Below are 561219 nucleotides of genomic sequence, written 5' to 3' on the forward strand. Positions count from 1 at the left end.
TCTAACAGACTGAAACAGCAGCTAATGCTAGCATCACCATTTAAAAAGACAATTCCAAGTCAGAAGATTTTTAGTTCTCTATTCCCCATACTTTGAGTCAAAATATGGAACTCTCTACCTATTCCCATCAGAACGAAGACAGCTACCTCAGCTTCAGGAATAGGCTAAGGATCTTTCTCTTCCCCAAGACAGCTTCATAATAATTCTACTTCCTAGTATTATCCATTCCTTTAATGTTTTTAGTCTCATGCATTACACCAATGGTCTCTAATGTTTCTCATGCATCACACTAACACTATCTGCTTTTGTCTCACCTCACATGTAAACCACACTGAACCCTTAGCGGTATACAAGAAGTGAATGGAGCTCACTGTAGAAACCAAGCTACAGATCCCCACAAATAAACATCATCCACATAGCCAGCTTCAACCACCCATAGGCAAGTGTGTGGCAGTTAAAATTTAATTCCACTAACCTGGGAAGTATAAAACTCTCCACGTAACTGGGCTCCTCTACAATAATTAATTACTGCTGTCCAGCGGTGGGAGTTATTCATGACATCATAGAACTTGAAACATCATGGGGGAAAGTGGAATCAGCTATACTAATAGGGTGATTATGGTTTGAAAAGAGCAAAGAATGCTGAGTTACCCTATTTAGGAAACAGAGCACATATATCTTGGCCGGTGTAATCAGAAGCAGTTCTATGGGGGGATGGTTGAATATTGTACATAATGTTAGACTCTCTTCTCTCTTCAAGACTCTCCCTCCAGGAGATTCTCTCTTCAGCACCAATCCCAGATGCCTTGCTCCTGATCTGCAGTCCACCTGCCTCATGGCTCTTCAATGGACCACAAAATGCTTTGCAACAGACTGCTTTGCATTGGTCACATTCAAGGATGTTGCTGCTTATTTCTTGGAAGTGGACTGGGACATTCTGGTTGATTGGCAGAAGGAGCTTTACAAGAAGATCGTCAAGAAGATTCATGACATCATGTCACGAGGATGACCGTAGCAAGACCAACACTTGGTCATTACTGGGGGTGGGTGGCAGTTCGTTATGTAAAAAATGTACACTTGTTCTTAATTTATTCTGTTAGGAGATGCTGTCGGTTATTTTGTTTGACGTTAATGACCCATCTCCTGTGACCAAGACCGAGCTTATTGCCTTCCCACCCAAACCCACTTCTCCTCTCCCTTCACTCTCTATCTCAGTTGATAGCACCCTCATCATCCCCATCTCATCTGCCCGCAATCTTGGAGTCATCTTCGACTCCTCCCTCTCTTTCTCTGCGCATATCCAGCAGATAGCCAAGACCTGTCCCTTCTTCCTCTACAACATTAGCAAAATTTGCCCTTTCCTCTCTGAGCACACCACCCGAACTCTCATCCACTCTCTCATTACCTCTTGCCTTGACTACTGCAACCTGCTCCTCACTGGCCTCCCACTTTGCCATCTATCCCCCCTTCAGTCTGTCCAGAATTCTGCTGCACGTCTTATCTTCTGACTGGACCGATATACTCACATCACCCCTCTCCTCAAGTCACTTCACTGGCTTCCGATCAAGTACCGCATACAGTTCAAGCTTCTCCTACTAACCTACAAATGCACTCAATCTGCAGCCCCTCCCTACCCTCATCTCCCCTTACGTTCCTACCCGTAACCTCCGCTCTCAAGACAAATCCCTCCTTTCAGTACCCTTCACCTCCACCGCCAACTCCAGGCTCCGCCCTTTGTGCCTCGCCTCACCCCATGCTTGGAATAAACTCCCTGAGCCCATACGCCAGGCCCCCTCCCTGCCCATCTTCAAATCCTTGCTTAAAGCCCACCTCTTCAATATCACCTTTGGCACCTAACCACTATACCTCTAACTCATGAAATCTAGACTGCCCCAACTTGACATTTCATCCTTTAGATTGTAAGCTCCTTTGAGCAGGGACTGTCCTTTTTTTCTGTTGTTAAACTGTACAGCGCTGCGTAACCCTAGTAGCGCTCTAGAAATGTTAAGTAGTAGTAGATATTATTTTTCTACTTATATATACATATACACAATTTTATTAATAGAACATAGTCAGATTCGGTGATTAGTCATGGTGTAATGTGAAGTAAACTTTATGTGCCATGCTCAGTGACCCATAGTAAGATTTATATAAATAACTATATGTATATAAGTGGATTAGAGTGTTTGATATGCAGGTTCATTTGGTATACCAAGATTAGGGAGTGTATGTGAAAATATAAGGCTTCAGTTAATTGTCTCCTATTATTCGATTTACAAGTAGGAGGGTAAATAATAGGTATCATAACCCCTTTGTCTTAACTGAGTTGCAGGAAACAAAAAGTGTACATGGTTTGATTTATTGGAATGCCTTGATGTGCAATGACAGTGCCTCTGATTCTACCAACTATTCCCTTGGGGATGTAATGGTGAGAATTTGTTAGAACAGAGCACATTTTATTTCACGTAATTTAATTTAATATGAGTAAGAATTAGGAACAACACCGAGCTGCAGTAATTAATTAAAATTTAATGCCAAGAAGTGCAGAGTGACACACTTGGGATTTCTTCCAAACACCCTTAAAGGATGGATAATTTAATTTCAAACAGCATTCCATTCTACCTGAGGAAAAAGATGATGGGAAATTTAAATAATCAGGCTACCAGATCCATCGCCATACAACATTTTGTACATCAAGGTGACAAGGCAGTGGCTGTGGCCAGAAGGATGCTAGGCTGCATAGAGAGAGGTATAACCAGCAGAAAAAAAGGTGTTGATGCCTCTCTATAAGTTGTTAATGAGGCCCCACTTGGAGTATTGTGTTCAGTTCTGGAGGCAGTATCTTGCTAAAGATGTAAAAAGACTTGAAGCGGTGCAAAGAAAAGTTGCAAAAATGGTATGGGATTTGCATTACAAGATGTACAAAGAGAGACTTGCTGACCTGAACATGTATACTCTGGAGGAAAGGAGAAACAAGGCGATATGATACAGATGTTCAAATATTTGAAAGATATTAATCCACAAACAAACCTTTTCCAGAGCTGGGAAGGGGGTAGAACTAGAGGACATGAAGTGAGGTTGAAGGGGGCAGATTCAGGAATAATGTCAGGAAGTATTTTTTTCACAGAGAGGGTGGTAGATATTTGGAATGCCCTCCTGTGGGAGGTAGTGGAGATGAAAACTGTAATGTGTTTATCTTGTTGGGCAGACTGGATGGACCGTACAGGTCGTTATCTGCACACATCTACTATATTACTATATATAAGTTATTTCACACCTGTTACTGTCACACAAGGACTACTGCAATCTTTATTTTGTTTTCCAGTTCAAATATTTTATTGATTTTAATAAAATTAACATTTTGTGTATACCAAAGAGAGAGAATAAAAAAAAAAATACAGAGTAGGAATGAAACGTATTCCAAATTATGGTAACAATGAAGTAGATACAGAAGGGCATTTCCAATATGTCTAAATCTGATTTAAAATCAAGTGGCGAACATGGACATTTTCAAACCTGAAGAACATCTATCTTTTTGTTTTGAAAATGGCCATTTCCTATACATTTTTAGATGTCTTGTGCTCAGTGCATTTTTCTTTTGTGACCATTTTCAGAAAGAAATTCCAAGGGAAAAATGCAAAAAAAAAAAAAAAAAGCCATTGTGACACATGAGGGGCCAGCAGTCTGGCCACACAGACATCCTAGCAGAGCATGGGGGGAGCTGCAGTGGACTTCACATAAAAGGTCTCAGGTACACATCTCACCGTTACCCCTTATATTGTATGGCGAGCCTACCAAAAACCTACTGTACCCAACTATACACCACTACAATAACCCTTATGTTTACAGGTGTTACCTATATGTGGGTACAGTAGGTTTTTGGTGGGCTCACTATATAAGAGTGGCATATGTGTCTGGGTCCCCTTATGTACAGTGCACTGCACTGACCTATAGGCTACTCCAGGGATCTGCTTGTTGCTTTAATAGGACCAGGGGTGGACTGTCAGTGATCTGGGCCCCAAGGATCATGGGACCCTAACCACCTATCAAAAGTAATTAAAATAAATGGAGGCTAGGGGAGAATGGTCCCCCTACTGCTTTGGTCTCTCGGGCACTGCCCTGTTGTCCCAATGGTCAGTCTGCCCCTGAATAGGACTGGCCATAAAATCTCATAGAGGCTGGTATGGTACTACTTCTTTCACATCTCTGGGCGGTGATGTGAAACCAAGACGCATCCCACAACCAGGAGTGCAGTCCATCAACTAATACTTTAGCAGATTATTTTTCAGATAGGATTAGGAAAAACCAGATCCCTGATTTTAATAATGCGCATGCAGTGGTTGATATATTTTTATTAAACATTAGGGGCCCTGTTTACCAAGGTGCGCTAAAATTTAGCACACGCTAACCATGTAGACACCCATAAGAATATTATGGGCATCTACACAGTTAGCGCATGCTAAAAATGCTACGTGACTCTAGTGCGGCTTAGTAAACAGGGCCCTAGGTGATTTATCTTCCCCTGCCGACAGGATATGGAATTCTTTTTCTTAGGTAGGTGCCAATAAAATCAAATCCTTATTAGCCAGGTTTTCTTCATCTAGTCTTCTTGATGGATTCCAGAATATCTCATGAAAGAGCCTTCTCTTCAGGTGTTAGATTGGACTACAAAATTTTTTCAATAGTCTCTTGGAATTGGATCAACATCCAGCAACTATGGGAGGGATAATTCTGACTCTTATTTTTAAAAAATTATACTTTGGACCCTGTGCAGCATTCCACTATTATCTAAGATAGCAGAAGCCACAGCTGCAGCATAGCTTTCTCAGTTTTCGGAACTCCGTCTATGTTTAAGCCCTGACCAATTTGGTTTTAGGTCCTTCCATAGTACAGAGACAGTTTTATTAGCATTGGGTTCTGGTGCTAGATTATTTCTGGCAAAGGGCAATTATTTCTAGTTTGTTGCAGCTTGATCTCACAACCACATTTGATACAGTAGACCACATAATTCTTCTTTTTAAAATAAGTTTAATGGATATTACAGATGTTTTATCTTGGTTTTCAGAATGTTTATTTAATAGGCATTATAGAGTGAAGATGAATGAAGCCTTCTCAGAGAGCTGGACTCCACCCTGTGGAGTTCGACAGGGCTCACCACTATCACCCACCTTGTTTAAAATCTAGATGGCTTGTTTTGACTTAGGTTTGTCATCTCTGACACTCAGGCCTAGGTGCATCAACCATACGTAAAAAAAATCTAAAACGTAAAAGTGCTTACCGAATGAAAAAACGAAGAATGCACCAAAAAAAACAAGTCGCACATGTTCGGTGCAGTATTGTAAAGTACAATGCATTACAGATTTGTTAAACTGTTGTAATCCCCGTCGGTAATCGGCCCCTAAAGCATGCGCAGAGCAGCCAAGCGTTATGCTGGCTGCTCTGCGCATGCCACAAATGTCAAAACAACCATCACCAAAAAACAAACAAACACGTGGCTCCCCACTTCCCCCTGCTTAAAATATAAAATCAAACCAAAAATTAAAAAAGGATCGGGAGGGGGCAAAGGCACTCGTCAGAAGCGTCCTGTATGGACGGCCTTGCCCCCCCCCCCCCCGATGTCGCCACTGCTCCCCGCTTCCCCCTGTATTAAATAAAAAATCAAAACAAAAATCAAAAGTTTAGCAGCCCCGGCCCCCCCTCCCTTCCTGTCTCTCTCTTTCTCCGTCTCTTACGTCAGAAGGGGGCAGGCCCAGGTCAGGAAAGGAGAGATGTCCTGAAGACTTGCAGCGATCAGATTATCTTCTTGCCCGTGCAGCGCCTTCACACAGAGGTGAGAGGCGCTGCACGGGCCCAGTAAGGCAGGGGGGGGGGGGTCTGTTGGAGGGAGGGGGAGTGGCGGCGACTACCTCAGGGGGGCGGGGCTGTGGGAGGAGAAAGACAGGAAGGGAGGGGGGCTGGGGCTGCTAAACTTTTGATTTTTGTTTTGATTTTTTATTTAATACAGGGGGAAGCGGGGAGCAGCGGCCACCTCGGGGGGGGGGGGGGGGGGCGGGCAAGGCCATCCATACAGGATGCTCCTGATGAGCACCTTTGCCCCCTCCCAATCCTTTTTTTATTTTTGGTTTGATTTTATATTTTAAGCAGGGGGAAGCGGGGAGCCACGTGTTTGTGTGGGTTATTTATATTTTCAAACATGCCAGCTTGGAATTTTATGCTGCAGGGAGAAGCGGGGAGCAGTGTCTGTATGACAGCTCAGGCCTTAACGACAGGTCTGACTTCACATTAAATATATCGTGGTAACTGATTCGGTGCAATCGTCGGTATGGTTAGTGCATTCCGAATTGTCCACATTACAATTGGAAGTGACTCGTTTGCATTCCGTTTTTGTTAGCTGCTAGCGTCGTCGGAAAATGGCTAATGCATGCTACAGTTGAAAATTTCTTCGTTAAAGGGTCGTTAACGTTTAGTCCATCTGGGCCTCAGTAAAGTTTTTTTTTTCATATGCAAATAACATGTTAGTGTTTGTTCCTATGGTTATCGCTACAGTATCCAATATTGTTTCATATTTAAATACATGAAAACACTTCCTTTTCTTTCACTCTTGAAAATGATTGGAGTGGATGTTAGAAATTCAGTAAGTTGTTAATAAAGCACACGATAATCTAATGTATTATTTAAACCTGTTGGCTCAAGGGTTTTCATCTTAAAAATCCATCTTACTGCATGCTGCTATAACTTCAATGGATTTTAAAGATGAAAACCCTTGAGCCAAACAGGTTTAAATAACACATTATTTAAATACAAAGAGATCAGCTGGTGACGCACAAGCACCATTTTTGAATAGCAAACTTTGCAGCTTTAAGTATGTGAACTGAGGAGCAGATTTAAAACTTTTGCAAGATGTTTCCAAAGTTAATGAAAATTTTTTTTTTTTTTACAGAAAACTGATTTGTAGACATAACCACAGCACGAGTTCCTGATGAAGCCGTAATGGGTGAAACAGAGGCCCCGTTGAACATAAGCTAAGAGCTGTTTTTTAGGCATTTTTCAGGTGCTTTATCACCATAAGATCAATATAAGATTAAATGAAAAAATTGATGTACATTTAGATATTGCATATGTTTAATAAAAGGGAGTTTTTTTGAGACCAATGAAAGAAATTGAACACTAGCAGGAAATCCAGCTGGCTGGTATTTTCAAAATTATCGGAAAATGTTAAAGAGCTCATCATGTGGACCCAACAATCTTGAAACTAGAAATTAAGAAACCTTAATCTTAATATCCAAAGAAGTTCTCTCCTATTGATCCAACCTGGAAGACTGCTGTTGAACTATTGTCTCAAGGGCTTGCAGCTTAGTTGTTGAATTTAAAGAAAGTCACAAAAATTTGCACATACCGAGTAAAGATTCTCCATAGCAGACTCAAAGTACATCTATAGTAACTGTCGTCATTTTTTCCAGCAGCTTGGGTGTGGGGGGGGAGTCCTACAGCCTGATTTCCAGAGGCTATACAACCAGAATCTCCATGGCTCTCCTGTCGCTCCACTCCCTCACCACAGCAGGCTACTGACTCCAGCTCACACCCTTGGGCTTGCTGCGTATCTCCCAACACCCGGCATCACTAATACTTCCAGGTCTAGTTGCGGGGCTGAGTACGACTCACTGGAAACACTTCTATCTCGCTCAACTCCCACTTAACAATGGTTAAAAGTGGTTTACAACAAGTTGAAAATAAGAGATACAAATTACGCAATGTGAAATATAAAGAACAGATTAAGTATAAAACACAGATTTAAGATTTAAAAAAATGCTTAAATAAGTTAAGAATTTTGCGAAATTGAAGAGATCCAGAGGAATTTTGAAGGACCATAGGTAAAAAGAGCCAAAATTGAGGGACACAGAAACAGAACAATGTTTCCAGTATTTTCTTATATTTAATGCCACCAAAAGGGGAGAAAATCCACTGCTTATTTCTAGAACAAGCAGCATAAAATGTATTGTACTGTTTTGGGATCTTACCAGGTACTTGTGACCTGGATTGGCTACTGTTAGAAACGGGATGCTGGGCTTGATGGACCTTCGGTCTGTCCCAGTATGGCAATACTTATGGAAAGAATTCACAACTTGATATCAATATATTTGGTGAAACATGATGTGCACTGAGCATAAGAATGAAAACAGTTAATGGCGTGCTATGCTTTTATAAAATTTGGAAGGCTCTGGATGACTTTGAAAAGCTCTGCTTGGTGGATTGCATAATTTTTTTTTTATAACTTCTCTTCAAGAAAGCCTACCCTAATGACCCAACTTAACTAAAGCCCACCCACACGATTCCTGTCCTACGATTGTTAAACCTTAGACCATGTCTCCAATCTCCTTATGCTCATCCCCTATCTTTCCTCTTCATCCTTCTACGCCTTACCTTCACTAAATTCTTCTCCTGTTACACATCCTATCCTTGTTTACCTCCCCATGTCCAACTTACATATCCTTTTACCCCTCTATTACTATGTTGACCACAATTTGTAATATCTCTTTCAAGACTTTGTAATTCTATTCACTTTTTACTATGTAAGCTGCATTGAGCCTGCTATGTGTGGGAAAGCGCAGGGTACAAATGTAATAATAATAATAATGCATCAAAGAAAGGGAATGCAAATGGGCTGCTCGTTGCAGCTCACTTGCATTTGCTAACCCTCATAAAACGGTTGGAGAATCGGCCGGTAGAGCATGCGCAGAGCAGCCAAGTGTTATGCTGGCTGCTCTGCGCATGCTAAGGACGTCAAAAAATAAAACAAACAAAAAAATGACGTGCCTATGGATGTCCTTTATAGACGGCCTTCGCCCCCCCCCGCCCGAGGTCACCGCCGCCGCTCCCCCCTGCATTGAAAGAGCTTTCTGCAGCCCCAGCCCCCCCCCCCGAGGCCGCCGCTCCCCCTCTCTTGAAATGACAGCTTCCCCGCCATCCTCTGCACCCCATGGCCCCGCCCCCGCCGCCCCCCCTGAGGTCGTCGCCACTCCCCCTCCACCTGCCCCCCTCTGTCTGCCACCGGGCCCTCACAGCGCCTCTCACCCCCGTGTGAAGGTGCTGCACCGGCTGCAGCAGGCAACAGCTGATCGCTTGGCTTCGGGACTTCTCTTCTTTCCTCCTTGGCCCGCCCTTGTCTGATGTAAGTTACCTACGTAAGTTACTTACGTCAGACGAGAGCGGGCCAAGGAGGAAAGAAGGGTAGTCCCGAAGCCAAGTGATCAGCTGTTGCTGCTGCGGCCGGTGCAGCGCCTTCACACGGGGGTGAGAGGCGCTGTGAGGGCCCAGTGGCAGATGGAGGGGAGCGGCGGGGGCGGGGCCATGGGGGTGCAAAGGATGGTGGGGAAGCTGTCATTTCAAGAGAGGGGGGAGCGGCAGCGGCCTCGGGGGGTGGCGGGGCTGCAGAAAGTTCTTTCAATGCCGGGAGGAGGGGGAGCAGCGGCAGTGACCTTGGGGGGAGGGGGGCGTCAGAAGGGAAAAAAGAAAGCAATGCTCGTCAGGGACGTCCTTGAAGGACGTCAATGTTAGGCACAGATGCGCAGCTTTTTTTTTTTTCCCCCCTTTCCCACAGCAGCCCCTGCCTAACGAGAGGTGCAGACCTCACGTTAGGGTTTCCACCGTAAGGGGAATCAGTAAACGTTAGTGCATATCATTATAATAGCCTTGCAATGGTACTGCAGCTCATTATAATGATTTGCATTCCGTTTTCATTAGCTGCTACCGTGATCAGGAAATGGCGTTTGGTGCATGCTAGGGTTTACTACTTGCTTGTTAATGGCTCGTTAAGTTTAGTGCATCTGGGCCTCTGTCTCCCTATCCAACCTGTCCAGCATCTCCCCAATGTGTCCCTCTCTCTTTCCATGTCCCTGTACACACTCTATGCCTAACATCTCTTCTGTGTCCCTATCCCTTCCCATGTCCAACTTTCCCCCTTTTTCCTACTTCCTGCTGCATTCCCCAACCCCAAAAGCCAACATCTCTCCCCTCCCCCCTGGGCTGGCATCTACCCTCTCACACTGACTGTCCCTCCCACTACAGCCTGGCAGCTAACTCTTCCTCCCTCCTTTGGTCTATCATCTCTCCCTTCTCATCCAGTTTCTCTCTCTAATCTTTGCTTCTCCTCCCTCTGGGTCCACCATCTCTCCCCCTTTTTGGTTCGGGTCTCACTCCCTCCTCCACTTTTCCCCCAGGTCCAGTCTGCTCTCCACTTCTCTTCCCTCCCTCCCAGTCCAGTCTCTCTTCCCCCTGCAAGTCCAGCATCTATCTTTAGCCATACCCCCATAGTCCTCAAAAGTCACTGTAGGTCAGCAGCAGCAATAAAAACAGGCTACCTCCACCAGGGTCTTTCCTCTGCTGTGTTCCACCCACAGAAGTTGCACTAGAGAAGGCGTGACAAGAGGAAAGGGCGTGGCTTGAAGCAGTCTAATTTCATTGCTGCTGCTGGTGGCAACCTACTGAGTTTGAAGGAACCTAGTTGAAGGGAAGGGCTAGAAAGAGATGCTTGTCTTGGGGTGGGGGTGGGAAGAGATGCTAGAATTGTGAGTTGGAGGAAGGATGGAGGGAAGAGATGCCAGACCATGAGGACAGAGTGCTTGAAGCCAATGCATTAGATAGCACTTTGGTTCAACCACAAGCAGTCCCTACCACTGGGTGGACTTGGGCTTTTTGCCAGACTTGCTCAATGATAGGCCATTAGGAAGTACCATCCATAACTACCTTTATTTTAAGTTCAATGACAATCCAGGTTTGAATTATGAACAATTCTAAACTACATTAAATTAAACCATAACTGGAATTTATTGGTGGATTAAGATGCATCACGTCCTAAATAAGGACACAGATAGCATTTCTGTTCCAAATGTTACTAAGGTGGTAAAATTTAATTCTGGACAAACTGTAGCATAAATATAAAACAGATTGTGATTAACAAATAATCTTTTATTCTCCATACTGTTACTTAAAAATGTTATATTGAAAATAAACATATCCCAAGAACACGTCCAATGCATGTGCACCAATATCTCAAATATAATGGTAATTGTACCAACCATATTTGAAGTCTTTGGTATGTACAATAAGAGATTAAAATGTGTTTTCTTTACATACATACATACAGTTTTAAAGAATGCAAACTGCTTGATGGTACAGAAAATAATATTGTGGTGTCACCAGCACACAAATAACTACAGATTAAAGGAAGTAACATGAATTATTAAGATACTAAAAGTGACTTTAGAATACTTCATCGGATTATATGTATATCCTTTTAGCAACATTATCCATATTTTCATACTTCTGTAATATACCCTAGATTCCCCTTTAATGGTACTTTTTCAGCAAAAGCTATTACAAAATACTCTGCTCATAAAACTGCATTTATACAGAACAATGGAACAGAGTGAAAGGAAGCACTATATCTAAAGAAAGAAACAGAATCCCGTCCTCCTCTATACACGTTAAGCTGCTCTGCAACCTGTTCTCTCAAAAGTTAAGGTACAATATCCCACTAGCAGCAGATTAATAAATAAAGATTAAATATTCTATTTTACAGATTATAACCTGGCAGGCTCAAAAATTAAAAGCTTCTATGGATATCAAACTCCTAAACAATTCATTTTTATTCCGTGAGCTAAGACTCCATATAAAATTGGAAAGTGCCAACACCATTGTTTGTTCATACACCAAAGAAATTATATTTAAAATATTATGGCACCTTTTTTTTCTCTTTAAAAGGCTGTGATTTCCTCTAATTGTAGCTTTTATTAAGCAAACTTGATAAAACTAACCACACAGTGGCAAGAAATAGAACAGCTGTATACAGCTTAAACCAAAAAGGAATCCTATGTAATACATACAACAAAATGAAAAAGCAAGCCATAATCCACTGTGCATAGAATTTCCTTGAAAGGGACCTTTTATGTTGGAAGTAGTATGTTCCTATGTCATTTGCAAAAAAAAAAAAAAATCACATTATAGTACTGTTTAATAACTGTTTTCGTGGCCAGCCAAGATGTAAAGATTGCTGTGCGCTGTTGGGTACTCTGTTGGTCTACTCTCTAATACGACGACTCTGTAACAAAAGACAACATTTTTATAGAGCAAAATACTGAATACCATTTCTGAATGAGATCCTGGTTAAGAAGTTACCATAAATTGATTGCACTAGAAACATTAATATGCCGAGTTTACATTATACAAGCATTTATAACAAAATGTCAGCGTCCAATATATTTTTTAAAAATGGTGAATGTGTCCCAAATCAAGAATTTAATCCATTAAATATTAAACTCTAAAGCAACAGAAGTTTACAATAACCAGAATTTAGTGCCTTATACCGAATTACTAAGTATAAACAGGATCATCCTATCTTAAAGGCCTTAGGGGACCTTTTACGAAGCAGCAGTAAGCCCACCGCGGGCTTACCATGCATCCAGAACTACAGCCAGGCTACCGCAGGAGCCTAGTGGTAGTTCTCACTCCTCAAAAATATGCGCTGACGCTAGCACAGGCCCCCTTTTACTGCAGCTCAGTAAAAGAACCCCTTAGAGAACCTTGCTAAACTTTGGGCTTTGAAGTCCTGACTCCAGCACTTCCTCCTCTATCCTAAATGAAAATGTTAATACCAAAGAGCTTGCTCAAAAAAGTAGCCCAATTACTGAACTGTTCTAGAAGACAGCACAACCAGTGGGCACCACTACGGGCTTGGTCAGCAAATTAACTTCAGAGTTATATCTTCCTCAAAAGCTTACTGATTTAAGTACTGAAGGCAGGGGGTTTGCAGCCTTGCAACAATCCCTACAATTTGAGCAAACATCATTAAGGATTTATATATTTCTAGACACACAGATATACACACAAACACACACACGTATGTGTGTATGTATGTATGTATATATATATATATATATATATATACACATACACACACACACACACACACACATACACTAATTAAGGTAAAAAAAACTTTGATCTTTGTTGTTATGAGACACTGCAAGATTTGGTTCAATTCAATAATTCTAGGGCTGTACGTTTAACGCGTTAAATGTTTAACCCGCGTTAACATTTTTAACGCCATCATTGTCTCTCCCCCACCAGCTAGCACCTCTTCTTACCTTCTTATCACCCAGCTGAAATGTCTTTCTAACACGAAGTTCTGCCTCAGAACTTCCTGTTACAGAGAAATGCTTTGGACTGGGAGAGAAGCAGCACTGTTTTCACTGCAGCGATGAGGAGCAGGGAGAAGGAGCTGCAGAGGAGAGGGGGACCACTGGAATGCAGTGCCGGGAGAGATAAGAGGAGATGCCAGCTGGAAGGTGCTCGCAGAAAAAAAGGAAGACGGAGAGAAAGATGTAGACCATAGCGCCGGGGGGAGGGGGGGTGCATGGGAGAAAAAAGAAGCAGACAAGAGAAAGATATGGACCACGGGGAAGGGGGGCACATGGGAGAAAAAGGAAACAGAGATGAGGGGGGTGTTAGTTGGACAGATGTTAGAAATAGGGGATGGAAGGATCAAAGAAGGGAGATGAGTGACGAGGAAAGAGAAGGGAAACAATGGTGATCATGGATGGAGGGAAGGAAGGGAGGAGATGATGTTCATGGATGGAGGGCAGGGAGGAGATGGTGCACATGAATGGGAGGGGGAAAGGATGAGATGGTGTCCATGGAGGGAAAGGGAGGGGAGGAGAAGGAGATGGTGCCCATGGAGGGGAGAGGAGGAAAGGGAGATGGTGCCCATGGAGGGGAGGGGAGGAAAGGGAGATGGTGCCCATAGAGGGGAGGGGAGGGGAAGAAAGGGAGATGGTGCCCATGGAGGGAAGGGAGATGGGAGGAGACGGTGCCCATTTGGAACATGTGACCAATTGTGTGATTAAAAATTTTAATCGCTATACAGCCCTACTTCTATGCCATAATTCAGCTCTTTGTAAGAGACCTATGCTGTATTAAATGTGGATATTACAGGGAAAATTTAAAAAATATTTAATATTTTGATTTTATACCTGTCAGATCCCAACAAGCGGAAAACCCTGGTTTCATCAGAAATCTCCTGGGTAACCTGCAGAAACAGTAATAGTGAAATTAGATTTCAATTAATAAACTGCACACTCTAGTTCAGACTTGGGTTCGGCAAGAGGCTATAAACTCTCCTAAATAGGCCTTCTAGCTATGCTGTCCAGTTCAAGATGGAATAAAAAGTTTCAGTACTTCAATACCCAGAGGGAAAAGCTAAGTAGCTGTTCTTCAAATGCAGCCATCTCTCTACTCTTTGTCTGCCCACTTCTACAATTTGTGCTTTCTTTCTAACACCTCCAAGTGTGTGTATGCATGCGTGTTTGAATTAGGAGAGAGCAAAGGGCGAGATCAGTGGTGGGGGTAGTTGGGGATGTTAGTTTTGGGAGGTGAGGTCAGTTTGAAAGAAGCAATTCTGTAACTGCTGTTTTTCACTGTACCTTGTTTCTAAGCTACAGAAGCTCAAAATGCTTCTCCCATAAATATGCATTGGGCTATTTTTTTACGGGGTGGAGGAAGCTTTTTTTTTTTTTTTGCTGGATTCCTCAGTCCGATTTGGCCCATTTTTGGTCAGTGTATTTAATATTCTACTGTTTTTTTCCACATGCCAGATCTGATCCCATTACATTAAATGTTCAGTGAATTATTTTGCCCCCCTCCCCCCCCAAAGCATTCTCAGCCCTGTATGTATAATTCTGTCCAACTTCTGTTGAAATGGAATGAAAAAAAAAAAAAAAAAAAGGATATTATGGGGACAGATATTGTAACAAATTGTCCTGGTAACTTCAGGAGTTACTCACACAAATCTTTCAATTTGAAATTTCCACCCTCCACCCATGTTAAGTGCTGTCATGTTGGTGTCATCTCATGGCAATCCTGTGGATAGTTGCCCTGAACTGTGTTCATTCTTCAGTCAGATGGCTAATTTTTGATCAAGTGGCACCCATGGCTGTTATTGTATCAATCCAGCACACTGTTGGTCTTCTCTTTTGTACCGACATTCAACCATGCCTACATGCCTAGCATGTTATCTCTCTCTAAAGATCTCTTTTTGCATGGTGTCCGAAGTATGAAAGTTGAAATCTTGTCATTTGAGCTTCCACGGAAAGCTTAGGTTTGATCTCTTTTGATAGCAATTGATTTGGTCTTCAGGCAGTCCACAACATACATAGTATTCTTCTCCAGCACCATAATTTGAAGACATCGATTTTCATCCTTACTTCTTCACTGTCCAATTTTTGTATCCAGATGACATTATTGAACATACCATAGCTTAGAAAAATCGAACCTCTGCACATAAAAATCTTGTCTAGTTCCTTCAATGGCATTCTGCCAAGAGTGATCCACTGTCAGGTTTCTTAATTGCTTGTTGTTTCATTACTGATTATTTGATCCCAGCAAGTTGAAGTTGCTCCTCCATTTTGCCTGGCTAAATTTATTCAGAAAAATCTGGGTAGTTTTAGAAGTATGGCAGGGCCACAATTAGACTAACTAGATTATCTTTAATTGGATAGTGCTGATATTAATTGGTGTAGCCTGAATGAACTTTAGGCGAGAATATTCAACAACCGAACTCCACCAGATGGTCAGAGAATAATCTGGTTATCCTAGATAGCTTATTAACTAAACAGTCACTGAATACTGAACCACCGAAACCCAGAATTTCCAGATTTAAGTTATTATACAATATCCTAACTCTCAAATCAGTAATGGAGCGCCCTTCACTTTCTCTCGCATATAAAACCAATATAAATGTTTATTAAAAACAAAATATGTACCATCATTTTTGAATGCAGTCCTACACTCCAGTTCTACTAAACCGAGACAAAAGTATCTAGTCAACTAGAGGTACAACAAAATTGCCATTACACAGCATATTGAAGCTCAATATAAAAGAAACCACGTAGCTTTCATAACATAGTAACAGATGGCTGATAAAGACTAGCAAGTCCATCTAGTCTGCCCAGCACGGTGGCTAGAGTTGTAACTGCTGTTCTGTACAGAACTTACAGGTTATCTCCTCTATATATATTGGTTTAGGATTGTAACTGCCACTCCATGCAGGTTAAATCTTGTCATCTTCCTTGGTCCTATCCTCTTGCTAGATAGGGATTCTCTCTGTTTATCCCATGCCTTTTTGAATTCTGTCCTTTTTTTCCCCTACCACTTCCACCAGAAGGACATTCCAAGAATTGTGTTGCCTAGATTGTGTGAGCATTTGTGCTCATAGCCTTCCAGCACTTTTTAGCTGGCTAACTTGGATTTGGTATAGCTTTTTTACCGTCTCCTCTTCCCCCTTTTTTGGTTGATATGTGAGCTACTATTGTAATGCTTTTGTGGGAGGTAAAATCCTGTACTTTTCATTCATCTACCATCTCTGCTTCCTCTAGTTTAAATGCTTGTCTACATATTACTTGAATTTTTCAGAGTCTTGATCTGTGGTGTTCTGTCTCTCCTCCATTAAGGTTCCTTTGACTATTTTGGCTATTATGTCTGTTGGAAGTCTTTTCTAGGTACCCACAACTGACAGGTGGAAAGAACAGGGAATTTAGAAATGAAAATTCTTAGTAAGGAAAAAAAAAAAAAGGAAGTATTAAAAGCATATTATTTGGATGATGCAGGCTAAGAAATATGGCTTTTAAGTTCGATTGTGTTAAGCATGTAGACTTATTCTACAGCACGAATCTTTGGTATTGCACAAATATATTATATTTCTCTGTTACTACTTCACTAACATCTAGTCTACAAGCATATGATACCTAGCTGATAACTTGGGCAAGTATAAAGTCATAAGTACATAAGTAAGGCCACACTGGGACAGACAAAAGGTCCATCAAGCCCAGCGTTTCCAACAGAGGTCAATCCAGGTCACAAACACCTGGTAAGATCTCGAAAAAGTTCAATACATTTTATGCTGCTTATCCCAGAAATAAGCAGTGGATTTTCTCCAAGTCAATTTAATAATGGTCTATTGACTTTTCCTTTAGGAAGCCGCTCAGACCTTTTTAAAACCCTGCTAAACTAACTGCCTTTACCACATTCTCTGGCAACAAATTCCAGAGTTTAATAACACATCAAGTGAAGAAATATTTTCTCTGATTCGTATTAAAATTACTACTTTGTAGCTTCATCGAATGCCCCCTAGTCCTACTATTTTTTGAAAGAGTAAATGAGTCACATCTACCCGTTCCACTCCACTCATTATTTTATAGACCTCAATCATATCTCCCCTCAGCCGTCTTTTCTCCAAGCAGAAGAGCCCTAGCTGCTTCAGTCTTTCCTCATAGGGAAGTCGTCCCATTCCCTTTTTCATTTTGTCACCCTTCTCTGTACCTTTTCTAATTCCACTATATCTTTTTTGAGATGCGGTGACCAGAATTCAACACAATATTTGAGGTGCGGTCGCACCATGGACCAATACAAAGGCATTATAACATCCTCACTTTTGTTTTCCATTCCTTTCCTAAGAATACCTAACATTCTAATTGCTTTCTTAGCTGCTGCTGCACACTGAGCAGAGAGTTTCAACGTATCATCAACGCCGCCGCCGAGATGTCTTTCTTGGTCGCTGACGCCTAACATGGAACCTTGCATTACATAGCTATAGTTCGGGTTCCTCTTTCCCACATGCATCACTTTGCACTTGCTCACATTAAACGTCATCTGCCATTTAGACGCCCAGTCTCCTGAGGTCCTCTTGTAATTTTTCACAATCCTCTCGTGATTTAACAACTTTGAATAACTTTGTGTCGTTAGCAAAATGTAATTACCTTACTCCCATCTCTAGATCATTAATATTATAAAAAGCAGTGGTCCTAGCACAGACCCCTGGGGAACCCCACTATCTACCCTTCTCCATTGAGAATACTGACCATTTAACCCTACTCTCTGTTTTCTATCCTTTAACCAGTTCTTAATCCACTACCTCCTATCCCATGACTCTCCAATTTATTTCTGGAGTCTTTTCAAAAGTCTTTTGAAAATCCAGATACACAATATCGACCAGCTCGCCTTTATCCACATGTTTGTTCACCCCTTCAAAGAAATGTAATAGACTGGTGAGGCTAGATTTCCCTTCACTAAATCCGTGTTGGCTTTGTCTCATTAATCCATGCTTTTGAACATGCTCTGTAATTTTGTTCTTTATAATAGTCTCTACCATTTTGCCCGGCACCGATGTCAGGCTCACTGGTCTATAATTTCCCGGATCCCCTCTGGAACCTTTTTAAAATATTGGCGTTACATGGGCTACCCTCCAATCTTCTGGTACCACACTCAATTTTAAAGATAAATTACATATTACTAACAATAGTTCCGCCAGTTCATTTTTCAATTCTGTCAGTACTCTGGGATGAATACCATCCGGTCCAGGAGATTTGCTACTCTTCAATTTGTCAAATTGCCCCATTACATTCTCTAGGTTTATAGAGATTTCATTAAGTTTCTTTGACTCATCAGCATTGAATACCATTTCTGGCACCGGTATCGCTCCCAAATCTTCCATGGTGAAGACCGATGCAAAGAATTCATTTAATCTCTCCACTATGGCTTTGTCTTCCCTGATTGCCCCTTTTACCCCTCGGTTATCTAGGGGTCCAACTGATTCTTTTGCTGGCTTCTTGCTTTTAATATACCTAAAACATTTTTTTACTGTGTGTTTTTGCCTCCAACGCAATCTTTTTTTCAAAGTCCCTCTTTGCCTTCCTTATCAGCGTCATGCATTTGACTTGACATTCCTTATGCTGTTTCTTATTATTTTTAGTTGGTTCCTTCTTCCATTTTCTGAAGGATTTGCTTTTAGCTCTAATAGCTTCCTTCACCTCACTTTTTAACCATACCGGCTGTCGTTTGGTCTTCCTCCCTCCTTTTTTAATACATGGAATATATTTGGCCTTCTTTATGATGCTGGAGGGAAGTTCAAAAGGAATATAAAACACAATTCATCCCTGAGAGGGTTGTAGGTATCTGAAGCAGACTTCCAGCAGAAATGACAGAAGCCAAAACAGTCAAACATGCATGGAAGAGACACAAAGAGGCATATTTTCAAAGCACTTAGCCTTCCAAAATTCCATAGGTTTCTATGGAACTTTGGAAGGCTAAGTGCTTTGAAAATACGCCTCAAAGGGACCTTAATGGGGAGGGACAGAGAACACCACAGATCAAGACAGACTTATAGCACCATATACAAGTACACATATGCAGACCAGATGCTGACATAGAGGCATATTTTCAAAGCACTTAGCCTTCCAAAGTTCCATAGAAACCTATGGAATTTTGGAAGGCTAAGTACTTTGAAAATATGGCCTATAGTAACATAGTAGATGACGGCAGAAAAAGACCTGCACAGTCCATCCAGTCTGCCCAACAAGATAAACTCATATGTATGTTTCTAACAATGACAGACATGACTGTGTATTGTGTAATATTCCAGAAGCACACATAGATTATTTGCATGTTTTGATTTCTTTTATTTTGCAAACAATTTAAAAAATATTGAACACTATCCCGGGATTCTATATATTGCGTCTTAATTTCCATGCGGAAATTGAAGCATGTTCTATAACAATGCACATAATTTAACTGGTTAACTAGCTAATCAATGCTGTTAATTGGATGTTAACAAGCAATCATTAATTAGGATTTACGCGCAGAACATCGCTAAGTGTATTCTGTAACGTGGTGCATGTAAATTCCAAGTCGCACAGTAGAAAAGGGGGCATGGTTATGGGCATAGAATGGACGGGTCATGGGCGTTTCTAAAATCTATGTGCATTATTATAGAATACACCCGCTCTGCGCCTAATTTAGTCATCGGGATTTAATATGGCCTAAATGGATGTGACTAGATTTGGTCACATGGAGAGGTGCTAGGCATTATTCAATATACCACGTGGAAATTTAAGCCTATTCTATAAAATTTAGGTGTACTTTCGAGAATATGCCTAGGCATATATTTTTTTACCATGCGAATATTTCAGGCACCATATATAGAATCTAGCCCTTAGTGCCTTCTTCAGAACATATAGATTATCACAGCTCATATACACAGTGGTGTTTGACACTCGGGGCCGGTCATTGTTTAACACCCCCCTCCAAAATCCAGTACTAGGCATACTGAGAATACAAAACACTCAGGACCCATACAGCAATTCTACCATTCCATAAGCAGTAATTTCTACAAATCACAAAAGGGTGTACCTAGGAAAAGGAAGAATCTTAAACACCGCAGTGAGCAGTAGAACATCAATTCACGTTTTGTTAAACTAAAGTAGCCAGAATAGTACAGATCGTCGATCCTGACAGTCAAAGCTAACAGAAAGCCATGTCTTTTTCAGACAAAGATACACCCTAATTCACTATAGAATAAGTAACCACAAACATTCTATTTAGACAAAAATTAAACTGAATCCCCAGGAAGCCCAGGAACCACAGAAACAGAAAATGTCCCCTAGTACTATACAAAATATAAAGATAGATGTAAATTTGAAAAAAAAAACCAAACCTAACAAATACCAATCACCACTTCACAAATTAACAAATAGAAATATAGAAAATAACATAATACCATTTTATTGGACTAATACATTTAGCTTTCAACAGCCAAAACCCCCTTCCCTCAGGTCAATATAGCATACTGCTGTTACAGTATCCTATCCTGACCTGAGGAAGGGGGTTTTGTTCTCCGAAAGTTAGTCAAAATGTGTTAAAATTAGTCCAATAAAAAGATTACCTTTATTTCCATTTTCTATTTATAATATACATTTATTAACACAGCTACAATACTACTTTATCCTAAAGCAGAAAAAGAAAATAATATTTTATTTACAGTTTGTTGTCTATAGTTTCTGCTTTCCTCATCTTCTCTTCACTCTCTCCGTTCCATCCAACATCTGCCTTCTCTCTCCCTGCCCCTGCCATCCAGTGTCTGCCCTCTCTCCCTGCCCCTTCCATCCACCGTCTGCCTTCTCGCTCCCTTCCATCCATCTGCCCTCTCTCTCTTTCTGCCCCTTCCAACCACTATCTGCTCTCTCTCTCCCTTCCATCTAGCACCCGCCCTCTATCTCTGCCCCTTCCATCCACTATCTGCCCGTCTGCTCTCTCTCTCTCCCCCTTCCAACCACTGTCTGCCCCTTCCATCCACCACTTGTCCTCCCTATCCCAACCATCCAGGGTCTGCCCTCCTTCTCTCTCCCTTCCATCCAAGATCTGTGCTCTCTCTCCCCCTGCCCCCTATTTTCAGCCCCCAGTTTCAGCTCCAGCCCCATTATCGCACCTGCCTCTAGTTCTAGCCCCAGTCCACTTCTCCCACCTGCCCCCCTTTTCAGCCTCATTATTCCACCAGTCCCCCGTTTCAGCTCCTAGTTTCAACCTTCAGCCCTTTTCTCCAACCAGCTTCAATCCCATTCTCCCTGTCCTCTTTTCAGTCCCCCTAATTCCAGCCCCAGTTCCATAACTAGCCCCCTTAGCCCACCTACCCTCCTTTTCAGCCCCCAGTTCCAGTCTCCTTCATCCACCGGCCTTGCATTACAGCCCCAGCCCCATTCTCCCATCTGCCCCCCCCCCCTTTTCAGCCCCAGCTGCATTCTCCCACCTGCCCCTGTCCCAGGCATGGCCCCATTCTCCCTCCTGCCCCCTTCTCAGACCCCAGTTCCAGCCCCCTTCTCTCATCTGAACCCCCTAAATTCCAGCCCTAGCCCCTATTTAGCTGTTTGATTCCCAGCTCCCAGTCCCCACTTGCCTACCATTATAGCTCCTTTGACAGCCCCCTTCTAGTTTCTGCCACCCAGCCCCCTGCATTTTTAAAATCTTTGAATTGGCAGTGCAGCACCAGCGTGCAGCATCTCGTATCTGTGAAAGAAGATCACCTCACGCCTTCCCTCACTGTGCCCTGCCCTCCTCTGATGTAACTTATTTCCGCGAGGGCAGGACACAGTGAGGGAAAGCCTGAGGTGACCTGCTTCTTTCACAGACGTCCTGCCGATTCAAAGATTAGATTTTAAAAATGCAGGGTGCCAGGGCAGCAGAAACAAGAAGGGGGCTGGCGATGGGCAGGTGGAGACTGGGGACTGGGGAGGAGAGGCAACAGCGGCACCAGCAGCCTGAGTAGAAGGACGAGTCGGAAGCAGTGGGAGAGGAGCACCCCCCTATTTATTTACACCTGGGGCGGACTGCCCCCACCGCCCTTGGTACGCCACTGGTACTGTATCTCCTCTATCTCTCTTTTCCCCTAGTGTACACATATTCAGGTCTTCCAGTCTCTTCTCATATCATCTTTTGGCACAAACTCTTTACCATTTTTGTCACCCTCTATTGGACCATCTCAAGTCTTATGTCTTTGGAGAGATATAGCTTCCAAAACTGGAGACAATACTCCAAGTGGGGACTGACATTAGCTGCCCATTGTTTAGCAGAGAACCAGAAGTGCAGAACTCATGCAGGGGTGGCAACATACATCTGAAACTGCTGAGACTTGAACAGAAACTTATCTATGAGATAAATATGACGACACCCCATAGACTTAATTGGGAATTAGATTTCACTATCTTTTTATAAAGATTTAATGAACATAGAATTGTGCCCCTCTCCCTTTTTTTCTCTGGTTCCCCTCTTGGCAGCTACATGTACATAAGTAATGCCATACTGGGAAAAGACCAAGGGTCTATTGAGCCCAGCATCCTGTCCAATCGAGGCCAAGGGCACCTGGCAAGCTTCCCAAACGTACAAACATTCTATACATGTTATTCCTGGAACTGTGGATTTTTCCCAAGTCCATTTAGTAGTGGTTTATGGACTTGTCCTTTAGGAAACCGTCTAACCCCTTTTTAAACTCTGCCAAGCTAACCGCCTTCACCATGTTCTCTGGCAACGAATTCCAGAGTTTAATTATGCGTTGGGTGAAGAAAAATTTTCTCCGATTTGTTTTAAAAGTTACTACACTGTAGTTTCATCACATGCCCCCTAGTCCTAGTATTTTTGGAAAGCGTGAACAGACGCTTCACATCCACCTGTTCCACTCCACTCATTATTTTATATACCTCTATCATGTCTCCCCTCAGCCGTCTCTTCTCCAAGCTGAAAAGCCCTAGTTCTTTGAAAAAGTGTAGCATGTAATACATAATTTCCCAGATACATATAACAAATGAGAACACTTAGGGCCTTGTTTACTAAGGTGTACCAGTGTTTTTAGCGCATGCTAAACGTTAGAGTCGCCCATATGTTCCTATGGGCAACTTTAGCGTTTAGCGCTCGCTAATCATTAAATGAACAGAAAATTGTTTTACTGCCATTTTTATTTATGTATATTTTATATTCTCATTCATTTATTATTTAATGCATTTGTTCAGTTTTATTATTTAATGCATTTGTTCAGTTTTATGAAGGTATTCATTGTTCTGCATTGCATGCTTATGTGTATCCACATCACTAGGACACATTAAAAATGGCCACTGAAATGCACAGGGGCTCATTTTCAAAGCATTTAGACTTACAAAGTTCCATAGGTTACAATGGAACTTTGTAAGTCTAAGTGCTTTGAAAATACGCCTCATAGTGTTTCAAGTCTATTTAGTTATTTTTTAGCAGCGTTTAAAAAACATAATTAGCGATTTTAAGTGGGCACAGTATGTAGAATTCATATCTACATTTATCTCTTGTTTTGGAGTGCTGCTGAAAACGTGTTTTTAAAATGATTCTTTAGTCTCTTTTGATCAGTTTCATAAACTTTCATTTTTGTTTTAATACGTGACTTTTGAGCTTTTTAAGATGTCTCATTATTCTCCTTTTAGTAAATTTTTAGAATTCTGTAGTAACCTCTGACACCTTAGTATGTATTGTAAGTAGTTTGAAATTGAGCACGGCTGATTCCATTGTGGGAGACAGAGGAAAAGCTGTTGCCCTGCCTTTAACTGTTCTTGTGTCTTTCAAGAGCTGCACCTGATTAAATGAAAAAAAAATGAAAAGAAAATTGTAATGAAAAAGTAATGACCTCCCTTTTTTGAAGTTTTTGATTTTAATTTTCAATCCATGCTTTATACTGATTTCCGGCAGTCTTGGGTACACATTCAACAGCTGGGTGAAGCACAGTTCTTAACCAGGTTAGGTATGTGGCCTTTTAGATTGGTTTAAAAATTTTGGGTCTGTGTATTTAGAAACTGTTTGGCAAAATGTGGCCACGTTGGGTCTTTTTTAATAAAGAATTTCCAGGATTCCTGGTCTGCTTTGTTTCTTGCTGCAAACTAGTAAAGCCTCCTTCTTGGTACTGTGCTCTTATTATTTGAGGCTTATGAGCTTGATTAGAAGAAAATAATGTTTGAAGTTCAGTTTTAAGTTAATTCAGTTTTGTCTCTGGCTTTTACTATTTCTTTGTTTGACAGATACAGATATATTTATATTTATTTATTTAACACTATAAGCTGCCATGAGGGGGTGTCCTCCCACACTAGCAACTTAAAACAATGTGTAAAAACACATACATAAGTCAAACATTTCTGCTTTGTGGTGTGAAGGGGGGAAATCAGCATTTGGAATAACTTACCTCATTTGACTTGAAGTTTTTACCTTGCATTCCATGCTTCCAAAAAGCTAACACACTATCTTGAAGGCACACTACAAGAATAAAATAAAGTTTAAATAGTATTTACAACATATTCTACACTTGTTTTGATTTCTCAAGATAAAATTTACAATTGTGTAAAAGGGATTTTAAGATATTATTTCTAAATTAGATTGGCACACAGTTTATGCTTAAAGTGAAACAAAAATGTGCTTCACTCTACACGAAGAGATAAAATTGTATAACTTTCTATGATACATGGCTTCTGTGTCAATACATAACATAGGCTGCTTAGCAGAGCTGTGAAGTTGGTATGCCAAACCTTCAACTCCAACTCCTCTAATTTTCTACTGTCCAACTGACTCCATGCTTCCTCTGCTTTTAATTCTGGTGTGCTCCACCGGAAGTGAAATCAGAACGAGGTCATTGGAAGGAGCATCTCCCACCATTGACCCTGGAAGAGCTGCCGATGCTCCCTCAGTCACTAATGTTGCTGGCCCCCTTCAGAGCTGCTGAACCACCCCCCTCTACCTCAGAGCTTCTGATGCTGCTGCGTGCAAATCTCTCATGAATATTCATTGTGGATCTCATGAAATCCTGACTGGCTGGGGTACCTCCAGGACAGGTTTGGGAACCACTGCCTTATATGGTACTAAGGCCCCACACCCAGTACATCCCATGATGCACCATACAGGAACAGGCACAGCAGGCACAGAGGCAGGAGGGAGTAGACAATTCTCATGTCTCCTACCACGAGGTATGTGGAGAGGTCTGGGGGGGTGAGATTCTACTAGACCATCAGGGACAGTGGTGACTAGGGGACTGGACTTGGCTCATATTGGCTTGGCATGGCACAGCCTGGTTGGGGGTCCGCCGGGTCACTGGGTCTGCTGGACCACCATGCTATTCTTTTGTGAGAGGAGGCTGGGAGGTATCCACTGGACCATCAGGGAACTTTTTTAGGTTGGGGGAGGAGGCGGCTTAGGCGTGCGTATTTGGGGAGTCTGTCCGGGGCAGGGTGGTTGAGTTGGTAGGAGAGAAGGGGTGCCGTTAGACACTTCTTTTCTCAACCAGCCCTCAATGCTGTCCTGGACCAGGCATTAGGTTTCTACAGCTAAACCCTGATTCAGCAGTTCTTTTTATTGTTCAACTTCTATTCAAATTGTCACACAATATAGCATAATACATATTAGTTCTAAATACATATCATGCTTAAATTTTCTGCAGAAACCATTTATCTTAAATCTTAAATTCACTAGCTTGTTATACCTCTTCTCCTTTATTTCTGTCTTCTATCATGCATCTGAATGATAAACATGAGCAGTGTGTTAAGAAAACTAGAGTGAGAAAGAAATGTTTTCCCATACCTACGGATTCAATGCGGAAATCAAAGCTTAGTTCGGATGCAAGCTTCCTATTTGACTTCAGTTTCCCTTGGAGATTCACAATTTTCACAAATTCTAAAAAAAAAAAAAAAAAGCAGAGGATCAGATAATTAATTAGCTTATATACATTCAATTACGTGATTTAACACTACTACAAAATGCTAACCATAGTGCTAACTCATAGCATTTACTCTTTGTAACTAGGTTTTATAACTTATCTAGTCAGTCTTTCTTCTAATAACCTATCTTCATTTATTAATAGCTCACCACCAAACTCTTGTAAGACCATATTTTCTATCCCACAATTTCCATTTAAAAAGAACCTATGCAGGAAATAAAGAGAATCCTGAGTAATGGAGGGAAACCTTTTATGCAGCTTAGACCTATTGGACAAGATGCTAAATCAGTTGGCCCTGATTAAAAATCACCCATCTGAGAAGTATGATTATCCAGAAGGAAAAAAATGGCTATCATTAGGTTTTTCTTGAAAAACAGGCATAGCGAAGTTTCAATCTTTGCTAATTACTCTCTCTCAAATCTTAAACCAGTAGCCAACACTATAGAATTGTTTAGACTGGTATAGTCATTCTTGGAAAATTACTATTTCCATCAATACAGTTTTCTTTCTGGAAATAGTACAGAAACAGTTCGTTATCTTACTGGATGATCTACTTATGACGGATATCTATATAAATAAAATCCCCCCTCAGACGTTTTGAAGCTCACTCCATCTGTCCTGAACTCCTGTCCTCCTGGTAGGCTAGGCTATTCGGACTACTCACCCTCAGTCTCAGCCACGCCCATCTGGGCCGTAGGCCATGCCCCATCTGCACATAAAAAGCACCCTCAACATTTTAAAGCACACTCTGAGGCTTCAACAGTTCGTATGTTCGAAGCTCTGTAACCATTTTTAAGCACACTAGATCTCTGCCCCGCCCTGACCTATCAGAGAAGGGAGGAGTGTCACAGCTGCACCGCTCTGACCTATCAAAGGGAACTGAAACAGGAAAAGGGAGGAGCGTCACACCGAATGACGGACCTATCAGAGGGAAGTCAAATAGAAGAAGGGAGGAGTGTCAGAGGCCAAGGGGACGGCTGTATCTACGTCTCATAGGTTTCCTTGCCTTCTTTTCAGTGTATTGCAGCTGCAGCCACTTAGGTAAGTCTAGCAAGCCTGTCAGCTACTGAATACAGAAAGCAAAAGATAGCATGTGGGAACTTGCTCCATTTTGTTCTCTGGAATGCAGTGATTATTATACAAATGGTCTTGCTTTCATTATTTTGGTAGGGGCTGCCTTCATGACTGTCCACAGTCCCCCCAGTCCTGACACCTGACGGGGGACAGGGAAGGACACTTACTGTCTCACATAAGCACTCGCACACACTCATTCTCACATACACACAAGCTCTCTCACAGACACACTCACACCCACTCTCTGTCACACACACACACTTGCACAGTCTCACTCTCACACAGTCACTCTCACACTCTCTCAAACATACACACTCCGCGCAAAACCTTGCTAGCGCCCGTTTCATTTCAGCCAGAAACGGGCCTTTTTTACTAGTATCACATAAAACAGCCCAGATTCTGTACTAACATCAGCATTTGACAGGGGCACTCTGCTGAAACGAAGACTAAAAATCTGTGTTGAAGAGCAGATTAGGAGTAGATATCCTCTTTTTTTCCTTAAGTTATAAAGCCTATTACTCTTTTTTTCCTTAAGTTATAAAGCCTATTACTTCTATCACTTCTAAAGTGCTACTAGATGCACACAATGCTGTACACTAAAACCATGTAACAGAGCTTACAGAGAGGACAAATAAAGGATTAGGGAATTACTTATTGTGGGAATGATTAAAACAAAACAAGTGGAATCGCACAATAAGGTTACAAAGAACATGTCGAGTTTAGCTAACCATCAAATTATCCCAACTGACTCTGTACCACGCATTTTGTTCCCATCATATATCTGCTCTTGGTCCCTCAGCTATACGGTAAGCTGTATTGCAGAAACTATTTAGCATCATATCTATGTTAGTTGAATGTTCTAATGCATGTTCATTAGGTGTATAATTAGTATTATGCTAACATTGTATTATATCTCTGGTATTTGAATTCCAGTGCTGTTAAATGTGTATACTTTTTTACACAGTTTCACGGTAGTTCTATTATTAGATTTCAATTTACTGTTTTCAAGTTTACCTCATTCATTGTATTTATGTTTATTCTTAGTTATTTTACTATTATTATGCTGTTAACCAAATTGTAAGTTTTATGTTAAAATGTCCCTGATGAACATTACCTTGGGTGAATCTCTTCCTAAAGGAAGTTAATAAATCCCAAGAAATAAATGAATAAATTTTCTTGTGGGGTTCCACTTTGGTCTCCCCAGTTGCCCATTCTCAATGTCCACATATCAGCTCTGGGTGCTGTGGTTAGAAAGTTGGGCTGAAACTTTGAGCCCCTTTTCAGATAGGGTTTAGAGATCAGAAGTAATATATCCAGGTCAGGACCTGCACAATTCTTGTGGTAGTTTACAAAAGGCTCTACCAAACACAAGCATCTTCCACACGAAGTCCTTGTAGAAAGCCCTGGCCCAAAGAAGTACTTATTAAAAAACAAAATCTGTGCATCCCTGTAAGCTGGTGCAAACGCACAGAAGGAAAGTTTCTTGAATAGTTTTTGGCTTGCTCAATTCACCCCCCCCCCCCACCAACTTGAAATCTCTGCATGCTTGATCTCCATGTTAGCAACTTTCTGAAACTACATTTACATCACTATGCCAATCTACATGTGTAAATGCTTTTTATACAGATGCTTTTAAAAGTCTTCCTATATATACTTAGATGATACTCAGATGATACCCAGATTCTGAATCCCAGTTCCAATAACTGAACACAATAAACAAATAATACAAAACTTTGGTCACTATTCAGAAGTGGACTCAATCAGGGTCTTCAGCTGAATATACAGAAGACGATTGTTTGTGCTCTCGGTGAATGAAAGAAAAGCCTGGGAAAATGACTGGCTGTCTTTGAGGCTGAGAAAGTCCAGCCCAAACCAGTTTCAGGGCTAAGGATGCTGGGTATCATTTTGGACTCCACTATATCACTGGAAGTGCAAGCTCATATAGTGCTATATTTAAAAACCCTATTCTTAAAACAAAGTGGTAAGATCTCTTCATTCAGTTTTCAGCTGGGTGACTTTTTAAAAACATTCTCACAATGGGTTAGTGACTTGTATTTGGACAATTTGGTGTTGCCCAGGCTTTCTCCCCAGCAGTTGAGCTTTTTGAATAAGCCATTTACGGAAGGAGACCTTATGTTAGCTCTGCAGCAGAGCGCTTCTCATAAAATGCCAGGTCCAGACGGATATCGCATAAAATTTTATAAACAGTTTTCTGAACGAGTTAAAGCGCCGTTATCGGCTTTGTTCAATTCGATGGTGACAGGTCAGACTATTCCAGAGACCTTCAAGTTAGCCCAGATAGTTGCGATATCTAAAGAGGGGAAGAATTTAGAGGACCCGGGATCCTATAGGCCTATATCTCTCTTTAATGTTGATGTCAAATTATATGTAAAGATTTTAGCAAATAGGCTGGCTATGGTACTTCCTGATCAGGTTGATGTGGCCCAGGTGGGGTTTGTGAAAGGATGGACAGCAGTTAAAAATGTTCGTTCTATTTTGACTCTCCCTATGCCCCCTCTTGGGTACTCCATTCTGTGGATAAATCTCTTTTGTCTGTCCCCTTCTCCTCTACTGCTAATTTCAGACTTTGTTCCTTTTATCTCGCTGCACCTCATGCCTGGAATAGACTTCCCGAGCCTGTACGTCTAGCCCTGTCTTTGGCCATTTTCAAATCCACGCTAAAAGCCCACCTCTTTAACACTGCTTTTGACTCCTAACCACTACTCACTTGCCCTGTACCCTTTTATCCCCACCTCTCTTTAATTCCCTTACCTCTTAGTTGTTCTATCTGTGTGTTTGTCCTATTTAGATTGTGAGCTCTTTGAGCAGGGACTGTCTTTTTGTGTATGATGTACAGCGCTGCGTATGCCTTGTAGCGCTATAGAAGAGATAAGTAGTAGTAGTATTTTGGCATCTTTGGAAGTGGTGGCTCACAATCGTTTGTCTTCCCTTTTAGTTAGTTTTGACACAGAAAAAGCGTTTGATCGGGTGAGATGGCCATATCTATTTGCTGCTTTGCGGCATTATGGTTTTGAGGGATTTCTTTTTGGATGCAGTTTGCGTTCTGTATTTAGAACCCCAGGCATGTGTTTGGGTGAATGGGGTATGTTCGCACCGGTTTTGGATTTTTAGAGGTAAGAGGCAGGGGTGCCCATTGTCTCCTCTTTTGTTCGTGTTATCGTTGGATCCCCTGGTTAGAGAGAGAGCTCCTCATCCACACATTATGGGAGTACCGGTAGGCTCTTCGAGGTTTCTTCTGTCGGCTTTTGCGGATGACTTGCTGGTGCAATCTTACAGACCCCTTTAGATCATTGCCCGCATTGTTGGAGCTCTTCTAAGAGTTTGGGGACTTTGCTGGCTTTAAGCTTAATTATGCTAAATCCCTGGCGTTGGCCTCTATGGATGCCATACGACAGAAGTGGGGGTCGAGTTTTCCTCTTCGATGGGCAAAGGGTTCTTTTCTTTATTTGGGCCTTTGTTTGTCCATGAAATTGCTGGACTTGTATCATCTAACATGTTACACGATTACTACGGGCCATGGAGAAGCGACTGCAAGGATGGGTGTCCTTGCCTCTTACGCTATATGGGTGAATTCAGTTGTTTCATATGGTGGAGTTCCCTAGATGGCTATACCTGCTACAGCTACTGGCTTTTTATATTCGTCAGCGAGATCTTAAATGACTTCATAGTCTGCTTAGGCGTTATTGTTGGGGAGGGAAGAAGGCTAAGCTCCCATTGTCTTTGCTAATGGGTTCTTGGGGTGAGGGGGGGTTGGGTCTGCCGGATCTAAGGCGGTATAATCGGGCATGTCTTTTATGTCATCTAGGTGACTGGTTTTTTGACAAGGAAGATCATACGCCTTGGCAGCTGGAGCATCAATACTTTGCCCCTTGTCATTTTTATTTTTTGCTGCAAGTGCCAGGTCCTGTTGCTTTTGACTCGTAACCACTTGTAACCATTCGCCTCCACCTACCCTCCCTCCTTCCTGTACACATTAATTGATTAGATTTGCTTACTTTATTTTTGTCTATTAGATTGTAAGCTCTTTGAGCAGGGACTGTCTTTCTTCTATGTTTGTGCAGCGCTGCGTATGCCTTGTAGCGCTATAAAAATGCTAAATAGTAGTAGTAGACATGGTGAGGTCTTGGGGATTGGACTTATGTACGTCTGATTTGTTGCCAATTTGTGGAAATGTGCTGTTCAAACCTGAGATTGATAATATTACATTCCGACGTTGGGCACAGATGGGCATAACTCGGTTGGAGAATGTTTTGAAATTGCAGGGTTCATTGTTGAACCTGGGAGCCTTGGGCATTGGGTATGAAATCAATAACATCTTCGCTTATAATCAACTAGCACATTATGTCAATTCTTTGGGTGCTACCGCCTTATGTTCTCGACAGTCATCAAGTGAGACAGTTTTTTTCAATTGGTGCAGGGGGATCGACTCTCGGTCTCGGGTCTCTATAAGGCCCTAGGAACGTTGCCACTTTGTAAGGACTGGGAGTTGATTAGGCAGCACTGGGCCCGGGATTTGTCAAGACCCAACCTCTCCTTAGATCTTAATGTCTTGACTTCTAGGATTCCTTGGTTGACTGGCAATGCTGGTTTGCGGGAATGTCAATACCGTATTCTTCATAGAGCTCAGATTTTCAAGATGGGGGGTGGGTGGGTGGGCACTCCTTTGTGTGGAAAGTGTGAGAGGGCGCCGGGTTTCTTTTTCCACTGTTTATGGGATTCTTTTAGGGTACAGCAGTTTTGGGCCGCCATTTTTCGCTACCTGATGTTTCTACTAGGTTCCAGAGTTTTGAGCTCTCCTGTTGGAGTTCTATTAGACAAATATGAGATTTTTGCATTGCAGAGCGGGCCGGCTAAGCAACTGATTTGTAAGGCTTGCTTGATTGGCAAGAGACTCATTTTGAGTCAATGGGTTAGCGACTCTTCCCCGGACTTCTGGCATTGGAGGAATAAATTACGAGTTCATGCTTTTTGAGCGTCGGGGGGGGGGGGGGGGGGGGGGGTACGGGGATCTCCTAAGCGACGGAAGCAATTTCTTGACATTTGGGGGCATATATACAATCTTTGTACACTTGGGACAGAAGTCTGATGGTTCTCTATGATCCCTGGGATTGGAGCTTGTTTGTTTTCTAGGTATGGGAATGATACAGAAGGTACCTTTATATAGGATTTGTAGGGTTAGGTAGAGGGGGGGGGAAGGGATTTATTGAGGAGTTTAGTTCCAGTTATAGTAGGTGCTTACTTACTACTTGCAATGGGGTGTGCGTCCTTTAAAAAAAAAAAATCCTTTAGTTGGTGTGTAAGGGACACTTATATTAGCTGCCAGTGAGACGCACCGTAGTTTCGTCTTGGAATTAGGGATGGGGAGAGAGAGGGAGTTGATAATAGCTTCCTGGGAATTGGATGTTTTTATGTTGGGTGTGTTTCTCGGGGCTTGATCTTGAACGTGTTTCTGATTGAGGATTGTGTGTAGATGAGTAACACTATTTTCTCTTCCGGGAACTGGTATATGTTAAACAGTAAGGGGTAGGGGGTTAAAATAGTTAAAATTTGATGACATGTTATTCTTGCATGGTCTTTATCTTTGTGCAAATGTTTATTTTGACTTGTCATCAATAAAAAAGTGTTGAAACTAAAAAATCCTCGCACAGGACACATTCATGCCATACTTCAATGCTACTGGTCAATATTGAGCTGGTGTGATCAATAAATTAAGAGAAGTGCTGGCCCAGGGCTGAACTTAATAGTATATTCAGCGTCATCTGTACAGATAGCAGTATAGAATATACATATTCAGCCATGACCATGCCAACACTTTAGTTTAGGCCAGCTGTTCAGCTAAATAGTGCTGCCTCCACCTAGAGACCAACTGAATTTTGGTTTTGGTGCTGAAACAGGCCCAAAATCCTTTCAGCCTAGTTTTGTATTGTGATTGCAATCGCAGTTATGATCTTGAACAGTAGTTTAGCAGGTTTAATTCTGTAAATTTGGGATAAGCTCCTTAGGAATTAGGTTCTCTGTGGAGTTATGATATCAGCCGTCATTCCCACTGCGGTGCAAAGTCAGCGACTGTAAAAGCACCATGGCTTTTCATTTAAGCTTTCATTAGCTGCAGTCCATGTGTGTGGAGGCTATTTTGCTTGGAGGTGAAATAGTGTCTCATTATCTGAATATTTCAGCTCGGACACTGTGGGATTAGCAGAGGGGTGCAGACTGCAAGCTCTGACAATCCCCAGCAGCCCTCACTGGTTCACATTCACACAACCAAACAATAAGCTCCTTAGGATTTAGGCACTTTGTGGAGTTATATCAGCTGTCATTCCAACTGCAGCGCAAAGTCAGCGACTGTAAAAGAACCATGGCTTTTCATTTAAGTTTTCATTAGCTGCAGTCCATGTGTGTGGAGGCTATTTGCTTGGAGGTGAAATAGTGTCTTATTATTTAAATTATATTTTAGTTTGGATACTGTGGGTTTAGCAGAGGGATGCAGACTGCAAGCTCTGACAATCCCCAGCTGCCCTCACTGGTTCACATGCACACAACCAAACTTGAGTTTTCAGTTTCGGCAGCAGTTTTGGTTTTGCCCGAAACTGGGAAAAAGCAGTTTTGGTCAGCCTTTAATTCTACTCCTTTTTTAACCAAGCCATTATACATATTAAATAGCCATTTAGCAATTTCAATGGCTGATAATTGCTTTTTGAAAAGTGGAAGTGATGTCTTGACATTTTGTGATGACAACAAAGAGTAAGATTTTTGCGAGTTGATTACCTGTTTGGGTTGTGTTGCAACAGTTCCAGATCATTATTTTGGTATCTTTATATTTACAGCCATGATATGCTTGACAGAATCAAGTCAGCCCTGAAGCAGCCAAGTGAGGCAAAACAGTGGCCATTGTCGGCATCAGCTTCTGGCACCTAGAATCATTGTCTTTTTGATGAACAATGTATTGGTGAATTAACTTCTGGAACTGCAAATTCATAAACTAAGTAGTTAAAGTCTTTTTGTGTTTAAAATATTATGGATTTGAAGAAGCATTCTGAAGTGAGCCAGTTGTTTGAGGAAAAAACTATAGTGGTTGCCAACTCATTATGACTTCAGTTTAAAGATGCTAATTTTGGCTTTCAAAGTCCTTCATGAAGTAGAGCCACATAATTTGACAGAGGATTTGGAACCATAAAATACAGATACTGTATTAAATTTACAGTTATAAGCTCACTATAAACCTAATCCTCCTCCATGCCATATTAATCTCTTTCAGAGAGTGGCTTCATGTCACACAGTATGCAAATAAAGCACTGCATTTTGTGTAAGCCTTTTCTCAGTTGCAGATTAGCAAGCTTAGAGATGTAATAGAGCAACAGGACCTGAAAAGAGAATGGAGCAGAATAGGAGTGTGGTGGGTGCATGCGGAGACTGTCTGTGGACACATCTGCAGGAGAAAACAGTAGTGGGAAGAAACTGGTTGAGGGTAGGGAGGGGCAGTATGATGGCAATAGGCTGATGGGAGAGAATTGGGAACAAGGTTAATAGGGACAGTGGGAAAGCTGTAGTAATTAGTTTACTGCATTTTGATTTATAGTTTTTGAGTTGATGATTTTATTACTTTTACTTGATGCGTTATTGATATTTATTCTTTTTATAATTGATTGTGATGTATTTGCTTTGATACTTCTCCTTGCCCTGAATGGAAAAGTGAGCTAAATCAAAAATCAAACATATTTGGTGGAGTAAGCACAGCTAAAGAGAAAAGCTTAACAACAACAACAACAAAAAAGCCTAAATTCAAATTTTGGAATTGTCAACGGTATCTTGGCTCTTGAAAGTTTGGGAATTCAAACCAGATTTCTTTATTACGTGAGCTTTTACCATCTTTGGTTACTTCACAGAATAGAGATGGGCAATGAATCTGTTACTTTAAACACTGCTAAAACTGAAGTGCTTTTATTTAATCTGAATTGTGCTCTGCAGCTGCAGGCCAAAGTATGATACTGTGTTGCAATAAAATACAGTAACAAATATCAGTTAATTAGTACTTACTATCTAAGCAGACCAGAACTGTATCTCTTTCAAGCTGTGTCACGTGAATGGCATCTAACTGGTGACCACCTTGGTTAAAGAAAGTGGAAAAGTACATTTGGAGAAAATGAGTGTGTTTATTAAAGTTCCATAACATTACAAGAAAGCAGAGTCAGCTAACGTTAACATATTGATACAGCTTCAAAAGAGTTGTGCCATCTTGGAGGCACAATATGGATACCAAAAGGATACACAAACATTTCTAGAGAAAAGCACTCTTTGTACAATTCAAAATTTCAAGAAACTGGCAACCTAAATGAGAGCATTTTCCATCTCACAGATAGGCTGCAGAGAATACCTTCTCCTGCTTTAGACTTAGCCTGGCCTCAGAATGACATCCTATAGTATATCTCCTATCAAACTGAGCTCTCTTTTCATCAAGCACTGCCATTTCCTCCCCTCACCCTCCCCACTGACAGTTTGAACTTCGTGGGTGTGGCTTGGATCTCTTTCAGGGAGAGAAAACTAACAACTTATAGCAGCAGCTTCAGAGAGCATTTTCCATCTCACAGATAGGCTGCAGAGAATACCTTCTCCTGCTTTAGACTTAGCCTGGCCTCAGAATGACATCCTATAGTATATCTCCTATCAAACTGAGCTCTCTTTTCATCAAGCACTGCCATTTCCTCCCCTCACCCTCCCCACTGACAGTTTGAACTTCGTGGGTGTGGCTTGGATCTCTTTCAGGGAGAGAAAACTAACAACTTATAGCAGCAGCTTCAGAGAGCATTTTCCATCTCACAGATAGGCTGCAGAGAATACCTTCTCCTGCTTTAGACTTAATCCCGCCCACCCTACCCCTCTACCCACCCACCCCTAGAGTGACATGTCTTATATAACCTCCCTATCAACCCACTCATTACTTTACCTCACCCATTTCTATTCTTCTATCACCTTCTCCCACTACTCCAACCAGAGTTACACCTAATCACACTGACCACCCTTCAACATCTTCAGTCCTTCTGTGACTGTTCTCTTGTGCTTGACTGCTTAAATATTTTAAATTTAAATGCTTTACTTTTTGTCTGTTAGATTGTAAGCTCTTTGAGCAGGGACTGTCTTTCTTCTGTGTTTGTACAGCGCTGCGTACACTTTGTAGCGCTCTAGAAATGTTAAATAGTAGTAGATATATTACCCTAGTGTGTGGTCAAGCTTTACAATTGCACATAAATTGTATACATTTACAACGTAAGAAAGTTACGCACCTATAGCAGGTGTTCTCCAAGGACAGCAGAACAATGGGTGATGTCATCCAATGGAGCCTTGGCAGGGACGCTGCCCAGTGTGCAAGGAAAAATCTTAAAGCTTTTGGTGACGCCGTACTGTGTATGCTCAGGTGCCTTACCACCCAGTGTAAGAATGAAGGACTAGCAGTATAGTAATAATACAGATAGAATGCAACCTCTAGGGGAGTAGGGAAAGAATGTGAGACACATATGTCCTGCTGTCCTCAAGGAACACCCACTAGAAGTGAGTAACTTTGCTTTTTCCAAGGACTAATTGGGTGTTAAAGGTTTCCAGTTCTGCCTGGACTGTTTTAGTGATCTCCACTTGAGCTTGCTTATTATCCTTTAAGGAATGCAGTTCTCGCATAAGTGGGTCAGCCATCGGGTTTGCACCTTTCTGTGCTAGTTCCTCTGTCGTCAGAGGGTCTGCCTTGTGCACTTAAGTCCCGAGCAAACAACAACTACCACTAACATTATTTTCTTTGCTGCTAGTCATCATGGCGGTAATGAGGATAATAAAGATCAACAAGTCAGTCACTACTGGAAGTAATAATTATCTATCATAGGCTTTAGTCCATGCGCTCACTCAGGTCCACCATCCAAGCTCCACTCCCTCTTTCTCCAAGGACAAGCAGGGCATTGTATCTCACATACCCCTAGCTACCAGGCTCACTGAAAACAACCAAGGGACAATAGGGATATGCAACGTAAAGACCAATCAAAAACCAATCAACCTAAACTTATATACAGACTTGTTGAGACAGTGCAGCCTGGAGCAGAAGAAAAATGGACCTACGGCAGTGGAGTTGGATTCTAGACCCCAAACAAACTCTGCAGAACTGTCTGACCAAACTGACTGTCGAATCAGGAATCTTGCTCTAGTCAGTAGTGGGATGTGATGTGAATGTGTGGACTGAAGACCACGCTGCAGCTCTGCAAATCTCCTCAATGGAGGCTGAACTCAAGTTGACTACCAACGCAGCCATGGCTCTAACACTGCGAGTGTGACATGACCCTCTAGGTCAGCCCACCTAGGCATAAGCAAAGGAGATGAAATCTGCTAGCCAATTAGACAAAGTGTGTTTACCAATGGCTGCCCCCCATCCTGTTTGGTCAAAAGAAACAAAAAAGCGGGATGGGACTGTCTATGGGCTTTCATCTACTCCAGCTAGAAGGCTAAGGCTAAGGCTTGCTTGCAGTCCAAGGTATGCAGTGCACTTTCACCGGGATGGGCAGGAGGGCTTTGGGGAAAAATGTTGGTAAAACAATTGACTGGTTAAGTTGGAAATATAACACCACATTTGGAAGGAATTGGTTCTTCGCACACATCCTATTATGATGGAACTTCTTGTAAGGTGGATCAGCCAAGGCACATAACACCACAAAAAGAAATGTTACCCTATGTATGAAGTCCAAACAGGAAAATACAGAGGCGCACGAAAAGTCTTCAAATCCAATTAAGAGTCATAATGAAATGTTGAAAGGCTCTCTATTGGATTGGAAGGCTTTTCATGCACCCCTATTTTTTCCTGTTTGGTGGGTCAGCTACTAGGGTCTGAAGCTCGCTGACTGTGAACTGAAGTGTCTGCCACAAGAAATAAAACCTTCCGGGTCAAAAACTTAGGTGGCAAGCGTCAAGCGGCTCAAAAGGAGCTTTCATTAGCTGAGTGAGGATGACATTGAAGCAGGGGCGTAGCCAGACACCTGATTTTGGGTGGGCCTGGACCCAAGATGGGTGGGCAGAAGAACTCTGCCTTGTCCCACAAGTGATTTGGTCTCTCCTTTTCTTGCTTGCATACCATATGGTCTCTCAAACATCCCCCCTCCCCAGCATACCTTTTAAATAGCAGATTTTCACCAGCAGCAAGCAGCAACTAATACACACTGCTCATGTTGGCCCCACAGCCTTCCCTCTTATGCAACTTCCTACTTCCGTATAGGCGGGAATACATCAAAGGGAAGGCTGTGGAGCCGGTGTGAGAAGTACGTATCAGGTGCTGTTCGCTGCAGGTGAAGATCTGCTATTTAAAAGGTATATAGGAGGGACAGTTGATGGTAATTTTTGGCTGGTGGGGCTTGGGGATCCCTGCCAGCCACATCATAGGTGTGCTGCTTCCGGGTGGGCCTGAGCACAAAGTGGATGGGCCTGAGCCCACCCGGGCCTACCCTTAGCTACGCCACTATAAACAAACCTCTCATGAATCAAACAACTAGAGGCTGTACGGAGCTGGGCTTACCTTCCACAACTGCACTGAGGTGAACCCTTATACAGTTGTTTTTTAGACCAGACTCAAAGAAGTGTATTCAAGCAGTTTTTGTGTAAGGCAGGAAAAAGGATCTAGGATCCTGCTCTCATACCAGATGGCAAACCTCTTCCATTTAAAGTTATATGACCTATGTGGAATCCTTTCTGGAAACAAGCAAGACTCTAATGACTCCCTCATGCAGCTGAAAAGATGTCAACTCTACACTCTTGGCATCCAATCCGTGAGGGCCAGGGATTGGAGGATGGGATGCATGAGAGATCCCTCATTCTAAGGAATGAGGGTTGGAAAGCAGTCCAGCCTCCAAACAGGGGCGGACTCACCATTCGGGCAACCGGGCAGTGCCCGAGGCTCTGCCTGGATGCCCGCTGCTCTTCCTACTTCCACCCAATACCCTCCTGCTGCGGCCATCACTGCTAGTGCTACTGTTACAGCAGTGGCAGCAAAAACAGAAAAAATGTTTGTGACGCAGAGCCGCACTGTTCCTGCTCACGGCTGTCGGTCCCGCCGTCCTCTGACAGAATTTCCTGTTCCGGGGCAGAGCCAGTCAGCTGCGACCAGGAATAGTGCGGCCCTACGTCCCGTGATCTTCTTTTTCCCGTTTTTGTCGCCTCTGCTGAAACAGCAGCAGCAGCAGTGGTGGCCGCGGAATGGGAATATTGGGTGGGAGTGGGGAGAGCCTTGTGTGCCAGTGGCAGTGGGGGTGTCTGGTGGGGGGAGGGGTTGAGGCTGAAAAAAAAGATTGAGACACTGGATGGAGGGGGGAAGGGGACAGACGCTGGATGGAGAGGAATGGGGAGGGAGAATGGATGCTGGATGGAAGGAAGGAAGGAAGGAAGGAAGGAAGGAGAGAGGGGGCAGATGTCAGATGGAAAGAGAGGGCAGATGCTGGATGAGGAGAGGGGGCAGATGTCAGATGGAAAGAGGGAGTGGAGGGACAGACACTGGATGAGGGGGAGAGAAGGAATATATGCCAGATGGAAATGGGGAGAGGAGGGACAGACACCGGATGAGAGGGATAGAGGAGATAGACACCGGATGGAAGGAGGAGAGAGGATGGAGATGTTGGATGGAACTGGGCCTGAGTGGATGGAAGTGAGGGGAGAGAGAAGGGTCAGATGCTGGATGGAATGGTAGAGAAAGGGCAGCGGCCGGGCAGGGGGCCCAGACCACTCTCAGTCTGCCCCTGTCTCCACAGATCTTCAGAGGTTAACTCCAGAAGTAGAGGAAACCAGATCTGCCTCGGCAAATAGGGTGCAACGAGGATCATGGTTCCCCGGTCCTGCTTGAGATTCAGCAAGTCTTACCCACAAGAGGTATTGGAGGATACGCATATAGAAGACCCTTCTCTCCAGTGGAGGAAGGCATCTAATGCTAGTCTGTCATGCGACCTGAGCCTGGACCAAAATTGAGGGACTTTGTTGTTGAGGTGAGTAACAAAAAGATCCACAGAGGGAGTGCCCCATGTTCAGAGACCATGCATGAAGCTGCACAACCCTGCTTGATCTGTCTGCCAGTCTTTTCCTGCCAGGTACCATGCCCCGAGAAATGGCTCATTGCCAGTGTTGTGCAGTATCACATTTCAAGTAATATGTTACAGTAGTTAATTTTTCCTGGTAATTAAATAAGTGATTAACTAGTTATTAACTATAGTAACAGAATTACTATAAGTTAATTATTTTCTGCATTGGTAAAGATAATGGCATAAGGATAATTTGCGTTATACACTCCCATTCAGCAGTCTTCCTCTCTCTCGCTTCTCTTCTCTCACAATCTGGCATCCCTCATCCTCTCCATTTTCCTGAATCCGGCATCGATTCCTCCTCTCTGTCCCCCCTCCCCTGAAGCAGCTCTGCTTCTGTTGTCAAAAGCTACTGGTAAAGTTGCTGGAATCCTATATAGCAGAATTATCATCAGGTTTTCTGATTAACTTTGATTGCTTACATTTGTTACATAGTAACATAGTAGATGACAGCAGAAAAAAAGACCTGAATGGTCCATCCAGTCTGCCCAACAAGATAAACTCATATGTGGTACTTTTTGTGTATACCTTACCTTGATTTGTATCTGCCATTTTCAGGGCACTGACCGTAGAAGTCTGCCCAGCACTAGCCCCGCCTCCCAACCATCAGCCCCGCCTCCCCCCACCAGCTCTGCCACCCAATCTTGGCTAAGCTTCTGAGGATCCATCCATCAGTGTAAAATTAAGATCTTAAGTTGAACATCTGTGTCAATCTCCATTCCTCAAACTGGCACAGTATCTGGGACCATGTCCAAAATTAGTGGGAAAGAATCCAACATGGCCACCGCATCCATTCATGCTCAACTAAATGAATGCTCTGACATGAGACCATCCCACAACTCAACTTGTAGCTTAAAAATGCTCTAGCTTGCTGTGGGAAAGCCCAACAAGGGGGAAGAAGCTCACACAAATAGTACACTGCTTGTGTTTGGCTTTCATTCTTTTCACTCAATTGTTTGCTCAAGGTAAGAGTGCAATGTTATTACAGTTTGACCTTACTGCGGCCTTTGACATGGTAGATCATGACACTCTATTATATAAATTAAGTCTTTTAGACCTTACAAATAATGTTCTAACTTGGATAAAGGAGTTTTTGACTCACAGGCGTTATCAAGTTAAAATGATTCTTCTCACTGGAAGTCACCTTGTGGAGTTCCCCCGGATCTCCACTTTCCCCGACATTATTTAAATGTCTATATGACTTCATTTTGTCACAGCTATCTTACATTTGGTGCAAAGTTTTCTTTCTCATGCTGATGATATGTTTCTGTTATTGCATCATGTATTGAGAGAATTGAGAAATTACATCATGTATTGAGAGAATTGAGAAATTAAGTACTGCTCATGGCTTTAAACAAAGATAAAACTAAATTATTATGGCTAAATTGGGTGGATACACTTCCTATTTCTAAAATAGTACTAGATAATGGATTGTCCTTTGATATTTTATTTATTTAGGATTTATTTACAGCTTTTTTGAAGGAATTCACTCAAGGCGGTGTACAATAAGAATAGATCAAACATGAACAATAGGCAATTACAGCAGTAAAAATATTCAAACAACAATATAAAGTATGGCATGGTATACTACTTACAATGTCAACACATTACATAATAGAACATTTTAATTGATAGTGAGGGTTCTAAAAAGTACATGCTTGAAAACGTTTCTAAGGTACTGGGAGTCTATTTGGATACTACCTTACCTCTAGTTCCACAAATTAATTCAGTAGCATAATCATTTTGTTTTTTCAAACTTCATTTATTGAGATCCATCCGGTCTACATTTTTGGTAAATCATTTTGCAGTGTTGGTTCTATTGTTAATTCTGTCTCACTTAACTGTCACAATTTATATTGTTTTACTTTATCTTCTTTATGTGCTCAGTTACAAATATTACAAAAAACAGCAGCCAAATTGATTTTTAGTAAGAAGAGATAAGATCATGCAACTCCATGTCTTGCCCAATTAAACTGGCTCCCAGTGAAGGCCAGAATATTTTTCAAGCTGGCTTGTCTAGTCTATAAGATGCTTCATGGTTGTAGCCCTATTTAGTGAGATTGTTTGTTTTTCCATCTTCTTAGAGCAGGAAATCTCACGAATTTTTACTATCCATCATTAGTTGATGAAAGATTATAAGTTACCATTTCAATTGTCTTTTCCTTACCAGGTAGCTAAGTCCTGGTATTCTTAGCCCGTCCCACTCAGAACTTTACCAACATATTTAAGTTTTTGTAAAAATTTGAAGACTTACTTATTTCAGAAATTTTACGGTTAACATTATCCCTCTTTTCTATTCTTCATATTTTAATTTTGTAAACCGCTTTGAACCACTAGCTGGGAGTTGGTGGGCTATAAGAACCATGTCACATCATATCACATCCTCCCAGAGAGCCACCGCCCTCCAAACCCGCCTCAGATCGCCAGCAGTGGCAATGCTCTATTCAGGCCGTCTCCGGCCGACCCATGTCACAGGGCCTTTCCTCTGCTAGATCCCGCCCGCTGAAAACAGGAAGTCACATCAGAAGGGTGGGATCTGACAGAGTAAAGGCCGTGTGGCAGGGGTTGGCCAGTGCCAGCTGCTGGTTTTCTAAGGCAGGTTTGGAGGGTGGGGGCTCACAAGGAGTGAGAGTTAACTGGACTGGGAGGGGCTTTGTATGTTATTTTCCAAATAGTGTAAAACCCCCCCCACAAAACTGATGAATCAAACACTTTCAAAAGAGCACCAGCTTTAAGATAATGGTCATCTTTGTATGTGTGCAATTGAATTATTTGCTTCTCTACCCCAAAAATGCCATATAGGCTGATAAAAGACAGACATTTTTATTTCTGGCTGTAAGTATTTATCAGTCTTCAATAGGAGAACACTCCCAAATTTACAGACCTCCACAAATCCAACAATGCCCATAAAAACACAGAAAATATCATCAGAAAAGAACCATTTTGGCCCACATAGTCTGTCCATTTGTAACTGCCTGCTGTTTACTCACAAGTCTTACTAATTTCCTTATCCCCCTTACTCTACTACTAATTTCCTTGTGTGTCTGTCCCATCTACACTAGAATCCTGACAATTTTTGGATTTTATAACCTTTAAAAGTTATGTTCCAGGTATCCACCATCCATCCTCTCAGTGAATAAGTATTTTCTCACTTTGGTTTTACATATCCTATATAATAAAACTCACCCTCAACGTTCTGAGGACACTGACGTCACTGTCAGTTCCTCCGGGCACTTCCTTCCGGTTCGAAGGGTTCGTGGTGGTGAAGCCACTGAAATCACTGTGTTGGGGCCCCGCCCTCGCGTCAAACGTGATGACGTCGAGGGCGCAGCAATGGCGTCAGTGGCTTCACAACCAACGACTCAGCACATTGAAGGTGGCGTCGGCGTGTGTTGACGAGGTCCGCAACAATGGCGGTCAGTGCCTTCACAACGCCAAGGGGTGAGCAGGGAGGGGGGGGGGGGGTTCAGGAGGAAAACCTTGCTAGCGCCCGTTTCATTTGCGCCTGAAACGGGCATGTTTTACTAGTTTCAGCATAAACAATGTTTATTGTTTACATATTATTTATATGAATTTGTTGCATTCATATGTTCAAAAGTAACAGAAAAGTAATTACTCCAAATTGGTAACTGTAATCAGTAGTTTCCTAGATGGGTAATTAAATTAGCATACCTAATTGCTTTAAGCAGAGAAGTAAAAGTAGCTTTGATTCATTACTTTGGATGAGTAAATCAGCACAATACTGCCCATCGCCATAACCTGATTGCTTCCCAATATGTTGCGACTACAGCAAGACACTTGGTGAATACTCGGGGAGCAGATGCGAGGCCAAAAGGCAGGATGTGATATTGGTAATGGTGTTTCCCTACTCAAAATTGGAGGTATTTCCTGTGACTGGGATCTATCTGGATGTGGGTATAAGCATAGCCCAGTGTTTCCCCAAGTTGGTTCGATTCTGGAGTACCCCCTTACCAGTCAGGTTTTCAGAATATCCACAATGAATATACATGAAATAGATTTAAATACAATGGAGGCAGTCTACGTATATGCCTGAATCATGGGAAGTAGGGTGCCTAGGAAAACCATCTTGAATTTCTCTGACCAGATATTTGTTCAGGGTCTTTAGGTCTAGGATGGGATGAAATCTCATCTTCTTGGGCACCAGAAGTACATTAATAGAATTCCCTCCCTTCTTTCCCTGGTGGTATGGGATCAACCGCATTGGCCTGTAGAAGGGAAGATGGCTGATGGAGTGGCCTAGTGGTTAGAGCACCTGTCTTGCAATCCAGAGGTGACCAGTTCAAATCCCACTGCTGCTCCTTGTGATCTTGGGCAAGTCACTTAACCCTCCATTGCCTCAGGTACAAACTTAGATTGTGAGCCCTCCTGGGACAGAGAAATATCCAGAGTACCTGAATGTAACTCACCTTGAGCTACTACTGAAAAAGGTGTGCGCAAAATCTAAATAAATAATAAAATAATAATAAAAAGAGATTTCCTGTGCATTCACAGCCCAGTGGTGCGAGTTGAAATTTGACACCAGTTTAGGGTCTAATACCCCCTCCCCCCAGAAAACTTATAGAACCCACCAGTTGGAGGTTACAAGGGGCCATCTTGCATGGAAATTTTTTTTTAGCCCCCACCTCCCCCTTACAGGAAGGTAGTCTAGGGCAGTTATTTAATCACAGCTATGATCTCCTGGAGCCACTCAAAATCTTGTCCCTTGCTTTGACTGGGGAACTGGTTGGGCCTTCTTGGGACTCTGCACCCTAGGCCTGGAGCGGGGCCTCCTGGGATTGCTGGGAAGAGTGAGTCGTAGGAGCATATCTACACCTTTGAGAGTAGTAGGATCTCTTTTGTTCCCTACCTGGAAACCTCCGGGAAGTGAAAGTGCAGAAGGAGTAGGCCGAGATAAGAACTGATACCATGAAGTCCCTTTCTTGATGAGGTCTGTGACCTCTTCCACTTTGTCCCCAAAAAGATTGTCATCTTGGCAAGGGATGTCTGCCAGTTTTTCCTGAACCCTTGGCTCTAGGTCTGAGAAATGCAGCCAGGTGAGTCTGCGCATGACAACACCTAATGTAGAAATCCTGGATGCCACATCAAGTGTCATAGGTTGTCTGGGCTCAGTGCTTTCGACACTCCTACTTGGCTACTAACACATGGAATTCTGCATCTGTGGGTAAAGAGTCTGTAAACCCTGCTACACTGCTCACCAAGTTCCGCAAGTAAATGCTCATGTAGAGCTGGAAGGACTGTATATGGGAGCCAAGCTCAGAGGCTTGATAAACCTTTCTCCCAAAAACAGATGTGTAGGTCCTAGATCTCTTAGCCCTTTTGATAGTGGATTTGACTACCACGGAATGGTGTGGAAGCTATTGCTTCTCAAATCCGGGAACCTTCTGGATTCAATATTTAAGAGTCTGCTTTCCGAGGAACTAACTGCACAGAGAGAGGGGTCTCCCAATTCTTCAACTGTACCTGCCTCCGTGTTCCAAGCACAGGCACTGCCACAGCCTCCTTAGGGGGATCCTCATAATCAAGGATGCTCAAAATCTCAGCACTGGGCTTGTCCTTGACTTCCAAATCAAATGGCATGGCCTTGGCCATATCCCACAAAAAAAAAAAAAAAAACAGATGTAGAGTTCCTCTGGTGGGAACTTTCTCCTTTCTTGAGGTAGAGATGAGTCTGATAGAAGACCAAGAGATCCCTTCTCTGGTTCTACATCAGACATCCAGGAACAGTCTGAATCACACTCAGCAAGTACTCCTCTTGAGCAGGCTGAGTCAGTGTCTGCCTCAGACAACTAGACTGACATCTAGACTCTGGGCCAGAGTGCTGAGGAACAGGATCCATCCTGGACACCAAGGGAGCTTCCTCCTCCTGATGGGACTGTTGAACAGCTGACAAGTCCACGTTGACGTACTGGTGTCAATGCACAGCCAATAGACAAAGCATGGACCTTGAAGTTTGGATGGGGTGGACCTCAATGACGCCCTCGAGGTCTTAGCATCGTACTGAGCCAAGATCTGCTTTAACTCCTCCTGCAGCATGGCCCAGAGCCATTCTTTGGGAGCAGGCATCTGCAAAGGTGGGGCCAGTGTAGGCAACTCCACAGGGGGGCAATCCTCTCAGTGCCAATGCTTCTCAGGTACCAATGGTGCTGATAATCCAGAGTTCCTGGCACCATGCTTCAAGGGGGAATTGATGTTGGCACTTTTTTGCCTTCACTCAGTGCATGACATAGGGATCCCTCAGTGCTGACGAGGTCAATGTCAAATCCAGACAAGTCCTTGGGTGTTGGGTCAGATGCAGGTCGGTCCAATGAGGTCTTACCAGCACCCAATGTCAAGGTAGAGGGAGACCTCCTTGATCCCGGTGCACCCCTAGTGTTAGATGCAGCTCTGCCAGCCACAGGGATCAATGCCTCTGATGCTGAAGTCGATGAACTAGACTTAGAAGTACCAAAAAGTTTCTTGTGCTGAGCCTCTCTACTTTTGTGCGTCTTCTTGGGCTGGGCCCCTCTACTTTTGTGTCCTCTTCTGCATTTTAGAACAGAGATAATACAAACCCACATTTCTAAATGGATGATTGATCATAAACTTAAGCTTAATACAGATAAAACCTATTATGGGTTGGAGGGAAAATTTCCTTTACCAAATTCCAATTTGGATGAAAAAGCATTTTATTACAAACTGCTGTACGCAGTCTAGGAGTTTGGTTAGATTCTGTTTTAGACGGTCAGTCACAGGTGAAACACAATGTCCCCGTATTTGCTCAATTACATTTTCTACGCCAGATCCGCCCATTTCTTTTCATGAACAATTTGCAAAAGCTAATACTAGCCTTTATCCATTCTAGGAGCGACTATTATAATTTTTTTCTTTTTAGGTATATCACAGTTGCTATCATCTCGTCCACATCTACTACAGAATTCAACTAGTAAGAATTTTTGGTAAAACTAAATATGACAGGGTTTCTCCTTTGCTGTGAGAACTTCATTAGCTACCAGTTTTGATTTTAAGGTTTTATGTTTGGCTTTTAGAAATTTATATGTAGAATCTCCTTTTTATCTGTCAAAATTATTGATAGCCCATCCTTGTTCAATTTCTACTCAACAGATTAATATGAATAAGCTTGAATTGTCTTTACCTTCCTCTGTTAGAATGTTTTCCTTAAAAAAAAAAAAAAAACATTTTAGTTATGCTATTCTATCAATGTGGAATTCATTACTGTTATCTATTTGGTGTGAAACTGATCATTTAAAAAAATACAAATAAAAACGAAGGCCTGGCTGTTTGATAAATATTTAAATAATTGATCATGCTTTATATTCTTCTTTTCTACTTCTGAATTGCATGAGATCATTACTTTATGTCACTCGGACTCTTATTGTAAACCTATCTTGAGTTCCAGGTATAAGTAATTCGTTGTTGTTGATGGTCAGGTCCTAGACACAGCAAATTCCAATTGTGTCAGTCACAGAAAAGGTTTTGCTGCACCTAGTACACTTCTTAAAACCCCTGGGAGTTTTAAGGGACATTGGTGGGAAAAACAGGCTGAGAATAAGAAATAAAGAAGTAAAATAATGAAGGGAAAAAGTCCCGCATATCACTGGGAAGGCACCACGATGGTTATACTGCTACATTTTATAAAAGGTTTAGTGGGGAAGTGGGAAAATTGCTGTTGAGGGTAGGGTTCCTAGGGGGTGAAGGCACCAAGAAGGTAGAAAAAAAAAAAGCAGTGCCAAGGACAGCCAAGATGACTGCTCTGCTTCATGGACAAAACAAGACTGCTGGTCCTGTGTGCTAATGCTTGGGTAGGAAGGCACCCATGCATACTTGCTATAGTGTTGCCAAAGGCTTTGAGATTTTTTCTTGAATATTGGGCAGCGTCCGTGCCGGGGCTTCATCGGATGACGTCACCCATGTGTGATACACAATGTCCTGCTTAACCTTGGAGAAAGCATTTTACAACTTTATTCCCCAATATAGCATATAAAGCTTATAATATGTTTGTTATACTCTTATTTTTCATGTATGAATTTAGACAATTCATGAACATTTCCTTAATAAAACAGAGGTCTTTATAAGGTGACTTTCACAATAAAAAAACCCCAACAATTTATGAATTTCCTATCAGGAATTACAAGTCCCTCGTTCAACCTATGGCTTATAAACAAGATACACAATGACCTTATATCAGCTCTCAGATGGGACTCACAGAGGAGTGGATTTCAGATGGCAGTACCTGTTCTCAAAATGGTCTCAAAGTTACTTAAGTGAACTAAAAACTTATGCTCCACAACCTAATACTGTAACATCAAAGCATTTCAAGTGCTACTCATCAAACTGGCTATGTCTGAAGTACTGCTTTGGTGAAATACTGCATAGGACTTTGATAGAAGCAATGCTACCAGCAGCATTTTACAAGGACAGGCCTGGGAAAGTTACCAGGCACTATTCTCTCTTACCCTAGCTGAGATAATATTTAACCCTCTCTCTGACCTCATGTGCAACTTTCTTTAGTCGCCTTACTTTCTAACTCTTCTTACTCTATTACCTATCTATATATTCCATCTTTGCTTTACCCTTCACTATCAATTAAAATGTTCTATTACATATTGTGTTGACATTGTAAGTAGTATACTATGCCATACTTCGTATTGTTATTTGAATATTTTTACTGCTGTAATTGACTATTGCTTATGTTTGATCTATTCTTACTGTACACCGCCTTGAGTGAACTCCTTCAAAAAGGCGGCAAATAAATCCAAATAAATAATACACAGCAACAACCTACATAATAAGTGGGACATCATATCCGTAGAGTAGTATGATCAGCATTTTTAAGATAACCAAACCCATACTCATTAGGCACATTTTACATAAGACTTATCACCTACTTAAAAAGACTGCAAGATCAATGTCCAAGCAAAGTATCTGTCATGTAGCCAAAAGTTTACTTTAATAGAAGCATCTTTCACATGTTTTTCGCTGGTCAAAGCTTTGGGTTAGTCTAGCTAGGTCCTGGACTGGATTTGTGTTTTACATTTATTACTTGCCTTTTCTAAAGATGAGCTCAAGGCAAGTTAAATTCAAGTACATAAGTTATTTCCCTGCCCAAATGTGCCCACAATCTAAGTTGTACCCGAGATCTTGCCTTTCTATATGAGGTATGTTACTGCCATCTGTGACACTAGAACATGCAGCCTTATTAAAAAGCAAATAGACAAAATAAGGAAATGATAGTAAAGACAATGAATTACCTGAACCTATTTCTGTAAACCATGAAGAAGCAGAACTTAAGTTGATGGTCTCAAACTGTACAACCTGATTTGATTCCAAACCTCTGCTAACTGCTACACAGACCATTGGATATTCCTGCTCAGGTATCACAAGCATTTCAAACACTTTCAAAGGATTTGGCAAAGGAAAATCAAAGTGCTGAAACAAAAATAAAAAGTTCAGTTAGTTTTAATCAAGCAAGTTGCTATCTATAACAGATGCTCTCCCAACAGGATAACAGTCCACATACAAGGGTGATGTCATTGACAGGGGCACAAAACTGAGCACTCTTTCAAAGCTTCTTTAATGCTCAAACTAAATACGTGCAGGATTCCCCTTGTCATCACATGGGTTCCCTATGTCTTATATAGTAGTTCTTGGTAGGAAACCATCTCTTAGGGGAGGAAGACAAGAATGCATGGACTACTATCCTAGTTTGAAGCAGACAATTTTCTCGACCATATGACCTCCTGAAAACCTTTAGCATGTTCGGTACTACCCAATGCACTAGAAAATTTATAAGGTAAAAACCTTTTCTTACGCTGACCAGAGGATTCCAAGTGTAAAGTCTCTCTCATTATATTACATCTGAACTTAAATCCCGTTACCACCTTTCAATTCTAAGCGGGTTACAGACAAAAAAAAAAGAGAGACCAGAACAGAACTCTGGCAATTACATAAACCACTTAAAAATTAACAAAGCCAGCTTATAATACATATTTCTTAAATAAGAAAGTTTTGATCTTCTTTTTAAACAGAAGACATGACTGTGAAAAGAAAAACATTCCACCAATATCCTTCCACAATCTTGCGCTTGAACAGCCAAAGATTTTACCCTTAGCAGAAGGAAAAGTGAAAAAATTAGCGCCATCACATCTCCTAGTTCTAAAAGGAGCTGCAAAGCAAACGTGGATGAACAAATAGCTAGAAACTGAGCCTTGTAATGTTTTAAAAAGAAGCTAATTTAAAAAGCACTCTAGCTTCAACTGGTAACCAGTGAAGTTTAATGTAAAATGGGGAAACACTCTCAAATTTAGATAGCCCAAAGATTAGTCGAATTGCCATATTTTGCACGGTTTGAAGCCTCTTCAGTAGACTCTTCCTGCAACCCAGATAAACTGAGTTGCAAAAATCCCGGGATGACAGTAATAACGCATGCACTAAGTGCTCATATTGGTTGATTTAAAATTTTTTTTGAATAAAGTGCAGTTTTCTCATTAAGAAGGAACATATTTTAAATGATGTATTGACTTGTGCTTTCAAGGAGATGGAACTGTCTACTTGAATTCCCAAGATCCTAACAAAAAAAACAAAAAAAAACTTGTATTCAACTTGATTAATAGCCTTAGGAATTTGCTCTGGGTTAGTACTGAAACATATAAATTTCATTTTTTCTGTATTAAGCTATGGGCATGCATCCATTTTTCTAACAAGTTAATACAATGTTGAACCTTGGGAAAATCAATGTTAAAGACAGATGGAATTTGGATCAGCAAAGAAATGTCATCAGCATAAAATAAAACCATTTCTGTCTAACAATGAGCCCAAAGGGGAGAAAGGGGAGAGCCTTGTGGCACACCACACGGATTTATTCCAATTAAAAGATAAATCTGCAAACAATTTAACCCTATACGATCTACCAACTCAAAACATCCCCCATAAATCCTCAAGATTTCATAAAAGGAGAGTATGGTTCACTAAATCAAAGGCTGAAGATAAGTCAAATTGGAGTAACAATGCACTTTTCCCTTTGCTCAACAGTGTTTGAACATGATCTAAAAAACAGCACAACTGTCAATCAAGGTCATTGTTGCTGACGTCTGTGCATTGCTCGTCAGTGCCCTGTTCCTCCTTCTAAACCTACTAAAATTACCTGCAGTTCTAGTCAGTGACCTGTGGGGTCACTATAGAGTGGTGGAGGCCAAGCTGGTGATGTCATCAGAGCTGAGCACTTCTTAAATTGGCTTCTGAGTGTGCTCAGTGTTCTGGCAATTTATCCTTGATTAAGCCCAGGTCTGCTAGTTCCAACTACTGTTTCTTTGCGAGGCTGTGGCCTGAAGCTTTGCCCACAGCTTTCTCCATATGCTGTGTTCCAGTGGAAGTCTGCTTCCAAGCCTGGTAGTCCTGAGGTGTAAAAGCTATGCCTACAGCTTTCACCTTTTGCTCTGTTCCTGTAAAGCCTGCTTTCAAGCCTGGATGTCCTGAGGAGTAAAGCCTTGCTCACAGCTTTCACCTTATGCTGCGTTCCAGTGGAAGTCTGCTTCCAAGTCTCGTTGTCCTGAGGAGTAAAGTTTTGCCTTCAGCTTTTACTTTGCCTGCCCTGGGAGCGCCGGCACGGGTTTTGCTATTTCACTTCACCAGCCCTGGGAGAGTCAGCTCAGGGCCTTGATACTTTATGGTACACTTTGCTGCATCCAGTGTTGAGAGAGGTAACTAGGCTGCTTATGTTTGAATTCCCTACACAGCTAGGCTGTTCTATTTACCTTATTTTATGTTCATATTTGCCTTGCTCCAGCTAGGTTAGACTGTGTAGTTAGGCTGCTTGTTTTCTTTCTGTGCCGTTTGGCTACCCTGTTAGTCTTATGTTTTGCTACTATTAAAATTGCCTCAGTTCATCTCCACTTGTGGTCTAGTCTGATTCTTTGGAGTACTCTTAGTTCTGAGGGGACTCGGTCTACCCAGAGGTGGTTGGGTGAGTCTCATGCAGCCACCTCTGGGCCAAGAGCTCACAAACATCACAGGAGGCGCAGATAAAGAAGGCCAAGAGGGATTATGGAAAAAAGATAGCAGTAGTGGCAAAAAACATAGTAAAAAATTTTTCGGTATATTAAAAGCAGGAAGCCGGCAAAAGAATCGGTTGGGCCGCTGGATGACCGAGGGGTAAAAGGGGCGATCAAGGAAGACAATGACATAGCGGAGAGATTGAATGAATTCTTTGCTTCGGTCTTCATGGAGGAAGATTTGGGTGGGATACCGGTGTCGGAAATGGTATTTCAAGCGGACAAGTTGGAGAAACTTACTGACTTCACGGTAAACCTGGAGGACGTAATGGGGCAGTTCAGCAAACTGAAGAGTAGCAAATCTCCTGGACCGGATGGTATTCATCCTAGAGTACTGATAGAACTGAAAAATGAGTTTGCGGAGCTACTGCTAGTGATATGCAATTTATCCTTAAAATCGAGCGTGGTACCGGAAGATTGGAGGGTGGCCAAGGTAACGCCGATTTTTAAAAAAAAGTTCCAGGGGAGATCCGGGAAATTATAAACCGGTGAGTCTGACGTCGGTGCCGGGGAAAATGGTAGAGGCTATTATTAAAAACAAAATTACAGAGCACATCCAAGGACATGGATTACCGAGACCAAGTCAGCACGGCTTTTGTGTGGGGAAATCTTGCCTGACCAATTTTCTTCCATTCTTTGAAGGAGTAAACAAACGTGGACAAAGGGGAGCCGGTTGACATTGTGTATCTGGATTTTCAAAAGGCGTTTGACAAGGTAACTCATGAAAGGCTACAGAGGAAATTGGAGGGTCATGGGATAGGAGGAAAAGTCCTATTGTGGATTAAAAACTGGTTGAAGGATAGGAAACAGAGAGTGGGGTTAAATGGGCAGTATTCACAATGGAGAAGGGTAGTTAGTGGGGTTCCTCAGGGGTCTGTGCTAGGACCGCTGCTTTTTAATATATTTATAAATGATTTAGAGATGGGAGTAACTAGCGAGGTAATTCAATTTGCTGATGACACAAAGTTATTCAAAGTCGTTAACTCACGACAGGATTGTGAAAAATTACAGAAGGACCTTACGAGACTGGGAGACTGGGCGGTTAAATGGCACATGACGTTTAATGTGAGCAAGTGCAAGGTGATGCATGTGGGAAAAAAGAACCTGAATTATAGCTACGTCATGCAAGGTTCCACATTAGGAGTTATGGACCAAGAAAGGGATCTGGGTGTCGTCGTCGATAATACACTGAAACCTTCTGCTCAGTGTGCTGCTGCGGCTAGGAAAGCGAATAGAATGTTGGGTAATATTAGGAAAGGTATGGAAAACAGGTGTGAGGATGTTACAATGCCGTCGTATCGCTCCATGGTGCGACCGCACCTTGAGTATTGTGTTTAATTCTGGTCACCGCATCTCAAGAAAGATATAGCAGAATTGGAAAAGGTGCAGCGAAGGGCGACTAAAATGATAGCGGGGATAGGACGACTTCCCTATGAAGAAAGTCTAAGGACGCTAGGGCTTTTCAGCTTGGAGAAGAGATGGCTGAGGGGAGACCTGATAGAGGTATATAAAATGAGTGGAGTGGAACAGGTGGATGTGAAGCGTCTGTTCACGTTTTCCAAAAATACTAGAACTAGGGGGCATGCGATGAAACTACAGTGTAGTAAATTTAAAACAAATCGGAGAAACTTTTTCTTCACCCAACGCATAATTAAACTCTGGAATTCGTTGCCAGAGAACGTGGTGAAGGCGGTTAGCTTGACAGAGTTTAAAAAGGGGTTAGACGGTTTCCTAAAGGAGAAGTCCATAAACCGCTACTAAATGGACTTGGGAAAAATCCACAATTCCAGGAATAACATGTATAGAATGTTTGCATGTTTGGGAAGCTTGCCAGGTGCCCTTGGCCTGGATTGGCCGCTGTTGTGGACAGGATGCTGGGCTCGATGGACCCTTGGTCTTTTCCCAGTGTGGCATTACTTATGTACTAATGAGGTTACTAGAACCATGAGCTCGATGGAGTCCCCTGCTGCCGTCTCGCTCCTCGAGGAGGTAGCGGGAAGAGTACTCTAATTATCTGAGGCTGTGGTCACCCTTGCCCATCGGCTGGATTCACAACAGGAGGCGGCAGCTAGGTCTAGGGCCTCTCCATCCAGTATGGGCAGTGGTAGCCATATTAAGGTACCAACCCCACCTCGTTTTTCTGGGGATCCTACTGAATGCAGAGGCTTCTTTAACCATTGTCTAATTGTTTTCTCTCTGCAGCAGAGAGATTTTCCTGATGATAGGACTAAGATAACTTACATTCTGTTACTACTCTCTGGAACTGCGTTGGCTTGGGTGCCCCTGTTGTGGGAATGCTGGGAACCCATTTTGAACAACTTGTCTGAATTTTTTGCTGTGTTCAAACGGATTTTTGGAGAACCTGGAAGAAATGCTGTAGCAGCATCTGAGGTACTCAGGATACAACAGGATGAACGCAACCTGAACACTTATGCCGTTCAGTTTTGCTATTTGGTGACTGAATTACAATGGGAGAATCGTATCCTGTCAGCCATCTTTTGGTGGGGACTTGCCTCACGCATTAAGGATGAGTTGGCTGGCAGGGATCTTCTGGAGGAGTTGGATGCTTTAATTGATGTATGTGCTAAAGTGGACTATAGGTTTAGGGAGTGAGCTCATGAGAGTCCGTCTCTTCAGGCCTTTGGTCGCAAGAGTCCCGTCCCCAAACCTCCTACAAGTCCCTCACCCAACAAGAAAATAGAAGAATCTATGCAAGTAGACTGGACAGTTGTATCCCCTCAGAAAAGGAAACACCGGTGTCAAAAGAATCTAAACCTGCAGTGCAGGGGCGCTAGCCATTTTGAGAAAGAACGCCCGAGGAGGCTGGGGGAAAAGACCCAATCTAGCCCACACCGGGGAAGCGGGGTTAAGCATAGGAAGCCTAGCTCCCCAGACTCAAGTATCTGTTCCAGTAAGCTTCCAGACTCCATCCGGTTTGGTCTCCATCACTGCTTTAGTTAACTCTGGGTCAGCAGGGAATTTTAATGATGCCCAATTTGTTGCTGCCCATAAAATCCCCACTAGAGTCCTTGACCAGCCCATACCCATTACCTCCACCTATAGTATGGTCCAAGTAACGGTTAGAAAAGTGATGGAAGGGTTGTTAATGGTTCAGGGGCTTTACACCTAGAGAGCATCTCCCTACACATTTTATCCAAAGCCACCCATCCTGTAGTCCTAGGATTGCCCTGGATTAGCATCCATAATCCTCAGTTCCACTGGGAATCCGGTCAACTTGTATCCTGGGGGGGCAGAGTGTAGAAACAGATGTCTGGAACCGGTGCAGCCTCGACCACCACCACCACCACCCAAGCTAGAGGTAGCTCAAGTGGCCTTGCCTTCAGGGTTGCCTGAGGAGTATGCATCTTTCATGGACATCTTCTCCAAGAAAAAAAGCGGAACTACTACCGCCACATAGACCTTAGGATTGCCCTATTGAACTGGAACCCAGCATGACGCCCCCTTGAGGTGTAGTATACCCTCTTTCCAGGACCGAAACTAAGGCTATGAGTGAGTACATCCAAGAGAACATGGTTAACGGCTTCATCCACCCGTCCACATCCCCAGCAGGAGCCGGATTCTTTTTTGTAGAGAAAAAGGACGGGAGCCTTCGCCCATGCATTGACTACTGGGGACTTAATGCCATCACGATGAAGAACCGCTATCCACTTCCACTCATCAAGAAACTGTTTGATTGCCTCCAGGGGGCCCGGATATTCTCCAAGTTGGACCTCTGGGGGGTGTATAATCTTATCAGGATTGTGAAGGGGACGAGTGGAAGATGGCGTTCAACACGCGTGATGGTCATTAAACGTAACTGGGCTGTTTGGGCTCACTAATGCCCCTGCAGTGTTCCAAGCATTCGTGAATGAAGTCTTTCGGGACCTGCTTCAAAGGTGTGTCCTCGTCTACTTGGATGACATCTTAATCTTCTCCAAGTCTCTCGAAGAGCATTTGTCCCAAGTGAAAATGGTACTACGAAGGCTGCGGGAGAACCAGTTATATGCGAAACTGGAAAAATGCATCTTTGAGGTGAAGGAATTGCCATTCCTGGGGTATATCATCTCTGATGTTGGTCTTCAAATGGACCTGAGTAAAGTAAAGACGGTAGTGAATTGGCCTCCCCCTACTTCATGGAAGGCGCTGCAACTCTTTCTTGGGTTTGCCAATTACTATCGCCAGTTCATACCCCACTATTTGACATTGGTCAGCCCGCTGACCGCCCTAACCCAGAAAGGGGCTGATCCTCAGCATTGAGAGGAAGAGGCCGTTAGGGCTTTTGACCGGCTCAAGCAAGCATTTACCAAAGCTCCATTGCTGCAACACCCCAACCCTACCTGGCCATTTTTGGCGGAAGCGGATGCCTCTTTGGTTGGGATAGGAGCCATCTTGTCACAGTGTACCCCTGGAGGAAAATGGTGATCCTGTGGCTATTACGTTCGCAAGTTCTCTCCAGCGGAGCGCAACTACACCATAGGTGACCAAGAACTGCTTGCCATCAAACTAGTGCTCCAGCATTGGGGTTATCTTCTGGAAGATTCTGATAACCCCTTCACAGTCCTCCTGGACCCCCAAAATTTGGCCTATCTGAAAGAGGCCAAACAACTCAACACGAGACAGGCCCAGTGGGCCCTATTTTTTGCACAATTTCGTTTTATTTTGAAGTTTCGCCCAGCTCAGCAAAATGGTCGGGCAGACGCCCTGTCCAGATTGTGGGAAGGCGAAGAATGTGAAGAAGGACCACAAATCATTATTGATCCGATCAGGATTGAAGTGGCAGCTCTTCAGGCGGGAACACTCCTGTGGTACCCAAAAAACTACAAAGAAAAATATTAATGTGGGGCCACAATTCTCGCTTTGCAGGTCATCCTGGAGTTAAAGGAATTTGGCAAATCATTGCACGGAACTACTGGTGGCCATATTTGAAGACTGATATCTGTGAATATGTAACGTCTTGTTCAGTATGCGCCCAATGCAAGAGTGAGCATAGCCGACCATGGGGGCTTTTACAGCCATTGGCCATTCCTGATCAACCATGCATGCATACAGCAATGGACTTTGTGACCGATCTACCTGTGTCCGATGGTCACACTGCGGTTTGGGTGGTCGTTGATCGCTTTAGTAAGATGGGACATTTCATAGCTTTACCAAAATTACCCACAGACGCCGAATTAGCTAAACTCTATCTACGAGAGGTGATCCGGCTCCATGGGTCCCTGAATCCATTGTCTCAGATAGAAGACCTCAATTCGTGTCCAGGTTTTGGAGGGGTCTGAATCGAATACTACAAACTAAGTGCTATCTCATTTCAGGATACCACCCACAAGCAAATGGGCAAACTGAACATAGCAACCAGTGCCTAAAAGCATATCTCCACATGTATATCTCTTCAGCCCACGACAACTGGTCTGAGTTACTACCATGGGCCGAGTTTTTCTACAATAACCACACCAGCGACTCCATGGGTAGCACCCCCTTCTTGTTTATGGTCAACATCCTAGGATTCCTAACCCAGTGCCCATATCTTCCGATTTACCAGCATTAAAGAAACTGCAGCAGCACCTTCTGAAACTATGGAAATCCGCAAAGGAATCTCTACTTAAAGCTTCTAAGCAGTTCAAAGCCCAGGTGGACAAGAAGAGACACCCAGAACCAGACCTGAAAGCAGGAGATTTGGTGTGGCTCTCTACACAGAATCTGAGGCTCCGCACTCTGTCCTCCCAGTTTGTTCCTAAGTTTATTGGCCTTACCCTGACGGGTTAACTCTGTTACCTATCAACTAAAACTTCCCTGCTCTCTGCGGGTATATAACACCTTCCATATTTCCCTGCTCAAACCTATAGTATTAAGGGCCGGTCAGAAAAGTCTCCTAGACCCAAATACTGTTCAGGTGAATCCCGACGACGAATTTGAGGTTTCAGCTATATTGGATTCCTGAGTCAGCAGGGGGGCCCTGCAATTTCTAGTAGCATAGAAGGGCTGTGGACCAGAGGAAAATTCTTGGGAGCCTGCGAGCAACGTACGTATGTGCTCCGGTACTGGTACAAAAATTCTTTATTAAGTTTCCCTGTAAGCAAGGAGCCCGCGGGGGGGGGGGGGGGGGGGGGGGGGGGAGGAGAAGTACTGTCACGGTCATTTGCAGCTGACAGATGAAACAGTTGAGGTTACACCAATTTCATGAGGAATTTGGAAAGGAACATCCTTAACCATATCTGAATGAACCACATTGAGTAGCCTAATACTGTTGGGTGACATGAATAAATTGTGTAGCATGTAGCAACTGGGATCTTCAAGGTCTACTGGACCTGAATCACATAGACATGCTATAGGAAGGACATGAGCTGTCTTGATTCATCCTTATTCTTCATACATCAAGGCCAAGGTCCTTCCTGTGAAGAGAAAAGCTTTTATCCATGTCGTAGCCAGCAAAGTTCTGATAACTTCGGATGGGATTTATGGCAATTCAAAAAGAAACCCTATCAATATCAGGATTCAGACAGTTTTGCACATGGATTCATCTTCCCCTTTCAAGATGCCTTTTCTACAAGATAGCTAGGGACACTCAAGCCTCTCCCCGGAAGTCTATAAAGATAAAATCCTGTAGTACTGATGCAAGACCAAATGGCAATATCTGGCACTAAAGATGGTGCACTCTTCTTACAGTGACTGGAATGTATCTCTATGAGGGTATACGCATCCTAGAATATATCCTGGAATTTCAGGGATTATGGCTGGTACCATTGCGAAAGGAACACAATGGCCAGAAAATTCACTAAGCTTATTAGATATTTTTTCATGGTTCTTGGGGCTAGAATGGAGCCAAGTCATCGTGACGTTCTGGGAATGAGGAAGTATTTGGAGTAAAATACCTTCCTTTTCTCCTACTGTGGAGGTGCAGATTCCATTACTCTGGTATTCAAAAGGTAGAAAAATGGTAGATAATATATATCCTGATAAGAAGAAAGATACCAGCAACAACTCAGCAGGTAATATGATGGGGTTCTTAATATGCATAATTTTTAATCTCTGTATAACTGTACAGACTGTCTGAAGCCAATGATTTGTGAAAAAACTCACTGTGCCTGTGACAGGGATATTCTTCAAAATATAAAATGTAAATGGTAAAGTGTCATAGTTTTGATATATCGCCTTTCCGTGGTACAACCAAAGTAGTTTGCATATATTATATATAGGTACTTTCTGTCACTAGTGGACTCACAATCTAAGTTTTGTACCTAGGGCCCAGGAGGGTTAAGTTACTTGCCCAGAGCCACAAGGAGCAGGATACTGGAAATGTAATTGATCCAGGGTTACTGTTAGGCATGTTTGGGCCCAGGGCAGAAATTTTAGAGGTCCCCCAAAGAAAATGCAAAAGCATGCAAATATTAATATTTCTAAACGTATACTCAGCTCCAAGCTTCAGAGTAATATAGTTGTCTATTCTGTAGGCACATAACATGCTCAACTCAGCTCAAAGATTCAAACTAAAGTGCTTAGATTAAATACGGTCGTCTAGCCTGCAGTCACATATCTCGCTCTAGGCAATCCCCCAGACTTATACATACTTTTCTTCATTCATAAAAAGGTTGGCCACCGAGGGAGCCATCATTGCTCCCTTGGCTATACCAGTCAGCATCCAGCCAGTGTCTTGGACCTCTCTCCCATGAATGCCTTTCCAATGTATCAGCGGAGGCTGGCAAAAGCATCCTGTAAGCCTGTGAATGCAGTAGTCTTGGAAACTCCTCCTTGAGCCCTAGATTTTCTCCTGTAGAATAGGCATTGGTACTGGCTGAGAAAGCGGTGTGGACGCAGCCCAAGTTATAGCCTGTGTAGGAGTAGGAAACCTTGAAGGCTCTCAATGAGAAATAAGTTGGAGAGAAGGTGAGCAGTCAGTGCGGCATGGACGCTTTCCGTGCATCGATGTCGGATGTAGGGGAGGTGTGGACAGAATGCCTGGAGGGAGAACGATAGCGATGCTTGTTAGGCTTTTTAAGCTGCAGGTCTCTCGATGAATGCAGCATGGATGACAAGGATAGAGTCCTTACATGTTGTGGTACCAAGCCCGATGTCAGACCATCTCAGTGTTGTGTTAGTGCACCAATGTTGATGTTGCCAAGTGCTGAATCCCCTACCATGCTTGATGTGGATGCTGATGTCAATGCAGAACCAAAAAGTTTTTCACGTTGGACTCTGCAGGCTTTAAGAGTCCTTTCTTGCATGCACAGGCAGAAGCCACACCGTATGTTACGGTGCTCCTGACCCAAGCACTGAACACACCAGTTATGGAGGTCTGTGGCTGAAATAGTCCTATTGCATCGAGCACACTTCTTAAAGCCACTCAGTACCCTCTTTGACATGGAGGGGAAAAAATGACTGATACAAGGTCGAAAGGCTCAATAGCCCGGGGGAGCTCAGGCAGTCGCGTACCAAAATTTGGTCAATGCTTCCCATGCAAAAGAAAAGCTCAGAAGCCCCAAAGGCTGAAAATTGAAGAATAATATTAAAAAGGAATAAACTGAACAAATTAACACAGACAAAAAGAATATGAAGGAAAAATATCTCGAAAAAGGGAAGGCACCATAAAGGCAAGAGTTTGACACACTGAGGAGACATTAAAAAAAAAAAAACAACCAAACAAAAAAACCCACATCTCTGCTTCACGGAAAACAAGACTGCTGGTCCTGTACTTGTGTGTCGGGTGGGAAGGCACCCCACATGCACGGAGGAGGCACTGCCTCAAAGATTTAAAGTGACAGTGCATCTGGAATTGTCTTCATTGGGCTCCATGGATAACGTCATGCACATGTGAGAATATTATGCTTGCTTATCCTTGGAGAACCTTTATTTAAAAGCTTCCCAATCAACTCAATTTTTAATATACAGTAAAAGGCTAGAAATCCGTGAATCTGGAACCCTACAAATTGCGATATTCGGACTGCCCAAGAATCTGGACTATACATTCTCCCTCCCTCCGTTCTCAGTCCTATCCGCGGCTTTGTCTCACTTCCCCGGTGTACAATACCTTTTCAGAAGTCGTCTGTGCTGCAGCACAAGCAGCCGCCTTACTCACAGGCGGCCACTGGCCTGCACCAGGCCCAGGCCTTTCCCTCTGACCCATCCCGCTCCTCTGAAAACAGGAAGTTGCATCAGAAGGAGTGGGAGGGGTCAGAGTGAAAGGCCCAGTACAGGCCGGAACAGCCTGTGAGTTAGGCTGCCATTGGTGCTGCAGCACAGAAAACTTCTGAAAAGGTACTGTACACTGGGGGAGCGAGAAAAAGATGTGGGAAGGGCCAAGGAAAAAAGAGGAGGCATAGCTACGGGGGTCTTGGGGGCCTGCACCTAGATTTGAATTTTAAAACTATTGCCCGAGAATCCAGAAAATCCGGACTGACCCAATCCCCAAGCAGTCCAGATTTTTGGGCTTGTACTGAACTCCTCCTCCCCCCCCCAACCAATACTGCTATACAACATAAGAGCAAATGAAAAATACAATTTCTAAAATGTCAAGAACACTAACTAGGGCACTAAAAAAATTCATGTTAAACTGAAGTGACACATTATGGAAAGTAGGTGAAAAACAGCCAGAAAAGAAACAGTTTATGCTCAACTAACAAAACTACATCCTTTGGGAAATGCTGAGAAAAACTGAGGGACCTTGACAGATAACATACTGTTTATGCTCAGTTTTTAGCATTAAAAAAAAAGTTTTGAGAAAGTGATCTAAGGCTGCCTTTGAAATCATCCATATGTTACATGACATTGATTCTTATATTTTGCAATTACAATGAAGAACAGGCATACCCTGCGAGCAAACAATGCAAAATCAAATAGAACATGTACAATTATTAGGCTAAAAATTTCCTAAAAAGAAATGTTTTTAAAAATTTCCAAAAATAAAAGTTTTTTAAAAACTTTCTAAAACAGCATAACTAGTAATTCTAATATTTGAAGGAATACCAGATAGCTGTTGCCTGATATAAAAGACTGACCAAAAAACTTCTCAGACTTAATGCTACTGGGAGTAGAATAGTGAAGTTGGAGATAATCTCAGAGGTCTTTCGTTTTAGTGGCAATTTGGACCCAATGTGACAAGTAGACTGAAGTTAACCCATGGAAAATCTTCACAACCATTGTGTACACCTTAAACTGAACATGTGTCTCCACTGTCAACCAGTGAAGATCCAATAGCAGAGGTGTAATTTTATCACTTTTATGAGATGTGGAGGACCTTTTATCTTGCTTACCCTTGGAGAATACTTAGCATAAACAGCTGCAGGTTAGATAAACACAATTTTAAAGAAGGGTTATTTTCTTGAATTATGATAAAATCTATTAAAAATGATAGCCTGTAATACTGAATAATTTGACATTTTTGTAGCTCCATAGCTCTTAGGCCTATCAGTGCACTTTGTGCAAGTGCCTTGGGATCAAGCCATAAATCCAGGAACATTTTGACCTCAGCAGAGAATATTTTGGCTACGCATGTGAATCTTTATGACTGCTTATGTAAGATTTAGTTTCACTACCACCCTTTATAACCCAGCAAACACTGACTGGATGTTTATTCACCATATTAGCACTAGTGACATACGCATCCAGTACAGTTTAACTGATTAAAGCCCCTTCTAATTCAGCATCTACAAAGCGATAACATAGGTTGTAGAACAGAGCCACTGAGAGACTGGGCCGCCCCTAGGGCCCCGCCACCGCTCCCCCCCCCACCCCCGAGGTCGCCGCTGCTTCCCCCTCCACCCCTCCGTCCACCACCGGGCCAGGCCCCCTGCATTGAAATCAGGAGGGAAGGAGGGCCGAAGGGAGGCGATATGCTGCCCTGCTGCCTGCAGCGCTTTCACACGGAGGTGAGAGGCGCTGTGATTTCAATGCAGGGGGCCTGGCCCGGTGGCAGACTGTCAACGATGGAGGGCGGGTGGGACTGCGGTGCTGGCCCCCCCTTGGATACCCGGGGAATTTTGTCCCCCCCCCTCTCAGTGACTATGCTGTAGAATTCCTTTCCAACAGATTTGTACTTCACAATCTACAGTAAATTTATCTGACACACGATCACTGACACACAATCACTGAAGACATACCTCTGCACTTTATTGTTCAGCATGACAGCCATTTAACACCAACCAAAGGCTTTCTACATTTGATAACCACCACTAAATAAACAGGTAAAAAAATACCAGAAGAAAACCTACCTTTATTAACATGAATTTCTGCATTGGCTCATACCACTGAAGTAAAACAATCCCAGACTGTAATGCTCCACAGAGGTATTTGTGTCCTGTATATGGGTTTCGCACTGCAATGACAATTGTATTGTTTTGATCATTAATTTTGTGTTAAACTACTTGCACTCTGCCTAGAACTATGGATAGAGAGGAATATAAATATTTTTAAATAAATAAAAAGTAATGGCTATTTAAAATCTGGCTTGCAACAAAACATGACTATAATTTAATAACAGGGTGTGAAGAAATAGTGTTTTAAGCCTGTACGGATATTCTCCTGCATTAATTATATCTTAACTTATATTTCTACAAAAAAAAAAGTTCTCTCTTTAGTTTAACACAAACAGGAAGCAAGAAGCAGTATACTTTTGAACTTGCTGTCTAATTGGCCCAGGAGCTCATTTCCTTTAGAGTATACTGGTTTTGCCTCCAGTCTTAGCAAGGGAGAAAAGAGAGACAGATCTCTTTGCTGAAGCTCGGTGAATTATATGTCCTGATCTTTCCAGGTCTTTTTAGAAAGTAAACAAATGTTTAGTTAGTGTTATAATTGATTCATTTTTCAGTTACTTGTTACTGTTTGCCGATTGCACTCTCTATCCACTGTTCAATATTTTTATGAGAATAAACATAATCCCTCTGCAGCGTGCAGCTCTATCTGATGCAACTTCCTGTTGCGAGCAGGACACAGCAGAGGGAAGTCCCTGCAATGCCTGTGTGAATCGCAGATGGCCCAAAAATGTAAGCTGCAAGCATTGCAGCTGAAGCGGGGGAAGGAGGAAGTGGCAGATTCCGGACCTGAAGAAGGGGAAAGTAGGGACCAATGCTGGATTATGGATAGCTGGGGGCTGTCATCTCGGTTCGGGTGGTGGCAGGAGGGAGGTCAGGAGTTTCCACAGCACCCCTGAGAGTTCGCTGTGGTGCACCAGGGTGCTGCAGCTTACAGTTTGAGAACCGCAGGTTTAAGCCTTTTGGAAAGGTAGTCTGCAGTATACTTTCAAAGATTGTTGTTCTGGGCTCCGATTGGCCCAGGAGCTCATTTTCAATTGGATTTTACTGGCTTTCCCCCCAGTCTTAGCCCGGGAGAAGAGAGACACAGATCTCTTTGCTGAGGCCCTTTGATCAGTTATATTTGATAATCTGTGAGCAGCATATCTCCCCAGTACTTTTTAGAAAGTAAACAAATGTTTAGTTTTATAATTGATCTATATTTCAGTTACCTGTTATTGTTTTCTGATTGCACTTTTTCTGTTTCACTTTTAATTTTTAAGATAATAAACAATTTTCAGTTAGTTGACTCAGCCTGTCTGGACTGATAAAGAATCCTGGTGGCTTGTGTGTTGGGTCTGTAAGTGCTTTCTGAGAACTGTGGGACCACTGGGATTGTGGTCTCCAGTAACCTAGAAATCACTGGGGATAATTTGAGAGTGGGAGACTTGCCCAGAGGCGGTTGTGACCCAGTCTGTGGGTGGAGGTTGCTAGTGTAGAGCACAAGCAGCAGGTGCAGGTGGACCTGAGCTGTGCTGGGGATAGACCCTCTAAGTGGCTGCGGGGTAACCCCAGGCGGGTGGCTAGGCATTTCATGACACCACCTAAATTGAAAAGAAGTTGTCTAGTGAAATCTATACGTATGGTATGGAGAGAATTGGCTAAACTATGGAAAGGTGATACTGGGGTTACAAAAAAACAATTGCCCTTACAGGGTAATCCCACTTTCCCCCCAGGAATGGATAATGTGACTTTTGCTCATTAGGAGCGGGCTGGCTTTACTTTAGTGGAACACGTCCTTCAGTGGACGGGTGAATTAAGGTAAGTAAGGGCTGAGATGGAAGACTGTGGGAAGAGGGATGGAAGATATTGTTCAAGGGAAGAACGGCTAGAGGAGACAGGCTGTTTTCCTGTTATTTGGTTGGTACAGTTCCTTTATGATAAAAATGTAAAATGTTATTTGGATATTGGACTTACAGTAATACAGCAACTTTTTTTTTACTGCCTTTGAAATGTTTGTGTTGCTGTTTTGTGACAATAAAAAAAAAAGAATTTTCATATAAATATGTTGAGGAGCAGTAATCCCAGCATAGATTCCTAAGGAACCACACTATTTACCCTTCTCCATGATCATTTAACCCTATCTTTTAATTCTTAATAGGACACTGCCTCCTACCCTATTACTTCTTAATTTCCTCAGGAGTCATTCATGAGGTATTTTGCCAAATGCTTTTTGAAAATCCAGATACACAATCTGCTAAACTTCAAAGCAATTTAGGCAGGTTTGATTTATTAGACCCTAAGAAATCTGGGTTTAGAAAGAACACTATAGCACAGAAACCAGTTTTACTCTTATATCCAAACCAGACTGCTAAGCAGATAGGGGAGTACCAAATTTCCTGATGCAGTTAGACTTACTATCAGCTTTTGACTGAGTGGACCATAACCTGTCACTATTTAAACTGGATGAAACTGGAATAATTGGTCTGGCCTTTTCATGGTTTTCTGACTTCTTAAAGAATCATAGCTACTTAGCAAAGAAGCAAAGCAGAATTTCTAAATCATGGTCTTTGGAATGTAGGGTCCCACAGGGCTCTCCACGTTTCCCTGAATCTCTAGGTACAGTTCTTCAAGCTATAGGAGTCTATTACATCTAATAATTTGATTATGATCAGATTTTGTTCCCTGTATCTTCCTCAGTTTTTGAAACTGTAGACTTCATGAACATTTGCTTTAAACAAATAGGGGGCAGGACGTCTTACAACCTACTTTTCATAATAGACTGCATTTTGATCCCTCTTCAATCTAAAGTGTGAAATTTGGGTATTTGGACCAAATCTACTTTGGAAAGTGAATGTTAGACTTGTTGTGTGGTTTCTTCTGTATTTGGTAAATTATGCTTTCTGCGGCATGTAAGGGAATACTACTCTGAGATCTAAAAAAAATTCACACATGCGTTTGCTGTATCAAGTTTGGAGTACTGTAATTCCCTTTATTTGGGTAATTCCAAAACTCTTATAGCCAGACTATGTCTTCAAAATACAATGGCAAAGATAAAATTTTAAGGAAATATAGATCTGATAGTGCAACACTGCTTTTGAAGATTCTGCACTAGTTGCCCATAGAAGTGTAAGTGGAATTTAAGATTGCGTTTTGTTTTTAAATTACTGTATGGTCAGTGTCTACCCTATTTGATACTTTTGAGAAAGGTCAGATTTGGTTTGTTAGGTTTGTTATCAAGAACTATCCATAGAAACAAATTTGAACTTTCTTTTGACAAGAAAAGCTTTTTAGCTCTGCATTTCCTGCTATATCAAATTCCTTACCTATAGAGTTGAGATGTGAAAGAAATTTGACAGGTACTAAAGACTTGGCTGTCTAAAAGTTAAAAAAAATTGTTTTTTTGATTGTCTATAATGCCACCTGATTAGGTGAACTTTTTACTGAGGTTTTTTTTTTTTATTTTTTTTTTTTGAAGTATTTTTATAGAAATGTTTCAGTCTTACAACTTTCTTACAGAGGAAAACAGAAAAACAAATGAGTAGAACATTTTGTTACATATTGTTATTACTGTTTGTTACAATATAATACCTGTATAATACCCATTTAGGTCAGTCTAGCTGTTGGTTCAGCCATTGGGTCATGTTAATATTACGAAGCCATACTGTATATGTAAAACTTTTACATAACCCTTCAATATATTATCTCCCACCTTAACTGGATTTTAAAAGAAGAAATCAATGTTACTGAACTCGTGGCTGTGATGGCCTATAATATCATGTTCACTTTTACCTTTACTGGAAAGCTATTTCCTTGCCCTCTTCATTGCTCACTTGATTACAATTAGAGAATGGACTTTATTGAAACCAGGTGCTGGTTGAAATTTGTGCTTAAATTCCATCTTGTTTGGTACAGGCTGAATGGTTAATGGGAACTGAGGCATATGGAGCTGTTCTTGGTTTATTTTAAACATTCTATACCACCCAATCTGAAGATCAGGTCTGGGTGGTGTACAAGTCAAACAAATTAAATATTCAGAAAAGAATGTCATATTTAACTGGAAAGACAACTGCACAAGAATAATCATTTCATAGAATATCAGTAAAATGTATATATACAACCAAGGGTTGTTGGTCGACCACAGGAAAGAAACCCCAGGTTATGACCTCAAGATGATCCTTCGAATACCATATTATTATAAGAACGTTCAGAATAGAGGCGCAATGGAATCATAGGCGTAGACTGGGGGGGGCGAGGGGGGGCAATGCCCCCCCAAACGACGACGAGGCGCCGCCGTGCCATTAGTTAAAAAAAAAACAAAAAAACACATGCAGGCACGCGCTCCTCTCCATCCGCTTGGCTTCCCTGCCCTCTCTGTCTGCGTCCCGCCTTCCTCTGACGTCAGAGGAAGGCGGGACGCAGACAGAGAGGGCAGGGAAGCCAAGCGGACGGAGAGGAGCGTGTCTGTCTACCCCTCTCTCTTCCTCCCTCCCTCCGGCACAGGCAGCAGTCTTTTTCAGCATTCCTGGCAGCAGTAGCGATGTACACGCTGCCTTCGGCTCTGCCCCAAAGCCTTTTCTTCAAGTTCCTGTTCCCGCATAGGTGGGAACAGGAACTTGAAGAGAAGGCTTCCGTGGCAGACCGAAGGCAGCGTGTACATCGCTACCGCTGCCAGGAACGCTGAAAAAGCTGAAGACTGTTGCCTGCGCCGGAGGGAGGGAGGAAGAGAGGGGGTAAACGGAGTCACCATCTTGGACCTCGCGGGGGGGGGGGGGCAGTAGAAGGAAGATGGATGGAACTGGGAGGGGTGGGGAGCAGAGGCAAGATGGATGGTACTGGGAGGGGTGGGGAGCAGAGGGAAGGAGCAAGAGATGGATGGGACTGCGAGGGGGGGGGAGCAGAGGGATGGACCAGGAGATGGATGGGATTGGGAGAGGTCAGGCACAGCAGAGGGAAGGAGCAGAAGATGGATGGGACGGAGGGATGGTGAGCAGAGGGAAGGAACAGAAGATGGATGGGACTGGGAGGGGTGGGGAGCAGAGGGAAGGAGCAAGAGATGGATGGGACTGGGAGGGGTGGGGAGCAGAGGGAAGGAGCAAGAGATGGATGGGACTGGGAGGGTGGGGAGCAGAGGGAAGCCTACTGGAAAGAAGACACTGCATAAAACAGAAGACACTGGGACCAAAGCGAATAGAAAAACTAAATGATCAGACAACAAAGGTAGATAAAAGTATTTTATTCATAATTTATTAATTGAAATGTGTCAGCTTTTTGAAATGTGCATCTGTGATATTTTGCCTGTAAATTTCAATTCCTTCCTCCATATTAGCATATTCATTTGCATATGTATATATGCAAATGATATGCTAATATGCTCCGCCCATTCTTTGCCCCCCCAAATGAAACAAACTACGCCTATGAATGGAAGGTAATTCCAGAAAGAGGAGCCAACAAAGAAAAAAGTACATTGACGGGTAGTTTCATAGTGTGCATTCCTTGGGCTTGGTATCAAACGGTGGTCATTTAGTGATCGAAGCATACGAGAAGATGATTAGGTTTGATAGATAATGGAGTCCCATCATGTAATGCTCTGAATATAAGGACTAAGACTTTGAAGCTAATGTAGTATTCTACAGATAACCAATGGAGTTGACGGATCACAATATGTGATCGTGTTTTTTGGTAAGACACAGTAGATGAACAGGAAAACACTTTAATGATACCTTGGGAAGTCTGGAATAAATGCCTTTACAGTAATCTATAAGTGAAATAAGGAATTCATGTACAAAAGTGTGCAGAGCAGCTGAATCAAAGTATTACTTACTTGATTTTAGTTTAGGAAGCACAGCAAAACCTTGCTTGATAACATTAGAAGTCTGTAAAGAAAATGAAAGTTGGGAATCCAGGATGGCACCCAGATATCTGAATGAACTAGTATAACTGGTTTCCCAAGTCTATATATCTATATAGACTTTTATGGTATATGGAAGGAGAAAGAAGGTCCAGCACTGAACATAGGTTGAATAGCCCCTTTTCCTGAGGAGTCTCCATATTTTGCTTGGGTCTAGTGTTCCTGTAGAATTTATAAGAGGGGGAGGTACTGTTTTTTCTCTGTTTGCGTTCTGGTATTACTGTGAGTCACGGTACACATTATGTATGTATGCTGTAACCTTTGATATTGTTATGTTATTAAATAAATAAAAAATAATTGTCAGCAAAAAGAAGAATCAAGAAAATTACACTGAATGCATACCTATACAACATTTGTGGCAGCCTTTTGTGTCGGGAATTTTTGTTGTTAATGCAAACTTTCTGAAAAGAGAAAACAAATCATTACTTTTCAAAGAAATTTTTGAAATACTTCATTTTAAAAATGCATATACTATGCACAGCAATCAAAACAAAACAAAAATTACAAAATATAATGGAACCCTGTTATCCCAAGGCCAAATTGTAATAACCATATTGTTCAGGAGATATTTGAACTCTCTGGATATTATTGGACCAAGAGAAGAATAATCTAAAGATGAAGCTGTGCACAAGTTTTTAAGCTCACAGAGGTTGCTTTAATAGACCAAGACACCTCCAAAAGAGACATATGTCATCTTGATAGCTTAGGTATAGCCATCTCTGGAAAATTCTTAGGTTGGACCAATATAAGGCACCATAACTGAAATAAAAATCTTTAGGTCAAAGGACATTTCTATCCTTTCAATGCATTTTAGTGCAAAGCTTGTCAATAGCTTCTTAATAGCTGCTGTGGTGGCACAGATCATCATGAAAACCCTCTTTATACTCAACTAAAGCTGACAACTTATACAGTTGTATATATTCTCAATTTAGAAGATACTCTCCACTGAAAGAATGATGGAAGCTTAATGAAATTGACATTTTAACATCTTCTGTAACAAATAACACATCTTTGCAAAAGATGTGCTCAGTGTTAAGGAGTGCTCTGAGACAAGAGACTGATCTCAGCTATCAAGATCACTCATACAAGTACACCTCAGCCCTTTCTGACGTATATGACCGTGGGCTATGCCCCAAGCCACCTGATATCACCAATGAGAGACAGCAAGTTACTTTAAAAACACATTCACAAGTGGAACACCATTGAAGGTGTGTTGTTGGGAGTATGAAAAAGGAGCAAGTTCCTCTGTAGGAGTGGGCTGATGCAATTTGTTTTATTCCTATGGTTCTACAGAATGCTCATTTAACTACTTTTCACCTATTACACAATCTTTTGTCAGTGGCATCCCAATAATTTAGTACTGGTGTCTCCTACATTATCTGAGGTTGGTAGTACAGCTGCTTTGCAAATTAATGTAAAACCTTTGTGTGCAAAAATTGATATAGTTTATGATTTGTTAGTTGACTTGCAACCTTGTGTGTTATGAGCGATAGAGACCTGGTTGGATGTGTGTGATTCTGTATGCTTGAATCAACTAGCTTCTGTTGGGTTTGCTTGCAAACACTGTCCTCGCAATAGGAGGAGTGATGGAGTTCTGTTGATTAATAAGTATTTGTGGTAGTCTCATTTTTAACATTTTCTCAACATTTTAATGCAGGAGGATGAGAGGCCATTTGTATATCTGTTCAACAATGGAGGACTTGTTTGGTATATCACCTCCTTGTTTGAATGGTATTGATCCCTTGGCACTGGCTGAGTGGTTTGCCAGCTGGCAAATGGATTTTTTGCATTTTATTATTCTTGGTGATTTCAATATTCCAATAGGATCGGAGTCTTCGGCGTCTATTTTATTTTCTTTTAACATCTTTCGGAGTTCTTTGGATTGTGTCAACTTGCTTTTAGCCTCACTCATGATTGGGAGAATATGTTAGGTTTGATATTCTATAATCAATCATTACTGGGGCCTAGGGTCTCTAAGGTGTAGTCAGTCCTTATAGTCTAACTGCTGTTTAACAACTTTTGAGTAGTTTCTCCCCTTAGTATATATGTTTCAAGGATGGGGTGGGGAAGAACTTATCACCATGGAGAATTCAACTGGAATAAGTCTCTGAATTAGTTGAAGTAGGACTGGGAGGCTCAAGCTTGCTTGGAGGAGGTTGCTCTTCTGAAAGCTTGGCTAGTAGGGAGACATTATATTGCTCCCTGGTTTTCAGGAGAAGGAAAGCTAAACAAGATCTATGAAGAGTTCCAGAGATGCTGGTAAAATACAAGCCTACAGAGAACAAAGCCAACTGCAGTGAAGCTACAGCTGCTTATTCCAGTATTTTGGGTCAGGCAAAAATACAATTTTATGCAAATAAGTTTAAGAGATCATTTGCATGCCTCTAGAATTCTTCAGTACCATGCATTCTTATTCAGCTTAGTTGTACTTACACATGGGAAGTGAGCTGTGGTGTTTTGGCTGAACATTTTAAGAAGAAAATCCTATTCTTGGGTTGTCCTCTTGAGAGTTTAACTGATGCTGTTAAGTACCACTCACATGGTAGTGAATTGTGCTGACTTTGCCTTGATGTTGCCCATACCGATTGAACCTTTGAATTGTTTTTCTAATTCCTGCTGTGTGTTGGACCCCAGTCCAACAAGGTTGGTAAAGTTATGTAAATTGTCTATGGTTGAGATTCTTACTAAAATAATTAAGATTTCCCTCTGTGGGAGTAGTTTACCAACTTCATTGAAAAAGGCCATAATGAGGCCAATTATAAAGCAGGATTCTTTGGGTCCCTCAAATTTGAACAATTACTCTCTTATCTCCATATTTTCTATTTTGGATAAGTTGATATAGTAAATTGTTTTTAAGCAACTGTTACAATTTGTGAATACTAATAGGTTGTTGGACTCTTCAGTCTTGCTTTCACATTAGGTACAGAATAGAAATGTTGTTAGAATCTACTGCAAAATGTTGACTATGTGAATTTCTTACCCATCTATATGTTACAACTTTGCTCTACCCTTCACTATCAATTATAATGTTTTACTACGTATTGTGTTGACATTGCAAATAATATACCATGCCATACTTTGTATTGTTGGTTGAATATTTTTACTGCTGTAACTGCCTATTGCACATGTTTGATCTATTCTTACTGTACACCGCCTTGAGTGAATTCCTTCAAAAAGGCAGTAAATAAATCCTAATAATAATTAAATTGGAAGTATCAAAAGCCACTATAGTGGCATTTTTAGATATTACTGCTACTTTTTTTATTTTGTTGTTGTTACATTTGTACCCCGCGCTTTCCCACTCATGGCAGGCTCAATGCAGCTTACATGGGGCGATGGAGGGTTAAGTGACTTGCCCAGAATCACAAGGAGCTGCCTGTGCCTGAAGTGGGAATCAAACTCAGTTCCTCAGTTCCCCAGGACCAAAGTCCACCACCCTAACCACTAGGCCACTCCTCCACTACTTTCTATTCTACAGTGCTTTGGATTTTATTATTGAGGCTTCAGGGGCATGAATTGGTAGTAAGGTTGTAGTTTGGATTTAATTGTACTTGACAGGCAATTACAACAGGTTCAGATGGATATTCTCAGTGGAATGTTATATCAAGAGGGGTGCTGCAGAGTTCCACCTTGTCAGCAGTTCCATTTAATCTCTATCTTTATCCATCCTGTGATATTTACCACGAGTTGGGGATTTTCATCCATATTTATGCAGATAGGTTGTGTTTGCCTGCAGATAGGAATATTAACCAGGTGACTAGCTTAGCGGGGTTTAAAAAAAGGTTTGGATAGCTTCCTAAAAGAAAAGTCCATAAACCCAGTGGCGTAGGAAGGGGGGGGGGGGGGGGCGGTCCGCCCCGGGTGCACACCACTGGGGGGGTATCGGCTCCGTTGGTTCCTTGCTCCCTCTGCTCTGGAACAGGTTACTTCCTGTTCTGGGGGAGAGAGAGCAAGGAACCAACGGAGCCGACGCAGCTCCCAGCGACGTGGACTCGGGGGCGGATCGGCCCTCCCGCCCGCTTCTTCATTTCTTTGTCAATTAAGAATGCGCTCCGGAGGGGGGGGCACCGACGACCCGCCCCGGGTGTCAGCTGCCCTCGTTACGGCTCTGCATAAACCATTATTAAAATGACGGGGAAAATCCACTGCTTGTTTCTAGGATAAGCATCATAAATTGTACTGTTTTGGGATCTTGCCAGGTACTTGTGACCTGGATTGGTCACTGATGGAAACAGGATTCTGGGCTTGATGGACCTTCAGTCTGTCCCAGTATGGCAATACTTATGTACTTATATACTTATGACTGATTATATCAGGGGTTCCCAAACTATGGGCACACAGACCAATTTTCTCCACCCCCTTGGTAATCTTCAGGCTGAACTGCTTCTGGCAATGATCAACAAATGCTATCTCCCATTTTCCTCTGTCACATCTTGCCCCTACCAGAAAAAGGAAACTGAGTCAGAAGGGGCAGAACTCAGCAGAGGAAAGGCTCAGGGATCAACAGGAGATAATGTTTGTTAATCACTGCTGCTGAACATAAAGGCAAATTTGAAGTGCCACGGGGTAGAGAAAGATGCTGGAAACATATAGGGAGGGGTGGGCCATGAAGTCAGGGAGAGATGCCAGGCCACCGGCGATGTTGGTAAGGAAGAGAGATACTGGAATTGTGGAATGCAAGACTATTGCACCCTATGCCAGTGGTCCACAAAGGGTATGATACATACCTGTAGCAGTTGTTCTCCGAGGACAGCAGGCTGATTGTTCTCACGACTGGGTGACATCCGCGACAGCCCCCACCAACCGGAAAGAAGCTTCGCGGGACGGTCGGCACGCAGGGCACGCCCACCGCGCATGCACGGCCGTCTTCCCGCCCGTGCGCGACCGCTCCCGCCAGTTGAATGACTAGCAAAAAGATGAAACACACAACTCCAAAGGGGAGGAGGGAGGGTAGGTGAGAACAATCAGCCTGCTGTCCTCGGAGAACAACTGCTACAGGTATGTATCATACCCTTTCTCCGAGGACAAGCAGGCTGCTTGTTCTCACGACTGGGGTATCCCTAGCTCTCAGGCTCACTCAAAACAATAACCCAGGTCAATTGAACCTCGCAACGGCGAGGGTACAACAGAAATTGACCTACGAAGAACAACTAACTGAGAGTGCAGCCTGACCAGAATAAATTCGGGTCCTGGAGGGTGGAGTTGGATTTACACCCCAAACAGATTCTGCAGCACCGACTGCCCGAACCGACTGTCACGTCGGGTATCCTGCTGGAGGCAGTAATGAGATGTGAATGTGTGGACAGATGACCACGTCGCAGCCTTGCAGATCTCTTCAATAGTGGCTGACTTCAAGTGGGCCACCGACGCTGCCATGGCTCTGACACTATGAGCCGTGACATGACCCTCAAGAGTCAGCCCAGCCTGGGCGTAAGTGAAGGAAATGCAATCTGCTAGCCAATTGGAGATGGTGCGTTTCCCGACAGCGACCCCTAGCCTGTTAGGGTCGAAAGAAATAAACAATTGGGCGGACTGTCTGTTGGGCTGTGTCCGCTCCAAGTAGAAGGCCAATGCTCTCTTGCAGTCCAATGTGTGCAACTGACGTTCAGCAGGGCGGGTATGCGGCCTGGGGAAGAATGTTGGCAAGACAATTGACTGGTTAAGATGGAACTCCGACACCACCTTCGGCAGGAACTTTGGGTGGGTGCGGAGCACTACTCTGTTGTGATGAAATTTGGTATATGGAGCATGAGCTACTAGGGCTTGAAGCTCACTGACCCTACGAGCTGAAGTAACTGCCACCAAGAAAATGACCTTCCAGGTCAAGTACTTCAGATGGCAGGTATTCAGTGGCTCAAAAGGAGGTTTCATCAGCTGGGTGAGGACGACGTTGAGATCCCATGACACAGTAGGAGGCTTGATAGGGGGCTTTGACAAAAGCAAGCCTCTCATGAATCGAACGACTAAAGGCTCTCCAGAGATGGCTTTACCCTCCACACGATAATGGTAAGCACTAATCGCACTAAGGTGATTCCTTACTGAGTTGGTCTTGAGGCCAGACTCTGATAAGTGCAGAAGGTATTCAAGCAGGTTCTGTGCAGGGCAAGAGCGAGGTTCTAGGGCCTTGCTCTCACACCAAACGACAAACCTCCTCCACTTGAAAAAGTAACTCTTTTTAGTGGAATCCTTCCTAGAGGCAAGCAAGACCCGGGAGACACCCTCAGACAGACCCAACGCAGCGAAGTCTACGCCCTCAACATCCAGGCCGTGAGAGCCAGGGATTGAAGGTTGGGGTGCAGCAACGCTCCGTCGTTCTGCGAAATGAGAGTCGGAAAACACTCCAATCTCCACGGTTCTTCTGAGGACAACTCCAGAAGAAGAGGGAACCAGATCTGACGGGGCCAAAAGGGCGCTATCAGGATCATGGTGCCGCGGTCTTGCTTGAGCTTCAGTAAGGTCTTCCCCACCAAAGGTATGGGAGGATAAGCATACATGAGGCCGGTCCCCCAATGAAGGAGAAAGGCATCTGACGCTAGCCTGCCGTGTGTCTGAAGTCTGGAACAGAACAGAGGCAGCTTGTGGTTGGTCTGAGAGGCGAAAAGATCCACCGAGGGGGTGCCCCACTCCCGGAAGATCTTGCGTACCACTCTGGAATGGAGCGACCACTCGTGCGGTTGCATGACTCTGCTCAGTCTGTCGGCCAGACTGTTGTTTACGCCTGCCAGGTATGTGGCTTGGAGGAGCATGCCGAACCGGCACGCCCAACGCCACATCCCGACGGCTTCCTGACACAGGGGGCGAGATCCGGTGCCCCCCTGCTTGTTGACGTAATACATTGCAACCTGATTGTCTGTCCGAATTTGGATAATTTGGTAGGACAGCCGATCTCTGAAAGCCTTCAGTGCGTTCCAGATCGCTCGGAGCTCCAGGAGGTTGATCTGTAGATCCTTTTCCTGGAGGGACCACAGACCCTGGGTGTGAAGCCCATCGACGTGAGCTCCCCACCCCAGGCGAGATGCATCCGTCGTCAGCACTTTCGAAGGCTGCGGAATTTGGAATGGACGTCCCAGGGTCAAATTGGTCCGGATGGTCCACCAGAGCAGTGAAGTGCGGCAACTGGTGGAGAGGCGGATGACATCTTCTAGATTCCCGGTGGCTTGGAACCACTGGGAAGCTAGGGTCCATTGAGCAGATCTCATGTGAAGACGAGCCATGGGAGTCACATGAACTGTGGAGGCCATATGACCCACAAGTCTCAACATCTGCCGAGCTGTGACCTGCTGAGATGCTCTGGTCTGCGAAGCCAGGGCCAGGAGATTGGTGGCCCGCGCTTCGGGAAGGTAGGCCTGAGCCGTCTGGGTATTCAGCAGCGCTCCTATGAATTCCAGAGACTGGGATGGCTGGAGATGGGACTTTGGGTAATTTATCACAAACCCCAGCAGCTCCAGAAGTTGAATAGTGCACTGCATGGACCGGAGGGCTCCCGCCTCCGAGGTGTTCTTGACCAGCCAATCGTCGAGATATGGGAACACGTGCACTCCCAGCCTGCGTAGGTACGCCGCCACCACCACGAGGCACTTCGTAAACACTCGTGGGGCGGAGGCGAGCCCAAAGGGCAGCACACAATACTGAAAGTGCCGTGCGCCCAGGCGGAATCTGAGATACTGTCTGTGAGCTGGCAGTATCGGGATGTGAGTATATGCATCCTTTAAATCCAGGGAACATAGCCAATCGTTTTTCTGAATCATTGGCAGAAGGGTGCCCAAGGAAAGCATCCTGAACTTTTCTTTGACCAGGAATTTGTTCAGGCCTCTCAGGTCTAGGATGGGACGCATCCCCCCTGTTTTCTTTTCCACAAGGAAGTACCTGGAATAGAATCCCTGCCCTTCCTGCCCGGGTGGTACGGGCTCGACCGCATTGGCGCTGAGAAGGGCGGAGAGTTCCTCTGCAAGTACCTGCTTGTGATGGGAGCTGAAGGATTGAGCTCCCGGAGGACAATTTGGAGGCAGGGAGGCCAAATTCAGGGCGTATCCGCACCGCACTATTTGGAGAACCCACTGGTCGGAGGTTATGAGAGGCCACCTTTGGTGAAAAAATTTTAACCTCCCCCCGACCGGCAGAACGTCCGGTACGGACACTTTGAGGGCGGCTATGTTCCCGTGGATCCAGTCAAAAGCCCGTCCCTGGCTTTTGCTGTGGAGGCGCAGGGGGCTGCTTAGGCGCACGCTGTTGACGGGAACGAGCGCGCTGGGGCTGTCCCTGTGCCTGACGAGGCCTTCGGGCCGGCTGGTTGTACCTACGCTTTGCAAAAGAATAGGGTGCAGCCTGCCGGGCCCGGGAAAAACGTCCACCTGCTGAGGTGGATGCTGAAGGCGCCCGGTGGGAGAGCTTGTCGAGAGCGGTTTCCCGCTGATGCAGTTGGTCCACCATCTGCTCGACCTTCTCACCAAAAATGTTATCCCCCCGGCAAGGGACGTCAGCCAGTCTCTGCTGGGTGCGGTTGTCCAGGTCAGAGGCACGCAGCCATGAGAGCCTGCGCATCACTATACCTTGGGCCGCAGCACGAGATGCCACGTCACAGGTGTCAAAAATACCCCTGGACAGGAACTTTCTGCACGCCTTCAGCTGCCTGACCACCTCCTGATAAGGCCTGGACTGCTCCGGCGGGAGCTTCTCGACCAGGTCCGCCAGTTGTTGCACATAGGTCCGCATGTGAATGCTCATATAGAGCAGGTATGACTGGATGCGGGTCACGAGCATGGAGGATTGGTAGGCCTTCCTCCCAAATGAGTCCAGAGTGCGAGACTCCCGCCCCGGGGGCGCCGAGGCGGTATCCCTCGAACTCCGTGCCCTCTTGAGAGCAGAATCCACGACCGCCGAGTCATGGGGCAATTGGGGCCGCATGAGCTCTGGGTCAGAGTGGATCCTGTACTGGGACTCTGCTTTCTTGTGAATGGTGGGGTTAGTTAATGGTCGCACCCAGTTCCGGAGCAGCGTCTCCTTCAGGACATTGTGCAGCGGCACCGTGGAGGACTCTCTAGGTGGTGATGGATAGTCGAGGACCTCGAACATCTCGGCCCTCGGCTCTTCCACAGAGACCACGGGGAAGGGAATGCTGATAGACATATCCCGCACAAAGGAGGCAAAGGAGAGACTCTCAGGAGGTGAGAGCTTCCTCTCCGGTGAAGGCGTGGGGTCCGAGGGAAGGCCCGTAGACTCCTCTGAGGAGAAATATCTAGGGTCCTCCTCTTCCCCCCACGAGTCCTCATCCTCGGTATCGGACATTAGCTCATGTAGCTGAGTCCTGTACCGGGCCCGGCTCGACGTCGAGGCACCGAGGTCTCGGTGTCGTCGAGCGGTGGACTCCCGCGCCGGCGGGGACGGAGCTCCCTCCATCGACGGGGACTCCACCTGCGTAGCAGTCGAGACCGGCACCGCAAGCGGCGGCGGTGTCGACAGCTCCGGCGCCACAGTCATCGGCGCCGAGGGCGCAAGCACCCCCGGCGCCGGCACAGCCTGGCGCATCAGCCCTTCCAGGATCCCCGGAAGGATGGCTCTGAGGCACTCGTCCAGGCCCGCTGCCGGGAAAGGCGGTGGGGCCGGTAAGGGTGTCGGTGCCGGAAGCTGCTGGGAGCCAGGAGACGGCACCGAGGTGCCGGAACCCCGACGTGTCGGTACCTCCACAACCGACGGGGACCTCTCCTCTCGACGATGACGCTTCGGCGTCGACTCCTCTTCAGGATGCACCGAGGGCGTCCGGTGACGACGCTTTTTGTCCTTCTTTCGATGCACGTCACCGGCGCCGGAGGGCATGGAGGAGGAGGAGGTCGATCCCCCTCGGTCTCGAGGCACCGGGTCAGACAGGGTTCGGTCCCGTGGCTCACGAGCTGAGGGAGTGACCGGGGCCGACTGCCCACGCGGCCTCTCAACCCCACTCTCACCGGCGGACCGGCGGGCCGACGGGACCTGTTCTCCTGGGGTCGCTGCCATCGGTGCCGATGTCTCGGGCATCGGTACCGAAGAACCGGCCTTCGATACCGATGCCGTCGAGGTCGACGTCGAGGGGCCGGCGCAAGTTCCAAAAAGACGGTCCCGCAGAACTTGCCTCGCAACCTGAGTCCGTTTCCGGAGACCGAGACACAAAGCACACGACTTGAAATTGTGCTCCAGCCCGAGGCACTGGAGGCACCAAGCGTGGGTGTCGGTCTGCGAGATCGGCCGGCCGCAGCGACCACACTTTTTAAAACCACTCGGGACCTTCGAGGACATCGACGGAAAAATCGCGTCGGCGAAGTCAAAGTCGTCAATGGTGGCTAAAATCACACCACGAAAAAACAAACGACCGAGCGACCACTAGGCCGCAATGTAGCGTCCCCGCTGGAAGCGAGGGAAAAGGGGAGCGCGTGCTCCACACGCGCAGTCTTTTTTTTTTTTTTTTGTAAAAAGAAAAGGAAGCGCGACCCGCGTATACGCGATCGCAAGAATCCGGCGGCTGAAGTAGAGAGAGCGGCAAAGCACGACTCTCTCCAGGCGCGGAAAAAAAGGAACTGGCGGGAGCGGTCGCGCACGGGCGGGAAGACGGCCGCGCATGCGCGGTGGGCGTGCCCTGCGTGCCGACCGTCCCGCGAAGCTTCTTTCCGGTTGGTGGGGGCTGCCGCGGACGTCACCCAGTCGTGAGAACAAGCAGCCTGCTTGTCCTCGGAGAAACTATTACACATGGGCTGTGGGACAAGAGGCAGGTGGTGCATGTAGACTAAAGAAGGGCTTGGTATGTTTTAGAAGAATGCTAAAGACTTGGAACTACAAGAGATGGGCAGGTTACAAATGCTTTAAAATAAGTAAATAAACTTATTTCCGGAAACAGTTGCAAAAAAGCTATCCAGAAAGGAGCAGGGACACTATTTCTATAATTATTGTTCAATAACAGTTATGCTGAAAGTGGATAAAAAAGTGATTTGGTCAACTCATACAAAGAATCACGGATAGAGAGCATTTTCCATTCCCAGATCTCTCACACTTACAGAACAGCGCCTGAACCACAAAATTACACTTCATCCTATTCTTATTCTCTATAGCACATAGCTGGTATAGTTTATCATATTTCATCAAAACAGGACAACACTACAAAAGTTATTTCTACTGAACAGAAAGAGCACTGTCATCATAAACACAATCGATGCAAATATAACTATATTTAAAGAGGCACCCCTTTGCAGGAACAAATAGAACAGAAAATATGTATACAGCATGTTAAGTAAGTTTGCTCATCTAATTTATTAAGGGGGTCTTTTACAAAGGTGCGCTAAATGCTACAGATGCCCATAGGAATATATAGGTGTGTCTAACATTTAGCACACGCTTATTTTTAGCATGTGCTAAAAACCCTAGCGTGCCTTTGTAAAAGGGGTCCTAAATGCTGTAACTTTTTTCACTTTACAAACATATGTGCATTTTCACATCTGACTAAGAGAGAGAGGGTTTTTTTTTTTTTTACCTTGGTAGTATTCTGTCTGGGAACCTGTGAGTCTGAATATGGACCGCTAATCCTGGCTTTTTAGCTTGTTCAAATAAACCTATTAGATTGTGTGAATAGAGCTGAAATGATTTCCCTGTTAGCAGAAAGAAAAAAAAATAATGCTTTACTACTATATGCATTTCCAAACACAACATGTAATGTTCCAGTCATAAAGCAAAATTATTACCTTCTACAGATGACCATATGTGTTTGAAATGGAAGCCAAGCCAGAATGGAAAGAGAAAAAAAAATCAATTACAAAAATATACAAGCCTCTGACCTGCAAAATTTAGGTAGTATGAAAACCATGCACAGGAATCAATCTATGCATAACAGAGTAAAGATCTTTGTAACATGAATGAAATATATGGCAGATACAGTATCTTCAACTTTTATCCATTCACATAAACTTTTCAGAACTGAGGCCAACATGCACAAAGCAAGATTATTGACTGTGAAAGGTTAAATTAGAGAAGACTTTTTGCTTTGGTATTTGTAATCGTCTTGGGATAGGAGAGGATCTAAGAAACACTACTGTCCATATTTGGTTCAATAAGATCCAAAGGGCTTATCCCATAGCACACACTCTCATTAATGAGACTGGAATTTGTTGACACCGCCATTCAACATTATTAGCTAACACTGAATTTGCCAATATTTAATAACAGTAGAAAAGAAAAACAGTGGTGTAGCAATGCATTATTTTAATGAAATATATGAACATGGTAGTAAGTTGTTTACCTGTAACAGATGTCCTACGTAAACAGCAGGATTAACCAGGCATACAGGTTGGTGACATCTTTTGACAGCACCAAGAAAGAACAGCTCTCCTGAGCTCACTGCTGGACAGTTACAAGCACATGCACCCTTTGCTGCACACAGAGGCCTCATCAGTCTCACACTCAAAATCAACTCTTAGGGAGCAGGGAGGTATTGTGCCTGATTAATCCTGCCGACTATGGAAAACACATGTTACAAGTAAGCAACTTTGCTTTCTTCAGCAAAAAGCCAGCACTCAAATGTGTGACTCCCAAGCTTAATATTACCCCAGGTTCCTAGCAAGGCCATAGTCATGAATGGGCATGGGACCATCAACGTTTGCCTAAGGCATACCATTGGTGTGTTTAGCAGGGGATCCCCAGCCCCTGCCAGTTGAGGACATTAACAGCCAACTGAAGATGAGAACCATGGCAATCAGCATGCCAAGTCACTGATGCCAGCATGCTCAGTTTACGTGTGAGAACTGAATATGTGCTGGCATTAGTGTTGGTGACTGCCCCAGTTTTCAATGGGGATTCCCAACTTAAGCAGGCTGCTGATGTTTTCAGTTGGCAGATCCCTGTCAGCTAAGGTATTTAATTTTAAACATTTGGTGGGAGAGCAGCAGCGGGTGGGTGGGGATAGGAAATATGTTACTACCCAACCTACCTGTTGGCCTACGCCACTGGTTCCTAGATAAAACTACAGGCTGGTAAGCATAATGTCGGTAGTAGGAAAAATAATACAGTCACTGCTAACGGAAAAGATAACTTTCTTGAATCCAACGGGTTGCAGGATCCGAGGCAACATGGCTTTACCAAAGGAAAATCCAGCCAAACAAATCTGACTGATTTCTTTGACTGGGTGACCAAAGAACTGGATAAAGGTCATGCGCTAGATGCAATCTACTTGGATTTTGGCAAAGCCTTTGATACGGTTCCGCACAGAAGGCTCATGAATAAGCTGAAAGGGCTGTACTTAGGGATCCAGAGTGGTGAACTGGACTGACCAACAGGCGACAGAGGGTGGTGGTAAATGGAATCCGCTCGGAGGGAAGGAATGTGAGTAGTGGAGTGCTTCAAGGGTTCGTACTGGGGCAGATTAGGTTTAATATATTTGAGAGACATTGCTGAAGGGTTAGAAAGAAAAGTTTGCCTTTTTGCGGATGACACGAAGATAGTCAATCGAGTGGATATCCCGGAGGGAGTAGAAACCATGGGAAGAGATTTCCAAAAATTAGAAGAATAGTCAAAGGTCTTGGAGTTAAAATTTAATCAATTATATTAGAGAAATCAATGTTAAATGTGTGCTTATCAAATGATACTACTGTGGATTTTGCGGGAGATGCCACATACCACATATTTTATGATTGATAAAATCTGGTTATGGAAATATCAGATATTTTGTTGGAGGGGTATGGACTCACCGACTACTGCTTGTTAAGATATATTTCATGATTAGTATCTTGATGTATTAGTTACAACATTTATAATAATTGAATGTTTCAACAGTTTAAGTATGCTTTTAGAAAGAGTCTGTTTTGTGAAATAAATGGTTAGATGTTTCAGTTGAACAATGTAATTGCTGTAAAGTGTGCTAATTTTAGTAATTAAAATTTAATGCCAAGAAGTGCAGAGTGATGCACTTGGGGTGCAGAAATCCAAGGGAGATGTACCAGATAGGAGAGAGATTGATAAGCACAGCTCAGGAGAAGGACCTTGGGGTGATGGTGTCTGAGGAGCTCCAGGTGACAAAACAGTGCGACAAGGCAGTGGCCAAATCCATAAGGATGCTAGGCTGCAAAGAGAAGGATATACCAGCAGAAGAATGGTGGCGTTGATGCCCCTGTTCAAGTCATTGGTGAGGCCCCACTTGGAGTAGTGTGTTCAGTTTTGCAGGCTGTATCCGGCTAAGGACATAGAAAGACTTGAAAAGATTCCGAGAAAAGCAATGAAAATGATATAGGGGTTTTGTCACAAGACGTATGAGGACAGACTGAGGACCTGAACATGTATACCCTGGAGGAAAGGAGAGATGGGTGATATGACAGATGTTCAAATATTTGAAAGGTATTAATTTACAAACAAACTTTTTCCAGAGACAGGAAGGTGGCAGAAATAGAGGACATGAATTGGGATTGCAGGGGGGGGGGGGGGGGGGGGGCTGACTCAGGAATAAATTTCAGGAAGTACTTTTTCAAAGACAGGGTGGTAGATACCTGGAATGCTTTGCCGCGGGAGGTGGTGAATATAGTACAAATGTGTGGGATAAATGCAAAGGAATCCTGTTTAGAAGGCATGGAACCAAACAAGCTTAGCAGTGATTAGATGGCAACACCAGTAACTGGAAAGCAAAGCCAGTGCTGGGAAGACTCTATGGTCTGTGCCCTGATGGCTGGACAGATTCAGCTTCAGTAGCTGGAGAACAACGCCAATGCTGGGCAGAACAAATGGCAAGAACAATCAAGATAGTTTATTCATGCTTTCTATACCACTTTGACTGACAATGCAGGACTAAGAAGTGTACATACTACAAAATACAAATAAAGGAAAGGAAGAACATTTTCTGATAGGAAAGTGAAAGCATTCATACAGAGGTAAGGCATAAACAGTAGGTGGGGAAAGATAGCATGTTGAGGAAGGGCAAACACCATATAAATACAATAGAGACACCCCTTAGGCAACTGGTTCTCTGAAAGTCTGTAAAAATAACCAAGCCTTTAGTTCAACTTTGAACTGCTTGAAGGAGGTGGTACTACGAAGGGTCAGTGGGAGACTGTTCCAGATGTGGGACGAGAGAAAAAAAGAAAGACACAGTGTCTAGCAGATTCTGGGTAGGCGAATTTCAGATTTGGGTGAATCAAACGATGATCACTGATCAAATGGAGGACTCTAGCTGGAGAATACGGGATAGTAAGGGAAGAAAGATAGGTGAGCATACATGAAAAGCTTTGAACGTTAAGAGTGGTGACCTTATAGATAATACGTTGGTGAACCAGCAATCAATAATACTGTTTTAATAAGTATGATCGTAGTGGTGTACACAGCAATGTAAATGAATTTCTGTACTTTGAAGGGTTTGTAATTTCTTTAGGGATGACTGCGGTACACCTGCATAAATAATGTTGCAGTACTCCAAACGGGATGTGAAGGACAATATGAGTGCATGTAGCTGGTAAGTTGCAAAGAAATGACGGATGGCCAGTAGTTTCCGGAAATTTAGAAAACTAACCTTAGACAGATAAGAAATTTATGGTAAGTCACACAGGGACGAGTCAAGAATGACACCTAAGTAATGAAGGCTGGGTACAGGGGTGACAGGATGGGTGTAGATGGTGGTGTTAATGCAAGCAACCATTTTATCAGTATTAAGCACTAAATTATGTTCTTTTAATAATAAGGAAACTGAATCCAGACAAGTTTGAAAATGTGTGAGAGAAGAGGTTAGAGGGGACGTAAGAAAAATCAGAAGAAGGTCGTCCACATAAAAATGGACTGAAATGCCAAAAGACAATCAAAGCAACTAATGGGCTGAGGAAAAGATTGAAAAGAAGAGGTGAGAAAATGGATCCTTGGGGGACACCACAATGCAATTCCTGTTGGAATTTAAGATGTTTACCTGAAAAGGCCAGCGAGACAAAAATGAAGTGAACTGTGATAGGACTGTGCCTGATAGACCAAGAGCTGCAAAGATTGACATAAAGCAAAGATTTGACACAGGATGGTAATAAATACAGTTTGAGGGGCCCAATGTAGGTTTCTTTAATATGTGATGGACTGTTGCAAGTTTCCAAATTTCTGGAAACTCCCCAGAGGATAGACTCACATTAATAAGAGTTCCAAAACTTGAGATCTTTAACTAGGAGGAGGGGATAGAATCACAAAAACTTTGAGTAGGCCTCATTGCTGACACAGTTTCTGTAGTGACAATAGGGACTGAGTTTGAAAGGTGGTACAGGTAGAGGAGCCAAAAGAGGTTGGGCATGGCAAGAAAGATGAAGAGTAGGGCAGGATATTTGTGGAAGCTGAAATAAAGATGGGCACCATTTGAAAGTGCTTCAACACAGTATTTATTTCATCAGTAAAGAAAGCGGCAAGTGCATCCGCTGAAGGGAGAGAACCAGGAGCCTGCATTATCTTAGGACCATTTAGTTGCCTGTAAATTGAATGAAGTGCCTTTGTAATGAAAGCTTCCCCCCCCCCCCCTTCTTTAGGAGGTGATTATTATCATGATGAAGTTGACAGCAGGTCTGTAGATCAACTAAGGAACCTGACTTTTTCCAGAGTTGCTCAGCCCTACAATATTGTTGTTTCAGTAGACAAAAACCAGGGGTGAACCAGGCACAGCGGCTGGAAGAGGGATAAGAGTGAAATGTCTTCGGGGGAACTGTGTCAAGCTATATGATATAGTGTTGTACTCATAAGTAAAGATGTTTGTGCCAGTTCTGCACTGAAGTATCTGCAGAAAACTGGTGGAACCACTTGTGACTCCATAAGTCAAGAATGGTCTGCATTAGAATTGTGATGTATTATCTTATATGCACCTAATGGTGCAGCAGTAGTTTCTAAGTTCTTGGGGGTCCTCTGTGCTAAGATGACGGTGCTTTGTAACCACTTTTGAAACATGTTGTTTACCAAGTTCCTCTTGCTTATAATCTATGCAACTACACTGAAACATAAGTGCTTTGCATCAAGAATTCTTAGCCAAGACTGGCAATTCCTCTCATGGTGCTGCCCTTTCCACAAATGAAGCCATTGCACAAGGAAACTGATGCATTACTGATAGAGAATCTGCTGGATCACACAGTCAATCAATCTTTGTGCAGTTTTTTTTCTCTCTTTTTAAGAACTTCTTTTCTGCCTTATAATAGTCATTGAACTGACTGAGGCAGTTGTCCCAAGCTCTCCTGATGATTTGAACCTAGACAAGAGACACATCTGTCTTTGTCAATTTGCTATCTTTTTCCAGTAGACTGGGCAGGGCTGAAAGCCTGGCTTTCCCCTGCACCATGGTTCCATGGCAATTGAAATAAGAGAAAGGGAAAATATCAGAATACAACGAAAAGTTTGGATAGGTTTGTTTCACGTCTGTTTGACAGAGAGGAAAAACTGAAGAAACTGAGGAGACTGCTACACTCAAAAACGGCTATGCATGCTCAGAACTTCATAGAAGCTCTGTTCTGTTTTGGTGCTGGACAATAAACCCAATTCAATCCTGCTTGCCAACAGAGAACAATTACTGGAATTGCATGTGGATAAACAAAGAGGGAATAAAGCAGATAAATTCCTAGGATCTCGACTCAGCTCAATGCCCTGAGCCAGAGGTAGGCCACAGTGGTCTTCAAGTATCACAAACCAATCAGGTTTTCAGGATATCCACAATGAATATGCATGAAAAACCCTGTAAATATCCTGAAAATCTGAACTTATTGACCAGAGTTGCCTGTCCCTGCTCTAAGCACTATGAACCCAATGTTCACTGTGTCAGGAACTTATCTGGTTAGTCAGCAGGTCTTAACTGTGTAGGTTTGCTGCTGAATATTGTCACATAACGCCTGAGCACTACTTTTAGCATCCACCTGGGGTTAACCCTGTAGCCACCTGGAGGGTCCTGCCCAGGCCCACCTGCACTGGCATACCATTCACCCACCACTGGGTTCTGCTTGCCTCTGGGCGAGTCTCCCACCAGCAAGTTATTTCCCCAGTGGTTTCTAGGGACACTGGGAGCCACAATCCTCTAGGGCCCCACAGCTCCAATAAAACACTCACAGACCGAGAACACAAACTGACAGTATTCTTAGTCAGTCCAGGACAACACAGCTAACTAATAGATTATATATATTAAAAAAATAGTAAAACAGTGAATGGTAAAAGTTTCAAAACAGTAAACAGGAACAGGTAAAATAACAAGGATTTAATGTTACTCTAACTGAACACTTTTTGCTCATAAATAAAAAAAATAAATAAAAAAGGTATCATCTTATTTTCTTTTCCATGTTTTATTGTGTTTGATTTCTATTGATAACCTTTAAGAGTGGACTAACACGGCTACCTTCTATGTTTGTGCAGCGCTGCGTACGTCTTGTAGCGCTATAGAAATGCTAAATAGTAGTAGTAGTACCACACCTCTCTGCTCAGGAAAAGAAACTGCTCACAGGAATTGAACAGGGTTCATTTTCATTAGCACTGAGGGTGTTTGGCCAATGCCACTGCAGGTTACTTTTTTCATCAGGGGGTTTCCTCTTTTCTTTGGGGAAGGTAACCTACAAAGAAAACATACAGTACCTCTGCTACAGCTATAATGCAGAGGTCAGACACCACCTGCTGGTCAATTATGGGAAATACACAGAAGGGAAGAAGTATGTCATAGGGCTGCAATACAAATCACAAAGCATGAAAGTTCCCAGTTTCGCCAAAAATATATTTAAGAGTTATTCATATAAAACGTTCAGAAAGCCTTTTGGCCTGACTAGACCAATTATCAGGATTGTGCAGCCAAAGTTTTAACCCACCTTAGGGATGAATCCAGTATATTTTTGTTCAGTGGGTAAACTTTGCCCAGAGAAACTTTTGCTGGACAACAATGAGGTGGCATTTCTAACCTTGAGCTTTGTCCAGCTTACTCCAAAAATTAGCTAGAAAAACTCTTTAAATATGAAAAAATGATGTTATACATGATCATTTTCTTTTCTTTAGTCCTACCAGAGCAGTCGAGAAAAAAAAAGGGTTATGTCCATCAACCAGCAGGAGTAAAGAAAAAAATAGTTCCAAGGGTATCATGCTGCACAAAATGTTCAGTCTTTCGAATAGCCAAACAGTGGCGATCAAGACTCCTATTTCAGTCAATATAGATGGTCAAAATGTAAGGTGCTGATTGGGCCTTACCCTGAAGTAGTGAGGCACAGATACCACTGACTTACACATATTCCCCTTGTGACAGAATTAATTCAAATTCCAACAAGGACATCTAGGTTACAGTCCACTTTAACATTGTTCTCTTCTTTTAAGGGAATAAAATACAAAGAATTACTATAAAGCAGTAGCTGCGTGGAATGGTCTTCCTTTTTCAGACCACAATCATTCTATGAGAAGTTTCATAAGACTCTTAAGGCAGAATTTATTTCAGAGATTTTTTAAAATTGAATTTTAATGGCTGGTAATTTTAGATTGTTATTTGAAGGTGTAATTGTTGTATTGTATTGAATTACTTTTCTCTTTTTTTGTTAACCATGTTGGACTCTGTATTTTGCGAATACAAGACAATACCATATGGGTGCGGAGAAGGAAGCGTGGCCAACAGAGACCATAAAATTTCAACATCCAATTAAGAGGAAAGAAAAAAAAAAAAAAAAAAAGAGCACAAGACCCTGAAACTTTCTATATAAATCTAAGACAAACGTCTGATAACCAGGGATGAGAGCTCACTAGCCTCAGAATAAAATGGTGAGACTTAATGGCTAATCCATTGAACTGAAAAAGAAGCTGTGTAAGGCAGCTAATCATAGAAACTCAGAACAGGAGGTCTCAGCAAGAGAGTCTACATAGTAGACCTGTGAAGTTGCTAAACAAGTAACCAGAGAGGCAAGACACCTAGGCAGTCTGTGATAATAAGCTAAACAGATTGCTGGATCTAGCATTTGCCTTCAGATAATGGAAGAGCCGAGATGTAAAGTGAGAGACCACTGGAGACATAAAAGGCGGGAGCTGTAACTGGAGAGAAACAGGCCATCACTGAAAGAGGTAACAAAGAGTATGAAGCTGGAAGTATACCAGCAGCTGCCATTGCTGGAGGCATTTGTGTAGTTGCTGTAGATCCATGTGGGAGGCTACTACAGCTAGTGCTATAAAGATGGATGTGGTATCACAGTAATGGCTAGCACCAATAAAGGTTTTCATCTGCTAAAGGGAAAGGGGATATATCGCCTTTCTGTAGTTACAATCAAAGCAGTTTATATATTATATACAAGTACTTATTTTGTAGTCCAAAAGGTGAGAGTGGCACAATACTCTTAAAAGGCGAACCACTTGGATCTACTTTTTTCTCTGTCTCCTTCCACTGGTTGATGGTTATAACCCATTTGTTCTGGACCCAGTTTCAGATCTTATGGCAGCTCCTAGTGGCCTTAGGCAAGATGCTGGGCAGGTTCTAGTCCAGGCCATGCCCCCTTACGTTGGGCAGCAGTGACATAAATTATGCTTTATATTATGCAGAAGGCAATGGCAAACCACTCCTGTATCGTGCCAAGAAACCCACGAGGAGAAAGGGCATTATTATGTGGTCACCAAAACTTGGTTTGACTTAAGGGAAGATCTGAATCGATCCATATAAAAATACTGATGTGAACTATAAAATTCTGAATAGAAAATGTTATATTCTACAAAATTAATAAAATTGTATTTTTTCCTAAATAATATTTTTCAGAGAATTCCTTTCCTGAAGAGGAACAACATTAAAGAAAAAATATTGCAACAAACAAGTTTAGCAGAAAATCAAACACCTATGTGTGAGGGCTAAAAACTGCCATTAACACATTTAAGACAAGTGAATAGACTGATCATACATGACAAATTTAAAACACTGAATTAAAATCTACATTTATACCCTGCTTTTCCTCATACCTTTGGCTAAGGGTAGACCAAGGTAAAATTATGTATCATACCTGATAATTTTCTTTCCATTAATCATAGCTGATCAATCCATAGACTGGTGGGTTGTGTCCATCTACCAGCAGGTGGAGATAGAGAGCAATCCTTCTGCCTCCCTATATGTGGTCATGTGCAGCCGGAAACTCCTCAGTATGTCGATATCCAAGCTCCATCCGCAGGACTCAGCACTTAGAGAATTACACCCACAAAGGAACACTCTGCCCAGCTCACCACCGCCGAAACGGGGGAGGGGAATTAACCCAGCTCATCCCCACACAAGTGGGGGAGGGGAATCCGTCCAGCTCATCCCCGCGGAGCGGGGGAGGGACACCACCCCGCCGATGCGGGGGGGGATCTGGCTTATCCTGGAACCGCGGGAGGAGCTGACTGACCCTAACACCGCCGAAGCGGGAGGGGTACAAAGCTGCCCTACAGCCGCACGAAGCGGGAGGGAGCACCGGCAGAATTTATGTCTCAATCCAGCCCCGTAAAACGGAGGGGAGAGGAATGCAGCAGCTCACTGTAACACAAACTCGTCTCAACTCTTGAAGAATCCAATTGAAAAAACTTGAACACGAAGTCCTCCTGAACAGGAACTGAAGACTAAACTTGAACCTGAAATGCAACTAGAATATAAACAGTACAGATATCTGGGAGGGGCTATGGATTGATCAGCTATGATTAATGGAAAGAAAATTATCAGGTATGATACATAATTTTACCTTCCATATCATCATGCTGATCAATCCATAGACTGGTGGGATGTACCGAAGCAGTACTCACCCAGGGCGGGACATAGAAATCCCTGACCGCAACACTGAAGCTCCAAACCGGGCCTCCGCCCGAGCAGCCACAGACAAGCGGTAATGCCTGGAGAAGGTATGGGCCGATGCCCAAGTTGCCGCCTTGCAAATCTCTTCCAAGGAAACGGACCCGGCCTCTGCCATCGAGGCCGCCTGAGCTCTAGTGGAGTGAGCCTTCAGCTGGATAGGCGGCACCTTCCCCGCGGCCACATAAGCCGCTGCAATGGCTTCCTTGACCCATCTTGCCACTGTAGGCTTAGCAGCCTGCAGACCCTTAAGAGGACCTGCAAACAGGACAAACAGATGATCCGATTTCCGGAAATCATTGGTCACTTCCAAGTATCTGATGATGACTCGTCTCACATCCAGATATTTGAGAGCAGAGTATTCCTCTGGGTAGTCCTCCCTACGAAAGGAAGGGAGACAGAGCTGCTGATTCACATGGAAGCGAGAAACAATCTTGGGCAGGAAGGAAGGCACTGTGCGAATAGTCACTCCTTCCTCAGTGAACTGCAGAAAAGGCTCTCGACATGAGAGCGCCTGGAGCTCGGAAACTCTTCTGGCTGAAGTGATAGCCACCAAAAAGACTGCTTTCAACGTCAGGTCTTTCAGAGATGCCCTCGACAAGGGTTCAAAAGGCGGCTTCTGCAAGGCTCTTAGCACCAGGTTGAGATTCCACGCAGGCACCACTGAGTGCAGAGGAGGGCGCAGGTGATTGAGAAAACGTACCACATCTGGCTGCGAAGCCAGGGAAGCACCCTTCAGGCGGCCCCTGAAGCAAGCAAGAGCCGCTACCTGGACTTTAAGGTAACTGAGCGACAGGCCTTTCTCCAGACCTTCTTGCAGGAACGCCAGCACTGAAGAAATTGAAGCAGTGAAGGGAGAAAGTAAGCCTGCTTCACACCACACTGCAAAGGTACGCCAAACCCTGGCGTAAGCAGTAGAAGTAGAGTGCTTCCTCGCTCTCAGCATAGTGGCGATGACCTTGTCTGAGAAGCCCTTCTTCCTCAGACGCTGCCGCTCAATAGCCAGGCCGTAAGACCAAAGGGGGAGGGATCCTCCATCACCACGGGACCCTGATGCAACAGGCCCTGCTCCACTGGCAGCCGCAGAGGGTCGTCCACTGAGAGCCTGATCAAATCCGCATACCAGGGACGTCTGGGCCAGTCCGGACCCACCAGGATTATCCGGCCCGGATGCTTTGCCACCCGGTCTAGTACCCTGCCCAACATGGGCCAGGGCGGGAACACATAGAGAAGCTCTTGTGTCGGCCACTGTTGGAGAAGAGCATCTACTCCCAGAGATCGAGGGTCCCGTCCTCTGCTGAAAAAGCGCGGCACTTGGCAATTGGCCGATGACGCCATCAGATCTAGGCTCGGCTGGCCCCAGAGCTTCGTGATGTCCAAGAACGCCTGAGCCGATAACTGCCACTCTCCGGGATCCAAGGTATGGCGACTGAGAAAGTCCGCCTTGACATTCATGACTCCGGCAATGTGGGCAGCTGACAGCTGTTCCAGATTCGCTTCCGCCCACTGGCATAGATTCATGGCTTCCTTGGCTAGAGGGGCGCTCTTGGTACCTCCCTGGCGGTTGACATAGGCCACAGCCGTGGCATTGTCCGACAGGACCCGTACTGGCTTCAACGCCAGTACCGGGAGGAACTCCAAAAGCACCAACCGAATGGCTCTGAGTTCCAGGAGGTTGATAGACCACTTTGCCTCTGCAGGAGACCAGAGCCCCTGCGCTGTCCTTCCCAAGCAGTGGGCTCCCCAGCCCGTCAAAGAGGCGTCCGTCGTGACGACAATCCACTCCGGGGTCACAAGAGGCATCCCTGCAGACAACTTGTCTGTCTTCAGCCACCAGCTCAGTGTCTTGCGCACTGCTGGGTCCAAGGGAAGGCGCACAGCATAATCCTCCGACACCGGAGTCCAGCGCTGCAGCAGAGAGTGTTGGAGTGGTCTCATATGAGCCCTGGCCCAGGGCACTACTTCCATCGTGGCCGTCATAGAGCCCAGCAGCTGCACATAGTCCCAAGCCCGAAGCGGAGAGGCTACTAGGAACTGGTCCACCTGAGCCTGAAGTTTGACAATCCGATTGTCCGGCAGGAACACTCTGCCCACTTGGGTGTCGAATCGAACTCCCAGATACTCCAGGGACTGAGTCAGGCGCAGCTGGCTTTTCTCCCAGTTGATGATCCATCCCAGGGAGCTCAAAAGAGCAATCACCCGGTCCACAGCTTTGCCGCACTCTGCATAAGAGGGGGCTCGGATCAACCAGTCGTCCAGATAAGGATGGACTTGTACTCCTTCCTTTTGCAGGAAGGCCGCGATGACCACCATTACTTTGGAGAAGGTCCGCGGAGCAGTAGCCAACCCGAACGGGAGGGCTCTGAACTGGAAGTGTCAGCCCAGGACTGCAAAACGCAGAAAGCGTTGATGAGGAGGCCAGATGGGAATATGCAAGTACGCTTCCTTGATGTCCAAGGATGCCAGGAACTCCCCTGCCTTCACTGCCGCTATAACAGAGCGGAGAGCCTCCATGCGAAAGTGCCGAACTTTCAAGGCCCGATTGACCCCTTTGAGGTCGAGGATAGGCCGTACAGAACCTCCTTTCTTTGGTACCACAAAGTAAATGGAGTAACGTCCCTTGCCAAGCTGATTTTCTGGCACCGGAATGACCGCACCCAGGCGGATCAGATTGTCCAAGGTCTGCTGCACTGCCACAGCTTTGACCGGAGACTTGCAGGGAGAGAGTACAAACCCGTCTCTTAAGGGTCGGCAGAACTCTAGCTTGTAGCCGTCTCTGATGACTTCCAGCACCCAAGCGTCTGAAGTTACTCTGGTCCACTCGCCCAGAAACGAGGACAGGCGTCCTCCAATCTGCACTGGGCCATGGACCAGGACCCCATCATTGGGTACGAGACCCTGGGGGAGGACCGGAGGGCGCACCTCCGGGACGGCGGTCTCTGCGAAAGGAATGCTGCTTGCGGGAGAAGTTCCTCTTGAAGGAAGAGGGGGCAGAGGAGCCCGACTTGCCCGGGCGGTACCGACGGGCTTCCTGAAACCGTCCTCTGGAGATACTGGGGCGAGCACCGGCCCGAGCCCTGACCTCTGGTAACCTCTTGCCCTTAGACGTGCCGAGATCGGTCACGATTTTGTCCAGCTCGACCCCAAAGAGCAGCTTGCCTTTAAAAGGCAACTTAGCTAGGCGGGACTTAGAGGCGTGGTCAGCAGACCAATGTTTCAGCCAAAGCCACCGCCGCGCAGAGACTGTCTGAGCCATACCTTTAGCCGAGGCTCTCAAGACATCATACAGTAAGTCTGCCAAATAAGCCAAGCCCGATTCCAGGGCCGGCCAATCAGCCCTCAAGGAAGGATCCGAGGGGGAAGCCCGCTGCACAATCGTCAGGCACGCCCTGGCCACATAGGAGCCGCAAACTGAGGCCTGCAAACTTAAGGCAGCCGCCTCGAAGGACGACCTTAAGGCCGCCTCCAATCTTCTGTCTTGGGCGTCCTTTAGGGCCGTGCCACCTTCCACTGGCAACGCCGTTTTCTTAGTCACCGCAGTGATTAAAGAATCCACGGTAGGCCAAAGAAAGGCCTCACGTTCACTTTCAGGCAAAGGATAGAGGCGGGACATAGCCCTAGCCACTTTGAGGCTCGCTTCCGGGACATCCCATTGAGCCGAAATTAAGGTGTGCATGGCATCATGCACGTGGAAGGTTCTAGGCGGGCGCTTCGTCCCCAGCATAATGGCGGAGCCAACAGGGGCTGAGGGAGAGACGTCCTCTGGAGAGGAAATCTTCAAAATGCTCATGGCCTGCACTAACAGCGCTGCAGAGGGGTCATCCGCTCCATCCGAGCGGGAATCCGTCTCCTCCAAGGAATCCCCAAAGGACCGTTGGGAGAACTCAGATACGCTGCCCTCATCTACATCAGAGGAAACAGCGTCCTCTAAGGCCTGGGAATCCACCCGAGGGCGTTTACTTCCGGGGGCCTCAACCTCTTTATCGGACAAGGGAGAAGGGGCAGCGTTTTGCATAAGGAAGACCTGATGCAGCAGCAAAATAAACTCGGGGGAGAAACCCCCCAGACTGTGCAATTCAGCAGCCTGGGCCACAGCCCTAGACGCACCCTCAACCGGCGCTCGCAAGAGCGGGGGAGAACCATGCTGCGCATCCAAGATGGCGTCCGGCGCGACACTCCGCGAAGGAGCCGCGCGGGAAAAACGGCGCTTAACTTTAGCCGCTTTTTTGCCGTCGCCCAAATCAAGGGCGGCCATGGCATTAACGTCTCCCAGCTCAAGGGCGGCCCAAGAAGAAGCCGTCCGAGCAGAGTGGCCGGCCAAAATGGCGGAGGCGAGTAGCGGGGGATGGGCGTTTATGGCGGGGAAAACCGCCGCACCGGAGGAAGACCTGGGACACTGACCGGCCTCCGAACTGACACCCAAAAAGGGCGAATCAGACTTTAAGACCCCCGCATCCCTGCTAGAAGTGCACACACGGTCCGGGGAGCGATTCTTCGCGCCCTCGCCCTCCGACGCCATAGGCCACGTGGAGATCGATCGGGGAACCCCCTGCCCGCTATAAAAAGGTAAAAATTACCTGCTTCTCGCTCCGAGCTGTAACGACCTGGTGTCCCAGTGAGTAGCTGCAATAAACGTTTAAATAAACGTCGAAATAAACGCCTTTAAGGACGTCCAAATTTTTTTTTTTTTTTTAACGGAGCCAGCGGGAGGGGGGAGAAAAGGAGGGACCTGGCGCCACCAGGTTTGCATTTGCTCAAGAAGAGCCCTCAACCCCAGGTACTCAACAAAACCTAAAAATTAGGCTTGGAGACCTAGCCAGAGCTGCTGCTGTGTGTGACCACCACCTGCTGAGATAGAGAACATACTGAGGAGTTTCCGGCAGCACATGACCACATATAGGGAGGCAAAAGGATTGCTCTCTATCTCCACCTGCTGGTAGATGGACACAACCCACCAGTCTATGGATTGATCAGCATGATGATATGGAAACATTTATTGTGAGCAGCAAGCTCAGCTTTACTGAAGGAAGTCTCTGGAACTAAGACACTCTGGATATCTGGGAACTCAAAGCTGCTTTAGGTTACATTTCTTTCTGATCTATATGTCTAGGGCTTCCAAATTGGAAAAACCCAAACCATTTACTGATATGGTTGTCCCTTTTTTTTTTTTATATAGTATTCCCGTAGCTAGGCAGTACAGTGAAAAGGGGCAGGTACCCTTTAGGTTTCTTTCTCTGGGCAGAGCTGCTTCTCTTCTACCTCGCTCTCGAACACCAAATGACATGGGTTTATCTTATTAGCTTTTCTTTGGCTAGCTGGCCTGCTTGGAAATACTTTTGTGGGAAGCAATATATAAAATATTAAATGGAGATGGAATTTATTCTCTCCCCACCCCCCTCCCCGGTCACCAGGAAGTATTGTCTGTAGTGGATAATCAGCTACTCTCAGGCACTGCAATGCCTTTATAAAAAAAAAAAAAATTTTTTTAAAAGCAGCAAGGACCATGGCTTGACCATATGGCACATCTGACTCCCACCAGTGATGACAGAGCACCAAAAGATGCATGCTCAAGCTATGGTCCAACACTTTTCAACTGTAAAAGGGAATATGTTGCAAGAAATGAAAAGAAGTGTCAGTCCACAGAATTAAGACAGGTAAAAAATAAAATTAGACTTTTGAAGGAGATCCAGTTCTAACTTTTTATTTTTAACAGAATTTTGGTATCCCTGTCTCTTTTGTTTATTGGCTAGTATTCTCTGCTGCTGCAAAGAGAAATTCACTAGCTCTCTGGCAGATTCTTTGAGAATATGGTTACTATTATTCAGTGCAAAAAAACCCACAAAGAGTGGAAAGAACACAAAGGTTCCAAGAAGTAGACAATGTCAAACAACAAGGAGTAGAAACTGAATCAGGCTCTTTGAAATCAGACTCAGGACTCCAAAGTGAAATTGTAAGTGTTTATTTAAACTGACTCGACATGGCACCATGTTTCGGCACAAATATGCCTGCCTCAGGATGTGTATACTTGACAGTCACATAAATATTTGGTGAATGTGTCTGGTAAAACAAACATGAACATAAAAAGACAGTTGGTTAAGGAAAAAGTTCAATAGCTTGCGAAATGCCGCTGCCCGACAAATCCCTTATTTCATCATTGGCTTTGAATTGTTCTCGCATCATTATAACATGACGTGTTGGTGCAGGTCCTAGTCTATTGATGACACTGCTTGTTTATTGAAGGTCCCAGTCTATTGATGACATTGCTTGTTTATTGTAGCTTTTAAGATAGGTAACAAAAATGGTTTTCTAAGAGACAAAGTGTTTTTAGTTATAATGATGTGAGAACAATTCAAAGCCAACGATGAGATAATGAAGTCATTGAGCAGTGGTTCAGTTGTAACATGAGTCACTGACGAGGCTTTTCTCACGCTTATTTATTTCATGTACCATTATTTAAAATCTTTTTGTGCTGGGTTGAATATATGCATACAGTTGGAGGTTTGACAGGGGACGTTGTTAGTAACAAACCTCTCATGAAATGAAAAACTAGAGCCTGTACAGAAATTGGCTTACCTCCTACATGGTGATCACTAATTGCACTTAGATGAATCCTTACAGAGTTGTTTTTTAAACCAGACTCAAAGGTGCAGGAGGTCTTCAAGCAGTTTTTGTGTAGGACATCTGAGGGGATCTAAGGCCTTGCCCTCACACCAAACCTCCTCCACTTAAATGAGTAACACCTCTTAGTGGAGTCTTTTCCGGAAACCAGCAAGATGCAGGAGAAAGCCCTCCGGCAAACCTAAGGATTCAAATTCTATGCTCTCAACATCCAAGCTGTGGGGGCCATGGATTGGAGGTTGAGATGTAGAAATCCCTCATTCTGTGTGATGAGGGTTGGAAACTATTCCAATCTTCACGGATCTTAGGAGGACGCTAGGAGAGGAGGAAACCAGATCTGCTTTGGCCAGTAAGGTGCGACTGAAGAACACATAAAAAATATTTACTTAAGTGAAAGTGAAAAAAAACTTATTGTCTAACATACTTTTTGAGTAAAAAGTGAAAGTACCGCAACTAGAAAGAGCCAGGGGAGATGTTACATGGATGAGACCCAAGCTGGAGAGCAGTTAATTCAGTTTTATAAAATCCTATATGAATGGAGACCCCACAATGAGGCAGCTTGAGATCAGTTTTTTCACAATCTTACTTTGTTGAGACTTTCTCCAGATCAACTGCATGCACTAAACCTACTGCTTAAGGAGGGGAGAGATTAGTAAGCTCGACTCAGGAGAGAGACCTTGGGGTGTTGGTGTCGGAGGATCTGAAGTTGAAGACGCAATGCGACAAGGCAAAGGCCGTGGCCAGAAGGATGCTAGACTGCGTAACCAGCAGAAGAAAGGAGGTGTTGATGCCCCTCTACAAGTCGTTGGTGAGGCCCCACTTGGAGTATTGTGTTCAGTTTTGGAGGCCGTATCTTGCTAAAGATGTAAAAAGACTGGAAGCGGTGCAAAGAAAAGCTACGAAAATGGTATGGGATTTGCGTTGCAAACCGTACGAGAGACTTGCTGACCTGAACATGTATACCTTGGAGGAAAGGAGAAACAGGGGTGATATGATACAGATGTTCAAATATTTGAAAGGTATTAATCCGCAAACTAACCTTTTCTGGAGACGGGAAGGCGGTAGAACCAGAGGACATGAATTGAGGTTGAAGGGGGCGCAGACTCAGGACTAATGTCGGGAAGTATTTTTTCACAGCGAGGGTGGTGGATATGTGGAATGCCCTCCCCCGGGAGGTGGTGGAGATGAAAACGACAATGGAATTCAAACATGCGTGGGATAAACACAAAGGAATCCTGTTTAGAAGGAATGGTTCCGTGGAATCTTAGCGGAGATTGGGTGGCAACGCCGATAATTGAAAACAAAACAGGAGCTGGGCACACTTCTACGGTCTATGCCCTGATCGTGACTGGATAGGGATGGGCTGGAGTGTAAATTTTAAGGGGCTTCGATGTTAGCTTCAGAACTTAGTACAAGAACAGTACTGGGCAGACTTCTTCGGTCTGTGCAAGGACAAATCAAACTCGGGTATACATATAAAGTATCATATACCATGTAAAATGAGTTTATCTTGTTGGGCAGACTGGATGGACCGTACAGGTCTTTATCTGCCATCATTTACTATGTTACTATGATTATGATCATAGTTCCCTGATCCTGTTTGAGTTTCAGTAAAGTCTTCTCTGTGAGAGGTAGGATCCTGTACCCCTGCACCCCACCCCGCTTGTTTACATAAAACATTGCAACCTGGTTGTCTGTTTAAATGAAAATGATTTGATTCTGTAGCCAATCTCTGAAAGCCTATGAGTGTTCCAAATGGCCCTTTGCTTGAGGAGATTGATATGGAGATCTGTTTCCTGAGCACCCCAAGTTCCCTGGGTATGAAACCCATCCACATGAGCTCCCCGTCCCAGGTCAGATGCATTTGTTGTTAGCACCTTCTGAGGAGATAGAACTTGGAATGGTAGTCCCACTGTCAAATTCGTCCAAATTGTACACCAGAGAAGGGCATGAGTCAACTCTGGAGGAACCTGGATGACATCTGCTAGATTCCCAGCTACCTGTGACCACTGGGAAGCTAGGGATCACTGTGCTTCTCCCAAGTGGAGACATGCCATGGTAGTGACATGCACTGATGAGGTCATGTGGCCCATCAATCTGAACATTTGCCAAGCTGTGACCTGCTTGCTGCTTCGGACTAGCTCCAGCACCCAAACAGTTAGGCGCATTGATTATGATGCCCCTTCTGCAATGTGCTGTTGACCAGCCAATTGTTCAGATAAGGAAACACATACTCCCAGCCTGCACAAATACGCCACAACTACCACTAGGCACTTGGTGAATAAGTTGGGAGCCGACACGAGGCCAAATGGCAGAATGCGATATTGGTAGTGGTGTTTCCCTATGCAGAATCCAAGATACTTCTTGTGACTGCGAAGTATCGAAATGTGGGTATAGGCATCTCTAAGTCCAGAGAGAATAGCCAATCGTTTTCCTGAATCACGGGGAAATGGGTGCCCAGGGAAATCATCCTGAACTTTTTTGACCAGAAATTTGCTCAGGGTCCTTATGTCTAGAATGGGACAAAATTCCCCTATCTTTTTGGGCACAAGGAAGTACCTGGAACAGAACCCCTTCCCTTCTTCCTCTGGTGGCATGGGTTTGACCACAATGGCCTGAAGAAGGGCAGAGATTTCCTCTACAAGTACCTGCTTGTGCCGAGAGCTGATGAACGATACTCTCAGTGGGCAAACTGGTGATCTTTGACGCCAATGCAGGGTGGCGTAACTGAGAAAGACTATTTGAAGAACTTACCAGTTGAAAGTTACAAGGGGCCACCTGTAATAGTAAAAATTCAGCAAAGTCAACATTTTCCCCAGTCTCAGTGAGAGACTTGTGTAGCTGTTTTAAAGTAATTTTAGTCATATAGGGCTAGATTCTTTATATAGTGCCTCAAAGTCTGCGCAGAAAAAAAATATGCCTAGGCGTATTCTGTAAAGTAAGCCTAAATTTTATAGAATAGGCTAAATTTCCATGTGGTATATAGAATAAGGCTGAGCACCTCCCCATGTGATCAAATATAATCACGGCCATTTACGCCATACTTGGCATAAATCCCAATGCCTAAATTAGGCACAGAGCAGGTATATTCTATAACGCAGATAGATTTTAGAAACGCCCATGCCCCGCCCCCTTTTCAACTATACAACTTAGAATTTAGGCGCATCACATTACAGAATACGCTTATCCAGTTGTGTGTGTAAATCTTAATGGCAATTAGTGCTGATAATTGCTTAACATCCAATTAACAGTGCTGATTAGCTAGTTACCCAATTAAGTACGTGCATTGTTACAGAACACACTTTGTTTTACGCGCAAAAATTAGGGAGCCATATACAGAATCCCGGGAATAGTGTTCTAGTTGGAGGGTTGGGATCTTTAAGGAGACGAGGCTATAAGAACCAAGGTCTTTCCTCTTTGCTTTGGAAAAACAGTTAAGGATTTGTAAGATTTATAGGTGGTATATGTGTCCCTCCTGGTGTCTTGGGTTGGGGGGGGGGAATAATTTTGGGCCTTCAGTAATGTTCAGATTTCCTGTGTTATGTATCCTTTGTTAGGGCTTTTACACTTCTTTGCTATATTCTGGTGAGCCCATGATTTTGTTTCTGTAAAATGTTACTGTAGTGTTTAAAAACTGAATAAAAAAAAACCATTTCAACTTTAAAGTAATTTTAGTCTTCACAGTGACCTTCCTTTGTTTCCTTAGGACAGCCTAATTGAAGAAGTATCTTGGTGGTGTCAAACTGCTTCTACTTTACAATGTATTGAATATTCCTTAGTGTTGGATCTAACACATTTAAATTTTCTAATAACCATCCCATAGGGATGTACATTCACTTGTATTAATCTACGAATTAAAGAGCAGGAAACTTCCGCACATTGCATCTAATGCAGATTAAAAAATTGTTACTAGAATATGTGAACCACCAAAACCCCGAAACAAATCTAAAGAAAATGGTGAAGGAGGTGGGAAGCCCAAAATGAAAAACATTTTTGCCATGCACATTCCTATCTTTGTGTAATCTGTACTTTTGAAAATCATCCTGGAGTTCTTTTAGCAGCTTTGTTTTAAGCAACTTTAGAACTTTGCCTCAAATTCACTTCATACAACAGCCAGCTTGATTCATAATCCAGGATTACTCAAAACCAGCTCAACTACTCTGACTGGGCTCTATTTAATTACTGTGAGCCTTAAAGCAAATTTTGAAGACAGCTAATTTGGGTTTGCTATGACAAAGAGTATGAAGACTTATACAAACAAGATTTCTTGGTTTGCTATTCCTACCTACTTTTTGAATATTTCTATGTATGTATTACCTTTTTCAAATCCAAGAATAAGGTAAACTACGTATTCAGGTACATGAGTTAATTCCCTGCCTAAACTGGATTACAAGTTGTTGGACCCAAGGCAATGGAAGGTAAAGTGACCACTCAAGTTCACAAGGGATTGCCAATAGGAGAAGTGGGATTAGAACCCTGGATTCCCTTGCTCAAAACCTGCTTCGCTAACCAGTGGTGTGCTGGTAATTTTTTAACAGGCTCTCTCCCCAGTTCACCTCAGCGCCCCCCCCCTGTCCACCTCTGCACCCCCCTAAATTGCAGAGCTGGCTATAGCCGGTGGGTGGGGTGGGGGGGGGGGGGGCAATGCATTAATTACTCTCTCCAGGAAAAAAAAATTAAATGATCCCAGGTTCCAATCTAATTCATGTTTAATGTGGGATAAAATGCCATAAATAAGTAAATAAATATAAACTTTTAATGTTGAGCACCTGATTCTCAAAGGGAACATATTCCAAACACTGTAATGAAAATAAAATGATTTTTTCTACCTTTGTTGTCTGGTGACTGTTTTCTGATCATGCTGGCCCAGTATCCGATTCTGCTGCTATCTGTCCTCTTAACTCCGTTTCCAGGGCTTCCTTTCCATTTATTTCTTTCCTTTCCTCCTTTCTTCTTCATTTCTGGTCCTCAGCTTCTGCCTATTTTCTTCATCCATGTGCAGTTTTTCTCCTCTCTTCCTTTTCCCCTTATCTCATCTCCTTCCTCACTCTTCCCTCCCCTCCATCCATGTCCAGCATTTATTCTCTCTCCCCTCCTCTCCCCCTGCCCTCCCATGTCCAACGACCTTTCTCTCCCCCTGCCCTGCATGCACCCATACCCAGTGACCCTCCTTTCCCCTGCCCAGCATGCACCCATGCCCAGCGACCCTTCTCTCCCCTGCCCTCTATCCACCCATTTCCAGCAGTGAACCTCCTCTCCCCTGCCCTGCATGCACCCATGGCCAGCGACCCTTCTCTCCCCTGCCCTCCATCCACCCATGGCCAGCGACCCTTCTCTCCCCTGCCCTCCATCCACCCATGGCCAGCGACCCTTCTCTTCCCTGCCCTCCCATCCACCTATGGCCAGCGACCCTTCTCTCCCCTGCCCTCCATCCACCCATGGCCAGCGACTTCTCTCCCCTGCCCTCCATCCACCCATGGCCAGCAGTGACCCTCCTCTCCCCTGCCCTGTATGCACCAGCAGCTCCCTTCTCTCCCCTGTCACCCCCTCCCGACTTGTTCCGCAAATTCTCCTGCTTCCTCCCTCCCTCCCGATTCGGTCCCTCACCGACCCTACCTTGGCCATCAAATTCTTCGGGGCAGGCAGTGTTGCCTGCCCACTGCCATCGCTGACTTTCCTCTGCCGCCCGATCGCGCTTTCAAAATGGCCGCCGAGACTTACAGAAGTCTCGCAAGGCCGCCTCTGGAAGTCTCGGCAGCCATTTTTAAAGCGCAAACAGGCAGCGGGGGAGAGTCAGCGATAGCAGCAGGCAGCTAACACTGCCTGCCCCGAAGAATTCGATGGTCAAGGTAGGATCAGTGAGGGACCGGATCCGGAGGGCGGGAGAGCCAGCTCGCCCTTTCCAACAACCGGCTCGCAAGTCCGGGCAAAATTTAACAACCGGATCTAGCGAGCCGGAGCGAGCCGGTTCCAGCACACCACTGTCGCTAACCATTAAACTCTTCTTCCACTCCATGCATGCTAGCCATTAGTTAAATGATCCCCTTAGGGAGGAAAGACAGAATCAAAGTCTGACTCTGGCTCTTTTTCAACAAAAAGTACATTACCATAGTTGGTATATTTAGAAATACTGAATTACATATTTCACCAGCTAACTTAAAACGTAATTAATACATCCAGTGTTTCAATGAAGTGGCTTTGTGAAAACCTTATTGTAATACATCTCACTGACCTCAAAAATTTACAAGAAGTCCTATTGTGAGCAAACAGCTAAAACTTTAAATTACTATTTCAGACCTAGATGTGAAGATCAAACTTTCCCTTTTTGGTTTCTGCACAGAAATACCAATATTAGGATATTCAGTACAGTGTGCAGGCCCGCTGCGGAACTCAGATCGACTGGGGAAGTTTAGTGTGCATAAGACTACTGTTGTCTCTAATCGTAATTGAAGGGTTAAAAAAATTACATTGTCAACAGCACTTCCCTTTTTCTTTTTTAAACCTTGTGCAAAGGTACATACCTGACAAAGACATTAGTGTGTTATTGATAACGTACAGCCATGTACACTTTCGGGGAAACAACTATAAATAAGAAGAGAACGGAAAATAAGAGGTAAGTTAATAAACCATGTCTGACTGGTACTGTTATCACTTAAGAATAATACAAAAATTGCTAAAGAAAGCACTGAATTACCATGTTACGTTATTGTTCTATCCCTATAAGTAGAAATCAAAAACTTAAATTATAACTCAAAATTTAAATATACAAGCAGTGAAAAAAAATATAAAAACATTTTTTATGATATGTGCTCAGTTTTAGGTGTATACACTTAAACTCAGGAACTGAGATGTTATAGCACGTTTCCATACATCATAGCACACCCTGCCTCCTCCTGATAAATTATGGCTCAATCAAATCTTCAAAGTAAACCAAAACAATTGCTAATGCAAATGGCGCTAATATTTAGCGCTGTTACTTAGCTTCATCAGTGGGTTTGATGCAGTCAGTGGTGTGTTTCTAAGTCGTTTCATGCAGATTCCTGGTTAGTGTATAACTTTTTTTATATAGTGCAAAACGTCTTCATTCAAAACATCCAATAAAGACAACACAACTTCCCAAGTTCCCTACACGGGCCATGTTTCGCCAATCAAACGGCGTCTTCAGGGGAACTCAACTGTGAAAAACACAAAGATGTTTCAAAATTCTAAAAGCTGCAACATAATCCTTTGTACAAACTTATTCAATCCCCGCAGAATTTCAATCTTATCTCAAAAACTCTTTACTCACGATTCAGCAACTTCAGAAAGAAACCTTCTCCAAAATTGGTCTTAGCCTGTGAAAAAACACCTTACTCACATACAGGCTAAGACCAATTTGGAGAAGGTTTCCTTCTGAAGTTGCTGAATCGTGAGTAAAGAGTTTTTGAGATAAGATTGAAATTCTGCGGGGATTGAATAAGTTTGTACAAAGGATTATGTTGCAGCTTTTAGAATTTTGAAACATCTTTGTTTTTTTCACAGTTGAGTTCCCCTGAAGACGCCGTTTGATTGGCGAAACATGGCCCATGTAGGGAACTTGGGAAGTTGTGTTGTCTTTATTGGATGTTTTGAATGAAGAAGTTTTGCACTATATAAAAAAAGTTACACACTAACCAGGAATCTGCATGAAACGACTTAAACACACCACTGACTGCATCAAACCCACTGATTAAGCTAAGTAACAGCGCTAAATATTAGCGCCATTTGCATTAGCAATTTGTTTGGTTTACTTTGAAGATTTGATTGAGCCATAACTTATCAGGAGGAGGCAGGGTGTGCTATGATGTATGGAAAGGTGCTATAACATCTCAGTTCCTGAGTTTAAGTGTACACACCTAAAACTGAGCACATATCATAAAAAATGTTTTTATATATTTTTTCACTGCTTGTATATTTAAATTTTGAGTTAAAATTTAAGTTTCTGATTTCTATTTACATTCATATATAAGAAACTGACTTTAAGAATACCCAGTGTATATACTCATATTGTTCTATCCCTACCATAGTGCTAATCCCTATACATCCTATGACAATTATACAAATTCCTGACTCCATCTCACCTTTGGCTCAACTCTGCCTTATTTGCAGAACTGTCAATTATGAAGTGTACTAAGTATTTTTGCTTCATGTTATCAAGAAAAAGGAATTCTATCTTTACCACTAGCCAAATTACACCGCCAGCATAAAAGGAGGGACAGCAGCATATTTTTGCTTCATGTTATCAAGAAAAAGGAATTCTATCTTTACCACTAGCCAAATTACACAGCCGGCATAAAAGGAGGGACAGCAGCATAAGAGAAGAGACTCTGGTGGCAGTGAACTGAGTGAGAAGAAAGGATGGAGAAATTAGATCTTGCCTGCTAATTTTCTTTCCTTTAGTCACACCACAAGAGTCCTTGACTTGTGGGTTTGCGTTCATCTACCAGAAGGTGGAGAGCGGGTACAGAACTATGCTGTGCCTTAATAGAATCCTGTGCAGCTCAGACAATTCAGTTTTGGATAACAAAGCAATGGAAAAACAGTTGCTGGACTAATGTGAAAGCATTTGCTGAATGTAATACTAATGTGATGCGAAAACATTAGCTCAACAAGAGAAACAGGAAGTTAGCAAAAATAAACACCCTGCTTTAATGATATGAAGAAACAAAGATAGGTAGCAGGACTTGTCTGGTGCGACTAAAAGAAAGAATATTAGCAGGTAAGATCTAATTTCTCCTTCATTGTCATATGCACTAGATGACTCTAGGACTTGTGAGATGTTTAAAAAAAAAGGCAGTCTTCAAGATGGGAGGGGATCAGTCACCCCTGTTCTGAGAAATGAAGCTCTAAAAGGCAGCTTCTTCCCTGGATGCCAGATCCAAGCAATGTGGCTGTTTTACAGACACCAGAAGGAGATACTGCATTATATTCTGCCCAAGAAGCAACTAAGCCTTTAATGGACTGCGCTCTCATTCTCATGGTTGTAGGCCATTGTCTACCCACCAAAATATATGCTGAAGAAATATCTTTAACCAATGAGCAATGGTAGCTTTACCTGGTGCCTTGCTTTCCTAGTCTTACTAAACAATCTACATAAGTACATAAGTATTGCCATACTGGGACAGGCCGAAGGTCCATCAAGCCCAGCATCCTGTTTCCAACAGTGGCCGATCTAGGTCACAAGCACCCGGGAAGATCCCTTCAATAGAACAATATATTTTATGCTGCTTATTCTAAAACTAAGAAATGGATTTTCCCCAAGTCAATTTTAATAATGGTCTATGGACTTTTCCTTTAGGAAGCCATCCAAACCTTTTTAAAACCCTGCTAAGCTAACTGCTTTTACTACATTCTCTGGCAACGAATTCCAGAGTTTAATTACATGTTGAGTGAAGAAATATTTTCTCAGATTCGTTTTAAATGTACTAATTTGTAACTTTATTGCGTGCCTAATCCTAGTATTTTTGGAAAGAGTGAACAAGCGATTCACGTCTACCCGTTACACTCCACTCATTATTTTATAGACCTCTATCATATCTCCCCTCAGCTGAATTTTTTCCAAGCTGAAGAGCCCTAGCTGCATCTTTCCTCATAGAGAAGTCGTCCCATCCCCTTTATCATTTTTGACGCTCTTCTCTGCACCTTTTCTAATTCCACTACATATTTTTTTGAGATGCAGTGACCAGAATTGAACATAATATTCGAGGTGCAGTCGCACCATGGACCGATAGAAAGGCATTATAACATCCTCATTTTTGTTTTCCATTCCTTTCCTAGTAATACCTAACATTCTATATGCTTTCTTATTAATCAAATTACACTGGCTTCACATCAAAGTGAGAATCACCTTCAAATTATGAACCTTTATCTTTCAAATCCTAAATGGCACAGCTCCAGACTATATGGTACCATTAATAAACTTATCTAAAAAAAAACACTAAATATGAGGCAAGAAACTCTCTCGGACACCACCACCCAAATTGCAAAAAGGTGATCTACAAAACTGTCCACTCTGCAGACTTCACTTACCTAGTAACCAAATGGTGGAACTCCTTACCACCCAAAATAAGAAATATACAGGAAAATACTAGATTCTGCAAAATCCTCAAATTGTTCCTATTCAAACAAACCCTCACAAAGAACAACCATATCTCAAACAACTAATATTACCTGAATTGGTTATTACTCTATTTACCATTAACTTTCTCTTTGTTTCATATACAATTTCTCATGCATAATAGATTTTCTAAATGTTAAACTTCCATAGTTTTATCCCAGTATGTTTATAATACTGTATTGTAAAACTGGATTCTTACAACAAATTACCTTCTTATGCATTATTCTTTGTTTATTGTAAGACACACTGAACTCAAACTTGTTTGGGATAATGTGGGATATAAATGTCACAAATAAATAAAGTAAATACAATGACCATCTACCATCTGCTAGAGAGAGTACAGAACTGTGCTGTGCCTTAATAGAACCTTGTGCAGCTCAGACAATTACGTATTCTTCTATCTCCAACTGCTGGCAGATGGATGAGAACCCACAAGTCCTGAACTCTTCTGGTGTGCTTGACAAGAGTATGTTGGTGTACAGAGGGGTTGAGAAGAAGGGAGAGAGAATTCAAAAAGCTATTTAAGATGATAGAAATATGGAGCAACATCTAAACAATGTGAGGGGTTATATGTTGGGAGATCATTTCATTTTATTATATTTATATATCATTTTTCTAATGGCAAAGGGTTATATAGGTTACCTGTTACCCATAAGGCTTTGCTGTAAGAGGTAAAGGAATTTCTTTCCCTTTTGCCACAAAAGAAAGCATGCTTTTATGAAACATGCAATGGCACCACAGAATTTTGAAATATTCAAAATACCTGCTGCCTGTGTTAGGAGAGGGTGGAAGGGGATAATAGCTCCTGAGACAGTAGCCTGAGAGGCAAATACCAGCCAATCTGTTACAGGAATCCCACTTTTACCAAATTGTCTTCACTATGGCCACCTTCCCCACAGGATGGGGAGCTCATCTACTTCATTTACATATAAGAAGCCCAACGCTGATACTTCTCGCACTGCTAGAGAGGTAATGAGGCCACTAAATGAGCCAAACTTCAGTGGTGACTTGTTTCACACGAACACCACTGGCTCGTGATACACCTGGATGTTTTGGCAAACATTAGTGTCCATATTTTTTATTACTCAGAATAGTTGTTTATCTGATTTTTTTTGGTCATTTATAAACTTTTTTCCCAATTTTTTCTCTTGTTGTAAGTATTAAGTGTAATTGACAGTCTTATAACTTTAAAACTAGTGTAAATGCATTTATCTTGATTCACTAGTTGATGAATATGAGCCAGTGGTGTTCGTGTGAAAGAAGTCACCACTGAGATCTGGATCACTTAGAGGCATATTTTCAAAGCACTTAGCCTCCCAAAGTTCCATAGAAACCTATGGAACTTAGCCTCCCAAAGTGCTTTGAAAATATGCCTCTTAGTGGTGTTAATACTGCTCTTGCAGTGTGAGAAGTATCAGCACTGGGCTTTCTATGTGAGATTGTATATTTAGCTCCAGCTATTATATATACTTTTGACCATTTAAGTGTCATGTACTTCATTTATGTACTCAGGATGCAAAGAAATGGAGTATAAACTATACATAAATTCTTTTCAACTGAGAGCCACCACCTACTGTATGTAATTCAGACATAAGCAAATCTACAAGGTCAGCCTAATGCCTTTGCAGAGCTCAGTCCCTGTCATCATATGCAGAACTCTTACTTGCATAGCAAAATGCTTCCATTTGGATCATCTCCTCCATTCTTCTGACAAGAGTTGGCATTCAGGGCTCCTGCTCCTAGTGCCTTCCCATTGGCTGACAGCTATCCTGAGCTAGCTAAGTTCTTACTAAAATATTCCTGTCCCAAAATTCTTTTATTTCATGAAAATTACACATTACCCATATTAGAAGATTAAGTCATTCATTTATCCATAGAACAGGTTATATAGCATAGGTAGCCGCAACACAAGCTTCTTACTAGTATGCTGCTGTCTTTTTCTGTAGAATAATTTACAATGGTGATCAGAAAGTAAGGACCTGGTTTGGAGAAACCAGGCTGGGTAACAGCTATGTTGCTGGAATTTAGTGCTGTGGGCACCTGTGCCCACTGATTATCAGCTGGAATCCACAATTTGCTTCACAAAAATCACCAAGTGCCTTTCACATTGCCTACTACTGGTCATGTAGAATGAACAAACTAGAGGGAACCAGAAATACAAACCAAACAGCAGCAGAGACACAATTTGTTGCATATATAGCATTTTACTCTGGATGTTCTTCTGATTTGAGTTGCTCAAGGAAGCCCATACAATATGACCACCAGAACAGGCATTTAGCTGAAACTTGGTTTGTGTCAGGTCCAATAATAAAATTTGTTTCCTCTGATCCAAGGTTCCGCTTTTTGTTTCTGGGCCCACTACTGTATTTCTGTTACTATTGAGCTTGTTCCAAGGAAGTGGCCTCACAGGGAGAGGGTTTGTACTCCCTGAATTACACATATTATTCAATTCAAGGAAACAGTTCCATAAAAGATACGGCCAAATCAGATTCTTCAAGGTCACATGGATTAAGGTTTCATTGTAACATATGCAAACAATCGTTCTTATTTCAATTATTCATATATAGTAATTTGTTTCATGAATATTCATTGGCATATCATAACAAGCAAACGTTTAGTAGCCCTTCAGAACCCAGTTGAACATTCCTGCCTTGAAGTATAAGACAAGGCTGCTTCTTTCAGCTTAAAAAATATAAATTTTATATTTTGAATTACCTGCTCCATTGTAGCTTCATGTAATTCATTCAGATTTAATGTATAAATACCTTCTTCTGTTCCAAAGATTATGTACTGATCTAAAACATTGAGGAAACTAAAATTAGCATTGGCTTTCAAACATATATTTTAAAATTCCACATTAAAAATCAGGTGGAAAATACCTTTAGTGTCAGGATGTATCCAAGAGGTGGCACAGTTTATTTTCAATGGACAGCCATCAAATACTTTAGAAAAGCATGCTCCCATCTTCATAAAACATAGATTAGAACAAAGATGCTTTAACATAAGCGTATCAGAATTTAAGTTACAATTTATCAACATGCAAGATCTTATGCTAAATGTAATTTTTAGGAGCTCCCAGCATCTTACAGGTCCATGGTACCCTGTGGTGTTTCCTCTTCAGAAAATCTACCAGCAGGTCTGTGCCATGGGGAATATTTAACCTGGATCTTTCCTGCTACAAAGTATGCTAAACAAAGCAGTGAAAAACAGGTGCAGGGATCTGATGGTTGAAAACCTCATATTGGCTACTTGGATCAAACTTGGGCCCATCTTTTCCATGCAAAAGGCTTCATGCAGTTTTTAAAGTGGAAGTTTCCATTTGTAAATATTCATCTACCCACAGAAATTCCTTTGACAAGTGGCCCAAAATGAACAGAGTCCAGCACATACATACAGATCTGCCTCTAGCCTGAAAGTTTAAACTGTATCAACAGCAAGTATCTTCAGGCACATCCTCTGTGCCACACTTGTTATACAGAATCTAATTAAAATGGTCTTAATTATGTATAGGTAGAATGTAATGTTAACCACCCTAGCCCCTATTTGGGGATTAATGAACACCAGAATGTTCCTCTTTTACTCAAATGGTTCTGGAGTTCCTACAGCATAATCTGTAGACTATAAAAGCACAGTTCTTACCAGAACTTTTGGTGTTGGTGGTAAACCATTAATTGCCGGCTTCTGTAGAAAAAAAATAAATCTATTGCAATATTTTTCCTTTGAATATCTATTTTTATTCTAGGGTTTACTGTAAGTATCTGACCATCATCAACAAAAAAAGCCCTATTTAGTAGTGTAGTAAGATTTTGAAGATTCTGCATAATGGTTAAAATAATGCATACAATCTGTGAAACTTCTGCATTAACTGTTGTGGGTGTGCCCAGGATTTTGTGATAGTTACCACAGAGACTGCTCCTAACATGGATACAGTTAATGCCACCTACTGAGGTGGCATTAACTGTTCTGCATTACCTAACACATTTTAACTAAGATTTATTCCCCGCCCCCCAGCCCTGTCAAGTTGTTAGTGTGGGCCCAAATTAACAGCATGTAGCTTGACGGGGCACCTTAAATCTTTCCTACATTAACTGCTTAGTGTCCATTGTATTTTGGCATTAATAACTGGTCAAGGATACCACAAATTAGCAAAATTAGGAAAATAAATTCTTACAGGATAGTCTCTCTTTTCCTTTTTGCGTGGTAGCTGTGGCACTTGTCTACTTCCTTCTGCATTTTCACCACTGATCTTCGGTGAACTATCGCCATTCCCTTAAAAAAAAAAAACAACACACAATTATCCCTCATCAATGCTTGCACTTGAAGAGTTTTCTACACAGATTTTTGAATGTATACTATGGAATGTTTAAAAGAAATTCTCAAAAAAAAAAAAAAATTCTATATGCAACCATATAAGTCTGGGACCTTTATATCAGTATAAGGCTTTCCAGGCTGGCTCTAGCTCTTACTTCAAAAGGAAATGTTCTGCAGCGCACCCTGTACCTTGCTCAGTACTGCTGCTGTAATTGATTTGGATTTTAGATTTGATTACTTGCCTTTGCAAATCCAAGGTGCTTTGCATTTATTTATGTTTTGGATTCAGCTCATACCTTTTCAACGGTAGTGCAAGGTGAGTTATGTACAGGTCCTGAAGGTATATCATGGTTAGAGATGACTTACAATTTAAGTTGTGTACTTGAGTAAATGGATGGTTAACTAACTTGCCAAAGGTCACAAAGAATGTCACTGGGAAGATCTGGGACTGGAACCTTGTTTTTCCATTTGCTATTCTAGGCACTAGTGGCTATGGCTCACTAATATCACATCTCCTTATGGCACTGGAATACAGGTTTGAATTCTGGCTGCAGTTATTACTACTACTATTTAGCATTTCTATAGCGCTACAAGGCGTACGCAGCGCTGCACAAACATAGAAGAAAGACAGTCCTTGCTCAAAGAGCTTACAATCTAATAGACAAGAAATAAAGTAAGCAAATCAAATCAATTAATGTGTGCAGGAAGGAGGAGAGGAGGGTAGGTGGAGGCGAGTGGTTACAAGTGGTTACGAGTCAAAAGCTATGTTCAAGAGGTGGGCTTTCAGTCTAGATTTAAAGGTGGCCAAGGATGGGGCAAGACGTAGGGGCTCAGAAAGTTTATTCCAGGCGTAGGGTGCAGCGAGACAGAAGGCGCGAAGTCTAGAGTTGGCAGTAGTGGAGAAGGGAACAGATAAGAAGGATTTATCCATGGAGCGGAGTGCATGGGAAGGGGTGTAGGGAAGGACGAATGTGGAGAGATACTGGGGAGCAGCAGAGTGAGTACAAGCTTGAACAGGATGCGAAAACGGATAGGGAGCCAGTGAAGCGACTTGAGGAGAGGGGTAGTATGAGTAAAGCGACCCTGGCGGAAGACGAGACGGGCAGCAGAGTTTTGAACCGACTGGAGAGGGGAGAGGTGACTAAGTGGGAGGCCAGCAAGAAGCAGATTGCAGTAGTCTAAACGAGAGGAGACAAGGGTGTGGACGAGGGTTTTGGTAGAGTGCTCGGAAAGAAAGGGGCGGATTTTACGGATGTTGTAAAGAAAGAAACGACAGGTCTTGGCGATCTGCTGGATATGAGCAGAGAAGGAGAGAGAAGAGTCAAAGATGACCCCAAGGTTTCGAGCTGAGGAGACAGGGAGAATGAGAGAGCCATCAACAGAAATAGAAAATGGGGGGAGCGGGGAGGTGGGTTATTCTCTTAAAAGGGAGTAAAATGTCAAGTACTGCTGCTTTGTGCAAAGGCAAAAACAACCCACCAAACCCCTAGTTGTTCTCCATCAGTTAAGAAAGCAAGAAAACTGTTAACTGCACTTATCTGTTGTGACTGAACTAAATAATATTATACTGATAAAACACACACTGAAAAGTCCCAGAATGGCAAGTCTTACTGCATGAAAGCACTAAAAGAATGCTAATAAAGTATTCCATTTTTACAGTATGAATGTTACTCGTTGCCATGTGTTTGATAAACAGGGTATTTTAAGCTAACTTCCAGCTTAATTTGTATCAATGTATATTATGGTATTACTTTGCTTTCACACTTCTGAAAAGCATTAGATTTACCCAAATCACAATATCTAGGAGAGAGCAGTCCTGGGCTGCTGATGCTACCAGTCACGGCAGTAAGAGGCGGTTCAGCCTGCTGGCCACATCCTGGAATACTTTGTCTTCTGTGCACTTGCGAATGTCTGCTCTCCAAATCTGGATTGTGTTTAATCGTGTTGGACTTCTCTTCATACGCACTGTTGTCTTCAGGACAACTATTTATTCTCAATGGCTACAGCAAATCATAAAAAAGGAGGTAAGTATAGTTAATATAAATGCTGGCATTTACAGCATTGCATTTATTTAAGTTACACCATTATACAGTATACTTAGGGCTTCTATTTGTATAAGTATATAGCGAATGCTACATACCTGTAGAAGGTATTCTTCGAGGACAGCAGGCTGATTGTTCTCACTGATGGGTGACGTCCACGGCAGCCCCTCCAATCAGAAACTTCACTAGCAAAGCCCTTTGCTAGCTCTCGCGCGCCCATAAACGCACCGCGCATGCGCGGCCGTCTTCCCGCCCGAACCGGCTCGTGTTCGTCAGTCCCGTATGTAGCAAGACAAAGACAAGGGAAGACAACTCCAAAGGGGAGGCGGGCGGGTTTATGAGAACAATCAGCCTGCTGTCCTCGGAGAATACCTTCTACAGGTATGTAGCATTCGCTTTCTCCGAGGACAAGCAGGCTGCTTGTTCTCACTGATGGGGTATCCCTAGCCCCCAGGCTCACTCAAAACAACAAACATGGTCAATTGGGCCTTGCAACGGCGAGGACATAACTGAGATTGACCTAAAAACTTATCCAACTAACAGAGAGTGAAGCCTGGAACAGAATAAAACATGGGCCTAGGGGGGTGGAGTTGGATTCTAAACCCCGAACAGATTCTGAAGCACGACTGCCCGAACCGACTGTCGCGTCGGGTATCCTGCTGCAGGCAGTAATGAGATGTGAATGTGTGGACAGATGACCACGTCGCAGCTTTGCAGATCTCTTCAATAGTGGCTGACTTCAAGTGGGCCACTGACGCTGCCATGGCTCTGACATTGTGAGCCGTGACATGACCCTCAAGAGCCAGCCCAGCCTGGGCGTAAGTGAAGGAAATGCAATCTGCTAGCCAATTGGATATGGTGCGTTTCCCCACAGCCACTCCCCTCCTGTTGGGATCAAAAGAAACAAACAATTGGGCGGACTGTCTGTTGGGCTGTGTCTGCTCCAGATAGAAGGCCAATGCTCTTTTGCAGTCCAATGTGTGCAGCTGACGTTCAGCAGGGCAGAAATGAGGACGGGGAAAAAATGTTGGCAAGACAATTGATTGGTTCAGATGGAACTCCGACAGTACCTTCGGCAAGAACTTAGGGTGATTGCGGAGGACTACTCTGTTATGATGAAATTTGGTGTAAGGGGCCTGGGCTACCAGGGCCTCAAGCTCACTGACTCTATGAGCTGAAGTAACTGCCACCAAGAAAAGGTAAAATTATGTATAATCATACCTGATAATTTTCTTTCCATTAATCATAGCTGATCAATCCATAGACTGGTGGGTTGTGTCCATCTACCAGCAGGTGGAGATAGAGAGCAAACTTTTGCCTCCCTATATGTGGTCATGTGCTGCCGGAAACTCCTCAGTATGTCGATATCAAAGCTCCATCCGCAGGACTCAGCACTTAGAGAATTACACCCACGAAGGGACACTCTGCCCAGCTCACCACCGCCGAAACGGGGGAGGGGAATTAACCCAGCTCATCCCCACACAAGTGGGGGAGGGGAATCCGTCCAGCTCATCCCCGCGGAGCGGGGGAGGGACACCACACCCGCCGATGCGGGGGGATCTGGCTTATCCTGCAACCGCAACCGCGGGAGGAGCTGACTGACCCTAACACCGCCGAAGCGGGAGGGGTACAAAGCTGCCCTACAGCCGCACGAAGCGGGAGGGAGTGCCGGCAGAATTTTAAGTCTCAATCCAGCCCCGTAAAACGGAGGGGAGAGGAATGCAGCAGCTCACTGTAACACAAACTCGTCTTAACTCTTGAAGAATCCAAGTGAAAAAACTTGAACACGAAGTCTTTCTGAAGTAACTGAAGACTAAACTTGAACCTGAAATGCAACCAGAATAAAAACAGTACAGATATCTGGGAGGGGCTATGGATTGATCAGCTATGATTAATGGAAAGAAAATTATCAGGTATGATTATACATAATTTTACCTTCCATATCATCAAGCTGATCAATCCATAGACTGGTGGGATGTACCGAAGCAGTACTCACCCAGGGCGGGACATTGAAATCCCTGACCTCAACACTGAAGCTCCAAACCGGGCCTCCGCCCATGCAGCCACAGTCAAACGGTAATGCTTGGAGAATGTATGAGCCGAAGCCCAAGTTGCCGCCTTGCATATCTCTTCCAAGGAGACGGATCCGGCCTCTGCCATCGAGGCCGCCTGAGCTCTCGTGGAGTGAGCCTTCAGCTGGATAGGCGGCACCTTCCCCGCGGCCACATAAGCCGCTGCAATGGCTTCCTTGACCCATCTTGCCACTGTAGGCTTAGCAGCCTGCAGACCCTTACGAGGACCTGCAAACAGGACAAACAGATGATCCGATTTCCGGAAATCATTGGTCACTTCCAAGTATCTGATGATGACTCGTCTCACATCCAGATATTTAAGAGCAGAGTACTCCTCTGGGTAGTCCTCCCTACGAAAGGAAGGGAGACAGAGCTGCTGATTCACATGGAAGCGAGAAACAATCTTGGGCAGGAAGGAAGGCACTGTGCGACTAGTCACTCCTGCCTCAGTGAACTGCAGAAAAGGCTCTCGACATGAGAGCGCCTGGAGCTCGGAAACTCTTCTGGCTGAAGTGATAGCCACCAAAAAGACTGCTTTCAACATCAGGTCTTTCAGAGATGCCCTCGACAAGGGTTCAAAAGGCGGCTTCTGCAATGCTCTTAGTACCAGGTTGAGATTCCATGAAGGCACCACTGAGTGCAGAGGAGGGCGCAGGTGATTAACTCCCTTGAGAAAGCGCACCACATCTGGCTGCGAAGCCAGGGAAGCACCCTTCAGGCGGCCCCTGAAGCAAGCCAGAGCCGCTACCTGGACTTTAAGGGAACTGAGCGACAGGCCTTTCTCCAGACCTTCTTGCAGGAACGCCAACACTGAAGAAATTGAAGCAGTGAAGGGAGAAAGTGAGCCTGCTTCACACCACGCTGCAAAGATACGCCAAACCCTGGCGTAAGCAGTAGAAGTAGAGCGCTTCCTCGCTCTCAGCATAGTGGCGATGACCTTGTCTGAGAAGCCCTTCTTCCTCAGACGCTGCCGCTCAATAGCCAGGCCGTAAGACCAAAGGGGGAGGGATCCTCCATCACCACGGGACCCTGATGTAACAGGCCCTGCTCCACTGGCAGCCGCAGAGGATCGTCGACTGAGAGCCTGATCAAGTCCGCATACCAGGGACGCCTGGGCCAATCCGGACCCACCAGGATTACCCTGCCGGGATGCTTTGCCACCCGGTCTAGCACCCTGCCCAACATGGGCCAGGGCGGGAACACATAGAGAAGCTCTTGTGTCGGCCACTGTTGGAGAAGAGCATCTACTCCCAGGGATCGAGGGTCCCGTCCTCTGCTGAAAAAGCGCGGCACTTGGCAATTGGCCGATGACGCCATCAGATCTAGGCTCGGCTGGCCCCAGCGCTTCGTGATGTCCAAGAACGCCTGAGCAGATAGCTGCCACTCTCCGGGCTCCAAGGTATGGCGACTGAGAAAGTCCGCCTTGACATTCATGACTCCGGCAATGTGGGCCGCTGAAAGCTGCTCCAGGTTCGCTTCTGCCCACTGGCAAAGATTCATAGCCTCCTTGGCTAGAGGGGCGCTCTTGGTACCTCCCTGGCGGTTGACATAGGCCACAGCCGTGGCATTGTCCGACAGGACCCGTACAGGCTTCAACACCAGTACCGGGATGAACTCCAAAAGCGCCAACCGAATGGCTCTGAGTTCCAGGAGGTTGATAGACCACTTTGCCTCTGCAGGAGACCAGAGCCCCTGCGCTGTCCTTCCCAAGCAGTGGGCTCCCCAGCCCGACAACGAGGCGTCCGTCGTGACGACAATCCACTCTGGGGTCACCAGAGGCATTCCCGCAGACAACTTGTCTGTCTGCATCCACCAGCTCAGCGCCTTGCGCACTGCTGGGTCCAAGGGAAGGCGCACAGCATAATCCTCCGACATCGGAGTCCAGCGCTGCAGCAAAGAGTGTTGAAGTGGTCTCATATGAGCCCTGGCCCAGGGCACAACTTCCATCGTGGCCGTCATAGAGCCCAACAGCTGCACATAGTCCCAAGCCCGAAGGGGAGAGGCTACTAGGAACTGGTCCACCTGAGCCTGAAGTTTGACAATCCGATTGTCTGGCAGGAACACTCTGCCCACTTGGGTGTCGAATCGAACTCCCAGGTACTCCAGGGACTGAGTCGGGCGCAGCTGGCTTTTCTCCCAGTTGATGATCCATCCCAGGGAGCTCAAAAGAGCAACTACCCGGTCCACAGCTTTGCCGCACTCTGCATAAGAGGGGGCTCGGATCAACCAGTCGTCCAGATAAGGATGGACTTGTACCCCTTCCTTTCGTAGGAAGGCCGCGATGACCACCATTACTTTGGAAAAGGTCCGCGGAGCAGTAGCCAACCCGAAAGGGAGGGCTCTGAACTGGAAGTGTCGTCCCAGGACTGCAAAACGCAGAAAGCGTTGATGAGGAGGCCAGATTGGAATATGCAGGTACGCTTCCTTGATGTCCAAGGATGCCAGGAACTCTCCTGCCTTCACTGCCGCTATAACAGAGCGGAGAGTCTCCATGCGAAAGTGCCGCACTTTCAAGGCCCGATTGACCCCTTTGAGATCGAGGATAGGCCGGACAGAACCTCCTTTCTTTGGTACCACAAAGTAAATGGAGTAACGTCCCTTGCCAAGCTGACTTTCTGGCACCGGAACGACCGCGCCCAGGCGGATCAGATTGTCCAAGGTCTGCTGCACTGCCACAGCTTTGACCGGAGACTTGCAGGGAGAGAGTACAAACCCGTCTTTTAAGGGTCGGCAGAACTCTAGTTTGTAGCCGTCTCTGATGACTTCCAGCACCCACGCGTCTGAAGTTATTGTGGTCCACTCGCCCAGAAACGAGGACAGCCGTCCTCCAATCTGCACTGGGGCGTGGACCAAGACCCCGTCATTGGGTACGAGACCCTGGGGGAGGACCGGAGGGAGCACCTCCGGGACGGCGGTCTCTGCGAAAGGAATGCCGCTTGGGGGAGAAATTCCTCTTGAAGGAAGAGGGGGCAGAGGAACCCGACTTGCCCGGGCGGTACCGACGGGCTTCCTGCAACCGTCCTCTGGAGGTACCGGGACGAGTACTAGCCCGAGCCCTGACCTCTGGTAATTTCTTGCCCTTAGACGTGCCGAGATCGGTCACGATTTTGTCCAGCTCGACCCCAAAGAGCAGCTTGCCTTTAAAAGGCAACCTAGCCAGGCGGGATTTAGAGGCGTGGTCAGCAGACCAATGTTTCAGCCAAAGCCACCGCCGCGCAGAGATTGTCTGAGCCATGCCTTTCGCTGAGGCCCTCAAGACATCATACAGCAAGTCTGCCAAATAGGCTAAGCCCGATTCCAGGGCCGGCCAATCAGCCCTCAAGGAATGATCCGAGGGGGAAGCCCGCTGCACCATAGTCAGGCACGCCCTGGCCACATAGGAGCCGCAAACTGAGGCCTGCAAACTTAAAGCAGCCGCCTCAAAGGACGACCTTAAGGCCGCCTCCAATCTTCTGTCTTGGGCGTCCTTTAGGGCCGTGCCACCTTCCACCGGCAACGCCGTTTTCTTAGTCACCGCAGTGATTAAAGAATCCACGGTAGGCCACAGATAGGCCTCACGTTCACTCACAGCCAAAGGATAGAGGCGGGACATAGCCCTAGCCACTTTAAGGCTCGCTTCTGGGACATCCCATTGAGCCGAAATTAAGGTGTGCATGGCATCATGCACGTGGAAGGTTCTAGGCGGGCGCTTCGTCCCCAGCATAATGGCAGAGCCAACAGGGGCTGAGGGAGAGACGTCCTCCGGAGAGGAAATCTTCAAAGTGTCCATGGCCTGTAACAACAGGTTGGGCAAATCCTCTGGGCTAAAAAGCCGCGCTGCAGAGGGGTCATCCGCTCCATCCGAGCGGGGATCCGTCTCCTCCAAGGAATCCGCAAAGGACCGTTGGGAGACCTCAGACACGCTGCCCTCATCTACATCGGAGGAGACAAATTCCTCCAAGGCCTGGGAATCAACCCGAGGACGTTTACCTCTGGGAACCTCAACCTCTTTACCAGACGAGGGAGCAGGGGCAGCGTTGTGCATGAGGAAGGCCTGATGCAGCAGCAAAACAAACTCGGGGGAGAAACCCCCCAGACTGTGCACTTCCGCAGCCTGGGCAACAGCCCTAGACGCACCCTCAACCGGCGCTCGCAATAGCGGGGGAGAGACATGCTGCGCATCCAAAATGGCGTCCGGCGCGAAACTCCGCGAAGGAGCCGCGCGGGAAGAACGGCTCTTAACTTTAGCCGCTTCTGTGCCGTCGCCCAAATTAAGGGCGTTCATGGCATTAATGTCTCCAACCTCAAGGGCGGCCCAAGAAGAAGCCGTCCGAGCCGCGTGGCCGGCCAAGATGGCGGAGGCGAGGAGCGGGGGATGGGCGTTTATGGCGGGAAAAACCGCCACGCTGGAGGAAGGACCGGGACATTCATCGGTCACGAAACTGTCACCCAACAAGGGCGAATCAGGCTTTAAGACCCCCGCATCCCCTCTAGAAGCGCTCAAGCGACCCGGGGAGCGACCCTTTGCGCCCTCGCCCTCCGACGCCATATGCCACGAGGAGAAGAATCGGGGAACCCCCTGCCCGCTATAAAAAGGTAAAAATTACCTGCTGTCCGCTCCGAGTTGTAACGACCTGGTGTCCCAGTGAGTAGCTGCAATAGACGCTTAAATAAACGTTGAAATAAATGCCTTTAAGGACGTTCAAAAATTTTTTTTTTTTTTTTTTTTTTTAACGGAGCCAGCGGGAGGGGGGAGAAAAGGAGGGACCTGGCACCACCAGGTTTGCACTTGCTCAAAAGAGCCCTCAACCCCAGGCACTCAACAAAACCTAAGAATTAGGCTTGGAGGCCTAGCCAGAGCTGCTGCTGTGTGTGACCACCACTTGCTGAGATAGAGAACATACTGGGGAGTTTCCGGCAGCACATGACCACATATAGGGAGGCAAAAGTTTGCTCTCTATCTCCACCTGCTGGTAGATGGACACAACCCACCAGTCTATGGATTGATCAGCTTGATGATATGGAATGACCTTCCAGGTCAAGTACTTCAGATGGCAGGAGTTCAGTGGCTCAAAAGGAGGTTTCATCAGCTGGGTGAGAATGACATTGAGATCCCATGACACTGTAGGAGGTTTGACGGGGGGTTTTGACAAAAGCAAACCTCTCATGAAGCGAACAACTAAAGGCTGTCCTGAGATCGGCTTACCTTCCACACGGTAATGGTATGCACTGATTGCGCTAAGGTGAACCCTTACAGAGTTGGTCTTGAGACCAGACTCAGACAAGTGCAGAAGGTAGTCAAGCAGGGTCTGTGTAGGACAACAGCGAGGATCTAAGGCCTTGCTGTCACACCAGACGGCAAACCTCCTCCATAAAAAGAAGTAACTCCTCTTAGTGGAATCTTTTCTGGAAGCAAGACACGGGAGACACCCTCTGACAGACCCAAAGAGGCAAAGTCTACGCTCTCAACATCCAGGCCGTGAGAGCCAGAGACTGGAGGTTTGGATGCAGAAGCACCCCTTCGTCCTGTGTGATGAGGGTCGGAAAACACTCCAATCTCCACGGTTCTTCGGAGGGAACCAGATCTGACGCGGCCAAAAGGGAGCAATCAGAATCATGGTGCCCCGGTCTTGTTTGAGTTTCAACAAAGTCTTCCCCACCAGAGGTATGGGAGGATAAGCATACAGCAGGCCTTCCCCCCAGTCCAGGAGGAAGGCATCCGATGCCAGTCGACCGTGGGCCTGAAGTCTGGAACAGAACTGAGGGACCTTGTGGTTGGCTCGAGATGCGAAGAGATCTACCAAGGGGGTGCCCCACACTTGGAAGATCTGGCGCACTACTCTGGAGTTGAGCAACCACTCGTGAGGTTGCATAATCCTGCTCAACCTGTCGGCCAGACTGTTGTTTACGCCTGCCAGATATGTGGCTTGGAGCCACATGCCGTAACAGCGAGCCCACAGCCACATGCTGATGGCTTCCTGACACAAGGGGCGAGATCCGGTGCCCCCCTGCTTGTTGATGTAATACATGGCAACCTGGTTGTCTGTCTGAATTTGGATAATTTGATGGGACAGCCGATCTCTGAAAGCCTTCAGAGCGTTCCAGACCACTCGTAACTCCAGGAGATTGATCTGCAGATCGCGTTCCTGGAGGGACCAGCTTCCCTGGGTGTGAAGCCCATCGACATGAGCTCCCCACCACAAGAGAGACGCATCCGTAGTCAGCACCTTTTGTGGCTGAGGAATTTGGAAGGGGCGTCTCAGAGTCAAATTGGCCCAAATCGTCCACCAGTACAGGGATTTGAGAAAACTCGTGGACAGGTGGATCACGTCGTCTAGATCCCCAGCAGCCTGAAACAACTGGGAAGCTAGGGTCCATTGAGCAGATCGCATGTGAAGACGAGCCATGGGAGTCACATGGACTGTGGAGGCCATGTGGCCAAGCAATCTCAACATCTGCCGAGCTGTGATCTGCTGGGACAGCAGATTGTTGGCCCTCGTCTCCGGGAGATAGGCCCGAGCCGTCCGAGAATCCAGCAGAGCTCCTAGGAATTCGAGTTTCTGTACTGGGAGACTGTGGGACTTTGGATAATTTATCACAAACCCTAGTAGCTCCAGGAGTCGAATAGTCATCTGGATAGACTGTAGAGCTCCTGCCTCGGAAGTGTTCTTCACCAGCCAATCGTCGAGATAAGGGAACTCGTGCACTCTGAGCCTGCGAAGCGCTGCTGCTACCACAGCTAGGCACTTCATGAACACTCTGGGCGCAGAGGCGAGCCCAAAGGGTAGCACACAGTACTGGAAGTGACATGATCCCAGACGAAATCGAAGATACTGTCTGTGAGCTGGCAGTATCAGGATCTGTGTATAAGCATCCTTTAAGTCCAGAGAGCATAGCCAATCGTTTTGCTGAATCATGGGAAGAAGGGTGCCCAGGGAAAGCATCGTGAACTTTTCCTTGACCAGATATTTGTTCAGGGCCCTTAGGTCTAGGATGGGACGCATCCCCCATTTTCTTTTCCACAAGGAAGTACCTGGAATAGAATCCCAGCCCTTCTTGCCCGGATGGCACGGGCTCGACCGCATTGGAGCTGAGAAAGGCGGAGAGAGTTCCTCTGCAAGTACCTGCTTGTGCTGGAAGCTGAAGGACTGAGCTCCCAGTGGGCAATTTGGAGGCTTCGAGGCCAAATTGAGGGTGTATCCTTGTCGGACTATTTGGAGAACCCACTGGTCTGAGGTTATGAGAGGCCACCTTTGGTGAAAAACTTTCAACCTCCCCCCGACCGGCAGATCGCCCGGCACTGACACCTTGACATCGGCTATGCTCTTCTTGAGCCAGTCAAAAGCTCGCCCCCTGCTTTTGCTAGGGAGCTGTGGGGCCTTGCTGAGGCGCACGTTGCTGACGAGAGCGAGCGCGCTGGGGCCTAGCCTGGGCCGCAGGCTGTCGAGAGGGAGGATTGTACCTACGCTTACCAGAAGAGTAGGGAACAGTCCTCCTTCCCCCATAAAAACGTCTACCTGAAGAGGTAGATGCTGAAGTCTGCCGGCGGGAGAATTTGTCGAAAGCGTTATCCCGCTGGTGGAGCTGCTCTACCACCTGTTCGACTTTTTCTCCAAAAACGTTGTCCGCTCGGCAAGGGGAGTCCGCAATCCGCTGCTGGATTCTATTCTCCAGGTCGGAGGCACGCAGCCATGAGAGTCTGCGCATCACCACACCTTGAGCAGCGGTCCTGCACGCAACATCAAAGGTATCATATATCCCTCTGGCCAGGAATTTTCTGCACGCCTTCAGCTCCCTGACCACCTCCTGAAAAGGCTTGGCTTGCTCAGAAGGGAGCTTGTCCACGAAGCCCGCCAACTGCCGCACATTGTTCCGCATGTGGATGCTCGTGTAGAGCTGGTAGGACGAATCTTGGCCACGAGCATAGAAGAATGGTAGGCCTTCCTCCCAAAGGAGTCTAAGGTTCTAGAGTCCTTGCCCGGGGGTGCCGAAGCATGTTCCCTAGAACTCTTAGCCTTCTTTAGGGCCAGATCCACCACACCAGAGTCGTGAGGCAACTGAGTGCGCATCAGCTCTGGGTCCTCATGGATCCAGTACTGGGATTCGATCTTCTTGGGAATGTGGGGATTAGTTAAAGGCTTGGTCCAGTTCGCCAGCAATGTCTTTTTTAGGGCATTATGCATGGGTACTGTGGACGCTTCCTTAGGTGGAGAAGGATAGTTCAAGAGCTCAAACATTTCAGCCCTGGGCTCATCCTCCACAACCACCGGGAAGGGGATGGCCGTAGACATCTCCCGGACAAAGGCCGCAAAAGACTGACTCTCGGGAGGAGAAAGCTGCCTTTCAGGGGAGGGAGTGGGATCAGAAGGAAGGCCATCAGACTCCTCGTCAGAGAAATATCTGATGTCCTCCTCCTCCTCCCACGAGGCCTCACCATCGGTGTCAGACACAAGTTCATGAACCTGTGTCTGAAGCCGTGCCCGGCTCGACTCCGTGGAAACACGGCCACTGTGAGAGCAACGAGAGGTAGACTCCCTCGCCAGCACCGGCGAAGCTCCCTCCACCGACGTCGTCGGGGAGTCCTCCTGGGAGGCGGCCGCAGCCGGTACCGATGTCGGAGACCTCACCCCGGGCAAAGGGCCAGCCGGCGCCTCGCTCGACGATACCGGTGGCGCAAGCACCCCCGGTACCGGAGGAGAAGGGTGCAACAGCTCTCCCAGAATCTCTGGAAGAACGGCCCGGAGACTCTCGTGCAGAGCGGCTGTGGAGAAAGACTGGGAAGCCGATGCAGGCGTCGAGGTCAGAGTCTGTTCCGGGCGTGGAGGCGGTTCCGGGCTGTCCAAGGTGGAGCGCATCGACACCTCCTGAACAGAGGGTGAGCGGTCCTCCCGGTGCCGATGCCTACTGGGTGCCGACTCCCTCGGCGACCCAGAGCTCTCGGTACCGAGGCGGGAAGGAGACTGGTGTCGATGCTTCTTTGATGTCTTCAAACGAAGCATGTCACCGGAGCTTCCCGGTACCGACAAGGAGGACGTAGAATCCAACCGTCTCTTCCTCGGGGCCGAGGCCGAAGAAGGTCGGTCTCGGGGGGGGCCGTACCGCAGGAGCCCTCAGGGCAGGAGACCCACCCAAAGGCTCACCGCCACCAGCAGGGGAATGGACAGCCCTCACCTGCACTCCAGTCGAAGCACCACCGTCCGACGACATCAGCAACAGCGGAGGTCCCGGTAACAACGACGTTGACGCAGCCTTCCGATGTCTCGGTACCGACGATGCAGAGGGTCGAAGCCTCGATGCTGTCGATGCCGAGGTCGAAGACTTTGATGCTGTCGACGTTGATGCACTCAATATGTCCCGTGCTGTTGTCGACGAAGAGCCCGAGAACAACACGTTCCACTGGGCCAATCTCGCTACCTGAGTCCTCTTTTGTAAAAGAGCACAAAGACTGCAGGCCTGCGGGCGGTGCCCAGCCCCCAGACACTGAAGACACGAAGCGTGCCTATCAGTGAGCGAGATTACCCGGGCGAACTGGGTGCACTTTTTGAAGCCGCTGGGAGACTTCGATGACATGGGCGGAAAAATCACGCCAGCGAAATCAAAATTCGCAATGACAATGAAAGGCACCAAAAATAAGGGAGAGAAAATCCGTACCGAGGCCAAAAAAGGCCAATCCCGAAAGCGAAAGGAAACTTACGCTGGGGGAAAAACTGGACACACGGGAAGGGACAAGACCGAAAGGTCACACTTTTTTTTTTTTTAGCGAAATCACGAAGACGCGCGAGGATCAACTTGAGGGGCACGAAACGGCGGCAAAACACGACCGTCCCAAGCGTGGACAAAAGAAGACTGACGAACACGAGCTGGTTCGGGCGGGAAGACGGGTGCGCATGGGCGCGCGAGAGCTAGCAAAGGCCTTTGCTAGTGAAGTTTCCGATTGGAGGGGCTGCCGTGGACGTCACCCATCAGTGAGAACAAGCAGCCTGCTTGTCCTCGGAGATTGTCAGCTAATTAGGAGTTTTTGATAATACAAAAATATCGGTGTTTATCAATACTTTTGAAGCACATGTGTCATTTCTGGGTACCTTTTCCAGTAAAATTAAATACATAGATCTGTGCAGCTGAGGAGGAACAAAAATAGAAGGGTCAATTTTTAAATGGCATTTTGATGTTCAGCACTGTGCCAATAAACTAAGTGACACCAGAATTTTATACATGAAACTCCAGTAAAAATGAAACTAGGCACAGATTCTAGTGTATATGCAACTTTAAGTGTGAAGAAAATGGGCGTGGAAGGAGTATTCCAGGGCAGAGTCCACTATGCACCTACTCTAGATGCTTAGGCACACAATTGAGTACCTATATGGCCACTGCATATGTTTGGGATGGACACACCAAAACCAGGTAAAACCTAGAATGTATGCCTAGAGTAGATGTACAAGTATATGCATAGATTAAGCACGTATTTTCATCAGCACACACCATACATGACATGCCACTGAAAAACGTGCATAGTCTACATATATACTCTGAGTAAACAGTTAAAATCGCTGGACATTCTGTTCAAAAAATGACCTCAGGATCCAAACAGGCAAGAGGAGGGTGAAAGAGTACTTGGGAAAGTGCAGTTTTTCCCACTGTTTGCCCAACATACACCTATTCTACTTTTTTTTTTTTTTTTGAACTAGGGGCGTTATCAGTATTTACCACTTAAAATCTAAAATAAGACGCTATAAGTATACTACATGTGCACACACACAAAAGAATGCCTCATAGAAACTGACTAACACACAGTTCTGGGGTTGACAGCTCTTTAATTAATTATTTGTAGCATTTGTATCCCACATTTTCCCACTAATTTGCACGCTCAATGTGGCTTACATTTGTCGTAGTGGCGATTGCCATTTCCAGTTAACAGAATTACAAATGGTATTGCATTAAGGTGCGTACAAACATGGTAAAGAAGAATACATTATGGTATTGCATATAAGTTCCTGAGTGATAGAATGGATTGTAACATATGTTAGGTCATCAATTATAGAGAAATCGTTTTCGACATAGGGATTAAAGTGGTATTGCACTAAGGTGCGTACATACATGGTAAAGAATACGTTAGGGTATTACATATAAGTTCCTGAGTAATAGATTGGATTGTAACATATGTTAGGTCATCAATTATAGAGAAACTAGTAACAAAGGCCCGTTTCTGGTTCTAATGAAATGGGCGTTAGCAAGGTTTTCCACCAAGTGTGTATGTTTGAGAGAGTGTCTGTGAGAGAGAGAGAGAGAGAGAGAGAGAGAGAGAGAATGTGCAAGTGTGTGTGTGTGACAGAGTGAGGGTAGTTGCGACTGTGTCTGAGTGGGTGTATGTGAGAGTGAGTGTCCTCCCCTCTCTCATGTCTCAGGACCCCCCTCCCCTTTGGTTTGAGGATTCCCTCCCCCCCCCTCTGTGTTCTTGGGGACCCCCGTTCCTCCCTCTCTGGTCTTAGGGAACCCCCTTTCCCCCTCTCTGGTCTTAGGGACCCTCCTTCCTCCCTCTCTGGTCTTAGGGACCCCCCTTCCTCCCTCTCTGGTCTTAGGGAACCCCCTTTCCCCCTCTCTGGTCTTAGGGACCCCCCTCTCTGTTATTTGGGACCCCCCTCCCCTCTCCATAGTTTACCTTTCAAGTAGTAAGGTGCCCCCTTTCCTTCCTTTCTCCCAGTTTCAGGGTTTGTCTGATTCCCCTTTCTTTTGTAGCAGCAGCAGCTCCTATGTTTGTTTTTGTGTTGAGTGTACTGGAATGACGGTTGCGTATTGGAGTGGAAACTGAGATTAACCAAAGGGCTTCCTTGCTTATTTTGGTGCTGCGTGGCTCTCTTCCACTCTTGTGGGTTATACTCGTGAGGCATGTCATAGGTTTGTTTGCTGGTAGCGCTGGAGTCTAACCCAGTGCTCTTTCCCTCCCCCCTGTTGCGAGGCACCAGTGGACCCTGTCCGTGACCCCCCGCCTGAGCCCTCATCTGCCGGCGCCCTCCCTCTTTTTCCTGTCCATGAGTCGTTCTGTTTTTGCGGATGGGGGGGGGGGGGGGGGGGCGGGGTTTTGTCTCTGAGGGGTCTCCTTGTGGAGGTCCGTTTCTGTTGTTCCACCCTGGATTCGTTTAGGCATTGCTGCACCCTCAACGTCATCACGTTTGACGTGTGGGCGGGGCAGGCATTCATGTTGAAAATAAAACGCACCCTCGTTCAGATGCCCTATTGTTGTCGCTGTGCGTCGGGGGGGGGGGGGGGGTGGAGGCCCTGCGTAGGTCGCTGTTTCTCGCTGTGTGTCGGGGTGGGGGGGAGCGTCGGAGGGCGGTGGAACTGGCGATTGGCTGTGTCACAGCCCCGCCCTCCACGTCATCACGTTGTGACACGAGAGCAGGGCAGACACTCATGAGATCTTGCAACTACAAATTTACATTTAGAATGTTGGGGTTGTGAATTATGTGTGGATGGGGCGTGGCTGAGGGTGGGTCTATGAGTGAGAGTGAGAGTGAGTGGTGCCGACAGCCTAGAAGACTACAGGGCTTCAGTGTTTCCCTGCCACACAGTGAGGTTCAGAATGTTGGAGGTGAGATTTATATAGATAATTTTCAACATAAGGATTAAAGTGTTATTGCTTGTTTATTAATAGCAATGAGGTCAGTCTAGTGATAAGAGTTCAGTTCTGTCTAGTTCATGATCAATCTTATTATTTAGTAGTTAGGATGGTTGTTTATGGTATGCCTTCTTGAACAGGTGAGTTTTCAGTAGCCTTTGGAAGATAATAAAGTCATGCGTTGTTTTTATGGCCTTCGGTAGTGCGATCCATAGTTGCGTGCAAATGTAGGAGAAACTGGTTGCGTATGTGGATTTGTATTTTAAACCTTTACAGTTGGGGTAGTGGAGACTGAGGAATGTGCATGCTGATCTTTTTGCGTTCCTAGTAGGTAGGTCTATAAGGTCTGACATATAGGCCGGGGCTTCCCCATGTATAATTTTGTGGACCATGGTGCAGACTTTGAACGCAATTTGTTCTTTTAATGGGAGCCAATGTAGTTTTTCTCTTAGGGGTTTGGAACTTTCGTATTTCGCTTTCCCAAATATGAGTCTGGCTGCTGTGTTTTGAGTGGTTTGAAGCTTCTTAATGATTTGTTCTTTGCATCCGGCATAAATGGCATTAGTCTAGGTGGCTTAGCATCATTGATTGTATCAGGTTGTGGAATAATTCCCTTGGGAAGAAAGGTTTGATCCTTTTAAGTTTCCACATTGAGTGGAACGTTTTCTTTGCTGTATTTTTCACATGGTCTTAGAGTGTGAGATTTCGGCCAATTGTGACTCCCAGAATTTTCAGACTATCAGAGACCGGTAGGGTGTAATCTGGGGTGTTTATGGTATTGTTTGTTTGTGTTATATTATGAGGATAGGATGAGACATTGTGTCTTTTCTGCGTTTAGCTTTAATTGGAATGCGTCCGCCCACGAGTTCATTATTTGGAGGCTGTGTTTGATTTCATTCATGATTTTGGTTAGATCGTGTTTGAATGGGATGTATATCGTGACATCGTCCGCACAGATGTACGGGTTGAGTCCTTGGTTGGATAACGATTTGGCTAGAGGTGTCATCATTTAGTTAAAAAGGGTTGGTGAGAGCGGTGATCCTTGTGGTACTCCACATTCGGGTTTCCATGGTGTTGACGTTTTTGATTTTGAAATCACTTGATAAGTTCTCGCCGTCAAGAAGCCTTTAAACCATCTCCTAAGTAGTCTAGAATGTTCGAGAGTATTTGGAGGCTGACTCCAGTAGGGTGTATTAAGGGTAGCATTTTTCAACATTCAGTTACATACAGTATGCTGACTATGGCTCATAGAATTCTTTCCAACCCTTATTCATGCATGCATGTCTCTCTGACCTGGACACGATAGTGGAGGGATCATTTGAATGAAAAGAGTTCCCAAATATTCCACTGGTTTGGAAAGAACAAAAAGAAATAAAATGTAGTATGTTCTTTCTGAGAACTCTCACTCATGGGTGATGTTGGGGTATTATTTTCCATGCCAGGCCTATGTGAGAAATTTTTCTAGAAGCATTTGGGGTCATTTCACCGTGCATGTGTGCCCTATCCTGCCTGCTACTGTTGCAGGGGACCTCCTCAAATCTTATTTTCCCTATAAATCTAAGCCCTGTCGTGTGGTCTTTTATGTCTACCCAATAGCTCCTTAGTCAGGTTTGTTGAATATTGCGATTTCTTTTTCTGGGTCAGCTCAGTGTAGGCCATATTTTTTTAGTCTTCAGCTTCTGGCCAGGGTATTTTTTTTATCACTATCAAGTTTATTTCATGGTAGATATTTTTCCTGAAATGTTCCAAAAAAGGAGACCTAGAAGCTTCAAGAGGTGCTCCCTGTGCAATTGGACCACATCCATTATGGTGCCTGCAATCCCTGGGACCCAAACTTGATCCATCTTCACTGTATTCTCTGCTCACAGATGATACAGAGTCATGGCAGAAAGCAGAGAAAAGATTTCAGTGATAACACCAGTCAATTGATAATCAGCATCAGAAATGGTTTTCATGGATCCAGAAGTAGCATCGGACGCTGGGGATGCATTGACGGAGTATCTCAGTCATCCCTGACATCGAGCACTGGTAGAGCCAAATGAGAGTAGTCATCATTTGATTCATACCTAAAAAGAAAAAGATGATAAATTTGACTTCATCTTCACTGGTGCCAAGTGAGCATGATGCAGGACATTGGGCAGAGGCTGAGATGTCTTGATATTGTTCACCATTGAAATGTGGCACTGAGAGCACAGAGGTAATCAGTGTCCTTAAAGTGCCCTTGGTGTGAGGACTGCTTATCCTCCATGCTGTCAGAGGGTGCATCAGCCTCCATGGACCTGAGATCCTGGTTTCAATACTCAGGAGGAAATGGCCACTACTACTGTAATGTCCATACTTTTATCGACGGCAGCCTTTGAGGAATAGCTTATGGAGAAGTTCAAGAAATGGAAGGAGCACTTCTTCACTCGATGCAATGCTGCAGCTTCAACAGTGTCGCTATCAAGAGCAAAGGCGATGCAGCTGATACTCAAGACCCATCCCTGCCTGAAGGAAATACAGCTGATACTCAAGACCCATCCCTGCCTGAAGGAAATAACACCAAGGTCTTGGTGAGGGGGGGGGGGGGGGGGGAGTTTGAGATTAGAAGCTGCTGTTGTGTCCATTTTCAGTGCAATATGCTGCAAAAAGTTGTGATCCAATAAAACTAAAATGGAACCTTTTGCCCTGAATCAAGAGTAGTATTTGCTTAATAAACATGATTCAGGCCAAAACATTCTATTTTAGTTTTGTGGACCACAACATTTTACTGCATGGGAATTGGGGGGGGGGGGGGGAGAAAGACTATAAACTAATCCCCCACCAAACTTGTGTTACAAATTTTATGTATCTACATGAAAAACAACAAAGTGCTTGGTATAATTGGGGGGGAGGGGGGGGGGGGGTGAATATTCTACTGTTAACCAGAAATTTGTCCTGTTACTCCAAAAGAACATAGCCTCAGTTCTCATATCTATTCTGGACAGACTACCTGTAGGAGGGAGGCTAAATCATTTGTAGGCAGATGGCCCCTTATAACTTCACACAGGTGGGTTCTCAAAATAGTGTGGATGTGTTAATGCAAGCGAATCAAGATGGCAGACAGATCAGTCGCTCTGGTGGGAGCTCTGTACCTTTCTCCTTAGTTGTGCTGCTACAATGCTCAGGCCCAGGCATGGGGAAAAGGAAAGAAAGAACTTGGCAAGTGCCCTCGATGCTGCGGATGACACCAACTCTGCGGCAGTCAACCTTTGAGAGGCTTCAAGTTTCTTCCAAGTCGTACTAAAACTGCCTCTTCAGCCCTCCTGGAGGATTTGACCTCCGGTGGCAGTGTGAGCAGGGTCTCATCAAGCCCAAGTAGTAAGGTTGGAACTGCCTCAGCCCAGAAATACTAGTCTTGCTGGGGTGCATAGGGGTCCATCTTATTTTGGAGGGGGGGGGGGGGGTGTCACTTTAGTATGTAGGCTTAGTGAGCACCAAATCCTAATAACTAATCTAAGTATATATTTTTTTAATGGAATGATTTTTGCACTTATCCAAAATCCCTTCCTAAATTTGTGTATGAGTTTCACCATAACCAGTCAATAGTCCTTCCAACCACTTTTTCTAAATTGCAGGTCCATAAAGGTGAAAGTGCACTTCACCTTGGCTATTTGGGGCAGACTAAGGCCTGTAGAAGTCCAACCAGCTTTTTGCTTCATTTTATCCAAATAGGATGGGGACTGCCATCGGCAAACTCACACTTTCCAACTGGCTAGCAGGATGCATTTTCATTCACTTATGTCCAAGGTTGGGCTGACTCTAGAGCAGTGGTTCTCAACCAGTGTGTCGAGACCCACTGGTGTGACCCAAAAAATCTGGAGTAGACAACAAGCCTGTGTTTCCTTTACAACCATCAGTGCCTGCAAGCTGGGAAGACCGGCACTCTTAGAACATAAGAGTAGTCTTACTGGGTCAGACCAATGGTCCATCTAGCCCAGTATCTTGTTTTCTGAACAGTGGGCGAAGCCAGGTCACAAGTACCTGGCAGAAACCCAAATTGTGGCAACACTCCATACTACAAATCCCAAGGCAAGCAGTTGCTTCCCATGTCTGTCTCAATAGCAGACTATGGACTTTTCCTCCAGGAGTTTGTCCAAACCTTTTTTAAACCCAGATACACTAACCGCTGTTACCACGTCCTCCAGCAAAGAGTTCCTGAGCTTAACTATTTGTTGAGTAAAAAAAATATTTCCTCCTATGTTTTAAAAGTATTTCCATGTAACTTCCTCGAGTGTCTCCTAGTCTTTGTACTTTTGGAACAAGTAAAAAATTTATTTACTTCTACTCATTCTACACCACTCAGGATTTTGTAGACCTCAATCATATCTCCCCTCATTCGTCTCTTTTCCAAGCTGAAGAACCCTAACCTCTTTAGCCTTTCCTCATACGAGAGGAGTTCCATCCTCTTTAACATTTTGGTTGCTCTTCTTTGAACCTTTTCTAATTCTGCTATATCATTTTTGGAGATACGGCGACCAGAACTGAACGCAATACTCAAGGTGTGGACGCACCATGGAGTGATACAAAGGCATTATAGTATTTTCAGTCTTATTCACCATCCCTTTCCTAATAATGCCTAGCATCCTGTTTGCATTTTTGGCTGCTGCCACACACTGAGCAGAAGATTTCAGCGTATTCTCTACAATGACACCCAGATCTTTTTCTTGGCTGCTGACTCCCAAGGTGGACCCTAGCATCAGGTAACTATGATTCGGATTATTCTTTCCAATGTGTATCACCTTGCATTTGTCCACATTAAATTTCATCTGCCATTTTGATGCCCAGTCTTCCCATTTCCTAAAGTCTTCCTGCAACATTTCACAGTCTGTACATGTTTTAAAAACCTTGAATAGTTTTCTATCATCTGAAAATCTGATCACCTCACTCGTCATTCCGATTTCCATATCATTTATAAATATGTTAAACAGCACCGGTCCCAGTACAGATCCCTGTGGCACTCCACTGTTCACCCTTCTCCATTGACGGAAATGACCATTTAACCCTACCCTTTGTTTTCTGTCCAATAACTAACTCCTAATCCACACCAGAACCTTGCCTCCTATCCCATGACTCAGGAGTCTCTCATGAGGAACTTTTATCAAAAGCTTTCTGAAAATCTAGACACACTACATCAACCGGCTCACCTTTATCCACATGTTTATTCTTGCTTTCAAAGAAATGAAGCAAATTGGTGATGAAAGACTTCCTTCGGCTGAACCCATGCTTACTCTGTCCCATTAAATCATGTTTGTCTATGTATTCTGTAATTTTATTCTTTATAATAGTTTCCACTATTTTACCCGGCACCGATGACAGGCTTACCGGTCTATAATTTCCAGGATCACCCCTAGAATCCTTTTTAAAAAATCGGCATCACATTGGCCACCCTCCAATCTTCAGGTATTATGGACGATTTTAACTACAGGTTACAGATTACTAACAGTAGATCAGCAATTTCATGCTTCAGTTCTTTGAGTACCCTTGAATGTATGCCATCTGGTCCAGGTGATTTACTACTCTTTAATTTGCCAATTTGGCTCAGTACATCTTCCAGGTTCACAGAGATTTCTTTCAGTTCCTCCACATCACCCTTGAAAACTATTTCCGGTACAGCCAGATCTCTTACATCTTCTTCCATAAAGACAGAAGCAAAGAATTCATTCAGTTTCTCCGCTATGCCTTGTTCTCCCTGAGCGCTCCTTTTGCTCCTTCGTGATCTAAAGGTCCCACAGCTTCCCTCACAAGCTTTCTGTTTCTGATGTGCCTGAAAAAAGTTATTACTGCGAGCTTTAACCTCTGTGGCAAGTTTCTCTTCAAATTCTCTTTTAGCCTTCTTTATTAATGCTTTGCATCTGACTTGCCAGTGCTTATTTTGCTTCTTATTTTCTTAATTTTGGTCCTTTTTCCATTCTTTCAAGGACAATCTTTGGCTGTAATGGCCTCTTTTACTTCACCTTTTAACCATGCAAGCTGACGTTTTCTCTTCTTTCCACCTTTGCAAATACGTGGAATGCATCTGGACTGGTCTTCCAAGATGGTATTTTTTAATAACGTCCACACCTGATTTAGCATCCTAACCTTTGCAGCCAATCTTTTTAGTTTCTTTTTAACCATTTTCTTCATTTTATTTTAGACACATTTTTGAAAATTAAACGCTACAGTAGATTTCCTTTGCAGGTTCATCCCAGATAGTAGCTCAAACTTTTTCATGTTATGATCACTGTTTCCCAAGGGACCCAACACCGCCACCTCTTGCACTATGCCCTGCACACCACCAAGGATCAGATCCAAAATGGCTCCCCCTCTTGTCAGTTCTCTGGACTCCTACAGTGTGGGAGCTGTACTCCTCTGCCATCCAGCTCTGTAAGGGCTTGCAGCACCAAGGAGGGGTTAACAAGGCCTTGTTTGTAACAAGGGAGAATGTGGAATGGAAGGGTAGAATATTGATTAGAAAAGTGGGCTATGGAACCAGAGAAGGCAGTTCAAATCTTCTATCACCAACACTCCTTCCATTGCCTGTAGTACAAAAAACTCAAGATTAATTCTTCATGGACAGGAAAATACCTACCATACTTGTATGTAACACCTTTAGTTTGGATTTAGAAAGTTGAATAAACAAATCTAAACTCCAAATCCAACTTTAAATATTGACATTTTCTCCTTCTGAGTTTACATAGTGTCAACCATTACTATTATGAATGCTTCAGTAGCATTTCATCTTACTGGCTTTTCAAAGCAGCATGGCTTCAAATGCTCCTCTGCAATAAGCACAGGCACAAAAAGAACTTTCAGATACTTTAAAGGCCACATTCGAACAATGAGGTGACATACATCATATATTCAGGGGCTTACGCACTAGAAAAGATTGCATCCACCAATCCTCTCCTCTTTTCTGATGCATAAATCCAGAAACTGGGTTTGAATCAGTTGGTATATGAATACTATTGTTTAAAATGATCATCGGTAGTATCAGACTAGCATTTTTTTGTTTTTTTGCAATCTTGCTTACCTTAGGTGGTAGTGGAGGTGGGACAACTCGCTTTAAAGTTGATCTAAAATTAAAATAAACCAAGAGATTTCAGATATTAGAACAGCTGCATACACATCCTGGTAGCATGGATGGCAGAAAAAATTATAGGCTGGTAAAACTAGGAGATACATAATTACAAATGCTTTATTTACGTTTTATTTTGATTAAGCTATGCACTCAAAAGCTATTATAAATGCTGGTCAGATTTGTTTACAATTTAAAGCAGTAGTACCCCTCTATCAAGAGTTAAAATGGCCAATGGAGCTGTTTTATTTTTCTATTCATGTATGTTTTAGGTTGCAAGGTTAATGTTTGAAAAAAATCTGTTAAGAAGTAACACTGGACTTTTTCTCAGTATCTGTATTTCCTGATACTCCTGTTAAGCAATGTAATTGGGTCTCCTGAACATCTGGCTTACCACAGTATACAAATATATTAAAGGAAAGAAGAAATCAGGGAGGTATTGACTGCTGTAGAAAACAGATCAGGAGAGTAGCTATACTATTGGGGTGGAGAAGGGTTATGAAAGTAGGATGTGCATTTTAGAATAAAACTTAAAGAACCCTACCATGACCAAGGAGATTTCCTACGTGTATCACAGAAAGCTATTTTGCTTTATAAAAGACACTGTAAAAAAATGTATGAAATTAGCAGCACAGTTTCCAGCTACCCATGGTTCATTTAAAGGCAGTTATCATGGAGGTAGTCATTTCCCAAAACCTCTATTCCTAACTTTTCTCACAACTATCGCAGTGAGCTCTTTCAACATCACTCACTTCTGAATTGGTAAATAAAAACACAATAACTGTATTCAAACTAGCCAGAACTAAAAAGCTAAATGCAAGTTTTATTGTTAGTGATATTAGTAACTATAAGTTAATGATTTTTCTAAGTAATATATAAACTGCTTTGGCTCACCTGAAGACTATGGTATGTAAATATTTAAAAAAAAACTAAAAACTTACTCTTCAGCATCTTCAAAACTATCGCCAAATTTTAGGTGTCCCCTAAGGAGAATGTTGAGATGAATAATAAACATTCCATGCTGTACAAATATGCATGCATTATGCTTTACTTCATTACAGTAGAAGCTGCAACTTTCGCAGAGTATTTAGTAAGCACTTTTGTAATGCATTATGCAGTTACAGTTCAGTTAAGCTTGCTTTATGGTACCCACACCAGAAAATTCGAAGGGTTTACACAGTACACTTGAGAATCTGCACTCTAGAGCACTTTTCCACTTTTTAACTATAATTCTTAATAAGCCTAGGCTCCCACTGAGGGATGGTCAGTTGCCTTTAACTTTGCAGTGCTTCTTAGCAGGACTTCAAGTTTAGACCTCCAAGAAGCTGCATGAAGGTTCTGAGTTCAGTTTTCCATTCTTACTTACTCAACAGTGACAATGCCAAAAGAGAGGACTAATAAAAAATACTTTCATAAAAGTGAAAAGCTAAGTCACCTGTAGCAGGTACTCTCCAAGGACAGCAGGCATATATTCTCAAATGTAGGTGATGTCATCCACAGAGCCCGGAGCGGACACCACCAAGTTGACTGTCACTTTAAATCTTTGAGGCAGTGCCCCTACCATGCATAAGCAGATGACTTCACGCCCAACACTCCAGCATGGGACCAGCAGTACAATTCCAAAACTAAAAAGACAACTCCAAGGGGAGGCAGGAGAGATGTGAAAAAATATGCCTATTGTCACTGGAGAACACCTGCTACAGGTAAGTAACTTTAGCCTTCTCTGAGGACAAGCAGGTATAATATTCTCACATGTGGGAGTCACTAGCTACGAGGCTCACAATATAAATCCAGTTTCTGCAATTAGAGAGACAGTGAGCCTGGTGAAAAAAAGGAGTTTGCTTTTAAGCAGTGCTTTTTTTGTGCTGGTACGCGCCGGTACGGTGTACCGGCACCTTTTTTGTGAGATCCGGCTCACCTGCCCACTCCCTTCCGTTCGTGAACCCGTAAAATCTTTTGTTCACCCAAAGTCACGGCGAACCAGCAGTGAAAGCAGCAGGCAGGTAGGTTCGCCTCCTTGTTGCTTCCCTTCCCTCTCAGCGTCCCGCCTTCCTCTGATGTAATTTCCTTTCCCCAAGGGCGGGACATGCTGACAGGGAAGGGATGCGACGAGGAGGTGAGCCTGCCTGCTGCTTTCACTACCGGTTTGCCGCGACTTTGGGTAAACAGAAGATTTCAATGCAGGGAGCACGGGTGAACGAATGGAAAGTCGGGGAGCTGAGGGGAGGGCAGGGGAGAGAGGAGAATCGCTGGACACGGATGGGGAGGGCAGGGGAGAGAGGAGAATCGCTGGACACGGATGGGAGGGGAAGGCAGGGAAGAGAGGAGAATCGCTGGACATGGAGGGGAAGGCAGGGAAGAGAAAACCACTGGACACGGATGGGAGGGGAAGGCAGGGAAGAGAGAATCGTTGGACACGGATGGGAGGGGAGGGCAGAGGAGAGAAGAGCCATGCTGGACCCGGATGGGAGGGGAGGGCAGGGGAGAGAAGAGACATGCTGGACCCGGATGGGAGGGGAAGGCAGGGAAGAGAGAATCGTTGGACACGGATGGGAGGGGAGGGCAGAGGAGAGAAGAGCCATGCTGGACCCGGATGGGAGAGGAGGGCAGGGGAGAGAAGAGACATGCTGGACCCGGATGGGAGGGCAGGGGAGAGAAGAGACATGCTGGACCCGGATGGGAGGGGAGGGCAGAGGAGAGAAGAGACATGCTGGACACGGATGGGAGGGGAGGGCAGAGGAGAGAAAAGACATGCTGGACACAGATGGGAGGGGAGAGGAGACATGCTAGACACGGATGGGATGGCAGGGAAGAGAGACATGCTGGACACGGATGGGCCGGCAGGGAAGAGAGAATCGCTGGACACGGATGGGAGGGGAGGGCAGGGAAGAAAGTATCGCTGGACACGGATGGGAGGGGAGGGCAGGGGAGAGAGGAGAATCGCTGGACACGGATGGGAGGGAAGGGTAGGGGAGAGAGGAGAATCGCTGGACGGATGGCAGGGCAGGGGGCAGAGGAGAATCGCTGGACATGGATGGCAGGGGAGGACAGGGGGCAGAAGAGAATCGCTGGACATGGATTTTATTTATTTATTGCATTTGTATCCCACATTTTCCCACCTTTATGCAGGCTAAATAGTAGTAGTAGTAGCTCAATGTGGCTTACATATTACCGTTAACGTCGTTAGCTGATTCCGGTCTGAACAAATACATGGTTTGGATTAATTCAAAGCAATATTGCTGTAGAATGAGGTACATATATGGTAGGTACAGTTGGGGGGAACTTAGATATGGAGAGGATGAGAGGGGAGGGCAGGGGAGAGAGAGAGACATACTGGACGTGGATGAGAGGGGAGGGCAGGGGAGAGAGGAGAATCGTTGGACATGGGTGAGAGGGGAGGGAAGGGGAGAAAAGAGAATCACTGGACTTGGATGGCAGGGGAGGACAGGGGATAGAGGAGAATTGCTGGACATGGGAGGGGAGGGCAGGGGAGAGAGATGCTGGACATGGATGGAGGGGAGGGAAGACAGGAAGGAGATGCACATGGATGGGAGGGGAGGGAAGGAGAGAGGAGAAATGATGGAAAGGAGAGCTGCAGATAGAGGAGAATTGCTGGACCTGGATGCATGTAGGGGTTGGTGGTCAGAGGGGAGAGAGGAGAAATGCTGAACTTGGATGGAGGAGAAGGGAGAGAGAAGTATTGCTTTATATGGATACAGGGGAGGGAAGAGAGAGGAGAAATGCTGGTCATGGATGGAGGGAAGGAGAGAGGAGAAGTGCTGGACATGGATGGAGGGAAGGAAAGAAAAAAGAAGAAGATGCACATGGAGGGAGATGAAGGAACAGGAAGAGAGGAGAAAAACTGCACATGGATGGAGAAAACAGGCAAAAGCTGGATCCATGTTATACCTCCTCCAGTGAATTCCACGGAGGAGGACCCAGCTTTTACTTATGATGTAGGACAAGAAATGAAGAAGAAAGGAGGAAAGTAAAGAAATGAAGAAGAAAAGAGGAAAGTAAAGAAATAAATGGAAAGGAAGCCCTGGAAACGGAGTTAAGAGAACAGATAGAGAGCAGCAGAATCAGAGACTGGGACCAATATGGATAGAAAAACAAAGTCACCAGACAACAAAGTTAGAAAAAATCATTTTATTTTTATTTTAGTGTTTGGAATATGTTCAATTTGAGAATTTACATCTGCTGTCTTATTTTGCGCTGGGTATACTGGAGCTGTAACAGCTTACAGAAATTATTTATAATGAAAAAAAATCACATTATTTTTTTTCTCCTATACTAGTATATTTTCAATGATGTCTGTTTATATGCGCCATGGCTGGTATAAGGGGTGTGGCTATTATAGGGGTGGGGCCATATGTGGTGACCCATCCCATAATGAGTACTGGCACCTTTTTTTTCTACAAAAAAAAGCACTGTTTAGACTGTACACGTTTGGAGATGGCTATCCCTAATCTGTTAGAGTTGAAGGACACAAAAAGCTGGGAGGATCTCCGATGAGGTTCTAGATAGTATGCTAGAGAACACTTACAGTCCAAGGTATGCAGTGCTGCTTCTCCATGATTATAGTGTGGCTTAGGAAGAAGACAGGTAAGTATGATAGATTGATTGAAATGGAACTCCGATACCATTTTAGGAAGGAATTGGGGTGGGTTCGAAGTACAACCTTGTCATGGTAGAACCTAATATAAGGAGGATCTGCCACAAGGGCTTGAAGCTTGCTGACTTTTGGCAGGAGTTATTAAGAACACTATCTTATCCGTGAGGAATTTGAGAAAAGAATGAAGGTTCATGAGAGCTGTTAGGATGACATTCAGATCCCACACCACTGGAGGCTGTTTGGTAGAAGGTTTGGTATGAAGCAAACCTTTTATGAAGAGATGAACTGTAACTGGTTTATTACCAACTTTAATACTTAAATGTACTCTCAATGAGTTAGTTTTGAGGACAGAATCCAAGAGGTGGAGGAGGTAACTCCATAAGGTTATACAGAGAGCTTGTAGAAGGCTCGAAAGCTCTGGCTGCACACCAGAGAGAAAATATTTTCCACTTTAAGCAGTAACATGTGCATGTAGAAGGTTTAAGGAACATAAATCTATGTCATCACGAACCAAGCCATTAGGGCTAGAGAGAGCAAGGGTCTAGATGAAGGAGGTACCCTTTGTTCTGTGTTATTGGGGATGGAAAAGGATTCAACCTCAATGGTACCTTGGATGATAACTCTAGAAGAGGAAACAAGATCTGACGTGTCAAGTAGGGACCTAATAAAAGGTCCCTTGGTCCCGATGCACTTTGAGAAAAGTTTTCTCTATGAGAGGTCGCGGGGGAAAAAATACATAGAAAGTCTGTTCCCCAGTGATTTAAGAAGGTATCTGGGAATTTAAGGTTGGGAGAAAAGCGGGAAAGCTTGCTGTTCTGAGAAGTGAACAGGTCTACCGCTGGGGACCACCACTACTGGAATAATCAACCAAATACAGATATGCAGATGGACCATTCATGAGATTGAAGGACCCTGCACAAATATAACAGTGCTAGGATGTCCTTTTAACCAGCTCCTCCAAATGACATACTGATTGCAATTTATAAACAAATTACTGCTCTACCTATGAAAAGTTATTCCGTTATTACACTTCCTCTGTGTACATCTGTATGCTGCACAAATCGGTATGTTTGAAATTATAAGTGAGATTAAATAAAAATGCCACAAAGAACACATGGATGCAGCAGCTCATAGGCTTGTTTGCTTTGTTTTGAGTGTCCGATGATGATGGCTGCGCGAGGAAGGGGAAAGACTACCCTAACTGGCTTCAACTCCCTCCCTCCCACACTAACACCCATCCATCCACCTCTCCTCCAGCCCTGCACATACCTCAGATTACCATGGTGGTCTAGTGGCTTGCTTCGATGCAGGAAAGGTTCCTATGCTTTCCTGCCCACTGCCGCTGATCCTTTCACCGCTGACGCTTGTTTAAAATGTCCGCCTAGGTAATCTGAGATATGTGTGGGGAGGGAAAGCAAAGCTCCATTAGAGTTTTACGGTTCCATGGGAACCCCGCAGGACCCCCGTGGATCTCATGCCATCCGCACAGTATCCCTACTATCATTCCCGTGCAGCTCTCTAGTCAAGAGCATCCAAATAAGACTGAATCAAGGAGTCTCTCATAAACAATTCTACCAAGAACTCCCGAAAACAGTCCCAAATCTGAACAGACTTGTACACAAGATGACCAGTATGATCATTAATATTCTCCGCGGGCCTTATGAAGCTTTAAGCTAATAAGGAGCTAGCTTTTCCTGTATATCTGTAGTGCCTCTGACATAGCCTGTCAAGCGTAAACTGCAAATCCTCTTGATTCAAGCTCTCCAAAATCAAGCGGGACTATCGCAAAGGGCTCAAGCTTGCTTACTCTCTGTCTGCTTATGCAATGCCTCAAAGTGTCCAATCTGGGTCAGATACCGTTCCCTAAGAGCCTCCCTCTGTCTCTTTTTCCTAGTAGCATGTTGCAAAAAGAATCCCTGAGTAACTGCCTTCAATACATCCCAAATAATATGAAATGGGGGACCAGAATTAATGCTATGCTCCAAATACTCATAAGAGTCTTCCTATACTCCCGCACTATAGTCTCATCCTTAATCAAACTAGTTAACTGTCCAGAATCTCTCTGGCGGTTCGTCACAAATAGTACCCAGATGCACCCAGCAGGCAACATGGTCTGAAAGGGCACTGTTCCCAATGGTAGCCCTAACCACAGACTCTTTAAGGAGACTCCCGAAAAGATATAATCAATATGAGAGTAGAGGTCATGTAGATAAGAATAAAAAATGTAATCCCTATGATGTCCATTGACCTCCCTCCAAACATCTACAAGGCCCATGTCCTACAAAAAAGAGCCATGCTAGCTTTAGGAGGGGAAGGGAGGTGGAGGAATCCAACACAGGATTTAAACAAGTGTCGCAATTCCCTCCCACCACCAGCAGCCCACAAAGAAAACTTTCCAAGGAGGTCTTAACCTGAAGAAAAAAGTCAGACTGATTAGTATTTGGAGCATACAACTAGCCATTGTCAATTCAGTTTGATCAAGAAGAATTTGTGCAAAAATATATCACCCCTCAGGATTACACTTCACTTTCAAAATCTGCACCTGTAAATCGTTAGGAAACAGGCGAGTCACTCCCTGCTTTTTAGTACTCTGGTGGTCAGGAGCAAAAGAATATGGGGCTACACTCTATGGTGGGGCATGTATTCATTTTTTTTTTTTTTTTAACCAAAGATGAGTCTCCAGTAGACAAGTAATTTGCACCTTTTGACGAATCAGCTCCCTAAACAAGAAGTGTCTTTTACCTGGCGAGTTTAAGCCATTAACATTCAAGGTGAAAACCCGAATATCAGATATCATGTAACCAGTATAAGTGGGCTATCTACAGAAAGGGCAACCCTAGTCAGAGATTTGTAACAGAGCAAAACTGACATACCAAACACAGAGGAATAAAGAACACAATGAAAACCCATTTACTCTTCTCCACGGGCAGGGATAGAAAATACATAGGAAGGAATAAACCAGAATCCACCTATACCTCCCCCCCCCCCCCACCCCGACCACCCCCCTTCACCCAGAAACTCAACACCCTCCACAAACTCAATCCCAATAAAAGGCGGACCAAAGGGTCCACAAAGGGAGATAAAGTAGGAGTAAGGAGACTCATCACCAGTCAGCCCAAGCTCACCTCGCATGCTCAGATAGAACACTAAAGCTCCACACCACAAAAAACCAAACCAGTCACAGCCAAACACACAAGAACACAAGCACTCAAGCCACAGCATCCTCACCAACAGCAAATCCTGCCGAAAAACAAAACTGAGGATACTACATCCGCACATAAAAGTGGAAGAAGAAAAGGAGGCACCGTCAGCTAGAGAAGCACTGTCTGTTAGTGTCCCTGTGGGAAGGCCACAACAGGCCCTAAAAGAGTAGAAAGTACAAATGAGATAAGTCCACCAGTGAAGCAGGATGGTCCTGGTTACATCGGGTTAACCTCTTTCCTTTAGTTGTAGGGTGGGACCAGCGTTTAGACTTCACAGAAGTTTGACTTACAAAACGGCACCTCACCCATCAAACCCGTGTCCCACAAAAGTTTCCAAGCTTGATCCAGTGTCCGCACCCTATGTAGAGTGCCATTCAAGGAAAAACTCAAGTTGTTTCAGAACCCCCAGTTCTCAAGATCGTCCATCTTGTATTGTAAGTCCTCGTACTGAGTAGTCAGCGAAGAATATTTCATTTGCAAGTCCAGTACAGCTTCCCCCTGGTCCTCCACCTGTGCTTCCACATCATCTAGGCGGGACCAGGTCACCTACATTCCTATGCAGTATATCTACATGAGAGGCCAGTTCATTCCGCATCTCCCTCAGTTCAGAGCAAATATCAGCAAAACGCTTACAGAATTCCTTACTTAGCCCAGCCAAAGTAGTCGGGTTAGTATCGTCTTCATCCGACAAGGCTTCTGGTGAAGTCGGCCCTCGATCTCAATGGCAGCGTGGTAGTCCGAAATGTCTCCTCACTTCCCGTCCGCCGAAACTGTCGCAAAGATTCTTTAATACCTCCCTGTTTCAGTCTGAGACACCTCGAAAGGCTGCCACTCTGTAAACTAGCCTTCAGAAGCCAAAAGATGACACTGATGGAGTGAGATAAAGTCACATACAATTAGTTAAGCCAGAGCTCACTTTTTAGGCTGCCATCTCAGCAGCTGTCACTTCCTCCCCGGAATGAAAAATTTTAACTTTTAGAGAAATAGTCATAAATTTTTAACTTTTAGAAAAATAGTCAGCAAATCCAAAAGCTGAAAGAGAAGAGGGGGAAAGAGCAGCGAGGGGCTAGTGAAGGTAGTCGGCCAATATGATAAAGCTTTTCCTGGCTGTCTGAGGAATAAGACTTCTGTAGGTCGTTGAGACGTGAACGATAAGAACACAGAAGTGAACAATAGTGGAACAAAGCAGTAGGGTGGCAGTTGTGGTGCCACAGACATTCTGCTCTATACAGAGAACATTTGAGATGGTGGAGGTCCCTGTGAACAAAGTGATCAACAGGGATGGGAGGATTGTAAGGTAACCTTTGAGGCAACTTCAGTCCAAAGGACAGAGTCCCAAAGGAAGGACTGCTGTTCCAAGGGTAGTGAGGTAAAATCATGGGGAAAAAGAAGATGGAATGGAATGAGATCTACAGAACTGAAGTTGGGACATGGAGCAGAGAGGCAGAGAAAACGCGTTTCAGGAGTTTGGATGACAAACATCAGGAAATGGTCAGACGTGAGAGAACCAGATCCAAAATATTGCCAACAGCATGGATAAAGAAAGATATTGAAACAGATCGAGATCAGAAAGCAATGAAGTACACTGCCTATCTAAAGAAGCAGGGGTACAATAGTGGTGTGCCTAGGATGAGAACAATCTGAAAATGGTCACAGCATCAAAGAGGCATTGAAATAGTTGATCCATGAAAGCAATATTCAGTGATGGGGGGGGGGGGGGATGTAAAGTTAAAGAAAGTGGAGGGAAGGAGGAGTCAAATGGAGCCTGAGAAGGAGGGGAGTCAGGAAATGGGAGCAAAGTGTTAGAGAGAGCAGAAATAGGAAGGGACAAGTAAAGCAATGCCTCCTCCCCGCTTATTTATGGAGTGGGGAGAAGAAAATGCAGAGTAGTTGGAAAGAAGACACTGGGACAGAATAGGGTCTTTACCTTGGTGTAGCCAGGTTTCAGTAAGAGAGAGATAAGTGTTGGGGCAGGTGAGGACCAGAACATGGACTAGAGCAGTTTTAGACTGAAGCAATCTACAATTCAGAAGCAGGATAGAAAGGGAAAGGAGGGAAATTGATGTCCAAGTGAGACAAGGGATGGGAGATAAGGAGAGCGAGGAGAGGCACTGAAGGAGGAACCGTGGTCGAGGGACAAGAGGAAGACAAACTGGGCACTGTCCCTAGAAAGCATGGAAGAGAGACATGATAACTAGCAGAAACAAGGAGAAGATATACCTGCGTGGGGAATAAAGTGAACAAAATGTCAGGAGGGAGATGTCAGTAGGACACAAAGAATGAGGGGAAGGTGGTTGCATGAGTTGTCACACAAGGAGCACACCCTGCTCCCTATGTTGCTGCCACCAGGAAGAGCTTTAATGGCACCTACAATGTCACTTTGGGCGCAATGGGGAGACAAATCTGGTGAAACAGCACAGCTTTGGTGCTGCAAGCAGGCATGGCTTCAGGTACAAAAGGAGACCAATCGGGTGAAACAGCACAGCTTTTATGAAAGAAGGCACAGATTTGTTACAGCAAGTTCAAAGTTAGCATAAAGCAAAATTAGGATAGAAACCAGTGTGAGAACTATAGCTAGTATAATACCTGAGTAGCAGAAGCTTGCCATGAAATAATAGTGCAGATTTCTTATTTTTCCATTAGTTTACCCTGTTGAATCACTGATGTACCATATTCCACTAAACTATATGATCGTTTACTTAACAATGGAAAATGTTCACTTACTCCATGCTGGACTGGTGAATGTGAGCTTTTACAGCACATTAAACCCTATCTGTGGGGGTACATGCTTAGATAGTCTAAATTAAGGAACTGACTGCTGCTTTTATTTTTTCAAGCACAGTGAAATACTGATATTTTACAGCTTTGAAACAAGAACTTACTTGTTGCTACTGCTCCCATCAACAAAAGGATTCCACTGTGAAAGGAAGTTATCGTCTCTATTCAGAAGCTGATGAGATACAAAAAAACGTGCTTAATAACTGAAGAAATAGAACCAGCAAACAAACTCTAGATTACAGATTTTAACCGGGTTTTAAGTTAGTTATTTTCGTTAACAGCTCTAAAAGCTGGACAGGGTCCAGGACAATTAAGATTTTCACCAGCAGTTTTGATAGCTACAACTGAAAAACAGTTCATAAATTATTTCTTCTTTTTAAGGCTTTAGTAGGTCTATTCTACGATTGTATTAATATACAGTAAAATCCATCAGTCAGATCATCCAGTCAAAAGTTAGAAGCCAACAACAACCATAGGAGAAACTGCAATGAATTACAATTTCCTTCTGTGGTTGTGTACTCTCTCCACAGCCAGATCCAACTACATCCACATAGGTGTGATTCACTGACTAGTAATTTATTTTGGCTTAAAACAGTCTTTGAAATTTCCCATTTTTATTTTGAGATTATAGATAAAAAGGTATTACAGGAAACCAAGAAAGGGAAAATTACAGGGAACAGAAGAGCCGCATGACAACCCAGAACTACCGCTGGCCATACGGTCATTGTCAATAGTTACGCCTGGAGCGCGCACCATTTCTGGCGCTATGGAAAATAATTCGGTCATTTCCATTGTGGTGCTAACTCGGTGGTAATCGGGCAGCACCACAAGCTGCACGGTTACTGTGGGAGCCCTTGGTGGCGGTAAGTGCTACCCCCCCCCCCCCAATGCTACATGGTAAGAATCTTACCGCATGCCCATGTCTTTTTTAGGAGCTTTTTACCCACTGCAGTAAAATGGGCCCTATCGCTACCAAAGGCCATTTTTACTACAGCTTAGTAAAAGGATCCCTTGATTTGTAAAGAAATTTCCAGGTCGATTTTCTAAACTGAAGGTTTAATATAGGAAAACTCAATTTTGCATAGGGGTCCAAGTATTAATTGAGACAGGAAAAACATTAGAGCAGCTTTACCATTTCATCCCGAGCTTCTGTTTCCTTATGCAAAGGTGGTTCAAATTGTAGTTTATCAACTGTAAAAGTTAAGAAAAATGTCATGAGATGCAAACATTGAAACAGAATATACATAAAGAATCTGAATGTCAGGTGTGGAAAATGTTATAGTTAACTTAGATGCCAGCCAAAATTCTCAGGAGCTGGGGGAAATTCTTTGCAACTTCCTTTTTTTTGGCATTCCTTTTTCCCATCCAGCTTTTCTCTACCTTCACGTTTTGTTGCTAAACCTGTCCCATTTTCTGGTAACAAACAGGTGCTGAATTTTAGGCAGCAGGGGTCACCTGGCAACCAAATTTTCCCAACCTTGTTGAACACTTTTTCAAATGTTTAACAAGTGAAGCTGACTGCCAGCTTTCAACAGATGACAGTTCACAAGTCAAGCGAGTCAAGACCATGGAGAGGCGAAAGCCCTTTTCTGCTTATGTGCAGTAGTTCTGTTCTGCTCAATTCTAATTAAGCTCTGACTAGGAGAAGGAGAGAGAGCAAGCGTGTAATTATGTGTGACTAGTGAACCGATATTTAAAAAAAAAAAAAAAAAAAAAAGCACAGTTGCTTACCAGCATCAAAAGTTTTCAGTAGTGAGAAGGATAAATCAGACACACAAGAGGGTTATGTCATCTGACAGCAATGAGACAGACTAGCTCTCTCAGATTTCTATTCCTGGGGGAATTCTGTGCTACTGTGCAGTGAAGAATTTGCGCAGAATTCCCCATCTCCGTGAACTGCGCAGAATTCTGTAAAGCCTGCTACTGCAGTACAAAACAGCTCCGTTTCTGGCTGCTTGCCTGCCTCCCTCCATCTCTGCACATATTATTTTGAGAGGAGATTCTGTCCATCTAAGCTAAGCACTGACACAACTCACTTATGTGACTAGTGAACTGCTGTTTTCAGAATTAAAAAAAACACCAACCCACAGTATTCCAAAATACTTTTCCCCAACATGAAACTCACTATTCCCACACTTCAGACCTACATGAAACTCACTATTCCCACACTTCAGACCTTCAAAACTATCAAGCGTTTGATAAGATAGGAAACATCTATAGTGTTTAAAGTTAACTACTTATCACAGAAAGTAATTTGAGGTCAAATCAGGATTACTAAAGGAACTCCTGTGTTAACTGGCCAGCACCACTTTTACCCATTCTGAGGCTCCCTTGCGGCAGAACATTAACAGGCTTATTTTCGAAAGAGAAGGACGCTCATCTTTTGACACAAATCGGAAGATGGGCATCCTTCTCACAGGGTTGCCCAAATCGGTATAAATCGAAGGAAAAATTATGTTCTTACCTGATAATTTTCTTTCCTTTAATCATACCAGACCAGTCCAGATGCCCTCCCTGGCTAAAGTCTGTCAGAGTGTTGTTTCCTTTAGGTATCCCTGGCTGTTCCACGACACTTCAATATGCTGGGATATCCTACAGTACTGTCTACTTCATCTCTATTCAATCTCCTGCCACTTGTTGTGCCAGCTCCATATGACTCCTGTTACTTGGCATCATGGAGTTCTTTCCCCGGATTCAGCCTCAAATGTCATACCCAGCTCCACTGCAGCAATATGCAGGTCCATGGAGCAGTTTTAGTGAGTATTGCAGTGCACTTCAGGCAGGCGGACCCAGACCCATCCCCCTCCTATCTGTTACGCTTGGGGTGGTAAATGTGAGCCCTCCAAAACCTACCAGAAACCCACTGTACCCACATCTAGGTGCCCCCCTTCATCCCTTAGGGCTATGGTAGTGGTGTACAGTTGGGAGTAGTGGGTTTGGGGGGGGGGGGTTGGGGGGCTCCGCACACAAGGTAAGGGAGCTATGTACCTGGGAGCTTTTTATGAAGTCCACTGCAGTGTCCCCTAGGGTGCTCGGTTGGTGTCCTGGCATGTCAGGGGGACCAGTGCACTACGAATGTTGGCGCCTCCCACGACCAAAGGGCTTGCATTTGGTCGTTTCTGAGATGGGCGTCCTTAGTTTCCATTATCGCCGAAAATCAGAAACGACCAAGTCTAAGGATGACCATCTCTAGGGACGACCTAAATGTCAAGATTGGTATGTCCCCGACCATATTATCGAAACGAAAGATGGACGCCCATTTTGTTTCATTAATACGGGTTTCCCCGCCCCTTCGCTGGGATATCCTGCGAGGACGTCCTCAGGAAAACTTGGGCGTCCCTTTCGATTATGTCCCTCTAAGTGTGCAGAAATAGTTTGTGAACTCTCTGGGATGGTCTGTTTTAATACAGTTTACATGCAACACTGTTAAATTCAACATGATTTCACTCAACACATAGTTAAGTTCTGGAACTCATTACCAGAGGATGTGATGAAAGCAGTTAGTATAGCTGGGTTTAAGAAAAAGATTTGGAGAAGTTCTATACTGTTTAATGCCTGAAAAAAAGCCACTACTTATCCCTAACGTTAAGAAGCATGGATTCTTGCTACTTTTGGGGACACTGTCAGGTGACTGTGATTTGGATTAGCCACTGTTGGAAACAGGATGCTGGACTAGATGGTCCTTTGATCTGCCCCAGTATGACAATTTTTATGTTATATTGCTAATCTAAACCCTGATTAGAAAAAATGAAAAAACCCACTGAACAGAGAAAAAGGATATTTTGATTATTTATCTAATGTGACTAATTTTGTTTCTTATTAGGGTTTTGATAAAGATCTAACCATATTTTCCTGAGCCATTAAATTTTATGCCACTGGGATGCTTGTGTCTCATAAGTGCTTTCATGTGTATTAGAAGATGATCTTTCAATACAACGGCGCTCTAAGCACACACAGGATGAATTTTACTACCAGATCTGATGCCTTTTTATTAAACATATATTTTAAAATCTCTGCCCACTGAACAGAAAAATTTCCATTCACCATGTACACTACAATATCACAGGATATTAGCGGTATCCAAGAGACTGATATATATTTTCTTTCAAGATACTTATGTATCAACTTCTGCAAAGAGTAGAAAAAACATTATATACTCTTTTGTAAAATCATTTCTCCTGATACTTTTTTTTTCTTTAAATGAAACTGGTAATTACAGAATAATTCTACATACAAAAAAACTGCCAAAGATAGCAGACAAGGCTAGTCTTAGGCAGAGACAACGGGCAGCTACACAGGGCCTCACGTTCCCAGGGGCCCCGCAGTGGCTTTGGCATCTCCCTCCTGCTCCTAGCACTGGCAATCTAACAGCTTTGCCTCTCCTCCCGTGAGAAGCAGGATGCCCTCCCAGCACATACCTGAAGCCACCATGGCAGGATTCTTCGGGGCAGAAAGATCCCCAGTCTTTCCTGCCTGCTGTCTGATCCTCTTCCTGATGCATCGCCTTTTAAAAATGGCTGCTGAGACTTCCAGTGGCAGCCTCGCAAAACTTCCGCTGAAGTCTTGCGAGGTTGCCGTTGGAAGTCTCGGCAGCTATTTTAAAGAAGATGCGGCAGCAAGAGGGTCAGAGACAATGGGCAGGAAAGACTGGGGATCTTTCCTGCCCCAAAGAATCCACTAGACCACCAGGGTGGCTTCAGGTATGTGTCGGGAGGAGGGCACCCTGCGGCTCGGGGGATCAGCGGAGCAGCAAGGAGGTGTGGAGGATACTGTTTAAAAAAAAAAAAACACACAAAAAAAAATACGTAGCCGAATCCCTGTGAACTCAAAAACAAGCAAACAAACCTATGAACTGCTGCATCCAGGTTATCTTTATTGTAGGTGGAATTTTTATTTAATCTCACTTAGATTTTCAAACATGCTGGCTTGTGCATACAGACTGTACACAAAGGAATATAACAGAATAACTTTTTATAGGTTGAGTAGTAATTTGTTATAAATCATAATCAGTCTGTCATTTGTGGGGGGGGGGGGGGGGGGGGGCTGGTTATAGATGTTATATTCGTACAGGGATTTTTTTTTCTCCTGATAAAGGGCCACTAAACAGACATCATGTTAGGAGCTCAACATTCAGAGTTTCTATCTATTTATTTACTTATTTATGGCATTTTATCCCACATTTACGTTGAAATCTGGGAGAATTTAAAATCTTTTTTTCCCTGTGACTACATAAAAAAAAAAGATGGCATGTGGGAACGTGCTCCTTTTGCTTTGTAGAATGCAGTGGTATGTTATAAAAATGCACTTGCCTTTTTTTTTAATTACTACTATTTCACAGAGAAGGTATTGATTAATGAGGGAAGGGTTTCCTTTGTGCAGAACTGTGTCAACATTGTCCAGTTCAGCACACTATTAGCAGCCAAGTTCATACAAAGATAGCAGAGCAATTATTAGAATTCACCCAGTATAGTGAAGCCCTTTTTACCCCTCTTTTTTGAAGCTTGCCTCTTGCTTTCCAACCCATGCTTCCCTTGGAGCATTTTACTGGAGGAATATTTGGGGGAGGGGGGGGGGGGGGGACAAGAATTACATGACTATTCTAGAGGGTTGACTGCTCCCGTCTGTCTCCTGCAAGCAGTCCACTCAAAAATATACTGAAAATGATTTGGCCCTAGCAAGACATTCATGAGTCACTACTTATATTACTTTCAGTGGTAAAGGTAGCCCACTTCCTGATAAGACTGAAATGTTTTAAAGCAGAGATGGGTTCTTCTAGGTAGTGTTATGTTGGACAGAACAAAGCAAATCAAATTTTGCATGAGAATGTCTGCTCCACAACCCATACATGCTATAACACTTATTGACAGTAAGTCTACAAGCAGTTTTTAATGAAACTAGTAACAAAAAAAGTGATAATTTCATTTCCTGTATGCTGGCTGCCAATGAGCTACTCAAAATAAGCATTCACTTGTATGTTACTTGGGCAAACAAGTGGAAACATACGAAAAGGATCAATGGAACTCACAATTGATTTCTGATGCTGTCCTTTCTGCTCTGGAGCTCTTGTTTGTAGAGCGGATAGTATGTCGAACAGCTAACACAGGCTACAAAAGAAAGTATGACATGTTTCATAATTTAAGAATAGCCAAGAATGAAAATCAGTGAATGAATGAAAATCAAAAACAACGTAAAATATCACCACATTGTTTCTATAAATGGCTCTTTTTTTTGGAGGGGGGGGGGGGGAGGGCAGGATTAAAAAGTATGTTTTCAAACCAGACAGAAAAAAAAAAAAAGACGGAATTAGACAACAGCTGGTTCTCTTTACAGGGGATAGCCATCTTAGTCTACTGTAATAAAATTGAGAGAGATAAATGGTATCTTACAGGCTAACTAATTTGAGGTATGGCTCTTAGGGGTCCTTTTACCAAGCCGTGCTAAAGTGGCCAGCGCTGGTGTCAGCATGTAGTTTTTATGCACCCTGAGGCAGTAAAAGGGCTGCCTTGTCATATTTGTTTGTAATGACCCTGTGCGTGGCCATTACTGTGGGAGTCCTTACCATCAACTATTTAGAAGGCAGTATTTTATTTATTTATATTTATTTGTTGCATTTGTATCCCACATTTTCCCACCTTTTTGCAGGCTCAATGTGGCTTACATATTACCGTTAAAGGCGTTAGCTGATTCCGGTCTGAACAAATACATGGTTTGGATTAATTCAAAGCAATATTGTTGTAGAATGAGGTACATATATGGTAGGTACAGTTGGGGGGAACTTAGATATGGAGAGGGGAGGAAGAGTCAGGTAATGTCCATTACGGTCTTTGGTTACATTGTGTTGCAGGTGTCCAGGTATTTTATGTTGGGTCGGTGGGGTATGCTCTTTTGAACAGTTCTGTCTTTAGTGCTTTCCAGAAATTTAGGTGGTCGAGCGTAGTTTTTACTGCGTTCCATAGTTGTGCGCTTAAGTATGAAAAACTGGATGCATAGGTGGATTTGTATTTCAGTCCTTTGTTGCTTGGGTAGTGGAGATTTAGGTATGATCGTGCAGATTTTGTGGTATTTCTGGTTGGCAAGTCTATGAGGTCTGTCATGTATCCCAGTGCCTCGCCGAAAATAATTTTGTGAACAGTCATGCAGATATTGAAAGTGATACGTTCTTTGATTGCTAGCCAATGCAGTTTTTCTCGGAGTGGTTTGGCGAGGTCAAAATGCGTTTTTTCCAAATATAAGCCTGGCTGCTGTGTTTTGGGCGGTCTGAAGTTTCTTTATGATTTGATCTTTGCATCCCGCATAGATTCCATTACAGTAGTCTGCATGGCTTAGTACCATTGACTGTATCAGGTTACAATATAGTGCTGTATACAATATACTGCTGAGCAGACTTATACGGTCTGTGCCAGAGCCGGTGGTGGGAGGAGGGGCTGATGGTTGGGAGGCGGGGATAGTGCTGGGCAGACTTGTACAGTCTGTTCCCTGAAAATGACAATTACAAATCAAGGTAAGATATACACAAAAAGTAGAACATACGAGTTTGTTTTGTTGGGCAGACTGGATGGACCGTGCAGGTCTTTTTCTGCCGTCATCTACTATATGTATGTTACAAAATATTTCCCTTGGGAAGAATGGTTTCACACGTTTGAGTTTCCACATTGAGAAAAGCATTTTCTTTATGGTGAATTTCACTTGGGTCTCCAGTGAGAGGTTACGGTCGATTGTTACTCCGAGAATTTTCAGGCTGTCAGATTGGGAGGGTGCATCCTGGGGTGTTGATGTTTGTGGGTTTGTATGTATTGTATTACAATGAGATGATGAGACAGTGTGTTTTATCTGTATTGAGTTTTAGTTGGAATGCATTTGCCCATGAGATCATGATATTTGTTACTCCGAGAATTTTCAGGCTGTCTGAGATTGGGAGGGTGCATCCTGGGGTGTTGATGTTTGTGGGTTTGTATGCATTGTATTGCAATGAGATGATGAGACAGTGTGTTTTTTTCTGTATTGAGTTTTAGTTGGAATGCATTTGCCCATGAGATCATGTTATTTAAGCTGAGCTTGATTTCATTGGTAATTTCTGCCAGGTCATGTTTGTAGGGGATGTATAATGTTACGCTGTCAGCGTAGATAAATGGGTTAAGGCCTTGGGTGGATAAGGTCTTGGCTAGTGGAGTCATCATGAGATTGAAAAGGATCAGTGATAGTGGTGATCCTTGCGGTACTCCACAGCCTGGTTTCCACGTGATGATATGTTTGTGCTTGATTTCACTTGATATGTTCTTGTGGTTAGAAAACACTTGATCCAACTGAGAGTGCCACCATTGATTCTGAAATAGTCTAAGAGGCATATTTTCAAAGCACTTAGCCTTCCAAAGTTCCATAGGTTTCTATGGAACTTTGCAAGGCTAAGTGCTTTGAAAATATGCCTCTAAGAGTCTTAGCAGTATGTTATGGTTAACCATGTCGAACGCACTTGACATGTCAAATTGGAGGAGGAGAATGCTCTTGCCTAGTGCTATTCCCTGTTTGAATTTGGTTAGGAGAGTGAGTAGTACTGTTTCCGTGCTGTGTAGGGGTCGAAATCCTGACTGTGACTCATGTAATATAGTAAATTTGTTTATGTAGTCGTTGAGTTGTTTGGTCACCAGTCCTTCCATTAGTTTGACTACTAATGGGATAGATGCTACTGGGCGGTAGTTGGTGATGTCGTTTGTTTTTTTTCCTTGGTGTCTTTTGGTATTGGGGTGAGCAGGATGTTGCCTTTTTCTTTAGGGTAGATACCCTGCTGAAGCATGAAGTTTAAGTGTGATGTGAGATCTGTTATGAAGCGGTAGGGGGCAGATTGTATTAGGTAGCTAGGGCAAGTGTCCAGTTGACAGTGGCTGTTGGAGTATTTTTTTATCGCCTGAGTAACTATGTCGGTGCTGAGGAGATTGAAATTTGACCATATTCGGTCAGCAGGGTGTTCACCAGGGGTTGGGTCTAGACCATTAATGATGTTTTCTATGTCCATGTTATTCTGAGGTAGAGTTTTGCGTAGGTTTACAATTTTTTCATTGAACTATTTAGCGAGGTTGTCTGCAGATGGGATGTCAGTGTTGGTTGTGATGATCGGTGTTGTGTCTAAAAGTTTGTTCACAAGGTTGTGTAGTTTCTTCGTGTTTTTGTAGTCTGGCCCAATTTTAGTTTTGTAGTACGACCTTTTGGTCTGTCTTATTGCATATTTGTATTTCCTTTGTAGTTGTTTCCATGCGTTCGTGTGATCGTTTTTTTTTTTTTTTCCATGCGCGTTCCAGTTTCCTAGATTGTGTTTTTAGTTTTTTCAGTTCTTCATTGAACCACGGTATTGAGTTGTGTCTACGTGAAGTTCTTGTTTGTAAGGGTGCTATTTCATCTAGTACGTGTCTGCATCTTTTGTCCCATTCTCAGAGGTAATATATGGATTCCGTGTGTGCTGACCAATTGTTGTTGTATATCTGTTGCCAGAAAATTTCCGGGTCTATTTGGCCTCTCGTGGTGTGAGTCGTGTGTTCTCTTGTATGGGGAGAACCCCTTTTTCGCCATTTTAGGGATAGGTTTAGTTTGTAATGGTCAGCCCATGGAGTTTCTGTCCATCTAGTTTGTGCTATGGTTAGGTTCTGATCAGCGGACATTTTGTATGAGATGAGGTCAAGTTTATGACCCTTTGTGTGGGTTGTTTGCATATGTGGCAATGTAAGATCACATAGATGAAGGAAGTCCTTGCATTCTCGTGCATTGGTAGAGTCAAGGTGAAGGTTGATGTCTCCTAATACTAGTGTACTGGAGTTGGATACACATATATTTGAAACAAAGTCCATAAAGTCCGCTTGGCTATAGTTCCAATTACATGGTGGTCTGTAGAATAGGACACAATTTAGGTGGTCGAGCAGGGTACTGTGTTGAATTCTAATTGAGGCTATTTTGAGGTGGGTTGTTATAGATTCCGCGGTGGTTTCAATCTTGAGATGAAATCGATATATAAGTGCTATGCCCCCTCCCTCTTTTTTCTTTTCTGGTCCAGTGGGTGATTTTGAGGCATATTTTCAAAGCACTTAGCCTTCCAAAGTTCCATAGAAACCTATGGAACTTTGGAAGGCTAAGTGCTTTGAAAACATGCCTCTTTATATCCTGGAGGACATAGGTTTAAGATGATATGGTCCTTCTGATCAAGGATTCAGGTTTCGGTGATGAAGAGTAGATCAAGTTTCTCTGACATGATCCAGTCTATTATTATTGTTGTTTTGTTTACTACGGATCTGGAGTTGACGTAACCTATTTGAATTTTTTGGTATGGGTCTTTTGCATTCGGTGTTATGTGGACTTTTGTTAGTTGTCATTTTTTGGTTTGTGTGGATTTTTTATGACTTTTCTTTTCACTTTGTTGATATTGTACGCTTGTTGGTTCTTTTACTTTGTTTTGGTTAATGTCGGTTTGGTATGATGTGGTGTGTCTGGTCACTATTCAGTTATTGAATAGTATGGGTATGTTGTTGATTTCTGCGAGTGGGGTTGTCATTGTTAGGTGGATCAGGGATAAGGAGTAGATAGCTAGGATCAGTTTGGCGGTGTTCATTATGCTATCAATTCAATAGTTTTTAAAAGAGGCTATTGTATTCAGCATTGAAGATTATTCTTCGTACCCTCATATTTGCGTAACAGTCTTGTCCTCCTTAAAGTTGCGAGTTTCTTGTCATAGCTTTATGTCATGGAGCGTGATTTAGCAGGATGTGGCGTTCTCGGGATAATAAAAGTTTAGTGATAGAACGTGTGTTTCTTTGTTTTGGCGGCCGGCGCTACTTACAATGTGCCGCGATCAATAGTCATAACCCAGTGCTGCGTCTCTCTATTCTTTTCCCTCCTGGTGAATTTTGAAGGAGATTTAATAGACTGTAGTGGAAGTGAAACTTTCTAGTCCATTGTGAACAAGGAAACCATTTGGTTAATCTCTGTTTCCATACCCCATGCAGTCGTCACTGGTGTTCACTCGAAACACAACAAGTAAACCTATGAGCTAACGATTCTTGAGGATAATAGATTGGAGTTGTGGTGTGCCTATCTAGACCACTGTGAGCAAGGAAGCCGTTTGATTGGTCTCTATTTCCACTGCCCCGCGTAGCTGACATTGGCGTTCACTCAGAGCACAAGTGAACCTGTGATCTGCTGCATTCACGTTGTTGTTTTTTATTGTTTGTCCATCTGTAGCAAGTCTAGCACTGTTTGTGTTGGATAGGCAGTGCCTGGTATATCATATGCGCTTGGTGTCTCTTCACGCTTGCTGTCTGGCTGATCGGCACTCCCAGATGTGAGGTCCAAGGCAGCGGGCACTGGCCGGACACGTCCCACACATCGCTCCGATGACCATCCCCCGCTCGGGCACCCTGGCATGTACCTCGCGCTCAGTGCCTCTTCTCTCCTTCAGTCTGCCGCTCAGCGCTCCAGTTGAGCAGATGGGCTCCAGGATGAGGCGCACAATGTCGCGTTCCCAAGTCGGAGGAGCCGCAGTCACCTCCCAGAGGTGCTCGGCGGCCCGTCTGTCGAAAAGGTCAGCGGGCCGTCTCAGCTGATCTCCAGCACTCTAGCACAGTAAGCTCGTGCTCCCTCGGGAAGTTCCCAGAGGCAGCTAGGTGCTCGGCGGGGAACTTCGACCGACCTCCGTCACGGCTTGTGTAGCTCTTGGGCACTGGGTCAAGTGATCTGCCCTAGGCCTCCGAGAAGTCCGAGACCCTGGCTGTGATTCGGCCTGCAACCTGACCTGCGACCCCGGCCACGAGATCACACGATCTGCCCGGTGAAGCCGTCGATCATCGACCTGGTTTGGTTCCAGACGCTCGTGGGTCTATTGGTCTATTTGGGGGTTGCACAGTCCGTTTTCAACTGGTTCTCAGCTGATATTTTCAGTTGGGGTCCCCGGAGCTTGTTGCTCCGTGACCTTCAGGTAGTTCCTGCGCTACTCGGGTAGCATGCAGTAATGTGCCTGCAGTAATGCACTAACAGATTAGCACAGCCATGCCTACTCTCTGCCCATGGCACTCCTCCCATACTGGAAAATAAAAAATATTTTCCAGTGTGAAATTAGCGCACGCTGAGCGGGGAAACTACCACGGGATGCCTCAGAATGTCCTATGCTAGTGTCCTTTTAGTACATGGTAGGCCTGCGTTAGGCCTATTGCGCCTTTGTCTTTGACACTTGTGTGAATTTGATATATCTTACACTAAACACTAAGTATTTTTTCAAAAAATGAATGACCCCCTATGGAATCATAATAGCTGCAAAGTCCACGAGTATTACCACCATCCTCATCCTTGACAGGTAGGAATTCTTTACAACTTATCCACATGTCTATATGTGAGTTTGTATATATCTGTGACTGGGAGAGAAGAGAAGAGTAGACAAGCAGTTTGACAGGATCAATTCCTTAATTGTTATGTTTCAGTATGTCAAGGTTTCTATGCAGTAGAAGCTGGGACTACTTTTTACACAAAGGCACTGGGCCATGTTTTGGGAGTCTATTTCTCTGGACCCTCATCTAATCTGGGTCCAGTTTCAACCTCAACATGCCTTTTCACTGGTCCCCCCCATCCCCCACCAAATTTGGTTCAGTTCTGTTAAATTTACAGTTATTTTGTCCCCAACCAGACGTTCTTGATCCCTTATGTACAATTTCTTTCCAACATCCAATGGCGTGAAAGGAATAAAAAAAGCAATCAATTTAAAGGTAAACAGACACACTTCCTTTCTCATCTTTTGAGATCCTTTAACGTTTTCATATAGAATTTATAGAGTCTGATTCTTACCTAGAAATAGAAAAAGCCTCAGAAAAATGCTATAGACCACTGCTGAACTTTCAGCTTACTTAAGATGAATGCAGAAGGTATCTTGTTCCAATGTTTTCTTGATTTCTGACACTTTTTCTAGCCTCTACCACTTCCCCAGGAAGTCTGTTTATACAATCTACCATCTTTTCAGTGAAGCAATATGTATTAACTGATAAAAAATGCCGATATCACTTTTGGTAAAAGTTTAGTATGAATATGGGCTATCCTATTGTGGAAGAACTGCAGATATTGGAAATGTGACAAAAAAGTAACTTACTTTTTGAGCTGAAATTACTGCCACTAAGAAAAAAACTTTCATATCAGGATTTTTAACCATGGTGTCAACACCAAGATTGTGTTGGATTAGAACCACACTGGGATACCAGAGAACTAACCCTTTCTTTATCAGGGGTTTAATATTTAGTTGAACTTCTAATCTTCTATATCACCATGTGCACTCTCAACAGAGAGCAAATATTAGAAGCCACATATGCCATATCATCTTACAATGAAAAAAACACGGTCTATATCATAAAGAGTCGCTTAAGCTTAAGGATATACTCCTCAAGGAACTGAAAATATAAACATAAGAAGAAAAAAGAAGCTCAAATGTAAAAGCTATATTGCTCCAGAATGACAATAGGCGTGCTGGCTTTCAAATCATCCTCGTTATCCTTAGCCTCTCAAAAAAAAAAAAAAAAACTTCATAATTTTTTTCAATGCCAATACATATCAAACAATCACTTTTCCAAATAAAATTTTGCCATAATCACTTTTTCCCAATACTTAGCTTTAATATATCCAATGGAGGCCTTCATTTTGCAGATCATGCTACGACAGGTGCGGTCTCCAGAACGGTACACAGTATTCCATTATCACCAGAGATTTATAAAAGTGCACCTCTTTTTTTCAGCTGACCATTACTCTCCCTTGTACACTTGAGTACCCTACTGATTTGTGCCCGGGGGCTGCATGGTTGTAGAAGAGCAGAATACCAGCTGCCTCTGCCTTTTACCTTAGCACAGTTAGAACAGAAATCTTTACTAAATTTTCTATCTTTTGTGTCTACAGTTTGATTTCGATACTCTTTCTCTGCTTGTTTGTGCTGTTCTCTTAAGTTTCCTCTTTGCTTTCACATTCCTTCTTTGAAGAATTCTTTTCCTATCTTCCTCTTATTTCTTTAGGATTTCTCTTCTCTCTGTATCTCTCTCCACTGCCTGTCTCACCACAGTTCATCTACTCTCACTTCCTGCTACTTTCTTCCCTCTCTTGCCACCTCTTCCTCTCCCTTTTATGTCATCTCCATCACAGCCCACCTTACCTTTCACAACCTCTTAGCTTCCTCCTTTCCCAAGCCCACAGAGCTACTCTCCATTTATAAGTGCCTCTGCAGCTTTTATCTCCTTCCCCAGTCCCTCTCTCCCAGTTCTGTTTCTCCTATCGCTGTCCATATTCCTTCTCTCAGCTTCACTCCGTCAAGTCCCCCATAAGGCAAGCTTCTCTTCAACTCTTCACAGCAGATGTCTGTCTCCCAGGCAGGAACCCCTTCCTATTCCTCCCCCAGCAATTCTCTGCCCCTTTTCTATTTCTCATTCTTTATCTGCTACTCTTCCTCTTTGTACTGACAGCTGCTTCCTCTTCCTACAGCTCACTAGTAATATACAATCAACCAATAAGCTGCAAGTTTCCTCCTCTCCCTGCAGCTCATTAGTTAGACACAACCAGTCAAACTGCAGCAGCCACCTCCTTCCCCTGCAGATAGCAAGCAGACAGAACAGCTTCTTGCTTGCCCTCCCCATAGAGTTCTCAGCTCTCATCTGAGAGAATATTAGGGATGTTCAAGTACCCATGTTTATGCTTACAAATATAATCATGTCACTCCCTTGTGAATAAAACTTCACTGACTGTCAGTTTCTTAAAGGTTGCAATTCAAAATCTTGCTGTTAGTTCTCCACACTGAGATTCCTTCATACCTAGCATGGCTAATCACTCTCTATAATTCCTTGTAAACATTAAGGTCATCCCAAGGTGTGCTTTCAACTTTGCATGTCTCTATTATCCAGTGAAATAGACAGACCTCAAAGGAGGGGGGGGGGGGGGGGGGCCAGAGCCCAAAGTGTGTGTGTGTGGTGGGGGGGGGGGGGGGTACATTTTGCCACCCCACTGCATCATACCTTGGCTGGCAGAGGTCCCCAAGCCCCGCCAGCTGAAGCGTTTGTCCCACGCTGGTCTTGCCACATTGCCTTGCACATTTTCATTAAAACGAGCGCGAATGGTGTGACTGATAAGAGCAGGGACAAATGCTTCAGCTGGTGGGGGTTGGGGATCCCTGTCAGCCAAACCAAGGGCCCCAGAGCCAATTTGGGGGAACCCAGGCCCCTGTAGCTACGCCACTGCTACTGTCTTGTGATTAGAGATTACTCACTAGACATCCTTTTCATGCTTGGTTCCTTTTCTCTAGGAGGGACTGTATGATGATTATCTCAGTTCAGACCAGTTAAGGTTTATCTGAAGACCTAATTCTCCTCTCAAACCTTCTGCAGCTAGTAGCCTTGTCCTGGGCCTACACTCTTGTGGATCTTCCTTGTGACTGAGTCTTCCTGCCCCATGATGAAATCTGTCTGGTGGCTGTCATCCACTTTTTTTTTTTTTGGGGGGGGGGGGGGGGGGGGCTGGCAATTTTTAGTTCTACTGTGGGCGTCTTAATGCTTCTCACTTTAAGTCATCTACTTATTGTATTCTGTAATCAGTGTTATTCTGTTCAAATGTCACTGTGTCTTATGTTTTAGTTTGTTACCCACTGCTGTTGCAAACGTTTACGAAAATTGATTAAACATTTTGTCCTTGTTGACAAAGAGCTATCATGTACTGTTGTGGTGTAGTAGCAATATTTAGGACAAAAAAAAGAAAAAAGTGCTTCCTTCCTTACCTCAATATCATCATCATCAGCCTCACAATAATGTTGATGGTGATCTGGATTATTGACTTTGTCCAGTAGTTCAATTGCTAGGACTCTTGAAAGGCTAGGATGTACCACAAAGCTATGCTGAAACAGAAGAGTGGCAAGAACATGTTTCAAAGGTGGGGAAAAAAAATCAAATCACAAACCAACCCATATTACCAAAAAACTTCTACTTGGAAAAGTCAACCAAATGTATTTTTCAAAAGGACAAAACGGGTAATTTAAATAAATTATTTGCTTCATTGCTTGGATTCATCTTACACATGCACTACGAGTGGTTGTTTGGTAATCCAGGCATCTCAACAACCCTAGCACAATGGGTCACAGCCAAGTCCTTGAGACTCACCCAGTGAGTCTGGTTTTCAGAATGTACACAATGAAATCTGCATGAGATAAACAGTATATATTGGAGACCTATTACATGCAGATCTGTCTCATTCATTTTCCTGCAATCAAATATTTATTAATGTTAGGGAGGTACAAGAATAAATCAAAACTTCTAATACTTTTTATAGAGTGTTAAACTATTTCCAATGAATAAGTTTCATCACCAGAGAACATGGCACTTGAGTTATTATTAGGCTGATTTTACATTATATTTAATCTTTGCTTCTTGAAAACTCTTGAAATTAACTATCAGTAATGTCATTTAACTCTCATATATATATTCATATTTAAGAGAGGTCCTCCTCTTGTGTAAAGTCAGCACAAGAGACATTTAAATGTGTCTTTTTGGGGATCCAAAATATATATATTTCATGACCTCTCTCAAGCTTCACAGAAAAGACACCAGGACTTTCTGGCTTTTAAGCCTAGGTTATTGGCTCTCAAAACTAGCTTTGTACTGAGATTTTGTTGTATTTGTTCTATTTTATTGGAGGGTAGTTCATACTTGTTTATTGACCCTAAACAGCTTCATGTTTTTCTATCTGTTAAGGAAGTTTAACAGATAGAAAACTGCTAAACCTCAGGGTTTAGCAACTCAGAATTAGGTTACGCTGTCAAACACTGTGATTTAGTTTATTTCCTATTACATTTCAATCTGGCCCCCTAAAATTGTGGGTCTTATTTCTCAAATTTTCTTTTAAGCATATTTTGATATTTCTTGGAAAAAAAGGAAGTCATTTACCATAGTTCAGTAGATCCCATCAGAAATTACCTGCTGTAGAACTTTAATGCAGATTGGGAAATACATCCCTAAGCACACAATGGGGAAACCCAAAATCCTGTTTGAAATGTACAGTAAGTAATTACTAGGAGGTGCAAAAAGCCACAACAAATAGTTACATTGATCCTGCAAGTATCCTCCTATAATAACCTACAAAAAAAAAAAATCAGATGATCTAGCAGTACACAGGAAGTTACATATGTTCACAGAAAGCTCTGGAGGTACTCTTCCACCTAATAATTCACGTAGACCACCAGTATTCAAATTAATGAACTTTGTAATAAATCTTTTTCATGGCTGGCTTCATGGCTCAGTGACAATGCTGTGTACTGCCCTGCCATATTGTGCCAATGCTGGGAGGGGATGATGCAGAGGTTGAATGTGTATAGCATTGAGGGCTTTTTACAAAGCTATGCTAGCAATTCCCATGTGGCAAATGAGAGGAAGCCCATAGGAACTGAATGGGCTTCCTCTCATTTCACACACCGAGAATTGGTAGTGCAGCTTTGTAAAAGACCCCCTGAATGCATTATACAACTGCAGAGGCATTTTTGATTTCGGTGACTTGAGATGGACAAAAAATACCTATCTTCAGAACATGTACTGAGGAAAATCCTACCTAATTACAATTCTTCAGTTTTTGTTTACTTTTCCATCATTTTTCACATAAGGAACAAGTTATTTTCATAAAGATATTTCAGAATTTCTCAGCACCCACGTATAAAGTCTATTTCCCCTGCATTTCTCAACAGATTTTTTGACCCCAAAACCCCATCAAAATAGTTTCATTTTTTTTTTTGGGGGGGGGGGGGGGGGGTGGTAAACATCTTGTATTGTTTTGCAAGATTGTAATTCCTTACCTTGATAGACATCAGATGAACGTTATAACCAACTTCATAAGGATTTTATATGCTTTCATAAGCTGTGGTATATTTAAGACCAATTACTATTTTGGTATATTTTCTGTTTAAACACTTACAGTTAGAAGTCTTTCTGCTGTTGGTCTCTTCTTTGGATTTTTTGTTAGTGTGATTTTCACAAAATTATGAAATGTTGGTGTCCTTTTAAAACAAGATCAAAAAGAAACACCACCTGAATTTTCTGGCCCTGCTAATTTCTGTAACAATCTTCTTACCAGTCAGATAAAGTACTATAGCATGTTTTATATATCACAAAGTTGCTTATCTATAACAGTAGTTCGAGGACAGCAGAATATCATTCTTAGAACATGGGTGACATGTGTTGGAGCCTGGGCTATACAAAACATAAATAAAGCTCTCCAAGCTCCAAGAACTTTCCAGAGCTTTGTGCTTCATGTGTGTGTCATTACATGGAGCTACCCCAGTTGCATACAAAACTACTAGAAGAATCCAACTCCAAGGGGAAGTGAGAGAGCTTTGTGAGAACAGTCATCCTGCTGTCTTCAGCATATATGCCAATTTCAAGCAACTAGCTTTGCTTTCTTTAAAGACAAGCAGGATATTCAGTCCTCACATATGTTGCCTTCAACAAGAAAAAGTCCCAACAAGCCTCTATTTATTTATTTTAAATAAAGCAACCTATAAAAAAAATGGGATCAGGTTGCCGGGGGGTTGGGGGGGGGGGGGGGGAGAGAGAGAAGGAATCACGAGTGTTGAATTCAAAACCTTAATATTTTCCAAGACAGACTGACCAAATCTAGTGTTGTGCCAGGAATCCCTCACCAAATAATAACGGGGTGAATGTGTGGATAGGAATTCCTAAATCACAGCCTTGCAAATCTTATGGATACTGGCCTCAACTGACCCACCAACTCTGCCATGGCTTTTATATTATGAGCTCTGACAGGTCAACCCTGTCTGGACTGTTGAACAAAAGTATGAAAGATTTGTTGAATAAAAGTATGAAAAATGCGGAGTGGAAGGCTCCATGATTACAACAAGCTGTTTTAACATTAACCCTCCTGAGGCATGAAAAGAATGTGGCAACACATTAGCCAAAGGCAGGCTCCAGAAAGTCTGTGGGCTAAAAGGTAGGGGGGTAATAGAAAGCAGATGTTCTGCACATGATTAACAGTTTGTGGTATTCAGAGACTTGCACAGGAATGTTGTATGAGAGAATTGGTCAGATGCCAAAGAAGAATGATATAAAATCAGATTGGAACAAAGAGGTAGCAAGCATTTTGAATTTTTCTTTGTCTGTGTATAGCATTTTGATTTGCCTTAAGCTTGCTGTAAATTGCTTGTGTGTGTAGATATGCTTTGAGTATAGAAATGCTTCCTGACTACCCCTATTGATGGTAATCAGCTTGTACACTAAACAAATGAGTAAACTGTTTATATTAAATATGAAATTCGTCTGGCCTTCTCTACAAAAGTGGCGGCATCCTTTTATACAAAAGTGGCGAGCCAGCCAGGAGTAGGCCGCATACGGAAAAGAGAAGGCGAGACGAAGGACAAATTAAGTTGTTGTTAATGAAGTTTTTTACAGGATTGAAAGTAAAGCAAGCGTTGTTTAAACCTGATGATTTCTGTGCTCCACTGATGTGGGATTGATCAAACTACTGACGTGGACATACAGGTGATAACTCCTGGGCTTGCTAAAAAGAGAAATAAGAAGACGCGTGAGTAAGCTTACACTGTGGCCTTATTACCGATATATTTGTTTAGCTTTGTAGTTTTCTTTTTTGTATATTTTCTTTGTTTAAGTGCATTAGTATATTTTTGTAGATTGTGGCTTTATAGGAGAAATTGTAATAGTCAGAATACAATGAAAGGGAAAGGGGCAGATAAGAAAGAAAAGCCTCCTGTGTATGCTATGTATTTAGATTTAGATAGTTCAAAAAAATGCTCCCCTTTGCAGCATGTCATAGCATTATTCCCATTAGAAAAAAAACAGATTGAAAAGATACATGAGAAATGGATCAAATATGATGCAAAAGATTCTGTTTTGAGCTGGTCTCAGGATGGATCGTCCAAAATTATTATCTCTCCTGACATATATACAAGAAAATAAGAAAAAGAAGAACAGCTTAGAAAAGCATCTTACAATTTGGAATTTATTTTCTTTAGCAGCAGATCTGTTTCATGCTGATGTAGATAGGATACAAAAAGAGGCAGAAAGAAATAATCCCCCGTCATATGAATCTAGCAGGGACACGTTGTGCCCCCTAAGGGCGACTGATAAAATGAAGGAATCCAAGGCAAAGCACCCTGTGCCATGCGCTGGGTATTCGGCTCTTGATGACCCCCCCAGTGAGTCAGAAAGTGAAAAGGGAGGGGATAATGAGGACAGTGATGTGGGGACTAGGGAACAGAAAAAGGAGAAAAAACGGGTGAGACAGAAAGAAAAAGGAAAATCTAGTGCAGAATCAGGCACTTACCCTGATTTGAAAACCCTAATTACATCAGAACAATATGACCTGGCAACTCAATTTGAAATTGAGGGACGACTGCGGATGTACTCCGAGCCTCCCATGACCATGTCAACCCCAACTCATAAGCGAACAAAAACTATGCCAACATCTTTAACCCCAGGGCCCCCCAGGCCAATTTTTCGAGGCACGCATGTGGCTGCAGAGCTTATGAGACTGAATAATACTAGATATGGTGAGGAATGGTGGGGGGCTACTAGACACTTGTTAGATGTAAAACGGCTCCCCTTGCCGTGCGATGAAAATGGTCCTAGTACACATGAGGACATTCAGGAATTATTAAAGGCTGTCCACAAAAATTGCCCGGGTATAGGGACTGGAACATTTGTAAAAGAGGGATTGGAATTCTGGGATAATTGGTTCCACAAAATAAAACGTGATTTGGAAGAAGAGGTGGAAGAGGAAGGTAAACAGGAGATTTGCAGCGCTTTAGATAGTAGTGCTTTACACATGCCAGTTATGACGCGCTTAGACGCAGCTGGCAATCGAATACGTCATTACAAACCATACACCCCCGTAGATGTTACAACTTTAGTTGCAAAAATTCCCAGTATAGGGAAAGGAGCTCGTATGTGGTTAGATGGGATAGAACAGGCAACTGCAGGGACTCAATTGACTATTGGAGATTTTAAAGCCCTGTGTGCAGCGTCAGGTATTAGTATTTCTCAACTGGCAGTGCAGTGTGGATATCAGCGCCTGCCATCACATACTGTGGATGGGGATGTATACGCAGGGAATAGTAAGGCTGCTCTTTCTGCAGCTCTGCATGTGATGTATCCAACACCGATTGATTTTTCAGCCATAACAGCAAATAAATGGGACCCTAAAACTGATTTTTCGGCACATTTGACAAAATGTATAAATTTGTATAAGGCTCAAACAGGGCAAGATGCAGATGTGGATCATAATGTAGCAGTATTTTTACACCTATTTATGTCCACACTGCCTGATAATATGCGTAAAAATTTAGACGCTGTCATTGCCCTGTCCTCAAAGCCATGGCCAGAAATAAGAGAGACATTGATGCATTTTAGTAATGTGCATCGTAAACTGATAGAGACCCCACAGAAAGAACAGGCTAAATTAACTTCTAAGTTAATGACTATGCAGTTAAAGGATTTGGAAAGCAAGGAACAGGATAGAAACAAAAAACAGGAAACAATGGTGATGCCCTCTGCCTCACCTCCACAGGTCATTTACTATGTACAACCGGGATATAGCCGGCCGTACCAACCAAGGGGACGAGGCATGGTTAGAGGCAGGGGTAGGGGTCGAGGGATGCAAGGATCAGGACTATCACCTAATAGAAGGGCACATGTACAATGTTGGGGATGTCAGCAATTTGGTCACTATGCTTCAGAATGTTATCAGAATGCAGGAATGCCCCAAGTACAAATGCAGACGCAGCAAGGATTAATGCCACAAGTAGTAGGGATGCCTGTGAGTGCCCCGCAGACTGCAATACAGCAGCCGGCGATGCAATCACAGGGACCAGGGGCTGCAGTACAGAGACAAGGTACTGTAAATGCTTTTCCAACTTGGCAGAATATTCCAGACCAATGCTATTGACTGGAAGCAGACCCGTGTCAGGAAGAGGGAATGATTTTCAGGTTAGACACAAGGGAACCCTTTATTACATTGACAATTGGCAAATATGGAACTCCTGTGAGATTTTTGATAGATACAGGGGCGAGTACCTCTGTGTTGTGTGCAAAACCACAGGGAGTTAAACTTTCAAATCAGTATAGAACAACAGTGGGATTTACGGGGATAGAACAAAGAAAAAGGCTAACGGAACCGACTCTGGTGCGCTTGGAATGCCAACCGCACGGTTCAAGGGAGGCTGTGGTACCCTTCTTAGTGGCACCTGATTGCCCAGTAAATTTGTGTGGTAGAGACTTATTGTCTCAATTAGGATTGTGTTTAGATTTTGGAAATAAAGAACTACCAAGTTTGCTCACCATGGTTCAACAGTTGAATAATGAAAATAAATTAAGGGTTATGGAAGAATTACCGCAACATATTTGGAGTACAAGTGAGTCACCATATGGACTAGCCGTAAATGCAAAACCCCATAAGATAGAATTAATAGAAGGGGCAAAGGGGCCGAAGCAAGACCCTTACCCCATACGACCTAAATTAGTATCCAAAACCTTGGAACACATTGATAAATTATTGAAATGTGGTATTATTGAACCTTCAGTATCCCCGTACAATACCCCATTGTTTCCTGTCCCGAAAGGGGAAAACAATGTAAGGATAGTACATGATTTAAGAGAGCTAAATGAGGTTACAAAAAATCAATTTCCGATTTGTGCAAATCCTGCTGTATTGGAAGAACAGGATAAGATGGTATTGGCTAAGATTGTGAGGGATTTGTTATCTCCAGGACCTTTAGCAGTAATAGATATCCAATCACCTGTGCATTTGTGGGTAAAAGACATGGGAAATAGTTGGGCAGCTATGATTAATCAAAATAATGAAGTAAATGCACCAGTAGCTTTTTTGTCAGGCTCTTTTAATCATGTGGAAAAAGGAATGAAAGAAATACCAAAGTTACTGACAGCTATAGTGGCTGCAGTAGGTAAATGGAGAGCACAAATGCCTTTTGTTCCTATTGTAATACATACCAACCACACGATTAAAACGCTGTTGAGCCCTAGCCAAACAGCATTGACAGCCACTAGATTTGGAAAATATCAAGCAGTACTTTTAGGACAAGATATAAGAATAATACCATTAACTAAAGAACAGAGAAATAAGATAGATCTGCTTTTTCCTGTCGATCAAGAGGGTGAGATTGATACTATAGAAATCCCTACATTTCATTGTCTTACTTTTGAACCCTTATCTGATGGGTTAATATGGTTTACAGATGGAGCTTGTGAAAGGACTGTTGCAGGCTTTGCCTGCGTGCAGGTAGATGAGAATCTAAGAAAGATAATGCAAGTACAATATAAAACCCCTCCTGATCATACTGCACAGCATGCTGAACTTTTAGCCGTTATTACGGCCTTACAACACACTGATATGACTCAAAATGTCACTATATATACTGATAGTGGTTACGTTGCAAGTTCACTACAGTATCATATATTAAAATGGCAGCGTAGGGGGATGATAACCAGTGCAGGTAAAAATTTACAACATTACACATATTGGAAATTGCTGTTTGAAATTTTGGCAAAAAGGGAACGTGAAGGTAGAAAAACTGCAGTTGTGTGGACCCCGGCCCACACTGAAAAGCCAACCTTTGAAGCACTAGGTAATGCAATGGCTGATTTTGTATAATACTAGACAGACACAGGAAGGGCCACTTACGAATGTAGATAAGATTGAAATGTGGCAGCCAGAGGGACAGGAAAGTGAAAAATGGTTGAAGAGAGGATGTATGAAATTGGGAAGTGAATGGTTTAATGCAGAAGAAGGATTACCTTGTATGCCAATGAGCCAGGCGATTAAGGTATTGGCTGAGTGGCATGCAACCATGCATTGGAATAAGGAAACAATGAGGCAACAATTTGAGCAAAGATTTTGGACTTTAAAAATTGATAACCTGATTCAACAGGTTGTGCGTCTTATTAAAATCTCTCAATAAAGAAATGGTGGGAAAATTATATACATGGCTTGATGTATTGCCATTAGCATTAATGACAATAAGGGCCCAACCTAATGGGCGTACTAAATTGACCCCATTCCAAATTCAGACAGGACGTCATTTCTTCCCGATGCAGACAGCAAGTACTGATAGCACAGCTCAGTACTGGCAAAAGCTACAACCTATGTTGAACCTGACAAGTGATATGATCCGAACAAATGTAGCATCACAGGCAGGGACTACTAATGATGTTTGTGCTTTTAAAGTAGGTGATTTAGTACTGCGAAAGAACTTTACACATAAAACATGGAAGGATCCTGTGTATGTAGGACCTTTTGCTATCACGGCCCTTACTCAGACCGCTGCCCGTCTGGAAGGTCATACTTCTTGGATACATTTAGCAGATATTCGACGAATTAATAACATTGAAATGGACAAAGAATAAACAAACATCATGTCCCTAAACATGATGGTATTGGACTGTTGTTGTTTGTTAATGGACAATGAACACATATGAGAATAGACTTGTTACAGTGGCCAAAATGTTGAATTTGACTGATTGTATCATATGTGCCCACTGATTGACATCATCCTTGTCCTTGCCAGCTATGATGAATGGGACTACAATGATAAAATTGAGTTGGCACCATGACTGTGATCCCAATAATACCTGTGTAAGAGATGATGAAAACCTTCATTGGACAAATGAGACTATTTATAAGCAAGCCTTGCTTATGGACAAGTACCCACAGACATCATGTTGGTGTCTGATTAATAGTATGACAACTGAACACATTCCCCCGATAAAGTGCACTTACACGCAGAATGTTGTAACAACTGATTCAATGAATGTTATGCTTTTAATTTGTGTAATTTTTAATGCCACATTAACTAATGCAATTGGGCATTATCCTTATAATTGTTCTTATATGAAACATAAGAATGACAGTGTACTTCCCTTTGATGAAACTCACTGTCTGTATTCAAAAGAAATATAAATTTTGTACCCTAGTACAATTGAATCTGTTTAATGCAACATGTATTAGCATGTTTGCAAAGATGTGCCAGGATGTTTTTAAAATGATAATGATAACTGAAATCAGGAATGAATAGAACTTTAATATGTCAGCCAAAAATATTGAAAAAGCGTGCAGAAACTGAATGCCACAAACAAAGGGGGGAGGAAATTTAGAAGGGAGGTAAGGAAACAGACTGGAGCTAAAACAGATGTTTGAGTCCTGGAATACCAGGCCTCAAAAGGGAGGATTTGTTGAACAAAAGTATGAAAGATTTGTTGAATAAAGTATGAAAAATGCGGAGTGGAAGGCTCCATGATTACAACAAGCTGTTTTAACATTAACCCTCCTGAGGCATGAAAAGAATGTGGCAACACATTAGCCAAAGGCAGGCTCCAGAAAGTCTGTGGGCTAAAAGGTAGGGGGGTAATAGAAAGCAGATGTTCTGCACATGATTAACAGTTTGTGGTATTCAGAGACTTGCACAGGAATGTTGTATGAGAGAATTGGTCAGATGCCAAAGAAGAACGATATAAAATCAGATTGGAACAAAGAGGTAGCAAGCATTTTGAATTTTTCTTTGTCTGTGTATAGCATTTTGATTTGCCTTAAGCTTGCTGTAAATTGCTTGTGTGTGTAGATATGCTTTGAGTATAGAAATGCTTCCTGACTACCCCTATTGATGGTAATCAGCTTGTACACTAAACAAATGAGTAAACTGTTTATATTAAATATGAAATTCGTCTGGCCTTCTCTACAAAAGTGGCGGCATCCTTTTATACAGGACATAAACAAAATAGTTGCAATCTGTTATCCAATTAGACAGTATGTGCTTGTTATGGCAGTCCCAGGTATATTTGGGATAAAAAGAAACAGTTGGGTAAACTTTCCAAGGGCTTTAGACTACTCTCCCAAGTAGTTTGCTATGGCTCTCACAATCCAAACTGTGCATGCAGCCTGGGGAAAAGCGTTGAAGGGCAACTGACTCTAAGAAGTAATTAGACACCACCTTAGGCAGGAAATTAGGATGCAATTATAGACCAACCCTATTGAAAAATTTCTATGGCATGGATCAGTCACTAAGATCTGGGGCTTACAGACTGCAAGCCACAGACCACCACCAAAAATAAGATCTTCCAGGTCAGCTACTTCTGCTCACATGAATTTGAGGGAGGGGGTGGAGTTATCCATGTGAGAATCATCATCTCTCACAGCAAGAGGCTCAATAGGAGGCTTTCACAGAAACAAGCTTCGCAAACTAACTTTACTTGAAACTGCTGGAGAGATTTAAGAGTGTCAAAAGGATCATAGGCAGAATGAATAAACTGTGCATCATGTGTGTCAAACTCAGAGAGAATAAAGTTTAACTCAGGGCAAGATGCACTAAAGACTCGTTAAAGCCCTTTCCTTACCGATTCCCTTAGCGAATTGGTAAGGAACAGGCATGCATCAAGGAATAGGAATGCAAATGAGCTGCTCATTGTAGCTCACTTGCATTCTCTATTCCCTCGTTAAACAGTCGGCCAGTCGAGCATGTGCAGAGCAGCCAAGCGTTATGCTGGCTGCTCTGCGCATGCCAAATACGCCTCCCTGTGCCGCCCGAAGCTGCGCTGCTCACCCCCCCCCCCTCCGATGCGGCTTGACAGAGGACAGTGCAGTTGAGGACGCCCATCCAAAAAAAAAAAAAAACGTCCATTTTGGCCGTCATTCCCCCCTGCAATAATAAAAACGTCTTTTTTGGCACTGCTTCACTCAGCTGAGAGACCTGGAAGTCTCTGAGCCAATCGCAGCGCGTTTAGCTCAGCCCTCCCCCTCAATGTGCCGCGATTCTCTCTTCCTTTGTACCTCATCGTTTTCTGGCTGGCCAGGCTGGCTTCCCTTCCGTTGGTAACATCACTATGTCAGTTGCCTCCAGCGTTCCCTTCTCTCCCACTGTTCCGCCCTCTGAAGTCATTACGTTTTGACGCGAGTGCAGGGCAATGAGGGGGAATGGAACGCTGGAGGCTGGCTGACGTCATAAGATGTTACGAACCCAGGCAGCCAGACAGCGATGGAACGTTGGAGGAGCAAATTATTATATAGGATTAGTGTATGCATACTGCTACTGCTGGAAAGTGCTACTCCCACAAATATTGAGGCATTTTATTTTGGAAGGTGATCATTTTTCTTCCACTGCCCACACAAGTAGAAGGTACTTGTACAGAACAGAAAATTCCTATAGAGTATTTTCTCCCGTCGTCCTCCACCCATATCCTACCTACTCTCTGCTGCTAGTTAAAGGGGAATCAGGTGAGGGTATTGGGGGGGGGGGGGGGGTAGGATACAGAATTTAAACTCGGTTGGAGAGGGTAATTTTGGGGGTTGGGCTGTTTGTGAGATGTTGTGTCAGTTGTGGGAAGACCAGTATTTGGGAGTAGGGTGGTTGGCAGGATGATAAGACAGTTGCAGGGGTTAGATTTTGGGGATGGGGCAGTTTTCTGTGTGGTGTATCAGCTGTTGGGAGGTGCTGGTAGTTTTTCGGGTGGTTGGACAGTTGGGGGTTTGGAAGAGTACAGAACTCTACCTTGTAAAACTGTCTTGTCCTGTTCTCTAACTGCTACATTTCATTCAAAGTTTCTATGCTACAGAAGCTGGGAACTCCTCCTATCACAGGAATGCATTGGGCCTTTGAGGGGGGGAGCATTTCTCTGGAACTCCATTCCATTTTGGCCCATTTTTAAACTCTCTCTCTTTACTGGGTTCTCCCTCATGCCAAGGTTCCTACCATTTCATTAAATTTTCAAAGTTACTTTGCCCCCAGAGAGACAGATATTCTTGACCCCTTTTCTGTAATTCCTTCCAACTTCTGTTAGGTTGAAAGAATAAAAAAGGGAAATCACTGAAATTAAGAAGACCATGCTCCTTTTTGCCCAAATCTTAGGGGACTGAGAAGGCTGTGGTGCAGTTTTACAAAGATGCTCATATGAAACTGCTCTTACTTGCAATACATTTTTACAAAAATCATTGAACATTTTGAGAGAGAGAGAGAGAGAGAAAGTATGCTGCTGTTCTGTAAATGACAAACTCTGGAGAGAGTTACATACTGGAGACAAAGTCATCAGCTGTTTAGTAGAAAAATATACTTGTGGATTCTACTGCACAGGAACCCTGCACCAATGAGAAGCTGGCAGGGACACTGAAGGCAATGGAGATGAAGAGGATGTCTGGCACTTGACCTATGCCTCACAACTGCCTGCAGTATGGTATTTAGGGTGCAGACTCAAGATCTGTGCCAATTCATGGATTTCAGTGCCAAAGGTAGTAAAGAATTTTGGTCTGTGCTAGAAAGCTTCCAATGAACCATTGCTAACACCGAGCAGCAGTAATCTCCTTGTGTTTTGGCACTGCACCATGCTTTTAATCCTCCATGCTTAAGTGGCACTTAGAGGTTTCTTTGCAAATGTGTGCTTTTACATGCTGTTCCCTGCTTAGAAACCCTGCACTGAAGGTCAAGACATCTAAGCTGAGACTTGTATAAGCTCCAAAGTGGTAAGGCATGCTTCCCATTTCCCAAGTAGAACTCTTCAGACTATTGTGTGAAGGAATGGAGGCAACATATAGTAAAAGCAACTCCCAGGACTGCTAAACCTTGCAGTTAGCTCATCTCTGCACTAAGAATGATGTATTCATTTGCAAAAGTCATTCTTCTGCATCAAAGCCAAAAGGGGTGCTCTTGGGACTATCCATCCACAATGATAGTATTCCTGATAGTGAATAAGCCCAAGGCAAATGACATCTCTTGTATCTTATGCAGCCATTTTTGTGTCTGAAGCTGGGCATGGCATGTGCCACAGTTTTGACCTGGCAAAGACGAAACAATCACTGGTAAAACAATTTTTTTTACTAAGGAATTAATAAAAAAACAAGGAGGAAGGAAACACACAGCATTACTTGAGCATGAAGAAAAACCTTCAATAAAATTTCTGGGACAGCTTAATTTTTAAGTTAATTCAGCAGAGTAGAAAAAAACAAAACTGAGGAAATGGAGGAGTCTGCTGAGCACAGTAATGGCCAAAGCATACTCAGAATTTTGACATAGTTCTGAGCTCTGAAAGAGCTGTTCCATCCGGCATGTTGGATGACATTCAATCTCGCTTATTGGCAGAGGAAGAGATTAAAGTGTTCAGGGATATATCTTGAAATTTAATTTGAACCAAAACTCGTTTTTGGATAATTGTGGGATACGAGCTTGAATAAATAATAAATTTACAAGAAATTTATTAAAGGCCTTTTATGTCTAGGATGGAACAGTGTCCTCCAGTTTTCTCTGGGAACAAGAAATACTTGGGATCAAATTTCTGTCCTCTTCCCACTAGAGAAATGGGTTCAACTGTATTGGTCTCTAACGAGACATATTCCTTTAAAGTGTAGTATCAAGGCAGCCTTCTCGTTATCGGTTGTACAAAGAAGGGAAATCTACTGCATTCTCATTTTGTGCCTCCTTAAGGATGCCTTCAATAGGCACTGTCACAGTATCATTGTTGAAGGAAAGTGTTGAGCAACTGGATGTCCAAGGCTGGGCTCTACTACCTCCTCCAACTTAAATGGAATGATCTCAGCCATTTTCCTGACAAAAACTGGTGAGGGAGAGTCTTTTGGAGGAGACTCAGATCGACTCAACTTAACTTTGCTCCTGTGACTATTTGAAGTTATCATATACTTAATCAAATACTTAATTTTCCCTCATTTAAGGGTGTCTGATATAAGTTTTAGCATCATCTTTTTTCCTTTCAGGCTGTGCAACTTTGGAAAATCTACCTATTTCTTTGAAACACAATTTGTCTTATATATCCTTTCAAAAATACGTTTGTGCTAATAATTGTTAGTAATGGTATTGCAATATGTCATCTTGAGAGCAACTGATTTTTTTTTTTTTTTTACATTATTTTAAATGTCAGTCACTTTGTAGGGAATAAGCGGTTGATAGATACTGAGATTAGATTAGACTTTCTCCTTTCTTGTGAAGAGGGGTCTAAAGGGAGACTAGTCCATTGAACATTATTAATTTTTTTTTTTTTTGGGGGGGGGGGGGGGGTTGCCAGGTTCTTGAAGCCTGGATTGGCCGCTGTCAGAGACAGGATGCTGGGCTTGATGGACTCTTGGTCTTTTCCCAGTATGGCGGTGCTTATGTGCTTAGTGTAGCCTTTAGACTTGTAAGCAAGTCCCAGGACTACTCAAACTGTATCAGTTAGTCGACAAGATCTCTGCGAGGGTTCCTCTTGTCTGTTGGCAATCTAGGCTTTGGTGTAGACTGGTGCTTTGGTGAAGCTTTCTCCCCCAGTGCATCGAAGATGGGCATAGTTGCAGTCAGTACTGATATTTGTGTTTTTTTAAAGCACCAGAGTCCAGGATTGGCTGAACTTCTCTAGCACTGGTTTCAGTATAGTCTGTGCAGATGCATAGATTTTTGCTAGATTGTCACTCAGCATCTCTTGGATCTTCAACTCCTGCTTAAAGACTGCTGGTATCAATGCCATTTGGGGCACAGATCAGCTAAAGTATACTGGTGGCTGGTTCTATGATCCTTGGAGATCTATCCTCCTTCAGATTTTCTTGAGGATGCTTTGAAAGTGAGATGGTGATGCCCCTTCAATCTATGCTCTACATCTGGATCTCTTGAAGCCTTTTGCATACATACAAGACTAACAATTGTCTGTCCTGATCAGTACTTGACTTCCATGTGGATTGAGGTTTCCCCAATCTACATGCATTTCCAGGTCCCATGAGAATCAGTGCAACCGATGCAGTTGGATCAAATTTAGAACTTCTCCTTTTGCTACTGACAGCCACAAAGAATCCTAAGCATCATCATCTGACAAGTGGCACAGAATGTTATATTTAGGCTCAAAGCACCACCTGCACTTCTTGACACGACTGGAGTGATTCTGTTTTTGGAATACTGAGAGAATAACCACAGTAGCTAGAACTGTTCAATGGTAAAATCTGACAAACTGTTGTTCAATCCATCTGTGCCACTATAGGTCCTAGTCAAGCCAAAATTAAAGAAACTTCAAAAATGACTGGAAAACCTAAGCATTTCTAAGAGAAGATGTGAAAACCAAAGTAACCCAATGCAAACCTCATCCCAGTTTTCTTTGTGGAATCTAATCTCTCTCACATCTATTAGATTCCACAAAGAAAACTGGGATGAGGTAGCCCTCAGGTAATAAGCTTTGCACATGATCAATGTGCCCCTCTAAAAAGTTCTGGAGGAGCAATTTTTCAAATGGGTTAGTTCTGTGCATACCATGACAGGAATGAATCTCACTCCTAAGACAGGGCATGTGGAGTATGATCTTAGTCTCTCAAATTTACTGCTAACACTTGCCATAGTACTTGCATTGTGCCAAAGACAGCTTCTTTCTGGTGTTCATAAGATGTAACATGCATAGGCAACTTATTCAAGTGAGCTTGTAAGTTCTTTTTGATCAAGCTGGTGTCAACCAAAACTATGGGAAATATTCTGCATCTTACTGCCACATCATCTTGGTCTTGGACTGCATCTCTTGGTACCTGAGGATCTTCTCTCTTTCTATACAATTTACCAAGTATCACTTGACACACCCTGTATCCAGCTTGTCATCAGCTGAGATGGGGATATCCTAGGTGATCATAACGTTATTTTCCCACAGTTCTCAGAGTCATGATCCCAATGCTTTTCTGGTACACTGATGCTGTAATGCTCAGAGTTTCCAATGAATAAGACACACCACCTTATTGTGCCTTTCTGTATAAGATTTTCTGCCATCAGCACTTCGTAGCTAGCCATGAAATAAGTAACTGTTTCTAGATCTCTTACAGAATCTAAAGATGTCTGTTGCACTAGCTTTATCAATGCTTGTTGTAAACCATCTCATTCCTAATCTGCTGTCCTGGGTTGCAACTATCAATTGTTCATTCTTGGGCTTCAATTCACTTCTCCATAACCATTCGTGCCCCCAATTTTGATGCATGAATAGTTCCTGGAGTAACACTTTGTATTTCCTGTTATACTTATATATTTGTTACTTGTTGGTTCTTCCTCTTCTTTTACAAATTGTTGCTTCCTTCCCTTTTGGTACCGATAGATTTTCACCTATTCCTTCTACTCGTCGGAATGCTTGCCCAAGTTTAATAATGGAACTAGATTCTGGAAGTTTTCTTTTATATTTCAACACTTTTTGTGCATTCTGAGTTTTGAGAGTTTTGTACTTTTTTTTTTTTTTCCTGGGGCAATGGAAGGTTAAGTGACTTGCCCAAACTCACAAGGAGCTGCAGTGGGAATCAAATCTAGTTCCCCTGGTTCTCAGGCCACTGCACTAACCACTAGGCTACTTCTCAGAGACCACGGGAAGTATACACAGAAAACATGATTAACCAGAGTTTTGGCAATTTTAAATACTGCATTTCACAAATTTTGGAACAGACACCCTAGCAGTTTGCTTCCATCATTCTTACTTATCGATGGTCTATGGTGCTCTGTGCATTTCCGATTCCAACATTATGTAATGCTGCGGCCAACAAGGGGTAGAAATGACATTCATGTGGTCCTGTGTATAAAAGGTTGCCCTCCCCTGGGTTAGAGGGATACCAGTCTGCTAATTAACAGAGCTGAATACATGATCCTAGCCAACTTCCTAGCATGTGTTTTGCAACTGGAATGACAAGCTCAGTGATGTGAACAGATTAACCTCTTTGGTATTCTGTTCTTAGCAGGTAAACACCATTTGCAAGCCAGAGTGTGAAGAGACATTAAGGGGGATGTTCATGCAATTTAAGATAAAATATAAGCAGCACTATTTCTTCATTCAGATGAACAGGTGCAACTTACTTTGGTAAAAATGTAAAATTTGAAGTTTGCAGTACTACTTTATTATGATGAAAGTGAGTGTAAGGTTCATAACATAACTAAGGCTTAAGTTCACCAATTATTCTTACTGAAACTGTACCTTCTAGGTGAGGTTCTTGACAGATGATGAATCTATGGGCTCAAATCTCAGCATGTTAAAAGATGGTTTCATCTTAGGAGCCAAAAGGAAGATATTCAGGTCTCATGGGACAGGTGGCTTACTAATACATAGTTTGACATTTATTTTTTTTTAATTTTTGTTACATTTGTACCCCGCGCTTTCCCACTCATGGCAGGCTCAATGCGGCTTACATGGGGCAATGGAGGGTTAAGTGACTTGCCCAGAGTCACAAGGTGGCACAGAAGACTAGATTAGTAGTTAGATCAGGAGACTGAGAACTAGGGAAGCCAGGGTTCAAATTCTGCTTGGGTAAGTCACTTAACCCTTCATCAACCCAGGAAAAACTAAGATTGCGAGACAGAGAAATAACTATACTACTTGACAAACTTGACTTGCACTTCCAATGAACAGGAAAGCACAAAATCCTAATAAATGCAAAACTCAAAACAGCACAGCATTGGTGCTCTGTTTATGAGGACATGATATAAGAGGATGTTGGCATACCCCTAACATAGCTGTTTTAAGTATTGCAGTATGGTGTTAGGGATGTCTTCTCCATTAGTGAACACCAGACTGACAGCCTTTTTCATTTAAAGGCATATGATTATTTTAGGAAAAGCTTTCTGGCTACCAACAAGGTTATATTGAATCGGAGGTGGTAGTTTAAAAATTAAATGGCATGGAAAATTCTTAAAAAATTATTGTGTTGCTCTCTCTCTCTTTTTATAGATAAGATATACCGTACTTTTCGGACTATAAGACACACTTTTTCCCCCCAAATTTGGGAGGAAAATGGGGGGGGGGTGCGTCTTATAGTCCGAAGGTAAAGAAATTCGAGTTTCTGGATCCCCTGCCCACCCTCCCTCTCTTCGAGTTCCAAGATCCCCCTCCCTCCCTTCTTCTGAGTTCTAAAAGTAATTTTACCTAGTCGGGGCAGCAGCAGAAGCAAAAACCATGCAGACTCGGCATGTCACTCTTTCCTTCTGTCTCTCTCAGCTCTGGTCCCGCCCTCATTTCCTGTTTGAGGGCGGGACCAGAGCTGAGAGAGACAGAAGGGAAGAGTGACGTACCCACTCTGCATGGTTTTCGCTTCTGCTGCTGCCCCAACTAGGTAAAATTACTTTTAGAACTCAGAAGAAGGAAGGGAGGGGGATCTCGGAACTCGACGGGAGGGTGGGAGGGAGATGGGCGGACCCTGGAAACGGGAGAGATTCGGACAAGACGCACTGGAGCACCTAGGTTTTAGAGGAGGAAAAAGGTGCGTCATAGTCTGAATTTTTTTTTTCCTATTTCCCTCCTCTAAAACCTAGGTGCGTCTTATGGTCCGGTGCGTCTTATAGTCCGAAAAATACGGTAGATAGATATATAGACAGAGAGCTATATAGAATTTGTGATTGCAAAGAATACTATATTTAAAAGTGAGTCCTCTAATATGATTACATGTTAAAGTTAAATTTAAGCAGCATAGAACAAAAACTATTTTTTAAAATTATATCTTATTAAAATCACAACATAAAAACATAAGAGTAGTCATACTGGGTCCATCTAGCCCAGTATCCTATTTTCCAAACAGTGGCGACGCCAGGTCACAAGCACCTGGGCAGAAACCCAAATTGTGGCAACACTCCATACTACAAATCCCAGGGCAAGCAGTTGCTTCCCATGTCTGTCTCAATAGGAGACTATGAACGTTTCCTCCAGGAATTTGTCCAAACCTTTTTTTAAACCCAGATACACTAACCGCTGTTACCACATCCTCCAGCAAAGAGTTCCAAAGCTTAACTATTCATTGAGTGAAAAAATATTTCCTCCTGTTTGTTTTAAAAGTATTTCCATGTAACTTTGAGTGTCATACATAGTAACAGTAAATGACGGCAGATAAATACCTGTACGGTCCATTCAGTCTGCCCAACAAGATAAACTCATTTTACATGATATGTGATACTTTATATGTATACCCGAGTTTGATTTTTTTTCCTTGCCTTTCTCAGGGCACAGACCGTAGAGGTCTGCCCAGTACTGTTCTTGTACTAAGTTCTGAAGCTAACATCGAAGCCCCTTAAATTTACATTCCAGCCCATCCCTTATCTATTAAGTCATGATCAGGGCATAGACCGTAGAAGTCTGCCCAGCTCCCATTTTGTTTCCAATTACCGGTGTCAGGACCCAATCTCCGCTAAGATTCCACGGAACCATTCCTTCTAAACAGGATTCCTTTGTGTTTATCCCACGTATGTTTGAATTCCATTACCGTTTTCATCTCCACCACCTCCCGCGGGAGGGCATTCCACATATCCACCACTGTCTCCGTGAAAAAAACACTTCCTGACATTAGTCCTGAGTCTGCCCCCCTTCAACGTCCTCCAGTTCTACCACCTTCCTGTCCCCATGTCTTTGTACTTTTGGAACTAATAAAAAAATCGATTTACTTCTATTCGTTCTACATCACTCAGGATTTTGTAGACCTGATTCATATCTCCCCTCATTCATCTCTTTTCCAAGCTGAAAAGCCCTAATCTCTTTAGCCTTTCCTCATATGAGAGGAGTTCCATCCCCTTTATCATTTTGGTCACTCTTCTTTGAACCTTTTCTAAATCCGCTATATCTTTTTTGAGATACAGTGAGCAGAACTGAACTCAAAGTGCAGACGCACCATGGAGCGATACAGAGGCATTTATAGTATTTTCGGTCTTATTCACCATCCTTTTCCTAATAATTCCTAGCATCCTGTTTGCTTTTTTGGCTGCAGCCACACACTGAGCAAGATTTCAGCGTATTATCTACACCACCACCTAGATCTTTTTCTTGTGTGCTGACCCCTAAAGTGGACCCTAGCATCAGGTAACTATGATTCAGATTATTCTTTCCAATGTGCATCACCTTGCATTTGTCCACATTAAATTTCATCTGCCATTTTGATGCCCAGTCTTCCTGCAATATTTCACAGTTCGCATGTGTTTTAACAACCTTAAATAGTTTTCTATCACCTGCAAATTTAATCACCTCACTCATTGTTACGATTTCCATATCATTTATAAATATGTTAAATAGCACTGGATCCAGTACAGATCCCTGTGGCACTCCACTGTTCACCCTCTTCCACTGAAAGAAATGACCATTTAACCCTACCCTCTGTTTTCTGTCCAATAACCAATTCCTAATCCACACCAGAACCTTGCCTCCTATCCCATGACTTTAATTTTCTCAGGAGTCTCTCATGAGGAACTTTTACCAAAAGATTTCTGAAAATCTAGATACACTACATCAACCGGCTCACCTTTATCCACATGTTTATTCACGCCTTCAAATAAATGAAGCAAACTGGTGAGGCAAGACTTCCCTCAGCTGAACTCATGCTGACTATCCCATTAAACCATGTTTGTCTACGTGTTCTGTAATTTTATTCTTTATAATAGTTTCCATTATTTTGTCCGGCACTGACGTCAGGCTTACTAGTCTATAATTTTCCGGATCACCCCTAGAACCCTTTTTAAAAATCAGCTTCACATTGGCCACCCTCCAATCTTCAGGTACTATGGACGATTTTAACGACAGGTTACACATTACTAACAGCAGATCAGCAATTTCATGCTTGAACTCTTTGAGTACCCTTGGATGTATGCCATCCGGTCCAGGTTATTTACTACTTTTTAACTTGTTAATTTGGCTCAGTACATCTTCCAGGTTCTCCGAGATTTATTTCAGTTTTTCTGCATCATCACTCTTGAAAACCATGTCCAGTACAGGCAGATCTCTTACATCTTCTTCCGTAAAGACAGAAGCAAATAATTCATTCAGTTTCTCCATTATGGCCTTGTCCTCGCTGAGCGCCCCTTTTGCTCCTTCATGATCTAACGGATTCTCTTGCAGGCTTTCTGCTTCTGATGTACCTGAAAAAGCTGTTACTGTGAGTTTTAGCCTCTGCGGCAAGTTTTTCTTCATACTCTCTTTTAGAAAACAAAGGAATATGCACAGCTTACAATACCGTAAAAGTGACCAACTTTTTTGATGAAAACCCATTCCTCCCAACCCTGCACCCACCCAAACTGAAAGATACCACCATATCTGCACAAGAACAAACCCAACCCAACCTGAGTCAACTGTGTCATTCCTTCACGATGACCCAGAGGACTAAACAACTGGTGCACATATAACAAGTCCCTCCCACACCCACCCCCTCAGAAAATATGCTCCAATTCACAGATTCAATTAAGAACTCAGGGCTCAATATGGTAAGGAGTCCCAAAACAAAGACCATGTTTGTTGAAATTGGTACCAGGCCCTAGGAGAGCCAAACTTGACATCCATCCTTTCCAGTTTCAACAGATAAGGACAGTTCATTCTGCCAGAAAGTCATTGAAGACGGGTCCTGTTGTCCCAATGAAATAAAAGATATCTCCAGGCCACAAAAAATGCCTTATGTAACAATAGATTGTATTTCTGGGATTGTGCAAGGGACCCAAAGTTAGAATATGATAATATATCTGCTCACAGTGGGACGTGCTTTTAAATAATTTATTTATTTGTTACATTTGTATCCCACATTTTCCCACCTATTTGTAGGCTCAATGTGGCTTACATAGTACCGGAGAGGCGTTTGCAAACTCCGGTGAGAATAAATGCAAAGTGATGTTGTGGTAAGATGAAGTTCATGTGGCATAGCCACATTAGGGAAACGTACATCGGAACAGTTGCGTTTTGTCCATTACGTACTTTAGTTTTGTTGTGTTGCAGGGATCAGGCAAGTAAGTTGGATCGGTGGGGTATGCCTTTTTGAACAGGTTAGTTTTTAGTGATTTCCGGAAGTTTAGGTGGTCGTACGTCGATTTCAAGGCTTTTGGCAATGCATTCCATAGTTGTGTGCTTATGTAGGAGAAGCTGGATGTGTAAGTTGATTTATATTTAAGTCCTTTGCAGCTTGGGTAGTGCAGATTTAGATATGATCGTGTTGATTCTGATGTGTTTCTAGTTGGTAAGTTGATCAAGTCTGTCATGTATCCCGGGGCTTCACTGTAGATAACCTTGGGGACCAAGGTACAGATTTTGAAGGCAATGCGTTCTTTGATTGGGAGCCAGTGCAAAATGCTCCTCCAAAAGGAACGAACCTGCTCACAAATCCAGAACATAAGCACCAAAGTTGCTGGAATATCCCCACATTTAGGGCCAGCAGCCGAATCAGCTATTTTAGTCAAATAAGCACAATGTGGAGAAAAGTAGAATCTCAAAAGAAACTTGTACTGCTGTTTTTATTTTTTTATTTTGCTCACACCTTTTCAGTAGTAGCTCAAGATGAGTTACATTCAAGTACACTGGATATTTCTCTGTCCCAGGAGGGCTCACAATCTAAGTTTGTACCTGAGGCAATAGAGGGTTAGGTGACTTGCCCAAGATCACAAGGAGCAGCAGTGAGATTTGAACTGGCCATCTCTGGATTGCAAGATCGGTGCTCTAACCACTAGGCCACTCCACTCAATGTACAGACTGGGCAAGTTGTTTAAGGTGTTTCATTAAAAACCGTATGCTCCTCTGGTTGCAGTTCCGCATTCCACAACAAAGCTAACTGTTCATAATCCCACTTAGGGGCAAGGATCCTCAAACTGATTTCAAAGAAAGACAGTTTTTTTCTTTGTAAGTGTAAGCATTAAAGTTCCCACTAACAAGTCCACTGCATATTCCCCCAAGGTGAACGCATCCAGTGTTGATGCATAATGCTGAACTTCAGTATATTGAAACAAGTCTGTGGACTGCAGATAGCTCCCTTGTTGGAGGTCTGTAAAAGATTTTAGTGTCCCTTTCTCAGTCACCACGTCAAGGACATAAATCAAGCCCCTTGCATTTCACTGTTTCAGATACAACTTGGAGATCCATGTCCAAATCCATATTCCCCCACAAAGGGAGTAGCATGGTAGACGAAGGAGAAAGCTGCAATTGATACACATCCATCTCCAACCTTGTCCATGGATCACAATAAAGGATGAGATTTTGTGACCACAATCCATGCAACTGCACTCGTATGAAGAAAATAGAGTAAATGAGTGGGATCCACCGGCTGTTGCTCCAATGCCAGTGGGGTAAACAAAAGTAGTCCCATTAATCCAATCCACTAGATGATGCATAATACATGTCACATTATATCTCCACAGATCAGGTAGGGCTAGACCCCCGTGACCTAAAGACAGAGACAATTGCTGCAGTGAAATTCTAGGGGATTTTTGATTATTTCATGGAGAACAAAAACTATTTTTTTAATGTAACACCAGTGATGTTACTGCAGTAGGTCCAGACAGATCTGTTCTTGAAGTAAAGCATTACAAAAAGCTTGCAGAGTTAGAATTTGTGCCAGCAAAGGGTGAGAAAAAAGCCACTGCTGAAGAAAAGCGGTATGATGTGCTATAGTGTTTACACAGAAATGCTGCACAATCTTGGAAGACAATATTTAAGTCTGATGAGACCAACATGAAAGGAACTTTCTGACCTCAGTGCTACGTGTGGCATAAAACCCTACTGACACCATCCCTACGAGGAAAGTATGATGGTGGCAACATTACATTAATGGGGACGCTCTGCAGCAGCAGAGACAGAAAGGCTTGTGAAGATCAAGGAAAATGGATGGTACAATGTACAAGCAGATCCCAGAGAAAAGCTTATCCTCATCTGTCATAGACCTAGAACTGAGAAGAAGATTCACCTCTGAGCAGGACAATGATCCTAAGCACAAAGCAAAAGCAAGAAGTGAATGCTCCGTTAGGCCCAGTCAAAGCCCAGAACTAAAACCAACAGAAAATATATAGCAAAATTGAAGATTACAGTTTAGGCAGCTTGAAAGAGTTTGAGCTATTCTGCCAGGAAAAATGGATAGAAAAATGTACCACTGTTGGTAGATAACACATCTTAAATAACTCATGGCTGTTACTGCTGCAAAAGGGGCTGTGAAGACTTATATAATTTCTTATTCTGAATTACTTTCTGAATATTTCTATAATTGTTTTTCAAAATTGAAAGCGCAGAGTATGCTGTGTATTTCAATGAAAAACATCTATTTTAATGCATTTTGAACTGTATTTTTTAGACATCAAAATGCAAAAAATGTACAAGGGTGTGACAAGGCATTTAACTGTCAAATCTACATGTTCTTTTCCATTGAAAATTTCATTCACACAAAAAGCAGATGTAAGTATGTTCATAAATGTAATATACCAAAAAATGGCTTCAACTGAAGTGTATGCTGGATTTGTACAAAATTAATTCACTTCAGATATCCAATCTCCTTACAAATATCTTTCAAAATCCAGCCAAAGAATCAAAATAATGTGTTGGAAAATGAACGTTGGCAGTAACGCACTGCAACCACAGATTAATGCGTAGAGACTTACAAAATCAAATCGTCAGGAGCATTTTTATTATGCAGTTCTTTGAGTCTCGTCCCTCTGATTCTAAATAGTCTGCAAAGAATCAGAGGGAGGGGTACTCAAAGAGTTGCATAATAAAAACGCTCCTGACGAAGCCGGGGTGAAACAGCCGGTGCTGTACAGCATAGCAGCATCCTTTCAGATAAGTATCTAGGAGAACTTGAATATTAATGGACTTTGAGAAAAAAGAAAAAAATCATTTTTTTTTAAAGTACAAAAAAGGAGTTAATTAAATATTGGAGTTTTTTTTAAAAACTAATGAAGAAGTAGGCAGGTCATTAGTCCAAGTTATAATATAGACGTGACCCGAGCCACTGAAGTTCTTTTTCCTCCTTGTATTTTTCACAGCAAATTAATGGTTACTTGTTAAGTTTCATATAGTGATATTTTCAAAGGAACAAGTAAAGCCAGTGAATATAGTTGTGTACCACTACAGTTGCCTAAAGTCTTTAACAAAACAGGCTAACTATCCAGATAACCGTAGATAAGAGAACAAATCTACTACCTTATCTTCTAGGAAACCCTGATTACAGATGATAAACCTTTGTTGAAAGGGTAATTCCAACCTCACTTTTTTGTCAGTGCATTCAATTATTCTACTCCTTGTTAATGTTTCCTGATTTATAGTGATATCCTCTTTTTCCATCATGAAATATAGACTGACTTACCATTTTGTCTTTTCCTTTAACTTTGGAGGTTGAAAATTACTTTTTGACATTAAGAACAAGGCCCTGAAAAATAAGACATCTGTAAATACCCTTCTTTTTAACAAATAAGTGTTATAATTACACTGCAGACTCCACATAATGCTGATGGTGGGGACCAAAATATTTGACCACATTATAAGTGAATCCGCATTATATGGGGACCAAAGAATAACAAGCAATAGCAAACAAAACCCTTGACCGCAATGTAAGTGATCCCACGTTATATAAATTCTTCAGTGTATCTTAAAATTTTTGCAATTAAAAATATTGAAATGTGAAATATTATATAGCACCTCCCAACACTATCAAGTTAAAACACTACCGAGATGCTCAAGAAACCATCAGGGTCATATACCTGCAAAAAGAAAAAACAACCCAGGATCCAAAGTGCATATGACACTCAAATACACAAGAGCTAAATATCATCAGGTAGCAGATAAAGCCAAGTTTCTTACCTGTAGCAAGTGTTCTCTGAGGATAGTAGGTATATATTCTCACATATGGGCTCCGTGGATGACCACATATGAAAATATTATGCCTGCTTGTCCTTGGAGAAATATTTTACCGCAGATTTCTCAAGTAGGGACAGAAAAATAAGATGGGATCCAAATAATCTGCAACATTACTCTAGGGCCAACACCTTTTGTATCATCTACTAATAAAATCCTCTCCACATCCTAATCTTGACACTCCACCGCTCATTCATGCCAGATGATACGGCCTTCAAATGTGGTCCATCTTCCAACACTATGAAGAACAAAATGTGGGCAACCAACCTACCTCATAGGATGAAGATCAAACATAGGCGGCTGAAGTTCTGCAAGTTCAATTGCTGTAATACCTACTGCCCAGATATCACAAAGCTGGTTGTAGCCCCCATTCTTTTCTACTGCTGCCACTTCTGGGGCCATCCTTAAAATTAGAGAGAAATTTTATACATATACCAAACATGGAGGCAAAGTTGTACCTTTTTGAGGTTAACTTTTATGCTTAATTTAATTTGTGAATTGAATCAAATCCCACTGAACAATGCAATATACTATCACATTCCAAAACAGGCAACAAATCTGAATCCATATATCACACACACAAACCTAAAACATGGTGCAATCATTAAAAGGGAGACACCCAATAATACTTGTCTATTACTCTAGGACCCACACCCACTCTCTCAAACCCCTACCACCATTATTCTACAAATGAACCCCACTTAGCATGTAATCTTTCAGAATTCAAAAAAACATGCAATGCACTGCACAATAGCAACATATTGCCAACAACATTACTATCAGGTTACTTTCAACAAACATCTTATTAAAAGATTAATTTGCCATTTTATCACATCAGACAAATCTGCTTAATTCTGAAACAGAACCGTTATCACATGAGTTCAATTTACATATTAAGGAACAGTAAAGTAAAGTTTCAAGCTACACAGAGACCAACATTACTATCAACCTTATGGCAGTAATCTAGAAAGGTAGGGAACAGATTTTTTGTATTTTGACTGGCTGAGTCCCAATGCTCTTTCACATTAGAGGCTGCCTCCTTTTCTAGATATTCACTTCGGTAATTTTAAAATCATTTGTTCTGCTTTATGTTTACTGGTAAAATGGAAATCTTACCAATTCATGTCATGAGCATTATGCTACTTGATGTATAGAAAATGATACAAAGAATTGGGGTCACTCACTAACACCTCAAACTTACTCAACAAATGCACCCATATAACATTTCAATCACTGTCAAATATCACATGCATGTGAAATGAAGCAAATTGATGAGGCAAGACTTCCCTTGGCTGAACCCATGCTCTGTCCAATTAAACCATATTTGTCTACGTGTTCTGTAATTTTATTCTTTATAATAGTTTCCACTATTTGCCCGGCACCAACGTCAGGCTTACCGGTCTATAATTTCCCAGATCACCCCTAGAACCATTTTTAAAAATCGGTGTCACATTGGCCACCCTTCAATCTTCATGTACCAAGGGCACCACTTCTGATATAAATTTTTCACTTTTGTAGCTTCTTCTCTAAGTTTTATTTGACCATAATTTTTTTTAATAAAGTTAAATGCTGATGCATTGGATTTCCTGTGTGTACTCTAGTTATTAAATCAAATCTGATCATGTAATCATCATTGTTGTCAAGTGGCCTTAGCACCATTACATGCAGTCCACTGAGGACTAGATCTAGAATTGCAACCCCTCTAGTTTCTGAACCAGCTGCTCCATAAAGCAGTCCTTTATTTCATCTAGAAACTTTACCTCCCTGCTGTTACATTTATCTAATCAATTTTGGGGTAACTGAAACCACCCATTATTATTACTCTTTTCTTTTTTTTTTTTTTTAGCTTCCCTAATTTCTGCTGGGGGCTAGGGATACCCCATCAGTGAGAACAAGCAGCCTGCTTGTCCTCGGAGAAAGCGAATGCTACATACCTGTAGAAGGTATTCTCCGAGGACAGCAGGCTGATTGTTCTCACTGATGGGTTGACGTCCTCGGCAGCCCCCTCCATCGGAAAGTTTACTAGCAAAGGCCTTTGCTAGTCCTCGCGCGCCCATGCGCACCGCGCATGCGCGGCCGTCTTCCCGCCCGAAACCGGCTCGAGCCGGCCAGTCCAGTATGTAGCAAGACAATACACTTCAAGGGAAGACAACTCCAAAGGGGAGGCGGGCGGGTTTGTGAGAACAATCAGCCTGCTGTCCTCGGAGAATACCTTCTACAGGTATGTAGCATTCGCTTTCTCCGAGGACAAGCAGGCTGCTTGTTCTCACTGATGGGGTATCCCTAGCCCCCAGGCTCACTCAAAACAACAACCATGGTCAATTGGGCCTCGCAACGGCGAGGACATAACTGAAATTGACCTAAAAAATTTACCAACTAACTGAGAGTGCAGCCTGGAACAGAACAAACAGGGCCCTCGGGGGGTGGAGTTGGATCCTAAAGCCCAAACAGGTTCTGAAGAACTGACTGCCCGAACCGACTGTCGCGTCGGGTATCCTGCTGCAGGCAGTAATGAGATGTGAATGTGTGGACAGATGACCACGTCGCAGCTTTGCAAATTTCTTCAATGGAGGCTGACTTCAAGTGGGCTACCGACGCAGCCATGGCTCTAACATTATGAGCCGTGACATGACCCTCAAGAGCCAGCCCCGCCTGGGCGTAAGTGAAGGAAATGCAATCTGCTAGCCAATTGGATATGGTGCGTTTCCCTACAGCCACTCCCCTCCTATTGGGATCAAAAGAAACAAACATTTGGGCGGACTGTCTGTGGGGCTGTGTCCGCTCCAGGTAGAAGGCCAATGCTCTCTTGCAGTCCAATGTGTGCAGCTGACGTTCAGCAGGGCAGGAATGAGGACGGGGAAAGAATGTTGGCAAGAATTGACTGGTTCAGATGGAACTCCGACACGACCTTTGGCAAGAACTTAGGGTGAGTGCGGAGGACTACTCTGTTATAATGAAATTTGGTGTAAGGGGCCTGGGCTACCAGGGCCTGAAGCTCACTGACTCTACGAGCTGAAGTAACTGCCACCAAGAAAATGACCTTCCAAGTCAAGTACTTCAGATGGCAGGAATTCAGTGGCTCGAAAGGAGGTTTCATCAGCTGGGTGAGAACGACATTGAGATCCCATGACACTGTAGGAGGCTTGACAGGGGGCTTTGACAACAGCAAGCCTCTCATGAAGCGAACAACTAAAGGCTGTCCTGAGATCGGCTTACCTTCCACATGGTAATGGTAAGCACTGATTGCACTAAGGTGAACCCTTACAGAGTTGGTCTTGAGACCAGACTCGGACAAGTGCAGAAGGTATTCAAGCAGGGTCTGTGTAGGACAAGAGCGAGGATCTAGGGCCTTGCTGTCACACCAGACGGCAAACCTCCTCCAATGGAAGAAGTAACTTCTCTTAGTGGAATCTTTCCTGGAAGCAAGCAAGATGCGGGAGACACCCTCTGACAGACCCAAAGAGGCAAAGTCTACGCCCTCAACATCCAGGCCGTAAGAGCCAGCGACTGGAGGCTGGGATGCAGAAGTGCCCCTTCGTCCTGTGTGATGAGGGTCGGAAAACACTCCAATCTCCACGGTTCTTCGGAGGACAACTCCAGAAGAAGAGGGAACCAGATCTGACGCGGCCAAAAAGGAGCAATCAGAATCATGGTGCCTCGGTCTTGCTTGAGTTTCAACAAAGTCTTCCCCACCATACAGCAGACCCTCCCCCCAGTCCAGGAGGAAGGCATCCGATGCCAGTCTGCCGTGGGCCTGAAGCCTGGAACAGAACTGAGGGACTTTGTGGTTCACTCGAGATGCGAAGAGATCTACCAAGGGGGTGCCCCACACCTGGAAGATCTGTCGTACCACACGGGAATTGAGCGACCACTCGTGAGGTTGCATAATCCTGCTCAACCTGTCGGCCAGACTGTTGTTTACGCCTGCCAGATATGTGGCTTGGAGCCCCATGCCGTGACGGCGAGCCCAGAGCCACATGCTGACGGCTTCCTGACACAGGGGGCGAGATCCGGTGCCCCCCTGCTTGTTGACATAGTACATGGCAACCTGGTTGTCTGTCTGAATTTGGATAATTTGGTGGGACAGCCGATCTCTGAAAGCCTTCAGAGCGTTCCAGATCGCTCGTAACTCCAGAAGATTGATCTGCAGATCGCGTTCCTGGAGGGACCAGCTTCCTTGGGTGTGAAGCCCATCGACATGAGCTCCCCATCCCAGGAGGGACGCATCCGTGGTCAGCACCTTTTGTGGCTGAGGAATTTGGAAGGGACGTCCCAGAGTCAAATTGGAGCAAATCGTCCACCAATATAGGGATTTGAGAAAACTCGTGGACAGGTGGATCACGTCCTCTAGACCCCCGGCGGCCTGGTACCACTGGGAGGCTAGGGTCCATTGAGCAGATCTCATGTGAAGGCGGGCCATGGGAGTCACAAGAACTGTGGGGGCCATGTGGCCCAGCAATCTCAACATCTGCCGAGCTGTGATCTGCTGGGACGCTCGCACCCGCGAGACGAGGGACAACAAGTTGTTGGCTCTCATCTCTGGGAGATAGGCGGGAGCCGTCCGAGAATCCAGCAGAGCTCCTATGAATTCGAGTTTCTGCACTGGGAGAAGATGGGACTTTGGATAATTTATCACAAACCCCAGTAGCTCCAGGAGGCGAATAGTCATCTGCATGGACTGCAGGGCTCCTGCCTCGGATGTGTTCTTCACCAGCCAATCGTCGAGATATGAGAACACGTGCACCCCCAGCCTGCGAAGTGCCGCTGCTACTACAGCCAAGCACTTTGTGAACACCCTGGGCGCAGAGGCGAGCCCAAAGGGTAGCACACAGTACTGGAAGTGGCGTGTGCCCAGCTGAAATCGCAGATACTGTCTGTGAGCTGGCAGTATCGGGATGTGAGTGTAGGCAACCTTCAAGTCCAGAGAGCATAGCCAATCGTTTTGCTGAATCATGGGGAGGAGGGTGCCCAGGGAAAGCATCCTGAACTTTTCTTTTACGAGATATTTGTTCAGGGCCCTTAGGTCTAGGATGGGACGCATCCCCCCTGTCTTCTTTTCCACAAGGAAGTACCTGGAATAGAATCCCAGCCCTTCCTGCCCGGATGGCACGGGCTCGACCGCATTGGCGCTGAGAAGGGCGGAGAGTTCCTCTGCAAGTACCTGCTTGTGCTGGAAGCTGTAAGACTGAGCTCCCGGTGGACAATTTGGAGGTTTTGAGGCCAAATTGAGGGTGTATCCTTGCCGGACTATTTGCAGAACCCACTGATCGGAGGTTATGAGAGGCCACCTTTGGTGAAAAGCTTTCAACCTCCCTCCGACTGGCAGGTCGCCCGACACTGACACTTGGATGTCGGCTATGCTCTGCTGGAGCCAGTCAAAAGCTCGCCCCTTGCTTTTGCTGGGGAGCCGCGGGGCCTTGCTGAGGCGCACGCTGCTGACGAGAGCGAGCGCGCTGGGGCTTAGCCTGGGCCGCAGGCTGTCGGGAAGGAGGATTGTACCTACGCTTACCTGAAGCATAGGGACCAGTCTTCCTTCCCCCGAAAAATCTTCTACCTGTAGAGGTAGATGCTGAAGGCTGCCGGCGGGAGAACTTGTCGAATGCGGTGTCCCGCTGGTGGAGAGACTCTACCACCTGCTCGACTTTTTCCCCCAAAATGTTGTCCGCACGGCAAGGCGAGTCCGCAATCCGCTGCTGGATTCTATTCTCCAGGTCGGCGGCACGCAGCCATGAGAGCCTGCGCATCACCACACCTTGAGCAGCGGCCCTGGACGCAACATCAAAAGTGTCATAAACTCCTCTGGCCAGGAATTTTCTGCACGCCTTCAGCTGCCTGACCACCTCCTGAAAAGGCTTGGCTTGCTCAGGGGGAAGAGCATCAACCAAGCCCGCCAACTGCCGCACATTGTTCCGCATGTGTATGCTCGTGTAGAGCTGGTAAGACTGGATCTTGGCCACGAGCATAGAAGAATGGTAGGCCTTCCTCCCAAAGGAGTCTAAGGTTCTAGGGTCTTTGCCCGGGGGCGCCGAAGCATGCTCCCTAGAACTCTTAGCCTTCTTTAGGGCCAAATCCACAACTCCAGAGTCGTGAGGCAACTGAGTGCGCATCAGCTCTGGGTCCCCATGGATCCGGTACTGGGACTCGATCTTCTTGGGAATGTGGGGATTACTTAATGGCTTGGTCCAGTTCGCAAGCAATGTCTTTTTCAGGACATGATGCAAGGGAACAGTGGACGCTTCCTTAGGTGGAGAAGGATAGTCCAGGAGCTCAAACATTTCAGCCCTGGGCTCGTCCTCCACAACCACCGGGAAGGGGATGGCTGTAGACATCTCCTGGACAAAGGAAGCGAAAGACAGACTCTCAGGAGGAGAAAGCTGCCTTTCAGGAGAGGGAGTGGGATCAGAAGGAAGACCCTCAGACTCCTCGTCAGAGAAATATCTGGGGTCTTCTTCGTCCTCCCACGAGGCCTCACCCTCGGTGTCAGACACAAGTTCACGGACCTGTGTCTGCAACCTCGCCCGGCTCGACTCCGTGGAGCCACGTCCACGATGGGGGCGTCGAGAGGTAGACTCCCTCGCCCGCATCGGCGAAGCTCCCTCCGCCGACGTAGTCGGGGAGCCTTCCTGGGAGGTGGCCGCGGTCGGCACCGCACGCGGTACCGACGTCGGGGACCTCAACCTGGGCGATGGACCAGCCGGCGCCACGCTCGACGGTACCGGAGGCGCAAGCACCGCCGGTACCGGAGGGGTAGGGCGCAACAGCTCTCCCAGAATCTCTGGGAGAACGGCCCGGAGGCTCTCGTTCAGAGTGGCTGCAGAAAAAGGCTGAGAGGTCGATGCAGGCGTCGACGTCAGAACCTGTTCCGGGCGAGGAGGCTGTTCCGGGCTGTCCAGAGTGGAGCGCATCGACACCTCCTGAACAGAGGGTGAGCGGTCCTCTCGGTGCCGATGCCTGCTGGGTGCCGAATCCCTCGGCGACCCAGAGCTCTCGGTGCCGACACGGGGAGGAGACCGGTGTCGATGCTTCTTCGACTTCTTCCGAAGCATGTCACCGGAGCTCCCCGGCACCGACGAGGAGGACGTAGAATCCATCCGTCGCTTCCTCGGGGCCGAGACCGAAGAGGGTCGATCCCGGGGGGGCTGTACCGCAGGAGCCCTCAGGGTAGGAGGAGACCCACCCGAAGGCTCACCGCCACCAGCAGGGGAATGGACAGCCCTCACCTGCACTCCTGACGATGCACCTCCGTCCGACGACATCAGCAGACGAAGTCTCGGTACCACCGACGTCGATGCAGTCGCCCGATGCCTCGGCGCCGATGCAGAGGTCCGATGCCTCGATGCAGTCGATGGAGCGGCAGCCAAGGAAGATGGTCCGGACGCTGACGACGTCGATGCACTCGATGCCTCCGGTGCCGATGTCGACGAAGAGCCCGAGAACAAAACGTTCCACTGGGCTAATCTCGCTACCTGAGTCCGCCTTTGTAACAGGGAACACAGACTGCAGTTCTGAGGGCGGTGCTGGGCCCCTAGACACTGAAGACACGCAGAGTGCCTATCAGTGAGCGAGATTACCCGGGCGCACTGGGTGCACTTCTTGAAGCCGCTGGAAGGCTTCGATGTCATGGGCGGAAAAATCACGCCGGCGAAATCAAAGGCCGAAATGGCGAAAATTGAAGCACCAAAATTTAAAGGGAGAAAAATCTCGACCGAGGCCAAACTAGGCCTACCCCGACGACGAAAGAAAACTTACGGGGCAAAAGTCTGTGAAAATTTACGGGAAGGGCAGAAAACCCGAAAGGGTCTTCCGGAACACTTCCGGAGCGCTTCCCGAACTTTTTTAAAGAAAAACAAGGAAAAAACACGTCGAAAAGGACGCGCGAGGTCGACTCTCTGGGGCACGAACGGCGTAACACGACCGTACCGAGCGCGGACGAAAGAAGACTGGCCGGCTCGAGCCGGTTTCGGGCGGGAAGACGGCCGCGCATGCGCGGTGCGCATGGGCGCGCGAGGACTAGCAAAGGCCTTTGCTAGTAAACTTTCCGATGGAGGGGCTGCCGAGGACGTCAACCCATCAGTGAGAACAAGCAGCCTGCTTGTCCTCGGAGAAACTAAGATAGACAGGAAGGAATTTGGAGTTTGCAGTTTCTGTATGCTATATCTTTGATTCCTGGCAACTGTGCTTACACCAAACTTGCATGCAGAGATACATCGATCTCCAGTAGGCAAATCAAAGCTAAGTGGTTCTATTTACCTTTGCTGAATGTCGTCCGTCCATATCTTTGGGAAACAAAGAATTATAAAAGCATTGGCTAGCAGTATAAACTGCAGGCTAGCCCACAGTACAGACTGCCTAGTGACCTGGTAGGGCAGGTAGTATAGGCTGTGAACCAGTAAAGAGTCTGCAGGAATAGGCTGTCTAGTGACCTGGCAGGCCTTAGAGACTGTAGGTTAGTTGTGCACAGAACTCACAGTATAGGCAGATGTCTAGCAGTTCTTATCATAGTAACATAGTAGATGACGACAGAGAAAGACCTGCATGGTCCATCCAGTCTGCCCAACAAGATAAACTCATATGTGCTACCTTTTGTGTATACCTGACCTTGATTAGTATCTGCCATCCTCACGGCACAGACCTTAGAAGTCTGACCAGAACTAGCCCCGCCTCCCAACCACCAGCCCCGCCCTTCATCACCGGCTCTGCCACCCAATCTCCGCTAAACTTCTGAGGATACCTTCCTTCTGAATAGGATTCCTTTATGTTTATCCCACGCATTTTTGAATTCCGTTACCGTTTTCATCTCCACCACTTCCCACGGGAGGGCATTCCAAGCATCCACCACTCTCTCCGTGAAAAAGTACTTCCTGACATTTTTCTTGAGTCTGCCCCCCTTCAATCTCATTTCATGTCCTCTAGTTCTACCGCCTTCCCATCTACGGAAAAGGTTTGTTTGCGGATTAATACCTTTCAAATATCTGAACGTCTATATCATATCACCCCTATTTCTCCTTTCCTTCAGGGTATACATGTTCAGGTCAGTAAGTCTCTCCTCATACGTCTTGTAATGCAAATCCCATACCATTCTCATAGCTTTTCTTTGCACTGCTTCAATTCTTTTTACATCCTTAGCAAGATACGGCCTCCAAAACTGAACACAATACTCCAAGTGGGCCCTCATCAGCGACTTATACAGGGGCATCAACACTTCCTTTCTTCTGCTGGTCACACCTCTCTCTATACAGCCTAGCAACCTTCTAGCTACGGCCACCGCCTTGTCGCACTGTTTCATCACCTTCAGATCCTATCACCCCAAGATCCCTCTCCCCGTCCGTACATATCAGACTCTCACCGCCTAACACGTACGTTTCCCATGGATTTCTATTCCCTAAGTGCATCACTTTGCATTTCTTCGCATTGAATTTTAATTGCCAAAGCTTAGACCGTTCTTCTAGCTTCCGCAGATCCTTTTTCATGTCCTTTTTCATGTCCACTCTGCTACAAATCTTAGTATCGTCCGCAAAAAGGCAAACTTTACCTTCTAACCCTTTGGCAATGTCACTCACAAATATATTGAACAGAATTGGCCCCAGCACTGATCCCTGAGGCACTCCACTACACACCTTTCCCTCATCCGAGCAAATTCCAATAACCACCACCCTCTGGCGTCTGTCCGTCAACCAGTTCCTAATCCAGTTCACCACGTCAGGTCCTATCTTCAGCCTGTCCAGTTTATTTAAGAGCCTCCTGTGGGGAACCGTGTCAAAAAGCTTTGCTGAAATCTAGGTAGATTATGTCTATATCACGTTTTTCTAGAAATTTTATTAAATCAAATTTGGAATCATTACCAAGCAAATTCATTACTCCTCCTTCAGAAAACAGAGTTCAACAGTTTCCATTCTCGTCACTAATTTCCAGATGTCAGCCACTGCAATATCAGACGGAATTTGCTCTACAGGCCCAAAATCCAAATCAGTGTGTAGCATGGGAGATGGTATTTTACACCCGGAAATGGGGATTTGAGGAGCCTCATTTGATTCAACCCCAGAACCAACAACTCCAAACAAGTAATCATTCACAGAAGACTCTCCCTTGGACTTATTTAAAGAAGTCATGGGCAAAGGTGAGAGTAAAGGGGGCCCTCTAGGCTAAGAGAAGCACCTGAATTGGAATTAGGAATTGAAGATGTTACTACAGGGCCTTCTGGGGCTGCTCTTACTTGTATATGCCTATCCATCGGGCCAGCAGATTCGTAAAGGGTGCAAAGCCATCCTTGTTCTTTCTCAAAACTAGACAAGAAAATTGAAAAACTACTCACAAAGTCCTGTGTTGAAAAAAGAGGTATGATAATATCTGGGCACAGTAACCGGCCTCCTACAGGCTCCAAAGGAACAGGCCTCTTTGGTCACACCCCTGCAGCCACACACTGCTGTGTTGAAAAGTTCTTCGGGCAAGGATCTCCTGTCCCAGGTTGTCCCAGCAGTTGCCCCATCTTCAAGGAACTCCTTCACAAGTGTCACGCAGACAAACACAACAAACTCCAACTATCACAGATTCCTTTGAGGGGAGGGTTGTCGAGAATTGGACGATGTCCAATATTTCTGCCCTGGACTCCTCCCCCATCTCTTACTTAAATGGAACAACCTCATTTTCAGCACAAGACTGATGAATGACCTCCTCAGGAGAGCCTTTTCTTCTCATGCCGAGCAGATGGATATGATGGTAAGTCAGCTGAACCTTCTACAGAGAATACATTTGGCTCATAATCAGATACCCAGAAACGCTCACTCAAAACCAGAAAAATACTTCAAAGAGATGTCTGAGTCTCTGTTCGTTTCAGCTGACATCAGCATGTGGCTTTGGCGGTAGGCACCAACACTGAGGATCTCCAATGACACTGAAGCTTCCTCCCCCAATATGACAGCAGATATTGGCCCTGATGCCCTTGGAGGTTGTGTCAATGCCTCCCCAGAAGGCAGAGTGTGAATCTATAGGACCAGTTGGATCTCTGCATCAATGCTTATGATGTTCAGGCCAGAACATCATGCTTTATCAAAGAAGTGTTCCATCCACTCACCAAATCTCAAGAGTGGCTCCTCAAAGACTGCCATTAATAAATGATGCGAGGAATGCAGGCGTGATCATGCTCTTCTGAGTCACTTCAGTATTGGATGCTAGGTCTTGGGTCCCTGGAGGCTGTTGTGCCCCCTCTCATACATGAGCAACCCTCACATTAGGGGCACTTTGAGGACACTGGTGACCTTGATGCTCTTGGCATCATGCTCTGATGAATGAAGTTGATACATTTCAGCCTCCACCTGATGTTCAGCATCACAAGTCCTTGGCACTGATGTTGAGGACAAATCTTTTTTCCACTTCAGGAAAGATCTGGATGATGACCAATCTTGATGGCTAGACTACCAGAAATTTTGGGGGGACCAGGGAATTTGTGCATGGCAGAGAGGGTCGCAGTCCACTGACCATCAGGGATTATTATTATTATTTTTTTTAATATAAAGGGAAGGGAGATGTCAGTCATGTGGGGGTGGGGCGAGTGCCACTAGACTTCAAGGATATGTTTGAGAAAGAGGGGCAGGAAGAGGTATCAAGTTGGGATGTTTGTCATGGCACACGTTAAGGGGCATGTTGCCAGTGCATAATTTTTTATTTATTTAATTATATTTTTTTAAATATAAGTACATAAGTAATGCCACACTGGGAAAAGACCAAGGGTCCACTGAGCCCAGCATCCTGTCCAAGACAGCAGCCAATCCAGGCCAAGGGCACCTGGCAAGCTTCCCAAACATACAAACATTCTATACATGTTATTCCTGGAATTGTGGACCTTTCCTGTCAAGTGTTTGAGCCAAATCACTGCTTGGGCTTTGACATGAAAGCTGATATTTTACACTGAGCCACAGATTACTGCCATGATAATGTAGCAGTAACTTGATGCTCATTAGTTTGAGCATACTGCAGCAATTTTTTAGTGATAATTTTGAAGTAGTGAAGACTATCACGAACCTTTGAGCATCAGCACCTCAGCAAGTCATGAGTAGATTGGGACCTAACAGCTTTTAGCGAGTAGTGTGTAACATGGGACTTAAAACAGTTTGCAGTTTTAATACTTTCGCTCTCTGTTGTTCAACTTTGTAAAGAGCACCATAATTTTACCTTTTTTTGTTTTTTTCCTTGTATGTTTTTTTCAGTTTGCAGTTTTAATACTTTCTCTCTCGGTTGTTCAACTTTGTAAAGAGCACCATAATTTTACCTTTTTTTGTTTTATTCCTTGTATGTTTTTTTCCCCTTTTATCATAGTATTAACTGCTTTGATACTTTTATTTGAAATGAATGGCTGCAAATCAAGTGTATGAAACTAAACAAGGACAGGTTTATAGCAGTTGGGGGGTGTATGGTGAGGAAGGTAAAATTATGTATAATCATACCTGATAATTTTCTTTCCATTAATCATAGCTGATCAATCCATAGACTGGTGGGTTGTGTCCATCTACCAGCAGGTGGAGATAGAGAGCAAACTTTTGCCTCCCTATATGTGGTCATGTGCTGCCGGAAACTCCTCAGTATGTCGATATCAAAGCTCCATCCGCAGGACTCAGCACTTAGAGAATTACACCCACGAAGGGACACTCTGCCCAGCTCACCACCGCCGAAACGGGGGAGGGGAAATAACCCAGCTCATCCCCACACAAGTGGGGGAGGGGAATCCGTCCAGCTCATCCCCGCGGAGCGGGGGAGGGACACCACACCCGCCGATGCGGGGGGATCTGGCTTATCCTGCAACCGCAACCGCGGGAGGAGCTGACTGACCCTAACACCGCCGAAGCGGGAGGGGTACAAAGCTGCCCTACAGCCGCACGAAGCGGGAGGGAGTGCCGGCAGAATTTTAAGTCTCAATCCAGCCCCGTAAAACGGAGGGGAGAGGAATGCAGCAGCTCACTGTAACACAAACTCGTCTTAACTCTTGAAGAATCCAAGTGAAAAAAAAAAAACTTGAACACGAAGTCTTTCTGAAGTAACTGAAGACTAAACTTGAACCTGAAATGCAACCAGAATAAAAACAGTACAGATATCTGGGAGGGGCTATGGATTGATCAGCTATGATTAATGGAAAGAAAATTATCAGGTATGATTATACATAATTTTACCTTCCATATCATCAAGCTGATCAATCCATAGACTGGTGGGATGTACCGAAGCAGTACTCACCCAGGGCGGGACATTGAAATCCCTGACCTCAACACTGAAGCTCCAAACCGGGCCTCCGCCCGTGCAGCCACAGTCAAACGGTAATGCTTGGAGAATGTATGAGCCGAAGCCCAAGTTGCCGCCTTGCATATCTCTTCCAAGGAGACGGATCCGGCCTCTGCCATCGAGGCCGCCTGAGCTCTCGTGGAGTGAGCCTTCAGCTGGATAGGCAGCACCTTCCCCGCGGCCACATAAGCCGCTGCAATGGCTTCCTTGACCCATCTTGCCACTGTAGGCTTAGCAGCCTGCAGACCCTTACGAGGACCTGCAAACAGGACAAACAGATGATCCGATTTCCGGAAATCATTGGTCACTTCCAAGTATCTGATGATGACTCGTCTCACATCCAGATATTTAAGAGCAGAGTACTCCTCTGGGTAGTCCTCCCTACGAAAGGAAGGGAGACAGAGCTGCTGATTCACATGGAAGCGAGAAACAATCTTGGGCAGGAAGGAAGGCACTGTGCGAATAGTCACTCCTGCCTCAGTGAACTGCAGAAAAGGCTCTCGACATGAGAGCGCCTGGAGCTCGGAAACTCTTCTGGCTGAAGTGATAGCCACCAAAAAGACTGCTTTCAACGTCAGGTCTTTCAGAGATGCCCTCGACAAGGGTTCAAAAGGCGGCTTCTGCAATGCTCTTAGTACCAGGTTGAGATTCCACGCAGGCACCACTGAGTGCAGAGGAGGGCGCAGGTGATTAACTCCCTTGAGAAAGCGCACCACATCTGGCTGCGAAGCCAGGGAAGCACCCTTCAGGCGGCCCCTGAAGCAAGCCAGAGCCGCTACCTGGACTTTAAGGGAACTGAGCGACAGGCCTTTCTCCAGACCTTCTTGCAGGAACGCCAACACTGAAGAAATTGGAGCAGTGAAGGGAGAAAGTGAGCCTGCTTCACACCACGCTGCAAAGATACGCCAAACCCTGGCGTAAGCAGTAGAAGTAGAGCGCTTCCTCGCTCTCAGCATAGTGGCGATGACCTTGTCTGAGAAGCCCTTCTTCCTCAGACGCTGCCGCTCAATAGCCAGGCCGTAAGACCAAAGGGGGAGGGATCCTCCATCACCACGGGACCCTGATGTAACAGGCCCTGCTCCACTGGCAGCCGCAGAGGATCGTCGACTGAGAGCCTGATCAAGTCCGCATACCAGGGACGCCTGGGCCAATCCGGACCCACCAGGATTACCCTGCCGGGATGCTTTGCCACCCGGTCTAGCACCCTGCCCAACATGGGCCAGGGCGGGAACACATAGAGAAGCTCTTGTGTCGGCCACTGTTGGAGAAGAGCATCTACTCCCAGGGATCGAGGGTCCCGTCCTCTGCTGAAAAAGCGCGGCACTTGGCAATTGGCCGATGACGCCATCAGATCTAGGCTCGGCTGGCCCCAGCGCTTCGTGATGTCCAAGAACGCCTGAGCAGATAGCTGCCACTCTCCGGGCTCCAAGGTATGGCGACTGAGAAAGTCCGCCTTGACATTCATGACTCCGGCAATGTGGGCCGCTGAAAGCTGCTCCAGGTTCGCTTCCGCCCACTGGCAAAGATTCATAGCCTCCTTGGCTAGAGGGGCGCTCTTGGTACCTCCCTGGCGGTTGACATAGGCCACAGCCGTGGCATTGTCCGACAGGACCCGTACAGGCTTCAACACCAGTACCGGGATGAACTCCAAAAGCGCCAACCGAATGGCTCTGAGTTCCAGGAGGTTGATAGACCACTTTGCCTCTGCAGGAGACCAGAGCCCCTGCGCTGTCCTTCCCAAGCAGTGGGCTCCCCAGCCCGACAACGAGGCATCCGTCGTGACGACAATCCACTCTGGGGTCACCAGAGGCATTCCCGCAGACAACTTGTCTGTCTGCATCCACCAGCTCAGCGCCTTGCGCACTGCTGGGTCCAAGGGAAGGCGCACAGCATAATCCTCCGACATCGGAGTCCAGCGCTGCAGCAAAGAGTGTTGAAGTGGTCTCATATGAGCCCTGGCCCAGGGCACAACTTCCATCGTGGCCGTCATAGAGCCCAACAGCTGCACATAGTCCCAAGCCCGAAGGGGAGAGGCTACTAGGAACTGGTCCACCTGAGCCTGAAGTTTGACAATCCGATTGTCTGGCAGGAACACTCTGCCCACTTGGGTGTCGAATCGAACTCCCAGGTACTCCAGGGACTGAGTCGGGCGCAGCTGGCTCTTCTCCCAGTTGATGATCCATCCCAGGGAGCTCAAAAGAGCAACTACCCGGTCCACAGCTTTGCCGCACTCTGCATAAGAGGGGGAGCAGTAGCCAACCCAAAAGGGAGGGCTCTGAACTGGAAGTGTCGTCCCAGGACTGGAAAACGCAGAAAGCGTTGATGAGGAGGCCAGATGGGAATATGCAGGTACGCTTCCTTGATGTCCAAGGATGCCAGGAACTCTCCTGCCTTCACTGCCGCTATAACAGAGCGGAGAGTCTCCATGCGAAAGTGCCGCACTTTCAAGGCCCGATTGACCCCTTTGAGGTCGAGGATAGGCCGGACAGAACCTCCTTTCTTTGGTACCACAAAGTAAATGGAGTAACGTCCCTTGCCAAGCTGACTTTCTGGCACCGGAACGACCGCGCCCAGGCGGATCAGATTGTCCAAAGTCTGCTGCACTGCCACAGCTTTGACCGGAGACTTGCAGGGAGAGAGTACAAACCCGTCTTTTAAGGGTCGGCAGAACTCTAGTTTGTAGCCGTCTCTGATGACTTCCAGCACCCACGCGTCTGAAGTTATTGTGGTCCACTCGCCCAGAAACGAGGACAGCCGTCCTCCAATCTGCACTGGGGCGTGGACCAAGACCCCGTCATTGGGTACGAGACCCTGGGGGAGGACCGGAGGGAGCACCTCCGGGACGGCGGTCTCTGCGAAAGGAATGCTGCTTGGGGGAGAAATTCCTCTTGAAGGAAGAGGGGGCAGAGGAACCCGACTTGCCCGGGCGTTACCAACGGGCTTCCTGCAACCGTCCTCTGGAGGTACCGGGACGAGTACTAGCCCGAGCCCTGACCTCTGGTAATTTCTTGCCCTTAGACGTGCCGAGATCGGTCACGATTTTGTCCAGCTCGACCCCAAAGAGCAGCTTGCCTTTAAAAGGCAACCTAGCCAGGCGGGATTTAGAGGCGTGGTCAGCAGACCAATGTTTCAGCCAAAGCCACCGCCGCGCAGAGATTGTCTGAGCCATGCCTTTCGCTGAGGCCCTCAAGACATCATACCGCAAGTCTGCCAAATAGGCTAAGCCCGATTCCAGGGCCGGCCAATCAGCCCTCAAGGAATGATCCGAGGGGGAAGCCCGCTGCACCATAGTCAGGCACGCCCTGGCCACATAGGAGCCGCAAACTGAGGCCTGCAAACTTAAAGCAGCCGCCTCAAAGGACGACCTTAAGGCCGCCTCCAATCTTCTGTCTTGGGCGTCCTTTAGGGCCGTGCCACCTTCCACCGGCAACGCCGTTTTCTTAGTCACCGCAGTGATTAAAGAATCCACGGTAGGCCACAGATAGGCCTCACGTTCACTCACAGCCAAAGGATAGAGGCGGGACATAGCCCTAGCCACTTTAAGGCTCGCTTCTGGGACATCCCATTGAGCCGAAATTAAGGTGTGCATGGCATCATGCACGTGGAAGGTTCTAGGCGGGCGCTTCGTCCCCAGCATAATGGCAGAGCCAACAGGGGCTGAGGGAGAGATGTCCTCCGGAGAGGAAATCTTCAAAGTGTCCATGGCCTGTAACAACAGGTTGGGCAAATCCTCTGGGCTAAAAAGCCGCGCTGCAGAGGGGTCATCCGCTCCATCCGAGCGGGGATCCGTCTCCTCCAAGGAATCCGCAAAGGACCGTTGGGAGACCTCAGACACGCTGCCCTCATCTACATCGGAGGAGACAAATTCCTCCAAGGCCTGGGAATCAACCCGAGGGCGTTTACCTCTGGGAACCTCAACCTCTTTACCAGACGAGGGAGCAGGGGCAGCGTTGTGCATGAGGAAGGCCTGATGCAGCAGCAAAACAAACTCGGGGGAGAAACCCCCCAGACTGTGCACTTCCGCAGCCTGGGCAACAGCCCTAGACGCACCCTCAACCGGCGCTCGCAATAGCGGGGGAGAGACATGCTGCGCATCCAAAATGGCGTCCGGCGCGAAACTCCGCGAAGGAGCCGTGCGGGAAGAACGGCTCTTAACTTTAGCCGCTTCTGTGCCGTCGCCCAAATTAAGGGCGTTCATGGCATTAATGTCTCCAACCTCAAGGGCGGCCCAAGAAGAAGCCGTCCGAGCCGCGTGGCCGGCCAAGATGGCGGAGGCGAGGAGCGGGGGATGGGCGTTTATGGCGGGAAAAACCGCCACGCCGGAGGAAGGACCGGGACATTCATCGGTCACGAAACTGTCACCCAACAAGGGCGAATCAGGCTTTAAGACCCCCGCATCCCCTCTAGAAGCGCTCAAGCGACCCGGGGAGCGACCCTTTGCGCCCTCGCCCTCCGACGCCATATGCCACGAGGAGAAGAATCGGGGAACCCCCTGCCCGCTATAAAAAGGTAAAAATTACCTGCTGTCCGCTCCGAGTTGTAACGACCTGGTGTCCCAGTGAGTAGCTGCAATAGACGCTTAAATAAACGTCGAAATAAACGCCTTTAAGGACGTTCAAAACTTTTTTTTTTTTTTTTAACGGAGCCAGCGGGAGGGGGGAGAAAAGGAGGGACCTGGCACCACCAGGTTTGCACTTGCTCAAAAGAGCCCTCAACCCCAGGCACTCAACAAAACCTAAAAATTAGGCTTGGAGGCCTAGCCAGAGCTGCTGCTGTGTGTGACCACCACCTGCTGAGATAGAGAACATACAGAGGAGTTTCCGGCAGCACATGACCACATATAGGGAGGCAAAAGTTTGCTCTCTATCTCCACCTGCTGGTAGATGGACACAACCCACCAGTCTATGGATTGATCAGCTTGATGATATGGAAAGCAAGCAGAGCACATCTCATGGAATTATTTCCAAATCCCCCTGTGCATGTGTCTCTATATGTGTGTGTTTTGTTTGAGCATCTGCAGGTATGTGTGTGTTACCTCTGATCAGGAGAACAGCAAACCTGGGAGAGGTAGTTTTGAAAGAAGCAATTCTCTAACTCCTGTACTTCAGTATATCAAATTACCTATGCTGTAGAAACTGGAACTACTTCTCCCATAAAAATGCACTGGCCATGAGGTGGGGGGCACTTTTTTCTCTATAACCCTGGTTTGATCTGGCCCATATTAAAATTCTCCATACGCCAAATTTGGTCCCGTTCTGATAAGTATTTAGAGTTATTTTGCCACTACACATTCTCAACCCCTTATATATAATGTATTTCCAATATTCTGTTATGTTGGAGAGAATAAGATGCTGCATTTATTGTTCAATAAATATTTTAGCAAAACACATATCAAAAACAAAGTCAATTTCTTCATTACCAGTAAGGGGTACCGATGAAAGATTTTCTCTTTGCAATTGTAGCCGTTATTTTCGCTGCTACTCCAAAATCAGCTGAAAGAGATACAATAAGTTGAACAATATAACTGAATTAAACATAACACCAACGTCCAACAGTGAACCTGCTTAAAAGAAAAATATAAATAAGGCAAATGTCAATTAAGCATACAGTCACAGTCCAAATTACAGTCACAGTCTATCAAACACCTACTGAATTTCGTTTTCAGAAAACAAACAGTGCTTCTGTTAGGTCTGACAAAATGAGTAAGGACTGTAGATAGCACAGATGAAAAGAGCATCTATAATGTGCCTGCCACTTTTTATATACCATGCACTAGGACCTGAGGTGTTAACCTACCCTGAAACTGGACAAATAAGAAAAGTAGTAAGAATAGATCACAGGATACAATGTCAGTGTTTAACCTAAGACAAATATGAACACATGTATTTTCTAACTTAATACACACTTCTATAAATTATTTTTATTGTTTTTATTCATTCAGAATTTGGTATACCACTACATCACATACACTTAGAGGTGGTTTACAGCCTTCAATGGGGAATAGAAGCATAGGACGAGAGATCATCTATACTTTTTAATGTGCTAATGGCACGACTGGGTTTAAAGCTCTCCAAAAAGGGAGTTTGAAATTTCACCTATGTTGATATTACCATTTTATTCCTTTTGATGACAATGTACAAGAAATTTATATGGATATGGTGCTAGGTTTAGATCTATTGGAACAATGGGCTAGAGATTTCAGATTAAAATTAACTGGTGGTAAGATGATGTTCTTGATTTTGGGTAGCATGTGTAAGAAAATAACAAAATGTCAGAGCTTGAATATAAAGGGAATGGAATTTACCATTAAATCTAAACTTAAGATTTTGAAAGCAATTCTGGATAGCTATCTCATTTTCGAACCACAGATATCTAAGAAGAATTAGAGTGAATCTAGCTTGGCATTCCTTTAGATTATTAGTACTACATGGTGCTAACCCACCTGGATTACTGTAACTCAGTCTTTATTGGAGTAAATGACAATTTTAAAAAATTTACAGTGTCCGTATGTTTGATTTATAGATCCTCTAAATTTGATGGCCATTGTTCCTGGAACTTCACTGGTTGCCAGTCAGAGCTCGTGTCATTTCTAAAGTTTGCTCATTGGTTCATTTAATAGCTTTAGGTTTACCCGAGGCTATATGTTTCAACTTATTGATTTACCAACTAGAAATTCTAAGGTTTCTGTGAGGTCTTACATAATGTTGCATTATCCTCATCCCAGGAAGGTTAAATATAAAAGATCATTTGCAGCAAGTTTCTGGTATCAAGCAACTTTTTGGTGGAACTCATTATCGATAATCATCAGATCCGGTGCAGGTTAAATAGTGAACTATGCAGCTAATGGACACAATATGGCGATTTGAGTTTGTATTGCATTTGATGTGTTTTGCAATGTTTTTTTTTTATGCATGTTTGATTTGTACATCACTGGATAAGGGTGTTATACAAATGGTATGTTTAACGGTTTTTATTCAGGATCAAGATAACCATATAGCAAACAACTGAACAGCAAGTGTTGGGAGAGTCGTCAAGCTGTTACATGATGAGTAAACAAAAAATAAAACAGTGAGCAGAACACTGTACAATACAAAACTGAAAAACTTGTGATCTCAATTTTATGAAAAACCCACTACTCCCCCAACCCCATAACCCTTTTCTTTGAAACCAAAACTGAGATGGCCCACTGTTTAGTCTTCTGACCCCAGGCCGTCTACGGAAATGAATGTGATCAAAATTTTTCTAATTCCCCCCCCCCCCCCCCAACCCAGGCACAGGACCCCAAAACAGCCTTTTGTGAGACAATAACTAAATTATGATACACTAGAAATTATTCAGTACTGTGCTTCTGGCCTTATGTGATATATATATATATACTTTTTTATGGTTCAACTATTTTATTGACACCTCAATATATGGTACATCACAATAATTTATTACAGAACGCTTAAAATGTACAGAACTTTGACCTCATAACATTGAAGCTGTGTCAAACTTTTATTGTTTATCCCCCCTCCCTTCCCACCCCCGTTGTTCTTCACAGTTGCGGGAGCTTGTTGATTGATTTCAGGATGGGCTGAGACATATGTCCGATCTTCTCGCCATGTATCTGAAAAACCACCCATCTACACGGCATCCAGTCTCTGTTGATATGTGATATATTTTATAAATAACATTTCCAAACAGTGATAAAAGCCTTTTTTTATCTTTGGGTCGCTCGAGCAGCCCGCATCTCCCATAACATTAGAGCATGTAATTTATTTCTCAAAAATACCAAAAGGAGGGAGGTACATCTTGTGGCAGTATATAAATGGTAATAAATGAAATGAACCATAATCATTTTAGAAAAAATGTTAAAAGACCTATGTATTCAATAAGATTGTGCTGTGAGCACCTGTCATAGACAGGTGTTGTTGCAGGTAGTTTGTGACTGGACAATTAACAGTTTTCTTCTCCTTTGATTACGTATTCTTTCTAGATATGCCTAGAATCAGCCAATCCCAACCCATTGGGATTTCAGGATATCCACAATGAATAATCATGAGTTTTATTTGCATGCAGTTGAGGCGGTGCATAAAAATCTCTCATGCATATTCATTATGGATATCCTGAAAACCTGATGGGACTAGGTGTGCCCAGAGGACTGGGCTGGGAATGGCCAGCCTAATTGTAAACCGCACTGAACCACTTTGAGGCTATTCTATGTATAACATAGCAACAACTCATTAAGTGAAACAAGAGGGGAAGAATTAGCAGCACAACAGCATATGCCTTTTGTGAGACAAATAACAGTGAAACAATAGAAAAGCCTAAGACAGAGGAGGGAGAGACCCTCCAATGTACTGATTAAGCAGACAATTAAAAACATCTGGCAGAACAACCATGTCTTCTGCTTGGAAGGTTCAGTACAAAAAACCTTTGGGAGTTTAAGTTATCAAAAAGATGACTTCATACTGTCTGTACCCATTTTTCAAGGTACACAAGGAAATAATTTTACTTCTTCACCTACAGGTGGTGTCTCTTCTGTGCAAAAAAAATGATAAAATACCTGTGAATTTTTTTTTTTTAAATGTGCACCTTCCAAGAAGGGAATTCTGACTGTACAAGTGCTCAAAGGCCTTCCAAACCCAGAAATAAGCAAGGGAAGTGAAAGACTTGTGGGCCTTCAGTAAGGTGGAAATCACTGTGAGCAAAAAACTCTTCCTTACTAATCACCGCCTCTCAAGGGCCAAACCGTAAGCCAGAAGGCATCTGTCCATATGTACTGCATTCTGCTTGAGCAAGCTGTGATCTCTTGGAAAGGAAAGTGGATTGTCCACCAACAGACAAACCAGATCTGCATATCATGGTCTCCATGGCCACCAGAAGGATCAGAAAGGGATGCAGCTCTATTCTGCACATTACCCAGCCTATTCACAAGATCGAGGACAAGATGAGCTAATAGACCATTGGTCCCAACTTTCACTTCCCAAGATCTAGCAGATATCGACTGAGTTGTTCATCTGGATGCGTGGATCACTAACAAAGCCAGCAGATTCACTTCTGTCTAGTGACAACAGGCTATGGCTTCTAGGATCACCAGCTGACTCTTGAAGTCTCTTTTTTTTTGTTGATTATAGGCCATCGCCATCGTACTGTCTGCCATCATGGGACTGCTCTTCCTCTTATCAGCGAAAGGAACTCTACCAGTGCCAATGGGGTCTCCAGTTGAAGGATCAAAAGACCCCCAAAAGGTGGACAAACACCCCATGCCACCCTACCCAACCAGTGAGCTCCCCAACTGAAGAGATTTGCATCAGTGGTCACAACCACTCAGTCGGGCAGATCCAGTGGAACTTCCTGCAGGAGATGTCTGGGACTAACCCACAAGTCCAGACCATGGCACTCTTTCAGAGGGAGCAGTAAAAGGCAGTCAAAATCCTGGCAGGCCCGAGCCCATCAAGTTAAGAGGGCCACCTAAAAGGGGTGCATATGAGCTCAAGCCCAGGGCACCACTTCCAAGGGGGCTGTCATGAAATCCAAAACCTGGAGACTGTGCAGCTTCGAGGGCCCCTGGGCCTAGAACTGCTACTGGGCCTGAAGTTTGTATGCGTTCCTTTGTAAGACAGACTGCTCTCAGTTCAAACTGAACTACAACAGCTGTCCTAACCCTTCCCTCCTGGGAAGAAGCCCCTGGAGTGACATTCTTGGTGCCAGAGGATATTGCATCCCCTGGTGAGTAGGTCCTGACTACAGGATTACTTCCTACTTCATCAAGGTGATGCTTTCCTTTTAGGAGACCTCCCTCCTCCAAGGCAGCATAGGGGCTGCAGACTGGAGGTGGGACTTCTCTACAATGTCCTTGTAGGTATACTCTATGTACCTCTGTGTCTCCCTCAGCTCCTCCAAGTCTGCTACTCTAGCCTCAAGAGAATGGACTCTTTGCATCGAGCACACACATATAACTTCTTGCCAACTGGGAGATAATCATACATATGGCATTCAATGAAAAAGACTGGATAGCACCCCTCTGATGGTGGGATTGCTGTCCGCATCTTAGTATCATTGAGTTTAATTAATTAAAACTTGTTGAGATACTAGAGATACCAGACAAATAAAACAGCCCTAAGCTTATATGGTATATTGTGTGATTTATTTAATGTTTGCTTCTCAGCAAGTATTTTAAAACTCTAATGTAAACTCACCTCTTGTTATCCTAATTAGAATAACTGACTATAAATTAAGACTATAAATGAGATGTGCTAGGGATGGGTGGGAGTTGGGGGTGTCATCGAAACTCTGCAGCTTCTTTTTATTTCCTTAGTTTATGTTTTCCTCCTTGGTTCCCAAATATGGTGGGTGAAAGTTTATTAATATTTCTTTGTATATACTGGTTTCCTATAAGCTGTGTCTTATTTCTCTTTCATTCAAAGTTGTTTCTTTGGATGTTCATTTAAAATTGTTATAAATAAAAAACAAAAAAAAACAGAGGTTGCATTCATTTAAATTAGTTGAGCCAAAGAAATCTTGATATTATCAAATGTTAAAATTATATGGTTCTATTAGTTGGCTGTCCTGCACCTTTTTAGAGTGGCACTTCACAGATTCTTATTAAGAGAGCCCTGCAGAGCCAAGTAGTCCTGGCTGTTTGGACAAGATGTTCTTAGAGATGCCTTGCTCTCAAACACTAATAACGTACAAATTCTAACATGATACTGCAGACCTTGTCTGTTCTGGTAAGAAAGTACCTCTTCCACAAAATAAAGTGTCTAAGCTGCAGGCCTACATATATCTCATCAAGCTGCTGGCTGCAAACTTAAAGGATAAATTTACTGGCATGCATTGTTAACACGATTAAGCAGAGTTATTTAAAAGCAAGACTCATTATTATTGATGATGCTACTTAATAATAATTCATCTCCATCACATTAACTCATGTTAGTAAATCTAGCCCTTAATTTATCGTTTCAAATAGCAAATTTCAGCAACTTACCTAACTTTACATCTCCATTGTCCTTCAGAAGAATATTTGCACCCTGAAATAAGTTTTAAAAATATTTAATGCCCATTGTTTACAATATTTTCACATTTAACAGAACATACCAAGTAGCTGTATATAATGTGTACAGCGCTGCGTATTTGTCTAGTAGCGCTATAGAAATGACTAGTAGTAGTAGCTTGTTTTTAGCTTATTTTAATATAATCACAGTGATTTAATTATTTGTTCTACTGCATGAAGGTCTGGTGGTCTGGTTGATAGTTCCTTTCCTATCATATTTTGTAGTTCCTTTTCTATTTGTTTTTAGCCTATAAACCACCTTGACCTATGATCAGATAAGGCAAACAATGAACAAACAAACATTAGGATTCACAGTAAAAAGGTCAAAAAGTCATTTCTATGAAAACAATCACTGGTTACCAGTCTATTTAGCTATATGTATTACTAAACAGCAGGATGCACATAAGAATGCCGAGGGCTGGGTATATGTGGGGGAGGGGGATTATTAAAACAAAGAAAAAACATTTTCCTCCCCTTTCCTCACCCTATCCCCTTCCATCATGTGCTTCCTCTTTAGTTGTTAACCTATTGGTACAGAAGCAAACAAAGGTGATTAGTAGTACTAGAAAGTCACATTAAACCAGTAGCCACCTGAGCTTGGGCTGTTAAGTGGTTAAATGCAGCTTTATATTTCTATCATATTTTAGAAATGTTTTCCTCCATTCAGTTCTGCAGCTACTCCCATTTATAAAGATGTACTTTAACCACAAATGAGTAACAAAGCAGGAAATGTCAAGCTATTTGCCTAGCACCAACCAAAAAAATCAAAACTCATGTATGTTTGAGCAACAAATTCCACACAAGAATTGACATGATCCTTAAAAATTCAAATAAGGTGTATAGAGTCGTATTACATATCATTTTGAAGAAAATCCTACCATGTTTTCAGAAACGAGCAGAAAAATTAAGATTTCTCAAGTATAAATGAGTTATTACATGACAAAGCTGCCCGTCTTTCACATGAAACGGAATGGCTTACCTTGCTGCCAGGGAAGTAAGGGAAGGAATGGGAGGGTGGGACTAGACAAAGAGGGAAGAAGTAACAAAAAACCCTGTTAAGTGTGTTATTTCCGTTACCACTTATTGTATGTGTTCTTGTTGGATTCAAATGGCACGGTTGAAATTGCTTTATATACCATGTCTATTAATGCACTTTATGAAAATGATTTAAAATAAGTGAAACCTCAAATCTCTTGATATGAACAGGACACCTTGAACGACAGAGGGTTGAAAAATTTGATGTGGTCCCCTATCATTGGTTTCTAGAAAAGTGGGGGGGGGGGGGGGGGGGGGGGGGGGGGAATCAGTGCAAAAAAAACTCCCTACTATAGAGAAAAACTGATTCCAAAAAATCCCCCAAGGTCAAACAGAAATCCAAAAATGAATGTGCCTTATAATATGAAATGGTTCAAGCCTGTTCCACAATCCTGTTTCAGCCAAGCCAAGCCCGTTCCAGAATCCTATTTCAGCCAAGCCAAGCTCGTTCCAGAATCCTGTTTCAGCTAAACCAAGCTCGTTCCAGAATCCTGTTTCAGCCAAGCCAAGCCCGTTCCAGAATCCTGTTTCAGCCAAGCCTGTTCCAGAATCCTGTTTCAGCCAAGCCAAGCCTGTTCCAGTATCCTGTTCCAGCCAAGCCCGTTCCAGAATCCGGTTCCAGCCAAGCCGAGCCCCGTTCCAGAATCCTGTCCAGCCAAGCTTGAGAATCCTGAATCCTGTTCCAGCCAAGCCTGTTTGAGAATCCTGAATCCTGTTCCAGCCCAGCCTGTTCGAGAATCACTGTCCCTGCCTTTTTTATTGTCTTGCTTCTGTTATTCTTGTTGCCTAGCTCCTACCCTGTCTTGCCTGTCTAGTTGTGCTTTGTCTTGTTTCTTTCAGTCTAGTCCAGTCCGGATCCAGTTCTTGCCTTGTCCTTATCTTGCCCTTTTCTGGACCCAGTTTTAATCTACTTCCGTGTTTTGCCTTGTCTTGCATTTCTGGGTCCCAGTCCCAGTTTTAATCCAGTTCCGAGTCTTGCCTTGTCCTGTCTGGGTTCCAGTTCTGGCCCTTTGCCTTCTTTTCCTTGCCTCGTCTGGATCCGGTTCTTGTGTTTTCCATTGTGTTTAGTTACCGCTGTCCTGCCTTGTTGAGTGTGCTAGTTTATCCTAGTCCAGCCTGTTCTGATTCCTGCCTGTGCCAGCCCAGGTGATTTGTCAGCCAAAGCTCCGGCTTTGGTCCAAGGGCTCACCATTCCTGACAGTTGACACACCTCCCCCACCAATTCCTGCTCCAAATCCACCAGATCAGTGGCCCAGTCCACCCTGGTATCTTTGGTCTGCTCTGGAGCAACCCCCTCTCTGAGTGTATCCAGCCACGGATCCCTTGACTGCCATGCCCTGTATAGAGTCCAGACAAACTCCAGGGGAAACCCCACTCCCCCCAAGCTCCTGTCACTGGCCCCAGGACATGGGAAAGAGCACTGAGGCGCCAACTGGCAAGGATAAATCAAGAACAGGTGTACATACCATGTGTAATGAGTGTATCTTCTTGGGCAAACTGGACGGACCATAGAAGGTCTTTATCTGCCGACATCTACTATGTTACTATATGTAATCAAATTCATCTATGTTGGTGTGAAAAATAGTTTCAAAAAAGTTATCAGTTTCACTGCAGCATGTTTCTCCCCCTCTGCGTTCCCACCATGAGTCCAATAGCTTTCTCTCATCCTCCCTCCCAACGTCTGTCAAACTTGAGTTATTTGTCAGCAGCGGCGTCGGCAGCGATAACAGTCTGCTGTGCTGACATGGAGTCTTTCCTCTGCTGCGTCCCACCCATGTGTAAACAGGAAGCTGCAGCAGATGAAAGGCTCTGGGTCAGCCCAGTAGACTTACTGCTGACGCTGCTGCAGAAGGTCAAACACACCCAGGGCAGGGGAGGGCTGAGGGAGCTGAGAGATAATGAGGAAGAGGTGCTGCACCCATGCAGGGGGGGGGGGGATTAGGATGAGGTGCTGCACCCTTGTGGGGGGGATGAGGAAAAGGTGCTGCACCCATGCGGAGGGGGGGAGATGAGGAAGTGGTGCTGCACCCGTGCAGAGGGGGAGGGAGGATGAGGAAGAGGTGCTGCACCCATGCGGAGGGGGAGGGATGGGGGAGGGATGAGGAAGAGGTGCTGCACCTGTGCAGGGGGGGGGGAGGGAATGAGGAACAGGTGCTGCACCTGTGCAGGGGGGGGGGGAGGGAATGAGGAAGAGGTGCTGCACCCATGCGGGGGAGGGGGAAGGGAGACAGGAGCGATGCCAGATTATAGGCGAGGGAACCAGGGAGAGAAAGGGGGAAGGTGGCACACTATGGGGTGGGGCAAGGTTGCTAGGAAGAGGGGGAGGTTCATGTTCAAGGTTAGTTTATTTGATATACACAAATTGTTATTTTTAAAAAACCCAAGTCTAATGAAATGTTAAAATGTAATGGGGGAGGGAGGGTTAAAAGAAACAACAACAAAAAAACATTGTTTAAAGCAAAAAAACACGCACAAAAAGAAGTGGGAAGTGGACCAATGACTTCAGGACGTCGAGACTATGATGGTGTATAAAAGGGTATACTTTATTGTAGACTCGACACAGTACTGTGTTTCAGCCACAGGCCTGCCTCAGGAGTCTAAAAAATATTTAAAACATAACCATAAATATAAACAGACATAAAATATAATTTGAATTTTCAAATACAAGTATCTTAGGAGATGTCTACGGTTATAAAAAACATAAAACGATAGAATATGTATGTGCACACATATAAAATGAAACATTACATCAATGATTCCTAAAATATAAACATAGAAAAAGGGTATAATTTGAGTTGTCAGATACAAATTCCTAAAAAGATGTCTGCAAATTATCAAACGGATAAAGCAATAGAATATAGATATACACATATATAAATCAATACAATGTTTATGATAAAATTTTTCTGAAAATATTTTTTGGACCACCATTTAAACTGTAAACAATGCATAATAAATAATATATGGATAACATATATAAAAGATTAATTGGATCATAATGTATAAAGGATGTATATTATTAAAATTTTAATATGTTTATAAATATGTTGAAAACTGAGGACAAAAATTATTTATCAAATAAATTCTTATACATCTGGATTCATGTTTAATTATACAATTATGGTTGCATAAAATATGGTTAAGGGGAAAATCATGACGAATCTTATATAGAGATATAACAAAATCATATAAGCAATATGATAAAACTACTTATCTTACCCAATAGAATTTTTAAAATCTCATTAAAAATTTTAAATCTCACTAAAAAAAATTAATCTTATTAAAAAATTATTAAACACAATGGAATATATTGTGAACGGACAAAATTATGTATTAAAAATTTGTTAAAATCCCATTGGAACATAATTATGAAATTGAAAATGTTTAAAAGTATTTCACGTAATGCATTTAGAATATTTTTTCAAAAAATCTTTTTTAAAAAATCTTTTCCGAATTGTTAACATATACGACTTAAGAAGTTCCGTTCATATTGTATTGCTGAGATCCTGTTGCCACTGGTGTTCCAATTTCACGTAATCCGGCTCAGATATTGTGTCTCTAATATGTCTATGGTAAAAAGTCAGAGGGACTTTGCCCTGAGCTTCTAAAGAAAATGCCGAGGAAATTTCCTCTTGCACGTCCTCTGTTAGAGTCTCCCAGGGTAGAGAAGCCATATAATGTTTTAGCTGTGCATAATGAAACACCTCTGTTTCTAACAGGGCAAATTTTTCTTTCAAGTCCGTAAAGCTTCTTATCCGCCCTTCCAATCCCTTTTCTTTCCATTTATGAAATATTGGATATAAATTACCTGGTGCAAAAGTTACATTGCCACATATCGAGAGAAATGGCGTAGTTCTTGATGAAAACTTGTGTAAACAACATATCCACCTCCATGCTGCCCTAGCTGATTGCATTATACATTTCAAATCCTAAGGTATACGGGCTCCTGTTACATGTAAGTAATTACTGAAATGCACCCCTGGGGATAATTGCAATTCTAATTCTGTGTTTGAATATTCTTGCATTAGACGAAACCAATCATTAATGTGCCGCATACCGCTGGCCACATTCAAAAATCTTATGCTAAGGAGCCCCAACCCCCCATGTTCAACAGGTATCTGTAATACTTCTATAGACAACCTGGCCTTCTTACCCCCCCATAAATAACGTTGGATCATTGCATTCAAACGCCTTTCATCTACCCGTTTAAGATATATTGGTATGGTTTGAAAAACATATAGCCATTTGGGGACCAGCATCATATTGTATAAAGCTATTCGGCCCCACAATGACAGCGGCAGTAAGGCCCAGGCTTTTAATCTCATTTCAGTCTCTTGAAGCAGTCTCCGAATATTTTGTTCATATAATTTCGCACGGTTTGATGTGATGTATATCCCCAAATACTTAATTTTCCCCTTTGCTCTCTATATAGGTATTACCCTTGACTGCCCAAGCTGTCCTTTTGGGTCTATATCTAATACATATGACTTTGCCAAGTTTAATTTAAACCCAGAGTAAGAGCCAAACTGCGTAATCTCTGCCAAGAGTGTGAAAAAAATCTTAATATGTAAGTTAATAAAAAAACCTTTTAACAAAAAATCGAAAATGATATTGTATACTAATTTTATATAAAAGTGTGTGTTTCTCACCCTGTTAAAAGTTGATAAAATCATTTGACGATATTGATAGGATGATGAATAAATAAAACTTAAAAATAAACAATAATCATGAGATAAAAAAAATATATAAATATGGAAAAGTAAAAGTTAAAATTAGAATAAGGATACTAAACGGGTGTACTAAATATATTCTGCGTCAATCCCTATATATTATTCAATTCAAATGAAGGTGGTTCATAAATATGTATCTGTTATTTAAAAATGCTAATTATTTAAATAAGCCAGATTGAATATGATGAAAAAAGTTTATGAAAAAAATTAAAATGAAAATATATAAACGGATATTGCAAAAATGAAATCAAAGATAAAATAAACGAATTAAGGAAAAATATCTACTATAATAAAACTCACCCTCAACATTCTGAAGACAACGTTCTGAAGGGTTCATGGATTCATGGTGGTGAAGCCAGAACACTGACCATGTCTCTCTGCCCCGCCCTCGCATGACGGACCAATCAGAAAAAACACCCTCAACATTGTGACACACAAAGGACCATCACAACACCGTTCCCAGGCAACACTAGGCAACGTAAGATGGACCAATCAGAGGAAACTACGTGACAATAAGGGAGGAGCATTCCCCAGCAGAATGGCTCATTATCTGTGCAGCACGGAGAGCACAGAACCACCGCTGGAACGAGAGAGGAATATTCCTGCTGTGGGTATTTGCAAAAATAGACAGGGGGAGAGGGGGGGGGGAAATTTTTAAATGCCTAATGCCAGTACTGAAGAGTGCCAGAGGGCCTATAGCACAGACTATATTTGGGATCGCTTGATATGGAGTCAGAGGAGCCGGAAAACAACGTGCCCGTCACCATCTGGGACGTGAGCGAACAGGACAAGCTGCGGCCCAGCTGGAAGGATTACCCGCGACCCAGAGAGCAGCAAACAGCGACCAAGGAAGGGGGAGGAGTAGGGAAACACGCGGAGCTTGTTTCCCTACTCCTTCCCTGCCCAGGAATCGCTGGAGACTGGCTGCCAAACTAACGAAACCGCACACCGACGCACCACCTCCATCATTCGAAAGGCATCCACTCTTTCTTCAACAGAAATGCAAACTAATAATACAAAACAAACAAAGAATACATGGTTTCTCAGGCGGCTGCAGGTAACTCCCCACCCCCTTCCTCTTTTGCCGAAGCGGCCAAGGACGTGCCCAACCATCCCCAGCCTCAGGCAAGCTGTCTCCCACCTCGGGAATTCCCTGAGCACCCGGAAAAAGACGGCGCTGATTCCTGCAGCGCATAAATGTTCCAGCATTCCCCTGCAGCTGGCCTGAAATGGACCAAACATACCGGATCACCCCCCGACGGCCCAAGACCGTGCTCTTCTCCCTTCCGCCAACTTAAAACAACCATCCCCGTCCTCAGGCAAGCCGTCACCCACCTCCAGGATGCCCAGAACCCCAGCCCAATGGAAAAAGATGGCGCTGCTTCCAACAGCACATTTCTCTTCCAGCATTCCCCTACAGCAGCCCTGAAACAGCCAAAAAATACCGACAGACAAAGAACGTGCTCCTCAACCTTCCGCCCATCTAAAACAACACTGCTGCCTCAGCACAACACACAAAAAAAAACATGGAAAAAAAAAACAACACTCAACAAAGGCTGACCCCCCCCCTACAACCACATTTACATTTCACCAACAGAAAGACCCCCCTCCACAAACCTCCTTGACAGACAAAACCACACACACACAATACAACAGAAACACACCCTCAAAGCCACACACCAATCCAACCCACTTTGCCAGCACAGCACAGTACAGCACATCCCCCAACCCCCAAGCAAAAAACAAAACAAAAAAAAGACACACATCAACAACCTGCACACACACCGCACCCTCACACACACACAAAATAACTCTGTGACACATACACACACATACACAAAAAAACCACATGCTAGCGCCAGTTTCATTGGTTTCGGAAACGGGCCTTTTTTACTAGTTATTGATAAAATGAACAAATTGAGGAAAAAAATGTATATTTAACAAATATTTTAAAAAGCACATAGGAAATATAACCACTGCAAATGTGTTTTAGAAATAACGTATTTCTGAAGAAAACGGAGTCAAAAGTATAAACGACTAACCTTGACAAAAAAATATAAAGACAGAATAATACTCAAGCAGGTACAAAAAATAATGCGGTTTTCAGCAATGTAAAAATGATGCAACACTCATAACTAGATAGAAATAGACTTACCTTAATATCTCTATGCATTTTACCCTTGCTGTGCAAATAAGCAAGCCCCTAAGATTTAAAAAAAAAAAAAAGCTCATAACTTTACGTGATATGAACACTGCATTTAAAAATACAGTAGTTGACAACACCAGTTTAAGTTCGCCATTTGTTCACAATACAGGTAAAACACACAAAAAATGAAACCTTTATTATCCAGACTGACAGGCAGATGCACTAAGATCCTAGGAAGAGCCCTTCCCTTACTGATTCCATAGCATAGGGAACGGCCATGCATCAAGAAAAGGGAATGCAAATGAGCTGCTTGTTGTAGCTTACTTGCATTCTCTATTCCCTCGGAAGCCAGTTGGCCAGTCGGCCGGTCGAGCATGCGCAGAGCAGCCAAGCGTAATGCTGGCTGCTCTGCGCGTGCCAAGGACGACCTTTAAGGACGTCCTTGACTCAAAAAAACAAAAACAAAAAAAAAGGACATCCCTAGCAGGAAACTTGTCAGCAGCCTGAACCTTAGAAGAGAAACATTGCTGAAAAGAGCCCCAGTTAGTTTAAGTGCTCCTGCTCTTGGTTGTGTAACATTTCCATTGTTTACTGCTTTGCATGTTAAAGGCAGGCTTACATCAGGCAATTAGGAAGGACTTCTCTGAAGAAAAAAAAAATTCAAGTGCTCCTCACGGATGTCTAACAAGAGCTGGACGTCTTCCTGCAGCTTTTGTGATGGGCGTCCTTCTTGGACGTGTTTTTCTTACCTGCAATTAGGAAGGACTTCTCTGAAAAAAAACAAAACAAAAGGACGGCCCTGTTTTTCTTACCTCCCTAAACTGACCACAACCACAGTTCTCTCAACAGTCCCCTCCAAGGTTGTTTTCATTTTGCACCCCCCCCCCCCAGGATCGACGTGTGAGGATGTCCAAATCAAAAGTTTTTGGACGTCCCTCCCCTCCAGGTCTCTCAGCCAATCCCAGGGTGTTTAGCTGATACTGGTAACAGCTAAACGCGCTGGGACTGGCTAAGCGAGATCTGGAGGGAGGGACATCCAAAAAGTTTTGATTTGGATGTCCTCGCATGTCCCGATCTTGTGGGGGGGGGGGGGGGGGGGGCACAAGCTGAAAACAACCTTGGACAGGCCTGTTGAGAGAACTGTGGTTGTGGTCAGTTTAGGCAGGTAAGGGAATCGGAAAGGGCTTTAACGAGTCTTTAGTGCATCTTGGCCCTAGACAGCACACATTGGTATCAAAGACAAATACCTGTAAAGTTTCTCTGCAGACATATGCTATCTGTGGCTCCGTCAAGGGTCCTGTCACTAAAGAAAAACAAAACAGAACCAAGTCAAAGTAAGACAAGACTGTGCTGCCTGAAACTAATGCATACATAGTGTAGATCACCAACTCGAAATCCCTCAAGATTTAGAGCAGCAAAACTAGGCCTCTCTCAATGATCTTTTTAAATCCACATTTTGAAGTGATTTGTCAAAACAACTCAGCAACTTTGCATTTTAACCACACTAAACCCACTGCGATCCAGAGAAGTATATTTTTTCACTATTAAGGTTTTCTGGATCCTATCAAGCTTGCAGGCACCTTATCAGACTCTTGCAGGTTAGGATGCAAAAGAGAAAGATTTATTTTTTACATTTATACGAGGGTTAAACCAAAGCAAGTTACAATCAGACATACAAAAGTATACATTCAAAAATATAAAAACCACAACAATCATTGTCTGATACTTCATATTTGAATAAAATCACAGAGAATATCACCCCTCCAGAAAGGCCTTCACAAAACAATGAGCTTTTAATATTTATGCAAACAAGTAAAGAAAGCATAGCTCATGGAATTCTTTCCAAACCCTCTATATGTATGAACCTATGTTGCCTTCTTGTTGGAGAAGAAGTTTCAAAAGAGTGACTCTCTCAAACATTCTATTATTTTGGAAAGAATAATAAAATGAAATCAAGTATAAGACAAGACATTTTAACTATTAGTTGCCACAATAAGATTTCAAAGGAAGCAAAGTTGCTTACCTGTAGCATGTGTTCTCCATAATCAGCAGGACTGAATCAGGCACATGAGTGGCTAACATAGCATGGCACTGGGATGAAACAGCTTTCCCAGAACTCGGAACTATTGTAAGGTTCTGAACACTCACGGCACATCCTGCATACAGAGGTCTCCTTAGTGCTTCCACTTAGTTTCGCAGCTCTCAAAGAGATAGTAGAAATTGTGTGTCTTACATGATTTTGTCGTCTATGGAAAACACCTATAACAAGTAAGCAACTTTCCTTTGAAGGTAGCTCAACAAACACTTCTATTGTTTAAAAGCAGGCCAGATGATGAAGTGAGTTGCATAGACATTACATTCAGTGACATTAAAGGTATAAAAATGACAGCCAAGCAGCTGCTTTGTATATGCTATCCAGCAAAACAGTTTTCAAAAACTATGGTAGTCCCAGTGGCTCTGATTTGATAAGGTTTGACTACTGGTTAGAGAGATATCAGCCTGCTCATTACAGAATTAAATATAGGAAGACAGTCAAGTAACTAGGGCCCACTTTGCCACTGGAATACCAAATCTGTTGGAGCCGAATGAGATGAACAGCTGCACAGACAGATTTTGTTCTAAAACAAGCAAGAGTCCATTTGTAGTCCAGTGTGTAGAGAGACTTTTTACATTCACATGGATATTTGTGTGACTTAAAACAAAATGTGGGTATCACTATTTGTTCATTTATATAAAAGGACATGACCACCTTTGGAAGGGATTTAGGAATTTAGGAAGAGTAGAGGAGTGGCCTAATGGTTACAGCACCAGTCCTGAAATCCAAAGATGGCCAGTTCAAATCCCACTGCTGCTCCTTGTGATCTTGGGCAAATCATTAACCCTCCATTGCCTCAGGTACAAACTTGTGTGCCCACCTGGGACAGAGAAATATCCACTGTACCTTAATGCAACTCACTTTCAGCTACTACTGAAAAAGATGTGAGCAAACTCCAAAATAATAAATAAATAATGTATTAGGACTTTTCAATTTGTAACTCAATATACAAAATAACATTGTTTTCAAAATTCTGGTGTCACATCTGTAACAATACAAACTTTGCTGCCAGACCTTTTATGAAGTAATCCAAAACCCTGCAAATATAAGCTTGGCATACCACAGCATCATCAGTCCTAAGAGCTCAAATTGCACAAATCCTACCTATGAAATGCCAGCACTGCAAATATTCTGGATCAGGACACCTCCAGTTGGAAAGAGAGAACATGTGGGACTTGTGGCCAAAAGCATGAGTCAAACTGCAGAAGGAAAAATGGAAGACCCAAATATGCAAGAAAATAAAAGCAAAAAAGACAAAAGGAAACAGAAAAACACAGAAAATGACAGCACATAAAGACTATATGGCCTTTCCAGGCTGCCCATCTATACCAACTACTAAGCTATACAACCCTTTGGAGATCCTCTGTGCTTGTCTCATACTGGCAGCTCCATGCATCTACAACTCTTTCCACACATAAATATTTCTTTAGACCACTCCTGAGTCTATCCTCTTTCATCTTCATCATATGCCCCTTTGTTCCTGAATTTCCTTTTAATTGAAAGCTCATTTCCTGTGTATTAATGCCACAGATGTAATCAATGTCTATATTATATCTCCCCCCTCCCGTCTTTCTTCCATAGTATATATAATATTTAAAGTCTGCCTCCAAATGCTTTAACATGAAGACCACTGACCATTTTAGCTGCCCTCTGGACCAACTTAATCTTATTTATCTCTTTTTGAAGGTATGGTCTCTGGAACTGTACACAGTATCCAAATGAGGTCTCAAAAGATATTTACACAGAGGCACTCTCACCTCCTTTTTCCTGCTGGCCATGGCCATTCCTCTCCTTAGGCACACAAAAATCCTTCTAGCTTTTGCTGTTACTTTTTCTACCTGTTTGGCCACCTCCAGGGTCCTGCTCTTTCATGCTATTTCACTCCTATACTTAATGGTTCCTTGAATTTTTGCAGCCTGAATGTATGGCTCTGTTTGTTTTTTTTAAACAATGGAGTAGAGGAGTAGCTTGATGGTTAGTGCAGTAGGCTGAGAACTGGGTTTGACGCCCACTGTGGCTCCTTTCGACCCTGGGTGAGTCATTTAACCTTTCATTACCCCAGGTACAAAACTGACTATGAGACCACAAGGGACAGAGAAAGTACCTGTATGTAATATGTAAACTGCTTTGGCTGTACCACAACAAAATAGTACATCAAGAATCTAAAACAAAATCCAATCCAATAAATAACTAATTTTAGCTGCCAAATTCTAAAAATTCTTCAAGTTTTTCTAAATCTCTCTTCATGTTATCTACACCTTCATGGGTGTTTACCCTAATGCAGAGTTTGGTATCTGTAAAGAGGCAAACCTTACCTGACAACCCTTCCACAACACAGTTCACAACAATGTTAAAAAGACCTGGAACGGAGAAAATGAAGTCTCTCACCTGAGGTCGGACCCAAGACAAAAACAATTAAATAGCTCTGACAAATTTATTTAGTGTACCACAGTGGGGTGAACTGTGCTTACTTGGTGAGTTCAAGTGGATGGCAGCCACCCAACAGTGGACAGCGATCTCTGGAATTTCAGTTTTGGTGGTGGATAGCATAGTGAAAAAGAAGGTGCTAAGATGATGGATGAACAGCAGAGTGGAGCCTGTGGAAAAGAGGCAACTATACATGGGTCGCTGTACTTGACAAGATTTTCAAAAGTGGTTTAGAGTTTTGAATGGTGAAATTACAGCTATGAAAGCTGATACTGAAGCACTGGGTGGCTCATCTTAAGGAGGAATTTGGAAACTTAAGTATGTGACTCAAGGAGGCTGAACAAAAGGTGGCACAACAGGAGAGGAGCTAAGATTAGTATACTGATCTGAAAAGCCAAAACAGAGTAACTCAAATTTTTTAATTACCATATGTCCTATAGTTACTGTGTATTTCTTAAAATGGAAGCCATTGAGCATTTGGATGCATTTTCAAGCCTGTAGCAAAAGTCCAAAATCTAGTATTCTCTTGACAAATGGGAGATATGTTAAGACAGAACATAGTACTGTACTAGTTTTGGTCAAGAATTGCATCATAGAGATTTATTCAAAGAAATCAGTTTATTTGAACTTCTCATTTATATTCTCTTTTTTAATTTATTTATTAATAATTTTAACTTTTACATCAAATCCAACAATTTGAAAACAAATGGAATTGCCAGGAAACTTCACAGCAAATATAAAAATTAGGTATTCCTTCAGGAACTCAAAAAAGAGGAAGGAGATATAAGAAAGGAGATTAGGAGTATAATACCGAAGAAAAATATCAGACAAATTTAAACAGGAAAAAGCCTGGCTTCCCCACAAACTAAATGAGCACACTAAAAACCTTACTATATGAAGCAAACCCCTGTAGTATTTGGGAGGAGAACAGTCCACTCCACGCTGAATTATTTATTGCCACTCTGGTCTGCTGCCTGCCTGCCTGTTGGATCTTTGGACTCCTGCCCCTGACGTCATTGAGTGGAGGGGTTAAGCTTCAGAGCAGCCCAACGGCGGCTCGCTTAAGGCTCAAGCCAAAGGCAAGTGCTTCTTAGCGAGCCCCTTGGAGAGTCCTGGACAGACGTTGGAACTGTGGTCACTGTTTCAAGAAGAGAGGTTGGTTGGGGAAATATGTTTTGCACCTATTTCGGTTGTTGTGAGGCAGGTGCGATATGGAGATCTGGGTGGAGTTTGGAAAAGTGGGGCCAGGAAAGGGTGTTGGTACCAGTACAGATTGAGAAGGCATTAGTATGTGGAAGGGATGGGGTGAGTGAGAGTCAGCTAAAGGTAGCCTTGATTAATACACGATCTGTGCGTAATAAAGTGTAGACTATATATAATTTGTTCGTTGATTCCGGTATTGATGTATTACGTATTACAGAAAGTTGATTGTATGTATGCTGTTTTTTGTTGCCCCCAAGGGAAAGGTGTGGGGGGGTGGGGGAGGAGTTGATTATTAAGGCATGGTTGAAGTTGAAAGTTGTGCAACGTTTTTTAAATCATCCTGTGGAATCCCTATTACTGAAGTCTTCTGTGATTAATATTGTGATAATTTACAGTCCTCCAGGGGTTATGCGTCAGAACTTGGTCTCTTTTATTGAGATGTTGAGTACTGTTGGGTTGCCAGTAGAGAATGCAATAATTTTAGGTGATTTTAATGTGCAGGTAGATAATTTGGGTTTTGATAATTTTTTATCTTTCATGACATATTTAGAGTGGGGGCAGGTAGTAACAGAGTCAACTCGTGTGAGAGGGCATATATTGGATTTGGTGTTCTTGCATGAAGGGAATCAACTTAAACTACTTACAGATATTTCGGATTCCGCTGTGCCTCAAGGGAGCTCAGTTTATAAGTTGCCTATACAGGAAGCTAGAAATTATTAGGAAAAGGATGGTCAAAAGATTTGCTAAAATTTAAGTACTCCACCTCGATCTAACTCTGGTCACCCAAAGAAATTAATCTTCTGACAAGACCTACCACTAATAAAACCATGCTGCCTGAAATCCCACAATCCATGGGATTCCAGAAACTCCATCATCTTCTGTTTTAACAGTATATACACTGATTTATTTACCACAAAAGCCTACAGTTCCCAACCTTTCTTACTTCTGCTTTTGTGGAGAGGGGCCATATCCTGCTCTTCTCCAGTATGACTTCTATTCTAAAGAGATGTTGGAAAGATAAGATCAGGCAGCAGAGCTGTCAGAACCTCCTTAAGTTCCTTCATTGCTGGCTTACCGGAGTTCGTGAGAGACTGTGAACTTTGCAGTTCAAAGAGAAATCACTGCCAGATGCTCTGGGCCTAGACCTGGCAGAAAGATCCTTGAAAGTGAAGTGAGTGTACCACAGTAGCATCAGAAAAGACAACAAACCGACCAAGGCACACACCCAGCAACAATCTTGAATTATACTTGAAACATCTAACTCTTTACAAAGAAGTGCACTTTGGCATGTAAAGGTGTGAAACTTTTACTTTTCCAGGATTATTCAGTATGTGTTATAGAGCAAAGACACACAACAGCACCTTTATTGAATGAGGTTGCACAATAGAGGTATCCATCTCACGCTGCAATATTCTGCCTATAAGGCTTACAAATGAAAACTGTACTTTTGACTTGCTGGATTCAGAGGCTCTGAAGAAATTTTTGGCATGCTTAGAAGGCCCATTAAGGGGCAGAACTGAGGAGATTGGAAAAGTTGGACACGCTGTACTTGTGTTTGGCTACAGCTGGCAATGTAGGGTCCACAGATGGGGAGCCATCATAGCCAGGTGATATCAGGTGCAAATTGAACTATAAATTTATGAATGGCTGTTGATGCCTAATGATTAGATCACAGATTCACTGGATGATTCTGATAGAAGACTGTGATGCTGCAAAACTTCCTATGTATTTTTTTTTATTAACAAAGTTGAAGTCAAGAAAACAATTATGGAATAATTAAGCAACAACAGACAGCTTCTAAGGAGGAACATTAGCCAAGTTAGTGTCATCAAGCATGGATTTTCTTTTCTCTTTCTTGTCTGAAAATGTTGATGCAACTGCAGGGGCTGAAGCATCAGACTGTATAAGATACGATGTTATGATAAAGTTTAAAGGTGATTTTTTTTCCTGCTGTTTTCAAGTTTGTGTCTCAGTAATTTGGGGGGTAGGTTGGAAGTTTTGGCTATGGTACCGAGTGGTGGAATGAGGGGATAGTAGTTTTTGGCTCTGGCAAATGGAGTATATGCGAATGGAATAGGGGAATGGATGGTGTTGGGTTGAACTGGAGAGGGAGAACGTAAGAGAAGAAGACAATAGGTTGACAGCAACTGGAGGCAAAGATAGAGAGAACATGGATATTTTTGGATGTGAGCTGATAGGAGATGTTCTGGGACACAGTAGATCTTAAAGGGTTTGGCTGAGAGATACCAAAAGATCATTCCAATATATAAATCCACTGACCAGTTTAAACTCCAAAATGCGGAACTCACTAACTTAAAGGCAGTAACCTTAAACGTAGCAGGATTACATTCTCCAGCAAAAAGAGCTTGAATTTTGCAGGCCCTTAAGCAAAAACAAGCTGATAGATGGTTTATGGAATACATCTAAGTCAGAAACTGAGGACAGAATGGATGAGGAAGTTTTTTTTATCCAGCATCAGTTAGTGAGTGATGGCAATTTTACTGCACAAAGACTAGCTTTGTCCCTCATAATACATACCAAAACACTGATGGCAATTATATAATCGCTTCTGTGGAACTGCAAGGGAAGAGACAGACTCTGTGTAGCCTTTATGCACCTAATCTTTAAAGTCACAAAATCTTCTCCCAAATGGTGGCTAAATTATCAGATGCTGATTAATATGAACTTACAGCATGCAGCATACCCTTTTTCTTTCTCTTACCCCACCACCTCCAATCACTCCAGATGTCCAGAGTCTCTCCTTCCTTTCTCAACCCTCTGCCCCTACCATATCCAGAACCCCCCATCTCCCTTCTTTTTGTGGGCCAGCTTCCCCTTGCTGTCACTACATCACCTCTGCTGAGCTGTTCTGCAATATGTGCTGAAAATTATCAATGCAAAAAAGAAATTTAACGGGAGAGACAATATCAAAATCTACTATAAAGAATCAATCCCACAATGACCTCAACAGGTTTGTAAGGGAATACACCAAAACGTTACTTAAAAACTTTTAATTAGTGATTGATACTTAGTGAAGGGGTACACAGAGAGTTCAGTATGGGCTGTTCCCACAGCCAAGCTGATCTTAGTGAGTCTGGCCGCAAAGTGGCTCACTAACGCTTACACACTCCATACATCATTTTTTACTCTCTTTACGTGTCTCCCCGTTTTTTGTGAAAATACAATTTTAATCAAAATACTAACGTTAGTGTATGTCCAAACAAAAATCAATAAAACCTGTTGGTGAAACCATATAAACTAAGTAACTGAAGTCACTAAAACCACACATTTACTACAAAATATGCACTGGAAAAAAGGCAAAAGGAAACAAGCTTATCTGAATCTTGATCAATTATTCTCCATGATTTCTAAAGAAGTTTCCTGGAAGCTTTTCATATATGTGCAACATGGGACCTTTGAGCAAATGCAATGTGCTTAAAGGCCTGCTGCGCCCTGTCCCCTCTGACAAAAACATCTTCTCAGAGCACTCAACCCATAGTCTCCAAACTATAACCATGGTTAACTACATGGACCTCCTTGGCACCAAAGAACCAAAAGGCACTCTATGAAAACTGAGCCTCTCAATGACTAAGATCATAAGACAGAATGGAAAGAGGCCTAAGAAAGAGGTGTCTGAGCAAGTATTATTATTTATTTATTTATTTGGAATTTGCTCACACTTTTTCATTAGTAGCTCAAGGTGAGTTACATTCAGGTACACTGGATATTTCTCTGTCCCAGGAGGGCTCACAATCTAAGTTTGTACCTGAGGCAATGGTGGGTTAAGTGACTTGCCCAAGATCACAAGGAGTAGCAGTGGGATTTCAACTGGCCACCTCTGGATTTCAAGACCTGTGCTCTAACCACTAGGCCACTCCTCCACTCCAATAGATGAAAATACCTAATTGCATTCTTTCCTTTTATTGACAAAACATGCTCCTGTTGTATTTCACCACCTTGATTTGAGGAGCAGTCCTATCTGACACCTAGTAAGACAAAGTTCTCTTCTGCCAGCAGATATATTCCAGGTTATCAAGAATGTATCTTCAAACAAAAATCTGTTGCACCCTAATAACACCAGCTGTATGAGCTAAACTAGTTTCTACAGGGACAAAACTACACCCTGGCCAAACATTGTTTTACTTCCCCCTTAAGAGCCAGAAAGGCTTACTAGTATGTTCCCATCAGCTAACAGTGTTGCACAAACCAATGCCTCCCAGACTAACTTTCACTAGACTATCATCCAGGGCTGCCGGGGTATAGACAGCTGAACCCATCCCTGGCCTAGCTAAGGTTAGGTCGATTTACCCCCCCCCCCCCCCAAACTAGGGCCACTGCTATCTCATCAGCTGTCCCAAGGATGCCACTTTAACATACTAGGTTCACTGCTTAGGAGAGAATTAACTAGAGAATCCCCTGCCCAATTACCCTCTGGAGAATTCTGTGGAGGCATTTGCCTAGAGGGAAGAAAGCTTTGTGAATGTGCACATGTAAAAATCATACAAAAGGACAACAAAATGTGTGAGATGCAAGTGCACACATTTCTAAAGTACTACCATTCATAGTAGCCATCCTGGAGCCTAGAGTGTATCAGAACTATGCTTGGAATGGACATGGAAAACAGAGATCTGGAAGCCTAGGGTTGAAGCCTTGAACCTTTTCCTCCAAAGGCACAGAAATTCTCTCTTTTGGAGTCACAGTGACTCCTGTACACTACACAGACTAGGAAGTAGTAAAAAAATGTAATTTATAATTTAATTTGTACATTGCCTCGCTTAAGCAACCTGTGGCAATTTACAGTCAGAACCAACCCCTTTCCCCCCACCCCCTGCTATCCTACTATATAAATGAAGAGTGACCGACGTGCTGTTCTGCGCATGCACTTCACGTCACAGATCACTCCTGACATGGTTAGAGGCAGGACGGACCAGCGCCACTACACAAATCCAGAATGGCCGGGCAGCGTCCGTGCGCATGCGCGGCACGTCAAGATCACTCCCGACGTGGTTAGAGGCAGGTCGTAACAGCACCACTACAGAAATCCAGAACGCACGGGCAGCGTTCGCGCAGAACAGTGCAGCATGTTAAGATCACTCCCAATGTGGTTAGAGGCAGGTCGTAACAGCGCCACTACAGAAATCCAGAACGCCCAGGCAGCAGAGAGAACGCGAGCGAGCACGAGAGCCTTCAAAGGGATGCAGTTGCAAAGGAATGTAACAGAACATCGTTAGGAGGGGGTTCTTTGAATCTGGTTCCTTGGCAAGGAAAGCTGGTGATGTGATTGGGGGGGAATCAACGGGTCTGGACCGCAGCTGCAGGGAAAGGAATCCGGACGGCTCTGGCCACAGGCGCTGGGTCTAGCTGGCTAGGGTTGGAGGGGGTGGGGAGAAGGAGGTGATAGAGGGGGGATACAGGATTCATATGCTTCTCTCTCCGCCCCCAAGCAGGCTGAGCTCCAGGAGTCAAACTCACCTACTGCGGTCACAGGGACATAGAGGCAGGGGGAGCCTATAAAAAGCCCAAGAAGGAACCCGAGGCCTGAGAGAGACAGCGAGACAGGGCCACAAGTTCAACGGGACAGAGGCAGGCTGAGCTCCAGGAGCCAAACCCACCTGCTGCGATCAGAGGGAGATAGAGGCAGGGGGAGGCCATAAAAAGCCCCAAAAGGAACCAGAGGACTGAGATAGACAGCGAGCCGGGGCCACAAGTTTACCGGGACAGAGGCAGACAGAAGATGTCACACCTGTGGGGCTATGACAGTCACAACGGTGAGTGATTAGCAGGGGAGTTGTGGCTTAGCTCCTGGGGCCAGGGACCCGGGACTCCTTAGAGTAAGTGCAATACTGGGCTCCCTCTCCACACTCACAGAGAAACTGGCAACAAGACCCATTAATTACAGTACTAATATCACAACACTTTATCTTATTCCATCCATCTCTCTCTCTCTCACACACACACTCTCTGTGTGTGTCTTTCTCTCTCACACACACTCTCTTTCACACACACTCTCTCTCTTTCACACAGACACGCACACACACACACACACTTTCTCTGTCTCTCACACACACTCTCACACACACATAAACACACTATCACTCTCTTTACATTTCAGAAATAAAAAATCTTGCCCATTTTAATCAGACACACACACGGGACACGGAGGGGAGGAAAGAATCCTGCGCACGCACGCACTCTTAACAACTGGCTGTAAGGAGTGACTGACCATCCATTGTCACAGGGACTCCTAGCACCTCTCTCACTCTCACACACACACGGGACACGGAGGGGATGGGAGGGGAGGAAAGAATTGCTGGACATGGAGGGCAGGGCAGAGAGGAAAACTCGCTTACACGAGAGCCTTCCTAGGGCCCGTTTCAAACGGGCTTGGCTCCACTAGTCTAAAGATATAGCAATAAAACCCATACACATATACAAGTTCCAATACTTTCCCAACATAGAAAAAAAAAAAAGCTAGAAACATGTCCCTCTTCCTACATACCCACCCCTCCTAAGAACCTCTCCTGCAAATTCCACAGCATACAAGTTCTTCTGCTTATCCAAACACTTGCCCAAAAAGCCAAGCCATAACTAATTTCCTAAAGTAGAAATCAGTACTTATATCATCCGGTAAAAGATTCCATATAACAGGGGTAACCACAGAAAATGTATTTCCCTCTAGTTTGCTCCAACTTTGCCTCAATTATCCTCAGAATTACCAACAAACCTTTTTTTTTTTTTTTGTCAAATGCAGTGTACAGGTAGGTTGGTACACTTTTATATCGCCTAGTGCTTCTTCCAAAACCTGTCAGTCATCTAGCGATTCCAGTACCTGAAAAAATCCTGAATGCAGTCAAACAACTTTCCTCTTCTGACTTGCCCTGCATAGCCTGACGAGAAAGGGAGGATCCAAAATGCCTCATACCATAGGGAGACTGCTGCTGCCATCCTATTATATGAAAAAAAGATTCTGCAGCTGTCAAGATATCCAGGAAAGCACATCTGAGAACTGTTTGGTGGTAATTTCTGAAGGGGGCATATGTAATATCCCCAGCTGTCATAAGAAATAGCCTCTTATCTCACCATCCTGATGAACCGCCAGTGCAACTTCTATCCTGAGTCCCTTGATCACAAGCATCTGAAACCTTTCTGATAAACTGCAAACCTGCAGATAAACTGAGCCACTGAGAACAAAATTAGACCAGGTTGACTTTCTCACAATGGGAGATATTGTGACATTTAGTCATATCTGTTAATTTCCTCTTTTAGTTGGGCTGTACCATCCTGAACAAGCAGGTGTTATCCCCTCCTACCAGCAAAAGGAGGTAAAAAAAACTGATTTTTTTTCCAGTGACAAGGTGGTGCTCCTTGGAAAACTTCAGTGTGCCTTTGCCAATGCAGTGGAAGATCCCAGACATACCCATGCCCCTTCAACCATTGCAGCTATAACTAACATCAATTTCCTTATTCCCTCCCCACCTCACCAAGCATCAATGGAAAGAAAGAATGATCCCTGATCCCCAACAGACCCCATAACTGCAGTTTTCCAAGGCAGGGTGTCAGGATGGTACAGCTCAACAGGTACGACTAAATTTCACCTTCATTAGCGTCTGGGCTGTATCACCCTAACAAGTGGGAGGTGCCCAAGCAGAACTCATTGGACAGGAGACAACAAAGCCCCTGAATGACAGCTCTGCCTAACACATCTGCGGAATCAGAAAGAAGTAGAGAGATTGTGGATGCTTTCCAAAGTGCTCTGCTCAGACAAATGGTGACGTAACCCATGAGGCAGGGAGCAACGCTGGATTTGGTGCTCACAAATGGGGATAGTGTGTCAAATGTCCGAGTGGGTGCCCACCTGGGCAGCAGTGACCATCAAACAGTTTTGGTTTGATATGACAGCTGAAGTGGAGGGTGGCCACTCAAAACTCAGTCCTGGATTTCAAGCATGCTGACTTTAGTAAAACGGGGGAATACCTAAGGAAGGAGCTGATGGGCTGGGGAGGATGAATGAGAAGTGGAAGGACAGTGGTCCAGGCTGAAAGAAGCTATAAATATGGCCACAAACCTTTATGTAAGGAGAGTAAATAAAAGCAAGAGAAAAAGGAAACTGATACGGTTCTCCAAGCAAGTGGCTGAGAAAATAAAGGCTAAAGAGTTGGTGTTCCTGAAATACAGAAAAACTCAAGAAGAGGAACACCGGATGAAACTGAAAGAAGCCAAGAGAGATACGTCTGGCAAAAGCGCAAGCGGAAGAACAAATGGCTAGAAAGGTAAGGAGGGATGACAAAAATTTCTTCAGGTATATTAGTGAAAGGAAAAATTACTAAAAAGGGAATTGTTAGACTGAAAAATGCTGTGAACCACTATGTAGATAATAATGAAGAAAAAGCAAATTTGCTAAATAGATATTTTCTTCTGTTTTCACAAAAGAAAATCCTAGAGAAGGACCGCGATTGACTGGCAAAAGTACATATGAGAATGGAGTGGATATAGCACCGTTCACGGAAGAGAGTGTGTATGAACAACTTGAAAATCTAAAGGTGGACAAAGCCGTGGGACCAGACGGGATCCACCCCAGGATATTGAGGGAGCTCAGAGAGGTTCTGGCAGGTCCCCTTAAAGATTTGTTTAATAAATCCTTGGAGACGGGAGCGGTTCCGTGGGATTGGAGAACAGCGGATGTGGTCCCTCTTCACAAAAGTGGTGATAGGGAAGAAGCTGGAAACTACAGGCCGGTAAGCCTCACTTCGGTTATTGGAAAAGTAATGGAAGCGATGCTGAAGGAAAGGATAGTGAATTGGCCCAATAAGTTGCAAGGTCCGAGACAACATGGTTTTACCAAAGGTAAATCGTGCCAAACGAATCTCATTGAATTCTTCGACTGGGTGACAGGAGAATTGAATCAGGGGCGTGCTATAGACGTAATCTACTTAGATTTCAGCAAAGCTTTTGACACGGATCCCCACAGGAGGCTCTTGAATAAACTTGAGAGGCTGAAGATAGGACCCGACGTGCGCTCGGATGAGGGAAAGGTGAGTAGTGGAGTGCCTCAGGGATCGGTGCTGGGGCCGATTCTGTTCAATATATTTGTGAGTGACATTGCCAAAGGGTTAGAAGGTAAAGTTTGCCTTTTTATGGATGATACTAAGATTTGTAACAGAGTGGACACCCGGGAGGGAGTGGAAAACATGAAAAAGGATCTGCGGAAACTAGAAGAATGGTCTAAGATTTGGCAATTAAAATTAGATGCGAAGAAATGCAAAATGATGCACTTAGGGAGTAGAAATCCACGGGAGACGTATGTGTTAGGTGGTGAGAGTCTGATATGTACAGACGAGGAGAGGGATCTTGGGATGATAGTATCTGAGGATCTGAAGGTGGCGAAACAGTGTGACAAGGCAGTGGCTGTAGCTAGAAGGTTGCTAGGCTGTAGAGAGAGAGGTGTGACCAGCAGAAGAAAAGAGGTTTTAATGCCCCTGTATAAGTCATTGGTGAGGCCCCACCTGGAGTATTGTGTTCAGTTTTGGAGGCCGTATCTTGCTAAGGATGTAAACAGAATTGAAGCTACAAGAATGGTATGGGATTTGCGTTACAAGACGTACGAGGAGAGACTTACTGACCTGAACATGTATACCCTGGAAGAAAGGAGAAACAGGGGTGATAGGATACAAACGTTTAAATATTTCAAAAGTATTAATCCGCAAACGAACCTTTTCCGTAGATGGGAAGGCGGTAGAACTAGAGGACATGAAATGAGATTGAAGGGGGGCAGACTCAAGAAAAATGTCAGGAAGTATTTTTTCACAGAGAGTGGTGGATACTTGGAATGCCCTCCCGCGGAAGGTGCTGGAGATGAAAACGGTAACGGAATTAAAAAATGTGTGGGACAAACAAAGGAATCCTGTTCAGAAGGAATGGATCCTCAGAAGCTTAGCGGAGATTGGGTGGCAGAGCCAGTGGTGGGAGGCGGGGCTAGTGCTGGGCAGACTTCTACAGTCTGTGCCCTGAAAATGGCAGATACAAATCAAGGTCAGGTATACACATAAAGTAGCACATATGAGTTTATCTTGTTGGGCAGACTGGATGGACCGTGGTCTTTCTCTGCCGTCATCTACTACGTTATGTTACTATGTTACATCCAATCTGGAATGCTTCAGAAAGAAATGGAGCAACAACCATGTCACTACTCTACAAATGTCCTCTGGAGAGATCAGCTGGGCTTCTGCCCAGGAAGTCGTCTGCGCTGGGAGTCAAGTGAGCCCTCAACCTAGGAGACACAAAATTGATTGTACAACTGTAGGCGGCCTCAGTGGCTATCGTGATCCAACACGTAATGAAGGTCTTGCACGCCACCTGATCCTTACTAGACCCATGGAACAGAACAAAAAGATGACCTGAGATACGAAACACGTTCGTCTCATGCAAGTCCTGAGCAGAACGGCGCACACCAGGCTTGTGAAGACTTCTAATAGCAGAGACCAATCCCCCATCCACAAAGAAGAGCAAACGTACCTCCTAGTTCACATGGAAGGGACAGATCACCTTGGGAAGAAAGGCAGGAATGGTGCATAAGGACACCGAATCCTCTGAGGAGAGATATGTTCCTGACAAAGTGCCACCAGGAAATCTGTCTTCAGGTTAAGATCTTTAATCAATGCTGACAGGAGCTCAAGGGGGCTAAATTCAAATGCCAAGAGGATGCAAATTGCCTAATAACCAATCTGCTTAATTTCTATGAAGGTGAGAATAAACAGGTAGATAAAGGTGAACAGGTTGATGTAGTGTATCTAGATTTTCAGAAAACTTTGGACAAGTGGTCCTCATGAGAGACTCTAAAGCTGCTGCTGCTGTACCGTAGTCACTACGCGGCTGTCAGCAGAGTTCCTGCTGCACACCTGCTGGGCTCAGTCCGTTCCAATCTCACTTTGCAACCTCCTGATGAGCCCAGGCTCGGTTTAGCAGGGAGAAGCTGGGTCGTGATCCAGGCAGAGGTTCTGATTTGGGGTATCACGAGCAACACCTGAGCCCTGTGCCGGAGCCCCGCTGTACTCCCTCTTTCCTATTGTTCTGGTCCCTTGGCTCCCGCTGCGGCTGTCAGCCAGTGCGCTCCGGCCCCGAGACACGGAGGGGAAGAAGGGCAGCTGTTCCCTGGGCTTCAGCTGGTCCCAGCGCCCTGCTGCAGGGTCGCTGTTGCGTCGGCAACCACATTTCCCAGTCTACATAAGTACACAAGCACTGCCACGCTGGGAAAAGACCAAAGGTCCATCAAGCCCAGCACTCTGTCTCCGACAGCGGCCAATCCAGGCCCCAAGAACCTGGCAAAAACCCAAAATTTAATAACGATCAATGGACTTTTCCTTCAGGAATCTGTCCAGACTCCCTTTAAACTCAGCAAGCCAGCTGCCGTCACTACCTTCTCTGGCAATGAGTTCCAGAGTCTAACCACGCGCTGAGTAAAGAAAAACTTTTTCCGATTTCTTTTAAACCTAAACCTACCACATTCTAATTTCATCTTATGTCCCCTGGTTCTATTATTGTTAGAAAGCATAAACAAATGCTTCACATCTGTCCGCTCTACCCCACTCATTATTTTGTAGACCTCTAACATATCACCCCTCAGCCGCCTTTTCTCCAGGCTAAAGAGTCCTAGCCTTCTTAACCTCTCCTCATAAGGTAGTCGTCCCATCCCTTTTATCATTTTCGTCGCCCTTCTCTGCACCTTTATATCTTTTTTGAGATGAGGCGACCAGAACTGAATACAATACTCCAGGTGCGGTCGTACCATCGAGCGATATAATGGCATTATAACATCCTCATGCTTGTTTTCCATCCCTTTTCTAATACTCAACATTCTGTTCACCTTCTTAGCCGCCACAGCACATTGAGCTGATGATTTCAACGTCCTATCCACGATGACTCTCAGATCCCTTTCTCGGTCCGTAACTCCTGAAGCGGAACCTTGCATGACATAGCTGTAAATTCGGATTTCTCCTTCCCACATGCATCACTTTGCACTTGTCAATGTTGAACTTCATCTGCCATTTGGACGCCCAATCCCCCAGTCTCACAAGGTCCTCTTGTAATCTTTCACACTCCTCCCGTGATGAGACGACTCTGGATAACTTTGAGGCATATTATCAAAGCACTTAGCCTTCCAAAGTTCCATAGAAACCTATGGAACTTTGGAAGGCTAAGTGCTTTGAAAATATGCCTCTGTGTCATCTGTGAATTTAATTACCTCACTAGTTACTCCCATCTCAAGGTCATTTATAAATATGTTAAAAAGCAGCGGTCCTAGCACAGACCCCTGAGGGACCCCACTAACTACCCTTCTCCATCAAGAATAATGACCATTCAACCCTACTCTCTGCTTCCTATCTTTTAACCAGCTCTTAATCCATAATAATACACTGCCTCCGATCCCATGACTCTCCAGTTTCCTTTGTAGTCTTTCATGAGGCACTTTGCAGCGCTGGCCAGCCAGTGTGACCAGCATGATCAGAGCTCCTGGTCTGGGGCTCCAGCAATTCTGCCATGCCCCTCCCCCCCCCAACTTGCTCCTCGGGGTGTGCTCCCCCCTACCCCCCCCCCCCCCCCCCCCAGTGCTGCAAAGGCAGCTTTATTTTCTTCCCAATTAGCTTTATTCCTCAAGCAAAAGAATAAAGCTAAACTAGGCAAAGTTTTTTTTTTAATGTTTGCCTGGAGCTGCAGTAGAAGTACCCAGAAAGATGCAAGGATAGCAGATTGGGGCAGGGTGGAATGGGAGACCTGCAACCTCTGCGGCAAGGCCGAACCATACACCTCATCAAGCGATCGCCCATTGACAACTACTTGGGGCAGTGGAGCCGAGCTCTGTATTCACCCAGATCTGCTCTGTGGGATCTGGGAACCTAGGAATGGCCTTAGGCTCGTCCAAGCTGTGTGACATCGGCTGACACTACTGGGAATTAGATCAGGGACCACGAGCACAAACCTGAACAACCTACCATCTGCTGGAGGTAAAGTAATACTGGAGTTTTCCAATGAGCATTAGCATCCTTATACTGGTGATCAGTTTCTCTACTTCCATCTGCTGATTGAAGGGGATAAACACTCGCTTGGCTCAGGACGGTATAACCAAGAAGCTAATGAATGGCTGTGTGAAACATACATTTCAGTAAAAAGAAAAGGAAATGTCTGAATCAGCTTTAATATGTATGTATACATAGATAATATGGACCTGGCCTGATTTTTTCTTCTAAGTCTTTAGGCCGCAGAGAGTATGAATCAGCGCATAGCTGAAATAGTGCAAAAAGTGAACATGTCTCACTTTTGCTCTGAAGGTCTCAATTAAGCAGCCAAATGCTTTTGTTTCTGCAGCTAACTTTATGAGTGACAGAGAAACACACATATGCAAATTCATACAACCTAACAAAAGCTCCTGCTGTTATTAAAATGCCCAGAATTCAGCCGTTCACAAGGAAGGAGCTAGCCCATATGAATTTTCTCAGGAATCATCTTCCTCAGAAAAAGGTCAGAAAAGCTCATAGCCCACTAGAATGTCCACTTTCCAGAAGGCAATTACCCTTACACTGTGAAGAAACTGCACGACAAGGCCAAATGTGTAGCATCTGCCACTCAGACACAGCTCACAAGAACTTTAAATTCTTGCAGTTCTACCTGAACTAGAACCAGCCAGGGTACCAAGGTATCTGATGAAAGCAGCACCACAGCATCACTTACCTCCAGCATATAAGACTGGGTCCACCTAGCGTAATTTACCTAAACAAGGTTAAGCTATCCGGTCTCTACATATTGTTAACTGAAAGGAGGACCATGTGGTATCATCCAGGAGTTGACACCACCAAAGTCTTGAGTCATGCAACCACTACTAGAGAGAGGGACTGGAGAAACCAAAAACAGGATTAAAGAAGGGCCTCAGTCCTGTTATCAGAGGACCCCAGGTACCATACTTACCAGCAACAGGGTTGTAGACATACAATACAAAAGTTTAACCTCTTCTTTCTGGGAAAGAGGATATAGCTTCTTTTCCCTCTCGACCTCTTAATGTAAGGTTAGAAACTGGCATTTTCTATTCCTAGGAAAATGTATCTTATAGCCTAAAGCAGCAAGATGCAGGGAGACCATCTGACTAACAAGAGGAGCAAGTTCATCTAAACAAAAAGCCTAAAAACAAAATGAGACATCGTGTTCAGAGGATGTCAGCTATCTAGCACCTAACTCGCTAAGGGGCTTAACAGATTATGATTCCTTATCCTCATTTTTTTATATGCTTGTCAGTTGATTGCTTTGTTGGTTTTTGTGATTTTATAATTATGTATGTTTTCTTTGTACTCCACCTTGGACAAAAGGCAGAATATAAATAATAAAAATACTAAACTCCTTTGTCCCTAAAGATTCTTTGGGGGAACCTAGAAGGAAACCCCTTTCAACCAGAGAAATCTTGCCCTGGTCTGGCCAAGACTGCTTGAAGGAGACAGCAAACACACCATAGATACCAAAGAAAACTCCAGACCAAGAAGCAATTATCTTTTCCTCCCCACATCTGCACCTCATAGGAGGCTTGGTGTATTCATTCTGCTATTTTGTTTTGTTTTTCTTTTCCTATCAACAAGAATGACTTTCCAGTGAAAGGGTTCTCTTGCACAGACGAGGACCAGGAGCAATGGACAAAGCGTAGAAGGGAGCAGGTGGAAGAAGCAAATCTGCTCTCTGCCCCTGTTCAAACAGGGGCAGAGAATACTTACCTGTAGATGCTTTACCAGAGGCACCAAAAAGCAGAACACTGTGAGCCTGCCTAACTGTAGGCCAGAGCCCTGGGAGCACTCTTCTCTGCATCTGCTCTAACAAAAGCTAAACCCTGGAAGCACATTTATGGGCCCCTGACTCTATCAGCAGCAGTCAAACCTGAACTTAGGAACTTTCTCAACTAGAAGCTGAAGACCTGGGAGCATATTTACCAGCATTTGCTCTACCCCAACATAAAAAAAAGCCTGAAAACTGCTGCTCTGGGAGTCTGCTCAATGAAGAAAAATCAGCCTGCAGACTGTTGCCTCAGGAGACAGGAATCCTGCTCAACTAGGGGTGAACGGTCTGGAAACAACTGTCTTGGTGCCTAGTTATACAGCTGCACCATCTGATGAAGACAGAGAAATACAGAATAGCAGACAACAGCACCAGCAGTGTGTAAAGGAAAGTCAGCTTTCGGCTTTTTTTTTTAACTGTCTTCAGCTGCTGGCAGGAGAACCTGGCCTACTTGTCTGAACTAGTATTGCATGGACGATAAATGTATAAATAGAAGTTTGACTGTGAAAACTACTGGAAAAAATTAAACATGAACACACTACTCTATAACTAGGCATATACTCTTCTTGAACAATGCAAACTCAGGCCCATGCCTAAGAGAGCGAGTATCAGGAGTTATTTCATAGCAACATTTGTTGGCAATCCGAAGAATGCCTCAAAAAAAATTTTTTTCCAAAAGGCACCACAGCACACAGAGACTAAGGCAATGAAAAGGAGCAGGACACCAGGATCACTTATGGTGAAATTTAGACATACCTGTTAATTTCCTTTACTTTAGTCCTGATGGACTGCTAAATGACTGAGGGGTAAATGAGGCACTCAGGGAAGACAAATCCACAGCGGAGAGATTAAATAAATTCCTTGCTTTGATCTTCACCGAGGAAGATTTGGGAGAGATACCGGTGCCAGAAATGGTATTCAAAGCTGACGAGTCAGAGAAACTGAATGAAATCTCTGTAAACCTGGAAGATGTAATGGGGCAATTTGACAAATTGAAGAGTAACAAATCGCCTGGACCAGATGGTATTTACCCCAGAGAACCGATAGAATTGAAAAATGAACTTGCAAACTATTGCTAGTAATATGTAATTTATCTTTAAAATCAAGTATGATTGGAGGGTGGCCAATGTAACACCAATTTTTTAAAAAAGGTTCCAGAGGTGATCCAGGAAATAATAGATCAGTGAGACTGACGTTGGTGCCGGGCAAAATGGTAGACTATTATAAAGAACAATTACAGAGCATATTCAAAAGCATGGATTAATGAGACAAAGCCAACATGAATTTAGTGAAGGGAAATCTTGCTTCGCCAATCTATTACATTTCTTTGAAGGGGTGAACAAACATGTGGATAAAGGTGAGCCGGATGACATTGTGTATCTGGATTTTCAAAAGGCATTTGATAAAGTACCACATGAAAGACTCCAGAAAGAAATTGGAGAGTCATGGGATAGGAGGTAGTGTTCTACTGTGGATTAAAAACTGGTTAAAAGATAGAAAACAGAGAGTAGGATTAAATAGTCAGTATTCATAATACAGAAAGGTAAATAGTAGGGTCCGTGCTGGGACCGCTGCTTTTTAACATATTTATAAATGACCTAGAGATGGGAGTAACTAGTGAGGTAATTAAATTTGCTGACGACACAAATTTATTCAAAGTTGTTAAATCGCAAGAGGATTGTGAAAAATTACAAGAGGACCTTACGAGACTGGGAGACTAGGAATCCAAATGGCAGATGACTTTTAATGTGAGCAAGTGCAAAGTGATGCATGTGGGAAAGAGGAACCCGAACTATAGTTACGTGATGAAAGGCTCCACATTAGGAGTCACCAACCAGGAAAGGGATATAGGTGTCATCGTTAATGATACATTGAAACCCTCTGCTCAGTGTGTGGTGGCGGCTAAGAAAGCAATCAGAATGTTAGGTATTATTAGGAAATGAATACAAAACAAAAATTAGGACATTATAATGCCTTGTATCAATCCATGGTGCAACTGCACCTTGTGGTCACCACATCTGAAAAAAGATAGTGGAATTTGAAAAGGTACAGAGAGGGCCATGAAAATGATAAATGGATGGGACAACTTCTTTATGAGGAAAGGCTAAAGCGGCTAGGGCTCTTCAGCTTGGAGAAAAGATGGCTGAGGGGAGAGATGATAGAGGTCTATAAAATAATTAGCACAGTGAAACGAGTAGACGTGAATCGCTTGATTACTCCTTCCAAAAATACTAGGACTAGGGGGCAAGCAATGAAGCTACAAAGTAGTAAATTTAAAACAAATCAGAGAAAATATTTCTTCGCTCAACGTGTAATTAAACTCTGGAATTCGTTGCCACAGAATGTAGTAAAACCAGTTAGCTTAGCGGGGTTTAAAAAAAGCTTTGGATAAATTCCATAAGCCATTAAAGTTGTACTTGAGGAAAATCCACTTCTTATTTCTGGGATAAGCAGCATAAAATGTATTATACCATTTTGGGATCTTGCCAAGGTACTTTTCACCTGGATTAGCCACTGTTGGAAACAGGAAGCTACTACTACTACTTAGCACTTCTATAGCGCTACAAGGCATACGCAGCGCTGTACACCATACATGAAAAGACAGTCCCTGCTCAAAGAGCTCACAATCTAAATAGGACAGACAAACAGACAGAACAACTAAGAGGTAAGGGAGTTAAAGAGGAGGGGATAAAAGGGTACAGGGTAAGTGAGTAGTGATTAGGAGTCAAAAGCAGCATTAAAGAGGTGGGCTTTTAGCCTGGATTTGAAAATGGCCAAAGACGGGGCTAGATGTACAAGCTCGGGAAGTCTATTCCAGGTGTGGGCTTGATAAACTTTCGGTCTGTCCCAGTATGGCACCAGTCTGAACAACCTATCCTCTGTTAAGAGGTAGAGAAATAATAGAACTTTCCTATGAGAATCAGCAGGTTATACTGGTGATGTTAGTTTTTAACACCTGTCAGTCAGGATGATGGAGCCAGGACGATAAAGCAGCTCTCATTTCAGACTTCCCCTGTCATCACATGGACACTTGAGCCTCAAAAACATGCTATAAACAAGCAAATAACTGGTAGCAGAGATTCATATCGGTACATTATGTAGGCAAGGCTGAATGATAAGTTGCATAGCCATGTTTTGTTTGAAATCTATTTGCCTGTAACTGGTAAAATTATTCAATTTAATGTTAATGAATCAGAGGTCTGAACAAATACAGCAGGTCTGTTAGCACTGATTTCCTTTTCTTTTCCCCAAGTCATGGCAAGTTACTAGCACTAACCAACTATAAAAAAAAATCACTTATTAATGATACAAACTGCATATAAGGATAAGTTGTATAGTACCATGATAAATGTCCTGAAGCGATCCACCTCCACAATACTCCATACAAATCCATAGTTTTTCACGGCTGGTAAAACATGAAATTTAAGAGGGGAGGGGAAGAAAAATTCCTTTGTTAAAGCATTCATAGAGAAGTGCAGTACAGAAGTTACAAGTAGACTTAACCTTATCTGTATATACCTAATTTTTAGCATTCTTGATATGCAAAACTGAGTACATATAAAATAAATAGTGCAGAGGTACACTGAGCCCAGATATCAAAGACTGATAAGCAAGGTTATAGAAAATATTAAGCAGATCAATTGGAGATTCAAACCAAAACACTCATGCTTTATACAGCTAAGAAATCCAAAATCTATTTGTTAGAATGGTCAATAATGGATTTCTGTACATGAATATGGTCAAATATTTTATTATAATGTCAGGTTCACAGAATGCAAATGGTACGTAAAAGCATTTTTTTTTAACTGTATGTTTCAAACTCATTTTAATTCAACCCTTTCCAACTGTTACCATGTATCCAATGTGTGTGTGTACACACCTTCCTGGGTAGCTACAGAAAGTCAATTTCCCAGTGTTGCAAAGTGCCTGCTTTGTTGCAAAGATGACATTCTTTATACTATCAGCAAAACCAATATACTAGGCACAAATTGCAGAAGTGTCGCACCAAATTAAAGGGATTAACTATAACCAAAATAAGTCAGTAAAGTGAAGTTACTCACCTGTAGCAGATGTTTTCCCAAGAACAGCAGAACATATTCTGGACAGAGGCCAGGGCAGAGCAACTTTCTGGAAGGCATTGGGAGACCACGCCACTACTGTAGGTGCAACTTCCCACTAGAGAGCTGCACGGCTTCCGTCCCCGCGGGAATCCCGCGGAACCCGCAGGATTCCCGCGGGGACGGAGGCAGTTCCTGTGGGGTTCCCGCGGGGATGGAACCAGTTCTGCGGGGTTCCCGCGGGGACGGAGGCAGTTCCTGCGGGGTTCCCGCGGGGATGGAACCAGTTCTGTGGGCTTCCCGTGGAAGTGTAAGCTGCACCTGCACCAGCCTCTCATCTACCAAATACCAATTTATTTGAGTGCTGTCTCCTCCTCCTCCTCCTCCTCTTCTTCCTTGCTTTAACAGCATAAATGTGGAAAGTCTTCCATTAAGGAGGTGGTAGAGTCACAAATGATGACGGAATTCAAAAAGGCGTGGGATGAACACAGAGGATCTCTAATTAGAAAATGGAAGTTATATAAAAGCTAACCTTAAATGGCTGCATGTGTGTGGCTATGTCAAGTGACACTTAGATGGCAATTCTGGCTGTGATGAACTAGAGCTGATACCTGGCAGACTTGTATGGTCTGTGTCTCATACATGGCAATCTGGTGTAGGATGGGCTGGAAAGGGCTTAGACAGCAACTTCAGTGGCTGGAACATGAGGACAGTGCTGGACAGACTTTTACGGTCTGTGTCCCACAAATGAGAACATGAATAGGCTGGAGTGGGCTTCGATGGCAACTCCAGCAGTTGGAACATAAGGATGGGGCCAGATAGACTTCTGTGGTCTTTGTTCCAGAAACACGAAAGAAAGACCATAATCAAGTATATAATATCACACTCGTTGATTTAATGATGAATTGATCATGAGTGTGACTATTGGGCAGAGTGGATGGACCGTTCAGGTCTATTTGCTGTCACTTACTATGTTACTATTAATCCTCTTTGCTCCCAGGCTGGTGCACAGACTTCAGCTCTGACACAGGCACGAGAATCAGATGTCACCTGACCTACTGGCGCGTGCATGTGGCAGCCTCTCAGCACTCACTGCCAGTGAATCAGAGACAAATCTTACATGTGCGCACCAGAGTTCCAAGTTCAAACTTCCGTTCCTTCCTTGCCTACAGTGCTGTGGCTCAAATCCAGAAAGAGACTGAGGGAGCTGACTGGAACTTTCTTTTATGTACTATTAAATTCTTACCGGGATGGGTGGGGATGGGTTAAATTCTTACGGGGATGGGTGGGGATGGGTTAAATTCTTGCGGGGACGGGTGGGGACGGGTTGGGATGATTTACATTTTTGCGGGGATGGGTGGGGATGGGTAAGATTCCAGTGGGGATGGGTGGGGACGGGTAAGATTCCAGCAGGGACGGGCGGGGATGGGTAAGATTTTTGTCCCCGTGCAACTCTCTACTTCCCACCCACAGTGCAGGACCTACTGGAACACAACTCCAACGGGACGTGGACAGATATATGTGGGAATGTGTGTCCTGCTCTCGTTGGAGGCCACTTATTACAGGTTAGTAAGGACAAGCAGGACACTATATTGCCAAATATGTGAATCCCTGCTGCCAGGCTGTGCAAAACTAGAGAGAACAAAAGGCCTTAAACAGGCAAGGTCTAGGACTTAGTCTGCTCCAGATATAAAGCCAAGGCTCTTATAGTATAAAGTGTACTTTCACTAGGATGGGCATGGGGTTTGGGGGAAATGCTGGCAGAACAATTGACTGCTTAAGGTGAAACTCCGGCACTAACTTAAAAAGGAACTTAGGTTGCATGTGAAGAACTACTCTATTATGATGAAATCTTGTATAAGGTGGATCAGCTACTAAGGTCTGGAGCTCACTGACCCCATGCAGGCTGAAGTGACCGCCACCAAGAATAAGACTTTCCAGATCAAAAACATTAGGTGGCAAGAATCAAGTGGTGCAAACGGAGCTTTCATCAGCTGACTGACAATGACACAGATCCCGTGACACCATGACTAGGGGCTTGAGTAATAACATGCCTCTAATGAAGCAGACAACTATTTATTTATTTTATTTTTTTATTTGTTGCATTTGTATCCCACATTTTCCCACCTCTTTGCAGGCTCAATGTGGCTTACAATACATCATGAATAGTGAAAATACATGAGAAAGTATAAATTTAGTTTGTGGCCTTAAATTGGAAACAAACAAAGGGCCCTACGGGAAAGGATTGGGTGGAGAGGCTTAGGATAATAGTGGCTATGGAAAAGATGACGGACAGACGTAGAGGGAGATATTGTCACACTGCAGAAGAATGGATGCATTTGGAGACACTTTTTACTGGAAACATAGTGAACAGGGCTGGTTAAGTTACAGCGTTGAAGGGTGGGAAGGGTAGGGGGAGGGTAAGAGGGGGGGGGAGGGGGAGGGGTGGGAGGGGGGGGGAAAGAAAAAAGCTTTGTGGAAATGGTTTGACTTTTGACTTGTTGGAAAGTTGTGGGAGTCCTGGGCTCCAGATTATTGTTATATTGCTTGATGTTCAATAAAAATTTATAAATCAAAAAAAAAGAGAAAGTATAAATTTAGTATAACTATAGGCTGTACAGAGATGGGCTTGCCTTCTACACGTTAATGGTAAGTGCCAACTGCACTGAGATGAACCCTAACAGATTTTGTTTTGAGAGCAGGCTGATAAGTGTTGAAGGTACTCAAGCAGTTTTTTGTACAAGACAGGAAAAGGGATCTACGGACCTGCCCTCATATCAAGAGGTCAAACCTCCTCCACTTGAAATCATACCACCTTAGTGGAATCCTTTCTGGAAGGACAACATGGGAAACACCCTCATAGTTAGGGCCCAATGATCAAAACTCCAGTGCCGCACAGAACAGCGCTGGAGTTTACAGCCAGAGCAGCATCCTGACCTAACTTCCTCATGATCAAAGCTAACAGTATGCAAATGATATGTCCACTATTAGCTGCCATCATGAGGGAGCAAAGCAGATAGTTGGTGGCTGCTGCATGCTTTCAAACGTTGTGCATTAAGCACAACGTTTGAATGCATGCCCAGGATGCGTGTTGTCACTACAGCCCTGGGGGTCCAGTGAACCTCAGACCTTCCCAACCCCCCACCCCCCCCCATCAGTAAGGCCCTGCACACAAATAAAAACAACCACTCTGATGGTCCAATGGGACTCCTGTCCTCACTCCCCGGCCGCTGCCGTAGGTCCAGCGTGAACCGCAACAGAAGACCCAACCTGACCCCCCTCTCCCCCGAAAGCTTTCCCTAGTGGGCTAGAAGTGGAGGGGTCCCCCTCCCCAGTACCTTGAAAGTTGGAGGAGGAACTAGCACTCCCTCCTCCTCAGCGGGTACCACCTCAAAATGGCAGCACCCTGCCCTGTGCATGCTAGAACGCACAAGACGGGGCTTAACTTTCATATAAGGGAAGCCCTGGGAAGCCCGGGCTGCCTTGCCAGAGCAGGGGGAGGCTCTCCTCTTAAACCTAACACCAGCGCAAGCTATTGTAGGATTAAGGCAGTAGGAGCACGGGAGGATCAGAATGCAGTTCTCTGAGCATGAGGGGGATATAGCAATGAACGCACGTAAATGTAATTTAAATGAGCTCTATGGTATTCCCTGGTGTGCTCATGGTTTGCCGAGCTAGAGCCCTGTCATCATTCTGCACAGGTAAATACGGGCACTAGTGTGGCGCTAGTGGCTTCCACCACTTGCATTTACCTTTGATCATCTAGGCCTTAAAGAGAATTGACCTCTAGCCTTCGTGTCATAGCTGACACGAAAGAACCAGGGGTCAGTTTTCACTACACGTCAGCAAGAGGAGGGAGATTGATAAGAACTGCACCTATTGTGCCCATTGAGGATTCTCTTGACTGCATATACGCTAAGTGCCTTTTGAATTTTTGATTTTTTGAATTGTTCATAAAATGAATAGCATTCAATTAACGATATAATACAATTACACTGTGACATAGTAAGTTTTGTGCACATCGGAAATATTTAGGTGTGCAGGAGGTATTTTATAGGAGTGAGTGTGATGTGTGACTTACTTGGTTCTGTGATTTGTGAATATTATTTATGGAAGTACAGAAGCACACAAGGGTGTTTGGCATAAAAAATTGGACAGAAAAATATTTTAGAGAAGCCCCATGATTGAGAAACTTGTCCACCCCTAGAGGGCTTCCTATTTGGAGGCACCTCATTTGGGTGAGTTTAAAAATCTCTGAGGACATCTCTATTATCAAAAAAATCATATATTATTAACGAGAACACCCAGAACCGTATTAGGTCAATCCTCTCACTATTTGAACTTCTAGAGTATGCTTAGGTATATGTTTAGTAGATTTTGCATACTTATAAGTTGGGAAGGTTTTTTATAGTTGGTTTACCACAAGTAATATGTACCCTGTCATTAAAATTGTCCGTAGTACCTGAAGATTGGAGGGTGGCCAATGTGATGCTGATTTTTAAAAAGGGTTCTAGGGGTGATTCAGGAAATTATAGACTGGTAAGCCTGAAGTGCTGGGCAAAATAGTGGCAACTATTATAAAGAATACAATTACGGAACATGTAGACAAGTATGGTTTAATGGGTCAGAGTAAGAATGGAGTGGAGGAGTGGTCTAGTGGTTAGGGTGGTGGACTTTGGTCCTGGGGAACTGAGGAACTGAGTTCGATTCCCGGCACAGGCAGCTCCTTGTGACTCTGGGCAAGTCACTTAACCCTCCATTGCCTGCCGCATTGAGCCTGCCATGAGTGGGAAAGCACGGGGTACAAATGTAACAAAAATAAATAAAAAATAATGGGTTCAGCCAAGTGAAGTCTTGCCTCACCAATTTGCTTCATTTCTTTGAAAGCGTAAATAAACATATGGATAAAGGTGAGCCGATTGATGTAGTGTATCTAGATTTTCAGAAAGCTTTTGATAAAGTTCCTCAGAAACTCCTGAGAAAATTAGAGTGTCATGGGAGAGGAGGCAAGATTCTGGTGTGGATTAAGAATTGGTTATTGAACAGAAAACAGAGGGTAGGGTTAAATGGTCATTTCCCTCAATGGAGGAGGGAGGAGTGCCATAGGGATCTGTACTGGGACAGGTACTATTTAACACATTTATAAATGATATGGAAATCGGAACGACAAGCGAGGTGATCAAATTTGTAGATGATACAAAACTATTCAAGGTTGTTAAAACATGTGTGGACTGTGAAATATTGCAGGAAGACCTTAGGAAACTGGAAGACTGGGCATCCAAATGGCAGTTGAAATTTAATGTGGAAAAATTAAAGGTGATGCACATTGGAAAGAATAATCCAAATCATAGTTACCTGATACTAGGGTTCACCTTGGGTGTCAGCAACCAAGAAAAAGATCTAGGTGTCGTTGTACATAATACACTGAAATCTTCTGCTCAATGTGCAGCAGCGGCCAAAAAAAGCAACAGGATGCTAGGAATTATTAAGAAAGGAATGGTAAGTAAGACAGAAAATACTATAATGCCTCTGTATCGATCCATGGTGCGTCCGCACCTTGAGTACTGCATTCAGTTCTGGTCGCCGTGCCTCCAAAAAGATAAAACGGAATTAGAAAAGGTTCAAAGAAGAGCAACCAAAATGATACGGGGGATGGAACTCCTCTCGTATGAGGAAAGGCTAAAGAGCTTCAGTTTGAAAAAGAGACGGATGAGGGGCGATATGATTGAGGTCTGCAAAATCCTGAGTGGTGTAGAACGAATAATTGATTTTTTTATGCGTTCTAAAAGTACAAAGACTAGGGGACACTCGAGGAAGTTATATGGAAATACTTTTAAAACAAATAGGAGGAAATATTTTTTCACTCAACGAATAGTTAAGCTCAGGAACTCTTTGCCGGAGGATGTGGTAACAGCGGTTAGCGTATCTGGGTTTAAAAAAACGTTTAGACAAATTCCTGAAGGAAAAGTCCATAGTCTGCTATTGAGACAGACACGGGAAGAAACTGATTGCCTTGGGATTTGTAATATGGAGTGTTGCCACGATTTGGGTTTCTGCCAGGTACTTGTGACCTGGCTTCGTCACTGTTCAGAAAACAAGATATTAGGCTAGATGGACCATTGGTCTGACCCAGTATGGCTACTCTTATGTTCTTATGTAAATTCTCCAAGTTTATTAGGCATAATTTAACCAATATTACCAATACTTTTTGCAGCCTCCTCCCAACCACAGAATTTTTTTTTTTATGGCACCCACAGCATCCCCCCCCTTTTTTTTTTTACAGCCCCTCCCTCCCCTACACATAGCATTCCTCTTTTTTGCAGTCCCCTCCCTCCTACCTCACGGCATCCCACCTTTTTTTGCAGCCTCCTCCCTCCCATCGCATCCTTTTTTTTTTCTTTTTTTTTTTGATCCACAGCATCCCCCCCTTTTTTTCAGTCCCTCACTCCCCCCACACATAACATTCCCATTTTTTGCAGCCCCCTTCCTCTCTGCTTTATTTTTTTAGCATCACAGCCCCTCCTCCAGCCACCCCCTTACTCATCCATGATGGAGGAGGAGTCACACTGGGAGAACCTCCTCAGGGCAGAAAAGAACCCCACTCTTTCCTGCCCCACTGCTCTCTTGCTAGTCCTATCACTGTGCTTTTTCCAAATGGCCACCGAGATTTCAAGCAGTAGTACTGCTTGACGTCTCGGTGACCATTTTAAAAAAGGACGGCAGCGAGACTAAGAGCAGCGGCAGCAGGGCAGGAAAGACTGGGGTACTTTTCTGCCCCCGAAGAGGCCACTTAGACCACCAGCACGTGCTGTGGTCAGATAGGCGGGCAGGGGTGTCATTGACAGGTGGCAGCAGATTCGGGGGGGGGGGGGGGAGTCGAGTGAGCGGGAGACAGTGCAGAAAGCAGGCAGCAGCAGGTGTGGGGATCAAGCAGCAGTGTTGGGCATGAGAGCACAGATTCTGCACAGAAATATTGAAGGGGAATTCAGAATAAATTCTGCACTCCGCAGTCGCACAGAATTCTGGCAGGAGTAAGTACATTGCAACCTAGATGTCTGTTTGGATGAGAATAATTTAGTTTGTGAGCTAATCTCTGTCAATGAATAGCCAACAGACAGCGCAAGGGCCTCCAAAATAGGCTGCACTGGCATTGAGCCTAACATGGATGCCCTCAATGCCTCAACATCACGTCAGTCAAGAAGACAGCCCAGCTCTGCTCCTTGAGGGCAGGCATCAATACAGAAAGGGCCTCAGTCAATGTGGTCAGATCCATAGAAGGCATCAGGGATGTATCGGAAGGTTGGTCCTGGCCCAATGAAGGCTAGCACTGAATTCTTGGGAGAGTGAGCAACCCTCAGGAATTGAGTGCTTCTTGGATACTGGTCGTCCCGGTGCCATGGTTCAAAAGGGACCAATGCCAATGCTTCTTGGCCTCCACCCAACGTTGAGGTCCCTTGGCGCCAACAGAAATGCTGTTGAACCCTTGTGTCCTTGAGGCTGGGTCAGAGGATGCTTGGTCCCGATGGATACTATTGATGCTTGGTGTCAAAACACGGGGGGACCTCCTCGATTCTGATACATCCCAGCATCCGAGAACATTAGGATCAATGCCTCTGATGCCGCTTCTGATGCCGAAGACGACAGAATGAACTTCTCTGCACCAAAAATATTTTTGCACTGCTCCTTATTTATTTATTTTCTGCATTTATATCCCACATTTTCCCACCTCTTTGCAGGCTCAATGTGGCTTACAAATACTGTAGTGGCAATCGCCATTTCCGGAATAAGAAATACAGAAGAATGTTCTAATCAGAGTATATAGAGTACACAGTAAATTAGAATAAAATCGGTAATCAATACATTTCAGGTGCTGAAATCAAGGGTAGTGAAAAGCGTTCAATAATGACAATGTGATAAAGTAACCAAAATAAGAATAATTCAATGTTAACTAATTATGGTACAGTTCTGATGTCCTGTTATGACTCCTAATGGTTCTTTTAGACATCTGCCAACAGAGTTCACCAAGGGAAACATTATTGTTGGGCCCCAAAAATGACAGGCACCAACTGTGTGTGTCAGTAAGTGACATGATACTGGCACAACAGAAGTACTTTTTAAAACCACTGGGACATGTCAGGGAAAATAGCCAAAGTGAAATCAAACAGCTCAACTGTGAAAAATAAGGCAAAAAAAATACCCTAGCTCAGGCTTAAGAGGGCTGACAAGCTGCGGAAAAATAAAGAAAATGTATAAGTGCTGAAAAGGACTAGAAACTATAAGGGAAGGGTGAACTAAAAGAATACTGGACCCACACAGCATGTACACAAAAATAAAGAAAACAAGGCAGTGATCCAAATCAAAGACGTGAGCTGTGGAGAGAACTGGGAGTGCATCCTCACTGCTCCATGGAAAGAAAGAGACTCACTTGTCCCATGTGGTGGCAGTGGGTGAGAAGACATGTACACATGCACAGCCCGGTCTTCCAAAGGCTTTCAGAAAGTTATTGGTAAATGCTCAGTGCCAGACTCCGTCAGATGACATCACCAAGATGTAAAGTCTACTGTGACCTCCAACCACCATTTTCCTAATTGAGCCAGCAAACAGTTCAAGTAGGTAACTTGGTCAAACAATATGACACAGCCTTTTGCTAAGAGTAAAATGTGTGCGGACAATTTTCAGAAGCGCACTATTTAATTAAAATTAAACATTCAGATACATAGTTAAGTTCGTGTCACTGAAAATTGCAAATTAAAGTTAACCAGATCTGCTATTCATAGGGGTCAAATTAACCCATTAAAGTTAAGGGAATAGCACTGAATATTAGTACTCCTACTTCCAAGGCTTCCTTCTGAACTAGTTAAATCTTGGCTGCAAACTTAGCTGCCAGCAAAAATTTAGCAGGTCAGGAGGCCCCAAAATTTGAAGTGAAAACTTAAGTCCTGAAGTTAGCCGGATAAATGGCTTTGATATTGTGCATGTGTTCTCATTCCCAAATGTAACTACTGGCCACCCTCAATGGACCCATCCCTCCCCCAGTTATCTGATCTCGTACACAGGACTGGCGCCAGGAAGCACTAGACTGTTGGCTGGTTACTACAAGTGATGTCTAGTACCTATTATGAGAAGATATGAACTGGAAGATATGACTGGAAGTGCTTTTCAAGTGACCAAAGGAGTTCCCAAAATTGCCTCAAGGGCCCCTCCAATCAGTTAGGTTTTCAGAATATCCACCATGAATAAAGTATGAAATACATCTGTATACAATGAAGTCAGTGCATGCTAATACAAGTCAGACATATTCATTGTGCATACCCTGAAAACCCAACCAGCTAGGGGTAATTTAAGGACATGTTTGGGAAGCAATGGTCTAGGTCAGTACTTCTCAACCCCCTCTTGGAGGCACAGTCAGGTTTTCAGGATCACCACAATATAGATGCATGATAAATGTTTGCATAGAACAGGTGTCTGGAACATGAAAATCTACCTCATACGTATTCATTGGAGTCATCCTGAAAAACTGTCTGTCCAGGTGAACCTCCAGAAGAAGGTTGAGAAGCAGTGATCTAAGTAATACACCAGACTTCTAATACCCCTTTTTGGTGACAGGTGCTGACAGCCTGAGAAAAATACTTATCAGGGCCTTCTACCGAGCTATAAATGCATTGCAAGAAGTGGACCTCCTGGTTTTCCTATGCTGTCTCCTTGTGAGAGCCCCTTTCTTGTACTGTTTTGGGCATGCAAGCTGTAAAAGAACGAGCACCAGGCACCAGGTCTGTGCCACCCACAGCAAGCCAGGTAATACAGACATTAGGCCAAGGTGGGCATGTACTCAATAAACTTGTTTTCAATATTGGATGTCCTCGGTCTGTTCTTTGAAGAGCATGATTCAGTTTCCATTCTTCTCCTGCTCACTTCAGAACCCAACACGGATTAATTCTAAACCCGGGCAGTAACTGATGGGTGATGGCAAAGATTCACTGACTCAGCAGATGCTGTGAACACTGCCGCTGCAGCATATCCAAGGAAGCCCACAAACAGAATCCAGTTCTACACAGCAGTACCACTGAGCTACTAGGTCAGAATTAACTCTTATGTTATGAAAGGTTTGGTGGTATGTTTTGTTTTGTTTTTAAGTTACAATTTGATATAATGGTATATTTTTTCACTTACTGGTCTGACAACTAGAAAATTGATGAAAAACCTCACGTTTAAAGGCCTTTGAGGAAGACAACAGCAGCAATTATTGCCTCTTTGCAACTTTGGTTTTATAGTTACCACAAGACTGTTGATATATTCATCAGATATTTAACATTCCACAAATGTATATGTTGCTATGGTTTATGATCTCTTGGCATAAAGCTTGTATGAATCTGCTCTAGATTTAAACAAGACACTAGACAACTTGGTATGCACTGCAGCATTTCTCTAGTACAGGGGGGGTCTTCAAATCCAGTCCTAGAGCTCCACAATCCAGCCTGGCTTTCAGGATTTCCACAATAAATATATATGTATTCTATTTGCATTAACTGCTTCCTTACTGATGTCATACATATTCATTATTGAAATCCTGAAAACCAGGCTGGGTTGTGGACTGGATTTGAGGTCCCCCTGCTCTAGTAGCTCCCATTCTTTTACAGAAACTCTTCATAATGTAAATATTTTCCATCACACCAAATCTTGACTTGGCTGTATTTGGTGATTAGGGACGGGTGAAACTTGCATCCAGGTAATGGTCCCTCTGAATAAAAGACAAAGAGGTAGAAAAAAACAGCAGAGAAAGCAGCATTCAAATGAAGATCTGGTAATATTTCACATACAGAGCATTATCTGATAAAAGTCACTGAAATCAGTTAATACCTTACCAAAGATAGCTCCCAAAGTAGGCCACAATGTTGGTGTGCTTACATTCTTTAACCATAAATATTTCTTGTTCTATCAATGAAAAATCATCTCCTGAAAAAAAAAAAATGCAGAGACAAAGATTAGGGTCTATTAAAAAAAAAAGCCATGAATATGAGTGGTGAGAAAAGATATGATGAAAAGAAAGATAGTTTTACACCAGCAGTTAAAGACAAACCACTATCTGGAGATTTAATAAAAAATCTTTTGCTTGTGGTGAATATACTTCTGGTGAAAAAATTATTATTATTGTCATTATTATTATTATTATTTATTGCATTTGTACCCCACATTATCCCACCTTTTTGCAGGCTCAATGTGGCTTACAGAGTGTTGTTATGATGCAGTCTTTACATTATCTTAAATACATTCAATAATCGGTTGAAGGTACCGTATTTTTCGGACTATAAGACGCACCGGACCATAAGACGCACCTAGGTTTTAGAGGAGGGAAATAGGAAAAAAAAAATTTTCCTTTTTCCCTCCTCTAAAACCTAGGTGCTCCGGTGCGTCTTGTCCGAGTTTTGGACCGCCGTCCCATACTTACACGATTCCATGTTCCCTGGTGGTCTAGTGACGTCGGGGCAGGAAAGAGCCCCCTCTTTCCTGCCCATCGCGCTGCTCTCCGTGCTCCTCACTGCTTTCTGACGGTCTCGGCGAGATTCAAAATGGCCGCCGAGAATCTCGGCGGCCATTTTGAATATCGCCGAGACCGTCAGAAAGCAGTGAGGAGCACGGAGAGCAGCGCGATGGGCAGGAAAGAGGGGGCTCTTTCCTGCCCCGACGTCACTAGACCACCAGGGAACAAGGAATCGTGTAAGTACGGGACGGCGGTCCAAAAACGCTACCTTCGGACTATAAGACGCACCCCCCATTTTCCTCCCAAATTTTTGGGGAAAAAAGTGCGTCTTATAGTCCGAAAAATACGGTATATGGTTTAGATGTAAGGTGCTAGGTGAGGTATTGTGAAAGGTGTTTTGATGCACCTGAGTAGTTTAAGGAATGGTTTATTAGGATGTATTTAGTAGGCTTTGTTGAAGAGATGTGTCTTCAAAGATTTGCGAAAGCTGGTTAGATTGTCTATAGTTTTCAGGGCCATGGGTAGTGCGTTCCAGATCTGTGTGCTTTTATACGCAAAAGTAGTAGTGTATGGCTGTTTGTATTTAATTCCTTTGCAGCTGAGGAAGTTCAGATTGAGGAATTTGCGGGCCGATTTTTTGGCGTTTCTAGGCGGTAGGTCTACTAGGTTTAACATATAGAGTGGGGCATCTGCGTGGATGATTTTGTGGACGGTTGTGCAGATCTTGAACTCAATTCGTTCCTTGAGTGGTAGCCAATGTAGTTTCTCTCTTAGAGGTTTCGCCCTTTCGTATTTAGTTTTTCCAAAGATGAGTCTGGCTGCGGTGTTCTGGGCTGTTTGGAGTTTTTTAATGGTCTGTTCTTTACAGCCTGCATATAAAGTGTTACAGTAGTCCAGGTGACTTATCACTAATGACTGTACTAGGGTGCGGAAGATGTTTCTTGGGAAAAAAGGTTTTATTCTCTTAAGTTTCCACATTGGCTTTAACTGATATTCTGTACTTATTTAATTCCTGATAGTCTGAATTGCTGCTTTCTGTACACATAATGGAACCTGACCTTTTTCTCACACAATCCATCCATGGAATGCAGGTTCCTGCGGAGATATCTATTTTCTTGTAAAATTAAAATGGTCTCTTTCTATTAAAAGATGAGTGTTTTATGTGGAACATCTGCATAGCCCATTCTGAATTCCGTTCTTCTATGTGTTGTCTTAGGGCAGTGATTCCCAACCCTGTCCTGGGCGAACCCCAGTCAGTCAGATTTTCAAGATATTCACAATAAATATGCATGAAAGATTTGCATACCAAGGATGCTGTGCATGCAAATTGATCTCATGAATATTCATTGTGGACATCCTGAAAACCTGACTGGCTGGGTTTCCCCAGGACAAGTTTAGGGATCACTGCCAATGGGAGAGGGGTTGCTAATAACAGTTTTACATTTCTTACAGTCATATACCTATAAGATGTAAACAAAGCTTCAGGATAATACAAGTGGTTGAATCATCATAAGTTAACAAGGTGTGAATATAGTCATTCTGAAGCCTTCATCTATTGTACAACTGCCTGGGGAGTTAGTTAGCTGTGCTGAAATATTTAGTCATGGTTAGAAAAAATATTTCTTTTGCACTTAACATTCATACTGCTTTGAAAATCCTTCTTACTCCCTTGCTCTCATCAAAAGAGAGCACCGATACTCTAGGAGCTTGGCAGCTAACTGTGGACAGAGAAATGAAAACAAAACCAAAAGCTTCTTGATATAGCAATTTTTCATTTAAGGTTTATTTTTTCACTGAATGCTGCTTTATAAGTGGAAAAACATTATGGTGGTTTTAATTATGACAACAGCCTTACAAGCTGATAACATAACTGGAAAGCACTCCTTTCTGACAGATTGGATAGTCAGAGAGGATAGTTTTTGAAGTAATTTCCACAAATGTAACAGAAAAGACAAGCCTGAAAGCTTGTCACGATGGGCACCGATTAACCGAGGGGCTGGGCCTGTTGATCAGGCTAGTGCAGAGGCTAATGGCTGGGGGGAGGGGGGCTGGTACAGTGGGTCCAGCGGGGTTTTGGGTGACTGCTATTGGGCATATTTAAAGGAAAACAGCTTGCCTGCGAACACGTCTACTTGGAGATTGGCTGGGAGAGTGGGAAGAGGCCGGCTATGGATGTCCCTTAAATGCTTGCCCCTTCCGAGGGCCAGTTCTTGCTTCTCGGAGGTGGCTTTCCCACTCTCCCACCCAGATCTGGATTGCATGGGTGGGTGTGACTATCTGTGGCGTAGTCTTGTCTTTTCAGGTGGCGAGTGTTGGGTTGTCGCAGCGTCGAAAAACCTGAGCGACAGAAGCAATAGTTCATGGGGTATGAACCAGGTAGATCTGGATTGCATGGGTGGGTGTGACTATCTGTGGTGTAGTCTTGTCTTTTCAGGTGGCGTTGGGTTGTCGCAGCATCGAAAAGCCTGAGCTACAGAAGCAATAGTTCATGGGGTATGAGCCAGGTCATTGAAAAGCGGGTCAGGTGACCCGGATTAAAGGTGTGAAGCTCCTACCAGCTGGGGCTCTTGCTGCCATGGCAAAGCCAAAAGAGGAAGACTGGCGGCAACAACAGGAAGAAGATTTGCTGCCTTGCTGACACGGCGAGCAGCGGCTTGGGGGGGGGGGGGGGATTGTATGGGCCCAGGTGGTCCCAGATCCAAGAGTTAATGGCCATTTAAGCTCAAGATCAAAAGATTTACTAAAATGTTTCTTTTAACAATATAAAAGCTACATTTACAAAGAGCAACACTGATATGAAGGACATTGAGAATCCCTTGCAAACTCCCTCCCCCCCCCCCCCCCCCCCCCCACAATCAATAGAATGAAATGCGAGGTACTAGAACAAACAGTACATATGGCAATCAGAACAATGCAAGTAGCAAGAAATAACCTTTTTAAAAAATTGCTTGCCCAAAATGAGAGTGAAAATATGCACAAAGGAAGTAATTCTACAATCTCGTGCCTATATATGGTGTCTAGAGAGTGCTTGATTGATGCATACTCCATAATGGAAATCCTTTATAGAACACTAGCAAAATTGCACATATGTTTATATGTACTTAGGCACGTGCACTTATGTCAGCCATAGAGTTGATGTAAATGCTCGCACCTAGTTTTGGTAGATTTGTGCTTAATTGTGGACCTCCTCCACCTATGCTCCATCCAGATGTCACCCATGTGTACGCCGCACTCCCGCAAATTATATGCTACTGAAGATATGAACATAGTTACAGAATAGCACACATACACATTATTCCTGCTGGAATTCTGCATGACTGTGGAGCGTAAAATTTGCACAGAACTCTGCAGCCGTCCAGAATTCTGCATATCTGTGAAGAATTCTGCGCTCCAAGGATGGATAGCTGGCCTCACCACTGCCCTCCCCCCCCCCCCCTCAGAGCCTTGGAGGGTCCTCCCCAGCCTGCAGCAAAGGCAGGCAGGCTGGTGACTCCCCCGCCACCCTTCCAGGCCTACCTAGTGGTCTAGTGGCCTCTTTGGGGGCAAGAAAGAGCCCCACTCTCTGGCTCATGCTGCCACTTTTTCAAAATGGCCACAAAGTCTTCAAGCAGGCCGGGCAGGAAAGAGTGGGGTTCTTTCCTACCCCAAAGAAGTACTCCCATGCAGTCCCTATCTCGTGGGTGAGTGCAGGGGCAGGCTGAAAAAATATATATTGATGGCCTACGGGTAAAGGAAGGAAGGGAGCTGTAAAAAAAAAAAAAAAAAGTGGATGCCGTGGGTATGTGAAGGGGGCTGTAAAGCGAATGCTACATACCTGTAGAAGGTATTCTCAGAGGACAGCAGGCTGATTGTTCTCACTGATGGGTGACGTCCACGGCAGCCCCTCCAATCGGAAACTTCAATAGCAAAGTCCTTTGCTAGTCCTTGCGCGCCCCGCGCATGCGCGGCCGTCTTCCCGCCCAAAACCGGCTCGAGCCGGCCAGTCCAGTATGTAGCAAGACAATACACTTCAAGGGAAGACACAACTCCAACGGGGAGGCGGGCGGGTTTGTGAGAACAATCAGCCTGCTGTCCTCGGAGAATACCTTCTACAGGTATGTAGCATTCGCTTTCTCCGAGGACAAGCAGGCTGCTTGTTCTCACTGATGGGGTATCCCTAGCCCCCAGGCTCACTCAAAACAATAACCATGGTCAATTGGGCCTCACAACGGCGAGGACATAACTGAAATTGACCTAAAAAATTTACCAACTAACTGAGAGTGCAGCCTGGAACAGAACAAACAGGGCCCTCGGGGGGTGGAGTTGGATCCTAAAGCCCAAACAGGTTCTGAAGAACCGACTGCCCGAACCGACTGTCGCGTCGGGTATCCTGCTGCAGGCAGTAATGAGATGTGAATGTGTGGACGGATGACCACGTCGCAGCTTTGCAAATTTCTTCAATAGAGGCTGACTTCAAGTGGGCTACCGACGCAGCCATGGCTCTAACATTATGAGCCGTGACATGACCCTCAAGAGGCAGCCCCGCCTGGGCGTAAGTGAAGGAAATGCAATCTGCTAGCCAATTGGATAAGGTGCGTTTCCCTACAGCCACTCCCCTCCTATTGGGATCAAAAGAAACAAACAATTGGGCGGACTGTCTGTGGGGCTGTGTCCGCTCCAGGTAGAAGGCCAATGCTCTCTTGCAGTCCAATGTGTGCAGCTGACGTTCAGCAGGGCAGGAATGAGGACGGGGAAAGAATGTTGGCAAGACAATTGACTGGTTCAGATGGAACTCCGACACAACCTTTGGCAAGAACTTAGGGTGAGTGCGGAGGACTACTCTGTTATGATGAAATTTGGTGTAAGGGGCCTGGGCTACCAGGGCCTGAAGCTCACTGACTCTACGAGCTGAAGTAACTGCCACCAAGAAAATGACCTTCCAGGTCAAGTACTTCAGATGGCAGGAATTCAGTGGCTCAAAAGGAGGTTTCATCAGCTGGGTGAGAACGACATTGAGATCCCATGACACTGTAGGAGGCTTGACAGGGGGCTTTGACAAAAGCAAACCTCTCATGAAGCGAACAACTAAAGGCTGTCCTGAGATCGGCTTACCTTCCACATGGTAATGGTATGCACTGATTGCGCTAAGGTGAACTCTTACAGAGTTGGTCTTGAGACCAGACTCAGACAAGTGCAGAAGGTATTCAAGCAGGGTCTGTGTAGGACAAGAGCGAGGAGCTAGGGCCTTGCTGTCACACCAGACGGCAAACCTCCTCCACAGAAAGAAGTAACTCCTCTTAGTGGAATCTTTCCTGGAAGCAAGCAAGACGCGGGAGACACCCTCTGACAGACCCAAAGAGGCAAAGTCTACGCTCTCAACATCCAGGCCGTGAGAGCCAGGGACCGGAGGCTGGGATGCAGAAGAGCCCCTTCGTCCTGCGTGATGAGGGTCGGAAAACACTCCAATCTCCACGGTTCTTCGGAGGATAACTCCAGAAGAAGAGGGAACCAGATCTGACGCGGCCAAAAAGGAGCAATCAGAATCATGGTGCCTCGGTCTTGCTTGAGTTTCAACAAAGTCTTCCCCACCAGAGGAATGGGAGGATAAGCATACAGCAGGCCCTCCCCCCAATCCAGGAGGAAGGCATCCGATGCCAGTCTGCCGGGGGCCTGAAGCCTGGAACAGAACTGAGGGACTTTGTGGTTCACTCGAGATGCGAAGAGATCCACCAAGGGGGTGCCCCACGCTTGGAAGATCTGGCGCACCACTCTGGAGTTGAGCGACCACTCGTGAGGTTGCATAATCCGGCTCAGTCTGTCGGCCAGACTGTTGTTTACGCCTGCCAGATATGTGGCTTGGAGCACCATGCCGAGACGGCGAGCCCAGAGCCACATGCTGACGGCTTCCTGACACAGGGGGCGAGATCCGGTGCCCCCCTGCTTGTTGACATAGTACATGGCAACCTGGTTGTCTGTCTGAATTTGGATAATTTGATGGGACAGCCGATCTCTGAAAGCCTTCAGAGCGTTCCAGATCGCTCGCAACTCCAGGAGATTGATCTGTAGACCGCGTTCCTGGAGGGACCAGCTTCCTTGGGTGTGAAGCCCATCGACATGAGCTCCCCATCCCAGGAGAGACGCATCCGTTGTCAGCACTTTTTGTGGCTGAGGAATTTGGAAAGGACGTCCCAGAGTCAAATTGGACCAAATCGTCCACCAATACAGGGATTCGAGAAAACTCGTGGACAGGTGGATCACGTCTTCTAGACCCCCAGCAGCCTGATACCACTGGGAGGCTAGGGTCCATTGAGCAGATCTCATGTGAAGACGGGCCATGGGAGTCACATGAACTGTGGAGGCCATGTGGCCCAGCAATCTCAACATCTGCCGAGCTGTGATCTGCTGGGACGCTCGCACCCGCGAGACGAGGGACAATAAGTTGTTGGCCCTCGTCTCTGGGAGATAGGCGCGAGCCGTCCAAGAGTCCAGCAGAGCTCCTATGAATTCGAGTTTCTGCACTGGGAGAAGATGGGACTTTGGATAATTTATCACAAACCCCAGTAGCTCCAGGAGGCGAATAGTCATCTGCATGGACTGTAGGGCTCCTGCCTCGGATGTGTTCTTCACCAGCCAATCGTCGAGATATGGGAACACGTGCACCCCCAGCCTGCGAAGTGCCGCTGCTACCACAGCTAGGCACTTTGTGAACACCCTGGGCGCAGAGGCGAGCCCAAAGGGTAGCACACAGTACTGGAAGTGGCGTGTGCCCAACTGAAATCGCAGATACTGTCTGTGAGCTGGCAGTATCGGGATGTGTGTGTAGGCATCCTTCAAGTCCAGAGAGCATAGCCAATCGTTTTGCTGAATCATGGGGAGAAGGGTGCCCAGGGAAAGCATCCTGAACTTTTCTTTTACGAGATATTTGTTCAGGGCCCTTAGGTCTAGGATGGGACGCATCCCCCCTGTTTTCTTTTCCACAAGGAAGTACCTGGAATAGAATCCCAGCCCTTCTTGCCCGGATGGCACAGGCTCGACCGCATTGGCGCTGAGAAGGGCGGAGAGTTCCTCTGCAAGTACCTGCTTGTGCTGGAAGCTGTAAGACTGAGCTCCCGGTGGACAATTTGGAGGTTTTGAGGCCAAATTGAGGGTGTATCCTTGCCGGACTATTTGGAGAACCCACTGGTCGGAGGTTATTAGAGGCCACCTTTGGTGAAAAGCTTTCAACCTCCCCCCGACTGGTAGGTCGCCCGGCACTGACACTTGGATGTCGGCTATGCTCTGCTGGAGCCAGTCAAAAGCTCGCCCCTTGCTTTTGCTGGGGAGCCGAGGGGCCTGGCTGAGGCGCACGCTGCTGACGAGAGCGAGCGCGCTGGGGCTTAGCCTGGGCCGCAGGCTGTCGAGAAGGAGGATTGTACCTACGCTTACCAGAAGAGTAGGGAACAGTCTTCCTTCCCCCGAAAAATCTTCTACCTGTAGAGGTAGATGCTGAAGGCTGCCGGCGGGAGAACTTGTCGAATGCGGTGTCCCGCTGGTGGAGAGACTCTACCACCTGTTCGACTTTCTCTCCAAAAATGTTGTCCGCACGGCAAGGCGAGTCCGCAATCCGCTGCTGGAGTCTATTCTCCAGGTCGGCGGCACGCAGCCATGAGAGCCTGCGCATCACCACACCTTGAGCAGCGGCCCTGGACGCAACATCAAAGGTGTCATACACCCCTCTGGCCAGGAATTTTCTGCACGCCTTCAGCTGCCTGACCACCTCCTGAAAAGGCTTGGCTTGCTCAGGGGGAAGAGCATCAACCAAGCCCGCCAACTGCCGCACATTGTTCCGCATGTGTATGCTCGTGTAGAGCTGGTAAGACTGGATTTTGGCCACGAGCATAGAGGAATGGTAGGCCTTCCTCCCAAAGGAGTCTAAGGTTCTAGAGTCCTTGCCCGGGGGCGCCGAAGCATGCTCCCTAGAACTCTTAGCCTTCTTTAGGGCCAGATCCACAACTCCAGAATCATGAGGCAACTGGGTGCGCATCAGATCTGGGTCCCCATGGATCCGGTACTGGGACTCGATCTTCTTGGGGATGTGGGGATTAGTTAGAGGTTTTGTCCAGTTCGCAAGCAATGTCTTTTTTAGGACATGGTGCAAGGGAACAGTGGACGCTTCCTTAGGTGGAGAAGGATAGTCCAGGAGCTCAAACATTTCAGCCCTGGGCTCGTCCTCCACAACCACCGGGAAGGGGATGGCCGTAGACATCTCCCGGACAAAGGAAGCGAAAGACAGACTCTCAGGAGGAGAAAGCTGTCTTTCAGGAGAGGGAGTGGGATCAGAAGGAAGACCCTCAGACTCCTCGTCAGAGAAATATCTGGGGTCTTCTTCTTCCTCCCACGAGGCCTCACCCTCGGTGTCAGACACAAGTTCACGAACCTGTGTCTGCAACCTCGCCCGGCTCGACTCAGTGGAGCCACGTCCACGATGGGGGCGTCGAGAGGTAGACTCCCTGGCCCGCATCGGCGAAGCTCCCTCCGCCGACGTAGTCGGTGAGCCCTCCTGGGAGGTGGCCGCAGTCGGTACCGCACGCGGTACCGACGTCGGGGACCTCACCCCGGGCGATGGGCCAGCCGGCGCCACGCTCGACGGTACCGGAGGCGCAAGCACCGCCGGTACCGGAGGGGTAGGGCGCAACAGCTCTCCCAGAATCTCTGGGAGAACGGCCCGGAGGCTCTCGTTCAGAGCGGCTGCAGAGAAAGGCAAAGAGGTCGATGCAGGCGTCGACGTCAGAACCTGTTCCGGGCGAGGAGGCTGTTCCGGGCTGTCCAGAGTGGAGCGCATCGACACCTCTTGAACAGAGGGTGAGCGGTCCTCTCGGTGCCGATGCCTGCTGGGTGCCGACTCCCTCGGCGACCCAGAGCTCTCGGTGCCGACGCGGGGAGGCGACCAGTGTCGATGCTTCTTCGATTTCTTCCGAAGCATGTCACCGGAGCTCCCCGGCACCGACGAGGAGGACGTAGAATCCAGCCGTCGCTTCCTCGGGGCCGAGGCCGAAGGAGGTCGGTCTCGGGGGGGCTGTACCGCAGGAGCCCTCAGGGTAGGAGGAGACCCACCCGAAGGCTCTCCGCCACCAGCAGGGGAATGGACAGCCCTCACCTGCACTCCTGACGATGCACCACCGTCCGACGACATCAGCAGACGAGGTCCCGGTACCACCGACGTCGATGCAGCTATCGGATGTCTCGGCGCCGATGCAGAGGCCCGATGCCTCGATGCACTCGATGCACTCGATGCAGGGGCGGCCGAGGAAGATGGTCTGGACGCTGACGACGTCGATGCACTCGAAGATCCTGGTGCCGATGCCGACGAAGAGCCCGAGAACAACACGTTCCACTGGGCTAGTCTCGCTACCTGAGTCCGCCTTTGAAGCAGGGAACACAGACTGCAGTTCTGAGGGCGGTGCTCGGCCCCCAGACACTGAAGACACGACGAGTGTCGATCAGTGAGCGAGATAACCCGGGCGCACTGGGTGCACTTCTTGAAGCCGCTGGAAGGCTTCGATGTCATGGGCGGAAAAATCGCGCCGGCGAAATCAAAGTCCGAAATGACGGAAAAAGAGCACCAAAAAATTTGTAAGGGAGACAATCTCGACCGAGGCCGAAAAGAGGCCTACCCCGACGACGAAAGAAAACTTATCGGGGCAAAAGCTGGAAGTACGGGGAGGATTAACACGAAACCCGTTGGGGGGGTTTCCGGAGCACTTCCCGACACTTGAAAGACTTTTCAGAAGAAAAAACACGTCAAAATAAATTTGGACGCGCGAGGTCGACTTTCCGGGGCTCGACACGGCGAAAACACGACCGTACCGAGTGCGGACAAAAGAAGACTGGCCGGCTCGAGCCGGTTTCGGGCGGGAAGACGGCTGCGCGGGCGCGCGAGGACTAGCAAAGGACTTTGCTAGTGAAGTTTCCGATTGGAGGGGCTGCCGTGGACGTCACCCATCAGTGAGAACAAGCAGCCTGCTTGTCCTCGGAGAATAATAAAATAAGGTGGATGATGTGGGTGGAGGGAGGGGGCTAAAAAAAAAAGTTGGATGTTCTATGTGTGGGTGGGAGGCAGGGCTATACAAAAAAAAAAGTGGATGCTACGTGTTGGGGGGGAGGGAGGAACGGGGCTGCAATGGTGGATGCCATGTGTGGGTGCAAGGAGGTGGCTGGAAAACTATGGATGCTATGGGTACTTGGAGGGGGCTGGGAAAAATATAGATGGTATCTGTGTACGGGGGGGGGGGGTGGCTGTAATATTGGTTTAAATTATGACAAGCTTACAGAATTTACAAATTTTATGCACAGAAATTTGAAATTTTTTGCACAGAATTTTTCAAAACGTTACATTTATATTTTCTAGATAAAACTGCATAAAATTAGCACTTTTAATTGTATAGTTTTGGTGGGAAAATTCTTTTTTTTTTTTAATAAATTTTTATTGAAATAGATAATACATAATCTTAGGTATCAGACATCATCTTTACCTAACCCCCACAATCCCAGCCTACCCCCTCAGATCCCTCAAATGGTGTTCTCCCCCTGCCAATCCCAGTCCATAGTGTAAGGAGTAAGTATCAATCTACAGCCAGCAGTTCTTCATAAACCTGCAGAAGATAAGGTAGATCTCCAGGTTCAATATTTGTCCCATATGTTTTAAAGTGCAGCAGCTGACCAGTCCTGGTTGCTGTCAATTCTGTAATGAGATAAAGATAGTCCAATTTTCTAAGATAGGTGGATTTAGATGGAATCAATGCACTCTTCCATGCTGCAGCCAGTGTCAAACGTGCTGCTGTAAACAATTGGATTGCCCAACTATGATGCTCCTTCTTTATGCCAAAGGGCCTGTAATGTAGTCAGCAATGTTCAGTTTTCAGGGGCATACCAGGTTTGAAGTGGCCCTTCCATCCCCCAAGGCACCTGCCCCATGCAGCCCAGCAGCTCTGTTTTAGGCAACCATGGGACAAGCTCACAATGGGACAGAGTTCAGCCAACTTTGCTCCATCTGCACCCACACATTCGGTGAACCAACCATTAACTCACCCAGGATATGAAGTCTGGCACCGCCATGCCTCCCAGCTTTCTAGGATGACACATAGCTCTAGCCTGCACCCATGGGGAACATTTATTCCAAATATAATGGAAAACGCTTCTGTGTAACCGTTTGAAAAAAAATTCTGTGGTATCTGAAGGGGCAAGGCCATAAAATGATACAGCAATATGGGAAATATCATTTTGACAGCATTTATTTGCCCTAACCAAGAAATATTAACACCTTCCCACCTGTCCAGATCTCAAAATAGCTCCTCCAATTTCCCTGGGAGATTAGCATTATATAGATCCTGGACCCTGGGGTCAGATCTACACCCAAATACCTAATATGGTGAGGAGCTCATCTATAAGGATATTACCTCTTCAACAAAGATACTAGAGCTCCTAGAAAGTTAACATTCAAAATGTCAGATTTCATCATATTTATCTTAAACCCTGAGATAGTACCATAGTGCTGCAACTCCCTCTCAAGATGGAAGAGAGATTACTCTGGGGTCATCAAGGTTAAGAAGGTATCATCAGGAAAACGTTGTACCTTATATTCATCTATTCCCCATTGGAGGCCCTTTAAATTAGGATTTGTCTTAAGAGCTCTAATGGTTCAATCACTAAGGCAAAGAGTAGTGGAGACAAGGCACAGCCCCGATGGGTCTCCCTCTTCATCTGAAAGGGAGCAGTGTATGTGCTGTTTAATGCAAACTTCTGGGCAAGTATGTATCTGGGTAAGCCAATTCATAAGGCTCCCCGAAAAACCCATCTGATATAACAAAAAGGGCCAATGCACCCTGTCAAATGCCTTTTTAGCATCTAGAGACAGTAGTAACACTGGAGTTTTAGTTAGGTGTGCTTGTTGAATGAGGTGGACTGCCCTGCGGACATCATCATATGTCTGTCTTCCAGCCACAAACCCAGATTGGTCCACATATCAAAAAAGGTAATACCTCCTGGACCCTTCTTGCCAGTATCGTGGTGAAAAGTTTATAATCTGTATTCAATAGGGAGATAGGTCTATAAGAAGCACACAATAATGGGTCCTTACCCGGCTTGGTGACAACTGTAATTGTTGCAAACCTCCATGAATCTGGCATTCCCCCCCTTGGCCTCCAAGAAATTAATATCCTTATGTAACAATGGGGCTAAATATTTCCCTAGGCATTTATAATACTTGCTGGTAAACTCATCTGGTCTTAAGTTTCTAATCGCTCATTTCACTTCCTCCAGTTCAATGGGACATGACACGGCCTCACTCTCTGGCACTGAAAGCTTAGGGATATCCTGAGAAAGCAGATACAAGTACATCTCCTCAGCTGTAGGTGCAACATCAGGTGTATAAAGTTGCTCATAATATTGAGCGAAAACCTTCCTGATGTCTGCCGTGGAGGTATATATAGTCTTGTTTTCTGCTCGGATGGAGCTTATCTGTGCCTGTGCCACTTTCTTGTAATTTATGGGCCAAAAGGCAGCTTTGCTTCATTAGTGACTTCATAGTGCGTCTGTTGAACTTCCTGCAAATGAGTGGCCACCTCTGTCATCTGTAATTTACAAACCATAGAGAATGTAGCTCCTCTCCCACTGATGAGGAATCACCTAAACGTTTTGCCTCTAACCATAACTCAGCCATCCAGGTTTGAATAGCTTGCTCTGAGCTTTTGTGCCTTCAAGTGAGCCTGCAAAGCTATTATTTTTCCTCTCATAACCACTTTCTGCCTCTCCCACAGGGTCAGTGGGTCCACTTCCCCATTATCATTATGATGTATATATTCTAGAAGTTCCTTCTCCAGTTGAGTCATATTAATGGAATCTTGTAAAATTTCATCACTCAAATGTCAGTATCTAATACCACCAGACACGATCTCTAAAGCACGATCCATCTGCAGGGAGGAGCGAACAGACCATGTCCTTGGCCAAATCTGGATCGCCATCACTCTCTTCTGAAGAAATAAATCCCCAAACCAAAAGTCAATATGTGAGCTGGATTTGTAAACTGGAGAATAGCAGATATATTCCCTCTCCTGTGAGGAAAACACCCTCCATATATCCACCAACCCCCATGAACCCCCGTCTCAGCCTTATTATTGGGAATATCCCCGGAAGAATTGTCTAAGACCAGATCCAGGATAAGACTGAAGTCCCCCCCCCCCCCCATTACTAAAGTTCCTTGTATGTGCTGTAAGAGCATCTGACTCAGCACACGTAAAAAAGATCCTTGTTTTGTGTTCAGTGAATAAGTACTGCATAAATTACAGACCACAGATCCCAAAGTTGCCACTAGGATTAAATATTGCCCCTCTTTATCTCATATTACTTTTTGAATTATCCACTGCTGCCTTCTACAAAAAGCTATCAAGACCCCCTTCACCTTCCTTTGAACTGTATATAAGGGAAAGTATATAAGGGGATATTTTTTACGTTGATGTAACCTTTCATGGCCACTCAACAAGTGTCTCTCTTGAATAAAAGCCACATCAACCCCAGAAATCCCCCACCGTTTCCCTTTATCCCATCACTTGCATCGCTACATAACACCTCACTGAAGAACCCCAGTCCCCCTCCCCCCACAAACCATCTCCTGTTATCTCTATACTCCCCCACCCCCCACTAAGCATATTTGGGATCATTCCAGGCTTTTCATAACAAAAGAAACCCAATGATCCTTCAAAAGGAAGTGTGTACCCAAATCCCCCCCCCCCCCACCCACCCCATCACTAATACCAATGTCATCTACCTGGCTACCAATAAACTACCTATTAACAGTTGCAATATTCAAACAGTCTATACAGTTCCAAACACTGTACTAATAATATCCTGCACATTCTGATCTGCACCAACTCATTTTATTTTATACAGCAGTCCAGCATGGCCAATGCAGCTATCAAGTCGCATCTAAGGAAGACATATCTTTTGCTGAGGTTTGCTGTTTCAGATGACCACTTCCCTTTGTGATTCATTGCCATTTCGAGCATGAAGCCAGTTCGTACCTTGCGAAGGATGTAAAAAGAATTGAAGAGCAAAGAAAAGCTACAAGAATGGTAAGGGATTTGCGTTACAAGACGTATGAGGAGAGACTTGATGACCTGAACATGTATACTCTGGAAGAAAGAAGAAACAGGGGTGATACAGACCTTCAAATATTTGAAAAGTATTAATCCGCAAACAAACCTTTTCCAGAGATGCGAAGGAGGTAGAACGAGAGGACATGAAATGAGATTGAAGGGGGGAGACTCAAGAAAAAATGTCAGGAAGTATTTTTTCACAGTGAGAGTAGTGGATGCTTGGAATGCCCTCCCGCGGGAGGTGGTGGAAATGAAAACGGTAACGGAATTCAAACACGTGTGGGACAAACATAAAGGAATCCTGTTCAGAAGGAATGGATCCTAAGGAGCTTAGCCGAGATTGGGTGGCAGAGCCGGTGGCGGGAGGCGGGGATAGTGCTGGGCAGACTTACACGGTCTGTGCCCTGAAAAGAACAGGTACAAATCAAGGTAAGGTATACACAAAAAGTAGCACATATGAGTTTATCTTGTTGGGCAGACCGGATGGACCATGCAGGTCTTTTTCTGCCGTCATCTACTATGTTACTATGTTACTGAAGATTTATGCATATCTGAAGGTTATATCCAAATCTTATCTGCACCTCTTCGATTGTTCAGACCTGGTGCTACTTGCCATTTTTATAGAATTGTAGAGCAAATGGATAGAGCCATTTATACGGAATACCCAGTTCTCACATCCATTGAGTGACCAGCCACAGTTCCATCTGACGCTTAAGGGTCACTCAAGCCAGGTCTTGGTAGACCTCCACTGGGTAAGAATCCCCTCCACTGGGTAAGAATCCCACCAGAAGTTCACAGCCTTCCTCGTGGCTTGCAAAATTTGCTCCTTAACTTTATATTGCGTAAACAAGCCACTATATCTTTAGGTTTGTTGTTGTGGGGTGCACCCAGTGCCCTGGGTGCTCTATCCAATTGTATGGGGGCTCGTCAGATCCAAGAAGTGCCTTTGCAATGGATTTTACTACACTCTCACAGTCCAGGTAAGCTAGGGTGTCCAGTACTCCAAGGAATAGGAAATTATAGCATCTACTTCTATTTTTGATGTCTTCTAATTTGTCCATCAGGGAGAGATTGGTGGTTTGAAGGTCCCGGAGCTAAGAATCCACTGTTATAAGCACCTCCATGTGCTCGTTTACTCTCTGCTCCGTTTCCTCCACCCTGTGCCCCAATTTTGTTATTTCACAACACAAATCCACTCTGTGTCCTTATTTCTTCCTGGACTGCCTTCAAGTCTGTTTTAATTTCTTTGAGCCAGTCACAGATCTCTTTCAAGGGTTCCCCTGAGGTATCTGCCAATTCCTCACCTGCTGCAAATAGGTCCGGAGACTGAACATTCTGGGTTGAAAGTATGCCCAGTGTCATCACCTGTGATTGCAACTCTGGCCTTGTAGTTCAAGGCCCCACTGCTCCTTGATATGCAAAACTAGACAAATCAACTGCACCACTCGATCCGCGCATTCCTGTATATAAGCTCGATAGCAATAGGAGTATAGCGAGTCCCAGTACCGAAATTTTTGTGTCACTAGTAACCATTATGCTATTATATGGGGGTATCGCCTGGAGCAAATATCTTAGGCTGCCATTCTGTGCAGTGATGTCACTTCCTCTGGTGGGAAAATTTTCAAAGGCTAACTACAAACATGCTTTTCTTTTGAAAATTGTTGTAAAGTACACAATAATGGTCCTTAAGTCTGAGCAAGCTAGTATAGGGTTATCCCTCGATAGAATAACAATTGAGTGATCAAAAATGCAGTGTTAACTTCATTCTCGAATACCTTTTAAAAGTCTTATTTTGTTTTGCAATATATCTGTTAAATCAAAGTAGATGAATAAATAGATATGATCAAAGTAGCTTATTTATGTAAACCGACATGTTCTTATTTTTTTTTTATACGATCCAATTTATAACATCTAGTTTTGTCTTCACATATTTATAGAAACCAGTGTAACTACCAATTTTGACCTAATAAAGATATAGGTTATGCTATTTGCTCTGCATGTCACCTAAAGATCAAATGCATTAAAGGATGTTTCAACACTAAGCCATGATGAATCATGCTATACTGCCTGTACACTGCCCTGAAAATTCCCAGAACCAGCTTCCTGGACAGTCTACAACCTGTAATTGCAAACATGTGACAAGGCTGTAGTACATTCTTCTAGCCACTCATAGCTGTAAACATTTTGGTTTTGAGCTTTGGAGGGATTCAAACATATGAATGCACAAAATAAAGGTACATGAGTGAGGAAGAGAGAAATCTATATCACTGCATAGTCAATATAAAAACAGGTGATCTATATTTGTCATTTGCTTAGATTTGACTTATCTAAATCATACAGCACATATGTAAGCGCTGTAAAATTTCTAAATCTTCAGCCCAGAGAATATCAAGATTTCTTTTCAAAGTTAGTTATCTTTTGAAATGGGGAACATAATAAGGCTTGCCCAGTGGGTCATTAACAGTGCTGTACACTGTATTGAGGGAAAAACTGATTCCTGACTCAGGTCTTTTACTTTTCAAGTCAAACAGAGCAGTGGATGCTGGGGAATAAGCAATCACAATCCTAGAGGGAAGTCAGTTATCAAGAAATGGTGGCCAAATTTAGGGCTCATGATTTTGGTGTTCTAAAAGGAGACATGTGGCAAAGCCTCTGGCAGAGGACTGTCGCTGCAATGACCAACTCAAGTTGGTTTGAAGGGAATATAGAATAGTCAGGCAGTTACAAATGAAAGCTCAAGGTGCTAGATCCAGACCTGTTTCCAGCTGAGTTTAAAGTACAAAGGATTATGTGGAAGCTGCCAGAATTCAAATTCAACCAATGTACTGACCGTTTCTTTTTTTGCTTCAGTAGTCTCTCCTTCCTCCTTTGGACTTCCAGTTCAGTCAAAAGCAAACTTGATCCAACACTATAAAGCTTTATTTGTACCTACCCACTGGCCAAAGACCATGTGCAAGGTCTCTTGCAAACAGGGCCCCTAAACCCAACCACTACATATTGCTGTTGAACGATTATTTGTAAAACTTATATACTGCTTAAAAAACTGAACTGTTTACAAAAATACATTCATAAAATCAAATAACATACAACAAACATAAAACAAAACATATCAAATACAGCAGTGGTTTTGGGTTGCCCTTCACTTAAATTTATTTCAAATATTTAAAGCCTGAAAGAACAGGTATGTTTGTAAAGCCTTCTTAAAATCCTTCAAGGAAGAAGTAACTCATAAGATGCCTGGGAGATTATTCCACAAATGTGGACCTGTAGCTGAAAATGCACATTTAGATGTTTTGGCATAATGTATCCGTGCCTGATCTGGAAGTACAGCTTTACTTTCACTATACCAGATCAAAACCACCTTTCTGCTTTATAACGCTGTGCCACATTGGATAAATACAAAAATGCTGGACAAAATAATCCTTGAAAAATCAAAACCAAAATTTTATATTGAATGCGATACCTAATAGGAAGCTAATGCAGTTTTTTTTATAAACACAGGAGATGTGTGCTCAATTGTACCCACACTACTAATCATTCAGGCTGCTGCATTCTGAATAACCTATAAAGAATTAATTTTGCTCTACGTAATCCTTAATAAAAACAAGTCTGAATGATTTAGTTACTTGCTACTGAAAGGTTAAATGACAATCACTACCCCCAAATTCCTCACAGATGATTTAACTGGAACCAGATTATCCTTCAACCACAAGGTCAGATTAGGAAGAACAGTCATCTTATTACTAATCATTAATTATCTGTCTTCATTAAGTTTAACAGCAACTTACTAACTTTCTCCATACAATCTTGACTTTTTACAACAGAATTATCATCATGAGGTAATACTGAGAAGACCTGAACATCAGCAGCATACATTCTATGGAGAGTATTTTGACTAGGAAAGAACAGTTTTGGATTTTTGAACACGATTGCCCCGAATGCGCTCAATGACTTAATTGAATGGAACACCATCATTTGATTGACTGTTTATTAGACAATTTTTACAATCTTTACTGTTATGTTAGTGTGAAATTTTGCCACTATTTCCAAAATGTTTTAAATTATTTCATTATTATGGGTGGGCTGGTGGGTTCATTCTGATACGCTTTATATGCTGAGTATACTTTTGCTTCTAGCTACTTCATTTAAATGTTTCGGGGTTTCCTTAGATTTCCCATTACCTCGATGTTATTACAACATCGGTTACATCATTTCCTGCCATGGGAGCGTTTAAGTAGTTGCTTTTAGGCACAATCTGTTACGGTATTGGCGCACTTACTGTCATTTGCAGATTATGGCAGCATGAATCCAGGTCCCCGACGCACTTTCGACTACGATGTCGGACATTAGGAGGGATCCTGCCAGTGAGAATCTCCGGCAGATTGAGGAACCAGGGGGAGAATCGTTATATTACAATGGCTGCCGGGTGTAGCGAGTTCACCCAACAGCTTTGAGATAAGTGCAATTTAAGTTACTATTTTGTGCTTTCCATAGATATGGGGGACATATGATGGCTTTGTGAAAATTGTGATAACTGATAGATATTTTCATTGTTTAATCTTTCATTGCTTTTTATTGTTTAAACTGTTTGTTATATGTGTGAGCATAAGTATAAAACTCAAAATATTGGGACACAAAGGGTGATTACAATAATTAAAAAAAAAAAAAAGTTAAAAAGGAGAATTTCCATGATTGAGAAACTTATCCACCCTCTAAGAGTAGCCTTTGGCTCGCTGCTTGGGTGAGTTACAACTCTGAGAATTTCGCCTGATGACTTTGATGTAGCTTTTTCTTCTTCACACACATACACTTGTTTACAATTGATGTGGTTTGTGACATTTTCCCCACATGTCCTTCACTGTATGTTAAGTACCCTGCTTTTTTTGTGGTTAGTAGGCTGCATAGAGAGGCATATCCAGAAGAAGAAAAGTGGTGTTAATACCTCTGTACCCATTGACAAGGCCCCATTTGGAGTATTGCGTTCTATTTTAGAGGCCATATCTAACTAAGGACATCAAAAGACTTGAGATGGTTCAGAAGAAAAAGACAAAAATGATATGGGTGGGGGGGACATATGCCATAAGATGTATAAGAAGAGACTTACACTAAAGCAGTGGTTCTCAACCAATGTCGGGACATACCAGTGTGCTCCCAAGAGGTGGGAGATGTGCAACAAAACAATTTGGTGTAGACAGCAAGCCTGCATTTCCTTTACAACCATCAGTGCCTGCAAGCTGGGACGAACAGCAATCTAAATAGTTAAGTTTCTGAAGTCCCTGTAACTGGTCCCTATTTCTGCTTCCCCACTCCCCCCAATAACAACTGCTGCCTCCAGCCCCAACTGAAAATGTTGCAGATCTGCTGTCCATAGATTTTTGTGTTGCTTCACTGTATCAGACGATGAAGGGATTTTCTGTTGCAGTTATTGAGGTGACACTAATTTGAACATATATTTGTTTTGTTGTATGACAAGTGAAAAATCTGTGACTGATATGCTGTGTACAGCTTTTTGATATAGAATATGCAAATTCATACCAAACTTACATAACAAAAAAATATTTAGTAATGCTTTGTTCACTTTATTTTGCTGCTTCATTGCGCCTTTCTGTTCAAATGCTCCACTCCTGAGTCCACAGTGCTACGGGTTTTTACAGCTTTCTTGGTGTCCCTTCCTGTGGTGCAGGCAGCTCTGGGTTCCAGAAGGAGAAATTAGGTCCTACCTGCTAATTTACTTTCCTTTAGTCCTTCAGGACAGCACAGCTGAACTGATGGGTTGTGCACGCCTTCCAGCAGGTGGAGACTGAGAACAATGATTCTTGAGAGAGCCAATAAGAACCCAGCACAGCCCCCTCAAGTTTCAGTACATCCGTAACAAACCCAAGAAAGAGAGAAATATCCTCTATGCCCCGCAGGTCAGTACAGCCACTAGTACACAATGAGAAAATAGAACTGTGGCAAGTGACCAACACAAATTCTTGGCATTATTTTTTTTTCTTTTTAACTGTTCAACAAGGCAGCACAACGGTCCCCTAAGGAACTAGACCCGCTAACCGTTAATTACCAAACCAATGAGGGTGGGTGTTGGACCAGTCTGGAAGGAATACAGGAAAGCAAATTAGCAGGTAAGACCTAATTTCCCCTTCCTTAGTGTCCCTCTGGACCAGCCCAGCTGAACTGAAGCAAAGCAGTCCATTATGAAAGGGACCTAACGGCCCCACCGTCAACGCTCGCTGACCAAAAATTGTGTCCTGACATGTCTCAAAGAGGACAATGTAGCCGCTTTGCAACTATCCACCGGAGCTACTAAGGAACACTCCACCCAAGATGACGCTTGACCTCTAGTAGAATGAGCTTTAATACCCATCCAGGATAGGTCTACTCTTCAAAATATATGCCAAAAAAAAATTGCTTCTTTAAGCCACCTGGCCAAGGTCACCTTAGATACCAGCAAACCTATACGACCACCACCAAGTAGAATGAACAGTAAGTCTGACTGACGAAAATCCTCCGTGCGCCGTAGATATTCTTTCAACACCCTGCGGATATCTAGCTTACATAACAATCGTTGCTCTTCAGACCCCTTCAAATCCCCCAGAGTCAGCAGAACTAAAAATTAAGATGAAAAAGTGTTAAAAGCTTTGGTAGAAAAGAGGGAACCATCCTCAAAACTACCTTATCCACCAAAAACTCTAAAAAAGGTGCTCTACAGGACAATACCTGCAATTCTGACAGTCTCCTAGCCAACGAGATCGCCACAAGAAACACCACTTTCAAGGTGAGATCTTTGATGGAAATAGAGGCCAATGGTTCAAAAGGCAAACAAACGAGGGCCGAGAGAAATAAATTGAGGTCCCAAGATGGGAAGGACAGGCGCAGAGGACGACGCAAAATACATACACTTCTAAGAAATCAAAGGATATCTGGATGAGCACTTAAGGACTTGATCAACACATCCCCGAAAAGAGGCTAGAGCCGCTAGCTGAACTTTAATAGAAGACAAGGCCAATCCCTTATCCAGCCTGTCTTGTAAAAAAATCCAGAACCTGAGATACCGAATCTCTCATGGGAAGAATCCCCTAATCCTCACACCAATCCTCAAAAATCCTCCAGACTCTGACATAAGCCAAAAAAGTAGACTGCCAGCCAATCCGGGGCTACAAGGATCACCAGACCTGAATGTCCCTCTATCTGTTGTATATGACCTAAGAACGGCCAGAGAGGAAACACATACAGAAATTCCTGTGGCCACTGACACCCCTTGCCTGTTGATATACACTACTGCTGTCGCATTGGATTGCTCTCCATATGATCCTGAAAAGGAAGCAACACCAGGAGAATCACTCTGGTTTCCAATAGATTGATCGAACAAGAGGCCTCCTCCAAGGACCACACTACCTGTGCTGGGTGTCCCAAGAACAGAGCTCCTCAGCCTTTCAGGCTGGTATCCGTGGTTAACTCCATCCACTGAGGAGCATCCAGCAACCACCCTGTCAACAAATTGCTGGACAGCAACCACCATCAAAGATCTTGATGCACCTGCCACAGTAAAGGTAACCTGTCCTCCAAGAAGTCCATCTGAGGAGACCACCTGGAAAGCAGCATTTGGAGACTTCTCATGTGTGCTCAGGCCCACTGTACTGTATCACTGACCCCAGAACCTGCAGATATAGTTGAGCATGGGGGGGGGGGGGGGGCTGCAAAGATCCCTGATCTGCTGCTGGAGCTTGAGAATGCACTGCTCCAGCATAAACACTTCCCTTGAAGAGTGTTGAAAGTGACTCCCAGATAGTCTAAGACTTGCAATGGCACCAAACGACTCTTGAGCAGATTGATCACCCAACTGCGAGACTCCAAAAAGTGAACTACCCGAGGCATATCCTGACAACTTCCCTGAAATGATTTTGCTCAGATCAACAAATCATCCAGATACGGGTGTACCAAGATTCCTTGCTTGAGAAGAGCCATCGCTACCACCACTATGGTAAAGGTCTGAGGAGCTGTTGCGGGTCCAAATGGCACTGCACAAAATTGAAAATGCCAGCCCAACACTGCAAAACAAAGAAAGCAATGATGCGCTTGCCGAATCGGAATGCGAAGATAAGCTTATGAGAGATCGAGTGCTGTAATAAATTCTCCCATATGCACGGTCACAATAACTGACTTTAGAGTTTCCATTCTGAACGGCGCCACGGGTAAGGCGCAATTTACCCTTTTTAGGTCTAGAATGGAACAGAAGGAACCCTCTTTCTTCAGTACCAGAAAGTAGATGGAATATCTTCCCTGGCCCTGTTCTTGAAGTGGAACCAGATAAACTGCTCTTAATGCAACTAATCTTGCTACCATGTCCCGCACACCCTGAACCTTTACCTGAGACTGACAGAGATTGTAGAAAACACACCTGGTAGAGCGCGAGCAAACTAATGCATAGCCATCTCAAATAATTTCGAGAACTCATTGATCTGAAGTAATTTGGGCCCACCTCCAGTAAAACTCTGTGAAAGTGACCTCTGACCGTAACTGGAGAATGGGCCTGCAAAGCTTCACTGTACTGTACAACCTGAGGTCTGAGAGGAGAAAGAACTCTCTCTGCCACCTGCTTAGACTTGGATGCCGCATCTGTAGACCACCCTTGTAGCCAAAGAGTTCTACAAGCAGAGACACTAAGCGCCATAGACTTTGCGGACACTCAAAGCAAATCATAAAGAGCATCAGATTTTAAAAAAAGCAGAAAACATCTCAATTTTCGCTACCTCTTGATCAATAAGAACTATATTATCCTCTTCTCTATCCAACACGCGCTCTGACCAACAGAAACATGCTCAACTGACACGCGCTCCTGAAACTGCAGCCTGTACAGCTAAGGCCGAAACATCAAAAGCCTGCTTGAGAAACGCCTCCAGATGATCCTGGGATCCTTCAGGGCAATACCACCATCCACTGGAACCGTATTCTTTTTGGTTACTGCTGACACCACTGCATCTACCACTCAGGCTTAAGCCAGTTCCTGTCCTTTTCAGGTACAGGATACAAACTATAGAATGGGCCAGTCTAAAGGGCGCGTCCAGCACATACTACTGAGCCTGAACGATCTCTCGAATGTCCTGATGCATTGGAAAGATCTACCCACTTTACGGACCATTTTAACCAAAAGATCCACCTTACAGGGAAGCACAGGTTCCTGTTCCTCTTCAAAATTTAAGGTAGTGGTCACCAAGGCAATCAACTCTTGTAAATCTTCCTTATGAAAAACTCAATCCACAGAAGGAGCTTCCCCAGGAGGTAAGACATCTTAAGAGGAAGGAGTCTTTGTCTACATCAAAATTCTCTCCATCAGTCATGAAAACTTACCCCTCACCCTCAGAGTCAACAGAAGGCACTACTGCCTAATTTTCTCATGAGACCCTAGGTCTCTTAGCACTAGCCATCTGTCCCTGGACCTGCTCAGCCTGCACTGGAGGGAGAGAAGGAAAACGTAACATACAGGCCTTATACATTGCCATAACAAAGTCAGGAGGAAATCCCTTGTCCAGGGAACCTCCCTGATGTTTTCACAACTCAGCCATCGGCTGATTCTGAAGTGCTCCGCATGCCTCAGGGTGCTTCAATGCAGCTGGGAACTGGCGGACGTTCCCACTGAAATTGGCAAACCTGCACTACTTGGGCCCGCCACAGGAGAAACTGCCACCCCCGCCAGAATGTCTGAACTGCTCACACCCGCCAACACCCCCACCGAAAAATCCTCCACATCGGTGCACACTTTCCACACGCTGTTTGAAGCAACCCTGCAACACTGACAAACCGTGCATCTTTTTAATTTTTGGGACATGACGGAGGCAGATGGTACACCCGAATAACAAGCTCACTCATGGAAACAGACTCACACTTCAAATTTAGAGCAGGGAGAGAAGAAAACAAGCGGCGCGTTGGCCAACTGCCTTCAATTAGTAAAGGACTTTTTTTTAAAAGCTGCTGCAGTGCTCTGCCAGAAAAATACTCTCCTTGGGGTTTTTTTTAAACATCTCTAAAGGCAAAGTGGCTGCGCCTCATGTTATTACAACACCCTTCCTTCAAAGGAATGTTAAACCAGCCTTGAAATTACCAAATTCTCTCATTGTACCTTAGAGAAGGCTCGGGGTATCAGAGAGGCCGAGGGACCCAAGTACACGAGTTTGCATTCCAGAGGCCCTTGAACACCCCCCCCCCCCCCCCCCGGGGGTCGCCTGCTAACACTCCCAGTGATAGAGAAAGAAAGAGAAAATTAAACAAAGTTTAAAAAAGCATATCAAAGAATAGAAACAAGACTGAAGGGCTCACCACATATCATTCACCTGCTGGAGACTGAGAATACTGTACTGGGTTCTTATTGGCTCTCTCAAGAATCACTATTCTCAGTCTCCACCTGCTAGAAGGCTTTCACAATCCATCAGTACAGCTAGGCCAGTCCAGAGGGACGCTAAGGAAGGCAGCGTTTTGGTTCTAGTTCTGATGAGGAATCTGGGGCCCCTGCTTCTCCTGCCGTCTTTGAGGGTGCCATTGCAGCGGGCTCCAGGTCAGTACACAGTTTGGAGAGTTTGAAAAAAGGGGAACTCTTGATAGATGAGGCAGATGACCACACTGCTGTGAGGGTCTTTCATAAAGAGTTGTCATCTAACTTTATCACCAAAACCTCACAGGCTTTGAATATTACTTCTCCAGAGACCCAGTCCGTGGCATTGGCGAACCCTAAGATGGCGAGCACCTTAAGATAACTAGCACCAAGAAGTCTCCGCCCAATAGGTTACATGGGTGGTGAAATCAAGTGACTCAATTCTGTAAATAAGTATCCTGACAGGGATTCAAATTCCTCAACAGGGAATACACACACAAAAAAATGTTTTTTTTAAGTGGCCAAAAAAAACTTTAAAACATTAATGGGGAAAAATGCACCCCACAACAGAGAGGACAGAAGGAAAAAAAAAACCTCTCAAACTGCAATTTTAAAATAAAACCATCAACTTAAGGTAAGCTCTGGTGATGTGCATCCAACGTGCTCTGTGGAAAGAAAAAGACCGAGGTGGCTCCATGCAAAAGCGGCAGGCAGAAGTGGCACAAATGCTCAGTAGAGTGGCTCAAAAGTTTTGTGTATTCTAGGCTAGAGAAGCTCCTGGTGCAGTTTCTGTCAGTGATGTCACCCACAATGTAAGGACTTGCTATCCTGCTCATCATCAGAGAAATATATTACAAATATAATCTAACTCTGCTAAACCCATAAAGGAATAAAACCATGGTATTTCTGCTGGTGAAGAAATGCTGTTGAATATGGTAACATAGTAAATGTCAGCAGATAAAGAGACCTGCATGATCTATCTAGTCTGCCCAACAAGAGTTAAGATTAGTTTAGAAATAGTACTCTGACATCTCTGAAGTAAAGTCAAATTGCACTGAATGCTGGGAAATTTCATTTGTGTATTGTAATTATTTGGCTAAGTTTTCTTTTAGATTATTGCCAGAGAAAAGTGATAAACATAGTCTATTCTAAGATTTATGAGTATCTTTTGGTAACAGCAGTAGCAGAAGCTGGAAATATTTCTCCATGTTAAAGGACAGTGCTATGGCTTCATTTTTCATCTGAGCACCCTGGAGAGGAACACTGAAAAAAATTATTTATGATGCATCTTATTTCTTTAATCGAGAGGTTTCTTGATGACTGGTACTTCAGTTTACAATATTCCATCTGCTAACTCACACTTGAAAGAATAACCTATAGCCTAACCCCATGAATACAGAACCAAAATCATCTCAACATGGGGGGGGGGGGGGGGGGGACCACACACAAATTTCACTGCCAGCAAATTTCAAAGAACAGATTTTTCAGTTGAAACCATAGGGTGCCATAGTGCCAAGGTAACAAATACTGCCATGCCTCACCACTGCCAGGTGGTAATACACATAGCAACTAGTAGCAAACTACAAGGTTCAGCCTGAAATTTCACAGCAGAATTTACAAAAATGAAATTAAATACACAACTGATTCACTAATAGCCAGCCAAGCAATGATACGGGTGTGAGTGATGGGAGGAGAGTTCCTAGAAAAGATAGTTACAGAGAAAAATGTAGGCCGATAAAGACCATATGACCTACCCTCTCTGCCCATCCATGCCATAACTCTTCCTATCATTCCCTTAGAGATCCCATGTACTTGTCCCAAGCTCTCTTAAATTCAGATACTGTTTTCTTCTCCACTATTTCCACCATGAGGCCGTTCTGAGTCTACTACTACTACTACTTATCACTTCTATAGCGCTACAAGGCATACACAGCGCTGTACACCATACATGAAAAGACAGTCCCTGATCAAAGAGCTGGTAGGGAAAGCATGCAGAGCATGTATCAGAGAATAACTTAAGAGCACATTTCTAAAACTCACTCAGTCCATCAGCAGCAGTTTTGAGAAAAATAGGTAGCGGCTTTTGGACCAAGTGAGTTTTGCATAGCGTATTCAAAACAAAGTCATTAAAATATCACAGACTGTGAGTTTTGGCACAGGAATAAGCTACAGTAAATGAATCTCGCTTTCATGAATGAAATTAAATCGCATATCTCAAAAGTAACAAAAAATGGACTGAGTTTTAGAAAAGTGTGCTTCAATTTCCAAGCTCTATTTTTCTTCCCACACCATATTTTGGATATTTCATTAAAAGTTTTGAAGAGTTATTTTAACCCAATCACTTCTGATTTACATATAACTTCTACCACCACTAGGGGTCAGGCATCACCATTTTGAATGACAGCGGCACGAGTGGGCATTGCTCCTACCTTTCAACTTTTTGAGGTGGGTGGGGAGGGAAAGATACAATACATTAACGAGAATTTTTTTTTCCTTATGTTAGGGGAAGGGAGAATGCAGCATCTCCTCAACGCAGGCCCTGGAAGAGCACGAAATGTCTATCCATTAAGTAAAAGGGATTGGTGACCTTCAAATACCAAAGCAACACACTATGGATATTAAGTTTATGGAACTTCTGTGAGGCTTCCAACTGATTTTGCTCTGAAAAGGCTGCAAGAACCACCATCTGATTAACATGGAATGGAAACACCACCTTCAGAAGGAAGAGAGGAACTGTCCTTAAGAGAGACTATCTTGTCAATGGAGGACAAGTAGAGATCCCTACAAGGCGAAGCCTATAACTCAGAGCAAATGGCCACCAAAAAAAAAAAAATGCCTTCAGGGTGAGATCCTTCACCAAGGTACTATTTTTAAAGGCTCAAACAGTAGTCCCAACAGGGCACTGAGGACCAAGTTAAGTACATATATAAGTATTGCCACACTGGGACAGACCAAAGTTCCATCAAGCCCAGCATCCTGTTTCCAACAGTGGCCAATCTAGGTCACAAATAACTGGAAAGATCCCGAAAAAGTTCAATATATTTTGTGCTGCTTATCCCAGAAATAAGCAGTGGATTTTCCCCAAGTCAATTTAACAATGGTCAATGGACTTTTCCTTTAGGAAGTCGCCCAGACCTTTTTTTTAAATCCCGCTAAGCTAACCGCCTTTACCATACTCTGACAACGAATTCCAGAGTTTAATTACACGATGAGCGAAGAAAGATTTTCTCCGCGATTCGTATTAAATTTACTACTTTGTAGCTTCATCGCATGCCCCCTAGTCCTAGTATTTTTGGAAAGAGTAAACAAATGATTCATATCTACCAGTTCCACTCCACTCATTTATAGACCTCTATCATAGCTCCCCCTCAGCCGTCTTTTCACCAAGCCTTTCCTCATAGGGAAGTCGTCCCATCCCCTTTATCATTTTTGTCGCCCTTCTCTGTACCTTTTCTAATTCCACTACCTTTTTTAAGATGCTGTGACCAGAATTGAACACAATATTCGAAGTGCAGTCGCACCATGGACCGATACAAAGGCATTATAATGTCCTCACTTTTGTTTTCCATTCCTTTCCTAATAATACCTAACATTGTATTTGCTAGCTTATCCAACGCAGCACACTGAGCAGAGGGTTTCAACTTATCACCAACAATGACGCCGAGATCCCTTTCTTGGTCGGTGACTCCTAACGTGGAACCTGCTTTGCGAAATTTGGTTAATGAAGCTCTGAAGGTCCCTCCAATCAGTCACCACTACCTTCAGAGAAATGGTGTTATAGGGGCCCCATCTTAATTTTTCTGCCTAGGGGCCATTCAATCCTAGCTATGCAACTGCTTGAATCTTGTAATTATTCTGAGAGCTACTCTTTGCTGGCAAACAAACTTCGTCTAGTATTTACTATCCTCTCAGTAAAGATGTACCTAAATGGCACCCTTGTTCACAAGCAAAAGATGAATATTTGGGTAGAAACAATAAATGTAGTCAGAAGGGTGTTAATGCTAATCTCAACTTTGTTAAAGGTTTCAGACATATCCATCTACTTGCTTCCATGATATAACTTAACTCTATTGTTCTGTCTCACTGCATTTTCAAATGTAAGCCACACTGAAACAGAATTTGCTTGGGATAATGTGGGATACGTCAAAAAAATAAAAATCCTTTATCCTCCACCTTTTAAGACACTGCTTATCAAGCCGGATGGTGATGGCACAAGGAAAGCAAGTTTGGTCCAGTGAAGATTAGCTCAAAATAACCTGTTCCTTAGCTAGGCTCCAGTATTACCAATTTCTCATGTACAGCCACAAAACCTTTTAGGATGGATAGTGTTCACAATGAGCTTGTTTAATATTGACTAGAGATAAGAGTTTTCAGTTTTGGCATAGTATAAGTCATCACAAGAACAAAATGTAAGAAAGCCAATGGACTGCATTAGGGGCTTATAGCCTCTCTCTCTATATAAAAGACAACTCCAGCATTCTAACTGAAGCCTCACTTACCCAACGTTCTAAAAGTGAGGCGGCACAGATCGATTTTCCTACACGAGTGTCAGCCCCGCCCACGCGTCAAACGTGATGACATCGAGGGCGGAGCAATGACACTCACCAAACGTATCCAGCACGGATGCACCACACAAAAACGCGACCCAGGCAGGGGGAGGAGTAGGGAAACAAGCGGAGCGTGTTTCCCTACTCCTCCCCCTGTCACCCTCCCAGGAGCTCAGGCGGAACTGCAAATTAAAAGGATTCCCTGTGGTAGCCGAACACTTTTACCACGCATCCGAAAATTGGTGAGCTGGGGAGGGGGGATCACGAGATCTGCTTCACGCACATATGGGCCAAAGAATAATTTACAGCGCTGGTGCGGAGCGGCTGCAGCCTCCATTGCGCCCCTTCGCTCTACAGTGCAACCACCGCTGATAGGGAGATACTGGGGCTCTACAACCCGTACACACTCGGCGGACAATTGGCGACACAATCCGCAGACCACACTCGGTACAACAGGGACAAGCGCCCAACTACACATCCCCAGGAAGACGTCACCGACCTCCCTCCAACGCACACAACCAGAGGGCACCATCGCTACAAACAATAATCCCTGTCTTCAAGTAGCAACGCAGAGGCAGGGAGGGGGCAGGGCCTGCAATACACACATAAGGAGAGCACTCTCTCACATCACAGACGCCATAACATACAAACAAACAATCTCTATCACACACACAGTCTCTATCACACACACACACTCTTTCAATCCCTCTGTCTCTTTCTCACACACACTCACTCTCGAACTCAGTCTGTCCCTCTGTCTAACACACACTCACACACACACAAACACTATCTCTATGACCGCCCCTGTAGTCCAGCACACACACACTCTCACAACAGACGGAATTACAGCAAGAGAAGGAGGGGGTCATGCAAATCAGTTCCACACACACACACAGTCACACACAGACACACTATTCTCTGTAACTCTCTGTCACACAAACACACACTCTTTCAATCCCTCTGTCTCACTCTCACACACACTCACTCTGCGACTCACACATTTTGTCTCTCTGTCTTACACACACACAAACACTGTCTCTATGACCGCCCCTGTGCTCCGGCACACACATTCTCTCACCACAGACGGAATTACAGCAAGGGGAGGAGGGGGACATGGAAATCGGTACAACACACAATCTCTATCACACACACACACACACTCTTTCACTCCCTCTGGATCACTCTCTCTCACACACACACACTCACTTTCAAACTCACACAGTCTGTCTTCTCTGTCTTACACACACACTCTGTCTCAATCACCGCCCCTGTGGTCCTACATAGGGCCTCCTCCTTCCTCATTATACACCCTTCACTATTACTCCATCTCATTACAATACTTTAATATTAACTATTTGGTTAACCAAAAACAACTAATCAATATAACCTTGCTAGCGCCCGTTTCATTACTAACAGAAACGGGCCTTTTTTACTAGTTTAGCTATGTTTAAACAAAAGAGATCTGCATGAAACAAAATATTTATTTTTATTTTGACTTATAAAACCACTTGATCCTGAAACATGCTCAAAACAGAATAATTCATCTGTGTATCTAAACTGCAAACTACAAAACGGATTAGGTGAAGTTATGATACCATGTGCCCCAATGACAGGAGAATTTAATATTACTTCCATTTAATTTCAATTTATTCCATCTTTATAACACCAGGCTTCCCAAGGCAGAATATATCATCAATTAAGATGAACCCATCAGGAAACAGGCTATCCTCATTGAAATTTAGCCATCTGTATGGTATAGAACAGTGTAGAAAAATGAGCACAAAATACAGAGTGTTTTATAAGTGCTGTTTCTACCAGGTACAATAATTTTTAAGCAGTTTTAGTGATATTCAATTTGTATTTCATGACATTTATATCTACATATGGGAAGCTTTCAAATAAATTAAAAAGCTGTCAAATAAGTACAAAAATAAAAAAATATATTTTGTCCTCTACCTTTTAAGGAACTGCCTATCCAACTGGAACAGCTTTTGACTTTTTACACATGGACCACGCATACATAGTCCCTCATTTCTAATAAATTTTTGCTATTGTTTTCAATAGCATTTACTATTGTTTTGAGTAAGTGAAAATGGTGGCAAGCTCCACCTACCAGCTTCAGCCCATATAATGGGCTGGATAGGCTCAACCCATCTCCTGTTCTCAATCTAACCTTCTTGACCCTAATCTATCAGACATAGCTGCCAGCAAAGGTGTGCCTTTCTTTTTCTCCATTTAGTCAAAGAACACAAGTAAATTTGTTAAAGAGGATATCAAAAGTCTCAAAACTGCAACCAAAATGATAAACTAGTGATATGTCATTTACATTAGTCTAATGTATGAAACAGTTAACTCCACATGTTTTCATAATTTTTCCCCACACCCAGAATGTGTGGCTTCCCTTGGACTTCTGTGAAACCAAAAACTCAAATACTGAATATGCTCATGAAATATTTTTTTCTTTATTAAACACCCCCATAATTCAGCACAACATCAAGGTACACAGCAATAAAAGATTAAACTTTCTGCTATTATTAAAGAATCTTACATAGTTCTATTATTTGTTAATGTTCTTTGGAATATCTATACTCCGTTGAAGTGTTATGAATATATTAAAAAAAATAAAATAAAAATAAGCAATTTTATTAAAGAGGAAGTTTAAATTCTGAACCATTTCCAATCAATATCAAAAGTCTCAAAACTGCAACCAAAATGATAGTGAAATTCAAAATCACCAAATGCTAAAAAAAAAAAAAAAAAAATGTCCTCAACAAACCCTAATTTTCAATTTTAAAACATTATGTCAAAAGTGGGCGAGAGGCTCAGACATCATTCATCTTTACTGAAATATTACCATGCTGACAATTTACTGTTCCTGCAATCTGAATTGGCTGATAACAGAAGATCTTGACGCAGATATTTCAAAACTTCAGTTCAGACCACCTGGAATGAGCTCAGATTCAGATGTATCATATGAACTCTTGAAATTAAGCGACTTCTGATAATTTGGATATTTTGCACTGCTGCATTCTGTTATTATATAAATACATATTGTACCCTCACATAGCTTCAAAAACTATTTTTGAACCATATTTTTGAACAGAGAGAACACTGGACACAAAGTACATAATAAGAATCAATGACTGAGAAGAAGCATCAGTGTTGTCGGAGACTTCAGAAGCATCCAGGGTCTGGGGGAGGGGAGGGAGGGTTTTGAAGAATTGGTGAGGGACAGGCTGAGGGGGTGCATATGTGGGGAAGAGTATTCAGTGTGACAGACCTAAGCACCATTTATTGAGATGGCACTAAATGTATCCCAGTGTCATGCGGTAAGTGTCTGAACTGTGCAGTAAATGAATGGCAAATGAAGGATACGCCCCTTGTACTTCCCTGCACAGGTTTTGCACTTACCATATATTAATTCTAAAAGTGTGGCAGTAAGTGCAAAAACTACCACACTTTAGTAAAAGTGTCCTACGTTTGGCCAAATTTATTCCATTATTCATTTTTTTAAGCACTTGACAGCCAAACCTTGACACTAAGTATTACAAAAGAGGAAACTGGATGCACAGGTTAGTCAAAATAAAACTGCTTTGTCACCTTTCTACTCAACAGTTCCATTTTCCTAAGGCATACAATAAAAACCTAAGCACTATTTTTTCTCATCTGGATTTAAACAAACATTCTAATTACATTAACATATGTTTACAGAAACCTTTCTGAAACTGATGGTGAAGTAGATTGGATTCACTTTTCACATTTTATCTTTAATATATGCAAACCAAGGAAACATCTTGGCAATTTACATAAAAGCAAATAATTAAAATAAATGTTGGAGAGAAAAACCACAATAGTCATAGTAACACGGTATAGTGAAGATACTTACCCGTAGCAGGTATTCTCCAAGGACAGCAGGCCTTATATTCTCACAAGTGGCTAATGCGGTACCACTGTGCCCAGCCCGGAGCTTATAACAAGCATTACAGAGCTTTGTGGAGTGCAAGACATGCTCCGCCGCACATGCAGGAGTACTTTCCCGCCAACCTCAAAGGCGCAGTTAAATACTACAGCATTAAAAAATAAATAAATTACAAGTCAACTCCTAGGGGAGGTGGAAGGATTTGTGAGAATATAAGGCCTGCTGTCCTTAGAGTATACCTGCTACAGGTAAGTATCTTCACCTTCTCCCAGGACAAGCAGGCTTATTTATTCTCACAAGTGGGGTATCCCTAGCATCCAGGCTCACCGAAAACAACAAACGATGGTCAACTGGGCCTTGCAACGGCGAGGACATAAATCAGATCAACCTGAAACTATATACAAACTCAGTGAGTGCAGCCTGGAACAGAATAAAACAGGTCTAGGGGGGTGGACTTTAATTCTAGGCCCCAAACAAATTCTGCAACAATGTCTTCCTAAATAGACTATCGCATCTGGAATGCTGCTAAAGGCAGTAATAAGATATGATGTGTGTGGACTGAAGACCACGTCACAGCCTTGCAAATTTCTTCAATGGAGGTTGACCGCAAGTGGGCTGCAGATGTAGCCATGGCTCTGACACTGCTAACCCTAACATGACCCTCTAGGGTCAGCACAGCCTGGGCATTAAGTGAAAGAAATGCAATCTGCCAGCCAATTAGAGATTGTTATTTCCCCAGAGACACCCATCCTGTTGGGATCAAAAGAAACAAAATGTTGGGTGGTCTGTGACGACTGTTATTTCCCCGGAGACATCCATCCTGTTGGGATAAAAAGAAAATGTTGGGTGGTCTGCGACGCCTTATCTGCTCCACATAATAGACCAATGCTCGCTTGCAGTTTAAGGTGTGTAAGCTGCTCTCACCAGATGGGCATGAGGTCGGGGAAAGAATGTTGGTAAGACAATTGACTGGTTCAGATGGAACTCCAACACAACCTCTGGTAGGAACTTTTAGGGTGTGTGCGGAGGACTACTCTGTTGTGATGAAACTTAGTATAAGGTGCATCCACTACTACAGCCTGAAGCTCACTATCCCTATGAGCCGAAGTAACAGACACCAAGAAAATGACCTTCCAGGTCAAGTACTTCAGATGGCAGGAATTCAGTGGCTCAAAAGGAGCTTTCAACGGCTGAGTGACACCAATATTGAGGTCCCATGACACAGGAGGTGGTTTGACAGGGGGCATTGACAAAAGCAAACCTCTCATGAAGTGAACAACTAGAGGCTGTCCAGAGATGGGCTTACCCTCTACATGGCGATAAGCATTAATTGCCCCAAGATGAACCCTTACAGAGTTGATCTTGAGACCAGACTCGGAGATATGTAGAAGGTATTCAAGAAGGGTCTGTGTAGGACAGGAAATAAGCTCTAGGGCCTTGCCCTCACACCAGATGGCAAACCTCCTCCATTTTAAAGAATTATACCTCTTAGTGGAATCTTTCCTGGAAGCCAGCAAGACCCAGAAGACACCCTCTGACAGATCCAAAGGAAATATTCTAGGCTCTCAACATCCAGGCTGTGAGGAACAGAGACTGAAGGTTGGGATGCAAAAGAGATCCCCCGTTCTGCAAGATGAGGGTCGGAAAACACTCCAATCTCCACGGTTCTTCAGAGGATAACTCCAGAAGAAAAGGGAACCAGATCCATCATGGCCAGTAAGATGCGATCAAGATCATGGTCTTGCTTGAGTTTTAGCAAAGTCTTCTCCACGAGAGGTATGGGAGGATACACATACAGAAGACCTGTCCCTCAATGCAGGAGGAAGGCATCTGACACTAGTCTGTTGTGAGCTTGCAGTCTAGAACAGAACTGAGGGACTTTGTGATTCAATTGAGTGGCAAAGACATCCACTGAGGGGTGCCCCACATTTGGAAGATCTTGCAGACAACGCCCATGTTGAGAGACAACTCATGTGGTTGCATAACTGTGCTCATTTTGTCAGCCAGACTATTGTGTTTTCCCGCCAAATAAGTGGCCCACAGGAACATGCTGTGTTAGCGAGCCCAGTGCCACATCCGGACAGCCTCCTGACACAGAGGGCGTGATCCGGTGCTCCCTTGCTTGTTGGTGTAATACATTGCAACCTGGTTGCCTGTTTGAATGAGCACAATTTGGTTGGACAGTCGATCTCTGAAAGCCTTTAGAGCATTCCAAATTGCCTGGAGCTCCAGACGATTGATCTGAAGACCTGTTTCCTGGAGGGACCAGGCTCCTTTTAATGTGAAGCCCATCTATATGAGCTCCCCAACCTAGGAGAGATGCATCAGTCGTCATAACTTTTTGAGGCTGGGGAATTTGGAATGGTAGTCCCAGTCAAACTGGATCGAATGGTCCACCAGAGGAGAGAGTGAACAAGCTCTGGAGATACTTGGATGACATCTGCTAGATCTCAGACATCGAGAAGCTAGGGTCCACTGAGCAGATCTAATGTGAAGGCGTGCTATGGGTGTCACAAACTGTGGAAGCCATGTGGTCCAGCAACCTCAACATCTACCAAGCTGTGACCTGTTGCAAGGCTTGAACCTGAGAAACCGGAGTGACAAAAGTGTCCACTCTCAGTCTTGTGAGGAAGGTGCAAACCTGCTGTGATTCAAACTGGGCTCTAATGAATTCCAATTGTTGAGCAGGGCGAAGATGGGACTTGGTGTAGTTTATAACGAAACCTAGTAGGCAATACATGGTACTGGTAGTAATGCATTCCCAGTCGAAATTGGAGATACTTCCGGTGGGCTGGAAGTATCGGGATATGAGTATAAGCATCCTTGAAATCCGAAGTATTGGAGTATCAGTATATGCATCTTTCAAATCCAGAGAGCATAGCCAATCGTTTTTCTGAATCATTGGTAGAAGGGTGCCCCGGGAAACCATCCTGAGCTTTTCTTTGACCATTAATTTGTTGAAGGCCCTTAGGTCTAGGATGGGATGCATCCCACCCTGTCTTCTTCTGAATGTGCAAGTAACTGGAATAGAATCCCAGCCATCCTTCCCCTGGTGGAACGGGCTCGACTGCATCGGCATTTAGAAGTGTGGAGAGTTCCTCTGCAAGTACCTGCTCATGCTGAGAGCTTAAGTAGTAAGCTCTCAGTGGGCAATTTGTTGGTTTTTGAAGCCAATTGAGGGCGTAACCGAGGTGAATAATTTGAAGAACTCACCGGTCAGAGGTTAGAAGTGGACACCATTTGCAGAAAAACTTCAACTTCCCACGACCGGCAAGTTGTCCGGGACGAGCACTTTTACAGCGGCTATGCTCAGCTGGAGCCAGTCAAAATCTTGTCCCTTGCTTTGACTGGGGAGCAAGCAAAGGCCTTAGTCACATGCTGGGGTCGAGCCTGAACAGGCTGGCGAGAAGTGGTGGTTTATGTACATCTCTGCAAATAGTAGGCACCCCTCCTCGATTTGCCAGAAGACCTCCTAGATGAGGAGGCTGGTGCAGAAGGTGCCTGGTGAGAAACAGAAGAGATGGCCTCCTCAACCTTCTCTCCAAAAAGGTATCCCCCGGCATGAGGCATCCACCAACCTCTGCTGAACCGATTGTTCGAAGTCAGAAACACGAAGGGGGGGGGGGGGGGGGGGGTGCTGGGACTGCCAGATGTGAAACAAATATAATCAATCGTGCACATTATCCTCCAGATTCTATATATGGCACCCAAATTTGGGTGCCTATATTTGGGTGAGATGCTGAGCTGTGCATGCAACTTAATTAGATAAGCCATTAACAAGCAATAACAGGACACTAACCACCAACTGATGTTAACTGGCACCAATTAGGATTTGCGCACATATCTGGCTGCATGCTATTCTTTAACACGTGGCACACAAATCCCATCATGTGCAGCTCAAAAAGAGGTGTGAGCATGGGGGGCATGGGTGTGTCAGGGGCACTCCAAAAAGTTGCATGAGTTATTGACAAAATACTGGGTTTCAGAAGACTTAAGTCTGGCATCCAAAGTAAAACACAGGAATCGGTTCTAAATGCAATCCTATAACGGGCGTGCCCCCTTTATAGAACTCTGCTTAGCGCTGGTCTTTTCTATCACCCATTTTTGAGTGCCATTTATAGAATCCAGCCCTATGTCATTTAGAAGATTGAAAAGCACCCCAAAGCATCTTAATTACTTACTACTTGCTCAGAGAACGGCCATACCCTCAAGCTTTAAAGTAATGTCCTACTGAAGCTTCTGGGAAAGGATTTATAGCCAAAACCTCCACAGTACTAATCAGTTACTGTTATGACTCTGTTAGAATTCTGCTAGTCAGGCAGGGGAATGCTTGGAACCGCTCCTGATTGGCTGCCAGGGGCTGAGCTGATGTCAGCCTGATCTACTGTCAGTCTGATCTACTTAAGCTTACCTTTCCCTACAACCCCTGCTTTGGCGTTACTCCAATTCTTCTGAAGCCTTACCTTTGCTCTGTCTGAGCTATCAGCTCTGTGCTTGCGTGGAGTTTGTCTACTCCTTTCCTTGCTTGCAGTTTCTGTTGCTCTGTCTGTCTGTCTCTGTCTGCCGGCTGCTGCCTGCGTGTGTCTAATTGCCTCTCTACACTACACCTGGGATTCTCTCTCTGTTTGGTTGTGATGCTGTGTGGTGAGTTCCTTCCTCATCCTGTTCCAGTTTGTTTGTTATGCTTCCCCTTCCTTCGAAGTTCCCTTTGTGCTGTGTTTGTTTTCTGCTTTGCAGGTCCTGCTCTTTTAGCAGACTCGGGACCCTTTGTTTCTCTCCGTGGGGGTTGTTTGTTTGCTCTTTCATTGTTCTCCCGATTAACCCGTTGTCTGCAGTGTTCCCTGCCTCTAGTTGCTGTGGGTGTGTTGAGCTTGGTTAACCCTTTGCCTGCAGAGTTTCTCTGCTTCTGGCAGTTGTCTGTCTACTGCAGTCTTCCCTTTGGACTGTTTCAGTCCTTTCTTTGCTGTAACTACCTCTTGTATTACAGAGCACTGTCCCTTTCTGTGCTGGGTGTGTGTTAGGCTCCGCACTCCATTTTGCAGACTTTTCCCTTCCCTGTCTGCTGAGGGTCTCTGCCTACAGTAACTTTATTATGCAGCCCCTCACTTTCTTTGTGTGTGTTGGGGTACTGCTTGATGTGTTTCTGTGTATGCTTTCCTTTCTCCTTGATTGCCAGCACCGAGGATGTTGCTGATGCTCCGGACCCCGTGGGGAACCCCTCATTTAGTCTCTTTCTCCCCTCCCTACGTATGTCGGTTCCGGTTCGGCCGTGAAGCCCGCATGCTTGAATTCTGAGTAAACGGGTTCCCGATAGGGCAATCAGGCCTATCTTCCCTTTTTCTGGAGGTGCAAGTTGGTTGCTGCGTGTGTGTATAGGGCTTGGTAGCTGGGGTAGTGTGTAGTACCTGCTCGGCCCACCCTCAGCCTAACACCTATACTAGGCCTCGGCCTGGGCTCAAGGGCTCACAACCAAACTAACAGTTACCTACAGTATCAAGCATATTTTATGCTGCAAATAGAGAATGAGACATTTATATGATGGGTACGAGGGTCACATTTTTAGTGGAGGACTTACTTAGGGAACATAGAAAGCTTATTAAATTCTCAGAATTACAGCAACAGGCCCCTGTGAGACTGGGAAACCAGTATGCATATCAGCAGTTATTGCACTACATTAATTTAATAGAAAAGGGTTGTTAATTCCAAGTACGGGAGTAAATTGTGAGGTGTTTTTTTTTTTTTTTGCTTTCTTTTAGAAACATATTCCCTAAGAGGTATGTCAATCTCCAGGTTCCACAATCTCTGCAAGTAGTTAGCCCAAACAGAGATTACAGCAAGCTAGTGAAGCACTGGAGGAAAGACTGTGGTCATCTGCTAGGCAAAATCAATGTTAAGAAATTGGTTGCACACATACCAACAGTGGTACACAGCATAAAACTGCAGGAATGTCAATTTAGGATCCAATGGACTATGCCCTACTATTGGTATTGGTGGAAAAAGTTTTATGCTCTACTAGTGATGGAATGGCAGAGAACAAGATGCACCCCTAAACATAAGAAAAGATTTTTAATGAAATGGGAACCTTATCTACAAAATGCTCTCCTCAAGGGCAAGAGGTTTAATATTAATAGCCTGGGAGAGAACAAGAAAGTGAAGAGATCCCCAGTTCCACTGGGGAATACCTAGGAGGATTAGAGTGAGCAGGTAGGAAAAGGAGCTAAAGGGTGAGAGGGTGAGAATGAAAGACATATGAGTAGAAGTGAACTCAAGTGTGCAGAGCTACAAGAATCAACATTCTCCATGCGCCAAATCCTGATATAGCTCAAGGAAGTGGAGCAGCGACGCGAGCAGAGCATGGTGGAAATAACCCAAGAAGAGTAACCCTTCTTCAACAAGCGTGCCCGTTCAAGAGCCATGCTATAAGACAAAATCAAACCGGGTCCGGATGAAGGATTGGCCCCTGGACCAGAAGACCGACTTGGTCGGGAAACCGGAGCAGGGGAGCCGCCTGAAGACGTCACAGATCCGGGTACCTCAGTCTGCGAGGCCAGTCTGGAGCCACCAAAATCACCGGACCCCCATGTGCTTCAATCCTTTGAATGAGTCGCCCTAGAAGAGGCCACGGAGGGAATGCGTAAAGAAGACCCTGAGGCCATAGCTGGAGAAGCACATCTATGCCCTCTGCCTTGACATCCTTTCTGCGACTGAAGAAGCGGGGTACCTTTGCATTGAGACCTGTGGTGAACAGGGCAATGAGTGGAACACCCCCATCGATCTGTTATCAACCGAAACGCCTGTTGGCTGAGAGACCACTCCCCCGGATAGAGTGTGCAGACTGAGAAAGTCCGCCTGGACATTCTCCACCCCTGCTACATGAGAGGCTGAGCCACCAAGTAACCCTCAGCACAGGTCATCAGCTTCGCCGCCTCTTGCTGCAAGAGGCAACTTTTCATCCCTCCCTGACGACTGACATGAGCCACGGCCATTGCGTTGTCTGACAGAAGCCGAACAGCAGCTCCTCTGAGAACTACCACAAATGCCTCCAGAGCCAGCCGAATCACCCTTGTTTCCAACAAGTTGATCGACAGGGAGGTCTCTGGGGTGGACCACAGACCCTGAGCAACCTGACCCATGCAGTGGGCTCCCCAGCCCCGAAGGCTGGCATCTCTTGTCACTACTATCCACTGGGGGGCCTCCAGCGGCATTCCCTTGGTCAAGTTACTCAGTCGGAGCCACCAGCGAAGACTTCCACATTCCTCGGTTCACTGAGGCAGCCTCTTCCATAGAGAATCCAACTGTGGAGACCACCTGGACAAAAGGGAGGCTTAAAGAGTTCTCATGTGCGCACGGGCCCAAGGGACCACTTCTATGGATGCCGACATGGATCCCAGCACAGGGAGCCGTCTGACGAATGAAGCTCTGGATCTGGGCATGCAACTTGAAAAGCCTGTTTGGTGACAGGAATATCTGACCTTGAGCTGTATCAAACAACACCCCCAAATACTCCAGGGACTGAGAGGGAGACAAACGACTCTTGGCGAAGTTGATAACCCAGCCCAGGGACTGGAGGAACTGAACTACCCGAGCTGTGACTTCTACACTCTCTTAATATGATTTCGCCCGAATAAGCCAGTCATCCAGGTAAGGATGAACCAAAATGCCCTCTTTCTGAGAGCAGCGACCACTACTACCATCACCTTGGTGAAAGTGTGAGAAGCTGTAGCCAGGTCAAAGAGGAGTGCTTGAAACTGAAAATGATGACCCAGCACTGCAAACCGAAGAAACTGCTGGCGATGGGGCCTGATAGGAATGTGGAGATACGCTTCCATGAGATCTAACGCCGTCAGAAACGCCCCTGTCCTGATGGCGACTATAACTGACCGAAGGGTTTCCATCCTGAAGCTGGACACCTTGAGGGAACAATTGACCGCCTTGAGATCCAATATGGGCCGAAAGGAACCTTCTTTCTTCGGAACCACAAACCAAATTGAGTAACGGCCCTGCCTGATTTCTGAGGATGGAACGGGACAAATAGCCTGAAGGTCTAACAGCCTGAGAAGGGTATCTCGTACCATGCTTATCTCACGGCTAGATCGACAGGGGGATTCTACAAAGGCGTCTGCTAGGAGCTGAGCAAATTCCAAGGCATTTCCGTCTCGAAGAACCCACCCAGGGCGAAAACGCTGAAAATCACACCCCCTGCCCCTAAAGCCAGATGTGCCCTGGCCAACCACTCTAGGCCTATCCTCAGGAAGACGAGGCACTTTAGTACCCTTAGGCTACAGACTAACTTATCCAACTCGTCCCCGAACAGAAAAGAACCCTGAAAGGGAAACTTACTTAACTTTGACTTGGAGGCAGCGTCTGCCGACCAACCTCTCAACCAAAGAGTTTGATGAGCCGCAACTCCTAAGGCCATGGATTTGGAGGAGGCTCTCAACAAATCGTACAAAGAATCAGCTAAAAAAGCCGAGCCCATCTCAATCTTGGTTACCTCCGTATCTATTGGAGACAAGTCGTCCGAATCCCTGTCTAAGACTCGCTCAGCCCAGCGGAAACAGGCTCTAGCTACTAAGGAACTGCAAATAGCCGCTTGAACCGCTAAGGAAGAAACATCAAAGCTACTCTTCAAAAAAGCCTCCACCCAACAATCCTGTACATCCCTAAGCGCTGTACCTCCATCAACAGGAACTGTGTTACATTTAGTGACCGCTGAGACCACCGCATCTACTACTGGAACCTTAAGCAGGAATTTGTCCTCCTCTGGGATAGGAAAAAGACGCACCATGGACCTGGCTAAACGAAAAGGAGAATCTGGGGCATCCCACTTCGCCTGGATGATGTCCCTGATATCCTTGTGCATAGGGAACGTCTTCCCTGAGAGCTTAATGCTCTTGACTAAGATCCACCATATGCACCTCAGTAACTGCAGACTGCTGATCCTAAAAATGCAGGGTAGAAGATACTAAGGATATTAACTCTTGAAGATCTTCTTTGTGAAATATCCGCACCACCGAGGGATCCTCACACACGGGTATGGAATACCTGGATTAGAAGAGAGCTGATCCTCTAACTGCTGAGGTTCTAAACCTTCCCCCCCTCCTCCAAGGAAGCCATATCCAAATCTGACTCAGAAAGGAGCTCCTCTGGGCAATTCCAAGACCCCCAGGCTCTCTTAGGAGGAAGAAAAGGACCAGGCAGGCCACCCCTAGCAGGGATAGGAGAAGAAGCCTCAGCACCAGATTTTTTCAACAAAAACGCTTGGTACATTTGCAATACAAATTCGGGAGGGAAACCCTCCTGCTGCATCAACAGAATCTGAGTCCCTGCACCAGCAGAGCTCTCCTGTTGCCCAGAACGAACCAGGCTATCCTTGTCTGCAAGAGCAGAACCACCCGACAAAATGGCAGCTTTACCCGCCGAAGAATCAGTGCTGACAGACTCTGACACAGGGACCAACAGGGCTGAGGGAGCCGCGCTTGACTGCACCGGAGGGGAAGGAACCACCAACTTTAAAGCTGTGCAGTAATTACAAGCGCCGGAGGAGCCTACCCCCCAACGCTGACAAACTAAACACCTACGGAGCTTCTCCGCAATCGCGGTCAGCTGTAGCGTCTTTTATTTATTTTTTTAACAATGCGCCTTACACACCAAACAAAGCCAGAAATTCTAGGCTGCCCTGAGAAGCAACGAAGCTGCTCTGCTCGTTCGCGCTGTAGGGCTAAAGGCTGCTATTTTTTTTTTTTTTAACTCACACGGTGGCTGCCTCTCCCTAAGCTGAAGCACCCTTCCTCCGAAGGGGTAAAGCTCTACCCTGCTGAAAGAAGCAGCCAAAGTCAGCGGGAGCACAGGAGGGAGGGAAGGGACCCGGTACCCCCGAGTTTACACCCCAGAGTGCAAGAGATGCGGTGCCCAGAAGAAAATCCTTTTTTTTTTTTTTTTTTTTTTTTTTACAGCAAAAAGAGGACACCTAAAGGCTCACCTCCTTCCACCTGCTGGAGACTGAGATTAATGAAGCTAGGGTCATGTGGCCAGGGCTCCTATTGGCTCCTAGAGTCAGAACTTCTCAGTCTCCAATCCTGGACTGGTCTGGAGGGACGCTAAGGAATGGTGGTCTACAGTATTGAAGACTTTGGGATATATGTCAAAACTATCACCCTCTTAATGATTTGCTAGCCCAGAGGCTGGTGACAGCAGATAAAGACCTACACTGGATGTCTTGATGGTCAGGTGATAGCTACAGCTCCAATTACCTAGATGTGTCAATATTAGGAACTTTCCTATCCTGAGTATCCTTCCATTTCCCACAGGCTTCCCAGGTTTTTAGAAACATCATCAATCTGGCTCTGCGCATAACTGTAAGTTTAGACATTAAGTCTACCTGATGATCTGTTTAAGCTATTGAGATACCATTACTGTGAATACCAGCAAACAACACAACTGTACAGCGTTTTGCATTTTAAATTAATTAAAAAAAAAAATCAAGCAATCTAAGAACAGACCACCTTCTCTTCTAGTAATCTACAAAAGAGGTTATCCAATCACAAGAGGTTTAAGTTTATTAAAATGTGATAAACTGCTAAATACAAATAGATCAAAGCAGCTTACAAAACAATAAATCATATAGAAAAGAACTCCATTCATTAGATAAGAAAGACCTAATCATACACACACAATACCTTCCCAATCTCCCCCCCCCCCCTAAAAACAATCACAAACTCCATATCTCAACCCAGGAACGCACTACCAAAAGCCGTTAAAAAACATATGACCACCTAAACTTCAGGAAATCACTAAAAACTAACCTATTCAAAAGGCACACCCTAATGACCCAACTTAAATGCTTGAACTCTGCTACACAAGGAAACTAAAGCTAGTAATGGACATAATGCAACTCTTCCTCTCTATGATTCCCAAATGTGTCTAACACATGAACCTTATTCTAACATAACACCACTTTGTATTTGTTCTTTACCAGCTGGTGAACACCTTACGGTACTATATGTAAGCCACCTTGAGCCTGCAAATAGGTGGGAAAATGTGGGATACAAATGTAACAAATACATAAATAAATTAAGCAATATCATACAAGACAAATCTGTGGCACCTAATCATTACGCAGTTAACCCAAAAGTTTGCACAAAGTGGAATGTTTTCAAAGCAACTTTAAACCATTGCAATGAAGCCTCTTTCCTAATATAAGAAGAAAGGTGGTTCCACAGATACGGGCCCAACCAAAAAAAAAAAGACACTTTCCCTAGTAATAGCCCTACGGCCACAACCACAGTCACAATTTGTATACAATTTTCATCCACCAATGGGACATTTGCCCATCACTCTTTTAAAAGAAATGATGGGCAAAGGTCTAAGGAACAATGTGTCAAGGAGAGTCTTGATAACACTGAGGAAACTGTGGATGCTGAAACACACGAAAAGAATTCCAGTCTGTCTAATGGATATTCGGGGACTGAATCTTCTAAAGATAACGCCATCGAATAAAGGAAGTCTGAATTGTCTTAACTTTGTTAGTAAAATATAAAGATCCAGATCAGCAGATGGCAAAGTGGGTAACACTGGTAGAAGTAACAGCTGAGGAAGAAGAGATTTCTTGCTAACTTTAAAAACAACAACAACAACAACAACACATATACACACACACACACAACTCTTTGGTCCAGCTTATCAGAACCTATTAAGACTAGAAAGGTTAAGGGGTTTTTTTGTTTGTTTTTTATTTACCTCCAATTTATATAGCTGATGTGAGTTTTTCCAAGCAAACTTGATCTGACAATCCCCTGATTTCATTCAGACACGTAGTAATTTACGATAGGCTCTTTTTAGTTCTTATAATCATTTCAAAAACCAAGGAAAAGAGTCAAATCGAGACTGTTTCCTAACAGACAACAGCACTAGATTATCCAAAGTAATTGATATTAGATGGTTCCAATTTTATAACATTATCCCTTTTTGTGTACTGTGCTTTTGCAAGGGAACTAGCCTTTATTTTGTTCAATTATCACCTTGTCACAGTCATACTATCTAAGCCTAACGTTTAGGGCCATTAACATGAACAGCACCTCTTGTTTGAGGGCTAGGCAGTCCTGTTTATCCAGCTGCAATAGGCCCCCCCTTGATTACAAAAAAAGGAGTATGCCTCAGGGCAACAAACGAGGATCTTGCATGACGATTAGTTGTCAACCTATCTTGTACCCAGGGCCACTTAGTGCACAGTTAGGAGAAATTACTAGAGGACACCTAGCTTACAGCTGAAGTAGCAGAAAGAAGACGACCTAGATAATTGTGTAGCAGGCTTGGTGGTATACATGGCAGTTAGATAGCAGCAAGGCCTGGGTCTGGGTTAGGATTATATTTGGTTAACAAACATAGCTTATTTCAATGCTTGCCTACTTTTTGGTTTTAAAGGGGATTAAGAGGTCAAAAGCTATGTTAGCATCAACAGGTTCTCAGAGTTCCTTGCTGTTCGTTAGGTGCCCAATATATGCCTATTCTGTTAAGTAATACACCTTAAGTATAATAAAAGGAAACCAAAGTACAGAATATTTTTAAAATTGCAAAAAACATCAAACTCAGAAAATAAATAGCAATACATTTTAAAATCCAACTACAGATGGGGGAGTTACATTTGTTAAACGGTTGAAGACTATAGCTATCATCCTTTCCATGTGGCAACTGTATGGCTGAACAAGTTGATGTAGAGAGCATTGTAGGATGTGTTTCTTTTGCATTTATGTTCATCAATATGTTGGAAAGCAGTTGCTCCTGGGGGGCTATCAGAGTACAAGACCCTGGGAGCCAATGAGTTATGGTCATTGAGATATTAATGGGGGACAGGCATACATAAATAAAAATGTTGATGATAGATCTCTACAGAGATGTATGTGCTTGACGGAAATAGATGCGATTGTAACTGAAGCATAATATTATGTCTGTTATATTGGATTGTCATCAATAAAAATTGTTGAAACATAAAATCCAACTACAGGTTCATTTGTGAATTATTCCATAATATTCTCTGCTAGAAACCACCAATACTTTGTTTCTCAAGCTTTTAAGAAGTAAACTCCTGTTTTATCAAAATGAATCTACAAAAAAAAGGAAGAAAAAGTTTTACTACATATAATAGCCAACAAAACCAGCAAAAAGTCATTTTTAGAAATATAAGACTTACCTGGCTCTAACTTGATAATTTTTACTGCAGCCAGCTCTCCCGAGTGTAGGTTTCTGGCCTAAAATAAAACAAATTATTTATTACACAAAATACAAAAATTTAAAATTGTTCCCTAAGCACATTAGTAGAAAATCTATGTTCTATTGCTAGTAACGTATAACCTATTAAACCAAATGTTGTGAATAAAGGAAAATAGCTCAGGTTTCAATGTATAGCACCCTAAATCCAGTTAAGGGTTTTAAATTAGGAGAAATTAAGTAAGATAGTAGAATTTCAGCTATGTATGTGTAAAATGAGCCATCATAAAGCGCGACTGATTTTTTTTTCTCTTAGTATTTAGTTTAAGTGCACTCACAGAACATACAGCATCTCACATCTTGAGTACTGACTCAGACCCAAGTTAGATTAGCAGTGTTAACAAGGTGACTCTATGAACTATATAATAGCAATTGTGTTTATTTTATCTTGATATAATGGGCTAAGCCCACGTCACAGTGGACAGCTGTGTATATCACTAAATTGAAAATCAGAAGTGACAAATGGATCAAAGAAAATAAGCTGAGAGTCAAGCAGTCTGATACATGCCATCAGCTGTTTTTCCTTTTTCAGAACTAAATATTCTCTTATGACCTGTTCTCAAGAAGTACTCAAACACGATCAAGGGACATATCATGAAGTAAGATGAGAAGTCAAACTGGGTCAAATATTTTTCCCTTTCAGATGATATATTTCATTAATACATTTGAAGGGATCAGAGTAACTTCTAAAAGTACTTCAAGTAGGCAGACTTGCATCACCATTTGCTTCTATGATATTAATTTCACAAAATGCTCACTGTTCTTTCTAATTCTAGTACGCGTATAGCATCCACTAGAGGCGCAACATTTATTTTGGCAGGCTCCAGTTTTGTGAAATAGCTTGCCTACTGAGTTACGTATGGAGGTTTCTCAGAAACAATTTAAGGGGAGGTTGAAAGCTTTTCTTTTTCAGAAAGCTTTTGGGAACACTTAAGGGATTGCTAAGAGTATGAAAGGTTGATTTTCTATTTTTGTGGTGTATGTGCTTTTCTATCCTTTTATTTGCGTTCCTTTTCTGTCTTATTTTCTTTGTATTTTTTATTGTAAAACCACCTTGATTTTTAGAAGGTGGTATATTTAATTTTTATAAACTATTATACTATTGGAAAATAAAGTACTTTTAAGTAATACAACCTATATTCTTCATAATATCAGACTATTCCATAGCTCTATAATTTGCCCTTTTAGGCATATTTTACCACAGCAATAATGTCCATTGAGGAGACTGCTCCATCTGTCTTGTACATTCCCCCAACCCCCCTCCCATATATAGTCCCTGTCACCCTAACAAGACACATTTTACCATGCATTTTCATAGCCAGTCCCCAAACAGATATGCATACGCTTGCAAATGGAGTGTGCACTTTTGACTTGTTTTGAATTCATTTCTTAGTCAGGCTAATAGTACAAAGTTAGGGTTCAATCTCAGAGATCTCAACGAGATACAAAAACAGTAAAAACATAAGCACAGTATTACATTACAATACCCCCCCCCCCCCCCGAGCAAAATCTGCAAGCACATTTTATGCCACCTGTCCCACATAATTCCAATATTTACTTAAATCTTTTTATATTGTATGATCATTCTTACCAAGTACTGTCAGGGGCACACTGAAGTATCTTATAACCACAACAAAAGATGGCATGGCTACGATCTATAAAGGCACAATTCCAGGGTTAGGTGCACAGTCCCTACCATTTTGGTAATCTACCACTAGTATTAGATTTGTTTCTGTAGTTGTAAAACACAAAAGTTTCCATATTAAAAAAAGAAGTCTGCATGAGGTGTGGAAAGTATTAGCAAAGACGTTGGGGGGGGGGGGGGGGGGGGGGCTGCCCTTTTGTCTCTGATCAGATAGATATCTCTTAGAGGGAATGTCGATTTTGAGCCAGGGTTGGCAAATCCTGTCTATTACTTGGGAGAAAAAAGGATTTACGCTTTTAGCACACTTGTTGGGTGGAAAGGGTCAGTTAATCTCATTTGAAGAATTAAAAGCTAAAGTGGGGGGCCACATGGGGGAATAGATTTGCATATGCACAAATTAAGCATTATGTAATCTCTCTAGATAGTACACGATTGGGATGTAAGCTTGTCACACAGATAAGACCGTTTTTTGAGGAGACCTTAGGGATCTCTCTGTCTCAGGGCTTCATAAATCTTTGGAGAAGAGAGAACCCCCTAAAGATTACACAGATTTGAAGTTACATTGGGAAGAAAGCACAGGGGCTCACTTGGCAGATTGGGATGTAGAGGCCACTCTGTGGGGTTTTTTGGCCTTAACGCTAAATGAAAAACAGAGAATGTGGCTAGTGATACGCTGGGCATACATGACAAAGGCACAGCTGGCGCACATGGGGAGTTCAGGTGAGAAGGATTGTATTAAATGTGGACAAGCCCCTCACACATTTAATCTTGCTTTTTGGCTGTGTTCAAATATCTGTGATTTTTGGTTACAAGTTAAGCGATTCTTGATTCAGTTGTTAGAGGTGAATATTCAAAGAACATTGGAACAATTTGTTCTAGATAAACCCAAAGCTAGATAAACCCAAAGCTTTTCTAATCTGTCTAAATTTGGTAGTTTAATGTGTCGAAAAAGTGTCTGGTAGCAAGAAAATGTATAATACAGTGTTGGACCTCACAGGAGGCGTCATCGTTCTGGTAATGGAGGAATCAGGTCCATTTGATGGTGACTTGGTAAGCAAGAGGTGTGAGGGGCTCCCCTAAATGTAAACAATGTTTTATACAAACTTGGAATCCCTATCTACAAAATCTGGTTTAGTTGATCCTTCACTCGACTGTTGAAGATATTGGAAGTTAATTATAAAGGAGAGGAGGAATGGGGGTGGGGAGGGGGGATTTCTGGGGGTGCAGGGGAGGAAGGAGTGGAGGAGTGGCCTAGTGGTTAGGTGGTGGCCTTTGGTCCTGGGGAACTGAGGAACTGAGTTTGACTCCCACTTCAATCACAGGCAGCTCCTTGTGACTCTGGGCAAGTCACTTAACCCTCCATTGCCCCATGTAAGCTGCATTGAGCCTGCCATGAGTGGGAAAGCACGGGGGTACAAATGTAACAAAAAAACAAAAAAATGCTCAGGTTGCAGTCTAGTACTCAATTTAGCTTCAGGCATCTGGGATGATATACCTAGTATACCTTAATTTAACTCTCTGTGTGTGTGTGTGGGGGGGGGGGGGGGCAGGGTCTATCAGAGTACAAGCATCTGGGTTACTATGGGTTGGTATGAATGAGGGATGGAGTGAGAGAGGTCAGTTGGGGGAGGAAGGGGGGTAAGGGTTGAGGGTTTAGGACTGCTCATATTGGAGTTAAGCAACTAATTGGGTCTGGGAGAAGGAGGTTATTTGTTGGTTTAGTTGATCCTTCACTTGACTGTTGAAGATATTGGAAGTTAATTATAAAGGAGAGGAGGAATGGGGGTGGGGAGGAAATATTACAGGCTGAGGGTGGTTATATCTTGTTATTGATATTTTGAATGCTTTGCTGCTTTGCTAATGATATGTCTTTGTTTCTGTATATAAATTTGTTGGTCATCAATAGAAATTTTTGAACCATAAAAAAGGGGGGGGGGGGAATGGTTAAAAACAACAGGCTGATGACGGTTATGCCATGTTATTGCTACTTTGTATGCTTTGCTGATGACATTCTTTTATTTTTGTATATGAATCCGGTCGTCATCAATAAAAATTGTTGAAACATAAAAAAAGAAGAAATTTTAGGTGGATGAGGGGAAGGTGTCCATAACCATTATGACCCTATACAGAGCAGTAATATACTTTCTATTACTATGTCCAAGAAACAGTATAGGAAAATTCTTGGAAGAACGAATCCAAAGCATGCAGCCTATCAACCCTTTCTAGAATCTTGCCATGCACTTGCATGGAGGCATCCCCAATCCCAAACTCTCTCATAACTCCTCAAAAGATTTTGAAAACTTACCACATCCCACAACTGCCCAAATCTCAAATCTTCTACCCAGCAAATCACCCACAGAAGAACTGAAAGTATAGATTACACCTAAAAGGTGACAGCATGCCAAATCTTTTTACATAGTGTCCACAAGACCTTCACGGGAAAAGCAAAGCTACTTACCCACAGCAGGTATTCTCTGACGACAGCAGGCCATATATTGTCACATGTGAGTAACGTGGTCCGCACTGCCCAGTCCAGAGCTTGAAAAAAAGCTTTAGAGAGCTTTAAAAGCGTGCACCATGCTCCTACTGCACACACGCGAGTGCCTTCCTGTCCGCCATAAGTGTGGGGCATCCGCAGTAGCATATTAAAGCATGCTACAAAAAGAAGACATCTCCAAGGGGAGGAGGGAGAGTATGTGAGTATATCTGCTTAAGATAAGTATCTTCATTTTCTCAGAGGACAAGCAGGCCAATAATTCTCACATGTGGGAAACCCTAGCTACCAGGCTCACCGAAAAACCACCACCATTGGTCAAAGGAACCTCAAAACAGTGAGGACAAAACACAGATTAACCTGAAACTATATACTGTGTGACAGTGCAGCCTGGAACAGAATAAAATGGGCCTAGGGGGTGGGGTGGAGTTGGATTCTACACCCCAAAACAAATTCTGCAGTACTGTCTTCCAAACTGACTGTCGCATCGGGTATCCTGCTTAAGACAGTAGTGAGATGTGTATGTGTGAACGGAAGACCACATGGCAGCCTTGTAAATTTCTTCAATGAAGGCTGACCTCAAGTGGACTACTGACACAGCCATAGCTCTGACATTATAAGCCTTGACATGACCCTCCAGGTTCAGCCCAGCTTGGGCATGACAAGGAAATACAATGTCAGCCAACTGGAAATGATGTGTTTCCCAATGGCAACTCCCATCCTGTTTGAGTCAAAAGAAGCAAAAAGCTGGATGGACTGTCTGTGGGGCCTAGTCCACTACAAGTGAAAGGCCAATGCTCGCTTGCAGTCCAAAGTGAGCAGTGAAATCTTGCAAGGATGGGCATAAGGTCTTGAAAAGAAAGTTGGCAAGACACAACTGGTTCAGATGGAACTCCGACACAACCTTTGGCAGGAACTTAGGGTACGTGCAGAGAACTACTCTGTTATGATGAAACTTCGTATAAAAGGTGTATTTACCCCTAAGGCCTGAAGCTGAAGTAACAGCCACCAAAAATATGACTTTCCAGCGGCTCAAAAGGAGCTTTCATCAGATGGATAAAAACAACATTCAGGTCCCATGACAAAGGTGGAGGTTTGACAGGGAGCTTTATCAAAAGCAAACCTCTCATGAAGCGAACTAGAGGCTGTCCAGAGATGGGCTTACTCTCTACACATTGATAATAAGCACTAACTGCACTGAGGTGAACCCTTACTGAGCTGGTCGAGACCAGACTCGGAAAAGTGTAGCAGGTATTCAAGCAGGGTCTGTGAAGAGCAGAAAATGGGATCTAGGGCCTTACCCTCACAGCAGATGGCAAACCTCCTCCATTTGAAAGAGTAACATCTCTTACTGGGATCTTTCCTGGAAGCCAACAAGAAACTGGAAAACACCCTCTGGAAGAAGCAAGGAAGCAAATTCTAAGTTCTCAACATCCAGGCTTTGAGGGCCAGAGATTGGAGGCTGGGATGTAGAGAAGATCCCTTGTTCTGGGAGGGTCAGAAATACTCCAATCTTCATGGTACTTTGGAGGATAATTCCTGGAGAGGGAACCAGATCTGCCGGGGCCAGTAGGGAGTGATCAGAATCAAGGTTCCATGGTCTTGCTTGAGTTTCAGTAAAGTCTTCTTCCATACTTCCCATGGGAGATACGCATACAGAAGACCTGTTGCCCAATGAAGGAGGAAGGCATCAGATGCTAATCTGTCTTGGGCTTGAAGCCTGGAACAGAACTGAGGAACATTGAGATTGAACTGAGTGGCAAAGAGATCCACTGAGGTGGGTGCCCCTCATACTCAGATCTCACAGGCAACGCCCAAGTTGAGTGAACACTTGTGCAGTTGCATGACCCTGGTCCGTCTGTCAGCCAGGCTGTTGGATTTGTCCACCAGGTTAAGTGGCCTTGAGAAGCATTCCATGCCAGATTGCTCAATGCCACATCCGGATAGCCTCCTGACACAGAGGGCGTGATCCAGTGCCCCCGTTTGTTGGCGTAGTACATCACAAACAGATTGTCCGTTTGAATGAGTACAATTTGGTTGATCAGCCAAACTTTAAAAGCCTTTAGAGCATTCCAAATTGTACAGAGCTCCAGAAAGTTGAGGTGAAGATCTGTTTCCTTGGCTGACCATGCACCTTGAGTGTGAAGCCCATCTAAGTGAGCTCCCCACTCCAGATGGGATGCATCTGTCGTCAGCACTTTTCTGTGCTGAGGAATTTGGAATGGGAGTCTGAGTCAAACTGAATCGAATTATGCAAAACAGATATTGAACCAACTCTGGAGACACTCAGATGAAACTCACTAGGTTCCCTGTGGCCTGACACCACTGGGAAGCTAGAGACCACTGGGCTGTTCTCATGTGAAGACATGCCATGGGTGTCGCATGGACGGTGGAGGCCATGTGGCCCAAGAACCACAACATCTGCCAAGTCATGACCTGCTGACTGGCTCAAACTTGAGTGCCGAGGGCAACTAGAGTTTCCACCCTCAGCACAGGGAGAAAAGCGCCCGCCCGCTGTGTATCTAGCAGGGCTCCACTGAACTCCAATTGCTGGACCAGGAGCAGGTGGGACTTGAGGGTAGTTTAAAACAAACCCTAGTAGCTCCAGCACCCAAATAGTCCTACGCATAGACTCCTGAGTATGACATGCTCTTCATCAACCAATCATCCAGATAGGGGAACACATGGAATCCCAAGCTGTGTAGCGATGCTGCGACTGTTGCAAGTCTCTCGATGAAAACCCTGGGAGCAGATGCAAGGGAAAAAGGCAATACGTGGTACTGGAAGTTCTGCATCTTCAGCCGATATCGGAGGTGTTCAAGAGCAATAGTTATTCTCTGTAGACAACATGAACAATCAAGTACACGCAAGCAAGTTGCACCATTGAATGGATAGCTATCTCAGAGCTAGTTCAAAGTTCTGAGCATGCACAGCCCTTTTCAGGCTCAATAAATTTTGGTTAGTTCATGGCTCAGGAAGCTGTTCCATTTTCAGTGAAGTGGAAGGGACTCCAAAGCTCAGGGCTGTTCCAGTTTCTAGATGAACTTTTCAGCATTGAGGAGCAAATTGCACCATGTCTGACTAAATATCGGTTCAAGCAGTAGTGTAAAATGAATGTATGAAGAGAAGACTTTCCATCAAAGTAGACTGCTTTAATGTAAAACTTTCCTATACTGCCTCTTGCGATCAAGCATATTGAGGCGGTGTACAATTTAAACAAAAGAAAGAAAGGCCAGTAACAAGACAGAATGGCACAGCAAAAAGAACACAAGATTCCATGAAGGGAGGGGTTGGAGAGAGGAAGTATGGGGGAGGGGAAAGGCACAGGCAACCAATCCCAGATAAGGAGGCTATTGCAAAGCTCAAGGAGGTTTAATAGACAGGAGACCAAGTGACATCAAAACAGTGAAACCCATTAGGTCAGTCTCAGAGTCCCCTTCTCCGTGCAGCCGTCATCGCCATACTCGCAAAACAAACCAAGCAAATCCACGAGCTGCTGCATCCACTTTGTCGCTCTTTATTGTTGGTAGCATTTGTATTTAACCTCACTTATATTTTCAAACATACCAACTTGTGCAGCATACAAATGTACACAGAGGAAGTAATGGAATAACTTTTCATAGGTAGAGTAGTAATTCGTTATAAATCGTAATCAGTATGTCATTTGGAGGGGCTAGTTATAGGGACACCCTAGCACGTTATATTCGTGCAGAGATTTTTTCCTGGTAAAAGGCCACTAAAACAGACATGTTATGAGAATCAGGTGCTCAACATTCAGAGTTTCTATCAATGACAGTTATACCCCACATTAAACATGAATCAGGTTGAAACCTGGGCACATTTTAAATCTTTTTTTTTTTCGTGCCTAGATCAAAAGAAAAAGATGGCATGTGGGAACTTGCTCCTTTTGTTTTGTGGATTGCAGAGGTATATTATAAAAATGCACTTGATATTTTTATAACTATTATTTAAAAGGCTGATATTGAATAATGAGAGCAGAGCAACCTTCATGCAGTCCAGTCAGTCTAAATGTGCCGACATTGTCCAGTTCAGCATTCCACCATTGTTTCATTACTGCTACCACGTATTACATATGGGCATTTGATTTAAACTTTGTTTTGTTTATCCAGACCATGGTTTGCTTTTTAAAACCACAGGTAAACCCTAAGGGAGGTTGAACAATTAGGTACAAACTGTGTTGTTTCTGGCTTTACTTGTTTTGGAATGCTTTGGGTCCTGCTAATCTGAACATCTGCTGTCTGGAATTTTGGAAGATAGAAATAAGGAAATAAAAATTAAATTTTGGATGTACTCTGTAGAAGAAGTTGTTTACTTTTGCAATATTATGGATGCCTATTCTAGTGTGTGCATGTGATAATCTTTGAATAACTGCCTATTACTTATGGCTATGATTTCTGAATATGTGGTATCATTAAAGGGCAAATTTTTAAATGCCCAGTTGGGTATATACGCTAATCTCAACTTTGTTAAATATTTCAGACATATCCATCTATTTGTTCCCATGATATAACTGAATTCTATTATTCTGTCTCACTGTATTTTCAAATATAAGCCAAACTGAACCAGACTGCTTGAGATAGTGTGTATTATAAGTGTTTAAAAAAAAAAAAAAAAAAAAAGTTTATCCTCCACATTTTAAGACACTGCCTACCTGCTGGATAGTGATGGCACAAGGAAAGCAAGTTTGGTCCAGTGAAGATTAACTCAAAATAATCTGTTCCTTAGCTGGGCCCTAGTATTACCATTTTGAAAATGGGACCATACTGTGCCTCTGTGGTAGGGCTGCACATTTAATGCATTAATAACATGGTTAACGTGCTAAATGCTTAACTAGCATTAAAATTTTTAAGCAGTTAACACATTCTTTGCCTCCCCATCCCCCAAATCCAGCTTTGCCCCAGCCTCTCCCCCTCCCACTGGCTTACTCATTTTAGATGGACTGGAGCTCGTGCGCCAATCTCACGCCTCTCTCTTCACCGTGGCTGTAGTGGAAGCAAGTGAAAGACAGGCACAGGGACGTTCCCCTCTGCATGCTGTCGCTGGCTCTGACAGACCCAGAAACAGTAAGAGTCAAACCCTCTGCAAGTGAGAAGACACGTCTTTTTTTCACTTTTTTTTTTTAATAGGATAGAATAGAAGAAGGTAAAGTCAACAATTTATCAGGTAGATATTAAGAGCACGACACAGATAACATCAGTTTACAATCAAACCAAGTCTGAAAATGCCCAGCTTAGCTCAAACAGCTCTCAAGGTAAGCCAACTGTACACAACTGCCCCTCCTCCAGAGGCACACAGATGCTATGTAACCAAATTGATTGGACTGTCACTGGTACAGAAGGTTCAAAAGACAATTCTAATAAAAGAACCTTAATACACCAGATTCACCAGAGTCACCAGATTCTATGTAACCAAATTGATTAGATTACGTCACTGGCACAGAAGGTTCAAAACAAAATTCTAATAAAAGCACCTTTAAGACAATTCCAGCATAAAAATATGAAATCAAAATGCAAGAGCAATTTTAAGTTATAGGCAATTTGTAAGGATGAAGACAGATATAGTAACTTTTTAGAGGTCAGACCCTCTGCAAGTGGAAAGACAGGTCTATTTTTTTTTTAATAGGATAGACTAGAAGGAGGTAATTCTGGCACAATGCTCAAAAAACAGGGTCAGCCGACCCCCTACTTGTCGCATAGAATAGGAAGCCAGCGCCCCATCACTAGGCAGCTCTCACAAGGGACAAAGGAAGGGACACTGGGCCCAAGCCTCACTTGACCCCTTGAAAGGAAGGCCACTGCTGGAAAGAGGACCTCTGAAAACCCAAAGCAGCCCAGCCACTGCTGAACACCACCCCGGCCTCTTTTAAATGGGGACATGCCCCGCTCGCACTGAGCACCAGCTTCAGCCAACCCTTAGGCAAATTCTGCCTCTTGAAATCCCCCAAATCCTTGACAAGCTTCTCTAGGTCCTCCCCAAACAGCAGCCAACTCCGGAAGGGGAGTTTGGTAAGCCGCCCAATGGCAAAGCCACAAGAGCAGCTGAGCTATCACGGCCAATGCCATCTGCACTGGAGATCCTAGAGTCCACCAAGTAAGCCAAGCCAGATTCCAAGGAGGGAAAAATCTGTCACCGGCTGATCATCCCCCAACATCGAGGCAGTCGCCTATTGGGCCCAGGTGAGATGAGCTATCGCTGCATAGGAGCTACAGATGGAGGCCTAGAGTGAGAGGGCTGAGACCTCTTCCAGCTTCCTGTCCTGCACATCCTTTAACACTATACTCTCCCCTCTACCAGCAGGTAGTCTTCTTAGTGACCACCACAAAGCATCCATCTTAGAGAGCTTTAACTTATCCAAGTAATCCTGAGGCACAGGGTACAGGCAAGACATAGCCTTTACCACCCCCAGAACAGCATCTGGAGTGGACCACTTAACCAAGATGAGCTCCTTTATGGCCTCGTGCACAGGAAAAGACAGAGCCGGTCTGCTGGTACTAGCCATTTTGGGTTAGCCAAGTGCTTGGAGGGTACGAATAATCACGGAGGACAATTCTGCCTTACAAAAAGTCTGGACCGCCATAGGGTAATCCGGCTCCAAAGCCAGGAGTTTCCCCTACTCCAGGTCCCCCACTAGGGGAGAATGCCCTAATCTGCCGGTCAGGGGTGGCTCAGAGAAAAAGGATGAAGGGGAGCCATGGAAAAAGGGGTTACCAACGACCTCCCCTCAGAAGTCGTGTCCACACGCCTTCTCTTTTCAGGGGCCACTAAGGGCAGGGGTTGAGAGGGGATCCCAAGGATGTCCTGCAGCAAAGTCCCAGATTGCTGCTGAGCGCGCTTCACCAGATAAGCCTGATGGTGCAGTAAGACAAAAATCAGGTGAAAAAGGTACCTCCGAGGGTCCTCACACCCTTGTCTCTGCCACAGTCAACTGCGAGGGACCAGGATCGCTTGGGTCAGGCACCTCCCTCTGGAGGCTTGCCGCAAAGGAGAGAATAGCTAATCCAGTGGCAAGATGACTGCTGGGGATGTCGTGTCAGGCACAGAAGAGGGAGAGCATGTGCAGGAATTTCCTGTGCAGAAAGGCACCATGTTTTCTGTCACCACCGCAAAGTCTCCCGCAGCTGAATCAGCGCAACCCCTGAAACAGAGAACGGACACCGCCCGCTGCTTCTTGCAGCAGGTGTAGCGTTTCACGGTCTCAGCAGCCAACTCCCCCAAGCCACAACGGTTGGAACTCTGAAAGGAAGGAAAAAGAATCATTCACTGCCACCAGTCATGCCAATTACTGTGGTCTCCATAGAAACCCTGCTGCAAAAGAAGCATGTGGTTAGCATACCTGGGTTTAAAAAGGTCTGGACAAGTTCCTGGAGGAAACATCCATAGTCTGTTATTGAGATGGACATGAAGGAAACCACTGCTTGCCCCAGGATTGGTAGCATGAAATATTGCTACTAATTGGGTTTCTGGAAAAGGCAAAAGGAGTAGCAAAACTGAACAAGAGTGGTGAGAAACCAAGGCTATGTGAACAAAAAAAGCCCAACAAAACTTAATAAGGAAGCCTTGCCTTATCCTCAGAGCTATGCCATTGTAGTTTCTGTTAAGTACTGGGGTTGCTGTTTTTTTGATTTTACTGAAATTTATATAAAAGTAATTAAAAATTAAATAAAAATAGGAATTAAAAGGTTTAATCCAGCATAGGAGGCAAGTCATTAACATGTATGAAGTGCTGCAGACCTGGAATAGCTTTGCGCTATATGAGATCACATAGCCAACTTGATTTGTTCTAGGATGCCTCCTATCTAGTTTTTCCTTATTAAGCTTTGTTGGGCTTTTTTTTTTTTTGTTCACATAGCCTTATGTTTCTCACTACTCTTGTTCAGTTTTGCTACTCATTTTGCTATTGCCAATTTCTTATTGAGGAGTTACAGTTTTTCCCTTTATTTTTGTGACTAATTGGGTTTCTGCCAGGTACTTAGAAACTGGAGTGGTCCCGGTGGACTGGAGAAGGGCGGATGTGGTTCCTTTGCACAAGAGTGGAAGGAAAAGGTTGGGAATTATAGACCTGTCAGTCTGAGCTCGGTGGTGAGTAAGCTAATGGAAACGCTTCTAAAAAGGAAGATTGTGACATTTCTTGACTACATGGCATGCGAGACCCGAGGCAGCATGGCTTCACTAGTGGCAGGTCGTGTCAGACGAATCTGTCTTCTTCAACTAGGTGACCACACAGTTGGATGTGTTAGGGGCGCTTGATGTGGTATACTTGGATTTCAGCAAAGCCTTTGACACGGTTCCGCACAGGCGACTGATAAATAAATTGAGTGCCCTCGGTGCGGGACCTAGAGTAACTGATCGGGTAAAAAATTGGTTGAATGGTAGGAGACAGAGGGTGGTGGTAAATGGAGCTTGCTCCGCGGAAAAAGAGGTAGTCAGTGGAGTACCGCAGGGACCGGTCCTAGGGTCGGCTCTTAACGTCTTTGTGAGCGATACTGCGGAAGGGCTGTATGGTAAGGTTTGTCTCTTTGCGGATGATACTAAACTCTGCAACAGGGTGGACACCCTGGAGGGTGTGAACAACATGAGGAAGGTCCTAGCAAAGCTAGAGGAATGGACCGATATTTGGCAACTAAGGTTTAATCCCCAAAAATGCAGGGTCATGCACTTGGGTCGCAAAAATCTGAGGGACCGGTACAGTATAGGGGGTTTAGTGCTTCAGTGTGTGAAGGAAGAGCGGGACTTGGGGGTGACTGTGTGACAACCTTAAAGCTTTCAAACAGGTAGAAAAAGCGACAGCCAAAGTCAGGAGGATGCTTGGGTGTACAAAGAGAGGCATGACCAGAAGGAAAAAGGAGGTGATAGTACTGTTGTATAAGTCTCTGGTGAGGCCTCATTTGGAGTACTGCTTACAGTTCTGGAGACCGCACCTACAGAAGCATATAAACAGGATGGAGTCGGTCCAGAGGGCGGCTACGAAATTAGTAAGCGGTCTTGAATGCAAAAATGATCAGGACAGGCTTATGAACCACCAGCTGGAGTGGCCTAGTGGTTAGGGGGGTGGACTTTGGTCCTGGGGAACTGAGTTCAATTCCCACTTCAGGCACAGGCAGCTCCTTGTGATGCTGGGCAAGTCACTTAACCCTCCATTGCCTCATGTAAGCTGCATTGAGCCTGCCATGAGTGGGAAAGCGTGGGGTACAAATGTAACAAAAACAAAACCTCAACATGTATACGTTGGAAGAGAGGAGGGAGAGAGGAGACATGATAGAGACGTTTAAATATCTCAAGGGCATTTATGTACAGGAAGAGAGCCTTTTTCAAATGAAGGAGAGCTCTGGAATGAGGGGGCATATGACAAAGTTAAGAGGGAATAGGCTTAGGAGTAACCTAAGGAAGTATTTCACAGAAAGAGTGAGGCGTGGAATAGCCTCCCGGTGGAGGTGGTGGAGTCGAGGACTGTTCCAGAATTTAAAAAGGCATGGGATAAGCATGTGTGATCGCTTAGGAACAGGAAGAATCAGGGGTTACAGAGGATGGGCAGAATGGATGGGTCATGTGGCCTTTATCTGCCGTCATGTTTCTATGTTTCTACTGGTTTTGGCCACTGTTGGAAGCAGTATACTGGGCTAGATGGATCACTGGTCTGACCCAGAATGGCTATTCTTATGTTTTTCAGCCCCCACTCCATCTAGAACAGCTGCTGCCAAAGAAATCAAACTAAGTGGGGGGGAGGGGTTCTAAATAAACAGTATTCTTGTTCCACAAGCGCAGCAAAAGACTCGGAAACGGGGACCAAGTGCCTAGGTTCAAAACCACCCAAATACTGAGTCCCCTTTTCTTTTTTCATTTACAATAAAGCCAAAGCAGTGGAACTGAGCAGAGGGAGAGGAAGCCCACAGAAACAGTAGCAGGGGGCCACCCGGTATGGGGGAGGGACTTGAGGTGACCAGGTATTCCCTCCCTAAAGCCAGCATCGAATAGTCGGGACACGCCCACCCTCAACTGCCCAGGAGCACCCCTAACAGAGGAATCCAGGAGAACCATCCGTCCGCCTGCTGAAGATAGAGATATACTGGCTTTGGGAGGAGCTATCCATCCTATATCACTGGGTTTAAAGTCAGTGATCTCTATCTCCACCTTCTGATAGAAGGTCACAACCCACTAGTTGCTGGATTCGTTTGCTGCTGATGCTAAAAGAAATTATGCACTATTTGTTTTTTATTTTCCAATATTTAAGTGGCTTAGACTGTTCTGTGATTGCAAATGAGAAAGTCTCAAACTCATGATGCTTCTCAGCACTGAGGACCCCTGCACCCCACTGCCTGTTAATATTTATTTATTATTACATTTATATCCCACATATTCCCACTGATTTTAGGCTCAAAGTGGCTTACAATAAATCTGTAATAAGGCTACAGTACAAGAGGTACAATTATACAATTGAGAAGTATGAATAGAATAACAATTAAACAGCAATAGGTAAATAGTGTCCTTGAATCATATTAATGGTAAGAGTTAGTTCGGATTATGTTGAACCTGGGGAATAAGCCTTCTTAAACAGTACTGATTTCAATAATTTTCTAAAGTTTAGGTAGATCTGGTAGATTTTACTTGTTTGGGCACAGCATTCCACAGTTGAGTGCCTATCAGGCATATTTTCAAAGCACTTAGCCTTCCAAAGTTCCATAGAAACCTATGGAACTTTGGAAGGCTAAGTGCTTTGAAAATATGCCTCTATGTATGTAAAGTTGAAGGCGTAAACTGATTTGTATTTAAGGCCATTACAGTCTGGGTAGTGTAAGTTCAGTTATGATCGTGAGGTGCTGGATCTATTTCTGAGTGGTAAGTCAATTAACTTAAGCATATATTCTGGGACTTCACCGAAGATTATCCTGTGAATTAATGTACATATTTTAAAGGCTATTCTTTCTTTAATGGGGAGCCAGTGCAAGATCTCTCAAAGTGGTTTTGCAGATTCAAATTTGGGTTTTCCAAAGATCAGTCTTGCTGCAGTATTTTGAGCTGTCCGCCCTATATGAATGTTTATAAGGATGAGATGGCATGATAAATATGAAAGTTAATAAAGTGGAGTTTTTTTTTAAAGGTGTGTCCTTTACAAAGAGGTGTATCCGGTTTTCACTGAGGTCTTTTTTTTCTCCACCTTTTTTCAATTGATTTCCATCTACCCTTGAACACTCATAATTAATTGTAGAATTGTTTTTGGACTATTGTGGATAATTTTTCCCAATCACATTGCATTTGTCCACATTAATTTTCATCTGCTATTTGGATGCCCAGTCTTCCAGTTTCTTAAGATCCTCCTGCAATGTCTTATAGTCTGCATGTAAATTAACAACTTTTTTTTTAACCATTTATTTTATTATTTTCATGTACAAACATGGCAGCAAGGAAAACATTTCTAATACAACCAAATCGCTAACCAAAAATTTTTTTTTCCATAACTGTTTCCCCCTCACCATGTCCGAACGTGTTCTTTTAATCTCACCCTCTCCCTGTCCCTCCCTCCCTACTTCAGTGTCTCATAATTCTATCTCAGCATTGTATTTTCTCCGCTAGTGTCCAGAGATGCGTTGTGAGGATTGCCATTGTTCATAAGATTTCCAGATTTTTTGGTGCTGCATCAATCTACCTGTCCGCAGCGCAGTGAGTTTAGCCATCAGGCCAATGTAGTCCAGTTTCTGCAGGACTCTCGAAAGACCCGGTAGCATGGGCTGTTTCCAAGCTGCTGCCAGGACCAGCTTGCTGGCTACAAACACCTGGCCGGCAAATTGATGTATTGAATTTCGAACTCCTTTAGGTTTGAAATGCAGCAAGCAGTGGTCCATTTTCATTGGGTAGCTCACCCCAGTGACCTCATGTAGGAATTTCAGTATCTCTCCCCAGTAGGCCTGGGCATGTCTACAGGTCCACCAGATGTGAGTCATATCACCTGTAGCTTCGCACTGTCGCCAGCATTTAGCTGAGCCATGCGAAACATTTTTACAATGCGATGTGGAGTGTAATACCAACTATATAATAATTTATGGCCATTTTCGACCATAGCGCTAGACACTGAAACCCTGAGCAGAGATCTAATTGCTAATTTCCATTGGGGAAACATATATGTTACTCCCATGGCATCACCCCATTTATTTAGATAGTGTTCTATTGGGTTGGTGTACAGAAGTAACGCTGCATAAAGTCGTGATATGCTACCCCTGCCTCCCCCCTTCATTAATCCATTTTCTACCTTTGTTTCTGCTAGGCTAAGTTCTCCTTTTGCCCGCCGGGTTAGAAAGTCTCGTACTTGGTAGTACTGGAAAGCCTGCAGGGGGGATAGCCCATGCTCTCTACAAAGCACTTCAAAAGATAGCGTCCCACCTTCCTCCCACATTTGGCCTAGTGTACGTAATCCCATGTTCTCCCAACTGCAATAGGTTGTGTCCTCCCTGCCTGGCCCAAAATGAGGAGCAAATCTAAGATACATGTGGCGGAAGTATCTGCGCCCAGAAAAAAAGCGCTCTCGGACCTTACTCCAGGTGAGCAAGGGCCATTGTATCAATGGTGGGCACCGTTTTATTAATTCCTCTAACTCCTGTTTAGCCAGCCAGGGAATGGCCCTAAGCGGAAAGGGTCCCATCCAGCCTTGTTCTATCTGCGTCCCAATATTCCCTACATCCATGAACCATGTGGTTATGGTCCTCAGATGTGCTGCCTGGAAATATAGGGCAAAAGACGGGACCCCCATCCCCCCTCTCTCTTTAGATTGGTACATAACTTCCCTTAGAACACGCGGGGATCTTTTTTTCCAGATGAAGGAGAATACCTTTCGCTGGAGGTTTCGTAGGAAACTATCAGGGATTGCAATTGGTAATGCCATAAAAAGATAGAGTACCCTAGGGAGTATCACCATTTTTACTGCACTGATTCTCCCAACCCAGGACAGTTGCAGGCCATCCCACCTTTGTAGGTCTTGGAAGAGTTTTTGTAGCGTCTCAGGGAAGTTAACTTGAAAAAGCTCATCAATGTTTCTCGGCATATTTACCCCGAGATATCTGATATAGCGCAAGGCCCATCGAAATGGGGCAACTTGTTGCAGTCAGGTTTTTTGCTCAGCGGAAATATTTATATCTAATGCCTCAGATTTGTCTAGATTAATTTTGAAACCCGAGACTCTCCCATAAGCATATAGTATTTCTAGCACTCTTGGGAAGGAGGTCTCAGGATCTCTCAGCGTTAACAGAATGTCGTCAGCAAAGAGGAGTGTCCGTGTCTCTAGGCCTCCCAACCGTGGGCCTCTAATATCAGGATGTGCTCGAAGTCGTATCGCAAGTGGCTCCATTACGATGGCAAAGAGCAAGGGGGACAATGCACACCCTTGTCTTGTCTTGTCCCCCTATGAAGGAGGAAGGGTTCTGTAAGCCTACCATTTAATCGTATTGAAGCTGTGGGAATCTTATAGATTAGGTGGAGCCAGTTGATGAATCGCCCCGAAAATCCCATTTTAACTAACACTCCGAATAGAAAGGCCCAACTCACTCTGTCAAACGCCTTTTCAGCATCAAGTGACAGGATGCATAGAGGGGACCGTGTGTCCTGTGCGTGGTAAATCATGTGTAGGGCTCGTCGAATGTTATCAAACGTCTGTCTCCCATGCACAAATCCCGCCTGGTCTTCGTGAATAAGAGAAGGTAGACATTTCTGTACCTGTGTTGCTAAAATTTTTGTAAAGATTTTATAGTCTACCCCTAAGAGAGAGATGGGCCTGTATGATCCGCAAAGCTGGGGGTCTTTCCTGGGTTTATGAATAACCGTTATGTTGGCCAAATTCCACGTTGGCGGGAGCCCCGAGCTAGTTTCCAGTGAATTAAATACCCTTAACATCAAAGGGGCTAACAGTTTCCCGAATGTCTTGTAGAACTTATTGGTAAATCCGTCAGGGCCTGGTGCTTTTCCTGTAGGTAGCCCTTTTATAGTGCAAGCAATTTCTTCCAACTCAATAGGTTGTGACAACCTCTGAACGTCATTACTTGCCAATTTAGGGAGCTCCTCACCCTCTAGATAAGCCTCCATCTCTATATCAGTTATTTCTTCCCCTCTGGCATACAGTGTGCCATAATAGTCTGTAAATGCCTCTTCTATGTAATCAGGGTCTGTATGGATCTCTCCCCCCCGTCCCTCAAACTCGCGATCGTATTGCGGGTTGCCTGCTGTTTGAGTTTATAGGCTAGCAGGTGGCTAGCCTTATTACCAAATTCATAATGGGACTGCTGGGCTTTCTGTAAATCCTCGGCTAGATCCGCAAGCTCTAGATCGCAAATTTGATTCCGGAGCCGACGGATCTCGTCCATAATTGTCTGCGAGTCACTCAAACTGCCCCGATGAAGTTTGGATTCCTCCTGCTCTAATTGACTCCGGAGTACAGCCTCCTTGGACATTCGCTGCTTTCTAACATGTGCCTTAAGCGCTATTAAGTGGCCTCTCATGGTTGCTTTAAATCCCTCCCAAACTGTAATGGGTGAGACCTCTCCATTATCATTGAACTGGATATATTCAATAATATTTTTTTCTATGCTCGCAACATTAAGCGGATCTTGTAAGAGAGCATCATCTAAGCGCCACTCCTTCCTCCCTCCTCGGGCTTTGGGCAGCATCAATTGCATCAGTACTGGGGAATGGTCTGACCAGGTTCTGGGCAGTATCTGGTGGGTTCCCATCTTTCCTGCTACTGATATTTCCCCTAGCCAAAAATCTATCCGGGAGAACGACTGATGGACTGCAGAGTAGTATGTGTAAGTTCGCTCTTGTGGATATAGCTGGCACCACAAATCTATTAAATGCCAATGGGCAATAAATTCTTGCAGTCGTATTCTCTCTCTATGACCATAATGTGTGTTACCCGAAGAGTTATCGAGGTGAGGCTGTAAGGTAAGGTTGAAATCTCCCCCGACTATTAGAGAGCCCTCTATGTGTTGTTGAATGACCTGATCTAGTTCAGAAAAGAATCCCTCTTGCTGCATATTGGGGCCGTAAACATTCACTATAGTGTAAACCTGTCCCATCAGTGAGAAAATCACTAGGAGGTATCTTCCTCGTTTATCCCTGACCACTTTTGAAATATTCCATGATTTATCTCCCGCGAATGCAATGAGCACTCCCTTACTCTTCGTATTATCCCCATTGGACGCAAAATATATAATTGGAAACTTTTTATGGCGACACAGGTATTCAGATTTGGGCAATAGATGGGTTTCCTGCACTAGGACCACGTCCGCCCGAAGGCGAAGCATTTCTCTAAACAGGAGTTGCCGCTTCCTTGGGATATTCAGCCCTCTCACATTGAGCAGCAATAAATTAAGTTCAGACATATTTCCTCTTAGTATATCTTTCCATAGCATTCTGGAATTTTAGCTGGCTCCTCATTTTCTGCCATCCCTGTTGGGCCTGTCCCCTAATTTCTCTGAAGTAGGCCTTCCCACCCTTCCCCCCTGTCTCCACCCCTCCTCCCCTGATTTTTAAAGCTGCCCCTGTGAACCATCAAGGGCATCTAGGGAAGGAGTGTGAACTAAGTGTACGTCATGTCAAGACCCCGCTAGCACTCATATAATATAAACAATCAAAGCCCCATATTGGTTTTAAGTCACATAACATTCTTATTAAACCGTTTAACTTTGTAACAACCGAACTGGATAAACATAGTGCCAACACTTTGAGGTATCGCTCCTAACCACATCACATAGTCATCCAGAACTGTACCTTTGCCTCTCAGCAGTGCAACAAGCACCTTGATGATCTGTAGCCTGAAATCTCTGTCAGGGCAAATCAGCCTCTCTGAAAGGCGTAAACAGATGGGATATCCTGTCTCCTAATCTGGCTCCCTTCAGGAGACTTTAGTTGCCGACTGCTGGCGCTTCAGACGTTTCTGGCCATTTCCCACTCGTTGCCATTTTGGTGGTATCATCCGCGCTGTGCCTTGCTTCGCTGTTACTCCTAAGTTAGATGCCTCGCCCGTATCTTCTTCTGGCAGAATCTCCTTCGCCTCTGAGAGTGATCTTATTTGGTGCATCTTTCCCTCTTTATAAAATACTAGGGCGAAGGGGTGCCTCCATTTGTATCGGATTCCAAGTTCCTGAAGGCGTCTGGTGACCGGTCTAAGATCTGCTCTGCGTTTTAGAGTAGTGGCCGCAAGATCTTGATATATTTCTACTGCGTATGTGTCCCAGGTAAAGTTTGGAGTCTGCCGTGTCGCTTTTGCCACTTGTTCTTTCAACTTATAGTCTCTAAAGCAGACTATTATGTCCTTTGGGAGATTAGCCCGCGGGGATCCGAGCGCTCGGTGGGCCCGTTCTAGTTGGATTGAAGCTGGGTCCATCACTGTGCCGCCCACTGCCAGGAGCTCACTCACCAATTTTTGGACCGTGGATTCGCAGTCAAGGTAGGCAGGGGATTCCGGTAACCCTCTGAAATGCAAATTACATCTACGGCTCCGATTCTCCAGGTCCTCCAGCTTGTCTAAGACCTGGTGGTGTGCCCATTCAGTTGCAGTGGTTCGTTGATCCAGGGCTTCGATCGTCTCTGACTGGGCATCCAATCTAGTCTCCACTTCCTCTATTCTGGACCCCAGCTCCCGTATTTCGCTTTTTAAATCAGCTCCCATTGTTACCAGATCATTGCGCATTGCTTTTAGATCTGCTCTGATTTCTTGGAGCCATTGCTGCCATTCAGGTCCCATTTCCTCCGCGGGCTTCCCCCAGTCTGTGCTAGCATCTGCTTCCATCAGAGGTGTTGTCTCGCTGGGAGACGCCGGCTGCTCTCGCTCCTGGCGGTTTTGCTGTGTGGCCGCCATTTTGTTTTTTCCCCCTCGCGGCTCCGAGGAGTATGCAAAGCGGGCGAAATCTACCTTCCTCGCCTCTTCCCACATCAAAATCGCCTTCAGCCGCTGTCACTTGGGTCTCCACTCTCCGATGGCGCTTAATACGCTTTACAGAGCGGGCTTTCAATCGTTTAATCGCTACGAGTCATGCTGAGCTCAGCTCTTAAGCGACCATGCCGCTCGATGACGTCACTTCCTCCCTAAATTAACAACTTTAAATAGTTTTGTGCCATCTGCAAATTTAATCACCTCACATGTTCCCATTTCTAGATCATTTATAAATATGTTAAATAGCACTGGTCCCAGTACATATCTTTGGGGCACTCCACTGAGAGAAATAACCATTTAACCCTACTCTCTGTTTTCTATTCCTTAACCAGTTCCTGACCCACAATAGAACATTCCTCCAATCCTATGGCTTTTTAAAATTTCCTCAGGAGTCTCAAGAGGGACTTTCTGAAAATCTAGATACCCTATATCAAGCAGCTCACTTTTAACCACAAGTTTATTCATGCCTTCAAAAAAATGAAGGCAATCAGTGAGGCAAGTCTTCCCTTGGCTGAATCCATGTTGATTCTGTCCCATGTTTTGTCTATATGCTCAGTAATTTTATTCTTTTTAATATTTAATTATTTAATATTTAAATATTTAATATTTAATTCTTTTCCAGTATTTTGTCTGGCACCAACATCAGTAATTTCCCAGATCACCCCAGAAAATCAGTGTTAACACTGGCCACTTTCAAATCTTCAGGTACTATAGACGATTTTAATGACATGTTACAGATCACTAACAGCAGATCAGCAATTTCATGTTTGAGTTTTCAGTATTCTGGGTGTATATCATCTAGTCCAGGTGATTTACTACTCTCTAATTTGTCAATCTGGCTCGGTACAATTTCAGAACAATGATTTGAGCTGTTGTTCAACCAGACTCCTATGCTCCCCTACTGATACTGAAAACATACACATGATGCTCCAGAGGTGCAATGGGGAGACCCTTTGAGTAGATCAGTGGTCCACAACTGTAGCACAATCTGAAAAGAACTGCTGTCATTTAGAAGACAGATGTTGCGTCTCCTTATTCCACTGAATCCAAGGTGCCATTATAGCACCTTTTTTTAGACGAGTAAAAGATTGAACCTTTTCAATGAAGTGCAGTTTTCTGTCTTGTGGAAGAAAAGTGTTTACTTCATCTGTCTTGCAGAGTTCCTATAAAGGAAATCTCTGCAGGCCAAACATGAATTTTGTTGGGGTTTTTTTTTTTTTTAAGAAGTTGATGAGTAAGTTGAACAGTTAAAAGACATCTGGAAGTGGCATCTATATTTGACCACCCAAGAATTCCTTATTTTCTATCATTCCCAAAGAAAGAACAGCTCCTGGCTGGGTAGGGCAAGGTGTGTACTGGAAAAAGGAACTGTGTTCAGACAAGCAACCAAAAGGAAGATGACTGCTTGAGCTGAATAGTGGCAACCTGTCCCAATCACTTTCTCTCTTTGACAAGGCCTGTTAAGATTTCTAGGCAACTGTAACAGACTCAGAAGCAAAGAGTAGAAAGCCTAAAGAAACCTCCTGTACTGTGTTGTGCTCACTCATCTAGAGCACTATAGGGCTACAACAGAGAAATCCTGAAAGGTGATACAGTGGTCACTAATGTAATCTGCAGTCTCTAAACCTTTTGGCAGATGAAACTTGCACTGGAGATGTACTACTTAGCAACTTGGTATGCATGCCTTGAGACCAGATGCTCATAGCCATGCAAGCCAGCTAACAGCAATGGCAGCTGACAACATTTTCTCTGAGGTGTCAAAGATGTCATATGCTGAACAGGTAAGCTAGGTTCCACACATCTGCTTCAGACATAATGGCAGTTTGGTCAGAATGAGCAGGCGGACTAGTTGAAGCCCCTTGTACTTTTTGATGGATGGTATGCATATATTGGCACCATATACAAAACACTTTCTCAAATGGTCTAACAACCTGGGATCTTTTCCATGTGGTGTACTAGAAAAATTTCTGCATTTCTTTGCTTTGTGGGGGTGGGGGGTTAAGAATTGCTGAGTAAGTGGATGGGAGGGTAATGACAAGTGGTGGGAGCCAATCAAATGGATGGGGAGGAAATAATGGTTGGCAGGGTTGTGAAAGTATTGAGGGGGCATATTTCTGAAGTTTTGGGGGCTTTTACGATGTTGAATACAAGTCAAGGGGGTTGCATGAGTGAAGAGGGAGAGCAATGTTGTTATTAGGGAGCAGTAGGTGTTTGGGGAAGATGGGATATTCGGGTAGCAGCGATAGAGAATGACTTTTGGAAGAGTGTGTGGGGTCTGCATGAAAGCAAGGTACCATAGCTAGTGACTGCACAACAGTGTCAATGCTGGGTGTATATACAGCATGTTAAGTGCAGAGGGATGGAAGGGAATTGGGTGATGAGCAGGAAGCGTGAAAATGAAAATCAGTTCTTCCTTTCTACATTTTTGTCCTCTTTGTCCCCTGCCCCCACCCCTTCCCTTTTTCTACAGCTGCAGTGCCTCCTCTTCACTGACAGGACTCACAGACTCCCTCTGGTTCTTTAAAGCGAATGCTACATACCTGTAGAAGGTATTCTCCGAGGACAGCAGGCTGATTGTTCTCACTGATGGGTGACGTCCACGGCAGCCCCTCCAATCGGAATCTTCACTAGCAAAGTCCTTTGCTAGCCCTCGCGCGCCTGTGCGCACCGCGCATGCGCGGCCGTCTTCCTGCCCGAAACCAGCTCGAGCCGGCCAGTCTCATATGTAGCAAAAGAGATACAAGGGAAGACACAACTCCAAAGGGGAGGCGGGCGGGTTTGTGAGAACAATCAGCCTGCTGTCCTCGGAGAATACCTTCTACAGGTATGTAGCATTCGCTTTCTCCGAGGACAAGCAGGCTGCTTGTTCTCACTGATGGGGTATCCCTAGCCCCCAAGCTCACTCAAAACAACAACCATGGTCAATTGGGCCTCGCAACGGCGAGGACATAACTGAGATTGACCTAAAAAAATTTACCAACTAACTAAGAGTGCAGCCTGGAACAGAACAAACAGGGCCCTCGGGGGGTGGAGTTGGATCCTAAAGCCCAAACAGGTTCTGAAGAACTGACTGCCCGAACCGACTGTCGCGTCGGGTATCCTGCTGCAGGCAGTAATGAGATGTGAATGTGTGGACAGATGACCACGTCGCAGCTTTGCAAATTTCTTCAATGGAGGCTGACTTCAAGTGGGCTACCGACGCAGCCATGGCTCTAACATTATGAGCCGTGACATGACCCTCAAGAGCCAGCCCCGCCTGGGCGTAAGTGAAGGAAATGCAATCTGCTAGCCAATTGGATATGGTGCGTTTCCCCACAGCCACTCCCCTCTTATTGGGATCAAAAGAAACAAACAATTGGGCGGACTGTCTGTTGGGCTGTGTCCGCTCCAGATAGAAGGCCAATGCTCTCTTGCAGTCCAATGTGTGCAGCTGACGTTCAGCAGGGCAGGAATGAGGACGGGGAAAGAATGTTGGCAAGACAATTGACTGGTTCAGATGGAACTCCGACACAACCTTTGGCAGGAACTTAGGGTGAGTGCGGAGGACTACTCTATTATGATGAAATTTGGTGTAAGGGGCCTGGGCTACCAGGGCCTGAAGCTCACTGACTCTACGAGCTGAAGTAACTGCCACCAAGAAAATGACCTTCCAGGTCAAGTACTTCAGATGGCAGGAATTCAGTGGCTCAAAAGGAGGTTTCATCAGCTGGGTGAGAACGACATTGAGATCCCATGACACTGTAGGAGGCTTGACAGGGGGCTTTGACAAAAGCAAACCTCTCATGAAGCGAACAACTAAAGGCTGTCCTGAGATCGGCTTACCTTCCACATGGTAATGGTATGCACTGATTGCACTAAGGTGAACTCTTACAGAGTTGGTCTTGAGACCAGACTCAGACAAGTGCAGAAGGTATTCAAGCAGGGTCTGTGTAGGACAAGAGTGAGGATCTAGGGCCTTGCTGTCACACCAGACGGCAAACCTCCTCCATAGAAAGAAGTAACTCCTCTTAGTGGAATCTTTCCTGGAAGCAAGCAAGATGCGGGAGACACCCTCCGACAGACCCAAAGAGGCAAAGTCTACGCTCTCAACATCCAGGCCGTGAGAGCCAGGGACCGGAGGTTGGGATGCAGAAGCGCCCCTTCGTCCTGCGTGATGAGGGTCGGAAAACACTCCAATCTCCAGGGTTCTTCGGAGGATAACTCCAGAAGAAGAGGGAACCAGATCTGACGCGGCCAAAAAGGAGCAATCAGAATCATGGTGCCTCGGTCTTGCTTGAGTTTCAACAAAGTTTTCCCCACCAGAGGAATGGGAGGATAAGCATACAGCAGACCCTCCCCCCAATCCAGGAGGAAGGCATCCGATGCCAGTCTGCCGTGGGCCTGAAGCCTGGAACAGAACTGAGGAACTTTGTGGTTGGCTCGAGATGCGAAAAGATCCACCAAGGGGGTGCCCCACGCTTGGAAGATCTGGCGCACCACTCGGGAGTTGAGCGACCACTCGTGAGGTTGCATAATCCTGCTCAGTCTGTCGGCCAGACTGTTGTTTACGCCTGCCAGATATGTGGCTTGGAGAACCATGCCGTGCCGGCGAGCCCAGAGCCACATGCTGACGGCTTCCTGACACAGGGGGCGAGATCCGGTGCCCCCCTGCTTGTTGACGTAGTACATGGCAACCTGGTTGTCTGTCTGAATTTGGATAATTTGGTGGGACAGCCGATCTCTGAAAGCCTTCAGAGCGTTCCAGATCGCTCGTAACTCCAGAAGATTGATCTGTAGATCGCGTTCCTGGAGGGACCAGCTTCCTTGGGTGTGAAGCCCATCAACATGAGCTCCCCATCCCAGGAGAGACGCATCCGTGGTCAGCACTTTTTGTGGCTGAGGAATTTGGAAAGGACGTCCCAGAGTCAAATTGGACCAAATCGTCCACCAATACAGGGATTCGAGAAAACTCGTGGACAGGTGGATCACGTCTTCTAGATCCCCAGCAGCCTGAAACCACTGGGAAGCTAGGGTCCATTGAGCAGATCTCATGTGAAGGCGGGCCATGGGAGTCACATGCACTGTGGAGGCCATGTGGCCCAGCAATCTCAACATCTGCCGAGCTGTGATCTGCTGGGACGCTCGCACCCGCGAGACGAGGGACAACAAGTTGTTGGCTCTCGCCTCTGGGAGATAGGCGCGAGCCGTCCGAGAATCCAGCAGAGCTCCTATGAATTCGAGTCTCTGCGCCGGGAGAAGATGGGACTTTGGATAATTTATCACAAACCCCAGTAGCTCCAGGAGGCGAATAGTCATCTGCATGGACTGCAGGGCTCCTGCCTCGGACGTGTTCTTCACCAGCCAATCGTCGAGATATGGGAACACGTGCACCCCCAGCCTGCGAAGTGCTGCTGCTACTACAGCCAAGCACTTTGTGAACACCCTGGGCGCAGAGGCGAGCCCAAAGGGTAGCACACAGTACTGGAAGTGACGTGTGCCCAGCTGAAATCGCAGATACGGTCTGTGAGCTGGCAGTATCGGGATGTGTGTGTAGGCATCCTTCAAGTCCAGAGAGCATAGCCAATCGTTTTCCTGAATCATGGGAAGGAGGGTGCCCAGGGAAAGCATCCTGAACTTTTCTTTGACCAGATATTTGTTCAGGGCCCTTAGGTCTAGGATGGGACGCATCCCCCCTGTTTTCTTTTCCACAAGGAAGTACCTGGAATAGAATCCCAGCCCTTCCTGCCCGGATGGCACGGGCTCGACCGCACTGGCGCTGAGAAGGGCGGAGAGTTCCTCTGCAAGTACCTGCTTGTGCTGGAAGCTGTAAGACTGAGCTCCCGGTGGGCAATTTGGAGGTTTTGAGGCCAAATTGAGGGTGTATCCTTGCCGGACTATTTGGAGAACCCACTGATCGGAGGTTATAAGAGGCCAACCTGTTGTGAAAAGCTTTCAACCTCCCTCCGACTGGCAGGTCGCCCGGCACTCACACTTGGATGTCGGCTATGCTCTGCTGGAGCCAGTCAAAAGCTCGCCCCTTGCTTTTGCTGGGGAGCCGAGGGGCCTTGCTGAGTCGCACGCTGCTGACGAGAGCGAGCGCGCTGGGGCTTAGCCTGGGCCGCAGGCTGTCGAGAAGGAGGATTGTACCTACGCTTGCCAGAAGAGTAGGGAACAGTCTTCTTTCCCCCAAAAAATCGTCTACCTGTAGAGGTAGAAGCTGAAGGCTGCCGGCGGGAGAACTTGTCGAATGCGGTGTCCCGCTGGTGGAGCTGCTCTACCACCTGTTCGACTTTCTCTCCAAAAATGTTATCCGCACGGCAAGGCGAGTCCGCAATCCGCTGCTGGATTCTATTCTCCAGGTCGGAGGCACGCAGCCATGAGAGCCTGCGCATCACCACACCTTGAGCAGCGGCCCTGGACGCAACATCAAAGGTGTCATACACCCCTCTGGCCAGGAATTTTCTGCACGCCTTCAGCTGCCTGACCACCTCCTGAAAAGGCTTGGCTTGCTCAGGGGGAAGAGCATCAACCAAGCCCGTCAACTGCCGCACATTGTTCCGCATGTGTATGCTCGTGTAGAGCTGGTAAGACTGAATTTTGGCCACGAGCATAGAAGAATGGTAGGCCTTCCTCCCAAAGGAGTCTAAGGTTCTAGAGTCCTTGCCCGGGGGCGCCGAAGCATGCTCCCTAGAACTCTTAGCCTTCTTTAGGGCCAGATCCACAACTCCAGAATCATGAGGCAACTGAGTGCGCATCAGATCTGGGTCCCCATGGATCCGGTACTGGGACTCGATCTTCTTGGGGATGTGGGGATTAGTTAAAGGCTTGGTCCAGTTCGCCAGCAATGTCTTTTTTAGGACATGGTGCAGGGGAACAGTGGACGCTTCCTTAGGTGGAGAAGGATAGTCCAGGAGCTCAAACATTTCAGCCCTGGGCTCGTCCTCCACAACCACCGGGAAGGGGATGGCCGTAGACATCTCCCGGACAAAGGAAGCGAAAGACAGACTCTCCGGAGGAGAAAGCTGTCTTTCAGGAGAGGGAGTGGGATCGGAAGGAAGACCCTCAGACTCCTCGTCAGAGAAATATCTAGGGTCTTCTTCCTCTTCCCACGAGGCCTCACCCTTGGTGTCAGACACAAGTTCACGGACCTGTGTCTGCAACCGTGCCCGTCTCGACTCCGTGGAGCCACGTCCACGATGGGGGCGTCGAGAGGTAGACTCCCTCGCCCGAATCGGCGAAGCTCCCTCCGCCGACGTAGTCGGGGAGCCTTCCTGGGAGGCGACGGCAGCCGGCACCGCACGCGGTACCGACGCCGGAGACCTCACCTCGGGCGATGGGCCAGCCGGCGCCACGCTCGACGGTACCGGAGGGGTAGGGCGCAACAGCTCTCCCAGAATCTCTGGGAGGACGGCCCGGAGGCTCTCGTTCAGAGCGGCTGCGGAGAAAGGCATGGAAGTCGATGCAGGCGTCGACGTCAGAACCTGTTCCGGGCGTGGAGGCTGTTCCGGGCTGTCCAGAGTGGAGCGCATCGACACCTCCTGAACAGAGGGTGAGCGGTCCTCTCGGTGCCGATGCCTGCTGGGTGCCGACTCCCTCGGCGACCCAGAGCTCTCGGTACCGACACGGGAAGGGGACCGGTGACGATGCTTCTTCGACTTCTTGGAACGAAGCATGTCACCGGAGCTTCCCGGTACCGACGAGGAGGACGTAGAATCCAGCCGTCGCTTCCTCGGGGCCGAGGCCGAAGGAGGTCGGTCTCGGGGGGGCTGTAGCGCAGGAGCCCTCAGGGTAGGGGGAGACCCACCCGAAGGCTCACCGTCACCAGCAGGGGAATGGACAGCCCTCACCTGCACTCCAGACGATGCACCACCGTCCGACGACATCAGCAGACGAGGTCCCGGTACCACCGACGTCGATGCAGCTATCCGATGTCTCGGCGCCGATGCAGAGGGCCGATGCCTCGATGCACTCGATGCACTGGCAGCCGAGGATGAAGCTCTGGACGCTGAAGACGTCGATGCACACGATACCCCCGGTGCCGATGCCGACGAAGAGCCCGAGAACAAAACGTTCCACTGGGCCAATCTCGCTACCTGAGTCCGCCTTTGCAAAAGGGAACACAGACTACAGGCCTGAGGGCGGTGCTCGGCCCCCAGACACTGAAGACACGACGCGTGCCTGTCAGTGCACTTCTTGAAGCCGCTGGAAGGCTTCGATGTCATGGGCGGAAAAATCACGCCGGCGAAATCAAAATCCGAAATGGCGAAAGTGAGCACCAAAAACTTTGAGGGAGAAAATCTCGACCGAGGCCAAAAAGAGGCCTACCCCGACGACGAAAGAAAACTTACCGTGGCAAAGTCTGAAAATACGGGAAGGGGCAAACGAAACCCGAGGGGGCTTCCGGAGCACTTCCCGAACAAATTGTTAAAGATTTTCCGAAGAAAAAACACGTCGAAAGAGAAAAGGACGCGCGAGGTCGACTTTCCGGGGCTCGACACGGCAAAAACACAACCGTACCGAGTGCGGACAAAAGAAGACTGGCCGGCTCGAGCCGGTTTCGGGCGGGAAGACAGCCGCGCATGCGCGGTGCGCACAGGCGCGCGAGGGCTAGCAAAGGACTTTGCTAGTGAAGATTCCGATTGGAGGGGCTGCCGTGGACGTCACCCATCAGTGAGAACAAGCAGCCTGCTTGTCCTCGGAGAATCTCTGTGCCACTGTCTGCCTCCTTTTCACCTGTGGGACCCTACCGGCTTTTTTAAGCATCTGCACCACTCTGTTACCTTTTCGCTAATGGAATCTAGGGACTCCTGCCAACATTTCAAGTCTGCGCTGCTCCTCTGCCTCCTCTGTCAGGCCTTAACTACTACTACTTATCATTTCTATAGCGCTACTAGACGTACACAGCACTGTACACTTGAACATGAAGAGACGGTCCCTGCTCGACAGAGCTTACAATCTAATTAGGACAGACAAACAGGACAAACTAGAGGTAAGGGAATATTAAAGTGAGGATGATAAAATAAGGGTTCTCAACAAGTGAACAAGAGTTAGAAGTTAAAAGCAGCATCAAAAAGGTGAGCTTTTAGCTTAGATCTGAAGATGGCCAGAGATGGAGCTTGACGTACCGGCTCAGGAAGTCTAGTCCAGGCATAAGGTGCAGCAAGATAAAAGGAACGGAGTCTGGAGTTAGCAGTGGAGGAGAAGGGTGCAGATAAGACAGATTTACCCAGTGAACGGAGTTCCCGGGGAGGAACCTAGGGAGAGATGAGAGTGGAGAGGTACTGAGGAGCTGCAGAGTGAATGCACTTATAGGTCAATAAGAGGAGTTTGAACTGTATGCGGAAACGGATAGGAAGCCAGTCAAGTGACTTGAGGAGAGGGCTAATATGAGCATAACGACACTGGCGGAATATTAGTCGTGCAGCAGAATTTTGAACAGATTGAAGAGGAGAGAGATGGCTAAGTGAGAGACCTATGAGAAGCAAGTTGCAGTAGTCTAAGCGAGAGGTGATAAGAGTGTGGATGAGGGTTCTGGTAGTGTGCTCAGAAAGGAAAGGGTGAATTTTGGTGATATTATAGAGAAAGAAACGACAGGTTTTAGCAGTCTGTTGAATATGTGCAGAGAAGGAGAGGGAGGAGTCGAAGATGACCCCAAGGTTACGAGCTGATGAGACAGGAAGGATGAGAGTGTTATCCACAGAAATAGAGAATGGGGGAGGAGGAGAGGTTGGTTTAGGGGGAAAGATAAGAAGCTCAGTCTTGGTCATGTTTAGTTTCAGATGGCGCTGAGACATCCAGGCCGATACTTTGGCCTGGATTTCGGCTGAGATTTCTGGTGTGGAGAGGTAGCTCTGGGAGTCATCAGTGTAAAGATGATACTGAAAACCATGGGATGAGATCAGAGTACCCAGGGAAGAAGTATAGATGGAGAAAAGAAGAGGTCCCAGGACAGATCCCTGAGGTACACCAACTGACAGTGGGATAGAAGTAGAAGAGGATCCACTACAGTATACACTAAAGGTACGCTGGGAGACTTAACTACAATTATACTAAATGCATGCCTATGGACAAATAAATGGTCCCACCTTCTACAATAGGTGGTATTGCCTGATGGTGAAACATGCCCAAAAAATGTTGTAGAATAAAAAAAATAAATCCTATAATAGTACAGGTAACTTCAGAATGAATCTTAGCATAAAATTTTAAAAACCACAACTAAAAGCTCACAATCTGTAAAAGGATTTCTAAACAAATCATATTTCATATATCCTTTCCAAAAACAGATTTTGTTTTGCTCTATTCCATGGTTCACGCTATTTGCCTAAATAAATGTACCACTAGGCAAAAAGAAAAATCCTGCAATTTGTGAAGATAATCACCACACCTGAAAGAGGATCTGGAACTGTTCTTTATGCCAAGCCAAATTTTAAGCACAATTAAATGCACAAAACTAACCTAACCAGAAATAAGATCTCATTTGAACAAATGACATGAGGCTACCTGTTCTTGAATGTGCTCAAGCATGTAATTCAATGCTTAGACTTGAACACACCTAATTAACACAACCTAGGGCACTCTAGTATGAAAAGCCACTCAGTGACCGTGGCACATGAAGAAACATCCAGTTTTAAAAGTTCAAAACCCTACTCCAGGCAGTGGGAGTTAATGTGGCCCAGAAAGGCTCCCATATGGCCTGGAACTGGCATCCCGCCAGTAAGCCCAGAGTCTGTAGATGGTGCCACTCCATAGTAAAAACATGGATCATTCTCTGGCAATAAGTTTCACAGCTTAACTATGCACCAACTGTGCAGAAGTTTCTGGGATTAAGGACAGTTTGGTTCTACATTGTTGTGAATTTTTGGAGAACTATTGGAGAACTATCATAGGGCAAAAAAATGTGCATAATTTTAATCTTCCTGTAATGATACTGATTTCACTGGAGATCGTTTAGAAAATATTTGAAATAAGTTTTGTCACTAATGAATGCTGAACACATTCTGTTTCCTCTTTATTATTTACCTCAAAGGATTCCTTTTACTAAGGCAAGGTAGGCCTGATGCGGGCTTACCACGCAATAACAGGGCACTACCGCAGGATACTGTGAGGCATCCTGCAGTAGTTTCCCACTCAGCAGACGCTAATCCTGAGCTGGAAAATATTTTTTTTTATTTTCCAGTATGAAAGGCAGGCCCATAGGCAGAAAGTAGGCATGCCTGCAGTACTCGGATAGCACAGACATGTTACCGCTCGTTACCCGATTACTGCGGGAGTCCTTTCCACCTCCTAAATAGGTGGCGGTAATGGCCACACTCTAATGAGGAAATCAGCAGCGGAAATTAGTGTGTGGCCATGACAAAAAAATAAAGACATTCTACTGGCGCGCTAAAGATGGCCACAGCGCATGGTAAATCCATGCAAAAAAGTACTGCAGGCCACCTTTTAGCACATCTTAGTAAAAGGTAAAGGTGCTCAGGCTATAAGGAGTGGCGGGATGGGGACCTGCACTACTCCAGCATGGACCTGCAGGGCGAAGCCAAAGTGCCTCACCCAGTGGACACTAAAAAAACGTGACTGGGGAATGCAGCACATGGCTCTGAGCGCAACCAGGTCCAATCTGGAGGATCGGGTAACCTGGGTGCAGCAGTTAGGCTCAACCTCACTGTGTAGCCTTGGACAGCAGAGCGGGGAACTAGACCAGGGTCCTGGAGTATCAGCCTGCACAACCAGCTATTTGCTAGAGGTAGAAAAAAAAAAACTGGGATCTTTCCACTGAGCACCAGCAGGTTATACTGGTGAGGTCACTGTTAAAGACCAGCCTTTTCTCTACCTCCATATGCTGGTAGGAGAGGATAACACCCACTTGTGCAGAATATAGCCAGATGACTAGAAAGTAGTACATTTAAAACATATTTCTTCACGCAACATGTAGCTAAACTCCATTTGTTGCCAGTGTGGTAAAAGCGGTTAGCGTAGCAGGGTTTTAAAAAAAAGTATGGACAAGTTCCTACAAGAAATGTTCATAAACCATTATGAAGGTGAACTTGTGGAAATCCATTGCTTATTCCTGGGATAAGTAAAATGAAATTTATTTTACTATTTTAGCATCCTGCCAAGTACTTGTGACTTGATTAGCCATAGTTGGCAACAAGATACTGGGCTTATTGGGCCTTTGTCCAGTATGGCAATACATATGTATTTCTTTTACATATTACTTGTTTCTGCTTTTTTTCACTTTGGTAACACAGCAGTACATCACTATTCCATTACTAAACTGAGGACCCGATGCACAAAGCTTACTGTGCTTGCAATGTTTGCTTTAGACTGGTTGGAGCTGCTCTAAAGTGAACGTTATTTAGCATTTAATGCACAAAGGGGATCTGTGTGGCTTTAACCGTTTTCTGTAGCTGCTAGCAATAACGCAAATGTATAACAATAAGCTCATTAATATTAAGATGAGCATGCCATGCAATGCACGGGCATTTCAATATGATGCACAGGAAGAAGCGCCTACCTTTAACGTGCAAAATTTCCCGGCAGGTGTAGAGCTGTCATCGTGTGAGGGCGACATATGGGAGGAGCACACTGCTTGCATTATTCAATAGCAAAACTTGTCTGCGAGCAGAGCACAGCTTAGAGGGATGAAGGGGAGGAGGGCTTTCAGCAAGGATGAAGTTTTTTTTAAATAGTAAATCAGTGTGTGCACTTTTAAATAGCAAAACTTGTACGAGAGCAGAGAACAGCTTAGGGGCCAGAAAAAAGCAGACAGCCAATTGGCTGGGGAAAGCTCCTATGATATCAGCTTTGGGGGGGGGGGGGGGGGGGAGGCTTTCATCAAGTAAAATTTCATGTCTTACCTGATAATTTTTTTTTCCTTTAGTCCTGCCAGACCAATCCAGACGAATAGGTAGTTGTGTTCATCCACCAGCAGATGGAGACAAATAGAAAGTAGTCCATATGACTCGCCCTGGATAGGGCCCTGCTCAGCTGTAGACTGCTCAGTATACCGTCTAGCCAAGCCATAGTGCTGAGACATACCTTTGGGCAACAAAAGACAATAGAGCTGAACTCACCCTCAGCCAGAAGATGGAGGCAAAACAGGAGGTCAAGCCCCCACTGGCACACATGACATACAGTGTATCTGGGTTTAAAAAAAGGTTTGGACAAATTCCTGGAGGAAATGTCCATAGTCTGCTATTGAGACAGACATGGAAAGCAACTGATTGCTCTGGGATTTGTAGTATGGAGTGTTGCCACGATTTGGGGTTTCTGCCAGGTACTTGTGACCTGGCTTGGATACTGTTTGGAAAACAGGATACTGGGCTAGATGGACCATTGGTCTGACCCAGTATGGCTACTCTTGCGTTCAGACATGCCTCTATTGACATGGACCAGCATGTCACAGAAGGACGGCATACCCTCTACTGACCGACAGGCAGTTATGTTCCTGAGTCAAGAGGTGCGTACTCAGCCAAACGTGACTGAAGAAAATAGAAAAACCCTCTACTGACAAGCAGATATCACATTGTGTCAGGAGGACACACACCACCATAAGCAACTGACTAAAGCAGGCACAATGTCCATTGACAGCAACTACTGCCCAAAAGCAGGAGGCACTCTGTCCAGCACTCCCTGAAAGGCAAGCACGAGGTTAACACGCTGAACTGAGGTGCTCGTCAAACTAAGTACAAAAACAAAAAGGAAGACCTTCTGGAAGGGAAACATGTCTGCAAAAAGAAACAAATACACACGGAGGGTTCTGGGCTGGTCTGGCAGAACTGAAGAAAAGGAAATTATCAGGTAAGGAATTAATTTTTCCTTCTTTTGCTTCCCTGCCAGACCAGCCCAGACGAACGGGAAGTGATAAAGCAGTTCCCAAATAGGGTGGGACTACCTAATGGACATAAAATCAAATGAACAGTGGAGCCGATGACTGACCTAGAAGAAAACGAAATGAGACAGGCATGCCATAAAGACAGCATACCTTCAGAGTGAAACACTCCATGCCATCCCACCCAGGCCAGCACCTACGGCCCAGGATCAAAACAAATCACAAAGAAGGAAATCCCAGACCTCAAAAAATGCATGCACTGCCAACTCAGAGCTGAGAGGCATACTGGGCCCTAGAAATAAGAAGCGGAAGAACCACCACAAAGGCAGCTAAACCTTGCCGGGAAAGAAGAAACAGTCGGCCCTATATCTCTCCTAGGAAACCCAGAAACCAACAAGCCGGTATCCAGCTGCCATCATAGTGTGAAACGGATACAGTCACACCATCATCTGCTGGGAATCCACAAGACTGAAATACCACCAAAGCAGGACAACCAGAATGGCACTGGATGAAGAACTCCAAGCGAAACAGGCATGAAATAGCCTAACCATAGAACCAGGTTAGCAGATACTCATGTACCTACACACAAGACATGTGCCACATTCCTCTTTGACAGCTACGCACTCCCCCTGTCAACAGCAGAGAATCATTTTACAGCAGAGAATCATTTTACAGACCCTCTCATCTGCCTTACTACCAAGGGGAAGGTGCACTGAGTAAACAGAATGAGCCGCACAACCCCAAAGAACGCCGCCAACTTGACCCGTAGGCTACCTAGTCCACTCCCCAGGGGAGCCCCGAGCCAAACTGCCAGCACAAAAATGAGGGGCCATCGTTTTTGTTTGTTTTTTGGGGCTTCTTTTTTTTTTTTATCAGCAACCAAGTGCAAAGGGAAGAGCTGGAGGACATGCAAGAGAAAGCATACAGCTCCAAACCCAACCCAGTAGTTCTGCACTGCCAGACAGGCAATACCCCTAAAGGAAGGGGTCTTGGGTATAAGAACCTGAGACAGCCAATCTGGAACTATGAAAGAAAGACCACCCTCTTCTGTCGCCAGCAGATAGCTACCCCAGGTGTAACCATAACTACTTACCCTTGGGAAGGAATAACATCCATTACATGAATGCAGCCAAGAACTGGAAGCTGACCCCACAGGACTAGAACTGGAAAGAAAAAAGACCTGCAAATGTGTTTAAGGACCCCCAGAGGTGCCAAACCCATGTGAAGGCCCAAAGATGCAATTTGCAAAGCAGAGGACAGAGCCGGAGGACCCAATCCAAGAAGGGACAGACATATTAAAGCCAGCCCTCCCAGGAATAGAAGGCCTCGTCACATAGGGACCAAGAGAACAAAGCCTCATAGAAATGAAATAGGGCAGCTATGCTGACTTGAAGCCTACCAGCCAGAGGACAAAACAAATGAAAACCGAACAGGCCCTCAAAAACTGGAAGGGGTGTAGTGCCACAGGCCCCAACTGCATACATACAGTACTGGCCCGGGCCAAATCAGCTGCCCATCGAACCAACTCGAGGGAGAAAGTAGGGTAGCTGTAACTCTGAAGCGAGGAAACATGTGACACTGTGAAATACTGGAAACGTCTGCAATTCTGAAGAGAGGAGACAGGCACAGCTGCGCAATCCCAGAGACGTCCACCACTCCCAACCAAAAACACTGTTGCAAAGTGCAAGGCCGGAGATGTCTGCCACTCTGCAAAGGGGAAAGGGAATGAGACTTGATATACTGTCTTTGTGTTTTTTTGCAACTACATTCAAAGCGGTCTACATAGTATATACAGGTACTTATTTGTATCTGGGGCAATGGAGGCTATTATTAAGAATAAAATTGCAGAGCATATACAAAAACATGGACTGATGAGACAAAGTCAGCACGGATTTAGTGAAGGGAAGTCTTGCCTCACCAATCTAATGCATTTTTTTGAGGGGGTAAGCAAACATGTGGACAATGGGGAGCCGGTTGATATTGTATATCTGGATTTTCAGAAGGCGTTTGACAAAGTGCCGCACGAAAGACTCCTGAAGAAATTGCAGAGTCATGGAATCGGAGGTAGGGTATTATTATGGATTAAGAACTGGTTGAAAGATAGGAAGCAGAGAGTAGGATTGCGTGGCCAGTATTCTCAGTGGATGAGGGTAGTTAGTGGGGTCCCGCAGGGGTCTGTGCTGGGTCCGTTGCTTTTTAATGTATTTATAAATGACCTAGAGATGGGAATAACTAGTGAGGTAATTAAATTCGCCGATGACACAAAATTATTCAGGGTCGTCAAGTCGCAGGAGGAATGTGAACGATTACAGGAGGACCTTGCGAGACTGGGAGAATGGGCGTGCAAGTGGCAGATGAAGTTCAATGTTGACAAGTGCAAAGTGATGCATGTGGGTAAGAGGAACCTGAATTATAGCTACGTCTTGCAAGGTTCCGCGTTAGGAGTTACGGATCAAGAAAGGGATCTGGGTGTCGTCGTCGATGATACGCTGAAACCTTCTGCTCAGTGTGCTGCTGCGGCTAGGAAAGCGAATAGAATGTTGGGTGTTATTAGGAAGGGTATGGAGTCCAGGTGTGCGGGTGTTATAATGCCGTTGTATCGCTCCATGGTGCGACCGCACCTGGAGTATTGTGTTCAGTACTGGTCTCCGTATCTCAAAAAAGATATAGTAGAATTGGAAAAGGTACAGCGAAGGGCGACGAAAATGATAGTGGGGATGGGACGACTTCCTATGAAGAGAGGCTGAGAAGGCTAGGGCTTTTCAGCTTGGAGAAGAGACGGCTGAGGGGAGATATGATAGAAGTGTATAAAATAATGAGTGGAATGGATCGGGTGGATGTGAAGCGACTGTTCACGCTATCCAAAATACTAGGACTAGAGGGCATGAGTTGAAGCTACAGTGTGGTAAATTTAAAACGAATCGGAGAAAATTTTTCTTCACCCAACGTGTAATTAGACTCTGGAATTCGTTGCCGGAGAACGTGGTACGGGCGGTTAGCTTGACGGAGTTTAAAAAGGGGTTAGATAGATTCCTAAAGGACAAGTCCATAGACCGCTATTAAATGGACTTGGAAAAATTCCGCATTTTTAGGTATAACTTGTCTGGAATGTTTTTACGTTTGGGGAGCGTGCCAGGTGCCCTTGACCTGGATTGGCCACTGTCGGTGACAGGATGCTGGGCTAGATGGACCTTTGGTCTTTCCCAGTATGGCACTACTTATGTACTTAAGTGACCTGCCCAGTCACAAGGAGCTGCAGTGGGAATTGAAATCAGTTCCCCAGGATCAAAGTCCGCTGCTCTAACCACTAGGCTCCTAGACAGGAGCGGCTGCAACATACCGAAGACGACAGCAACTCGGAAGAAGACCGGCACATCTGAGAAACACCCGAGCCATCTGCAACTCCGAAGAGAGGCGACCATTGCTGCTGCAAAATATCGAAGACCCTTGTAACTCTGAAGAGAAGAGTGGTGCAGCTGCAACATACCGGAGAAGACAGCCCTTCAGCAGAGAGGCATAGGTCTGCGACATAGAATAGAGGCAAAACACCAAAGAAGTTTGCAACTTAGAAGAGAGGAGACTGGCGCCCCAGTGAAATATTGGGAATGACTATGACTCAGAAGAGAGAACATCAGTGCCACTGAAGTACCCAGGAAGCCTGCGACCTCCACAGATAAATCGCAACACAAAAGAAGGGAAGCTGCTGCAGCAGGAGTACAGGCCATGTCTGCAACTCAGAAGAGAGAGGAGACCGCCTAAGCTGTGCCAAAGAGATGTCCATGCCCAGGAGAGAAAAGAGACTGCCAAACTGAGATCTACAGGAAAGACCCACAACTCTCTAGAAGAGTATCTCTGCAGCTGATAAAATACCAACATCTGCAAACCAGAAGACAGGAGACTGCTGAGGCTCAAAAAGACTAGACATGTCTATAACTCGTAAGAGAGAAACTCGCTGCAGCCCAGCAAGATAAGAGATACCTGCAACACAGTAGCACAGCGTCTGCAGGAGCTATGAACAACCAAAGAAAACCAACACTCTTACTAAAAGACTGCTGGCCCTCAGACCAGTGAAACTCAGAAGGGAAAACCCACTGCCACTCCAAAATGCAATAGGCACTACCTCGAGAAGCTCTCAGGAAAGGACAGTTGCAGCTGCAACAACCAACAGGAGAGCCCGTACATTTAAAGACGAGAGACTGCAGAGCTGAGAACCAACCAGAGAAGCTACAACTAGACAGGGAATGAGAAAAACTGCCCAACTGTGGGTGACTGCAGCAGCTCTCCAATTACAGGGAAGATTGGAAAACCCAGAACCAGGTCATCCGCCTGAGAGAGGGAGAGAGAGCTGAACTGGAAAGAAAGCCAACTAAACAGCCGGAGTCCCCCGATGGGCCCGCCCGCTATAGGACCATGATGCAGCAGCCACCTGTGGGCAACTGATAATGTGCAGCCCCACAAAACCCCAGGCAGGAAAGCACCCCAACTAGGGCCGCCTCCAAAAAGGAGAAAACAAAATAGCACTAGGGTCCACCCGTGGACTAGAGCTACATCGAAACCAGGCAGAGCCCGCCGCCCCCAGACACTATGTTTGTGTCCCATGTGGGTTTTTTTTTTTTTTCTTTTACCGAAGGAAACACTCAGCAAGAGGAGACCACTACTTAGAAGATCAAAAGGCAAATCACTAAAGGACCGGACCTGCAAGAGAAGTCCGACAGCAGAACAAGCGAGCAAGTGCAACCATGCACCCAAACAGAACCGCAGGCAGTCAAACGCTGGCCTGCACAGACACCCCATGGCCGCCAAAAAATCGTGAAGGAATAAAAACGAAAGAGCGTAACGCAGAGCAGCCACCAACACTCCCTCCAGCCAGAACAGCCAGAGCACACAGCCGCCAAACCACACAGCCCCAAACTGACCTACTGTTCTATATGTAGGTTTTTTTTTTTTTTTTTTTTTTTTCACTACCAGAAAACTGGGCACAGAGACTCTCCAAATCCTGCAGACTCCAGTACCCTCACAAAATCCACCAGAGGGAAGGAAGGAAATCGGGGCAGGGAACCAGCACCACCAGGTTTCCCCCAGCTTCAAGACCGGATCAAGCCTCGGCACGGAGCCTCTTCCTGTAGCAAAAGATATTGCTCAACTGACACATGGACACCCCCCCCCCCCCCCCAGGCCAGGAGTTGACTGAGAAAGCTTAGATGGGAGATGCGTGAACCATCCACCATCCACTGGAAACAGAATATACTGAGCAGTCTACAAATGAGCAGGGCCCTATCAGGGGCCAGTCACACAGACTACTTTCTATTTCTGTCTCCATCTGCTGGTAGACGAGCACAACTACCCATTCATCTGGACTGATCTGGCCAGGGACGCAAAGGAAGGAGGAGATTCCTAAGTGAAATCTTGAAGGAAGGCAAGTAAGTTGCAGGAGGAAGGTGAAGCCAGAATCAGAGCACTGCAGGGGAAAGAGAAAGGGAGGACAGTGGAGCCAGCAAGTACTGCAGGAGAAAGGAGAGAGTACAGCAGCGGGATACTTGGGCATGCACAGAATGGACACTTACTGAGAGACTGCTCTGCGAACATGCTAGGCGCTTTCCCTACCAAGCTGACTGCTGAATTTACATTTCTCTCATTTGCATGCAATTTTCTTTGAGCATCACTTGCTATTTCAAAATCGATAACTTCTAACGTGGATCTAATGCACACTTTTTTTTTTTTTAATAGGGACTTTTGAGCATCGGCCCCTGCGTGTTCAAACAGTCTACATCATCCTGGTAAGGTGACGGCCCCCTATTCTAACAGGAAACAGGATTCCACCCTATTGGAAAAGTTTTGCTTTTTCACCCATCTTCTAAGAGCTCATTCCAGATTTAGGATGTCATTTCTCAAACTCATTTGGCGAGTCTGGACTTTTGACACTGCTCACTTTACAGTTCATTCATAGGCAGATGATCAAAAGCCCCGTGCTGTTCCAAACAGCGCTCTAAAATAGCGCTGGAACAGCACAGGGCGCTATTAGACCTATGATCAGAGATAATGCATACAAATTTAAGCAGCGCAATTATCTCTGATCATGGGGTAGAAGTGCAGGCGAATTGTGCCGAGCATGCGCTCAGCTCAATCCTCCCGCACTTGTTTGACAGGTCTGGGCTGTCAAAAGCCCAAACCTGTCAAACACAGGGGCTGTAGGTCCATGGGACCACCAGGCCCTGACTACCCCTGCCCTGAGCAACGGGGGGCTGGAGGTCCGGTGGACCTCCAGTCCCCCCGACAATCCCACCCCCACCCCCCAGGTTCAGGGAGGGCTGGAGATCTGGTGGGTCTCCAGCACCCCCCCCCCCAAACCCCCAGAAAATGGTCCCTGGTGGCCGCCAGCCAACCCCCCCCCCCCCCGCGAGCGACAGGAATTGTTCCCTTATATGGTCTGTAACCCCACCCAGCGCATCCCAGGATGCACTGGGCGGAGCTGGGCGCCGCCATTTTGCGGCGGCATCATCCCATGAAAGAGGAGGGAGGCAGGCTATCTCCCTCCTCCAACCAAGGTAGGGGGACCGAGAGGGGGTTCTTTTTTACGCTGGACCACCAGGGATTCTTCAGACGTTGGGGGTGGGAGTTGGAGTGGGGGGGGGGGTTGGCTGGCGGCCACCAGGGACCATTTTCTGGGGGTTTGGGGGGGGCTGGAGACCCACCGAACCTCTAGCCCTCCCTGAACCTGGGGGGGGGGAACGGGGCCTGCCAGCATGCAACTGCCTGCTGGACACAGGGCTCACCATTCCTCCCCAATGATCTGCAAACCCTAACGCCAGCTCAGAGCTGGCGTAGGGTTTTGTCGCAGCCAGCAACCCAAATTTTGGCGCACTGACCGCTGATCATCGGCAATGAATGCGTTAAGCCCTGTTTAGCATGCATTTGCATGCTACTTGCGCAAAGAGCCCTTGAGCGTGTTGTTTCATGTGCTCGGGGCTCTAATCATGGGGCGGTAGCAAACGCCGGCGCTAATATGGCGCTAACAGCCTCTAGCGCCGGCGTTTGCTTTTGATCATCTGCCTGTCAAGATGTAAATAAACTCAGGCAAGAGAAAACACTTAGCTTATTTGTCTAGAAATACTTAGATTAAGAGAATTCCTCTTAAAGGACTGAAAATGATCAAGGAAAATATAGAAAAATGTATTAGAACCGCGAAAGAAAAATTGCATGAGAATATTTTGGTGGGAAAAATAAATATCTAGTTTAATTCAAACCTGAGGTCAAAAGACTACTGTACACTAATTTTCCAGCTGGATTCTTGTGACAGTAAGCACTACCAGGCTCTATTATATTGTTGGGAATACAGGCTTTCAGAGAAGCATTCCTTAGAGATTTCACACATTGGTATTACTAGAAAGCGGTTCTTCAGTAGGTTCATTCTTTTTTTTTTCTCTCTTTGATTTTCAGTGGTGTTCACATCTAAAATCCAAATCCAACTGTGTTAGTTATTTAAAACCTAAGGTTGAGGCAAGTTACATATTCATGCGCATGAATTTGGTTGCACAGAAGTGGGGGAGTAGCATAGTGGTTAGAGAAGCAGCCTGCAAACAGGAAGCCAGACATTTTTTGACCTTCAGCAATCATTTCACTCCCTACTGCCTTGGGTACAACTGGGTTGTAAAACAGTTTGAGCAGGAAAAGTTACAAAGCAAACAATGTTTTTACTATTTTCTGAAAGTAAGAGCCCCTTACAAATATTTCAAAACCAGAATTTAGGTGCATTTATTTGTATTAAAAAAAAAACAGCATATAAATTCTGCTTCACAACTATTTGCCTCAAAAAAGGATCACAAATTTATTTTAATTTATTTATTAGGATTTATTTACCACCTTTTTGAAGGAATTCACTCAAGGCAGTGTACAGTAAAAATAAACCAAACATGAGCAATAGACAATTACAGCAGTAAAAATATTCAAACAACAATACAAACTGTGGCACAGTATACTTCTTACAATGCTAACACAATATGCAATAGAGCACTTTAATTGACAGTGTAGGGTATAAGCAAAGATGGAACACATAGATAGGTAAGAGAGTAAGAGGAGTTAGAAAATATTCCATTCCAGCTGTCTGGAATGGGACAAGGTGGCTCATTTAAAGGGTGACCACCTAGCTCAAGGATTCTGAGAAGACCCAGGAAGATAAACTCTCGGATCTCGTCTAGAGTGAGGTGCACTCTGATGATGTCCTTACGGAGAATGCCGCAAAACTCCAAAACCTAGGAAAAGGTGAATGGAGCCATAGCCATGCCAACAGGCAAAGCCTGGAACTGAACATGAGGGCTCAGAATGGCCAAACAGAGAAACCACAGATGAGGGGGCCAAAGAGGAAAGAAAAGAAACACTTCCTAAGGGAGAAGTGCAGGGAAAATTGAAGTGCAGGCTAAATTGAAGTAGCTCTGAATATAGCTAGCTGTCCAAATAAAGAAGAAGTGCAATAAAAGCCTTAGAGACACTGCAACAAACAGCAACAGCAACAGATACAGTGGAAGCTGGAGCTGGAATGCAATAGTTTGATCCGTGTCAGAGAGCAAATCCGGAAGAGCAGAGCTGCTGTGGAAAACCACCACAGCTAACCTTTGGCACTGTAGCATAGTGCAAACTGTCCCTGCTATGGAAAGAACTGCTTAATCAAGGCAATCAATATGAGAGAGGGAAGAAAAATATGCCCCATAGAAAAGGAGCCGAGGGCCACGATGCACAAACCAGCCTTAAACCTGTGACCTTCAGTCTGAAAGCCAACCATCTTCCAGAAAAATAAAACTATATGCTGAAGCTACTGCACCTGGAGCAAATGTCCCCATGACAGCACTGAGATTCCATGGAGACCAGAGAACTAGCCCCAGAAAATAATATGTAATATTTCCCACAGAAAGGTGGAGCCAAAGGCAATAAAGCCTTGAAACACCCACTTATAAAGGAGCAAAAAGTGCAGAAAAAAAAGAAAACCTACTGCTCCTGGTATTCCCAGGCAGTCTCCCGTTTAAGTAGAAACCAGCCAGGTCAACCCTGCTGAGCTTCCAAGATCAGTGATCAGGAACACTCAGGGTGGTGTGCTCAAAGGCAAAGCCTATACTGCCAATATAAAAAGAGTTTCACAAAGGAAGGAGGGAAACTTCCAAGCTGTTCAAGCAACTGCCCTCAGAGAAAAACTGAGGGGACAGAAAAGTCTGTAAATAAAAATACTAAATAGACCCTTTCAGAGGCCCAACATACAAGGAGCCCTGCTCCGATGCTGCTCACTGTTTCCCACACCAGGAACAGCCTTTAGCCGACGCAGGAACTATAAGAAAATCCTAACTCACCATAGACAGTGAGGCCTACTCAAGCCTGCTGCCATCAATGCACCCACTTAGGCAAACATGGCTTTCCAGCTCAGGTGATTCTTGCTGCCTTTGTACAGAAGGGACTGCCCTGAAAAGACTCCCTCCGAATAGAGGAAGACAGGGGAGAAGGTAAGAACATAACATCAGCACCGCCATACTGGGAAAAGGCCAATGGTCCATCAAGTCCAGCATCCTGTCTCTGACAGTGGCCAATCCAGGCTTCAAGAACCCGGCAACCCCACCACCACCAAAAAAATTTTTAATAATGCTCAATGGACTTTTCCCTCAGGAATCTGTCCAAACCCCCTTTAAACTCCATAAGACCAACTGCTGTCACTACATTTTCCGGCAACGAGTTCCAGAGTCAAACTACACTCTGAGTAAAGAAAAACTTTCTCCTGTTTGTTTTAAATCTACCATATTCTAGCTTCATCTTGTGTTCCCTGGTTCTATTGTTGTTTGAAAGTGTAAACAAACGCTTCACATCTGTCTGCTCTACTCCGCTCATTATCTTGTAGACTTCTATCATATCACCCCTCAGCTGCCTTTTCTCCAAGCTGAAGAGCCCTAACCTTCTCAGCCTTTCCTCATAGAGAATTCATTCCATCCCTTTTATCATTTTCGTCGCCCTTCTCTGCACCTTCTCTAATTCCTTTATATCTTTTTTGAGATGCGGCAACCAGAATGGGACACAATATTCGAAGTGCGGTCGCACCATGGAGTGATACAACGGCATTATAGCATCCTTGTGTTTGTTTTCCATCCCTTTCCTAATAATACCCAATATTCTGTGCTTTTTCTTAGCCGCCGCAGCACACTGAGCAGAAGTTTCAAACGTCTTATCAACGATAACTCCCAGATCCCTTTCTAGGACTGTGACTCCTAACGCGGAACCTTGCATGACATAGCTGTAATTCGGGTTCCTCTTACCCACATGCATCACTTTGCACTTGTCAACACTGAACTTCATCTGCCACTTGGACACCCAATCCCCGTCTTGCGAGGTCCTCCTGTAATCTTTCACACTCCTCCTGCAACTTGACGAATCTGAATAACTTTGTGTCATCTGTGAATTTAATTACCTCACTAGTTACTCCCATCTCTAGGTCATTTATAAATATGTTAAAAAGCAGCGGTCCCAGCACAGACCCCTGCGTGACCCCACTAACTACCCTTCTCCATTATGTTTTACCTGATAATTTTATTTCCTTTAACGCAGCAGATGAATCCAGGAACTAGCGGGTTAAGTCTGCCTACCAGCAGGTGGAGATAGAGAAACACACTAAAGGCAGTGATGCCAGACGGCCAGTTCCTTCCTCAGTTAGTATATCATTCGTAAGCATTTGCCAAGGCCAAAAATATGAAACCAACATCATCTAGAAACCATCCTCACTATGAAAAACAGAGAACCAAAATAAGAACTTCGAAATAACTTGATCCAGAAATCGGAATTCTTTCCGTGTTCCCATATCTGTCTGAACTCTGCAAAAGAGAACCCGGAAGGAAAAAATAGCCACACTGCGCGGAAAATGAAAAACAAACGTCGGCTGAACTAGGGAGGGATCCTGGATTCATCTACTGCGTTAAAGGAAAAAAAATTATCAGGTAAGACAATTTTACCTTCCTTGTCACTTGCAGCAGATGAATCCAGGAACTAGTAGGATGTACCACAGCATTCCTTAAGTAGGGTGGGAAGCCGATGCTCCACGCGCCAACACTCCCGCCCCAAAACTCGCATCCTCCCGAGCAGACACGTCTAGCCTGTAATGCTTCGCAAAAGTATGACGGGACGCCCAAGTAGACGCCCGACAAATCTCTTCCAGAGATAAGGCCACCGCCTCCGCCCAAGAAGCCGCCTGTGCCCGAGTAGAATGCGCTTTCAGGGCCACTGGAGACACCCGCCCTTGTAGCAGATACGCCGCTTCAATAGCTTCCCTAATCCAGCAAGCAATGGAAGCCTTAGAAGCCGCCTCACCTCTTTTCAATCCGAACAAGAGCACAAAGAGATGATCCGAGCATCGAAACTCATTAGAGATCTGCAAGTACCGAAATAAGGCTCTCCGCACGTCCAGGGAACGTAGCGAGGCAAACCGCCCCCCCCCCCCCCGGATAATCCTCTCTTCGAAAAGACGGAAGATAAACCGCCTGATAAGGAAAGCCAAAACCACTTTAGGCAGAAACGACGGCAGCGTCCGGATCGACACCCCTGCTTCAGTAAACTGCAAAAAAGGATCTCTGGAAGACAAAGCCTGAATTTCAGAAATCCTCCTAGCCGAAGCAATGGCCACCAAAAACACTGTCTAAGTATTAGATCCTTCTCAGCAACCTTATTCAACAGTTCAAATGGTGGGGCCTGGAGGGCTCGCAGTACCACATTCAAATGCCACGCGGGCATGGCTGCCACAGAGGAGGCCAAAGCCAAAGAGCCCCGCGTAGGAAACGGACCACATCAGAGTGAGCTGCTAAAGAGGAACCGTCCAGTTTGCCCCTAAAACAAGCTAGCGCGGCCACCTGCACTCGAAGGGAATTAGATGCCAATCCCTTTTGAAGACCATCCTGAAGGAACTCCAGAATAACCGGAATGTCCGCTCGTAAAGGCGATTCAGCACGCAAAGCACACCACGCCGAGAAAGCTTTCCACACTCACACGTACACTGCTGAAGTAGACTGCTTCTGTGCCCCCAAAAGAGTGGCAATGACTGGTCCTGAAAATCCCTTCTTCCTCAGCTGCTGCCTCTCAATAGCCAGGCCGTAAGACCAAAGTGGGAGGGATTTTCCATCTGAACTGGCCCTTGATGCAGTAGACTGGGAGTCACAGGAAGTCGCAATTGAGGCTCTGAGAGTGCTCGACCGAGATCCACATACCACGGCCGTCGGGGCCAGTCTGGGGCCACTAGAACGACTGGCTCACGATGCCACCCTATGCGGCAAAGAACTCTCCCTATCAGAGGCCACGGAGGAAAAACATACAGTAGCTGTTGTTCCGGCCATGGCTGGAGAAGAGCATCCAATCCTGTGGATTCTGGCTGCCGTTTGCGGCTGAAGAACTGGGGAACTTTGGCATTGCAAGCCATGGCCACGAGATCCAATACTGGTCTTCCCCAACGTTGACAGATCAGCCGAAAAGCAGAGTCCGACAGCGTCCATTCCGCTGCGTCCAAAAGAGTCCAGCTGAGAAAATCCGCTTGAACATTGTCTTGACCCGCAATGTGCGCTGCCGACAGACTCTGAACACGCGCTTCCGCACATACTAGAAGACGAGAAGCTTCCACTTCCAAGGGAAGACTGCGAGTGCCCCCCTGCCGATTGATGGAGGCCACCGTCATGGTGTTGTCCAAGAATACACGAACTGCCTACCCCTGCAGAAGGTCCTGAAAACTCCGCAGCACATTCACAACTGCTCACAACTCCAGACAATTTATCAGCCAAGTCGCTTCGAGAGGGGTCCACGATCCCTGGGCTACTCGATGAAGACAATGGGCTCCCCAGCCCGCAAGGCTTGCATCAGTCACGCCTTCCACCCAATTGGGAGACACCAAAGAAACACCCTTCTGCAAACTGGCTGACCGGAGCCACCACGCAAGACTGTCCCTGGCCCGGCTCGACCAAGGAATGTATCGTTGATAATCCAGCGACGTTGGTGACCATCTGCTCAAAAGGAAATTCTGAAGAGGCTGCATGTGAGCCCTTGCCCATGGAATGACCTCCAAGGTCGCCATCATGGAACCGAGGAGCTGAACATAGTCCCACACTTGGGGAGCACGACAACTCAATAAGGTCCGTACCTGAGAAAGCAATTTGATCCTTCGCCCCTCAGGGAGAAACACCTTCCCCCGCTTCGTATCAAATTGCACTCCAAGATACTCCAGACGCTGAGTAGGAACCAGATGACTTATCCATATTGACCACCCAACCTAAGGATTGCAACACCGCAATCACTCAGTCGGTGACCACTCGACTCTCCTCTGCTGTCGTCGCCCAAATCACCCAGTCGTCGAGATATGGATGCACTCGAATCCCCTCCTTCAGCAGGAATGCCGCCACCACCACCATGACCTTGGAAAAAGTGTGTGGGGCAGTGGTCGTTCCGAAAGGAAGAGCCTGAAACTGGAAGTGCTGACCCAGCACCGCAAATCTGAGAAATCTTTGATGGGGCTGCCAAATGGGAATGTGCAGGTAAGCTTCCCTCAAATCGAGAGAAATCAAAAACTCGCCTGGTTGAACAGTAGCAATAACTGCCCTTAATGTTTCCATGCGGAAATGACGAACCCGCAAAATCTGGTTTACTTTTCTGAGATCAAGAATAGGCTGAAAAGCCCCTCCCTTCTTTGGAACCACAAAGAAGATGGAGTACCGACCTGTGCGCCTTTCTAGAGGAGGAACAGGAACGATAGCCCCTATCCTTAGCAGGTCTCGCAAACACTGCAGAACCGCTGTCCTCCTGGCCCGCGATACACAGCGGGACTCCAGAAAAAAGTCTGTGACGGGAGAGAAGAATTCTAGCTTGTAACCTTCTCGCACCACATCGAGGACCCACTGGTCCAAAGTAATTCTGGCCCACTCTGGAAGAAACAGAGAAAGCCGACTACCGATCTGATCTCCTCCCGAGTGGACCTGCGCCCCATTGGGAGGCCCGAGAAGGAGCCCCTGACAAGAGGGGGGTCCAGCTGGACGCTTCTCATTGCAAAAGGAAGAACGCTGCCCAAAACAAAGACGCTGAAAGGCTGCGTTGGACCGCCCTGGGCGATACCACCGCATCTCTCTGAAATGTGACCTTGAGGCTCCCTGCCTGGAAGTAGACTTGGGCCTATCCTCCAGAAGACGCTGAGATTTGGAATCCCCCAAATCTTTAACAATCTTTTCTAGGTCTTCCCCAAAAAGCAATTTCCCTCGGAAAGGCAATTTAATGAGCCGTTACTTAGAGGCCATATCTGCAGCCCAATAACGGAGCCACAGAAGACGCCAAGAGGAAACGGTCAAGGCCATGAGTTTGGCCGAAGCACGGACCAAATCATACAAGGCATCCGCCAAGTACGCCAGCCCAATATCCATCAGCGACATCTGAGGAGTTCCCAGCATAACAGACTCCGAAATCGAATCCATGACAGAATGTAACCAACTGAGACAAGCTCTAGCCGCATAAGAACTACAAACAGAAGCTTGAAGTGTCAAAGCAGCCACCTCAAAGGCACGTTTTAAAGAGGCCTCTAGCCGTCTGTCTTGCATATCCTTAAGTGCCACACCACCTTCCACTGGAAGAGTAATCTTTTTAGTGACCACCGTCACCAGGGCATCCACCCTAGGTAGAGCAAACTGCTCTAAACGGTCCGCTGAAACCGGATACAGCCTGGCCATAGCCCTGGCTACTTTCAGCCCCCCCCATCCGGATCCGCCCACTGGGCCGAAATCAACTCTTCAAAAACTTCATGTAACATAGTAACATAGTAGATGACAGCAGAAAAAGACCTGTAAGGTCCATCCAGTCTGCCCAACAAGACAAACTCATATGTGCTACTTTTTGTGTATATCTTACCTTGATTTGTAACTGTCATTTTCAGGGCACAGACCGTACAAGTCTGCCCAGCACTATCCCCGCCTCCCAACCACCGGCTCTGGCACAGACCGTACCAGAAAAGCCTTAGAAGGTCGTCTGGTACTAGCCATCTTGGGGTTGACCACCTGAGAAGCCGCAAGCTCAGGGTCCTCTATATTCAGGGCTTCCAGCGCCTGAGAGATAAAGGAGGACAACGCCTCCTTATAGAAAATCCTCACGGCGGAAGAGTCCTCCGGTTGGTCAGCGAGGACACCATCCTCCATGTCCTCTACCCTCGTCTGCTCCGAGAGAGCCACCACGGAGGAAGCTGCAGGCGACCGTATGCAGGACCCCTCCTCAGACCCTAAAGAAAGCCTAGGCTTTTTAAGGGAGGAGAAATCCTCTTGGGAAAAAACCAAAATCTCTTGGTTACCCCCAGACCCACTGAGAGGATCAAAGCCCGAAGCTGTCGCAGACACGTGAGGGGGGGGCAAGGCCCTTTTCAACAAAAACGCCTGACGGAGTAGCAAAATAAACTCTGGCGAAAACCCCTCCCCCGCAACGGAGGTCGCAACCATGGCACCTGCACCACCGCCCACAGTGCATGACGCCCCCCCCCCCCGACTCCCCTACCAGCGGAGAAGCTTTGCCCAAAACCGCTACCGGAGCCAGCTCCGCAACCGATCGCAAAATGGCGCTAGAATCGCCAGGCTCCGGGCGGGAAAGCCCGCTCTCGGGGGGGGGAGGGCACCGCTCCCGTTGAGTCCCACAAAATCAGAGTACCCTGCGCTGCAAAGGCCCGCTGCCAAACGCCGTTTCCCGAGGAGGCAGAAAAACAGGGAAGGAAAGGAACAGCAAAAGTCTGTTCAGAGGGAATTTGAGGTGCAGCAGGGACCCAGCAACTACGTATGCTGCCAAAGGGGACACCACCAGTCCGCCAACTCCGGCTCAAACTGGCCACCAGCCCAGGAGCACCCTCAGAGGCCTTGGACCCAGAAACTGGAGAAAGAGCCGTTCACCACCTGCTGAGATAGAGACATACTAACTGAGGAAGGAGCTGGCCATCTGGTATCACTGTCTTTAGTTTGTTTACTTCTATCTCCACCTGCTGGTAGGCGGACTTAACCCACTAGTTCCTGGATTTATCTGCTGCAAGTGGCAAGGAAGCTGAGATCCCACAACGAAACAACAGAAATACGCAAGGAGTGGGAAATAGATCAAGCAACCCAGAAACAAACAAGGAGACTTAAATCACTGGTAGAAAGTTTATTTGTGAAGACTATTTCCCGTTCCTTGTGTATTTCTGGATGTTTTTTTTATTGCATACCTGCAAATCTCCCTCATGCAAATTCATTGTGAATATCCTGAAAACTCAACTGCCTGGATGTGTCAAAACAGGGCTGAGAACTACTGTTCAATGAAATCCAATACTATGCCAGCATTAGACGTATTTTGTCTTGCTCCTCCTGTAGCAGCAGCTTCTTAGTCATTAGGTCAGGGTGCAGACTCTATTTATTTATTTAGATTTTGCTCACACCATTTTCGGTAGTAGCTCAAGGTGAGTTACATTCAGGTACACTGGATATTTCTCTGTCCCAGGAGGGGTCACGATCTAAGTTTGTACCTGAGGCCATGGAGGGTTAAGTGACTCTGCATTGTTAAATTCTTAAGCCCAACATCTGTTATGACACACAAATATCCTTCAGTGAAGATTACTTATTCCTACATACTTCTACAAAGACCACAGAGATGTCAGCTGCATTAAGCTCGTCTCATCTTGAAAAATGCAAAAGGTGTGACAATTAGCACTGAGGCTACATGGCCTAACATCCTCTACATGCTCCATGCTTATGTCTACTGACTCTTTTGGAGTTCTACTACTAAATTGAAAGGCTTGTGCCCGAGTTGTGTCTAGCAGAGCTCCTATGCATTCTAAGTGTTGTGATCGGCTTAGCTGGGACTTGGGGTAATTTATTCAAACCTTATGAACTCCAGCAACCAATATGACAGAAGGTACTGTGCACACAATCAAGATGTGCTCTTTATCAGTCAACCACTCAAATAGAAAAACACATGCCAGACTCCAGGCTTCTTTTCCTACCATTAGCTGAAGCTTTGACAAAGGCTGGGGCTGTTACTTAAGAGGGGTCCCCTTAAGAGGGGATTCCTTTCAGGATCAAAAGCTTGACAGTAGGTGCACTACTGGCTATCTCAAAGTTTAACAAAACTTGCTTGAAAGAGATGACACTGGTAATTTTGCAGTGGAACAGTTGTGTGTTCAATTCTTGCCAAGGGAAATAGTTTTGCAAGCTGTGTAGATTATTTTGATAAGGTTAGAGTTTGCTCTATCAATATGTACATTGAGATATTAGCTGGAAAGTTAAGAGGATCATTTGTTGCTGCAAGATGGGGAAACTAGCTAAACGAAACATAACATTCCACCTCTACATAGAGCTTCAAGTACAACTATGATACTTTCTAGACACCTGCTTAAAGGTAACTTGATTTATGCCACACTGAAAGAATGTGATTTAAGATATATCAGATAATAATTGCTAGATGTTTCACATATTTCTAGAAAAGCATTACTCTGCTCCATGCAGGTTTTTGAAAAAAATATTTTTTTTTTGTTCTTTTAAGAGTGGCAACATGCAATAGCTTCCCTTCCCCATTTCAAGACTGCCACTTGACAAGGGCTATACAGTCCTATGACATGTTCTCTAATTCCCTGCCAAAACTGATGGTTCATGGTGAAAAAGTAGAATCCCCAGACTACTGCTCCACCCAGAACAAATATTAATTTGAATAACTGCACCCCACCAAACAGTCCTACCTAAACCCTTCCAATCCCACCTCTCTGCAAAATATATAGCGAGTCTCCTTTGTCCCTGCAGACTTTCCTTTCAGTTTTCCCCATCAATGGCAGTCTGGAGGAAATAGGCAATTGCCTTGCTGGCACCATCTTTCAAAGTGGTGCTTGCTCCCATTGCCTCCCAAGTATGGGGCAAAGGAGGTCCACAGGTGACCTGGTATCATTTTGAAAGATTGCAATAGTGATATAGGCACAAATGGAGATCCTGGCTCCAGGCTTTTAATGAAAAGACTGCATTCTCATATTTGGCCCTTAGTCAAGAAATTCACTACCCATGGAATTGAGAGGAAGGATGCACTGCCGCTATCTTTCCTTTAGGAAAACTATAAAGGCCAGATATTTGAACAGGCCTGAGTGGGCCATGGCTAAAAATGCACTTTCAGATTATCAGCTTTTAATGCGCCTGGAATATGCTTTGGCTGTCAGGTGCAACAGTGATGTCAGAGGTAGTAAGGTCAGCGAGAGGATAAGAATTCATCTAGCATTTCATTGAGAGTTTGGCAAGAGTTGAGAGAAGGACTGGGGGGTGGGGGAGGGCATTGCTTTCTAATAGCATTGTGTTAATTTGCTTTTATTTGGAGTGGAGTAGCCTAGTGGTTAGAACACCGGTCTTGCAATCCCAAGGTGGCCGGTTCAAATCCCACTGCTGCTCCTTGTGATCTTGGGCAAGTCACTTAACCCTCCATTGCCTCAGGTACAAACTTAGATTGTGAGCCCTCCTGGGACAGAGAAATACCCAGTGTACCTGAATGTAACTCACCTTGAGCTAGTACGGAAGAAAGTGTGAGCAAAATCTACAAAATAAATAAATAGTACTATGCTTAGATCTCATGCTAGCAAGGTCTGTAAATAAATGCATGGAAATAAATCCCTCTTGCCCCACAAAACCTCTACACTCATGGAATAAATTGTGAGGTGTTCCAGAGGGAGGAGGCAGCAAGTGCAAGGGGTTTTTGCCATTTTGCAGAAGTGTGTGGCTTATGAGCCTATAACATACATTTTAGGTGCCAAATGAAGAGTAGAGGCAGCTTAAAGACTCTACCCTTCCTGTATAGACCACCAAGGAAGTTTGACAAGAAAATGTTGGGAGGAGAGAAAGGAACCACATTATAGGTCTTTGTGGTCCCGAAGCATCACTAGACACCTTAGCATGGCATTGCTCGGACGACATGGGGGATGATCACTATGGCTTGCCACAGGAATGTACTGCTTTGCATGCAAGCAGCACATGATAACACATTCTGATGAAAGTCTGTGATAGTAAAAATAAATGAAGATAATTTCTGATAAGAACACTTTTACATACAGTAAACCTGATTTACCAAGAGTAAATACATGATCACAGCTTAATACATTGGTCCCAGAATCAACAGACAGCATATCAGTTAAACATATGCTTGAGCCACCGACTTCAATGCAAACTGTATATGTGGTTAGTCCAGGAAGGAAAAACAGACCACATCTGACTTCAGTGAGTACTAAGTTAGCAAATGCAGAGGCGTTACAACTTAACTTAACTGCCTGTGGAGGCTTCACTGGATAATGCTGAATGCATTTGTGCAAGCTGTGGAAAATCCTCATAGTAATTGGAGGATATGTGAGTTTGTCTGAAGTTTGTATTGTTGTAAGAGTGTACTGGAGACAGTATATGGAAAAGCATCAAGGATATGTTTGACAGAATTGAGAATTGTAGCAAGATTTTGTAAGGAAGCTGGGAGTATACCGATTAAAGCTTTCATACATGAAAGGGAAACTGAACAGTGTTGTAACAGCACTTGGACAACTGAAGTACTGGGCACTTGTTTGTTATCCTGCAGACTCACACTATCAGATGGTTGTACTGGCAGGGGCAGCTACAAACGGGATTTGTCGTCTACATTTACCTGCCAGCGAGTGGTGCATCAGCTCTAGGAACCTACATTATTACGGTTCAAAGCAGGTACACACTGGTAAACAGAAATCCACTGTAGCATAAGTATATACGCCATGGATATCATGCAGAACCACTCATACCGTTATCATCCACAGTGACAACTTAGGAACCTGTTGCCAAACCTCTTGACAATCAGAATACCCTCTATGACAGGGGTGGGCAACATCGGTCCTCAAACCATTCGGGTTTTCAGGATTTCCCAAATGAAAATGCATGAGATCTATTTGCATACAATAGAGGTAGTGCATGCAAATATTTCTCATGCATATTTATTGGGAAAATCCAGAAAACCCGACTGGGTTGTGGCCCTCAAGGACCGAGGTTGCCCACCCCTGCTTGTGCAGCTACAGCAATAAACTACTGCAGTCCCCAGCATAGAAAGACATTTTATATAGGCCTGAGCACATTATATAGACATATTAATTTGGTAAAGGTGGTATGTAGCACCTAGCCAAAATCCTGAGAACTGTTCACCTGAAAATCCTCAGTATTTAACAGAAATCTAGTCTACAAGGAAGACAGGAAGGAAATATTGCAAAGATTTTCTCAGCAAGTCAAAACAAAAGGCAAAGGGTCAGATAGCACTAAATCTAGAAGTCCAGATGTGCTGAAGTTCTCATTTTATAAACTGAACACCACACAGGGCAATTAACCCTATGCCCTGGCATATCAAATGTAAGTGTAACCATAACAACTGGATTCCAAGTCTTAACTCCTAAAATAAGTGGGGCCCAAGAACAATGGTTCACCACCTAGAAAAAAAAAAGCAGCCACCATATGATTGCAAGATACAGAGTGGGGTCATTTGAGGAGGCCCCGTGAAGAATACCAAAAATCAGCTAAACACTCATTTCTGGCTATTTTCTAATCAAAGCAAAACAGAAGCTTTGGTCATGGTACCTAATCAAATTTCTGTATTTTTAAAATAGTCACAGTTTTGGGAGAAAACTGTTAAAACCAGATATGCAGTGAGCTGATGCTGAAATGAGGAAATATATTTTCATACTTCTTTTAGTTCATCTCAAATAGGAAAACAAATGTAAAGTCAGAATATAAACAAATCTGGAAAGACATTTCTTGGTAATAAACAGCTGTCCTCTTTCCTACTAAACACAATTTATACAGCACTAGAGTCATATCACTGAAGTGTCCCTGCTCTGAGCTCATATAGACCAAGTCTCAGCACAGAATATTAAGGGGCCTATGTGCTAAAGATTCTCTCTCAATTTATATGTCCATAGGAAGAGTTTATCACACAGGGCTCGGATAACTCAGGTCACCCAGAAAACAGTGAGTTGGAACACAACTATAGACCTGGAGACTAATTCATAAGTAATCACTCTAAATGCCAGATCACGGCAAATTTTTCTTCTTATAAAGAGAGGAGTGTGGTAGCCGTGTTAGTCCACTCTTAAGGTTATCAATAGAAAACAAACAAAATAAAACATAGAAAAGAAAATAAGATGATACCTTTTTTATTGGACATAACTTAATACATTTCTTGATTAGCTTTCGAAGGTTGCCCTTCTTCGTCAGATCGGAAATAAGCAAATGTGCTAGCTGACAGTGTATATAAGTGAAAACATTCAAGCATTACTATGACAGTCTGACAGGGTGGGAGGATGGGGGTGGGTTGGAGGTATGCATGGGGACATCAAAGCATATCATTGATATTCTAACAGGATGGGTGTGGATAGGTGAGGGGAGGGTGATCAACAGAGAAATACAGCTTTATGGTTTATAATGGGCTAGGAACCCCAGATCCTTGTTAAGTCCTTTCTGTTGGGTGTTAAAATATTCAATCACTAGTAAGAAATGCCCATTTCTGGCAAAAATGAAACGGGCGCTAGCAGGGTAATCCCCCCCCCCCCCCGTCCTCCCTCCCTCCCTCCCTCCCGAGTTGCAGACACCCCCTCCGTGCCTCCTTTCCGAGTTGCACACCTCTCCTCTTCGTCCCTCAGTGACGTGGTTGCGAGGGCCGCCCCGCCCTCAACGTCATCGCGTTTTGACGCGAGGGCCGCCCCGCCCTCAACATCATCGCGTTTTGACACGAGGGCGGAGCTACAGTGACTGGAGCCTGCAGGCCAAACCGGGTATCTCGGGCACCTCAAGTTTCCGGCTTGAGGCTTCAAAGTGCCTTTTATATATATAGATTTTGACTTCAAAGTTCTTACGTTCTTGTATGGTTTTAAAGTTACCTTTCAGGATTCTCACTGTGAAGTCACTGGTACAGTGTCCTGGTCCTGTAAAATGCTGACCAACAGGGGTGGGAGCCCTACTGGCACCAGTATTGTTCATGTGATGTCTATGTAAATTGAATCTTGTCTTAAGCATCTGGTCTGTTTCTCCAATATAGCATCCTGCATTAGAATTTAAGGGGCCCTTTTACTAAGCAGCAGTAGGGCTAACAAGTGGGTAGCATACGCCAAATCGGCTCTACCGCCAGGGTAGCGCAGGTACCCTGCGGGAATTCCAAAGTTGGTGCACACTGTTTCCTGTGGTAGAAAATAATTTTCTATTTTCTAACACCACATTGGTGTGTGCCGCCTGATTTCTGCATGAGTAGTGCATGAGCCCTTACCGCAAGGTCAATGAGTGTCAGTAAGGGTTCAGGGAGTAAATAGCCATGTGCTACTTTTAATTTTACTGCATGGTCATTTACTGCCCCCATTAAAAAAGGCAGTTTTTCTCAGCCGCAGTAAAAAATGGACCAGTGCGTGCCAATCTCACATGTCCACAGGCCACTTTTTTATGGCAGCTTAGTAAAAGGACCCCTAAGTTTTTTTTCTTTTATGTAATGGCTGGTAATGCCTTTTTCCTTTTTTGCCAATTTCTCTATTTCCTTGTAAGCGAATTGTCCTCGGAATAATATTTGAAGTTTTCAATACATATAAAATTTTAGCACATACACACAAAATAAATACAAATATTGGAACCGCAATCCTCTGAACAAAATGCCCTTATGAGACCCTCTAAAGCAGGGTTTCTCAACTCAGTCCTCGAGGAACCCCAAGCCAGTCTGTTTTTCAAGATAACTACAATGAATAAGCATGAAATATATTTGCATACAAAGGAGGCAGTGGATGCAAATATCTCATGTGTAGTCATTGTGGATAACTTGAAAACCAGACTGGTTTGGGGTTCCCTGAGGAGTAGATTAAGAAACCCTGCGCTACAGGTACTCTCCTCTTTCCTGCCAAAGGTTACAGTGCAGCTCATTAACATACACAATCATCTGCTCCAGGGAGTGGAGGCTTTCATTTTACCAGCAAATATAACCTATACATCTGTTGCAGGAATACTAAATTTAAGAACTCAAATTTTCAAACTTAGGAACTCTTGCCACATTTAGACCAAACTGTACTTTAGCAAAGATTCTGTGCAACTGGAAGATGATGAAAGTGACAGCTCTGGCACTGTTCCTAAAGAAATTAAAAACTAAAGCAGGATCAACCTAAATATAAAGTACTAAGCACTTTCATAGGCAAGGTACCTGATCTGATGCTCAGATACCATTGGCTGCATCCTTGGTATGCTGGAAACAGTGTTCTCAGCTCTTCAAATTAAAAGAGGGATAAGCAGCTCATAACTGTCCTAGGAAATGATCCTTTCAAAAAAAAAATTTTTTTTTTTTTTTGGGGGGGGGGGTTATTTTTTCAGGCAATTCAGTGCTTTGGAAGACTAAGATAAAACAGGGTTTGTTTAATTTTCTTAGGAGACATGTAAAGGCAGAGAGTGGGCATTCCTGCACTAGACAGTGCATCTATATTGCCACGACCTAACTGGTTAGTGTATAGATAAAGTAGGAGCCCTTACCGCCTACAAAATAAGTAGCAGCAGTAAGCACTCACACAGTAATTTTTAAAAATGGCTGCATGCTAATGGCAAAATTAGCACATGGGCATTAATTAAATAGAAAACCGGGTTTCTGCAGCCACAGTTAAAGTTACCTTAGTGCTCAGGAATGACCCATGTAAGGGCAACCTAATGCCAATTTATTATTACATGACATTTATATCCCACACATACCTCCAAAGTTCATTTACAATGAAAAGAGCTGGGCAATTCCCAGGAGCATTACAAATAAAAAGTAACAGGCAAAACCTACTGCAGAACCCAGTCATACATTAGTGACCCAAATATTTTCTAAACAGAAAGGTCTTCAATAATTTATGAAATACAGCATAATTACCTTGGGCTCTAATCTCCACAGGCAATGCATTCCAATTACTAGACAATTACTAGCTGCTTGATATGCAAAAATTTGAAAAAAAATCTCTTGTATACCAGCTTCATTGGATTTGGGTAATGGAGAGTTAAGAAGCCCCTGGCCTTTGGGCATGCTTTTCTAAATGATAGATGAATAAGACATGTGTCATGTAGTCTGGAGCAGCACCATGAACAATTAGGAAAACCAATGAGCATAACTTAACAGGCAACAGTGGTGTGGCGCTATCAAACTTTGGTACCTAAAAATAAAACAGGCTGTAGTATTTAATAAAATTTGAAGTTTCTGTAAAACTGTATCTTTACAGCCCATATAAACAATATTACAATAGTTGATATGAGCCAGCACCAGTGTTTGCGCAATCATTCTAAACACCTCAGGCTTAAAGTTGGACCTGATGCAACATAATTTCCATAACACTCTAAAACCTTTGACTGCTAATGCCTGTGTCTACTCTTCAAATGTAAAACATTTATTAAAAATCATCCCCAGTATTTTAAGAGAGGACTCTAAAGGAAAATTAATATCTATACTCAGATTTTTCTCATCAACCATGTTAAATTTACGGCTAAAAATTATAAACCTTTTTCCTTGTCTATTTTCAGCCTAAAATTGGCCACCCACTCTTCCATCACATTTAACCACAATTTTTACAACAGTGTTGTAAAAGGATACCTAAATACCTGAGTGTTGTTTTAGATGGACTCTTAAATGACACAAAGGGGTAGATTCAAGAAAGAGTACCAATAATGAAGTGCAAAAAATATGGGCACTAAACACCAACTCTATAATGGCAACTGCATGTGAAATTGCCATTATAGAATAAAGTGTAAGTCAGCATGCACGTACCTAACTATAGGCACAAGCACTTAGCCATACCAAAAGTTGATGTAAATGGTCATGCCTCAAGTTGGCAATTGCATGCGTAAGTTATAGAATACTATAACTAATGCATGCAACTGTAAGAAATGCCCCAACCCACCCAGGTGCATGCCCCCTTTGTACTTAGGCGCTCTTCTATAAACCTAGGTCCTGATGCACAAAACATACCATGCTAGTAGTAATGTCCAATTTTGACCAGTTCAATCCAATTTAATGTGCATGTTATTTTGCGAGTAATGCAGAAAGGAGTCCTGCTGCTCATGGTACCAGACAAGAATCATATGCAAATGTATTACGACGAGCTGATTAATATTAAAATCGGCATTCCGAGCAATGCACAGAAAGGAGCGTATCCCTTTAATGAGCAAGTTTTTATGGGATGTCAGGAACTGTCATAGCATGATGGTGGCTTCTCAGCGAAGTAGTCTGCTGTTAATAGTATTTGTACGTGTGTGTGTGTCCCACACATAACACTGTGAAGAAGTTATCTTGGAACCAAAAAGCCTGTTGTGGAGGCACCAACAGCACCCAGTTTTGAAAAAAAGCTTCACATGGCTTTCATATATGCACATATATAAACAATAAACCCTTCAGGGTGTGAAAATTGGTGTGGATCCCCACAAAAAGGAACTTTCACACCCCAGGTGGGTTATTGCTTATATGCATGTTATGAAAGCCATGTGTAGCAGTGGAACACTGTTCTGGGCATGTACATAACACCGGCATTTAGAGGGTGACTGTCCTACCCATGCGCTGCTTAGCAGGTGGCTGTTCTATACATGCACTGGCTCTTTCCCTACCAAGTTGCTTGCTTGCTGTAATTACAAGCAGCTCATTTGCATGAGATTTCCTTTGAGCATCGCTCACTATTTCAAATTCATCAACTTTTACCGGGGATCTAAAAGCAAGTCTTTTACGCATCAGCACTCTGGTGCCTAAATGGTATAGCGTGCAAGTTCAGCTATGTGTGTAACTAGAAACTGGTACTGACACTAATTAATGCTATTTAAAATCTATTATTGGTACTTAAGGCCAATTGGTGCCTAATTTAACAAAGTTAGGCATGCAACTGGCACTATTCTATAAACTGTGCACCCAATTTGGGTAACAGTATCTTCCACCTTGTATTATGCTGATTGAAATATGGAGCCATACCTTGGTGAAATATGGAGCCATACCTTGGTGAAATATTTATCTGAGGGTTTCTCTTACTTCACATATTTATAATTGAGTATACATATATATTTATAATAGAGTATATTACTATGCGTACACTTTGTAGCGCTCTAGAAATGTTAAATAGTAGTAGTAGTAGTATACCAGTCCACATCTATCACTTTCCTTATTGCCTAATTGTTAGTGAAATGGCCTGAAAACCAAGGAAACTGGGTTTGATTCCCATTGCAGTTCCTTGTGACTCTGGGCAAATCACCTAACCGCCATTGCCCTAAGTTCAAAATACGTACCTGTATATATAATATATAAACAGCTTTCATTGTAACCACAGAAAGGCATATCCCCTTTCCCTTTATTACACCAACGCTAAGGGTGAGGTTGCTGGTTAGGTTAATACTGCTGGGTTAAACCATTACTTCCCAAAGCAATACTTCGTGGCTTTGCCTTGTATACGTAAACGTTGACACCACCCTTGGGAATCTGGTATTTCAGGTGCTGGGAAGCGAAGGTGTTGTAACCACAGCATTTATAACAGCATCTGAAACGGTGTTTATATCTGAATGATGGCTGATTTAAGAAAAGAGAGTTCTAGGAGTTTTACATTTGCATAAACAGCATTCATTTACACTATGGAAGGTTATGCGTTAAGAATGTTAATTCATCACACCATAATTTATTACTAATAAAACACTATATACCACTTTCACGATAAGCTACGAGACTTGAAAACTCGGCCATCGACATTAGAAGGGTTTACAATGTGTAAGCAAGGCAAAGTGACACCAACTTTCTACTGTTACTTTGATTTTGCTGCTGTGTAATTTCAGCTATTTTTAACTAAAGGAGAAAACCTCAACTCGGCACATTTTCCAGCAAAAACAAAACCGGCCACTGCTCTTAACCAAAGCGGAAAATATTTTTCCCTTACAAGAAGGATAATTAACATACCAGCTCAGGAAGCGCAGTGAGAGAAAGTTGGGAGCTTTCCCTTTTCCTGCGGATATCGTTGACCCGAGGGCCCCCCCGCAAAAGTTTGCCCAGCCGAGCAACAGGCAAGTTGGCTCTTGCGGTGTTTACTCACCTTATACACGTCTCCATAGGTGCCGCTGCCAACCCTCTGGATTAACTCGAAGTCCTGTTGCGGATTCCGTCTCTGGATTTCGGCGCTCGGCCGAGGGTGAGACTCCATGATCGCTCCGGCTGCCAGCGGTGGGGAGGGGGGCTAAAGCTGTGAGCCAGGCCCTTGCTCCATTCCTGATCACGAGGGGGGAGGGGCGAGAAAGCGAGAGCCTTTATTACCACCGCCCGTCGCACCGCTTCTAAGTTCTCACTGGCTCAGAGTCAGGACAGGTGAAACGAAACCCAACCAAAGTGCTTTCTTTCCCTTCTGGCCCCGCTCCCCACAGGGGGGACGTCACTTCCTGCCGCCGACAACAGAGCCCCGGCTCACCCCCCCCTCTCTCGGTTCCCGGCGCCTTTGATTGAGCGGCAGAAACCAGGGGCCCCGCCGGCTCTCCCCCCCGTCACGCACAAACGTACGCCCCGGTTAACCGCACCTTTACCTGGCGCTCGCCCGCACCCCGCCCGTCCTTTTTACTGCCGGTTGAACCGGGACGGCTGGGGGTGTGGAGAGGGATGCCGAGGGCGGGCGCGCGCTTCTAGAACTCTCAGACCGATTCAAAGCAGCAGCAACAACAACGTTCCAAGCGCTCCCCGTCCCGGGAACGTCACCGACTTCATCACTACTCCCCGCACTGCCCCGAGACTGGTCTGACTTGGCACGGAACGCGAGCGCCTCCCTCCGGAAGAAGGACCGCACTGCGCCCGAGGGCCCGGTCGCGGCCTGAGCACGCGCTGGCCCGGCCTCTCTCTTCGCTAGGTCTACATGCCCAGCCAGTTGCTCTCCCTGGCATTGTGTCCTGTGCATTTTTCATTGGTGCCCTGCCTCTTCAATTACTTGTTCCTACGTTGGAATGGAATCATAATTTTTACTCGGATGCTAGGGTTAAGATATTCACGTATGGATCTTTTTTTTTTTTCCTATTTAGGGGTTAGGAAAGGAAACCACATGTTTTCCTAAGCCATTGCACTAGTTATTAGCTCAGTCACTACAGTCAATAGACTATTTCATAATGCATTTTATCATATAGGGTAGCTTTACAATTCATTTGAAGCTTTTGTTGGTGAGGTGTGGACTCATGTTTTCTTAAATAAAATAGAATCTTTCTCCCTAAGGGCGCAGCTATGCTTAATCCCATGACATCTGGTATGAGTGAGGAATGAACCTCACTGGTATACCAGAGGCATGTTGGATTATTAGCTATGATCACACTCTCTTATGTTTACCACCCACTCTTTCTAATACTTGCAGTGTACTTCCGGAATTCATAAGGTGCAATGGGCTAGATTCTATATATGGTGCATGAAAAATCTGCCCGGAAAAAAAAATACGCCTAAATTTTATAGAATAGGCTTAAAGTACCATGTGGTATATAGAATATGCCCATTGGTCTGGGCTGATCTGGTATGATTAAAGGAAAGAAAATTATCAGGTAAGTACATAATTTTTCCATGCAGGTCCTGTAATCACAAACCCCCTGAAGCACTGGTTTGTCCAGACCCCTTCTGAAGCAGACTTAATGTTGGAGGGGAGTAGGACAAAGCAGGCTTCAACTCAGGTGTTTACTTAGAGGGCCCATGCAGCGCTGATGCTTCTTGATCTTTGGGCAGACCTGGGAGGAGGTGGGGGGCAACAGCAGTCTGACAGTAAGAAGGGGGAGATGCTGGACACGGGGTGGGGATACAGAAGGGGAGATGAGAAGTTGGCAAGAGGAGGAGTGGGTAGAAGGGAAGGGGCGTGCTGGCCATTGGTGGGGGGTACAGAGGAGAAAGGAAGATGACCTGGGAGGGAAGGGGCAGCATGGCTGAAGGTTCACCTAAGGTGTCCCATATCCTTAGTTCAGCCCTGGCTATCAATAGGCAGAGTGTCCCATCACTATCTGGATAGTACCAGAGCCATCTGTAAGAATTTTCAGTGGTGCTATCTGCATAATGCAGAAAATTCACAGATAGGGAACTCATTAGTATAGCACCGGCTGCTATACAGACATATTCTTTATTTCCATTTACTATACCACTTTGACTGAGACACCGAACTAAGTGGTTTACAAGCTAAAAACAGAAAAGAATTACAAATTCAAATAAGACATGGGCAAGACAATCAGACATAATACAACCAAAGGTGAAGACACATAAGAGCAGATTGAGAAGCAGGGTAGGTAAGAATCTGCCCCTTATCTTTAACTGTATATCCCACCTTGTATGATCACCCAAAGATAACTGGAGGAATAGCCTAATGATTAAAGATGCAGACTGAAAACTAGTGAAGCCAGGGTTCAAATCCTATTGATGTTAATTGTGACCTTGAACAAGTCACTTCAACCTCTATTACTTAGCCTAGGAATCCTTTTACTAAGGCATGCTAGCATTTTTATCATTCACTAAATGCTAGAGATGCCCATATATTCCTATGTATACAAATTATCCCAAACACTCTTTCCTTTCACAATTTCACAAGTTATTCCTAAAATGAGCTAATTCATAATCAACTACTATCAAACGGGGATCTTCAGAGTTTCAAGTACTTCCACCATCCAGGAACTAAGCCTCAATAGTTTTTTATGGTGTTGCTTGAATCGTCATTGATCAACCCGTGATTTTTTATTTTTCTACAAAAAACGTTCTTATTTATATTTCTTTTCACAATTTCTTTATAACTTCTCATAACTATAGCACCAATATGCTATGGGCATCTCTAGTGTTTAGCACGCACTAAAAACGTTACCGTGCCTTTTTTAAAGACCCCCCCCCCCCCCCTTTAGTGATTAAAGATGCAAACTGAAAACAAGGGAAGCCAGGGTTCAAATACTGATGATGTTACTTGTGACCTTGGACAAGTCACTTCAACCTCTGTTACCTCAGGAACAAACTTTGATTGTGTCTGCATTAACTCCTGTAACTAACAAAAACAAACAAAAATCCAACATAAACAAGTTGAAAAGTGCACACTGCAGCATAACACAATGACACATTTCCCCTTCAGCCATTCACAATCATAGATAGGGGTGACAGGCCATATCACTGAGTAAGGGAAAGTATACAGCATTTATTTAGGGACTGGTAGTGTATGTTGATTTTATATTTCTGTGAGTAGTATGGTATGTAGATGTGCATCTCTGAAGACAGTGTAGGTATATGTCTGTGGGGATGAATGATAGGGTATGACAGATGTTCAGTAGAGTCAGAGGTTGTCTGGGGGATTCTTTGGATGGTGGATAGTTAATTATGGTGTTGTAGGGTGAGACAGCATCCCCTAATTCTGTAATCTTGTGCACACATTTTCCCCCTTTGCACACAAAATTGCACATGTAGGTTATAAAATACTGACATCTATGCACATGAATTAATTGTTAAATTAGGCATTAGAAGGAAATTTACATTTACACAAGTAACTGCACTTAAGTGCTATTCTATAATTCTATTGGGCGTAACTGCGAGAGGGATGTGGACATGGGCGGGGTTAGGGGATGCCAAGCTCTTATGCACTAAGCTTTTAGAATAATATCAGTTATGTGCACAACTGCTGCATTTATGCATGAGCATTGATGCCTGCAATCAGTGGCGCAGCCAAGGGTGGGCCCAGGTCCACCCAGTAGCAGCACACCTATGAAGTGTCTGGCAGGGATCCCCAAGCCCCACCAGCTGAAAATTCCCAACAACTGTCCTTCCTGCATACCAGCCTTCCCTCTAATGTATTCCCGCCTATGCAGAAACAGGAAGTTGCATCAGAGGGAAGGCTGTGGGGCCAACATAAGCAGTGTGTATTAGTTGCTGCCTGCTGCCAGTGAAAATCTGCTATTTAAAAGGTATGGGAGGAGGGGGATGTTTGAGAGACCATATGGCATGCAGGCGAGAGAGGGAGAGACCAAATCACTTGTGGGACAGGGTGGAGTTCTGCCCACCCATCTTGGGCCCAGACCCACCCAAAATTGGGTGTCTGGCTATGCCCCTGCCTGCAATTGAGCTAGGATAAGTTCTCATGCCTAAAGTTAGGGATATATATGTGTGGTCTTAACACATATATTCAATAATGGCAATTACATACCTTCTTGTGGGCCCTTTTACTAAGCATCGCTAAGCCCGGCGGGCTTACCGCTTGCTATTCTGGAACTACCGCACCCACCCCCTGTGCACGCCATTTCCAGTGCTAAAAAAATAGTTTCATTTTTGTAGCGCCAGTTCTTACCCAGTGGCGCTTCCCGATTACTGCCAGATTAGCATGGGAGCCCTTACCGCCACCCATTGAGGTGGCAGTAAGGGCTCCCATGCTAATCTGGCAGTGATCCACCCCAAAATGGCCACACGGCAAGTGGTTCAGTTAACGCATGGCCATTTCTTGTCCTCAGAAAAAGACATCCTTTTACCCACTGCAGTAAAAGGGGGCCTCGGCGCACGTCAAAAACACGCGCTGACACTAGCCAGGCCCCCTTTTCCCACAGCTTAGTAAAAGGATTCCTGTATGCCCTACATTCCCCTCTTTTCTTACACTCCCTCCCTCTGTGCTCCCCTTCAGTGTTGATTGCTTGACCATGACACTGCCTCTCATTCACCTATGGCATTTGGGATCCCTGTGACCTGACTTCCCTAATTCTTTGCACGTAGTTGTGGCACGTTCTCCATTTCAGCTATGATGGGGTTAGGAGTCCCTATCACATAAGTTACCGAATTTCTTCCCATAGCATGGTGCTTGCTACTTCCCCTTCAGCAGCAGCATAATTTCTCCATTCTTCTCTGTGGTGATGGCACTGCCTTCTCTCCTGGTTCTCCTCCTATCTCTCCCACCGCACCTTCAGAGTACACTCTCATGGATCTTCCTCCACCCCCATCCCGCTCTCTGTTGGAGTTCCCCAGGGATCTGTCCTTGGACCCCTTCTTTTTTCATTCTACACCTCTTCCCTGGGCTCACTGATCTCATCTCATGGTTTCCAGTATCATCTTTATGCTGATGACACCCAGCTGTATCTCTCCACACCAGACATCACCGCGGAGACCCAGGCCAAGGTATCGGCCTGCTTATCCGACATTGCTGCATGGATGTCCAACCACCACCTGAAACTGAACATGGCCGAGCTTATCGTCTTTCCACCAAAACCCACTTCTCCTTTTCCTCCGCTCTCGATCTCAGTTGATAACACCCTCATCCTCCCCGTCTCATCTGCCCGCAACCTTGGAGTCATCTTCGACTCCTCCCTCTCCTCTGCGCGTATCCAGCACACAGCCAAGACCTGTCGCTTCTTCCTCTTTAACATCAGCAAAATTCGCCCTATCCTCTCTAAGCACACCACCTGAACTCTCATCCACGCTTTCATTACCTGTCGCCTTGACTACTGCAACCTACTCCTCACTGGCCTCCCACTTAACCATCTATCCCCCCTTCAATCCGTTCAGAACTCTGCTGCACGTCTTATATTCCGCCTGAACCGATATACTCATATCACCCCTCTCCTCAAGTCACTTCACTGGCTTCCGATCAGATACCGCATACAATTCAAGCTTCTCCTTACCTACAAATGCACTCAGTCTGCAGCCCCTCATTACCTCTCTACCCTCATCTCCCCTTACGTCCCCACCCGAAACCTCCGCTCACAGGACAAATCCCTCCTCTTAGTACCCTTCTCCACCACCGCCAACTCCAGGCTCCACCCATTCTGCCTCGCCTCACCCTTTGCTTGGAATAAACTTCCTGAGCCCCCCTACGCCAAGCCCCCTTCCTACCCATCTTCAAATCCTTGCTCAAAGCCCACCTCTTCAATGTTGCCTTCGGCACCTAACCTTTTTACCTTTCAGGAAATCTAGACTGCCCCTACTTGACTGACTGTACATTTGTCCTTTAGATTGTAAGCTCTTTGAGCAGGGACTGTCCTATGTTAAATTGTACAGCGTTGCGTAACCCTAGTAGCGCTCTAGAAATGTTAAATAGTAGTAGTAGTGGTATATTGCCAGTACTTGTGACCTGGATTGACCAATGTTGGAAACAGGATAGTGGGCTTGATGGACCTTTGGTCTGTCTCAGCATTGCAAGGCTTATGTTCTCATGGTGCAGGGTTTGGAATCCCCACAGTGCCAATATTCTGCTGCAACCCTACACTACTTCCTCCCAGCACTTCTTAATGCATAGATTTGTTTACACATGCACAAACAATCGTATGCAGATGAATGAATAAGGCAGGCAGACAGACATACTTTCCCTAATAGGCACTATTACTAGAGCAAGACATGCCTCAAAAGTAATACATCATTACCGAAAATTAAATATAACATTACCCAAATCTAAATACATTTAGGTGGTTAGTTTAGAAAACCAATGGGCTGCATTAGGGGCTTATAGCCCATTTAGGGCCTCTTGTACAAAGCCATGCTACCGATTCTCTCTCGCCCATTCAATTCCTATGGGCTTCCTCTCATTTGCCGCATGGGAATCACTAGCGTGGCTTTGTAAAAGAAGTCCTTAGTTATTTTTAAACAAATGAGAGATCTGCATGAAAAAAATATTTATTTACTTGTCCCTGAAACATGTTCAAAACAGAATAATCCATTTGTGCATCTAAAGTGTAAACTTCTACAAAACAGAGGAGGTGAAGATATGATTCCAAGTTCCCCAATGAAAGGAGAGTTTAATTTTACTTCCATTTAATTACAATATATTCCATCTTCATAACACCAGTTGGGGCTCATTTTCAAAGCACTTAGACTTACAAAGTAAGTCTTTGGGGCTCTTTTGCAAAGGCATGGTAGGCTCTACGCACATGCAGTGCCAAAATGAGGCTACCACCAGGCTAGTGCACCCCCTGGCAGTAATTTCAGGTTTGGCACACACTCATACCACCGAGACAAATTATTTTTTTTTATTTCCTACCATACACAGTATTTTCGGCATTAATCAGCAGTTGGTACATGCTGACCAGTCACCGCATGTGAAGCACGTGAGCCCTTATCGCTAGATCAATGGGTGGCGTTAAGGGCTCAGGCCATAAATAGGCGAGCACCGGTTTCAATTTTACCAGAGGCCTTTTTCCTGGCCCATTGAAAGAAAGCTCATTTTCCCAGACACAGTAAAAACTGGCCAAAAACACACACCCACACTACCATAGGCCACTTTTGTCGAGCTTAGTAAAAGGACCCCTAAGTGCTTTGAAAATATGCCTCCAGGCTTCCCAAGGCAGATTGCAACAACAGCTAAGATGAACCTGTCAGAAAACAGGATATCCTCACTTAAATTTGCTGTATTCTATAGAACAGTGTAGAAAAATAAGCACAAAATACAAAGTTTTATTACTACTGTTTCTACCAGCTACAAATAATTTTTAAGCTGTTTTAGTGACATTCAATTTTATTTAATGATACATATCAGATATGGGAAGCTTTCAAATAAAAAAAGCTGTCAAATTAGTAGAAAAAAACCCCCAAAACTTTTATCCTCCATATTTAAGGCACTGCCTATCCAACTGGAACAGCTTTAGTCTTTCAATAGCATTTGCTATTGTTTTGGGTGAACTACAATGGCAGCAAGCTCTGCCTACTGGCTTCAGCCCACATAATGGGCTAGATAGGCTCATGCCGTCTCCTGTCTCAGTCTAACCTCCTTGGAACCTGCTTGTCCCTAGGGATTGAAAACACAATATTGAAGCATTACCCCCCCCCCCCCCCCCCCCCCCGCAGTAATGCAGTCGAATGACTCCCTCTCAGCTTACAGGCAACAGTGGTGCACATGTATGCACATATCTAGGCATGGCCACATACATCAGCTTTAGGGCTTGTGTAAGTGGTCATGCTTAGATGTATATATGTTCTCTGCCATTTGTGGTAGTATAGTATTCTGTACATAAATGTGGATGCCTTCTTTTCTTTGTACAAAAGGCTTAAGTAGAGGAGTGTGGTAAAACTGAGGAAAATCATAGAGATCTACAACCTATACTCCAGGAGGATGAATTACTGAAAGAGATATTCCCATCCCCACCAGTACTGGCCTTCCGACAGCCACCCAACTTAAAACACAAGCTAATCAGAAGTAAACTTCCATCACAGACTGAAAAGGAACAGAAGGGCACACGTCCCTGTAATTTATCCAGTTGCAAACTATGCCAAAATATTTCACAGGACCCCACAGTTATCCACAAAGGAAAGATATTCAACATAAAGGGATCTTTCACTTGCTCATCTTCCAATGTGGTATATATCATTCAGTGTAAAAAATGTAACGAAGGATGCTATATTGGAGAAACAGGCCAGATGCTTAAGACAAGATTCAATTTACATAGACATCACATGAACAATACAGCCAGTAGGGCCCCCACCCCGGTGGGACAGCACTTCACAGAACCAGGACACTGTACCAGTGATTTCACAGCGAGAATACTGAAAGGTAACTTTAAAACCATACAAGAACATAAGACCTTTGAAGTCAGAATGATTGAATATTTTAACACCCAACAGAAAGGACTTAAGGATCTGGGGTTCCTAGCCCATTATAAACCATAAAGCTGTATGTCTCTGTTGATCACCCCACCCCTCACCTATCCACACCCATCCTGTTAGAATATCAATGATATGCTTTGATGTCCCCATGCATACCTCCTACCCACCCCCATCCTCCCACCCTGTCAGACTGTCATAGTAATGCTTGAATGTTTTCACTTATATACACTGTCAGCTAGCACATTTGCTTATTTCTGATCTGACGAAGAAGGGCAACCTTCGAAAGCTAATCAAGAAATGTATTAAGTTATGTCCAATAAAAAAAGGTATCATCTTATTTTCTTTTCCATGTTTTATTTTGTTTGATTTCTATTGATGCAAAAGGCTTAAAGTAGATGCCAATACCAACACCTATAGTAGGCACCCAATGACTCCAGTGTGCTGTTATTAGATCTCACTGTGGGATTCCTGTGGATGCAAATGCTGTAAAATCTGTCTTTCATAAGTAAACAGTCACTGTTGGGACCCTCCCCCCCCCCAAGCACTATTTCCAGCCTGAGTGAGTTCCTGCGCATTGACTCTTTTGTTTATGTAGCATTTCATGTTGATTTTCATACCATATCCATCTAAATCTGGGGATTCTGAGACAAAATTACACCAAAGCGAGGAATAACTGTCCAGTGAAGTGAAACACCCCAGCCCAGTCAACATTAGAATCTGCTGGACCACACTTAATAAATACTCTAATAACTCAGCAGTGTTGATACAATGAGTTGTAAGGAGAAACTTTCTAGGACTGCTCAGGCACCTATTATTGGAACTTCTGCTGTGGATGCTGAGTGTGTGGTAGAGAACAGAAGGTTCCGAATGTATATAGAGATTTTGTCCCATCCTATAGATTTCACACTTTACAGTACACCTACATAAAATAATTGACTGAAGGATGCTATCAAATAATGATAATAGTAGTTTTACAGACTGGTTGAAACTGATCAAGGTTTTTGTGGGAGTTTTCTAGTAGTGGCATTTATAGTGAGGAGATGCGGATGGGTTTGATGTCTGGAAATGTCACTTTGGCTTGCCATCTCCATACTCACCTTCTCTACCTAGAAATGTAAGTGCATCTTTCCCCCTCTTCTTCCTGTGCTGCCTTGGGGGTGAGGAGGAAGGAGAGAAATTACTGGAAAGAAGAGTTTCTATTATCTGTTCCAGCACCTCATCTCCTGTAATTGCTAGTTGCCCCCAGTTATGTTGCTCTTTTTGGGGGTGGGGGGAGACAGGAGAGAAGAAGGGGCTGGAGCTGACTCTGTGGTGTCCCTTTGCAAATGTCCCACTGTACTACTGCTGTAAAGTTAAGCTCACACCTAAACAAAACTGAGTGCCCCTTTGAATAGCTTTAGACATTCTACTGAAGATTCAATAAAACGAACATAGGCTTAACTTTGTCAGAATAGAGAAAAAACCCATTACCATTTGATGGCCACATAAACTTTGGAAACAGCAGTTCCTTTATCATTGCCTTAATGTTAGTTGTCTTGTTAACAGGCATATATACCCCGTGATTCTATATATCATGCTGAGATTTCTGCGTGGAAGTTGAAGCGTACTCTATAACAATGTGCATAAGCTAATTAGTTAACAAGCTAATCAGCATTGATAATTGGATGTTAACCAATTATCAGCAATAATTGGCAGTAATTAGAATTTACACGCAGAACTGTCTAAGTGTATTCTGTAACATGCGTGTAAATTCTAAGTTGTGTAGTTGAAAAGTGGGTGTGACCATAGGCATGGAATGGGTGGGTTGTGTTTCTAAAATTTATGCGCATTGTCGTAGGATACACCCCGTCCGTACATAATTTAGAGTCGGGATTTACATTGAGTTTTACTTGGCGTAATTGCCCATGACTAAATTTAGTCAGACAGAGCAACGCTCAGCGTATTCTATGTACCATGCAGAAATTTAGGCATATTCTATCAAATATGCCTGAATTAAGGTGTACTTTATAGAATATGCTTAGGCAAATTTCATTTCTATGCCAATTTTTTAGGTGTGATATATAGTATCTAGTCCATAATGATTTCCTTCATCCCAGTCAATATTTCTACAGTATTGAGTTCGGGTGTGTGCTTCTGAATTGTTTGCGTCGGTAGACTAATGCATCACGTGCAGATAAATAACACTATATTTGTACGCCAGTGGAAAAGTGATTTGTAAAAATAATTAAATCATTAAAAGGCGAAGTAGTTGAATGATTTGGAGTGGATTATATATTATGTAAATGAACTGTGCACTGATTTCTGTGGAGCGTTGTGTGTCTGCTGTTAAATCTGCATGATGTGTGAGGCCCGATCGCACTTGAAACGTGTGAAGAGGTATTTTGTGCATGTGTGCCTGTGTGTGACGCTATAGTGCACTCTCACACACACACACACACACACACACACACACACAACTCCAAGTTCTCAGGCTGAACTGCGAGAGGCTCCAGCCTCAGAGCGTCTTCTCGCCGCAGCATCAGCAGAGCCAGCGCCCAGGCCTGACAGCCCCCCCTGCAAGAGACAGACAGCTATGGCCAGGAACCGCAAGGAAAGGAACAGCTGGGGTGCGTACGGTGGTTCCTTAAACCTCTCCCCTCGCTTAGCACTACAGGTGGGCTGCACGTCTCTTCCAGGAGCTGCCCTAAGGACGCTCTGACAGTAGGTGATTGTTGTCAAGGCGGTTGCAGGGGCGGAATCTGCTGACCATAATCCCCGATCTTGACGTGCTGTTGGGGCTGGCGCTGTCAGTTGATACTGTGGTGGGTTTAGGTGCGGGAAAGGGAAGGGAAGGCCAGGCCTCGCAGCATTTGGACAGCGACTGCAGCTTAGGGCTCTGGGGGAGGGGGATCCCGGCTGCCACACTGACTGGCATTGCTGGAAGTCGGGCTGTCTGAGCCCTTGATGCCCTCCTGTCACTGTACCCCCGAGGTTGCATACCTACCTTAAAAAAAAAAAAACCCAACAACAACAACCCTGCAGGGTAGGGAGCACGAAGGGGTTAAAAGGAACCGTGATCTCTATAAAGGAAAATCGGTGCTGAAAAGACAGCAGTAGCGGTAGGGCTGAAATGACGCCAGGCGCACCTCCTAATTTGTGAGACACAAGGAGCAAGTTCCCACGTACCATCTTTTGCTTTTGATGTACGCACAGGCATAAAATATGTTAAATGCTGTTTAAAAACAAAAATTCTGGATTGAGATTGCTGAGCCACTTGGATCGCCGGCTGATGAACTGTTTCAGAATCCAGTCGCGATTCTAGTTGACAAAAAAATGGGAGATGTGTCTGGGCATTGAGTGGGATATGGGTGGAGCATACTGTATATTCTGTATCACATAGGCACGTAGTACATACAGTAAAGCTGGCTGAGCCAGATGAGTCAAATATACAGACTGTGTAAAGGAATCAGCAATTCCTCACCATTACAGATACCATTTGATAGAGCAGAAGATGCGTTTTTGATACCCCCTTTCTCTGGGACTGTGGATCAGCCCTTGCTAGTTTTGTGTTCGCCGCATGAGACGACTCTTTGTATTTAAGAAGTACCAAGCACCAGCTTGGAGGAGCCCAGCAGTAGTTTATAATTACTGGCACACTGCTGTTGAAATATTTCGTGAGAAAGCTAAGGTGTGTTGTTCAGATTTTACATTGGAGGTTTTATGGTCAAATATTATTTGTAGTCACAATGGCTTTATAGGTGCAAGTATTTGAGGGTTTGCAGGATGGGTAAGTGCAATGGGGGAGAATCTACAGAGTGGTGAATGCTTAAGAGGTGTGTGGGTTAGTGCATGGAGAGAAGGGTAAGGGGGGTACATTGCAGACTAAAGGAGGTACAATTTGGGGGGACAATTGTGACTAAAGGAGTTATATTTTTGCGTGATTCAGAGTGCCGTCACTAACTTCCTGGTGGCCACTTTGATCAGCAATGTACCCTTCCCTCCATGCACTCACCCACACACCTCTTATGCATTTACCACTCTGTAGATTCTTCCCCATTGCACTTATTCATCCTGCGAACCTTCTCCCCTCTACTCACTACCCTTCTTGTTCTCCTAACAAACACACACTCTCACCCTGGTCTTCCCCCTTTCCAATTAACTCACCATCACCAGACCTCCCCATGTTATACCCAGCCAACACCTCTATTACCATCCAGTCACCCAACTTGGTGGCTGGCTTATATGTATGGGGGGGGGGGGGAGGAGAACAGATAACAATAGGATGATCATGGGGAGGGAGGGAAGAAGTGGATTGGGTGGCTTTCTTTCCCACCTCTCCTACTGTTCAGGATTCACTGACTACCACTGTCTGCCTCTCCACCCAGTCATGCCAACCTGTGAGTTTGAGCCATGCAGTGCCCATGCTCCCTTGCTCTCCTCTTTCCTGTGAGAAGAGTGTAGGCACCACATGACTCTAACACACTGAGGTCCAGATGCATTAAAGACATTGGTAATTCCCGTTCCCTACCGATTCCATAGCGAATCGGTAGGGAACGGGAATGCATCAACGATAGGGAATGCAAATGAGCTACTCATTGTAGCTCACTTGCATTCTCTAGTCCTTCGATACCTGAGTCGGAGAATCGGGACGTCCCTTTAGATTAGGCTCCTCTTCCTGGTCTCTTCAGCCAATCAAAGCGGGCTTAGCTGGCTGTTGTCAGCGAAACGCGCTCTGATTGGCTGAAGAGACCAGGAAGAGGAGCCTAATCTAAAGGGATGTCCCGATTCTCCGGCAACCAGGAAAATATAAAAATTTCGCTGTGGAGGGGTAAGTGGCGCGGCGAAGACTAAATAGAAGGGGGGAAAAAACACGAGCACCGGCAGAGCAAAAAACTGCGAAAAAAAATACGTCTCTCAGAAGCGCAGGGAGAGTACGTCCTTAAAGGACGCCCCTCACATGCGCTCCCTGCTTTTTTTTTTTCTTTTTTACCTTTTTTGGGGGCCCTTTTCCCTTCCGATTCCCTCACAGGAGCCCTACCAAGAGGTCAGACATCTCGTTAGGGTTCCTACGGTAAGGGAATCGGAAAAACGGTAGTGCATCTCATTATAATGGGCTGCAACGGTAGTGCAGCTCATTATAATAGCTTTTCAATCATTTGCATTCCGTTTTCATTGCCTGCTACCGTGGCAGGGAAAATGCCCTTAGTGCATGCCCGGGGTGAACTACTTGCATTTTAAACTGGCTGGAACCAGTTTAAAACGCAAGTTGTGGGCTTGTTAGGTTTTGTGCATCTGGGCCTGAGCCTTGGAAGTGGTAGATCAGGAACCCTCAAATAAAGAGCAGGTCAACGGCAGTCAGCAAGTCCCCCAACAATGGCAGCTGGTGTGCCCACAAAAAAAAAAAAACTGTTGATGACCACTTCTGAAAAAATGTGGTTTAAAGGAATTCCTTGAGCTGTAACAAACTGTTCTAAATATCATGTATTTTCTGAGCTAGTGCTTCCTAAAACGTCACTGAACTCCAGACAATAACTAAAACAAAACCGCAGACCTCCATTCATTTTCCTGTGCTGTGCTATACAGTTCTTATATTCCACTAGGTTCCATTAAAATTCTAGTCAGTCACGAACAGAAGAAAAACTTCACAGATAGGATGCACCAGCTCCCCCCCCCCCCCCCCAAAAAAAAAAAAAAAAAACAGTAGAGGAACAAAAAAGAAACCTCTCACAGATGGTGTCCAAAAAGCTTTCTTTATTTCAGTAAACTTCAAGAACAATAAAGGAGACCTGACACGACTCGTGTTTCGGCCCTACTGGCCTGCATCAGGGGTCTAGGAATTTGTCATGTCTTATATAGTCCCAGAAAAGTTAATCAAAAAAAAGTCTCCACTTGGTAATCATTGAAAAAACAGAACAGCAATGCACTGGTAAAACGCAGTATACATAAAGTAAAAAAGGGATTGTAAGCAGGTAACAATAGAAAAAGATAAACCTGCATTCCAGAATTACATCAGTAGTCTTTTGATATTCTTTATCCTACCATCAGTTACATCTTATCTGCAAATAAAAGAGTTTTTAAAGGATGCATGTCTGAATTTTCCTGATCCCTCCATCATCCCCTTCTTCTCCTCCCTCTGCCACCCCCCCCCCCCCCCCCCCAGTCACCCAAACTGGAAAAGCAGAGGCGGAACCTGCAGTAGGAATAGAAGCAACACAGAGCATGTGAGTCAGTTTGCATTCACAGGCCCAGGCCCTCTGCACAGGTTTCCAGTCAGAGCCCACACAGGAGAAGGAGACAGGGTCTGCAAGGACTCATGGGCCCCACATCGCATACTACTCTCCACTGCAGGTTAGAGTGGAGGTTCACAAGGAGTGGGATTAGAGATCCATGCAGTAGTGTATCCACTAACTTTAATACTCCAGCTGGAAACAGTTTGGAAACCAAGGATCTAATTCTCAGTAACCATAGCTCAGCCACTTCTAGAGAAGGATAGTTAACTGTTGACTGTAGCTGTAATTGTAATAATTTAAAAATGAGAGCCATAGCAATATAATGCTAGAACACTACTATGTCATTATCGTAGTTTGCCTTTTTAAAGAAAATTTCATGAAAGGTTCAGACTTTGAAATGTAATGTGTTGCTTTCTTAGAGCTTCCTCAACCTGGAGAAACAGCAACAAAATACAGGCAGTGTGATGTGAACACTGGCACCCAGAGTAGAAACTGAAACACATAATGGAGCTTCCAGTAAATGGTACAGCACTGTAACAGGGGAAAAAAAAGAGCTTTTAATTTGCCATTTCAAAAATGTACTTTCTATATCTTTGAGCAGCTTCCAGGCACAAGTCAATCTTTGGAGCACATTTTGCAGTAGGATCCTTAAGGCTATTAAAACACTTGTTCTCTGACAAATATTATTTCAGCATTTATACAGTGCCCTAAATTAGAATTTGTACAAAAAAATTGGATCTGGTGTCATGAGTCATTGCCCTAAATGGCCTATACTCATACTCTAAGGGCTAGGTATATTAAACACTTCTACCATAGACACATCAGACCCCAAGTCGGTGCTTACCAAACTTTTATCCAATTTGATCCAACATGCTGATGAAAACAAGATAGCGGACCTCCACATCTCCCTTGCCCCCCTTACCCATTTCTTCCTCCCTCCACTAATCCAAAGCATGAAGATAAAAGCAGCAGTGATAACAGCAGCAGCAGTCAGCTCAGGGTCCCGTGAGTCAGCGTGCACTCAAGACTCTAACGCTCTGCACGGATTTCTAGTCTTACAGGAAGTCCACAGAAAAGGAGAGGGAACATCTCCACCTTTGTACCTGTGGGGAAATAAGGAGCATTTTATCACAGGGCACCTAGTTAAAAGGGCAGAAAGGTGCCTATTTTATAAAGACACATAGGTGTTCCTGTGTCTTCATTAAAATACTAGCTCAAACCCTGCAGAGAACACACCTACATGGAAGGCACAGACATTATTTTTTAAATAAGATTTATTTTAAAAGTTTATATCCCATATCAACTACAATTCTGAGGACCTTATAACAGCCCATACCCAGTATCATTCACTTGCAAACATTAAGCAAAAACATAAAACACCAGTTTAAAAATATAACCATACCAATAAGAAAATGTAAGCTAAAATAAACAACCTTGTGAAAAATCATGACTCTGCCCATGGTCTGTCCTAATTCTCCCCCGAGTATACATACCTACTGTAAAAGCGTGTGCAGGCTTGCACCATGCGTACTTTTAGGCGTAACCAGATTTTAACAGCTCATTTCATGCCTAAAACAACATTCTAGGTGCAAAAATTATTTGTAAAATTACCCTTTTACAGTACATTGAGCCCTACCTGATTAAGATCGGGGTACTAATGTTTGCAAGGACTTCCAGCAATGTGTAATTGCTAAACATCTAAAACCAGCAGTTGTATGTAAGACTTGTGTCACTCTATGAAGCACAACAGATGTCTTTAGTCTCTAGAACTGGTGGTTCCAGGGCAGTAAGCAGAACTAAACACCAAAGGGGTAGTAATGAGATAGTAGCCATAAGTACATAAGTAATGCCACACTGGGAAAAAAGACCAAGGGTCCATCGAGCCCAGCATCCTGTCCACGACAGCGGCCAATCCAGGCCAAGGGCACCTGGCAAGCTTCCCAAACGTACAAAGGCCATACTTGTTATTCCTGGAATTGTGGATTTTTCCCAAGTCCATTTAGTAGTGGTTTATGGACTTGTTCTTTAGGAAACCGTCTAACCCCTTTTAAACTCTGCTAAGCTAACAGCCTTCACCACGTTATCTGGCAACGAATTCCAGAATTTAATTACATGTTGGATGAAGAAAAATTTTCTCCAATTTGTTTTAAATTTACTACACTGTAGTTTAATCGCATGCCCCCTAGTCCTAGTATTTTTGGAAAGCATGAACAGATGATTCACATCCACCTGTTCCACTCCACTCATTATTTTATATACTTCTATCATGTCTCCCCTCAGCCGTCTCTTCTCCAAGCTGAAAAGCCCTAGCCTCCTTAGTCTTTCTCCATTGATTTTCTCTTTTCCCCCATTTTCTTTCCACTTATTTGTCTGGGTGAGTTATGTTCCCTCACAGAGTGAAAGCTGAAAAGGACACCTCTGAAGAGGCTGAACCCTCCAATGTTATCCTAAAGCCTATATAGAGGGATCTTCCACTTTTTCCCCCTCCCCCCAAACACAAGAATATTACCTTTCTGATGTAACTGAGTCCCACTGACCCCATCAGACATGAGACTGAAAGAAGAGTTTCCTGCATCACCACAGAAATCACTGCCAGTAAGGCACCATGTCAAAGAGCAACTCTGGTTTATTCTCATTGATGAAACCATCTATATAGCACTCGTGACACTTCTTTTGGGTACCCAGTCAAAATAGACCCGACAAAAAAGCTCCATACAAAAAACGTTCCCGATATAATAGCCCCTGACATAACAGCCACTGTCAAAATGGCCTGCCCACAATATAGCACTTGACAAATTAGCCCCCTGACAAAAGGGCCTGATCAGGCTGCCCAGAATATGGCACTGCATTTTTTTCTAGGGGGCTATTTTGTCTAGGGGCTATTTTGTCACGGGTTATTTTGTGGGAGGGGCCATTTTGTCAAGGGCTATTTTGTTACCAGGCTGTTTTGTCGGGGTGCCCTTGTTTTGTTATACTGTGTATGTCATAACTACTTAATACTGAATCAGATGTATTAAATTAATCTGCTCATTTGGGGACCCTTTTACTAAAGGGTTGGAGCACAGCAAGACCACCAATCCAGAACTACCACCAGGCTACCGAAGGAGCCCGGTGGTAGTTCCCACTTCCCAGCGCATGCCATTTCCGGTACTACAAAAATATTTTCTATTTTTGTAGTGCCAGTGATTACCTGGCGGTAATTGGGCAGTGGTTACCGCTGGGTTAGTGCAGGAGCCCTCACCGCCACCTCAATGGATGGCGGTAAGTACTCCCCCCTGGAAATGGCCATGCAGTAAGTGGTTCACTTACCACACAGCCATTTCTTAAAAAAAAAAAGACAGCCTTTTACCCACTGTGGTATAAGGGGGATCGGCGCGCATCAAAAACATGTGCTAACACTAGTGCAGGCCCCTTTTTACCACAGCTTAGTAAATGGACCCCTTGGTGTCTATGCTCAGTAAGTTTAACCTATCACAACTAAGGGTGAGCAATGCAAAACCTTTCCCGATAAACACAGAATGGGAGCATGTTTTAGATCAGGTCAATGCACTTACAAAGTGCTCTCTGATCCAGAAAATGCAAGGCACATACAACGTGAAAGGTTTCCCTTTGTGGGGTGGAGTAAAGCCTATATAATACTTTTCACTGAGATAGATCTTGGATGAAATTATTATTAGATTATTTTTAGCATGGGGTATGCCAGATTATGATATTTTAAACAGTTTCAGTGTTACATTGGATAATTGTTTGCCTCAGGACTTCTGCTTAGTATACTGCACTAATAGGGTAACAGTGCAAATTTGGGAGTAATTTTATAGCAGCTTGCCTGTATGTGAAGTCTAAAAAAGGTGCATATCTACTTTTATAAAGCAGGCTTCAAGAACCAGCACAAGTAGCATGCGAATTGCCAAGCATAAATTTACACTTGCTCTGAAAAAGATATACATGTGTGCCTATACCTGTGTATTTTCTACAATATGCACACACATTCTCCTTGATTCTATAAAGGTTACCAAACACGGTCTAAAATAGGGGGCACAGAAAAGGGAGGGTCATGGTCGTTTCGGGGCAGATCAGGGGCATGATTTTGAGTTACACGCATAATTGTAGAATAACGGTGCTACGCACATAAATTTAGGTGTGGGCATTTGCACCACATTTTTGTTGGTGCAAATGACCAAGATTCAATTTACACACAAACTCTCTTCTTAAGCTTTAATTGTATAAACCAAGATAAATTTTAGGTGTGGCTTATACAATACCAATTTGTTTAGGCACTATATATATGGAGTCTTAGCCCATTGCAAATACATCATATCTGATGACCTTAAGGTAGCCAAAGCGGTAAGAAAGGTGATGGCAAAAGCTAGAAAAGCTTGGGTGCATAGGGAGAGGAATGGCCAGTAGGAAAAAGGAGGTGATGATGCCCCTATATAAGACTCTGGTGAGATCTCATTTAGAATATTGTGTACAATTCTAGAGATCGCACCGTCAAAAAGCTATAAACAGGATGGAATTGGTCCAGAAGGTGGTTACTAAAGTTGTCAATGCCGGTCTTTGTCATAAAACACAAGGGGATAGACTTAAAAATCTCAATATATATATTTTGGAAGAAAGGTGGGAGAGGAGAGATATGATAGAGATGTTTAAATACCTTCGTGGCATAAATGCATAGGAGATGCCGAAATTCCCATTATATTCCTATGGGTGTCTTGGCGTTTACCGTCAGCTGATTTCTACTGCAAGCTAAAAACGCTACCATGGCTTAATAAAAGACCTCCTTAGGGCTAGATTCTACATATGGCACCAAAACAAATCAGCGCTGAAAAAAGCGCTGTTCTATAAGATTTGCTTAAAGGTAGGCACGGTTTATAGAACAGCATTTATGCCTGGGAATCGTACAAACGTTAGGTGCAGCCATTTGCACCAACTGAAACGTGGTGCAAATATACATGCCTACATTAGGCGTGTATTTCCATTATTCCATAACAACATACATTAATCTTAGAAACACCCTTGTTCCACCCATGACCCTCCCATTTCTGCACCCCCTTTTTCAAATCATGTGTAAAATTTAGGCCCAGATTCTGCGCCTAAATTCACACGTGTAAAGTTCAATGAAATCTAATTAGTGCCAATAATTGTTTGTTAAAAAGCCAATTGTTGGCACTAGTTAACTTGCTATTTAATTAAATTACATGCACAATTTGGCCACATGCAAGTTTTGGTGACTTTTACAGATTAATACAAATCTCTTTACAAAAGGCATGAACAAATAGCTTCTTATTATTATCAGAGCAATAGAAAAGTTGCTTCATCTCAGGAATCAATGTCTAATAGAAAACATGAGAGAAAAATCTTATTTCTAATTGAAACAGTAAAGCAGTGAAAAAATAAAACCCAGTTGAGTAAGAAAAATATTTGTTGTTACCGTTTTCCCAGAACTAATAGCTTTCCTGATGCTGAGATAAGAACCTGGTTGTTTAAGCAGGCTTTTGGACTGTGATTGGTGGCGTGATGATGGAGGTCTGGTGCTCTCTTTCCTTTCCCTATTTACCTCTCTTCCTCTTTAGTTTCTAATTAACCTCATGGCTTTTTCCCTTGTCTTTTTTTGTTCTTTCGAATGTTGTCTGATTGTTGCCTACTTCTTCCGTCTTTGCTGTCTTTATTGGAGTTCTTTTCTCATTCTATCATATGTTATATTATTAAATTGTAAACTGCTTAGCTCTGTGCATCAGTTTAGGCAATATATCAAATGCGATAAAGAATAAAAACATCTTTCATGGTTTTATCCTGTTCCTATGGGAAATTGGCCTTATAAGATCATGTTTCATTGGCTTTCCTGCTCCTGCTCCCATAGGGAAACATGTCAGTTCAGCTAGGAGGCAGAAAGTGCATCCCTGCTACCTTTACTAGTGATAGCACATGGTAAGTGACCATGTTCTAACTGCAATATGCAGCTCACATCCATTTCTCACCCCGCAGCAGACAACACAGTTACTATTGGGCTCATTTTCAAAACAGATAAGCGTCTAAAAAGTGGCATAAAGCAACATTTGGACGTTTTTCTCACAAAAACGTCCAAATCAGTATTTTTGAAACCTATTTCAGACATTTTTTAAAAGTCTGTCAGAAGTGCATCCCAAATCTCAAGGGGGTGTATCAGGGGCGTGTTCAGGGCGGGACTTGGGCGTTCCTGAGACTTAGACGTTTTTCAGCCATAATGGAAGAAAACAAAAATGTCCAGGACTAAAACTAAGACGTTTTGAGCTGGACCTATTTTTATAACGAATAAGGCACAAAAAGGTGCCCTAAAAAACCAGATGACCACTGGAGGGAATCAGGGATGACCTCCCCTTATTCCCCCAGTAGTCAATAACCTCCTTCCACCCCCCAAAAATGTGATGAAAAACATTACTTGCCAGCCTCTGTGCCAGCCTCAGATGTTATACTCAGGTCCATTAGAACAGCATGCAGGTCCCTGGAGTAGTCTATTGATGGGTGCAGTGCACTGCAGACAGGTGGACCCAGGCTTCTACCTCCCCCTACCTGTTACAGTTGTGGAGGAAACTGTGAACCCTCCAAAACTCACCAGAAACCCACTGTACCCACATATAGGTGCACCCTTCACCCATAAGGGCTTTGGTAGTGGTGTACAGTTGGGGGTAGTGGGTTTTGGATGGGTTTTGGCAGTGGCGTTCCTAGGGGGGGGCGGGGGGGCGGTCCGCCCTGGGTGCACACCGCTGGGGGGGTGCCACGTGCCTGTCAGCGCCGCTCATTCCGTGCTCCCTCTGCCCCGGAACAGGTTACTTCCTGTTCCGGGGCAGAGGGAGCATGGAATGAGCGAAGCCGACAGGCGCGCGGCACCCCCCCCCCCCAGCAGGTAAAAATGCACCCGGGGGGGAGGTGTCGTTTCGCTGGGGGGGGTGCATCGGCAATCCACCCCGGGTGTCAGCCGCCCTAGGAACGCCACTGGGTTTTGGGGGTCTCAGCAGACAAAGTAAGGGAGCAATGGTGAGATGTGTACCTGGGAGCATTTTATGAAGTCCACTGCAGAGCCCCCTAGGATGCCCTATTGCTTTCCTGGGATGTCAGGGGGACCAGTGTACTAAAAATGCTGGCTTGATTTTGTGCGTTTTGCACTTGGATGCTCTTTTTTCAAAAATGGACCAAAAAATAAAACATCCAAATCACAAAACCTTCTATTTTCGAAAACAAAAGATAGATGTTTTTCTTTTTTGAAAATGACCTTCTTTGCTATTCAGATTTTGGATGTATTTTGCAAAACGTTCAAAGTCGGACTTGGACATCATATCGAAAATGCCCCTCCACGTGAATTAGCCTGCGCTGTCATGTCAGTGTGGAAACTGTTACTGCAGGTCAAGCGCTAACAGTTACTTTGCACTAATTCACATGCTAACTGCTTAGCACATTTTAGGAAAAGGGCCTTAAATGGACAGTGAAGTGACTTGCCAAAGGTGACAGAGAGTGTCCTTGGAGAGAAAGGTTTGAACCCTGGCTTCCCTGGTTCTCAGCCTCCTGCACTAATCATTAGGCTGCTTCTACACTTCTGAGTAGGTTTCAAGTGCTATGTTCCCTTTGTTAGGCTAAAGTAAAATGAGTAAGCCTTGCCAGGGCCAGATTTTTAAAATACACGTCCATAGAAACTTGAAGGGGGTATTGTCTTCCTATATGCTGACCTCCCACTTCATCTTGTAGATCTTCCTAAGGCCTAGACAACAACTTCAAGGAAGCACCATGGGGCCTGTGATCCAGTGTGGACACTCAGATCCTGGTCATCCTTCACCACATATGTTTTCTGTTACTAGATAAACCCAGGCTTCTGTAGGGCCTGTGAGGGTGCACACTGGAAGGCAGGCCTTTGCATGGAGATGATCCTTCAAGACCCTGCAGTTGCTGTTACTATGGTTACCAGGAGGACTGGATAGAGACATAGGCAACTTTGGCACCACAGGCAGCTGTCTATGCTTAAACAGGGAGAAAAATCACATAGAATGTTTGATGGCTAAATGAATAAAACTTTGGGGCCCTTTTACTAAAGTGAAGTTAGGTTTACACAAAACAAGTATCTAAATATTCCTTCTTTCCGCATTATTGGTCATGACACCATTAGGAACAAATTTTTTAGTGTAGTAGCTCCCACCCTTTGGAACTCCTTGCCAATACCTTTGAGACTAGAACATTTCCACCAAAAATTTCAAACAAGGGCTGAAGACTTTCCTATTCCAAGATGCATTTGAGACTTAAATTCTAATCAATATATACAAACTGATATATTTCTCCTTCCTCCAAACTGCCTTGCCTCTCTACCCCTCCCGGCAAGCAAGGCATGATCCAACACTGGAATAATTATTTTTTCCCTTTAATATCTTAATCTTATTCTCTCTCTCTCTTTTTTTTTTAATCCATTTACTTTCAGAATTTCTATTTTTTTTTCTCTATCCTACTATGCTTACATTTTATTAAATTGTAAACTGCTCAGAAAGTTCGCCTATGAATGGTATATCAAGATCTAAATAAGCTTGAAACTTGCAAGAACTAGTGTAAGGCAAGTGCAAAGACTATGCAGTAAATGCAGGGGGCATGACCAGCATCTGCCCTGCATGTACTACTACTACTACTACTACTTGACATTTCTAAAGCGCTACTAGGGTTACGCAGCGCTGTACAATTTAACATAGAAGGACAGTCCCTGCTCAAAGGAGCTTACAATCTAAAGGACAAATGTACAGTCAGTCAAATAGGGGCAGTCTAGGTTTCCTGAAAGGTATAAAGGTTAGGTGCCGAAAGCAACTTTGAAGAGGTGGGCTTTGAGCAAGGATTTGAAGATGGGTAGGGAGGGGGCTTGGCGTAAGGGCTCAGGAAGTTGATTCCAAGCATAGGGTGAGGCGAGGCAGAATGAGCGGAGCCTGGAGTTGGTGGTGGTGGAGAAGGGTACTGAGAGGAGGGATTTGTCCTGTGAGCGGAGGTTACGGGCGTGAACGTAAGGGAAAATGAGGGTAGAGAGGTAATGAGGGGCTGCAGACTGAGTGCATTTGTAGGTAAGAAGGAGAAGCTTGAACTGTATGCGGTATCTGATTGGAAGCCAGTGAAGTGACCTGAGAAGAGGGGTGATATGAGTATATCGGTTCAGGCGGAATATAAGACGTGCAGCAGAGTTCTGAACAGATTGAAGGGGGGATAGATGGCTAAGTGGGAGGCCAGTAAGGAGTAGGTTGCAGTAGTCAAGGCGAGAGGTAATGAGAGCATGGACGAGAGTACGGGTGGTGTGCTCAGAGAGGAAAGGGCGAATTTTGCTGATGTTAAAGAGAAAGAAGCGACAGGTCTTGGCTATCTGCTGGATATGTGCAGAGAAGGAGAGGGAGGAGTCGAAGATGACTCCGAGGTTGCGGGCAGATGAAACGGGGAGGATGAGGGTGCCATCAACTGAGATAGAGAGTGGAGGAAGAGGAGAAGTGGGTTTTGGTGGAAAGACGATAAGCTTGGTCTTGGACATGTTCAGTTTCAGGTGGCGGTTGGACATCCATGCAGCAATGTCGGATAAGCAGGCCGATACCTTGGCCTGGGTCTCTGCGGTGATGTCTGGTGTGGAGAGATATAGCTGGGTGTCATCAGCATAAAGATGATACTGGAAACCATAAGATGAGATCAGTGAGCCCAGGGAAGAGGTGTAGATTGAAAAAAGAAGGGGTCCAAGGACAGATCCCTGGGGAACTCCAACAGAGAGCGGGATGGGGGTGGAGGAAGATCCATGAGAGTGTACTCTGAAGGTGTGGTGGGAGAGATAGGAGGAGAACCAGGAGAGGACAGAACCCTGGAACCCAAATGAGGACAGTGTGGCAAGAAGTAAATCATGATTGACAGTATCAAAAGCAGTGGATAGATCAAGGAGGATGAGGATGGAGTAGTGGCCTCTGGATTTGGCAAGGAACAGGTCATTACAGACTTTAGAGAGTGCCGTTTCTGTCAAGTGTAGAGGGCGAAAACCGGATTGAAGGGGATCGAGGATGGCATGAGAGGAGAGAAAATCAAGGCAGCGGCTGTGAACAGCACGCTCAAGTATTTTGGAGAGGAAGGGTAGGAGGGAGATGGGGCGGTAGTTGGAGGGACTGGTAGGATCAAGTGATGTTTTTTTGAGGAGAGGTGTGACTACGGCGTGCTTGAAGGTGTCAGGGACAGTTGCAGTGGAGAGAGAGAGGTTGAGGATATGACAGATGGAGGTAGTGACAGTATGAGAGATGGTGTTAAGTAAGTTGGTGGGGATGGGATCAGAGGAACAAGTGGTGCATTTCGAGGAGGAAAGAAGGCGGGCGGTTTCCTCCTCGGTGATATCAGGAAAGGAGGAGAAAGAGGCCTGGGTTGGTTGGTTGAGGGAGAGGGTTGAAGGGTGACGAGGAAGAGGTGCCACATAGGGCCTACACTCAATGCATGGGCACCATGTTGCATGCAAAATGGCAGGTAGTGTGGGAGCACCCGACTATCTTCCACTGCATGTAACGTAATGTGGGCCCACTCAAAAATAAATGTAAAAAACAGCACTGCAGCACTAGCTCATCCCTCTCCCACACATCAGTCCCCCAATCTAATCCCCCCTCGCCAGAAACCACAGCACCTGACCCCTCCATCCCCCAATCCGATTGCCCTAGCCCCTCCTTTGATATAAAGCCCCTCCCACAGTTACCCAACTGAACCTTTCCCCCAAACCCCCCTCCCCCCTCCAGACCCTCCAAGAATCCCCAGGACATACCTGGGTCCATCCCTGGTGGGCTAGTGGGACCAGAGGGGAGAGGCCCTCTCCCCTGCTCCTGCCCCATCTGGCTCTGGGTTCCAAAATGTCACCAATGACCCATAGTGGTAGTCTTGTTGTACTACCACTAGGGGTCATGCTTCCATATGATGGCTAACATCTACTGCACAATAAAACCCACATCAGCTGCTTAATACATCTAGGTAAAAGGGTCCCTTATTGATAACTTAATTCAGAGCTGTCAGCAATTTCTTATGTTGAATTAGATTTTGTACTGGGTTTATATTTCAGTTCCTGAAAAGGCAATACAGGAAGCTCAGATAACATATTCATGATTACACACTATTGGACACAGAGCTGCTGCTTGTTTGTAAGTCATAGGTTCTGACCTGGTTTTATAACAAATGTATTTACAGGAAAAATCCCAGAAAACGTAATAGCCCCTGTCCTAGACTGTATTAAAAAATGTGATTATGAGTACATTACGACCAACTCTTGGATTGTGTTATTAACAGGTGGATTTTCAGACAAAAATTATGACTGGAGTTCAGAAGAGGAGGAAGCAGCAGCAGCAGCAGAGAAGAAGGCCGGCCCGGTCCAGGTTCTTGTGGTAAAAGATGACCACTCCTTTGAGCTGGATGAAACTGCTCTGAACCGCATCCTTCTGGCAGAGGCTGTCAGAGACAAAGAGGTGGTTGCTGTATCAGTGGCTGGGGCTTTTAGAAAGGGAAAATCATTCCTGATGGACTTCATGCTGCGATATATGTACAAAATGGTATGTTAGCACGCCTACGGCTGCTCTTTTATTCTGCTGTAGGTATTCTTTGCTTTGGTATTCTTTTTATGAAACGCACCAGGAGCCCTTTCAAATAACATTTTTTTCTCTATTATGTATCTGTGTGGGAGAAAAATATCTTTGGTGAATGAGGCCTGCTATGAGCATATGATATAAAAGAAAATTACCTCCATTGATCACAGCTGTCTAAAATATTGACCCCAGTGCTAACACAGTATTAAGTGCTGTGTAGTGTGAAGGGAAGGAGAAACAAGGAAAGCACACTCCAGCTGGCAAATAAGGCCATTTGAGATTTAAAAAAAAATTAAGCAAATGCCTGCACACCACTTGAATAAATGTAAAATGCAAGATACACAGCCTGTGCATATGTTTTCATCAGGTGCTGCTGTGTAAAAACACCACGCTATTAATGGAAACCCTCTGAGCAGTGACAGGCGCTACCATTAATCAGCAAGGACCAGCCTAGCAATCACATTTTTTTTCTAAAACAAAAGTGGTGGGACAGTATTTCCATCCTCTTCCTAAATCATCCCCCAGCTGTTATTGAAATGAACATGTGGAAGCCACTGCTTGCCCTGGGATTGGTAGCATGGAATGTTTCTACTAATTGGGTTTCTGCCAGGTACTTGTGACCTGGATTGGCCACTGTTGGAAAACAGGATACTGGGCTAGATGGACCATTGGTCTGACCCACTATGGCTATTCTTATGTTCTTATTACAGCTTCATGTCACACACCTTGAAATCGATGCTCACGAGGTCTCCTTGTGATTTAAAACAGATTACAAAGCTGTGGATATACCTCTTGGTTCTTCTCCTGGAGAAGCTGTAGTTCTTTATTGAGTGAGTGAGGAGGGCTGATATAGCCAAAACTTTAGTTTGTACCAAAAATCTAATCTCCTGATAGTTAGTTAATGTCCTCAGTTTTATAACCCCACTCTTTCCCAGTCATGACCTTGCTGATTTCGTTCAGAGTCTCTCGTTTCTTGTGATCAGGGAGTAGCCCACTGGTTAGTGCAGTAGTCTGAGAACCAGCAGAACTGGGTTTGATTCCCACTGCAGCTCCTTGTGACCCTGGGCAGGGCACTTAACCCCACATTGCCCCAGGTACAAAATAAATACCTGTATATAATATGTGAACTGTTTTGATTGTAACCACAGGAAGGCAGCATACTAAGTCCCATTCCCTTTCCCTGTCACTCTTAACTATTGTAAGCTCCGAGGAGTAGGACTGCCTGTTGTGGGGTAATTATAGAAAATGGCCGTTTTTTCAGCCTGGTTGATAAAGGTAACACAGACACCTATATGACTTCATAAAACAGACTTCCAGAGCCATCCCCAACCATGAGGAAATGCTAATGCATAATTATGTATCTGCTCTGAAAAGGAGTATATTTTTATGTATCCCCTAAGCATTTACTCACTTATTTTATTAAATATGCACATATATTGCAACCCTGCCTCTACTCTACCCAAACTCTGTCCCAGGAACACCTACCAGCAGATGCAGAAATGTAGGTACACCCTTTCCATGTGCCTCTTCATTTATGTATATGGCTGCATGATTTTCCAAAGGCCCTTTTCTGCATGTGAAACAGGGTAAACATATTGACAATATTTTATGAAATCACCCCCATGTGTCTTCGTGCAGCCCTACAGTGGTGTTCCTTGGTCAGTTGCAGCTTCGTTCCCCCTCCCACCCCCAGGTGCATCATGACACCCCTGGGTGCAGTGTTGCCCCAACCCCAGGCGCATCACCTCCAAGCCCCCTCAGGTGCATTCTTCTTATCTACTGGGGTGCTGGGAGCAGCCGTGCGGCTGTCGGCTCCGCCAGTTCCCTGCTCCCTCTGCCCTGGAACAGGAAGTAACAGCAGAGGGAGCAGGGAACCAGCAGAGCCAACAGCTGTGCGGCTGCACCCTGCACCCCTTCTGCAGCATGCACCCGAGGTGGACCACTTCACTGAGTCTGAGCTATCTAAGGCCCTCATGATCAAAAGCCCCGTGCTGTTCCAGACAGCGCCCTAAAAATAGCGCCAGGACAGCACAGGGCTTTTCTGTATCGATGATCAAAGATAATGCATGCAAATCTAAGCAGCGCTATTATCTTTGATTATCATGTTTGAGTGCGGAAGAATTGCGCCTCAGCATGCGCTCAGCACAATCCTCCCGCACTTGTTTGACAGGTCTGGGCTGTCAAAAGCCCAAACCTGTCAAACAGCCTGCCGAGGCCCGAACAATGAGGGCTGGAGCTCCGGTGTGTCTCCAGCCCCCCCCCCAAACCCCCAGAAAATGTCGTGGCCAAACCCTCTCCCACCCTCCCACCCAGCGATGGGGGGGGCTGGAGGTCCGGTGGACCTCCGGTCCCCTTGACGATCCCACCCCCTCCATGTTCAGGGAAGGCTGGAGATCCGGTGGGTCTCCAGCCCCCCCAAACCCTCAGAAATCGAGAAGTGGCCGCCTCCGGCCATAGGCTCTCCCACCCTCCCCCCCAGCGACCCGGGGGGGGGGCTGGAGTTCCGGTGGGTCTCCAGCCCCCCAAACCCTCAGAAACCGTTGAGTGGCCGCCTCTGGCCAAAGGTTCTCCCACCCTCCCATCCATCGACTGGGGGTTGGGGGCTGGAGGTCCGGTGGACCTCCAGCCCACCCCAACTCCTCCCCCCCAGCATTCTACTTTGAATACCTGGTGGTGGTGGTCCGTGATGACAACACCCCCTCTTGGCCCCCCTCCAGGCCCCCCTACCTTTCGTTGGAGGAGGGACGCAGCATGCCTGCCTCCCTCCTCTTCCAGTCCACGCCGATGCAAAATGGCACCGCCCAGCACCGCCCATTGCATCCTGGGATGCACTGGGCGGAGCTACATACCATGCAAGGGAATCGCTCCCTTACATGGTATGTAGCCCCGCCCAGTGCATCCCAGGATGCAATGGGCGGTGCTGGGCGGTGCCATTTTGCATCGGCGTGGACTGGAAGAGGAGGGAGGCAGGCATGCTGCGTCCCTCCTCCAACGAAAGGTAGGGGGGCCTGGAGGGGGGCCAAGAGGGGGTGTTGTCAGCACGGACCACCACCACCAGGTATTCGAAGTAGAACGCTGGGGGGGAGGAGTTGGGGTGGGCTGGAGGTCCACCGGACCTCCAGCCCCCAACCCCCCAGTCGATGGATGGGAGGGTGGGAGAACCTTTGGCCAGAGGCGGCCACTCAACAGTTTCTAGGGGTTTGGGGGGCTGGAGACCCACCGGACCTCCAGCCCCCCCCCCCCCCCCATTGCTGGGTGGGAGGGTGGGAGAGCCTTTGGCTGGGGCGCCCACTTCTCGATTTCTGGGGGTTTGGGGGGGGCTTGAGACCCAACGGATCTCCAGCCCTCCCTGAACATGGAGGGGGTGGGATCGTCGGGGGGGGGGCAGGAGGTCCACTGGACCTCCAGCCCCCTGATCGCGTTTGCTTTGGGGGGGAATGGGGGCCTGCCAGCATGCATCTGCATGCTGGACAGGGCTCACCATTCCTCCCCAATGATCCACAAAATCTAACGCCAGCTCGAAGCTGGCGTTGATTTTGCCGTGAGCAGCAACCCAATCTTTGGCGTGCTGGACGCTGATCATTGGGGATGAATGCGTTAAGCGCTGATTAGCATGCATTTGCAAGCTAATTGCTCTAGAAGCCCTGTTTAGCATGCATTTGCATGCTACTTGCGCTAAGAGCCCTCGAGTGCGTTGTTTCAGACGCTCGAGGGCTCTGATTATGGGTCGGCATCAAACTCCGGCGCTAGTATGGCGTTAACAGCCTCTAGCGCCGGAGTTTGCTTTTGATCATGAGGGCCTTACTGTATGTACCAAACATGCAGTAAATACTATACTTATATTGTTTTTTTGTAATCTCTACCTGGTTGTATAAGGGATCACTCCCCACCTCATCTTTCTCTATTATTTTTTTTTTCACCTTGTCTATTTTCTAATGTTGTTGCTTGGTTCTCTTTTGTTCTATGTTATCTTTTCCTTATTTCACCCATCTCTCCCTCATGTCTTCAGATTTCTTTCTTTGATATTTTCTTTCCATTGTTCTTCTTCTATGTCTCTCTCAACCTTCATAGCCAGAATATTCTCTCTCTCTCTCTCTCTTTTCACCCTTCATTTCTCCATGTCCCAGTCATCCATCTTCCCATCTCTTCCCCTCCACCTACCGTTCCTTTATCTTCCTTACACCCCCCCCCCTTATTAGTTTTTTTTAATCTCCCTCTGTTAATCTCCTTCCACTAAAAGGGCTTTCTTTCTATTGCTCTTTCTTGCCACCTCTGAACCCTCTCTTGTCCTCTCTCATGGTAAGTCAAAAGCAGCAGCTGAGCAACTGTTGCAAACACAGAAGCAGAAGGACTCAGGAGATGTAACAGTGAAAGCACTGGGCATCCTGTCCCAGTGACTGCTTTTTTTTTCTCCTTCCCCTTTTCAGACTTCATTTCTAATCAGGAGGATGAGAAGAGAGCTGCTGGGATGGGGAGTGCGGCACTTTCACTAGCTCCACATTCCGTTCAGTGGTATTGACACTGTCCCCCGAATTCTATAAACTTGGGGATCCACTTTTACACTTAGTATGCACAACTGGACTCTCAATTTGTAGAATGTCAGTTGCATGCACAGCTTAGTTCACAGTTCAATTTAGTTGCTATACCGCAGATAGTTAAAAGCATTGAAGCAGTTTACAACCATAAAAATAAAATAAAGAGAAGGTATGGAAACCTATAATACAACTTTTACCTTATAATGGGAAATAATTTAAAATCCAACTAAGATAATAAGAGGGGGGGGGGGGTTATATCTAGAGATAACGAGATATTAGTGACCAGGTCATATCGGGACAACTGCAAGGACAGCTACATGGCAATACTGGTTGCATTTTGATAGGCCAGTTTAAAATAATGGGTCTTAAGCATCACTTTAAAGTTCTTCAATTAATTTTCCTTTCAAAGCTCTAATGGTAGAGAATTCCATAGAGTAAGAGCTGTGACACTGAAGCAAATAGTCCTAGCTCTGTCTGAGTGGATCTGCTTGTGGGAGTTACAAGTAGATGTTGATGTAGAGATTGAAGGGACCTTACTGAGGTATAGGGTATGAGAAAACTGAAAAGAAATGATGGTACCTCGGAATAAAGTTTTTGATGAGCAAGAGCTAGAGTTTTCAACATGATTCAATATGATATAGGGAGCCAATGTTCCTTAATCAGAAGTTCTGATGCGCTATCATGTTTTTTGGCTTCATACTATAGTTGAACTGCTGTATTTTGCACAAGCTGTAGTATTTGTATGTGATAGTGAGGTAATCCTTAGAGTAAGGAATTACAAAAATCCAGTCTAGTCATAATTAGAGTATGCATTAGCAGTCAAATTGATTGAGGGCCTAGAAGAGAACGCACAGTATGAGTTTAACAAAGTACATAAATGAATGTTTGAACTAAAGAAGAAAGATGGCCTGAAAATGTGAGGTGGTTATTTAAAGTAACTCCCAAAATTTTAACAGAATCTCTTAAAGGAACTGAAATATCATGTATAGATGGTAGACAAGGGAGTAGTGGGGGATCACAAAATGGAAAAAAACAGCGGCTGGTGTTTGCAGCATTTAGTTTGAGTCCATTTTCTGATAGCCAGTTTGCAATAACACCCAACTTCTGTGAAATATCAGCAATAATTTGTGGAGATTGAGAATGGAGAGGAAAAGAAGTTGGGTGTCATATGCATATATATTAAATGAAATGCCTAGAGTTTGAATCAACAAGGTAAGCAGAGAAAGAAAAATGTTTAAAAGAATGGGTCCTAATGTGGAAGATTCAGCCCATTCAAACCTGAAATGATCTAGTCTGTAAGTGTGAATGAAGCCACAATAGGACTGACCTTGAGACATCCATGTCTTCCAAATGGCTAAGAAGGATGGAATGTTAGGCAAGGTCGGAGGCCGCACTGATGTCCAGTGACAAAAGCAGGTTTTCATTACCTCTGTCAAAAGTTGTATGGATATAATTTAGCAGTGCTAAAAGAGAGAGTGTTCTGTAGAATAACCATAATTTAATAATTGACTATTAATTGGTACCAGTTGGCAGTTGCATGCTCAACTGACCTTAGTCTTTATTCTAGGAGTTAGTCTTTATTCTAGGAGCTGGGTATTCCTTTTCTGTCATGCACAATGTCTGGGGGATGTGGATGTAGGAGTGGCATGAGTGTGGGGGGGCATGCCTAGGAGTTACACACTCATTCTATAAAATACTACGGGTTATACACCTAATTGCTAAGAGCTAGGTGCAAGCACTTACACCAGCCTTTGACATGGCGTAAGTGCTTATTCTAGTATTAAATTCACGCTCAGCATGCATCACTCTGGCGCCTACATTTTGGCACCATTTATAGAATTTACCCTGTGTGTCTTCATGTCACTTCTTGGCAGGACTGTTGTCAAGAGCGGGTGCCTGTTTTGGGCACCTTGCTGAGGCGACAGTGGAAGTAAGTAGGTGGAGCTGTGTACCACCAACCTCCTTCTTTAGATTTCCCCCTCCCCAGCCAGACATGCATCTAACTGGGCTTGCCAACAGTGGTTCATCCTGACCATTGTGTGGACAGGACTTGTGCAGCCAGCCAAAGGAGGGGGAGTGCTGTGGAAGCACCACAATAACCCTTGCCTGAGGTGATTGCTACTTGGCAATGGTCCTGATGAGAACATTTCCTACTTGAGGCTGCTGCTTTGCGCAATAGAGGGCAGGTAGATGCTTTCCACACTTGAATGTTCCCCTTCCACACAAAGTGGCTGCAGTCTAGGTATGTTTCCCCCTCCTCAACAGGTTTCCTCATACACCCACACTACCGCCATTCCATAGAAAATGCATGTGTTGAGGGTATATAAATCACTTGAGCCATAGATTTGCTTTGGGCACAATCTCAATCAGCACATATAGAATGGAATTCTCTTCAGTGAAATAGGCTTAATAGATGAGGTATTGAAAAGTTGGCATTTTTTATGGAGGTTTTGTTGGAAACGTTTTCCTTAGTTGGCTTTATTTGCTGAGAAAGGCTCAACAGGTCCATCACACAAGCTTGCCATATAAAATCTGGCAAGAAATGATGTGTATACTCAGTGACTGATAAGAAAACTGAGAAGAGAGAAAAAAAAGGAAAAGCTTTCACTGAGAAATTCTGAGAAACTAGGAACTAGAAAAGATCGTCTATATCTGTGGAGAAGAGAGTCATTTTTATGTATTCTGTTTTTCTCTTTCAGGAATCTAGTGATTGGCTTGGAGATTATAATGAACCTCTAACAGGCTTCTCATGGAGAGGAGGATCTGAGCGAGAGACCACCGGCATTCAAATATGGAGTGATGTCTTCTTAGTAGACAAACCTGATGGTAAACAGGTATATGATTTGCCTCTCCTTGCAATAGGGATATGCATTCATTTGAAATGACATTTTCTATGTTATTTCTTATCATTTTATGAATAAAACAATAGGAAACCCCCCAAATTTTACTTTTTCTCATGTCATTAGTACTGCACGATATTGCTCAATAATGCACACTATTTTTCAGTAGACACACTATTACGAAATTTCTGTCTGGATAAGAACATCTGGAAGAAGTTGGAAAGTAGTGGGCAAAACTGAAAGGAGCTAATGTAAGAGCAACAAATCTTTTTGTAAGGAAAGCAAATAAAGCAAGAGTTAAAGGAGGCCACTTTGATTCTCAAAAGTAGTAGCTGAGAAGGTAAGGAAAAAGAGATTAGCTTATATAAACTACAAGCGATCGCAGAAAGAGGAAGACAAGCAACAATATCTGGAAAAGCTAAGAGAAGCTGGTAGAGTAGTCAGGAAAGCAAAGATGCGAATGGAAGAAAAAATAGCCAATACAGTATAATGGGGGGGGGGGGGGGGGGAACAAGACATTTTTTGGATATGTTAATGATAGGAGGAAGTGCAAAAGTGGCATTATGAGACTTAAAGGTGAAGGGAAGAAATGTGTAGAAGATGATAAAGATAAGGCGGAATTGCTTAACAAATATTTCTGTTCTGTGTTCACAGCTGAAGGGCTGAGAGCAGGACCACAGGAGACAACCACAAAATAGGAATGGAGGGGTCGTAGTCCCTGAACAATTTTCAGAGGACTGTGTTCATGAGGAGCTGGCTAAACTAAAGGTGGACAAAGTGATGGGGCTGGATGGCATACATCTAAGGGTACTGAAGGAACTTAGGGAAGTTCTAGCAGCTCCACTGGCTGACCTTTTCAATACTTCTCTAGAGTTGGGAGTGGTCCCAGAGGATTGGAGAAGAGCAGATGTGGTCCCTCTCCACAAAAGAGGAAGTAAAGAAGAGGTTGGGAACTACAGGCCAGTAAGTTTGACTTCTGTGGTAAGTAAATTAATGGAAACCCTTTTAAAACAGTGAACAGCAAAGTTTTTGGAATCCAGTGGATTACAGGACTCGAGGCAACATGGTTTCTCTAGAGGCAGGTCTTGCCAGACAAATCTGATTAATTTCTTTGACTGGGTAACCAGAGAATTGGATAGAGGGAGAGCGCTAAATGTGGTATATTTAGATTTTAGCAAAGCCTTTGACAAAGTTCTTCATAGGGGACTAATAAGTAAACTGAGTGTCCTTGGTATGGCCCTAAAGTGAGTGACTGGATAAGGAACTGGTTGAGTGGAAGGCAACAGAGGGTAGTGGTAAATGGAGATCATTCTGAAGAAAAGGATGTTACCAGTGGTGTGCCGCAAGGTCCGGTTCTTGGGCTGGTTCTTTTAAAAATGTTTGTAAGCTATTGCTGAAGGGCAGTCTGGTAAGGTTTGCTTCCTTGCACATGATACCAAAATCTGCAATAGGGTAGATACCCCTGATGGTGAGGATAACACAAGGAAGCAAAGCTAGAGGAATGGTCTGGAATTTGGCAGCTTAGATTTAATGTTAAAAAGTGCAGTGTCAAGCATTTGGGCTGCAAAAACCAGAGGGAATGGTACAATTTAGGGGGGTGAAGAACGTTTGTGCATGAAAGAGGAGCAGGACTTAGGTGTGATCATATGTGATGATCTTAAGGTAGCCAAACGGAAAAGGTGACAGCGAAAGCTAGAAGAATGCTTGGGTGTGTAGGGAGAGGAATGGCCAGTAGGAAAAAGGAGATGATAATGCCCCTGTATAAGACTCCGGTGAGACCTCATTTAGAATACTGTCTACAATTCTATTTATTTATTTATTGCATTTGTATCCCACATTTTCCCACCTCTTTGCAGGCTCAATGTGGCTTACAATACATGATTAGTGGAAATATGTTAGAAAATCTTGTTCAACATGATAATGATGAAGCATGATAGTAGTGTTACAAGCAGATATAATAAAATAGTACAGGATATATGTGGAGAAGTTGTGTGTGTTCATAGAGACCACACCTTCAAAAAGATATAAATAGGATGGAGTTGGTCCAGAAGGTGGCTACTAAAATTGTCAGTGGTCTTCGTCATAAAGCATATAGGGACAGACTTACAAATCTCAATATATATACTTTGGAAGAAAGGCAGGAGAGGGGAGATATGATAGAGTCATTTAAATACCTATTTGGTATAAATACATAGGAGGCGAGTCTGTTTCAATTGAAAGGAAGCTCTGAAATGAGGGCACATAGGATGAAGATGATAGACTCAGAAGTTACCTGAAGAAATATTTCTTCATGGAAAGGGTGGTGAATTTGTGGAATCCCCCCCCCCCCCCCCCGCTGTAGGAAGTAGCGGAGATGAAAACAGTATCTGAATTCAAGAGAGCTTGTGTCAAGTACATAGGATCTCTAAGGGAGTGATAGGGAAAATAGGTGTCATGGATGCACAGACTGGATAGGCCATATGGTCTTTATCTGCCTACATTTTTCTATGTTTCTATGTTAGTGCACCTACTGATAAATAGTGCAAGCTCTTGCGAAATGGTGCAAGCTACTGAGCAATAGTGTGTGTTATTGCATATTAGTGCATGATGTTAACATAGCACCCTCCAAAATGAACATTTTATAAAGAAACTAGTCAGGAAGGCCCGTTTCTGAGGCCAATGAAACGGGCGCTAGCAAGGCGCTTTCCTTACCATCCCCCTCCCCTTGTTGCTGGACTTACCCTCTGTGTTGATTGTGGCGGATCAGCTGTTCGTACGGCACTCCATGGGGGGTGGGGGTGGAGGACCTGCGTAGGTCGCTGTTTTTCTGTGTGCGTCGGGGGGGGGGGTGGAGCGTCAGAGGGCGGTGGAACTGGGGATTCATTGAGTGTCATAGCCCCGCCCCGAACGTCATCATGTTGAGACACGAGGGCAGGGCAAGCACTCATGGTGGAAAACTGATCTGGACCATGACAACTTAACTTGGAATGCTGGGTAAGTTTGCCTCATAGAACGTTGGCAGTGCATTTTATATAGAGAGATAGTGACCGATAACCCTGCAAACGACATTGGAAACTACACAAAATGAAACTTCTTGTTACCTGCACTCCTCTACCCTGCAGCATCACGAAGCCCAAGGTTCTTCTTTGCATTCAGCCACACTGTCTTCTGGCTTGGCACTCATCTGTTTGCCAACCCACATCTGTAAGTGATTCCTCGAGCTCTGACTAAGTGGTTATGACTAGGAAATTGAAGTTAATGGAACTGAGCATTATTGCAAATTGTTTTTACCCATGCATGAGTCATCAGCTTGATATGTCCAATTTAAAATATTTTCCTCATGAACAATGTACTACAGAAAAATATTTCATAAATGTACATAAGACCTGTTTTATCAATGTTTTTTCCCCCACTGTTTCTTTATGAGAAAAAACATTTAGTAAATCAGGCCATGGTTATTTTGTCCTAAATGTTTTCTTGACTTGAGAATGTTTTTTTCTACTATGACTGGAAAACCTCTTATAATAGTGTGAGTGGGGGAGGTGCTGTGAATAGAGCCTAAATGTAGGCTCCATTTGTACACCTACATTATAGAATACTGTTTATAAATGAATGCGAGTAAATAGACATTTACGCATGTAAATGGCAGCAGTGCTCTCAGCACGATTCTATAATACTAGCATGCAACTTGCTTAGTATATACATGCAGGGAGGGCTGTCACAGGGGAGGAGCATGAGTGGGCTATAGGCATGTCTGCTATGTAGAAAACTTATAAAGTTATGGGTTGTGATGTATAGGATGCCCTCCTGGTCTCCCTGCTATCTTTTATCTATTTATTTATTTTATTTTATTTTGTTACATTTGTATCCCACATTTTCCCACTTGTTTGTAGGCTCAATGTGGCTTACAATGTACTAGAGAGGCCTTTGTAGGCTCCGGTGTGAACAGATACAAGGTGATGTCGTGGTAAGATAAAGTTCATGTGGTACAGCCACATTAGGGAATCATAGAGCAGAAGAGTTGTGTTATGTCAATTACGTGCTTTAATTTGGTCGTGTTGCTGAGGTGAGGCATTTAGGTTGGATCGGTATGGTTTGCCTTCTTAAACAAGTTAGTTTTTAGTGATTTCTGGAAGTTTAGGTGGTCGTACGTCGTTTTCAAGGCTTTAGGTAACGCGTTCCACAGTTGTGTGCTTATGTAGGAAAAACTAGATGCGTAAGTTGATTTGCATTTAAGTCCTTTGCAGCGTGGGTAGTGCAGATTTAGATAGGTTCGCGTAGATTCAGATGTATTTCTAGTTGGTAAGTCGATCAAGTTTGTCATGTAACTCGGGGCTTCTCCGTAGATGATTTTGTGAAGCATGGTGCAGATTTTGAAAGCAATGCGTTCTTTGATTGGGAGCCACTGTAGTTTTTTCAGGCTATCTGAGATAGGAAGGGTGTGATCTGGGGTGTTGATACTTGTGGGGATGTCCGTGCTATGTTGGGATGAGAGGATGAGACAATGTGTTTTTTCTTTATTGAGTTTTAATTTAAATGCATTTGCCCATGAATCCGTGGTATTCAGGCTGAGCTTGATTTCTTTGGTGAATTCTGTCAGTTTGGTTTTGTAAGGAATGTATATTGTGACATCGTCTGCATATATGAAAGGGTTGAGGCCTTGGTTGGATAATGACTTGGCAAGCTGGGTCATCATTAGGTTGAATAGGATCGGTGAGAGCGGTGATCCCTGCGGTACTCCACAGTCTGCTTTCCGTGCTGATATGTTTGAATTTGATTTTACTTGGTATGTTCTTGTGGTTAGGAAGCCCTTGATCCAGTTAAGTATGTTTCCATCAATCCCAAACTTATCTAGTAATCTTATTAATATATTATGGTTTACCATGTTGAATGCACTAGACGTGTCAAATTGGAGGAGAAGGGTGTTTTTGCCTGTTGCTATTTCCTGCTTGAATTTGGCTAGAAGAGAGAGTAATACTGTTTCCATGCTGTGGAGGGGGCAAAAGCCTGACTGTGATTCGTGCAATATGGAAAATTTGTTTATGTAATCTGTGAGTTGTTTGGTTACCATGCTTTCCATCAGTTTGACCTGATTGACCTGATTGTCACTATCAATACTATTTGAGGTGGAAGGAATTTACACCTTGGTAGCTGGTTATGCACTTCTTAAATGGCTGCAGCAGGAGAAGAGGAGATTGTAATTACCAAGAGGGCAGCTCCCCAAAGTTCTAAACCCTTCACAAGAGTGCTTAATTCTATTCTTCCCCAGGACAGGCATATAACCCCTGGAAGGGAGAAAAAGCTAGTAGGTTCTCAGAAGGTGAGGAGGCTTCCCACCTGCAGTGTCTTCCTAGAGGGAAAAGAGACAATCCTTAAGGAGGGGCCGGCGTTTAGATCCAGCCAAGTTCCCATGGCTCACTAAACAGTATAGCTGAGAATCATAGCGAGGCTGAGGAGAGGGAAGAGACTTGCCCATCCACTCAAGGAAGATGCCAATATAGAAAGCCTGTTGAAGCCAGAGGGGGAAGAGAATGGAGCTTCCTCACATAGAACTACTCAATCATAAAGTTAATGCAGAGCCAGGAAGCTGGAGCCGGTTCGCACCGGAGAAAAAGCTGTTGTGAGATAGGGACTGACCTGCCTAAGGGGGGGAGGGGTGTCAGAGGGGCAACAGCCTGAACGAATGGAGTTTGTTCTGGAAGGGGGACCGTTGCCAGTGGAGAAGAATATGGGAATGTCTTCTGAAGAACCCAGAACTTCAGTTCAGCCATGTGGAGTTTGCAGAGACTGTCCCTGTCACTCATAGCCCACAGCTGGGATCAGATTAGCAAGAATACCTGGTCAGTAGGAGGTACACTAAGGATACTGCTCTAGTTTACATCTGGAAACTGTGGTTCAGACCTAAGAGAAGCATATGAACTATCATGGACTCAGACTGAAATTTTGTTGCTGGAAGAAATGTTAAACCCTTCCTGTTTTGCATAAATCATTTTGGTGAAAGCAATAATGAACTTGCTGTTATGAACCTTTTGGGGCTTTTTCCTTTTGAGTCCTGAGCCAACATGTTATAAGGGCTTGTGCTGTGTTTTGAGACTCATGGGTGAGTGCTGATAGACTACACCTGATGCCTGTGGAGACAAGACCCCACAGAGATAGGACTTGATGATTTTTTCCCAAGGACTTCGTACACTTTTTTTTTTTGTGAATGCCAGAGCTGGCGAGTTGAAAATCTCAGACCAGAGGCAGATTCAGATTTGTGGGTTTTTGTCTTTTTTCTTTAATCTGGAGCTTAAGAGCGATTAGACTGGGTGACACAGTCTGCATCATGCCCTGCATGATGCTACAGCATGTAACTGCTGCATTTAGGTGTATTTATACTGACTTAGACTGGTATTCTAAATCAGAATTTTAGCACCAAGATGCTGTTATAGAATTAGCGCTCGTAGGATTTCATCTAGGCACCTAGCTTGTGGCAACCACTTATATAATTGCCAGTGTTTTTTGAAGCATGACCCCTTCCCCCCTCCCCCTCCATCCCAGAAGGATACTTCAAGATCCAGCCAAAATGTATATAGGAAGCAGGATACTGGGCTAGATGGACCATTGGTATGACTCAGTATGGCTATTCTTATGTTCATCCACATGAGAATAGTCCAAGGCCTCTAGGAAATTCTCTGTACTCAGATGTTTCTTGTCTCTGATCTCCTTCCAAAATCTGGAAGGCACTACCCACTTCAGGTGGTCACTTAAAGAATAGTTGAGTAGAAAATGGTCTGTCCATGAAGGTGTTATTTCAATATCACTATCCCGGTGTTCTGGGATGTCAATCACCTTGCAGAACACCAAGTCTAGTATGTGACTCTTTTTGTGGTTTGGAGAATTGATCAACTATGTAAAGCCTAGTGCTGTCAATATATGTAGGAAGGCAGTTGTGGTGGTATCTGGGGTTTCACTATGTAGATTAAAGTCTCCCATGATCACCAACCTAGGGAAACTCAGTCACTTCCGTAATCAGATTGAATTCTTGCACAGATGATGTTCTGTTATGAGATGCTTGATGTACCATGAGCAGCTAGGTTGGCTTCTCTTTTTCTAGCTGGCTTAAAAGGCATTCTGGTTCAGTAAGATAGGGGAGGTGATTCTGTGCAGTTTGAGTTGAGTCAGGACTGCTACCCCTCAACCCTGACTTTATGGTCTTGGTTGATGTTAGAGTTGGGTGTAGTTCAGACAGTGATTTCATCTGACAAAGCTTTGGGTATTTCTAAGATTTTTAGCTGCTGTTCACAGATAACATCATGGATCACTGGGGGATTTCTTAGTGGTTGATCTGATATTTACCAGGCCTATAGTTCCACAGGATGGTCTGGAGTTGCTGAAGATAGTTTGGGTGTAGCAGTGAGGTGATGTGATAATTTGGATACTGTCAGGCAGATGTTTGACCTCTTGCATGCTTGTCTACTCTTTGATTGATGGATATTATAGTTTTCATTTCCACACACCTGAGGTCTCTTGACAAGCCCAGGTATGGTATGACACCTGCCTGTCAGCAGATCAAGCTAATCCTTCAAATTCTCCTATAAGACCATAGTGGCCTGTGAAGGGGTTTATAGAACACTACCCCTTACGCTTAACAAAAGTCCCTCTCTAACTAGCCTGGGCCACCTTAAGAGCATTAATCCCACCTGGGAGTGAGCCAGGAAGGGCGGAGTCAATACCTGGAAACTTAAAAGACAGGGCCAGGCTACGATTAAGAAGACCCAGGGAAGGAGGAACTGAAGCCAAAATCTATGCTGTTACTGAATGCGGTTAGCAGCTGTGAACTGGCTGAGGTAAGCCAACTCTGTTTCTTAAGACTTGCAAGCATTGTTGAGATCTGGATGGGGCCAGACCTGAACTTTCAGAAGACCTGAGAGTTCACAGACTGTATTTGGGGCAGTGCAGCCCCACCAGCCATAGAGTACTTGGCCTGCTAGCCAGAGGCCTGCTCAAGACTATTATTAACCCAGAGAAACTGTTGCATCTGAGATTCCTGGCTTGTGAGGTAACAAGTCCTATGGCTCAAGTGAATAAAAACATTTACTTTCACCTTTATATACCTTGTCTGGCTGAATTATTCCCAGGGCCACCCTAGCAACTTCACCTGGGGTCTCACATGGCCTTTGAGCTTAAGCAGTAGCTGTAGATTGCTTCAACCTTTGAAAGCCATGGGCCTGAAAATCTAGGCATGTAACTGTTTTCAGGCTTTTCTTTGTAGTCTCCTTCTTTCCTCTTTTTTCTTTCCTTGTCCTGTGCCTCTCCTTTTTGTCCATCTCTTCTTTTTGCTTGCTACAATATTTCCTGCTGCAGCAGCTGTAACACTTCCATTTTCTCCTACAAATTGCCCGTGATCAGCAAAGGACATTTATTACATGTGCAGTCAGTGCCTAATGTATGATCCAGAGTGGGTGCTAACATGTCGGCATTATTGGGTGGTTGGTAAAAAGAGTGGGATTCAGTGAATAGGCTGATAATTTTGACGTGCTTATTTTGAATTCATTCACTCCTCATTCTGCTTATTAGCTTGCTCCAAAATATTATGGTTTTACCATCTATTTGTTAAACTATTGGTGGACATCTGATCTCACAGGAGTTGATTTTCAAAAATTGTACCTGACTATGGCAGGCTTCCTTCACTCTGTTTTTTGGCTGGTGTTCTCTAGGGGTCCATATTCAAAAAAACGTTTGAATTGTCTAGAGGCTAATTTTAGCAAGTTGTTGTTGTGCAGAACCTAACCAGCTAGCATCCATCTGAATATTCAGGGAAATCTAGTTGGTCACATTTTGACCAACTAGATTCAGTGTGGTCAAGGTTCTTCTGGTTCAGCTCAGTGCTGAAAATGGTTAAATGCGCTTACCCCCCCCCCCCCCCCCCCCCAAAAAAAAAAAAAAAGAAACAAAGAAGTGATGGGACTGATTTTAAAAATTAGTCTGTGGCCCTCAATCCCTTCTCGCCTTCTCCCCATTGTGAAAATTATAAAAGAAAGGAGGCCCTATAGTACACATCACAATATCCTCTCAGATCTGGTAGATTGTTTGACTCTAAAGTTTTCTACAATTTATCTTCTGCTGAAGAAAAATTCCTTAGACCCAGTAGTACTGGATAATTATCGTTCCATCTCTTCCTTTCCTGTGGTAGCAAAGGTTATTGAGAGGATGGTCCTGATCCAGTTAAATGACTCTGTAGAGAAAGACAACTGTTAGATCCATTTCAATATGGTTTTAAACAATCATATTACTGATAGAGGCAGAGGCAGAGACAGGGTTGTGGCATGACTCACTGTGGTTATCGTCTGCCTGTGCTATTCACCTCTTTTCTTCTTCTATTTACCTTCTGATAATGCCATCAAAGTTAGAGTGAAGATACGTGTTTATCCCTCAAGTAATCTTCCAACTTTTTCTCAGCACAAAATTGATTTCTTTGAAGTACAGCAGACTCCATGTGGTGAAGGTCTAAGTACTCCTGCTTTGGTCTCAGCCAACAGAGGGCTGAGTCTGTTGGAAGTTGAGACTTCTCTCAGCCCCCACCCGCATCTGCCACTGGTAATGAAACCTACAGAATTGACACCTCTCACTCCAGTCAGGATAATGTCACTCAATTGGGGCGAAGGTGGTAGAGTCTTGTGAATCGCATTGGTAGGAGGGGCAGCGAGTGGATATATGGCTTCAACTGAAGTCTATGAGGAGGTCCCAGTGTCAACTGTGTTAGATGATCTTAGAGGCTTGTCTGCCACTCCCTCACAAAAACTGCTAGTAGTGACTTTGGAGTCTCTATGGGCTATCTTGGTAAGACTAGATTCTTTCACTGTATGCTCTACGAAGCTTCAAGTTCTTTCAACTGAGGTTAAGGGCAAGCCACAGAACCTTGAAGTCAATATTCAAGGTCTTACTTTAAAATGGAGTCTTTTAGGGAACTGAATGCTGATATATTTAAGGATAAAATTCAATGTAATAGAATACTGGAATACTTGGAGAATTTTTCTAGGCAGCTGAACCTTCAAATATCAAATTTTCCCAAGGTAAAGGGTCATACACTACTGGACCTATTTAAAAAGTATCTGAGGGAAAATTTGAAAATGCCAACAGAAACATAACCTCCATTGGTAAGGAATATTATCATCCCAAAGGAAGATCTCATGAGAAAACCATTGAGGAAGAGAATTTTGTCACCAAGGGGTGCTATAAATGTTAATTTAATAGCAATGTTAGAATAGATTGTTTTAGTCTCCCATACTAAAGCTATGTTTCTGGTCTGAAAGGCTTTGGAACAAGATACTAATATGGTTATGCATCCTCAGTTCCAGACTTTATGTATAGGACAGAGAATATGGATATATCCAGATGCAGCCAGGACTACACAGAAATGTTGGGAGCCTCTTTTTCCCTCAGATATTCTTGTAAATGAAATATGTGGGTGTGAGTTATATTTTCTTTGTCCCAGAACAATTGCATTTCTTTTTAGATACTAAAGGGGTGCTTTACTAAAGATTAGCTTGAGTTATCTGCAGCAGGGCTCATATAAATAAAATGGGCCCTGCTGCAGTTAACTCGAGCTAATCTTTAGTAAAAGACCCCCTAAGAAACTGACTATTTCCACTCTAACGTCCAAGGACAATGGTTAATTAGCGTGCATAATGAGAGTTAGTCTTCTGTTTCATACCTATTGCCTTTGCTTACAGATAGTTTTTTTTTTTAATGTCCCTATTTTTCTGGTTGCCACCCATCAATGATTGGGGTATAATGTGATCTGTTTCCTTTGTCTTAGAATTAGTTTGCTTTATAAATTTCCTTTGAAGGCCAATGTTACTGTAACATTGATTTATTTTTCAGATTCCATACATAAAAGGTAAAAGAAAAGAGAATCTATCACTGTTCGGTTTTGCTTCTTATCTGACAGGACGGTTCCAACAAGTTTGTTTGGAAGGTTCCTGTTCCATCACTAAGCCACTGAGAGCAGCAGTTGCACAAAGCTCTGCTCTGTTAGCTCTTTAATTTATATCTAGTTCTCCATTTGCTAACAATTCCAAGAACTGAATGTTCACTACGGTTTATGCAGACAACCTTCAGTTCTCTTGTGGTTTTAACATCTCTGTCTCTGGTGCTACTGCTAAAGATCAGAGATGGTTTACAACTGTTGCATCTTGGATGACTGCCACAAGTTTGTTTTGAACATTTGTAAGTCTGAGATTATCATTTTAGCTACTGCTCTTCATCTGATATTCCTGCTTTCCTTGTTTGAAGGATAAACAAATTGCAGTTTCATAACTGGTTTGTAACGTAGGGATCATCCTGGATTCAGCACTTACAATTAACTAATTGCTCATTTTCTATTGCAGGGCCTGAGGGCAAACCAATTCTTTTGCCTCTTGTTTTGTTTTTTTTTCCTCAACTGTGTATTTTCAAGTTAGTATTTTTGTTTTAGTTTCTGTTATCATTTTTCTTTTATTTTATAGCCACTTTTATTTTATTGTGTAAGTTTCATTTGTAATCCACTTAGTGATAAGCAAAATATGATTAAAATACAAGTACATAAGTATTGCCTTACTGGGGCAGACCAAAGGTCCATCAAGCCCAGCATCCTGTTTCCAACAGTGGCCAATCCAGTCACAAATACCTGGCAAGATCCCAAAAAGTACAAAACATTTATGCTGCTTATCCCAGAAATAAGCAGTGGATTTCCCCAAGTCCATTTTCATAATGGTCTATGGACTCTTCCTTTAGGAAGCCATCCAAACTTTTTTAAAACCCCGCTAAGCAAACCGCCTTTACTATATTCTCTGGCAATGAATTCCAGAGTTTAATTATACGTTGAGTGAAGAAAAAGTTTCTCCGATACCATGCTTACTGTTTAGGTTCATGCTATTGTCAACCGCGAGGAAAAACCCATGCCAGCTGCTTAGCACAGCTTAGTAAAAGGGTTCCTATGTTAACAGGACTTCAGTGAACTGAATATGTACATAATGATGTACAGTTAGACTGACAGCCCTTCGTGGGCTTTTATCATAACAAAGTCAGGGTAATTTTGAGAACTATTTTTCTGCAGTTTTTCCATGTGAAAGAGGCATTTGTGTGAGGTAGCTATCACAGACTTTCTTTAATTTACTTAGACATAGGTTGCTTGGGCACATTGGACAGAAAGTGTTCTCCAAGCATGTTTAATCAGCTGAAACAGTTTCCACCTCTTCTCATCTGGCACCGGTACTGAAGAACTCTGAATGTGTTATGTCAGGTCAACCACCGAAATCCACAGTTAATGGAAAGTGAGATCGGAATTCAATTGCCCCATTTAACACTCACGCGTGAAACTCTGTAAATTCTGTTCCTTGACTGTTGCTTTCTCCCCTCAGGTTGCGGTGTTACTGATGGACACTCAGGGAACTTTTGATAGTCAGTCAACACTAAGAGATTCAGCCACTGTGTTTGCGCTCAGTACTATGATCAGCTCAATCCAGGTAAGCATAGCAAAAGAGGGTGGCTTGTCTCTTTTGCTTAGGACACTGAATGCCTCTTCTAGAAATAAATCTAGACAATGTTTGTCCCATAAACCTGCCTAGAATCATCACTGGAGATAATATATATAGTATTTTATTATTATTATTTATTGCATTTGTATCCCACATTTTCCCACCTATTTGCAGGCTCAATGTGGCTTACAAAAACCTGTAATGGCTTAACCATTTCAGGGAACAGAAATACATTTGGTGGTACAGAGATATAATAATAACAAGGCTAGCTGTCGATCTACTCAAGCAGTTATGGAAAGAAAACGATCAAAGTGAGGGAGGGGTGTTGATGAGTTGTAGTTAGTTATGGATTCTCGTGGTAAGCCTTGGTGAATAGATAACTTTTCAATGATTTGCGAAAGTTTGTTATTTCTTTAATTGTTTTCAAGTGGTTTGGAAGAGCGTGCTCTTGTAGGAAAAGCTAGACGCATGTGTTAGTTTGTATTTTAGTCCTTTGCAGCTGGGGAAATGTAGATTAAGGTAAGTACGGGCAGCTCTTTTGGCATTTCTGGGGGAGGTACACGAGGTCAAGCATGTAAGACGGGGCGTCTCCGTGAATGATTTTATGAACAATCATGCGGATTTTGAACGTGATCCGTTCTTTGAGTGGGAGCCAGTGTAATTTCTTTCTTAGGGGTTTTGCACTTTCATATTTTGTCCTTCCAAATATAAGTCTGGCTGTGGTATTTTTGAATAAAAGGGCAAAATAGTTCCTCTTAAGCAGGGCCGCTGAGAGACTGAACTGGGCTCGGGGCAGGGCTGCTGCTGCTCCCCCCAAATTGTCATCCACTGCCACCCCCCTCCGATTGCTGCCACTGCAGCCCCCACGATCTCTGCCGCTGCTCACCCCCAATCACTGCCACTGCTGAAATACCTTGGCTGTCGGGGATCCCAGGCCCCACCAGCAGAAGACATCTTCTTCCTCCAGCGCTGACTGCCTGCCCCTGAGGCTGCTTTTCCTCTGGGGGCATGCTTGGTTTCAAAACCGATCATGCGAGCCTGAGAGGAAAAGCAGCCGCTCAGCAATGGGCAGAAGCAGGGGCATAGCCAGACTTCGGCGGGAGGGGGTCCAGAGCCCAAGGTGAGGGGGCACATTTTAGCCCCCCCCCCCCAGTGCCATCGACCCCCCCCCCGCCGCTGCCACCACCACCACCAACAACAACTTTGCCCCCTCTGCCGATGACCCTCTCGACCCCCCCCCTCCCACCGCCAACCCTCCTCCACCGCCACCGTCGCCTACTTTGCTGGCGGGGGACCCCAACCCCCACCAGCCGAGGTCCTCTTCTTCCGGCGCAAGGCTTCATTCTGTTTCTGTGAGTCAGAAACAGAAACGAAGCCTTGCGTCAGAAGAAGAGGACCTTGGCTGGCGGGGGTTGGGGTCCCTCGCCAGCAAAGGTAGGCGACGGCTGCGGCAGGGGAGGGTTGGCGGCGGGAAGGGGGGTCGAGAGGGTTGTCAGCAGGGGGTCCAGGGCCAAATCTGTGGGGGCCCAGGCCCCTGTGGCCCCACGTAGCTATGCCACTGGACAGAAGAGCAGCATTGGAGGAAGCTCTGGGTCCTCCCCAGCCTCCAAGGGGGGCCCGGTGCCAGAGTTTTCTCTCTCCTCCTGTCGGGACGCGATCACTCAGGTCCCATCAGGAACAGGAGAGAGAGACCCCGGTGCTGGGCCCGGGGAATTTTGCCCCCTTGTCCCCCCCCCCCAGCGGCCCTGCTCTTATGTCTTCTTCTTTGCAGACTCAGGCATTACTAGTCCGATTAAGAAGCTCTTCAGTAGGGATCAGGGTCAGTATCACTGGCAGTATCACTTTCCAAAGGCACATTCAGCATTACTATAGATGTGACTATGTTTTTTTTATGTGCGGGGAATGGTGAGTTCAGCAAATCCTCATTCAAGATCTGATTTGGAATAGCATTTTATAAGGCCTTAACCTTCTGTTAAGCAGAGCAGAGCAGTCAAAATGTGACTGACATAGCTTTATGTTAGGTGAATCTGGGTTTTAGTGCTCAGCCTTCCTTGCTCCTTTCCAGGTTTCATAGTGCAGGAGAGTTTGAAAGCAGATATATTTTGCGACCTTTGACCTATCTTCTTTGGAGAGGGTTGAACACTTTGAAGTGAATAAATGCAGTACCACACCTCTAGTTACTTAGCTTTCGGAGATGTGAATAGGCAAAAAGTCATTAAGGTCCAAGTTGCAGGAGGGTAGTTTTGGGGGTTGGACAGTTTGTGGGGTGGTGTGTGTGTATGAGGGGGTTGGGCTGTAGTGGCAGTTTGCGGGAGGGGCTGGGGCAGTTGTGAGGAGGGTAGTTTTAGAGATATGGAGGGGCATAACTAAACGGGGCGCCCAAGTTTTCCTGAGGACGTCCTCGCAGGACGTCCCGGCGTAGGGGCGGGGAAACCCGTATTATCAAAACAAGATGGACGTCCATCTTTCATTTTGATAATACGGTCGGAGACACCCAAATCTCTACATTTTAGGTCGACCTTAGAGATGGTCATCCCCAGTTTTCGGCGATAATGGAAACCGAGGACGCCCATCTCAGAAACAACCAAATGCAAGCCCTTTGGTTGAGGGAGGAGCCAGCATTTGTAGTGCACTGGTCCCCCTGACATGCCAGGACACCAACCGGGCACCCTAGGGGGCACTGCAGTGGACTTCAGAAATTGCTCCCAGGTGCATAGCTCCCTTACCTTGTGTGCTGAGTCCCCCAAAACCCACAACCCATAACTGTACAACACTACCATAGCCCTAAGGGGTGAAGGGGGGCACCTACATGTGGGTACAGTGGGTTTCTGGTGGGTTTTGAAGGGCTCACATTTGCCACCACAAGTGTAACAGGTGGTGGGGGGATGGGCCTGGGTCCGCCTGCCTGCCTGAAGTGCACTGCACCCACTAAAACTGCTCCAGGGACCTGCTCTCAGAGAGGTGGGTATGACATTTGAGGCTGGCAAAAAATATTTTTTAAGTTTTATTTTTACGGTGGGAGGGAGTTAGTGACCATTGGGGGAGTAAGGGGAGGTCATCCCCAATTCCCTCCGGTGGTCATCTGGTCAGTTTGGGCACCTTTTTGAGGCTTGGTGCCCAGTTCAAACCCCATTGCTGCTCCTTGTGATCTTGGGCAAGTCACTTAACCCTCCATTGCCTCAGGTACAAACTTAGATTGTGAGCCCTCCTGGGACAGAGAAATATCCAGATACCTGAATGTAACTCACCTTGAGCTACTACTGAAAAAGATGTGAGCAAAATCTAAATAATAAATAAATAAGAAAAAATGGACCAAATAAAGTTGGCCAAGTGTTCGTGAGGGACGCCCTTCTTTTTTCCATTATCGGCCAAGGACGCCCATGTGTTAAGCACGCCCCAGTCCCGCCTTCGCTATGCTTCCGACATGGCACCGGGAACTTTGGTCGTCCCCGTGACGGAATGCAGTTTAGGGCACCCAAAATCGGCTTTCGATTATGCCGATTTGGGCAACCCTGAGAGAAGGACGCCCATCTCCCGATTTGTGTCGAAAGATGGGCGCCCTTCTCTTTCGAAAATGAGCCCAATGGGCAGTTTGTGGGATTGGAACAGTAGAGAATTCCATCTTTTCAACTACCTTGCCCTGTTCTCTAATTACTACATTTCATTCTATCTAAATATGTATGCTACAAAAGCTGGAACTTCTTTTCCCATAGAAATGCATTGGGCTGTATTTGGGGGAAGGCTCATTTCTCAGGAAGCCCTGGTCCAATCTGGTCTATTTTCAAACCCAATGTGTCTTTGTACCAGTTTTTCCCCTCATACAAAGTTTCATCCCATTCCATTAAATTATTGGAGATTTATGTTATCCCCAAGACAGACTGATGGACAGACAGATAGATGTACTTAACACCTTTTGCATAATTCTTTCCAACTTATGTTCGGGTAGAAAGAATAAAAAAATGGCAACGGCCTCACTCATCAGTGCCTAGGAAGGCAGAAACTGCATCTTATCTTATTCACTCTGCCTCTGCGGCTTAGTAGAATTCTGCTGCTTCTATTGCTACAATATAATTCTACCTCGATAGTATATCTTTTATAAGAAATTTAGTTAAAATGTTAAGTATTTAATTCAATTTCACTGTCATTTCAAATCAGCTAACAGACTTTATTTTTTTTTTTCTGAAGGTATATAATTTATCACAGAATGTTCAGGAAGATGATCTTCAGCACTTACAGGTAATTCTTCCCTGCTGCTTCCTGGGTGGTCCTCAGCTGTGTGTGTGTAGGTTGTGCATTTGCTTGAAAAATGATGTAGCCATATGTAGCCCTAGGTAGGCATGGCCCACTCAAAATTGCAGCATCCTTGCAATGGCTGGCGGCGATCCTCAAGCCCTGCCAGCTGAAGCGGTCCTTCTCCAGTGGCCAGACACTCAGGAGTCATCGGCACTGGCCATAGGCTGCCACCGTGCTGGCCCCAGCACATGCTCCCAATTGCCACGCGTAGGGGAGCGTTCTGGCCGCTGGAGGAGATCTCTATCAGCTCAGGTAGTTATAATTTGAATTGGGGGTTGCTGGAAGATGGGGGGGGGGGCATGGAGGAAGATGGAAAGGGAGGGTAGGAAAAACCATACCTATAAAAGCATCTTCTTTTAGTCATTCAGTCCCCTTTTGAAAATCTGTTCTTCAAATGCTATTTCATCTAGCAAACACTTTAGCATGCAATATACCCAGAATTAACTTACAAACTTTCTTGTAAACTCTAAAACAACCTGAGAATGAATTTAACCCACAAGATGTCTTCTCTTCCAAAGTATAAAAGTCAAAATTACTCAGCAAAGGAATACCCACTGTACCTGTATGTAATGTGTATGAATCTCATAAACAGCTGAGCAGCTTCTGCCTTTGGTGTATCCTTGGTGAATTAGCGCACAATTGTGTGCCAGTCTTCTGGCTTGGCTGGATCAGTAGCCCAGCAGCCCCCTGCTTCCATTCTGAACCTTAGACTGTCCAAATCTGCATGGAGGAAACACACACACCCCCTAAAAGAAGAGAGCTTTGGTAATCACTTATTAAGAGAGACATAGAAAAATGACAGCAGATAAAGGCCATATGGCCCATCCATATCATTCACTACACTACCTCTTCCTTCCTCTAAGAGATCCTACATGCTCAAAAGACAGCCAACAGTGCATGACTGGAAGACACAATTCTAATGCCAGCCCAGACGAAATAGGGCAACAAGGGGAGGGAGGGAGTTATAATCCTGGCTTTCATATGATGACTACAGAGGTAGGATTCCACTAGGCTAGAGGCATAGAAGTTGAAGGTGGCTAGATAGCTCAAGGAAACTACCGTGTTTGATTTTTAAGCAAAGTGGTGGTGAGGAGACTGAGAAGTTGCCTCTCTGGTGCTTAAACAGAAAGAAACAAAAATCTCATCTGTTGCATGAAGCCTCTTGTAAACAAATTTCATGTAATACTGCATTTGTTTCCTTCATTGTCATTCAGCTTTTCACAGAGTACGGCAGACTGGCCATGGAAGAAACATTCCTGAAACCCTTCCAGGTTGGTAAAGTGAAGTCTATGCCATGATATTTGCTTTTTTAATTACTTAGCTATGAACATGGAAAGAGAGATTCACATGTAGTAGGGTAAAGTGGTGTGCAGTGTGAATAAGAAGGGAAAGCTGAGGCTCAGCTGAGTAGGGATGATACACATTGACACAGCTCTCAACTACTACTGCTTAAGGTTTCTTCAGTCCCAGCTCTCTGGAGGTGACAAGCCAAATAATTTCTACTTACCACATAACTATTATAGTAAAACAAGGCAAAACGTTGAAGGACATCCTTAAAACATGGCTTTTCTGTAAGGTCAGTTCATAATGCTGATCACCAGACTATTCTTTCACTTTTTATCTTTGGGTTTCCACTTTTTGACCCATTTGTTTTATATTATGTGTTGGAAATTTGATGTTGTGCTATACAAACCCCACCTACTATTGGTATAAATTACTATTTTATTGGTTGTACATTTGTTATATGTTGTTTTGTCACTGTTACACCACCATGTTGTTGTACGTGAATGTGAAATTGATCATATACTCTTAAATAAATAAAAATGTATATACATATGTAAGCACGCAAGCAATCTCAGAGAGGAAGCAAGGTTCACCCTCTCAAGAAGGATGTTCCAGGTACTGTACATGGCATTGTGATACAGAAATGGCAGAGTGTAGCATTATACAAAAGACACCCAAAATCTTCACCAAAAATAGAACAAGTATGTATTAACAAACTATTGTACATTCACATGGAGGAAAAAGCCTCAACAAACCTAGACCACTATTAGATTTGATCCGTTATAGGTTTAGTTGCAATCACGGGCATAAAAGACCTTCAGTGAGAACCTCTACTACAATAATTTTTGTAAAAGTACTTAGCGTAAAGAACTGTTCATCTTCGTAGCAGCATTAAACAATCCAGATCCGCCACTGACGATGGCCGGAGTTTTGAGAAACCGTGGCAGGGTTCAGCAGAGTCTTGCTAGCGGAATCTGTTGCTAAGCACCTTCAAAGAAAATATAAAAATTAAAAACATATCTAGAGCACAAACTGACTCTAATATTAATACATACTTTCTTAAATTGCTCAGCTTTACTTTACTGCTGCTTAAAGGGCTAAAATCTCAAAGATGACGTCACCAGATTTAAAAAAAAAACGCCAACTGAGAACCCACCAATCACTTTTAGAGGCGGGGTTACAGCATTGCAAATAGAAAAAAATGGTGCCATTCAATTTTCCCATTCAACCCATTCGAGTCAAGAGTATCCAATTTATAAATCTACCGCTGTTCCCTTTTTAACAGCCACTTATGTCTATCACCGCCATAGCAAAGGTAGAGAATAGCATAGAGAAAAGAATCTTGCCTGATGAGTGGAGATTGCGAGGAAGGGTTCAGGGGAGCTTTGTCAATAGACAAAGTGCCTCAAGATGGCTGCGCTCTGTTAGGACGCTTTGAATCGCACTCCTCCTGAAAATGCCTAAGCGCCGAGGGAAGATAGCGGCCAGAACCTCCCCGCTTACTCCCTCATTACCGGGTCCAATAGACCGATTTGTGCGACCATTGGGGGTTAACCAAAACGGCGGAACGCCTCCGGTAGGGAACGCTGGCAATTGGGAGATATCAGCTTCCTCCGGTCTGGATACCACCTTGAGCCCCACCGCACGCTCTCCACCTCCTCAGCCGATAGGCGCAAGCTCCTTCCTGCTGGAACCGACAGGGTCGCCCCAAGTGGGAATCAAGGACTCAGAAGAACGCCAGTTGGAGAGTTCGTTTACTACAATGGAAGGAACAGAGGGCAGCTTGCCCGAGGAGTCGCCGCGGTCTGAGAGGAGAGGAGCTGAGGAACAGGGTGAGAAGAGTGGACAGTCATCTGCAAGGTACGAGCTTCCTAAAGAGTTGATAGTTAAACCTAAGGAAGTAACGTTGGATGTATTGTGGGACTTAATGTCTACACTGGGACAAATATTTTTCAAACAGAATAATGACATTGCATTGAGAGTAAACTCCTTGGAAGTTGAATTGCAAAAAAGAGAAGAAGAGGATAAGGCTTTGGATGAAAAAATGGATAAAATCGATCAAAGAATTGCGAAATAGAAACTTTACAGCCAATGATGGCAAAGGATTTAACGAATCTAAGACAAAGAATGGAAGTATTTGATAACTATACCAAAAATCATAATCTGAGATTTGTTAATTTCCCTAGAGTTCCTAATGTAGCCCCTCTTGAGATGTTAAAACGTTACCTACATACTGTTTTGAATATACCAGTTCAGAATTTACCACCATTCTCTCAAGTTTATTATATTCCAGGGAAAGACTTGAATCCGCTTGAACAGCCTTTAGAGGTTTCTCTTTTGCTTGAATCCTCTGACTCTGAATTGGCAACAGCCGCCACTCTCGTGGCGACTGTTGCATTATTGCCTGACAAAGATTGGATCTTCCGTCTGTTTTTCCGGAATAAAGAAAAACCTTTTTTAGGTTTTAATATATTGCTTTTTCCTGATGTCTCCAAAGAGACAAGAAGACGGAGGAAACAATTTTTGCTCCTTAGGCCTGAAGTTTTGCACTTGGGGGGTACCTTTTTTTTAAGATACCCCTGCAAGTGCATAATTAGGCTTGAGGGGAAGAAATATGTATTTACAGATCCTGTCCATGTCTCTGCACTTGTAACCTCAGCGAAACAGGAAAAGGGCTAAAGAAGAGATATTAACCCTACTTAACAGAGAATGCTTAATCCTGTATGTTTAATTTTTCCTTTATTTTATTTTATTTTTTTTCTCCTATTTCCGAATTCTTGAATCTCAATTTATGGACTTGAGTGTCATGCTTCTTGATAAATTTTCTTTTATTATTATATGTAATTTCTTATTTACTGGATGCTTTCTAAAACAAGATTGTTTCTTGTATGATATGTTAAATGAATAAATAATTAAAATAAAAAATAAAAAAAATAGACAAAGTGCCAACAAGCAACCACCCCAGCGGGTTGACATAATTTCTAGCAATGACTTATGCATGGCTGTATCATTGCAAGAAGGCCAGCCAGTCGGTGCATTATCAGAGGGAGATGGGGGGGGGGGGGAGTGGAGGGGCAGGGCCAGTACAAGAATATTTGGCACCCTAGGCGAGCCTTCAGCCTTATACCCTTTCAATTAATTTTCAGATCCAAAACTCATCAGCTCCTCCCTCCAAAATTGTGATAATTAAACTCTACACGAAGGATCATCCTACAATCCTACAAAAACTCAGAACTGAACATCATACCTTTCAAAATTAAACTTTGTTTTGCTGATAAAAGTACATACTGATGGTTCTTTCAGTTTGTTTGGCTGTGAGAAGCTATTACTTTGCTTTGACTTCAGCTGCATTTTGTTTATTAATTGGGATTTATTAACCACCGTTATGAAGAGATTCACCTTTGTTGTCCCACTAGATGTTTACCCTAGGTGACTGTCTAGTAGTGCCTAGTGGGTGAGCCAGCTGGGGGGGGGGGAGGGGGGCAGGGGCAGGCAACTGTCCAAATGCCTAAAGGCAATCAGTAGTAAACATTTTATTGGAGGTAAGAGAGAAGAGGCAGTTTGGAGCTACAGAGCGAATGTACACTAAAGTCTCACTTATCTGATCTTCACCTACCTGACATTCTGGATTATCCAGGGCCAGCTCAAGGGACTGTGGTGCCCTGAGCCAACTTTTACATCGGCACTCCTGCCCCCGATTCGGTAGCGGTAGCAGCTTCCCTTCTATTTCGTCCCCTCCCACTCTACTGGTGATAAAGGGCACCAAGATCACAAATCCCAATCTGACATCTCTCCCTCCTCAATTGCAGAGGAGAAGGAAGACAGAAGGAGAGATACCAGACCAGGATTTTGACACCCTTTATCCCTAGCACCTTGGGCCAGTGCCTCACCTGATCCATAGGCTGATCCAGCCCTAGGATTATCCGACATACGTTGGTGATGTCACAGCGTTGTTACTGAGTTGCACACGGGTTTCTCTTTCTTGGCATTACGTTTAGTTATAAGGCAGCTAGGTAAGATTCTTAGGCACATTAAGTTTTAAACTCTTTTTTTTTTTTTTTTACTGCTTTTTGTTTTGAAACATGCGTTCAATATACTGTGGAACTCCATTATAACGCGCCCTGCATTAATGCGAACTTACTTATACTGCAATCATGTTTTGGCTCCTCTGTCGGCAATGTCTAGCTACACCGGGGTGCCCCTCCCGCTGTCCCTGCATGAAAACCATTCCAGCCAATGTTGAGCCACGCTGGGGTGGTCCACCCCCTTCCCTACATGAAAAACACTGTAGCCAATGTCTAGAGTGGGCCTGGGCCTACTCTTGGGTGAGCTGTGTCTACGTGGCTGAAGACCTCAGTCACGCTATCGGAAGACAATGTTGATGATGAGGAAGGTGATGACAATGTTCCTCCTGCTCATCCAGAGTCTATAGAACATGTTGAGGCAAGTTTGAGGTGGCTAGAAACCCAGGATGTGGACAGCATCAAAATTTTACAGCTATAAAACATTCTTGATTTTGCAAGAAGCCAACAGTTTGCATTAAGGAAACAGACCATGCTAGATAACGTTGTACAGAATATATACATAGTTCAGCTATAATGCTGACAGTTGTGTGAATGCTGTCTTGGTTTGTAGCAAATAAATCTTTTCCAGTAGATCAATTTTTGGTTCAATTGTGTTCATCTTCCATTGATTCCGATATAACGCGATCCTGCATTTAATGTGATGATATTTTATGGCTCCCAATCATTGTGTTATAATGAGGTTCCACTGTACCTCTATTTTATCTCTCATCCACTTTTCTGTATTATCCAACATTTTGATTATCCAACAACCTGTCGGTCCCATTTACTTCAGATAATCAAGACTCTACTGTACTTGTAAGTGAGAAGTTTAAACTGAATGCAGAAGCAGATGATACATGACACTACTGCTTTGTCTCTGACATTCTTTCAAGGGCAGAATTTTACAGAGGCAAGACTCCAGCTTTCTCACAAGCACATCCACAGAGTGTGATATCTGCTGGGCTGCAAACCAGGGGATTTCAGAGTCAGAGTAATCTTGGTACTCAGATGAAAGTTAGTGGTGCAGAAAGGAGCAGCTGCTTTCTGTTTCTTCTCTTGAAGGCTGATATACTAAGCTGTGGAATTTGTTTTGTATGAGGGGCTTCACAGAATGAAATACCCAAAAGTTCAAAAATGTTGGCATTTTAGTATATGCATAGGCAGTGGAATGTCCCTACCAACATTTTGTCCCACGCAATTTCAGCACCCATGGAGATGGCGAGGCAGGGACAGAGTTTGGTTTGTTTTGTCCTCCCAAGCAACGAGATGTTCTGTAGTTCCTGAACATGTGAAAATGAAATTCACAAGAAATCGGTACTCTTCTGTTAAACTTTCATGCATCGTGGACTACATGTAAAAGTGTATTTAAGTTTATTATTAATGAGCTGCTGGGATGCAAAATCATGCAAAGCAGCTCATTAACAATGCAAGGTGCTAGGTAGGTGCATTTGTGAGTACACATTTGGTTTGTTTTGATGCCTTAAAATGTTAAGTGCGTGTGCATATACCTAAGAATTAACGTGCAAACAATTGATTTGCACGCATACAATGTGTGCACAAACAACAAATGTATGAAACAAATCAAGAACTGAGTTTGATTCCCACTTCAGGCACAGGCAGCTCCTTGTGACTCTGGGCAAGCCACTTAACCCTCCATTGCCCCCATGTAAGCCGCATTGAGCCTGCCATGAGTGGGAAAGTGCGGGGTACAAATGTAATAAAAAAAAAATATCAGGAAAAATCATTTTAAAACAACACAAGCTTTTCCTTGTAGCCCTGTAATTCTCTTGTTAGGTTTCCCTCTGTGGGGTCTCTTTCTTTCCTTTCTCTGTTCTGGCCTTTATTGTAGTTCCTTTCTGATTTCCTACTTTAGATTGTACACTGCTATAATTCTAGGACTGAAAAGCAGTATAATAAGAACCTTAATAAACATTAAACGTATACCCCCTGTTTACAAAGTTGCCCCAGCGGCTGTTGGGGCGGTAATGCCGCCAAAATCCATTCGCTTTGAATGGGCTGTGTTGGCATTGCTGCACGGCTTTGTAAACAGGGGGGTAAATGAGTCACTCTTTGGCTGTGTAATTCCCTACGACTGCAAAAACAAACACACAAAACCTTTTTTCACAGGCCCATTTTTGCAAACAAAAGAAATCAAACAACCCCCCCCCCCCTATAAATCATAGTGAGGTGTATCCCTAGGGACAAGGGACTGGGATTACACACTATCATTTTATTTTCTGCAGGTCTGCAGGCCCTAGTGTTCCCCTTTGCATGTAGTAGCCATTGTTTAAAGCAGGAGTGTCCAACCTTGGCCCTCGCCAGGTTGGGTTTTCAGGATTTTCCCAATTAATATGGATGAGATCTATTTGCATGCAATGAAGGCAGTGCATGCAAATAGACCTCATGCATATTAATTGGGGAAATCCTGAAAACCTGACTGGATTGCGGCCTTCGAGGACTGAGGTTGGATGACCCTGGTTTAAAGTGACTGCACAGTTTGTGTGACAGCGGCATTAAATCTCTGCTAGGTCAGTACCCCATGAGCCTCCCCAGTCTCACACTGACTCAAATGTTAGAGAGAGTCTCCCTGCTGCCAAATCCCATTCCCTCTGAAGTCTCATCTCCTTGCAAAAAATGCAACCAAAGCCTCCGCTTGGGCTCCCCATCATTCCCTAACCTTTCCAGAGTATTCATTCTCAGATGGAGGAATGATCCTTGTTTGCATTTGCCCCAGTGGTGCCATCTTGGAATGGCTGACCCCTAGCGCTATGTTGGGTCAAAACACTGGAATCAACGTGAAATAAATTGTGGTTCTTTTAAACATGGATTGCCTGGTACTTGGATATTTTCTGGTACCTGGATATATTTTCTGATATACAATAATAGGGAAACCACAAAGCAGACGTGGCCAATCAAACCGGGTCATGAATGGCAGGTGGAATTAAAACTTTATTGAGACAGATTCAGGGGCCCTTTTACTAAGCCGCGTAAGCGTCTAGGTGCACCCAACACGCACACGGCTACCATGTGGCTCTTGCAGTAATTTCATTTTTGGCACATCTGATATCGCACAGTCGAAAAATCATTTTTATTTTCTGCTGCACTTATCAGACATGTGCCAAGTGGCATTTGGTGCACATAGGTTATTACCACCCGGTTACCATGTGAGACTTTACTGCTAGGTCAATGGCTGGCGGTAAGGTCTCAGACCCAAAATGGGTGCACGGCAATTTTGATTTTGCCGCACGTCCATTTTCGGCAAAAATTTTAAAAAAAGGCCTTTTTTACAGGTGCACTAAAAAATGATTCTGCGCTCGCCAAAAACCCGCACTTACACTACCGCACCTTAGTAAAAGGACCCCTGAAAGTTTTAATTGCACCTGCCATTCACTTCTCCAGTTTGTGGTTTCCCTGTTTGTGCTGCAGAGTTCGTCTTCTCCTTTTCCTTCTTTTCCTAAAAAAAAAAAAAAATAGAACCAACCAATTTTCAGTTTTAACATTAGATCATACTTAGATGATTCTTCTATTTTATGGGAAAATATTTAGGGCTGATCTAAGTGTTTCACATTGCCAAAATCCATCTGTACAACAGGTTTCAATTGATGCCTTCATACTTTGGGGATGGGGAGGGAGATATTTCACATTTTATGAGTTCTAAATCTCACCAATGTGTTTTTCAGTCCCTGATATTTCTTGTCCGTGACTGGAGCTTTCCATATGAATTTCCTTATGGAGCTGAAGGTGGAACTAAATTCTTGGAGAAACGTCTTAAGGTTTGTCTGGAGTGGTTGGTAGATTATTATCTAAGGTTATTTACAAATTGCAATTGGTTTTGGAGCCGTTATTCCTTACGGAAACAGCCAGGATATTTCAGTGATTAGTGAAAAAAAACATTCATTGTTTAGTATTGAAATATGATAAAAGCAAACTGAAGGTGTATCAGTTTTGAGGTTCTTACTGGACAGTATATGTAGCATGAAAATGTTTATTTTATTCTTTTACTGTCTTTCCTTATATACAACAAAGCAGTTTGCAAAAGTATTAAAAGCAAAAATTTAGTTTATTGATTTTATATACCATCTAAATTGTGGAGGAGTGGCCTAGTGGTTAGAACACTGGTCTTGCAATCCAGAGGTGGCCAGTTCAAATCCCATTGCTGCTCCTTGTGATCTTGGGCAAGTCACTTAACCCTCCATTGCCTCAGGTACAAACTTAGATTGTGAGCCCTCCTGGGACAGAGAAATATCCAGAGTACCTGAATGTAACTCACCTTGAGCTACTACTGAAAAAGGTGTGAGCAAAATCTAAATAAATAAAATATCAAGGCAGTTTACAATAATTCAAATAAAATATACAACAACCACAAGGAAACAATTGATGGAAGAGACAGAGAGAAGAGAATGGAGAGGAGGAGAAGAGCATTTGAAATGATATAATGGAGGCATGAATGGGAATAATCAGTCAAAGAAATGCGAGAGGGAGGAAGAGCAAGCATCATTAACCATCCAGAATTTGCTGCCTTTCCACCCCACCCCTCCCCCACCCCAGTCCACAAGAATTCTAGGTCTAGCTGTCAAATGCTAATGTAAAGAACCAGGATGCAGGACCTGTCCCAAAGTGTTGGTAATAGGTTCTCCAATCTCAGTGGCCAAGGCATAGCATTTCAAATGGTAAAAGGCCATCTGTGACGAAACAGTGGGTTCCTAAACCTGTGAACTGTATTATTATGATGACATGTATTTCTCCTAATTGGCCAGCAGATGGTGCTTGTTTTATGTTTTAAAGTTATTGTAGAAAAAGACTTTATCTTTTCCAGTTTAAGCTTATGGAAAGGCAATTTGCAGTGCCATTGGCCAGATACTTTCAAAGTTGGTGCTCTGGGCTTTGATTTGCCCTGGAGTTCAAATCTAGTCAGGAGTTACTGGATCTTCCCCAGTCTCAGCTAGGGAGTGGAGAGAGAAATATCTCTTTCCTGAGGCCCTGTGAACAGTTATATTTTATAACCTGTGAGTTAGCTATATTTGCTGAATTCCCCAGCTACTACTCAGGTAGTAAACACATGTTTTGATAGATTTATAATTGATCCATATTCAGTTACTTGTTATTGGTTGCTGATTTCACCTTTTTCTGTTCACTGTTCAAGTTCTGTGATAATAAACCTATAGTTTATTAGCTCTGCTGTCCTGGACTGACTTAAGAACCCAGGTTTGTGTTTTTGGGTCTGTGAGTTCTTTCTGGGAACTGTGGAACTCCTGGGAGTGTGGCCCTAGTGCCTAGAAATCACTGGGGAATAACTTGTGGGTGGAAGATTTACCTAGAGGCAAGTGGAACCTGCATGGGGTAGAGGGTTGGCTAGTATAGAGCAAGTGCCCAGGTGTAGGCAGGCCTAAGCAGTGCTGGGGACAGACCCTTTAGGTGGCTGTGGGGCTAACCCCAGGTGGGTGCTAGGCATTTCATGACAATGTCTGATGAATTAATTCTAAAAGAATAGTATGGGAAAGATAAACAAGACAAACAGAGCTGAAAAATTGGTGGAATAGCCAATAGAGGTAAGCGAAGGTCCTCAGGTTACATCAACGTACATAACACACCAAGAAGCTGAGGAAAAGCAAGATATCAAGCCAGCCTTGAAAATAGAGTGACTGTGCACCGATCTTAGGTAATAAAGAATAAGGTTGTTGAGTTTAGGGGCCAGAGAGCTAAAGAAAAAGAAAAAGGTTGAATTTAAATACTGCTACGAGATTTGATGATCTAAGGTGTCTGGTTGGGGAGTAGAGAGGGAGTTAGTAGACCAGATAAGTGCTTGGGGTAACCAAGATCAAGTGCTTTGAATGCCACAATCAGAATGTAAAATGTAAAATGTTAAATCTATAAACATCAGGAAGCCAACAACGAGAAGCCAACAGAGGGGTAACATGATCAAATTTCCAAGCAAAACATAGAAGTTTGATGGCAGTGTTTTGTACAAGTTGCAACTGTCTTAAAGAAGTGCTGGACGAGTGAAAAGAAGTCATCAGACTGAACTGAGCCTCACACCACTGAAGCAGAATTTCCTCTTCTGTTCTGTAAGATGAGCCACCATCCCATATCCCTTTTCAAAAATGGGGAAAATTAATTCTTAAGCATTTTCCTACTTCAAGATCTATTTGTGCTAATGTTTAATACATTTAATACACCCCTAAGTGGTCATGGAACACATTCCTGCACCTAATGAAACTAAACATGAAATTCAGCCACAACACAGCTGTTAGGAAACAGGTTGTGGTAACGTGAATGAAGGCAGGGCCTGGAGCCAGGATAAATACAGCAGGTTAAGGTGAACAAAATATTTTATTGAAGGTGCCAGGTAGGGATCCTGTTCAACTCACAGATGGGAAAAGAAAAGTGAACACAAAACATGTCCTTCTATACAAGAGGGTCCCTCTGTGGCCTGCTTCTGCAGGGCCACAACATGTAACATATGTGGCTGGGCTGTAGTCTGGCTCCCCAGAGTTACCAGCACAATTGTTAGAAGTTCACTGAAGCTGGCCTGCGACCAGCTAGGTCAAATATATTAAAGTACAGGGTTCCAAGTCAAATTTGGCCTACTTGACTGTAGCGATTGCAGTTCATATATAAGTGGTGCAGGCATATGCAGTAGATGTTGCTGCTTTCCTCTGGGCCTCCTTAACCTAGCTGTGCCCTGAGCTTTTGTACTTCCTAGTTCCTGCTCTCCTAGTTTCACCCCTTTCCTGTCACTTCTCGCTTGGGCAGGTCTATGGATTTTAAGGTGGTTCTGACACTGTGAGGGAGTATCCTTAAGGGGAAGTGGCAGCATCCTATAGACTCCCTCACATAGGTCTTATAGTGTTAAGAAGAACAGTGAAATTTCTTTTAGCTGGCAACCACCATGTGGTGTCTTCCAGGGCTCTTCATTATCACTGGTTTTGTTTAATATTTTTATGACTTTTTTTGTACCATTCAATTAGAAAATAAGCACCTATATTCTTTTGTAGATGACATCTTTATCTTATTTCCAGACCTTCAGGATAGGGACTCAATTAGAAATTGTGTTAATAAAATAAAACTATGGGCCCTGAAAAATATGCTTATTTTGAATTCAAACAAAACTAAGGTGTTGTGGTTTAATAATTCTGACTGTGAGAGTTCTCTTATAATCCCTCTGAATGACGATTATTTTACTGTGGATCGTTCTTCTAAACTACTTGGTGTATTTTTTGGACTTTTCCCTTTTTTTTTTAAAATCCAAGATAATAATTTATTTTAAAGGGCATTTTTTAAGCTTAAACATCTTAAACTTGTTCAGCCCTATTTCTTTGTGGATCATTTTGCTCTTTTAATGCAATATTTAATAATGACACAATTAGATTATTGCAACTCATTATGGGCCTTTTTTACCAAACCGTGCTAGTGATTCCCGCGTGACAATGCTGATGAATTGTCGACATTGCCTCACCGTGAATCGCTAGCATGGTTTAATAAGAGAGGCCCTATATATTCGTATCTTGACCAAATTAATGAGAAAATTCAACTCATGCAAAATACTGCTACTAAACTGATATAGGGCTCTAGGAAATTTGAGAGAGCTACTCCACTACTGATGAAGCTACAGTGGCAGCGAGAGTCATGCTTAAGGTGGCATGCTTTGCATTGCATATAAAAACATTTTTGGTCAGGTACCTTTATGTTTAATAGAGTTAATTATTGTTAATCTGCTCATGAGCCCTTGTGCCAAGGCTAGGAAGGACCTTGGCCAAGACCTAGGGTAGACCAAACAGGCACTAAGCAATACCACGGCCACTAAGCCCCGCACACTCAGGACAATCAACAAGCACCACCAGAAAATGGAGATAGACCACTCAGGCGGGCCGCACGGTCAATCTGGAACCCACTCATACAGAGTCAAGAGTACAGGCCTTACGGCCGAACTGGAACCAAGTCATACACTAGGGAAGGGAAAAGAACAACGAGGGGTCCCCAAAGGGACTAGGGCTCATGCAACGCACACAGCACTAGCTAGGGGCACAAGGGAAGGGTGACAGACAAAAGCTGGCAGATACAGACTACAACCAGAGGGAAAGAATGCAAACAAAGGCTACACAGAAACACAGGTAGCAGAAGGCAAGGCCCACAGGGAAAAAGGGAAAGCTGGGGACAGAATGGGACACAGTAGACACAGACTGTACAAGAGCGAAGCTCCACAGGAATGGCTAAACAGGGAAAAACAGACTGAAGGAAAAGGCTGCTCTCAAATAAAGACAGGAAAGAAGCAGGCACATAAGAGTACTGAAAGGGATAAGGCAGACACCAGAGAAAGGCTGCCTAGCAGAGGCAGGGCTTACAGAAGGCAAATATCAAGCTCTGCACATAAAGGGTTAACACTGAGGAAAGGGAAACGTAAACAAACAGGAATGATTACAATGGACAGAGATGCTGCCTAACAGAGGCAGGATTTACAGAAGGCAAATACTAAGCTCTGCACATAAAGGATTAACACTGAGTAAAGGGAAACTTAAACAAACAAACAGGGACGAGCTTACCACGGACAAAACACCAGAGCCAGGCAGAGGACAGACTCAGGTGCAGTGAAGTGAAGCAATCAAGCACATGCTGGTAACAACCAGCACACACAGAAACCACAAGCAATGAGAAAAGCAAGCAAACTCCAAAGAATACACACTGTGCCACAAGCACAGACTGAGTGAGGGAATCAGGCTCAGCTGACAGGAATCAACGCTAGAGCATAGGCTGTAGGGAGAGGTAAGTTTAAATAGATCTGACTTCTGACGTCTGCTGCTTCAGACGTCAGCTCAGTCCCTCACAGGCCAATCAGAAGTGAGTCCCAATCATTCCCCTGCCTGTCTCAGCAGAATCTTAACAATTATACTGCCAGATCCTAGGAAAAGATCTCAAATGATTGATCGTCATCTATTAGATCCCCCATGCTTCAAAGGTGGATGTTTTAAGAAAGTTTTCAATAGCTCTTTTGTGTATCAGATTGCTTTGATATGGAACAAACTTCCTATATCTGTTAAACAACAACACTCATATTTTTCTTTTTGTAAAAGTTTGAAAACCTATTTATTTCAGAAATGTTATGCTTGTAAGTAGAACTTGTTACAGCTTTTGATTAGTTCTTAGAGAACTATCTAATCTAAATTGACATTTATAATCCACTTACTCCCTATGATGGTCCAAAGTGGCATACAATAAATTATGTGGAGAAAAAAACACAGAAGTGGAGGAATATGAGTCACTAATGTGAGCAAAACAGGAAAAACAAGGACGTAGTGTAACCAACACAAAGGCACAAGGGAGACCGTGATTAAGCCAAATTGAATGGCAAAACGGGTCCCGTTGGCCCAGGGAGAGTCGCTTGAATAGTGATATGTTTTTGACTGAAGATGCTTTAAGGCTCAAAGCCATTAGAAGAGTTGGTTGTGAAATTTCAAACTGTGAATATCTTTGAAGCAAAATGGTCATGGTTGTTTCTTCTCTCTGAAATGCTAGAAGTTTGGCATTTTGTGAAATCACAAGAGAATGGTTCTTTTGGATTGTTTGATTGCATTGAAAGATATTGAATGTTTGTACTTTAATGAATAAATGTGTTAAATTTTTACTCCTTTTTGAGAGAGATCTTTTAGACCAATTAGAGACTGGTCAACATCAAAACAAAACAATCCAAATGGATAAATATACACACATATTGATAAAAACATTCCCCCAAAAAAAACATTTCAATACAGAGTTAAAATCAAAAACCAATAAGTAAATAAATAATTATTATACACATTGAAAAAATCTTTAAAACAATCCATTTAAAATCAAAACAGATGACCAGGAAAGAATTAAAAATAAGATAAAATAAGAATAAAAGTGCCCAGTGCTAGAAATGTTGACCTAAATGCAGTGAAAAGGAGAGCAGTATAAGCACAGTGACTGTTGATGTGATAAGTGAAAATATGGCAAACTATGAAAATGTATCATACAGTCAAAAACAACCACCAGATAGTGATAAAAGATATAGCAATGTGAACATAGTGGCTGTAAACGTGATAAAGTGAGTGAGTGAGTGAAAAAACAGTAGCATTTAGTGCAGAAGCCAAAAAGACAGGGGATTTGAATATACTAGGAATGCAGCGTATATAGCAGGCAGATATCAATCCTTCAGTGGTATAAACAAGGAAAGCACTGTACCTTTAAAAAGACACGGAGCACACTTCGAAAATACGGGTACCGTAAAATTCTGATGTTGCCAAAATAAATGGAGCCACTGTATAGGTATCGGTCTATGTGGTGTCCCAAAATGAAATTATTTTACTGTAACAAGCAACCCATTATAGGGTATTGATACACCAAAGAATTTAATTCACTCTACTACAAATCAAATATTTCTCAAATAAATGAGGGGTCTTTTTTCACTAAGGTGCGCTAACAGATTTAGGACTTTTCTTTTACAAAGCCTCACTAGCGATTCTTGGTGCAGCAAATGAGAGGAAGCCTTTTCAATTCCTATGGGCTTCCTCTCATTTGCCACATGGGAATTTCTAGCACAGCTTTGTAAAAGAAGCCCTTAGCGCGTGCTAAATGATAAGATGCTCATAGGAATATAACGGGCATCTTAATATTTAGTGCACATTTGATTAGCATCGACTAAGGGCCCTATTTACTAAGCCATGCTGTAGATGGGCAAACTTTTTAGCGCATGCTAACGCTAGAGACACCCATAGGACTATAATGGGTGTCTCTATCGTTAGCATGCACTAATCTTTAGCGCATGCTAAAATGTTAGCACGCCTACAGCGTGGCTTAGTAAACAGATCCCTAAATCTGTTAGCACACCTTAGTAAAAAGGACCCCTAAGTTTTTAATCTTTTACGAAATAAAATGTAAGAATGATTCTTTAAGCATGGTGGAAAATTGTTCCAAATCAGAACAGCCTGATGAGAAAAAGAATTCTCCAATAATTGTTATTATGCAGAAATATTTGTATAATTTTCACTTAGGTATGGGCTATGATTGTACAATGCTTTTAACCTATTGGAATTTAGTGGTTTATAAAACCTAGAGGATAGAATAGAATGTTTCCATCAGAGGTAACCCTGGGAGAGGCAATATGACAGCCATGAAAGCAGAGTTTTTCTGGAATTTTCTCTCTTTTCAGAATATTCTGTACTACTGATATCCTTCTTTGTTTCAGCCCCAACAGTCAATGGGTAGTAAACTGACATTTTCCTTTTTTAATAGGTCTCGGAGAATCAGCATGAGGAGCTGCAGAATGTTCGAAAACACATTCATTCCTGTTTCACAAACATCTCCTGTTTCCTGTTACCTCACCCTGGACTAAAAGTGGCTACAAACCCCAATTTTGATGGCAAATTAAAAGGTTGATAGATTTATTATTTTGGCTTTTAGGAGCTTTAGGTCAGGCAGATTCCTCCTGCTCCTTTAGGTTTCCAGTTCCAATGGAACCAGTGGCTCCTGGCATTATAAGGCCTTTATTCACAGTTACTTGAGGATGTCCCCTGCCATCTCCTCCCCCTCCCTAGCTCCCCCACACACATATTTATATTTCCTTTCCCTCTCCCTCTATGACCCGGTTACTAATGTGACAGTCCTGAGTATTGGGTCAGAAGAAGCCATCCTAGTTTGAAAACACAGTGGGAGCTTTGGGGCACTCGAGAAGATACAAGATGTGAGCAGGGAGGCTATAGCTCCCTGCAGAACCGACTGAACATAAACCCTCAATTTATATTTCAATTAACATTTACCCTCCCCCCCTTTTTTTAGGGGAAAAATGTTATCTCGGTTTATATTCGGATGGATTAATATTTGAGTATATATGACACCTGCATATAAAGAACTATAAAACTAACTCCTTGGGTTTTGTTATTGTTGTTTTTTTGTTTTATTTTGCTTTCCTTTTTTGTTTTGCTTTTAGAAATAGATGCGGCATTCATTGAACAACTGAAAATACTGATTCCTTGGCTCCTCAGTCCTGAGAACTTGGATGTTAAAGAAATCAATGGAAATCAGATCACTTGTCGAGGTCTCGTGGAGTACTTTAAGGTAAGGACTATATGCAACTGTCATCACCTTCTGTATTTGAGATGAAAGTGAGAACTGAAGGAATCTGGATGAAAATCTCTTTGTATGTTAGTGAGTTGAGGGGCTTATGGTTGTGAACACTGCTTGCTTTCTCTCAAAGGCAGTTGCTATCCAGTTTGGTCAAGAGAGAACTCTGTAACACAGGCAGCTGTGATCTCCATTGCCACCCACACAGCACCAGGGCCACAAGCCCTCCAGTCATGAGTGAATTAAAAAGGGCCACAGCTTTATATACAGATTGGGAAATATTATGCAGTTGAGTCAAGGTTGTTGGACTACCCACAGTAGGTAAGTCTAGGGAGTCTGAAATTCTTGTGTCTGTCAGCCCATCGTAGCTAAGCCATATGAGCACCCCGTTCACAGCTTGCATCGTCCCCAAGTGCCCCAAGGTTTCGCTATGTTTCTAACCAAGGATGGCCTCTTCAACTTGCCTGCATCCAATTCATGCATCTCAGCTTCTTCAGGCACTCAGGGTGCCATGACATACCACCTGCCTGGTGGATATAATTTCCAGGAACTCTAGTAAATGATGACAAAGTACCCTGAAGTTGATTAGGTAGTTTCAGTGTGCTCTCACTAGGCTTAGCCTCCAAGCAACCCATAGTGGTCTAATTCAGTGCTTCTCAACCCTCTCCTGGAAGCACATCTAGCCAGTTGGGATTTCAGTATTACTATAATGAATATGTATCAGATAGATCTGCATGAATTGGAGACTCATTATATGTAAATGTATCTCATGCATATTCGTTGTGGCAACTGTCTAGGTGTGCCTCCAGGAGAGGGTTGAGAAGCACTGGTTGTAAACCCAGAATCTTGTCTTTATCCTGATTCCTTTCCCTCAGAAAACATGCAAGTAGGTACAGCAACATATCTTGAATTTTGATTCTTTCAAAACTTCTTGTAAGACAGACCACTGATGCTAAAAGCAGTTCCCTCTCCAACTGTCCCTCCTGATCCCTAATCTCACAATTGGACACAAAGGGGTGAGTTCTTTATATGGTGCTGAAAAAAAGTGCTATTCTATAAGCCGCGCTTAAAGTTAGGCAAGGTTTGTAGAATAGCACTTACGCCCAGGACTGGCCATTTGCACCAACTGAAACATGGTGCAAATGTATGCACCTACATTAGGCTCGTATCCCCCCTCATTCTATAACAACACACGTAAATGTTAGGAATGCCCTGTTCTGCCCATAACCCTCCCATTTCCGTGCCTCCTTTTTCAACTCACACGTAGAATTTAGGCGTGGATCCCATGCCTAAATTTACATCTCCATTCAATCTAATTAGTGCCAATTATTGTTAAAAAGCCAATTATCACCACTAATTAGCTTGTTCTTCAGTTAAATTGTGCATGCAATTTGAGCGTGCGCTCAAGTTTGTGTGTGGAACTTTTAACGACTTTTATAGAACGGGAGTAATTCTCTACAGGTCGCCTAAAGTTAGGGGCTGGGATGCTGCATACTAAGTGTGAATTCTATATCAGCAATTATGCATGTCATTGAGCATAAGTCCGTAATTGCACACCTAACTTTGGGGGACTTTTGCAAAGGCACGGTAGGGTTTTTAGTGCGCACTAATGATTAGTATGCGCTAAATGCTAGAGACACTCATAGGAATATATGGGCATCTCTAGCATTTAGCATGTGCTATTTTTAGCATGCACTAAAAATGCTAGCACGCCTTTATAAAAGGCCCACTTTAAGTACGAGCACTAATGCAGCTGAACTGCTGGAGTAAATGCTTGTGCTCAACTGTTGTTAGTGAGATGTGTAACTGATACAATTCTGTAACCCATGGCAATGCCCTTGACCTACTCATGCCTTTCCCAGGTCCACGCCCCCTTGCAGTTGCACACTTTGGATTTTGTGTACACAATTTATAGAATACTGACTAAAAGCAGTTATGTGCATAAATGCAAATTTGTATAATTATTGGCAATTATAGCCTATTACTGGTAGTTAATGCCAATTCGCAACTCATTAATCAATTAAGTTAAAGTGTAACTGACACTGTTCTATAACTTGCGTACACAACTTTGCACCCTAACCTATGAATTCTATAAAAGTCGCTAAAAATTGCATGCTTAAATTTGGGCGTGCGCCCAATTTGCAAGTGCAATTGAATAATGAGCTAATTAGCGCCACTAGTTGGCACTAATTAGATTTAATTAAAATATGCACACGTAAATTTAGGCTGTTTTCCCTCCCACAGGTCTGGGATCATTGCCTGTTCCCCACTTCCCCCCATCACCGCTGTGATTGCAGCTTACATTTCGGCCGTCTGACAGTGATTCACAGAGGCACTTAGGGCCTTCCCTCTGCCAGTCCTCACATAAACAGGAAGTTCCTTCAGAGAGGGCCGGATGTGGCAGAGGGAAGGCCCTGAAGTGTCTGCGTGAATGCTGCTAGCGACGGGCCAAAAATGTAAGCCGCAATCACAGCGGCAGGGGCGAAAGAAGAAGAAAGAGGCAGTGATCTTGGACCTGCAGGAGGGAAGACAGCAAGGGATGCTGGATTCTGGGTGGCTAGAGTGCACCATTTCTGGGTGGGCCTCAGGCAAACGTGGGTGGGCCTGGGCCCACCTGTAGCTATGCCCCTCTGTCTTATACCAAGATCACTATTGTCTCCTCCCAGGCTGCAGAGAATGAAGCCCTCCACTGTCCTTCCTGGAGTAGGGATCCCCTCTCACTCTCACTGATTCTATCTTTCTTTCCCACTAAAACCCATGACGGCCATCCCCAGCTATGTGCCTATTTTATCTCTACTTTCTGGCCTCATGTTGACTTTTTCTTTTGTTTCTTTCCTGGGTCCCACAGGTAGTGATGTTTTGCTGACCGTGTGGCACAGGAACCAGACTACAATGCAAGATGACCATTATACAGCAGCTACTGTAACAGCTGCCAAACAATCTTTTAGCTCTTCAGATCCTAAATAATATGGGGAAATGTTTATCATTAATCCTCCCTGTTTGTTATATAAATCAGCATAAAGGAGAAAAAACTTTTTTTATGTCTTGCTAATTGTGATTAAACAATTAAGTGAAGGTGCTCAAAATCTTAAACCTGATCCAGTCAGAGACAGAAAAAGGAGATCTCAATCATTGCACTGATCCATATAACAATGTTGAACAACTTTTGTAAATACTTATCTGGGGGGGGGCATTTCAATATGATGGCTAAGTTGGACTTTGGACATTTTGTGCTAAACGTCTCAAATCCGAATAGGAAATGTGGCAATTTTCGAAACAGCAAAACATCTATTCTATTTTTTTTATTTTTTTTTTTCAAAAATAGCCACATGCAAGATGTTTTCATGCTCTGTGTGTTTATCTTTTTGGGCCATTTAAAAAAAAAAAAAAAAGTGAATAATGTAGTAAATCAAGCCATTGGGATGTAGGAAGAGCCAGCATTCTTAGGAGACTGGCCACACAGACACCCCAAGAGAGCAATTCGACTCCCTAGAGGGCACTGCAGTGGACTTCATAAAAAAGCTCCCAGGTACACATCTCACCTTTATCCCTTTATACTGTATGCTGAGCCCTCCAAAACCTACCAAAAACCTATTGTACCCAACTATACACCACTACAATAGCCCTTATGAGTGAAGGGATCGACTATATGTGGGTAAAGTAGGTTTTGGGAGAGTGTGGGAGGGCTCACACTTTCCACCACAAGTGTAACAGGTAGACAGGGATATGGGCCTGGGTTCTCCTCTCTAGAGTGCATGCCAATGACCACTATACTACTTCAGCGACCTGCTTGCTGCTCTAATAAATCTGGCTATAACATCTGAAACTGTCATAGAGGCTGGTAATATTTTTAGTCACATCTTTGGGGGTGGGGGGTGAGAAGGGATCAGTGACCACTGGGGGAGTAAGGGGGGGGGTCATCCCTGTTAGGGCACCTTTTTGTGCCTTATTCATTCTATAAACAGGTCTAGACCAAAACGTTGAAATTTCAGCCCTAGACGTTTTTGTTTTGTTCCATTATGGCTGTAAAATGTCTAAGTGTCAGGAACACCCTAAGCCTGACCTAAGCCCATCCCCGAAATGCCCCCAACACGCCTCCTGCAGACAAATTACATAGATAAACATCTTCAAAATAGGCTTCAAAAATACCAATTTGGATGTTTTGAGAAGAAATTCATCCAAATGCTGCTTTATGACAATTTTTTGACATTTTTTCTTTAAAAAATGAGCCCCTAAGTCTTTTAAATATCACTTAGCTTAATCTCTGGATCCAGATGCTTAATCAACAATCTCTAAAAAAAAAAAAGCTCCACATTGAATCAGGTGTAGATATCAAAGTGTCTATGTGATAATATTCTGTGCTCAATAAAAACTCTCATGCAGCCATCCAGTCTGCAATTGTCCCATCTCTTCCGGTCTCATAAACCTGTTTCACATTTAGCATCTTCAGGAGACCAGACTACAAATTGAAAAATACCAGTCACAAAAAAGCATACTGTTTATTCTTGCTTCACCAAAAACATTATTATAACTTTATAAAAATCGACCAATTTCAAATTGATAACTTTTGGCGCTGCCACAAGAGAGGGAGTCTACCGTAACCTCACATCTCCTATACTTGTAAGATGCCAGCGCATGCACTGTTTAAATGTTCAACCTCGTCTTTCTCTTCCTGACATATCACCCTGTTATTTGTTGTGGCTGGATCAGGTTTAAGATTCTGAGCACCTTCACTTATTTATTTAATCACAATTAACAAGACATAAATACATTTTTTCTCCATTATGATGGAACAATCTTTTAGACCATCTGTGACATTATAATGGAAAAATCAGTATTTTCTTTCACAAAGGTATAGCTTTTACTCTTTCAAAAGACACCTTGACTGTTTGTCTATGCCACTGGAAATGCCTAAACCTATCACCCATATAAATATCGTAAGTTCCTTATTTCATATCAACTGTATTATTATAGCAGTTATGAAATAAATGGGGAAAACCAAATAGGTGGAACTTCATGGGGAGTTAAATAACGTTACTTTTAGAAAAGGGGTGAAGATGTATCTTTTTAATATTGGTCAAGTTGGCCTGTGGTTTGTGTTATGTTTTGTGTTGTCAATGTATTTTGAGATTTTGTTCACTGCCTGGATGTTTTCAAATGATGACAACGATTATGATGATTACCATTATTCTGAACCTGTTTTACTTAGAACAAGGTAGGAATTGGAATGCTCAGGTGAAGATGTTCACAGTTCCTCAGGTATTTTACGAAAAGCTCTGCTGAATGTGGAGCCTTTTGTAAAATATATATATAAATCATCAAAAATAGCAAGTTCATTTGATTTTTCTTGTTAGTCATTTAATACTAAATTTTTAAAAAGTCTAATATTTTTGAGGGAGGAAAAGACCTCAGATGCTCGGCTTGTTGCTTCCGTTTTTCCAACAAAAAAACTGTGCAAACATCCTCACAGGTCTGAAAAACCTCCCCTTTTTTAAATTTTTCTCAAAATATTTTACTTTAATTCTTTTACTGATCATATATTGATCATTTGTACTTGTTAATAAGATCAAATCTCCTGTTTCGGATTAAAGTCTTAGGACTTGAAAGGCACTTATTTGTTTCCAAAAGATTCTACTTTTTGCGTCTTCGGTTAGCTCAACAGAGCGCCTCTGTTTCACAATATGCTTCTTCGGAGAGCTAAACCGTCAGCGTCACTTTCTTGAAGTCCTGACAGAGTTCCTGCAAGTCCTCTCCGTAATGTCAACAATGTGTTTCTCCCATTTTGTGTCTGTGGGCCAGTCCCTATGAAGCACAGAAATATTTTCTAGGAAAATAATACTCTACGTCTGAATTGTTCTTATGTCCCAGGCATATATAAAGATTTATCAAGGAGAAGAACTGCCGCACCCCAAATCAATGTTGCAGGTATGTAGATTATTTTTGCATTCACATGGTGAATTTCAAGAGATGTTGAATATTTGTTATGCATGTTATGGGAGCTGCTGAAGTGACCACAGGCCAAAGTATGTCTGAACTGGTAGTGCTCAGGTTTAACATCACCTTCTGGAACAACTCAACATGATCCATCAGGTTAGCATGAGGTTTCTTCCAACTTTCACTAAACCAAAGCAAGAGCACTTAGGGCCCCTTTTACTAAGCCATGTGAGCGTCTACGCACGCTCAACGCGCGCCAAAATGGAGTTACCACCAGACTACCAGGCATTTTCACTCAGGGTAAGCAGGGCAACCACTGGTGTGTTTTTTTATGGGATTATTTGATAAGAGTGCTGAAGCACCTACATATCTTTATAAAACAAGTCCAAAACAGACACTTGATTCACCTCCCAATCCAGGAGACCTGTCGTAAAAGTACTGGGGTAGATATTCAACCAGCAGTGGTGAGTGTTTTAGCCGCTGGTGGCGTTATTTCTGCAGCTATCTCTTAAGCGGTTAAGTGCGATATTTTATGTGGTCCGATTTGGCTGCTTAACTTAGGGGTCCTTTTACTAAGCTGTGGTAAAAGGGGGCCTGCGCTAGTGTCATTACGTGTTTTTGACACGCGCTGAGGCCCCCTTTTACCGTAGTGGGTAAAAAAAAGGCTGTCTTTCTTTTCTAAAAAAAAAATGGCTATGCAATAAGTGAATCACTTGCTGTGCAGCCATTTCAGGGGTTGGGGTGGGGGGGAGCAATTACCACCACCCATTGAGGTGGCAGTCAGGGCTCTCACGCTAACCCAATGGTAACCCTTACTGCTGGATACGCATTGGAGCTATGAAAATAGAAAATATCTTTGTAGCATCAGAATTTTCTTTTACCTAAGTGCGCAAATGTGGAATGCATTACCAAAGAGCATGAAAATAACACATGACCATCAAGACTTCAAGCGAACTGTTTCGCAAGGCCTACCCTATTGATTCTACTTAATTACCTCAACCCTACAATGAATCTATATACACTGCAATGACTATTTTATTTCTAACCTGCTTGTCCTTATTGTATCCATTTACCTCTACCTTACCTGACCCTTTTTATTATTGTACTTGTTTAAAACCTACCGTACTTGGCGTCCCCCATTACGGTATTTTGTAAAGCACATTGAGCCTGCTAATATTTGGGGAAAATGCGGGATACAAATGTTACAAATAAATAAATAAATAGTGTGTGCCAGGGGTTGGAAGTACCGCTGGAATCCTGCGGTGGCCCGGTGGTAGTTCTGGATTGGTGTGTGGGAAGCTTATTGCCAAGTGCCATCCCTTTAGTAAAAGAGCCCTTTAGGCAGTTAAGTGCTGAATATCGACACTTCACTGCATAAATGTAGACGGTGCCCCAGACTGCCCACAAAATAGCTAGCTTTGATTTTAATGGTCTCTGGTGATATTCAGTGGCACTAACAGGTCACGCCAAGCACAAGCGATTTAACCGGTCAGGAGCCCGTTCTGGCTGGTTAAATTGCTTTGAATATTGATCTCAGTCTTTTTACATTCTTCTCCAATTTCTAATGGTTTGGATTTCTATTGCAGTTATGGGCATTTTGAATTTTGTGCTGGACTGTACTCTTTTCAGATGCCTTTTGAACAACACTGCAGAAATATTCATGATTATGGTTCCTGCTCTAGGTCGGTACATAATTGCAGAAGCCTTGAACCCCTGGAAATGTCCAATAAATCCTGCTTCTGTCTGCAGTATGACTCCTTGCTGTCCTAGATCACAAGTCTATAAAATAGGGAAGTCCTACAAAACCATATACTAAGTAGGGTCCCAAGGTGGCAAGGTCTTTCATGGATAATTTTGTATAGAATTTTTTACTCCACTTTTTACTGAACCAAGATGCTATCAGGCACCAGCTCTGAATATCCAGGTGTCAGTATCCTGTGCTGTACCTGGATAGCTAACTGGGCATAGTTAGTACCTCCTAGTGTACCAAGGGTGGGGTACAGGCTGTGTGAAAATGATGAGGCTATTGTGAAGATGAAGCTCCCACCTCAGGATCCCAGGTCCCTCTTTCACTCAGGGTGAGCTGGTTCTCAGTATGCAGATGTTATGCAAATTAGTATCCTACCCCTTTCTACTCGGGGTGACCTGGTTCTCAAAAAGCAACATATAGTCAGGTCTTATCAACAGGAGTTTTCTCATACAAATCTTTATTCCCGCCTCTGGGGCACACTTCTTTTAGCTTTTTAGCTTAAAACACTTTCACCAGCTTAAACAGTTCTTCCAGCTTAACCATTTCTTCCTACTCAGTGCAATCTTCCAGCTTAAACATTTCTTCTTGCACAGTTCAATACCCAACAGATTTCTTCCCCCTGAGCCCTCTCACACCGGCATTTGGGCTCAGTCCTAACTCAGTCCCGGACACACAGTCCCTCCTTGTAGCACACAGCTCTAGACACCCAGTCTTTTCTCAGTATTAACTCAGTCCCGGACACACAGTCCCTCCTTGTAGCACACAGCTCTAGACACCCAGTCTTTTCATCTTGGACACACAGTCCCTCTTCACTGTTCTAGACACACAGTCTTTTCCTCTGGGACACACAGTACCTCTTCACTGTTCTAGACACACAGTCTTTTCATCTGGGACACACAGTACCTCTTTGAACACATAGTTCTTATTCTTGATACTCTAGGGCCTTCTTACCCCAGCCAGCTTCCTTCTTGGGAACACACAGTTCTACCACCAGTCCAAAGGGCACAGCCAGTACTTCTCATGGGGATCCTCCTGCTCACAGCCAATACTTCTCATGGGGATCCTCCTGCTTCAGCTACCAGCCCTCTTCTGCAGCTGCTAGCTCTCCTCTTTTCCCTCACAACTCAGGTGGGGTATTAAGTGGTTAATGGCCAAACAGGACCCAGCCCATAACCTGCTGCACCTGTTTCTATCCCCAGGACTCCCCTCGGTCCTAGCGACCTCCTGCTATACATCCCCTTACTGGCTCCCTTTAGTGACTCACCCAGTCCTTCTCCCTGGACACTTTAGGGGAACAGCGCCCTCTAGGGGCCTAACCAGGGTAGGACAGCCTCTTCCTTCTCACATGCCCCCACCCTTAAGATAATTGCTGCTCAACCTCAGCAACTCTCTAAGCATTCTCCACTGAGGAGCCGCAATTCTACACAGGGGCATACTCTTTTCCAGGCTCATCCCTGTTCTATCCCTGGGCCTCACCAACCCCCCATCTAGGCTCCCCATCCCCCTCTTAGCACATTACATGGCCCGGGCCCTTCCCCTTCACTAGGCCTTGAGGGGCTCTCACTGCAGCGGTTGCTACCTGACCCTCTTCTCCTGCAGTCCCCTCCTACCTCCTGGGCGCCCGGCAATACCATGATCCCTCTGAGATAGTGGTCACCTAGCTCGCCTAGGTCCCTTATCTTTCTCTTAGCACCTCACATGGCTTGGCCCTTCCCCCCGTTCCCGGGGACCTGAGGTGCCTAACCGCAGCAGGTCCTGTCTGACCCTCCAACTGCAGCCACCTCCTACCTCCTGGGGCATCCGACCTCACCACGATCCCTCCGAGAAAGGGATCACCTGACAACTCTTCTCTTAGCACCTCACATGGCCTGGGCCCTTCCCTCTCACTAGGGTGCCCGCCGCTACCATGCTCCCCCAGGCTGGGCCCCTGCAGTAGGTCCCTTTTGACCCTCCCCCTGCAAGTCCCAAAACCTGGTTCTTAATGTCCAGCTTTAATAGATCCTCTCCAGTGGTAATTGACTCCGGTGAGTGCTCTGGCCTTCTCCTCTCCAGCTTGAACTTGTCTCAGGCATCCATCCTTCCTGGCCGTCCGATGCGGTGCAGCCTGCAATCACACAAAACAAGATCCAAGTGTGGCCTGTTTACTCTCCTGGCCCCCTCACTTGTGCTGCACCTCCCTGTGTGTCCGCCCCCCCCCCCCCCGGGAAGGGGTTTGTGGCCTCCTCCATCCCCTACAGCCACTCCCAAGCCTCCAGTTCTCACTTACATATCCACTCTCACCTCCCCCTTAGGTACCCTTTACCTGGGGTAGGTGAGCAAAGTGCTTTTGCTAGTGTTGGCCCCCTTGACGGGCTTCTGGAACCACGGCCTCTGGAACCTCCAAGGGCACCTCCATCTCACGCCAACCCCTCATCTGGTCTGATCTGGAATCCGACTGCTCCCACGTGGATGTTCAGTGCAGATCCCACCACTGCCACCAATTGTGAAAATGACTCATCCCAGCCCTCTTTCACTCAGGGTGAGCTGGTTCTCAGTATGCAGATTTTATGCAAATTATTATCCTACCCCTTTCTACTCGGGGTGACCTGGTTCTCACAAAGCAACATATAGTCAGGTCTTATCAACAGGAGTTTTCTCATACAAATCTTTATTCCCGCCTCTGGGGCACACTTCTTTTAGCTTAAAACACTTTCACCAGCTTAAACAGTTCTTCCAGCTTAACCATTTCTTCCTACTCAGTGCAATCTTCCAGCTTAAACATTTCTTCTTGCACAGTTCAATACCCAACAGATTTCTTCCCCCTGAGCCCTCTCACGCCGGCATTTGGGCTCAGTCCTAACTCAGTCCCGGACACACAGTCCCTCCTTGTAGCACACAGCTCTAGACACCCAGTCTTTTCTCAGTATTAACTCAGTCCCGGACACACAGTCCCTCCTTGTAGCACACAGCTCTAGACACCCAGTCTTTTCATCTTGGACACACAGTCCCTCTTCACTGTTCTAGACACACAGTCTTTTCCTCTGGGACACACAGTACCTCTTCACTGTTCTAGACACACAGTCTTTTCATCTGGGACACACAGTACCTCTTTGAACACATAGTTCTTATTCTTGATACTCTAGGGCCTTCTTACCCCAGCCAGCTTCCTTCTTGGGAACACACAGTTCTACCACCAGTCCAAAGGGCACAGCCAGTACTTTTCATGGGGATCCTCCTGCTCACAGCCGATACTTCTCATGGGGATCCTCCTGCTTCAGCTACCAGCCCTCTTCTGCAGCTGCTAGCTCTCCTCTTTTCCCTCACAACTCAGGTGGGGTATTAAGTGGTTAATGGCCAAACAGGACCCAGCCCATAACCTGTTGCACCTGTTTCTATCCCCAGGACTCCCCTTGGTCCTAGCGACCTCCTGCTATACATCCCCTTACTGGCTCCCTTTAGTGACTCACCCAGTCCTTCTCCCTGGACACTTTAGGGGAACAGCGCCCTCTAGGGGCCTAACCAGGGTAGGACAGCCTCTTCCTTCTCACAGCTGCAAGGGGGGCGCACTGAGCAGTTATGCGGCTGTTGGCTCTGCCGGTTCCCTGCCCCCTCTGACGTCAACTTCCTGTTACAGAGCAGGGGACCGGCAGAGCCGACAGCCGCGTGACTGTTCAGTGCACCCCTTTGATTGGAGGAGGGGTGTGCTCCACCCCAGTTGGCAACTATGGTAGGTATGCCACTGGTTAGGACTCCCTTTTTGTGCAGCCCAGTGTGCCTGGTTAGCTATCCTGGGTTTAAAAAAGGTTTGGATGGCTTCCTAAAAGACAATTATTAAAATGGACTTGGGAAAAATCCACTGCTTATTTCTAGGATAACAATGCTCAATACTAGTAGAGTAATACAGGAGAGACACCTGGGTAGAGATTAAAGGCAAAGTCTCATATTCAGATTGCAGTTAATTCAAATTATTACACTGCTCACATTTTAATCATAGACTTGTGCCTGCCTTCCTACCCTTAATGTCGACTAGCATCACTCTTAATATCTTCACTTTAATTTTATCTTTTTTTTAGTTATTATCTTTCATTTTATCATTCAACCGTGTTGCTAGCTGACGGAAAGCGATTTGCTGGAATTTAAATAACTTATCTGAATGCCTTCAAGACAAGCACACCCCGACAGGAGCCTGTTTCGCCCTCCTGGCTTTTTCAAGGGGAATTCAACGTGTGGTCTCTATAAAAAATGCAAACTTCTACTCCCATATAAAATATATGTCATAGAAATATATCCGGACTCACCAGGCTATCAGGCACTTGTGTATTTCCTATCAATCAATATTCGAATATGGCGGCGGCGTCTTTTTCACTCTTTCAAACCGGAAACAGCTGATATTCCCTCCTGTGTCTCATCAAAAACAGTTCCACTGGATATGCTTATTTAGACCACTTGGTTCTAATGCATTAAGACAATATATAAATTCTAGCAAATCGCTTTCCGTCAGCTAGCAACACGGTTGAATGATAAAATGAAAGATAATAACTAAAAAAAAGATAAAATTAAAGTGAAGATATTAAGAGTGATGCTAGTCGACATTAAGGGTAGGAAGGCAGGCACAAGTCTATGATTAAAATGTGAGCAGTGTAATAATTTGAATTAACTGCAATCTGAATATGAGACTTTGCCTTTAATCTCCACCCAGGTGTCTCTCCTGTATTACTCTACTAGTATTGAGCATTGTTATCAGTGATAAAAAGTAGAGTTAGAGCTGCATTCTTTGACAGTATTTCTGGGATAAGCAGTATAAAATGTTTTGTACTTTTTTGGGATCTTGCCAGGTATTTGTGACCTGGATTGGCCACTGTTGGAAACAGGATGCTGGGCTTGATGGACCTTCGGTCTGTCCCAGTGTGGCAATTTTTATGTACTTATGTAACTTCAAGGTCTGCCCAGACTCTGCCCTGGATCACCCTGGCACTAACCGGATAGTGCTAAGCAGAGCAGACATTCAGGACCACTGTCTGGTTACATGCCCCTGTGGGCATATAACCAGAGAGTGTGATTTAACTAGGCAGGAGCCTCTCCTGCCAGGTAAAATCATTTAAAATATTGGACCCTTAGTGGCCGATTTTCAGACCATGGGAGGTAGCCGGCCAAAATTATTGTAGGTATTGACGTTGTCATATTTGGCAGTGATGTGCTAAAAATCAGTGGATAGCTGGTTATATTGTGTGATATTACTGGCTATCCGCTAGGCGCTAACCACAATATTCAACGGGAGACATCCGGCTATCTCCCGCTGAATAACGCCAGATAGTTGGCTAAGTACCATTTAACCAGCCAGGTGCCATTCCTGGCCGGTTAAATGGTTTTGAATATCAGATGGTTAGTTTTTAATATAGGCCTCTCCGGTACTATGTAAGCCACATTGAGCCTCCAAATAGGTGGGAAAATGTGGGATACAAATGTAATAAATAAATGAATAAATAAATTATTTCATGCTGTGTGTGTGTTTTCTTAAAATGAAACATATAACATAGTTTTAATTTTCTTTATTCTACTCAAAGGCAACAGCTGAAGCCAACAATTTAGCGGCTGTAGCAACTGCCAAGGACTTGTACAATAAGAAAATGGAAGAGGTAAGCTAAAGTGAGAAATTCCCCACAGGTAACTTATTTATTTATTTTTGTTAATATAAATCTCCAAGCAAAGTAAGTTCAGTGTATTAACAGGCATTTCTATAGTTAATGGGCTATGGATGGCTCAGTGGCGTAGCCACAGGTGGGCCTGGGTGGGCCAGGGACCACCCGCTTAGGGCTCAGGCCCACCCAACAGTAGCACACTTTTAGCGGTAGCTGGTGGGGATGCCATGCTCTGCCAACTGAAGACTTCCCACTGATGATAATGAAAATGCTACTGTCCATGATACCGGCGCCTGTGCATGCTCAGTTTTCAAAGCATGCCTGCTGCAGACTGCTAAGGTGGAAAGAAGTGTTTTCCCGCCAGCTGAGATATTTTTTTTGGTGGGGTGGGGTGGGGGGGGGGGGGGGGGGGGGAGAACACTTGGTGCCCACCCACTTCTTGCCTAGACCCACCCAAAATCTGTTGTCTAGCTACACCCCTGGGATGGCTCCATTCCTAAGAAACCGAACTAATATCGGTCTTCATGGTTCAAACATTGTGTAGTGGATTTTCTCCCTCTTCTTCTAATTCCTGAGCCACTCTTACAGAATTTCCCCCTAGCCCCCTCATTCTGTAATCTTGCATGCGCATTCCTGCACTTACCCCCGGATTCTATATAGCGTGCCTAGTGTTCTGCGCCAAAATCCATGTGGATTCCATAACAGTGCGCGTAACTTAATTGGCTTAACAAGCTGATCAACATTGATAACAGCACCTAACAAGCAATAATGAGCACCAATTGGCAAAAATTATAATTTATGCACACAACTCGCTATGTGTATTCTGTAATGCAGTGCACCTAACTTCTAGCGTGAGCAGGCAAAAAGGGGCATGGTTATGGGCAGGGAAATGAGCATTTCATGGGTGTTCCAAAATATAGGTGCGTACTTATAGAATATGACCCAGTGCGCCTAAATCTACGTGCAGGATTTAAGTCATGTTTTCCTTGGCATAAATGAACATGCATAGTTATTGGCGCTGGGATATGAACTAAGCGTATTCTATATACCGTGCCTAAATCTAGGCTCCACTTATAGAAATGTTTTCTGTGCTGATTTTTAGGCGCCATATATAGAATCCCCCCTTAGTGCGCAAACTTTCTCATGCACTTGATAAAATAGTGCCTGTTGCATGACTTAGTTGATAAATTAGGCACCAACTACCAATAATCAACTGTAATTGGAGTTGGTGCTCATCAGAGGCATAGCTATGTGGGGCCACGGGGGCATGGCCCCTGTAGATTTGGCCCTGCCCCTCCCCCCGCCGCAGACCCTCTCGACCCCCCCTCCCGCCGCCAACCTGCCACCGCCGTTGGGTACCTTTGCTGGTGGGGGTCCCCAACCCCCGCCAGCTGAAGTCCTCTTCTCCGGCACGGCTGCGTTGCTGATCTGCAAGCAAGGCTTCTGTTTCTGTGAGTCTGACGTCCTGCACATACAGAAACAGAAGCCTTGCTTGCAGATCAGCAACGTGGCCACGCCGAAGAAGAGGACTTTGGCTGGCAGGGGTTGGGGACCCCCACCAGCAAAGGTACCCGACGGTGATGGCGGGGGAGGGTTGGCGGCTGCGGCGGGAAAGGGGGGTCGAAAGGGTTGACACGGGGGGGTCAAAGGTGGTGGTGGCGGGTGGGGGTAAAAAATGGCAGGGGGGTCGGCGGCCCCTCACCTCGGGCTCTGGACCCCCCTCCTGCTGATCTGGCTATGCCCCTGGTGCTCATTGGCATTAATTTGCATTAATGGACGTAACTTTCCGAAGTCCTAAAGGGAGAATTTCAAAGAAGATGTTTACTTCTCTGTTTTCATATCAACAGCTAGTTTTTGGTCTTCTGTCCTGTATGATTTAAAACGTAGGTCCAGTTTTAATATTTTTTAAAAGGGGTTAAAAACAATGTTATTTCTTAAGCATGTCTTGACCAAGTAATAAGTTGTTACTCATTTTAATTTTGTAATGTTATCTTATATCCTAGATCATTGATCTAGTATCTTGATTATGTAATCTGCTATGAACTGCTTTGCCGGCTTTAGCGGGCTATAAATAAAATAACTGTGACTGCACGTAGTCGTAAAAGCTTAGCATAGAAATCCTTTAGTGTGTAACTGCAAGGGGGTGTGTGGACATGCAAGGGGATGGTTCGGTCAGGGGTGTGCCCAGCATTTACATGCTAAGATTATGGAATACTGACAGTTACACTCACAATCGCAACATTTAGTCATGGACATTTATACCACCTATTTATTCATTCATTCTTATTTCCCACAATTATCCAAAAACAAGTTTCAGTTCAATGTGGCTTACAGTTAACAGTTTGGAAAAAAATTACAATATGCCTATACCCTGGATTCTATCAAGGCCACCCAAATTTGCGCAGGATCTTGAGATGTGTTCTCATATTAATTAGTTAACAAGTCATTAACAATCAGTTATTAATGTTAATTAGTACTAATCATTTCTATAGCGCTACTAGATGTATGCAGCGCAATACACATTATATACAGGTACTTTTCTCTGTCCCTAGGGGGCTCACATTCTAAGATTTTTGTACCTGGGGCAATGGAGGGTTAAGTGACTTGCCCAAGGTCGCAAGGAGCTGTAGTGGGAATTGAACCCAGGTTACCAGGGACAAAGCCCACTGCACTAACCATTAGGCTACTCCTCCACTCATTGGCAGTCATTAGGATTTGCATGTGCATCTGCCAGTCACAATGCTATAATACTAGGCGTCTAAATCCCATAGAGGGTGTAGCCAGGGGAGGGGCATGGGCAGGTTGGGGCATTTTGAAAATTTGGGCACAGTGTTATGGAATACCTCGAATATTGTGTGCAATTCTGGTCACCGCATCTCAAAAAAGATATAGTGGAATTGGAAAAGGTACAGAGATGGGCGACAAAAATGATAAAGGGGATGGGATGACTTCCCTATGAGGAAAGACTAAAGCGGCTAGGGCTCTTCAGCTTGGAGAAAAGATGGCTGAGGGGAGATATGATAGAGGTCTAAAAAATAATGAGTGGAGTGGAACGGGTAGACATAAATCGCTTGTTTACTCTTTCCAAAAATACTAGGACTAGGGGACATGCAATGAAGCTACAAAGTAGTAAATTTGAAAGAAATCAAAGAAAATATTTCTTCGCTCAATGTGTAATTAAACTCTGGAATTCTTTGCCAGATAATGTAGTAAAAGCAGTTAGCATAGCAGGGTTTAAACAAGGTTTGGATAGCTTCCTAAAAAAAAAAAAAGTCCATAAGCCATTATTAAAATGGAGTTGGGAAAATCCACTGCTTATTTCTAGGCTGCTTATCTTCTTATTACATCTGCCTTTTGCTTTTATCTTCCTCATAATAACAGTGACAACTGAATGACCTCTTTACGACAGTTGAGATAAACAATCTACAACATACCATAGATACTCGAATAAAAACCTATCCGAGTATAAACTGAGATAATGGTTTTCCCCCCAAGGGGAAAACTGTTAACTCGAATATAAACTGGAGGGGGGGAGGAGTTATATTCAAGTGTTTCTCTCCTTCTCCACTCTCCTGTGGTGTCTGCATTTCTCCCTTCTCCCCTCCCCTGTGGTGCGTTTTTGCCCTTTTCTTCTACCCTCACTCTCTTTCTTTCCCCCCCCCAGCATTTCTCCCCTCCTCTACACACCCCCTGACTGGAATTTATTTTCCCACATATTCCCCCCCCCCCTCCCCGCAGTGGCTGGAATTTTTCCTCCATCCCATGATGACCGACAGTTCACTAACCTATCCTTCTCTGGTGGATGCTGAGAAACAAAGTTGTGCACTGGGTCTTGTGTTCAAGGCCTGCCAGCTCCTGCTGTCTCTCAGGGAGCCCACAGGGCTTGAGCGTGCACAGATGCTCATGGCCCAGTGCACAACTTTGTTCCTCAGCATCAGCCAGAGAAGGTTAGCGTCTGGCTCCAGAAAAAGGAGGACAGATTGAACCAATCCAGGCTTTACTTCTATTGATGGAAGTAAAATCTGGACTGGTTCAATCTGTCCTCTTTTTTTCTGGAACCATATGGTAACCCTGAGGTTAGGTAAGTGAAATTGATGGACATCCGGGTGGAGGAAGAAATTCGAGTCACCATGGGAGAGGAGGGGGATGTGTGGAAAAAGAAATGCCAGTCACCATGGGATGGAGGAAGAAATTCTGGTCACTTCAGGAGTGGGAGTGGTGGAGGAGAGAAATGCTGCTGCTGCTGGGGTGGGGGGTGGGGGGGGGAGGAGGGAGGAGGGAGGGAGGAAGAGAGAGAGACAAGAATATAAACCGAGACCCCCATTTTAGCCCTCTTTTTGAACCAAGTATATGTGGCAGATTGTGCCTGTTCTTAGTATTAGCTAAGCTGGTTTAATTATATTCTATTCAGAATGAAATGGAGACGTAACATTTAGATGAATTTCACATTTTAAATTGCAGGTTTGTGGGGGTGACAAACCATTTCTTGCGCCAACTGATCTACAGAATAAACACCTGGAAGTGAAGGAAGAAGCAGTTAAGTTGTTCCGTGGGGTTAAGAAGATGGGTGGGGAGGAATTCAGCCGTCGTTACCTACAGCAACTGGAGGCTGAAATAGATGAACTTTACGTACAGTACATTAAGCACAATGACAGCAAGAATATCTTCCATGCTGCACGTACCCCTGCAACACTCTTTGTGGTCATATTCATCACATATGTAATAGCAGGTGTGACCGGATTCATTGGTTTGGACATTATAGCGAGCCTTTGCAACATGGTAATGGGACTAACCCTCATCACACTGTGCACCTGGGCGTACATCAGATACTCGGGGGAGTACAGAGAACTGGGAGCAGTAATTGACCAAGTGGCAGCAGCTTTGTGGGACCAGGTAGGATCATTTCCTTTTTGTTAAAATATATTTTGCTCTTTGTCTTTTTGATTTACTTTTGGCCCAGTATTCAGAGCTCCTAAATTAATGCCCTATTTTCAACCAAACTGATGAGCTTAACTTTTCAGCTGAAAATTCATCTTCATTTAGGAGCTTAAAAAGTTATGCTAATAAATTTAGGCTTGCCATTCGTTTGCCTAGATTTATTGAGTCTAGAACTAAGTTTGCCCCTGTTGCCACCTACTTTTTATGCTGCTAAATTTAAGAGCTGAGTGAAATTTTGAGTAAAACTGTATGCACTCATTCCTAGTAAATTTTCAAAGAGGTCATTTATAAGCATAATAGAGTTAGGAGTATAAATCCTTTGAATATCAGGCCATTTATTTTCAGGTGGACTTTACACCCTTCACAAACCAGAACACATTTGCCTCATGCACTGTGGTATGTTTCTCATTTATAAAAGGAGTAATGTTAACACGCCAGCTGTAGGTGGTGCCTTTCTATTGGATGAGGATAGTTAGTCACAGAAAGTTTGAGTTATTACAATAAAATGTTTTGCCTACAACTTGTTTCTACCCATTCAAGTGGTATAATTACTCTCCTCATGTTTATACACCAGCGCAAATGGAATGATTCAGGTTGAGGCCCATGATTAACTGCCTGCAAAGTCCACTCGGATGATTACAAGGATGTGTAGGCCTGAAAGGAAGAATCCTTCTGCAACTAAAATTTAAAAAAAACAACAAATACGCTGATGTTTGCTTAAATACTGTATTAGATGGAAAAAAATTCAGTTACATGGTAGATTAAGATAGACCTGGAAAAAGCCAATACATATCCCTGGGGGTAAGTAGCATGGACTCTGCAACTTTTTAGAATTTTGTCAGGTACTTGTGTCCTGGATTGCCCACTGTTGGAAAGAGGATACTGGTCTTGATGGACTTTGGTGTGACCCAGTATGGAAATTATTATGAAAGGTCACTTTCTAGCATCCTACACGACTTAACATATATTTACAAATGTATTGTGAACTTTTATGACATTCCTGCTAAGAAGTGTGCTGAAATCTCTGTGTAAAACTTATTCTAGCATTAAACCTTAATGAAACCTAATTAGTTTAGCTCACACTTCTAATTTTTGCAGATCACTTCTCATAGTGTGTACTCCTTGCAGGGCACTGTTTCCTTTAAGCTGTGCAGGAGTCATCCACCTAAAGGCCTACCAGCAGGGGGTGCTGTTTCACTATCATTTTCACTATCACATTTCCAATAGTGAGGGACAGGCAAGCTGTGCCAAACTCCAGGAAACCTGCCTATCTCTAGAGATTGAAAACACAATATTGAAGCACCCCTCCTCCCCTCCAACAGCAATGCAGTTAGAGGACTCACACACAGCTTAGAGGGAACAGTGTAGAGAGTTGCACGGGGACAGAAATCTAACTCGTCCCGGCTAGAATCTAACCTGTCACCGTTGAAATCTTACCCATCTCCACCCATCCTTGCTGGAATCTCACCCATCCCCGCAAGAATTTAACCCGTCCCCACCCATTCCCGCAAGAATTTAATGGTATCTAAAGAAAAACTCTGCTCGGCTCACTGACTCTTTCTAGGTTTGAGCTGCAGCTCTGCAGGCGAGGAAGGAATGGAAATTAGAGCTTGCACACGTAAGACTTGTCTCTGATTAGCTGGCACTGTGTTCGGACAGGTCAGCATATGCACGCGCCAGTAGGTCAGGTGACCTCTGATGCTCATGCCTGTGTCAGAGCTGAAGCCTGTGCATCAGCCTGAGAGCAGAGAGAATTAATGGAAGACTTTCCACATCTGTGCTGTTAAAGTAAGGAGGAGGCAGCACTAAAAGAACTTGGTAATTGGTAGGTGAGAGGCTGGTGCTGGTGCAGGTGCAGCATACATGGAACCCTGCAGGAACTGCTTCTGTCCCCACGGGAACCCCCTTGGAATTGCTTCCGTCTGCATGGGAACCCCACAGCCCCGGAGAGGATTCTCCTGGGATTCCTGCCAACCCTGTTCCCATGCAGGTCTTTAGAACAGTGCTATGGGGTGTCCACTGTCCAAGTAAAAGATTTTTCTAGAAATGCGCGTTTGCAGTTGCAGACATCTTGCATATGTAAATGCAGCGACAAGTGCCACTTAATGTGTGTCAGTGCCCTAAGCACTATTCTAAAAGGGTGCATGTAAGTGGCATAGCCTGCAATTGTAAGAGGGGCATACATGTGGGCAGAGCATGCACATGCCTTCCAATTACATGCATAACTTATGAATACTGTGAGTTGCGTGCGCTGCTTGTCACACTTAGGTGCTCCCATTTAGGCCTGCCCTAGCACTAGTGTAACTGGGTGTACCTGCATTTAGGCATGCTGATGTGGGTTTACGCTAGTATCTTACTGTGAAGGGAACTGTCTAAGCTTAAATCAGCATGTGTTGAGACAGGCTATACAGGAGGAAGAGACAGGTGGCCATGGGAATTCTGTGCGAAGAAAGAAATTGGTTGTAAATCGGGCTCAGTGTCTGGGTGTGGTAAGGCTGCAACCATCTGCTTTCTCTAGGTGTGAGACAGTGGTGTAGCCACAGGGGGGGCCTTGGAGGCCTGGGCACCCCCACTTTGGGCTTGGGCCTCCTCCAGAACTGCAGCACCCCTTTACCTTTGCTGATGGGGATGCCGAAGCCCTGCCAGCCAAATAAATACAGCGCCACTGCTTCACTCCTCCTTGCACTGCTTCTTTAATGCAGAAGTCGGCGGTGCCAAAACTCCTTGCACATGAGCGAGGGCCACAACCCAGCTGGGTTTTCAAGATTTCCAAAATGAATATGCATGAAATTGGATGGCATGTACTGCTTCCACTGTATGCAAATAGATCTCTCTCATTAGCAGTGGCGTTCCTTGGTCAGCTGCTACCCGGGGCAGATCGCCGTTGCGTACCCCCCCTGGGTGCAGTGTTGTCCACCCCCCCCCAGGTGCAGCAGGACACCCCCCCAGCGCAGCGTGTGTCCCGTGGCGCATCACCTCCAAGCTCCCCCCCCCCCCCCCCCGTGCATTCTTCCTACCTGCAGGGAGTAGCCGCATGGCTGTCAGCTCCACTGGTTCCCTGCTCTCTCTGCCCTGGAACAGGAAGTGACAGCAGAGGGAGCAAGGAACCAGCGGAGCTGAGAGCTGCGTGGCTGCTCCTTACACTCCTCCTGCCGCGTGCAGACAGGGTAGACCGCACCCACCGCCCCACCCTTGGTACGCCACTGCTCATTAGTATCTGCTGTATAAACGGTCAGGGACTCTTAAAATGCCTTTTTAATCACCCTTGAGTCACACATGGAGGAGCATTTTCGAAAGGGACGTCCAAGTCGCGATTTGGATGTCCTTGCAAAACGGTGAAATCCAGGGGCGGGGAAACCCGTATTTTCAAAACAAGATGGACGTCCATCTTTTGTTTTGAAAATACCATCAGAGACGTCCAAATCCTTAAATTTGGACATCTCTAGATTTGGTTGTCCCTAGACGTGGACATTTCTGACTTTTGGTGATTTTCGAAACCAAAGGCGTCCATGTCAAAAACGGCCAAATGCAAGCCATTTGATCATGGGAGTAACCAGCGTTTGTAGTGCACTGCTCCCCCTCACATGCCAGGACAGCAACCGGGCACCCTAGGGGGCACTGCAGTGGACTTCATAAATTGCTCCCAGGAACATAGCTCCCTTACCTTGTGTGCTGAGCCCCCCCAAACCCACTGCCCATAACTGTACACCACTACCATAGCCCTTACAGGTGAAGAGGGCACCTATATATGGGTACAGTGGGTTTGTGGTGGGTTTTGGAGCGCTCGCTGTTCCCTCCACAAATGTAAAAGGTAGGGGGGTATGGGCCTGGGCCCGCCTGTGTGAAGTGCATTGCAGTACCCACTAAAACTGCTCCAGGGACCTGCATGCGCTGTCATGGACCTGAGTATAACATCTGAGGCTGGTATAGAGGCTGGCACAACATATTTTGAAAGATGTTTCTTGAGGGTGGGAGGGGGTTAGTGACCACTCGGGGAGTAACGGGAGGTCATCCCTGATTCTCTCCGGTGGTCATCTGGTCATTTCGGGCACCTTTTTATGTCTTAGTCGTAAGAAAAACAGGTCCGGGTGAAAATGTCCAAGTGTTCATCAGGGACGTCCTTGTTTTTTTCGATTATGGGTCAAAGACGTCCAAGTGTTAGGCATGCCCAAGTCCCGCCTTCGCTACCCTCCAACACGCCCCCTTGAACTTTGGCCATCCTTGCGACGGAGTGCATTTGGAGACGTCCTAAATCAGGTTTCGATTATACCGATTTGGACGTCCCTAGGAGAAGGATGTCCATCTTCTGATTTATGTCAAAAGATGGACATCCTTCTCTTTCAAAAATGAGCCCAATAGTGTTTTCATGCCATACCTATCACATGACTTACCTCATTGCCTGATTCCAAAGTTTACTACTACCAGTAGGATTCTTGGCAGGGGACAACTGGAGTAACTGCCCTAGGCTTTGAAAGGATCCCACTCTATTGCAGTAGGGTGTACAGGCACAGGTGCCCACGCCCCCTAAGATCAGCTCTGACTATTACACTTAATACTTCCATTTTTAAACATTCCTGTGTAGAACTACAAGATGTATGCAATGTTAAACAGATACTCAAGAGACAGAGACAGTTCCTTCTCCAAGGAGCTTATAATATAGATATACTTCATTAAAAAAAGGCATGGTAGATAACCACTCTAAGGCATGATAATTACCTAAAAAAAAAAAAAAAAGATACTGGGCCAAGGTCAAAGGGGGCAGGGCATTCCACTTTCCACTCTAGTTGCAATGGAGAAGAAACAAGTTCAGGAAAGGCTCCCAGTCAGTGACAAAACATTCCAGGTTGACAGCTTGGCAGAAAAACCCCTCTGACAGTCAGGCACGTCTGCTATTCCTAAGTTGCTGTCTTTGAAAAATGTAATAGAAACCAGCTGGTCTCTGTCTTTCCACTCACTTTTTTGCAACTGGAGATTCTCTGTGCCTATTCCAGGGTTTCTTGAATTCTATTACTTGTTTTTGTTTCCACCATTTTCCTAGCACGGCCGTTCCATGCCCACATCACCCTTTATATGAACACAGAGATCAAGCCAACTGGCACTGTCCTTTTGCATCCACCTGTGTATTGTAGGATGTTTTCAAGCTGTTCTTCATCATCATTGATAGGGAGCCAGTGTTGTAGCTTTTCCATCTGTTACTTCCTATATTTATTTTAACTGTATTAGCTTTAAATTATTTTTTCCTTTGGGCATGATGTCAGTATAGAAACGCCATGCACGGTATTTAAAGCAGGGCTTCCCAAACCTGTCCTAGGGACTCCACAACTATTCAGGTTTTCAGGATATCTCCATGAATATGTATGAGCTACACAGAATACTCTGCAAACGCAAATTGAACTCATGCATATTCCCTGCAAAAATGGTTGTGGAGGAGAGGCATTCTTAAGCTAAAAATAACTAGATCCTGTAAAATAATGCAGATTAATGTGTTAGCAAGCAGAAACACGGCGGCGTTAGTAATTCTAGCTGTAAGTGCTTGCAGCATTTTGTGGCCATTAGGCACCTACTACAAATCTAGAAGTTAAAGTCAAAGAAAACAAAGGTTCCTAATTGGATCTTTAACTTCTTGTATGACCTAATCACTTATGACAAATTCAACTTACATGTATCCAACACAGTATGATTATACAATCACAATACATTTATTCAACCCTACAAATTGAAACAGATGTATAATCACTGATGAAATAATTTACAAAAATCATCACTAAACTGTGTTCCATTGCAACTACAACCGATACTCAATATAGTTCTTTAAACCTTAATGGGTTATTCTCCAACTTCTTCATCAGTAATCCCGAATCAATTTACATTCATACAAACATCCATAGATCTCAACCCAGGCCGTGTTTCCTTTTTACTTCCTCAGGAGATCCTATATATAAATACATAACATCACTAAACATATTATCAACTTTAAAACACCATGAAAATAGCAACATCTTTAAGCTCTTACCAGCCACATTAGAGTGCTGAGCTCACAATGGGAAATCCCATCAGATAGCGTGATGACATCACGAATAGATTGAATGGTCTAACTTTATGTGAACTACATCTTTTATACTGACATTAATAATGCCCAATCAACCTCCTTATTGAGGCCATACGGTTGCACCGTGCCCCAATTAAAGATGAATTGCTGCTCCCTTCGAATAAGTTCCCGTTCTACATTACCATATCCTCCCTGCATACTATTGATGACAACAAACTGTAAATCATCCACTGAATGATTAAATTGTAGCCAATGACTAACCAATGGGGTGTCTATTTTCTGTAGCCGAATATTACTCAGATGTTGGGCAATATGCATCTTAACTTTTCTTGTAGTTTCACCTATATACCACAGCTGACAAGGACAGCATATGGCATAGACTACATTTTGTGTGTTGTAGTCCGTATAATATCTTAACTCAAAATATCTATTTAGGGACTGCACCCAGATTCGATCTGTGCATAAGGCATGTTTACAATACACACATGCATTACAACAGGTATGCCCAACTATTTCTTGATGACTTCCCCTTTTATTGAATCTTTTCTTCGATAGAATCTCCCCCATATTCCTGTCACCTATTAAGGTTTAAAGAACTATATTGAGTATCGGTTGTAGTTGCAATGGAACACAGTTTAGTGATGATTTTTGTAAATTATTTCATCAGTGATTACATCTGTTTCAATTTGTAGGGTTGAATAAATGTATTGTGATTGTATAATCATACTGTGTTGGATACATGTAAGTTGAATTTGCCATAAGTGATTAGGTCATAAAAGAAGTTGATGGTTAATTAGATTGACCAATAATTAATTAATTAATTTAACCCTTTTATTTGGAATAATATAATTGGATCTTTAGGTAACAAGGCAAGCAGATTTGATGGCTGTTAACTGTTTGAAAGCATTATCCATGTCGCTATTCACACCATTACAAATGAAGTAAATTGGAGGCACTGTTCCATACCCTTTTATACTAAATAGCACCCTGATCCCATTCCATTTGGTGAAGATTTTAGGAGTTATTTTTGTTAGCACTTTATCAACGAACAGACATGTCTCAATTGCAGTGAAAAAAATCCTTCTTTATACTGGCAGATCTGGCCTATTCACCCCCTTGTTAGACCACAAGTCATTGCACCTCCTTCTATATTCACTGGTCCTCTCACATCTCGACTACTGCAATTCACTGTTGAAAGGAACAAACTTTCCCAAATGCAAAATACTGCTGTAAAACTCCTTCAAAGTGTACAAAATGTTTTCTATCACCCCACTTTTACACACTGAACACTGCCTCCCCATTTCCTATGATGTCCCTGGCTACCACCCTGGTCAACTCCCTCCCCTTTCTTTATAGCCATCTTATTCTCTACTTGTCCTCCTTCATGCCTCCACTCAAAATCTACTGGTCAACCTTTGTTTAGGTAGATTTGCTTAGATGATACCAGACATTCCTGTTTTAGTTTCCCTGACCCCTCACTGTAGAATGGCCTCCCTTTAGAGATTCATCTGGAAATGTCATTCTCAAAATTTAAATCTGCCCTAAACCCCCTCCCCCCTTATTTTAAACTAGCAGTCCAGTAGCTATACATAAGGTGATCACAACCTGCCACCATCTGTGGCAAACATGCTACCACCTGATAGATCTTAGATTTAATTTTATAATAGTTCTGACTTAAGACATTTTTAGTTGAACTTTATAACCTAGGCCTTCTCTTGTAGTTGATCTTGTCTTATTTGTCCTCATCTCTGTTGTCTATAGTTTAACCTTGCACTGTACACTGTTTCCATAAAACATTTTTGAATTAGTGGTATATCAAATAAAGATGATACTTGATATTGTATAAAAGCATAGCAGCAAGAAATGCAGAGGAGGTGCATTTTTTTCATCTTTGAGACTTGCAACGGGTACTAAGTACCTGCAGTCATTCACACCCATGTGTTCTCTAGGTACTTTTCTCATGGAAAATAACCTGCAAGCTTAGACAATGCAGTCTAGACACAGTATTCCACTTCCTGTCCAAACCACATTCCCAGGAACACCTCCTCTCAGTGCAGCTGAGAAGTTTGCACATTCCTCCACAACCGATGTTGGGTTAGTTGCACTGAGAAAGGGCAGTTTTCAGATGACTGTTCTATGCGTGTACATTATTATTTACAGATTTTTAAATTTGGCCTCATAAAGTAAGGAATACAACATGAACAACTAGAGGATAGTTTGGGAACAAAGCTTCTTTTTAGACAGTGAGTATGACTAATAAAAATATAAAACTGTAGTAGGACATAAAAAGGGAACACGTTGAATTAAGATCTAATGAACAAGCTAACAAAAAACAAACAAAAAAAACAGACAAGGGTGGCTTGATATTTTGAGGATTTTCCAGGTTTTTCTATTTCAGGGCCAGATGGACTGAAGCATTTTTCCCATTTTGTGCCTATAGGAAGAATGATTAGGGCATCTGGGCCTAACATGTCACAGTGAAATAATAGCTCACATGGATACAGTTTGCAAAGGGTTCTCAGAACATGCCCTGGGTGTTAATTTACTGTGCGGGAGTAGTATGGCAGAAATAAAGCACCATTTGGAGCCTCAGCATGACTCATAGTTTCACAAAACTTGGGATAATCCATGCACAGCAGAGACATTTGTCAGTAAGCAGTGACAAACCTGAGATTAATTCCACTTTAACTCCACGACTGAAAAAAATTCTAAATTCCCTATTCTTGGAAGATTAAAAAGTCAAGTTTAATACTACCGCACCTGTAGAAAGCTCAACTTCTACTGCCGTGCAGGAATGCTTGTTTCTGTTTAAAAGAATACAAGAAAAGTCTGGGAATTAACGTAGCTGTGGTCAGGAAGAAGATCCCCACTGACAGTGTCTGAGGAAAACAACCTGCAATGTTTACAGATCAAAATTAAACCCAATAGCCAAGACTCTGATAGGTCAAACTTTTGAAGCCTATCACACACTAATCTCTGTAGAGCAGGCAATGTGGAGGGTGGAAGTGGAGAGGACTTGAAGGAGAAGATGGGGGTGGGGGTGGGGGGAGAAGGGGTGCTGTGTGAAAGCAGGATTGGGCTATCTGTGTGATACCTGCTGCCTGTTAATACTCTCACTCCAGGGCTCATGTTGTATCTAGGAGGCATATTTGACTGCCCATGATATGCTGACAGAACAGAGATCTTGCTGGTGTAAGATGGTAAGAGCAGATCCCAGCAGCTGCTCAACACCCAAACATCAAGTAGGGTGCCTTTTTTTTTCTGTGGCACACCGCTTTGGAAAGACTGCTAGATGAGGGTAAAGTAAGAGTTTCACCTCATACAGACAGTAAATTTGAGATAACCTTAAAGACTTTGCTCATCAGATGAATGAGCTTGTGAACTGAATAGTCAGTAGCTTCTACTTTAGAAAATATTATTGCTGCAGGTTAATTCCACCATACATTGCATTAATATCTGTTTTATAAAATGGAGCATATATATCAATCCAGCCGACCATGATTCTCACCCTTTATGGCCTGAGCAGCCACATTAGCAAACAAGCAAACCACAAACAGCAAAACTAATGGTTACTTTCTTGTAATATTGTTAGTTATTTTTATGGGGGTCTCTCACTATTCCATTTTGTGAAAATCACATGGAAAATCTATACGCTATGGCTCTTCCAGTTTTGAATCAAATCAAACATGTTCTAGCAGTGTAGGGTCCCTTGCTGACCACTACTCCCCCTACCACTGACCCATCCCCTAGACCTCCTGGTTCCTAAAACACAAGGACATTACTGGACCTAGCAGATGCAGCCTGCTGTGAGCAAGAGGGCTAAGCATGATGAGCCTGGCTTTCATATGGGAGGCGGGGTCCTTGGGCTCACCACAGACCCAGTGGCTTTGCTGTGTTTCAGGACCCATGAAGTGGGTGAGGGGAGCCATGAGCTCCAGAGAAGTGGGTGAAGAGCAGGACACAACAGGGCTGGTGCAAGGGCATTAGGATCCCTAGGTGAACTGCTAGCCTTGGGCACTTCTCAATTATCTTTCAGGTCTCTAATTAAACTCAACATTCCAGATTAACCCATCACCCCTTCCAGAATAATCTGGTAATAATGGACACCATCTTTGTAAATACTGAACGCTGTATGTAATGAGTTAAATTGGCTATTTGAAAACTGCCCACCCTCTGTGCAGGTAATGGTAGCAGATGCTGTTTTGCTTTGACTGCAGCTGTTCTTTGTGCCCTTCAGAAGGTGCTAACCTGGGTGACTGCCTAGTTTGCCTAATGGTTAAGTGGATCTTGGACACAGTAACATCTGGGGAATGAAGCCAGCCCTCTCCTTCAATATACATGTCTTCAAAGGTTCTGGCACCCTTCCTGCAATCAAGCAAGAGTAGAGGCTGACCAAAGGACGAATCCAACACTAGAGATAGTGCTTAAAAGACCCCTTATTTGATGCTTGGAAAAAAAGACCAGACACGGTCCGTGTTTCAACATCACAAAACGCCTGCCTCAGGGGTCATAATAGTATTCGAGAGAAAATACTGGACGAACCAGCGTTCCCCGAATAAGTCTGCTCCTTCAAACAGAGAGTGGACTCCTTCAGGGAATGCTGGTTCATTCAGTATTTTCTCTCAAATGCTATTGTGATCCCTTAGGCTGGCGTTTTGTGATGCCGAAACACGGACTGTGTCAGGTCCTTTTGTCCAAGCAGCAACTAAAGCGTCTTTTAAGCACTATCTCCAGTGTTGGATTCGTCCTTTGGTCAGCCTCTACTCTTGTTTGATTAGATGATTTGATGTAGAGGTTCTTCCTGTTTGCTGTTCCTGACCCTCCCTGCAATGCCTAAGCCTTAGACAGTGTATGCATTCCATCTTATACTTCCTATGGCCAGAAATAGAGCTTGAACAGCTAATTGTCCACAACTTGTACTGAGTTTAGGGGCCCTTTTACTAAGAAGTGCTAAAGAGTGGCCTGTGCAGTCCTGCGTGCTAAGACCACTTTTAGTGCTGACAGAAAATGGCCAATTTTCCTATTTCTAAAATAATGGCCATGTGGTAATTTTCCCACTATCCTGTGCTAATCAGAACATAGGAATACCCACACTGTAACCGATTAACGTAGCCGTGCCCACTGTCTGCCCCTCCAATATGCCCCAGCACTAAAAAATAAAAATTTTTTAATGCAGCGGTAACGTGTGGACATGCAAAAACGACCGTAGGATGCCTGAGGATGACCTGCGATAGTGCATTGTAAGCACTTACTCATTAGAGCTTACTGCAGCTTAGTAAAAGGCCCCATCAGTTTGACATGAAGCAGCCTTTGGAGAATGTAAAGTGTGGGGTAGTAGGTTTACATTTTCTACAAATTATAGACCAAGCAACAGTCTTGGTGTCAGGATTGCGCCCAACCTCTGACCGTCCTGTACTCATGGGTGATAGCATCTGATTCCTGCTGTCTGTTGGACCAGCATGTCACTGGAGAACAGGAATGTATGCAGGCCTGCTAATACAGAGGTCATTTTACTAAGCTGTGGTAAGTACTAACATGTTCCTACCGCAGCTTAAAATGCCTTACCACGGGGCATGCTCAGGTGTCTTGTGGTAATTTTGGCATTGGTGCAAACTTCCCACACTAAAAAACAGATTCTATTTTGCAGCGCCGGGGTAGGTCAGGGGCGGAGAGTAGGTGTGTTGTGTGCTAATGGGTTAGTGGAGCTACACTGCCATGTGCTAACCGATTAGTGCATGAGCCCTTATCGCCGACATAATGGGTGGTGGTAGGGGCTCACATGCTAACGGGAAAATTAGTGCATGGCCAATAATAGAAAGAAAGCTGAAATTTGGTCATTTTACCTATGTGGAAAAAATGGCCTTAGGAATCGGGAATGACCCACATAAGCACACTAAGGTTGCTTTTACTGCAGTTTTGAAAAAAGGACCCATAGTTTTTAGGGCCTCTTTTACTAAACTACACTAGCAATTCCTGTGCAGCAAATGCAACGCAGCCCATTCAAAATGAATGGGCCGTGGCACATTTGCAGTGCCGGGAATCAAAGAAACAAGAGAATAGTGGTGGTTCTCACCCTGCTGTACAAGCTAAACAGAGAGGGTAACCAGCATACATAGAAAGTACACAAAGGAAAAAAGCAACACTGGGCCTTCAAGACTGACCCGACACAGGCCGTGTTTCGGCGTTAAACAACGCCTGCCTCAGGGGTCAAGGTTTGGGTGTAAGTTGTGTGAAGTTTGTATGTCTCAAAAAATGGGGATAGAAAGAACTTCACACGATGTTGTCATATAAGACAGCCGCAATGTAGGAAAACTCTTGTGTAAATGTTATCCTTTGCAAAAGATAACGTTTACACAGGAGTTTTCCTACATCGCGGCTGTCTTATATGACAACATTGTGTGAAGTTCTTTCTATCCCCATTTGTGGAGACATTGGAGACATACAAACTTCACACAACTTACACCCAAACCTTGACCCCTGAGGCAGGCGTTGTTTAATGCCGAAACACGGCCCGTGTCGGGTCATTTACCAATAAATTACTCCTGTTGTCTCAGTCTTGAAGGCCCAGTGTTGCTTTTTTTGTTTGGGTTCTCACCCTGAAAAATATAAACCAGAGCACTCAAACCTATATAAAAAATTTTTGTTCCATTTTCAAATTCTACAAAACTTCAAAATATAACAATTTGGAAAATATATTTTTAAAAAACCCTTAAAAAAGAAAAAAATAATAATTTTTTTAGTACTCTGGGTTGGTTGGTTTGTTTGTTGTTGTTTTCTTGCTGGTTTATAATACATTATTCAATGCAACATGAGAAACTAGGGGCCCCGTTTACTAAGCTGTGCTAAGGGCATGCTAGCGTTTTTAGCGTGCACTAAATATTAGCACGTGCTAAAAGCTAAAGACACCCACATATTCCTATGGGTGTCTCTAGCATTTAGCGCCGCTAAAAACGCTAGCGCGGTCTAGTAAGCAGGGCCCTAAGGATGAAACTCAGGGGTGGTGGAGGATAGAAGGAACGAGTTGATAATTTAAAGAAAAAAAATGAAAGTTTTAACAGGAATTGTTGTTTGTCAGCTTACTATTTCTGACAGTGTTGGTTATTTTCCAATTCATTACCTTCTATTAAAATGTTTATATATCATTTTAAACTGCAACTTTATTTAATAGAAATATTTCAACATAATATAAAATTCATTACCATAAAAGAGGTATTAAAACTAATGCCACTAAAAATTGCTATTGTTGTGAAATAAAACTAACATAAATCAGCAATGCTGCCTATGAAAAGTAATACATACAGATGAAATTTTTTCTTTTATCATTGCGCTTACCATAGGGAAGCACAAATGAGGTAAGTTAGTTTCTGCCTGGCAAGTTAATAGCTACTTAAAAGTGCCCACAACTTTGCACTGTAAACATTTCTAACCAAGATCCAATTATTGTGATAGAAATTTAGAGGGGAAGTTATCAAGGTGAGGTAAAAGTCAGACTTTAACAACGCTTAGGAGTAGGGGTGTAGCTATGTGGGGCCATGGGGGCATGGGCCCCCATAGATTTGGCCCTGACCCCCCCATCACTAACTCCCTCGACCCCCTCTCCCGCCGCCGTCGGGTACCTTTGCTGGCGGGGGCCCCCAACCCCCGCCAGCTGATGCCCTCTTCTCCGGCGTGGCCGCATTGCTGATCTGCAAGGGCAGGCTTCTGTTTCTGTGAGTCTGACGTCCTGCACATACAACGTACAGGACGTCAGACTCACAGAAACAGAAGCCTGCCCTTGTAGATCAGCAGTGCAGCCATGCCGGAGAAGAGGACTTCGGCTGGCGGGGGTTGGGGACCCCCACCAGCAAAGGTACCCGACAGCAGCAGCGGAGGAGGTTGGCAGCGGGGGGGGGGGGGAAGAGGGGGTCGAAAGGGTTGGCGCTGGGGGGGAGGGGGGTCAAAGGTGGTAGTGGGGGCAGGGAGGTCAAAAATGGTGGTGGGGGGGGCAAAAATGTGCTCCCTCACCTCAGGCTCTGGACTCCCCTTCCACCGAAGTCTGGCTACACCCCTGCTTAGGAGTCCTTTTACTAAGCTGTGGTAAAAAGTGGCCTTAGCACACCCTTACATGGGTTTTTTTCCTGCAGGCTAAGGCCATGTTTACCACGGCTGTAAAATGGCTTTTACCTATTTTTTTTTTGTATGAATGGCCTTGCGCCGATGTTGCTAATTAGCATGCAGCCATTTTGTCAAATTACCACATGTGTACTTATTCCACCCGTTTTGTAGGCAGTAAGTGCTCAAGCGCTGTGCACTAACCAGTTAACATGTGGTAATGTAGCTGCACCCTAGTTAGTACAAGAATGCCCACTCTCTGGCCCCTGCCATGCCCCCTCAAAAATATTAATGGCTAGTTAGCTCACTGGGGACTGCTACTGCCCACACTGGTTTCAGTCTCAAAATGGATGCCGCAACCTCCAGTGACAGTTTCACAACTAGGGATCACTCTTGCCTGAGCAAATGTGGCCTGCTTTTGTTCAGGGGGGGTGTGCTCCTCCCCCATTTCAGCAGTTTCAGTCACCCTATACTAGAGAGGTTGGTCAAAAATGATTACCAGTTGCTGCTGCCCTTGCCAGCACCAGGCTCAAAATGGGGCTGGGGACCCTAGCAGTAGTCTCATGGTAATACAGTTACAAGTCACCAGAACCATTTTGATCCCAGCGCCAGTAAGGGCAAGAGTGATGAGATTGCTCCTGCCCAACCCTACTAGACACTGGGATGTTTGAAGGTAGGCCTGTGGGGGGGGGGGGGGGGGGGGGCCCGGAGGGGGGAGTCTGCTGCTTGGGGTTCCTCTAGGTGGGAAGTAATGTCTGGGAGGGGCTGTGACTTTGGACAGCTCCCTTTAAGACATGCTTGGGAGCATCAGGTTGAGGCTTTGTGCAAATAACCCCAGGTTTTTGCTGGTTAAATGTTTCCACCTATAGAGTTCACATAGTAATGAGATGTTTTTCATGTATTTGCATGCTTTGCATCTTCATTGCCATGTGACCTGCGGCAATGTTAACGATCCCGTGTTATAGTAATAGGCTGTAACTTGCATTAATGCCCTTTAATACAAGTTATAGCCTTAACACAACTTGATAACTCCCCCTCTTAGTATTTATAATGTTAAGTTTTAGCCATAGCCAGCATGTTCTAGGTTTCATAGTTGCTTTGCTAAATACTGAAGCGTTTCATTTTGTGATTTGGGTTCTACCCTCTGGTGTGGGGCTGGAGAGGAAAAAGCACCGATGCAGCTAACTCTTCACTGCAGCCACTTTGAGCAAACATTCCTTCAGCACATCACCACAGAGCACAGAAAAACCTGCAGCTGTTTTTACAGAGTGCGCAATAACTTCATATTTTAAGGTGTATTTATACCACAAGTTCAGATGCTCTTGGTTATAGATTATAAGGACCCATTAAATTTGTTGTGACACACCCTTTAAGAGGTGTATTATTATTACTAATCACTAAAAAAAAACCTACAATAATGTAATATTTTTTTTTCATAAGAGAATCATACAATTGCAACTTTCAGTAATAGCCAGCTCCAGACTTTACCCTGTGCTTCCATTTTAAGATTATTAATTAAATCAATTCGCTACCTCTAACGTTCCAATGGTGAAAAGCTCAGTGCATGGACTGTTTTGCTGTCATAGACTTGCCTGAACATGCTTTATCTGTAAATTGTGTGCAACGGCATGACATATGCAAAATTAGCATGCCTTCAACTGTTTCATGTGTGCAAGTCAAGTTGTAAATCCACTACTATCATGATTCCATTGCATTCAATTAGAAAAGAGTTCTAAACACTATTGTAAGGAACTTCCTTGCATGCAGTTTTCTGTTTTACTGACCCTTGACTGTACTTCTGCTCCCAGGCTCTGTACAAACTGTACAGTGCAGCAGCAACCCACAGACACTTGTACCAGCAAGCCTTCGCAGTGCCACAGGCTCATGCCCCTGAAGAACCAGAACGGAAGAAAACCTAAGGCAAAGGATTTGGGGTTTTAGGAAGATGCATGGATGAAGCCAGACTTCTATCAATTATATCAAGTGCACCTCCCTTCCCCCAACCCCTACACCATGCAAAAGCATTGCTGTCATTTCTCAAATGGAACAGCAAGAATGAAAAACAAAGCACTTGTAAAGATGATGTATCTCCCACTTCTTGTTTCGTTTTGGCAGCAAAGTCTCTACTAAGCATGGTTATTCTCCTCTCAGTATCTGAAAGGTTCCAGGATGTTGATGCAATCTATATATGCACCCAGTTACTACTGGGAAATCACAATTCCTTGTTTGGCAAATCTATCTATTTACAAACCAGTACTGTCTTCCACTCTATTATAAAACATTATATGGAGCTGCGGATTACGCCTAAAGTCTTTTAAGCTCAAACTTCTCCAAAACAGCCATGTTACATCATTTACATACATACAGATACATCTATCAAGCCTTACAGATTTGGTGAAACCACATTTGCCAAAACCCAAGGCAACAGCACTTCAACCTAATGCAGTACCTTGCTTTGTCAAAGTTTAAAATATATGCCAATAATGAAATGTTGTGCATTTGATTTATAAATTTCACTATTATTTTCCTCTGACAAGTATTTCACTGTATTGTAAAAATGTACTTGGTACTCAGAACGTGTTCTAAGCTGGTTTAATATTTTTAATGCATTACTATGTTTCACAAAATGTTTTTTTTTTGTTAGTTGGGGAATTCCTACAACAAATGTTTCATTTTTTTTAGAGGGTCCTATGTATCATGAATTTGTGCTGGAAATACACATTTTGACCAAAATTTTCTTCTGTTTCTTTTTTCTTTTCTTCTTGTATAATATGACCTACAAATTAAATAACATCACCATAATACTATTTGTGACAGCTAAAATGTTGTGATATGAAATGCATGCGTCTTAGGATCAATGGAACATGATGCTATGCAAAATATGAAGGGACCTTTTTACTAAGCTGCGGTAAGCACTACCATGTGCTTAAAACCACTACCACAGGGTACACTTAGGCATCCCATGGTAGTTTTGTGATCAGCGCACGCTGGGGGTGGTGAGTAGGCATGCTTGGCGCTAATCAGTTAGGGTCCCTTTTACTAAGCGGCAGTAAGCTTGACAATCCAGAACTACCATCGGTGGTAGTTCCACCTCCAGCTAGCGGCATTTCTGGCGCCAGTGGAAATATTTGAGAAAATGTTCCACAGGGGGTTACCAAGCAGTAATTGGGCAACACTGTGCCCTGCCCTGTTACCACCGGGTTAGTGCGGAAGCCCTTACCGTCACCTCAATGGGTGGCAGTAAGTGCTGCCCCCCCCCCTCCCGCCTGGCCATGGGGTAAGAGCAATCTTACCGCATGGCCATGTTTTCTTTAAGCCTTTTTACCTGCTATGGCAAAAAGGGCTTCAGCATGCAACAAAAATGGCCACCACCACTAGCGCAGGGACCTTGATACTGTAGCTTAGTAAAAGGGTCCCTTAGCGCAGCTACATCACCACACACTAATCGATTAGTGCACAGGAGCCCTTCCCACCTAGAAAATAGGTGGCAGTAAGGGCTCATATGCTAATAGGGAGATTAGCACATGGCCATTAATAGAAAAAAAATGCTGCAATTTTACAGCTCAGAAAGCACAGTGTTAGTGATCACACTGGCCAATTTTAGCACAACTTAGTAAAAGGGCCCTTAAGGCTACTGCCTAAAAGTCGGATGGCTGAGAGCACCACACACCTCAGAATTACAAATCTACTATGTGGAGCAGATATGTGGCCCTGTCTTTTACACTCATTATTACTTAATCCCCTGTAACATGCACTTCATGCAGTACCACAGACTCTACGCTTCCCACAACCTTAAGTTCAACTGGTATTTGAATTCTAACAGGACATTCAAAAACAGAATCACTGCACCAATGGACATACTTATTTACCATGAAAAAAACACTATGCTCTGCCCCATAATATTGTTTGTAATGGGGAGGGAAGGGATTTGATATGCTGCCTTTCTGTGATTACAATCAAAGCAGTTCACATATGATACTTATTTTGTGCCTGGGGCATTGGAGAGTTATGTGACTTGCCCAGAGTCACAAGGAGCTGCAGTGGATATTCAACCCAGTCTCCTTGGTTCTCAGGCCTTTGCATTAACTATTAGGCTACTCCTCCAGAGGTAAGTACATAATTTGCCCTCCTAATGCATATTTGTACTGCCACTTGTCACAAAATACTGCTACAGCACAACCCAGTCCACGGGACTCACAAAGCCAGTCAGGTTTTCAGGATACCCACCATGAATATGCATGATAGTTTTGCAGATAATGGAGGCAGTGCATGCAAATTTATCTCACGCATACTCATTGTGGATATCTTGAAGACCAGATTGGCTTGGTGTGGTCCAAGGACTGGGTTGGAAAGGCCTTGTGCTACAGCCTCAAGTTCATACCGTAATAATTGCTGTGAAAGACACCTCCCATCATACCACCACATCTGGCATAGGTAAAGGTAACAAGGAAAGACAAAGCTTTGCCCTACTTTGCTTACAAAATTCTCTTAGGCAACTAGTAGTTGTTTCTTTAAATATAACCAGATTAGACACCTGATTTTCTTTCAACATAAATCAAAAAATCTCAGTTGAAAGGTATTAAAATAAAACCTTTGCTTGTCATCTTCTTCAGGACCAGAAAGACGTCTTCATGTAACAAATACCAGTCTCAGGAGGGTGGTAGTGCTGTAAAAAAATGCCCGTAGACTCCAAGTTACATGTACTCACTAAAGATGAGAACGTGCAGTATTTCATTTCACCGTAGCACTTCCTAATCAAAGTTCATCACTAGAGAGTAAAGCTGTTTTCAGAATACAGCCCTTTTCCAAACTATATAGTCCCCTGTTCTTGGAAATGGAAAAGAACATGGTGGCAAAACAAAATGAGGCAAACAGGCAGTACAATCAGTACTGCACATGAATTGCCCCTCGCCACCATTTCAGCAAGTAAAAGTTTGTGATAGACTTTTCCAAATAATCAGAGCACTTAAGAATGCAAAACACTAGTGCTTCTGGTGCTCAATGACATTTTTATACATTTATTCAAAGGTTAAGAAGTTTCACTCCAAGACGGCACCCCAGGCAGTCAGATTTTAAGGATACTCACAATGACTCCACTGCATGCAAATCTATCTCTTGAATATTCATTGTGGATATACTAAAAAGCTGACTGGTTGGGGTGCCTCCACGACCAGGATTGGGAACCACTGACAGGGTTTAGACTACAGCCACCTCATGGCACAGCTATTTGACAGAGAGAAGTCATTGATGTTGGGCATGTTTGGTCTATAGACAGACTAAAATGCTTTACTTCTCATTCATCCTTACTCATTCCTGAGCCATCAGCCACAATGTGACAGTTCTTAGTGTCAGTCTGGACAAATTACCCATCATGTTTACACAAAGCTCTCCACTGTTTCCATCATATTTCTGAAAGATGCTATTTCTCTTTCAGCCATAACTTTAGTTATGTTCCTCCCTCTTTTAGAGCCACCAATTCCTGTGGTTGTTACAGGTAAAGACAAGATGATCTTTTAACTAAGAGCTAGAAACCTTGTTCAAGGGTGACTCCTAAATGCCCTATACAATGGGTAGGATTGTAAATACTTAATAAACTTGGAACTCCTTCACATCCCTCTACTATTGGCAGGGATGGACAATTTATCCAAACCACACCAACCTAAAAGGCAGAAAACGTAGGGGCCCTTGCTTATCGCGCGCAATGTGGGACTTTCCTGTGCGCTAAGCCCATTTCTAGTCTATCCATAAAATAGGGTATTTTTTACTTTATTTGCAGGTTGTGCGCTAATGTCAGCATGTGGCAACTGCAAATAACACAGGAGCCCTTTACCACTTCCTATATAGGAGGCGTTTAAGGCTCCTGCATTAACCCTGCATTATTCAGATAGTGCGTGCTAATGTGAGCACGCTATCTGCTTTCACACCCATTCTCCACCTCCGATATGCCCCCTCCAAAAATAAATACTTCATTGCAACACACTTTAACGTGTTTTGCAGTAAGCCCTTTTCCCCTCACTAAGCGTCCATTAGTGCTTAAAGCTGTTCAATAAAAGGGCCCCATAGGATCTATTAGCCTGCATTAGTGAGACAAAGTCCCACAAAACAATACAAAAGCTGTAACAAAATGCACAGATGACAAACTTTATAAAGTCAAGGAATTTATAAGAAAGCTAAGCACTTGTTTTGGTAGCTGTGTTTATTACACATTTATAACCATGATTTATAAATAAGAAACATTGCAATTCCTGCCAAACTAAAGTAAAATAAATGCAAGGATATAGTTGACATCTTTAAAAAAATATATATCAATGAGCAGAAAGAAATACAATTACAAAATTACAAGAACAGTAGAAGAAATGCTATTTTAATAATCAAATCCCTGATTATATCACAAAGATATTACATTTGATCTAAGTTTAGACACTGAGTTTCAAAAGGGTTACAACTGTACCACCACTCATTCTCTCCAACTATAACGTAGCCATAATGGCGGTATACATCGTGGTTTTGGCAGACTGCACTGAAATTAATGTGAATCTAAAATAACACACTCTGTATGGTTTTAAATTCCACATTGCAAACAACAGTATCTACCTTAACCCCTGGATTCTATATGTGGCACTTTCAGTTGCGCACGTAAAGTTGGATGCATGTCCAATTTGCATATGCAACTTATTGAATGAGCCAATCAGCACCAAGAATTGGGCACTAATTGGCAAAAATTAGAATTTACGCACCATTTGTTTAGGAGTATTCTATAAAGAGGTGCGCGTAAATTCTAGTGCGTGGATCAAAAAAAAAAAGGGGCATGGCCATGGGAAGCGCATGGTTAGGTCGGGATGTTCCTAAAATTTATGCATGATGTTATAAAATTAGGGGGATCTGCACCTCATTTAGGCATGAGGATTTTTTCATTAGTACAAATGGTCATACCTAAATGTACTCATGGTTCTCGGTGCAGAGCACTATTCTATAAACCGCACCTAATTGTAAGCGTGGTTTACAGACTAGAACTAAGCGCTATTTGTTTGGTGCCATTTATAGAATGTAGTCCTAAATGTATAAAAATATTCAAGTGTTAAGATAGTCCTTTGCAATTCATTTGAACACCTAGGAATCAGCTGACGGTACAACAATGTTGAAAACATATCACAGAGTATTTGATTGGTTTCCGTAATGGCACTTATGGCATCATATCCACTATGAAGCAATCAGATCCAGCATACATGAACTCATTTGTGACCTTGTTTTGCTCCCAGGTTTTCTAAAATAGTTGGGGAAACTGTTTATATAATTTCAAAAGCAACAGATTAAATGTGTGTGTTTACATATCATTAAAGCTTGAAAAGCCATCACAGTCTTTGACTGGTTGTATCTTCCATGAATTCAAGTCCTACCCAAGGACCTAAGAATTGTAGAGTTTCATCCTAGAATCGATGTAGTTCTGAATAATGTGGAGGGCTTTCCTGTTTAAGCAGTTCTAAGGGCTTTGTAAGAGTCCATGGTATGGCTCCCAAAGCCCCCAATTATTATCGGTTCCACCTCTGATTTATTTTTCCAGATTCTTACAATTTCAATGTGTAAATGCCTGGGTATTTTGTGATCTTGTCTAGTTCTCTTGCCATTCCATTATCACCTGGTATTGACACTTCAACAAACTATATGTTTTTTTGATTCTATCACCATGAAATCTAAAATGCCAAAGTACTTTTGTATTTTCATTTTCTCCGTTACTGTTAATTTCATATTCCTAATAATTTTTAGTCACACAGAATGCAAATTTATTTTATATAAGAGCCAGCAAATTCATCTGGAGACTGTGTTCTGTCATTTACCATATTGTGTTTGAGCAATTTTGCTGCATTTCATTAGCAACTACTTACAATGGGCCAATTCACCTCCTTTTAAAAATCTCCTTTGGGTGAACAGCAGGAGATTTAGGTTTTTCTAAACAGCAATTGTCAAAGGATCAATTCAGAAGGTGTTCAGGGATGATAGAAAAACATATTAAATCACAGCCTGGCCCATAAGGGGTTATTCATCACATTTACTCCTAGCCATGTTGTGCATATAGACAACACCTGTATTCCCCCAAACAGCTTTTGTTGGGCAGCAAACACAAAGCAGACAGTTTGCATGCAGCCTCTGCTTGTCTGCAAAAGACAAATCACAATGGTATCAGATTTGCCACATGAGTGCATGCCAGTTTGCATGGAATCACATCTCACGGCTGATGAAGAAATGTTAGTGCCACAAAAAAGTTGCATCTCCATCTAATTCTTCATTTGAATACGAGTCCTCTAGAAGGCTGTGCAGTTGAAGAACTGGCCTGTGACCACATAAAAAGCATCATCAATGATCAGATGCACAGACTGAGGGACTAGTCCAAAGTTGGGGGTCCCTTTTCGTGTGCACAGTTCATTATGCCCTCGTACTGAAAAATCATGAGAGCAATGTCAGCTTCTGTCCTTTTGTTCTTTCCCATACCATTTACATGGAACATGAAAGTGGCATTTAACACCAGCTTAAAGAGACAGTACCACTTTCTTCACAGTATGCATTACTATGACTACTTATCAGTACAATATTAGCCCAACTCCAGAAAGGGAGAGGAGGTGAGGAATCTAGTGACAGGAGTGCTAAACCCTTCTCCCTATTTGCACTATAACACTTTGTCAGACACCTGATTCCAGTAGCTTTCTAATGTGCTGCATCACAGCAGTACTAAATTAAACAGACCAGGTATGCCTGTTTGACAGAACTGAAATACCTCAAAACTAGTTGCAGCCTTTATAAATAGGGGGAAGACACAGGCTGCGTTGTTTTCACTTGGCCTGGCTCAGGTATATTGGAGCTAACCTGCCTGATACTAAAATGCACTTTGCAAATACTCACATGGATTCTATATATGATGCTTTGAGTTGTGTGCGTAAATATGGGGTGCATATGTAACTTAATTGAATAACGACCAATCAACGCTGACAATTAGACAATATGCAATTATCAGTGCTAATTGGGCAATAATTAGAATTGTGTTAGAGCCAAAGAACACTGGTGCTACAAGAGATATCAGAACAGCATTTAACATTTCATAGTGTCCCACTATTCTCTACATCCCTGTTTCTCAAGTTGTTCCTGGCATACAACTTAGGCAGGCCTTTTCAGGATATCCATAATAAATACACACATATACCTACATGTAATGCAGACAGTACATGCATCTCTCTCTTTCGTCATACTCATTATGGATACCATGAAAAGTGAACTGTCTAGGAGGTACTCCAGGAACTATTTGCAAAACACTGCTCCACATGAATTTGGTTACTGTTAGCAGCTAAGTCAACACTCTTCCCTCCATTCCTTCTATGAAGAACATTACTCCTTTGTCTATTTCCTTAGAAAAGCCTTATTAAGTCCCCATTTGCCCTGCTGCAAAGCCAGTTCCACACTTTGGTCCATATAAAAAATTAGTTTCCCTTAACTACAGTCAACTCCTGCAAGGTCTTTGCTGAGTTGTGCACATTTTTACCATTTTCTTCAGTGGGAGCTATGCAGGCAGAAGGGAGGGATGAATGGAAGGACAGAGAGGATGATTAATAATCTGGATCAGATACAGCATACCAATAGATCACATACAAGTCATCAGGTAGATCAAAGCCTATGAGCTTTCAAAATATAATTGAGGAAGATAGTGAATATGGAGTGTCTTGGATGCAGACAGATGCTGTTCTATTAAAACACATCACATTACAGGGAAGATGGGAGAACAACAAAAGGTATTTTGCCTGGCTTTAGACTTCTCTGATCTATCACAGCATTTCAGCATTGGGAAATGGGAGTATGGCTCCTCTGGAGCAAGAGAAATGCATACTTTGGGATCAGCCTGTCTTAAATATACCTCTGCTTATCCATTAAGAAGGCAGAATGCAGATACAAATGTTTATTTGGTGGGGTTGGATACATGTTGTCACTTTAAGACCACAGTACTTTATAAAATGAAAGAAATGCTATGGCTTAGTAGTGTATTTCAGTGCTGTTTTCCCCCATTATTTCCCATAGAACAGGGTAACAAACGTTCTCTCAAATTCCCATAAGGCAATTGTGAATGAAATATGAGCCATCTATTTTGGCTTCTTGCCCTTAGACCATGCTGGCATCACTCCTTGAGCACAAGCTGTGCAATTATTCTACCCTCTTCTACTAAAGGATAAATAGGAGGGGCCAAATTCTACATGTTCAGAACAGAAATAAACCAGATCCATACTTTAATAATAAGGCATATTATGTTAAATCTCAATACCTCACTACATACATAGGGCTTTTACTCTTAGGTGTGTTTAAAATTGTACATTTTGGTATTTTCAAACTAAGCAGGGGCTCTTGAGGGTACAACCCCCCTCCCCCAAGTGTTTTTGTGGCACACGTGGCATTGCTGGGTACCTTTTCCAAACCAAATTCAGACATTTGTGCAGAGTGAAGGATCCAAGACAGGCAATGAGAAGAGTGTCCAAGGAAATGGAGGTTTTCTGCTATTTATCTATTGAACACCTATATAACTTCTTTGCACCAGGAGTAGTCTATTGGTCTTTAACGGTTAAACCCTAAAATCAGAAGCCTTATGTATGCATAACAGTGATTGAGTTGTTGCTCCAGCCCTGTCTCAGCCACCATTAAAACTCATGATAGCGTATCAAGGATAATCAACCAATCCCCCCCCCCCCCCCCACTTAACACCTAGTTGTCTCGCATTGTTTACTTCTGAAATATTGTTCTGCACATCAAGGACACAGGTTTATACCTTGATTTCACTTTGCTTCCAGAAACTTTGGTTCCGATTTAAAGACAGCTGTAGCGCCAAAGCTTCAAATTACTTCAGTACAAGCACAGCCCCATACAGTATCATGTATTTTACAAAGCACTGACAAGTTCAGTTCCTGTATAAGAATATCTGCATTTGGCACTGTACATAAAGCAAGTGCCAGAGCAACTATTTAGTAACCCACACATTTTCTCTTCTTTGATTGAATTCCAAATAAAGGCAGATAGCAAACTGGTAATAGTAGAAATGAGAGTTATAAAAAGAATGACCAGCATCTGATTCGTAACACTGGCTCTTGTTTTACAAAACACATAAAAATACCTTTTTATTCTATAAAAAAATATGAGATACATATTGGGGGGGGGGGGGGGGGGAGGGAACCCTTTAAAAATGTCTTCAACTAAAAGGGTGCAAAGCAGCTGCCCTTGTAAACCAAAGCACAGGTTCACGGTCTTTGTGTACTTCATGTTCATGATTAACGCAGTATATCATCATCTTCATAAAACTCCATTTTCTCAAACATTAGCTTAGAAATTCTTGCTGTGCTGGGCATACCATTGCTGTCTCTGCTTGCGATTATCCAGCTCTGAGAGAAGGGCTTGTCTGTAAGCTTCATATAGTTTGACAATTCGTTCCAGTTCTTTCATAAAAAGCAATTTTAACATTCCTTGGTATGTGTCCAGGTCAGCTAACTGGAAGAGCTCCCATTTCAGAATATGATCATACCTATTTTAAAATACAGACAGAAATAAGTTATTTATGTATCTCTGCCAAAATACATTATGTATTGAATTAAGCATAACACATTATTTTTTATTTATTGGGGGGGGGGGGGGGAGGGGAAAGCATAGCAGATAACCTTATTAAACAATAAGCTCAAAGTTGTCCAAAAGCCAAAATCTGCACAAACAGGGGTGAGGAATCCAGTGTCAAGAGTGCTAACCCTTCTCCCTATTTGTACTATGACATTTTGTTAGACACCCAATACTAGCAGCTTTCTAATGTGTTACATTACAGCCAGGGCCTGGGCTCCAGATTTTTTATGGAGACCATGTTTATCTATGTAAATGGCTACATCTGTACACAGTTTTAATTTGTTGTTTTTATTTAATTTACTTGTGCGTTTTAAATAATGTATTTAATATTGAAACCCATCTAAGTTTAAACAATGCAAGTTTTTGAATATAAGAAAGAATATGGGGACAGTGGACCAACATAACATAATAAATGACAACAGATAAAGACCTCAACAAGAAAAAAGCCATATTGAGTAAGAAGGGGGAGTAGGGAGTATATCTCAAAGTTGAAGCAAACAAGAAACAACAACAAAAACCAACCCAAAACAAAAAACCCTCCTCACCCTAAAAGGGTACAAATAGTTTTGTGAATGGACTTGAAATACTAAAACATCAACTACAGCTTGTGTATTCATTTATTATTTCTTAGAAAATTATTTAGATAACTTTTAAAACCTCGATATAAATAAAATGTGTGCGCAAGAGCAGCTAAAGGAATCTGATTATGATTCTTTGGCCCAAAGATAAAATGGAGATCTTGGGACAGAGATTAGGGGAGACCAGCTCAAACGATGCTTAATTGGAACTCGTGGTCTGACAGATAACATTCTGTTATGTGAACTTCAATATAAAATGATAATATGCATGTATACTTCTTCAGACTGGGCTTATAAAAATACTCAAACATAATGTGTGAAAAGCAGACAGAATAAGCAGTCACAGTGGAGGAGTGGCCTAGTGGTTAGGGTGGTGGACTTTGATCCTGAGGAACCGAGTTCGATTCCCGGCACGGGCAGCTCCTTGTGACTCTGGGCAAGTCACTTAACCCTCCATTGCCTGCCGCATTGAGCCTGCCATGAGTGGGGAAAAAGTGTGGGGTACAAATGTAACAAAAAAAACTATGATGAATAGCTGTGACTTATCCAGAGCAAACGATCTGATGAATTGCCACAGATAAATGTGACTTCTCAATCATAATTCTGGTACTCCATCATTGGTCATCACCAAAGTGTTCCATCTAACCAAATTAACTCAATGATGTGTTTTAAAAGAGGCTGCAAAACAGTCCTCAAGCTTGTATAGAAACTGTGGCTACAGTCAGAGATAGAACTCTGAGTTTATTTATTTATTTATAGCATTTATATCCCACATTTTCCCACCCATGGGCAAACTCAATGTGGCTTACACCAGTCTGCAAAAACATACATCAATTCAGCAAACAATCAAAGTAATTGAAGTAAAGAGATTAGCGAGTAACAGCAAAGGAGAGGAAAAGGAGAAAGAGTAATAGAGTTCAATATGTCGTTACGACTGCAGCAGTTTAGAAGTTAGAGATGCTAGGCGGGTCTGTTTCAAAGGATCTTCATCAGGGACATCAGGGGCCCATGTCACAATAAATTCTCAACATAGGGGAGCACGGAGGAAGCCTCTTCCCTGACTGAACTGACAAGTGGTGTTTTCTAGTGATTTATTGTTGCACCATGGGTCCCTGAAGAAGATTCTTTGAAACGAGGTACTCAGTTGGACTCAACACACCAAACAGCACAAATACCGTATTTTTCGGACTATAAGACGCACCGGACCACAAGACGCACCTAGGTTTTAGAGGAGGGAAATAGGAAAATTTTTTTTTCCTTTTTCCCTCCTCTAAAACCTAGGTGCTTCGGTGCGTCTTGTTTGAATCCCTCCCTCCGAGTTCGGGATCGCCCTCCCCCCGGCCCTGTCACCACTTCTCCCTACTCACACGATCTTCCCTGGTGGTCTAGTGTCGTCGGGGCAGGAAAGAGCCCCCTCTTTCCTGCCCAGCGCGCTGCTCTCCATCCTCCTGTATGCATTGCTGCCTGACGGTCTCGGTGAGATTCAAAATGGCCGCCGAGAATTGAAGTCTTGGCGGCCATTTTGAATCTCGCCGAGACCGTCAGGCTGCATACAGGAGGATGGAGAGCAGCGCGCTGGGCAGGAAAGAGGGGGCTCTTTCCTGCCCCGACGTCACTAGACCACCAGGGAAGATCACGTGAGTAGGGAGAAGTGGTGACAGGGCCGGGGGGGGAGGTAACCCTGACGGCGATCCGGAACTCGGAGGGCGGGCGGCCTGCCAGCCAGCCAAATCTACCTTCGGACTATAAGACGCACCCCCCATTTTCCTCCCAAATTTGGGGGGAAAAAGTGCGTCTTATAGTCCGAAAAATACGGTAAATGCCAGAATTCATGAACAGATACATTAGTGATACACTTAAAAAGAGTGGATTACACTACAGTTCATATATGGGTTTATGAGCCCTGTCCATCAAGCTCAGCGTTTTCTTTCTGACTGTAGCCAGTCCTGGTCACAAGTACCCGGCAGATGCAAAAATGTAAATTTCTCTTTCATAGTTCATTTCCAGGGATGAGCAATAGCTCTTCAGAGCTGGTATTCTAGTCGTTTAAGACCATATTCTTTGGAAACAGGTTCCACAGCTTTATTAAAAAAATCTACAGTTTGTTTTCAATCTGCAAGTGATTAGTTTTATGGAGTGCCATTTTTTTTTTAATAAATGTTTTATCATATGCCCTCTCAAGAACAAAAACAAAATTAGGCCAATATTTAAATGCCAGTCATGGCATTTAAAATTAATCATGGATATTCAATACCTAGCAAGTGGTGTTGAATATCCACATAGTGCAGTCTGTCCTATCACTAAACAGATATCAGCAATATTCAGTCCATTATTCAGATGAACTTGCTGTTGTGGTCCCACATTATCTGGATAAAGGAAAGGCTACTTAGAAGGATTTTCAGTGGCATTATCCATATAGACCAAGGAAACAAGCAGGCAAACAATCTGCAAGACCCAAGATGATGGAAAGAATACTTCTTAATAATACTACAATACTGAAACATCCACCTAATACAAAATTACAAAATTATAATGGTATATGGGGAAAAGCCTCAAAGAGCTCCCAGATCAAATATCAATCTGTCGGAGCTAAAATAGACCATCCGGTCTTCTCTTCATCATAGGCATATGCCTATGATGAAGAGAAGACCGGATGGTCTATTTTAGCTCCGACAGATTGATATTTGATCTGGGAGCTCTTTGAGGCTTTTCCCCATTTACCATTATAATTTTGTAATTTTGTATTAGGTGGATGTTTCAGTATTGTATTATTCATCTCCACATCACCAATATCTTTATTTAGTTACTTCTTAATAATGCATTATCCATATAGTTCCACAGATAGGTCAGCTAGCTCAAATATCCATGGCTGCTATTACCTGGATTATTGTTTTTGAATATCAAGGCCTTTTGTTTACTACACCTTTCAGAAAAAAAAACTGCATTAAGGTCTGTGTTTACTGTAATTATACTAGTCTAGAAGAGGATGAGCAGTCCTCTGCACAAGGGTGTTTTGATAGAGTGAGGACTGTTGCCAATGTGTTCATATTACCAGGATTATGCTCCGACAAGAACTAATGATGCTTCTTAGACTCTACTCAATGCATTACATCAGAATCTCTTGATACTGGAACGAAAGAGTTGAAATCTTTCAACTTTTTCCAGTAGGACTTCCTCAATAGATGATCCCAATGGCTTCAACTGATGTTTGACTAAGGCTGATCTATGCCTTATTGATGCTGATGCATCCCCTGCATCCAGTACAACTCCTTGGCCCATGTTGATTGATAGCCCTGGTGCCAATCAGCCTGGAACAAATATAATAGAAAGGGTATGATACATACCTGTAGCAGTTGTTCTCCGAGGACAGCAGGCTGATTGTTCTCACGACTGGGTTGACGTCCGCGGCAGCCCCCACCAACCGGAAAAAGCTTCGCGGGACGGTCGGCACGCAGGGCACGCCCACCGCGCATGCGCGGCCGTCTTCCCGCCCGTGCGCGACCGCTCCCGCCAGTTGAATGACAAGCAATAAAGTATAAAACACAACTCCAAAGGGGAGGAGGGAGGGTAGGTGAGAACAATCAGCCTGCTGTCCTCGGAGAACAACTGCTACAGGTATGTATCATACCCTTTCTCCGAGGACAAGCAGGCTGCTTGTTCTCACGACTGGGGTATCCCTAGCTCTCAGGCTCACTCAAAACAAGAACCCAGGTCAATGGAACCTCGCAACGGCGAGGAAACAACAGAAATTGACCTACGAAGAACAACTAACTGAGAGTGCAGCCTGACCAGAATAAATTCGGGTCCTGGAGGGTGGAGTTGGATTACACCCCAAACAGATTCTGCAGCACCGACTGCCCGAACCGACTATCGCGTCGGGTATCCTGCTGGAGGCAGTAATGAGATGTGAATGTGTGGACAGATGACCACGTCGCAGCCTTGCAGATCTCTTCAATAGTGGCTGACTTCAAGTGGGCCACCGACGCTGCCATGGCTCTGACACTATGAGCCGTGACATGACCCTCAAGAGTCAGCCCAGCCTGGGCGTAAGTGAAGGAAATGCAATCTGCTAGCCAATTAGAGATGGTGCGTTTCCCGACAGCGACCCCTAGCCTGTTAGGGTCGAAAGAAATAAACAATTGGGCGGACTGTCTGTTGGGCTGTGTCCGCTCCAAGTAGAAGGCCAATGCTCTCTTGCAGTCCAATGTGTGCAACTGACGTTCAGCAGGGCGGGTATGCGGCCTGGGGAAGAATGTTGGCAAGACAATTGACTGGTTAAGATGGAACTCCGACACCACCTTCGGCAGGAACTTTGGGTGAGTGCGGAGCACTACTCTGTTGTGATGAAATTTAGTATATGGAGCATGAGCTACTAGGGCTTGAAGCTCACTGACCCTACGAGCTGAAGTAACTGCCACCAAGAAAATGACCTTCCAGGTCAAGTACTTCAGATGGCAGGTATTCAGTGGCTCAAAAGGAGGTTTCATCAGCTGGGTGAGGACGACGTTGAGATCCCATGACACAGTAGGAGGCTTGATAGGGGGCTTTGACAAAAGCAAGCCTCTCATGAATCGAACGACTAAAGGCTCTCCAGAGATGGCTTTACCTTCCACACGATAATGGTAAGCACTAATCGCACTAAGGTGATTCCTTACTGAGTTGGTCTTGAGGCCAGACTCTGATAAGTGCAGAAGGTATTCAAGCAGGTTCTGTGCAGGGCAAGAACGAGGTTCTAGGGCCATGCTCTCACACCACACGACAAACCTCCTCCACTTGAAAAAATAACTCTTTTTAGTGGAATCCTTCCTAGAGGCAAGCAAGACCCGGGAGACACCCTCAGACAGACCCAACGCAGTGAAGTCTACGCCCTCAACATCCAGGCCGTGAGAGCCAGAGACTGAAGGTTGGGGTGCAGCAACGCTCCGTCGTTCTGCGAAATGAGAGTCGGAAAACACTCCAATCTCCACGGTTCTTCGGAGGACAACTCCAGAAGAAGAGGGAACCAGATCTGACGGGGCCAAAAGGGCGCTATCAGAATCATGGTGCCGCGGTCTTGCTTGAGCTTCAGTAAGGTCTTCCCCACCAAAGGTATGGGAGGATAAGCATACAGGAGGCCGGTCCCCCAATGAAGGAGAAAGGCATCTGACGCTAGCCTGCCGTGTGCCTGAAGTCTGGAACAGAACAGAGGCAGCTTGTGGTTGGTCTGAGAGGCGAAAAGGTCCACCGAGGGGGTGCCCCACGCTCGGAAGATCTTGCGTACCACTCTGGCATGGAGCGACCACTCGTGCGGTTGCATGACTCTGCTCAGTCTGTCGGCCAGACTGTTGTTTACGCCTGCCAGGTATGTGGCTTGGAGGAGCATGCCGAACCGACACGCCCAACGCCACATCCCGACGGCCTCCTGGCACAGGGGGCGAGATCCGGTGCCCCCCTGCTTGTTGACGTAATACATTGCAACCTGATTGTCTGTCCGAATTTGGATAATTTGACAGGACAGCCGATCTCTGAAAGCCTTCAGTGCGTTCCAGATCGCTCGGAGCTCCAGGAGGTTGATCTGCAGATCCTTTTCCTGGAGGGACCACAGACCCTGAGTGTGGAGCCCATCGACATGGGCTCCCCACCCCAGGCGAGATGCATCCGTCGTCAGCACTTTCGTGGGCTGCGGAATTTGGAATGGACGTCCCAGGGTCAAATTGGTCCGGATGGTCCACCAGAGCAGTGAAGTGCGACAACTGGTGGAGAGGCGGATGACATCTTCTAGATTCCCGGTGGCTTGGAACCACTGGGAAGCTAGGGTCCATTGAGCAGATCTCATGTGAAGACGAGCCATGGGAGTCACATGAACTGTGGAGGCCATATGACCCAGAAGTCTCAACATCTGCCGAGCTGTGATCTGCTGAGACGCTCTGGTCTGCGAAGCCAGGGCCAAGAGATTGGTGGCCCTCGCTTCGGGAAGGTAGGCCTGAGCTGTCTGGGAATTCAGCAGCGCTCCTATGAATTCCAGAGATTGAGCTGGCTGGAGATGGGACTTTGGGTAATTTATCACAAACCCCAGCAGCTCCAGAAGTTGAATAGTGCACTGCATGGACCGGAGGGCTCCTGCCTCCGAGGTGTTCTTGACCAGCCAATCGTCGAGATATGGGAACACGTGCACTCCCAGCTTGCGTAGGTAGGCCGCTACCACCACGAGGCACTTTGTAAACACTCGTGGGGCAGAGGCGAGCCCAAAGGGCAGCACACAATACTGAAAGTGCCGTGCGCCCAGGCGGAATCTGAGATACTGTCTGTGAGCTGGCAGTATCGGGATGTGAGTGTATGCGTCCTTTAAATCCAGGGAACATAGCCAATCGTTTTTCTGAATCATTGGCAGAAGGGTGCCCAAGGAAAGCATCCTGAACTTTTCTTTGACCAGGAATTTGTTCAGGCCTCTCAGGTCTAGGATGGGACGCATCCCCCCTGTTTTCTTTTCCACAAGGAAGTACCTGGAATAGAATCCCTGCCCTTCCTGCCCGGGTGGTACGGGCTCGACCGCATTGGCGCTGAGAAGGGCGGAGAGTTCCTCTGCAAGTACCTGCTTGTGATGGGAGCTGAAAGACTGAGCTCCTGGAGGACAATTTGGAGGCAGGGAGGCCAAATTCAGGGCGTATCCGCACCGCACTATTTGGAGAACCCACTGGTCGGAGGTTATGAGAGGCCACCTTTGGTGAAAAAATTTTAACCTCCCTCCGACCGGCAGATCGTCCGGTACGGACACTTGTAGGGCGGCTATGTTCCCGTGGATCCAGTCAAAAGCCCGTCCCCGGCTTTTGCTGTGGAGGCGCAGGGGGCTGCTTAGGCGCACGCTGTTGACGAGAACGAGCGCGCTGGGGCTGTCCCTGTGCCTGACGAGGCCTTCGGGCCGGCTGGTTGTACCTACGCTTTGCAAAAGAATAGGGTGCAGCCTGCCGTGCCCGGGAAAAAACGCCCACCCGTGGGGGCGGGTGCTGAAGGCGCCCGGTGGGAGAGCTTGTCGAGAGCGGTTTCCCGCTGATGCAGTTGGTCCACCATCTGCTCGACCTTCTCACCGAAAATGTTATCCCCCCGGCAAGGGACGTCAGCCAGTCTCTGCTGGGTGCGGTTGTCCAGGTCAGAGGCACGCAGCCATGAGAGCCTGCGCATCACTATACCTTGGGCCGCAGCACGAGATGCCACGTCACAGGTGTCAAAAATCCCCCTGGACAGGAACTTTCTGCACGCCTTCAGCTGCCTGACCACCTCCTGATAAGGCCTGGACTGCTCCGGCGGGAGCTTATCGACCAGGTCCGCCAGCTGTTGCACATTGGTCCGCATGTGGATGCTCATATAGAGCAGGTAAGATTGGATGCGGGTCACGAGCATGGAGGACTGGTAGGCCTTCCTCCCAAATGAGTCCAGAGTGCGAGACTCCCGCCCCGGGGGCGCCGAGGCGGTATCCCTCGAACTCCGTGCCCTCTTGAGAGCAGAATCCACGACCGCTGAGTCATGGGGCAACTGGGGCCGCATGAGCTCTGGGTCAGAGTGGATCCTGTACTGGGACTCTGCTTTCTTGGGAATGGTGGGATTAGTTAATGGTCGCACCCAGTTCCGGAGCAGCGTCTCCTTCAGGACATTGTGCAGCGGTACCGTGGAGGACTCTCTAGGTGGTGATGGATAGTCGAGGACCTCGAGCATCTCGGCCCTCGGCTCTTCCACAGAGACCACGGGAAAGGGAATGCTTATAGACATATCCCGCACAAAGGAGGCAAAGGAGAGACTCTCAGGAGGTGAGAGCTTCCTCTCCGGTGACGGCGTGGGGTCCGAGGGAAGGCCCGTAGACTCCTCTGAGGAGAAATATCTCGGGTCCTCCTCTTCCCCCCACGAGTCCTCATCCTCGGTATCGGACATTAGCTCATGTAGCTGAGTCCGGTACCGGGCCCGGCTCGACGTCGAGGCACCGAGGCCTCGGTGTCGTCGAGCGGTGGACTCCCGCGCCGGCGGGGACGGAGCTCCCTCCATCGACGTCGACGGGGACTCCACCTGCGTGGCTGTCGAGACCGGCACCGCAAGCGGCGGCGGTGTCGACTGCCCCGGCGCCGGGCTAGAGCTCGCCGGCGCCACAGTCATCGGCGCCGAGGGCGCAAGCACCCCCGGCGCCGGCACAGCCTGGCGCATCAGCCCTTCCAGGAGCCCCGGAAGGATGGCTCTGAGGCACTCGTCCAGGCCCGCTGCCGAGAAAGGCGGTGGGGCCGGTAAGGGTGTCGGTGCCAGAAGCTGCTGGGGGCCAGGAGACGGCACCGAGGTGCCGGAACCCCGACGCGTCGGTACCTCCACCACCGACGGAGATCTCTCCTCTCTGTGATGACGCTTCGGCGTCGACTCCTCGTCAGGCACCGAGGGCTCCCGGTGACGGCGCTTCTTGTCCTTCTTCCGGTGCACGTCACCGGTGCCGGAGGGCATGGAGGAGGAGGAGGTCGATCCCCCTCGGTCTCGAGGTACCGGGTCCGACAGGGTTCGGTCCCGTGGCTCACGAGTTGAGGGAGTGACCGGGGCCGACTGCCCACGCGGTCTCTCTACCCCACTCTCGCCGGCGGACCGGCGGGCCGACGGGACCTGTTCTCCTGGGGTCGCTGCCATCGGTGCCGATGTCTCGGGCATCGATACCGGTACCGAAGAACCGGCCTTCGATACCGATGCCGTCGAGGTCGACGTCGAGGGGCCGGCGCAAGTTCCAAAAAGACGGTCCCGCAGAACTTGCCTCGCAACCTGAGTCCGTTTCCGGAGACCGAGACACAAAGCACACGACTTGAGATTGTGCTCCGGCCCGAGGCACTGGAGGCACCAAGCGTGGGTGTCGGTCTGCGAGATCGGCCGGCCGCAGCGACCACACTTTTTAAATCCACTCGGGACCTTCGAGGACATCGACGGAAAAATCGCGTCGGCGAAGTCAAAGTCGGCAATGGTGGCTAAAATCACACCACGAAAATTGAAACCGACCGAGCGGCCACTAGGCCGCAACGAGGCGTCCCCGCTAGAAAGCGAGGGAAAAGGGAGGAGCGCGTGCTCCACACGCGCAAAATTCAACTGGCGGGAGCGGTCGCGCACGGGCGGGAAGACGGCCGCGCATGCGCGGTGGGCGTGCCCTGCGTGCCGACCGTCCCGCGAAGCTTTTTCCGGTTGGTGGGGGCTGCCGCGGACGTCAACCCAGTCGTGAGAACAAGCAGCCTGCTTGTCCTCGGAGAACTGAGGAGTTCTTTCTTCCATTCTTCACAACCAAAAAGATCTTTAGATGATACAAGCCAATATTTTTGACACTTTGAAGAATCATGATCAGGCCTAAGGCTAGCCAGGCACCAGTTATCTGTATCATTGACTGGTGTGGTCCTGATGCACTGCCCTCACTTCTTGAAGCCAAAAGGGGCTTCTTTTTTTTTTTTTTTTTTGAGATAACGAAGGAACAATGACCAAAATGAAATCAAAAGGCTCATGCAGACTGCAACTGTGTAAAAAAAAAAAGAAGTTATTATATAGATATACATAATATAGATTTCATGAGGCTTCCGGGTAGTTAACCTAAGGATGCTGTGTAAGGGGTCCATAACTTGAAGACCCCATATGAAGTTATCTTTTTTTATTCTGATGTTAACTGATGGGTCTTCCCAGGACCCCACATCTAAAGTGAAAATGAGGTTTGTGAAAGGTGGGGGAAGGGAGAGAACTGGCTGAAGGAAGAGCATAATTGAGACTAAGGGAGACAACTTGTTGTGGGTGAAGGGGTTATTGGGGGGGGGGGGGGGGGCTGCAGGGGTACATAGATTTATACTTGATACACCATTGTCAAAAAGTCTCACTCATCTTTTGCCACTCTAATGAGAGAGATTAATCTCAGTATTTAGGATGGGCCATCTTTGGTGACTATAGTGACTAAACCTTCTTAGTTTACAATATTAGGGGAATCACGAAAAGACCAACCTGTCTCCCTCCTTGAGTGGTTCCCAAGTAATTCTGAGAAGGCTTGGCCATATCCCCGCTTCTGAGGAACTATGGGAAGACCTATCCTAACCTCAAGTAGCAGCTCTATGTTAAGCTGGAGCAGGATGTCTTTTTATATATTGCTCAAAAGGTAAAAGCAAAGCTCAACAAATCCCAGGCACCAGGTTGCCACAACACCTAAAAACTGAACATTGGCAAATAGGATTTCATATTCTTGAACTGATCATCACTGCCACCACTACTAAAGATGCACTTTTGTACCTCTGCACATGTGACTCATTAGATCTATGCCACCTTGTGAGACTAGCACTGAAGCTCCTGTACCACACAACTTAAACCTAATAAGAACACATGTGAAGAGGTGAAACAGTGCTTCTTTCTTTGGCGGCAGTGGTGGCAACAATGGGAAGGGGCGAATAGATTCAGCTTGCTGCCTGGCTGAGGAGTGCCTGAGAGATGGCTAGGTGGTGAGAGACGACTAGCTAGGGGTAAAGGGCAGACAGTTTGTTAGGGGGCAAGGGGTTAGGAATGCCAGAATAAGACTGGGTGAGGACAGGGTGCAGGGGGGAAATCTTAACAGAGACACACACTAGTTGGGACTCAGGCCACAGATGATACCTAAAGCACAAATGTATTGTATCAGGTGTAACTATCAAGGGTCAAGACAGGCTGCTAAAAACTTGCTTATTAAGGGTGGGGGGAGGGGTTGGGGCCAATGTCTTCTGCTGGCACCATGCAATGGCACAATAGATGCTTTATTTATTGCTTTCTTTCCCCTATACACAGAACAGGAAAACCCTTTAGTGTCAATGTTCCCATCAGTCTGTTCCCATATGGCTTATTAAGGAACATTGGACACTAAAGGGTTAAACTGTACCTACTTGTACACTGCCATGGGTGAGTCTCTTCATAAAGGCAGTTAATAATCTCAATAAATAAAATGATAGTACTTTACCCAGTCAATCAGAGTCCAGAGAAACCACCACTAGCTTTTCCAAAGAAAATGCTCCAATCTCTTACAAAAAAAATCTCCTGTTGATTCTGATCCAAATTAGAAGCTGACACATTATCTAGAGAAGCAAACTCCCCCATGGGAGAAAATGCCATACCAATATTCTCCTGCATCGAGAGCTCAGAAACCCCCTGTTGGGCTGAACTCTCTGTCATGCTGCCTCCCCGCTTGGCAAAGGATTCCGCTGGGGGATAGGGCTGCCTTTTCTCCTCCAGGCTCAAAGTTGTTTCTAATGCCATGGAAGACTCCATTCCTACTACTAAAGACATGCTCTCCAGTGGTAGCATCTCCGGAAGAACCATCATGTCCAGGACACGAGTTGCAAATTATCAATCCATCTTGCCAAAGATCATGTAAGACTGTGATGACATATGAGATTGCCCCTTCCTCGCACCCATGGTCTCAAATTCAGTTAAAAAAGAAAGCGCGAAATAAGAGCCACAGCTCAGTAGTTGAGCTTGCCTGCTGTCATCTTGCTCTGCCCTTGGCCAAATTCAAGAGAGCTTGAGATAAGCATATTTGACTTGTGATAAAGTGAAAGGTAAACTAGAGAGCAACTGAGGTCAGCAGTACATCTCAACCCAGTCCTTGGCGCATAACCAGCCAGTCAGGTTTTCAGTATCTCCACAATGAATATAGATTTGCATATAAGGGAAAGGGGATGGGATTTGATATACTGCCTTTCTGTGGTTACAAGCAAAGCAGTTTAAATATTATATATAACTATTTATTTTGTACCTGGGATAATGGAGGGCTAAATGTCTCGCCCAGACTCACAAGGAGGTGCTGTAGGAATCAAACCCCGTTCCCCAGTGCATGCAAATCTCGGGCATAGTCATTGAGTATATCCTGAAAACATGACAGGCTGGGTGGCTCTCAAGGACTGGGTTGAGAAACACCTGCCTATGCTATTGGTTCTCAAACCTGTCCTGAGGAACAAACCAGCCAGTCGGGTTTAGATTTGCATGTGTCACCTCCATTATGTGCAGATTTCTCTCTTGCATACTCAGTAGACATATCCTGAAAACCTGACCCCTGCCCTGCAACTTAAGATTTCAAATTAGGTGTTAATGGCAGCCAACAATTAACTGTGGTCCAGGAGCATTCAGTTTTACAGTTGTCTATAGTTGACTTCCTCCTAATGTGGGCTTAATATATGCTATTGAGGTGACACAGTAAATGATAACAGATAAAGACCCCCAGTCAGCCCAGCAAGGTGAAGCAGCACCTACCACTTTGGAAGTTATACTTATCCATGCGTAAACATCGGTTAGCAACTTGCCATTATGCCAACACATGCAGAGGGGCATTTTCAATAGGTCTAAGTTCAACTCTGCATGTTTTGCTAAAAGCATCCAAAATTCAAGTGGGGAATATAGCCATTTTCAAAATAGAAAAACATCTATTTTTTAATTTGGAAAATGGCTAGTTGTTAGATGTTTTTGTGCTCTATGCGTTTCTTTTTGGTCCATTTACAGAAAAAAAATCCAATTAAAAATGCACAAAACCAAGCCGTTGTGATGTAGGAGCCGCCAGTATTCTTAGTAGACTGACCATACAGACGTCCCAGCAGAGCAAAGGGGGCCCCTAGGGGGCACTGCAGTAGACTGCAAATAAATGATGCCAGTTTCACATCTAACCATTGCTCCTCTGGCTGCTGAGCCCCCCAAAACCCACTACCCTCAACTGTACACCACTACAATAGCCATTATGGGTGAAGGGGGCACCTATATGTGGATACAGTGATTTTCTGGTGAGTTTTGGAGGGCTTACACTTTTCACCACAAGAGTAACAGGTAGGGGGAGGTATGGGCCTGGGTCCACCTGTCTGCAGTGCACTACACTCACCACTAGACTATTCCAGGGACCTGTATGCTGCTCTAATGGACCCAAGTATAACGTTAGAGGCTGGTAGGTAATGTTCTTAATCATATTTTGGGGGTAGGAGGGGGATAGTGACCAGTGGGAAAGTAAGGGAAGGTCATCCCTAATCCCCTTCAGTAGTTATCTGGTCATTTAGGGCACTTTTTTGTGGTTTGTTTGTTAACAGATCTAGACCAAAACATCTAACTTACAGCCCTGGATGTTTTTTTGTTTTGTTCCATTATGGCAGAAAAATGTCCGTGTTAGGAATACCCAGATCCCATTCTTAACATGCCCTGACACACCGCCTTGTGATCTGAATGGACTTCATAGAAAAACAACTAAAACTTGGTTTCAAAAATATCTATTTGGACATTTTTGAGAAAAACATACAATGTCTGATCTTCAAGGCCCTGAAAGGAAATGGCCCTGAGTACCTGAAAAATAGGATGATCCTCCACACACCGCCGAGGATACTAAGGTCCTCCCAAGGACTTTCATTAACCACACCCTCTCCAAAAGACATTACATGATGTGATACCGCAAGTGAGCCTTCTCCGAAGTAGCCCCCACACTCTGGAATGCACTGCCTGAAAGGCTGCGCTTAACACACAACTATCTCTACTTCAGGAAGCAGGTGAAAGTTTGGCTCTTCAGTTAGTCCTTTAATGGCAGTAACTAACTTGTTAGTCTCACTCACACAAGGATTGACTCGGGCTGCACATACTGCAGCAGGACATGTTTATCCACTCCTACCGTAGCTGAGATATTTAACCATTTCTCTGACCTCATGTGCAACTTTCTTTAAATCAATCACCTTACTTTACTACAAACTACTACTACAAATCATTTCTACAGCGCTACCAGTCGTACGCAGCGCTTCACAATTGAACATGAAGAAAAGGCAGTCCCTGCTCAAAAGAGCTTACAATCTAAATCAAGACAGACAGACAGGACAAATAAGGGATAAGGGTAGGACAGACAGATAGGACACATAGGGAAAAGGGGACTATTGAAGAGAGGAAGACAAGATAAAGGTTACGAGCAGGTGACAGGTTAGGAATTAAAAGCAGCATCAAACAGGTAGGCCTTTAGCCCGGATTTGAAGGCGGCCATGGATGGAGCTTGACGTAATGGCTCAGGAAGTCTATTCCAGGCATAAAGTGCGGCGAGATAAAAGGAACGGAGTCTGGAGTTAGCGATGGAGGAGAAGGGTACAATTAGGAGAGATTTGCCTAGTGAACGGAGTTCCTGGGAAGGCGTGTAGGGAGAGATGAGGGTGGAGAGGTAGTGAGGGGCAGCAGAGTGAATGCACTTATAGGTCAATAAGAGGAGCTTGAACTGTATACGGAAACGGATAGGGAGCCAGTGAAGTGACTTCAGAAGAGGGCTGATATGGGCATAGCAACTTTGGTGAAATATTAATCGTGCAGCAGAATTTTAACAGATTGAAGAGGAGAGAGATGGCTGAGTGGAAGACCTAACTCTTCTACTTTCTTACCCTTCTATATGTTACATCTTTGCTTTACCCTTCGCTATCAATTATAATGTTCTATTACGTATTGTGTTGACATTGTAGATAGTATACCATGCCATACTTTGTATTGTTTTTTGAATATTTTTACTGCTGCAATTGTCTATTGCTCATGTTTGATCTATTCTTACTGTTGAGTGAATTCCTTCAAAAAGGCGGTAAATAAAGCCTAATAAATAAAAAGAAATAAAACAGGAAAACAGACTTAGTAATTCAGGCCCTAAAACAGCCATAGTATATTTGGGGGGGGGGGGGGGCATGGGGGTTTAAGGACAAAATTGTAACACATTCGAGTGGCTAGTTCTTTACATTTTTAGGCTGCCTCCTAAACTCTACTAAAATTTGTAGAGGTCTAAGTGAAAATATGCTGTTCATGCATTTTTACATCATGGTGAACTTTGCAAAGAATCTGAATAGTAATAAAAGCTTGAGGAGGAGGATGTGGAGCAAACTGGGTTTTGTTTATATTCAGACTGTCATTCCAAAGCTCACCATGATATAAATGTGCATTGACGGCATAGCATTATACTCCCACCAGCTAGGAACCTGGGCACCCTCAGACTGACTTATAATAAATAACTAAGATGAACATGAGCATAAAAGGAAAACTTAGCAAGGAAGAATAGGTCTCCATGTCTGTTGATCCCAGTATATTTAACCATAATATTAAATGTTGCACATAACTGTCTTATATCTTAGTTCAACTAGGTGGGTTCCATTAAAAACACACATAATATATAAAACACTACACTAATAAATCAAACATATAATGGAATACACCCAACAAAACGTCAAGTCCATATATGATCAAAAAAACACAGACACAGACAGATATGTTTTCAAAAGTACATGAGAAGTCGTATCTTTAGGATCAAGTAAAAACAACTGGAACCCCCAGTTAGCCTCTGTGCTCAGTGATTTAAACACATAAAGGCTTTTACATAATGAAACCATGCATATTAAAGGTTTTAAAATGTTATAGTTTTCCATTAGTACCAGGATTGGGGGAGCATGTATCAGCAAACATTTGGCCCCATCCCTCTAGAACTGTTCATTTAATGATCATCAATATTCAGTTAAGTACCTTGTTTTTTCTAGGGGACCCCAATTTATAAATATTTTGCGACACAAAGCTTAGTTCTAATTCAGTCATTCACACCACATATATTTTACTTGTTTAGACAGAATGAACATGCACACAGAGCAGAACGGATAAAACAATCTAGTTGGATGTATATGGGCATGTGTGGAATTATATACTGAACCTGACAGTAAGGGAAAATGGAGCAAAGGACAGCTACTAGAAATGACTAGGACAATTCCACAGAGGTTCTGGACCAGATCATAAGAACATCCAATAAAATGTAAGAATAATAAATAAATATCACAGGACCATCCATTCCCAGAAACTGCTTGGTGATTTTGGTCACACGCACAATTCAGAGTCTCCTTGTAAAGGAGAGGCCAGTGGCGTACCTAGTGTATTTGACACCCGGGGCCGATCATTTTTTAACACCCCCTTCCTCTATATGAAAATATTATTTTTAGTAATAATCCACAAGACACACAACAAGGGTGTACCTAGGAAAGGCAGCATCTTTAACATTGCAGTGAGCACTAGAACATCAATACACCTGGCAAGATCCCAAAACAGTACATTTGATGCTGCTTATCCTAGAAATAAACAGTGGATTTTCCCTAAGTCCATCTTAATAATGGCTTGTGGACTTTTCTTTTAGGAAGCTATCCAAACCTATTTTAAACCCACTAAGCTAACTGTTTTTACTACATTCTCTGGCAACGAATTCCAGAGTTTAATTACAAGTTGGAGTGGAGGAGTGGCCTAGTGGTTAGGGTGGTGGACTTTGGTCCTGGGGAACTGAGGAACTGAGTTCAATTCCCACTTCAGGCATAGGCAGCTCCTTGTGACTACGGGCAAGTCACTTAACCCTCCATTGCCCCATGTAAGCTGCATTGAGCCTGCCATGAGTGGGAAAGCGCGGGGTACAAATGTAACAAAAAAAAAAAAAAAAGTTGAGTGAAGAAATATTTTCTCCAATTTTTTTTAAAATTTACTACTTAGGAGCTTCATTGCATGCCCGCTAACCCTAGTATTTTTGGAATAAGTAAACATGCAATTCATGTCTACCCGTTCCACTCCACTCATTATTTATAGACTTCTATCATATCTCCCCTCAGCCGTCTTTTCTCCAAGCTAAAGAGCCCTAGTTGCTTTAGCCTTTCCTCATACGGAAGTCGTCCCATCCCCTTTAGCATTTTCATCGCCCTTCTCTGTACCATTTCTAATTCCATTATATCTTTTTTGAGATGCGGTGACCAGAACTGCACACAGTATTCGAGGTGCAGTTGCACCATGGAGCGATACAAAAGCATTATAAAATTTTCAGATTTGTTTTCCATTCCTTTCCTAATAATTCCTAACATTCTGATTGCTTTCTTAGCCGCTGCTGCATGTTGAGCAGAGGGTTTCAATGTATCAACGATGACACCTAGATCCTTTTCCTGGGTGGCGACTCCTAGTGGAACCTTGCCTCTGCTTCATGTAACTATGGTTTTAGTTCTTCTTTCCCACATGCATCACTTTGCACTTGTTCACATTAAAAGTCATCTGCCATAAGGATGCCCAGTCTCATAAGGTCCTCTTACAATTTTTCACAATCCTCTTGTGATTTAACAACTTAATGTCATCAGCAAATTTAATTACCTCACTAGTTATTCCCACCTCTAGATTACTTATAAATATGTTAAAAAGCAGTGGCCCCAGCACAGGCCCCTGGGGAACTCTACCCTTCTCCATTGGGAATGATGGTCTAGAAAATCTGTCTGAGAATAGAGATCCCCAGGTCCGGGTTGAAAATGATTATAAAGAGCTGCCCAGGAATTTAATGTAACAATTAAATGTACCCCGCGCTTTCCCACTCATGGCAGGCTCAATGCGGCTTACATGGGGCAATGGAGGGTTAAGTATTTCTTCACGGAGAGAGTGGTGGATGCTTGGAATGCCCTCCCGCGGGAGGTGGTGGAGAGGAAAACGGTAACTGAATTCAAACATGCGTGGGATAAACATAAAGGAATCCTGTTCAGAAGGAAAGGATCCTCAGGAGCTTAACCGAGATTGGATAGCAGAGCCGGTAGTGGGAGGCGGGGCTGGAGGTTGGGAGGCGGGACTGGAGGTTGGGAGGCAGGGATAGCGCTGGGCAGACTTATACGGTCTGTGCCAGAGCCGGTGGTGGGAGGCGGGGACAGTGCTGGGCAGACTTATACGGTCTGTGCCAGAGCCGGTGGTTGGGAGGCGGGACTGGAGGTTGGGAGGCAGGGATAGCGCTGGGCAGACTTATACGGTCTGTGCCAGAGCCGGTGGTGGGAGGCGGGGATAGTGCTGGCCAGACTTATACGGTCTGTGCCAGAGCTGGTGGTTGGGAGGCGGGACTGGAGGTTGGGAGGCAGGGATAGCGCTGGGCAGACTTATACGGTCTGTGCCAGAGCCGGTGGTGGGAGGCGGGGATAGTGCTGGGCAGACTTATACGGTCTGTGCCAGAGCCAGTGGTGGGAGGCGGGACTGGAGGTTGGGAGGCAGGGATAGCGCTGGGCAGACTTATACGGTCTGTGCCAGAGCCGGTGGTGGGAGGCGGGGATAGTGCTGGGCAGACTTATACGGTCTGTGCCCTGAAGAGCACAGGTACAAATCAAAGTAGGGTATACACATGAGTTGTCTTGTTGGGCAGACTCTGCCGTCATCTACTATGTTATGTTATGTTACTATGACCGTGCAGGTCTTTTTCTGCCGTCATCTACTATGTTACTATGAAACAAAAAGCTTGCAGCTAGATGATTCTGCTTACACCAACTAAAATGATAATAATTTACTGAACATTGAGCTAATGTTGGATAGATGCTAGACATCACACATATTTCTGAGTTTAGCAAAGTGATAAAGAACACGAAACTGTGTCCCTGATCAATAATTACAGCTTGCTTTTGGGAAATCATAGATTTGTCAGCATTAAGTGACTTAAGATCTGTTGCCTGACCAGACACTTGACACTGAATTAGAGATAAAATATAGGTCAGATTGTTACTAATATGCTGGAAGGACAACTGCTGACATATTCTGATATAACAATTTTCCATGATTCCGCTGAACTTTCACGAGAAAGGTAATGATTAATGAGTAATGTCTTCCATGTGATTGGTTCCTGAATCTAATGATGATGTGGCATTGATTGCTTACTAATAAAAAGAAGAAGGCTGAAGTGTATCTCTGAGCCAGCCCTGTAGAATCTCTGCGTTTCAAGAGACTGAGGAGTTCGCTTCGCATTGGCCTTTGCTTTTATTTCATATATATATAATATTTTGTGTATGTGCTTTATTTCCATTTCACTTGACCTCTTCAGGGGAATCTGGTGGGGGAGGGCATATACAGATCAGCCTAACCCTACACACTTTCAGAAATACTATTTAACCCTACTCTTTGTTTTCTATCTTTTAACCAGTTTTTAATCCACAATAGGACATTGCCTCCTATCCCATGACTCTCTAATTTCCTCAGGAGTACTATATGAGGTACTTTTTCAAACGCCTTTTGAAAATCCAGATACACAATACTGACTAGCTTACCTTTATCCACATGCTTATTCATCCCTTCAAAGAAATGTAGTAGATTGGTGAGGCAAGACTTCCTTTGACTAAATCCATATTGGATTTGTCTCATTAATCCATGTTTCATTATATGTTCTGTAATTTTGTTTTTTTTATAGTAGTCTCTACCATTTTGCCTGGCACCGATGTCAGGCTCACCGGTCTATAATTTCCCGGATCACCTCTGGAACCCTTTTTAAAAATCAGAATTACATTGGTCACCCTCTAATCTTCTCGTACCCATGCTTAATTTTAAAGATAAATTACTAACAATAGCTCTGCAAGTTCATTTTTCAATTCTATCAGTACTCTTGGATATATACCATCCGGTCCAGGCGATTTGCTACTCTTCAATTTGTCAAATTGCTCCATTATATCTTCCATGTTTACAGAGATTTATTTCAGTTTTTCTGACTCATCAGCACTGGATACCATTTCTGGCACCAGTATCTCTCCCATATCTTCAGTGAATACCAAGGCAGAGAATTCATTTAATCTCTCTGCTATGCCCTTGTCTTCCCTGAGTGCCCCTTTTATCCCACGGTCATCTAGCAGTCTAACTGATTCTCTTGCCATCTGCTTGCTTCTAATATACCTAAAAAAAGTTATTATTCTATGTTTTTACCTCAAACAAAAACTTCTTTTCAAAGTCTCTCTTTGCCGTCCTTATCAGCACTTTGCATTTGACTTGCCATTCCTTATGCTGTTTCCTATGACTTTGTTGGATCCTTCTTCCATTTTCTGAAGGATTTTCTTTTAACTCTAATAGCTTCTTTCACTTCACTTTTTAACCATGCCAGGTGAAATATGTCTGGTCTGGGTTTCCAGGGTGGTATTTTTCAACAGCATCCATATCTGATGTAAAGTTTTGACCGCTGCAGCTCATCCTCTAAGTTTTTGTTTGACCATTCTTCTCACTTTATCATTCTCCTTTCTGAAAGTTAAATGCTAACATAATAGATTGTACTTACTCCAGAGCTGATCTCAAATCTGATCATATTATGATCATTGTTATCAAGCAGTCCCAGCACCATTACCTTCTGCACCAGATCATGCGCTCCACTAATGACTACATCTATAAATTTTCCCCCTCTTGTTGGTTCCTGAACCAGCTGCTCCATACTCATGGATCTTAGTTCATTAAGTATACTTATTTTCTAGAGTAGGGAAGTGTCTTCACAAATCGCTCTAGTCTTGTACAAGAACATTTTAAAAGCATAAGTTCTTGATCAATCCATTAATCTGAATTTCTACAAACTTTCAATCTATGATTAATGGGGGATAAAGTATCAAGAGTCTTTCTGCATATAGAGTTCCAACATTAAAGGAAATTATCGTCAGTAAAAGAAATAGGAAGAAACTGACAATCAGCTTCTTTCCAAAAGTCAGCTGGAATGACCTTATCCCTACAACAAGAAAGATCCTGAGACACAAATGTAAAAAGTGCTCAACAAAATTTTTTTTTGAATTTGCAAAGATTAGATGCGGACAGCAAGAGTATTGTGGTTTATACGAACATATGAACAGCCATACTGGGTCAGACCAATGGCACATCTAGTCCAGTATCCTGCTTCCAACAGTGGCCAGTTCAGGTCACAAATATCTGACAGAATTCCAAATAGTAGCAAGTTTCATGCTACTGATCCCAGGGACAAGCAGTCTATCTTAAAAGCAAACTATGGACCCTTCATCCAGGAACTTGTCTAAACTTTATCCAGAAACACTAACCACCGATACCATACCCTTTAGCAATGAGTTCCACAGCTTAACTATTCATTGAGTGAAAAAATATTTCTCTTGTTTTAAAAGCAGTACCATGTAACTTCTTCAAGTGTCCCTTCGTCTTTGTACTTTTTGAAAGAGTAAAAAACTGATTTACATTTACCCATTCTACACTACTCTGTATTTTGTGGACCTCTATCATATCCTCCCTCAGCCATCTCTTTTCCAACTTGAAGTGTCATAACCTCTCAAGCCTTTCCTCATACGAGAGGAGTTCCATCCCTTTAATCGTTTTGGTTGCCATTGTTTGAACCTTTTCTAATTCTGCTATATCTTTTTTTTAAGATACAGCAAACAGGACTGCACACAATACTTAAGGTGTGGTCACACCACAGAGCGATACAGAGGCATTACATTATTCTTTGTCTTATTTTCTATCATGGGATTAAAAACTGGTTAAAAGATAGAAAACAGAGTAGGATTAAATGATCAGTATTATCAACGGAGAAGGGTAGATAGTGCGGTTCCACAGGGGTTTGTGTTGGGGCCACTGCTTTTTAACATATTTATAAATGATCTAGATATGGGCATAACTAGCAAGGTAATTAAATTTCCTGACAATACAAAGTTAGTCAAAGTTGTTAAATCACAAGAGGATAGTGAAAAATTGCAAGATGACCTTACAAGACTGAGAATCCAAATGGCAGATGATACTTAATGTGAGCAAGTGCAAAGTGATGCAAGTGGGAAAGAGGAACCTGAACTATAGCTACGTGATGCAAGGATCCGCCTTAGGAGTCACCGACCAGGAAAAGGATCTAGGAATCATCGTTGATGATACTTTGAGACCCTCTGTTCAGTGTGCTGCAGCGGCAAAGAAAGCAAATAGAATGTTAGGTATTATTAGGAAAGGAATGGAAAATAAAACCGAGGAAGTTATAATGCCTTTGTATTGCTCCATGGTGCGACTGCACTTTGAATACTGTGTGCAATTCTGGTCACGGCATCTCAAAAAAGATAATAGTGGAATTAGAAAAGGTACAGAGAAGGACAATGAAAATGATAAGGGGATGGGACGACTTCCCTATTTGGAAAGGACATTTTTATTGGGGGGGGGGGGGGGGGGGGGGGAAGAGGGAGCTTATTTCTATGAAACCCCTACTCCAATCTTGCCCATTTTGGAACTTAATATATTAACAGTTTTTCCCACATGCCAAGTTTCATCCCATTCTCTTAAATTTTTGGACAGTTATTTGTCCCCAGAGAGATGGATAGATGCTCTCAACCCCTTTTGAATAATTCCTTACAACTCCCATTCGGTTGAAAATAATAGAAAGAATAAAAAGCTATCTTAAATTTTCTCACTCAGCTATACCCTATAATTTGTATTTGTACCCATAAACTGTCAAGTTTTCATTTTATTACATTTTCCTAAATGTCTTGTGTCTCCATAGTATTACTTAAACAGAAATATACTTTACTAGGTGATATTTTTAAATATAAAACCTCTTTTAGAAATAGGAAAAAGAAAAAGAACAGAATTGCTCACTTCACTGGAGCTCTAGCATACACCTGTAGCCAGTCAGGGATCTCCGCAGTGTGGTATGGATTTGCAGGGACCAGCAGAGGTTGGCTTCTTTCAATTTGCTGGGGTTGATACGTCACCGGAGGAGGAAGAGGTGGTGGCTGATCATACCTGGGGACACTGTATAAAATGTCATGCTATTAAGACATGGATGAACAAATCCACTTAAAGGGTACAAAAGCTCTCAATTCTAAATGTGAAAGTTGGGTTAAACACACAGTTAAAGAACCTACCATAACTATTTCAAAAATATATACTCTTATTCTGTTTATATATGAAAACTATAGGGGCTCATTTTCAAAAGAGAAAAATGTCCAAAAAATGTAGTAGGAGGACTTTTTTTCCCCAAAAAAACATCAAGTTGCAATGTCTGACATCCCAACTTTGCTCAACAGTTCATACAAATTTCAACAGGGCGTGTTAGGTGGGACATAGTTGGCACCAAAAGACAGATGTTTTTCTGCAATCATGGAACAAAATGAAAACATCTACGGCCAAAATTAAGACTTTTTGGCTAGACCTGTTTCAATCACAGCTAAATGACTAAAAGGTGCCCTAAATGACCAAATCACCAATGGAGGTATAAACCCTTTTACTCCCCCTCCCACCCACCAAAGATGTGAAAGAAACAGTACATACCAACCTCTATGACAGCTTCAGATGTTATGGCCAGGCCTATTACAGTAGCAAGCAGGTCTTTGGAGTAGCCTAGGGGTCAGTGCAGTGGACTCTAGAGAAGGGGACCCAGGCCCATATCCCACTCTAACTGGTACACTTACGGGGGAAAGTGTGAGCCCTCCAAAATACACCAAAAACCTAATGTATTACATAGGGGTGACACCTGCAGGCATAAGGGCTATTGTGCTGGTGTACAGTTGGGTACAGTAGGTTTTTGAGGGTTCACCATACAATATAAGGGGGTAATGGTGAGATATGTACCTGGGACATTTTATGTGAAGTCCCCTAGGGTGCCCCGCTGCTCTGCTGGAATGTCTGTATGGCCAGTCTACTAAGAATGCTGGTCCCCCCAATACATCCCAATGGCTTGTTTTTGCGCGTTTTTCACTTGGACTTTTTTTTCCTCCCAAAAATGGTCCTAAAAGACAGATGCACTGAGCTAGAAAATGGTCATTTTTGAAACAAAAAGTTGGACTTTTTCTGGTTTGAAAATGGCTATGTTCGCTACTGGATTTTTGGACTTTTGTGAAAAACGTTCAAAATCAGATTTAGATGTCATATCAAAAATGCTCCTCTTAAATCTCTTACTCTTAATATTTTACACTTCAAAAAATGTTCTTTATAAAGCAGCATTAAAACAAAACCAAATAACAACTGGGCACTATACATTTCAGGAAAACCGCACAATTTGTTCTCTTCTGAAATCAAAGCACATAAAAATACATTTGCTCCACTCAACTGAAATTCAACATCTCCGGATTGTACCTTGAGTAAGAAGCCTAAGGATTTTCACTATGATTTTTTTAAAGCACCTCTATTACATATACAGTAATTTAAATAAATAAGATCAAAAGGGTTTAACACCACTGAGCGACCCGGAACCTGATATTCAGCGGCACCTAACTGGTTAGTGCTGCTAAATATCGCTGCTAACTGGTCATTTCTTAACCAGTTAGGTTAGGGGGCAGACCAGAGGCAGAGCGCCTACTTAGCCGGTTAGTTGTGATTTTCATTCCGCTAACTGGCTAAGTAACCAGATAAAGTTAGGACAGCAAAAAGGCTGTCTTAACTTTATGTGCTGAAGTTAATTGGGCACTGGTTTGAATATCAGCTGGTGCCCAGTTAACTTCCGAGTGACTGCCAATATCCAGACATTCAATGCTGGGAACCACACATACCCTGGCACTGGATGGATACAGATTCTGCGTAAGAAGTGTGAAGATTATCTGAGGCAGTGCATTTTTTCTAGTGAAAAAGGTGCTGGTACTCAAATGCCAGGCCACACTTCAGGGGTGGGGTGATCACTGAGGGACCCACCCGACAATTGCAAGGCCCCTTGCAACCAGTCACAGAATCTATGAAAGGCAGAATTGGTGTGTAGAGCCTGAGCTCTTTCATTAAAACTTGGGGACCATGGGTCAAATTTAGCAGACAATGGAAAAGGTACTGGAACTCAATACTCCCAAGTACATCCTCAAAAAAAGCCCTGATCTGAGGTGTCCCTTTGAGTCGAGTTCTTATTCTTAAACCCATTTTTGGCAAGACACTGCTTCTGCTGAGAGTAGTTTGAATATCTGCTCTGTTTGCTGATTTCTGTTACATCCCTCACCTTGTGCCAGGCCTGTGTGGCCGATTCGCCGGCGAGTCGTGGCCCGGCGAAGATAGCCGTCCATCTTGGTGTTGGTTAGCTTCAGGAAGGAAGGAGGGTCTGTTTCTGTTTCCTATTTCTGGCAACTGTCATCTGGGTTGGATCAATGGCCGCAGCCATCTTGGCTAGATCAGGTCCTGGGAAGCCGTCTTGGAGTAACAAGGTCAGGAAGGAAGCCCATATTTGAACGTAGGTGCCTCTGCTGATGGGGGCAGCCATCTTGAATCAGCTGCACATGCTTGAGCCTAATTCCTCCACTACTTAAGGCCCTGCCTTCAGTCCTTCGTTGCTTCGGCCTCATTTGTCTCAGAGGTCCACACCGGAGTTCTGTTCACTGGCTTTCCTCAGTTCCTGTATTCCTGTGTACCAGACCTCGGCTTGTTTTCCTGACCTCGATTGTTTGCTGCCTGCCTGGACCTTGGACTGGTTTGACTATTCTTTGCCCTACGGATTACTTGGCTATTGGGCTGTATCTGCTTGCCTGTCAGCCTGGTCAGCGGCTGTGCAACCCTGCCGGTTCCAGAAGTCCTGGTGGCCACCTGCAGCTGGGAGCTCAACTCTTGGTGAACGGTGGTCGCTTCCCAGGTGAAGCTAGGGGTTGTCTGGCTGCCTGACCGAGTGCGGCGTCACTCCATCTCTGCCGTGCTCAGTCGGGGCACAGGGGCTCACTTCTACCGGGTCATAACATTTCTTTATAAACCTGCAAGTTATTGTATCAAGTTGACATCCCTTAGAAGACTCCCAAGGCAGGCCTGATTGACTGAAACATGGCTCGTGTTGAGTCGTGGATGTTAATAAATCTTTAGATCTTTGGAACATTGTCCGACTATCTTTTCAGTCACCTTGCTGTGTCTTTGTGACTGTGAGGTGAGGGCTTCCGTTCTTTTGTCGGCTAGAATTGGAAAATCCATCAATGGATAGTCTCTTATCAGGCTGCGACAGGAGGCTTGCTCTTTAAGGCTAAATTTTGAAACATGTGGAGGGGCATTTTCGAACGGGGCTGGCCATCTCTAAGGGCACCCATCTCCGAGGACGGCGCCCTGAAGGGGCGGGGCCAACCGTATTTTCGAACAAGATGGCTGGCCTCAGTTTTTGCCGATAATGGAAACTGAGGTCAGCCATCTCAAACCCGGCCAAATCCAAGGCATTTGATCGTGGGAGGAGCCAGCATTTGTAGTGCAATGGTCCCCCTGACATGCCAGGACACCAACCGGGCACCCTAGGGGGCACTTCTAAAAATAAAAAAAAACAAAAACATTAAAATAGCTCCCAGGTGCACAGCTCCCTTACCTTGTGTGCTGAGCCCCCCAAATCCCACTCCTCACAACTCTACACCATTACAATAGCCCTTATGGGTGAAGGGGGGCAACTACATGTGGGTTTTTGGGGGGGTTTGGAGGGCTCCCATTTACCACCACAAGTGTAACACGTAGGGGGGGATGGGCCTGGGTCCACCTGCCTGAAGTGCACTGCACCCACTAAAAACTGCTCCAGGGACCTGCATACTGATGTCAGGAAGCTGGGTATGACATTTGAGGCTGGCAAAAAAAGTTTTTAAAGTTATTTTTTAAGAGGGTGGGAGGGGGTTAGTGACCACTGGGGGAGTCAGGGGAGGTCATCCCCGATTCCCTCCGGTGGTCATCTGGTCAGTTCGGGCACTTTTTTGGGACTTGAACCTGAAAATAAGGGACCAAGTAAAGTCGGCCAAATGCTCGTCAGGGCCGGCTTTCTTTTTCCATTATTGGGCGAAGCCGGCCATCTCATACCACGCCCCCGTCCGCTTTCTGTACCTTGCCAACACGCCCCCTTGAAGTTTGGCCGGCTCCGCGACGGACTACAGTTGAGGCCGGCCAAAATTGGCTTTCGATTATGCCGATTTCGCCGGCCTTGGGAGATGGCCGGCCATCTCCCGATTTGTGTCGGAAGATGGCTGGCCTTCTCTTTCGAAAATAAGCTGGTTAGGGTCCTTCTATTTAAGTATGCTAAGCTGTTAACATATGACTTAGGATGTCGTAACTGTTAGTTTCTCGGCTGCGGTAACCATTAGTGCACTGCATGAGAGTGCGTACTAATTCACACATTAACTGCACACCCTTTTATGGGACAGGAAATCAGCACAGACTGCACTGCAGTTAACACACGCTAAACTTATCATGTGCTATCACTGTTTCAGATAGCATGGCTGAACTTACTGCCTCCTAAACATCAAGTGGTAACTATTTTTGCTGTGTGGTAATTGTATGGGAAGATGCTGGGAAATACTCCAACAGTTACCACACAGGCTTGCAAACTTTTACCACACTTTAGTAAAAGGGCCCTTAATCAGGACTTTACTTGCCTAACTGCAGTGTTCTAAACAATTTATATTTTTTAGGATAGCCTTGGAATAGCCTGTATAAATACACAGAGTATTATAATCTAATTTAGATGGCAATAATGCTTGATGGCAAGTCAAAATACTTCCTCTTTTTAATTTTTTTTAAATAGAAGGAAAGACCTTTTAACCAAGGTATTAACTGTGGCATCACCGACAGTTGATTGTCAACATGTATCCACAGAACTGAGCTGGATGGCAGTGTGATTTTCTGCTCGTCCCTTTGATATTATAGCTCTTACAACATAGTGATAACAGAGAATCGATAGAACACTGGGTTTCTATGCTGTGCATGTTTAATTCACATACCCTGGTGGTTTGGGCTGCTTTTGATATATGGGTTTCAAGAGGTATCTGGATACAATATTTTATTACATTTAAGGTGTGCTAGTGCTTGGGGCCAGGAATAATTATTCTAATGAACATGTTTATCCCAAATTCTTTCCACTGGTTTCCAAGATCAGCAGCCACTTAACCAAATGTTATCCAAATCACTCACCCAAAAGTCACATTTCCCTTTCAAGTTTGTAAGTTTTAAAAAAAAGGATGAACAGCACATCACCAAGGAGCAGAACAACTCAACTTTTTACTTCTATTAGATTTCGAACAAAAAGGAAGAGGGATGGTCCCTAAAAAATAAGTTACTCAAACAGGACATTCGGCTTCTTTTTGGCTAAACATATTCTGCTATGCAACAGTTTAACATAAATTAAGAAAACCATGTATTAACATTTTCTTAATAGGAAAAGTTAGAATTGTTTCTGCTTAAAAAGCTTTTACAAATATTCAAAGATCTAGTCAGATGAAAGAAAACAGAAAAAACTCAAAGCACCAATACTGTACCTAGGAGCACAGGGATGCTTGTACTGAGCTCTTTTATTGATGTGATCGACGTAATACACTCCAAATTCAGCAGATTCAACTCTTTCCCAGCCAGGAGGCAGTCCTTCTCGTTCAAGTGGATGGCTCCAGTGAGTTGTATTAGTGTTATGATCTATATAGTATTTCCTTCCTCTAATAGTCCAGTCTACTGACCAGCCATGAGGAAGTGGCAAATCTTCAGCATTATGGTTTGTTAAGTTTCCTAAAGATGTAGCAGCAACCCTCCCAATGCCTGAAAAGATGGGGGAAAAAAAGGCATTGCTCAATAAAGACATGGTCTATGTCAGAAATTAACAGCTTGTAATGACAAATCAGTTGTTTCTTATGGTAAAAGGAATAACATTTCAAGATGCAGCTATTTTTAAAGGTAAAATTATGTATAATCATACCTGATAATTTTCTTTCCATTAATCATAGCTGATCAATCCATAGACTGGTGGGTTGTGTCCATCTACCAGCAGGTGGAGATAGAGAGCAAACTTTTGCCTCCCTATATGTGGTCATGTGCTGCCGGAAACTCCTCAGTATGTCGATATCAAAGCTCCATCCACAGGACTCAGCACTTAGAGAATTACACCCACGAAGGGACACTCTGCCCAGCTCACCACCGCCGAAACGGGGGAGGGGAATTAACCCAGCTCATCCCCACACAAGTGGGGGAGGGGAATCCGTCCAGCTCATCCCCGCGGAGCGGGGGAGGGACACCACACCCGCCGATGCGGGGGGATCTGGCTTATCCTGCAACCGCAACCGCGGGAGGAGCTGACTGACCCTAGCACCGCCGAAGCGGGAGGGGTACAAAGCTGCCCTACAGCCGCACGAAGCGGGAGGGAGTGCCGGCAGAATTTATGTCTCAATCCAGCCCCGTAAAACGGAGGGGAGAGGAATGCAGCAGCTCACTGTAACACAAAGTCGTCTCAACTCTTGAAGAATCCAAGTGAAAGAAGAACTTGAACACGAAGTCCTCCTGAAGTAACTGAAGGCTAAACTTGAACCTAAAATTCAACCAGAATATAAACAGTACAGATATCTGGGAGGGGCTATGGATTGATCAGCTATGATTAATGGAAAGAAAATTATCAGGTATGATTATACATAATTTTACCTTCCATATCATCAAGCTGATCAATCCATAGACTGGTGGGATGTACCGAAGCAGTACTCACCCAGGGCGGGACATAGAAATCCCTGACCTCAACACTGAAGCTCCAAACCGGGCCTCCGCCCGTGCAGCCACAGTCAAACGGTAATGCTTGGAGAATGTATGAGCCGAAGCCCACGTTGCCGCCTTGCATATCTCTTCCAAGGAGACGGATCCGGCCTCTGCCATCGAGGCCGCCTGAGCTCTCGTGGAGTGAGCCTTCAGCTGGATAGGCGGCACCTTCCCCGCGGCCACATAAGCCGCTGCAATGGCTTCCTGGACCCATCTTGCCACTGTAGGCTTAGCAGCCTGCAGACCCTTACGAGGACCTGCAAACAGGACAAACAGATGATCCGATTTCCGGAAATCATTGGTCACTTCCAAGTATCTGATGATGACTCGTCTCACATCCAGATATTCAAGAGCGGAGTACTCCTCTGGGTAGTCCTCCCTACGAAAGGAAGGGAGACAGAGCTGCTGATTCACATGGAAGCGAGAACCAATCTTGGGCAGGAAGGAAGGCACTGTGCGAATAGTCACTCCTGCCTCAGTGAACTGCAGAAAAGGCTCTCGACATGAGAGCGCCTGGAGCTCGGAAACTCTTCTGTCTGAAGTGATAGCCACCAAAAAGACTGCTTTCAACGTCAGGTCTTTCAGAGATGCCCTCGACAAGGGTTCCAAAGGCGGCTTCTGCAATGCTCTTAGCACCAGGTTGAGATTCCACGCAGGCACCACTGAGTGCAGAGGAGGGCGCAGGTGATTAACTCCCTTGAGAAAGCGCACCACATCTGGCTGCGAAGCCAGGGAAGCACCCTTCAGGCGGCCCCTGAAGCAAGCCAGAGCCGCTACCTGGACTTTAAGGGAACTGAGCGACAGGCCTTTCTCCAGACCTTCTTGCAGGAACGCCAACACTGAAGAAATTGGAGCAGTGAAGGGAGAAAGTGAGCCTGCTTCACACCATGCTGCAAAGATACGCCAAACCCTGGCGTAAGCAGTAGAAGTAGAGCGCTTCCTCGCTCTCAGCATAGTGGCGATGACCTTGTCTGAGAAGCCCTTCTTCCTCAGACGCTGCCGCTCAAGAGCCAGGCCGTAAGACCAAAGGGAGAGGGATCCTCCATCACCACGGGACCCTGATGTAACAGGCCCTGCTCCACTGACAGCCGCAGAGGATCGTCGACTGAGAGCCTGAACAAGTCCGCATACCAGGGACGTCTGGGCCAATCCGGACCCACCAGGATTACCCTGCCGGGATGCTTTGCCACCCGGTCTAGCACCCTGCCCAACATGGGCCAGGGCGGGAACACATAGAGGAGCTCTTGTGTCGGCCACTGTTGGAGAAGAGCATCTACTCCCAGGGATCGAGGGTCCCGTCCTCTGCTGAAAAAGCGCGGCACTTGGCCATTGGCCGATGACGCCATCAGATCTAGGCTCGGCTGGCCCCAGCGCTTCGTGATGTCCAAGAACGCCTGAGCAGATAGTTGCCACTCTCCGGGCTCCAAGGTATGGCGACTGAGAAGTCCGCCTTGACATTCATGACTCCGGCAATGTGGGCCGCTGAAAGCTGCTCCAGGTTCGCTTCCGCCCACTGGCAAAGACTCATAGCCTCCTTGGCTAGAGGGGCGCTCTGGTACCTCCCTGGCGGTTGATATAGGCCACAGCCATGGCATTGTCCGACAGGACCCGTACAGGCTTCAACACCAGTACCGGGATGAACTCCAATAACACCAACCGAATGGCTCTGAGTTCCAGGAGGTTGATAGACCACTTGCCTCTGCAGGAGACTAGAGCCCCTGCGCTGTCCTTCCCAAGCAGTGGGCTCCCCAGCCCATCAAAGAGGCGTCTGTCGTGACGACAATCCACTCCGGGGTCACCAGAGGCAATCCTGCAGACAACTTGTCTGTCTGCGTCCACCAGCTCAGCGCCTTGCGCACTGCTGGGTCCACGGGAAGGCGCACAGCATAATCCTCCGACATCGGAGTCCAGCGCAGCAGCAGAGATAGCTGTAGTGGTCTCATATGAGCCCTGGCCCAGGGCACTACTTCCATCGTGGCCGTCATAGAGCCCAACAGCTGCACGTAGTCCCAAGCCCGAATAGGAGAGGCTACTAGGAACTAGTCCACTTGAGCCTGAAGCTTGACAATCCGATTGTCTGGCAGGAACACTCTGCCCACTTGGGTGTCGAATCGAACTCCCAGATACACCAGGGACTGAGTCGGGCGCAGCTGGCTCTTCTTCCAGTTGATGATCCATCCCAGGGAGCTCAAAAGAGCAACTACCCGGTCCATAGCTTTGCCGCACTCTGCATAAGAGGGGGCTCGGATCAACCAGTCGTCCAGATAAGGATGGACTTGTACTCCTTCCTTTAGCAGGAAGGCCGCTATGACCCCCATTACTTTGGAAAAGGTCCGCGGAGCAGTAGCCAACCCGAAAGGGAGGGCTCTGAACTGGAAGTGTCGTCTCAGGACTGTAAAACGCAGAAAGCGTTGGAGAGGAGGCCAGATGGGAATATGCAGGTACGCTTCCTTGATGTCCAAGGAAGCCAAGAACTCTCCTGCCTTCACTGCCGCTATAACAGAGCGGAGAGTCTCCATGCGAAAGTGCCTCACTTTCCAGGCCCGATTGACCCCTTTGAGGTCGAGGATAGGCCGGACAGAACCTCCTTTCTTTGGAACCACAAAGGAAATGGAGTAACGTCCCTTGCCAATCTGATTTTTTGGCACCGGAACGACCGCACCCAGGCGGATCAGGTTGTCCAAGGTCTGCTGCACTACCACAGCTTGACCGGAGACTTGCAGGGAGAGAGTACAAACCCGTCTCTTAAGGGTTGGCAGAACTCTAGCTTGTAGCCGTCTCTGATGACTTCCAGCACCCACGCATCTGAAGTTATAGTGGTCCACTCGCCCAGAAACGAGGACAGCCGTCCTCCAATCTGCACTGGGGCGTGGACCAAGGCCCCGTCATTGGGTACGAGACCCTGGGGGAGGACCGGAGGGAGCACCTCCGGGACGGCGGTCTCTGCGAAAGGAATGCTGCTTGGGGGAGAAATTCCTCTTGAAGGAAGAGGAGGCAGAGGAACCCGACTTGCCCGGGCGGTATGGAGGTATCGGGACGAGTACTAACCCGAGCCCTGACCTCTGGTAATTTCTTGCCCTTAGACGTGCCGAGATCGGTCACGATTTTGTCCAGCTCGACCCCAAAGAGCAGCTTGCCTTTAAAAGGCAATCTAGCCAGGCGGGATTTAGAGGCGTGGTCAGCAGACCAATGTTTCAGCCAAAGCCACCGCCGCGCAGAGACTGTCTGAGCCATGCCTTTAGCTGAGGCTCTCCAGACATCATACAGCAAGTCTGCCAAATAGACTAAGCCCGATTCCAGGGCCGGCCAATCAGCCCTCAAGGAATGATCTGAGGGGGAAGCCCGCTGCACCAAAGTCCGGCACGCCCTGGCCACATAGGAGCCGCAAACTGAGGCCTGCAAACTTAAAGCAGCTGCCTCCAAGGACGACCTTAAGGCCGCCTCCAATCTTCTGTCTTGGGCGTCCTTTAGGGCCGTGCCACCTTCCACCGGCAACGCCGTTTTCTTAGTCACCGCAGTGATTAAAGAATCCACGGTAGGCCACAGATAGGCCTCACGTTCACTCACAGCCAAAGGATAGAGGCGGGACATAGCCCTAGCCACTTTAAGGCTCGTTTCCGGGACATCCCATTGAGCCGCAATTAAGGTGTGCATGGCATCATGCACGTGGAAGGTTCTAGGCGGGCGCTTCGTCCCCAGCATAATGGCAGAGCCAACAGGGGCTGAGGGAGAGACGTCCTCCGGAGAGGAAATCTTCAAAGTGTCCATGGCCTGTAACAACAGGTTGGGCAAATCCTCTGGGCTAAAAAGCCGCGCTGCAGAGGGGTCATCCGCTCCATCCGAGCGGGGATCTATCTCCTCCAAGGAATCCGCAAAGGATCGTTGGGAGACCTCAGACACGCTGCCCTCATCTACATCGGAGGAGACAAAAGTCCTCCAAGGCCTGGAAATCAACCCGAGGGCGTTTACCTCTGGGAACCTCAACCTCTTTATCAGAAGAGGGAGCAGGGGCAGCGTTTTGCATGAGGAAAGCCTGATGCAGCAGCAAAACAAACTCGGGGGAGAAACCCCCCAGACTGTGCACTTCCGCAGCCTGGGCAACAGCCCTAGACGCACTCTCAACCGGCGCTCGCAATAGCGGGGGAGAGACATGCTGCGCATCCAAAATGGCGTCCGGCGCGAAACTCCGTGAAGGAGCCGCGCGGGAAGAACGGCGCTTAACTTTAGCCGCTTTTGTGCCGTCACCCAAATTAAGGGCGTTCATGGCATTAATGTCTCCAACCTCAAGGGCGGCCCCGAAGAAGCCGTCCGAGCCGCGTGGCCGGCCAAGATGGCGGAGGCGAGGAGCGGGGGATGGGCGTTTATGGCGGGAAAAAACCGCCACGCCGGAGGAACGACCGGGACATTCATCGGTCACTAAACTATCACCCATCAAGGGCGAATCCGGTTGTAAAACCCCCGCATCCCCTCTAGAAGCGCTCCAGCGATCCGGGGAGCGACCCTTTGCGCCCTCGCCCTCCGACGCCATTGCCACGAGGAGAAGAATCGGGGAACCCCCTGCCCGCTATAAAAAGGTAAAATTACCTGCTTGCCGCTCCGAGCTGTAACGAACTGGTGTCCCAGTGAGTAGCTGCAATGAACGTTTAAAGAAACGTCGAATTAAACGCCTTTAAAGACGTTTAAAAATTTTTTTTTTTTTTTTTTTAAACGGAGCCAGCGGGAGGGGGGAGAAAAGGAGGGACCTGGCACCACCAGGTTTGCACTTGCTCAAAAGAGCCCTCAACCCCAGGCCTCAACAAAACCTAAGGATTAGGCTTGGAGGCCTAGCCAGAGCTGCTGCTGTGTGTGACCACCACCTGCTGAGATAGAGAACATACTGGGGAGTTTCCGGCAGCACATGACCACATATAGGGAGGCAAAAGTTTGCTTTCTATCTCCACCTGCTGGTAGATGGACACAACCCACCAGTCTATGGATTGATCAGCTTGATGATATGGAATGCCTTATCATTTGAGAAAATTGAGTTTAGATTTGACTGGTTTAATTCATAGCATCTTCAAAAACATCATATGGATATGAATGTTGGCTAGTGAAGTAGCAAGACAGGAAGAGATCTGATGCGTCTGAATTATGGTGCTGCCACAGAAAGTACAGTTACTTACCTGTAACAGAGGTTCTCTGTGGCTAGTAGGATAAATCAGCCACAAAATCCCTCCTACCTCCCCTTACAGCTTAAATAGAACCATTGAATGGAGTAATGGACAGGAGCTATGTGTGGGTGGGAAGAAAACACTGCAGCATGCCCAGAGAGCTTTCTAAGCTGTTGAGGAGTCTGGTAGAGTGGACATCAGGGATGATTACACCCATATGTTGCCAATTATATCCTGCTTATCCAAGTAAAATACCACATATACTATGGACTGCCTAAAAAACAAATCAATTAGTATTGGAGATCATACCTAAGCTTTCCCTGAAGCTCAAGTGACAAAATGATGAGTTATGCTTTGGACATACATATGAAGAGAAAAATTATAAAAGAAAGACATCATGCTTGGCAATCAATAAAAAAAAAAAAAAGACTTGCAATACAATGGATTGATAAAACAACAGTAGCTATGAATGCCATCGATCAATGATTAGCCATTTGACTGAACACAATTCAGGTCAACTACGAGTTATTACAGACCATTTGTTAATTCGTAACTTTTCAAAACTTGGCTGTTTTCAAAACTTTTTGTCTTAGGTTATCCGTTTGGATTTATTGTAATTGTAATTCTTGGATTTATTGTATTCAATCTTTGATATCGCACAGAACTTTAAAAGTTAGCTGTGGGAACAAAAGCAAAGTGTAACATAACATAAGTATCCACAGTCTCGCCATGAATTGACCGACTCAACGGCACTTAACATGTCAAAAATTAACAGCTTCTAAAGAAAAATTAGTTCTGTTTTCTTATGATAAGGCATAACATTTCTAGATGCAGCATTTTAAAATGTCTTACCTTTCAAGAAAGTTTAGCATGCTTAATTTATCCATTACATATATATTTCAAGTTTCTCCATGATTACGTTATTACATATACTACATACTTTTCCATAGACACTAAAGGGGTAATTGTTATAAAGCATTTTCTCATGTGAAGCATGTTTTACATGCAGAAAACGGCTCTTATGCTTATTAAAAAGTGGGCATGCCGAGTGCCTACTGTTACATTAGGTATTCTCGGGGCACAGTTTAGGCACAGTTACAATACACACTGTATTTATTAAGTATGTACATAAATACACAGAGTACACACACACATACAAAAGTGGAGCTTCTTCAAAGAAGGTGTAAATTTGTACACTACTGGGAATAGTTCTAGGTGCCTATTTATAATGCAAGTATCTATGTTGTCTTTACAAAATATAAAGTGCAAAACTTAACCCCTCTAACAAACTCAAAAATATTTATATACTAGTAAAAAAGGCCCGTTTCTTAACGCAATGAAACGGGCACTAGCAATGTAATGAGTTCCTGCCATTAATGTTTCCACGGTTGTATTCATGTGTAAGATTTCTTTATATACAATATTTTTTGTGTAAACTGTGTTACAATGTGGTAAAAGTTTTCCTTGTTCAGGCCCTTCAATCAGTTTAACAGTCACATCAGAAGAGCTCCTTACTCGTGAGAATGCAATATACAGTTGCCCATGTGAGAGACTGAGAGTGACAGTGTGTTTTACAGACAGTGTAAGAGAGAGATACACAGAGTGATTGAGTGTGTGTGTGTGTGTGATGTGTGTGAGTGACAAAGTGATTAAATGTTTGTCTTCCCTTCCGTTCTGTGCACTTGCCTCCGCTGATGTTCGTACCTCCCTGTATATGATTGTTTGTTAGAGATTCAATCCACTCCACTTCCCTCCTCCAAGTTCCGTTCTGTCTGATTGGTTCTTCATTGACAGTAAGAGCCAATGAAACACTGAACTACAGACTTACGAACCCTACACTGCCACAGTGCCACGGAGTCAGCTTCAGAATGTTGGAGGTGCTTTTTATTATATAGGATTATAAGGTGAAAAGGACAATCTTATAAAGATAAGATATAGAGCCCCTTTTACTAAACTAAACTAGCGATTCCTGTGCCATTCCAAACAATGTGCAAAAAACATTTTGTAGCCAAAAGTTTTTACTCAGCTTGATAATAAGCTCACTCCACCAACTTCAGAGATTCAAACTAGTCCACCATGGTTCTTTTAAAATGAACTGCTTCAGGGACCTTGGTACCATGTTCAAACTGCCTTTAAAAAAATAGGCATAAAGTATGAAATGATGTCTGTTTACAATATTTGTTGGTGATAATAAATATAAAAATAGGTATAAAGTAGGTGCCTTTTTGTAATTTTGACATTACTCCCCCACAGTCAGTAAAAACCATTAATATCTGGTCTATGTATCAGCTGAAAATCAGATAAAGCAACAAAATATTGGGTGTGACAGGGGCGGCCCGATCATTAGGCCACCTGAGGCGGGGGCCTCAGGCGGCACTCTTCAGGGAGTGGCATCTCCCCCTTCCTTCCTCCAATCCATTCGTGGCGTTTATCTGTTTCGTCACGTTCCAAACCTGGCAGCGATTTCCATAAGCTGCCCTGCCCCCAGCACCCGCCTCTTCTCTTTACTGTGGCCGCCTCTCTGATTTAACTTCCTGTTTTGACAGAGGCTCAGGCAGTCGCAGTAAAGGGAAGAGCTCAAGGAAAGCGCACGTGGCTCGTATCCAGCAGGCAGAGTATTGCACCAAAAGTTTCGTCAATATAAGTAGGTGGTATACCAAGGTTTGAAGATCTTGACATTCCAGGATTTCTCGCCATGTATATTGGTGCTGCGCAAGCACCTATTACTATATTGCTCGCAGTTGTTTGATAAAGAGATCAAGTTTTTTTCGCAATAACCTGCACATATGCGCATCATGCACAACAGTAAAACAGTGTTCATGGACACACCGGAGGAGTTGAAGGCCGTTTTGGAGTTGGCAGTTTGATATGGGGAAGGGCTGTTTTGCCTACTCAGCTATATCTGGGTCTACCACAGATTTTTTTTTGTTTTTAAACCTGATGGATGTTAAATTTCCTGCCACTGTGATCAGGAAGCTATGCTTCTTTTTCTTTTTGGGATTTGAGCAACTGATTACATCTGTCTGAGTACTGGAGGGACTATGTTCTTGTTTCTTTTGCATCCAGTAGTATCATGTTCAAGATACTCGACTTCGGTTGGATAGCCTGAAAATACTGTGTACCTTTGGGTTTTTCTTATTGCAATATCCCCTTTTTCGCTTGATGATGGGACTCGCTGGTGGCTACTCATGGCCGATAGCCTGGTGCTTACTACCTGTGGATCTTAGATAGTTCTGGGGGATCTTGCTAGTTTTTTGTATTCCTACTTGTATTGGGACTGTATAATTGTGCCTGGATGTTTTACACTGGGTTAATGATTTTTTTTTTTTTTTTTTGGGGGGGGGGGGGGGGGGTGCTTGTAATATGGGAAAGTTGTAGCACTGGGTGTTCTTGGGATGGGATGTGGGGTAATTCAAGGGGTTGCTTTTGGTATGTGTGGGCTTAGAAAGTGGGGGGTGGTTTGCTGGTGTATGGAATGCGTATGTGGCTTGGAATATTTGGATGTATGTTTGGGGTGGGGGGAAGTTGGGGTAGGGGGAGAGGCAGAAGGTTGGGGGATGGGTTAAATGTGTGTCTCCTGGATACCTGGGGTTCCAATTTGTGCTTATTTGGTTGCCTTGTCCTTGCAGGGAGTGGAGAGGAGAGTGGGTGGCGCGGCTGGGACGCTGCCCCCTATGTTCTTTTTTCTGGCTGCTTGGTCTTTATGTTTGACCTGATATATACTGTATGGGTAGCCTGAGATATGCTTCTTTGAATGTGGATGGCATACACTCCCTTGTCAAGCGCACTAAAGTTTTGTCATACTGCTCAAAGATGAAGGTAGATGTTAAGTTCTTCCAAGAGACTCACCTATCAAATGTGGAACATTTAAAACTGTTGCGTAATTGGGTGGATGAGTTAATTTATTCTTCCTTTAATGGAAGACAGAGAGGAGTGGCTATTTTAATGCTGAATTGCATAGGTTGGTACAAGATCCAGATGGCTGTTATGTGTTGTGGGTGGGAGAACTAGCAGTGGTCAGGGTAGCCTTGTGCTCAGTTTATGCCCACGTCTATTCACACTCTTTCTTTTCTCGCTTGCTTGCGCAGCTTGCGTCAATTAGTGGATATCAGCTTATTTGTGGGGGGGGGGGGGAGGCACTTCAACATTACAGTGGATCCCCTAATAGGCTGCCACCTGGCGAAACCACGAGCTTCTGCATGGGAGGATAGGGGTGTATATCTCCTCATGAATGAGTTGGGTCTGCAAGATATCTGGCGTGTCCTCCACCCAGAAAACCATGATTATACTTTTTTTTTCTCATATGCATGGGGTGCATGCGCAACTTGATTATTTGCTCTTTGCCCTTTCCTTCCTTTCTAAGGTGATGGCTGCCAGTCAACATTATGGTGTATGAATCCTATCTTATATCTGGACCCTCAATTTACTGCCTTCTTGCACCAGGCTTGACAATGATTCTGGGTTGGTTGATCCTATCACTTATTTTTTTTGGTTTTTTTTTTTTTGTTACATTTGTACCCTGCGCTTTCCCACTCATGGCAGGCTCAATGCGGCTTATTGGGAGGCGGATAAGGAAGTGGTAAGAAGGAAAATCCTGGCATACATGGCGTGAGGCTGTAGGAAGTGGGAAAGCCATTCGTTGGCACTGAATACTCAGTTACAGAGGGTGCGGGGTGCACATATTCTTACCAGGGATGAGGCAGTGTGGCGGGAATATAATACTATTAGCAAACAAATCAATGACCTTTTGAACACTAGGGCTCCTCAAAATTCAAGTTTTCCCCGATCTCTCTCGAGAGACACAAAGAAAAAGAAAAGACTTTTTATTATTAAAAGCAAGGGTCTTACAATTAGGTGGGACCTTTATACTTAAATTTCCTTGTAAATGTTGTATTTCTTTTGAATCCACTAATTATATTTTCTTTGAACCAGGAAAACTTGCAGAATTTATAGCTGGTAAAGAGTAATGTGCTGTTTGTCTGGATTGTATGCTATATTGTATGCTTGATTTCTTGCCCTTCCTGTTGTAAAAAGTTTTTCTTTTTGAATTCGAGTAGACTGAGGTGGGAAGCCGCCTCAGTTATCTTGTTTTAATTTGAGTTCCTAGTTCTTGGATCACTAATGTGGACATTTTATCTGACTGTTTATTTCAATATTGTATATTTCTTTAAATTCCAATTTATGTATATGACATAAATGAAATGTTAAACTGAATAAATAAATAAATAAATAAATAAATAAATAAATAAAAGATATTCATATGTATAAGTATAATCTCTACCTCTGGGGTAGTAAGGCTGGGAAATTGCTCTCCACACTGGTGAAGCATTGGGGGGGGGGGGGGGGGGGGGGGCAAAGAAGTTATTACTAAGATACGTACACAGTAGTAACTGCTGTGAAGGATGTGCAGGAGGCTTTTGTGAATTTCTACAAAGCTCTTTATGATAAAGGGAGCAGTGATGGGGCCAGAGAGATTCCTTTTTCCAGGACCTTAATTTGTCCCAACAGACACAGGCCCAGAGAGATGCCTTAAATGTTCCTATTACAGCTTTAGAGATCTGTCAACTATTAGGTGCCTTAAATTGGTGAAGGCTCCAGGTCCTGATGGCTTGGGACCAGATTATGCTTCCCTTTCAAGATTTATGCCATTACCTTTGTGCCACTAGAGAAGTGGGGGGCAGATTGGCCTATGCTTATGTTGTGGTGCTCCCTAAGCCGGAAAGGAATGTAGAGCTGCTTAGCTCGTACAGCCCTATCTCACTCCTAAATCAGGATAACATCATGGCACAGAGATTGGGGAAAGTGTTGCCCGAGTTGGTACATGCAGACCAGGCCAGTTTTGTGCTGGGCACATATGCTTCCACAAATATCCTGTGTGCTTTAACAGCTTTGCAAACTTGGGGGGGTGCCAGGAGATGCCATCATAACAAGTTTCGACGTGGAGAAGGCATTTGATAAGATCTTGTGGGACTATTTGTTCTGGGTCCCTCCTTAATTTGGTATTATGGGGGAGTTCTTCAGGTAGTGCGGTCCTTATACATCCACCCAATGGCACAAATTACGATTAATGGTGCTTTAACTTCGGAATTTGTCTTGGAGTGAGGTATACAACAGAGCTGCCCTTTATCTCCTATGTTATTTGTGCTATTGCTGGAACCCCTAGCCATTAAAAGGGGTGAACAAACATGTGGATAAAGGTGAGCTGGTTGATATTGTGTATCTGGATTTTCAGAAGGCGTTTGACAAAGTACCTCATGAAAGACTCCAGAGGAAATTGGAGAGTCATGGGATAGGAGGTAGTGTTCTATTGTGGATTAAAAACTGGTTAAAAGATAGAAAACAGAGAGTAGGGTTAAATGGTCAGTATTCTCAATGGAGAAGGGTAGTTAGTGGGGTTCCCCAGGGGTCTGTGCTCGGACCGCTGCTTTTAAAAATATTTATAAATGACCTAGAGATGGGAGTAACTAGTGAGGTAATTAAATTTGTTGATGACACAAAGTTATTCAAAGTCGTTAAATCGCGGGAGGATTGTGAAAAATTACAAGAGGACCTTACGAGACTGGGAGACTGGGCATCTAAATGGCAGATGACGTTTAATGTGAGCAAGTGCAAAGTGATGCATGTGGGAATGAGGAACCTGAATTATAGCTACGCCATGCAGGGTTCCACGTTAGGAGTCACGGACCAAGAAAGGGATCTAGGTGTCGTCATTGATGATACGTTGAAACCTTCTGCTCAGTGTGCTGCTGCGGCTAAGAAAGCATATAGAATGTTAGGTATTATTAGAAAAGGAATGGAAAACAAAAATGGAGTTTGTTATAATGCCTTTGTATCGCTCCATGGTGCGACCGCACCTCAAATATTGTGTTCAATTCTGGTCGCTGCATCTCAAAAAAGATATAGTGGAATTAGAAAAGGTGCAGAGAAGGGCGACGAAAATGATAAAGGGGATGGGACGACTTCCCTATGAGGAAAGGCTAAAGTGGCTAGGGCTCTTCATCTTGGAGAAAAGGTGGCTGAGGGGAGATATGATAGAGGTCTATAAAATAATGAGTGGAGTTGAACGGGTAGATGTGAAGCGTCTGTTTACGCTTTCCAAAAATACCAGGACTAGGGGGCATGCGATGAAGCTATCATATAGTAAATTTAAAACGAATCGGAGAAAACTTTTCTTCACTCAACGTGTAATTAAACTCTGGAATTAGTTGCCAGAGAATGTGATAAAGGCAGTTAGCTTAGAGTTTAAAAAAGGTTTGGACGGCTTTCTAATTGACCATTATTAAATGGACTTGGGGAAAATCCACTATTTCTGGGATAAGCAGTATAAAATGTTTTGTACTTTTTTGGGATCTTGCCAGGTATTTGTGACCTGGATTGGCCACTGTTGGAAACAGGATGCTGGGCTTGATGGACCTTTGGTCTTTCCCAGTATTACTTATGTACTTATATGTACTTATGTAAAATTAGGCATTCCTCTGAGATCAGGGGCCTTCTGGGTGTGTCTCAAGAATATAAGATCAACTTGTTTGCTCATGATATGCTCATCTACCTAGATCAGGCCACGGATACGGTCCCTAACTGGCGTCTCTTATTTTGCAGTTCGGAGCTTTTTCTGGGCTGAAAATTAACTTTGAAAAATCTGAGGCTTTGCCTGTCTCTTTCCCGTGTGGGTGTCAGCAGCTACCTACCTTGCATGGTCCTTGGGTACACTGAAGTATTTGGGGGTGTATCTTTACAGAGATTTGGCTGTAGTGTACTGCAGAAATATTTGGGATAAATTGGATGCCATTAAGACTCTCTGCCATTGATGGTAAGACTTGCCAATCTCTCTATTGGGCAGAGTGGCACTGGTTAAAATGGTCATGCTCCCTAAAGTACCCTTTGCAGACGTTGCTCCTCTGGATTGCTAGACAGAACAAAGCTTTGAATAAAGGGACTGTGGGATTATTACTCTGGGCTGGATGCAAGGCACGGATTGGCTACACTAAATTGATTCATTCCCGGTCCAGGGTGGGCTTAACCTGCCAGATTTGCATCTTTACAATGCTGTAGCGCTACTCAGGTGGATCCATGAGCTTCATACTGGAGTTTATAAATATCCACCACGTTATGTGTGGGAGGGACTGCTCTCGTCTACTCAGTCTTAACCTCTTACAGTTGCACACGGGGGTGGGGGGCTACATCCTCAATTCCACCCACTCTGTATGGCGTGGATGTGGTGGAGACTCCACCTCAGGGAGGCATCTGGACCCTCCCCTTTTCTGGTGCAGTTGATAAGCCTCGCTTCCCAATGGGGCAGGGTGTGACCCATTTTAGGACCTGGGCAGAGAGGGGCTGTCACTATGTTGGTCATTTTACAAATCCAGAGGGGGCTGTCTTTCCTTCATTTTCGCAAGTGCAGGTGCAATGGAAGCTTTCTTATTCAGATTTCTTGGCTTTCCTTCAACTGTGGCATTACTGTGTGTCCCTTGTTTCTTCTGGTGTCCAAAGACCTTCTTTTACCATGCTGGATAACTTTTCTGTCAGTTGCCTGCACAAACAAACTGGCAGCATGGTACGCCATAGGCAGGGAGCACCACTCCTCTCCTTCCTTTACTCATCTGGCCTTGTAGTGGGCTGGGTAACTGAGAGAGGACTTGTCTGAGGCAGAACTGGCTGCTTGTTTTATGTCAGCTTTCAAGGCCACTCCCAGTGCTAGTCTGCATGAGATGCAATTTAAGCTATTGCACGGACCTTATATCACTAGATCTAGGGGGAAGTGGATGGGTCTTTGGGAGGTTGATATTTGTGCGAGATGCCACTGTGCAGTGGGCACTCTTAGCCATCAATTTCTTGAATGTGTGAGGCTGTGGAACTTTTGGACTGGTGTGCTTGCATCTTTGGAACGAGTGATTAATTTATCCATTGACTGGTCTTACCGAGTGTTACTTTTAGGGGATGAATCTGCTTTAAGTGGACAGGTGGTACCTGATTTTCAGAATCTTTTTTTCTGCGTGGCATTAATGGGTTGCTGAGAGCCCGCCGCCCCTGCAGCACTGGAATGCAAAGGTGCTTCAGATGGCTCACTGGGAACAAGAATGGCTTAAGTCTGCCCATAAGCTGATGTGGCAGGCGTATCGTTCCCTTTGGCAACTTTATGCTGTACTATTTCCGAGACCTGTGGGTGATCCAGGAGCGGGGGAGGGGAATAGGGGAAGTCTGTCTGTTGGGTAATTAAAATTGGGCAGGATGTTCCGATGATACTTAGCTGGGGGTACTATTCTTGTTGTTCCTGTTGTTTATTTGCTGTGAATTGTGGTTTAAGACCATGCCCTTTTATTTTACTGCTTCAATTTGAATTTCCTGTATTTCAGTAAAGATATTCTTAAAAAAAGAAAGAAAGAAAGATAGAGCAGTATATAAACTGTGATATAAATAAATAAATCAACTATTGGGCATGTATTTACAAAGCTGCAATGGATATCAGAATTCCAGCACAACAGAGAGAGTTATTTAAAAGGTTAATTTTAAAAGAGGCTAATATCCAGAATAAGGAATCTCCCAAATTATATATTTCATAAGGCTTTCATTGTAGCTTAGACCCAGAACAAGGTAATTATCAAAGAAGTAGAGGATTCATATTTTAACCCTACACAGAAATATTTCACCTTCATTCCACTTTTCTATTTTATAAGCCCTATATCCCTCACATCCTCTTCTTCATTCCATGTCCTGGGAACTCCAAACACCACCGCCTTGCTAGAACGGGTGGAAGTACATTTCTTCCAATACTCCCTCACCTATAATGCTTCAGCAATCAGGTACAGATTCAGAAGCAGCAGCTGGCTGGCTGTCTTCTTTCCCTTCCTCCCTCCTTCCCACCGACTCCAGATTAAGTATATATAGCCTGAAACAGGAGACTTGGAACAGGGTCTTCCGCACCGTAGCATGGTGTGCTCTGCCCTCAGCCAGAGTAAGATATTTGTAACCTTTTGAAAAACTTTTAACTTCAGTTAACGAGTAGACATGCACCCATGTTAAAATTCTATTACTGTTAATAATTAACAACAGAAATATGCATACAAGCTAGAAACCAGTGAGGCATGAAATGCAAATTTTGATAAAGTTACTAGAAAACCAATACTCTAGTGGCAAGCACATGCTTTGAATGGAATTAGTTTGACATACCACTTGCTTGACTATACTTTTTCAGGAGTAACCTACTATCCCACTTCTCCAGGGTTTTACTCCTTGATATGACAAGAGTTTGTACTATTGCCAGAGAGAGCGTCTAGTCTTCAATGGAGATCACTGGTTACAATACAACTGTGGCAGTGAAATGGGTAGGACTGTCCCATACTGACCATACGGTGGTGGCTGGGGAAGGAACTGTGGTCATTAATACAGGAAATTCTTGGCAAATAGCTCTCAGCCTCAGACCATATGGTCAGACTAGCAACAGTTGGAAGAAGAATCTATTAAAATAAGAGAAAAATTCCTAAATAGTTGTGAACAGCCAGCCATGCATCAATTAGGTCAGCGGGGAGGGAAGAGAGAGGAGAGAACGTAAGAATAGATCCCATCTAGCCCAGTATCCAGTTTTCAACATTGGCCAATCCAGGTCACAAGTACCTAGCAGAAACTCAAATAGTAGCAACATTCCATGCTACCAATCCCACGGCATGAAGGATTCTCCACATATATCTCAATAGCAGACTATGGATTTTTCCTCCAGGAACTTATCCAAACCTTTTTTTTAACCCAAAGGATATGCTAGCCACTTTTACCACATCTCCTGACAATGAGTTCCAGAGCTTAACTATTCATTGAGTGAAAAAATATTTCCTCCTATTTGTTTTAAAAGTATTTCCACGTAACTTCATTGAGTGTGGATTTTGTAGACTTCAATCATATCTCCCTTCAGCTGTCTTTTCCAAGCTAAAGTGCCCTAACTTCTTTAGCCATTCTTCATTTGAGGAGTTCCACCCCCTTTATCATTTTGGTCACTCTTTGAACCTTTTCTAATTCCGCTATATCTTTATTGCGATTTGGAGACCATAACTGAATGCAATACTCAAAGTGACGTTGCACCATGGAGCGATACAGAGGCATCATAGTATTCTTGGTCTTATTTACCACCCCTTAACTCCTAGCAACCTGTTTGCTTTTTTGGCTGGTGCTGCACACTGGGCAGATTTCAGCGTAGTGGCTACAATGACACCTAGGTTTTTTTCTTGGGTGCTGACTCCCAAGGTGGAACCTAGCATCAGGGAACTATGATTTGGCTTAATTCTTCCTAATGTGTATCACTTTGCATTTTTCCACATTAAATTTCATCTGCCATTTGGATGCCCAGTCTTCCAATTTCCTAAGGTCTTCCTGCAATTTTTCACAGTCCGAATGTGTTTTAACAACTTTGAATAGTTTTGCATCATCTGCAAATTTAATCATCTCACTTGTTCTGATTTCCAGATCATTTAAGGAAAAATTATCATTATCCACGATAAGTGAAAATTCACAAAGACAACAAATAGTTTATAATACATCCGTCAGCTATCAAAAAGAATAAACTAAGAGCATTAGACAAATCTGTAATCCAGCCCACCTCCCCGATCCCTGTTCCTCCCCATACCCTCCTCCCTCCCCCGCACACTGCATGGTTCAAAGCGTTATACTGAAACTTTAGTGCAGAATGCAACTACGAGCCATTGGCTGCAAGGTGTCCCAGAACCTTTCCCCATATACGTTGAAACCTCTCTCCTGAAGCAGAGAGATCCTGCACATCCAATCTTTCCAAAGCCAAGAGTGAAACCATCTGTACTCTCCAAAGGGCATAGGTGGGCGCTGTGGGCTCTCTTCACTGCAACAGGATAGATTTCTTACCAATTAAAATCGCTCTCTGAAGAAAGCCGGATAATCCTGCGGGCACCGGCTTTGGGATATTGTGAACATCAAAGAGAGACAAAGATATCAGGAATACCTGCTGGGATCATTGAACTGATATATGTTGCGAAAGTTGTGTCCAAAAAGCCTGAACTCACTGACATAGCCAGAACATGTGGTTGAGAGTGGCCAGCGAATCTTGGCACTTGGGGCAGGCCGGCAATAGACTGTACGCTGCCCTAAATACTCTATTAGGGGCAATGTACAAATGAAATGCAAATTTATATTGTAGTTCCCACAGCTGAACAGTACCAAAATGCCTTTGAGTGCCCAGGACCAAGGCCTTAATCTGTGCTCCCATAATGTGGTCTCCCAACTCCAACAACCACTGTTGAGCTAATTTACTGAAATCAAGTTCCTTAGTCATGTCCTGTAGGAATCTGTGATGATATTTCAGAGGAACTTTGTTCTTAGAGCCAAGGGTAAGATCCGTATTAATAGTATCTTAGACATTTTCATACCAATTAACCCATCCTAGACTGCGTACATAATGAACCAATTGCAGATAAGCAAAACAGTCAGTCCTCAGCAGAGAGTAGGTGGCCTGGAGCTCCGCAAAAGGCTTTAACTGTCCTTCATCTGTTAAGAGCTGGTATAAATAAAAAAAGGTACAAGGATCTCCAGTGACAGAACACCTCCAAGTCTGAGCCTGGAGGAAAGCTCAGGTTGCGGTGAATGGAGAGAAAAGGAGTCACTGCTGGTGTGAAATGATGCCTCTTACATATTCAGCGCCATGTAGCATGGGTGGTTTCCAGAAAGAAATTTCCCTGAAGTGAGGAAGGAGACACCCCTGGGTAGTATGATGTTGCCAGCTGAAATGCTCCAAGGATGAAAAGGACGTTTCCAAGGAGATCGCCAAGAAGTCCTTGGAGTCTCTGTACCAGTCATTAAGATGACACATAGAGTATGCCACAGTTAACTAGCATATATTTAACAATCCAAGGCCCTCCAGTTCTTTAAGGCTTCTGCAGGACTGCTATAGACAACCTGGCACAACGACCCCACCATTGAAAGAACTGAAGCTATGTAAAGAGCACTTGTCCTGCATATTTAAAAATAGGGGCAGCATCTGGAAAAGATATAGCTAGTGGGGAGCCAGCATCATGCTAAAAAGCGCAATTCTTCCCATGAGGGAGATAGGATAGCTGTGCCAGGCACCCAGCATTGGCTTCATTCATTCCAGCATTAGGGATGTATTACATTCATATAATTTTGATAAATCTGATGAAATGTATATGCCTAAATACTTAAACTGTGCCTCAGCCCATGTCAAAGGAAACTCCCCCACCCAGTCACAGCGAATCTTGGGATCCAGAGGCATCACTATTGACTTGTCCAAGTTCAGCCAGTAACCTGCCAGCCGGCCATACCATGACACTAAATGAAGCATCGCTGGCACCGACCGCTGAGGGTCCCAATGGACCAGCAACATGTCATCCACATAGTATAGGACCTTAATGGGGGTGTCCTGGACCTGGACCCCAGAAACTGCTGAAGAAGCATAGATCGTGCAAACCAGAGGCTCCAATAAGAGAATAAGGGACACCCCTGTTGAGTACCCCTAGCTATAGAAAAAGATGGAGTCTGCACCCTATTTATTAGAAGGGCGGCCTGGGGAGCAGAATAAAGTGCCTCCACCGCTCGGCAAAACCAACCCTCCATGCCCATATGCAATTTTCAAAAAGAAAGGGGCAGTGAACCTGGTTGAAAGTTCGCTCTGCATCCAAACTCGTCAGCAGCAATGGTTCACCCTTCCATCCAGCAGACCACATAGTCAGCAATAATTTACGGACATTTGTAACAGACTCGATTTTTAACAAAATCAACCTTGTTTTTCTCCAATCAAAGTTGGCAAATATGTCGCCAGTCTGTCCGCCAAGATCCGAGACAAAATTTTAATATCAACATTAATGAGAGATATCAGCCGATAAGACCCAGGCAGCAAAGGAGAACGGCCAAGCTTAGGCAGCAAAGTTATTAGAGCCATATTCTCAAGCTGGGTAAATTCCTGATTCTCCACCACCTGGTCAAAATAATCCATAAGGGGACCTATAAATTGCTCTTGGAGCAGTTTGTAAAATTCCCCAGTGAACCCCTCTGGGCCTGGGGCAGAGTTAAGCCTTAAAGCCCGTATAGCTAACTGTACTTCTCGAGTGGTGATGGGGTGATTTAACACTTCCACTGCTTCTACAGTGAGACTGGGCATCCCCGAGGCCTGTAAGTAGGATCCTATGTTAGGTTATTCTCTAGAAACAGCATCATCTGTAGCATAAAGCCAACAGAGTACTGATAGAACTGAAAAATGAGCTTGCGGAGCTATTGTTAGTAATATGTAATTTATCCTTAAAATCGAGCGTGGTACTGGAAGATTGGAGGGTGGCCAATGTAACGCCAATTTTTTAAAAAGGTTCCAGAGGAGATCCGGGAAATTATAGACTGTTGTGTCTGATGTCGGTGCCGGGCAAAATGGTAGAGACTATTATTAAGAACAAAATTACAGAGCATATTCAAAAGCATGGATTAATGAGGCAAAGTCAACATGGATTTAGTGAAGGGAAATCTTGCCTCACCAAATCTACTACATTTCTCTGAAGGGGTGAACAAACATGTGGATAAAGGTGAGCTGGTTGATATTGTGTATCTGGATTTTCAGAAGGCGTTTGACAAAGTACCTCATGAAAGACTCCAGAGGAAATTGGAGAGTCATGGGATAGGAGGTAGTGTTCTACTGTGGATTAAAAACTGGTTAAAAGATAAAAAACAGAGAGTAGGGTTAAATGGTCAGTGTTCTCAATGGAGAAGGGTAGTTAGTGGGGTTCCCCAGGGGTCTGTGCTGGGACCACTGCTTTTTAACATATTTATAAATGACCGAGCAATGGGAGTAACTAGTGAGGTAAATCGCAGGAGGATTGTGAAAAATTACAAGACGACCTTACGAGACTGGGAGACTGGGTGTCTAAATGGCAGATGACGTTTAATGTGAGCAAGTGCAAAGTGATGCATGTGGGAATGAGGAACCTGAATTATAGCTATGTCATGCAAGGTTCCATGTTAGGAGTCACGGACCAAGAAAGGGATCTAGGTGTCGTCGTTGATGATACGTTGAAACCTTCTGCTCAGTATGCTGCTGTGGCTAAGAAAGCAAATAGAATGTTAGGTATTATTAGGAATGAAATGGAAAACAAAAATGAGGATGTTATAATGCCTTTGTATCGCTCCATGGTGTGACCGCACCTCGAATATTGTGTTCAATTCTGGTCACCGCATCTCAAAAAAGATATAGTGGAATTAGAAAAGGTGCAGAGAAGGGCGACGAAAATGATAAAGGGGATGGGACGACTTCCCTATGAGGAAAAGCTAAAGCGGCTAGGGCTCTTCAGCTTGGAGAAAAGGCGGCTGAGGGGAGATATGATAGAGGTCTATAAAATAATGAGTGAAGTTGAACGGGTAGATGTGAAGCATCTGTTTACGCTTTCCAAAAATTCTAGGACTAGGGGGCATGCGATGAAGCTACAATGTAGTAAATTTAAAACGAATCGGAGAAAATGTTTCTTCACTCAACGTGTAACTAAACTCTGGAATTCGTTGCCAGAGAATCTGGTAAAGGCGGTTAGCTTAGTGGAGTTTAAAAAAGGTTTGGACGGCTTCCTAAAGGAAAAGTCCATAGACCATTATTAAATGGACTTGGGAAAATCCACTATTTCTGGGATAAGCAGTATAAAATGTTTTGTACTTTTTTGGGATCTTGTCAGGTATTTGTGACCTGGATTGGCCACTGTTGGAAACAGGATGCTGGCCTCGATGGACCTTTGGTCTTTCCCATTATGGTAATATTTACGGTATGTACTTACATATGAAAATGCTTGTGGAAAAGCTCAGCTATGTCTTCCAGCTTGGGGGGGTGATATTCCCTGCATACCTGGCTTAAAAGCTGAGCGATCTAATCTGGGGTTGTAATACAAGTAAATTTTAAAGATTGTTTTTCAACTCTATCTTGACCGACCAGTGCACTTGGGGTCTATATTGTTGATCAGAAGTAATTCTGTTTAAAAATGATTGTTTAACTTTGATTGTGTGAAAATAAGTTGGAATGCAGAAGATAAGACACAGCTCTAATTAATTTGGTATGTGAAGGGGAGGATGGTGCTTGTTTTCGGAAGTTCAGCTTGGCTACCTGGACTTGGAAAACATGTGACCACGTTCCCAAAGTATGGCTTGTTTACCTAAACAGAGAAGCATTCTGTAATTTTCCTTAGCTCTGAACATGAGCTCTAAGCCTAATAAAAAGGGGGGCTTGTTACAGCAGAGTGGGAACTCATCTGTGAGTAACGTACGTACTGCGCACAGGACTTGTTCCTGGTCTAAAACGTTCCTGGCTTTCGCTGTAAAAGGCCCCCCCCCCCAGCTGATAAGAGCCTGGATGATGTAAGGACCAGTGATGTTGTATGTATAGTGTATTATTGCTTCCTTTCCTGGTCTAAGAACTCTTAGCATTGCTTAGATGTAGAGACCAGTGATGTAATGATTGTTTATATAGCTAATCATTGTATATACCTTAATCATTGTACAAATTAGCACCTCTAATAAAGGTTTCATTTATCTAATACGAATCCAAAAGAATCCACGGTAATTATTGAGTAGTCTGTGTCAGTGAGACAGGCTGTAAATCCATAGCAGTACAGGGGTCCAGGACCAGGTTCAAGTCCCTGGCCAACACGATCGGTTGGTCATGTTGGAGACACAGCTGAGCTAAGTGAGAGTAAAACCTTTTGTCATAGGTGACGAGCCATAAACCACCACCAAAACAAATATCCTGCCTTGCAAACTAAGGCGTAATCCCCCCCCCAAAAAAACAACCCTCCAAATCTTTAAACAGCAGTTCTGTTTTACAAGGCAGAGACTTATAAATGTTAAATATCACCACTTCCCCATGCCCCGTCTCTGAGGAGCACTGCATTTTTCTGACCCAATACCTATGTAGTTTGCAGTGCTCCGCAGCACATAGACGCGTCTCCTGCAAACATGAAATGTCTGCTTGGATTTTAGCTATTTCACTGGGGACGTTATGCCACATACATTCCAGGATACCATACAGATTTTGGAATGCTTAGTATTATCCATAGTCTTACAACAGAAAAGAACATACTCTAGCACACAGAGAAAAGGTGTCCCCAGGTTGCTCAGCCTCCACCCCAGAGCCATGAGCCCACCATGCCGCCCACCATGACTGATAACCTGCAATTTTTTCTGTCCAATTGTATGATGAATAAAAAATAACAGACAGAAGTTCCATGCAGTGCGACCCCCACCCTAAGCCTAAGAACCTCAATCCTCCCCTACTGCCCAACTTCCCTCACCCACCCCAGAACATATAGTGCTCTGTGATCAAGGAAACCACTGATAGGAGGTGCCCCGCTGATATCACTATATTATGATGAGTAAGAGACCAGAAAGATAAACAATTTCCCAGCTGCTCTGCCGCTACGATGCATAAGCCATGAGAAAGGGGAAGCAGAATCCATTATGCTAACATTATTACAAGCTGTCATTGTTGGAAAGCTCAAACCTGTTCAAAGTCAGGATGCAGAACTAGGCATCGTGTTAATAAAGTCTTGTGTATCTGAAAGGGCTTCAAAACCTTTCCAGCCCCCCTCAGTAAACACCTTAAGCACTGTTGGATAGAGAAATATAAAGTGCTGCTTTCTCACATACAATCTGGTGCATAGTGGAGAGAAACGTTGTCTGTGTTCTAGGAGACCAGGGGAGTAATCTTGAAAAAGTAGTAATTGATCACCTTCATATTGAAGAGCTCCTTTGTTGTGTCTGTACTGATTTAGTAATTCCAATTTATGTGCATAATTAAGGATTTTTGCGATCACCACTCTGGGCCGTGTGGAGTCTTCATGCCTGCAGACCAGTCTGTGAGCACGCTCCAATACCAAACAATCCTTAAGATGAAGCAAGGATAGTTGTTCCACTAGCCACTGTGTCAGACAAGTGGGCAAGAGGAGATCCGGAATTGACACTGGCAGCCCTACCAACAGTTAGAGAACCGTTCCAGAAGAAATAATATACTACAACAAGTAGTAAAGTTTAAGGGACTGCTCGATAACTTGCTGTTGTAGTTGTTCCACCTGCGCCAGCATGGCTGCTGCACCATCCTCAACCCCCAATACTCACTGCTCCACCTCTGCAGTTCACTTAGATCCAACAGCCGGTTATCTAAACTCTGCAGCTGTTTTGAAAGTTTGGATAGTTGTGGCTCCATGGTCCAGGAAATTGCCACTATAAGTTGTTCTAATTGTACCTCCCGTTTGCAGGATCTGGATTCTCTGCCATTTTGTTTTCGCTGAAGTGGGTCTTCTCTTTTTCTTTTTTTATTCGTCTTGGATGCCATAGAGAAACCAGGTTTGGCGATATATCTGTCCATCCACCAATCCCACCACTGTACAGACTGCCCCACGACTGGGACTCAAAATGCTAAAAAAAAAGAAATTGGTAAAAACTAGCGGGGAACCTCCGTAGCGAGACAGATGCACAACTGCCCCGCTCAAAGCATCACAAGGTCTCCTCCAGATCATTTATAAATGTTAAACAGCATTGGTCAGAGTACATATCCCTGTGGCACTCCACTAGTTACCCTCCTCCACTGAGAAAAGTGGCCATTTAACCATACACTCTTTTTGTCTGTCCAATAACCAGTTCCTAATCCACAACAGAACATCGCCTCCTATCCTATGACTAATTTTCTGAGGAGTCTCTCATGAGGAACTTTGTCAAAAGCTTTCTAAAAATCTGGCTCACCTTTATTAACATGTTTATTTGCGCCTTCAAAGGAATGAAGCAAATCAGTGAGGAAAGACTTTCCTTGGCTGAATCCATGCTGACTCTGCCCATTAAACCATGTTTGTCTATGTGTTCAGTAATTTTATTCTTTAGTCAGGCTTACTTGTCTGAAATTTCCTGGATAACCCCTGTAACCCTTTTGCTCCTTCATGACCTAACGGTCCCACGGATTCCCTCACAGGCTTTCTGTTTCTGATGTACCTGAAAAATTGCTACTCGTCATATTCTCTTTTAGGTTTCTTTATAAATGTTTTGAATCTAACTTGGCAATGCTTCTTTGCTTCTTATTTTCTTCATCCGGCTCCTTTTTCCATTCTTTGAAGGATGTTCCTTTGGTTCTGAGTCATTCCGTGTCAAGTGGACCAGGGGTCCCCACCTCACCATCTCAGATTTTGATGAAATTTGGTACATAGTTTCTTTATGATAAAAAAAAACTAAGCTGTGTAAAATTTTAGTTCAAAATACTAAAAATTGGAGGTATAATAATGGGTTATTTCAGTTACCCCAACATTGACTGGATAATTGTAACACCAGGGAGTGCTATGGAAGTAAAATTCCTAGATGTAATAAATGACTGCTTCTTGGAGAAAGTGGTCCAGGAACCGACAAGAGAGGGAGCTATTTTAGATCTAGTCCTTAGTGGAATGCAGGACTTAGTACAAGAGGTAATGGCATTGGGTTCGCTGGGAAACAGTGATCATAACATGATCAAATTTGAGCTAATATGAGGAGCGAAGTCACAAAGGAAATCTACTGTAGCAGCATTTAATTTTTGAAAGGGGAACTATGATAAAATGAGGGAAGTGGTTCAAAAGAAGTTAAAAGATCAGCCACAAGGGTTAGGACTTTACATCAGGCATGAACATTGTTTAAAAATACCATTTTGGAAGCCCAGACCAAATGTATTCCACGTATTTACAAAGGTGGAAAGAGAGCAAACGACAGCCAGCATGGTTAAAAGGTGAAGTGAAAGAGGTAGTCCAATTTTAAAGGTCGCCTTCACCTCACCATCTCAGATTTTGATGAAATTTGGTACATAGTTTCTTTATGATAAAAAACTAAGCTGTGCAAAATTTTAGTTCAAAAGACTAAAAATTGGAGGTTCTAGGGGACCTCAAGTAAAGGGTTGCAAAATGTCGCCTGAGCAAAAATGACATTTTGGGCCAACTTCCAGAAGCTGTAAAACTGGAAGTTTTAGTAGTACAAGGGGGATATTTGGAGAACCTGCGCTACTTTTAGGGCTTAATGAACTGACAAAACCCCATGTTCCTAGTCCGCTTACTTTTTGAATGGTTTAGGCTCAAACTTTGCCAAAAAAACGGCAAAAATCAATTTACAGCGATGTTGAGGCTGCTGTAGTTTCTAAACTAGTTGGCCTTTCAGGTTGATTTTTGGTAGGTGTACTAAATGCACGGCTGTAATGAGGCATTCCAATTTGCAGCACTTTCCTTCAAGTGGTTGAAAAATTATAAGCATTCAAAGTTGGTATAAAAAGCATTTTGGGCTATCTTTGATGCCCTTGATCTCCAGTGGGACAGCGTCAATATTCTTTCTTTTAGCACCATTAGAAAGAGCAGATTTCTTTCTATCAGAATATGTAGTTTTCAATTTGGAGTCTCTCCATATAAGGATTGCAAAAAAAGTGTTTTTTGGCCAGTATTGTTGAATGATAGATGAAATGGATATAGGGCCGATCGATGTTTCTAATTGCTGTATAAGTCACTCAGTTGCTTTAAGCATGCGTTGGTCCATGGTGGCTACGCCACTACCAATTCAATAGGAAGTGGCAACCTCATCGCCAAGAGGTCACGCCCGATAGCCAAGCAAGTCCAGCCACTTGGCACAGGTTCCCAAGCCTGAAGGTGGGCATCTTACTTGAGGTTCCCAAGCCTCATTTGGTTGTCTTTGCCTAGTTTCTCAAGCCTAATGGGGGTGTCTTAATGGTTCCCAAGTAAAACCTCAGTGCTGAAGTGACAAGAATTTTTCACTGATAAGTTTCACTGCTGTTTCTGGAAATGTATACTGTCATCCAAGTGCTGTAGTTGCTGGTAATGGAAGAACTGCTAGAATATGCTGTTCAGAAATCCAACAAGAATCTCTTCTGCTAGGCCAATGAAATGATTGTGCAGGCCCGCATGGATGCATAAAGTTGACCATGGCATCATGTTCTTCAAATGATGTGTCATAGACATTGCCAATCCACCATTTTTTGTCATAAACACAGGCAACATACTGCCCAGGCTGAAGTTGAGACACATTTATGCCAGGTACACTCACTGGGTCATCTGACTGACAAAGTTTGACAACAAATGAGGAGGAATCATTTGACACGCTAATGACTGAAATTTGGTTCAAGTCAATGGGAATAAACTGGTGATTTTCACGAGTTCCAGCAACTGTGGAATCTTTACTGAATCTTTCCTCTTGTGCAGATCTTGAAGATTCAATTTCATCCTTGGAAACAAAAATGAACTTGATTTTATTTATTTTTTGATCACAAAATTCAAACAAGCCTTGTGCTGTGAGAATTTGGCTATTTTTAGGTCGTTGCAAACTAGCCTGAGCAGCTAGTCGCTTTGTTGTACCACCTATGGCATCACATGGTGACTTGCCATGGCTTGTGCCAAAGAAATTCCACTGTGCACTTATTCCAAATTCTGTTTGATGATAGCACAAGTTGGCAAAGTTTTTGAAGTTCTTGTATTGTGCAGCTGAGCCATCACTAAAGTATGTTACATATTTTATTTCTCCAATTTTGCTTTTCAAGAACGCGATTAATTTTTCCAAGAATGCATGTACAGCAACTGCATCATGCCGCAAGCTGTCACTTATTATGCAAACACTTATGCACTGAATTTCACTTGAAGCATCACAGAAGTACACAACAAATGGATGCAGTGTAGCTTGACTGTTTTCCCAGTGGAAACCTTGAACAGCATCTTGGACAATAAAAGAGTAGTTTTCAGCAAAGTCCAAGAGAACAACAATTTCACAAGGATTTAGGTTTTCTTTAACAGTTTTTAAGTATTGTGTCTGATGTTTGGAAATGTAATGGTGAATTGACAGGTTTGAAACTTTCAATGCAAGCTCAGATACAAAATCATCAACATACATCTGTTTGGTCTCCAGTGTGGTGCGATCTGTATGAACCCACTGCTTAAACTCGATTGTTTCACCTGGGTCAGCATCACTGAACAATTCTGTCAGGTAATTTTCAAGCACATCTTTACCTGGACATATTTCACACCTGTGAAGCATTCATTCTTTGCATTCCAAATTGCACACAGTTTTAGCCATCAGTGCTTTGTAATCTTCGTTCAGCAGATGGCTTCCAGCAAGCATTAGCTTCACATTTTGATGAATGACACAAACACACACTGAATGCATACCAGATGAGCCAACAGTGACACACCATTTTGGCCTTAGCTCACAAAATTTGGAAAAACCCACTTCTGGCCCATTTCGAGTACGATATGCAACATACATTTCTTTTAGATTGCTAAGCAGCAAGCGCTTTTGCATTTGAATTTTTTCAGTGCCAGTTCTGACAGAGACAAAATCTTTTTTCCCTGGGCACAGTCTACTGAATTCATCATCTTCAAAAAAGCCTTTCTTCTTGTCTGGTTTTGCCAGAATTCCACAACCTGATTTCAGATTTCTTGCTTTTTTAACCATTCTAGTTTGAAACCATGAATTCTGAGGCAGTTCTTTCAATAGACCAGCCAACAGTGACACACCATTTCTGACTGGTAGAAGGTTGAGTTTCAAACTCATTTAGGTCTAAGCCACCAGCAACTGCAAGATGACTCAAAGTATTTTGCACTCGCCTGATTTTGCGCTTGGTGTAGCCTCATACATCACGCTTGCTGACTTTTTTGAACTTTAATGGAGAAATACCAGGAGATGTCAAACTTGTGTTCAACTTGCCAGAAATGTCACTGTGTTCATCATCTGCTGTTGTTGATGATGATAAAGAATCAGCAGCTCTGTTACTGACGTCTTTTCGACAAGATGGACATAGTTTCTGACCCGGCACAAATATTTTGCTTGTTAAGGCCTTTAGCTGGGCTGCTAGTGTGTCATCCAGCACTCTTAAGCCCCTTTTTGCATTATGACCACCTTTGGAAAATGGGTTACAGCAGGTTCTTTGCAAAAATTCAAACTTTTTCAACAGTAAGGATTTATGATGAAGGCAAATATTTGATCCAGCATCGAAAAGTTGACCAGAACGCTCTTGTAACAACTTCTGTTGATCAGGCAGAAGCTCTTCAATTAATTTCAAACCTTTATTTTTATTGTATGTCAGTAAATGACACTCTGATGCACTTGAACAGCCAACTGAGCAAAGTGGAAATTCATCTGATCTTTCTGGATCCATTGATGACCATTAGCATCAGTTCAACAAACGCATTTATTCTTGCAATCAGGTTTTCTTTAAACCTGTTATGAAACCTGGCCTCATCCTTCCACATCCTAAAAAACATTCCTGTTTTTTAGTTTTCTTGAATACAGTTTTATAACATAATGTGTTCTTTATTTTAAAAAATTGGTGCTTTTTGAAAGAAGAATCACTTTTACTACACTTGTATCAAGGGTGTAGTGAAGAAATCACAGGCTGCTGCCCGCAAACATTTGACGGCATTTTTGCAATCCTTATATGAAGAGACTCCAAAATGAAAACTACATATTCTGATAGAAGGAAATCTGCTCTTTCTAATGGTGCTAAAAGAAAGAATATTGAAGCTGTCCCACTGGAGATCAAGGGCATCAAAGATAGCCCAAAATGGGCAAAAATACTTTTTATACCAACTTTGAACGCTTATAATTTTTCAACCACTTGAAGGAAAGTGCTGCAAATTGGAATGCCTCATTACAGCCGTGCATTTAGTACACCTACCAAAAATCAACCTGAAAGGCCAACTAGTTTAGAAACTACAGCAGCCTCAACATCGCTGTAAATTGATTTTTGCCGTTTTTTTTGGCAAAGTTTGAGCCTAAACCATTCAAAAAGTAAGCGGACTAGGAACATGGGGTTTTGTCAGTTCATTAAGCCCTAAAAGTAGCGCAGGTTCTCCAAATATCCCCCTTGTACTACTAAAACTTCCAGTTTTACAGCTTCTGGAAGTTGGCCCAAAATGTCATTTTTGCTCAGGCGACATTTTGCAACCCTTTACTTGAGGTCCCCTAGAACCTCCAATTTTTAGTCTTTTGAACTAAAATTTTGCACAGCTTAGTTTTTTATCATAAAGAAACTATGTACCAAATTTCATCAAAATCTGAGATGGTGAGGTGAAGGCGACCTTTAAAATTGGACTACCTCTTTCACTTCACCTTTTAACCATGCTGGCTGTCGTTTGCTCTCTTTCCACCTTTGTAAATACGTGGAATACATTTGGTCTGGGCTTCCAAAATGGTATTTTTAAACAATGTTCATGCCTGATGTAAAGTCCTAACCCTTGTGGCTGATCTTTTAACTTCTTTTGAACCACTTCCCTCATTTTATCATAGTTCCCCTTTCAAAAATTAAATGCTGCTACAGTAGATTTCCTTTGTGACTTCGCTCCTCATATTAGCTCAAATTTGATCATGTTATAATCACTGTTTCCCAGCGAACCCAATGCCATTACCTCTTGTACTAAGTCCTGCATTCCACTAAGGACTAGATCTAAAATAGCTCCCTCTCTTGTCGGTTCCTGGACCACTTTCTCCAAGAAGCAGTCATTTATTACATCTAGGAATTTTACTTCCATAGCACTCCCTGGTGTTACAATTATCCAGTCAATGTTGGGGTAACTGAAATAACCCATTATTATACTGTTGCCCAATTTGCTAGTTTCCTAATTTCTGTAGAAGGGGTGATAAGGAGAGAAACTTTGAAGGTATATACAGAGGTATTTTATAACATAGTAACATAGTAAAAGATGACAGATAAAGATCTGAATGATCTATCCAGTCTGCCCAACGAGATAAACTCATTTTACATGGTATGTATAAACGCACTCTGTGAGGGCCAGACCCCCATGGACCTCCCGAGGGCACTCCCACTGCAAGCAGAAGTGGAAGAATCTCACTTGCACTCTCCCCCGCCCCCAGTGAAGGTTGTACTGGGCCCAGAACATGTGGTGAATGGTTGGCTCAAATCCCAGGTGGCCACTATTCCTATTGAAATCCACAGAACTGATACTGCCCAAGCCACAGTGGGGGGGGGGGGGGGGGGGGCGGCTCATGAGGTGTCCCACCAACACTCACCAACTGTGGGATACCTCTGGAGCCAAAACCGTCCACCCACCCTCTCACTCCCATCACATTAAGCCCGTGGAGTTGTTTAGCTGCCAGCTTCCACACCCCTCTGCATCTCTTGCCTGGCATCCACACACACCGGCAACCCCTCTCTCCAAATTGGGGCCTCCCCCAACTCACTGGAATTAGAGACTCTCACCTATCAGCCCAGGACTACTCTGAGACTATTGCTACACAGAGCTCTTCTCCCTTCTTTGCTACTCCCACTGTCTGATAAATCACTGAAAAGTGTTTTTTTTTCTGCTGGCTGGGGGGACAGAACCCATAGGCCTCTGTCTCTAACTAATAGGCTCCTCCCCCGCCTCCCCCGGATGTACAGAAAAAAGGCTAAACCTTGTAAACCAAGAATTCAATCAAAGAAATACATCAGGAAAAACGAAAAGTGCAAGGAAAGAGACTGAAGATTGTTGGATCTTTCTCTACCTGGCAAGGGCTCTTATTGGCTCTCTTTAGAGTCATAGTTTTCTCAGTTTCCACCTGCTGGAAGACATGCACAACCCATCAGTCACATTCTGGGCCGGTCCGGAGGGATGCCAAGGAAGGAAGGTTTGTTTTTTATTATTATTATTTTAAATTATGACCATATTCTGTAATTCAAATCTCACAAAGTTCACTTTTCAGCTGCTGGTGCTCAATTCATACTTTTCATGTCAATGTAATATCTACACAAGGGTAAAGAATAAAAAGTGCTATTACAGATTCACTATAATGGCAGTGGCTACACCTGATCTTCTAAATCAAAAATTTGCTAAAAAGAAAAAGACATTAAGGATTTAAGATCATTTAGTTAGATTGACTAATACTGCTGCTTTAAGAAACCCTGAAGACTAGAGTGCTAGAATTCAGAACTCTTCAACTTTATCAAGCAAGCTTACAATTACTACTACAAGAAAACAATCCATCTGCTTTCCCTCTGAAGATATTTTCTAACTGAAGATCAAGCAGCATGTCAACTTGAAATTCCATGCATGAGAGGTCAGCAACCTTTAAGTCCTAACATTCTTGCTTTACAGATGGTTGTTAGACCATTTAAAGGACTGTGGTCTTGCATCCATAAAGTATTTATGAAGACTGGATAATCGCAACGCTGTGCATAATGAGAGACGGTAGAAGCTTTAACTGAAACTGTCCTACAAAGTTCCTCAAATTTAGCTCTGTGTTTGAAACAAAGAATTGAGGTTCTCTATAAAAACCTAAGCTGCAGCATAGAGAGCTATCATGAGGCAATACACTGGTTCTTGTTTATATCCACACTGACCTGGGAGAAAAGCACATGAGACAAAGAAAATATTAAATGCAGGTCTAATTTACAGAGAAATCCTATATATTTACTAGACTCAAGCTAAACGAGGATGAGCATACATTCCAACGGCAATACAAATCCAACAAGAAAGTGGACCCAAATTATACTATGGAAATATGCTCACAACTGACTGTGGGATAATGTCTCGTTAATTTGATTTATTTATATCCCTACTCATCTACAATTCTAAGGAGTGAACAAAGAACACACAATAAAAAACGACAGACATAAAAAGAATACAAAACATTCAATAAAAATCAGAGCTACCTAATGTACTTAAACAGCATCAAACCACCACTCCAAAATCAAAATGTAAACAAAAACAGTTTCATCAAAAGTAGCATAAAAGATACCCCAACTGTAGCCTGCAAAAAAGCTTGCTGGAAAAAGTGAGCTTTTAACTGCTTATGGAAAGAAAATACAGATTTATCACAGAATCGGCCCTTCAACCATAAAAGGAGTAACTTGTACCCTATTTTCGGTACATTAACTTAGATGAGTATCATCAAGAAGACCCTTGTCAGCAGATTGCAGACTTCTAGCAGGTTGATACATTTTTAACGAAATAGCAATACAAAAAGGATAATCAATATGGAAAGTTTTAGAAATTAAAAGAAGAATTTTAAAATGAAATAACAGGAAGCCAATGTAATTACAAAGATGGTGAAATACAATCAAAGTGAGAAAACTTACAAAATCAACTATGCAAGTGGCATTCTGAGTCATCTGTAATGCACAAAGTAACTGTGATGGTAATCCAAGAAAAGTGTGTTACAGTAATCAAATGAAAAAACAGAACATTACCCAACTGTAGAAAAATTTACAGGACTTGGGAAATTCCACAAATGATGAAGAATTTTTAACTTAAACACTCACTGCACTATGCTCTTGAGATGTGATATCAAGGACAAAGTATCTGTTGTGAGGAGATCTAGGACTCTGCCTTGGTTCACATCTTCTCAGAGACAAGGAAAAAAAAGCTTCTAAATCTGAAACCAAATTGTTGCTTAAGGAGCAAGCTAATCAAGAGCGGATTTCACAGAATTTCAAATGTAAACAGCTTTAGAAACTACCGTGTTTCCCTGAATATAAGACACTGTCTTATATTAATTTATCCTCCCCAAAACGCGCTAGGTCTTATTTTTTTTTTTGGGGGGGGGGGGGATGTCTTATTTTTCTGGGATCGTGGTCGCCCCCCACCCGAAGTCGCCGGGCCCCCCTTCCACCCGCCCTCCGTCACTCCGGAACTAACCTTAAACTCCTTTCACCTTCGCAACGCAAGTTCCCAGCAGCGCAGACCTCTCCTTCCTTCCACGCCCCGCCCGACGTACTGTAACGTCAGGCGAGGGCGGGGCATGGAAGGAAGGAGAGGTCTGCCCTGCTGCTGCTTGCTGCTGGGAACTTGCGTTGCGAAGGTGAAAGGAGTTTAAGGTTAGTTCCGGAGTGACGGAGGGCGGGTGGAAGGGGGGCGGTCTTGTCCGGCTCTCGGCGGCCCTGCTGCAAAAAAAAAAGTTTGCTAGGTCTTATTTTCAGGGGGAGGCCTTATATTTACAAATGTAGCAAAATCGCTACTAGGTCTTATTTTCGGAGGGTGTCTTTTTTTCGGGGAAACACGGTATACAGGAAGCAAGATCAGACAGATATTCTTAAATTCATGCAAATCATATACACCATGTACCAAGGATCGTAGAGGACTGCAGCTTGAGTCCATCAAATAAACAGCACTTAAAACATGATCAGACCAAAGAACAGCATTAACATTAATACTAATTTTTCAAAAAAGCATAACTGTATCATGAAGACATATTAAAATCAAGTGCTGACCAGCCACATCAGTAGATTCAGTCACAATCTGAGACCAACCTAAAGATGATAAAAAAAGATTTTTTGCATATTTTGTCAACATGCAATTTAAAATCATCCAATAATATTGTATACTTGACTGAACACTTTGTGTTAATATTGGCGCTATCAAAAGTAAGTTCCCAGCAGGACAATAATAACCAATGAAGAGAACAAAAACAAGATTTCATAATCAGTAGAAAAATATCACAAATCTGAAAAACAGCCTCTCTCCTACAATCAACAAACTCCTTCCTCTCCTGCATGAACAAAGTTTAGAAAAGGCTGTATATCCAAGAGGACAAAATCGACACAATCACACCATCATATTCCAACTGGGTTTCAGTGATGCAGACAAATTCATGTTTAATTTCAACAACAAAATCATAAAAAACAGAACACTTCTTTTTCACTAAGTGAGCGGTGATCTCAAACAAAAAGTACATCACAAGCAGAAAGACACTACACTTGGCAAGCAGGCAGCAGAGGTATAGTAATAAGAGTACGATCAACTCTAGGGATTAAACACTGTGGTGCTAATGGGCCATAACACCCATGACCAATAGTAATTAGTATAGATTAAAAAATCTATAGTAATTAAAAAATCAGTACTCAAATATATTAAGTCCCACACAAGACAAGGCCACACTAAGGAACAAAGGCGCTCCTTGGTGCTTGTTCCTTTTCAACTCAATCCCCCCCCCCCCCCCCCGAGTGATGTCACACATGGGGCGGGGCAAGGCATGTGATAGTCCTGGAGAAGAAAGCAGAAATGGAGACGGTCTTCCCACAAGAGTGAAGTCCTAGCCAAGATGATCCAGGGGTTAGCAGTACAGTGGAGAAATGGTTAGTGCAATGGCCTCAGAACCTGGGGAGCCGAGTTCAATTCCCACTGTAGCTCCCTGTGACCCTTGGCAAGTCACTTAGGGGCCCTTTTACAAAGGCATGCCAAAAGCTGACCTGCAGCAGTGCGGGCATGTGTTTTTGGCACATGCCAGACCCTTATTGTACCATGTCTGGAAAAAAGGGATTATATTAATGGGCTGGAAAATGGACATGTGGCAAAATGAAAACCAGCATGAGTCCATTTTCGGCCTGACACCTTACCGCCACCCAATGACTTAGTGATAAGGTCTCATGTAATACCTGGGCAGTAAGCAAGCAGCACGCGCCAACTGCCATTTACTGCCGGGTAGGCGACCCGCGGTAGAAAATATTCTCTACCACGTGTTTTTGTCACATGCCAATTTCGGAATTACCCTCCAGGGCACATGGTAGCTGACTTGGCAAATGCTGGACGCGCACAGACCCTTACGCACCTTTGTAAAAAAGCCCCTTAACCCTCCATTGCCTCAGGTACAAAATAAATACCTGTATATAATATGTAAACCGCTTTGATTGTAACCACAGAAAGGCAGTATATCAAATCCCATCCCCTTTCCTTTACAGCTTTGAGGAGGACAGCAGCAGTAATCTCACCCCGGATCAAGTCTGTTCCTCTTCAGCTTGCGTCACCGAGTGACATCACATGGACAGCAGAATGAGGTCCCAGCCAAAATGACTTGGGGGACAGCAGGAGTACTGCTGAGGATGATAGCAGCAGTTTTGCACATGCCATGACAATAATGAACCTTATTCCTATACTAAGGTACATGCTTAGAAAGGATGCAGGGAAGCAGTAATGGGTTTAGGTGGCTTCTTCATCACAACCGTCCTTTTTTTTTTTTTTAACTGATTTTGAATATATACATTAAAAACAAAACAAAACAAAACCCCAGTGGGGGGAAAATAAATTACCTTCCACAAAGAAACGAGCACAAAATAGTTCCAAGGAAAATTCGGTAATGTAGCCCCCATCAAGACGAGAGAGTAACATAGTAACATAGTAGATGATGGCAGAAAAAGACCTGCATGGTCCATCCAATCTGCCCAACAAGATAATTTCACGTGTGCTACTTTTTGTGTATACCTTACCTTGACTCGCCCATTAGATTGTAAGCTCCTTGGAGCAGGGACTGTCCTTTTTTGTTAATCTGTACAGCGCTGCGTAACCCTAGTAGCGCTCTAGAAATGTTAAGTAGTAGTAGTAGTATTTGTATCTGCCATTGTCAGGGCACAGACAGTATAAGTCTGCCCAGCACTAGCCCCGCCTCCCAACCACCAGCCCTGCCTCCCAATCTCGCTTAATTAACGCTTAATTAAAGAAACAAAATCAAAGCAACCAAGATTGATCTCTCACTACTCAAGGTATATACTTCTATAGGCTCCTTATAACCCCCTATCTTCAGCAAAACCATCAAGTAGATTTATCCAAAAGGAATCCTAATTGTGTCAGGTGAAAAAACACAAGCTCTTTCCCCTGCCAGAACATTTACAGGAGAGACTTTGAGGAAAAAAAAAAGGTACCTCCTGCTGCCAACACTTGGGGTTTTAACCCCAAAATAATTTTCTCCTTAGCTGTGTGGACCAAGCCACATCTGGGAAAACTCAGATTTTCTGACCACAGAATAGAAATTCTCTCTTTCTGAAGTCTTCCAATGCCAACAACTTATCCTTTTTTGCAGAGAACATGACAAGGACAGCAGCACAAGCAGTTTCCTCTGAAGAACTCTCCAAAAAATTGGTCATAGCTATACTACCTCCTGCCAGGGAGACAAAGGCACACTGCATGAGAACAAGGAACATAGTAACACAAAGAAATTTTTCTCTCTTCAACCTTAACAAAAATAGAAAGCGCCTCTAAAATCTCAGCAGATAGTAAGCCTGTATAAGGAAAATTCAAAAAGGCCGACAGTCGCTCAAAAGAGCATGGTTCGGGATAAGGTATCTTTCAAAGATATCACCATAACAGGGAAGATAGAGTATCCTGATAGTGAGGTTGCAAAAGAGATTGTAGTAGATCGGGTATCTTTAAATAACAATAAAAATCAGACAAAAGATTGCCAATTAATACTGTCAAGTACTAAGCATGATGTACTTAGGAACAACAAACATAGTTTGAAATGTCTATATGCGAATGCCAGGAGCCTAAGAAATAAGATGGGGGAGTTAGAATATATTGCACTAAATGAAAAATTAGATATAATAGGCATCTCTGAGACCTGGTGGAAGGAGGATAACCAGTGGGACACTGTCATACCGGGGTACAAATTATATCGTAGTGATAGGGTGAATCGGATTGGTGGAGGGGTAGCATTGTATATTAACGAGAGCCTTGAATCAAATAGATTGAAAATTCTGCAGGAAACAAAACACTCCTTGGAATCACTGTGGATTGAAATTCCATGTGCAAAGGGGAAAAGGATAGTGATAGGAGTGTACTACCGTCCGCCTGGCCAGGACGAACAGACGGATGCGGAAATGTTAAAGGAAATCAGGGACGCAAACAAACTGGGCAACACAATAATAATGGGGGATTTCAATTACCCGCATATAGACTGGGTTAATGTAACATCTGTACAAGCAAGGGACATAAGATTTCTTGATGAAATCAAGGACAGCTTCATGGAACAGCTAGTTCAGGAGCCGACAAGAGAAGGAAAAATACTAGACTTAGTCCTTAGTGGTGCTCATGATCTAGTGCAGGGGGTAACGATACGAGGGCCGCTTGATAACAGTGATCATAATATGATCGGTGAAAGGAGCAGCTCGCAGAGTAAAAAACTTGCATCAGGCGTGGATGCTGTTTAAAAACACCATCCTGGAGGTTCAGGACAAATATATTCCACGTATTAGAAAAAAGGGAAAAAAGACTAAACGTCAGCCGGCATGGCTAAACAGTAAGATAAAGGAAATCATTAGAGCCAAAAAACAATCCTTCAGAAAGTGGAGAAGAGAACCAACTGAAAGTAACAGGATAGATCATAAGGAATGCCAAGCCAAATGCAAAGCGGAGATAAGGAGGGCAAAAAAGGACTTTGAGAAGAAATTAGCGTTGGAAGCAAAAATACATAGTAAAAATTTTTTTAGATACATTAAAAGCAGGAAACCGGCCAAAGAGTCGGTTGGGCCGCTGGACGAAAATGGTGTTAAAGGGGCGATCAAGGAGGACAAAGCCGTAGCGGAGAAATTAAATGAATTCTTTGCTTCGGTCTTCACCGAGGAGGATTTGGGGGGGGACACCGGTGCCGGAAAGAATATTTGAAGCGGGGGAGTCGGAGAAACTAAACAAATTCTCTGTAACCTTGGAGGATGTAATGGGTCAGTTCAGCAAGCTGAAGAGTAGTAAATCACCGGGACCTGATGGTATTCATCCCAGAGTATTAATAGAACTAAAACATGAACTTGCGGAGCTACTGTTAGAAATATGCAATCTGTCCCTAAAATCGAGTGTAATACCGGAAGACTGGAGGGTAGCCAATGTTACTCCGATTTTTAAGAAGGGTTCCAGAGGAGATCCGGGAAATTATAGACCGGTGAGTCTGACGTCGGTGCCGGGCAAGATGGTGGAGGCTATTATTAAGAATAAAATTGCAGAGCAGTTTTGGGAAGTCTGGGAACCATATGTACAGGCTCTATCAAGCAGAGCTCGTAGTTTATTGGTGAACACACTCACGGGAAAGGAAGGGAAGGAAAGTTAATGATATATATGTTTATTGATTAATGGTGATATGAGAATTATACAGTTCAGGTATAGGGGGGGAAGGGAGGTGGGGGGAAGGGGAAGGGTACCTTTAAAACTTTTGATGACACTTTAGATATGATTATGTTAAGAAACAAAACAGACAAAGACTTGGCTTAAGTAAATGTTTATTGACTATATTTGTTATTGACTGTGACATCAATAAAACAGTTTAAATATAAAATTGCAGAGCATATACAAAAACATGGACTGATGAGACAAAGTCAGCACGGATTTAGTGAAGGGAAGTCTTGCCTCACCAATCTAATGCATTTTTTTGAGGGGGTAAGCAAACATGTGGACAATGGGGAGCCGGTTGATATTGTATATCTGGATTTTCAGAAGGCGTTTGACAAAGTGCCGCACGAAAGACTCCTGAAGAAATTGCAGAGTCATGGAATCGGAGGTAGGGTACTATTATGGATTAAGAACTGGTTGAAAGATAGGAAGCAGAGAGTAGGATTGCGTGGCCAGTATTCTCAGTGGAGGAGGGTAGTTAGTGGGGTCCCGCAGGGGTCTGTGCTGGGTCCGTTGCTTTTTAATGTATTTATAAATGACCTAGAGATGGGAATAACTAGTGAGGTAATTAAATTCGCCGATGACACAAAATTATTCAGGGTCGTCAAGTCGCAGGAGGAATGTGAACGATTACAGGAGGACCTTGCGAGACTGGGAGAATGGGCGTGCAAGTGGCAGATGAAGTTCAATGTTGACAAGTGCAAAGTGATGCATGTGGGTAAGAGGAACCCGAATTATAGCTACGTCTTGCAAGGTTCCGCGTTAGGAGTTACGGATCAAGAAAGGGATCTGGGTGTCGTCGTCGATGATACGCTGAAACCTTCTGCTCAGTGTGCTGCTGCGGCTAGGAAAGCGAATAGAATGTTGGGTGTTATTAGGAAGGGTATGGAGTCCAGGTGTGCGGATGTTATAATGCCGTTGTATCGCTCCATGGTGCGACCGCACCTGGAGTATTGTGTTCAGTACTGGTCTCCGTATCTCAAAAAAGATATAGTAGAATTGGAAAAGGTACAGCGAAGGGCGACGAAAATGATAGTGGGGATGGGACGACTTTCCTATGAAGAGAGGCTGAGAAGGCTAGGGCTTTTCAGCTTGGAGAAGAGACGGCTGAGGGGAGATATGATAGAAGTGTATAAAATAATGAGTGGAATGGATCGGGTGGATGAGAAGCGACTGTTCACGCTATCCAAAAATACTAGGACTAGAGGGCATGAGTTGAAGCTACAGTGTGGTAAATTTAAAACGAATCGGAGAAAATTTTTCTTCACCCAACGTGTAATTAGACTCTGGAATTCGTTGCCGGAGAACGTGGTACGGGCGGTTAGCTTGACGGAGTTTAAAAAGGGGTTAGATAGATTCCTAAAGGACAAGTCCATAGACCGCTATTAAATGGACTTGGAAAAATTCCGCATTTTTAGGTATAACTTGTCTGGAATGTTTTTACGTTTAGGGAGCGTGCCAGGTGCCCTTGACCTGGATTGGCCACTGTCGGTGACAGGATGCTGGGCTAGATGGACCTTTGGTCTTTCCCAGTATGGCACTACTTATGTACTTATGTACTTATGTAAGATTCCTGGAACAAAGTGAATTTTCAATTCTCTCCACCCATAAATGGGTAGAAACACTATCCTTAAATCACCAAAGAGCTAGTAGTCTGTAGTGTTGTTGAAAGCAGAGGATCCATCAATTTGCAGCCTCTTATCTAATAAGGAAAATTTATTGTCCACCTCCTCTAATTTGGTGAGGGTCTCTTGTGAGAGTAAAGGTACAACTGTCTCGCAATCCCTCTAATTATGGATTCAGTCTTGGTTACCACTGTCCAAATATGTTTCAGAAAACCCAAATCTGAACTTGGTGTCTCTACAACTGGACACACAATAGGTTTGGGCAGTGATACCAGACCACCGCCACTCAAAAAAACTGAAGCTCCTCTAGTCACTCCAATCTCTCCACTGACTATCCTCTTTGTGGAAGAAAGAACAACTACAGGATTGCTAGGTATAGGGTTAGGAGTCCGGCTGATCTAATAGATGGCTGATCCTGGGAAACAACCAGTGAGAGAGCCCCCGCCTAACCTGGACCTGAAAGTAAATGCTTATCCATGGAGTCTTGGAGAGGGGTATTAGAAGGTCAAGTACCTTTAAATTTAGCCTTCCTTTTCTCCATGTTGAAAATTAAAATAAGGTAAAATGGCAACTCACAATAGACTCCAAAAAGGCCAAACAATTCAATGTCTCTTCTGTTGCTTCAGTGCCCCTTTGGGCATGTGTCACAGGCAGGCGCATCCTTTGAGCTGTTCTGGGCACTCTCGGATGACATCACTGTTCACTATAGTTCCTTCATCTACCAATGGTATGGTATCTCATGTTAGGCACCTCAGTGTTGGCCTCTTTGCTACCAGGCTCCTTCCACACGCCTTCTCGCTTGCCCTTTGTTCTAGAGCTTTAGTCTTCACTCAGTCCTCAAGGGCCACACACACACACACATCCTGAACTAGGATAACCATTAAATTATGACGACAATGGATTGAAAACAGATTAAAGAATTATGCTTTTATAGGACAAATTGCTTTAACTGAATAATTATACTTGCCTGCTGGGTGTCTCCCTTGACTCTGTGGCATCCTCTGAAAATGGTCATTATTGTGCTCATAACATCTGTAGTCTTCATGTACACGATCACCCAACGCTCGTCTCCTTCGTGCATCATAGAAGTGATCATAGTGACAGCGGGCACCAGTTTCTCCATTTTCCACCACTGAATTAGCCTCTGTTAAAAAGGACTGAGAGGAGCCACCATATTCTCGAGGTACATCGGCCCTGACGATATAAGAAGGTGCAGAAAGTCTATTGCTTTCTCGTCTAATGACTTCATGTGGTGGCCTTTGGACCGGAGTTCGTAGGAAACTCTGGTTTCTGGCCACTGCACCTTCCCCAGCAGCAGCAGCAGGATAGGCAAAAGAACCAGAATCTGGAAGACCGATATCAGTTCGCCTTGGAATGGTCGGACCATGGCGGATAAAAGAAGGCATCAGATCTATAAGGGAAGGCAAAAAGTATACGTTTTTTTATGAACATAGCTTTACAACAGAAAATGTGAAAACAACATTAAAACTACATTATGCTTAAGACACTATCTTCTAGAATACATGTTAACGCAGTAGCTCATGTTAGTATTAGCAAATACTGCATAAGATGGGACACATGATAAAATAACACTTGTTAACAGTAGCAGCACAACCAATATCTAAGCTAAATGCTCAGTGGTAACCAGTAGTGGGGACTACCTCTTGGGATGGGTAGACCCTGGGATGAACACCGGGCTCAGCTCTTACGTCATATACTGTTTGTGGCCCGTATGGTGGCAGCGAGAGAGTGGAGGTTAAGTGAGGTACCAGGGACACACCACATTGAAGGGTGGCTATGCAGCCTAGATATTGGAGGGTTGGTAGAAAGGTAAATGCAGTGCACTGTTGAGGGGGTTCAATTTCTGTACTGTTAATAGTATGCTTTGTGTGTAATAACCAGCAACAGTGTGGGATATGAGGACTTTTGCTGTTATGAAGTTATTTGATCCACTGTAATTTGACGATTGAGCTCTTCTTAAAGGTGGTTAATAAATCCCAATAAATAAATAAATGATTACCAAATTACACTGTGTTTGGTGGGGGGTGGGGAGTTTGTTAATTCTGTGTGATGAGTTATGAAAAATATTAAGGGCACTTTGCAAATGAGCCCTTTTCTGAGTAGTTCTGAAAAACAATGTTCAATAAAGGATTATCATTTAAATAAGCAAACCACACAAAAAAACAAAGCAAAACAAAAAACAGTGGCATCGTTACCAAGATTTACAGGGATTTTGGTCTGACAGTGATCCATATAACATATTTTCTTAAACTAAGCTGTTTTTACTCCCCTTGTACTGTATTTCCTCTTTTTCATACCTCATTTGTGTAAGATCTCCTATATCGCCTATCGCATCAAGTACAAAACAGTTTAACCATAGAAACAAAATAATTCTTGAAAAGACAAGCAGGGAAAGTGGAGAAAATCAAAATGCAGATGGGATCAGAGGCTGAGAAGACCACAGAGACAGGGTTGAGATGATTCACAGGTACAAGTACCCAATTCTTTGCAACCCCATCCACTGTGATTATCCCTGGAATAAGTGGCTGAATAGGTGTGCCTTGAAGGCAGCCTTAATGTTTTTGAATGAGACTTCTGCATGAAGGGAAAGTGGCAGGGTATTCTACAGAGTCACTGCCATGAACAAAAAAAAAAAAAGGCATCAGTGTATACAATCCAGTCTAGGATGGGAAACTGGTGGCATGGCTAACTGGAGCGCATGGGAAGATTGAATGAACCAGGCCAGAGCATAAGGGATAAGTAATGATGACAGAAAGTGAGGTATTAGTGAACAACGCCTTGACAACAAGAATCAAAACCAAACTGGATCCACAACTGAATGGGAAGCCAGAGTAACATAGTAAGAAGTTCATAGAGCAATGATGCAATGTGGTCAATTGTTAGACATGCAAAACACTCTGTCTGATAGTGGTGCTCTGGACAGGCTAAAGTATTTTGACCACTGCAAGGGTAATCCCAGCATAGGTGTCATTACAGTAAATGAGCCATGGGATTTGTTATTTTGCTTCTCTTTACATTTTCTCCCCCCCCCCCCCCCAATACCTTCCTCTCCTCATCTGTTCAGTAAGGAGTAGCTCATTTTAGGCATATATGATCTTTTTACTTTACTCGATAGACAATAACTTCAGAAAACCTAAAAAAGTCTTGAAAGTTCATGTACCACTCTCTGAAAACTGCAAATGAATTTAACAAAGTATATTAGAGCCTTAAAGATTACAATACGGAAAGCACAGAGAACTGTACTTTGTCCTTGACAATAGATGCAATTCTAATTCTAGCATTTAGAACACCAGTTAGTGTAATTAAACTCTGGAAATTGTTGCCAGAGAATGTGGTAAAAGCAGTTAGCTTAGCAGGGCTTTAAAAAAAGGTTGGGATAATTTCCTAAAGGCCATAAGCCAGTGGTTCCCAAACTTGGTCATGAGGCACCCCAGCCAGTCAGATTTTGAGGACTGTCGAATATTCATGACAGAGATTTGCATAAAGTGGAGGTAGTGTATGCAAATCTCTCATGAATATTTCATTGTGGGTATCCTGAAAACCTGACTGGCTGGGGTGCCTCCAGGACCAGGTTTGGGAACCACTGCCATAAGCCATTATTAAGATGGACTTGGGAAAATCCACTTCTTATTTCTAGGACAAGCAGCATAAAATCTGTTTTACTGGGATCATGCCCGGTACTTGTGAACTGGATTGGCCACTGCTGGTCCATCAAATCCAGTATCCTATTTCCTTCAGCTTGTCCCAGTAAGGCAATGCTCATGTGCTTATGATCTGGAGGGTAAAAAAAATTTAGGGGCCCTTTTGCTAAGCTGTGCTAGTAAACGGGCTTAGCGTATTCTAAGGTAGGACTTTCCTGCACACTAACCCCAGGATTCTACATATGGAGTGTTGAGGTGCACATGTAGAATTGTGAGCACACCTTAATTGTTTTAATGAGCCACTTAGTCATAAGTGGCCGATAACGAGCCTAATCATTGGATTTAGGTGGAATTTGCATGCATGCTTTGCTAGGTGTATTCTATAAAGATGTTTTCTAAAAAACAGGCTAATTGTCACATTTTGGTTAAATTCAGATTTTTCAAACACAGCATTTGGGAAACACTGACTAGATTGGAATGACAGAGTTATTGTTCTGCCACAGAACACCAAATGCCTACTTGAACTTTCCATTAGATCTCACTAAACCTTAAATCTAATCCAGCTATTGTCCTCCTCTCAGCACTTACCCCAAGGGTATGTGCAAACCAGCCTTTTATATGTTCCATGCCAAGGATATGTGCAAAGCAACGCATACAGTTCACGTCAATACATTGGCAAGGTTTCTTGAGCATTTTAACTTTGTCACACAGGTTGTGGTTTTTGGGGTTTTTTTGTGCCGAGGCACAGAAAGTTGTGCATAGTTTTAATGAACAGGGCATAAAAAATTTTTTGTGCCAAAGTCTCTTATTAACAGAGAAAAATAAAAATTAAGTAGGAATTTACCCATAAATGAAGCTTGATGGGATGGCTTTTGTGTGGCATTAAGCATATGAACTTGTATGCTCATGTATCCAAATTGGGAAGACAACAAAAACTGATAGGGAGAGATATTGTTCCAACAATCAAGCTTCTCTGGTATGGGGTCATGTTTTTATAGAGCATAATACTTGTTAAATAATAGTAGTAGTAATTATAGAATTATAAAAAATCACAAACACATTATTAGAGCAATTCATACACAGAGGGGCAAGAAAACTGAACATAGTGGTAAAAGAGAAAAACACCAGAACAGCATTGACCACAGAAATGTCAGTTCCAATTACTCTGTGAATTACATCAAGAGAGATAGAGAGAGAAGATCCTCAAGTACCAAGGTAATCAATAGAAATTAAACAAAATAAAACATGGAAAAGAAAATAAGATGATACCTTTTTTATTGGACATAACTTAATACATTTCTTGATTAGCTTTCAAAGGCTGCCCTTCTTCGTCAGATCGGAAATAAGCAAATGTTGGTAGATGACAGTATATATAAGTGAAACATCAAAGCATTCAGTGACAGTCTAACAGGATGGGTGGACAGGTGAGATAAGCATGGAGACAGGAGGGTGACAAACAGAGCAATACAACTTTATGGTTTATAATGGGCTAGAAAATCCAGATCTTTGTTAAGTCCTGTCTGGTGGGTGTCAAAATATTTAATCATTCTGACTTCAAAGGTCTTACGTTCCTGTACCTTTCAGGATTCTTACTATGAAATCACTGGTACAGTGTTCTGGTTTTGTAAAGTGCTGCCCCACATGTGTGGCATCCTGGCTGGCACTGGCATTTTTCATGTGATGTCTATGTAAATTAAATCTTGTCTTTAGCATCTGGCTTGTTTCTCCAATATAGCATCCTTCGTCACATTTTTCACACTGAGATGCATATTTTCAAAGCACTTAGCCTTCTAAGTTCCATAGGTTTCTATGGAACTTTGGAAGGCTAAGTGCTTTGAAAATATGCCTCTGAATGATGTATACCACATTGGAAGATGAGCATGTAAGCTAATCAAAAAATGTATTAAGTTATGTCCAATAAAAAAGGTATCGTCTTATTTATTTTCTTTTGCATATTTTATTTTATTTCTATTGATTACCTTTAAAAGTGGACTAACACGGCTACCACACCTCTCTACTCAAGTACCAAGAAATGCAGTCTGACACCAAGAAAATGTGGCATAATGACAATGAAATATTTCTCATCATTCTCAGTGCCACAGGATTGATCAAAAAGAATTTCCAAGTACACCTGGATAGGCTGTTACAAACTCCAGAGCGAAGCTCCACTTGGCATGATGTAAGTTCTACGGTAAATGTTAACAGTACATTTGAGAAATTGAGATCATACTCCACATACATTGGCTTTGAAGTGAGGTTCATTCCTGTCATGGCATATGCAACACTAACCCCTCTGGAGAAACTGAGGCCAAGGGGGCAATTCTCTAAATGGATGCCTCCAATTAGGTACCTCAAGGGCAGAAAGTAAGAGCCTATTTCATAATGGAACCTAGGCATCTAGTGTAACCTGATATTGGAGCACCTAACATTCAGGTGCCTGCGCCTACACCAGCCACAGAGCTGGGATAATGTGGCAGGGCCTCGTGCAACTTACAGTATTCTGTGAGTTACACATGTAAGTGGGAGCCCTATTTATGTACTGCCCATGCAAAAGCTTCTCCCTTGCAAATACAAGCTATGCAAGATAATCAGGTATTTACAGATTAGCACTTAGGCAGCATACTGGCACACACGCACATATGTGCGTACCTACATGCATATATGCTAGTATTCTAAACATTTATGTATGCAACGGGCATATAAATGTTAGTGTCTAGTTTATAGAATTACCCTTAAAGTGCAGAATTAAGTGGACAGACTGGATGATCCAATTGGTCTTTACCTACCAATCTCTATGGTATCATGCGATGAAGGTAATATAAATCAAGGGAACTATACCTGTCCTGTACATCATGAAATACCATAATTATTCACTGATAAAAGTAAAACACATTATCACCAATAGAACACCACCACATGAAAACAAGCATTCAGTGAGATACAACATGCCTCACACTAATATGTCAATTACGTCTTACTATATCGTTTCCACGGTATGGATTACCACTGTATCAGACAGCATTTCACAAAATTAGCGTGCAACCTCCTTTCTATTAAAAAACCTGGAAAAAAAAGGTTTTGATCCTTTTGCTACCTTTGAAATATCTGACTGAATGTATCTTAACTCTTCAATGTGTTTCTGTACTTCAAGGGCATTCCAAAATAGTATTTCCTCACGACCCCACCACGGCTCTTATTACCACAACTGGTTCAGATTGCACCACATTATTTATTCACAGATGCAACTAGATATAACATAAACAACCATCGCGTTAGTTATTTAAAGCACAGACAAGGGAAAGGAGTCCATATCCCTGTTGCATAGGAAGGCGCACCGGCAATGATTACTTTAAGAGGGCTGCGGCGATGCAAAGACCCCAGTCTCCCCGGGCCGATTGTACTCACTCCTCAGCAACGGCGACGTCTCTTTCTTTACGTACTTTCCCTGCACTTCAGCAGGCTTGGAAACTTCCTTCTTGGTTTTCTTCCTGGACAGCATGCCTACAGGTGAACCTGGTGGCCGCTCCCCCCTCCTCTATCTACCCAGCCGCTCCGTCCGCGGCAGCCCCGCGGTGCACCGCCTGCATGCCCCGCTTAGTTTCCCTCGTCGCTCCGGTTCCGTCTTTCTTTCCCGGGCTTAGGGGGAGCGAGAGAGGCATTGCCCCGCCTCCCCCGGGGTCATTTTCTTCCCAGGTTCTTCTGCCGTCGCGCTCCGTTCGCCTCCGCCACTTTGTTCTTCGTCCCGCACGGCAGCGCTGCAGTTACCAGCTCCTCGCACCGCTCCACCTCTCTCTCTCTCTCTCTCTCCCACACAAACAAACTTTACGGCAAGCCTGTCACGCGCGCGACGCGCATTCTGGGAATAGAAAAGTAGACGTAGGCAGCAACAGGCAGGATTGTCTGACGTCAGTCGTATCTCTACGTCACAAAGGCTCCCTTGGAGTTGGAGGGAGGAGGAGGAGGTGGGCTGGACAAAAGGAAAGAGGAAGCGAGCTGGACATCATGGAGCGTGGGTTGTGGTATATATATGTATAAAGCACATATATAGCAAGAACCTCACTTGGGTCACGTTCGTTACAAAGCTTTCTTACGGTCCATGTTTTTTTTTTTAAGCCTCCCGCCCGCCCAGTGGTTAGAGAGCCTCACTGTTGCATGCGAGTCAAGTCTGGGAGAGTAAACTTCCTGCCTGCTGCCTCAGAGGGAAATTCTTTTTCAGGGTGAGGGCGGTGTGGATGCCTAGAATTCCTTCTTTGTGGAGGTGATGGGAACAGGAACAATGACAAAATTCAGAAATATGTGGGGTAAACACGGAGGTCTGGATCCCTATATAGAAAAAAAATGTAATTAAAATAAAAGGTAAATGACCATCAAGCAGGTTATTTATTGAGAGGTACAACTTGTACAGAGTGGCAGGTATAACCCTGGCAGCCTTGTTGGGTATATATTGGACAGGTCTATGCAGAGAAACCTGTGCACATACTTTAAGCCAACCAGTGGTGGGGATGGCAGATTCAGCCCAGAGAGCTTCCCGAGGTAATCCAGGACAGTGGAACATCCTTTTGGAGAGACCAATAAGAACCAATTTCCAGCCCTGTCTCGGCAAGCTCTTTAGTGGCTAATGCTGTGTTAGATAATAGAAGCTGCAGTAAAAATGGCCATAGTGCACGGGAATGACAAGCTATTATTAAGATGGACTTGGGGAAAATCCTCTGCTTATGTCTAGGATAGGATAGCAGAGAATTGTATGAGTCAGCTTAATATCTCAACTCTGCAGGGTGCCCCACTGCTCTAATGGGAAATGCAAGGCGCAGTGCCCCGTAGGGTGCACGGAGCCAAAAATAATATGGCGCCGTGCCCCGACGGGCATGCGCACTAATCCCAGCGGGGGCGAGCGCGGCGAGGGAAGGGACAGGCCCCCGTCGCCAGCGGCTCCCCGCTGGGCAACAGGAGGAGCCAAAAGGGGGGCTTAAAAGCCCAGGTGTAAAGCTGGGTCGACCTCTTCCGGTCACCGCGGCCAGCGTACCTTCGAGCGCTGCAGCCCTGATCCTGAGCGGAGGCGGCCGACGATCTTTTCCCCGCAGCCCACGACCCCGAGACGATCTTAGATCCTTGCCGAATTACACACCACCCTCCACTCCTTCGCCCAGTATGGAAGCAGAAGCGGAGGCAGCAAACGAATGTCCAACCCAAGATAGCAGAGCGGAAGAGGGGCCCAGCACGCCACCGGAGAAGGAGGTCGAGACAACGGCCCAAGAGAACGACACGAGCGAGACAACAAGGAAGAAGCGAACGGCAAGAAAGCAAGCAGGCAAAAAAGCGACAGGACAACTCGCCCCTGCAGCAGCAGCCACGCCAGTGCTGAAGAAAAGAAACAAGAAGAAAGCCACAGCCAGCGGTGTGGAGACCCGCCAGTCCCTACAGAGACCTGGGTGTGCAGGCGTATGGTCGTCTCCACACGCGACGGAAAGTGCGGGGCCAACAGCATGGCTGTATGGCTGGGGATACCCCCCTTCCTATTTTGGGGCATGGCCAGGATTCGGCCCCCCACCCAGCCATACATGGCCAATGCCAAATGCGGCAAATCACCCGAACCCCGCAACAGCCCCGAGCACCCCGAACCATAGTTGCGGGTGCTCTACAACTAATACCCCAAGGCCGGAGCACGCTACCACGACCAGTGCCCCAACACAGGAGAGCACAGGTACGACCAGCGGAGCTTGGGGACTTGAGAATGTAAATGCCAATGCAGAATCGGGGGTGGGAACGAGCAGGGCAGGCGATAGTAGCACGACAAGCGGGGGCGATCAGGGCGCACACGCCGAGGGAGAAGGCGGCAGTGGGGGGTGCAGCATCACAGTCAAAGAGGCAGGGCCCCCTCCAGGCAAAAAAGAGAAAAAGGAAAGGAAAGAAGAAATGCAAGCATAGCAGTTCAGACAGTGAGAGCAGCTCCGATTCATCATCTTCGTCCTCTACCTCATCATCGGACGAAGACGATGAAACAAAGGGCGCAGAAGGAGCAGTGGCAGCTAACAAGGAGGACCGCCCCCCCTCCAATGGTAGCACTGCCACACATATGGAGACTAGTACCCAAATCCACTAGGAAAAAAATAAAGAATAGGAAATACTTTGACATATTCCAAGTGCTAGAGGAGAAGAAGAGGGACAAGAAAAGAAAGAAAGACTCAAAAGATAATACAAACACACGGGACAAAGGCACACAAAAATCAATTGTAAACTGGCTATGGGCATTCCTCAGAGTAATAGACGTAGGCGGACAGGCCGACCCCACCCAGTACAGCCCTATGCTAGCGTACGCCCACAACATAGTGCAGGCGTACAAAGATCACGAGGGAAACAGATGGCTAAAATATGACGAAGACTATAGGGACAGGATGGACGAGTGCTCAGCCCTAGGGTGGGGGTGGATGAATGTGGATTTGTGGTTGCACTGCATGTCAAACAGAGGGCCCGTAACAGGTGCACAGGGAAGACCCTTTCGGCCAGGGGGACCAAGCAGCGGGGGAAGAACATTGGGGAACCAGGAAGGGGCGTGCTGGCGATTCAACCGCGCAGCATGCGCCCAGCCAAACTGCAGATACAAGCATGTGTGCACCTCGTGCGGAGCCCCACACCCAGCTGTCAAATGCGCCAAGAAACCCCCAGATAGAACGGCCCAACCCTAACGGAGACCACAAGGTCATAGCACCTTCCCCGGTCAACCTGCCAGCGATGCGGCCATGGTTGGCCCAGTATAAAAAAAAGGAGGCCGTAATAATCGAAAATGGCTTTGCACACGGCTTTAGAATCCCCTATTATGGTGCTCAAACAAGAAGAGCGGTCAGAAATTCCCCATCGGTGCTGCGGCTGCACCTTGAAGCGACAACACGCATCGCAAAAGAGGTGAGCTTAGGAAGGGTGGCGGGCCCCTTCAACGACATACCTTTTGAGCGCTTCATCGTGTCCCCGTTAGCAATCATCCCCAAAAAAGAGCCCGGAAAATACAGACTCATACATAACCTATTGTATCCTGCAGGCACCTCGGTGAATGATTTTCTCCCCCCAGAAGCGAGTTCAGTGCACTATGCCACCTTTGACATGGCGGTCCAGTTATTGCGCAGAGCAGGACAGGGAGCCCTCAGGGAGCCTAATGGGAATGGGGCTTGATATACTGCCTTTCTGTTGTTATTGCAACTACGTTCAAAGTGGTTTACATAGTATATACAGATACTTATTTGTACCTGGGGTAACGGAGGGTTAAGTGACTTGCCCCAGAGTCACAAAAGGAGCTGCAGTGGGAATTGAGCCCAGCTACTTCTCCACTCCAAGGGGATGTTTGTGTGGCTATTCTAAGAATGCTGCCTCCTCTTACATCCCAAAGGCTTGATTTTGTGTGTTTTTTTGCTTGGATTTGTTTTTCAAAAATGGTCCAAAAAGAAAGATACACTGAGCACAACAATGTCTAGCAACTGGCCATTTTTTTGAAGGAGGAAAAAAAACAAAACAAACCTTTTTCAGGTTCAAAAGTGGCCATGTTCACTACCTGATTTTGGATGTTTTCCACAAAATGTCCAAATATGGGGTTTAAGAAAACAAAGAGAGCAGAAGGAAAACCAAAATAGACCAGATAAAAACCATAAGGGTAAGAGCACCAAAGAAGTTTAAACTTCTTTGGTGCTCTTACCCTTTATGGTTTTTATCTGGTCTCTTTTGGTTTTCCTTCCGCTCTCTTTGTTGTCTTATGTGGTTTTTTGCGGGAGACTTGGACCTTCTTTTTGCAAATTTGGGTTTAGACATATCAGAAATACCCCTTATCATCTACTGCAGGGCCGTTGATATGTAATATGTATTGTGGTAGATAACACACATTAGCAGAGGCTGCAAATAAATGATCCCTTTAATATTTTAAGATTTATAAAAATTGACATTTTTACTGTAGTCTATAGACCCAGTTCTGGTTCTTTAAGCATGTTATTATTGCATTTTACCCATATTTATAACAATAAAAGCTGCAACTTGTTAGTAATAGATGAGACAGTGAATTAGTGCTGGATATTTTACATGGCTGTAGATTTTGGACTTGGTGCACTGTTTTTAAGCTGTAATAAAATAGGAACATCTGTTATTCATCAGAACAGAGCAAATAGCCTCAGTTTGAACAGTTCCTAAACAAAATAAAGCAATTAATTTTTTAAAAGAGTATGAGAGCGTACAGTCAAATCTTTCCTATTCCTTATCTTTCAGCCACTATTTTCATATGCCCTGTGAAAAGAAAAAAACATGCAGCATTTGATACTAAAGATAAAGTAAAATATTACAATATTGTTTTAAAGTACATTAACCGAAAGCAATAAAATGAGACAAAAATTTGATGTGTGAGAGGTTTTTTTTATACCACTGAAGAGTACAAATAAGAAACAATCTAAGTGTATTCTATTTATATTGAGACGAATTAGACAAAAAAGGGCACATTTGCAGATATACATATTATAAGAAAAAGGTTCTATGGGTAAGTGGAATTTTCAAATAGGAGGCTGTAAGAAAAAGTAGCCAATGAGATAGAAAAGGCTTAAGTATGGAAGAAGGGATTAGTCATACTCACGTTGAAAAATAGGAAACTAAATATATTGCACAGTACAGTGGGCCTGTTGTAATTAGAAGTTGGGGTAAGTGAACTAGGAAAACTTAACAGCAAAAGTAGCAGCAGGATCTGCCAAATTGTACCCTGGAGTGCTTAAATCATCTGTCAGGACATTTCATTCAGTTTTTCTGGTGCATGAAAATTGGAAACTCTGTGGAACTCAGAAAGGGTAAGAAACAAGCCAGCATTTTTACGGGCCTTTCTTACTTCAGACAGCATGGTTAGGAGGAGGTGAGAAAATGAAGGAATATGAAAGTAGTGAGAGGCAAAAACATTAAGGAAGGGATATAGAGGAAGGAGAAGTGGAGAGGCAAAGAGAAAAACAATGGCTAGAAGGGGCATGAGAAGAGAGTTGATCGCTAACCTGCTTGGGCATTCTCATAAAGACAGATAAAATACTAAAATGAATGCCAGTCACTTGGAAAAAAATAGAGAAAGGAATACAATGCAGAAAAAGAGGACACGGGTTGAGAATATGGTGAACAAAAAAAATGCAACATAAGGAGGACAAAGTATTTCAATATAAATAGCAAATAGTTTGGTTTTAATTAAGTGTTAAATTATCACATATTAGATGTACTTTTTAAAGCATTTTTAAATAAACTGTATTAACAAAACAAAAGCACACTAAGATGCAGAGATGAGTGAGGATTGCACCTTAAAATTAATGTGAAGGTAGTTACCATACAATTAACTGTTAACGCCGTTAATGTTCAGTAAAGAACTTTTCTACACTGCTGTGCACAATGGTGGTTTAATTATCTATTATTAATAGTTTTAACCTCTTATCTGTGGAAGGGGATATAACTACAAGTGATTGTTTATACCAGGGGCGTATCTGAACTTCAACGGTAGGGGGAGGCACATTTTAGGGCCCCCCCCCCCGGCGCTGAAGACGAAGACGCCACCACCCCCTCGCCCGACTACTTTAAATCCCCCCTCTCGCGGAAGACAGCTCCAACTACTTTGAACCTCCCCTCCTCCCGCCGTCACTCCGCCGTCGCGCCTCACCTCCCTTTGCTGGCGGGGGTTGGCCCGCTAGCCAAAGTCTCCGTCCTTCCTTCCTTTGGTCACTCCGCCGTCGCGCCTCACCACCCTTTGCTGGCGTACAACGTGCAGGATGTCAGAAACCACCAAACCCAAACGAAGGAAGGAAGGAAGGAGACTTCGGCTGGCGGGGGTTGGGGTCCCCCACCAGCAAAGGGAGGTGAGGTGCGACAGCGGAGTGACGGCAGGAGGGGGGTTGAGAGTGTCGTCAGTAGGGGGGGTCCAGGGGCAAATCTGCGGGGGCCAGGCCCCTGTGGCCCCATAGCAGATACGCCCCTGGTTTATACAAATAAGAGCGGCATTAGAATGCAATATATATTTTTCTTTCCAGACAATTGATATATTGCTGATGGCCACAGATGTGGCATTTATGCAGTTTACAATAAAAGCAAAATTAAAAGACAGAAAGGAAAGTTAGGGAGATAAGGACACGGCAAGAGAGGGAAGGGGAAAGAGGAAACTGGAGAGTCAATGAAAAGCCTCTTGGAAGCAGTATGTCTTGAGGAGGGTCTTACATCTGGTGAAGTAAAACGTGAGGAGGCAGTGAATTCCTGAGCTTTGATCCAAGAAAGCTAAAGGTGGTCTCCCAGTTTCTTGCTAGCAGTGATTGGAAAAGGCTCCTGGTTGGTTCTTGTTATCTTATTAGAGCAAAGAATATCATGCTGCATGGAGCAGAGCTGACAAGAGTCCTTGATAATAAATTAGCACATTGGCCAGTGGAATACTAGCAGGCAGCAATGTCAGTGTAGAAAACCATTCAGAGTTGGGCACTGAAAAGAATGAACCTGGAAGTCACAGTACATTAATTTTCTTCTGAAATTAACATTTCAACAAATAAACCAACATACAACGGAGAGGGTCAAAGTACATAGCAAAGCAATCCAGAAAAGAAGCACAATAGGCTCTCAAGAAAAGGTACAAATAAACCAAACCACACTTTTTAGAGTGTACCAAGTTACATACCCGTAAAAAGGGTTGTCCATGGACAGCAGGATACGTCAGCCACATGTAGGTGATGCTATCCCATGGTCAGATTAGCTCTCCTCAAGCTCAGAAAAGCTTTTCTAAGCATGTGCTATCTTCCCCCATCACCATGCCCACCCCTTCCACCTGAGCTCATCCTAGAGGGGACACAGGTGGTTTTCTGCGACTGATTTATCAAGTTGTACATGGAGAACCCCTGTTATAGGCAAGTAACTTCACTTTCACCATAGACAAGCAGGATGAGATAGCCATACATGGATGACTTCCAAGCTGAGGTCTGTGAAGCAGTGCCACCCTTTACAGCCTGGGAAGAGTGCTTGGTAGGATGAAACTGCATAGAGAAAGCAGTAATTCAAGGATAACAATGGAGACCTAAGTGATGCACAAATACATCCCAGGTTATAATGAGAAAATTTAAAGGAGGGAAACAGGGACTTTGTGCCTCTGTTTCCCAGTATGCATGGCCCACAAACAATGCAGAAGCAGCAGCCAGAGCCACGTCACCCATGTTGTTTAGTCCAAATGAGTTAAATATCTCCAGAGGCATCCTGGTGGGTGCATGATTTGCTAGTAGAGGTCTCTAGACTTGTAATAGCTCTTACTGACCATTATCTATCCTGCTTGAATGCCAGCAGGAATGATGATCAATTTTGCATTGCAGAGAAGGATACAGATACACAGAGCTTCACTGCATGAGGACTGTTTTTGAAAGGCTTATTTTCACACCTGCAGAGTGCAGTTTAAGCTGGCAGGAGCCTCTCCTGCCTGCTTAAATTGCTTTGAATATAGGGCAGTTGATCTATAGATCTGTAATGTTGTTCATTAAGATTAGTTCATAATGCTGTTCAAGCTTTGCAGATCTGCTTTGTCAATAGTATGCTGCCAAGTTCCAGGGCAGCACCATTCTCTTATACTGTTGATATCACTGCTTCTTAGCATTCTCAGCCTCCTTCAGCTGGGTTGGCCAAGGACAATACTCACTTGTCTGTGGACTGGTATAGCAGGACTCAAGGA

At 44.2% G+C, this 561219-nt stretch overlaps 3 protein-coding genes across 4 annotated transcripts; 1 reads left to right on the top strand and 2 right to left on the bottom strand.

Annotated features, from left to right (window-relative positions):
• Positions 1–10944: 10944 nt before the first annotated feature.
• On the bottom strand, positions 10945–365335 carry MAP4K5 (mitogen-activated protein kinase kinase kinase kinase 5). The gene is made up of 33 exons (XM_030214063.1): positions 364691–365335; positions 302674–302731; positions 255928–256018; positions 244349–244413; positions 221725–221780; positions 220487–220534; positions 212501–212543; positions 206948–207020; positions 188534–188665; positions 187715–187777; positions 164603–164684; positions 162423–162539; positions 152685–152763; positions 147792–147850; positions 146764–146831; positions 137005–137046; positions 136019–136061; positions 114069–114282; positions 112143–112240; positions 111611–111652; positions 110851–110935; positions 110687–110766; positions 104358–104418; positions 99714–99716; positions 80965–81079; positions 69813–69871; positions 63542–63645; positions 49542–49719; positions 35222–35290; positions 25957–26049; positions 24572–24642; positions 14028–14083; positions 10945–12097 (listed from the first exon to the last, which is right to left on the bottom strand). Exons 1-33 carry the CDS (start codon positions 364796–364798, stop codon positions 12010–12012), a joined length of 2643 nt encoding a protein of 880 aa, XP_030069923.1. The 5' UTR covers positions 364799–365335; the 3' UTR covers positions 10945–12009.
• A 10368-nt stretch (positions 365336–375703) lies between these two features.
• ATL1 (atlastin GTPase 1) lies at positions 375704–467491 on the top strand. Its single transcript, XM_030214352.1, has 13 exons — positions 375704–375749; positions 390636–390895; positions 398163–398297; positions 410666–410770; positions 414968–415018; positions 416290–416346; positions 424104–424196; positions 431671–431809; positions 432365–432492; positions 438367–438423; positions 445726–445797; positions 450262–450693; positions 466687–467491. Exons 1-13 carry the CDS (start codon positions 375716–375718, stop codon positions 466795–466797), a joined length of 1674 nt encoding a protein of 557 aa, XP_030070212.1. The 5' UTR covers positions 375704–375715; the 3' UTR covers positions 466798–467491.
• Positions 467492–474803: 7312 nt separating this feature from the next.
• Positions 474804–553407, bottom strand: SAV1 (salvador family WW domain containing protein 1). 2 transcript variants are annotated; one of them, XM_030214028.1, is made up of 5 exons: positions 552977–553407; positions 546842–547285; positions 504996–505266; positions 499417–499572; positions 474804–476423 (listed from the first exon to the last, which is right to left on the bottom strand). In XM_030214028.1, exons 2-5 carry the CDS (start codon positions 547278–547280, stop codon positions 476225–476227), a joined length of 1065 nt encoding a protein of 354 aa, XP_030069888.1. In that variant the 5' UTR covers positions 547281–547285; positions 552977–553407; the 3' UTR covers positions 474804–476224. The 2 variants fall into 2 exon arrangements, with proteins under 2 accessions (XP_030069888.1, XP_030069887.1); XM_030214027.1 differs by having other exon boundaries at positions 552942–553406.
• Positions 553408–561219: the final 7812 nt, after the last annotated feature.

The sequence above is a fragment of the Microcaecilia unicolor genome, chromosome 9, assembly GCF_901765095.1.
Source record: "Microcaecilia unicolor chromosome 9, aMicUni1.1, whole genome shotgun sequence".
Classification (NCBI taxonomy): domain Eukaryota; kingdom Metazoa; phylum Chordata; class Amphibia; order Gymnophiona; family Siphonopidae; genus Microcaecilia; species Microcaecilia unicolor.

Excerpts from the sequence above, each read along its gene's own strand:
- SAV1 (XM_030214027.1), bottom strand. The coding sequence starts at position 553,035 with ATGCTGTCCAGGAAGAAAACCAAGAAGGAAGTTTCCAAGCCTGCTGAA. Across the intron at positions 547,286-552,941 it reads GACGTCGCCGTTGCTGAGGA|ATCTGATGCCTTCTTTTATC; the intron begins GTGAGTACAATC and ends CTTCCCTTATAG. Across the intron at positions 505,267-546,841 it reads TCAAGGGAGACACCCAGCAG|GCATTGGGAGGGTTGCTGCT; the intron begins GCAAGTATAATT and ends CCATCTTTTCAG.
- ATL1 (XM_030214352.1), top strand. The coding sequence starts at position 375,716 with ATGGCCAGGAACCGCAAGGAAAGGAACAGCTGGG. Across the intron at positions 390,896-398,162 it reads TGCGATATATGTACAAAATG|GAATCTAGTGATTGGCTTGG; the intron begins GTATGTTAGCAC and ends TTTCTCTTTCAG. Across the intron at positions 398,298-410,665 it reads ACAAACCTGATGGTAAACAG|GTTGCGGTGTTACTGATGGA; the intron begins GTATATGATTTG and ends TTCTCCCCTCAG.
- MAP4K5 (XM_030214063.1), bottom strand. The coding sequence starts at position 364,798 with ATGGAGTCTCACCCTCGGCCGAGCGCCGAAATCCAGAGACGGAATCCG. Across the intron at positions 221,781-244,348 it reads GCTTCAGGACATTTATCATG|TGACAGGACCCTTGACGGAG; the intron begins GTACTATACAAC and ends GTTTTTCTTTAG. Across the intron at positions 111,653-112,142 it reads AGGAAAAGAGAGACTATCCT|AAGCCGGCAATTAATGGTTT; the intron begins GTAAGAATTTAT and ends TTTTTTCTACAG.